Source organism: Bombus fervidus, chromosome 9 (assembly GCF_041682495.2).
Source record: "Bombus fervidus isolate BK054 chromosome 9, iyBomFerv1, whole genome shotgun sequence".
Lineage (NCBI taxonomy): Eukaryota > Metazoa > Arthropoda > Insecta > Hymenoptera > Apidae > Bombus > Bombus fervidus.
Window position 1 is genome coordinate 5970172 of NC_091525.1, and position 465801 is coordinate 6435972.

Genomic DNA, 465801 nt, shown 5'->3' on the forward strand with positions numbered 1-465801 from the left:
ACATAACGTTATACGTTATAACGTTGTGCTACATAATGTTATACGTTATATCGTAATAGTATATAACGTATAACGTTATAAGGTAACAATATATAACGATATACGTTATAACATAATGTTACGTAACATTATACGTTATAAGGTAATACTATATAACGTATAACGTTATAAGGTACAATATATAGCGATATACGTTATAACGTAGTGCTACATAACGTTATACGTTATAAGGTAATAGTTTATAACGGTATACGATATAACGTAATGCTACATAACGTTATACGTTATAAGGTAATAGTATATAACGTTATACGTTATAACGTAGTGCTACTTAACGTTATACGTTATAACGTAACAGAATACAACGATATTCGTTATAGCGAAATGCTACATAGCTATATACGTTATAAGGTGATAGTATACAACGTTATACGTTATAATGTAATGCTACATAACGTTATACGTTATAACGTAGTGGTACATAACGTTATACGTTATAACGTAACAGAATACAACGATATTCGTTATAGCGAAATGCTACATAGCGATATACGTTATAAGGTAATAGTATACAACGTCGTACGTTATAATGTAATGCTACATAACGTTATACGTTATAAGGTAATAGTATATAACGTTATACCTTATAACGTAAAGCTACATAACGTTATACGTTATACGGTAGTAGTATATAACGTTATACGTTATAACGTAGTGCTACATAACGTTATACGTTATAACGTAATAGTATATAACGTATAACGTTATAAGGTAACAATATATAATGATATACGTTATAACGTAATGCTACGTAACGTTATACGTTATAACGTAGTGCTACATAACGTTATACGTTATAACGTAGTGCTACATAACGTTATACGTTGTAAGGTAATAGTATATAACGTTATACCTTATAACGTAAAGCTACATAACGTTATACGTTATACGGTAGTAGTATATAACGTTATACGTTATAACGTAGTGCTACATAACGTTATACGTTATAACGTAATAGTATATAACGTATATCGTTATGAGGTAACAATATATAATGATATACGATAGAACGTAATGCTACGCAACGTTATACGTTATAAGGTAATAGTATATAACGTTATACGTTATAACGTAGTGCTACATAATGTTATACGTTATAAGGTAATAGTATATAACGTATAACGTTATAAGGTAACAATATATAACGATATACGTTATAACGTAATGCTACATAACGTTATACGTTATGAGGTAATAGTATATAACGTTATACGTTATAACGTAGTGCTACATAACGTTATACGTTACAACGTAATAGTATACAACGATATACGTTATAACGTAATGCTACATAGCGTTATACGTTATAAGGTAATAGTATCTAACGGTATACGTTATAAAGTAATGCTACATAACGTTGTACGTTATAAGGTAACATTATACAACGTTACACGTTATAACGTAGTGCTACATAACGTTATACATTGTAACGTAGAGCTACATAACGTTATACGTTATAAGGAGTTAGTATATAACGTTATACCTTATAACGTAGTGCTACATAACGTTATACGTTACAACGTAATAGTATACAACGATATACGTTATAACGTAATGCTAAATAATGTTATACGTTATAAGGTAATTGTATATAACGTTATACGTTATAACGTAGTGCTACATAACGTTATACATTATAACGTAGTGCTACATAACGTTATACATTATAACGTAGCGCTACATAACGTTATACGTTATAAGGTAATAGCATATAACGTTATATGTTTTAACGTAGTGGTACATAACGTTATACGTTATAACGTAACAGAATACAACGATATTCGTTATAGCGAAATGCTACATAGCGATATACGTTATAAGGTAATAATATACAACGTTATACGTTATAACGTAATGCTACATAACGTTATACGTTATAAGGTAATAGTATATAACGTATGACGTTATAAGGTAACAATATATAACGATATACGTTATAACGTACTGCTACATAACGTTATACGTTATAAGGTAATAGTATATATCGTATAACGTTATAAGGTAACAATATATAACGATATACGTTATAATGTACTGCTACATAACGTTATACATTATAAGGTAATAGTATATAACGTTATACGTTATAACGTAGTGCTACATAACGTTATACGTTATAACGTAGTGCTACATAACGTTATACGTTTTAAGGTAATAGTATATAACGTTATACGTTATACCGTATTGCTACATAACGTTATACGTTATAATGTAGTGCTACATAACGTTATACGTTATAACGTAATAGTATATAACGTTATACGTTATAACGTAAAGCTACATAACGTTATACGTTATAAGGTAGTAGTATATAACGTTATACGTTATAACGTAGTGCTACGTAACGTTATACGTTATAACGTAGTGCTACATAACGTTATACGTTATAACGTAATAGTATATAACGTATAACGTTATAAGGTAACAATATATAATGATATACGTTATAACGTAATGCTACGTAACGTTATACGTTATAAGGTAATAATATATAACGTTATACGTTATAACGTAGTGCTACATAACGTTATACGTTACAACGTAATAGTAAACAACGAAATACGTTATAACGTAATGCTACATAGCGTTATACGTTATAAGGTAATAGTATATAACGGTATACGTTATAAAGTAAAGCTACATAACGTTGTACGTTATAAGGTAACATTATACAACGTTATACGTTATAACGTAGTGCAACATAACGTTATACGTTGTAACGTAGTTCTACATAACGTTATACGTTATAACGTAGTGCTACATAACGTTATACGTTATAACGTAATAGTATATAACGTTATACGTTATAACGTAATGGTACACAACATTATACGTTATAAGGTAATAGTATATATCGTTATACCTTACAACATAATGCTACGTAACGTTATACGTTATAAGGTAATAGTTTATAACGTTATACGTCATAACGTAATGCTACATAACGTTATACGTTATAAGGTAATACTATATAACGTATAACGTTATAAGGTACAATATATAGCGATATACGTTATAACGTAATGCTACATAACGTTATACGTTATAAGGTAATAGTTTATAACGGTATACGATATAACGTAATGCTACATAACGTTATACGTTATAAGGTAATAGTATATAACGTTATACGTTATAACGTAGTGCTACATAACGTTATACGTTATAAGGTAATAGCATATAACGTTATATGTTATAACGTAGTGCTACATCACGTTATACGTTATAAGGTAATAGTATATAACGTTATACGATATAACGTAATGCGACATAACGTTATACGTTATAACGTAGTGCTACATAACGTTATACTTTATAACGTAGTGCTACATAACGTTATACGTTATAACGTAATGCTACATAACGTTATACGTTATAAGTTAATATTATATAACGTTATACGTTATAACGTAGTGGTACATAACGTTATACGTTATAACGTAACAGAATACAACGATATTCGTTATAGCGAAATGCTACATAGCGATATACGTTATAAGGTAATAATATACAACGTTATACGTTATAACGTAATGCTACATAACGTTATACGTTATAAGGTAATAGTATATAACGTATAACGTTATAAGGTAACAATATATAACGATATACGTTATAACGTACTGCTACATAACGTTATACGTTATAAGGTAATAGTATATATCGTATAACGTTATAAGGTAACAATATATAACGATATACGTTATAATGTACTGCTACATAACGTTATACATTATAAGGTAATAGTATATAACGTTATACGTCATAACGTAGTGATACTTAACGTTATACGTTATAACGTAGTGCTACATAACGTTATACGTTGTAAGGTAATAGTATATAACGTTATACGTTATACCGTATTGCTACATAACGTTATACGTTATAACGTAGTGCTACATAACGTTATACGTTATAACGTAATAGTATATAACGTTATACGTTATAACGTAATGCTACATAACGTCATACGTTATAAGGTAATAGTATATAACGTTATACCTTATAACGTAAAGCTACATAACGTTATACGTTATACGGTAGTAGTATATAACGTTATACGTTATAACGTAGTGCTACATAACGTTATACGTTATAACGTAGTGCTACATAACGTTATACGTTATAGCGTAATAGTATATAACGTATAACGTTATAAGGTAACAATATATAATGATATACGTTATAACGTAATGCTACGTAACGTTATACGTTATAAGGTAATAGTTTATAACGTTATACGTTATAACGTAATGCTACATAACGTTATACGTTATAAGGTAACACTATATAACGTATAACGTTATAAGGTACAATATATAGCGATATACGTTATAACGTAATGCTACATAACGTTATACGTTATAAGGTAATACTATATAACGTATAACGTTATAAGGTACAATATATAGCGATATACGTTATAACGTAATGCTACATAACGTTATACGTTATAAGGTAATAGTTTATAACGGTATACGATATAACGTAATGCTACATAACGTTATACGTTATAAGGTAATAGTATATAACGTTATACGTTATAACGTAGTGCTACTTAACGTTATACGTTATAAAGTAATAGCATATAACGTTATATGTTATAACGTAGTGCTACATAACGTTGTACGCTATAACGTAACAGTATACAATGTTACACGTTATAACGTAGTTCTGCACAACGTTATAAGCTATAACGTAATGGTATACAACGTTGTACGTTATAGCGTAGTGCTACATTACGTTATACGTTATAAGGTAATAGTATATAACGTTATACGATATAACGTAATGCGACATAACGTTATACGTTATAACGTAGTGCTACATAACGTTATACTTTATAACGTAGTGCTACATAACGTTATACGTTATAACGTAACGCTACATAACGTTATACTTTATAAGGTAATATTATATAACGTTATACGTTATAACGTAGTGGTACATAACGTTATACGTTGTAAGGTAATAGTATATAACGTTATACGTTATACCGTATTGCTACATAACGTTATACGTTATAATGTAGTGCTACATAACGTTATACGTTATAACGTAATAGTATATAACGTTATACGTTATAAAGTAAAGCTACATAACGTTGTACGTTATAAGGTAACATTATACAACGTTATACGTTATAACGTAGTGCTACATAACGTTATACGTTGTAACGTAGTTCTACATAACGTTATACGTTATAACGTAGTGCTACATAACGTTATACGTTATAACGTAATAGTATATAACGTTATACGTTATAACGTAATGGTACACAACATTATACGTTATAAGGTAATAGTATATATCGTTATACCTTACAACGTAAAGCTACATAACGTTATACGTTATAAGGTAGTAGTATATAACGTTATACGTTATAACGTAGTGCTACATAACGTTATACGATATAAGGTAGCAGTATATAACGTTATACGTTATAACGTAGTGCTACATAACGTTATATGTTATCACGTAGTGCTACATAACGTTATACGTTATAACGTTATAGTATATAACGTATAACGTTATAAGGTAACAATATATAACGATATACGTTATAACGTAATGCTACGTAACGTTATACGTTATAAGGTAATAGTTTATAACGTTATACGTTATAACGTAATGCTACATAACGTTATACGTTATAAGGTAATACTATATAACGTATAACGTTATAAGGTACAATATATAGCGATATACGTTATAACGTAATGCTACATAACGTTATACGTTATAAAGTAATAGTTTATAACGGTATACGTTATAACGTAGTGCTACATAACGTTATACGTTATAAGGTAATAGCATATAACGTTATATGTTATAACGTAGTGCTACATAACGTTGTACGCTATAACGTAACAGTATACAATGTTACACGTTATAACGTAGTTCTGCACAACGTTATAAGCTATAACGTAATAGTATGCAACGTTGTACGTTATAGCGTAGTGCTACATCACGTTATACGTTATACGGTAATAGTATATAACGTTATACGATATAACGTAATGCGACATAACGTTATACGTTATAACGTAGTGCTACATAACGTTATTCTTTATAACGTAGTGCTACATAACGTTATACGTTATAACGTAATGCTACATAACGTTATACGTTATAAGGTAATATTATATAACGTTATACGTTATAACGTAGTGGTACATAACGTTATACGTTATAACGTAACAGAATACAACGATATTCGTTATAGCGAAATGCTACATAGCGATATACGTTATAAGGTAATAATATACAACGTTATACGTTATAACGTAATGCTACATAACGTTATACGTTATAAGGTAATAGTATATAACGTATAACGTTATAAGGTAACAATATATAACGATATACGTTATAACGTACTGCTACATAACGTTATACGTTATAAGGTAATAGTATATATCGTATAACGTTATAAGGTAACAATATATAACGATATACGTTATAATGTACTGCTACATAACGTTATACATTATAAGGTAATAGTATATAACGTTATACGTTATAACGTAGTGCTACATAACGTTATACGTTATAACGTAGTGCTACATAACGTTATACGTTGTAAGGTAATAGTATATAACGTTATACGTTATACCGTATTGCTACATAACGTTATACGTTATAACGTAGTGCTACATAACGTTATACGTTATAACGTAATAGTATATAACGTTATACGTTATAACGTAATGCTACATAACGTTATACGTTATAAGGTAATAGTATATAACGTTATACCTTATAACGTAAAGCTACATAACGTTATACGTTATACGGTAGTAGTATATAACGTTATACGTTATAACGTAGTGCTACATAACGTTATACGTTATAACGTTGTGCTACATAACGTTATACGTTATAACGTAATAGTATATAACGTATAACGTTATAAGGTAAAAATATATAATGATATACGTTATAACGTAATGCTACGTAACGTTATACGTTATAAGGTAATAGTTTATAACGTTATACGTTATAACGTAATGCTACATAACGTTATACGTTATAAGGTAATACTATATAACGTATAACGTTATAAGGTACAATATATAGCGATATACGTTATAACGTAATGCTACATAACGTTATACGTTATAAGGTAATACTATATAACGTATAACGTTATAAGGTACAATATATAGCGATATACGTTATAACGTAATGCTACATAACGTTATACGTTATAAGGTAATAGTTTATAACCGTATACGATATAACGTAATGCTACATAACGTTATACGTTATAAGGTAATAGTATATAACGTTATACGTTATAACGTAGTGCTACTTAACGTTATACGTTATAAGGTAATAGCATATAACGTTATATGTTATAACGTAGTGCTACATAACGTTGTACGCTATAACGTAACAGTATACAATGTTACACGTTATAACGTAGTTCTGCACAACGTTATAAGCTATAACGTAATAGTATACAACGTTGTACGTTATAGCGTAGTGCTACATCACGTTATACGTTATAAGGTAATAGTATATAACGTTATACGATATAACGTAATGCGACATAACGTTATACGTTATAACGTAGTGCTACATAACGTTATACTTTATAACGTAGTGCTACATAACGTTATACGTTATAACGTAATGCTACATAACGTTATACGTTATAAGGTAATATTATATAACGTTATACGTTATAACGTAGTGGTACATAACGTTATCCGTTATAACGTAACAGAATACAACGATATTCGTTATAGCGAAATGCTACATAGCGATATACGTTATAAGGTAATAATATACAACGTTATACGTTATAACGTAATGCTACATAACGTTATACGTTATAAGGTAATAGTATATAACGTATAACGTTATAAGGTAACAATATATAACGATATACGTTATAACTTACTGCTACATAACGTTATACGTTATAAGGTAATAGTATATATCGTATAACGTTATAAGGTAACAATATATAACGATATACGTTATAATGTACTGCTACATAACGTTATACATTATATGGTAATAGTATATAACGTTATACGTTATAACGTAGTGCTACATAACGTTATACGTTATAACGTAGTGCTACATAACGTTATACGTTGTAAGGTAATAGTATATAACGTTATACGTAATACCGTATTGCTACATAACGTTATACGTTATAACGTAGTGCTACATAACGTTATACGTTATAACGTAATAGTATATAACGTTATACGTTATAACGTAATGCTACATAACGTTATACGTTATAAGGTAATAGTATATAACGTTATACCTTATAACGTAAAGCTACATAACGTTATACGTTATACGGTAGTAGTATATAACGTTATACGTTATAACGTAGTGCTACATAACGTTATACGTTATAACGTAGTGCTACATAACGTTATACGTTATAACGTAATAGTATATAACGTATTACGTTATAAGGTAACAATATATAATGATATACGTTATAACGTAATGCTACGTAACGTTATACGTTATAAGGTAATAGTTTATAACGTTATACGTTATAACGTAATGCTACATAACGTTATACGTTATAAGGTAATACTATATAACGTATAACGTTATAAGGTACAATATATAGCGATATACGTTATAACGTAATGCTACATAACGTTATACGTTATAAGGTAATAGTTGATAACGGTATACGATATAACGTAATGCGACATAACGTTATACGTTATAAGGTAATAGTATATAACGTTATACGTTATAACGTAGTGTTACATAACGTTATACGTTATAAGGTAATAGCATATAACGTTATATGTTATAACGTAGTGCTACATAACGTTGTACGCTATAACGTAACAGTATACAATGTTACACGTTATAACGTAGTTCTGCACAACGTTATAAGCTATAACGTAATAGTATACAACGTTGTACGTTATAGCGTAGCGCTACCTCACGTTATACGTTATAAGGTAATAGTATATAACGTTATACGATATAACGTATTGCGACATAACCTTATACGTTATAACGTAGTGCTACACAACGTTATACTTTATAACGTAGTGCTACACAACGTTATACGTTATAACGTAATGCTACATAACGTTATACGTTATAAGGTAATATTATATAACGTTATACGTTATAACGTAGTGGTACATAACGTTATACGTTATAACGTAACAGAATACAACGATATTCGTTATAGCGAAATGCTACATAGCGATATACGTTATAAGGTAATAATATACAACGTTATACGTTATAACGTAATGCTACATAACGCTATACGTTATAAGGTAATAGTATATAACGTATAATGTTATAAGGTAACAATATATAACGATATACGTTATAACGTACTGCTACATAACGTTATACGTTATAAGGTAATAGTATATATCGTATAACGTTATAAGGTAACAATATATAACGATATACGTTATAATGTACTGCTACATAACGTTATATATTATAAGGTAATAGTATATAACGTTATACGTTATAACGTAGTGCTACATAACGTTTTACGTTATAACGTAGTGCTACATAACGTTATTCGTTGTAAGGTAATAGTATATAACGTTATACGTTATACCGTATTGCTACATAACGTTATACGTTATAACGTAGTGCTACATAACGTTATACGTTATAACGTAATAGTATATAACGTTATACGTTATAACGTAATGCTACATAACGTTATACGTTATAAGGTAATAGTATATAACGTTATACCTTATAACGTAGTGCTACATAACGTTATACGTTATAACGTAATAGTATATGACGTATAACGTTATAAGGTAACAATATATAATGATATACGTTATAACGTAATGCTACGTAACGTTATACGTTATAAGGTAATAGTATATAACGTTATACGTTATAACGTAGTGCTACATAACGTTATAAGTTACAACGTAATAGTATACAACGAACTACGTTATAACGTAATGCTACATAGCATTATACGTTATAAGGTAATAGTATATAACGGTATACGTTATATATGTAATGCTACATAACGTTGTACGTTATAAGGTAACATTATACAACGTTATACGTTATAACGTAATGCTACATAACGTTATACGTTATAACGTAGTGCTACATAACGTTATACGTTATAACGTAGTGCCACATAACGTTATACGTTATAACGTAGTGCTACATAACGTTATACGTTGTAAGGTAATAGTATATAACGTTATACGTTATAACGTATTGCTACATAACGTTATACGTTATAACGTAGTGCTACATAACGTTATACGATATAACGTAATAGTATATAACGTTATACGTTATAACGTAGTGCTACATAACGTTATACGATATAAGGTAGTAGTATATAACGTTATACGTTATAACGTAGTGCTACATGACGTTATATGTTGTCACGTAGTGCTACATAACGTTATACGTTATAACGTAATAGTATATAACGTATAACGTTATAAGGTAACAATATATAACGATATACGTTATAACGTAATGCTACGTAACGTTATACGTTATCAGGTAATAGTTTATAACGTTATACGTTATAACGTAATGCTACATAACGTTATACGTTATAAGGTAATACTATATAACGTATAACGTTATAAGGTACAATATATAGCGATATACGTTATAACGTAATGCTACATAACGTAATACGTTATAAGGTAATAGTTTATAACGGTATACGATATAACGAAATGCGACATAACGTTATACGTTATAAGGTAATAGTATATAACGTTATACGTTATAACGTAGTGCTACATAACGTTATACGTTATAAGGTAATAGCATATAACGTTATATGTTATAACGTAGTGCTACATAACGTTGTACGCTATAACGTAACAGTATACAATGTTACACGTTATAACGTAGTTCTGCACAACGTTATAAGTTATAACGTAATAGTATACAACGTTGTACGTTATAGCGTAGTGCTACATCACGTTATACGTTATAAGGTAATAGTATATAACGGTATACGTTATATATGTAATGCTACATAACGTTGTACGTTATAAGGTAACATTATACAACGTTATACGTTATAACGTAATGCGACATAACGTTATACGTTATAACGTAGTGCTACATAACGTTATACGTTATATCGTAATAGTATATAACGTATAACGTTATAAGGTAACAGTATATAACGATATACGTTATAACGTAATGCTACATAACGTTATACGTTATAAGGTAATACTATATAACGTATAACGTTATAAGGTAACAATGTATAACGATATATGTTATAGCGTAATGCCACGTAACGTTATACGTTATAAGGTAATAGTATATAACGTTATACGTTATAACGTAATGCTACATAACGTTATACGTTATAGGGTAATAGTATATAACGTTATACATTATAACGTAGTGCTACATAACGTTATACGTTATAAGGTAATACTATATAACGTATAACGTTATAAGGTAACAATGTATAACGATATATGTTATAGCGTAATGCCACGTAACGTTATACGTTATAAGGTAATAGTATATAACGTTATACGTTATAACGTAATGCTACATAACGTTATACGTTATAGGGTAATAGTATATAACGTTATACATTATAACGTAGTGCTACATAACGTTATACGTTATAACGTAACAGAATACAACGATATTCGTTATAGCGAAATGCTACATAGCGATATACGTTATAAGGTAATAGTATACAACGTTATACGTTATAACGTAATGCTACATAACGTTATACGTTATAAGGTAATAGTATATAACGTATAACGTTATAAGGTAACAATATATAACGATATACGTTATAACGTAGTGCTACATAACGTTATACGTTATAACGTAATAGTATATAACGTTATACGTTATAACGTAATGCTACATAACGTTATACGTTATAAGGTAATAGTATATAACGTTATACCTTATAACGTAAAGCTACATAACGTTATACGTTATAAGGTAGTAGTATATAACGTTATGCGTTATAACGTAGTGCTACATAACGTTATACGTTATAACGTAGTGCTACATAACGTTATACGTTATGAGGTAATAGTATATAACGTTATACGTTATAACGAAGTGCTACATAAAGTTATACGTTATAACGTAGTGCTACATAACGTTATACGTTACAGCGTAATAGTATACAACGATATACGTTATAACGTAATGCTACATAGCGTTATACGTTATAAGGTAATACTATATAACGGTATACGTTATAAAGTAATGCTACATAACGTTGTACGTTATAAGGTAACATTATACTACGTTATACGTTTTAACGTAGTGCTACATAACGTTATACGTTGTAACGTAGAGCTACATAACGTCGTACGTTATATGGAGTTAGTATATAACGTTATACCTTATAACGTAATGCTACATAACGTTATACGTTATAACGGAATGCTATATAACGTATAACGTTATAAGGTAACAATATATAACGCTATACGTTACAGCGTAATGCCACATAACGTTATACGTTATAAGGTAATAGTATATAACGTTATACGTTATAACGTAATGCTACATAACGTTATACGTTATAAGGTAATAGCATATAACGTTATATGTTATAACGTAGTGCTACATAACGTTATACGTTATAAGGTAATAGTATATAACGTTATACGTTATAACGTAGTGCTACGTAACGTTATACGTTATAACGTAATAGAATACAACGATATTCGTTATAACGTAATGCTACATAGCGATATACGTTATAAGGTAATAGTATACAACGTTATACGTTATAACGTAATGCTACATAACGTTATACGTTATAAGGTAATAGTATATAACGTATAACATTATAAGGTAACAATATATAACGATATACGTTATAACGAACTGCTACATGACGTTATACGTTATAAGGTAATAGTATATATCGTATAACGTTATAAGGTAACAATATATAACGATATACGTTATAACGTACTGCTACATAACTTTATACGTTATAAGGTAATAGTATATAACGTTATACGTTATAACGTAGTGCTACATAACGTTATACGTTATAACGTAGTGCTACATAACGTTATACGTTATAACGTAGTGCTATATAACGTTATACGTTATAACGTAGTGCTACATAACGTCATACGTTATAACGTTATAAGGTAACAATATATAACGATATACGTTATAACGTAATGCTACGTAACGTTATACGTTAGAAGGTAATAGTATATAACGTTATACGTTATAACGTAATGCTACATAACGTTATACGTTATAAGGTAATACTATATAACGTATAACGCTATAAGGTAACAATATATAACGTTATACGTTATAAGGTAATACTATATAACGTATAACGCTATAAGGTAACAATATATAGCGATATACGTTATAACGTAATGCTACATAATGTTATACGTTATAAGGAAATAGTATATAACGGTATACGATATAACGTAATGCGACATAACGTTATACGTAATAAGGTAATTGTATATAACGTTATACGTTATAACGTAGTGCTACATAACGTTATACGTTATAAGGTAATAGCATATAACGTTATATGTTATAACGCAGTGCTACATAACGTTGTACGTTATAACGTAATAGTATACAACGTTGTACGTTATAGCGTAGTGCTACATCACGTTATACGTTATAAGGTAATAGTATATAACGTTATACGATATAACGTAATGCGACATAACGTTATACGATATAACGTAGTGCTACATATCGTTATACGTTATAAGGTAATAGTATATATCGTATAAGGTTATAAGGTAACAGTATATAACGATATACGTTATAATGTACTGCTACATAACGTTATACATTATAAGGTAATAGTATATAACGTTATACGTTATAACGTAGTGCTACATAACGTTATACGTTATAAGGTAATAGCATATAACGTTATATGTCATAACGTAGTGCTACATAACGATATACGTTATAAGGTAGTAGTATATAACGTTATACGTTATAACGTACTGCTACATAACGTTATACGTTATAACGTAGTGCTACATAACGTTGTACGTTATAACGTAATAGTATATAACGTATATCGTTATAAGGTAACAATACATAACGATATACGTTATAACGTAGTGCTACATAACGTTATACGTTATAAGGTAATAGTATTTAGCGTATAACGTTGTAAGGTAACAATATATAACGATATACGTTATAACGTACTGCTACATAACGTTATACGTTATAAGGTAATAGTATATAACGTTATACGTTATAACGTAGTGCTACATAACGTTATACGTTATAACGTAGTGCTACATAACGTTATACGTTATAACGTAGTGCTACATAACGTTATACGTTGTAAGGTAATAGTATATAACGTTATACGTTATTACGTGGTGCTACATAACGTTATACGTTATAACGTAGTGCTACATAACGTTATACGTTATTACGTAGTGCTACATAACGTTATACGTTATAAGGTAATACTATATAACGTATAACGTTTTAAGGTAACAATATAGAACGATATACGTTATAGCGTAATGCCACATAACGTTATACGTTATAAGGTAATAGTATATAACGTTATACCTTATAACGTAAAGCTACATAACGTTATACGTTATAAGGTAGTAGTATATAACGCTATACGTTATAACGTAGTACTACATAAAGTAATACGTTATAACGTAATAGTATATAACGTATAACGTTATAAGGTAACAATATATAACGATATACGTTATAACGTAATGCTACGTAACGTTATACGTTATAAGGTAATAATATATAACGTTATACGTTATAACGTAATGCTATATAACGTTATACGTTGTAACGTAGTGCTACATAACGTTATACGTTATAACGTAATGCTACATAACGTTATACGTTATAACGTAGTGCCACATAACGTTATACGTTATAACGTAGTGCTACATAACGTTATACGTTGTAAGGTAATAGTATATAACGTTATACGTTATAACGTATTGCTACATAACGTTATACGTTATAACGTAGTGCTACATAACGTTATACGTTATATCGTAATAGTATATAACGTATAACGTTATAAGGTAACAGTATATAACGATATACGTTATAACGTAATGCTACGTAAGGTTATACGTTATAAGGTAATAGTATATAACGTTATACGTTATAACGTAATGCTACATAACGTTATACGTTATAAGGTAATAGTATATAACGTTATACGTTATAACGTAGTGCTACATAACGTTATACGTTATAACGTAGTGCTACATAACGTTATACGTTATAACGTAGTGCTACATAACGTTATACGTTGTAAGGTAATAGTATATAACGTTATACGTTATTACGTGGTGCTACATAACGTTATACGTTATAACGTAGTGCTACATAACGTTATACGTTATTACGTAGTGCTACATAACGTTATACGTTATAAGGTAATACTATATAACGTATAACGTTTTAAGGTAACAATATAGAACGATATACGTTATAGCGTAATGCCACATAACGTTATACGTTATAAGGTAATAGTATATAACGTTATACCTTATAACGTAAAGCTACATAACGTTATACGTTATAAGGTAGTAGTATATAACGCTATACGTTATAACGTAGTACTACATAAAGTAATACGTTATAACGTAATAGTATATAACGTATAACGTTATAAGGTAACAATATATAACGATATACGTTATAACGTAATGCTACGTAACGTTATACGTTATAAGGTAATAATATATAACGTTATACGTTATAACGTAATGCTATATAACGTTATACGTTGTAACGTAGTGCTACATAACGTTATACGTTATAACGTAATGCTACATAACGTTATACGTTATAACGTAGTGCCACATAACGTTATACGTTATAACGTAGTGCTACATAACGTTATACGTTGTAAGGTAATAGTATATAACGTTATACGTTATAACGTATTGCTACATAACGTTATACGTTATAACGTAGTGCTACATAACGTTATACGTTATATCGTAATAGTATATAACGTATAACGTTATAAGGTAACAGTATATAACGATATACGTTATAACGTAATGCTACGTAAGGTTATACGTTATAAGGTAATAGTATATAACGTTATACGTTATAACGTAATGCTACATAACGTTATACGTTATAAGGTAATACTATATAACGTATAACGTTATAAGGTAACAATGTATAACGATATATGTTATAGCGTAATGCCACGTAACGTTATACGTTATAAGGTAATAGTATATAACGTTATACGTTATAACGTAATGCTACATAACGTTATACGTTATAGGGTAATAGTATATAACGTTATACATTATAACGTAGTGCTACATAACGTTATACGTTATAACGTAACAGAATACAACGATATTCGTTATAGCGAAATGCTACATAGCGATATACGTTATAAGGTAATAGTATACAACGTTATACGTTATAACGTAATGCTACATAACGTTATACGTTATAAGGTAATAGTATATAACGTATAACGTTATAAGGTAACAATATATAACGATATACGTTATAACGTACTGCTACATAACGTTATACGTTATAAGGTAATAGTATATATCGTATAACGTTATAAGGTCACAATATATAACGATATACGTTATAATGTACTGCTACATAACGTTATACATTATAAGGTAATAGTATATAACGTTATACGTTATAACGTAGTGCTACATAACGTTATACGTTATAACGTAGTGCTACATAACGTTATACGTTGTAAGGTAATAGTATATAACGTTATACGTTATAACGTATTGCTACATAACGTTATACGTTATAACGTAGTGCTACATAACGTTATACGTTATAACGTAATAGTATATAACGTTATACGTTATAACGTAATGCTACATAACGTTATACGTTATAAGGTAATAGTATATAACGTTATACCTTATAACGTAATGCTACATAACGTTATACGTTATAAGGTAGTAGTATATAACGTTATGCGTTATAACGTAGTGCTACATAACGTTATACGTTATAACGTAGTGCTACATAACGTTATACGTTATGAGGTAATAGTATATAACGTTATACGTTATAACGTAGTGCTACATAAAGTTATACGTTATAACGTAGTGCTACATAACGTTATACGTTACAACGTAATAGTATACAACGATATACGTTATAACGTAATGCTACATAGCGTTATACGTTATAAGGTAATACTATATAACGGTATACGTTATAAAGTAATGCTACATAACGTTGTACGTTATAAGGTAACATTATACTACGTTATACGTTATAACGTAGTGCTACATAACGTTATACGTTGTAACGTAGAGCTACATAACGTTATACGTTATATGGAGTTAGTATATAACGTTATACCTTATAACGTAATGCTACATAACGTTATACGTTATAACGGAATGCTATATAACGTATAACGTTATAAGGTAACAATATATAACGATATACGTTACAGCGTAATGCCACATAACGTTATACGTTATAAGGTAATAGTATATAACGTTATACGTTATAACGTAATGCTACATAACGTTATACGTTATAAGGTAATAGCATATAACGTTAGACGTTATAACGTAGTGCTACGTAACGTTATACGTTATAACGTAATAGAATACAACGATATTCGTTATAACGTAATGCTACATAGCGATATACGTTATAAGGTAATAGTATACAACGTTATACGTTATAACGTAATGCTACATAACGTTATACGTTATAAGGTAATAGTATATAACGTATAACATTATAAGGTAACAATATATAACGATATACGTTATAACGAACTGCTACATGACGTTATACGTTATAGGGTAATAGTATATATCGTATAACGTTAGAAGGTAACAATATATAACGATATACGTTATAACGTACTGCTACATAACTTTATACGTTATAAGGTAATAGTATATAACGTTATACGTTATAACGTAATGCTACATAACGTTATACGTTATAAGGTAATACTATATAACGTATAACGCTATAAGGTAACAATATATAGCGATATACGTTATAACGTAATGCTACATAATGTTATACGTTATAAGGAAATAGTATATAACGGTATACGACATAACGTAATGCGACATAACGTTATACGTAATAAGGTAATTGTATATAACGTTATACGTTATAACGTAGTGCTACATAACGTTATACGTTATAAGCTAATAGCATATAACGTTATATGTTATAACGTAGTGCTACATAACGTTGTACGTTATAACGTAATAGTATACAACGTTGTACGTTATAGCGTAGTGCTACATCACGTTATACGTTATAAGGTAATGGTATATAACGTTATACGATATAACGTAATGCGACATAACGTTATACGATATAACGTAGTGCTACATAACGTTATACGTTATAAGGTAATAGTATATATCGTATAAGGTTATAAGGTAACAATATATAACGATATACGTTATAATGTACTGCTACATAACGTTATACATTATAAGGTAATAGTATATAACGTTATACGTTATAACGTAGTGCTACATAAAGTTATACGTTATAACGTAGTGCTACATAACGTTATACGTTATAAGGTAATAGTATTTAGCGTATAACGTTGTAAGGTAACAATATATAACGATATACGTTATAACGTAATCCCACATAACGTTATACGTTATAAGGTAATAGTATATAACGTTATACGTTATAACGTAATGCTACATAACGTTTTACGTTATAAGGTAATAGCATATAACGTTATATGTTATAACGTAGTGCTACATAACGTTATACGTTATAAGGTAATAGTATATAACGTTATACGTTATAACGTAGTGCTACGTAACGTTATACGTTATAACGTAATAGAATACAACGATATTCGTTATAACGTAATGCTACATAGCGATATACGTTATAAGGTAATAGTATACAACGTTATACGTTATAACGAACTGCTACATGACGTTATACGTTATAAGGTAATAGTATATATCGTATAACGTTATACGGTAACAATATATAACGATATACGTTATAACGTACTGCTACATAACTTTATACGTTATAAGGTAATAGTATATAACGTTATACGTTATAACGTAGTACTACATAACGTTATACGTTATAACGTAGTGCTACATAACGTTATACGTTATAACGTAGTGCTATATAACGTTATACGTTATAACGTAGTGCTACATAACGTCATACGTTATAACGTAATAGTATATAACGTATAACGTTATAAGGTAACAATATATAACGATATACGTTATAACGTAATGCTACGTAACGTTATACGTTAGAAGGTAATAGTATATAACGTTATACGTTATAACGTAATGCTACATAACGTTATACGTTATAAGGTAATACTATATAACGTATAACGCTATAAGGTAACAATATATAGCGATATACGTTATAACGTAATGCTACATAATGTTATACGTTATAAGGAAATAGTATATAACGTTATATGTTATAACGTAGTGCTACATAACGTTGTACGTTATAACGTAATAGTATACAACGTTGTACGTTATAGCGTAGTGCTACATAACGTTATACGTTATATGGTAATAGTATATAACGTTATACGATATAACGTAATGCGACATAACGATATACGTTATAACGCAGTGCTACATAACGTTATACGTTATAAGGTAATAGTATTTAGCGTATAACGTTGTAAGGTAACAATATATAACGATATACGTTATAACGTACTGCTACATAACGTTATACGTTATAAGGTAATGGTATATAACGTTATACGTTATAACGTAGTGCTACATAACGTTATACGTTATAACGTAGTGCTACATAACGTTATACGTTATAACGTAGTGCTACATAACGTTATACGTTGTAAGGTAATAGTATATAACGTTATACGTTATTACGTAGTGCTACATAACGTTATACGTTATAACGTAGTGCTACATAACGTTATACGTTATAACGTAGTGCTACATAACGTTATACGTTATAAGGTAATACTATATAACGTATAACGTTTTAAGGTAACAATATAGAACGATATACGTTATAACGTAATGCTACATAACGTTATACGTTATAAGGTAATAGTATATAACGTTATACCTTGTAACGTAAAGCTACATAACGTTATACGTTATAAGGTAGTAGTATATAACGTTATGCGTTATAACGTAGTGCTACATAACGTTATACGTTATAACGTAGTGCTACATAACGTTATACGTTACAACGTAATAGTATACAACGATATACGTTATAACGTAATGCTACATAGCGTTATACGTTATAAGGTAATACTATATAACGGTATACGTTATAAAGTAATGCTACATAACGTTGTACGTTATAAGGTAACATTATACTACGTTATACGTTATAACGTAGTGCTACATAACGCTATACGTTGTAACGTAGAGCTACATAACGTTATACGTTATATGGAGTTAGTATATAACGTTATACCTTATAACGTAATGCTACATAACGTTATACGTTATAACGGAATGCTATATAACGTATAACGTTATAAGGTAACAATATATAACGATATACGTTACAGCGTAATGCCACATAACGTTATACGTTATAAGGTAATAGTATATAACGTTATACGTTATAACGTAATGCTACATAACGTTATACGTTATAAGGTAATAGCATATAAACGTTATATGTTATAACGTAGTGCTACATAACGTTATACGTTATAAGGTAATAGTATATAACGTTATACGTTATAACGTAGTGCTACGTAACGTTATACGTTATAACGTAATAGAATACAACGATATTCGTTATTACGTAATGCTACATAGCGATATACGTTATAAGGTAATAGTATACAACGTTATACGTTATAACGTAATGCCACATAACGTTATACGTTATAAGGGAATAGTATATAACGTATAACATTATAAGGTAACAATATATAACGATATACGTTATAACGAACTGCTACATGACGTTATACGTTATAAGGTAATAGTATATATCGTATAACGTTATAAGGTAACAATATATAACGATATACGTTATAACGTACTGCTACATAACTTAATACGTTATAAGGTAATAGTATATAACGTTATACGTTATAACGTAGTGCTACATAACGTTATACGTTATAACGTAGTGCTACATAACGTCATACGTTATAACGTAGTGCTATATAACGTTATACGTTATAACGTAGTGCTACATAACGTCATACGTTACAACGTAATAGTATATAACGTATAACGTTATAAGGTAACAATATATAACGATATACGTTATAACGTAATGCTACGTAACGTTATACGTTAGAAGGTAATAGTATATAACGTTATACGTTATAACGTAATGCTACATAACGTTATACGTTATAAGGTAATACTATATGACGTATAACGCTATAAGGTAACAATATGTAGCGATATACGTTATAACGTAATGCTACATAATGTTATACGTTATAAGGAAATAGTATATAACGGTATACGTTATAACGTAATGCGACATAACGTTATACGTTATAAGGTAATAGTATATAACGTTATACGTTATAACGTAGTGCTACATAACGTTATACGTTATAACGTAGTGCTACATAACGTTATACGTTATAACGTAGTGCTATGTAACGTTATACGTTATAACGTAGTGCTACATAACGTCATACGTTATAACGTAATAGTATATAACGTATAACGTTATAAGGTAACAATATATAACGATATACGTTATAACGTAATGCTACGTAACGTTATACGTTAGAAGGTAATAGTATATAACGTTATACGTTATAACGTAATGCTACATAACGTTATACGTTATAAGGTAATACTATATAACGTATAACGCTATAAGTTAACAATATGTAGCGATATACGTTATAACGTAATGCTACATAATGTTATACGTTATAAGGAAATAGTATATAACGGTATACGATATAACGTAATGCGACATAACGTTATACGTATTAAGGTAATTGTATATAACGTTATACGTTATAACGTAATGCCACATAACGTTATACGTTATAAGGGAATAGTATATAACGTATAACATTATAAGGTAACAATATATAACGATATACGTTATAACGAACTGCTACATGACGTTATACGTTATAAGGTAATAGTATATATCGTATAACGTTATAAGGTAACAATATATAACGATATACGTTATAACGTACTGCTACATAACTTTATACGTTATAAGGTAATAGTATATATCGTATAACGTTATAAGGTAACAATATATAACGATATACGTTATAACGTAGTGCTACATAACGTTATACGTTATAACGTAGTGCTACATAACGTTATACGTTATAACGTAGTGCTATATAACGTTATACGTTATAACGTAGTGCTACATAACGTCATACGTTATAACGTAATAGTATATAACGTATAACGTTATAAGGTAACAATATATAACGATATACGTTATAACGTAATGCTACGTAACGTTATACGTTATAAGGTAATAGTATATAACGTTATACGTTATAACGTAATGCTACATAACGTTATACGTTATAAGGTAATACTATATGACGTATAACGCTATAAGGTAACAATATGTAGCGATATACGTTATAACGTAATGCTACATAATGTTATACGTTATAAGGAAATAGTATATAACGGTATACGTTATAACGTAATGCGACATAACGTTATACGTTATAAGGTAATAGTATATAACGTTATACGTTATAACGTAGTGCTACATAACGTTATACGTTATAACGTAGTGCTACATAACGTTATACGTTATAACGTAGTGCTATGTAACGTTATACGTTATAACGTAGTGCTACATAACGTCATACGTTATAACGTAATAGTATATAACGTATAACGTTATAAGGTAACAATATATAACGATATACGTTATAACGTAATGCTACGTAACGTTATACGTTAGAAGGTAATAGTATATAACGTTATACGTTATAACGTAATGCTACATAACGTTATACGTTATAAGGTAATACTATATAACGTATAACGCTATAAGTTAACAATATGTAGCGATATACGTTATAACGTAATGCTACATAATGTTATACGTTATAAGGAAATAGTATATAACGGTATACGATATAACGTAATGCGACATAACGTTATACGTAATAAGGTAATTGTATATAACGTTATACGTTATAACGTAATGCCACATAACGTTATACGTTATAAGGGAATAGTATATAACGTATAACATTATAAGGTAACAATATATAACGATATACGTTATAACGAACTGCTACATGACGTTATACGTTATAAGGTAATAGTATATATCGTATAACGTTATAAGGTAACAATATATAACGATATACGTTATAACGTACTGCTACATAACTTTATACGTTATAAGGTAATAGTATATATCGTATAACGTTATAAGGTAACAATATATAACGATATACGTTATAACGTAGTGCTACATAACGTTATACGTTATAACGTAGTGCTACATAACGTTATACGTTATAACGTAGTGCTATATAACGTTATACGTTATAACGTAGTGCTACATAACGTCATACGTTATAACGTAATAGTATATAACGTATAACGTTATAAGGTAACAATATATAACGATATACGTTATAACGTAATGCTACGTAACGTTATACGTTATAAGGTAATAGTATATAACGTTATACCTTATAACGTAAAGCTACATAACGTTATACGTTATAAGGTAGTAGTATATAACGCTATACGTTATAACGTAGTACTACATAAAGTAATACGTTATAACGTAATAGTATATAACGTATAACGTTATAAGGTAACAATATATAACGATATACGTTATAACGTAATGCTACGTAACGTTATACGTTATAAGGTAATAATATATAACGTTATACGTTATAACGTAATGCTATATAACGTTATACGTTGTAACGTAGTGCTACATAACGTTATACGTTATAACGTAGTGCTACATAACGTTATACGTTATAACGTAGTGCTACATAACGTTATACGTTATAACGTAGTGCTACATAACGTTATACGTTATATCGTAATAGTATATAACGTATAACGTTATAAGGTAACAGTATATAACGATATACGTTATATCGTAATGCTACGTAAGGTTATACGTTATAAGGTAATAGTATATAACGTTATACGTTATAACGTAATGCTACATAACGTTATACGTTATAAGGTAATACTATATAACGTATAACGTTATAAGGTAACAATGTATAACGATATATGTTATAGCGTAATGCCACGTAACGTTATACGTTATAAGGTAATAGTATATAACGTTATACGTTATAACGTAATGCTACATAACGTTATACGTTATAGGGTAATAGTATATAACGTTATACATTATAACGTAGTGCTACATAACGTTATACGTTATAACGTAACAGAATACAACGATATTCGTTATAGCGAAATGCTACATAGCGATATACGTTATAAGGTAATAGTATACAACGTTATACGTTATAACGTAATGCTACATAACGTTATACGTTATAAGGTAATAGTATATAACGTATAACGTTATAAGGTAACAATATATAACGATATACGTTATAACGTACTGCTACATAACGTTATACGTTATAAGGTAATAGTATATATCGTATAACGTTATAAGGTCACAATATATAACGATATACGTTATAATGTACTGCTACATAACGTTATACATTATAAGGTAATAGTATATAACGTTATACGTTATAACGTAGTGCTACATAACGTTATACGTTATAACGTAGTGCTACATAACGTTATACGTTGTAAGGTAATAGTATATAACGTTATACGTTATAACGTATTGCTACATAACGTTATACGTTATAACGTAGTGCTACATAACGTTATACGTTATAACGTAATAGTATATAACGTTATACGTTATAACGTAATGCTACATAACGTTATACGTTATAAGGTAATAGTATATAACGTTATACCTTATAACGTAATGCTACATAACGTTATACGTTATAAGGTAGTAGTATATGACGTTATGCGTTATAACGTAGTGCTACATAACGTTATACGTTATAACGTAGTGCTACATAACGTTATACGTTATGAGGTAATAGTATATAACGTTATACGTTATAACGTAGTGCTACATAAAGTTATACGTTATAACGTAGTGCTACATAACGTTATACGTTACAACGTAATAGTATACAACGATATACGTTATAACGTAATGCTACATAGCGTTATACGTTATAAGGTAATACTATATAACGGTATACGTTATAAAGTAATGCTACATAACGTTGTACGTTATAAGGTAACATTATACTACGTTATACGTTATAACGTAGTGCTACATAACGTTATACGTTGTAACGTAGAGCTACATAACGTTATACGTTATATGGAGTTAGTATATAACGTTATACCTTATAACGTAATGCTGCATAACGTTATACGTTATAACGGAATGCTATATAACGTATAACGTTATAAGGTAACAATATATAACGATATACGTTACAGCGTAATGCCACATAACGTTATACGTTATAAGGTAATAGTATATAACGTTATACGTTATAACGTAATGCTACATAACGTTATACGTTATAAGGTAATAGCATATAACGTTAGACGTTATAACGTAGTGCTACGTAACGTTATACGTTATAACGTAATAGAATACAACGATATTCGTTATAACGTAATGCTACATAGCGATATACGTTATAAGGTAATAGTATACAACGTTATACGTTATAACGTAATGCTACATAACGTTATACGTTATAAGGTAATAGTATATAACGTATAACATTATAAGGTAACAATATATAACGATATACGTTATAACGAACTGCTACATGACGTTATACGTTATAGGGTAATAGTATATATCGTATAACGTTAGAAGGTAACAATATATAACGATATACGTTATAACGTACTGCTACATAACTTTATACGTTATAAGGTAATAGTATATAACGTTATACGTTATAACGTAATGCTACATAACGTTATACGTTATAAGGTAATACTATATAACGTATAACGCTATAAGGTAACAATATATAGCGATATACGTTATAACGTAATGCTACATAATGTTATACGTTATAAGGAAATAGTATATAACGGTATACGACATAACGTAATGCGACATAACGTTATACGTAATAAGGTAATTGTATATAACGTTATACGTTATAAGGTAATAGTATATATCGTATAAGGTTATAAGGTAACAATATATAACGATATACGTTATAATGTACTGCTACATAACGTTATACGTTATAAGCTAATAGCATATAACGTTATATGTTATAACGTAGTGCTACATAACGTTGTACGTTATAACGTAATAGTATACAACGTTGTACGTTATAGCGTAGTGCTACATCACGTTATACGTTATAAGGTAATAGTATATAACGTTATACGATATAACGTAATGCGACATAACGTTATACGATATAACGTAGTGCTACATAACGTTATACGTTATAAGGTAATAGTATATATCGTATAAGGTTATAAGGTAACAATATATAACGATATACGTTATAATGTACTGCTACATAACGTTATACATTATAAGGTAATAGTATATAACGTTATACGTTATAACGTAGTGCTACATAACGTTATACGTTATAACGTAATAGTATATAACGTTATACGTTATAACGTAATGCTACATAACGTTATACGTTATAAGGTAATAGTATATAACGTTATACCTTATAACGTAAAGCTACATAACGTTATACGTTATAAGGTAGTAGTATATAACGTTATGCGTTATAACGTAGTGCTACATAACGTTATACGTTATAACGTAGTGCTACATAACGTTATACGTTATGAGGTAATAGTATATAACGTTATACGTTATAACGTAGTGCTACATAAAGGTATACGTTATAACGTAGTGCTACATAACGTTATACGTTACAACGTAATAGTATACAACGATATACGTTATAACGTAATGCTACATAGCGTTATACGTTATAAGGTAATACTATATAACGGTATACGTTATAAAGTAATGCTACATAACGTTGTACGTTATAAGGTAACATTATACTACGTTATACGTTATAACGTAGTGCTACATAACGTTATACGTTGTAACGTAGAGGTACATAACGTTATACGTTATATGGAGTTAGTATATAACGTTATACCTTATAACGTAATGCTACATAACGTTATACGTTATAACGGAATGCTATATAACGTATAATGTTATAAGGTAACAATATATAACGATATACGTTACAGCGTAATGCCACATAACGTTATACGTTATAAGGTAATAGTATATAACGTTATACGTTATAACGTAATGCTACATAACGTTATACGTTATAAGGTAATAGCATATAACGTTATATGTTATAACGTAGTGCTACATAACGTTATACGTTATAAGGTAATAGTATACAACGTTATACGTTATAACGTAATGCTACATAACGTTATACGTTATAAGGTAATAGTATATAACGTATAACATTATAAGGTAACAATATATAACGATATACGTTATAACGAACTGCTACATGACGTTATACGTTATAAGGTAATAGTATATATCGTATAACGTTATAAGGTAACAATATATAACGATATACGTTATAACGTACTGCTACATAACTTTATACGTTATAAGGTAATAGTATATAACGTTATACGTTATAACGTAGTGCTATATAACGTTATACGTTATAACGTAGTGCTACATAACGTCATACGTTATAACGTAATAGTATATAACGTATAACGTTATAAGGTAACAATATATAACGATATACGTTATAACGTAATGCTACGTAACGTTATACGTTAGAAGGTAATAGTATATAACGTTATACGTTATAACGTAATGCTACATAACGTTATACGTTATAAGGTAATACTATATAACGTATAACGCTATAAGGTAACAATATATAGCGATATACGTTATAACGTAATGCTACATAATGTTATACGTTATCAGTAAATAGTATATAACGTTATATGTTATAACGTAGTGCTACATAACGTTGTACGTTATAACGTAATAGTATACAACGTTGTACGTTATAGCGTAGTGCTACATCACGTTATACGTTATATGGTAATAGTATATAACGTTATACGATATAACGTAATGCGACATAACGATATACGTTATAACGTAGTGCTACATAACGTTATACGTTATAAGGTAATAGTATTTAGCGTATAACGTTGTAAGGTAACAATATATAACGATATACGTTATAACGTACTGCTACATAACGTTATACGTTATAAGGTAATAGTATATAACGTTATACGTTATAACGTAGTGCTACATAACGTTATACGTTATAACGTAGTGCTACATAACGTTATACGTTATAACGTAGTGCTACATAACGTTATACGTTATAAGGTAATACTATATAACGTATAACGTTTTAAGGTAACAATATAGAACGATATACGTTATAACGTAATGCTACATAACGTTATACGTTATAAGGTAATAGTATATAACGTTATACCTTATAACGTAAAGCTACATAACGTTATACGTTATCAGGTAGTAGTATATAACGTTATGCGTTATAACGTAGTGCTACATAACGTTATACGTTATAACGTAGTGCTACATAACGTTATACGTTACAACGTAATAGTATACAACGATATACGTTATAACGTAATGCTACATAGCGTTATACGTTATAAGGTAATAGTATATAACGTTATACGTTATAACGTAATGCTACATAACGTTATACGTTATAAGGTAATAGCATATAACGTTATATGTTATAACGTAGTGCTACATAACGTTATACGTTATAAGGTAATAGTATATAACGTTATACGTTATAACGTAGTGCTACGTAACGTTATACGTTATAACGTAATAGAATACAACGATATTCGTTATAACGTAATGCTACATAGCGATATACGTTATAAGGTAATAGTATACAACGTTATACGTTATAACGTAATGCCACATAACGTTATACGTTATAAGGGAATAGTATATAACGTATAACATTATAAGGTAACAATATATAACGATATACGTTATAACGAACTGCTACATGACGTTATACGTTATAAGGTAATAGTATATAACGTTATACGTTATAACGTAGTGCTACATAACATTATACGTTATAACGTAGTGCTACATAACGTTATACGTTATAACGTAGTGCTATATAACGTTATACGTTATAACGTAGTGCTACATAACGTCATACGTTATAACGTAATAGTATATAACGTATAACGTTATAAGGTAACAATATATAACGATATACGTTATAACGTAATGCTACGTAACGTTATACGTTAGAAGGTAATAGTATATAACGTTATACGTTATAACGTAATGCTACATAACGTTATACGTTATAAGGTAATACTATATAACGTATAACGCTATAAGGTAACAATATATAGCGATATACGTGATAACGTAATGCTACATAATGTTATACGTTATAAGGAAATAGTATATAACGGTATACGATATAACGTAATGCGACATAACGTTATACGTAATAAGGTAATTGTATATAACGTTATACGTTATAACGTAGTGCTACATAACGTTATACGTTATAAGGTAATAGCATATAACGTTATATGTTATAACGTAGTGCTACATAACGTTGTACGTTATAACGTGATAGTATACAACGTTGTACGTTATAGCGTAGTGCTACATCACGTTATACGTTATAAGGTAATAGTATATAACGTTATACGATATAACGTAATGCGACATAACGTTATACGATATAACGTGGTGCTACATAACGTTATACGTTATAAGGTAATAGTATATATCGTATAAGGTTATAAGGTAACAATATATAACGATATACGTTATAATGTACTGCTACATAACGTTATACATTATAAGGTAATAGTATATAACGTTATACGTTATAACGTAATGCTACATAACGTTATACGTTATAAGGTAATAGCATATAACGTTATATGACATAACGTAGTGCTACATAACGTTATACGTTATAAGGCAGTAGTATATAACGTTATACGTTATAACGTACTGCTACATAACGTTATACGTTATAACGTAGTGCTACATAACGTTGTACGTTATAACGTAATAGTATATAACGTATATCGTTATAAGGTAACAATACATAACGATATACGTTATAACGTAGTGCTACATAACGTTATACGTTATAAGGTAATAGTATTTAGCGTATAACGTTGTAAGGTAACAATATATAACGATATACGTTATAACGTAATGCCACATAACGTTATACGTTATAAGGTAATAGTATATAACGTTATACGTTATAACGTAATGCTACATAACGTTTTACGTTATAAGGTAATAGCATATAACGATATATGTTATAACGTAGTGCTACACGACGTTATACGTTATAAGGTAATAGTATATATCGTGTAACGTTATACGGTAACAATATATAACGATATACGTTATAACGTACTGCTACATAACTTTATACGTTATAAGGTAATAGTATATAACGTTATACGTTATAACGTAGTACTACATAACGTTATACGTTATAACGTAGTGCTACATAACGTTATACGTTATAACGTAGTGCTATATAACGTTATACGTTATAACGTAGTGATACATAACGTCATACGTTATAACGTAATAGTATATAACGTATAACGTTATAAGGTAACAATATATAACGATATACGTTATAACGTAATGCTACGTAACGTTATACGTTAGAAGGTAATAGTATATAACGTTATACGTTATAACGTAATGCTACATAACGTTATACGTTATAAGGTAATACTATATAACGTATAACGCTATAAGGTAACAATATATAGCGATATACGTTATAACGTAATGCTACATAATGTTATACGTTATAAGGAAATAGTATATAACGTTATATGTTATAACGTAGTGCTACATAACGTTGTACGTTATAACGTAATAGTATACAACGTTGTACGTTATAGCGTAGTGCTACATCACGTTATACGTTATATGGTAATAGTATATAACGTTATACGATATAACGTAATGCGACATAACGATATACGTTATAACGCAGTGCTACATAACGTTATACGTTATAAGGTAATAGTATTTAGCGTATAACGTTGTAAGGTAACAATATATAACGATATACGTTATAACGTACTGCTACATAACGTTATACGTTATAAGGTAATAGTATATAACGTTATACGTTATAACGTAGTGCTACATAACGTTATACGTTGTAACGTAGTGCTACATAACGTTATACGTTATAACGTAGTGCTACATAACGTTATACGTTATAAGGTAATACTATATAACGTATAACGTTTTAAGGTAACAATATAGAACGATATACGTTATAACGTAATGCTACATAACGTTATACGTTATAAGGTAATACTATATAACGTATAACGCTATAAGGTAACAATATATAGCGATATACGTTATAACGTAATGCTACATAATGTTATACGTTATAAGGAAATAGTATATAACGGTATACGATATAACGTAATGCGACATAACGTTATACGTAATAAGGTAATTGTATATAACGTTATACGTTATAACGTAGTGCTACATAACGTTATACGTTATAAGGTAATAGCATATAACGTTATATGTTATAACGTAGTGCTACATAACGTTGTACGTTATAACGTAATAGTATATAACGTTATACGTTATAACGTACTGCTACATAACGTTATACGTTATAACGTAGTGCTACATAACGTTGTACGTTATAACGTAATAGTATATAACGTATATCGTTATAAGGTAACAATACATAACGATATACGTTATAACGTAGTGCTACATAACGTTATACGTTATAAGGTAATAGTATTTAGCGTATAACGTTATAAGGTAACAATATATAACGATATACGTTATAACGTAATGCTACGTAACGTTATACGTTAGAAGGTAATAGTATATAACGTTATACGTTATAACGTAATGCTACATAACGTTATACGTTATAAGGTAATACTATATAACGTATAACGCTATAAGGTAACAATATGTAGCGATATACGTTATAACGTAATGCTACATAATGTTATACGTTATAAGGAAATAGTATATAACGGTATACGATATAACGTAATGCGACATAACGTTATACGTAATAAGGTAATTGTATATAACGTTATACGTTATAACGTAATGCCACATAACGTTATACGTTATAAGGGAATAGTATATAACGTATAACATTATAAGGTAACAATATATAACGATATACGTTATAACGAACTGCTACATGACGTTATACGTTATAAGGTAATAGTATATATCGTATAACGTTATAAGGTAACAATATATAACGATATACGTTATAACGTACTGCTACATAACTTTATACGTTATAAGGTAATAGTATATAACGTTATACGTTATAACGTAGTGCTACATAACGTTATACGTTATAACGTAGTGCTACATAACGTTATACGTTATAACGTAGTGCTATATAACGTTATACGTTATAACGTAGTGCTACATAACGTCATACGTTATAACGTAATAGTATATAACGTATAACGTTATAAGGTAACAATATATAACGATATACGTTATAACGTAATGCTACGTAACGTTATACGTTATAAGGTAATAGTATACAACGTTATACGTTATAACGTAATGCCACATAACGTTATACGTTATAAGGGAATAGTATATAACGTATAACATTATAAGGTAACAATATATAACGATATACGTTATAACGAACTGCTACATGACGTTATACGTTATAAGGTAATAGTATATATCGTATAACGTTATAAGGTAACAATATATAACGATATACGTTATAACGTACTGCTACATAACTTAATACTTTATAAGGTAATAGTATATAACGTTATACGTTATAACGTAGTGCTACATAACGTTATACGTTATAACGTAGTGCTACATAACGTCATACGTTATAACGTAGTGCTATATAACGTTATACGTTATAACGTAGTGCTACATAACGTCATACGTTATAACGTAATAGTATATAACGTATAACGTTATAAGGTAACAATATATAACATTATACGTTATAACGTAGTGCTACATAACGTTATACGTTATAACGTAGTGCTATATAACGTTATACGTTATAACGTAATGCTACATAACGTTATACGTTATAAGGTAATACTATATAACGTATAACGTTATAAGGTAACAATATATAACGGTATACGTTATAACGTAATGCTACGTAACGTTATACGTTAGAAGGTAATAGTATATAACGTTATACGTTATAACGTAATGCTACATAACGTTATACGTTATAAGGTAATAGCATATAACGTTATATGTTATAACGTAGTGCTACATAACGTTGTACGTTATAACGTGATAGTATACAACGTTGTACGTTATAGCGTAGTGCTACATCACGTTATACGTTATAAGGTAATAGTATATAACGTTATACGATATAACGTAATGCGACATAACGTTATACGATATAACGTGGTGCTACATAACGTTATACGTTATAAGGTAATAGTATATATCGTATAAGGTTATAAGGTAACAATATATAACGATATACGTTATAATGTACTGCTACATAACGTTATACATTATAAGGTAATAGTATATAACGTTATACGTTATAACGTAATGCTACATAACGTTATACGTTATAAGGTAATAGCATATAACGTTATATGACATAACGTAGTGCTACATAACGTTATACGTTATAAGGCAGTAGTATATAACGTTATACGTTATAACGTACTGCTACATAACGTTATACGTTATAACGTAGTGCTACATAACGTTGTACGTTATAACGTAATAGTATATAACGTATATCGTTATAAGGTAACAATACATAACGATATACGTTATAACGTAGTGCTACATAACGTTATACGTTATAAGGTAATAGTATTTAGCGTATAACGTTGTAAGGTAACAATATATAACGATATACGTTATAACGTAATGCCACATAACGTTATACGTTATAAGGTAATAGTATATAACGTTATACGTTATAACGTAATGCTACATAACGTTTTACGTTATAAGGTAATAGCATATAACGTTATATGTTATAACGTAGTGCTACACGACGTTATACGTTATAAGGTAATAGTATATATCGTATAACGTTATACGGTAACAATATATAACGATATACGTTATAACGTACTGCTACATAACTTTATACGTTATAAGGTAATAGTATATAACGTTATACGTTATAACGTAGTACTACATAACGTTATACGTTATAACGTAGTGCTACATAACGTTATACGTTATAACGTAGTGCTATATAACGTTATACGTTATAACGTAGTGATACATAACGTCATACGTTATAACGTAATAGTATATAACGTATAACGTTATAAGGTAACAATATATAACGATATACGTTATAACGTAATGCTACGTAACGTTATACGTTAGAAGGTAATAGTATATAACGTTATACGTTATAACGTAATGCTACATAACGTTATACGTTATAAGGTAATACTATATAACGTATAACGCTATAAGGTAACAATATATAGCGATATACGTTATAACGTAATGCTACATAATGTTATACGTTATAAGGAAATAGTATATAACGTTATATGTTATAACGTAGTGCTACATAACGTTGTACGTTATAACGTAATAGTATACAACGTTGTACGTTATAGCGTAGTGCTACATCACGTTATACGTTATATGGTAATAGTATATAACGTTATACGATATAACGTAATGCGACATAACGATATACGTTATAACGCAGTGCTACATAACGTTATACGTTATAAGGTAATAGTATTTAGCGTATAACGTTGTAAGGTAACAATATATAACGATATACGTTATAACGTACTGCTACATAACGTTATACGTTATAAGGTAATAGTATATAACGTTATACGTTATAACGTAGTGCTACATAACGTTATACGTTGTAACGTAGTGCTACATAACGTTATACGTTATAACGTAGTGGTACATAACGTTATACGTTATAAGGTAATACTATATAACGTATAACGTTTTAAGGTAACAATATAGAACGATATACGTTATAACGTAATGCTACATAACGTTATACGTTATAAGGTAATACTATATAACGTATAACGCTATAAGGTAACAATATATAGCGATATACGTTATAACGTAATGCTACATAATGTTATACGTTATAAGGAAATAGTATATAACGGTATACGATATAACGTAATGCGACATAACGTTATACGTAATAAGGTAATTGTATATAACGTTATACGTTATAACGTAGTGCTACATAACGTTATACGTTATAAGGTAATAGCATATAACGTTATATGTTATAACGTAGTGCTACATAACGTTGTACGTTATAACGTAATAGTATACAACGCTGTACGTTATAGCGTAGTGCTACATCACGTTATACGTTATAAGGTAATAGTATATAACGTTATACGATATAACGTAATGCGACATAACGTTATACGATATAACGTAGTGCTACATAACGTTATACGTTATAAGGTAATAGTATATATCGTATAAGGTTATAAGGTAACAATATATAACGATATACGTTATAATGTACTCCTACATAACGTTATACATTATAAGGTAATAGTATATAACGTTATACGTTATGACGTAGTGCTACATAACGTTATACGTTATAAGGTAATAGCATATAACGTTATATGTCATAACGTAGTGCTACATAACGTTATACGTTATAAGGTAGTAGTATATAACGTTATACGTTATAACGTACTGCTACATAACGTTATACGTTATAACGTAGTGCTACATAACGTTGTACGTTATAACGTAATAGTATATAACGTATATCGTTATAAGGTAACAATACATAACGATATACGTTATAACGTAGTGCTACATAACGTTATACGTTATAAGGTAATAGTATTTAGCGTATAACGTTATAAGGTAACAATATATAACGATATACGTTATAACGTAATGCTACGTAACGTTATACGTTAGAAGGTAATAGTATATAACGTTATACGTTATAACGTAATGCTACATAACGTTATACGTTATAAGGTAATACTATATAACGTATAACGCTATAAGGTAACAATATGTAGCGATATACGTTATAACGTAATGCTACATAATGTTATACGTTATAAGGAAATAGTATATAACGGTATACGATATAACGTAATGCGACATAACGTTATACGTAATAAGGTAATTGTATATAACGTTATACGTTATAACGTAATGCCACATAACGTTATACGTTATAAGGGAATAGTATATAACGTATAACATTATAAGGTAACAATATATAACGATATACGTTATAACGAACTGCTACATGACGTTATACGTTATAAGGTAATAGTATATATCGTATAACGTTATAAGGTAACAATATATAACGATATACGTTATAACGTACTGCTACATAACTTTATACGTTATAAGGTAATAGTATATAACGTTATACGTTATAACGTAGTGCTACATAACGTTATACGTTATAACGTAGTGCTACATAACGTTATACGTTATAACGTAGTGCTATATAACGTTATACGTTATAACGTAGTGCTACATAACGTCATACGTTATAACGTAATAGTATATAACGTATAACGTTATAAGGTAACAATATATAACGATATACGTTATAACGTAATGCTACGTAACGTTATACGTTAGAAGGTAATAGTATATAACGTTATACGTTATAACGTAATGCTACATAACGTTATACGTTATAAGGTAATACTATATAACGTATAACGCTATAAGGTAACAATATATAGCGATATACGTTATAACGTAATGCTACATAATGTTATACGTTATAAGGAAATAGTATATAACGGTATACGATATAACGTAATGCGACATAACGTTATACGTAATAAGGTAATTGTATATAACGTTATACGTTATAACGTAGTGCTACATAACGTTATACGTTATAAGGTAATAGCATATAACGTTATATGTTATAACGTAGTGCTACATAACGTTGTACGTTATAACGTAATAGTATACAACGCTGTACGTTATAGCGTAGTGCTACATCACGTTATACGTTATAAGGTAATAGTATATAACGTTATACGATATAACGTAATGCGACATAACGTTATACGATATAACGTAGTGCTACATAACGTTATACGTTATAAGGTAATAGTATATATCGTATAAGGTTATAAGGTAACAATATATAACGATATACGTTATAATGTACTCCTACATAACGTTATACATTATAAGGTAATAGTATATAACGTTATACGTTATGACGTAGTGCTACATAACGTTATACGTTATAAGGTAATAGCATATAACGTTATATGTCATAACGTAGTGCTACATAACGTTATACGTTATAAGGTAGTAGTATATAACGTTATACGTTATAACGTACTGCTACATAACGTTATACGTTATAACGTAGTGCTACATAACGTTGTACGTTATAACGTAATAGTATATAACGTATATCGTTATAAGGTAACAATACATAACGATATACGTTATAACGTAGTGCTACATAACGTTATACGTTATAAGGTAATAGTATTTAGCGTATAACGTTATAAGGTAACAATATATAACGATATACGTTATAACGTAATGCTACGTAACGTTATACGTTAGAAGGTAATAGTATATAACGTTATACGTTATAACGTAATGCTACATAACGTTATACGTTATAAGGTAATACTATATAACGTATAACGCTATAAGGTAACAATATGTAGCGATATACGTTATAACGTAATGCTACATAATGTTATACGTTATAAGGAAATAGTATATAACGGTATACGATATAACGTAATGCGACATAACGTTATACGTAATAAGGTAATTGTATATAACGTTATACGTTATAACGTAATGCCACATAACGTTATACGTTATAAGGGAATAGTATATAACGTATAACATTATAAGGTAACAATATATAACGATATACGTTATAACGAACTGCTACATGACGTTATACGTTATAAGGTAATAGTATATATCGTATAACGTTATAAGGTAACAATATATAAGGATATACGTTATAACGTACTGCTACATAACTTTATACGTTATAAGGTAATAGTATATAACGTTATACGTTATAACGTAGTGCTACATAACGTTATACGTTATAACGTAGTGCTACATAACGTTATACGTTATAACGTAGTGCTATATAACGTTATACGTTATAACGTAGTGCTACATAACGTCATACGTTATAACGTAATAGTATATAACGTATAACGTTATAAGGTAACAATATATAACGATATACGTTATAACGTAATGCTACGTAACGTTATACGTTATAAGGTAATAGTATACAACGTTATACGTTATAACGTAATGCCACATAACGTTATACGTTATAAGGGAATAGTATATAACGTATAACATTATAAGGTAACAATATATAACGATATACGTTATAACGAACTGCTACATGACGTTATACGTTATAAGGTAATAGTATATATCGTATAACGTTATAAGGTAACAATATATAACGATATACGTTATAACGTACTGCTACATAACTTAATACTTTATAAGGTAATAGTATATAACGTTATACGTTATAACGTAGTGCTACATAACGTTATACGTTATAACGTAGTGCTACATAACGTCATACGTTATAACGTAGTGCTATATAACGTTATACGTTATAACGTAGTGCTACATAACGTCATACGTTACAACGTAATAGTATATAACGTATAACGTTATAAGGTAACAATATATAACGATATACGTTATAACGTAATGCTACGTAACGTTATACGTTAGAAGGTAATAGTATATAACGTTATACGTTATAACGTAATGCTACATAACGTTATACGTTATAAGGTAATACTATATGACGTATAACGCTATAAGGTAACAATATGTAGCGATATACGTTATAACGTAATGCTACATAATGTTATACGTTATAAGGAAATAGTATATAACGGTATACGTTATAACGTAATGCGACATAACGTTATACGTTATAAGGTAATAGTATATAACGTTATACGTTATAACGTAGTGCTACATAACGTTATACGTTATAACGTAGTGCTACATAACGTTATACGTTATAACGTAGTGCTATATAACGTTATACGTTATAACGTAGTGCTACATAACGTCATACGTTATAACGTAATAGTATATAACGTATAACGTTATAAGGTAACAATATATAACGATATACGTTATAACGTAATGCTACGTAACGTTATACGTTAGAAGGTAATAGTATATAACGTTATACGTTATAACGTAATGCTACATAACGTCATACGTTATAAGGTAATACTATATAACGTATAACGCTATAAGGTAACAATATGTAGCGATATACGTTATAACGTAATGCTACATAATGTTATACGTTATAAGGAAATAGTATATAACGGTATACGATATAACGTAATGCGACATAACGTTATACGTAATAAGGTAATTGTATATAACGTTATACGTTATAACGTAATGCCACATAACGTTATACGTTATAAGGGAATGGTATATAACGTATAACATTATAAGGTAACAATATATAACGATATACGTTATAACGAACTGCTACATGACGTTATACGTTATAAGGTAATAGTATATATCGTATAACGTTATAAGGTAACAATATATAACGATATACGTTATAACGTACTGCTACATAACTTTATACGTTATAAGGTAATAGTATATAACGTTATACGTTATAACGTAGTGCTACATAACGTTATACGTTATAACGTAGTGCTACATAACGTTATACGTTATAACGTAGTGCTATATAACGTTATACGTTATAACGTAGTGCTACATAACGTCATACGTTATAACGTAATAGTATATAACGTATAACGTTATAAGGTAACAATATATAACGATATACGTTATAACGTAATGCTACGTAACGTTATACGTTAGAAGGTAATAGTATATAACGTTATACGTTATAACGTAATGCTACATAACGTTATACGTTATAAGGTAATACTATATAACGTATAACGCTATAAGGTAACAATATATAGCGATATACGTTATAACGTAATGCTACATAATGTTATACGTTATAAGGAAATAGTATATAACGGTATACGATATAACGTAATGCGACATAACGTTATACGTAATAAGGTAATTGTATATAACGTTATACGTTATAACGTAGTGCTACATAACGTTATACGTTATAAGGTAATAGCATATAACGTTATATGTTATAACGTAGTGCTACATAACGTTGTACGTTATAACGTAATAGTATACAACGCTGTACGTTATAGCGTAGTGCTACATCACGTTATACGTTATAAGGTAATAGTATATAACGTTATACGATATAACGTAATGCGACATAACGTTATACGATATAACGTAGTGCTACATAACGTTATACGTTATAAGGTAATAGTATATATCGTATAAGGTTATAAGGTAACAATATATAACGATATACGTTATAATGTACTCCTACATAACGTTATACATTATAAGGTAATAGTATATAACGTTATACGTTATGACGTAGTGCTACATAACGTTATACGTTATAAGGTAATAGCATATAACGTTATATGTCATAACGTAGTGCTACATAACGTTATACGTTATAAGGTAGTAGTATATAACGTTATACGTTATAACGTACTGCTACATAACGTTATACGTTATAACGTAGTGCTACATAACGTTGTACGTTATAACGTAATAGTATATAACGTATATCGTTATAAGGTAACAATACATAACGATATACGTTATAACGTAGTGCTACATAACGTTATACGTTATAAGGTAATAGTATTTAGCGTATAACGTTGTAAGGTAACAATATATAACGATATACGTTATAACGTAATGCCACATAACGTTATACGTTATAAGGTAATAGTATTTAGCGTATAACGTTGTAAGGTAACAATATATAACGATATACGTTATAACGTAATGCCACATAACGTTATACGTTATAAGGTAATAGTATATAACGTTATACGTTATAACGTAATGCTACATAACGTTATACGTTATAAGGTAATAGCATATAACGTTATATGTTATAACGTAGTGCTACATACCGTTATACGTTATAAGGTAATAGTATATAACGTTATACGTTATAACGTAGTGCTACGTAACGTTATACGTTATAACGTAATAGAATACAACGATATTCGTTATAACGTAATGCTACATAGCGATATACGTTATAAGGTAATAGTATACAACGTTATACGTTATAACGCAATGCTACATAACGTTATACGTTATAAGGTAATAGTATATAACGTATAACATTATAAGGTAACAATATATAACGATATACGTTATAACGAACTGCTACATGACGTTATACGTTATAAGGTAATAGTATATATCGTATAACGTTATAAGGTAACAATATATAACGATATACGTTATAACGTACTGCTACATAACGTCATACGTTATAACGTAATAGTATATAACGTATAACGTTATAAGGTAACAATATATAACGATATACGTTATAACGTAATGCTACGTAACGTTATACGTTAGAAGGTAATAGTATATAACGTTATACGTTATAACGTAATGCTACATAACGTTATACGTTATAAGGTAATACTATATAACGTATAACGCTATAAGGTAACAATATGTAGCGATATACGTTATAACGTAATGCTACATAATGTTATACGTTATAAGGAAATAGTATATAACGGTATACGATATAACGTAATGCGACATAACGTTATACGTAATAAGGTAATTGTATATAACGTTATACGTTATAACGTAGTGCTACATAACGTTGTACGTTATAACGTAATAGTATACAACGTTGTACGTTATAGCGTAGTGCTACATCACGTTATACGTTATAAGGTAATAGTATATAACGTTATACGATATAACGTAATGCGACATAACGTTATACGATATAACGTAGTGCTACATAACGTTATACGTTATAAGGTAATAGTATATATCGTATAAGGTTATAAGGTAACAATATATAACGATATACGTTATAATGTACTGCTACATAACGTTATACATTATAAGGTAATAGTATATAACGTTATACGTTATAACGTAGTGCTACATAACGTTATACGTTATAAGGTAATAGCATATAACGTTATATGTCATAACGTAGTGCTACATAACGTTATACGTTATAAGGTAGTAGTATATAACGTTATACGTTATAACGTACTGCTACATAACGTTATAAGTTATAACGTAGTGCTACATAACGTTGTACGTTATAACGTAATAGTATATAACGTATATCGTTATAAGGTAACAATACATAACGATATACGTTATAGCGTAATGCCACATAACGTTATACGTTATAAGGTAATAGTATATAACGTTATACCTTATAACGTAAAGCTACATAACGTTATACGTTATAAGGTAGTAGTATATAACGCTATACGTTATAACGTAGTACTACATAAAGTAATACGTTATAACGTAATAGTATATAACGTATAACGTTATAAGGTAACAATATATAACGATATACGTTATAACGTAATGCTACGTAACGTTATACGTTATAAGGTAATAATATATAACGGTATACGATATAACGTAATGCGACATAACGTTATACGTAATAAGGTAATTGTATATAACGTTATACGTTATAACGTAGTGCTACATAACGTTATACGTTATAAGGTAATAGCATATAACGTTATATGTTATAACGTAGTGCTACATAACGTTGTACGTTATAACGTAATAGTATACAACGTTGTACGTTATAGCGTAGTGCTACATCACGTTATACGTTATAAGGTAATAGTATATAACGTTATACGATATAACGTAATGCGACATAACGTTATACGATATAACGTAGTGCTACATAACGTTATACGTTATAAGGTAATAGTATATATCGTATAAGGTTATAAGGTAACAATATATAACGATATACGTTATAATGTACTGCTACATAACGTTATACATTATAAGGTAATAGTATATAACGTTATACGTTATAACGTAGTGCTACATAACGTTATACGTTATAAGGTAATAGCATATAACGTTATATGTCATAACGTAGTGCTACATAACGTTATACGTTATAAGGTAGTAGTATATAACGCTATACGTTATAACGTAGTACTACATAAAGTAATACGTTATAACGTAATAGTATATAACGTATAACGTTATAAGGTAACAATATATAACGATATACGTTATAACGTAATGCTACGTAACGTTATACGTTATAAGGTAATAATATATAACGTTATACGTTATAACGTAATGCTACATAACGTTATACGTTATAAGGTAATAGTATATAACGTTATACCTTATAACGTAATGCTACATAACGTTATACGTTATAAGGTAGTAGTATAAAACGTTATCCGTTATAACGTAGTGCTACATAACGTTATACGTTATAAGGTAATAGTATATAACGTATAACGTTATAAGGTAACAATATATAACGATATACGTTATAACGTAATGCTACATAACGTTATACGCTATAAGGTAATAGTATATAACGTTATACTTTATAACGTAGTGCTACATAACGTTATACGTTATAACGTAGTGCTACATAACATTGTACGTTATAACGTAATAGTATATAAGGTATATCGTTATAAGGTAACAATACATAACGATATACGTTATAACGTAGTGCTACATAACGTTATACGTTATAAGGTAATAGTATATAGCGTATAACGTTATAAGGTAACAATATATAACGATATACGTTATAACGTACTGCTACATAACGTTATACATTATAAGGTAATAGTATATAACGTTATACGTTATAACGTAGTGCTACATAACGTTATACGTTATAACGTAGTGCTACATATCGTTATACGTTGTAAGGTAATAGTATATAACGTTATACGTTATTACGTAGTGCTACATAACGTTATACGTTATAACGTAGTGCTACATAACGTTATACGTTACAAGGTAATACTATATAACGTATAACGTTTTCAGGTAACAATATAGAACGATATACGTTATAGCGTAATGCCACATAACGTTATACGTTATAAGGTAATAGTATATAACGTTATACGTTATAACGTAATGCTACGTAACATTATACGTTATAAGGTAATAGTATATAACGTTATACGTTACAACGTAATGCTACATAACGTTATACGTCATAAGGTAATACTATATAACGCATAACGTTATAAGGTAACAATGTATAACGATATACGTTATAGCGTAATGCCACGTAACGTTATACGTTATAAGGTAATAGTATATAACGGTATACGTTATAACGTAATGCTACATAACGTTATACGTTATAGGGTAATAGTATATAACGTTATACATTATAACGTAGTGCTACATAACGTTATACGTTATAACGTAGTTCTACATAACGTTATACGTTGTAAGGTAATAGTATATAACGTATAACGTTATAAGGTAACAATATATAACGATATACGTTATAACGTACTGCTACATAACGTTATACATTATAAGGTAATAGTATATAACGTTATACGTTATAACGTAGTGCTACATAACGTTATACCTTATAACGTAGTGCTACATAACGTTATACGTTATAACGTAGTGTTACATAACGTTATACGTTATAAGGTAATAGTATATAACGTTATACGTTATAACGTAGTGCTACATAACGTTATACGTTATAACGTAGTGCTACATATCGTTATACGTTATAAGGTAATAGTATATAACGTATAACGTTATAAGGTAACAATATATAACGATATACGTTATAACGTACTGCTACATAACGTTATACGTTATAAGGTAATAGTATATAACGTATAACGTTATAAGGTAACAATATATAACGATATACGTTATAACGAACTGCTACATAACGTTATACATTATAAGGTAATAGTATATAACGTTATACGTTATAACGTAGTGCTACATAACGTTATACCTTATCACGTAGTGCTACATAACGTTATACGTTGTAAGGTAATAGTATATACCGTTATACGTTATAACGTATTGCTACATAACGTTATACGTTATAACGTAGTGCTACATAACGTTATACGTTATAACGTAATAGTATATAACGTTATACGTTATAACGTAATGCTACATAACGTTATACTTTATAAGGTAATAGTATATAACGTTATACCTTATAACGTAAAGCTACATAACGTTATACGTTATAAGGTAGTAGTGTATAACGTTATACGTTATAACGTAGTGCTACATAACGTTATACGTTATAACGTAGAGCTACATAACGTTATACGTTATGAGATAATAGTATATAACGTTATACGTTATAACGTAGTGCTACATAAAGTTATACGTTATAACGTAGTGCTACATAACGTTATACGTTACAACGTAATAGTATACAACGATATACGTTATAACGTAATGCTACATAGCGTTATACGTTATAAGGTAATACTATATAACGGTATACGTTATAAAGTAATGCTACATAACGTTGTACGTTATAAGGTAACATTATACTACGTTATACGTTATAACGTAGTGCTACATAACGTTATACGTTGTAACGTAGAGCTATATAACGTTATACGTTATAAGGAGTTAGTATATAACGTTATACCTTATAACGTAATGCTACATAACGTTATACGTTATAACGTAATAGTATATAACGTATAACGTTATAAGGTAACAATATAGAACGATATACGTTATAGCGTAATGCCACATAACGTTATACGTTATAAGGTAATGCTACATAACGTTATACGTTATAACGTAGTGCTACATAACGTTATACGTTATAACGTAGTGCTACATAACGTTATACGTTGTAAGGTAATAGTATATAACGTTATACGTTATTACGTAGTGCTACATAACGTTATACGTTATAACGTAGTGCTACATAACGTTATACGTTATAAGGTAATACTATATAACGTATAACGTTTTAAGGTAACAATATAGAACGATATACGTTATAGCGTAATGCCACATAACGTTATACGTTATAAGGTAATAGTATATAACGTTATACCTTATAACGTAAAGCTACATAACGTTATACGTTATAAGGTAGTAGTATATAACGTTATACGTTATAACGTAGTACTACATAAAGTAATACGTTATAACGTAATAGTATATAACGTATAACGTTATAAGGTAACAATATATAACGATATACGTTATAACGTAATGCTACATAACGTTATACGCTATAAGGTAATAGTATATAACGTTATACGTTATAACGTAGTGCTACATAACGTTATACGTTATAACGTAGTGCTACATAACGTTGTACGTTATAACGTAATAGTATATAACGTTATACATTATAACGTAGTGCTACATAACGTTATACGTTATAACGTAGTTCTACATAACGTTATACGTTGTAAGGTAATAGTATATAACGTATAACGTTATAAGGTAACAATATATAACGATATACGTTATAACGTACTGCTACATAACGTTATACATTATAAGGTAATAGTATATAACGTTATACGTTATAACGTAGTGCTACATAACGTTATACCTTATAACGTAGTGCTACATAACGTTATACGTTATAACGTAGTGTTACATAACGTTATACGTTATAAGGTAATAGTATATAACGTTATACGTTATAACGTAGTGCTACATAACGTTATACGTTATAACGTAGTGCTACATATCGTTATACGTTATAAGGTAATAGTATATAACGTATAACGTTATAAGGTAACAATATATAACGATATACGTTATAACGTACTGCTACATAACGTTATACGTTATAAGGTAATAGTATATAACGTATAACGTTATAAGGTAACAATATATAACGATATACGTTATAACGAACTGCTACATAACGTTATACATTATAAGGTAATAGTATATAACGTTATACGTTATAACGTAGTGCTACATAACGTTATACCTTATCACGTAGTGCTACATAACGTTATACGTTGTAAGGTAATAGTATATACCGTTATACGTTATAACGTATTGCTACATAACGTTATACGTTATAACGTAGTGCTACATAACGTTATACGTTATAACGTAATAGTATATAACGTTATACGTTATAACGTAATGCTACATAACGTTATACTTTATAAGGTAATAGTATATAACGTTATACCTTATAACGTAAAGCTACATAACGTTATACGTTATAAGGTAGTAGTGTATAACGTTATACGTTATAACGTAGTGCTACATAACGTTATACGTTATAACGTAGAGCTACATAACGTTATACGTTATGAGATAATAGTATATAACGTTATACGTTATAACGTAGTGCTACATAAAGTTATACGTTATAACGTAGTGCTACATAACGTTATACGTTACAACGTAATAGTATACAACGATATACGTTATAACGTAATGCTACATAGCGTTATACGTTATAAGGTAATACTATATAACGGTATACGTTATAAAGTAATGCTACATAACGTTGTACGTTATAAGGTAACATTATACTACGTTATACGTTATAACGTAGTGCTACATAACGTTATACGTTGTAACGTAGAGCTATATAACGTTATACGTTATAAGGAGTTAGTATATAACGTTATACCTTATAACGTAATGCTACATAACGTTATACGTTATAACGTAATAGTATATAACGTATAACGTTATAAGGTAACAATATAGAACGATATACGTTATAGCGTAATGCCACATAACGTTATACGTTATAAGGTAATGCTACATAACGTTATACGTTATAACGTAGTGCTACATAACGTTATACGTTATAACGTAGTGCTACATAACGTTATACGTTGTAAGGTAATAGTATATAACGTTATACGTTATTACGTAGTGCTACATAACGTTATACGTTATAACGTAGTGCTACATAACGTTATACGTTATAAGGTAATACTATATAACGTATAACGTTTTAAGGTAACAATATAGAACGATATACGTTATAGCGTAATGCCACATAACGTTATACGTTATAAGGTAATAGTATATAACGTTATACCTTATAACGTAAAGCTACATAACGTTATACGTTATAAGGTAGTAGTATATAACGTTATACGTTATAACGTAGTACTACATAAAGTAATACGTTATAACGTAATAGTATATAACGTATAACGTTATAAGGTAACAATATATAACGATATACGTTATAACGTAATGCTACATAACGTTATACGCTATAAGGTAATAGTATATAACGTTATACGTTATAACGTAGTGCTACATAACGTTATACGTTATAACGTAGTGCTACATAACGTTGTACGTTATAACGTAATAGTATATAACGTATAGCGTTATAAGGTAACAATACATAACGATATACGTTATAACGTAGTGCTACATAACGTTATACGTTATAAGGTAATAGTATATAGCGTATAACGTTATAAGGTAACAATATATAACGATATACGTTATAACGTACTGCTACATAACGTTATACGTTATAAGGTAATAGTATATAACGTTATACGTTATAACGTAGTGCGACATAACGTTATACGTTATAACGTAGTGCTACATAACGTTATACGTTACAAGGTAATACTATATAACGTATAACGTTTTAAGGTAACAATGTATAACGATATACGTTATAGCGTAATGCCACGTAACGTTATACGTTATAAGGTAATAGTATATAACGGTATACGTTATAACGTAATGCTACATAACGTTATACGTTATAAGGTAATACTATATAACGTATAACGTTATAAGGTAACAATGTATAACGATATACGTTATAGCGTAATGCCACGTAACGTTATACGTTATAAGGTAATAGTATATAACGGTATACGTTATAACGTAATGCTACATAACGTTATACGTTATAGGGTAATAGTATATAACGTTATACATTATAACGTAGTGCTACATAACGTTATACGTTATAACGTAACAGAATACAACGATATTCGTTATAGCGAAATGCTACATAGCGATATACGTTATAAGGTATTAGTATACAACGTTATACGTTATAACGTAATGCTACATAACGTTATACGTTATAAGGTAATAGTATATAACGTATAACGTTATAAGGTAGCAATATATAACGATATACGTTATAACGTACTGCTACATAACGTTATACGTAATAAGGTAATAGTATATAACGTATAACGTTATAAGGTAACAATATATAACGATATACGTTATAAAGTAATGCTACATAACGTTGTACGTTATAAGGTAACATTATACTATGTTATACGTTATAACGTAGTACTACATAACGTTATACGTTGTAACGTAGAGGTACATAACGTTATACGTTATAACGGAATGCTATATAACGTATAACGTTATAAGGTAACAATATAGAACGATGTACGTTATAGCGTAATGCCACATAACGTTATACGTTATAAGGTAATAGTATATATCGTTATACCTTATAACGTAAAGCTACATAACGTTATACGCTATAAGGTAGTAGTATATAACGTTATACGTTATAACGTAGTACTACATAACGTAATACGTTATAACGTAATAGTATATAACGTATAACGTTATAAGGTAACAATATATAACGATATACGTTATAACGTAATGCTACGTAACGTTATACGTTATAAGGTAATAATATATAACGTTATACGTTATAACGTAATGCTACATAACGTTATACGTTATAAGGTAATATTATATAACGTTATACGTTATAACGTAATGCTACATAACGTTATACGCTATAAGGTAATAGTATATAACGTTATACGTTATAACGTAGTGCTACATAACGTTATACGTTATAACGTAGTGCTACATAACGTTGTACGTTATAACGTAATAGTATATAACGTATATCGTTATAAGGTAACAATACATAACGATGTACGTTATAACGTAGTGCTACATAACGTTATACGTTATAAGGTAATACTATATAACGTATAACGTTTTAAGGTAACAATATAGAACGATATACGTTATAGCGTAATGCCACATAACGTTATACGTTATAAGGTAATAGTATATAACGTTATACCTTATAACGTAAAGCTACATAACGTTATACGTTATAAGGTAGTAGTATATAACGTTATACGTTATAACGTAGTACTACATAAAGTAATACGTTATAACGTAATAGTATATAACGTATAACGTTATAAGGTAACAATATATAACGATATACGTTATAACCTAATGCTACGTAACGTTATACGTTATAAGGTAATAATATATAACGTTATACGTTATAACGTAATGCTACATAACGTTATACGTTATAAGGTAATAGTATATAACGTTATACCTTATAACGTAATGCTACATAACGTTATACGTTATAAGGTAGTAGTATATAACGTTATCCGTTATAACGTAGTGCTACATAACGTTATACGTTATAAGGTAATAGTATATAACGTATAACGTTATAAGGTAACAATATATAACGATATACGTTATAACGTAATGCTACATAACGTTATACGCTATAAGGTAATAGTATATAACGTTATACGTTATAACGTAGTGCTACATAACGTTATACGTTATGACGTAGTGCTACATAACGTTGTACGTTATAACGTTATAGTATATAACGTATATCGTTATAAGGTAACAATACATAACGATATACGTTATAACGTAGTGCTACATAACGTTATACGTTATAAGGTAATAGTATATAGCGTATAACGTTATAAGGTAACAATATATAACGATATACGTTATAACGTACTGCTACATAACGTTATACGTTATAAGGTAATAGTATATAACGTTATACGTTATAACGTAGTGCTACATAACGTTATACGTTATAACGTAGTGCTACATATCGTTATACGTTGTAAGGTAATAGTATATAACGTTATACGTTATTACGTAGTGCTACATAACGTTATACGTTATAACGTAGTGCTACATAACGTTATACGTTACAAGGTAATACTATATAACGTATAACGTTATAAGGTAACAATGTATAACGATATACGTTATAGCGTAATGCCACGTAACGTTATACGTTATAAGGTAATAGTATATAACGGTATACGTTATAACGTAATGCTATATAACGTTATACGTTATAGGGTAATAGTATATAACGTTATACATTATAACGTAGTGCTACATAACGTTATACGTTATAACGTAACAGAATACAACGATATTCGTTATAGCGAAATGCTACATAGCGATATACGTTATAAGGTAATAGTATATAACGTTATACCTTATAACGTAATGCTACATATCGTTATACGTTATAAGGTAGTAGTATATAACGTTATCCGTTATAACGTAGTGCTACATAACGTTATACGTTAGAAGGTAATAGTATATAACGTATAACGTTTTAAGGTAACAATATATAACGATATACGTTATAACGTAATGCTACATAACGTTATACGCTATAAGGTAATAGTATATAACGTTATACGTTATAACGTAGTGCTACATAACGTTATACGTTATAACGTAGTGCTACATAACGTTGTACGTTATAACGTAATAGTATATAACGTATATCGTTATAAGGTAACAATACATAACGATATACGTTATAACGTAGTGCTACATAACGTTATACGTTATAAGGTAATAGTATATAGCGTATAACGTTATAAGGTAACAATATATAACGATATACGTTATAACGTACTGCTACATAACGTTATACGTTATAAGGTAATAGTATATAACGTTATACGTTATAACGTAGTGCTACATAACGTTATACGTTATAACGTAGTGCTACATAACGTTATACGTTATAACGTAGTGCTACATAACGTTATACGTTGTAAGGTAATAGTATATAACGTTATACGTTATTACGTAGTGCTACATAACGTTATACGTTATAACGTAGTGCTACATAACGTTATACGTTATAAGGTAATACTATATAACGTATAACGTTTTAAGGTAACAATATAGAACGATATACGTTATAGCGTAATGCCACATAACGTTATACGTTATAAGGTAATAGTATATAACGTTATACCTTATAACGTAAAGCTACATAACGTTATACGTTATAAGGTAGTAGTATATTACGTTATACGTTATAACGTAGTACTACATAACGTAATACGTTATAACGTAATAGTATATAACGTATAACGTTATAAGGTAACAATATATAACGATATACGTTATAACGTAATGCTACGTAACGTTATACGTTATAAGGTAATAATATATAACGTTATACGTTATAACGTAATGCTACATAACGTTATACGTTATAAGGTAGTAGTATATAACGTTATCCGTTATAACGTAGTGCTACATAACGTTGTACGTTTTAAGGTAATAGTATATAACGTATAACGTTATAAGGTAACAATATATAACGATATACGTTATAACGTAATGCTACATAACGTTATACGCTGTAAGGTAATAGTATATAACGTTATACGTTATAACGTAGTGCTACATAACGTTATACGTTATAACGTAGTGCTACATAACGTTATACGTTACAGCGTAATAGTATACAACGATATACGTTATAACGTATTGCTACATAGCGTTATACGTTATAAGGTAATAGTATATAACGGTATACGTTATAAAGTAATGCTACATAACGTTGTACGTTATAAGGTAACATTATACAACGTTATACGTTATAACGTAATGCTACATAACGTTATATGTTATAAGGTAATGGTATATAACGTATAACGTTATAAGGTAACAATATATAACGATATACGTTATAACGTAATGCTACATAACGTTATACGTTATAAGGTAATAGTATATAACGTTATACGTTATAACGTAATGCTACGTAACGTTATACGTTATAAGGTAATAGTATATAACGATATACGTTATAACGTAATGCTACGTAACGTTATACGTTATAAGGTAATAGTATATAACGTTATACGTTATAACGTAATGCTACATAACGTTATACGTTATAGGGTAATAGTATATAACGTATAACGTTATAAGGTAACAATATATAACGATATACGTTATAACGTAATGCTACATAACGTTATACGCTATAAGGCAATAGTATATAACGTTATACGTTATAACGTAGTGCTACATAACGTTATACGTTATAACGTAGTGCTACATAACGTTGTACGTTATAACGTAATAGTATATAACGTATATCGTTATAAGGTAACAATATATAACGATATACGTTATAACGAACTGCTACATAACGTTATACGTTATAAGGTAATAGTATATATCGTATAACGTTATAAGGTAACAATATATAACGATATACGTTATAACGTACTGCTACATAACGTTATACGTTATAAGGTAATAGTATATAACGTTATACGTTATAACGTAGTGCTACATAACGTTATACGTTATAACGTAGTGCTACATAACGTTATACGTTATAACGTAGTGCTATATAACGTTATACGTTATAACGTAGTGCTACATAACGTCATACGATATAACGTAATAGTATATAACGTATAACGTTATAAGGTAACAATATATAACGATATACGTTATAACGTAATGCTACGTAACGTTATACATTATAAGGTAATAGTATATAACGTTATACGTTCTAACGTAATGCTACATAACGTTATACGTTATAAGGTAATACTATATAACGTATAACGTTATAAGGTAACAATATATAGCGATATACATTATAACGTAATGCTACATAACGTTATACGTTATAAGGAAATAGTATATAACGGTATACGATATAACGTAATGCGACATAACGTTATACGTTATAAGGTATTTGTATATAACGTTATACGTTATAACGTAGTGCTACATAACGTTATACGTTATAACGTAGTGCTACATAACGTTATACGTTACAGCGTAATAGTATACAACGATATACGTTATAACGTATTGCTACATAGCGTTATACGTTATAAGGTAGTAGTATATAACGTTATACGTTATAACGTAGTGCTACATAACGTTGTACGTTATAACGTAATAGTATATAACGTATATCGTTATAAGGTAACAATACATAACGATATACGTTATAACGTAGTGCTACATAACGTTATACGTTATAAGGTAATAGTATATAGCGTATAACGTTATAAGGTAACAATATATAACGATATACGTTATAACGTAATGCTACATAACGTTATACGTTATAACGTAGTGCTACATAACGTTATACGTTATAACGTAGTGCTACATAACGTTATACGTTATAACGTAGTGCTGCATAACGTTATACGTTATAAGGTAATACTATATAACGTATAACGTTATAAGGTAACAATATATAGCGATATACGTTATAACGTACTGCTACATAACGTTATACGTTATAAGGTAATAGTATATAACGTTATACGTTATAACGTAGTGCTACATAACGTTATACGTTATAACGTAGTGCTACATAACGTTATACGTTGTAAGGTAATAGTATATAACGTTATACGCTATTACGTAGTGCTACATAACGTTATACGTTATAACGTAGTGCTACATAACGTTATACGTTATAAGGTAATACTATATAACGTATAACGTTTTAAGGTAACAATATAGAACGATATACGTTATAGCGTAATGCCACATAACGTTATACGTTATAAGGTAATAGTATATAACGTTATACCTTATAACGTAAAGCTACATAACATTATACGTTATAAGGTAGTAGTATATAACGTTATACGTTATAACGTAGTACTACATAACGTAATACGTTATAACGTAATAGTATATAACGTATAACGTTATAAGGTAACAATATATAACGATATACGTTATAACGTAATGCTACGTAACGTTATACGTTATAAGGTAATACTATATAACGTCTAACGTTATAAGGTACAATATATAGCGATATACGTTATAACGTAGTGCTACATAACGTTATACGTTATAAGGTAATAGCATATAACGTTATATGTCATAACGTAGTGCTACATAACGTTATACGTTACAACGTAATAGAATACAACGATATTCGTTATAACGTAATGCTACATAGCGATATACGTTATAAGGTAGTAGTATATAACGTTATCCGTTATAACGTAGTGCTACATAACGTTGTACGTTTTAAGGTAATAGTATATAACGTATAACGTTATAAGGTAACAATATATAACGATATACGTTATAACGTAATGCTACATAACGTTATACGCTGTAAGGTAATAGTATATAACGTTATACGTTATAACGTAGTGCTACATAACGTTATACGTTATAACGTAGTGCTACATAACGTTATACGTTACAGCGTAATAGTATACAACGATATACGTTATAACGTATTGCTACATAGCGTTATACGTTATAAGGTAATAGTATATAACGGTATACGTTATAAAGTAATGCTACATAACGTTGTACGTTATAAGGTAACATTATACAACGTTATACGTTATAACGTAATGCTACATAACGTTATATGTTATAAGGTAATGGTATATAACGTATAACGTTATAAGGTAACAATATATAACGATATACGTTATAACGTAATGCTACATAACGTTATACGTTATAAGGTAATAGTATATAACGTTATACGTTATAACGTAATGCTACGTAACGTTATACGTTATAAGGTAATAGTATATAACGATATACGTTATAACGTAATGCTACGTAACGTTATACGTTATAAGGTAATAGTATATAACGTTATACGTTATAACGTAATGCTACATAACGTTATACGTTATAGGGTAATAGTATATAACGTATAACGTTATACGTTATAGGGTAATAGTATATAACGTATAACGTTATAAGGTAACAATATATAACGATATACGTTATAACGTAATGCTACATAACGTTATACGCTATAAGGCAATAGTATATAACGTTATACGTTATAACGTAGTGCTACATAACGTTATACGTTATAACGTAGTGCTACATAACGTTGTACGTTATAACGTAATAGTATATAACGTATATCGTTATAAGGTAACAATATATAACGATATACGTTATAACGAACTGCTACATAACGTTATACGTTATAAGGTAATAGTATATATCGTATAACGTTATAAGGTAACAATATATAACGATATACGTTATAACGTACTGCTACATAACGTTATACGTTATAAGGTAATAGTATATAACGTTATACGTTATAACGTAGTGCTACATAACGTTATACGTTATAACGTAGTGCTACATAACGTTATACGTTATAACGTAGTGCTATATAACGTTATACGTTATAACGTAGTGCTACATAACGTCATACGATATAACGTAATAGTATATAACGTATAACGTTATAAGGTAACAATATATAACGATATACGTTATAACGTAATGCTACGTAACGTTATACATTATAAGGTAATAGTATATAACGTTATACGTTCTAACGTAATGCTACATAACGTTATACGTTATAAGGTAATACTATATAACGTATAACGTTATAAGGTAACAATATATAGCGATATACATTATAACGTAATGCTACATAACGTTATACGTTATAAGGAAATAGTATATAACGGTATACGATATAACGTAATGCGACATAACGTTATACGTTATAAGGTATTTGTATATAACGTTATACGTTATAACGTAGTGCTACATAACGTTATACGTTATAACGTAGTGCTACATAACGTTATACGTTACAGCGTAATAGTATACAACGATATACGTTATAACGTATTGCTACATAGCGTTATACGTTATAAGGTAGTAGTATATAACGTTATACGTTATAACGTAGTGCTACATAACGTTGTACGTTATAACGTAATAGTATATAACGTATATCGTTATAAGGTAACAATACATAACGATATACGTTATAACGTAGTGCTACATAACGTTATACGTTATAAGGTAATAGTATATAGCGTATAACGTTATAAGGTAACAATATATAACGATATACGTTATAACGTAATGCTACATAACGTTATACGTTATAACGTAGTGCTACATAACGTTATACGTTATAACGTAGTGCTACATAACGTTATACGTTATAACGTAGTGCTGCATAACGTTATACGTTATAAGGTAATACTATATAACGTATAACGTTATAAGGTAACAATATATAGCGATATACGTTATAACGTACTGCTACATAACGTTATACGTTATAAGGTAATAGTATATAACGTTATACGTTATAACGTAGTGCTACATAACGTTATACGTTATAACGTAGTGCTACATAACGTTATACGTTGTAAGGTAATAGTATATAACGTTATACGCTATTACGTAGTGCTACATAATGTTATACGTTATAACGTAGTGCTACATAACGTTATACGTTATAAGGTAATACTATATAACGTATAACGTTTTAAGGTAACAATATAGAACGATATACGTTATAGCGTAATGCCACATAACGTTATACGTTATAAGGTAATAGTATATAACGTTATACCTTATAACGTAAAGCTACATAACGTTATACGTTATAAGGTAGTAGTATATAACGTTATACGTTATAACGTAGTACTACATAACGTAATACGTTATAACGTAATAGTATATAACGTATAACGTTATAAGGTAACAATATATAACGATATACGTTATAACGTAATGCTACGTAACGTTATACGTTATAAGGTAATACTATATAACGTCTAACGTTATAAGGTACAATATATAGCGATATACGTTATAACGTAGTGCTACATAACGTTATACGTTATAAGGTAATAGCATATAACGTTATATGTCATAACGTAGTGCTACATAACGTTATACGTTACAACGTAATAGAATACAACGATATTCGTTATAACGTAATGCTACATAGCGATATACGTTATAAGGTAATAGTATACAACGTTATACGTTATATAGTAATGCTACATAACGTTGTACGTTATAAGGTAACATTATACAACGTTATACGTTATAACGTAGTGCTACATGACGTTATACGTTGTAACGTAGAGCTATATAACGTTATACGTTATAAGGAGTTAGTATATAACGTTATACCTTATAACGTAATGCTACATAACGTTATACGTTATAACGTAAAGCTACATAACGTTATACGTTATAAGGTAATAGTATATATTGTATAACGTTATAAGGTAACAATATATAACGATATACGTTGTAACGTACTGCTACATAACGTTATACGTTATAAGGTAATAGTATATAACGTTATACGTTATAACGTAGTGCTACATAACGTTATACGTTTTAACGTAGTGCCACATAACGTTATACGTTGTAAGGTAATAGTATATAACGTTATACGTTATGACGTATTGCTACATAACGTTATACGTTATGACGTAGTGCTACATAACGTTATACGTTATAAGGTAATAGTATATAACGTTATACGTTATAACGTAGTACTACATAACGTAATACGTTATAACGTAATAGTATATAACGTATAACGTTATAAGGTAACAATATATAACGATATACGTTATAACGTAATGCTGCGTAACGTAATACGTTATAAGGTAATAATATATAACGTTATACGTTATAACGTAGTGCTACATAACGTAATACGTTATAACGTAATAGTATATAACGTATAACGTTATAAGGTAACAATATATAACGATATACGTTATAACGTAATGCTACGTAACGTTATACGTTATAAGGTAATAATATATAACCTTATACGTTATAACGTAATGCTACTTAACGTTATACGTTATAAGGTAATAGTATATAACGTTATACCTTATAACGTAGTGCTACATAACGTTATACGTTATAACGTAATAGAACACAACGATATTCGTTATAACGTAATGCTACATAGCGATATACGTTATAAGGTAATAGTATACAACGTTATACGTTATAACGTAATGCTACATAACGTTATACGTTATAAGGTAATAGTATATAACGTTATACGTTATAACGTAGTGCTACATAACGTTATACGTTATAACGTAGTGCTACATAACGTTATACGTTATAACGTAGTGCTACATAACGTTATACGTTACAGCGTAATAGTATACAGCGATATACGTTATAACGTATTGCTACATAGCGTTATACGTTATAAGGTTATAATATATAACGGTATACGTTATAAAGTAATGCTACATGACGTTGTACGTTATAAGGTAACATTATACAACGTTATACGTTATAACGTAATGCTACATAACGTTATACGTTATAAGGTAATACTATATAACGTCTAACGTTATGAGGTACAATATATAGCGATATACGTTATAACGTAGTGCTACATAACGTTATACGTTATAAGGTAATAGCATATAACGTTATATGTCATGACGTAGTGCCACATAACGTTATACGTTACAACTTAATAGAATACAACGATATTCGTTATAACGTAATGCTACATAGCGATATACGTTATAAGGTAATAGTATACAACGTTATACGTTATATAGTAATGCTACATAACGTTGTACGTTATAAGGTAACATTATACAACGTTATACGTTATAACGTAGTGCTACATGACGTTATACGTTGTAACGTAGAGCTACATAACGTTATACGTTATAAGGAGTTAGTATATAACGTTATACCTTATAACGTAATGCTACATAACGTTATACGTTATAACGTAATTCTACATAACGTTATACGTTATAAGGTAATAGTATATATTGTATAACGTTATAAGGTAACAATATATAACGATATACGTTGTAACGTACTGCTACATAACGTTATACGTTATCAGGTAATAGTATATAACGTTATACGTTATAACGTAGTGCTACATAACGTTATACGTTATAACGTAGTGCTACATAACGTTATACGTTTTAACGTAGTGCCAGATAACGTTATACGTTGTAAGGTAATAGTATATAACGTTATACGTTATGACGTATTGCTACATAACGTTATACGTTATGACGTAGTGCTACATAACGTTATACGTTATAAGGTAATAGTATATAACGTTATACGTTATAACGTAGTACTACATAACGTAATACGTTATAACGTAATAGTATATAACGTATAACGTTATAAGGTAACAATATATAACGATATACGTTATAACGTAATGCTACGTAACGTTATACGTTATAAGGTAATAATATATAACGTTATACGTTATAACGTAGTGCTACGTAACGTTATACGTTATAAGGTAATAGTATATAACGTATAACGTTATAAGGTAACAATATATAACGATATACGTTATAACGTAATGCTACATAACGTTATACGTTATAAGGTAATAGTATATAACGTTAGACCTTATAACGTAATGCTACATAACGTTATACGTTATAAGGTAGTAGTATATAACGTTATCCGTTATAACGTAGTGCTACATAACGTTATACGTTATAACGTAGTGCTACATAACGTTATACGTTATAAGGTAATAGTATATAACGGTATACGTTATAAAGTAATGCTACATAACGTTGTACGTTATAAGGTAACATTATACAACGTTATACGTTATAACGTAATGCTACATAACGTTATATGTTATAAGGAAATAGTATATAACGTATATCGTTATAAGGTAACAATATATAACGATATACGTTATAACGTAATGCTACATAACGTTATACGCTATAAGGTAATAGTATATAACGTTATACGTTATAACGTAGTGCTACATAACGTTATACGTTATAAGGTAATAGTATATAACGGTATACGTTATAAAGTAATGCTACATAACGTTGTACGTTATAAGGTAACATTATACAACGTTATACGTTATAACGTAAAGCTACATAACGTTATACGTTATAAGGTCATAGTATACAACGTTATACCTTATAACGTAAAGCTACATAACGTTATACGCTATAAGGTAATAGTATATAACATTATACGTTATAACGTAGTGCTACATAACGTTATACGTTATAACGTATTGCTACATAACGTTATACGTTATGACGTAATAGTATACAACGTTATACGTTATGACGTAATGCTACATAACGTTATACTTTATAAGGTAATAGTATATAACGTTATACCTTATAACGTAGTGCTACATAACGTTATACGTTATAAGGTAATAGTATATAACGTATAACGTTATAAGGTAACAATATATAACGATATACGTTATAACGTAATGCTACATAACGTTATACGCTATAAGGTAATAGTATATAACGTTATACCTTGTAACGTAAAGCTACATAACGTTATACGTTATAAGGTCATAGTATACAACGTTATACCTTATAACGTAAAGCTACATAACGTTATACGCTATAAGGTAATAGTATATAACATTATACGTTATAACGTAGTGCTACATAACGTTATACGTTATAACGTATTGCTACATAACGTTATACGTTATGACGTAATAGTATACAACGTTATACGTTATGACGTAATGCTACATAACGTTATACTTTATAAGGTAATAGTATATAACGTTATACCTTATAACGTAAAGCTACATAATGTTATAAGTTATAAGGTAGTAGTATATAACGTTATACGTTATAACGTAGTGCTACATAACGTTATACGTTATAAGGTAGTAGTATATAACGTTATACGTTATAACGTAGTGCTACATAACGTTATATGTTATAACGTAGTGCTACATAACGTTATACGTTATAACGTAGTAGTATATAACGTATAACGTTATAAGGTAACAATATATAACGATATACGTTATAACGTAATGCTACGTAACGTTATACGTTATAAGGTAATAGTTTATAACGTTATACGTTATAACGTAATGCTACATAACGTTATACGTTATAAGGTAATACTATATAACGTATAACGTTATAAGGTACAATATATGGCGTATATAAGGTAATACCATATAACGTTATACGTTATAACGTAATAGTATATAACGTTATACGTTATGACGTAATTGTATATAACGTTATTTGTTATATGTTAATAGTATATAACGTTATACGTTATAACGTAATAGTATGCAACGTTATACGTTATAAGGTAATTGTATATAACGTTATACGTTATGACGTGATAGCATATAACGTTATACGTTATAAATTTATATCACATTACGTTATACGTTATGATGTAATAGTATATAACGTTATACGTTATGACGTAATTGTATATAACGTTATTTGTTATATGTTAATAGTATATAACGTTATACGTTATAACGTAATAGTATGCAACGTTATACGTTATAAGGTAATTGTATATAACGTTATACGTTATAACGTAATACTATATAACGTTATACGTTATAATGTAATAGTATATAACGTTATACGTTATAAGGTGATACAATATAACGTTATACGTTATAAGGTAATAGTATATAACGTTGTACGTTATAAGGTAATACTATATAACTTTATACGTTATAACGTAATAGTATATAACCTTATACGTTATGACGTAATAGTATATCACGTTATACGTTATAAGGATATACCATTTCACGTTATACGTTATACGGTAATAGTATATAACGTTATACGTTATAACGTATTAGTATATAACGTTATGCGTTATAACGTAATAGTATATAACGTTATACCTTATAATGTAATAGTATATAACGTTATACGTTATAAGGTTATACAATATAACGTTATTCGTTAAAATGTTATACAATATAACGTTATACGTTATAAGGTTATGCAATATAACGTTATACGTTGTAATGTTATAAAATATAACGTTATACGTTATAAGGTAATAGTATATAACGTTATACGTTATAAGGTTATACTATATAACGTTATACGTTATAACGTAATAGTATATAACCTTATACGTTATGACGTAATAGTATATCACGTTATACGATATAAGGATATACCATATAACGTTATACGTTATATGGTTATACAATATAACGTTATACGTTATGACGTGATGGCATATAACGTTATACGCTATAAGGTAATAGAATATAACGTTAAACGTTATGACGTAATAGTATATAAAGTTATACGTTATGATGTAATAGCATATAACGTTATACGTTATAAGGTAATAGAATATAACGTTATACGTTATGACGTAATTGTATGTAACGTTATACGTTATGATGTAATAGTATATAACGTTAGACGTTATGACGTAATAGTATATAACGTTATACGTTATAAGGTAATACCATATAACGTTATACGTTATAACGTTATAGTATATAACGTTACACGTTATGACGTAATTGTATATAACGTTATTTGTTATAAGTTAATAGTATATAACGTTATACGTTATAACGTAATAGTATGCAACGTTATACGTTATAAGGTAATTGTATATAACGTTGTACGTTATGACGTGATAGCATATAACGTTATACGTTATAAATTTATACCATATCACGTTATACGTTATGACGAAATAGTATATAACGTTATACGTTATAAGGATTTACCATATCACGTTATACGTTATAAGGTAATAGTGTATAACGTTATACGTTATAACGTATTAGTATATAACGTTGTACGTTTTGATGTAATAGTATATAACGTTATACGTTCTAAGGTAATAGTATATAACGTTAAACGTTATGACGTCATAGTATATATCGCAATACGTTCTAAGGTTATACCACATCACGTTATACATTATAAGGTAGTAGTTTATTACGTTATACGTTAGGACGTAATAGTATATAACGTTATACGTTATGACGTAGTAGTAGATAACGTTATACGTTATGACGTAATAGTATATAACTTTACACATTATAAGGATATACCATATCACGTTATGCGTTATAAGGTAATAGTATATAACGTTATACGTTATGACGTAACAGTATACAACGTTATACGTTATAATGTAATTGTATATAACGTAATACGTTATGACGTGATAGCATATAACGTTATACGTTATAAATTTATATCACATTACATTATACGTTATGACGTAATAGTATATAACGTTATACGTTATAAGGTTATACAATATAACGTTATACGATAAAAGCTTATACAGTATAACGTTATACGTTATAAGGTTATACAATATAACGTTATACGCTATAAGGTAATAGTGTATAACGTTATACGTTATAACGTAATACTATATAACGTTATACGTTATAAAGTTATAGTATATAACCTCATACGTTATGACGTAATAGTATATCACGTTATACGTTATAAGGATATACCATATAATGTTATACCTTATATGGTTATACAATATAACGTTATACGTTATGACGTGATAGCATATAACGTTATTCGTCATAAGGTAATAGTATATAACGTTAAACGTTATGACGTCATAGTATATATCGCAATACGTTCTAAGGTTATACCATATCACGTTATACGTTATAAGGTAGTAGTTTATAACGTTATACGTTATAACTTAATAGTATATAACGTTATACGTTATGATGTAATAGCATATAACGTTATACGTTATAAGGTAATAGAATATAACGTTATACGTTAGGACGTAATAGTATATAACGTTATACGTTATGACGTAGTAGTAGATAACGTTATACGTTATGACGTAATAGTATATAACTTTATACATTATAAGGATATACCATATCACGTTATGCGTTATATGGTAATAGTATATAACGTTATACGTAATGACGTAACAGTATATATCGTTATACGTTATAACGTAATAGTATACAACGTTATACGTTATAATGTAATTGTATATAACGTTATACGTTACGACGTGATAGCATATAACGTTAAACGTTATAAATTTATATCACATTACGTTATACGTTATGACGTAATAGTATATAACGTTATACGTTATAAGGATTTACAATATCACGTTATACGTTATAAGGTAATAATATATAACGTTATACGTTATAAGGTAATAGTATATAACGTTATACGTTATAAGGTAATACTATATACCGTTATACGTTATAACGTAATAGTATATAACCTTATACGTTATGACGTAATAGTATATAACGTTATACGTTATAAGGTAATACTATATAACCTTATACGTTATGACGTAATAGTATATAACGTTCCACGTTATGACGTAATAGTATATAATGTTGCACGTTTTGACGTATTAGTATTTAACGTTATACGTTGTAACGTAATAGTATATAACGTTATACGTTATGACGTAATAGTATATAACGTTACACGTTATAAGGATATACCATATCACGTTATAAGTTATAGGGTAATAGTATATAACGTTATACGTTATAAGGTTATACAATAAAGCGTTATTCGTTATAACGTAATGCTACATAACGTTATACGTTATAAGGTAATTGTATATAACGTTACACGTTATGACGTGATAGCATATAACGTTATACGTTATAAATTTATACCATATCACGTTATACGTTATAAATTTATACCAAATCACGTTATACGTTATGACGTAATAGTATATAACGTTATACGTTACAAGGTAATACTATATAACCTTATACGTTATAACGTAATAGTATATAATGTTATACGTTGTGACGTAATAGCATATAACGTTATACGTTATGACGTAATAGTATATAACGTTGTACGTTTTGACGTAATAGTATATAACGTTATACGTTATAACGTAATAGTATAGAACGTTATAAGTTATAATGTTGTACAATATAACGTTATACGCTATAAGGTTATACAATATAACGTTATACGTTATAACGTAATGCTACATAACGTTATACGCTATAAGGTAATTGTATATAACGTTATACGTTGTAACGTAATAGTATATAACGTTATACGTTGTGACGTAATAGCATATAACGTTATACGTTATGACGTAATAGTATATAACGTTGTACGTTTTGATGTAATAGTATATAACGTTATACGTTATAACGTAATAGTATATATCGTTATACGTTATAACGTAGTAGTATATAACGTTATACGTTATAATGTTGTACAATATAACGTTATACGTTATGACGTGATAGCATATAACGTTATACGTTATAAATTTATACCATGTCACGTTATACGTTATAACGTAATAGTATATAACGTTACACGTTATGACGTAGTAGTATAGAACGTTATACGTTGTAAGGTAATAGTATATAACGTTATACGTTATATGGTTATACAATATAACGTTATACGTTATAACGTATTAGTATATAACGCTATACGTTATAACGTAGTACTAAATAACGTTATACGTTATAAGGTTGTACAGTATAACGTTATACGTTATAAGGTTATACAATATAACGTTATACGTTATAACGTAATGCTACATAACGTTATACGCTATAAGGTAATGGTATATAACGTTATACGTTATGATGTAATAGCATATAACGTTATACGTTATAAGGTAATAGAATATAACGTTATACGTTGTGACGTGGTAGTATAGAACGTTATACGTTGTAAGGTAATAGTATATAACGTTATACGTTATATGGTTATACAATATAACGTTATACGTTATAACGTATTGGTATATAACGCTATACGTTATAACGTAGTACTAAATAACGTTATACGTTATAAGGCTGTACAATATAACGTTATGCGTTATAAGGCTATACAATATAACGTTATTCGTTATAACGTAATGCTACATAACGTTATACGTTATAAGGTAATAGAATATAACGTTATACGTTATGACGTAGTAGTATACAACGTTATACGTTATGACATAATAGTATATAACGTTATACGTTATAAGGATATACCATATCACGTTATACGTTCTAAGGTAATAGTATATAACGTTATACGTTATAAGGTTATACAATATAACGTTATACGTTATAATGTTATACAAGATAACGTTATACGTTATAAGGTTATACAATATAACGTTATACGTTATAATGGTATACAATATAACGTTATACGTTATAAGGTAATAGTATATAACGTTATACGTTATAAGGTAATACTACATAACGTCATACGTTATAACGTAATAGTATATAACGTTATACGTTATGACGTAATAGTATATAACGTTATACGTTATAAGGATATACCATATGACGTTAAACGTTATATGGTAGTAGTATATAACGTTATACGTTATAATGTAATAGTATATAACGTTATGCGTTATAGGGTTATACAATATAACGTTATACGTTATAACGTATTAGTATATAACGCTATACGTTATAACGTAGTACTAAATAACGTTATACGTTATAAGGTTGTACAATATAACGTTATGCGTTATAAGGCTATACAATATAACGTTATTCGTTATAACGTAATGCTACATAACGTTATACGTTATAAGGTAATTGTATATAACGTTATACGTTATGACGTGATAGCATATAACGTTATACGTTGTAAATTTATACCATATCACGTTATACGTTATAAATTTATACCATATCACGTTATACGTTATGACGTAATAGTATATAACGTTATACGTTATAAGGTAATACTATATAACCTTATACGTTATAACGTAGTAGTATATAACGTTATACGTTATGACGTATTCGAATATAACGTTATACGTTATGATGTAATAGTATATAATGTTATACGTTATGACGTAATAGTATATAACGTTATACGTTATGACGTAATAGAATATAACGTTATACGTTATGACGTAATAGTATATAACGTTATACGTTATGGCGTAATATTTTATAACGTTATACGTTATGACGTATTAGAATAAAACGTTATACGTTATGATGTAATAGTATATAACGTTATACGTTATGATGTACTAGAATATAACGTTATACGTTATGATATAACAGTATATAACGTTATACGTTATGACGTGATAGTATATAACGTTATACATTATAAGGTTGTACGATATAACGTTGTACGTTATATCGTAGTAGCATATAACGTTATGCGTTATAAGGTTATACAATATAACGTTGTACGTTATAAGGTCATAGTATATAACGTTATACGTTATATGGTTATACAATATATGGCTTATACGTTACAACGTACTAGTATATAACGTTAGACATTATATGGTAATGCTGTATAACGTTATACGTTATAACGTAATAGTTTATGACGTTATACGTTATGACGTAATAGTATATAACGTTATACGTTATGACGTAATAGAATATAACGTTATACGTTATGGCGTAATAGTATATAACGTTATACGTTATGACGTAATAGAGTATAACGTTACACGATATGACGTAATAGTATATAACGTTATACGTTATGACGTAATAGTATATAACGTTATACGTTATGACGTAATAGAATATAACGTTATACGTTATGACGTAATAGTATATAACGTTATACGTTATGACGTACTAGAATATAACGTTATACGTTATGATGTAACAGTATATAACGTTATACGTTATGACGTAATAGTATATAACGTTATACGTTATAAGGTTATACAATATAACGTTGTACGTTATATCGTAATAGCATATAACGTTATACGTTATAAGCTTATACAATATAACGTTGTACGTTATAAGGCCGTAGTATATAACGTTATACGTTATATGGTTATACAATATATGGTTTATACGTTACAACGTACTAGTATATAACGTTATACATTATATGGTAATGCTGTATAACGTTATACGTTATGACGTAATATTTTATAACGATATACGTTATGACGTAATAGTATATAACGTTATACGTTCTGACGTATTAGAATATAACGTTATACGTTATGATGTAATAGTATATAACGTTATACATTATGGCGTAATAGTATATAACGTTATACTTTATGACGTAATGGTATATAACGTTATACGTTATGACGTAATAGAGTATAACGTTATACGTTATATGGTTATACAATATAGCGTTATACGTTATAACGTAATAGTATATAACGTTATACGTTTTGACGCAATAGAATATAACGTTATACGATATGACTTAATAATATATAACGTTATACGTTATGACGTAATAGAGTATAACGTTATACGTTATAACGTAATGCTACATAACGTTATACGTTATAAGGTAATAGTATATAACGTTATACGTTATGACGTAATAGAATATAACGTTATACGTTATGACGTAATAGTATATAACGTTATACGTTATGACGTAATAGTATATAACGTTATACGTTATAACGTAATATTATATAACGTTATACGTTATGACGTACTAGAATATAACGTTATACGTTATGATGTAACAGTATATAACGTTATACGTTATGACGTAATAGTATACAACGTTATACATTATAAGGTTGTACGATATAACGTTGTACGTTATATCGTAATAGCATATAACGTTATACGTTATAAGGTTATACAATATAACGTTTTACGTTATAAGGTCATAGTATATAACGTTATGCGTTATATGGTTATACAATATATGGCTTATACGTTACAACGTACTAGTATATAACGTTATACATTATATGGTAATGCTGTATAACGTTATACGTTATAACGTAATAGTTTATGACGTTATGCGTTATGACGTAATAGTATATAACGTTATACGTTATGACGTAATAGAATATAACGTTATACGTTATGACGTGATAGTATATAACGTTATACATTATAAGGTTGTACGATATAACGTTGTACGTTATATCGTAGTAGCATATAACGTTATACGTTATAAGGTTATACAATATAACGTTGTACGTTATAAGGTCATAGTATATAACGTTATACGTTATATGGTTATACAATATATGGCTTATACGTTACAACGTACTAGTATATAACGTTATACATTATATGGTAATGCTGTATAACGTTATACGTTATAACGTAATAGTTTATGACGTTATACGTTATGACGTAATAGTATATAACGTTATACGTTATGACGTACTAGAATATAACGTTATACGTTATGATGTAACAGTATATAACGTTATACGTTATGACGTACTAGAATATAACGTTATACGTTATGATGTAACAGTATATAACGTTATACGTTGTGACGTAATATTTTATAACGTTATACGTTATGACGTAATAGTATATAACGTTATACGTTATGACGTACTAGAATATAACGTTATACGTTATGATGTAACAGTATATAACGTTATACGTTATGACGTACTAGAATATAACGTTATACGTTATGATGTAACAGTATATAACGTTATACGTTGTGACGTAATATTTTATAACGTTATACGTTATGACGTAATAGTATATAACGTTATACGTTATGACGTACTAGAATATAACGATATACGTTATGATGTAACAGTATATAACGTTATACGTTATGACGTAATAGTATATAACGTTATACATTATAAGGTTGTACGATATAACGTTGTACGTTATATCGTAATAGCATATAACGTTATACGTTATAAGGTTATACAATATAACGTTTTACGTTATAAGGTCATAGTATATAACGTTATACGTTATATGGTTATACAATATATGGCTTATACGTTACAACGTACTAGTATATAACGTTATACATTATATGGTAATGCTGTATAACGTTATACGTTATAACGTAATAGTTTATGACGTTGTACGTTATGACGTAATAGTATATAACGTTATACGTTATGACGTAATAGGATATAACGATATACGTTATGGCGTAATAGTATACAACGTTATACGTTATGACGTAATAGAGTATAACGTTATACGATATGACGTAATAGTATATAACGTTATACGTTATGACGTAATAGTATATAACGTTATACGTTATGACGTAATAGAATATAACGTTATACGTTATGGCGTAATAGTATATAACGTTATAAGTTATGACGTAATAGAGTATAACATTATACTTTATGACGTAATGGTATATAACGTTATACGTTATGACGTAATAGAGTATAACGTTATACGTTATATGGTTATACAATAAGCGTTATACGTTATAACGTAATAGTATATAACGTTATACGTTATGACGCAATAGAATATAACGTTATACGATATGACTCAATAATATATAACGTTATACGTTATGACGTAATAGAGTATAACGTTATATGTTATAACGTAATGCTACATAACGTTATACGTTATAAGGTACTAGTATATAACGTTATACATTATGACGTAATGGTATATAACGTTATACGTTATGACTTAATAGAGTATAACGTTATACGTTATATGGTTATACAATATAGCGTTATACGTTATAACGTAATAGTATATAACGTTATACGTTATGACGCAATAGAATATAACGTTATACGATATGACCTAATAATATATAACGTTATATGTCATGACGTAATAGTATATAACGTTATACGTTATGACGTACTAGAATATAACGTTATACGTTATGATGTAACAGTATATAACGTTATGCGTTATGACGTAATAGTATATAACGTTATACGTTATAAGGTTATACAATATAACGTTGTACGTTATATCGTAATAGCATATAACGTTATACGTTATAAGGTTATACAATATAACGTTGTACGTTATAAGGTCATAGTATATAACGTTATACGTTATATGGTTATACAATATATGGTTTATACGTTACAACGTACTAGTATATAACGTTATACATTATATGGTAATGCTGTATAACGTTATACGTTATGACGTAATATTTTATAACGTTATACATTATGACGTAATAGTATATAACGTTATACGTCATGACGTATTAGAATATAACGTTATACGTTATGATGTAATAGTATATAACGTTATACGTTATGGCGTAATAGTATATAACGTTATACGTTATAACGTAATGGAATATAACGTTATACGGTATAAGGTACTAGTATATAACGTTATACGTTATGACGTAATAGTATATAACGTTAAACGCTATAACGTAATAGTATATAACGTTACACGTTATGACGTAATAGAATATAACGTTATACGTTATGAAGTGATAGAATATAATGTTATACGTTATAACGTAATAGTATATAACGTTCTACGTTATAAGGATATACCATATCACGTTATACGTTATATGGTAGTAGTATAAACGTTATACGTTATAACGTAATGCTACATAACGTTATACGTTATAACGTAATAGAATATAATGTTATACGGTATAAGGTACTAGGATATAACGTCATACGTTATGACGTAATAGTATATAACGTTATACGTTATAACGTAATATTATATAACGTTATACGTTACAACATAATAGTATATCACGTTATAAGTTATAAGGTAATAGTATATAACGTTATACGTTATAACGTAATAGAATATAACGTTATACGTTATGATGTAATAGTATATAACGTTATACATTATGACGTAATGGTATATAACGTTATACGTTATGACGTAATAGAGTATAACGTTATACGTTATATGGTTATACAATATAGCGTTATACGTTATAACGTAATAGTATATAACGTTATACGTTATGACGCAATAGAATATAACGTTATACGATATGACCTAATAATATATAACGTTATATGTCATGACGTAATAGTATATAACGTTATACGTTATGACGTACTAGAATATAACGTTATACGTTATGATGTAACAGTATATAACGTTATACGTTATGACGTAATATTTTATAACGTTATACATTGTGACGTAATAGTATATAACGTTATACGTCATGACGTATTAGAATATAACGTTATACGTTATGATGTAATAGTATATAACGTTATACGTTATGGCGTAATAGTATATAACGTTATACGTTATAACGTAATAGAATATAACGTTATACGGTATAAGGTACTAGTATATAACGTTATACGTTATGACGTAATAGTATATAACGTTAAACGCTATAACGTAATAGTATATAACGTTATACGTTATGACGTAATAGAATATAACGTTATACGATATGATGTAATAGTATATAACGTTATACTTTATGACGTAATAGTATATAACGTTATACGTTATGACGTAATAGTATATAACGTTATACGATATAACGTAATATTATATAACGTTATACGATATGACGTAATAGTATATAACGTTATACGTTATGACGTAGTAGAATATAACGTTATACGTTATGAAGTGATAGAATATAATGTTATACGTTATAACGTAATAGTATATAACGTTCTACGTTATAAGGATATACCATATCACGTTATACGTAATATGGTAGTAGTATAAACGTTATACGTTATAACGTAATGCTACATAACGTTATACGTTATAACGTAATAGAATATAACGTTATACGGTATAAGGTACTAGCATATAACGTTATACGTGATAAGGTAATAGTATATAACGTTATACGTTTTAAAGTAATAGAATATAACGTTATAAGTTATAAGGTTATACAATATAACGTTATACGGTATAAGGTACTAGTATATAACATTATACGTTATGACGTGATAGAATACAACGTTATACGTTAAGACGTATTAGAATATAACGTTATACGTTATGATGTAATAGTATATTTCGTTACACGTTATGACGTAATAGAATATAACGTTATACGTTATGAAGTGATAGAATATAATGTTATACGTTATAACGTAATAGTATATAACGTTCTACGTTATAAGGATATACCATATCACGTTATACGTTATATGGTAGTAGTATAAACGTTATACGTTATAACGTAATGCTACATAACGTTATACGTTATAACGTAATAGAATATAATGTTATACGGTATAAGGTACTAGGATATAACGTCATACGTTATGACGTAATAGTATATAACGTTATACGTTATAACGTAATATTATATAACGTTATACGTTACAACATAATAGTATATCACGTTATAAGTTATAAGGTAATAGTATATAACGTTATACGTTATAACGTAATAGAATATAACGTTATACGGTATAAGGTACTAGTATATAACGTTATACGTTATGACGTGATAGAATATAACGTTATACGTTATGACGTATTAGAATATAACGTTATACGTTATGATGTAATAGTATATAACGTTATACATTATGACGTAATGGTATATAACGTTATACGTTATGACGTAATAGAGTATAACGTTATACGTTATATGGTTATACAATATAGCGTTATACGTTATAACGTAATAGTATATAACGTTATACGTTATGACGCAATAGAATATAACGTTATACGATATGACCTAATAATATATAACGTTATATGTCATGACGTAATAGTATATAACGTTATACGTTATGACGTACTAGAATATAACGTTATACGTTATGATGTAACAGTATATAACGTTATACGTTATGACGTAATATTTTATAACGTTATACATTATGACGTAATAGTATATAACGTTATACGTCATGACGTATTAGAATATAACGTTATACGTTATGATGTAATAGTATATAACGTTATACGTTATGGCGTAATAGTGTATAACGTTATACGTTATAACGTAATAGAATATAACGTTATACGGTATAAGGTACTAGTATATAACGTTATACGTTATGACGTGATAGTATATAACGTTAAACGCTATAACGTAATAGTATATAACGTTATACGTTATGACGTAATAGAATATAACGTTATACGATATGATGTAATAGTATATAATGTTATACTTTATGACGTAATAGTATATAACGTTATACGTTATGACGTAATAGTATATAACGTTATACGATATAACGTAATATTATATAACGTTATACGATATGACGTAATAGTATATAACGTTATACGTTATGACGTAATAGGATATAACGTTATACGTTATGAAGTGATAGAATATAATGTTATACGTTATAACGTAATAGTATATAACGTTCTACGTTATAAGGATATACCATATCACGTTATACGTTATATGGTAGTAGTATAAACGTTATACGTTATAACGTAATGCTACATAACGTTATACGTTATAACGTAATAGAATATAACGTTATACGGTATAAGGTACTAGCATATAACGTTATACGTGATAAGGTAATAGTATATAACGTTATAGGTTTTAAAGTAATAGAATATAACGTTATAAGTTATAAGGTTATACAATATAACGTTATACGGTATAAGGTACTAGTATATAACATTATACGTTATGACGTGATAGAATACAACGTTATACGTTAAGACGTATTAGAATATGACGTTATACGTTATGATGTAATAGTATATTTCGTTACACGTTATGACGTAATAGAATATAACGTTATACGTTATGACGTACTAGAATATAACGTTATACGTTATGATGTAACAGTATATAACGTTATACGTTATGACGTACTAGAATATAACGTTATACGTTATGATGTAACAGTATATAACGTTATACGTTGTGACGTAATATTTTATAACGTTATACGTTATGACGTAATAGTATATAACGTTATACGTTATGACGTACTAGAATATAACGATATACGTTATGATGTAACAGTATATAACGTTATACGTTATGACGTAATAGTATATAACGTGATACGTTATAAGGTTATACAATATAACGTTGTACGTTATATCGTAATAGCATATAACGTTATACGTTATAAGGTTATACAATATAACGTTTTACGTTATAAGGTCGTAGTATATAACGTTATACGTTATATGGTTATACAATATATGGTTTATACGTTACAACGTACTAGTATATAACGTTATACATTATATGGTAATGCTGTATAACGTTATACGTTATGACGTAATATTTTATAACGTTATACGTTATGACGTAATAGTATATAACGTTATACGTTCTGACGTATTAGAATATAACGTTATACGTTATGATGTAATAGTATATAACGTTATACATTATGGCGTAATAGTATATAACGTTATACTTTATGACGTAATGGTATATAACGTTATACGTTATGACGTAATAGAGTATAACGTTATACGTTATGATGTAACAGTATATAACGTTATACGTTATGACGTAATAGAGTATAACGTTATATGTTATAACGTAATGCTACATAACGTTATACGTTATAAGGTAATAGTATATAACGTTATACGTTATGACGTAATAGAATATAACGTTATACGTTATGACGTAATAGTATATAACGTTATACGTTATGACGTAATAGTATATAACGTGATACGTTATAACGTAATATTATATAACGTTATACGTTATGACGTACTAGAATATGACGTTATACGTTATGATGTAACAGTATATAACGTTATACGTTATGACGTAATAGTATATAACGTTATACGTTATGACGTACTAGAATATAACGATATACGTTATGATGTAACAGTATATAACGTTATACGTTATGACGTAATAGTATATAACGTTATACATTATAAGGTTGTACGATATAACGTTGTACGTTATATCGTAATAGCATATAACGTTATACGTTATAAGGTTATACAATATAACGTTTTACGTTATAAGGTCATAGTATATAACGTTATACGTTATATGGTTATACAATATATGGCTTATACGTTACAACGTACTAGTATATAACGTTATACATTATATGGTAATGCTGTATAACGTTATACGTTATAACGTAATAGTTTATGACGTTGTACGTTATGACGTAATAGTATATAACGTTATACGTTATGACGTAATAGGATATAACGATATACGTTATGGCGTAATAGTATACAACGTTATACGTTATGACGTAATAGAGTATAACGTTATACGATATGACGTAATAGTATATAACGTTATACGTTATGACGTAATAGTATATAACGTTATACGTTATGACGTAATAGAATATAACGTTATACGTTATGGCGTAATAGTATATAACGTTATAAGTTATGACGTAATAGAGTATAACATTATACTTTATGACGTAATGGTATATAACGTTATACGTTATGACGTAATAGAGTATAACGTTATACGTTATATGGTTATACAATATAGCGTTATACGTTATAACGTAATAGTATATAACGTTATACGTTATGACGCAATAGAATATAACGTTATACGATATGACTCAATAATATATAACGTTATAAGTTATGACGTAATAGAGTATAACGTTATATGTTATAACGTAATGCTACATAACGTTATACGTTATAAGGTACTAGTATATAACGTTATACATTATGACGTAATGGTATATAACGTTATACGTTATGACTTAATAGAGTATAACGTTATACGTTATATGGTTATACAATATAGCGTTATACGTTATAACGTAATAGTATATAACGTTATACGTTATGACGCAATAGAATATAACGTTATACGATATGACCTAATAATATATAACGTTATATGTCATGACGTAATAGTATATAACGTTATACGTTATGACGTACTAGAATATAACGTTATACGTTATGATGTAACAGTATATAACGTTATGCTTTATGACGTAATAGTATATAACGTTATACGTTATAAGGTTATACAATATAACGTTGTACGTTATATCGTAATAGCATATAACGTTATACGTTATAAGGTTATACAATATAACGTTGTACGTTATAAGGTCATAGTATATAACGTTATACGTTATATGGTTATACAATATATGGTTTATACGTTACAACGTACTAGTATATAACGTTATACATTATATGGTAATGCTGTATAACGTTATACGTTATGACGTAATATTTTATAACGTTATACATTATGACGTAATAGTATATAACGTTATACGTCATGACGTATTAGAATATAACGTTATACGTTATGATGTAATAGTATATAACGTTATACGTTATGGCGTAATAGTATATAACGTTATACGTTATAACGTAATGGAATATAACGTTATACGGTATAAGGTACTAGTATATAACGTTATACGTTATGACGTAATAGTATATAACGTTAAACGCTATAACGTAATAGTATATAACGTTACACGTTATGACGTAATAGAATATAACGTTATACGTTATGAAGTGATAGAATATAATGTTATACGTTATAACGTAATAGTATATAACGTTCTACGTTATAAGGATATACCATATCACGTTATACGTTATATGGTAGTAGTATAAACGTTATACGTTATAACGTAATGCTACATAACGTTATACGTTATAACGTAATAGAATATAATGTTATACGGTATAAGGTACTAGGATATAACGTCATACGTTATGACGTAATAGTATATAACGTTATACGTTATAACGTAATATTATATAACGTTATACGTTACAACATAATAGTATATCACGTTATAAGTTATAAGGTAATAGTATATAGCGTTATACGTTATAACGTAATAGAATATAACGTTATACGGTATAAGGTACTAGTATATAACGTTATACGTTATGACGTGATAGAATATAACGTTATACGTTATGACGTATTAGAATATAACGTTATACGTTATGATGTAATAGTATATAACGTTATACATTATGACGTAATGGTATATAACGTTATACGTTATGACGTAATAGAGTATAACGTTATACGTTATATGGTTATACAATATAGCGTTATACGTTATAACGTAATAGTATATAACGTTATACGTTATGACGCAATAGAATATAACGTTATACGATATGACCTAATAATATATAACGTTATATGTCATGACGTAATAGTATATAACGTTATACGTTATGACGTACTAGAATATAACGTTATACGTTATGATGTAACAGTATATAACGTTATACGTTATGACGTAATATTTTATAACGTTATACATTGTGACGTAATAGTATATAACGTTATACGTCATGACGTATTAGAATATAACGTTATACGTTATGATGTAATAGTATATAACGTTATACGTTATAACGTAATAGAATATAACGTTATACGGTATAAGGTACTAGTATATAACGTTATACGTTATGACGTAATAGTATATAACGTTAAACGCTATAACGTAATAGTATATAACGTTATACGTTATGACGTAATAGAATATAACGTTATACGATATGATGTAATAGTATATAACGTTATACTTTATGACGTAATAGTATATAACGTTATACGTTATGACGTAATAGTATATAACGTTATACGATATAACGTAATATTATATAACGTTATACGATATGACGTAATAGTATATAACGTTATACGTTATGACGTAATAGAATATAACGTTATACGTTATGAAGTGATAGAATATAATGTTATACGTTATAACGTAATAGTATATAACGTTCTACGTTATAAGGATATACCATATCACGTTATACGTAATATGGTAGTAGTATAAACGTTATACGTTATAACGTAATGCTACATAACGTTATACGTTATAACGTAATAGAATATAACGTTATACGGTATAAGGTACTAGCATATAACGTTATACGTGATAAGGTAATAGTATATAACGTTATACGTTTTAAAGTAATAGAATATAACGTTATAAGTTATAAGGTTATACAATATAACGTTATACGGTATAAGGTACTAGTATATAACATTATACGTTATGACGTGATAGAATACAACGTTATACGTTAAGACGTATTAGAATATAACGTTATACGTTATGATGTAATAGTATATTTCGTTACACGTTATGACGTAATAGAATATAACGTTATACGTTATGAAGTGATAGAATATAATGTTATACGTTATAACGTAATAGTATATAACGTTCTACGTTATAAGGATATACCATATCACGTTATACGTTATATGGTAGTAGTATAAACGTTATACGTTATAACGTAATGCTACATAACGTTATACGTTATAACGTAATAGAATATAATGTTATACGGTATAAGGTACTAGGATATAACGTCATACGTTATGACGTAATAGTATATAACGTTATACGTTATAACGTAATATTATATAACGTTATACGTTACAACATAATAGTATATCACGTTATAAGTTATAAGGTAATAGTATATAACGTTATACGTTATAACGTAATAGAATATAACGTTATACGGTATAAGGTACTAGTATATAACGTTATACGTTATGACGTGATAGAATATAACGTTATACGTTATGACGTATTAGAATATAACGTTATACGTTATGATGTAATAGTATATAACGTTATACATTATGACGTAATGGTATATAACGCTATACGTTATGACGTAATAGAGTATAACGTTATACGTTATATGGTTATACAATATAGCGTTATACGTTATAACGTAATAGTATATAACGTTATACGTTATGACGCAATAGAATATAACGTTATACGATATGACCTAATAATATATAACGTTATATGTCATGACGTAATAGTATATAACGTTATACGTTATGACGTACTAGAATATAACGTTATACGTTATGATGTAACAGTATATAACGTTATACGTTATGACGTAATATTTTATAACGTTATACATTATGACGTAATAGTATATAACGTTATACGTCATGACGTATTAGAATATAACGTTATACGTTATGATGTAATAGTATATAACGTTATACGTTATGGCGTAATGGTATATAACGTTATACGTTATAACGTAATAGAATATAACGTTATACGGTATAAGGTACTAGTATATAACGTTATACGTTATGACGTGATAGTATATAACGTTAAACGCTATAACGTAATAGTATATAACGTTATACGTTATGACGTAATAGAATATAACGTTATACGATATGATGTAATAGTATATAATGTTATACTTTATGACGTAATAGTATATAACGTTATACGTTATGACGTAATAGTATATAACGTTATACGATATAACGTAATATTATATAACGTTATACGATATGACGTAATAGTATATAACGTTATACGTTATGACGTAATAGGATATAACGTTATACGTTATGAAGTGATAGAATATAATGTTATACGTTATAACGTAATAGTATATAACGTTCTACGTTATAAGGATATACCATATCACGTTATACGTAATATGGTAGTAGTATAAACGTTATACGTTATAACGTAATGCTACATAACGTTATACGTTATAACGTAATAGAATATAACGTTATACGGTATAAGGTACTAGCATATAACGTTATACGTGATAAGGTAATAGTATATAACGTTATACGTTTTAAAGTAATAGAATATAACGTTATAAGTTATAAGGTTATACAATATAACGTTATACGGTATAAGGTACTAGTATATAACATTATACGTTATGACGTAATAGAATATAACGTTATACGATATGATGTAATAGTATATAATGTTATACTTTATGACGTAATAGTATATAACGTTATACGTTAAGACGTATTAGAATATAACGTTATACGTTATGATGTAATAGTATATTTCGTTACACGTTATGACGTAATAGAATATAACGTTATACGTTATGAAGTGATAGAATATAATGTTATACGTTATAACGTAATAGTATATAACGTTCTACGTTATAAGGATATACCATATCACGTTATACGTTATATGGTAGTAGTATAAACGTTATACGTTATAACGTAATGCTACATAACGTTATACGTTATAACGTAATAGAATATAATGTTATACGGTATAAGGTACTAGGATATAACGTCATACGTTATGACGTAATAGTATATAACGTTATACGTTATAACGTAATATTATATAACGTTATACGTTACAACATAATAGTATATCACGTTATAAGTTATAAGGTAATAGTATATAACGTTATACGTTATAACGTAATAGAATATAACGTTATACGGTATAAGGTACTAGTATATAACGTTATACGTTATGACGTGATAGAATATAACGTTATACGTTATGACGTATTAGAATATAACGTTATACGTTATGATGTAATAGTATATAACGTTATACATTATGACGTAATGGTATATAACGCTATACGTTATGACGTAATAGAGTATAACGTTATACGTTATATGGTTATACAATATAGCGTTATACGTTATAACGTAATAGTATATAACGTTATACGTTATGACGCAATAGAATATAACGTTATACGATATGACCTAATAATATATAACGTTATATGTCATGACGTAATAGTATATAACGTTATACGTTATGACGTACTAGAATATAACGTTATACGTTATGATGTAACAGTATATAACGTTATACGTTATGACGTAATATTTTATAACGTTATACATTATGACGTAATAGTATATAACGTTATACGTCATGACGTATTAGAATATAACGTTATACGTTATGATGTAATAGTATATAACGTTATACGTTATGACGTAATAGTATATAACGTTATACGTTATGACGTAATAGGATATAACGTTATACGTTATGAAGTGATAGAATATAATGTTATACGTTATAACGTAATAGTATATAACGTTCTACGTTATAAGGATATACCATATCACGTTATACGTTATATGGTAGTAGTATAAACGTTATACGTTATAACGTAATGCTACATAACGTTATACGTTATAACGTAATAGAATATAACGTTATACGGTATAAGGTACTAGTATATAACGTTATACGTTATGACGTAATAGTATATAACGTTATACGATATAACGTAATATTATATAACGTTATATGATATGATGTAATAGTATATAACGTTATACTTTATGACGTAATAGTATATAACGTTATACGTTATGACGTAATAGTATATAACGTTATACGATATAACGTAATATTATATAACGTTATACGATATGACGTAATAGTATATAACGTTATACGTTATGACGTAATAGAATATAACGTTATACGTTATGAAGTGATAGAATATAATGTTATACGTTATAACGTAATAGTATATAACGTTCTACGTTATAAGGATATACCATATCACGTTATACGTAATATGGTAGTAGTATAAACGTTATACGTTATAACGTAATGCTACATAACGTTATACGTTATAACGTAATAGAATATAACGTTATACGGTATAAGGTACTAGCATATAACGTTATACGTGATAAGGTAATAGTATATAACGTTATACGTTTTAAAGTAATAGAATATAACGTTATAAGTTATAAGGTTATACAATATAACGTTATACGGTATAAGGTACTAGTATATAACATTATACGTTATGACGTGATAGAATACAACGTTATACGTTAAGACGTATTAGAATATAACGTTATACGTTATGATGTAATAGTATATTTCGTTACACGTTATGACGTAATAGAATATAACGTTATACGTTATGAAGTGATAGAATATAATGTTATACGTTATAACGTAATAGTATATAACGTTCTACGTTATAAGGATATACCATATCACGTTATACGTTATATGGTAGTAGTATAAACGTTATACGTTATAACGTAATGCTACATAACGTTATACGTTATAACGTAATAGAATATAATGTTATACGGTATAAGGTACTAGGATATAACGTCATACGTTATGACGTAATAGTATATAACGTTATACGTTATAACGTAATATTATATAACGTTATACGTTACAACATAATAGTATATCACGTTATAAGTTATAAGGTAATAGTATATAACGTTATACGTTATAACGTAATAGAATATAACGTTATACGGTATAAGGTACTAGTATATAACGTTATACGTTATGACGTGATAGAATATAACGTTATACGTTATGACGTATTAGAATATAACGTTATACGTTATGATGTAATAGTATATAACGTTATACATTATGACGTAATGGTATATAACGCTATACGTTATGACGTAATAGAGTATAACGTTATACGTTATATGGTTATACAATATAGCGTTATACGTTATAACGTAATAGTATATAACGTTATACGTTATGACGCAATAGAATATAACGTTATACGATATGACCTAATAATATATAACGTTATATGTCATGACGTAATAGTATATAACGTTATACGTTATGACGTACTAGAATATAACGTTATACGTTATGATGTAACAGTATATAACGTTATACGTTATGACGTAATATTTTATAACGTTATACATTATGACGTAATAGTATATAACGTTATACGTCATGACGTATTAGAATATAACGTTATACGTTATGATGTAATAGTATATAACGTTATACGTTATGACGTAATAGTATATAACGTTATACGTTATGACGTAATAGGATATAACGTTATACGTTATGAAGTGATAGAATATAATGTTATACGTTATAACGTAATAGTATATAACGTTCTACGTTATAAGGATATACCATATCACGTTATACGTTATATGGTAGTAGTATAAACGTTATACGTTATAACGTAATGCTACATAACGTTATACGTTATAACGTAATAGAATATAACGTTATACGGTATAAGGTACTAGTATATAACGTTATACGTTATGACGTGATAGTATATAACGTTAAACGCTATAACGTAATAGTATATAACGTTATACGTTATGACGTAATAGAATATAACGTTATACGATATGATGTAATAGTATATAATGTTATACTTTATGACGTAATAGTATATAACGTTATACGTTATGACGTAATAGTATATAACGTTATACGATATAACGTAATATTATATAACGTTATACGATATGACGTAATAGTATATAACGTTATACGTTATGACGTAATAGGATATAACGTTATACGTTATGAAGTGATAGAATATAATGTTATACGTTATAACGTAATAGTATATAACGTTCTACGTTATAAGGATATACCATATCACGTTATACGTTATATGGTAGTAGTATAAACGTTATACGTTATAACGTAATGCTACATAACGTTATACGTTATAACGTAATAGAATATAACGTTATACGGTATAAGGTACTAGCATATAACGTTATACGTGATAAGGTAATAGTATATAACGTTATAGGTTTTAAAGTAATAGAATATAACGTTATAAGTTATAAGGTTATACAATATAACGTTATACGGTATAAGGTACTAGTATATAACATTATACGTTATGACGTGATAGAATACAACGTTATACGTTAAGACGTATTAGAATATAACGTTATACGTTATGATGTAATAGTATATTTCGTTACACGTTATGACGTAATAGAATATAACGTTATACGTTATGAAGTGATAGAATATAATGTTATACGTTATAACGTAATAGTATATAACGTTCTACGTTATAAGGATATACCATATCACGTTATACGTTATATGGTAGTAGTATAAACGTTATACGTTATAACGTAATGCTACATAACGTTATACGTTATAACGTAATAGAATATAATGTTATACGGTATAAGGTACTAGGATATAACGTCATACGTTATGACGTAATAGTATATAACGTTATACGTTATAACGTAATATTATATAACGTTATACGTTACAACATAATAGTATATCACGTTATAAGTTATAAGGTAATAGTATATAACGTTATACGTTATAACGTAATAGAATATAACGTTATACGGTATAAGGTACTAGTATATAACGTTATACGTTATGACGTGATAGAATATAACGTTATACGTTATGACGTATTAGAATATAACGTTATACGTTATGATGTAATAGTATATAACGTTATACATTATGACGTAATGGTATATAACGCTATACGTTATGACGTAATAGAGTATAACGTTATACGTTATATGGTTATACAATATAGCGTTATACGTTATAACGTAATAGTATATAACGTTATACGTTATGACGCAATAGAATATAACGTTATACGATATGACCTAATAATATATAACGTTATATGTCATGACGTAATAGTATATAACGTTATACGTTATGACGTACTAGAATATAACGTTATACGTTATGATGTAACAGTATATAACGTTATACGTTATGACGTAATATTTTATAACGTTATACATTATGACGTAATAGTATATAACGTTATACGTCATGACGTATTAGAATATAACGTTATACGTTATGATGTAATAGTATATAACGTTATACGTTATGACGTAATAGTATATAACGTTATACGTTATGACGTAATAGGATATAACGTTATACGTTATGAAGTGATAGAATATAATGTTATACGTTATAACGTAATAGTATATAACGTTCTACGTTATAAGGATATACCATATCACGTTATACGTTATATGGTAGTAGTATAAACGTTATACGTTATAACGTAATGCTACATAACGTTATACGTTATAACGTAATAGAATATAACGTTATACGGTATAAGGTACTAGTATATAACGTTATACGTTATGACGTGATAGTATATAACGTTAAACGCTATAACGTAATAGTATATAACGTTATACGTTATGACGTAATAGAATATAACGTTATACGATATGATGTAATAGTATATAATGTTATACTTTATGACGTAATAGTATATAACGTTATACGTTATGACGTAATAGTATATAACGTTATACGATATAACGTAATATTATATAACGTTATACGATATGACGTAATAGTATATAACGTTATACGTTATGACGTAATAGGATATAACGTTATACGTTATGAAGTGATAGAATATAATGTTATACGTTATAACGTAATAGTATATAACGTTCTACGTTATAAGGATATACCATATCACGTTATACGTTATATGGTAGTAGTATAAACGTTATACGTTATAACGTAATGCTACATAACGTTATACGTTATAACGTAATAGAATATAACGTTATACGGTATAAGGTACTAGCATATAACGTTATACGTGATAAGGTAATAGTATATAACGTTATAGGTTTTAAAGTAATAGAATATAACGTTATAAGTTATAAGGTTATACAATATAACGTTATACGGTATAAGGTACTAGTATATAACATTATACGTTATGACGTGATAGAATACAACGTTATACGTTAAGACGTATTAGAATATAACGTTATACGTTATGATGTAATAGTATATTTCGTTACACGTTATGACGTAATAGAATATAACGTTATACGTTATGAAGTGATAGAATATAATGTTATACGTTATAACGTAATAGTATATAACGTTCTACGTTATAAGGATATACCATATCACGTTATACGTTATATGGTAGTAGTATAAACGTTATACGTTATAACGTAATGCTACATAACGTTATACGTTATAACGTAATAGAATATAATGTTATACGGTATAAGGTACTAGGATATAACGTTATACGTGATAAGGTAATAGTATATAACGTTATACGTTTTAAAGTAATAGAATATAACGTTATAAGTTATAAGGTTATACAATATAACGTTGCACGTTATAACGAAATAGCATATAACGTTATACGTTATAAGGTTATACAATATAACGTTGTACGTTATAAGGTCATAGTATATAACGTCATACGTTATGACGTAATAGTATATAACGTTATACGTTATAACGTAATCTTATATAACGTTATACGTTACAACATAATAGTATATCACGTTATAAGTTATAAGGTAATAGTATATAACGTTATACGTTATAACGTAATAGAATATAACGTTATACGGTATAAGGTACTAGTATATAACGTTATACGTTATGACGTGATAGAATATAACGTTATACGTTATGACGTATTAGAATATAACGTTATACGTTATGATGTAATAGTATATAACGTTATACATTATGACGTAATAGTATATAACGTTATACGTTATGACGTAATAGAGTATAACGTTATACGTTATATGGTTATACAATATAGCGTTATACGTTATAACGTAATAGTATATAACGTTATACGTTATGACGCAATAGAATATAACGTTATACGATATGACCTAATAATATATAACGTTATATGTCATGACGTAATAGTATATAACGTTATACGTTATGACGTACTAGAATATAACGTTATACGTTATGATGTAACAGTATATAACGTTATACGTTATGACGTAATATTTTATAACGTTATACATTATGACGTAATAGTATATAACGTTATACGTCATGACGTATTAGAATATAACGTTATACGTTATGATGTAATAGTATATAACGTTATACGTTATGGCGTAATAGTATATAACGTTATACGTTATAACGTAATAGAATATAACGTTATACGGTATAAGGTACTAGTATATAACGTTATACGTTATGACATAATAGTATATAACGTTAAACGCTATAACGTAATAGTATATAACGTTATACGTTATGACGTAATAGAATATAACGTTATTCGATATGATGTATTAGTATATAACGTTATACTTTATGACGTAATAGTATATAACGTTATACGTTATGACGTAATAGTATATAACGTTATACGATATAACGTAATATTATATAACGTTATACGATATGACGTAATAGTATATAACGTTATACGTTATGACGTAATAGAATATAACGTTATACGTTATTAAGTGATAGAATATAATGTTATACGTTATAACGTAATAGTATATAACGTTCTACGTTATAAGGATATACCATATCACGTTATACGTTATATGGTAGTAGTATAAACGTTATACGTTATAACGTAATGCTACATAACGTTATACGTTATAACGTAATAGAATATAACGTTATACGGTATAAGGTACTAGCATATAACGTTATACGTGATAAGGTAATAGCATATAACGTTATACGTTTTAAAGTAATAGAATATAACGTTATAAGTTATAAGGTTATACAATATAACGTTATACGGTATAAGGTACTAGTATATAACATTATACGTTATGACGTGATAGAATACAGCGTTATACGTTAAGACGTATTAGAATATAACGTTATACGTTATGATGTAATAGTATAGTTCGTTATACGTTGTGACGTAATCGAATATAACGTTTTACGTTTTGACGTAATAGTATATAATGTTATACGTTATAAGGTAATAGTATATAACGTTATACGTTATAAGGTAATAGTATATAACGTTGTACGTTAAAAGGTAATAGTATATAACGTTATACGTTATAACGTAATAGTATATAACGTTATACGGTATGACATTAATAGTATATAACGTCATACGTTATGACGTAATAGAATATAACGTTATACGATATGACGTAATAGTATATAACGTTATACGTTATGGCGTAATGGTATATAACGTTATACGTTATGAAGTAATAGAATATAACGTTATACGTTATAACGTAATAGTATATAACGTAATACGTTATAAGGATATACCATATCACGTTATACGTTATATGGTAGTAGTATATAACGTTATACGTTATAACGTAATGCTACATAACGTTATACGTTATAACGTAATAGAATATAACGTTATACGGTATAAGGTACTAGCATATAACGTTATACGTGATAAGGTAATAGTATATAACGTTATACGTTATGACGTAATAGAATATAATTTATACGTTATGACGTAATATTATATAACGTTATACGTTATGACGTAATAGCGTATAACGTTATACGTTATGACGTAATATTATATAACGTTATACGTTATGACGTAATAGCGTATAACGTTATACGATATGACGTAATAGTATATAACGTTATACGTTATGACGTAATAGTATATAACGTTATACGTTATGACGTAATAGAATATAATTTATACGTTATGACATAATATTATATAACGTTATACGTTATGACGTAATAGTATATAACGTTATACGTTATGGCGTAATGGTATATAACGTTATACGTTATGAAGTAATAGAATATAACGTTATACGTTATAACGTAATAGTATATAACGTAATACGTTATAAGGATATACCATATCACGTTATACGTTATATGGTAGTAGTATATAACGTTATACGTTATAACGTAATGCTACATAACGTTATACGTTATAACGTAATAGAATATAACGTTATACGGTATAAGGTACTAGCATATAACGTTATACGTGATAAGGTAATAGTATATAACGTTATACGTTATGACGTAATAGAATATAATTTATACGTTATGACATAATATTATATAACGTTATACGTTATGACGTAATAGCGTATAACGTTATACGTTATGACGTAATATTTTATAACGTTATACATTATGACGTAATAGTATATAACGTTATACGTTATGACATATTAGAATATAACGTTATACGTTATGATGTAATAGTATATAACGTTATACGTTATGACGTAATAGTATATAACGTTATACGTTATGACGTAATAGAATATAATTTATACGTTATGACATAATATTATATAACGTTATACGTTATGACGTAATAGCGTATAACGTTATACGTTATGACGTAATATTTTATAACGTTATACATTATGACGTAATAGTATATAACGTTATACGTTATGACATATTAGAATATAACGTTATACGTTATGATGTAATAGTATATAACGTTATACGTTATGGCGTAATAGTATATAACGTTATACGTTATAACGTAATAGAATATAACGTTATACGGTATAAGGTACTAGTATATAACGTTATACGTTATGACGTGATAGAATATAACGTTATACGTTATGACGTATTAGAATATAACGTTATACGTTATGATGTAATAGTATATAACGTTATACGTTGTGACGTAATAGAATATAACGTTTTACGTTTTGACGTAATAGTATATAATGTTATACGTTATAAGGTAATAGTATATAACGTTATACGTTATAAGGTAATAGTATATAACGTTGTACGTTAAAAGGTAATAGTATATAACGTTATACGTTATAACGTAATAGTATATAACGTCATACGTTATGACATTAATAGTATATAACGTCATACGTTATGACGTAATAGAATATAACGTTATACGATATGACGTAATAGTATATAACGTTATACGTTATGGCGTAATAGTATATAACGTTATACGTTATAGTGTAATAGAATATAACGTTATACGGCATGAAGTACTAGTATATAACGTTATACATTATGACGTAATGGTATATAACGTTATACGTTATGACGTAATAGAGTATAACGTTATACGTTATATGGTTATACAATATAGCGTTATACGTTATAACGTAATAGTATATAACGTTATACGTTATGACGCAATAGAATATAACGTTATACGATATGACCTAATAATATATAACGTTATATGTCATGACGTAATAGTATATAACGTTATACGTTATGACGTACTAGAATATAACGTTATACGTTATGATCTAACAGTATATAACGTTATACGTTATAACGTAATAGAATATAACGTTGTACGTTAAAAGGTACTAGTATATAACGTTATACATTATGACGTAATGGTATATAACGTTATACGTTATGACGTAATAGAATATAACGTTATACGATATGATGTAATAGTATATAACGTTATACTTTATGACGTAATAGTATATAACGTTATACGTTATGACGTAATAGTATATAACGTTATACGTTATAACGTAATATTATATAACGTTATACGTTACAACATAATAGTATATCACGTTATAAGTTATAAGGTAATAGTATATAACGTTATACGTTATAAGGTAATAGTATATAACGTTATACGTTATGGCGTAATAGTATATAACGTTATACGTTATAACGTAATAGAATATAACGTTATACGGTATAAGGTACTAGTATATAACGTTATACTTTATGACGTAATGGTATATAACGTTATACGTTATGACGTAATAGAGTACAACGTTATACGTTATATGGTTATACAATATAGCGTTATACGTTATAACGTAATAGTATATAACGTTATACGTTATGGCGCAATAGAATATAACGTTATACGATATGACCTAATAATATATAACGTTATACGTCATGACGTAATAGTATATAACGTTATACGTTTTGACGTACTAGAATATAACGTTATACGTTATGATGTAACAGTATATAACGTTATACGTTATAACGTAAGAGTATATAACGTTATACGTTATAAGGTTATACAATATAACGTTGTACGTTATATCGTAATAGCATATAACGTTATACGTTATAAGGTTATACAATATAACGTTGTACGTTATAAGGTCATAGTATATAACGTTATACGTTATAAGGATATACCATATCACGTTATACGTTATATGGTAGTAGTATATAACGTTATACGTTATAACGTAATGCTACATAACGTTATACGTTATAACGTAATGCTACATAACGTTATACGTTATAACGTAATAGAATATAACGTTATACGGTATAAGGTACTAGCATATAACGTTATACGTGATAAGGTAATAGTATATAACGTTATACGTTTTAAAGTAATAGAATATAACGTTATACGTTATAAGGTTATACAATATAACGTTGCACGTTATAACGAAATCGCATATAACGTTATACGTTATAAGGTTATACAATATAACGTTGTACGTTATAAGGTCATAGTATATAACGTCATATGTTATGACGTAATAGTATATAACGTTATACGTTATAACGTAATATTATATAACGTTATACGTTCTGACGTACTAGAATATAACGTTATACGTTATGATGTAACAGTATATAACGTTATACGTTATGACGTAATAGTATATGACATTATACGTTATAAGGTTATACAATATAACGTTGTACGTTATATCGTAATAGCATATAACGTTATACGTTATAAGGTTATACAATATAACGTTGTACGTTATAAGGTCATAGTATATAACGTTATACGTTATGACGTAATAGAGTATAACGTTATACGTTATATGGTTATACAATATAGCGTTATACGTTATAACGTAATAGTATATAACGTTATACGTTATGACGCAATAGAATATAACGTTATACGATATGACCTAATAATATATAACGTTATACGTCATGACGTAATAGTATATAACGTTATACGATATGATGTAATAGTATATAACGTTATACTTTATGACGTAATAGTATATAAGGTTATACGTTATGACGTAATAGTATATAACGTTATACGTTATAAGGATATACCATATCACGTTATACGTTATATGGTAGTAGTATATAACGTTATACGTTATGACATTAATAGTATATAACGTTATACGTTATGACGTAATAGAATATAACGTTATACGATATGACGTAATAGTATATAACGTTATACGTTATGGTGTAATAGTATATAACGTTATACGTTATGACGCAATAGAATATAACGTTATACGATATGACCTAATAATATATAACGTTATACGTCATGACGTAATAGTATATAACGTTATACGATATGATGTAATAGTATATAACGTTATACTTTATGACGTAACAGTATATAACGTTATACGTTATCACGTAATAGTATATGACATTATACGTTATAAGGTTATACAATATAACGTTGTACGTTATATCGTAATAGCATATAACGTTATACGTTATAAGGTTATACAATATAACGTTGTACGTTATAAGGTCATAGTATATAACGTTATACGTTATATGGTTATACAATATATGGTTTATACGTTACAACGTACTAGTATATAACGTTATACATTATATGGTAATGCTGTATAACGTTATACGTTATGACGTAATATTTTATAACGTTATACATTATGACGTAATAGTATATAACGTTATACGTTATGACGTATTAGAATACAACGTTATACGTTATGACGCAATAGTATATAACGTTATACGTTATGACGTATTAGAATATAACGTTATACGTTATGATGTAATAGTATATAACGTTATACGTTATGGCGTAATAGTATATAACGTTATACTTTATGACGTAATGGTATATAACGTTATACGTTATGACGTAATAGAGTATAGCGTTATACGTTATATGGTTATACAATATAGCGTTATACGTTATAACGTAATAGTATATAACGTTATACGTTATGACGCAATAGAATATAACGTTATGCGATATGACCTAATAATATATAACGTTATACGTTATGACGTAATAGAGTATAACGTTATACGTTATAACGTAATGCTACATAACGTTATACGTTATAAGGTAATAGTATATAACGTTGTACGTAAAAAGGTAATAGTATATAACGTTATACGTTATAACGTAATAGTATATAACGTTATACGTTATGACATTAATAGTATATAACGTCATACGTTATGACGTAATAGAATATAACGTTATACGATATGACGTAATAGTATATAACGTTATACGTTATGGTGTAATAGTATATAACGTTATACGTTATAACGTAATAGAATATAACGTTATACGGTATAAGGTACTAGTATATAACGTTATACTTTATGACGTAATGGTATATAACGTTATACGTTATGACGTAATAGAGTATAACGTTATACGTTATATGGTTATACAATATAGCGTTATACGTTATAACGTAATAGTATATAACGTTATACGTTATGACGCAATAGAATATAACGTTATACGATATGACCTAATAATATATAACGTTATACGTCATGACGTAATAGTATATAACGTTATACGTTATGACGTACTAGAATATAACGTTATACGTTATGATGTAGCAGTATATAACGTTATACGTTATGACGTAATAGTATATAACGTTATACGTTATAAGGTTATACAATATAACGTTGTACGTTATATCGTAATAGCATATAACGTTATACGTTATAAGGTTATACAATATAACGTTGTACGTTATAAGGTCATAGTACATAACGTTATACGTTATATGGTTATACAATATATGGTTTATACGTTACAACGTACTAGTATATAACGTTATACATTATATGGTAATGCTGTATAACGTTATACGTTATGACGTAATATTTTATAACGTTATACATTATGCCGTAATAGTATATAACGTTATACGTTATAACGTAATAGAATATAACGTTATACGTTATGATGTAATAGTATATAACGTTATACGTTTTGACGTAATAGTATATAACGTTATACGTTATAACGTAATAGTATATAACGTTATACGGTATAAGGTACTGGTATATAACGTTATACGTTATAACGTAATAGTATATAACGTTATACGTTATAGTGTAATAGTATATAACGTTATACGTTATAACGTAATATTATATAACGTTATACGATATGACGTAATAGTATATAACGTTCTACGTTATAAGGATATACCACATCACGTTATACGTTATATGGTAGTAGTATATAACGTTATACGTTATAACGTAATGCTACATAACGTTATACGATATAACGTAATAGAATATATCGTTATACGGTATAAGGTACTAGCATATAACGTTATACGTGATAAGGTAATAGTATATAACGTCATACGTTTTAAAGTAATAGAATATAACGTTATACGTTATAAGGTTATACAATATAACGTTGCACGTTATAACGAAATAGCATATAACGTTATACGTTATAAGGTTATACAATATAACGTTGTACGTTATAAGGTCATAGTATATAACGTCATACGTTATGACGTAATAGTATATAACGTTATACGTTATAACGTAGTATTATATAACGTTATACGTTACAACATAATAGTATATCACGTTATAAGTTATAAGGTAATAGTATATAACGTTATACGTTATGACGTAATAGTATATAACGTCATACGTTATGACGTAATATTATATAAAGTTATACGTTATGACGTAATAGTATATAACGTTATAGGTGATAACGTAATATTATATAACGTTTTACGTTATGACATTAATAGTATATAACGTTATACGTTATGACGTAATAGAATATAACGTTATACGATATGACGTAATAGTATATAACGTTATACGTTATGGTGTAATAGTATATAACGTTATACGTTATGACGCAATAGAATATAACGTTATACGATATGACCTAATAATATATAATGTTATACGTCATGACGTAATAGTATATAACGTTATACGATATGATGTAATAGTATATAACGTTATACTTTATGACGTAACAGTATATAACGTTATACGTTATCACGTAATAGTATATGACATTATACGTTATAAGGTTATACAATATAACGTTGTACGTTATATCGTAATAGCATATAACGTTATACGTTATAAGGTTATACAATATAACGTTGTACGTTATAAGGTCATAGTATATAACGTTATACGTTATATGGTTATACAATATATGGTTTATACGTTACAACGTACTAGTATATAACGTTATACATTATATGGTAATGCTGTATAACGTTATACGTTATGACGTAATATTTTATAACGTTATACATTATGACGTAATAGTATATAACGTTATACGTTATGACGTATTAGAATACAACGTTATACGTTATGACGTAATAGTATATAACGTTATACGTTATGACGTATTAGAATATAACGTTATACGTTATGATGTAATAGTATATAACGTTATACGTTATGGCGTAATAGTATATAACGTTATACTTTATGACGTAATGGTATATAACGTTATACGTTATGACGTAATAGAGTATAGCGTTATACGTTATATGGTTATACAATATAGCGTTATACGTTATAACGTAATAGTATATAACGTTATACGTTATGACGCAATAGAATATAACGTTATGTGATATGACCTAATAATATATAACGTTATACGTTATGACGTAATAGAGTATAACGTTATACGTTATAACGTAATGCTACATAACGTTATACGTTATAAGGTAATAGTATATAACGTTGTACGTTAAAAGGTAATAGTATATAACGTTATACGTTATAACGTAATAGTATATAACGTTATACGTTATGACATTAATAGTATATAACGTCATACGTTATGACGTAATAGAATATAACGTTATACGATATGACGTAATAGTATATAACGTTATACGTTATGGTGTAATAGTATATAACGTTATACGTTATAACGTAATAGAATATAACGTTATACGGTATAAGGTACTAGTATATAACGTTATACTTTATGACGTAATGGTATATAACGTTATACGTTATGACGTAATAGAGTATAACGTTATACGTTATATGGTTATACAATATAGCGTTATACGTTATAACGTAATAGTATATAACGTTATACGTTATGACGCAATAGAATATAACGTTATACGATATGACCTAATAATATATAACGTTATACGTCATGACGTAATAGTATATAACGTTATACGTTATGACGTACTAGAATATAACGTTATACGTTATGATGTAACAGTATATAACGTTATACGTTATGACGTAATAGTATATAACGTTATACGTTATAACGTAATAGAATATAACGTTATGCGGTATAAGGTACTAGCATATAACGTTATACGTGATAAGGAAATAGTATATAACGTTTTACGTTATAACGTAATAGTATATAACGTTATACGGTATAAGGTACTGGTATATAACGTTATACGTTATAACATATTAGTATATAACGTTATACGTTATAAGCTTATACAATATAACGTTGTACGTTATAAGGTTATAGTATATAACGTCATACGTTATGACGTAATAGAATATAACGTTATACGTTATAAGGTTATACAATATAACGTTGCACGTTATAACGAAATAGCATATAACGTTATACGTTTTAAGGTTATACAATATAACGTTGTACGTTATAAGGTCATAGTATATAACGTCATACGTTATGACGTAATAGAATATAACGTTATACGTTATAAGGTTATACAATATAACGTTGCACGTTATAACGAAATAGCATATAACGTTATACGTTTTAAGGTTATACAATATAACGTTGTACGTTATAAGGTCATAGTATATAACGTCATACGTTATGACGTAATAGAATATAACGTTATACGTTATAACGTAATAGAATATAACGTTATACGTTATGATGTAATAGTATATAACGTTATACGTTTTGACGTAATAGTATATAACGTTATACGTTATAACGTAATAGTATATAACGTTATACGGTATAAGGTACTGGTATATAACGTTATACGTTATAACGTAATAGTATATAACGTTATACGTTATAGTGTAATAGTATATAACGTTATACGTTATAACGTAATAGTGTATAACGTTATACTTTATAACGTAATGCTACATAACGTTATAGGTTATAAGGTAATAGAATATAACGTTATACGTTATGACGTAATAGTATATAACGTTATACGTTATGACGTAATAGAATATAACGTTGTGCGTTATGATGTAATAGTATATAACGTTATACGTTATGACGTAATAGTATATAACGTTATACGTTATAACGTAATAGTATATAACGTTATGCGTTATAACGTAATGCAACATAACGTTATATGTTATAAGGTAATAGTATATAGCGTTATATGTTATAAAGTAATAATATATAACGTTATACGTTATATAAGGCCTAGTAACTCGCCGTTCGCGAGCCATATGCTACTGGTAAAGAAGAAGGACGGTTCGGATAGGTTGTGCTTGGATTTCCAGTAACTAAATAAAAGTACGGTCGCGGATCGGTTTCCTCTACCCCTTATTGCAGACGAAATGTCGAGATTGCTAAAGGCGAGTTACTTCGTTAGCCTGGACATAGCCAGCGGGTTTCTTGAAATCCCCATTCACCCCAGTTCGTCGGAGTACACAGCGTTTGTCACCCCTGATGGTCAGTACGAGTACCTAACGATGCTGTTCGGATTGAAGAATGCACCGTCCGTTTTCCAGAGAGCCATTCCGAACGCCTTGGGCGACCTCGCAAACTCTTTCGCCACCGTTTACGTAGATGACGTCCTAGTTATTGCCGAATCGGTAGACCAAGCCCTAGATAGATTGCACATCGTACTAAATTCCCTCGTAAACGCCGGGTTCTCCTTCAATTTCTCCAAATGTGCTTTCCTGAAGACGTCGGTACTTTATCTCTGGTACGTGATCGACAACTGAGTGGTTCGCCCCAACCCTGGTAAAGTACAAGCTTTGACTTCTCTATCCGCACCAACAACTGTCACCCAACTTAGGCAGTTCGTAGGTTTAGCCTCCTACTTTAGAAAATTCGTTCCTAAATTTTCGCAAGTAATGAAACCGCCGTACGCGGTTACTTCCGGTAGTAAAAACTTAATTTGGACAGATAGGCACGAAAGTATAAGACAAAAAATAATTTTCGTCCTGTCGAATGAGCCGGTGTTAGTAATTTTCAACCCGAATTACCCGATCGAACTACATACGGACACTAGTTCGGGAAGATATTGGGCAATTTTATTGCACTAAATTGACAGCAAAAACCGGGTAATAGAATACTATAGTAAAAGAACGAATCCCGCGGAATCCAGGTATCATTCTTATGAATTAGAGACCCTGGCAGTTGTAAACGCCATTAAATACTTTCGCCACTATCTGTACGGACGGGAATTTCTTATTGTCACTGACTGCAATTCGTTGAGGGCAGTCCGCAATAAAGTGAAATTGACCGACCGAGTTTATTGGTGGTAGGTCTATCTACAGACTTTTACGTTTGACATCATGTACCTAGAAGGTAAACGCATGACTCATGTAGATTTCTTTTCGCGTAACTCTGTCCACAGCAACCCTACCCCTATTATCGAGATCAAGGAAAAGAGGATTAATCTCACCGAAATTTCAAAGGATTGGCTTCTAGCGGAACAGCGTTGCGATCCCCAAATCTCTGAAATCGTCAATAAATTGAAAAACAACGAGCTCTCAGAAGGCATCGCGAATACGTACGAGCTACGATCCGGTACCCTTTACCGTTAGATACAAAGGAGAGGCAGGACCCTCTGCCTGCCCATCGTACCAAGAGGCTTTAGGTAGTCCGTCATTAATCACGTACACCAGGCGATTATGCACTTAGGTTGGGATAAAACGCTCGAGAAACTGTACAAGTATTACTGGTTCGAAGGAATGGCAAAATACGTTCGCAAATTCGTAGAGAACTGTCATACTTGTCAGATTTCTAAGGCAAATTCAGGCAAAATACAAGCCGAATTACATCCCATACCTAAGACCAGCATACCCTGGCATACGGTTCACATAGATCTAACGGGAAAGCTGAGCGGAAAGAATGATTCGAAAGAATACGTCATTGTCTTAATCGATGCCTTTACTAAATTTGTATACTTACACCATACCCGTAAGATAGATTCACTCAGCACCGTTAAGGCACTCAAATCTGCCATATTCCTATTCGGCAGCCCCTCTCGGGTAATAGCGGATCAAGGGCGATGTTTTACCGGTAAGGAATTTCAAAAGTTTTGTCAGGATAAACAAATCAAACTTCACCTAATAGCCACCGGTGCTAGTAGAGCGAATGGACAGGTAGAGCGTACTATGGGGACATTTAAAAATATGTTTACGACAGTAGAGACGACCGGACGATCCTGGCAAGACGCGATCGGAGAAATTCAATTAGCCTTAAATTGCACCACCAATCGTGTGACTAAATCGAGTCCGTTAGAACTATTAATTGGTAAAACGGCAAGATCCTATGGGTTATTACTACCTGAAAATATCGAGGAAAAGGAAGTAGACATCTCCAACGTAAGACAACAGGCCGTACAAAGTATAGAGAACAGCGCTAAGTACGATAAAGAAAGATTCGATAAAACAAAAGCCGAAGTAGTTAAATTCAATGTCGGTGATTTTGTATTAAAGAAAAATGAGGAAAGGTATCAAACGAAATTAGATCCGAAATTTAGGGGTCCATTTGTGATATCAGAAATTTTGGAAGGAGATAGATACATTTTAAAAACGTTAGACGGCAAACGGTCGTATAAATACAGCCATGATAGACTGAAGAAAATGCCTGATAGTTGCGTTCCTACTGAATTGGACGTCTGCGGTGAGGGTAAGAGCAGTGGCCATGGCGATGCGAGTGCCCTGGCCTCAGAGGAGGATCATTTTGACCACAGCACTTGATAGAGTGAGTTTGCGAGTGCCCAATGGGGCGATACGATGAGTTTTCACAAAATGCTCACTGTGGTAGCATGATCCAGAGAAGTGAGAGCCGTCGAGGTACGAGATCGAGAATGGTCCATCATGCCTTTACGCTCGGACTGATAATTCACAGAACGCAACTAGTACTTCGAATATCAATCATAACTTTTCGAATTTCCGCTCCCTTTTAACTTTTTCTTTATCAAACATCTGATCAGAATTTTTGTTGTCAAACTGGACCCTTGACCTATTTTAATACTTAGTTAAATTGTAAATACCATCAATGATATCGAGTCTAACATGGGGAAAACCCAATATCCTAGATACACCCGAGGACGTGTGACAGTCAGGATGGCCGTGTCGGAGATGAAAGGACAACGGAGCCACCCGTTGGAATTACTTGGAAAAACCTCAATAGCATTCACGAAATAACCCAAACACAGCCATTCGAAACTTGAGACAATGAGCTTGGGCTCGAGGCGACGACCGGTCGCCGAGTGTAGCCACGGTCACGGGATGAACGTTCCACCTGACAGAGATATGAAGTTACATAGCTTTCCTTTAAAGAATTGGCCGTACCGACACTTGACAATGAAACATTCCAGCGTCCACACAAAGACCCCATTCTTTGGGTAAGATGATCGCCAGATGCCGACGCATCATTCGCAGTTTATGTTCAGATAGCCTGAGGAACCGTTACAAATCTTAGGATCTGGTTAACTAAAGTCCTTCAGATTGGCAACCAGTCTTTATTATATCAGCCCGTATATCTGTCACCTATTGCGGCAAGATACGGGAGATCTGTCTTCCTTACGTACGACGCTTCCCGCTAGGAGCTCTCTCTCGAGAGCGTCTAGCATCCTTTTCTAACCACCAACATGGAGATTAACCAACTAACAGCAACGTCTATTTCCCTCACCCTCCGAGCGGAGGCTTTCTTTGACGAATCCGATGACCTCGTGCCTAACCATAGTTTTTCTCTGCAGCGTCGTTGCGACGGAAAGTCATTCTTTTTCTTACAGTCGTATTAGTTAGATACCTAGTGTGTTTGTACGATCAGTGAATAATCTACGTCTTAGTAGAAAGTTAATCAAGCGATCCGTGTATCACGAGGAGTATGTCGAGTCCGACTTAGACTTTGAAGTAAAGTAGATCAGTTATCCCGTGGGCCGTGAATTCGCTACATCGACTCCACGATCATTGTCATTATCGTTCGAGTATTGAGGCCGGTAGTTTATCTTGTATTTGTGACAATGAAAGATATCATCGATTGTACACCGACGATGAGCGACCCAGGCGAAGATTCTTTACACGCCCCAAACCCAAGTGCTAACCCCAACCCGACATATATATATATATGGAGGAGCCCAGACCCTCCTCAGTCTGACGGCTTCTTCGTCGCGCTCTTCTATGACGGCGGTAGTGGTGGTGCCGCAGTCGCGCGGCGTCGTATCGGTTCTCTTCGGCGAACCACTTTGACGGGGTTGCCTCTCTTCTCCCTGTTCTTCTCCGCCCGTTCCTTCGCTAGCATTACTTGCTCGCAGTAGTTGCGGACGGCGGCTAACTCCTGTTGGCCCTTCGTCATGGCCTCTATGATTGCTTCAGGGGCTAGCCTATCGCCGATGGTGAGGCGTAGTATGCGGCGCTATTCTTCCCACGCTGGGCAGCGCTCTAGTGTGTGTTGTGCCGTACCTTCTTCCTCTTGGCAGTGGTGACAGATTGACGTCACCTCTCTTTGAATTTTTAGCAGGTACTCCCCGAACACGCCGTGGCCGCTGAGTACTTGCGTCATCCTGAATGTGAGTGGGACTCCTCCGCGGTCCCTCCAGGCCTCCCAGTTGGGAAGGATGGCGCAAACGGTTCGGTGCGGCCACGTGGTGTCTTCCTCCAGTAATTGGGAGCGCCACCTTTCCCATAACTTTCGCTTTGCCTCCCTCCGGACGTCTTGGATCTGCCGGTCACTGTTGGTTGGCTGTGTTTCCCCGTCGCCCGAGCCCGGATCCCTCAGGTGATCGTACACCTGTTGGAGTGCAAGGGCTTGTAGTTCAAACGGAGGTGACGCGGCTAGGACGGATGCCGACGCATAGTATATCGTTCTGTATCCCCTTGCTATGCGTATAGCGGTCGTCCTGTGTAGCCTCCACAGCAAGGTCAGGCTGCGGCTGTTGGCCATTAGATCTCCGGCCCATATGGAAGCCCCGCAGAGGACCCGCGAGCGAATCACTCCCTCATATAGGCGGCGCACTCCGGTTCCCGCTCCTCCGATGTTCGGCAGTAAACCGCACAGGGCGATGGCTGCTGCCGTCACTTTCGGGACCAGTAGATCGAAATGTGGACCGAACGTCCATCCGTTGTCAATGGTGAGACCCAGGTACCTCATCTGGGATCTCACCGGGACTTCCTCTCCGTCAATGTCCACGCAGAGTTCAGGGGGAGGGGCTCCTCTAGTGCGATAGTTGAAGAACCCCAGTGCCTCTGACTTGGTCGGCGACACGTTCAGGCCCAATCTCCGAATGGCGCGCACTGCACATGCCACGGCGGTCTCCGCGAGCCTCTGTGTCTCGTACCACCCGCGGCCCCCGGCCAGAACCAAGGTGTCGTCTGCATAGCACACCATGTCCGTGCCCGGTGGCATGGGGCATTGGAGGACTGAGTCATATGCCGTGATCCACAGAATGGGTCCCAATAACGACACCTGTGGGACCCCACACTTGACCGGTCTCTTTTCTTCTCTGTTCTTACAGGTGTACACGATCCATCGATCATTGAGGTACGACCGGATGAGACGTACTAGGTACGGCGGTACCCTGAATCGTTCTAGCGCCTCTATTATCCCGTCCCAGGGTATGGTGTTGAAGGCGTTTGTGACGTCCAAGGAGACAGCTAGCGCCACACCTTTCCGGGAGACCATGGCTTCCGTCGTTGCTCTCACCCGCTTCACCGCGTCCACCTTCGATCGACCTCGCCGAAATCCGAATTGGCTGTCGTGCCATCCAGGTGCGCGTTCCGTCATATGGGCCTCCAGACGGGCGGCAATTATTCTTTCGAATAGTTTGCCCACCTCGTCCAGAAGGCATATTGGCCTATACGCGGACGGCGAGTCCAAAGGGCGTCCTTCCTTGCTCAGTAGGGTCAACCTCGCCGTTCTCCATGCCCGGGGGTATACTCCTTCCCTCAGGAATCTGGTGAACAGGCTTTGCAGACGGGGAGCCAGGGTCTTCATTGACTCTGCCCAGACCCGGCCTGGGATTCCGTCTGGTCCCGGTGTTACGTCGCCGCGGGATGCCATCCTTTTTGTTGCCGCGAAGAGCTCCTCTTGGATGACTCAAAGCTCTTCACTCCACTTCATGGTCTCGTTGATCTGGGAGGATGGTGTCCGCCTCGTGTTGCCGTTGTCCTTGTTGTCCCGCCACCGTGGGAACAAAGTTCCGATGACATTGGCGAGCAACCCTGGTTCCATGTTTGCGGTCAATGGGGGGGGGGGGGGCTGGTGGTCTCAGTTTCTTCGTGACCAGTCGGTAGGGCCGCCCCCACGGGTCGGATTCGACCGACTCGACCAGTTCCATCCAGGACCGGGCTTCGGCGTTCTGTATTTCCTGCTGGAGAGCACGTCTCTCCTCCCTGTAGCCCTCATAGCAGTGGGAGATCTCCTCTTCGTCGCGTCTCCGCTTGCGCCTAGCCCTTTGGAGTCTTCTTCGGACCAGCGCGCATTCTCTTCGGAGTTCCGCGATCTCCTCTGTCCACCAGTAGGCGCAGCGGTTGCGTGTTCCGCCGCCGGGTATGGAGCGCGGCATCGAGGCGTCGCAAGCTGCGCTCATGTCCCTTTGCAGGCTTTCCGCTTCCTCGTCAATGCCTTCTTGCGTTGCCCGCGCATCCCAGCTCCACGCGGATACGGTGACCGCCGCCTGGAGCAGGTCTCTGTCCCTTTCCTTCAGTCGCCATCTTGGAGTTGGCGGCGGACGGGAATGGCTTGGGTATCGGGTGTTGCTGCGGTCCTGTCCTGTGGACGCAGTCTCCGAGGTAAGCTCCATCATTATATATAGGTGGTCGGACAGTATCTCGACGTCCTCAGCCACTCTCCAGTTGTGTATCCGTCGATGCAGGCTGGCAGTGGTCCACGTGATGTCTACCACAGAGGAACCCCTCCATGCTACGTATGTGCTCGTTGAGCCCCTGTTGATTAGCAGGAGCCGGAGGCCCGCGGCCCAGTCGGGCAGCATCCTTCCCCATGTGTTTGTACGGGTGTCTCCCCACTGCGAGGAACGGGCGTTGAAGTCCCCCAGTATGAGCACCTGGCGGGAGCGGCATCTTCTTCTCATGCAGTTGCTCACTCCGTCCAGGAAGTCTCCGTACGCGTCCAGGCCGCTGTTGGGGGAGCCGTAGACGCCCACCACCGCTATCCCAGTCCACTCGACCGCGACGTATCCGTTGCCACGATCTAGCAGAGCGCCAGGGGCGCTCGACGTCGTTGTCGTCGTCCATCCGATGGCCGTTGACCCTTTCAAGTCACCGACCCAATTGGGGGAGTCCGGGACGCTATATGGCTCTGCTACCACAGCGAGGGCGACCTCGCTCTCCCGGATGGTCTGGAAGAGCAGGTCTTGCGCTCGCCTCGATCTTCCTAGGTTGCCCTGGAGTATGCGCTTGATTTTATTGCGCCAACTCCATTGCCTCCCCCCCGGCCATCTACCGCTGCTGCTGCTGCTGGTGTTGTTTCTTTGACGGCAACGGCGGTGGCGGGGCATCCCTATGTTTTTTCCGTGGCGGCTGGTTCGCGGAAGGGTGTTTTTTTTCCGGTCACCCTTCTTGTCTTTGGCGGCGTGCATGCCGTCCCTCCCATCCTATGGTTGGCGGGTGCCCCGAGCGATTCACACAGGGGGCATCTGGGTGCGGAGGCGGGACATTCTCTTGCACGGTATCCGCTTCCGCCGCACCTGTAGCACAGGTGCCCTCGTTCCGCAGTGGACACGCATGTGGCTCGTACGTGTCCTAGCTCTAGGCATTTGTAGCATTGGGGCGGCCTCTTTGGGATCGCGATGACCCTCGCAGTGGACCATCCCAAGGCTACTTTCCCTTCCTGGGCCAATTAGCGGGCTCCGGCAACCGGGCACTTTACATAGGCCGCCCCGAGGCCGCTTCTGGTAGTTCCGATCTCTCCCACTTGTATTTCCGCGACTTCACACTCTGCCGCCAGGGCCAGCGCTTGTCGCAGTTCCTCCTTCTTTATCGAGATGTCGATCCCAACTATCTTGAGTTCCGCCGTCCTTGTAGGCGCTGCCACTTTGACCGCTGTCGGGTCTAGCACCTTCGTTAAGTGTGTCGCAAGTTGCAACGCTTTTTCTCCTCCTTTGTCACCGGGCACCTTGATTATTATTGCGCCCGTCGCGGCCTTCCTCATTCCTATCGACTTAACGCCGATCTCCGTGAGGGGGATGCTCCGTCTGGCCGTGGCTTTTATTTCAGCGTATGATGTCTTTGTTTTTGCTCCCTCGCTAAGTGTGAGGGTCACCGTAGACGTTCGCTGTATGCGGGGGAGCGTGGCCATCCTCGATGCCAGCGACGGTCCTGTTTTCATTGCAGCTGCGCCGCTGCTCGGTTTGGGTAGTCCCGTCGTCCTTTTCTGGGGTTGCTGCGTTGGCTGCCGCCTCGCCGGTGGTGTTGGGGCCACAGTCCTTCCCCCTGTTTTCGCCGTTTCCCGGACGTCAGTTGCCATCCTCTCCTTGGCCTCCTTCCTTCTCACCCTTTTGGAAGTCACCACTTTCCACTCTTCCTCCTCCTGTTTCCTCGGGGAAGGTGTTGGTGGTTTCTCGGCAGCGCTAGTGGAGCATCTTGTAGCGGGGTGCTCCGTCGTTCTCTGCCGCGTTTCGGGATTATTTAATAAGTGACCCCCGAAGCGCTTTTCTATCGCCCTTAACATGGAGGGTCTGATCTCCTCGACCCTCCTCTCCAGATCAGCCAGGCGCGCGTTCTCGCTCTTGCCCTCGCGCGGAGGGCGGTCAGACTCGGAGGCCGAGCCTCTACACCGTGGGCATTCGTGCGCGCAGGCAGTCCTTCGCGATAGCTCTTGGCGAAGGGCTGCGTTCTCCTTTTCCAGTGCAGTCATCCAGGCGTCCGCAAGCTTCGCCGCTGCGGTGCCGCTGTTTTGTCCTGGCCCCACGCTCTGCAACATTTGGTTCTGCCACGCGGTGGTTATGTAGCCCGCCGCGTCCTTTAGCGCCTTCACATAGGTACCTTTTAGGTTGGAAGATGTCTTCGCAACCCGTATTATCTCGGCGATCTGCCGTGTGACTTCAGCGCTGACGTCCGCTGCCGAGCTCATCCTGACTTCTATCTCCAGTTCTTCGGAGACGTCCGGGGTCAGTGATATCAGCCTCCTCTTCTTCCCCTTGATCACCGTCGAGACCAGCGATGTGTGCGACATGGGTGGGGTAGCCGACTCCTCATCGTCGGACCTCATTCGCGTTAGGGATCCTCCTGCCGTCAGCGACGTGGCATCGCCTACCATGGCCGGTGCGAGGAAAACGCCCTCTTGTCTGTCCGAAGTTCCCTGCGGGCTCCTCGTGACCACCTCCATTCCGTCGTTTCCCGCCTCGCCGGGCGTAGGAGTGCACCCGTTGGCCTGTCGGTCCACGCTCGAGCGGCCCTGGTCGCGGGATGTCGCCACCACGTTGTTCGCTTGACCACCCGCTGCTGCGATTGTGCTGCGGGCTCCTTCCTCTGCACCGCTGACTTGCTTCATTTCAGTCCTCATTTTCTTTTTCCTCTTACGCGCGCTGATGTGTACCTAACCTACGCGCGCTGATGTGTACCTAACCTACGCGCGCTGATGTGTACCTAACCTGCGCGCGCACCTTGCGCACGCGCACTCACTCGCACGCGCCCTTGTTTACACGCACCTAACCTAAGACCTAACCTATAAGTTCTAACCCCATCTAGTTTAACATTAGTTCACACAGGCCTATCAATAATTACTATTGTTTCACCGACCGAAATTCTGAAACATTCACCTAAATCATACTTAACTCGATCGTATAAACGCGAAATTTGTCCCAATTCGCACTCGTCAACTCACGACTTGACTCCTCCCAAGGCGCTCGTCACACTCCCCACCATGATTGTCGGTATATTGCTCTCTGGACGATGTGTAACTCTCCAAAGAGAGCACAAGAATAATTGACTGATGGAAACTTTCCTCTCCTTACGATCGCATTCGCTTTGGTGAACGTTGGCCCGGGATACCAACAAAACTGCAGCCACCGTTGCTAGGCAGACCCGCGTAGCTGCGACATTGCTCCTGCCCGGGGTTCGATTGTTAACACAACGTATGTCTCATAATATTGGCACTTTTGTGTTAGGTAGAACGTTCATCCCGTGACCGTCGCTACGCACGACGACCGGTTGTCGCCTCGAGCCTAAGCTCATTGTCTCAAGTTTGGAATGACTGTGTCTGTGTTATTTCGTGAATGCTATTGAGGTTTTTCCAAGTAATTCCAACGGGTGACCCCGTTGTCCTTTCATCTCCCACATATATATATGTCGGGTTAGGGTTAACACTCGGGTTTGGGGCGTGTAAAGAATCTGCGCCAGGGTCGCTCATCGTCGTTGTACAATCGATGATATCTTTTATTGTCACAAATACAAGATAAACTACCGGCCTCAATACTCGAACGATAATGACAATGATCGTGGAGTCGATATAGCGAATCCACGGCCCACGGGATAACTGATCTACTTTACTTCAAAGTCTAAGTCGAACTCGACTTACTCCTCGTGATACAAGGATCGCTTGATTAACTCTCTACTAAGACGTAGATTATTCACTGATCGTACAAACGCACTAGGTATCTAACTAATGCGACTGTAAGAAAAAGAATGACTTTCCGTCGCAACGACGCTGCAGAGAAAAACTATGGTGGGATGCGCCTAAAGGCACGAGGTCATCGGATTCGTCAAAGAAAGCCTCTGCTCGGAGGGTGAGGGAAATAGACGTTGCTGTTAATTGGTTAATCTCCATGTTGGCGGTTAGAAAAGGATGCTAGCCGCTCTCGAGAGAGAGCTCCTAGCGGGAAGCGTCGTACGTAAGGAAGACAGATCTCCCGTATCTTGCCGCAATAGGTGACAGATATACGGGCTGATATAATAAAGACTGTTTGCCAATCTGAAGGACTTTAGTTAACCAGATCCTAAGATTTGTAACGGTTCCTCAGGCTATCTGAACATAAACTGCGAATGATGCGTCGGCATCTGGCGATCATCTTACCCAAAGAATGGGGTCTGTGTGTGGACGCTGGAATGTTTCATTGTCAAGTGTCGGTACGGCCAATTCTTTAAAGGAAAGCTATGTAACTTCATATCTCTGTCAGGTGGTACGTTCATCCCGTGACCGTGGCTACACTCGGCGACCGGTCGTCGCCTCGAGCCCAAGCTCATTGTCTCAAGTTTCGAATGGCTGTGTTTGGGTTATTTCGTGAATGCTATTGAGGTTTTTCCAAGTAATTCCAACGGGTGGCTCCGTTGTCCTTTCATCTCCGACATATCTCTGTCGGAGACAGACATATATATGTCGGAGTAGAATTGTTTGAGTTTTGATTATGGGCGTGTAAAGAATCTTCGCCTGGATTGTTCATTGTAGTTTCACAATCAAGATAACGTTTATTAACACAAATACAGAAGAAATAAGTTTGAACAATAACAATGGTAACTAAACGCTGATGGCAATGATCTTAGATTCGATATAGCGAATCCACGGTCCACGGGCTCACTTTTATTAAACTCAGAATAGAATTTCTATACTCAAAAGTATCGCTCACAATGACGCTCTTTATATTGCTCTCTAAACGATGTGTCACTCACCAAGGAGATCTCAAGAATAACTGAGTAAAGGAAACTTTCTTTTCCTTACGGTTGCGTTCACTTTGTTTAACGTTGGCCTGAGATACCAACAAACTGTTACCGTTGCTAGGCAGACTCGCATAACTGCGACATTGCTCTTGCCCAGGGTTTGATTGTTAATACAACGTGTGTCTCACAATATTGGTACTTTTCTGTTAGGTGAAACATTCATCCCGTGACCGCGGCTACGCTCGGCGACCGGTTGTCGCCTCGAGCCTAAGCTCATTGTCTCAAGTTTCGAATGGCTGTGTCTGGGTTATTTCGTGAATAATATTGAGGCTTTTCCAAGCAATTCCAACGGGTGACCCCGTTGTCCTTTCATCTCCGACATATATATATATATATATATATATCCCAATACTTTAATCTTTATAAGTTAGGCCGATTATAAGTGTCCGAAATTTGCAATAATAAGCTTGGGCTCGAGGCGACAACTAGTCGCCGAACGTAGCCGCGGTCACGGGGTGAACGTTTTTGCCTAATAAAGGCATAGAATAATTGTATAGCTCTCCTTTTAAAGAAAATAGTTGTAGCGGCACTCGACAGTAAACATTCCAATGGTTTCTGCCCCGTGGTTCGCCACACACAGAGCCTATTCTTCGGGCAAGATGATTACCAGACGTCGATGCATCTCCACAGTGCATATTCAGCTAGCCTGAGGACCCGCTTTAAATCTTAGGATTTAGTTAACTAAGATCTTTCAAACGGACAAACAGTCTTTATCCTAACATTCCTTAAACCTATCACCTACTACGGGAGGATACGGGAAATCTGCTTCTCCTCACGAACGACGCTTCCCGTTAGCAACTTCCTCTCAAGGGCGGCTGGCATCTTTCTCTAACCACAAATATAGAAATTAACCAATTAACAGCAACGTCCATTTCCCTCACTTTTCGAATGAGGATTGTCCTCGACGAATCCGATGATCTCGTGTCTTTAGACACACCCCATCATAGTTTTCCTCTGCAGCATCACCGCGACGGAAAATACATTCTCGTGCGATCTCGTCAGCGAGTAAAACGTCTTTACGATCAGTGGATACCTCACATTTTTAACTGCAAGTCCGACTTAGACGTTGGGAGACAGTGTATTTATTATCCCGTTGACCACGTATTAGTTATCAAACCTAAAACTATTGTCATTGGTGTCTACAATAATCACGGCGGTTACTTGTCGATTCTGTAATAATCACACTTGTGCTAATCAACATTACCTCGATTGCATAATAACGATAGCTAATTCCAGAGAATATTTATTACACGCCCTTACCTTAATCCCTTAACCTTTTTTTTTTTCTTTTTTTTATCGTGGGGAAATCCTCATGGACACTCGGCGCTGCGTAGCAACGACCGTGTAGTGTCGGACTCTTACCGACTAAAACCCCACGGTGGTCATCCCGACGTTCAGAGGTGCACCCGGGGTCTCTTGCGAATCACTACCGAGTGCAACTTCGTCGTCTATCTCCCTGCCGTTGTAGTTGTCTAGGGAGGCGTCCCGGCTTGAGTTGGAAAGCTAGGGGGAACCACTCCCCCTAGCGCCACGTCCCCTAGTCGTCGTATGGAGCCTCTGCGATGTTGATGCGACGATCTACTGGGATCAGCTCTTCTCTCCCGGTCTCTTTCTGCCCGCTCCTTTCTCTGCATAACCTCCTCGCAGTAGGTGCGGACAGCGTTAAACTCCTGGGGCCCTCGGAGCATGGCCTCAACGACCGCTTCCGGAGCTAACCTCTCGCCGGCTCGGTGTGGCCGCCTGGCATCCTCTTCCATCAGCTGGGAGCGCCACCGCTCCCAGATCTCCAGCTTTGCCTCTTCCCGGACGTTCGAGGCCGAGAGGCCGTCCGGCGACAGCGTCGTCATCGAAGGCGGTGCCCTCAGGTGTTCATACACCCGACAGAGCTCAAGGGCCCGCAGCTCAAACGGGGGCGACGCAGCCAGCACTGTCGCCGACTCGTAGGATATTGTTCGATATCCTCTGGCTATTCGGATAGCGGTCGTCCTCTGCAGTCTCCTCACCAGGGTACGACTGCGACGCTTGCCCATCAGATCTTGGGCCCACACCGGTGCCCCATAGAGGACCCGGGACCGGATCACTCCCTCGTAGAGTCGGCGGACTCCCGACCCTGCTCCGCCTGTATTCGGAAGAAGGCCGCACAAGGCGTTGGCTGCGGCCGTCACCCTCGAGACCAGGAGCTCGAAACGTGGTCCGAACGTCCACCGACTGTCGATGGTGAGGCCCAGGTACCTCATACGACACTTCACCGGCACCGCTTCGCCATTTATGGCCACGGACAAACCATCGGGAGGGGATCCCCTGCGGCGGTGGTCGAAGAGCCACAGGGCCTCCGACTTGGCCGGCGACACGCTCAATCCCAGTCGCTGAATAGCGTGCATCGTGCACGCCACAGCGTCTTCTGTGAGAATCACGGTCTCGTTCCACCACCGTTCCCCGGCTAGCACCAAGGTATCGTCGGCGTAACAAACCAAGCCCACCTTAATCCCTTAACCTACGATTTACATTCGAGAATTTTGGGCTGAAAACGTAAACAAGCTCGCGCAGCCTTCGAGCCATTCGCACGACTTGTGTAGTACATAGCCGAATCACTATTGGAGAATATGCGAAAACCGAATTATAGAGAACGAGGACAATTATCTTCCGGAGATATGCCAGAAAGACTGCACACGAAGCATTGGGCTCATTTTCCAAAACACATTGACCCAACAGCATCAAAATTAAGACCGTCAAAACCTTATAGACTTTGCCAAAAAAATAAAAAACGTAGAGAAACAACGTGGGAGTGTAAGAAGTGCAAAGTTCCCTTACATCTACCAGAATGTTTCGAGTTGTATCACACCATTGCAGATTATTGATTTTGTATTATTAATTTTTGCATAACTAAATTTTTTGTAGTACTTGCATCTACCACGATTATTACATCAGGTTGTAATTACTTATCAAATATTCCACAAATATTTATAACTTTAGGAGGGCGTCACCGCTAATATTTATATTTGGCCCGATCATCTACTACGGGCTATGCCCGTAGTTGTAGGTTAAGGGGTTAATCATAACGTTAACCCGACATCAGAAGTGGGATAAGTGCCGGTTATAACAGTACGAAAGCTTACGACCATCGTGCGCGAGTTAATTCAATCGCTAGTGCAAAAATCGAGTCCGGAACCTAAAAATTTCTCGCTACCGCATTTTAACCCTGGGACCGCGGATTCCGACCCCGCTGCATGGTGCGCAGCTGTCAATCTGGTTATGGAGGAAAATCCTTTATAAAGCAGCGCCCTGGAAGGAAACTATAATTTCAATAACGAGCGTCGTGTCGACTTCTACATGGTGGAAGCGTCAACCGGTGGATCAAGTCATCTGGGTGAGTCGTTTCCATTTTACTCCGTTTCTGGAGCCGAGTGAGATTTTCTGGCGAAAGAACTACTGATATAGTAGTAATGCGAGGAATCTGAAATATTTGTATTAAACGTACATCTCAAATCTTGTCCATTGTATGTATTAATGGTTTTACATTGAAGATAATTTTCCATGTCCTTGCTGATGGTTATTTAAAATATGATATCGTGACTGGTTGTGAAATTTTGAGTCAAGGTTTTGACGTAATGTTGCACAAAATATCCTCACTATGTGTAAAACAAAAATAATTAATGCTTGCAATAAAACCGCTGAAAACGAGATCGATATTAATGAAGTTGACACTGATGTACATGGTAATGATAAAAGTCGATTAATTCCTCTTCTCGAAAAATTCAAAGATTCATTCGTTACGGGTTTCCTACGTACTCGCGTAAATACAGGCCAGTTAGAAATACGATTAATTGACCCAAACATCACCGTACAAAGAAGTCCTTATAGATTTAGCGAAGAAGAGCGCAGAATGGTACGTGAGAGAATAAGCGAATTAATTAGAACAAAAAAAAATCATAAGGCCTAGCAATTTACCATTTGCGAACCCTATGTTACTCGTCAAGAAGAAAAATGGCTCAGATAGATTATGTGTAGATTTTCGAGAACTAAATAAAAATACGGTCACGGATCGGTATCCTCTACTTCTTATTGCGGATCAAATCGCGAAACTGCAAAAGCGAGATACTTTATTAGTCTGGACATGGCCAGCGGCTTTCTCCAAATCCATATTCATCCTAATTCACCGGAGTATACAGCACTTGTTACCTTCGATGGACAATACGAGTGTATAACGATGCCGTTTGGATTGAAAAAATGTGCCGTCCGTTTTGCAGAGGGCCATTCTCAAAGCCTTAGGCGACCTCGCTTATTCGTACGTTGTTGTTTACTTGGACGATGTTCTAATTATTGCTGACTTGATAGACCAAGCTCTAGAAAGATTTTGTATTGTATTAAATACCCTTGTAAACGCCGGATTTTCTTTCAATTTTTCTAAATGTTCTTTTTAAAGACATCGATACTTTATCTTGGATATTTAATTCACAACGGAGAAATTCGTCCCAACCCTGGTAAAATACGAGTCTTGAGTTCTTTACCTGCACCAACGACCGTTACAGAGCTTAAACAGTTCATAGGTTTAGCTTTTTATTTCCGAAAATTCGTTCCTACCATAAATTTTCACAAGTAATGGAACCTCTGTACATACTTACTTCCGGTAACAAATACATAATTTGAACAGATAAACACGAAAAGATAAGGCAAAAGGTAATTTCCGTTCTGACTGATGCGCCGGTGTTAATGATATTTGACCCTGATTATCCGATAGAATTATATACTGATGCTAGTTCGAATATGAATATGGAGCTATTTTAATGCATAAGGTTGAGGGTAAAAACAGAGTAGTAGAATACTATAGTAGGAAAACTAGCACCGCGGAATCCAGGTATCATTCGTAACCGGCCTGCTAATCACCGTTTTGTTAATTGATAGACAGGATAAGTTTCTATACAATGTTCTGTATTAAGTATTGAAATGTTTTTGTCACTGTACATCAATAGATCTCCATATAAATATTTATGAACATAAATACTCTTAATTTTTATTAAAAACCGAAAAACGTTAAAAATTTGGGTTTAATTCTAATTCGATGATTAGGAATCGTAATTTCTGTGAAAGTAATTCGCGACAGTCTTCAACGATGCTTAACGATGGACATAATGACGATAAAATTTCAAAAAAATGTTTCACGTGAGACACATAATATGTTCCTAAAAAATTTCTGCGTGTTGGGTTGCTTTGTAAGGAAAGATGTTGATAAAGGTAGATTAATAAATAAATAGACGATCGGGTTGGTAACACGATTGACTTTTATTACATTTTTTTCATTTTTTTTAGAACTAAATAACATAAACGCATATTCTGATTAATTCACTTTTGTTTATTATTCGTAATATTACTATCGTATTAAGAGCTATAACGACGAGGCGCGCCCCTAAAAATCGTCTTCATGCTTTATCTTTTTCTTTTTTACTTTTTTTCTTTTTGTTAATCCTCGTTTGTTTTTCTCGCAATTTGTGTTTCATCTCTTCCGCCGTGAAAGCCAAAAGAAACGCCGTGAATCTCTCGTACAACGTAGGAAGAGGAAAGCTCGATTATCCATCTCTTTTCTCCTTTTTGATTCTATCCCCGCTTCGTTTCTCGTTTCGTATAAGCTTTCGACTCTGATTCGTGGCTGTCGCCTCCTATTTGATACTTGAAATTTTCTTTCCTTTCTATCGAAAAGAAAGATCGACGAGTGACGCGACCTAAAGAAGCCTCGACTCGTTTTCTTTTCTTCTGTCGTCGTTTCAAGGGTCAAGAGGAGGGACGAATAGAGAGTATAGGACTCTATGCATTTTTCACGCGTAACCAAGAGCCGAGACCATGCCCAGGGATTGGTTTGACGGGGGATGCTCACGAGTACAGCTACGAAATCGTGTGTCCTGTCGTGTCGTATCGTGCCGTGTTCCTGCGTGTGTGTGAACGGTGCCTGTGATCTGTATTCACACCTCTATTAACCTTTTATTTGGCACGGGCAAACGTTTTACCTATTTGAAAATTTCACACGCCTACGCATCAATCTCCGAGATCGATTTTCCGTGTATGTACGCTATCCGTCATAATTATTCGAATTATTAGTTAGCGGAATAATTCTAATTTTTCTTTAATTTAAGAATCCGAATAAAAATCTTTTAATTTACTTTTGAAGTTTCCAATTTCAAATCGAAATTTAACAATTAAAATCTTTTTGGAGTTCAAAGTTTCTTGAACAACTTAAATTTAACACACAATTTTTAGTCAATAATATAATAGAATAGCGTTCAAGGTTACAATAAATAATCGTAGCAAGAAATGCTCATTATATTTAGCGCTCGTAATTGAAATTAAACGAAACACGAAGGATGTATCGTTCGAATAATCATTCGGCACTGTACGTTAGCCTTTGAAGAAATCTCTATAGTGAAAAAAAGATTTCGATTATCACACAGAGAATAAAATGTCGAGACAGTTTTTCGAAACGGCAAAAGAAACGATTTAAAAAGAATCTTCTTGCGTTTTTTTGCGTAGTCGTTTAATTCGCTAAATAAACGGTTAACTTTCATGTGCACAGGGTACGTGTACGTATGTGTTTATGTAACGTGTGAATAAGTGGTCGCTTAATATCTAGGTTACTTTATTTTTATATCAATGTTTATGTGTATATATATTATACATGATCTAACAACAATATATAATATTATCATCATCATCCACCATCCGGCGTTACTTATTCTCTTCGCATGTTACATTAATATTTCATTCTTAACAATCAACCCATTCGTGTTCCAGTGATTCAGCCACTAAGCGTTCTATAACTCATACAAGAGATCTTTTACTATTCCCCTCTTCGATGCTATTCTTCATCGTACGTTCTCCGCAAATCCGCTTTTCTTATCTGCCGAGCAAGCTTCGTGCGATTTTTGGGCATTCGAACGACTCCATATGCCCTTCTCCTTCCTCTCAATTTTCTCTTTATTTTATTCTCTTCTTTCCTCCGCGTTTAACCGTTCCTTTTACATCGTCCCTCTATTTTCGGTGCAACTCTACACGATTAACGATTACGATAATTATTGGTCGTTGCATGCAGCTAAAAGTGCTTCGCATCTTCGAACGTCGAAATATAAAATTACACAGAGATCGATGTGTGAACATACGCGTCGCAATTACAGAATTTCGAGTTCGAGGTTGAGAATAACATATTTTCATACTTTTTTTTGTATTTTTTCATTTTTTTCTATTTTTGCGCGCCGATCGTAAGAAGAAACATCGACGAGATGGACATCGATGTTTCCTTCCCTTTCGTTTCGTTATCGCGCGGTGTGCTTGTGTAACTCTGATTCTTAAATACATATACAGTGTCTGATATGCGTGTGTACGCGAGTTTTTCTCTAATCCTTTTTCAACTTCCTCTTTTTTTTTTTTTTTTATTTTGTTGTTGTATAAGAAACGTATAACATTAGTAATTATAGGCATCTATAGTATTGCTTCTCGATTCAACGAATTTACGAAGATACCGGGCACGGTACAGGTGTGATCTACGTACACGTCGCGATGTCGCAACACGGCCAAACAAGCTGTTACTCGAATCGCCGGGAATAACGATCGAAAAATAGAATACGCGCTTATTGCAGCCTCCTTTTTTGCGTCGTGCGCTAGTTCCTGGTGCGAGTTAGCCGATTCGCATTTTTATTTTTATTTCTAAAGGAAATTTCAAACGACCTTAGGGCTCGAGCGACACCAACATTCAATTTGAGTCGGGAGTCGCTTTGTCTAAATTATTCACAAGCTCGTCGCCGGTAACATGGAAACGGTTTGAAATTTTTTGTCAACAAGAATTTATAGTATCTGTGTAAAGTAAATTGGATTTAGCGTCGGAAAGAATGTAGCTTTCTGTGCGACGAAACCATCTTTTTACGATTAGCGTGAAACATAATTGAGTTTTCCAGGATCGAGCGACAGCCAGTACCGTGTTCACGGAATCCCTATCCAAAAAATCGCACAAGTCCGCTCGAAGATGGTGGTACACGAACCTCTCGTCGAATGGCAGCTGCTGAAAAGTACCGTTTTTTGTGTATATCTTTTCGCCTCGGGACTCTCCAATTATCGAAGCTCTCCCTTTCTCTTTCCCTTTAACGTCGTCTTCGTCCTTGTTCTGCACTCCCTTGTATACAAAGCTAACGACTACTTACTTAACATCGTGATTTTCTCCTGTTTTATCTTCTATCTTTATTTATTTACCTCTTTTTTCTTTTCGAACGTTTCTCCGTGTGTAGACGTTACGTGTGTTTGCACGGTATTTTCTCTCGCTTATCGTCTAACATTTACCGTTTTACAGCGTTAGTTCGTACTTTGTTTTTTGTGAACGCATTGAAAAAACACACGTGCGAACGTGTTTTACATTATGCAATCGTCTCGTCGTCGAGACCATCATCATAATGTAAGAGATCATAACAATAGTACGTTGATTTAACGATAAGTTATCATTATTACTTTATAATGCGTTGTGTCGTTGTCTCTGAATAAGTCAAGTCGGTTCTTTCTCGCGAGTTACGCCGGTATTAATCTCCTCCGTCCTCGAACTTCGGGACACCTTCCGTCCTCATCTTTTGGTTCCTTACGGATTTCCCTGCCCCTATCAAAACTCGGACGCTCGAATTGGAAAATTGGGACATGAACGGTGTCCCGAGCTTCCAGGAGACACGGTGAACATCTCGTCTTCCGTTCATTCTTTTCGCTTGACGCGGTTACGTAGAACGAAACCATCACGAAAACTTTCTCGGTTATACTAAACGCAGGTCTAGGTTATACGCGAGACTATGTACATGAAGAAAAGAACGTTACATTTGTAATTTTCTAATCTTAAACGTTTCGGCGCATATCGTACCTAACGCGTTACATTCTTTCTGATTTCTTCGGTTTATCCTCCTTGAAACACTCGCCCGATAATTAAGTACCTAAGAAAGGTTCGTCAACTATCTTTTACATAATAATTGCACGCGTGTCTCGTTTCGACGGATCAATTGTACTTTGCTAGCGAGTACTACGATATTATACTTTCTAATTACAGTCAGATTTACCGAGATCGTCAATTACCAGCAACTTTCGTTGGCTCATCCCTCTCTTTGATAGAACGTTCGAGGGTGTCACGTCGAAAACAGACACGAGTCGCTAGATTCTCTTTTTTTTTTCTTTTTTTATTCAATCCTTTGTTTATTTTTTGTTATCTTCACGATTACGATCGTCTATGAAACACGAATTAAGTAGATTTAAGTATTCGTTTATATCACTTGCCACGTGCCGTTCACAGGCTTAGGGTGGCTTCAGGTAAAGGATGTGAAGGATAGAGCGATAAATCGCCAAGAATCGTGCAATGTTAAGTGCGTGTGCAAAGTGGAAGTGGAAAAACACTCGTTAAAGGGAATTAAGGAGATCGAAGATAAACAGTTCCGTACCAATGGAAAAGATCAAAAGAATCAAACAACAAGAGAAAGTCTGGAGAGTATTCACGCGACTGATACATTTTCTATTTCTCTGAAAATCCATTCTCTGTTCTTACTTCCTTTTATTTCTCGGACCGCGTTATTTTTCCTTCGATATAGCGAGAATCACAGAAGATTGTCACGCGTAGATAATGTCTTAGTATATCTCCGGATTACTCTTGTCTCGTTGGTTTTGAACACCGTTGAATTTTGCCTTTCGAGGGGAACTGTACTTTTTCGTCTATCACGTTTCAACAACTTGTGTTCGTGTTTTGCACGCATACACGCGACAACTGGTGAATGAACGTTTACGCTGGTGAAAAATCGTCGGTAAATGGCCTGAACCAAATTTCACGGATTATCGAATACAAGAATACGCGAAGATCTCTCGCAAACAAAAGTTTGAAATATAAATTGAAAGTTTTATAGGAACTTACACTAGGTCGTTTCAAGTAAAATGGCCGATTTCTTAGCTTTGAAAATAATATTAATCATATTACGATTAAATGTATTCAATGTAAAAGGAAGCTATGATTATGGCAATTAAAATCATTAACCGATCATCGTTGAGAATATTTCGGTTCATTTTTTATATTTTTATTTAACGATCTAAGTTTTTCGCAAAAATTAAGAAGTTTACAAAGAATGCACTCGAATTTGATGTTACTTCGTGATTCGATTTGACACATGATCTGTCTTTGACAAAGTATCATGTTGCGTTTAATTAGCTTGAAATTTAAAATTGAATAACAAATGTCACGTATGATATATCATATAAATATAACATATCATATGAATCATATATAAACGTCAAAATTACTTAACGACACTTTTAGTCGCTACCAGTAAAATCAGCCATTTCACGCACGGCAACCGAACAAAAAATTATCTTTGACACGCCGTGCTAAGCATTGCTTACGCTTAAATTAAACTACATCGAATTAAATGGCATAGAAAGCTTTTAATCGGTCGTTCAATTTTACACAGAAAGCTTGAACAACATGTAACATAATATGTATGTATAAGGGAGTGATAAGGGAGAAGAAAGGATAAAAGACGAACTACTGAGACTAGAGCGTCAACATTGACTAGACAGTACATAGAACAACGTTTTATGTTGATCACATCGAGAAACAACAACGACACACGACATTAATCAACAGTAACGGTTACGACAGTAAGATATTATGTTTTCTTTTTTTTTGTATTCGTTTTATTCGTTCGTTTTTACGTGACACATGCATTAAGTAGTCGTGACTTCAAAGAGAACAATCGAGCGTAGCGTAGGAGATACATCGAGCAAAGGGGCTATGAGACGACAGGCGGAGAGAAAACTTGTTACGATCAAAAGATGAGGGCAAAGTAGTAAGAGCAAGAGAGAAAGAGAGAGGGAGGGAGATACAGAAATAGTTAAAGATAGCATGGGGAATAGGAAAACAGTCTATGAGCTATACACTGCTGTCGTTCGAAGTTGTCTGGCTAACTTGATGTCCAATTAATTATTTTTTCTCCTGTTAATCGTAATCATAAGAACGGTCTGTCTCTAAAAGCATTTCGCTTCGAGCTACGCTGAAACTCGTCTTCTTCTACACCGAAATCGTGCTTTCCATCAACTGGTTATTTAACTTAGTGTCTTCACGTTCGTATTGAAAATTCGCCAAAAGAAAAAGAAAAGAAAAAAAAGAACGTATGAGCATATATTCTCTAGAATTAATATAGATAATATAATGTATACATCTTTGGGTTAATAATTGAGTAATTGACTTCAAGTGTATATCAAGTAGATCGCGCAGGAGGATTAGAATATGCGAGACAGGTTATTATTTCTGTTGAATTCGGTCGGTTCAGGATGCCTGGACGCGCAGGATGGGCGCAGTTTGAAGGAACAAGGAGAATTAGGGTAAAATCGTTATAGGTACTTTTAAAGCGTTTCCATCTAGTGGATCGATCGGTTACAGAGAGAAAGAATGCAAGTCTGCGGATCTTCGAAAATCATCACGATATGTCGCACTATAATCTTCTGTAGTTTCTTCGTCAGCGTTCGGCTCAGGTAGCAAAATACACGTTCTAGTTTGAACTCTATCTTTGGTCGAGTGATCCTCGAAGATCTCACGCGTGATAAGAGAAGATCCAACCAACGACATCGACATTGACATCGACAGACAAGAGAGAGGCAGGTAGCATGCACGTTGAAACACGAGAGAGACTATAAGTCAAGTAGATTCGGATTCGAAGCACGTCGCGTCCGCTTCGCGTTCTTTTCTCAGTTGTCTCGTTCCGCCGCGTTCGACGATTAAAATTCGCCATGGCTTCGCAAAAAGGCGCGATCGATATAACGTCTCCTCGGTCATTCTTTTTATTGGAAACGATTAAGCTAAAGGGAAAGAGAGAAGAAAAAAATAAAAACAAAGGAAGGCATAAAATCGAATCTGTGTGCTCGATCGCGCCAGCCTTAAGTCTCTGCTGAAACTTCTCTCGCAATTCTGGTCAAAGGAATATACAGCCGAACACTGGAAACATTGGAAAAGTTGTCGGTTTGTTTTTCATGGACGAACAGCTGCCAAGAGGTATTTTACGACATTGAGACAGGAGAAAGTAGCGGAGCGCGTAGTGGTTTTCCAAAAGTTCGGACAGCGAGCAAGGAAGCTGTTCGCTGAATTTCTTCTTTAGTTCTTTCGTGCTTGTTTGGAGAATTTAGCGATCGAGAAATCGCTTGGTTCGAGGAAAATCGATAACGACACTACCGATTTGCGTCGTTATTCGTAAATAATTATATAGTTGCCGAGGCAGTATGCCGCCGGATAAAATAGCAAGTCGTTAGAAGTTTGGGAATTTTTAATATAGTAAATTATTTTTTGCTCCTATTCATCCAAGATTTGAAGTTCGAAAGAGTATCGACGATTTTATCGAATTTCGAGGAAAGTTTCTGTCAAAGTTAAGGCTGGCGTCCTGGCCTTTTCGATGGTCGAATTTGCGTTGCGGAGTTTGGCAAACAGGAAAGATCCGTGAACGTGCTTGCGAAACAACTGATAATCGTCGACATTCTCGACTAGAAGAGCCGCGTTACGTTTTTACATCGAGAAACAGCAGAGTGCACATAGAAAGCTGACATGCGTTCGTCTCTATAGCAAAACGTTTGGACAGGAGGCCTTCCGACTTCTCATTTTCGACTGACGTTTAAGTTGCCTTTTCTTTTTCAACCGGGACGCGGTCCTAAATGTAACACACTTATCTCGATGAGACGAGAAAAGCTTTTTCCAATCTTTTCTCTTCTCCCGTCGGATCCTGCTTCATCTGTTTCTTTCTAATTTCTCTTCGTTCCAGCAATTGGAATTCTTTTTTTTTTCCGACACTCGATGGATCTTTCCTCGCGTATATTGCGGCATATCGTCGAGAAATGTTTTCCTAATCCGAGTGATCAAGTATGATAGAGCGCGTGTTAGGAGAATATATCGCGAATTCGCAAAGATATCAGAGGATAGCTGTTGCTTCAGAGTCAGAATCAATTGAGAGATTTTGAGAAGATAGATAAGAAGAAGATATATAAGAATATATAGATCGGTACCAGAACGAGGAACGATATCGAACATAAAAAAAGTACACTTTCGTATCATCTCGTCACTCATACAAAAAACGACGTCACGCGTTAAATGGCACGTTCTTCCTCTTCGTGCTTTCATTCTCCGTTGCAGGTTCATCTGGCATTATCCGCCCTATACATATACCAACTCAGAACGTTTTACGACATATACGCAAGAATCTATGTTACAAGATACATTTTAATTTAAACAGAGTTATCCTCTCAGTCTCTTCATTAAACGTAGATCTTCCGATCGAAGGAACAAGAAACGTTTGCTTGCTCAACGAAATGCTTCCTTTATACTTTTCCTCCCCCTGTTTCCAATTAGTCTCTAAGTATATCGCAATGGTATCGTGCGTGAGCATTTTTAGTTTCTTGTTAATTCTGTATATGTATAAGGCTCGCGTTACTTGCCGGCAGTCGATGCTCTATCCATCCCGTCCATCATCGTTTACGCGTCGTCCATCATGCACAACGTGTTTGTCGCGGACGAACAAGCACGATGAAAGACCGGTGAACCGCTTCGAGAAAGGATGAAACAATGGCTACTTTGCTCGAACGTTTCCGGCGGTAACACCTGAAAACTCCTTGCTAAGAACAGTCTCGATCGTCGAATCGCGACACTTCTCTATACTGTTCTAAGATCGTTCACGAGCGAACATATAAATCAGTTTTCTCTTCCATTCTCTAACAATTAACTTACTATATAATTACATTCGATAGAAACGCACCGTATAAACGTGAAAGAAAGGCATTTCTTTAGTACTTTTTTTTCTTTTTTTCTTATTTGTTTGCATTTAAACGCGAGAGTCAGTGCTGCTCGATTCGTCGAGCTATTCTTAACGAAGCGCACATTTGAAATATTTTCTCGTTTTGTCGATTTTTTCCGTTTTTCTTTTTTTTTTTTTTTCTTTTTTTTGGTCTAATAACCACTTTATATTTTTTCGTCACTTTTGTTGGCAATGTGTCTCCTAACTAAGTGTCCCTAAGAATCGCTCAGGTGTTACGCGTTTCACTACGGATCGATCGCGATCGAGCTATATCGCCGAGAGGTAATCGGAAAAAATTCGAATTTGGACGGAAGGGAGAGCAAGGGCCGCCGGTTACTCTTGTTTTTTCTCATTACTCGTTTCCTGTGTTAATTTTTTTTTTCTTTCTTTTCGTTTCTCTTTCTCAGCAATCCATCTCCGTCTTGCGTTTAGCTCTTGGTCTCTTGACTCTAGTTTCTCGTGGCCCTCGATCCTTGTCTTAACCTGTTTCTTAATATAAACATTTAATTGCAACAATAATAAGAACAATGACCGCGGTAATAAACTATGAGAATAATTAATAACTCGAATAATAATAATGACTCCCTCCTTTCTGATCTCCTTGTTATTGAACAGCCGTTGAACGAACTAGTGACTACGTAACTCTGCTACCGGTAGTTTCCTCTTTTTTTTTTTACCACTATTCGAAAAATTCACTAGAAACTTAGGTACTAAGTTTTTACGTCTTTTTTTTACTTCTTTCATTTTTCTTATTTATATATATATAATATATTTCTTTATTTATATTTATATATATATATAGATATATTTATATGTACGCGCCCTTCGACTGCTCACGTCTCATTTACGCCATGATATTCGTACGATATCCGAAGAGACTTTGATCCATCCAATCATTTTCCTTTCTCTCCCCCCCCCCTCTCTCTCTCTTTCTCTTTGTTTTTTACGTCCTATCTTATTTCTTGCCAAGATTTCTTTCCGATATTTCATTTGCTTTCTTCCAGTCGTAACGCATATGCGAATTCTCACGGATCTTATACTTTGCATTTTCTCCTTTTCTTAACTTCGATCGTCTCTGTCCTTCTTCCTTCTTCGAATCGTAAGGCGTAAACGAACTCTCGCCGATCTCGTACTTCCTACGTTCTCACGTCTGCCGCAGTTTTCTTTATCCCGTCATCGTCCTCGTTTAACATCGTCCCCGTCTTCCTCGTTTCTTTTCCCTATGAATTTTCACGTGTAATGTCTATAGTAGATCTTCTCCGGTTGTATCGATTCTGAAATTGCTCTGAATTCGTCGCTTCACCATCGACATCCTAGATCCTCGCCGAGCTTCGAATTTCTAGATCTTCTCGATTTCCTTCTTTCCCTGCCTTCAATTTCCAAGATCACTTGAGTCAATTAACAACGCTATCGACGATGATCTCTCGAATTTAATCCGTCGAATTCGTCTCGTTCCATTCACTCGTTCTCAACGATGACACGACCTTCTCACACGATGGCAATGTTGATCGAAGCTCGTAACTCTTCTCTTGTTTGGTCGATGCGCTCGTTCTGAAGATCGTTCCGCGCGTACCCTCGTAGAAAATCTAATTCGATGGTCGTTGGAGGACCAAGGACGGGCGATGGGCGTTGGTTGCGGTGTCTCGAGCGATTGTCGCTTCTCTCGACGCTCTCTAAGGGACGACTAGCCAATTCGAATCCCGAATTGATCTACGCTCGAACAACACGACGACGACGATTACGACGGCAACGACGACGACGCTGGTAGTAAGTTCCCGTATCGCTCTTTCCTTTTGCTTCTCCAATAACACGTCAGATCTCGCTCGTTCTCTTCCTCGTGATGTCGTAGGGGCTGAGAGGCGGATGCGGCTTTGGTAGCACATGATGCACCACCCTCCTTACCGACCGCTTTAAGGGTGTAGGTAGGCTTATTGGAGGTCGCATTTACCTTCCAGTACTTGCGCTTTGATCTCTTGTATATGCGTATCTAACGCGTTCTTGATTTCTGGAACAAACGAACGTTCATGTATTATATTGTATATATAGCGTGTAGCAAAATACGCGGCGGATATTTGTAGGATTCATTCTAGATATCAATGAAAGCGATGAAAAGAGTTCATGCACAAAGATGTCGTTCAGGGCTTGTCTTTCAAGTTGTAAACGATTTCACTTTAAGCTAGAAGTATACTCATATCGTTGAATCAGATGACGAATCTCTCTATTTTATTCATACTTCGTGCGTAGAATTTCAAAATCTACCGCTTTACGTTTCCATTTATAAATCTTGGATATACTTTTATGTTTAATAAAATTTGAGTATTGCATATGAATTATAGACTTTATATTAGCTTGCAGTTTTGCGTTTCATACAGCGGAGAATAGAAGAAAGTTTATAAAATAAGAAATATAGAACGACACCATAAAGGAACAACGAATAAGTACAATATATATATGTACTTATTACAAGTTACTTATTAAGTTAATTATTAATACTTATTATTACACTTATTACAATATATATGTGTATATATATATATATATTACAGAATAAATGACTATTACCAATACGATAAAAAATCTTTAATACAAAAGTTTCTATAATTCACGGTGTATCGTTTTTAAACTTTCTTTCATCCGCAACTGTACTTCAGTTACTTCTTACTTTCGTTATACGAATACCAAGTTAAACGATACTCCATTGCATCGTTTTATTGTCATTTACATTTGTCCAATCTCGAAACAGATATAATAGAGGTATCCTCGTGGCATTGTACTACGATTCCCGATATTTCCTGTATTTTATTCAGCCTCGTGTATAAATGAGTATGCGTGCGCTATAGTGTCCCAGTTTAGTTACAAAAGAATGGAAAAACGCAAATGAATGACTACACGGCTGAAAGTTGGCTGGCAGTTTTTCAAGCTCTCTCAATTACGAAACATCGATTTCGCCGTGAAACTGAACGAGAATCGTGGCATGCGACCGGTTTCTGTTGAATTTACTCAGAAACCGAGTGGAGGATTGCAGTTGTTTGATTTCTAGCCAAGGCTCGTTAACCCTTCATCGATCATCCCTTGCCGTGTCTGAGCGCCACTGCATTAATTCGTCAGGCAGCTCCACTCGGTGAACGTGTTCCGTGAATTTGTAGCTTCTCGTTCTTAACCCCGTTCCATGGCCATGGTTTCCCTGGCCAACCTCTTCGCGAAGGGTCGTGTGTACCGAGTGTGATGAGCGAATGCAATTGACTCGTGTACATACTTGTAATCTCGTCCTCGTCTTCCGCCTCGGCTTCCGCAGCCAATTCCTCTGGCGTCTTCTTCTTGCGCATCAAAGGATTCGGCTCTTCTTGGGTCATTTCTTGTACTTCTTCTCGCTTCTTTATGTTATACTGAAACGGAAAAACGAGAAGCAAGTGAACAAAAGGAGGATTACCGGTTACAAAAGAACGCGTTTGTACTTAGCGAAAAACTCGCGACATACGTAAGCTTTCCTTTTATCTTTTCGTCTGACAAAGACTTTTCAATTAAGGAGGCACCGAAAAATCGAAATCTTTTAAACAGTCTCTTTAATATTCCAGAGGTATGGAATATCGTACGAAAGTCTTTTTCATTTATCTTATTATTTCACGAAGACTTTCTCATTAATAAGATACATAAGTCTTGTACGTTTATGTATCGTTTTAAGTTTCTCGAAGCTTTCAAAAGGGATTCTACTCGCGAACCAAAAAATTGGAAAAATCGAGTAAAATAGAATGTCAAGTCCAGTTCGACGTAGAGTTCTTGCAACTACTTATAAGAAAAATTCCCACATTTTATTTATGCTTAAACGTCTGAAGGTGTAGCCTCCTAATTAATTAAAAAATAGACTATAGAGGTACCAATATACGTCTTACCAAGTCCGAGCACGAATTCGACAAGTTTTACGAGTCACGTAACAAATGCTCTTCGCTTGATATCTGTTGGATCGTCGTTTAAATCCTATTCTACGTTAATCCTGTTCCACGTCCGTCTACGTAGTTAAACGAAACTTACTTACACGAGCGTTTACGATGGATGATCCTCAAACGAAACGAACGTTCGGACTGTGTTTTGTTTCGCGATTGACTTTCTGTGAAGCAAACGAAGAGGAAACGCGCGGGATCCGTTAACGAGTATTCCGGTCAGATTTTCTTTGAAGCGATAGACAGATACCTTTGACCAAAGTGCGAGAAGCTCAATCGTGAAGTTTTCTCGATCGAAGTTGGTGTACCGCTACGTGGCCACATTGAAGACACTCGACGACAGTATATTTTCAAACTTCGCTAACAAGAAAGTTGTAACGCGACGAAGTAGCCGAGAGCGACAACCTTTCTTTCAGACTTTAACATCGAAAGCGTTTTAAAGGAGGTGTCATCCCTTCGTGCCTCGAATTTAATGAACAACGACAGCCACAAAAACGTCCGCGACGTAAAAAGTTATCTCACGACCAAATATCGATCTACGTGCGATCCTATCGAGAAGCCTTTGGCTGTTCCCATTAATTTACAAGGAAACACCGCGAATGGTCCTGGATAGCTTCTATTTAGACGGAACTTTTCCTGTAACTTTAAACTTGCCATAAGAGCATAAATATCCGTCTAGTCGTGACTTCTGTCGTCGCGAATATCACATGTCGTATTATCAGCGATATTTCGAGTCGCGACGCTAGTATCATAAATCCAAAATATTCTCTGCTGACATTTTCTACTGTCATTTATTGCTGTTCACAATCTCTGCTTTTACCATTTCCACAGTTACGGTAGCATGAAATCGGAATGGTCAGATTACGGAAGAATCGTTTTCGGACAATCGGCTTAAAACTCAAACAGTCAATCGCGTCCATCACACGGAGCATCGACGCGCAGCTATTAGCCAGCCCTCACGCAGTGTTCCGTAATCGTATTAGCTGGACAATTTCAATCTCGGCTTCGTATCATCGAATCTGCCTCATGATTTCGAGGATCTGCAACAGGAGATCGGCACGTAACAACATACCCGCACCGCCGTACCCCTATTTACACTAGATTGTCTAGTTGCATCGAACCGCAATGACGGCTGCATGCGCTCGCTACCTAGCTACATGTAGCGAGTAACTCAGCTCTGACGCTTTGTATCCACGCCACTCTTGTCGGCAGACAATGAGCCCGATTGCGGTACAAGCCAGACACGTGATCGGCTGTACGGGTGCCGGTTGCCTCTATCGTGGCATTGTAACCGACCGTGGAATACGCGTATTGCGGGTATATCTACAAACACTATAAATTCTCCGTCTGTTTCGTTGTTGTTCTCCGCTGTTCGGCTCTCTCATCTCCCTTTTTGCAAAGGCTTTTCGCGTTTTGTCCCAAGTCTCGCATCGCTCTTTTGTTACCGCGCCATGCGACTACACGCGTCTTTCACTGGACGCGCTGTCCGAATCGATATCATTGTCACGAGAGATTTTCTGCGAAAAACTTTGCCCGATCAAAATTCAGACGCATATTTCTCTGGCTGTTCTGCTACGAAATAATAACAAATTGGAATTTAGTTTGGTGCAACATTTATCATTGGAATCTTACGGGAAGAGATGAAATTCGAGGGCTGTAAAGGTTTCGCCTTACTTAGATATTCTGTTTCACTCGGGTTTCTTCGATTTCAACATACAAAACCTTTTCTTTCGTATCATAGCGTGACTCGATAGAAGTACGTGAATACGCGATTGGTTAGGGAAATGTGAAAATGTGATAAGAAACGAAGTGTTTGAAATCATATCAACCAACAACTTCTCCAGGTAACATTGAATTATATTCGCTGGGAAAAGCTAGTTTATTTCTTGCCTTATATCCGCAGATCCAATATAACGGAATAGTTTATTCTATTTTATCGAAAGTACAATAAAATGAAATTGTAACCACGAACAATGCACGGCTTTCTCCCTTATTTTCAATCGGTTCCACAATTCCACTCTCCATACATCTAATCATATCTTGTCGCTTTGTATCTCGCCTCTCGTACGTGTGGAAATCTCGTAAGGTGGTTTCACAGTGGTGAACACAGTGTACATATAAATATGTATCGACTTACGCAGTTTTCTTCGAACTCGAGTCACAGAACTAAAATAACGCACCTAAACACGAGCAACGAAAGTTTATAGGTCGACTTATAGAAAGATTTTCGCGATATTTTCGAACAAAAGTTGTAGTAGTGTGACAGTGGTTTGACTGTACCACGAGGGCAGAGGGACGAGTATATTTAGAAATAGGAAAAGTTGATTGGGTTTATTTAATTAGCGTAGTAGAAATTCGGTTTGCTCTGGGCTAACGGGTATTGCTGATAAATCTGTCTCTCTTTGTTTTTCCGCTGTTCCGTTCCATTAGCAGCGTTTGTAATGGGTGTACAGTGGCGCGTCCCAGGCACCGTGAAGCCGCGCGAAGGAGACAGATAGCGCGTGTATAAACGGCGGTCCAGTCTCCCAACGATGTCAAATGTGATGCACCGATCCTGACGTTAATTAATGCTTCTCGACACGCACCGCGCGCCTCTGCGATACAACGTTTACGAGCACGTCTCACGTGGAATTTCAAATTCGTAACGTTGCGTTTGCGTCAAGGAACGCCTTTTAATTATCGGCCCCTCCCTCTCGACCCTCTGGTTTTTTTTAATCCTAAAAGTTGAGCAATCCCAGGGACTCGTAACACTTTGCATAATTGCGACGCACTCGCGCGTATCACGGCCGGAAGTCTTCAAACGTTCTTTCGCCACGGGTGCTACGTTCTGTGATTTGTATGCTCGTGTTGGATGGCTGCATCTGTATGTGTGCCCTAGACGCATCTGCAAGCCACGTCGCATTGCGACATTTTTACCCGGCACATTTTTAGTAACCAGTTTCCTTGTTAAAAACTAGTTCAAGAAGCGTTACGCCGTATGTCTAATGGTATGTTTTGGTTATAATATGACGTACTCGTTCAACGATACGGAGTTAGAAGTTTGAAGTGCGCACAAATGCTAAGTTCAGCATATTGCTAGATCCGTTGTTATGTGTATGTATGTATACGTATAAAGGTGCATACAGAAGATGTGATAATTATCCGAGATTATTAGGAAAACGATTGAATATCCATCAATATAACGACATACACACTCGTTTATAAGTATTACGACATCTGCTAATGCAGAACGTGGTAATTAATCTGGTAATTAATTAAACGAATTAAATAGGAAATTCATAGCAATTTGCTGAAAATTTACGGATAATAAATATAACGAAGCATCTAATGGTATAAATGTCGATATTTACCAGTGACGAATCGGTATTTTTTAATAAGACGATGATTATGAAAAACGCGAGAAAGCTTGGTTTTACGTAAAGTATATAATCGATATTCACGAAACCAGTTATATTTATGGTATCTCAACATCGTTCGATGGTAACACGTGTTCGTAACAGCGGAAACTTTGCGAACGTTATCAAATCCCTAGTTCGCAATGTTGTCTAGCTATCTTGTTACAGCATTAGTATTCGCGCAGTTTCTGTCTCTCACAATCAGCCTAATTGTCACGTGACGGTGCGAGCGCGGTACAAGCACCGCTGGTTACGAAGCAAACGCAACTATTTGTAAATTGTTCGTTGTTGAATCCCGGGGGGAGGGTCACAGTCGACCCACGTTTCCATGTGTATTTCGAGCACGACAGAGGCGAAAGATCGATTTTTCGTTGAACGAAAACTGTTTCCATTAATTACATCGCTGGAAATTACGATTTCTTTATACAAGCGTGTCACTCGCGCCGTGATTTCATTTGTAAAGGAATTTGGCGCGCAATGACATCGCGATATTCTCATCAACTTTTGTAACTGGCGAATCGCCGGTGCGTGTTCAATTTTCAATTTCTGCCGAATCATGACTATTTTTCACGATCAGCGAATATTTCTGTCGCGTTGTTCCTGTCGCCGTTCCCGTGAAAATTGAAAAAATAAAAAGAAGGGGAAAATATGGTGACCAATAAGTAGACCACGAATGTTTATGCAAACTGATATCCTTACGAACACGTCTAAAGCAATGGAATCTAAGCAGAGATTTGTTTCACTCGTCGAATATCATAACGAGTATTGTGCTCTTATCGCATAAAATTTTCTATCTAGCATTTTGTTTGGTTTTCAAAAAGAAAAAGAATTTTGTTTTCTGCGGTTTAGAAAGAGATTTTATATTCTATACAATTGTTACATGTTTGTCGTATTCTGTGCATTTTTTTTTTTTTTTTTTTTTTTTTTTGCCTTGAGGTTTTCCATAAATGCATAAGCATTCGCAGTTTACCGATATATCATGCCATTATTGTTGTGTCACCATTCGTTTCATTTCGAGAGAAAGAGAATTTTACTGTTTAATTTTTATCTGTTGCGGCCGATAAACAATTTCGAAAGTGCCACCGATACGCATCGTTTATGATATTTTATTAATCAGTACGTTGTAATTACAGGAGTTTAATTAAATTTGATGTACCAATTACGTAAATTAATTTTCTAATTGGGCGTACGTGACTGCAACTGTGGCTACATTAAAATCTGTAATTTCACGGTGCTCTTTCTACAAAGCGAGAATTTATTGCCTGATACGTTCATTGCATGCAAAATCGGGAAAAGATGTTATGAATGCTCGTTTCACTTTGTTCGCGAAATTATCAGTACGTAACGTCGTAGTATGATATATCGTTGTTAAATAGCTAACAGTACGATAAATATACAAATGTACAAATAACTCTCGTATATTTAAAAGTTGCGTATCGTTTACTTTTATAAATATTAGCACACTTTATAGGACGTTAGAGTATGAGAAAACCATATTCAATATTACAATAGTAATCTTATCAATGCCATACAATAAGATTAGAGTATCTGTCTTGTATTTATTGATATTTCATATAATATATGCTACAAAAGATTTAGATTTTCTGCAGAATTCTTCAAGTTTTCATCTGGTGTATCTGCCATTTTTTTCGACAGAATTTAGGCTGAAAGACTATAGAGACCAATATAGTATTATTACAGTAATTTACTATATTTCTGTAATTTCTGCAAATATACAGTTTGCACAAATTTCGTTACATCGAATCACGATCTTCGTCGATTAATCGTCTCCTCGATAATTTAGATTAATTGTCACACTTCGCATGAAACCAACGAGTGTCCTAATACTTACATTTTCCATTCGCGTAACGTTGGCACACTCTCTAGGAATAACGCACCGATACCGATTCTGTCATCAATGCTTTTATCGCATTATAACCGACACTTTGTAGTACAAGTAGCCTTAACTTGTTTCGACGTGCGCATCCTTAAGTACTTTCACGATGGTCCGTTGAACGTCTTAAAAGGAGTCAGCCTGACTCTATTAGGAAGTCGCCATATTGAATGCAGGGACTCCCTACTAGAGTCAATTTGACCCCAGTTAAGTTCAATCTTCTCTCTTCGCTTCTCCTGTCGTCGTTGTCTGCCGTTCTTCTTCCTTTCTTCCACGTCGACCTCGTCCGGGTTGCAGCTCGTTGTTCTTACGTTGTCAGCCGTCTTGTTCTTCAGTTCTCTACTTTCGCGGCTCTTTTTCTCCCCTCTTCTTCTTTTTTCTACCCGTTCCTCTCGTTCTTCTTCGTCAGCGTCACCTTTGACGCCCGCCAGGGTATTCGTGCTATAAACACGATATCGATCAGACGCCGGATTTTAATTATCGCGTCGAAAGCTAATTAGCTTGACACGTAGTTCGTGTCTCGCCTGATCGAGCTCCTGTTCAGAACGATATTTAAGCGTAACTCAGCTTAGAATCTAACGACAGTGGTGATCGATGCGTCGTGTCACATCTATTACAAAGAACACGTAGTGGGATACGTATGCTAGGCGAACAGATCTCATTTGGAACATCTCGAGAGCAAGATGTTGCATACACGTTGCATACAGATAGATAGATATATAGGTGAATGCAGTCAGTGACAAAAATAAGCGCATAAGTAGTAGAAGTAGGTATCGATGAAGTTTAATTAAACTGGTGATAGTGTTATACATTTATACTCACGTTCAAAGATTTTAGAATCTTTCTATCTTTAATAAAACTTCGATATTTGACGTACATTATAAACTTTATATTACCTTGCATTACTCGCCTTAACATTTTATAAGTCAGCTACTTTTTTTGGTTATATAAAATACCAAGTTAAATGAAACTCCATCATATCGTTTTACTGCCACTTACACCTGTCCAATTTTGAAACGAATATAACTTAAGATTTTTGAGCGATGCTGTTTACACACACTTGTAATGGATTATTTAGTGAATGATTGAAATTGATATTTATATTTCTGTATAGGCAATGTCGTATGTAACGAAACTTCGTTAATATCTGTTTCCATTCTTGTCCATTTATTTTCTTGGCCGATTGAACATTCTTTATGTCAGCCAAGAAATTTGCCTTTGGTTTTACATCTATCCTAAGTTTTCGATACTAGCTTACATATTCGATACAAACTTGTTTTCCAAACTACGATGTTGTAAACCATCCAAGTTTACGATACTAACTCACACATCGAATATAAGCTTGTTTTTCTAACGTAAATGTTATAAACAATCGTACGATCAATTTAAATCTGTCGAACGGTTTTACTCCTTAAATTTTGTAATCAATGAAAATTGAAATGTTGAGGAGCGCGTGTAACTATCAGAGGAGAGTAAGTGGGAAAGAGCGAATAACGAGAATGTAGGAAAGGGCGCGTCTGGTGGCTGATTTAAAACTTTGACTTTCCGTCAATTTGATACGTAGCCACCTCCTTTCACCCCTTCCTGCCCCTTCTGCACCCGTTTCTCAGTATTTCCATGTGATTTTATTGACACCAGTCAGTCTGGCGAAGAGACACCGGCGAAGTTTCCGTGGGTCATGAATTTGCGAAATTGGAAAGCTGTCTGTTTCTCTTCTCCCCATTTTACACTTTCCTCGTCCGTTCTTTCTATCCTCGTTTTAGACCTGTACTCATATTCCCTGATTCGTGGATCACCGCTGAGAAAGACAACCGGCTTTTGGATATCGAGAACGTTGACGGGCTACGTGACGATATTCCAGCGTATTATTTCTTTCGCGTCCGGGCAGCCTGTTTGAATTTCATAGAGACCATTGTCGAGACACCGGTAAAAAATTTCGAATAATGCCCGTCGTCTTGCAATTTCGATTTATTGCATGCGAATATGAACAATTTCAGAGCTACGTATAATTTTTGTTATACGGTACGTTTGATTGTTAACGCACGCACTCTGTCGTTTCTCATCGCTGGAAATAGTCGAGAAATGTTTCGTGTAATTTTTTAATGAAATTGGATATTTTTCTACATTAAATTCACAGAGATTAAAACTATACGCATTGGAATGTATGTATGTTTTATTTTGCGTTTAGGTATTAATCTGTGTATTTTTGCTATTGTCATTTTCTTGTATGTGTGTTCCAAAACAAATTCGATAAAGTTTGGTAATAACTTTACTAAGAAATTTTACTAAAATATATACTATAAACTTTAATAAGAAGAAAAATTCTCCTCTGCAGATAGAAGACGATAGGTTCGAGGTATTGAAAATGCAATTACAATTATTTAGTTAAATAACGGACGCAATAGTTTTTGGAGATTAAATCAGCGAATTATCAAAGAAACAGCGAAATATACTTGAACGTAAGGGAAAATATTTCAATAAAGAAATAAATTGCATTCTCGTAGAAGAAAAAAGAGACGAATGGAATGTTTTGCATAAATCCAATATTACCAGAGGAACAACATAGAAAGAACAGTAAATAGGACAGGAAACGCGTTAACCAAGATCCTCATTGGTATTCATTAAGTTCGTTAGCATCTTCCTCTAGCGATTATCTTTGTTTTTGATCTGTTAATGTGTCTACATTTCTTTAACACAACAGAATTAGCCAACTATTCTCTGCCCAAGGTCTTTGCGACTACATTTCACCCCGATCGTATTGCGCTTGCTATAAACCGGCAGTTACGATATCGTAAATTCGTTGGCAATACATCGCGATCATGATATGCTGTATATATATATAGCAATACTTTCGCTGTTATGAAATTCAGCGAAATTTAGAAGGCAAAAGGCGCGAGCTACCTGTCGCGAATCGACATAGATAACATTGTTCCTCTGCACCTGTTGGATATATTTATGCATCCATAATTCAGCTCGTTTATTTCATCGCAGCTTCGGCTTTAGCTGCCTGAGCTTGTAACCCATTTTTTATACTTGCGTGGCACGCGACCCGCATTATCGGACGTGTTTGTTTTTCGTTGCAAGTCTTACGATTAATCATCGATTTATATTCTCAAAGTCGCTTCGCTATCGCTAGTTGAATTTTTGAATATTCATGGAAAGCACGAATCGAAATACAGTAGAAGCACGATTATCGGAACGCGAATGTCACGAACATATCTGATCTGCACGATTAGGCAGGAATTTTTGTATTCAGAAATATTTTCGCGTTATCAATTTATGTAAATATTGAAATGGAACATCAAATATGAAAATGATACGACGACAAAGATTCAGATAATTGGAGATTATTCGTTCGACTTTGTCGATAACACACTGGTTACATTTTTGAAAAATATTTATCAATTGATTAATTGGTGTCTACCAATCGGTATCACGTGGAAACTAAAAGTGTTACGTGCTTATCAACATTGGATACTTTATAAATTTAATAAATTTTAAAGGATAGGGACAAGATTTCTGAGTATGTCGGTATTCGTCGTTATTATTATTTATGACTTTGAATGGTAATACATGGTGGTGAAATTTGTTCAATATTTAAAATTTACAACGAAGTAAAATGGAATAAAACGTAAAAGCGAGTTTTGCGATTTCTGCAATTGCGACGAACAATTTCAAATACAATGGTGCGCTTTGCTCGTGACTGCACGGGAATCGCGTGCTCGCGTGTTATGAACATTAAAGTAGTTTCACCGATTACGGTCCTATCGAAACGTAAAAAAGGCTCGTATCTCCTTGGCTCGCGATTCAGAATCGTTCTATTCTTGGTCAGACTTTAACCAACGTAACAACATCGTTCGTGACACGAATTACGAAATCTGTTACTATATTCGGTTGGTCTTGTTCGTAGCCTAATTTCTCTAATCTAAATCCTAATAAACTTGTACGACGTTAACGCAAGGCTCGCAAAGTAGAAAGATAAATTTCATTTTTTAATAGCGAAGTCATTTACATCGGTGAATTACTTCTGAATATGGCATAGTTTCGATTGTATATTTCTCTTTTAAGAAATCGAGCAAACATAAACAGCGGTTTCTTTAGAAACAAGAAAAGAAATAGTTACGATTTTTGCAATTTCATATTGAAATTTATTAAAAAGAGGAAATGATGAACGCACGCCGAATTTATTATAAATCTTAAGCGAGCAACAGCTGAGATTAGTTTACAAAATTTCAACGTATATAAAAGATTTAGATCAACTTTTTAAAATTTCGTATACAAAACAAATAAATTGCAACTCACCAGACCAAAGATCCCTTTCGTTTACGAGTTATTAAATTTGAATAAAGATCAATCGATCTCCTGCTTCTAGTTATTCTATTATACGATGTTAATGAGCCATCAGCCAAGATCGATAGACGTACAAATATAAAAGAAAATAATACAGTTAGCTAAAGACGATCGATTAAATTACATTTACTCTTTTCCTTCGCTAATTGTTACTGACGCAAGCTACGAAGGGAAACGGTAATAGAATAAGAAGAACATACGTTAAACAGGCAATTGAACGTGTCGTGTGGACGAAGTGAGCCGTTGGGTGGAACATCGGTCCCTCGAAGATACATCTGCTACGAGAGATTCGATAAAGTACATAATAAAATACAGCGGCGGTGGAACGACGACGTCGATGGGGATTGGTCACGACAACGTGCAATAATGTCGTTCCTTCGACAATTTCTCGGAAAGAGCAGGAAACCCGCCGCCGATGGAACAAAGTGCCGGAGATGGCGCGGCAACATTTTCTCTTCGAGTCGAAAAGCGAACGACGTTAGAGCGTTATTGAGAAAAAAAAAAAAAAATAAAAAATAAAAAAATAAAAAAATAAAAAAAAGAAAGGGAAGAATGCGAACTTTTGTTTCGATTGGTTCGTTCTAATAGAAGTTTAGAAAATCGCAAGGTGCGTTAACGAGAATCAAAGATGGATGGTTGGTCGAAACCTCGATTTCCATTCGCCGACCATATTCCGCTATCAAAACCTATCGATCGCTTAACAGAGGAACGACAGTAGCATTTTTCCACGATAATACTGCCAAAAATGGTGATATAGTGGCAGGTCACCACGATGATAAATCCTAACGTATCATATTAGAATACTCGTTCCATATGGATATTCCTATTTCACGCTGTCCGTTTTTTTGCTGAATTTATGTTCGTCCGGTCAGACCCTCGACAAAGTTGAGATGCTTCATTTCCGAAACATCCCTTGCGCGCCACCTCCGCCTATATACCCACGACGTTTAAAAATGATTTCGACCAAAAGGTTGTCTATTTTTTATCGATTTGTATCGCATAAAACGACGCGTACATATTCGTTCATAGATATTAGGACATCTGCCGATCTTGTGAAAAACGTGATAATTGGACTTGGATTACGAAGAGTCAAAATTATATATTCATGTAAGACGATGATTCGGAATAGGTAGACAAATTTGTAATAATTGTTTGCAAGAATTTCGAGAAAATAATTGAGAATTATATATCGATTCTTATCATCTTTTGATTTAAACCTCGGTGAAATGAAAATGAATGTGGTTTAAATGAATGATTCAGAAAATTTAATAGAGTGTATCCTGTTGATGAAATTCGAATCTAACTGTCGAAATTATTTATGGAATGCACGAAATCAAGAGACAAATTTCATAGCACAGATTTATCAGTGACAAAGAGAGAAAAGTATAGGTAAGAAACAACTTAATTGTATTATTTGTAACTGGCGAAATTTTTATTACTGCATGGAATATATAGATTGTTTATATTTCAAAGTTTCAAAAGATATAATAATTCCATTTTTTAATAAGCTGATCTGTTTCGATTTATCTTGTTTTCCTAATGCTTGAAATTAGTAATGGAGATGTAAAAATAAATTAGTTATACGGAATAGTGAGAATAAACATTAGCTATGAAATGTTGAATGTCAATGAGAATTTATACAGGTACACACACGTATGTTGCATAGTATTATTTCATCATTGACATGCAAATGCAGCAAATTGGACTGAATATCTACATTGTTTGTATAATAGCGATGCAATTTATGGGCATCAGCAACTACCTTTGAATACTGAAATTATTTTATAATTTTGCTTGCGTCATTGTTATAAAATGCAGCAAATTACCTTTCCTAGAAATTAAACAGCACTCTTTTCTGAATTTTCCATACTAATATGCAAATATAATGATACTCGGTTCTGAATGATCATTGATGGCTTAATATAATTTTTCCAAAGCTAGAAATAAAACTTCCAATATTATTTATCAGTCCTCTTCCCTAAAAGTTTCTCAAATTTATATAATGATTTTATTGAATTTATATGATGATTGAGAAGTTTCTCAAATATATTTAAACGTACGATAATAATTGATTATTGCAACGTTAATCAATACGAGTGAGAAAAAACGATTGGAACGAAGGAAATATAAATTATACAAGAATGGTTAATTCAATATCTGTTATATATTACTCGTTCAATAATAAACATCAGCAAAGACATGAGAGAAATTTTTAATTAGAAAAAGTCCATCAGAGTTCACCATATCGAATGTCATTACTTCAGTTGCGTAAGTCACTTCCATTGTTTCATCGAGCCATCGAGACGAACGGATGTTGGTCTGTCGCCACTGTCTCGAGGATTTTTAATTAATTGTTCGAGTTAATTGAGAGACACAGAAGAGAGACGTAAAACGAGGCGACCTTCTTCGAATCGCGGAAAAACAGTTCGTTTTGCAAACTTGCATAAATGAGATTTACATTCTATGTATTAGCAAAGAACGTTTCGAGGTATAGGAAAAAAGGTTGTTCAATATTTATTTCCATGTTTTAAAAAGCCCGTTCTTAATTGAGAAGAAAGTTTTAAAAAGGAAGAAAAGGAAATGTTCTTTTCATAACTTGGAATTTCCGCAACGACAGACTTAAATAAAGTTTTAAATTCCACTTTTAAATTCCATGCTCCACTGCGTCTTCAGATTTCAAATCTCTTTTTTCTCCCTGTTATATGATCGTGAGATATTTTCTTGTTTTTCTTTTTTTTTTCTTTTTACTCTCATTACGCGTTTTCGTATGCTTCCTAAATTCGAGATATTACAGCAAAGACCTTATAGGTTCAGCAATTTCCTGACGTTAAATTTTTTTATCGATCAAATTCGAACGCGTATATAAAATAAAATACGAAATACAATGTTATAGAAATTTGCATATACCTTTTGTATTTATATGATATTATAAAACAAACTAGACTTAATGTTATATCGATATCTCGTATATTCTCTATCGATATAGCTAATGCAATTTCCTTGGTAGCGATAAAATCAAAAACATCGTAACCACACGTGTAACTTTGTTCCTTCTTCTTTCTTTTCCAACTAAACGTTTATCATTTGTTGATACTTGTAAGAAAAATGTTCCGAGTATATTTAAAGTTACTTTGTCGATCTAGAAATTTAAACGATTCTAAAAGAAAGCGCATATTTACTAATTTCTTTTAATATATCGAATACACAAGATTCAATAAATGTATATAGATATTTGCGATAGAAACTAGACCGTGTCTCCATTTTTGCATTTTTAAATCATTATCGTAGATTCTAATATTCGATTTCCTGGCCGTTGCGCTCGCGACCTACTCGTATCTCGTACATTTCCTTAGATTTATGGCTTTTCTTTACGACTTTATTTCTTCCAGTGCACGCGAGTAAATAGAAAATACATTATCCTCTTTAACGTAAGTTTGACTTGTTATTTCACTGTTTCTTTCTGCTCACTATCTTCTTTCACTCGCTATTAAACCTGAATCGCATTCGAGTCATTAAGTGTCCAACAGTTGAAACGGAAAGACGTTGTGGTATTTTTAATTATACTGTGTAGGATATTCCAGAAGCTGGAGGAGCCGATTCCTAAGCGGAATTTCTTAAGGGCCATATAACGAAATCTCTTCTTGATGATCATTAGCCGAGGCCCGTAATCGGATTTTCTTTGACCCCGTCGTGCCAGCGCGATTACCGAAGGAAATCTTCTTGCGGAATAGCGTCCGCTTAAGAATACATCTTTATTCTCAAGGGGATCACCAGTGTTATTATATCTCGAGTTTTCCGTTCATTGTTGCTAGAAAAGGTGGATAAAGGATCCTCCGGGAAAATATCGCGAAAAGACTTTCACGGAGGATTTCGATGTCTCGGCTAATGAAGTATCAATCTTTATTAATTCTGACTGAACGATCCTCGACGCCGATACAGAACCGCTCGCAGCCAAGCTAAGACCAGGGATAACGTTCCCAACTTTTTATTTCTCGTCACAGAGGCTTTGATAAAACGCGATCTGGATTATTTATCGTGGAGATTGCAAAGTCCTGGCGAAATTTAAATTTATACCGGCTAAACAGCTAGCCTGAAGAGCGTATGAAAGTGCGTTGGAAAGCAGTGGGAGAGCTGAACTCTGGTAACGAGATAGCCGGATGAGGTTCGGTTCCGTTTAACGAGGGACTGATATTTCAGGAATGACACGATGCTTCCTACATGCCGATGCAAAACGGTCTCAATTTTCCTAACTCGTATTTTTCCGCTGAATTTCCACGAACATCGAAATCAATGATTTCGTGCATTTGGTCCTGGTTCGAACGCGTGCATTCGTAATATATTCTGTGAACGCACGCGTTCGAACGAGGACAAGGCACCTTAAGAGCGATTATGTCATATTATATCTAGACTAGGCTACTTTAGGTATTTATGCAAAATTTAAATGTGCAAAAATGTACGAAATCAGACAGAAATATGTGGAATATTCGAAGCAAAGTACCTGCACGTTGTAAATAGCATCAAGAAAATGGAACAAGCCTTTATCAAGGTTGTAGCTTTTTTACTTAGACTTATAAAAATATGAATTTCTGTAAGAATTCGGTATCAATTTATGCACATTATTAGAAAGAGAATTTGTTACGTTTTTTAAGGTTTCAAGGTTACTCGATCTGTCGCCAGCAAATTGTTTTGTTCGAGAAAAATGAAGATGTCTCCGTACCAGATATCTCGTTATAAACGCTTGTTTAAATGTCTGATCATTTTTTCACGTAATAATGCAAATATATCGCTCTTCTACCGTGTGTCCCTTTAAGTGTCTTTTTAATCTTCTATTGTTCTGATATTCGATAATAAGTAGCCCTCGTTAATTTTCCAAATCGTCGAGAGGGTATTGAAATCTTTGTTTTCATAGAAATTGCAGCATTTCGTCAGAGTGGCCAATATTTCGAACTCGTTGCCTTTCATACAGATTGGTTGGAAATTTTTTACGTCAAAAGCAATGCCCTATTAACTTTCAATTGTTTAGGGACAATCGGGTATCGGATCGAACGGTCATTTTCAAAGTGGTCCTATCTTCGTACACGCATTTATCGACAATAATTTTACAAGCACTCGACAAACAAACGCGACAAGATTTAATTGCGCGACGTCACGCCGATGATTCGAGAGTTATTCATTTAATGCGTACAATGCATACCGGGACGTATTTTTCTCGATTATTCTGCGAGAGCCCTCGATTCCATCTGGGTCATGTCAGCGCCGCTGACTACATCCTGACAGGACAATACATCAGGATTGACAATAGTACGATTTCGCGTGACATCTGTTTGTCCTTTCTATCTCTTCGTTCTTTGTTCAACTCTTCTTTTTTTTTTTCATTTCGTCGTTTGTTTCGCGGTAAATCGGCCGTGTTGGAAAACTTTCCGAATACTGGGTGCATTGTGCTGATGGTTTCCGGCGAATGTCAAAAACGCTGAGAAATTATCTTTCTCTTCGATAGTTCTCTCGTTTTCCTCTCTCTCTCTCTCTCTCTCTCTTTGCGCACTCTTTCACAATCTTTCAGTAACGTCAGAAATTTTGTTCCTCTTATTCTGCACGCTCCGTATAGAAACAACTCTCAATGAAGTTTTATGAGAATCTCGAAATTTATTCCTTCTTTGCATAAAGCTTTGCTCACTTTTCATCCCGCAAAAAACAAGAAAGGATTGAGTTTGCTTTGATGGAACGGAACTCGCAAACAATGACCGGCCAGCTTTGCTACACGTTCCACGATAAACAATTCCGTTTCAGCGGCGCACGCTTGTGAATGTTTCACAAAGTCTGGCCAACCGGAGCCCCGACCACGAAAAGTTGCCGGAACATTTGTCGCTGAATACGCCAAGAGTTTATGGACACTTCAAAGAGAGTTTTTTCCGCGGTAACTAAAATATCCACTAAAAATACCGATGTCTTTCTTTAAGGCTGTTCCTCCTTCACAGTTAAAGGAATTTCTAACGAACGTTTTAGGCAAATCATTTCTAGGAACGGCACTCGCCAAACCTCGAAACCACGAAACTTGTCGAAATTAAAATCCTCCTACGACTTGAAGCGTTCGCAATAAGGATATTCAAATCTCACTATCTACTGACCATCCTGGATAACCAGAATATTCGTTTAATTTTCTTACACGAAGAAAAGTATGAGGAAAGCTATGGAAAATATAAATTCATCGTTCTTTGGGAAGGTTAAAGCGTCCTCTGTTCCACCTGAACAATTTTTTGACGTACAAACTACATCAGTCCTAAGGTCTAATTGAAATCTATTTGTAAAAAGTACAGCATACAGAGGCAAACATAATTTCGTGTATATCTCGGGAAGTAAAGTTGCTCGGCGGTTATATGCGACTAGAAAAAGCAGTTTTTATCAAGTTGCATGTTTCATTCTGATGATATTAAACTCTTATAGTTATAAGAGAAGACTACTAAATAATGCGAGATCTGGTTAATTGTTATTACATATAAATGATACGATAAATACAATAATACGCCAATTTATAGCCATTCTACGTTAAATGAAATTACTTGGAACGTTGGATCAGAATGTTAAGGATGAATTGTGCCCTTTTCCACGTAATTATTATTAAAAATTAGCATATCTCTGATTAATGTTATTTCTCTTTCTGCCGGAGAATTCGCGTTTCGGTTTCCGCAATTCTCTGAAATTCCGTGCAACACGAGCGGAAATTATCTTGCACTTGGCTCGATTTATACGAGTTCGTGATAAACAACCGGCGTGACTTTCGCGTTGGAGAAACCCGGCGTGTTCGAGATGTACGCGTACGTGCACTTACGCGTGGCCATATTTAGGTGTGGAAGAACAGGCTGCGAACGTGACGGACCGTTCGCCGTATTCGCAGTGCCGCTTCGTAATCAAATTTGCATTTTAAGTCGGGGACCGTTCTTGTTAGACGGCTTGCATACGTGCAAACGAGTAAGCGTCCGCCATGAAACTCAGCCATCTCGGACGATTTATCTTTTCGGTGACGTTTGCTGGATTAACGTCTTCTTGTCGGACGAATAATTATACCTCTCTTTTCAGTCCCGCCTATTTTACCTTATTTACATAGTAATCGCGAAATGCTTGCTCGAATTTTCTCCCCCTAGAAATTAATAAATTATCCACCACTTTCTGCCGTGTTATTTGCTCGCCTTACCACGAACTTGAGATACGAAATGTTAAGAAAATCAGTGATATTTAAATACTGGGTAGAAACTTTTACGTAATGCTATGATCATCGTGATTATATTGGTCAAGTTGGTAAACGATTTGAATATGTATGCAAAAGTTACAAGATGTTTGTTGGGGGATTATACTTGGCAAAAATTACTGGAGTATTTGAACAGTCGGTTATTCGTTATGTTAATAAGCCACGATAATTAAGACTACTATTCACGCTGTATAACGATTTCTTTTCCTGCGTGCGTCTGCCATAAATATTGTGTAATTTCTACATATATTTTCAGATTGGTTTCAAATTTGGCTATCATAATCAGGATAGTCGTGTACCATCACAGTGCTAACGAAATTTGAAGAAGTTTTGTATAATGGACGTAGTATATTAATAAAGAAATTTTGTGATAAACGTCGGAACATCTTCGTGAGCCATAGTACGTAGTAATATAAATGGTAATATATATATTATTACTATGTTTCTAAATAGGGAGTGTATTCTTATGTCCCTTAATTTTACGAAAAAGCAGTAAATGTTATTTCTAATTACCAGTTGGTCGTTAATCTCTAATTTGTAATTACTCTGGTGAAATGCACGTATTGTTGCTACAAATCGAGCAAATTGTCCGAATATTTACGAGCGGTGCCGGGGTAAATTTTTAATTTACTCGCTAAATATGTCGCTGTACGAACACTATGAAACCCTCGACAACGTTCATCCGGACTTTCATAGTATATTCAGTCGATTGCAAATATCTGTATTTTTTACGGGAGCGAAAAACGCTTCGCGTGGCATTTAGTAAAATAAACGCATTAATCGCGAAACGGCTTTGGAGATAACGGTTAAATGAACGCTGTTTTTCGCGCTGGCGACACTGGTGCGCGGAATGGGTCGCCATTATCGCGCATTGTTCGCCGATCGAAATTGTCCCGGGCACTTGGAAAAGTTTGCAGAACCGTAGCGTGAAAATAATCGTGTGTCGAGGATTATTCGTTAGTGTCATTATCGGCGGACGATTACGAAACCACGGACAGCCAGGAACAATGGTTCTCGTTGATCAAACGGTTACGTATCATCGAACAGTCACGACTAATTAGCGTGATTGCAGCCGACAAAATACGAGCGCGACCGTTCTGATCTGCTCGAATTATGAAATCAGCTTCGTTAGATAATTGCTCTATTTCGTATTGACACGGGAAATTAGCAAGGTATGCCAAGTAGCCGAGCTTTGTCCAGCGTTCAATTCAGAAGCGTTAGCTCGCGCATTATGACTAATCGAGCGCGCAGCGGTATAAATTGGCCGCGATTCTTGGAAGCCTTTCCCTTATCAAACTGTGGTTTCAATTTCGTTGCTGGCTGCGTCCGCTTATTAGCATTAGCGTTCCTGAACGGTCATTAAATTCGTCGATCAACGCGACAGTGTGGTTTCGTGTATAGTTCGCGTATAACGCGATAACAACACGCAACTACAGTGTCAACTTTTATGCATTTAATGAGAAAATAGTTGCGTGTGGCCGGCGTTGCTCGGATTTTTGCGATGCTGGATTTTCTTAACTAATAACTCCACGATAAATTTTTAAACCATCCAGAAAACGCTGGCAATATCGCGTGAAAAAATTTGATTCCTCGCATGTTCCTTAAAAAATGACGGAAAATTATCGAGCTCGAAACTTCAGCAACGATAGCACGTTGAAGATCACAAGCGAAATTAATTTCAACATTTAATTTGATATTGTACATACGTTGTTGTTTCTTTCGTTCATCTAACTTCATGTAAATCCTTACATTATCTGATCAATCAATTTCTCAGTCTTTGTTGATATAAGAATTTGCATAAAGTTAGATGAGCAAAGGAAATAACAACGAATGTACAATATTAAATGAAATTTTGTAACCAGTCGTTTGACCGGGCAAATGTTAGTGTTAAAATGCAGGGCCGCTGCATGGAACGAGGTGCGCGCCGTTAACGAATGGTCTTCAAACGTATCCTTACGAGGTTGCTTAAAACTCGAGGGGAAAAAATCGATCCTTGTCGGCAATAATAAACTCGGCGCGAGCAACGCTAGACGGAGAGCTCATTTTTCACCCTGTTGGAGAGGAACGTGTTAAAACGGTGATGGGGGAAAGCAAGGGTGGTGAGATTTGCCGCAGCTGACGGAGGACATTACGGTTACGCGATAATCTTTCGAGGTTCGATTGGTAGCGTCGATGTAACGCGAGAACTTTCGAGAAAGGAGATCGGAGGTGATAATAAAATATTAGATTTCCTGGTGAACGAGCATAAAGAACCGCAGGTGGAATTAATTCTGTCGATGTCTGCTCGACTATGATATTATCCAAGTCCGTGATATAACCGAGAAATCTATAGGCATTCGTCGACCGATGAACGATACTCGTAATGATAATCGAAGTACGCAAGGGACTAATACTCGTGGAAGGAGAAAGAGGGATTCATCCCGATAAATGAAAGTTGCGGTAGGTTTGAACAGCGACGTCGGAATCATGCAGACAACTGGCGCGAATCCATCGGCAAACGAAACCAGGTGTTCCTATTCCGGCAAGTATGAAAAGACGCCCTAAAGATATTCCATGCAACTCGTGGCGAAAAGCGAGAATCCTTTGTCCTCGAAGAATGCACGCGGTTCCTTGGTAGGCGGGATTCGTGAGCAACGAGCAGAGCACCGCAAAAATCGAAGGAAAATGAAACTCGTAATTGAAAATTTGCAGTTTGCGAGGCGAGAGGTAATATATGATGGGAAACGCAGTGTCATTTTCTCAAACTTTCTCTGAAATGGTTTCTCTCCTTGAAATAACTGGCTCGAGGTTAATGGAAGGCTCGTAAACCGAAATCTTTTGCCGAGGTATTTCCACGATGCGTAACGTAGGGATAATCTAGAAAAATATTCGCTCTTTAACGTGATCTTTTTAGACAGCGCGGCGCCGAGAGAACCTTTGAAATTTTCGACCGTTTCACCGGCCCCTACAAGGCACTCGATACACACTAGGAGTGTGTATACTGTATGTATATAGTATACAGTATACACACGTGTATTTTACGTTCCTCGAGGCTTTCCACGCTCCAATGCGGGACACACCCGTGTACATTTGTAAATAAGCACGAGACTTTCGATCCGGAGTATTTTATCTTTCATGCAGCTTTTCAGTTACGTACTCCCCCATTCAGTACGCGTATTACGAACGAGCTCTCTCTCTCTCTCTCTCTCTCTCTCTCTCTCTCTCTCTCTCTCTCTCTCTCTCTCTCTCTCTCTGAGGCTGTTAAGGACAGAGAAACATGAATTGCCTTTGATACGAATAGCAGCTTTTGTTGCTCTTCGACTGCAATTCGCAAGCAGACAAACGCGTCGTGTAAGCGCATCTTCGCTCAAAGATCTCAGTTCGTTATGTCTTCTCCAAGATCGACAAAAATTATGGGTGAATTACGTTGTAACAGTCCATTTATAGCTTGCTACCTTGTACGATAAAGGATACGTACGCTGCTAATGTATTTTTACAATTTTGTTAAGAAATGCGTGCATTTTTAGCAATTTCTTCAAATCGTCGCGAATATATAAAATATAGACGTGCGGCATATGAGTCAATGGAAGATTTGAATCGGGAGAAACTCACATTATTGTGTCTTGGAATACTAACGTTGTTTTCGTTTGCTACGTTCAAAGGTAAACGAAGTCCGAACAAAATATTATCGCCGTTATTTGTAATCGTCAACCGGAGTTACATTTGAGCTTTTTATAATAATACCTGTCGATACAAATAGACGAACAGTCTAGGACAGTCATAGTCGAATAGTTGAACAGTTAGAGAGTTGAATAGCAGCATTGTGCGACGATTACGACCGGCATACACTATCTCCGTTCTTGTACTTAAAGTGATTTTAATATAATTGACTACTACAATTTTATCACTCGTCCCTTTAATAAATAAACCAACACGTTTAATATCCATCTCATAAATAACATGGAAAGAAAACCGTTAGGAAGCAAAGCTGTGTTAACTGCCACTTCATTCGCAATTTACTTCTAATCAATTTACATGATACTGGTATTCTAAGTTGAACTTTGAAAGAGAAATTTCATTTCCTCTAACAAATAAGATTAGGTCTATAATCGAAATGAAGCGAAAGTTCGAACGAGCACATTTTCAAAAGTCGTTAGAACGAAGTTGCCCGAACAGTCGGCAGTTTCGCAGAAGAACGAACTAACATTTACGAAACTCTTGTTTGTTATATCACGCGGCAAAACCAAGAGCCGTAGTTCTCCTCTAAGACTGGTCCATTTAACGAGAGACTTTGAATTCGTAAAGCGAAATAGAGTTAACGCTGACTCGATGTATAATTCTTCGAAAGCTGATTTTCCGTTTACGCGCTTTATATTGCGGCAACCTTCCCCTCTTGGCGAGGAGAAAAAGCAAAAGACAGAAAGAGGAAACGCTGTTATTCCTTACCTTGTCCCTGATTTCCTGTCGCATCTTCTCTCGTTCTTCTTCCATTTTGCGATGCTTCTCCTTCCTTCGTTCCTCAGCCTCCCTGATGGCTTCTTGCCTTTCTCTTTCGGCCTCTTCTTCCTTCTCCTTGTCATCTTCGTCTCCGCCTTCGCCACCAACGGCTCCTGCAAATCGAAAGAAACAATACGTTCAACAACAGTCCTTGGTTTTTTCTTCGTCGTTCAAAGGCTCACGAAAGTATTTGAATACTTGTCATAGAAATATTTTACGTGCGTGTTAAATGTATTATAGAAAACGTTTAAGAAATTTCATTAGTCTCGTATTGAAACACGACTGTCACAATCGTATTGACTTTTTGAAACCAATCTGAAAATGTATATTTGCATATAAAAGTTACTAGATATTCATAGCAAATATATATTTGCTAAAAGATTAGTATGCAGCATGAATAGCCATCTTAAATACGCGAGTCCTATTAATTAATCATGAGTCGAATATCGAGTCCTATTAATTAATATATTAGCAATATGATCAAGATAGCGGGATTTCATTGTAATGTTCATAAAATTTCAGTGTTTTGTACAACATATACTACGTATATTCGTAAAAGATTTCTACCAGTGTCCAAATTTTCGTGCGCAACTGTGGATATATAATGATATTAAAACGTATATATTAGGTTGTCTGAAAAGTTTCTTTCGTTTTATAAGATGATAATAGATGAACGACAATTTCTGTTTTATATTATTTTATTGCATTAGGTATGATCCATTTCGTTCTATTTCTATTATTACGTTCGTGCATAATTCAATAAACTAATATAAAACAAGAAACATTGTACGTCTATTATTTCCTTATAAAACGAAAGAAACTTTTCGGACAACCTAATATAATATAACATTATCGTTAGTTACGTAATGTAATATTACATATTTAGCGTCCTTTCTTCTCTGTTTAATTTGCTTAAACGATAATTGATAGTTCCGGGATGGTTAAACCCATCTTCGCGTTAAAAAGCTGTCAGTGTTTTGTTCGCGTTTAGTTTTCTTCCTTCCATTTAGATTATGTTCGGTGTACAAACCACCAGGATAATAGAGGACGAGAAACTAACAGTTTACCCTTGGGAGCAAACATTGTAAATTAGCCTGATAGCTGTGACGCTATTCCCTTCGAGTTTATAAACCATTGCGGCGGTACCTCAGGCTCCCAGCGAAAATTATTTCGCTATAGAAACGCGTCCAATCGATCGCCATAACTGATAGGAAAGTTTCTTCGAAATTGACTGAAAATCATAATGGCGTAAGAGCAAGTTACTCTAAATATCAGTAAGTATTTTTACTTTTCACAAAATAGTGTTGTGCGTTTATTGTTGTACAAATTCATTTTATTTTTTCAGAAATGGTAAAACTTTCCGTTAATCCAAATTCCGATAATCGATCGTTTCATTAATCGTTATTCCGCCAATCGAGGTTCTTTATGCGACTCGATTATTAATATCAAACAGAAACAAAAAACTTTGGAACAAAAATGTAAAGATTTCTTCGAATTTCTATTCTTGTTTTTCAATGTTCCTCGTAATAAAAAGGCTTCATCTCCAAAATTTCCATTAATCGATGTTCCAATAATCAATCGTTCCATTAATCGTTATTTCGAATGTTCTTTGACGTGGCTTGCGGGCGATTCAAATATTAATATTAAACAGGGACAAGAACTTCGAAATAAAAATGTACAAATTTCTTCCAAATTCTATTCTTATCTTTCAATTTTTCTCGTAATCTAAAGCGTTCATCTTTAAAATTTCCATTAATCGATAGTTCCATTAATCGTTATTCCGAATGTTTTTTAACATGGCCCCTGGGCGACTCAAATATTAATATCGAACGGGAATGAAAACTCTCGAATAAAAATGTAAAAGTTTCTTTCAATTTCCACTTATCTAAATATTCCATCAATGAGAGTTCCGATGATAATCGATTATTTCATCAATCGTTGTTCTATAATAATTGAGATTTGTTCCATCGTAAAAATATGATTTCGTCAACGTCAACCTAATACAAAGATTCTTCGTTGTATCGAAGCAATATCGAGTTAAAGATGCCTCTTTAGGGAGCGTTCTTAAATTTCGGAATTCTCGTCCATTAATCCGATTTCTCTCTGCTCCCTCGTGGAACGAAAACGAACTTCATTCCAGAGAGTACTTATGATCGAATTCACCTTCGACTTCATAGCCGAAGTGGAGGAAGAGGAACGAACAAATCGGTCGCGTTCATTCGAAGCCCGTGATGGAAATACCAGTGAAGCTTCGACGGCCTTAACGAAGTTTTATTAGTTTACCGAAAGATTAAGCGAATTCGCAGAGAGTTCCTTGCCTATTACTCCGTCCGACGAGTACCAACGAAAGGGGAATCCCTCTACGAGAGGCATTCTCGGGGAAAAATCGTGTTTACAGCGGAAACACATCCGGCCATTCGTTTTTCCAACGGAACGCGATACTCTTGGCCTGTCCGGCAGCAACGGCGTACGTAAAAATATGAAAGCTGTTTGCGAATCTGTTAGCCGGCTACTCTTAACTTTTCCCTCGTTCATCCTCGTCCCGATCCCCGGAGAAATTAATGGCAAACAAAGGGAAATTTGTCTTCCGTAATGCTCTTTTCTTACACAAATAACGGCGGAGTGTTTACGAGCGTAAAAAATGCCCGGTTGTCACGATGCAATCGTTAACGCGAATCGTTTATTAGCGCCCTACCGGCAAGACGAACGAGTTTCTCGCGATTCATCGGAAGGCACGTGAGTTCTTAATAAATTCGCGTCTTTATTCGACCGTGCGCTATAGAAGTTCGTAAATATTTGGATATCCTTCTAGCTGGAAATTGAACGAGTATTATTAATGAAAGTTTATAGATCACAAGCAACGACAACAAGTAATATAAATTGCCAGTAATAGCAAATCTTCGTATTACACATTTGGTATATCCGTAAAAAGTTTGCGTAAGTATTCGAACACTTTCGTGAGACACTGTGCACTTTGCATATTTGCAGTACGACAGAACTGCATTCACAGTGGTTGCAAAAGGTATTTGAACGTGTTATTTTTCAACGAAAGATCTTTTCATAGGGTTCTATATTTCGTTTTCGTAGTTCCACGTTTCGAATTTTTACAGTCGTTTAGAAATACTACTAGATAGTACGAAATTTAATATGCTTGGGCTTAATTAGTTAGTAAATAAATGTTATAATAAATACAACGGTGTACAAATACTTTGTGTGCCACTGTATCCGAACTCCGTTTATTGGAACGAAATTTTAGGTAATATCCGATTAGACCGAATCTTTGCCGATTGAATCTGCTAATTTGAAGTGGGCTTCTATTGTGTGAACGAGAAATGGTATATAGTGGAAAAAATTGAACGAACTCCAATTATATAAACTGTTGGTCGAACGAGATCAAATAAATGGAATTCTACTGTAATGTCCAAGTACCCAAATACTTATGGCTGGTAGCGTATCTCGAAAAATCCAGTCGGATTTCAAGAGAAATTCCTCCCGCACCTCGCCGCCCCGATGTTATTATTCGTTCACACGTCTGTCATGCTTAGCATCGAACCGTTATAGACGAGGCTTGACAGGTCTCCATCGAGGGTGAGATTCGCGTGACAGGATTTTCACGAACGACAGTCGAATCGATTTGTTTTCTTTCTTTTGGGAGCCGATGATGGCGAAAAAATAGCTGGAATTGCTCAATCGGGGGGACATTTTCACGAAATATCACGCAACGAATCGTTGGTACGTAGAAACGATACGCTTTTGGATTGAACGAAACGAGAACTGCAGCGTGTATAATGTTGGTAATATCGGGAAGACAGACGGACTCGGTTGAAGGGAAGCGAAAGGGATTCGTCTTTCCTGCTGTCTGCCGGAGAATGATGTGCCAGGACCTCCGGGCTCGAGGAAATTAATACTACTTCTGTCCCGGCGCCGTCTACCATTTTCCCTTTTCTTTGCGTGCTACCTCGTCCCTTCTATTTGCACTGTTTCCCGCAGCACTGGTTTCCGCGAGGTGGAAAGGTACTTTGAAGTCCGAGCCAGAGACGACGTTCATTCTCCACGTTCCTTTTTCCTTCTCTCCTTCTGTTTTTATTCTTCTATCTCTTCTTTCGCCTGACACCTCCGTGCTTTCCTGATTCTCCCCTCTCTGCGGATAGGCCGGAGAGCCAAATAGTCAAATTCGAATATTATCATTATTATCGTAATGTCATTTACCTCGTTAATTACTCCACCGATGAAAAATCAGCTTATTTCACGGATTATTCATCGGAGAAAATTCCACCGCGTCGAGAGGGAAATTTCGTTAGCGAAGAGTAGCTGCATAATTGGCCGGAGCACGGCTGGTAATAACTCGCATATCATCCAGTCGTTGGAAAAGCTCGGTCGTTTCGCTTTTGCCTTTTTTATGTAAGTCCTGTGCTCGGTACTTTGCTCGATTAATTAATTATGCTGGCTGGTTTTTAACGCTACGCCACTTAATCGTTCCTCTCCGCTTAGTCGCTGCATGTTAAGATTCTTTATCTTATCGTTTATACAGCGTGCAAGGTGCATTTACATTATTACACGGCCTCGTATGCCTCCGTCTTATCGTTTGTTTGACTCGTCCCTTGCTGGTGTTGGCCGATGGGACCGACACGGTCTTTCAAAAATTCGTTTTCACGGGGTGAAAATAAAATCCACTTATCTCTTTGTCCACTCGGCCGTACCGTTCGCCCAGCCATCCATCATACCGGGCTTTAATTAAATTTACTTATTTCACCTGACACTGATCTCTGTCTATCCTATCCTATCCTCTCTGTGATCCTTCCATCTCGAATTCGACCTGGCCTAGTTCGTCCTGTCAAACACACGGTTCGACGGGTCGGGGATCAAACGAAGATGAGAAAAATTCGGCGAGCCTCGTAATTGAGCTTCTATTCTAGCGCGTAACTTTGATCGAGGTTATCGATCAATTTTCTTTCTCCCTGTGCCTAGCAAATAATGTCTTTTCTGTCGTCGATCGTTTTTATCTATTATTCTCGAACGACCTAATATTTATTCCTTCGCGAGATATCCTTTCGCATAAATTATTCCAACAAATGTCCCGTCCATAGAATGAAAATGAAAGCTCTTTGGCGCCGTCATTTTGTTGGCTCGATTTACGAACGATGCCGCTCATCTACGCGTCGGAACGTCATCTCCTGGGTGCAATCGTACAACAAGAACGGCCATAATAGCGAACGAGGACAATTGTCCCCGGTGCAAATGGAGCGACGAAGGAGGAACATTGTCATTTGCACCGACATTTTCACGAATCCGTGTCGTTTCTCGTCTCGCGCTACAGCACAGAGATCACCGCCGGTTCAACGTGCAGAACGATCCACTATTTCTCTCGTCTCATCGATCGCGAAACTCGCTCCTTCGCGGAAGAATCATTCGAATCTTGCCAATTTTCCAAAAGTTATTAAAGGCTTGATCGCGCTTGAAAATCTCAAAATTCAACCAAAATTCAAAGGACAATACTACATTATAAAATATACACTGCCGGCCATGAGTGTTACGATTTCAGACACATAAGATGAATTTGACATACAGTTGCGGATTAAGAGATGATTAAGATTGGCGCACTTTTGTAATAAAAATTTCTCTACAATATCTTCTTATTAAACATTCGTGTGTTCTTATTAAATATAAACCCACTTCTTCAAATGCTGGATTATTTTTATGCTTGTTATTTTATGAACCACTGTAAGATGAATTTTCGAATACCACACAAGATGAATAAGACGAGGCTGATCAACCCCGAAATTAATTTAAAAGAAAACCGACAAATTTCGACTTTTATGCTGTTAGTATCATACAAATTTGACCAAAGCCCATTAAGATCCTGCTACTAATTTCTACAATTTTTCACTGTGTGCATTCGCTGAAAAAATTCATCAATTTCCGCCACGCGAATTAGCAGGTGGAACGGACAACGAAATATTTTGTTTTTCTCTTTAACGTTTCCGTCGGCGCTTCAATACCGGGGCGATGATTCAAAAGCGGCACGATGGAGTCATCCACGATTTCTGGTCGATATTTTAACGAGAAAGAAACGAGTCAACCCCTAGCGACCGTACTTTTCCTATATCTTCGCATGTAGGCCAAGAGTTCGTTGCAGCTAGCAGCTAGCAGCTAGCAGCTAGCTTTTTGTTTTCGCGAATTCACCGCGCGGATCATTACGCGAAATGATGCAGTCGCTAAATCCGGCTTTCGAGAAATTTCTTTCCTTCCCCCAAGCTCTCCTTAATGATTACGCGCCTTTTTTAAAGTCGTCGGCAACGTTGCTCTGCACGCGCACCACGCGATAATTAAAGTATTCCTGCGCTTCGCGTGTCTTCCAATTAACACTTATTTATTTATTACGGAATTACCTGGCCGCGTTTTTGAGGTCGAGGTAATAGGAGTCGAGATATAAAATTTGTCATTTTAAATTAGTTTAAAAACGATACGTTCTCATGCCAGAGAAAACATTTTCCCTAATGGAGGCAAGAGTTTAACCCATTAACACGTTGATAGTCATGGTAATCGTCTGTGATATACGCGTTACTACATTTTTTTTTTTTTTTAGAATTATTAGAATAACATAAATTTTGTGGACTAACAAATTTACAACAATGAGAATGATTTAGGTAATGTTGAGAAAAAGTACTGAAATATAATATTTTGCAAGAATTAAATTTTATGGTGTAATACATATATCTCGATGTATTGCGATTCCCAAGGCACAATATACAGGGTGTTAAGAAAATTCACTCAATATTTATATAGTACATAGGATACACTATACCGTGTAAAACAATTTTAGTCAACATATGTTGAAAGCTCAAGCGTTTTTCAGATATAAATATTTTTGTATGTTAGCACCATGATTGACCATACCACTCTATACTTATAGAAAGTGCCCCATATGTGCATCTGTTTGCATACACGTTTAGCATCTTCTTCTTACAAAGCTGCAAACTCCCTCGAAAATTCCAGATTTCTATCGTATTATTTGCTGGTTTCAGTTATGTAATTCTTCTGTCACTCGTTATGATGCTGAAATAAAAAGATGTTTATATTTCGGAAACGGTATTGTTTTCGACCTATGTTTACCAAAGTCCTTTGTCCAGTATGGTATGTTCTGTGTACCATATAAATATTGAATTGTTTTATTTGTGTATATAAAATACGCGTAGCAGTCATCGTGTTAAGGATTAAACTGAGCAACATTATATGAAATATATCGCGTGAAAGCAATATTATTGAAAAATGTAGCAAAGTAATTTACATATCGTTTTATCGGGGTACGAAAATCGTATTGGAACAGTAGATACTTCAGAAAAGTCCACTATACAAATTAGAAACAGGTGAAAAAGATCTTTTTGTTCCAAAAAAAAGTAATTTATTGTAATGCTAATAGATACGTCGATCTCATCAAAACTTTGTAAAATTACGCAGGATTAATCATCTTAATCATTCGTGGCTGTGTTCGTTATTAAACGACCTAATAAAAACGTAACTTCCTATCGTTCATAGTTCGTTCGAAAACGGTGTGGAAACAACCATTTCAATGAAAAGTCGAGAAACGTAAATTCGACAAGTTGGAGCTGGCTCGTAAAACGAATCACTGATTAATAACCCCAGCGACTCGCGTGGATCGATGATAAACGGAATTTCTATCGAGTATAAAACGTCGGATAAAAAAAAAGGAACAGGAGAAAAAATCGGCGTACGCTGGAGATTGCTTTTCGTTGGTTTCCATTCCACCGCGGCACGCGGGTGATTACCGATGACTATCGAGGCCGTCGTTGTTTCCTTTGCGTTGCACCCTTTATACTCCACCCTTTGTCCATGTTTCACCCGTTACCGGAGGAAACACCGGTGAATTTGTCCCGACTTTCCATATTGTCGTTTGGATGGCAGACAAAAAACAATGACGGCTCCGAAGGGAGAAAATCGGTAGCCGGTATTTTCTATTTTCCACGTTGAAGTTCCTCCTTCTCGAAATCCTCTTCTTGTCTTTTGTTTAGGTACCAAGGGTTGGAACACCGACGTCTCCTTAGATAAAACTGGGTCGGTTTTTTTGAAAGACGTTGCTGCATTATTCGGAACACTGGCCGTACACTCGTTTGAATATTCGTACCGTGGACATTTCTAATTTACAACAGGCCACGTTGTCGTTTCGGCGGATTCGTTGAAACTTAACAGCAACGTTTCGATTTCTACGCGTATAATATTTCTTTCTAATATCGTAGAATTGTTCTGTTGAAAACGACTATTCCCTTATCTGCGTATTTGTCAGTGGAACAAACGCTGCAGGCGATCAAATCGTTTCGTTTTCAAACTTCACTTTTTTTTGGCAACTCGGACGTGAAGCTGGCCGAGTGTGAAAAATTCAGTTGCACTGCGAAACTCTGGCCGGGTTAAAAAAGTTATTCCGAACCAGGCGTCGTTTGCGGCGCCGGCTATTGGCGACCAAAAACTCGTTTTGCGAAAATTAATGCGAGCTTCTCTTGCCTCTTCTTTTTTTTTATTTTTAACTATTGAGTTTTCTTTTCGTCGACGCGAGAACGTTAATCTGTTAGTTGTCTTTTAAAAATTTCTGTAATCATGAAATTCGAATTTAATAGGAACGCATCGGTTTCAAATAGGTCGATCTTAATTCCTCCGAACTTAAATATTAAGTTAATAATTAGGTAAACAAATTCATTTAGGTTATCTTAATAGAGCAAGTGTTATTACCTTCATATAAGATGTGTTTATACACGCGCGATCAGAGGATAATTTATTTACTCCATTTATTCCACAAATGTATATCTCTCGTTAAAAAATTAAATTCACGTGTCTTCTCCACTTATTTTTAAATAGTTTTTATACTATTGCTCGAAACATTACAACCTATTAGTCAGGCCAATACGTATCACACCATTACACAGTGACTACAAAACTTTGTAATGGTTATTTTCACCTGTCTTTCCTTTCTGGTCTTCGTATCGAATGATACGAGAACAACTTCGATAAAACATACGATAGTTTGAAGAAACTATGTGAAATTAAAGTTAACCTAACTCAAACCAACGTAAGAGCTACAAGGGTTGCATAGACAGGGAAACGATCACGTCTAAAAGATCGTGAATCCAAAGGACGAGTTAACTCCAACATTAACGCGTTAAGGCCGCTTCTAGACGATTCTATCCTCATTTTTCCGGACAAAGAAGCTAACGAGCATTGTTCGTCGAAGACCGATGGCATCCTAAGAGTGAGATGCGAGGACGCGATTAAATATTTTCACGGGAATTCTGACGTAAGAAAAAGTGGGCGTGAGTTTTTGAATTTCTCTTTTTCTCACGGGAAAGGCGAATTCTTTCTATCCAACGAGACGGCAGAAATGGTAGAGACGGGTCAGGTATGCGGGTTTGAACACTTTTGTCTGATAAAATGAAATTCTCCGGCAATCGTCTGAGAATTTCATCGTTCTCCACGGAAAAGGAAGGGCATCGTAGGATCGGCGAAAATGTCGGGCGTAAGATATTTGGTGCATGTGCGCCGTTTCACTAAGATCATGCAGCATGCACGAGCAAGAAAAAGGTATCCCGGTGTTCGAATGGGAAACGAATACTGTTGCGAACGCGCGGAATGCCCCAGAAAGAAAATAACGCTAGAATACACGGCCAATTATTTGGCAAGAGTAATTTTAATTCCACGTGAATCGCGATATCGGCCATCAACCGGGAAAGAAGGAGCTCGTGTGTATTTTGTTAATAAGGATATAAAATTGCACTGGAATTCCGTTCGTCCAATTAATGTACTCTCGTATAATTAATAAATCCCGTTCATTCGATTCCACGTGTTTGTCTTTTAAATATCATATTCGCTATAATTTTGCAGATTGCAGTGCAGTCAATTTCGGGGCCCGACTAATCAACGCTGAATAATATTATCGCTAGATACGCAGAACGAAATTGGATTTTGTTTGTTCGATGGGACCGATAACGTACGCACTTGTACATTGAAATTGATGGGATAGTTGAACGAAAAATTTCCTAATCCCGGCTCTTGCTCTTATCTTTATTGGTAATTGTTGTACGTATTTAATAGGTGGAAAAAATCGCTACGTATTAAGGTTTCATTCGTTTGATTGCATCCATAAATGTATCAAATTGCAATTGAAATCAAATTTCCAGCGTTCTTTCTTTTAATAATTCTTCATTAGCGACTGTACCATGATCGTGGAATGGGCAGGAACGTATCGATATGGGTCAAGATACACACACGGGCGGAAAGTTATCGATCTAGACGCAGAACGAAAGAAGAGAACTCGCAGGCGGAAAGCAGTAAGAGCAAATTACTGGCTTACGGAACAATTCATCGTCGCCAGTCACGAAACTTGCGATAGTGAGAAAGGTATAGTGGAAACATAGGATGAGGTTGGAGGTTTGGGTTTCGACTAGCAGCCAATTTCGTTGGCTACCAATCATTTTAGTAAATACATAAGAGCTAGATGCTAATGAGGCTAGGAATATTGGGTAGCTTCGGAGCAGCACGTGCTAAATTACATTACGTAAGTTACGAACAGGTATCACTGCTTTAATGGATATATGCGAGTATTCTCTCCAGCATTAACCCATATCTCGCCTTTGTTTCCACGCTGGAATAATCCACGCGCCGCGTTGCCCCATTTCTAGCCGTGTCTCGAAATAAGAACCGGGAAAAGATGTTCACTATGGTTGAAATTTAGCCGATGTAATAAATATAATAAACGTAAAAAACATTCTACATCTGAATTAATAGAAAGACAAAGATATCCGGACAATGGAACAGTCACTTTTCCGATACGAAGATTTACTTGTTCGAATAGAGATGAATTTGTAATATAATTACAGTTCTATGTGCGATATCCTACAATTAATAAACTTTTGTAATATTTTATAATATGGAGTAAGTAACGCTTATACGATATTGTATTAGGTTAATTTGATATTAGAAGAACGTGAAGCTTCGTAACTTGTCAAGGAAACAATATTTACTATTATTACCATTATGAAGAACGTGTCTTGTACATAATAACAGGTTCGTAACAAATGCCTTTCTCTGTTACAAGCGGCCATTATGTCATTTATAATAGAAGTTGGGATATCAGCATATTCGGGTAACGTTGACTGAAACGTAACAGAGAATTCTGCTGTATCAGTAAGAGAATAAAGATCGATCTTTGATGAAAAGTTGAGCGCGGTTCCTCTCGACATTTATAAGAGAACTTATTCTTTTAAATGATATTAAACGTCCCTTCGTCGTCTGTGAATTTCGATTGATCTCAACTAAGTCTAGCGGAATATATCACTCCATCGGGATGGATTAATATGATGAAATCCACGAATCAAATTCATCTCTCTTTCTCTTCTCTTTAGTTATATTGACAGCGACGCGCCCTTATTGGAAATTGAGCGAATGCAAGACCTTTTTCCCCACGAATAAATGAGAATCGCATTTGTGTTGCAGAGTCGCCAGCCGACGGCGTATTCTAGTTCAATTAACGCAACAAAATTGATTGAATCTTCTTGCGCGCGGAATACGCTCGAAAGCGTAGTCTGCTCGACGGAATAGAAACTTGTTTCCGTCTTCGATGACAATTTATCGAGCTCGCTTGGAATTGCAAAGAAGACAGATCTATGCAGGCGAGAATCAAATTTGCGATCGTAGTTTCGCATCGATTCCGGGCTCTAAGTCGTCCTCTATCCGTTCGTTCTCCGCCTCTCGTCTCTTCTCTTCACTGGCTGCCCGAACTCGCTGGAAAATTCACTTGCCAGCGAATAATCCTCTCGTTTTCTCGGTCCGACCGGTTTTCCAGACTAACCCTTAATCCAGACGAAACAGGAACGCGGGAAAAGGGGGTGAGAGAGAGGGGGGAGAAGGACCGATTGCTATCTTGCACCGGTGCCTGCGACTCCTTTGAAATCAGCGTAAACTTGTTTCGCCATCAGGTGCAATATCTCCAGGCCGATGATTGGATAGCATATTGTCCGCCGTTGAAAACGAAGACTCGTGTCCGCTCGTTCCTTCTCGCTCTGCTCGCGTGTTCGCGTCTCTTTTTATACTCGTTAGCCAATCCTGTATTGGAATGACGCGGTTAAGTCTTGTAAAATCCAGTTAAAATGCAGATCCGATCAATGAATTCGGTAACGATGTGCACTCGGTCGAAATCGAAACGAGCTTTTCCACCCCAACCAGATTTATGCGCGTCTCGTTTTCGCGTGTTCCGATCGAGAACCGGCCCGGTTCCGCACGAAACTAACACGCGTTCAAACGATGAACTGGCCTAGGTTTACCGCTCATTCGGGTCACTCAGTTCTCATAGAGGATATACGGGTTTTATCTCGGGAAGAAAGCGGAAAAATCGGCCAGGCGATTAATTCAAAGCGAGTACAGTCGAATAGAATACAATATCCTATAGAGTATCGAACAACTCTACTACATTTTCCACTTGTTGTTTCCCTTGTCCATTGTGGATTAGCGTTTTAATTCAACGCCGATCGCGCTACCAGCTTGCTGTAAACTTTCGTTAAGCGTAGATTCAATTAGCCTGCGACGACGACGACGACGACGACGAAACCGCTCGTTCCAGTAAAAGCCAATGTTCGTCGTGAAGCTGTGCAGATGTTCCTAACGAGGCTTTCTCGTGTTCCGGATATCCACAACCACCGATTCCTTCCATTAAATGACCCTTTTATTCGCAGATAAATTTCTAACACTCTGTTACAGCAGTTGCCTTCAATTTTAAAGCTGCGTCGGAATACCCCGAGAACCTTTTTATCGGTTTCATCGCATTCGGTTTTTACCAACGCAGAACCGTTAGTTCTTGTTTTCAGCCACGATGACGCGATCAAAATGCAGATATTATGTTTTTCCCGGTGGCGATCGATTTTCGATCATCGGAAGGTGCAGCCAGGTTTTTATCCTTTGTGGCGAGCTCTTGCATAATCCTGAGAAGGATCGTCGAAAACTGCGCCTGCAAGTGGCAGATTTGCATCGAAATCGGATTTCGCGGCGAACCAAATCGGACTTCCACCCCGTGAATTTTCGTTTGCCGCCGAATTACTTTCGTTCTCCGTCTTGACGCGTCGCGTGACATCGATGCCCTTCTATTTTCATTTTCTTCGACGATTGTAGGTAAGAAGTGGTCTTAAAAGTGAAACGACAGAGGGATAAAATAAGCCTCGAGAGGACCAAGCTCTTCCCTTTATTGCTGCGATGCAGCAACATATTGTCCAGACATTTTTACGCTTATGAATAAAACATGGTGGAACGTTGTCTGTCACTAATGCAAGCAGATGTCTGATAAAGAATTTCCTTCCTGAAAATGCAATTTTCGACTTCATTTAAATATACGTGCATCTAACATGAACATATTAAATATGTACGTGCATACGTCTATCGGTGAAAAGTTTAAGTGAAATGGATACGTATATTGAATTTTGATACATTTTCGTCCAGTTTCTACATAAACAATCGAGCTTCGTTATTCGATGAATATTGTATTTAGCTACCAGCTTCTCGTTAATTTATAAATTTCACTAACATCCGCGTATCGTTAACACGAATTGACTATCGCGTCTTAGCAAGAGAGAAAGGTAAACCGTCAAATATCGCATTGGATAATTTCATGGTTTAATTCGAAAATCGAATCCCTTCCACGTAAAAATACGTCCCGACTTTCCGATCGCCTACGAGAGAACTTCGGTATTAGCTATGGAGTTGGCAAGTTTGAAGATTAGACAACTTTCGTTCGACATCAGTGAAATTTACACATCGCGGGACCGGAACAATCAACGTGCCCCGCCAGTACCAGTTCCCGATAGCCTTCCTAACACTTCCGCGAGTAGAAGATCCGACAGGATCCTCCCGATCTTTCTGCAGGAAATGAATAACCGGGTACCGCCTCGAGGGATTCGGCTAGATCGTTATTTTAACTTTGCTCGTTCGATGGATAGGCGATAAAAAGTCGAAGCATAAATAAGGAAAACAATTTCGTTCGTTCTTTTCACTTTTGTCGCCAACATCTAACGCGATGCTCGAGTCAACCCTGATTATATTGTAGGATCTTTACTACAATTAGTTTATTTATAATAAATGGATTAAACAGATGTTGGTTAAACAAAAAACGATGAACTAATTACAAGAACGTATTATAATTAAGACAAATAGATAGTAATTTGCAACTCTCGTCACCACAGATTCAACGCTCTTTCGACAACGCTAGTGTAACGCCAACTACATCAGAGACCAGGTCGCACTTCGGAACCAATGGGCTGATGACGGAAATAAAGATGTGGCGGCACTCGGCGATAATGTATGTCGCCGAAGCGAGGTGCCTAATGAACCTTCAATATCCCAACGGTCCTTTCGCCAAATCTTCGAGAAGAAGGCGTGCGTGGCAAAGGTCGCGGACGCCTAACAAACGCGTGGATAGTGGGAATATTGAAAGGTGACAAAGAAAAGGGAATCGCATCCCATCGAGAGTCAAGTTGTAAGAGCTTCAGTTTTGAAAAGTCGCGACGAGAGTTCAGAAGTAAATTAGAAGTAGTTAGTATAAAACAAGTGTTAAGAAATAAATTCTCTTTTTTATTTTTTTATTTTTATCTTTTATTTTCATCTTCGATTTCTTTTTTATTTTACGTGACACTAGCGACACTATCTCGACAATGCAATTCGCACTTTCTGCCTTATCAACTTACACACTGACTGTTAATTCGTCTTTCTCCCTTAGCATCCCTTTGTCTTTTGTCTTAGTCTCACCACGTACGTGTTCCGCAACCGCTGGTGGCCACGTAGGCCTTTTCCGCGAAACTATTCGATTGAATAACCGACAATACATTGTTCGGCCTGTCGGCACTTCGGCTTTCTCGCGACATTGTTTACAGTTCGCCCGATATTTCTTATCCCTTTCGTCCACGATACTACAATATAATTAATTTTACGATCTTAGAATTTTTATATTTCTATGTATTTAGCTCCAAACTAAGGATACGCAATGGCTTGAAAATATATTTGACACTGTTGAGGTTATTAGATGTATGTGAATACAAAGGAACGCGTGGATAAATTGTAAGTTAGAAAATATATATTTTAAATACTTAAATACAAATCGGAATATAATTGAGCTAATCCAGATCCGCATGCTAGCAGTGTTACCTGTTACCTGTACAGGCAATGTTGCCTGTGTACTGTTTATGGTTTCTGTTATGCCTTCGACCCAGTCTTTTGTCTATACGCTGTCGATGGCTTCAATGCTTGAGAAAACTAAAAGACCAGATGTAGAGTTTTCTTAGAAGTAGTGACCACTTCAACAGACACAAATTTGAAATATGTTTTAATGTTAAAGAAAGTACAATCGTGTCGACCTATCTTCTCGCGTGTCGTTTTCTTTGTGTAACAAATGAGTCGTATCGTATCGTAATATTTGCATTCGCAAACATCAAAACCGGACGAACTAAAATCGATTTGTTCCTGATAATTCCGAACTCCTCAGCTAAGCAAGTTCCTTTTTAAATTTAAGAAACGGTTTTCAAGCAAGTCTGACATGGAGATAGATGGCACCTTGTGGAAATGTCCATTGTATTTATATGTTTGCGAGGACGTCAATGATCAAGGCGAATATACTGATCACGTAACGTGCAAACATAAACGTGAATTCCATTAAGCGAACATTAACGAACCATCTGTTCTCCATCCGTAGAGAACCGACAGTAGGATCGGACGCGGTCGACATCGATCGGCTCGAGAGCAAATTCTAGAGATGCGGTTAATTATGTCAAAGTGGCTTAATCAAGACTACTTGACTCGAGCTTATGGCTGCCATACGCTTGCTGCAAGGACGTAACGGTGCAAACGTGTCACGTGAATGTCAAATTATTCGCTTCGGCCAGTTATCGATTACTGATTACGATCCAGTCATTTAAGACAATAGGATAATGATAATCCTTGACTGATTATCGTATCACCGATCATTTCCTTCCGTTAAAGCAGAACCGCACGATCGACGTCGCACCAGTTAAGAATCTTCCAATATCAGATTCCATCAAGATTAAACAAAAATTTGCTCTGTGGTTATCGTTACTCTTAATCGCGTGATATTCTCGCCATTAATGTATCCGCAAACACAGCTTTGCAAATACTTGGCTTTGAATAATACAACCATTCGAGCCTGTTTCCGCTGATAAACGTATCCGTAGATTCGATTAGGAATCACGAATTCCATAGGTAAACATCGATTCGTATATTTTAGATTTTCAATTTTCACGATGAACGACGTATTCGTATTGAGAGAAATTTTCTATGGCAATCGTTGGTGTACGTTCGGCGAGTCACTATGATTCCCGAAGAAACGATCTAAAATATTCACGAAACATGGAAACAAGATGCACAAAATGTACTAATAACATGATCGAAACCTGAAATATATCTCGTTCGTACATCGTTTATGCAAATTGATCAAGCATATCTACGAGCAACGAAGCGTATATTTTTTTTAACAAATGGGAAAGCGGAATATGATCAGTCGGAATCCACAAAAATGATCGATTCACGAGGCCGAAGAGGAAGAGCACGAACGACGTGAGAAATTTCAAAGAAACCGAGCAAAGTTTCTACAGAGTTGCCTTTATTGTCGATTCAGAGACGAATTTCCTACAAATATCAAGGAAGCACGAATCGTGCAACACGAGCATCGCATGGTAACCTCTGCTTCTTCTTTTTCTTCTTCATCTTCTTCCTCCTCCTTCGCCGTATAGATACTCCGACGCAAAACGATCGTTCTCGTTCGTTGCGATTCGAGATTTTGCGAGTTCACGGATTGAAGTATTCCCACAGAGAGCGTCGTTATTTATGGTCAAGGTTCTGCGCGATCGCGCGAGTTTTCCCAACCGGCGAAGACATAATTTTCATTCACAGCTATGTCACTGGTTACATAGAACGTCGCAAGTTCCGGTTGTATGGAAACCTGATATGCAGTTGGAATAAATCCAATGATTCGAGTAGGAATTCAATCGTAAGATGGAACGAATCCAAAATAATAATTTGATTTTGAAACGTGATTTGTCAAAAACTGCCGCATCCACGACTAAACTATTCATATCGTAAATTCGTATTATTGAAACCATATTGTGATAAAATATATCACGATTTTCTTATACGATCATCATATCACACAGAGCTAGGTAAGTTGAAGAAAACATGACCGAGTTTAATTAATTGTACAATCAGATACAATTCTCCTACGACAAAATTAAATTCTATGACACGATAAATAACATTCGCAACAATTGTACAATGTGACGAATATTTTGTTAAAAACGATTGGAATATGTTCGACAATTAAGGATCTTAAACTATTTCGTTCTTCTGGAGAAAGAAAGTAAGATGGACAAGGGTAGCTTTTGCCACGAACCCTCGACTGTAATTGTTCATCGCATAACCGATACTTGCGTCAATAGTTATAACACATTTGAAACTTATCGCTCGTTACTGTCGCCCCTCGCTACTTCGCCCCCATCAACCCCATATTTTCACTATAACATTTCCTTTCTCCACTAAAAGCATTCGTTAGCTAGAAATGTCCCGTTGAGAAGCTAGAAATCAATCCTCGCTCAAAGCTACTCTGTCCCAGAACACAGCCTTCTCCTTCCATCCTTGAATTTACTATGGCTTTCGCCGCTTGTCAAAGCGGTTGCACAAGGATGTAAATGGAGCGGGGCGCGTCGATGAAACACGTGACGCTGCGAATATACGTAGAAGCGCAGTAGCTGTTTCTCGGTGTCGCGAACTTTCATGTAAAATTCCCTTCCACGTGCCATTTCCATTCTCATTAAGAACAAGACGCCCGACTCGTCGTATTTCGATCGCGGCAACTCTATCGTGGCGATGAGTATCTGGAAAGTTTACTGCGCGACACATCTTCGTCCAATTACAAGTCTACCAGGTCCCGATGTGGCGAAAATCCCGTGGGCGCCTCGTAATTAGCCGTAGAAACGGAGTAGAAAATAGAAGTGTAGCGAAGTTGGTCCCGGCCGTATTCAGAACACGTCGTAGAATTAGTCCTATTGATTGCTGCTCTCCTCTCTCATTCTGTCTCTTTCTCTTCAACTGTCTCTCTGACCGACAGCGAGGCGATAACTTCGTTCAGACGGAAATACGAGATGATCTTCGTCTGGAGACTGGGCCGGTTGTGTAGCCTTGCTTTGCCTGCCACAATAGAGGGGTAATTTCTCTTCCTCCGTTTCTGATTCCCTCTTCGCGTCGCTTCTCTGTTGCGAGGCCGCGTCGTCGTCGTCGACTAACTTGTTTCGAGTTGGTTGTACTTTCGCGAAATTGCCAAGTCGCAGTCGGTGTGGCCTCCGCTTTTCAGCCGATCTTGTTCAACACAGAGGACCGTTTTGAGCTAATTAACAGCAGCGTATCCCAATCAACGCCACTTTCATCGATTGGACGATCCGTCTCGAGAGTTCTGTAAATATCGGCCAACCAACGCTGTGTTTCCGATTCTTCTGTCGCTATTGCGTGGAGAGTTGCTGCTGGAGAAGTACGCGTTTCCAGAAATGTTATCTTGGCAATTTAATTATTAAGTTGCAGTTACGTCACTGATGCTTTAATATCGTAAAATTCAATTTCGACCAGAATAATCAAATTTCTCATATATTATAAAATACAATTCGTCTTTGATACAATAACGAAGGGACGAGAAGATATAGCGTACTTTAGGTTCAGCAAACAGAAGATAGGAAGAATGAGGAAACAATTCGAATGACTCTGTGTTAATCGAACACGATGAAAATTACAAGGCTTTCGTAACAGTTCCAATGAAAATTCAAAACATTTCGTATAATATATACAATATGTATATTCATGATATTTCTTCTCTTTTCGAATATTCTCACGATCCTGTATATTACGAAATTATAAGAAAAAACCTGGTATAACAAACAGATAGGATGCCTGTGCTTCGTACGAATTATTGGAAAAGAATTTACTCGGTCGTAGCGACAGGATTTATTACACAACTCTCTAAGTACTCTCACTCAACCGAACATTGCCTAAAGACGTAACAATCGTCGATCGAGTGCCGTGCTTCCTCGAAATAGAACTCTCTCTTCTCTCTTTGTAAGAAAGATTACTTTTGTCAAATGCTAACGAAACTAGGTTGAGCAATAACCCAGATACATAAGAAAAAGGAACTTTTTCCTCTTATGCATCCAGCGTTTTAAATATCGCTCTGGGAACCGTTAGTTACCGTTTTCGTGTGGCTTTCGCGTCATTTTCATAGGACCTGCGAGATAAGGCTACAAGAAAGAGCTGCACGCGATACGCGGTAAGGCCACGGCGAGTGGCCAAAGGAAAGTTAAAACACGAGAACCGTGGAATGCTTCAAGCGAACTACCTATCGTGAAAGAGACGTCGACAGTTGACACGACCTTGTCAGCAATAAAACTCGAGTGTGTCACGAGTAGGTCAAGCATCTCGCTGACCAACGTGGAGGATGTGCTGTGCAAAGAAACCTACACTCGACGGTCACCAGCCGAAGGTATTCTTCGATCGTTCGTCCTTGTCTTCTCAATCAGACTTTGATTAAACGATTTCGAAATGTTCAGTTCGATTCACTAGATCAGTTTAGATTAAAGAATTACAATAAGAGTAGTATCATTAAAGAAGAAGAAGTTTAGGAAAAAGTTTGTAATACTTTTAGTCTTATCAACGAGTACGTTGCATCGCTTTATCTGTATTTGAATAATTTTCCTCGCGGTTTTGTATGGTTTGAAAAAACATCGTTACCTAAAATAAAGACCTTTCTGATGAAAAAGAGGCGTAAGTTTGGGAAACGAGATAGCTATATCTCAATAGCGTGACAGCGAATATTAAAGAAGAATTCGCGAAACATTTCCCGTGTCATCGAAGCGAAACGAAATTTTCCAAGCGATTTTCAGAAGAAACCTTTGCAAATTTACCCACGTTCTACATTTAAATTACAAATATTACGAGAGATATAACTTTAGAGGTTGCCCTCGCCAAAGATACATCTTGTTCTCGTTGCCTTGACTGTAGTTGGAAAAGCTTCAACAGCGTTCGACTTAATAGCGACGTTTGTCTTAGGTCGAGGTTGCAGCTGTTACTTCAATTTATTTATTGCACTTCCGATTAACGAGCAACCGATGAACCGTTCAAACTGTAATTACGATATAACTTGTGCTCTTTTATTCAGTAAGATACACGAACACAAACCAACAGTTGAATGTTTTACCAGCAATTAATTAATAAAGTTAAGCAGCTTGCTACCAAGTTAACTTGAAGCGAACTCAAACTTCAAATGGGGAATCTTCGATGAAAAATTTCGTTCGTTACCACCTATTACCAGTCTATTAAGTCCATGTTGAATCTTTCAGATTGATTTAACCTAGCCTTGCTTCAAGATATAAATAGCAAGTATAGGAGAAAAACGTTCGACCAGAGAAAAAGACGTAACGCAGTGTATTTATGGGAGATTGGCCGAAGTCGCTTTCAGCTTCTCGCGATATACGTGTCGCGTGGTGGCGGAAGGGGATTGATTCATTTTCACTGAGCTTTTCTACCCAGGATCAAGCTGTATTCAAGCAGCTGCCGCTTATCGCGATACCAAGGGCTTGTTCACAAGCGTCGTTAAAAAAATACGGGTCACACGGCAGGCCAGTGGTTACCAGCTCGTTTTTTCGGGAACTTTAATCTTCGCTGAGCTTTCTTGCGTAGTTGCACTGCTGTTAATTAATTAATAAAAACTTTACAAGTTATTAATGTTGATAAATTCCGAAGAATAAAACTGTGTTAGTAATAAAATAAGTAATAAACCAACATTTGGCAAGAAACAAATTGTAAAAGAGAAGAAGTATAATATCAAATTTGTCAGTTTCTGATGTCACCGGTTGATTAATTACTTAGGTTGTAATTTGTGAAACTACAATTTTTAACATACAAACTGCGAAAACATAATCTATGAGAAGTAAGGAAAAAATGTTAGATATAGTTGCGCTGTAAACACTTTATTACGAAATGATAAGTATACCGTGCATGTTTATGCATTTTTTGGGAAATTTGAAAGTCTAAAACTGCACAGAATGCACGTAATATGCAAAACTATATAAAATATTCAAAGCATAGTACTCGTTACACCTAACACCTTAGTAGGTAAAACAATTTTTTACCTACGTTCCACTTTTTTAATTATCCTCATCGAGGAAATATGAATTTGCATAAATATCCGCAGTCTAGTTATAGGCAAATATTGAACGCAGCTTGATATACGAATTTAATAACGGATTTTGCATTTTTAAATGTGAGTTTAAGCGTTTCAACAATCGCTAATAACGATAGTTACTGTCAGTCACATTAGATCATTTCAACAAACACTGTGTAAGTATAAAGAAAGCAAATATGATCCATATTGTGAAGTGCAAAGACCATTATAGCACTCGTATTTTCTTCTAATTAGAACGTTTATGAATGTTTATACAATTTACATTTTTATGGACATAACTAAACAAATAGGACTTAGACAAAAATTCGCTTCATACAGTAAATATCATAAGAGATACTTCTATATGTATTTTTTCATCTTACAATTTTCCATAAATATCTAAAAAAGCATACTGACATTTGCATAACGTACGAGTTCATTTGTAGAAGCATTGTTTTAAACAATCTTTCTACGCTCCTTGCAATCTTGCTTGCTGCATGTTTCATGCTTTCCATGCATTACCTTTCGCATTCTTAAGTTTCCCAAAAACGCATAACCTTCTGCTAATAACTTCGTAAGGAAGCATCTACAACGAAACTTGACACTACAATTCTTCTCTTATTCTCGATTCTTCTGAATTATGCTTGTCGAAGCGGCCTATATAGAAGAAACTTTCCTCCAACTCAGCCTATCGCAACTCCCATTATTCATCGTTATCGCAGAAAAAAATATTTCGTTAAATCAACAAGAGAAGTGGGAAACTCGCAGTATCCTTCCATCTAATCGTCTCCTCAGATTCCAAGGCGAGCACCTGAATTCTGAGAAGGAAACTTTTTTCTTTCTGCGCGACACGCTCAGCTCGACTCCCAACGTGGAAAAGCAATTCGCCTGTTTTTTTGCCAGTGGCCCGAACCGCGACTTGGGAACCGCTGACGTGAAGGGTCTCTTTTGCGAGCAACGGAGAATGCTCGAAGCACCGACCGTTTCGAGGGAGAAGTAGGCCAGCTTGTGCACGTAAAGACTCTATTTTTTGTGACGCATAACCGTCGAGGTCGGTCAAAGGGAAACCTCAGCAATTCAGCGAGATGTGACACGTGACGCTGGGATCGCATGCCAACCGATCGGTCGTCGATCCTTGAATACGAATTAACCAGCTCCCTTCTGGGCTTTTCTCAGTCACGAACCAACCAGGAATCGCGTTCGAAATCGACAAAATTATCCGTGGAGAGATTCAAAGACCACGAGGGAGTGTTTTTGTTTGAAGAATAAATGAAGGATAAAGAGAGAGAAAAAACACACGAGGAATATCCGTTTCTCACGATTTTCAGTTTTACAATATATTTTGATCGCGAGAACCGTGAACGTGGAATTATCCAATCGCGATGATTGCAATGTTCGAAATATCTGTGTAGAATAGCGTAAAAGATTTAGTATATCGGTCAGAAACAAATTTGAATAAAACACGGAGTTGGACAAGAATCGCTACGATTACCGTAAAACAATGGCCAATCTAATATCCTTTTCATGATGTCTAAGTAAAGTTATAAATTTCATTTTATGAACAACACAGTTTAAATTAATCGGACGAAGGTTGTGGCGTTTCCAGTGGACTGCAACACTGAAACTGAATTTTCTCGATAAAGTTGTTCCGCGACATTTCTTGTTTCTCCGCCTTACCACCGAACGAAATTTCAGGCAAGAAGCTAACAGTTGCCGAGCTGATAATGTTTTTAAATTATTCTCGACTAGTTGAACGCTCGAAGCGCGATAAGCTCGACTAGCTTCAAGCAAAATACAGCAGGAATTATTGCTACGCCGGGATAAGGATAATCCTCACGTTCGAGGATTAATTGTATAGTTCCGAGTTCTCTCGCGTGAACGCTATCGGGTCGCTTCGATCTAACGATTAACCGATTCTAATTGCACGTTCTAGCACGCACGTGACCGAACGGAATTCCTCTGCGAATCGGGCAAACCCGACGAACCGTAGCGATATTCGAAATGCCAAATCCGCTTTGCGAAATTTCCTCGTCCCGTTTTGCGAATTAAGGTTTGTTTCTTCCGATTCTGATGCAAATCGCCAATTAAATAACTCGATCGTTACGACTACTTGATACGCGTGAGAAATACAATAGCTTGGAATTAGGTAAGTGTTTTCGGTTCTGCGATTTGTTGTTAGCATGAATCTTTAGTTTCGTGTCTTGGAACTATGCGGTTACAACGATCCATCGCGGTCTGTTACGGTGAACGTCGACTTCTTCCCGTGTAATTAGCTCTTATTGTCGGCGAAATCAAATTAATTGCGATTCAGAGTCGGCGAAGCACCCACTGGTCGTCGATAACGGTCGTCTTTTTGCGCGTCATACCGGCCGGTTATTAATTATCTCGAAATTCAACGATCGCCTGTGTCATGACAACGTTCCCCTGAAACCTGCTAATTAGCAATCCACCTATTGCGCCTGGATTATTTTTTCGAGAACACAGACATCGTGTCCTATGCGTCGAACGATAGAATTCTCCGATTGGAAAATGTTTAGCGATCGAGAACTAGAGAATCAGAGTGTTTACAACCGTAAACGTAACCATAGTATTATATGGTGAAATAAAATAATATTTCATGAGAAAAATTAATTATAAAATGTATAATTAAACGATAGAATAATATTTAATTATATATATATGGCTAAAACGAGATAGTAACAAAATAGTATCGATTTTTTTGTTAGAACAGAATTGTATAATTTGCTCTACTTTTAACGTTAGAACCAGCAAATTCGTTAGATCGACGCGGCTACATTTTCCCTTTTCTTGCAATTACCAGAACCGTGTAGGTACTTTAGGCAAAATTAATATTGCTTTTTATTAAAATCCAAGTGCAAATATATCTTCCAATTTTATTTTCAATATATGGCGTTAATTACAATCGTTTATCTACAGTTTAGAATTAAAGACCCACTATATTTGGCGTTAAAGAAAGCCGAATAAAAAATCTATCGTTTAACAATTGTTTCTGTCTCATAAAAAAACACGACTGAAAACAATAGAAAATGATAATTGTCTCTAATTCTAGGTGAAACGTTTTGTGAGATACCTCAACCATCTAACAGAATATCACTGCACGTGTAAGTAACTATTTTCTTTTATTCCTAATGATATGTATTATAATCTTTTGCAAAACACTACATATTTGTTAGACTTATAAAATTCAAATTCGAAGCTTTTCGTCGTTTATGGTTACAGTTTACAAAACGCTAGTTGTTCACGGTTGTATTTTTCTTTACTTGCGCGCGTGAAACAGTAGCAAGACGTTCAGATAAGCGAAAATCTTAACTAGCAGCTTCGAAACGAGACTGAACACCGTTGATCGTGAAATTTTAAAGAATCGTAGGAACGATGGGCTAGAACAGCCGCGAGACACCAAGGAATTTGAAACAGTAATTCGCGGAGCTGTTCGTAATTGAATCGGGAAACGAATAAACTGAATTGTATATTTCGTGTCCCATTGCATTGGTATTCGTTAAATCAATTAAATTATTGACGCTCGAAACGATCGAATCGGTCGGACGAACATTTTTGCATCTGTCGTTTACCGATACGCCGGCTGCAAAATCCCAGCTGCAAATTCTCGATAGATTCGACAATAAAATATCGAACGCGTTTCAGTACTCTTTATTACAGCGTACGTGTGAATATTTTCGTTTATTAACGTAGAGACACGGTAAACGATAACGATCGTCCTTCTAACACCTTTTTATTTCCTTTTCTGTTTCGTCAAAATGATGGACGAGGTTAATTATTCTCATATCGCTAACGTGGATGGTCGACTTGCACGGCGATGGATTAGCGAGCTAATACGAGAAAAGTGCGTGTAAATTCGCTGGTTATTGTGTTCGAGGGAAGTTTCATTACAGTCGTAAAAAGAAACGCTATTGTTGGTAGGATGGAGCGATCTCGAAAGCAAATGTGTCCGTGGTTATTCCGGTGAAATACACCGGCTAGTGTAGAGCGGTTTAAAGTAGTAACAACTAGAATGTAGCTATATTTGTTCGTCTTCAGTGCTATCCCAATTAAATCCACAATGGATAACATTGTTCGGCGAATGGGATAGAAACGGGTAAGAGTATCCAACTCAGTGCTAACTACGAGTAGCGGCCATCGGGCAATCTGTCCCGAGAACCGAATTTGAATTTCGATCTCCAAACGTGGTTATAGTTGGAACGAGAATTGGCGTTCACCGGCAATTAAACGTGTCCGATATTGATTTATTTCTATTCGCGCAAACTTTTGAATTTCCAAATTCCATTTTTTCAATTGCTGCAGTCTTTAACAACATATTTTAAGCGATTTGCTTATCAGTCCTGACGAAATCTACATGATTGTTAGATTGCGAATGTTCATGCAATTTTAGATTTTTATGAACAAATCACTAAACGAGTAGAACGTCAACAGTTTCTTTCATTTTCTAAATAGTATAATTTTAGCATTTTATTGTGGTTATCTGTAATGTATATTTTTGCACATTACAAGTAAAAGTTCGTTTATGTATATCTGAACTGAGCGCAACATAACGCCGTTTGAATAATCGCGTCATCGTGCAGGATCGTTGGTTTGATCATCTTCGAATTATTCTATAAAAATAGATATTAAGTTGGAAAATTTTCAGATGAAAATGTAACAACCTTTTTCAATTTTTACCCTTGTTTCTCATATACCATCCTCAAAATTGTCCATTAATCGATTGTTCTCTTAATTGGTGGTGTAATAATTAAAATTCTACTGTATACGTATCATGTACATTTTTACTCGTCCATATTTTCCACGAGCACGTACACATTCGCAGCCGTCGCGTTCACATTCTACACCAACACCCAGCTACCGAAAACAGGTCGCCATTTTTTCGAAGCACAGTCGACAGCGTGACGAAAAAACTTTCCCCTAATTAACCCGCACGCTATCCCTCGCGTTTGCTCGCTACCAGCGAACCACACGTGCCTGGTGAAAATCGTTACCTAAACCTAAACTACTGCACTGTGGCTAATGAGAAGCTGATTTTCGAAGGGCGTTCCGACCCTCCAACTCGCGCCACGTTGCCTCTAAAATTAATTTCCCTCCGGCAAACGGACTTTGTTTACGGCGGTCACGTTTTTCGCAGACTCTTTCACGCAGACAATCGATTTCGCGCGTTCCGCTCTGCATATATTCGCACTCGTTACGTGACCAGCTTCGTCGAATAAGCGAAAATTTTGTCACCCTCAAACTCTCTCGTTCCAACACGCTTCTTGCAATGTTCAATTTTTCGTCGTACGGACGATCGATGATTTTCCTCTCGCTTCAACTGTAAATACCCTCTTTTCTCTTTCTTCCCCCCTCTCTCTTCCTTTCTCTTTCTCTGTCTCTTTGCACACTCTCGCGACATACCCCTGCTTCTACCCCTTGTTTCCCGTGTTGGCATATTTATCGCGCGAGCGCGCCCGAAAGCGCGATTCCGCTGGAAAAGCGAGCGCGAACCCGTAATAATTTACAAGGAGTTAGAGCGCCAACGGGCTGCCGTGTTAGCAGATTCAACGCGGCCAGGAACAAACGGATAGATATTGGGCCGGCTTGTCAACGCATTATTTACGACTCGTTGTAATGTATTGATTTTGCGCGGGTCAGGATACCGACGAAACCAGCCGTGTTTCGGGCTTGCCAAGTGAAATACGCGCGGTTGAACGACGTAGACAGATGACGGATTTCCTGCGATCCTTCTGTCCTCCTTACTTTAAAATCTACGACGAAACGTGCCAGAAGTTTTATTACTTTCTCGTATCTTTGTTTTCCTTGCTACGATTGAAAATATTTGCTCATTGTTCGAGTTTCTCAGAAGGAGGCAAATTGATCGCCCTTCTTAGATCAAATCTGCCATTAAACATTCCAGAAATCTGAACTTTTAGTACTTTCTCGTGTCTTCGTTTTTCTCTGTATCGAAGATGTTTAGTCATTATTTGTGTCTCTGGGAAGCCAAATAAATGGTGGATTTCCTGGCATCGTTCTACCCTTCTCTGACAAAACCTACACCATTAGTTATCCCAAAATTCGGTTCTTTTTATTTCAAATATTCGGTCATTGTTCGAGACCCACAGAAGCCCAATTAACTCCACTTTTTACGAATTTCTTAATTTCGTTATCTCTGTCTTTGAAACTGTATAATTAGAATGAATCATACAGAAACGATCTCTTTAAATATTTCAACGTATTCTGAAAAATAAAGAAATGCTGGATGAAACGTTTTAACGGGCAACTGCAGTTCTGAACGTAGGCAGGTTTTTGCGATTGAAAAACTGTACAGTGTACGACCGTTTAAGTTACCATTGTTATTTTTTACAAAACAAATTATTTATTACAAAACTATACTAGTACAGAACGTCGCGTAAATGATTTCGACTATGACAGAATTATCGAATCGTACAAAACTACCAGCCTGTAATACGTAATATATAATATACTATAATCTGTGCCGTTTATCTTTCCGCAAAGAATTTTCACGCACACCATAGCCTAACTACAAGAGAGCTACCTTGTCGAGGTTGGAACCGTTCAAACGGAAGTTTCGATCCGCGAAAGAAAAACACGAGAAAGCGCACCGGAATAGAATCGGAACGTCGTATGCAGGCAGACACGTTGGAGAGCACTTGTATTTACGAAATACAAGGGGAGCACGGAAATGGGAGTGGCCCGAGACAGTTTTCAAGCAAACGAAACGCCGAGCATGAAAACACAGCTCCGATGTCGAATTGTTACGGACAATTGGCCGCGAGAACATAGATTATTTTATTGACTTTGGATATATTGGTATTGACACACAATTCATCGCGTAATCGAAACTTGCTGGAACTTGTAAAATGTTCTGAAAAGAATTTCTAGAAAGAATTTTTGGGTCATGAGTCTTGTCCGTGTACAAGAACATCGGCTCTTACGAATCCGTTTCTTTGGTTTTCGTTGGAAAAGCTGACCTTAAAAGCTCCTTTTTTCTCTAGAAACCGCGCTCGAGAGTATACATCGAGGTGTACCGATCTTTTTTAATTCTGTGGAGATAAAGAACGCCTGGCGTAGCTGGAATTTATAGCAGGCAAACTCTCCCGAACCGTCCTGAACCGTTTCGTTAACTTTTTTCACTGTGCGCAAGCCTCGAATATAGTCGATAGAATTTGAATGCATTTCGAGATGATTCTAAAAGCGGTAACGAGCAAAGTTTCGTAACTGGGGTGTTGCACCAGGCAGTTGTTTTCCATCGAAACGTACTCCGTTCTTTTGTTTTTCCTCGTCTTGAACGAGCACTGGAATCGTTTCAAATTTGGTTTCACGAAGGAGGAGTGAAAGGTCTAGCGAGTGAGGCGGGTCTCAATATTACATCGATTTAAAATCTTGTGAGCGAAAGATAAAAGATAAATTTTTATTCCGCGGGCAACTAAGTTTCGTCTAATCAGAATTTCGCAGTCTATTCGTTACGGTCCGAGAATACGACACGTTAAAAATTTAAATATACAGAGTATGATATAAGTAGATCATGGCGTTTAAGGAGGATCGTCACGCACGAAGCTGCATTGCGTAGGTCGGGTCAAGTTTTCTCGTTTAAGTAAAGCAGCACACGTATATCTACACACGTTTAGCGTACCTGTGGGTAGTAACAAATATACATACAGATTAAACGAGAACGATAATCGTAGACAAATTACGAGATGCTGGAACGAAGCTCGGAACATAGCGAACACTGAAGCGATGCAAGCACATCCGGAAAATACACGGATCTCCCGAAAAATTGTCAATTCAATCCCGAAGTAATAAAAACTTAGAAAGAAAAATCTGTATATAGATGGAAACGATCTGGAAGTTTCGCGCAGTTGACTCGAGGTGGATTTTTTTTTAAACGTGCCAGAAGATAGGAGAGACAGAAAGACAGAGATTATTTTTGGTGTGAACAATACCTGAGTCCGTTCGCTGCTACAGGCAGGTAAAACGTGGTGTTTGGTGGCGCGCCACTCTGGAGCCAGTCCCCTTGGTTGCGGCCGCGATGACACGTAATGACTGGAGAAGCGAAAAAAGGAGTAAAACTAAACCATGGAACTTATAGCGTGGTAGAAAACGAACGCGAAGGGACAGGCTCCAGCTCTGTTTTGTTCACGTTACTATGATCGATGGATCGATATCGGCAACGGGAGGAATGACGAACTCGTATAACTCGCGCGTTTCGTCTCGTTCGCAACTGTTGCAACGATACGTGGCGTTGATAGCGTACGTAGCGGCCGCGAGGAATCAACAAGAGCAAGTGAAGAGGCTAAGTAGTGCATGCTTGGCTTTCTAGCGGACATACCCAGTATGTCCATGACTCGGCCTCGTGGCTGCGCTCGTGATGCTGGCGACAGTAGTACTGGCGTCGTTTCGGTCAGACTTCAGTTGCCAGTACCGACGACGACCACCACCACTTCCACCACCACCACCGCCGCCGCTACCATCGTCGGCGTCCCCTATCAAGAACCGAGTTCCCCACCAGCATTCTCCAGTGGGCGTGCTTCCACGATAGTCGGAAGGGGTACACGGTGGACAGAGAGGGGTAGAAAAATGTTGGTCTCCCCCTCTGGAACGCTCTTCTAACCCCTTTTCCGCGTCCTAGCCTTGCCTCTGTGTGGAGAGCCAGCCTGTAACCCTGCGCCTAATATTTCTACGGGACTCTGTGGAGCCGACGCCGATCGGTTCTCCTTCCGAGAAAACCAGAGTCCACGCATCCGTACGATCCAGGGTGGATGGCGAGGATTCTGTGCGCGCGCGAGCTCCAATCGACGAGGTCGCGGGAGATGTCAGGGGAAGTGCGTCGCAGCTCACCCTCGAGATAAATCGACGACACTGGGTCAGGAAAGAACGGCTTTGTAATTTGGGCTAACATCGCCTTCCACCGTTCTCCTTTTTCCTTTGTTTTCAATGATTTAATTCCATTAGGGCGTCGAATACCGATCAGGTTTCACCGATTTTTCTTCACGTTACGAACGCTAATGATAAGCAGCGTTGGCAAGTTCCTCTATCGCCGATCGCTTTTATGGAAAATCCATCCAATTTAGCCGGGTCGAATGTTTGAAAAAGCCAGGCGGCGGAAGAACCAACCGGTCAATGATAACAATTCGAGTAGAGTTTTATCCAGTTCAATTCCGGCTATTGTTTCCCTCATGCAAGTGAAATAGAAACGTAAGTCTCAGTGAAATTTCGCCGGCGTAAAATCACGCGTAAAAGCTTCGGTGGAAGAAGCGGGAAGCCTGCAAGTGGCAGGGACACAGACGGCAACGTACAACAGAGGACGCGATTCTTGCACTCAAGTGAAATTGCAATTACTAAACGCGAAAGGTTCTCGGAACACACGCATTCCGCGCGCCACCGGAAACCCATTAAGGAATATTCCCGCGTACAAGCCTCGCTTAATGAGCGATATAATTTATTGCCACTACTTAGAACCTGGTCTAGTTGCGGTTTGTAGTTAATAGGACCTACGATCTTCGTGTCATTAACGGCGCGAGTACGTAGGAAGGTAAGACGCCACCTTCGGCCAAGAGGACGATCGAGGACCAGGTTCTCTGGTTCTCCTCCTATTTCGACTAGCTTTATCGAAGCTAGCGATCGCTACCATCGAACTTGCCCTTTGCTACTACCCTTTACCAACCCATTTGAGTCCCTCCGTCCCGATTCACTCGCTCATTGTCTGGCTTCTCGTTCATTGTCCGCCTCTATCGCTGCTTGTACCACTCGTATATCTCTTCTCTCTGCCTATTTGAATTCTCCTTCGTTTCCTACGTCTCCATCCTCTTCGTCCATCTACCATGCTGCGCAGAATAGGAACTTGATAGACACCGAGAGGAACACGCACCCTTCATCTTCCAGACACTCGGTTCTCGAAGATTTATCGGGCTTTTCACGCACATATCAGAAACTTCACCCTTCCTTTTATCCCTTAAAATTACTCGATGCTACTATTTTCTGATAAGATCAGAGGTTTTGTTTATTTTCTAACAAGGAATCGCGAGATCAGTCGTATTAGCGAAGCGTCGAAAACGAGGATGAGCTTTTACGAAGAAAACAATAAAACTTGAGCTTTCTTTAGCTTCGAAACGCTGGATGGGACATGTTACTAACAATCAGCATGAAGGGCAGAATTGTTGTAAATGTATCTGTAATTATGTCACGGAAGAAATATTAATTAGAACAGGAAGTTGGTAAACCCTTGATAAATCAACTGCGGATATTCATAGATTTCTGAAAACTCAAAATATTACAAAATGTAAAGAATATTCGTAATACTTAAACATATGCAAACATGAATTGAAGGCGAAACGAATTGGTATTCAAATTCTACTTCTTCAATCGCTGCATCCATTATATTACAAAATACTTTTGAAATGCATGTGCAACTAGGACAAAAGAATCCGTAATTAAATCCGTAATTAAATCCGTAATAAAATCACAGTTCTTCTGTTATTAAAGCACTTAAATTAATTAAAAATTTATTAATTAAAATCAAAGTCACGAAACACAAAAACACATACGTAAGTACACATACGTAAACTTAAGATATCCAAAAACCTACAGAATATGCATAATAAATAAAACTCTGCAAAATGTCCAAGGTAAACCATCTGTTATAATATGGAATGTGAAACAAATTACGATATAGAAGCCGAAATAAATCGCTACGCAGATTCTACCTCTCCATCCAATGTTGTATCCAATATGTTGCTAAATAAATCGCCAGCGACATACCCCATGAAGCAACCCCTAAAATCTCCACGGGTCTCCTCTTCACGCGCTCAACGCAACGCAATGCAACGACTAGCAACAAGATACGACTCGATGGAAGTCGACTATTGCCGCTTCAACAAGCCTGACCACTTAACGAAAAGAAAATCTCGGTCCCGGTTATTCGCGATAAAGCAGCGAAGCGTTGCTAACTTATGGCGCGTAAGCCGAGCGACTAAAAAGACTAGGGTAAACCGTGAAGGCGGCCGAATCCATAAACATCGGCAATCCACTTGTACGAGGCTACGAGAATCTCAAGAGGAAGAGAAACAGAGACAGGGAGAGAGAGAGAGAGAGAGAGAGAGAGAGAGAATTCAAGGCGATCTCTCACCTGTTTACGCGACCGCCTGGTACTGACGTGCTCGCGCGTGTTCCGCCTCGTGTGTGCACGGGGTCTCGAGTTGGCTATCGGCTTGATAAATACAAGCAGTCGTTGAATAATGCATCGGCCGTTCCGGCACTCGGGAGTAAACAAGTAACCTAACACCGGGGTCCGGCACCGTCAGGATACTGATTCGCCTAAATCCTCTGCCACTGTCCGTTCGACTTGACTTGTCGCTGCTCAACTTTCGCAACCCCTGTGCACATTTCATTGGCACGATACCCAAGGTTGGACACCGTTTTGCCTCGTAAATTCAGCACGATATAAGCGAGGCGAATCTCTTTAGATTCGTTGCCCATTGGTTTGGAAAAAGAACCGGTAGTTGTTTCGCCAGCGGCGTGGTACTGATTTAATGAATAAAATGACGTTAAATTCTTGGCTGGCTAAAGGCGGACGCGAAATCGATACGCCCTCTCTAGAGATCCTTTCGCCCAGGTGCGTTTAACGCGACGAATTTTTCGATTGACCGACCGCGTAATTGCACTATGGCCCCTAGTCGATCCTTGCCGCTTCCAGTGGATCGAACATTTGAAAAAAAATCTACTGCTTCTCCCCCCACTTTCTCTCTTTATCTATCTATCTATCTATCTATCTATCTATCTATCTATCTGTCTGTCTATGTGTGCCGAATCTCGGCAAAATGGACTGGTTTGAGGGGGAGAAAAAAAGAAGGGGCGAGGGTAGAGCAAAAATAAATTTATCGATTGAAAGGAAGGAGAAAAGGTAATTTCGTTGAAAAACGCGATAGCTGCGGGCGCGCAATGAATATCGAAAGTGATTAAAAAAAATATACGCTCGTCATGAATATTAATGCCATCGGACCCGTCGTTGAATCGAATATGAAGCGCAGCTTTTCGGAATGATAGCAATCGCAAGATCCAATTTCCTTGGTTCGATAAAAAAAGAAAAAAGAAAAAATGAGCGTACATACAGTCTTTCAAATATTTGTTAGAAACTCTATAAATCCATTTGTTCCACGTGATACCGAATAGTATTTGGATATCGAAACCGTGGAGAGAAAAGGTTGCGGATACTGTGATCAACGGTATCGATATCGTCTTTGGCCCTCATCCTGCTCTTCCGAGGCAACGCTGACAACGAGATTGATATCCCGCAAAAATACCTGGTATTTCCGATAGCATAAAATATGCAAGTATAAGCGACTAAATGAAGCAGGTAAAACGACCTCACTGGCTAGCGTCTTGGAATTTCGTTGGCTCAAAGAATTCCCTACGCACATATCTGCACGCAAATCCACGACAGGGATCACGCAAGCCGCTCGTTGCGAGGCAGCTCGTTAGCCGAGTTCACAGCTATGACTGCAAGTTTGAAACATATCGGTTTCCATTGCGCTTCGTGAATTGAAACTACACAGGTAGCGCATCCCCGCGCTCAAGCGATCAATTTTCCTCGACTGATTGGGCCACGCTGTCAAAGGATCCTCGAAATCGAACAATTTGACTTCGAATCTGTCTGTCGAATTATCGGTCGTGTTCTGTGTCATTTACTACGTTCCTTTCATTCGAAAAAAAATTGCTTTGTAAAATACCAGGACGAGGCTCATTAACGGAAGGAAGAAAGTTTAAACTTTGCTAATTTACCTGTTCTTTTTTTTAAGTCCTCGAAAAGCTTCTTCTGAAAAGATATATCAACTCGTACGTAAATTTTCGAGATTATAAATTTACTAGTTTCTGATGTACGTCGGATTTTGAACGCGATTCGCAGAAAGGTGGAATTTGGAAATTGCACCTGTTACGGAAACCGAGTACGCGAGAACACGCTGCAATATATGGTTTGTAAAGATGCCACGTCGTGGCTACGATTTGTGTTTTCTTAAGTTCCTTGCGTCTGTTAAATTTATAATAATTCTTCATACGATAATTCTCTAAAGGGAAAATAGAAAAACGAGGAATAATATTTCCAACGTGAGAGTTAATCGTCGTATCAATGTTCGACTATTCGCCATTAACAGCATTTGCGTTAGTTTCTTGCACGTGGCTGGCATAGACCCGTTCCGAATCTGCTTCATAATACAACTCGCGCAATGTTCTCGGGGCATTTAGTATTTATTCTGAGCGATAGCGTACTGCGTTCCCTTAAAGTGTCGAATAATAGCAAACCTACCAATCAAGATATTTTCCTTAAAATTTTGCGAATAAAATTATACAGCTTCGAAGATGTTTCGACGAGCGTTATACGCGCAAAGTTTGATCGTGGACAAGGAGACGAGTCGATAATGAGCTTGTGTTTGTACGGTCACGGGGGTCTTACCGGTTAAACCAACGCTAATTAGCGATAATTAGTCCGGTAATAGAGACTCTTGGATGATAGCATGTAGGCTGATTGAAATCTCGAAACAAGCGCCCTTCGGGACTTTTGTCGGTTGTGACAAATATTTACCACGAAATTCGTCTGTAATTCCCATCCAGCCATCTTGCGTTGATTAGGTCCGAGTATTTACAGTGGTGGACGAGTTCATCACGTCTGCGCCGCTTAGTATGCCGAAACACGGATTGCCCGTGTGTTCCATCAACACGTCTATCGTTATTAACGTCCGCAATTACCGAAACGGTTTAATATCTCCGGCCACGCGAAATTATCTCATTAACGTGACGACATTGCGCTCGAGACCGCGACGCGAATCGCAAAATCGTACGAAGGAAGAGACGCGCGAGGTAAAGGTGGAACACAAGTGCTAAGAAAAATACCATACTTGTACAAAACCAAAGATTGTATTTGACAAGACCAGTGAATTGGTATAATACAGATACCGGAACAGATAACTGTCAGCAATACCGCGAGAAGTATCTAACACAAAATTAAAGTAATCGCTTCTTCATCGTTAAGATTCTTCGCCTTTCTGCTACCAGACACAAAGGCTACGTATTTCCAGTTTTCCTACAGCAGATAAATACCAACAATTACGTTATGTACAATGAAATTTCAGCCTGTTGTACTCTTCCCATAGTGTCCAAGCTAATCGTACGTTTTCGTCGTCAGAAAGTTTCACCATATTCAAGAACGTCCTTACGATGTTAAGGGTACTTTTATATGTAGCTAATCGATAACAAGATCGACACAAACCTTTCAAATCAGCATTAAGACACGAAATTTACAGAATTTTAGACGCTTGGCGCTATAACCTATGATGTTACTCGCCTGATCTAAACGATGCTACACTCGATCACGTTTCGGATCGCATTTTTGCTTCGCTTCTCGCAGTACCAGCCTGATCACGGAGAATCACGGGGATCCGAAGGCTCCTCAGTAATTCGGTTTAATATCGTCTGGGGGCTAGAGGGTTGGCTAGGCCGGCACGAATTGTCGAGGATTGTCGTCGTCCTGGTCGGACTCCAGGCAGTCCTGCTGCCAATCATTATCTCGATGGTATGCAGACATACCACCACGTGCGAAACCGGGTATGCGATGGCTTCCTGGGAGACGGTATACGACGAGAGCGGGTCGATGAGGGAATACGTTGGCGAAGGGACTGCGTGGCTCCGGGAATGAGAAGGGGCGACAAAGCCCAGGCACCGGTATATTGGCATACCAACGGCCGGTGATATGGGAATACTTCAAGAACAACTTTATAGCCGCCGACACGACTGAATTGAGACGATCGGGATGCCCCTTTCTTTTCTCATGCTTCCGGCTCTATCGTTTCTTCTCCTCTCACTCACTTTGCCTTCCGATCGGGAAAACCTTCCAACCTTTCGCCTACGAGCTGATTTTACGAATTCTTGATTCTCCACACCAATATACAGAGCATTCGGTGACAGATGAGGCCGGTGGGTTTAACAGAGATAGATTTACGAAACATGAAATTGATTCGTTAAGTAAAATCAATGTGAAAGCTGTCGTATTAAGTTCGAAAGGTAGAGAGCATCACTTTCGTGCAATTGAAGGGAATTTACAGAGGAAAACGCGATGTAAATGAGTGGTTTCGTGATTTCGTGGTTAATTGCTGCCAGGTGCCTTAATACGAAACTGAAGATCGTAGAGGAGTTTAGTAAAAGTATCAGTGATGCGACTGATCTTGTAGTAATCAGTATTTTTGATAATGCTTATTATGGTAAGCAGAATAGAATCGGATGGAAAGTTGTATTAAGCTTGAAATGGAGACTAATTTGTTCGTGTCTCTTTGACGTGACTAGAAACAAGAGAAAGATACGACGCATCCGTTTTTCTTGATTTTCTGATTCTTGTGTCAATCGGTAGTTAACGAGATATATCTTAAAATGAAATTAAGAGCAACTTGCTATACAAGTTAAGAAGATTCTTCCGAACGAATAGAAAGATCCCAAATGTTAATACAAGTAGTGATATTTGAATAGTAAAAATATGTAGTATACGTAAGTACATATTAAAATATACTATCGCTACGATTTTCAGTATGTAAGTATCTTCGAGTGATAGTTTGGTGATTGCGTAAGATGGTAGTAAATGTAGTTTCTTACTACCAATTTATTATTAATTTGTCTACCTGGTAAGATTCACATACTGTAGCTACGGATCGAAGAAAGTGTCCGGATATCTGCGACTAGTAGCGTATGTATATAACAACTCATACAGTCGACTAAAAGTAGCGAAGGATCACGTTGCTCGCGCGACGTAACACGCGTAGAATCACTTTGAATGCCATTGAATCTCGAATAAGGGATTGTCTCGTCTCTTTGATGCAATTAAATTGAAACAGAAACGGACGTCAAGTTAATAGACCTAACCCCATTCGTGTTAAACCTTCTAAGTACAGGTGAAACCTTGCGGTTGTATTTACTGCTCGAATTCTCTGGCAACGGAGCATACAAAAAATATCATGGTAATAAAGCTTAGGCGACAAAGACGAAATCAAGTAGTCTGCGCGCGTACAAATAATCTTTCTCTCGTTCTAAGTATTCCGATTCTTCTTGTCTCCTTTTAAGTATTCCGATAGTCTTTGTACTTTTTTATGAAACGTAAGGTTGCGCGTTCAGCGGCATTAATATCGGCGAATTAACTGAAAACGACGATCTACGCGACACTAGAACGAGAAGAGTTTAACTGGAACGCATGGTAGTAGATAAGGCGTCTAGCGCTTACTATTGTGCAGCGAAGCTCTGCAACTACTATGAGAACGTATACGCGGCAATTCAGTTACTCGGATACGAAACGCTCCTATAAAGACACACGCGTCTTGCCGAAAGAATCCCATTAGTTTGCATTTCCGTTAAATCGAGTCCTGATGCGGCTCACTGTTTCCCTGTGATCGCCTCACGTCCCTTGCGACTTCCGTCAAAAGAATTCGATCTAACTTCTACTGTCGTTGGACTTTTACTACGATTATTTTCAGAATCGAAACCGTACAAACTAGTTTCTCGAGGTTGTGTTATAAAAGGCGGTTGCTAAAGTCTCTTATTGCTTCAATGTTCAAAACTGGATCGCAGATATTTACGTAGTTACGAGAAAAACAGGGTGAAATACGTATCTATAAAATGGAAATCACGCGGAAAAAATATGCTAGGTTTGTATTCGTTGAATTTCAGAGTTTCACATCACTTGTCCCTTTAGATCAGGATATTTGAATATAGCTTATCGTTAGTTGAAACAAAAAAACGGTGTATTATATGGGAAAAGTGAGTAACAAGTTTTGTATAAACTTTTAAAACCAATATAAAATTTTGTGAAATGCTCAAGAATACACAAATACCAACACCACATATTTCGTTCCTAAATCGTGTAAAAATATAGTTTTAATAACACGAAACTAGTTATTAGTGTATTGAACGTAGAAATGGCAAATATTTGTAGGAACACGAAAACCTTAATAAATAAAAAGGAAAAATACGAGTTACATTGTAAAAGACCCTAGACAATGCTGTGTAAGTCGCTTACAGGATACGCAAGTGCGAAACAAACACCATGTAATAATCCAATCACCGATATACGATTGACTGTCAACTGTATATCCGTGGGTGTCCGTAGAAGCAATTTGTTTTATCCGGGTCTAAATAGCAGCGGTCATTTAATTTCACGCCGAGGCACCGATCGACCGGTTCTCCGACTACATTGTGTCGGGATGATCCTCTTAAGGAGGGCTGAATCGTCCGCCTAATTGCCATGGTCTTTCTTTTTCTCGTCGGAGTCGCGCTACCGATGCTCCCTTTCTACTCTCATCCCGCTTTCCTTCTTGTACGTGCTTTCCTCCTTTTAACTTCTTCGCTCTCGCGTTTTTCCATCTTGCGGCTTGTCATTTCTCTCGCTGCCGCCGGATCGATTTAGTGGTGGTGTGCGGTTGAATCGAGGACGCGAAGAAAAACGAGAAAGCAGCAAGCTAGCAGAGCGCGAGGAGCTGCGGGGAGAAAAAAGAACGGGTGAAAGCGGCGGAGAAAGAAGCTGGTTTCCTGGCGCTTACATACACCCGATGGGAACTCTTTTATCGGGGAATCGAAGGAGGAGCCACGGACGGCAAGGAACAACGGACAAAGGGAGTGTTTAAAAGGCGTGGGCAAAAGGAGAAAAGCAACAGACGGAGGAATCAAGGTGGAACGGTAAATAAGGGGAAGTCGGCGGCTGGCGGAGAAATTGTACGTACGGTCGGCGAATGGAAGGAGGGAAATTTTGAGGCAGACGAGCACAAGGAGCGAAGCGAACAAGTAAGCAAAGCAACGGCCTCTGAATGGGCGAAAGAGAAGAATCGCCGGACTGCAGCGAGCAACGAGAGTGGAAGAGATAAAGCTCACGGATATTTAGAGAAGCTGGAAAGACGCCGTGTCCGCCTTCCTATACCGAAAGCAGATGGATAAACCAAGAGCAAAACTGTAGGAGCTGGAACGAGGAACGAGGGAAGCCCGTCGTGGAACTAACAGCAGCTTAACACTCGGCAACGGAATCCTCGAAGTCCACTCACGTGCGCGCGAACCACGCCACCACCATTTTACTGTAAATCAGTCTTAAACCACAGTGGGCAGCTTACAATCAAACGTACTTTAGCCGGCCTTCTACGAGACGGATAAAGTGGCCAGAAGACGAAAATGGAATATATCCGTGATCATAAACCAGGCGCGTCCACCTCCGGCGTTTTTCTACCCGTTCCTTTCGCAATCACTTTACTACTTCCTGCTGAACCTCTTTTCTTTGCAATATGTCGCCGAAAAGGTGTTCGCTGGCAAGTCAATGAAAGTGGCCTTAAATCGACGTTATACGTTACAACTCGCTAAAACGCCCTTCGTGCTCGATTTTAAGTTGCTGGTCTGCTGGATCATGGCGGACTATTTCAATGAAACGAGTAAGGAGCGCGTTCCTGCTCCACGACCGAGAAGAATCACGATGATTTTCTACGAATGTTGGCTGACCGAACCGTCGAAGTAGAAACATCGTTTCCCAATTGCTTGTAAATTAACTGGAGGGAGAAGTTAGTTCTTGAAATACACCTTTTTGCTAAAATCGACTAGAAAGAACATGAAACGAAATTTTTGTTTGGTACAAGTAACGATAAATAAAATGGACCAAATACCTCCTCTAAAATATTCATTTTATTATAAGATATCGTAGTTAGAACGCGTGAAGATCACTCTGGCTAAAATAGACAAATTATCGAGTATTTGCATATTATCACGGACATATCAAACGATTAAATTCGCTGCGTTCTTTGGATCATTAAAAACCCAATGGTATTTTTTTTTATTGCTAACAAGTTTCTCAAGTTCAAGAAAAATATGGAAGAATCGTCGTTGGTATGTGGTAAGCGATTAACAAGCTCCTTCCCCTAAACTGCTTTTTATGGAATAGATTAGGTTGCAACGTAAATTCGACTTACTTTTATACTTGTCCCGACATATATAGTATATATTAGGTTGTCCGAAAAGTGTCTTTCTTTTACAGACAACGCATCTTTATACGAAGATGAAACCTAATCTGTCGAACGTTGTGATCCTTATTTTGATAGAACAAAATTGATCATACGTAATTCGATAAAATAATATAAAACGAAAAATGTTGTGCATCCATTATTTTCTTATAAAACGAAAGAAACTTTTTGGACGACCTAATATATAAAATTCGACTTGTTTTCAAATTTCTTGCAATACAAGCGACGTATGTATATATAAAATCAGGACAAATTTATGTCTCACGTCTGACTCTTTCGCTCATCCCTTTACAGATCCCCGATTTTATTCGCGTTTACGTTTTTCTCGCATTACGCGCGAGATAAAGTTTATAGCGTGAAGGTAGACCTAGCGGCTCGGTTTTATCGTTTCCAACCACTCGCCGCAAGTCCGTCTGATGCTCGAGATACGATCATAATTCGCGCTGTATAATCGAGCTGCAGGTACCTGAACAGGTAGAGGGAAAGAGGCGAATGGTCAATAAATGCCCGTTAGGATACGTAAATTAGCGGCGAAAGTTTATGGCTGGAAGCCGGCGAATAATCGACCGTTAGCAGCTTTTATTCGGCCGAAACGCGTGCCTGATTTACGCCCAGCGTAAACTGCCTCGTGTAACTCGTCGGAATCGTTGCAACGAAGAGACTGTAAAATCGCCGATGATGATTTACGATGAATAGCGACGTCGTTAAGAAGCCAAGAAAGCTGCTGGTCGTTGTAGAGAAATGAAGGATAGTCGAAAAGTCTGACAGGCTAGCACACGGTGTAATATTTGACTTACGATAACATCTCTTCTTCGACTTTCAACGCCAAGTTATCGTGTTTTAGATCATCGCGGACCTCGACACGATGATTCAAGTGTAGAGGGAAAATTTCGACGTTTTTCACCGTTTTATCGATATACCGCGTTGTTCGAAAACTCTGTAGCGTTTTTTATTATAAATCTCTGTTAAGCAATGAAACGTTGGAACAAGTGCTTCTCTTAGTTGGATACTAAAGACAATTCAGGGGGAGCATCCAAAATTCGTTAGTAAAATAAATTTCTCACAGCGAGAGTGAGAGAGTGTCGAACCTCATATTTCTAGGAAACTTGGAGTTTTAGCTGCAACTTTCTATTTGTCTCGCTTATTGAACTAGAATTGTAATAAGGCTATAAAATATAGTGTCATCTCCTAGTTGAATATTAACAAGTGTTTAAGCGAAACATTAAAAATTCGTTAGTAAAAGAGATCATTTTTAAGTGGGACAGTGTTGAATCTCGTACATCCAAGAAATGGATTCTATCTGCCTTATTTATTAAACGTAGATCGTGTCTTAGTTGGATATTGAGAAGAGTTCAAGAGAAACATTCAGAATTCATTGATAGAATAGATTCTTGTTGAGCGAGACCGTAGAATTTCATATAGAAATTTTGATTCTTAGCTTTTTCATTTTCATCTGTCTCATTCGCCAACTATAGAGCGTAGCCTTGTTATTTATTCAATTAAAGAGCCTTTGAAGTGTATTTCATATATTTGCAATAATTTGCAAGCTGTCCAACTACACAGTAGTATGAATAGTAGTATACGTGTTTGGATCTAGATATTCTAGCTACAATTTGTTGCATACTGCCTTGCCAACGACGTTAAAACGTTAGATTTTCCGATAAGCCGTAAGTGGCTGATGAAGGAATAAAAAATGTTACTGTGGAACGTCGGCCGTGATATTCAGGAAACGGTGGCTACGGTAGCGACGTTGGAGACCCGGGTGATCGATGTCAGAGGAAAAGTGTACCGTCGTTGTGTGGCAGAAATTACGACACGTCACGTCAGGCAGCGAGTAATTATCCCGGAATGAATTAGCCACGGCACAAATTTCTAATTACGTTTGCGGGGCCGAAATCTGGTGTTCACGACTTTTACGGTTGCGTTTTTGAAACGCGCGGAAATCGAGTCACAGGATGTCTCGTATATGTTTCGAAAGAACGCAAGGCAAAGCAACTTACTTTTCTTTCGTTGCTAACTTTTGAATTATCTTTAAAATCATCCAATAATTATCAATTCTGGTCGAACTGATCGACTCTATCTTTTTTAAAATTTTTCATTTTATTTGTTACATGCATCGTTAGTAGGTTGCGGATTTTTGTGCAAATTCACATTTCAAGGAGTGTAATTTGAAAAGTAGAAGTTCGGTGGAAGATCGTTTTACTTACAAAGTGTTATAGACAGTGCTTTGGATATTTTATTTATTTTCTCGTATTGTGTGCATTCCGTGCAATTTTCAATTTCCTAAATGCATAAAATTCTCTTAAACAAATTAGCTTGGTTCTATGACATATTGTATAATCGTAAATTATAAAAAGTATTTGTCTCTTTATCTTTCAATTGACAAAGTTCATTTGACCAACATGGCTTCTTTTGAATGGTTTTATAGCTATGAAAAAGCGAAGATGGAACATCGTAAAGGTTCGTAAGACGACACGTGGGTCATCGAATCCGACTACAATTGCCAAATAAATTTGGAGGATGATCGTTATGCAAGTTTAACAAGATTAATTTCCCGAGGTTATCGTGAATTTCCATATGACTTCCTCGCAGAAGGATTCACCGTTCTAACACGATAACTGGGATCAGAAGGGACCGTTCCGAGGACTGTACAAGCTTAGACAGAATACGGCAAAGGGTGCGATGATCTAGATTAGGAAGGTCTAATTGGCTCTCGTCGAAAATTGCAGCTATTTCGAGAACTCGATGAAACGGACTTTCGAAGTCAACGTCCAAGTTTCCTTCCACTGTAAACTACATTAAGGAAACAAAAGTTCCATCAATGACTTGTGATTGAAAGAATGACTTTGCAGTAGTAACACTGACACAGCTAGCATCAGTCAGTTCAGCTTTACTGATTAATAAATGATAAGGTAGACTGCGGAAGTTTATGCAAACGCATATTTTTATGAGACTTAGGTCACGTAGAAATATGTACGTAATAGACACGAGGGATGGATATCGCAACAATTGAACAGATTGTGATTATCCATGCGAGGATAGACGAGAAAAGACAAGGCGAATGCCAGAGATGCCACCAGAAGATATGGAAATAGCGTAGGGGAGGAAGACGAGCGAGGCAAGAAAATTCGCAAGAAAAAGTCGTTAGGCAGACGTGATAACAGTGCCATGCCCTGCAGCCTTGTTGGTCCTCTACAACAAGAAGTAACAACAGGAAGTGTGAGAAACGATGCGTGTTCTCGTTCGTAGTATTCGAATTTCAGCGAAAAATATCACGCTCCTTTCTTACGTATATACCGTAGAAATATATTTTTCAAAAAGAGATTATTATTACTATCGTGACTCGCGAAAATAATATATTACGTGATCGATACATTATGCGATTATTATGTTATACAACCGTTTTAGGATTTTATTAATATTGTAATGAGACACGAGTATCATAATGGTATTGGTGAAATTTGAATTATTCGCAGGATAACACGCGTAATATATTCATAAATGGTTTTTACATTAAATATTCAAATTTCACGAACCAGTGCATTATTTGTGTCAGCAGGTTGCGATAGATTTTGAATTCGCTGGCAAATAGAAACTAAGAGTGAACGAGAAAACACAGTACGCTAATTACGTTAGGAAAACGTTGGTAGTCGAGGTCGTTTCGCCAAAGCTGCAAGAAATATTCAATTTACTCTGTGCTCTTTTTCCTCTTTTTCGTATAATCGTTGTCGTTGCTCGAATGCTTCGCGTTCACCTAGCGGCGTGCACGTGGCACGAATTACTGGAGTAATTATAGAGCCAGGAAACGGGAATGTCGGCGAACGTGTTTTCCTTTTGAGCACTTTCCTTGTCCAGTTTCGCGATCTGCCTCCTCGTTCGATCGACCTGTTCTCTGAAACTTATGTAACGACGCATTTCGAGATGCCATAATTTAGGCCCTTCGAAGATATTAGGTTGTCCGAAAAGTGTCTTTCTTTTACAGACACGTCTTTTACAACGACGCATCTTTATACAAACATGAAACCTAATCTGTCGAACGTTGTAATCTGTTGAGGTTATTAGATGTATGAACAGAGGAATGCGTGAATAAATTGTAAAGTAGAAAATATATTTTAGTACAGAAATGTAAGTACAAGTAAGAATATAATTTGAGCTGGTCCAGATCCGCACGCTAGCAGTGTTATCCTATGACTGAAAACCCCGAAGCCATTATCGCCTGTCTACTGTCTATGGTCTACCTTCGTTCCAGTCTATTGTCTATACGCTATCGGTGGCTTCAGTGCTTGAGAAAATTAAAAAGACCAGATGTAGAGTTTTCTTAGAAGTGGTGACCACTTCAACATAATCTTTATCTTGATAGAACAAAATTGATCATACGTAATTCGATAAAATAATATAAAACGGAATATTGTGCATACATTATTTTTTTATAAAACGGAAGAAACTTTTCGGACGACCTAATACATTACAACCTACTACATTACCTATTACAAACGCACCGAATGGGTATTCTTTATACAGTTAACAACGAAAATGTGAATCTTGTAAATATCTATGTATTTTTACAAACCTAAAAATGACAAAAATTCCACAGAATGCAATAACACGTGCGAAGTTGTATAAAATATAGTTATATAAATTGGAATATATCGATCCTAAATTTTTGTAGACGAAACAAATTACACGCCATGTGGATCCCATTTCTTCAGTTCTCTTCTGAAAAATCTGAACTTGCATAAAAATTCTAAAAAATTCACGTCGACCTTGCAAAAATTTTTATAAACCAAAGTTCGAAAGTGGTTAAAATTCATCGAATTTATAAACTCAGATCGTGTCGAGTTTACTTTAAACGAGTATCACGATCTTACGCGTTTTTCGGGCCAGGCAACCACATTGGTTTGTTAAATATTCGCAAACTTGATTCACGTGGTTCTATCCATGAAATGAAATTGGAAAGCGTTTGAAAGGAGAGGCGCCGGTTAAACGACGTGAAACTTTGATGCGCAAAATGGAAGACATGGAATTCACCGGAAACTGGGTGCGACGTTAGTTTCCTATTTACACACGTGTTCTCTAGTAGTTACTGTTACACGGAATCTAGTTAAAATCGATAAGGGACGAGTGATAAATCGACAACGCGTGGATGCGTGTCCATTTTTCCGTACGGTAAACAATGTAATCTTTCTTCGTCATTGACACGGCAGAAGGATGAGAAAAAAGTGTCGAAGATAAAGATAAAAATTGACAGGAGACGGCCGGCATCTGGACATAAACGCCGCTCTTCGGGACGTTATCGTGGTTGGCCATTACAAGATAAATAGTTTTCATCAGACTGCATCGTAAATCTTGGGGGAAATCCTTTCGCCTGAAGAAGGAGAGTTTGTGGTGCAACCATCGGATCCCTAATTCTATCGAATCCCTTGGAATTAGGCACAAAAACTCGGTAGAAGAAACTTTAGCGAGCGCACGAAATAGATTCACAAGCTATGTAAGACTGATCTCGTTTGAGATGAAAATGATAACGTTTTCAAAATCTAATTTCAGCGATCGAGACATCCACGCGTGCTCTGGCTTCTGTATCGATCGCAATTTGATAGCTTCGACACATGTGATTTTATGTGGGATTTAACTTAATTGTAAGCACGCTTGTTACACACACGTACACCGAGTAATTATTCTCTAAATTGTTCATTACAAACTCTTTATTTTATTGCACTGTTAAACAGTTGAAATAATGACTGAAAAACGTTAATGGATATAATCTGGACGTTTAATGTTGTTGGCAAAAATTAGATTTCTATTGTAATATCGAATGTACGAATTCTTTATTCGCTTTAAGATTCTACGATCCCTACTCAGTTTTATATAAAATTTCAAACGAGACGAGCATCGTTGAAGGTTTCAATAATTTCCTAATCATTTCTAAAATTAATTTCGCTTTCTAATAGTTATGAGCGAATATGTACATGCACGCTTACATGTACAGTTAAATCTTAATTCTATATGTAATGCCCTATAAAGTTTCAGTTAAGTTTCGAATTTTACTAATATAACTACGATATTCGTGTCTCATCACAGTACTAACGAAACTTTGAAACGTTTCATATAGTATAATACATTCGATACTTTCCATATACTATTACGTTATATATATTTAGTAAGTCTTGAAACACTTTCACGAGCGACTGTATAATCTTGATCATTCTCTTTCATCTGCCGCTTCTTTTCATGACCATTGATTCTATGTAACGACTCCTGAATCTCCGTTCGACGTCGTTTATTTCAATTACGGCAATAACCTACCGAGGAATCGTAGATCTTTAAGCCATAAATTGTCAGATGATTGCGCGAAACAACCGTAAAGGCGTGAGAAACAGGTCGGTATTTCGCCTGGAAAAATATCTTGCTCGCTCCTCTCCGTGTCTTTACGAGCCGCCGTTGGGAAAATTTCCTGGATATCACTGCCGGTTTAAGAGAAATCCCCGTCTAATAATCATCGAGCTTCGTGCTTCCCAATGGACGAGCGGTCGAAAATCCCCGCGATAAAGACGCGCGGCTAGAATCCCGGGTAACCCCGATTTAGTAAGCAGCAGACCAGGCCGCGGAGGGGTTGCATGTGCAGGATTTTGGCCGGACGCCAGCTACGGCACTGCGGATGTCGATGGTGACACGGGCTGGCTTTGGTGGGGCTTCGTTCTCTCGAACGAGCCAGCAGCTCGCGCGAAACTCATCGAGACGATGCTTTAACACGCGTTTTCCACTCGCATCCCTCCGCCCTAGCCAAAGATTATATTTTATTTGAGATGCGGCAAATCGAGCAGCAACCATCGAGCAGCCGCCAAATCGATCGCCAATTGCGGGAAGATCGTCGCGTCGCCCGGAAACTGGACTCTGATGTTCGCTGCGAAATCTCGCGAATTGTTGCGCTCTACATGCAGAACCACCCATTTCTGGGCGTGGCTGTCGCACGTTTCAACAATTGTTTAAATCATTTTTGATAACCGCGTTAACGTTTGTTCGATCATCTATTACTTGCCACTGTGGCGTGGCAACATATACTCGTTAAACGTGCAACGAACCAGATCACGATATTTAGCTTTCATCGTATTCGATGAATTACGAAACGTCCCTAAAGTTTATCCAGGCTGATAACGTTATCGGTAATTTTGATCTTTCTGTGAAAGCAATGTTTCCTTTTTTATAGACGCGAGATAATTACCCAGCGACCTAAATTCTCGCCGCGTATATAGAGCGCAGCGGTTTGCCTACCTTTACACCACTTTTTTCAATTTCGTGTCCACAAAATTACCGCTAGAATCGACTGTGTAACCGAACTTTCCTGCATATCCGACGTCATTGTTCGCGCTGTGACTGCGTGTCTCAGCCTAAAAACTACCTGCCGCGGGAAATATACGGCGTCCAGGGACCGTCGTACTTTTTTATCGCATTTTCATGGCTCTCTCTCTGGAATCGGTGCTCTCTGAGCGAGACTTGGAGCTATGCTTTGCTCTTAATTCGATCGACGGCCAGCAAGAAACGCATCCAACCGAGTCTACACGATCGTTAATTGCCGTTACGTTGCCTCGCACGGTTTTCGTGCGCCAAAATCCTCGTGTTTATCACGCATTCTGCAAACCGAGGGGGCTCGTGGATTCTAGCTTCGTTACACGGCTCGTTGAGGGGCCACCGTGTTTCCCCATTCTCTGACCCACTGAACTTTTCACCCTCCTTGCAGAGACATTTCACGGCACCCCCGGAATTGGGGGACCTGGACACGCTTCGTAGCTTCCTAAAGGATTCTCTGTTTGCTGCATCTATTCAATTCCCGTTGCGCGAGGCTAATGCGAATTGGCTAATGTGAGTTTGCTTCTTGGTAATCCTTACACCGCGGATATCTGTGAAAACTGGTATCTTTTCAGAGGCGAATCAAGCAATGGAATAGAATAGAATCTAAGTAGAAACTCATTTTATTTATTAAATGTTACAGTAGGTGGTAATCTTTGGATTACTTTATACACATTTCCGCGCTATGCTGATTTGCTATGTTTTTCCATTTTTCAATTTCTCGTAATCGCGTAAAAGTCCACGGTCTAACAATCTTATAGAAACGTACAGTATTCGTGTATAGTTAAGCGAAGAAAGAAAGAAAGAAGGCTTGGATGAAAAAATCCAAAAGACACAGATCCCGGATTTCGATCGAACGATATGCTTTGTACACTTGATTTCGCTTCTACTATAAAAACATCGCAGAAATGCGCTTCTAGAAAAGAAGTTATTATAGTCACTCGTGAATACCTTTCGACATTTATCCACCACGGAAAATATTGCTCGTTAAAACAGTTTTAACGCTTCTTATTAACGTTTTAACGCAACACGTACATTTAGCTACAGCTATCTTTCATATTTTACTCCACTTTTCCAATGAAATGTAACATGAAAACTATCCAAAAAAATATAAAAATAAAAAAAGAAATAAAGATATATAAAAAAGTGAGAGATTCGTTCAAAAGTTCAACCAGTGGAATTAACGAATACAATGAAACAGTCGGCTACCGGTTACGAGAGACGATTTTCGGAGCGAATACTGGATAAAACACTGGAGCTTTTATCTGTGGAAGGATTAAGTAGCCGAGTGGTTCGCGATTCGTCTTGAAACACGATCTTCCGGCTAGCAGAATTATGTTAATTGCGATTATGCAAAATATTTGCTCGAGTTGGCGAGAGTAATCGATGCGCTCTTCCTGGAGGCGTTTATGGTCATACAATTATAGTTACGTCAGCAGTATCGTTTCATTGGCCTAGAAACAATGCAAACACTAGATTTGAACAGAATTTCATATTCCAAATCAAATCGCGTTTGCGGTGGATATACTTTATTAAATTGTACGCGATGCTAATATTTACTTTTGGCTTGGCGCAGGCGTTTCCTGTATTAAATCGAATTGCCATGTGGGTATTCTGACTAAGGATATGTCTGTGTGTCTATGTGTGTGTGTGTGTGTGATTGCGAGCAAGGTTCCAGGAGCGTGCTAACATGCCGCGTGAAGTCTCGTACACGCGTTATCTTGCTGTAATTGCACTCTCCCTCTCTCGATTACCTTCTCCATTTAGAGTATGTTGGTCCTATTTCTCTATTTATCAGATACGTCACGGCTGGTTAGATCGAGCCAGGAATATTGCGAAAATCACAGTCGAAGAAATAATATGATACGCAAGAAATATAGATGAAAGAAGTGGCACACATTGTAACATTGCAGACCGAAGCCTTCTAATCGGTTAAAGAGGTATACATAAATCCCATAGAAAGAAGATGAAAGTTTAAAAATCGTGAAAGGGGTGGAGGTAATTCGCGGTGTATCCTAGTTATGTAAAAGAATTAACGAAGTTATAAACAAGCGGAGTTTGATGTTTTGTAATTATTCAGTATCAGATGAATAACAGAGAAATTATTGTCTGCAGGGATTAAAAATAATGGTGATAGAGCGATGGTATCGTTCTAATAAAACATCGCACCGGATGAAATTTCAGCTGCGATAGCTTTCAAGGGTTAAACATCCTGAATCCATTACAAGAGTTAATATATTAGAAAACAGGGAAATTGCGAGTTTCAGACCCACGCCACGTTCTGAACCTTCATATTTTCTAATATAACGATCCCATAGATTTTCTGGAGTTCTCAGGGATTTACATCGGTCATTAAATTCGCAAAATTTCGTCGCGTGATGCCTGGATGCAAGCTTGATATTACACAGGATTTTTACGGATGCGGCTCATGAATATGCACGGGCGGCGCATTGAAAGAGGGGAAAAAAAGGAAACAGCCGGTTCTTTTGCATATGCATTGGAAACACTGGGCCACCAGTTGGCTCCAGCGATATCACAATTTTTATCCTATAGTTTGCCAGCTTGACACCGCTTTTCTCGCTCATTTTCGATTTCGAAAATTTTCCTACCCAGCAGATTTGTCGAGAAAGGTTTCTATATGATAGGATTAGAATCAACTTTGAAAATGGACATCGATGACCTGACGTGTAACGCATAAATCTGCATATTTTGTCTGCATAAATTGTAACATACTTGGGAAACTTACGAAGAAGAAATCGTACTGTTCTATCGTCGTAATTTTCTCAAGTTTAATAGATTTTCTTGAAACATCAAAAGTCTCTCTACTCGTCGAAACAAAAGTGAGATTCGATCGAAGAAATTCGAGAAGCAGCGTGGCAACGAATTGTTTTTAGCCTTTAGACAATTTTAGATTGATACGTATAAAAGTAAAATTCTAATTTGAACCAATTATCACGTTCTGTATAGAGTGGGTAAATGTGCTGTAATGCTTACGCACGAGAATATATGTAGCGTCTAGCAGTGCACAAACATAGCCGCAGTTCCCCTTAACAAACGATACGCCGTGATTGCATCGTCCAAAGGTACGCAGACCAAGAATACTTACGTGTAGCGCAGTTGCGCCGCAATCTCGCTAATTACTCAAATGTAAGCGCACGACAAGATACGCTTAATTCCACGAGGTAGTTAGATACGGGCCAATGCGCGTTCTCCGTGTAATTAGAATTTCAAAACGACGCGCGACAACCAGATTCGAAAACGAATAGTTCCATTGTCCGATGAATTACGAACGAAACGTAAAACTTCATTCGGAAATGTTCGTTCCACCGTGTACACTTCCGTTAATTAAAGTATCCAGACATGTTGGACGATATTTAGCAACAGTGTTTGAATTTGAAAAGGAGCGTGGAAATTAGTGATGAATTAACAATGGGAAATGGCTCTTTTGCTACCTTTTTATGCAATTGAAAATTTTTAAAAGACGTAACAATTATTTACTCTACCATTTACTACATATACTACTATGTATATTTACTATTTCATTATTTGCGTTAACGTCGCGAACTTTCCTATAGATCTTAGTGAATTTTCTTAATGAAACTTGTAATTTATAAATGAAAGATTTGCAGACAAAGAGCTTGTCGATTGACAAAACAATCCTTATAAAAGGATTATAAAAGATTATTATCGCACATTTTCTTATAAAAATCATCGTGAATATCTTACAATGTGAAGATCACAGAAAGAAGTACATGGTAATTATCTTTTTCATAGCAAATAATTAAAACTGTAGTCTTGCAAAAACTGAAAAATATGATTTATCGTGTTCTTCCACTGTGTAGTCTTCATGCTCTATTCTACGCAGCTATAACGACTATGGCGAATAAAGTCATTGCAGTTCGATTTCTATACACACGTATCCAACTTCGGGAATTAATATCTAATAATTGATTAATTAATAATTCGAATAAATTTCGTAGAAAGATAAGTAAGCGTGTAGGTTTTCTTTCTGAAGCGTAACGTACATGTGTGTTCCCCCTTTCCATAGTTTTCTTCGGGGAAGATTCACCGTGGCAGGTCCCCTCTTCTCGTTCAGCCGACCTACTCCTGGTTGCTGGTTCTGTCAGCATAGCTGTCCCGCATCAGCTCTATTCGGAATCCGGTGAAAAATGGTCGAGTGGATCCCATCGAGTAAAAAGCGGAGGAAACATGGTAACGATGTACCAGGAGAATGATCCACGAGCCATCAGCGGGGAAAGCGTCCCACTCACGAATTAATATGCCTTTCGAACGCTATTCCATCTTGGCAGCGAGACGGTTTCACGAGTTTGATCGATCGTCGCGATTCTCGTGAAAAACTGTCTAGTCCAAGGCTGGAATAATGATTTCGTGGGAGTAGAAGAGGGGAGAGCCTTGTGAAACGCGAGAATTTCCATAACAAGGGCTGATTTGCATGTTTCGTCGCGCTACAAAGTGAACCGCCGTAATCGAGCCGCTTCGCGATTGGCTTTCGACCTTTTTCGAAACGCAGACAAACTGGCTGACCTGTTACCTCGTTCTATCACTTTTACTCGTAGAATCTGTGCAAAATCTGTGCGATGGAAATTTGACGAAGGCAAAGGTGCGTTCGAGTCGGCCAATGGAAATTCCATAGAAACATGTTCCTTATCTATTCGACCTATTTTTTCGAAGAACGTGTACCACCATTTCTCTATCACCAGGATGCGTCTAGAATTACAAGCCACTTGCGTCTATATAACACTGTGCCTGTTACTCGAGCACGACAGCGTTGATTAAGCGCGAGGGATGATTGCGATGTTTGGTCTAGCTGCCAGCATAGACGACAGTAACTGGATACAAGCTTTCGATCCGATTAGATCGTGAACCAACGGCCTGTTCGTCTAAGTCTAGTTATAACAAAAGTCTTATTTTCACGCATGATAACGTTACGTATAAAAATAGGATTTAATTGTATGGTTAAGATACAGTGGCTACAAAAGTATTTATACACCATTGTAGTTGTTGCAGCATCTATATATTAATTAATTAGCTTCAATTAATTAAGTTAGATTAAATTTTATGTCATTCGATAGTGCTTTCATATGACTACAAAATATTGATACTGTGAAAATGAAATATAGGGTTGGCTAAAAAGCGCTTCACTGGAAAATAAGGCCAAGTGCAAATACTTTTTACAGCCACTGTATACTCGTACATATACTCCCCTTCATAAGTATTAAGCATTAAACACTTCCTTGTTTCATATAAATGAAGTATGTTAGTTGAACTCCATCAACAAAATTAAAAAATTGCACGTAGATTGGAATAATACAAATACTTCTATCTTCTACTGTTTTATCTATTAGCTTGTTCGAAAAGTTTCTTTCGTTTCATAAGGTGATAATAGATGAACAACAATTTCTGTTTTATATTATTTTATTAAATTCGGTGTGATCCATTTCGTTCTATTTCTATTATTATGTTCGTGCATAATTCGATAAACTAATATAAAACAAAAAACATTGTGCTTCTATTATTTCTTTATAAAACGAAATTTCGGACAACCTAATACTACAGGAAACGAGCCACATGATGAGTAGACGGTAGATTTTTAGTAGATACGTACGTATGGCATATTTAAAGACGCAAAAAAGCAGAAAGTGCGCGTGACACGCAAAACATTCCAAACGAAGTGCTTGCAGTAATATTTACTGGCTGAAACAAATCTCTATGTAAATTCCATTATCTTCGGTTGTGTTACGAAAAATAGGAAATTGTATAAAATTGCGCAGTCTAATGACGACATGAAGCCGAGATTAACTCGCGTACAAACGACCACGTTTCCATTTGTCCATCTCCAAGCTTCCTCCCGTATGTTCGTCTATCGTTCGACGAGACTCGAAGATGCTGCACGCTTTCGACGCCAATCTTTCGCGTCACTTGCGACGGAAGAGGAGAAGAGAAAAAGCGCGCGTCTTTCGAGCAACTATCCGAAGAGTGCGTCCGTTGCGGGGCGCGTCGCTTATCTTCTCGATGCCAGACTCGCAAGCACAATAACGAATCCTTCACACTCGAACCGATACAATCCGCTGGTGGAGCGTTTAACGTGGACGGATCGTCGCGACGCTCTCGACGTCGCTACATTTACTAGCGTGGAAGGCCGCTTAACGTATTACCCCGTAGCTAGGGTAAATATGTCTCCGGCATGGCGTATCTGGCGGCGTGTTCGCGCGTGCGACATTTCGTTACGGTCGCGTTAAGGCGGTTTCGTTCATTCCTGCGGAAACGCGATAGGCCATAGACCTAACCGCACGGAGAGCATTCGCACGCATCACTGGCTGCTCAACGAAAATTCCATATCTTCCCTCTCGTCCGTCAGAATCAGACTGGCCGTGAAATATTATCTGCTTGGAACTCGCTAGACTCCTTTTTTGTCATCCACTTTGCTTCTTACGAGTTGCGGCTTGTTAAAGCCTGGGCCTGTAGCTCGGAAAGCAAACGGAACGAGCATAATACGATGAAGTACCAGAAGGAACCGAAGTTTGTCCGGCGAAAGGTTCGATTTACCATCTTCTGCATCTTAAGCTTTAGTCTTCAAAATAGCCGGTTGTTGACTCAGCTGCGTTCTTTCCGTCATTTTCGAACGTATTTCTCTAATGTTAAGAAGTTGCCAAGTTGATGGAAAATGTGGGGAAATTGTTCATATATGCAATTTTGATTTTATTATGATAGACGTTTTCTTAAGTACACGATGAATTTATCTTATGTTAAAGATTCGCTTAAAATCCGAGGAACGCGGTGGGGTTAATTCGTCCATGTGCCTGACTCCGCGTCTTTGACGCTGCTGGAAGCAATGAGGAATTCTTCAGAATTCGTCGGACTGGATTTTGTTTAAAGTCTGTTTAAAGTTGTTTTTGTCTCATCTTGTCTATGCCAGTAAAACTTCCCTCGCAGAATGTATTCGTACTATGGAACGAGAAAAGGTTAGGTAGACGAGGATGAGGGAGCGCCGTGACGTTGTGTTTGATGAAAAATTGTTGCTTCGGTGCTGTGTGAGTTAGAGTTATTGTACTCCATCGAGAAATCGTCAAAGGTACTCGTAAGTGGAACAAGAAGAGAAACCAATCAACTAGAATAATAACACATACATAGTAAACTGATTTAGAATAGCGTCAAGATCCAATTATTTTCTCCCTTTCCTATCGTCGAGGATGATTAAACTCGAAGAGGTCGATAAAACGAGAAAAGTAAATAGCAAAGTCGATTAAGAAGCACTCGGTAGAAATTGGCAGGATTAGCTGCAGTTGCGTACGTGTTTCGTGGGTTGCGGTTGGTCGACTCGGGGAATCGAAAGTCGCCAAGTGCTCTTAAGCTCGATCGAACCGGGACAACGTGGCGAGAACAACGTGGATCGCGAGTCTCTCTGCTCTAAGTAGAGTGAATCGTTGCCACATCAGCCCTGACGTTTCCGCCCGTTACTTCAACCATCTCGTTTTCCTTGAAATCACGGCTCGTTTCTACCTCCGGCTGGATAATCGTGGCGTCCAGGCGTCCCTGCTCTGTGTGAAGTTGTCTCTTTAGACTATAATTCTGTGAATGCGAGGCGTCGATCGATGAGAAGAAATTGGAGTCGAACAGGGGGGAACTTCTTTTTCCAAGATCTCTCGAACAGAGGAGAGAAATTGAATCGCGGAACGAATTCTACGATAGACTGAGGAACGTGTAACGACGGAGAGGCCAGGTGCTCCCTTTTTTCCATTCGTGTCTTAGTCGATCGATGGAAACGAACCAACACTCGAGGAATTCTTCGATGGAGATTGTTTTTGTCCATGAGACCAGATGGACTGACGAACGCATTGTATCTGGGGTTCGAAGCATCGGCTTTGATGTCGTTGGCTTTAGGCTCTGATGGAAATTGCAAGACCTGATCTTGAGACGTCGGGGACGGATTATTTGGTGACTGGATCTGAGAACTGAAAATACGTGGTCGTACCGGGTCTAGAGACCCGCGTAGAGAAATTGCGCGATCGCTAATTGTTTGAGAACATTAAGGACATTAGAAAGATGAATTATACAAAGCGCAGTGATCTATTTGTTTCGCTGCGATGGCTAACAAACTGGCATATTAACGTAATGAGTGTGACATTTTGTACCGCCAACGGAAACAAATTAGAGTAGATATACAGAGTGATCGTTAAACAAGATTAACAAGAGTTATATACATTGAAACAAGCGAAGAGTAGATTAATCGCTGTCGAAATATACCGCGTTGTGTCGAAACAAAGGCGAATAGAAATAAAAAATCGGGGATTGCGGCTATTCCCTTCCGCTCGTCCCGTTTTCAATGCAAACTGCTACGAGCTCGCGGGCCAGCTCGCCGCAAAGCGGATAAACTCTCGTAATCCTTTAACTTACACGTGGCCGTATGCGCGAGAACGGTGGTGATTTCTCGTTTAAGAGTCGAAAACGAACGCGCTGGCCGTTTTCTTAGTAGAGAAATCCGTGTTGAATAGTTGAGCGAGGAATGGAAGCTGACCGTCAGGTCCAAGTAAATGGATCTCCCACTGGGGCGGATAAGCAACTCCGTGTCCGCATTCCCATTGTTAGCTGCGGCCCACGAGCTTGGAAATTCAGTGGCAGCTATTCAACGGCTAGGAAATTCAATGGTAACCGGAAACGTAGTTAGATCCACGCAACCAACCGGCCCGTTCGTTCGAATTCCGCCGTGGAAGAGCGCGATCTTTCTCAGGAAATTCCCAGCTAGCGTGATATCAACGATCGACCTGCTTCTACCCGCGCCTCTCAATTGGATTTCGACGGCAGCTCCCTGATACGAGATCACACGTGACATCATTTGCCAAATCCACTGGCTTTCGCAACCATGGAGAATCTTCTCAGATACCTTCCTAGAGAACGGATTTTAATTTAATAACGCGAAGAAGCGCGAGAAAGGAAACTCGAGCCGCCGCTTCTGCAGTCGAACTAACTCTTTACTCTGCCTATACGAGATTTGGCCGCGCCGCGTCGCAGATCCTTTGAGCGGATCAACTGGAAATGAAACGAGAAACAATTATCAACAGAGACACATAAAGCAACAATCGCGCCACTTTACCCGAACGATAGAAACGGAGAACAGGCTGTATTCTCGATTGTCACCTCGACTACAAAGCAATCGGCGGCTCTAGTTGTCGGCCGCGAGACAATGGCAGCTGATGGGCGACAATACGCGAGAAATTATGCACAATGAACGAGCACGAAGGCGCGACTCGCTCAATCACGGACAAAACGTCTCCGGTTTTCGTTCGATGCCGCGACATCAGCTACCAATTACAACCAACCTCCTCTGTCTTCTCATGAAACGTTGTTGCTCGATCCACGCTGAATCGGCGAAAGTTGCAGCCGACGCAGCCGAGGCTGACTATTCGCGTCTCGTTCTACTTGCCTTCCTATTCCGTTCTCCCTATCTACTGTCTTATCACCAGATCTGTTCTTCGTTGTGTATTAATTATTGCCTTTACAGTGGATCCTATTTACCGGAATTATTTAGAGTGCTCTGTGTTAGAGAATAATTTTCATGTAGTACTTTAAGGTGTATTTTTACCAATTTTCTGATTTTAAGTCATTTTTTTGACCGAGGGATCGTATTTTAACACGTTGTCGTCACGTCGCACATATCTATGCGACGGGTATACTTCCGTGGGGGTCCCGTCACCAAAGGATGGTGACGCTCTTCTTGATCGAGTTAATTAAATATACGATATTATATATAGGATATACAACATAAAAATATTAAAAACACATTATACCATACTTTTTATTAATTTATATTCTGGATAATATATTACATTATCCTATATCGTATGGTATTCGTTAAAACATTTCAAACACATTTGGGGTGATTTTGGGCACTTCGAAAAATAGTTATAGACTCCGTCATCACTACTCTCCTCACTTTCAAATATATTTTCACGCTATTTACTGAACATTTTGAGGAGGAAAAAATCACTGATGTACGTCTCACAAGTATGCTTCTCGACTAAATGAAAGATCTGAGATATCTGTCATGAGATCCCTCGGAATACTCTAGCTAGAAAGCTTATTGCTTTCTCCGTTTCAGAAATAAATAATCTTTTCTTTACAATGAATCGAAGGCGATAAACAATGAATCGAAGGCGATAAACGATGAATTCCTGCTTGTCGCTCTATTTACGTTCTACGTACCGGCGGTCGGATTTGGGCCCCGCAGGAAACTCAGCCGAATCACGCTGAGCGACGAACGTGTTAATGCAACATTATCGAAGATGGAGATAATTTGTATACGAAAATGTAAGTCTCAAAAATAATTTTGAAGTTGACGAGATTTTATAAAAATCAAAGCTACAACTGTAAACACGGGTAACTGTGAAAAATACCTTAATAGTCTTAATAATTTGGTATCCTAACAGGCATACTTTTAAAATACAATCTGGAAAATTCACTAGGGAAAAATGTTGTCTTGAAACGAAATATCTCATGAAATTTTACATCCGATTTTCTTCAAATTTCAAAGAATAGATTTTTTAATAATAATTTTCTATTTCAGATTTCTCAATTACAATTGACCGAAGTTCAGAAACCGAGGATAACACACCTAGCTACACTGTTTCACCATCGAAGTAAGTTTCTAATTGAATTTCAAGTTGTCGCAGTACACGCTCAATACGAGCTTTAAATGTCTCGCCCGGAATTCAGCGAATTATTATTTGCGTTGGCTGTTTCTCGCCAGGTGTCAAACACTATCCCGAGTCCGTTTAGTACGATTTAATAACGAAATAATAATTTCTACCGTTTCACTCGTAATAGCGCATACAAAATTTTATTGCTTTCACCAATTTTCATATCGCCTTGCTAGTTTACGTACGTAATCTCGGCCAATAACAATTTCCCTGGATCTTCCCTCACACGATATACGCTAACTCGCGAAAATACATATTTGAACATTTATCATAGAAAACTCTTACATTCGTATTGCACGTATTACATCAAACGTTTTAAAATCGCATTGGCGACGTAACGAGACGAGTTATTGTCACGATTAAATCGATCAAATTGGAAACAAATCCGAAAATGTATACTTAGAGCAATTAAAGAAAAAGAAGATAAACCTGAGAATCCAGGAAATTAATCGTCGTTTGGGATCTTGGTCCACAAACAGTTTATAGTTTCAACATCATAATAATAATCTCACCAATTATATTAATAAGTTTGAACGCTATCTTTGTTTGTGTCTATCGTATTTTTAATTACACCTTTAGTTATTTATATATTCGTATCGTTAGATTATTCTACCCATTAGATATCCGTACACATATTTGCAGATTTATTTCAAACGTTAGCAATATAATTAGAGTAGTCGGGCATCAAACGAAATTTCAAAACGTTTCAGACAAGACATAATAATACCTACGTAAGAGTTGTTTACAAGTGTTGGAGTACTTCGGCGAGCTTGTGTATACGCGTCATTTAACTTATTGCCCATGGTAAATTCAATTCGCGAGACATACTGCTCGCCAGAGCTAAATGCTGCAGCGAAATCTCCGGTCTGTTCATCAGCGATCCAAGGAGTTGGAATAAACTTGGGACAGGGCTGGCTCGTGAGAGTCGCTCTCTCCTCCTCTCTCGGAGAAAAGAGCTAGTAGGAGCGAGTAAATCGGGGCTGACAGGCCCGTGAAAACATAGAGGCACTGCCGCGTAGTATCGTACATCAGGAAACCAGGCTGGTCGAGTTAATTGTATAAATTTACAATGAATTAGCGGCTCGCAGTTTGGAGCACCGGGAACACGGATTTACCAACTTTCCTAACGATATCTTATGGGCCGACGTTTTCCGTCAAATCCGTGACATGCCTCGTTGAACAGTAACCGAACCCTGGCCTCATAATTAATAAAATTTGAACGAGTTTAGACTCGCAGAAACAATACAGTTCGCTTAATGCGCGAGCTGGAAAATTTCCCGAATCGTCTGGATGCGAAAACGCGGTCAACTTTGCCCAGATGCTGCTGCGATCAACAGAAGAGGTTCGGAAAAGTTGGAAGGTTGAAATTTTCTAGAGAGGAATCAGACGGAACGATGCAAATTCGATGGCAGAATGCTCGCAATTCTTTCACGCGAGAAACGGTTATCGCTTTTCCCGTTATTTTTCATGGCTGGAAACGGGGCTATTCCGTTTCAAATGAGACAAGAGCAACGTCGGCGTCGTGCAGTGTTTTAGAACGGTCGCCTAACGCGGGTAAATCATAGCTCTGATCAATTATTTATATTACGTAAGTTTTCCTTTCTGAATAATTACGGGTTCTTCGTCAACCTGTTATTTATTTATGTACATTTTTTTTAACTGGAATAATATGTACACAGGAATCTTGAGCGATAGAGGCGAATGTTTCTCCTCATAAAAAATAATATAGCGAGTTGTCTCATGCTCTATGGATTTTGTAATTTTCATTATGTTCTTGTAGTGTTTCAATCGCAAAATATAGGTATCTCCTTCTATAGAGTCTATGACTAAAAATCATCTTTTATGAATACAAGACGTGTTTTTCAAAGAAGAAACCCACCTCATTCAAATACTTTTCATAGGTAAACGATATTTCTCTGATTCTTAAGATTTAAAAGAATATCCTACTATCTAGAAACTCGAAGAAATTCAAAGAAAAAAATGAATAAAAAAAAAAGATACCAACTGATTAAGACTATGATCTTTTCCCCGATCAGGCAAGTGTTTCAAAATACACTGCGTCGTGCCGTCGAGATATCGTCTTTTTATACTAGCTGATTCCCCAGGCAATCTTCGTTTCCCGTTACACGTACTATCACCGATAGAATACATAAATTCATTATCCGGATCCGCGATCCCGCAACCGTTTCGAGCTATTCGCAATTTATACGCGTCGCGAAACCATCGATAGCGCATGATGCATGCACTTGGAGCGTAGCTTCGCACCACGGCTGTAAGATATAGCTGCGTTTATTCGAGAGCGGATCTCATAAATCTCTTTTGCTTATACACAATTCCCTCGCACAATACTCGCTTATCATTCAATTTAACTGGTTTCCAAACGCGAAACGGGAGACAGCCATTTGCGATACGTTTATTCGGAAACCTGTATATTTATAGAGACGTTTCAGGCGAATCTTTTATAATTGTCTGAACGTGTTTCGAAACAAGAAGGAGTAAAAGGACGATAGAACAGATGTACGCATACTCTTGGGTCACTTCTTCTATCATAATCATATCGTAAATTGATTTTAAGAGACTGATCGATGTGCAGTGAAATATCGGCATCTACAAGAATGAGGTAAGTTATGGCCACGAGTTTTCCGTGAAATTTATGAAAGAAACGTTCTAGAAAAGTTCGTTATCCTCGGTTATCTGTCTAGTCTTTAAGATACGGATCGGACGAGAAAGATTCTTTTCAATTTACAAAGTTTCCTGATATAAGATTAGAAGCATTAATTAGGTGGAAGAGTATCGTTAAAAATAGACAGTGGCTCGAGATGTATATAGAAGAGAAAATACGTATAAAAGTAACAAGATATTTATGGGAAGCACACGCTTCGCGAAGATCGCCACAGTGCTTGAACAGTCAATTGTTCGCTACATCGACAAAACACGATATGTAGTGAGACCATCTTCAACGCGAATTGCGTGTTTAATACCACTATTCCTGCCGTATAATAATTTTCCAACTAAGTGTATGCTTGCGATAAACATCTCGTAATTTTTACGTATATTTCCAATTCTACTATCGTAACTCTGAGAATCCTGTTTCGTTAAATTTGCCAAAATCTCTAGAATTTCATATAACGTACGTAACATATTCGTGAGAAAATTCTGTGCTAACGATAAACGTGGGAATAGTTTCGTGAGCCAGCGAAACATAAAAATGGACATCTGACCTGATGGATTTCGTTAATATACGCTTTTCGATGGAAACGCGATACTTTTTTCAAAGACTAGCGGAAAGTGGAAAGCATCTGTTAGGTATGTTGATGGGATAGCGCACGAGGAGCTTATCGATCGTTCGCCAAAAGTCGACGAATAAAGAAGCCGAGAACGGAAGACGAATGAGGTGCTATAACGCGAGTTAGGCGAAGCGATAAAGCCAAACTGCAGTTTGTCTCGCGCTCAGGATATCGGCAACCCACTAACCTTTTGGTCAACTTCGGTTCGTTTCGGCGTCGGAAAGTTTAGCCGACGAACCGGACCGCACCGATTACGGGTTCGCTGGTCAAGGAATTAAATCTTGGTTCATCGAACGACGCTGATTCGCCAAGTAATCTCCGCTCGTTCGTTCACGAGAAAAAAAAAAAAATACCAGCTGTCTGTTCCATACCGACCTTCACTTTGTCCTCTGCCTCTCGAACGTCTTCTGCAGACTATTGCCCAGCTGACAGCTGAGAAATTGCGAAGAATGGGAGAATAACGTCATTCAATCTACACATTTTCTTTCTGCGGGCGTTTAAAATATTATTTAATACAACTCTGTGTATCTTGATCTTTTCAATGTGTGGAATATGTTTCCTAGAAAATGTAGAATAAAATTTCTCGGTTTATGGTTTCGTTTCGAAGAGAATAAAAGTTTGAACGCGTGTACTCGTGAAATTTTCAAATTCCATTGTCTCAAAAGCTTTAAAGAAGAATCTTTTATTCAACATTTTCTGTCGATCGTCTTGTCTATCTGGGATTTCATACATTGGTATATACCTGATAGGTTTCCAATCTGAATTTTACCTTCGATATAAGGTCCGTTTACAAAAACCTTCAAAATATCCTCAAGACTAAAATGAAGACACGTAAATATCTTTTGTATTTCGATGACAACTAGGAATAATTTCAACAATTGAAAGGTCCAAAATTTGTATTATTTCCGATTAAAGATAGATAGTCCGAGAAAAGTACACAGCGAAATCGTCTTTAACCTGTGAATCGGTCAAGTCGGTGGTCGCGCGTGGCAAGTTGCAGGCGAACCTTCTCAAATTGCATCCGCGTGGATTAGCGAAGTTGCGGTAGGTTTAGGCAGAGAAGCGTGCAGTTAGGCGTCGCCGGTATTGGTTCCCTCGGAGGAGACGGGCATCGTGAAACTTCTCTCCCTTTAGACACCGGAACTTCTCTTCGACGTTCCGCGGAGCTACGACGTAGACGGGCCAAGTTCATCCGATTATTATTCGGGAAATTAATTCTCGCTTCTCGCCGGGAGGGTGTGTGCTTTATTCAAACGTGGCCGTCCTATGGATTAAGCCGAACTCATTACGTTTTGCCGCTTTGCCCGGAAGATTCGCCGCTCGAGTAACCCGAAATGACCCTGTTCTTGCGCTCTGAATGTCTCACGATTTTGCGATTTCCATCCCCGTGAACACGTGTTTCGACGCTTCAAGTTCAAAGTTTACTATATTTCTTCCACAGTTAAGAAACTCGACTGCGTGTTTTACGTCACGATCTCGACAGTGTAGTTCGACATATTTAAGCTGAAAAAATTGTTCTACCGTGAACTAGTTGCGAAGAAGAACGTGCTGTGAGGGAAAATACAAGTTGAAGGAGTTTTGTATAAAATCAATGGAATGATTAATCTTCCCTAATCGATGAATTAATACAAAATTAACGAATATTAATAAAACATCAACGAAAGGAATATTCGTACACTAGCAAAACTTCAATGAAACGAATATTGCATTTTAGAAAGCTTCCCTACAAATAACAGGAAGTGTGTGTAATTTATCATGTTCTTGGTAAGTAGTTTACATTTATTATCCATGTATTAGGTTGTCCGGAAAGTGTCTTGCTTTTATAGACAAGTCTTGTACAACAACGCGTCTTTATACAAACATGAAACCTAATCTGTCGAACGTTGTGATCTTTAGTTTGATAGAACAAAATGGATTATACGTAATTCGATAAAATAATATAAAACGGAAAATGTTTTTTTTATTTGGATGAATTTTACAATCAATTCTCATTGAGAATTATAAGTAAATTTTTTTGGCGTGGTACAATGTCGTGTTTAATAAATGTTTATCGTGTGCTTGATTCTAGTTGAATCTAGTGCTTAAATCTAAAGGATAATGTCTTTTTAGACGGAAAATGTTGTGCATCTATTATTTCCTTATAATACGAAAGAAACATTTCGAACGACCTAATATATGTACAGGCTTTAAGTCGCTCGTGTTCCATGCCTTTTCGAGAATAGCACGAAGAATAGACACGCGCAGAATTTGACACGTTAGACCAATTCTTCATGATTGAACGACGACTCGTAACAACGAGAAAGAAGCGTAATAAAATCGATATCGAGCTAGAAGTTTGAACACGATGTCGAGCAAGGATAGGGGGACAGAAACGTTGTCGATCGCGGTACGGGACGCGCTCTTTAAACCAGATTAAGGTCTAGGTCGTGAGATCGTGCGCACACGATCCAATAACGGTACAAGCTCGCTAATGCGTAATCCGAATTAATAACAGGCTGGCATGTTTAAGCACGATCGGGGAACATCTCTTGAGTCGTCGGCTTGATAAACGCGTTTATCGTTCTCGTGGCTCGTGTATGTAGATTATTGTACACGGATCGTCGAATTGCTATAAATTTCATCGCACGGTAAACACGTCATACGCTTAATTGCTATCGTTGCGACGCGTTATTTCATCATCGTTCGCGCCGTCCAGTGCTACTTTATAGCTACGAATTTTCGGAAGCTCGTTTCATCCAGTAAACACGATACTATCGCGACTAATAATTCTCTATATCGTGGGAAGAACGAACGGCTGAAACGGGCGTGAAGAGTATGGTGCCTGGTAATGGAAGATGAGACTGGGCGAATATTCGAAAATAATGTCGCCAACGGAACGGTCAAAGAATTGTATTCTATCCACTCACGCGTCAATGCCGATGGATTATCCGCTATTGACCTAGATAGCGTTTTACGATGTTGTAAATAATCGTACGCTCGCGTTTATCGTAAAAGTTTTACTGTGTCGTTGTAGCGACGCGACATTCCCTTTAACACGTACATCGGTTCGAAGGTGTTTCAACGTTTATAAAAACTTGCCATGAATATTCATTTTATGATTGCATTAGCATTCTAATAAGTCACGAGTGTCATAATTATATTGGTTAAAAGAAACATTGGGCTATGAAAATGTATATATGTAGAAGTTTGCAAGATATTTATGGCAAGCGTACAATTCGTTATATTTAATAAATCGCTTTAATTAATACGATCGTATTTAATAGTTATTATATTATACACTGCCCAACGAAACGACAGCATATCGTATTGTGTGACGATTTCAGAGATTAAAAGTTCCTCAAATTTGACGCGATTTTCTATGGTGATGATGTTTAATAGCGATACGATAGATGCTTTATTGTTGATTTCCATATCTATCGGTGGTGTTGAAATATTATTTCAGATTGGTCACAAATTTTCCCGATATAATCACGATGATCGTGTATCGTTACGTCGCTAATGAAATTATACTAATTTATACCGCAGATAATATATTCCTAAATAATTTTCCGTGATAAACGTTCAAATATTTTCGCGCTAATATATTTCAGGAGTCGTTATATATATGAAAAAATGAAAAAAATCTATCGCCTAGACATTTCTCAATGTTTTCAAACGACGAAAGACCGTGTACTATATCGTCGTTTTTTCTCTTTTATCTTTCGGGTCGGCACGCGAGCACGACACTTCTCCCGAATTAATAATCGTCCGAGGCTTTTAACGCACGGCGATTTTTCTTGCGAGAAATGAATTTCAACGTAATCCCGGGTAATTTTCCTATTGCGAACGGCTGCTGGACGCGGGCCAAACGCTTCCCACTTTTTGCCACAGCTTCACGCTGCTGCACACTCTGTCATTTCGTTTTCGCGAAATTCCTGGCCTCGATTTCGCTTCTCCTCACGACTTGTACGTATATTTTTTCTCACTCTGGTTGCACGTACGCTGCTATTAAAATCATCGGTGCGCTTTCCTTCACATTGGATCGAGTAATAAGTTCGTTCGCTTTCCACCATTCTATACTACAGTATGTTGTTTTATTAGTACAGTTTTATTAATTAGAATGTTAATAGAAATCGTCGAATGAATACAAAAATACACGTATTTGAATTCTTCGCTGAAGAATGTATATTTTTAAAGAAATGCGATTATTAAGTTAATCAGATAAATTTTATGTGAAAGCGATAACCTTCAAGAGCGCTATAAGTATGAATTTATTTCTCAGTTTAATATTTCCAGAGCATCTTTTGACATTTACTTTACGATACAACCATTTTTCCATTCGTTCTGTTCCTTCGATCGAATGTAAAATATTTGAGAAAAACAACGATGCGGTATCGTATACATATAGTTTCCAAGGAGTGAAGGATCTTTGGATCGGAGCCAAATAGCGGCACAACCCTCTCGTTTCTAGTTATAGATCTCCTCTTTAAATACGCCGACCCAAGTTGCTTTCTTCGTTTTCACGTCGGAAAACTACCGCGGAAAGGAAAGGAAGACGAAAAGTTCCGATTTGGCCCAGTTTACTTCAGCATGGAGGAGCGTGGCCTCGATGAAACTTTTGAAAAAGATGAGTGTTCTATGTGAAGATCACGAGAGAAAAACACGACAAATATATTTTCATTGATTTTTTTTATTTTTACGTCACTCTGTGATTAAATAAGAGGATTTCAATATGGCATAATTAAAAGTGAAAATAATCTGTTAGGTGGACGTAAATCCTTTAAAAATGGAAGCTAAAGTGCTGTGAAAAATACCTCTGAAAATAACAATCTCTGCTTAATATTATAAATACAACGTGGCAGTTATTGCACGCACTATAATTTCGCGACGGATTTCTTTTTAAATTCGATTAAACAACAATACGATGTAATTTTAACGAGTTAATCCTGGCTACAGCCCATTATACGAAATTAACTCCGAATTTGCACCATAATCGCATGCAAATCACAATTTACGACCAACGTATAGATAGAAACAATATCTCATCTTGCGAATAGTTGAAGTAATATTATTCGTCATATGTATTTTACAAGTTATCTCGAGTTACTGTTAATACACACCGTGGCGTTATATTAACAAATTTGATACTCCGCAGCGAAGTTTTCCATTACGAATTTTCAACAGATAAACGTAGAAAACGTGAAAAAGGAATTTTAGAAATATTCATACTCGCACAAGATAATAGTAGAAATATAAATAATACAAATATACATAATTACAAAACAGAAAGTTATACAACTCTTGAATAGAAAAATTACTTATATGGTCATTATAATATATTTCTTTAACCATCTTCGTAAGAATATAAAGTTGCACAAACTGTCCGCGGTTTAATTATTAATCGGCAGCTTTTAGCGCAAGAAGACTCGGATGATAAAAATACATTTGATTACGTACCAGGTCGCATCGCGGAAACCGCGAATCGAACGGATGGAAGTTAAAAGAAACAAGGACTTGGGGACGCCTCCGTGTGAGCGTTTCTTGCTGGCTTCGGCTGCGTTTGAATAATTCAACGGGTAATCGAAGGGAGCCCGTCGGAGTGAGGAATGGAGGGTTGTTTTTCATTATTCATTTTACGTCTCCCGTTTCCGTGTTTGATGCTTTATCGAGAGCCATTACCGTAATACCGGCCATACTGCCGCTAATAATTAATTTGGTGTCGAGTTAAGGGAGACGATGGGATTGCCGCGTTGATGGACTCGCTAGAGAGACAAAAAAGAAAGAGAGAGAGAAAGAGAAAAAAAGGAAACGTGGAAACAACCGGAATAACAGAAATGAACCGATAATTGAAACCAAATAAATTTCCCTTCCTTTCCCTTCATTTCTTCTTTTTATGCAGATACATCGAAGGAAGAATTGTATACAAAGCTAAACGAGAAAGAAAACAAACTCGGGCGAATGATATATGCAACTTCTTCGCGCATACGATATTCTCTGTCTGCCAGGCAAATGAAAATTCTCCCTTATGCCTGGTATACTCGCATTAATATTCGGACGCAGCAACTACTTGTGAATATGTTGCCTTGTGTAGGAGGGGTCGATTTAAATACTCGTATTTCTTATTGTACAGAAATATGAAGCATTTACTGTGGCTCGAAAATACGTAAATAAATTATTTCTGAGAATAAAGTTTAATTGCACGGTAGATGTTTAACGAAAAAAGCGTTGTCCTCTTTGTTTCTTAAGTTCGATGCGGTTTTCTTTTTTTATCTCTTGTAGGCGATATCTGCTGCAATTAATGCCAACAATTGCGCAATTTCATGATAATTTTCGCCCTTATCTCCATGATAAATTACAAGCCTTTCATGAAAACTGGTAATGTTTCCGTTGCGTGACACGTCAAGTTTCTTGACGTATTATAAAGATATTGGTGTAATTTCTTCTGGCGTCAATTACACAAAATAAATCTATCTCGCAGTTCGTATTCGTTTCCGAGAATTGCTAGATTACGACACGTAAACAAATGATCGATTATTAAGGAGATGTGAAAGTAAGACAGTTTATGGTTGCAGTCGAAAGTATCGATGTAATTCACGTTGCATTCGCGTGAGACGAAGCTTTTAATATTTAAATTAAATCAGAGACGGCTGCCCCTTCAATTTGTTCCATATGTCTAATCGCGACGATACACATCGCACGAAGTCTTCCGGTTTCCTCTAAGCGAAACCGGAAAACTTTGTCAGTCGTGGAGAACAACGCAAAACGACGCGGCGTTGACTTAAATGGCTCTCTCTCTCCTCTCTCTAGACCAAAGCGCTGCACGTAGGGAATGAAAAGTACGGTGTACCTAGCGATAATTGCCCGCGTATTATATATATGGCCGACGTGAGAGCCAGTCCATAAGTCATCGTTAATTATGACGTTACTCTGCGAGTGATTTATCGCGTGTTTCGTGACGCTCTTGCAGTCGGTGTGCACAGCTTGCTATCGTCTACCGAGTCCCATTTCTTTCCCAGCACGATGTAGATGTCAATGTAAATTGATCCTCCAGATGACAAAGCACATGCTTTATTTACTCGTCCACTTTTGAAATCAAAACTTATATGAATACTGCGGAGAAAGAGATGTTAGATTTGCTATTTTCTACAGGAAAACATTTTTAAGATTCGCTACGTTGTTAATCGATCTTGTATTAGAAAAATTGTCTTTATATTTGATTGTATGTTGTAATATATTGGAACGAAATGTGTGTTTTTTCATTCACTTCAAAAGTTACGAAAACAATCGTTCTTGGTATTTCAATATTGAAAAATATCGAAATATTGCTTCTCTCAACATAGTCGTACCTTTGTTCTATAAATTATAAATTTATAGAATATTTTTAAAAGTTCTATGTCGTTGGACTCAACATGTTATTTCCATTTTCAGTTACGTAATAGTGAAATTCTTCTATTTAAAGTGACATTAAAATCAGAAAATTAACATGACTCTCTTTTGTAGTATTCGTATCATTTTGTCCTTTATTGCACGCTTTATGATATAGCGCGTAATAATGGCAACGTATAGTTCCTATATGGTGAACATTTGGAACGATAAAATAGTTTGAAAATACACGATCCGTTGACTAGTAACGCCCTGTTAAATAAATCAGCTGTACGATCTGATTTGTGTTGGTAACATGCGAGCAGTAGAATAGCCTGTCGTTGGTCAGGCATTCCAGGAATTAAATTCGTGCGATACCCTCTGTGTCCTTCATTCTCTCGTGAAACTGTGCATACACAGTGTGTTTCTTATTTTTCCGGCTGAACTGTATAATCATAATGCATAAGCAAAAACAAAACAAAAAAATAATGTTGTTTAACATTTTGCCTCGATCGATTTGTCACAAACTTGCAATCAAGTACCCAGCGTAGAGTGAAATAATATACATGGGAAGAAATTTGTCATAATGAAGTACGAAAGATCGTAATATAGTGCAGAATTAATTACTTAAGGTGAATTAACGCAGTGGATTAATAACGTAGTCCCTGATGTTTAGTAAAATTTTCATGTTTGCAACGTTTAATAACTTCCATGGTACATCGATGTTGAGATTTTACGATGACGACATTTCATAATGGATAGACTGTAGATCTTAATCATTCTCAAGGGAATGTGTATAATATGCAAAAGTGTACGAACTATGCTAAGTTTAGCACTCATTATAATATTTAGTAGATAAAACTGTTTAGGTCCTCTATTCGTCCCTGTTGTAAAAACACGAATTTGCATAAGCATCCGCAGCCTGGTAATGAGGATTTGAGCATTTAAGCAATCGTGGTTGTTTGCAGTGGAGATAAAGTAAACACGATTCATCCTTTGCACTACCCGATCCAGAATCTGCTATTGTGCGCATATTCAGGCCGCGTTCGATATTTGTCTGTTATTTTAGAACGTCTAGAGCCGAACTTTATATAAAGCTATTTTTTTATTTTCATCGTAAACTACGCTCTTACAATTTGACCAGGACAATAGGAAACACCCTGTATATTCAAGACCAACGAATCGGTGTTGCGTGGAAAACGTAGCGATCGATCGGCAATGGAAATAGCGCTGGTTACTTTGCCGATAATTAAGTCTGTATTACGTATGCCTGTAACAAATACCAGTCGAATGATTACATTGGCACACGGTCACCGAGAATTACTTCGCGTAACACGTAGCTACATAGAGGGTAGAGGGCAGAGGCTCGCGAGATATACGCCATAAGTCACCATTAATTACAGCGGTATTGGCGTGATTTATCACGTGCTTGGTTAGTTTGGGATTGCGATTATTCCCGTTACTCTACCAGATCCGACTGTTTAGGCGCCGCGGAAATACGCTGTCAGTCGTAAGTATTGGCTTGGCAACTAAGTGATTGCGGATTTTGTCATTAGGATGTATTGACAAAATCCGCAATCAGTTAGTTGTCAACCCAATATTAGGATATTCGTCAGTTACATTCGATAAAAAGTTTTGACAAATATTGCTTCACTCAATATTTTACATTAGAATAATAGTATTATCTAGTGATATTAATAACAGCGTTATCTACATTAGCAGCGTTAAATTTGTAACAGTCTCGACTGACTTGTAACTGTACACTTGCGTTACTGTTTATCTCGCCAAAGAATGGTAGTTCGATTTTTCACAGTGAAACGCGTATCTCGCGAAGTTTACACTACCAGAAGATGGCTAACATTCCCCTTGTTTGTTACGGTGGACGATCGAGAAGAGCCACTTTATTTGGCGAGACGGTAAGCAAAGCTTAACCCGATTTCTCTTCGTTCCCCTCTTAAGAACGAAAGCGGAATATTTACGAAACGTTCCGTCTTATCTTCTTTATCTTATATATATACCGTCCTTCTAAATTGTTCCGATATCTGCCTATTCTAAATTCTCGAAGCGACATTTACGGGTTTCGTCTAACCTAAGCGATCTCTAACCCCTGTAGCGTCGTGTCGCTCCCGGGAACGCGGATCTTCTTCATTTTTTATATCAACCAAGAAAACTCAGCTACCGCCCACGCATCCTATTTCGATTTTCCCCGAATCCCTTGTGAAACTTGCGAAACGAAGCGATATCACGCGACATTTCTGATATTATCGTAAATGGAAGAACCTCGCAACGTTTTTCATTAACCCGTTGAACGTCCCGACGATCATTCGTGAAAATAAATTTGCTGTTCCAGTGACCAGGCTTGGACTTCTTTCTAATAACATTTGCGCAAATGTAAATTCATTCGTCGAACTCTTTCTTCGAATAATTCACATGGAGATCTTACAGCTTCAATCTCCTCATGCTCTTTCTTAACCACCGGGGACAAAGTCGTCCATCCATAAAAGGATACGCTTAGTTACTCGCAAACTATCGCTCCAAGTTTACAACAGACTGCTTATACTCGTTGTATTTATGAACAACTATCACTCTATCATACTACGTGGTGTAAAGAAAAGAATCATGAAAATCGACGTTAACTCTCTTTTCTAATTGCCATGGACCAAACCGTCGACAAACAAAAACAAGTAGTGAATTACACGATCTATCATTAGAAATTTCCAACAGACTGTTTACAGTCAGTGTATTCGTGGACAACCTTCGCTTTATCTCACGCTGTTACGTAAAGAGAAAATTATCAGAATCGACGCTCGAGACGTTAAGCTTCTTCCTCAATTGACGTAAACAAAACTGTCGATCGACAAAAAGAGGCAGTTAGTCACTCGTGGAACATGGGTTGTCGAAAATCTGTTTAACTTCGCGAGAGGTGTCCGATAGGAGCCATTAATCGCGTATGATTAAAGAATCTGGAGGGCGGCAAGCGAGCGGCGTATAAACATAGGGGTGACTGGGGCGCGCGTGGCACCCGAGATTTCATTAGTAGATTGCTTAATCTGCATTCGGAGGCTCCATCGATCCCCGAACGCGCAGTGTCGGGAGGCTAACGCCGGCATTATTCCACGGCTGGCCGCAAAGTGCTCTTTCTAAGCGTCGATTTGAAATTCCAGGGCTTAGCCTACTTTCCTCCCTACCGCTAAACCGTGGATTTATTTCCTTTCTCTGGCCCCCGTGGAACAGTCTGTTTTCTACTTACGCTACTTCGCCTGCCATCAGGCCATGATAATGCACCTGTCGAAATCTCTCACCTGAAACAGACCAAAGATAACGGGTTCGTGAGATTTCGTAGAATATTCTGCAGCCTCGTGTGTAGAAACGAGGTAAGAGGTCGGTGACGAATGGCGAAGGGTTGCAAATGTTTGCTGTGATATTTGGATAAACGAGTTTCGCTTCATTGGCGGGTTAGCCGTACTACTGACGTATTATTGTTATTTTACAGCGGCTACGAAAGATACTTGCGATACATTGTACTCGCGATAGCATTTACGTGTTAATTGATTAGAAGAATATCAAATTCTGTATCATTTGGTAGTAGTTTCGTATGAAAAGAAGAGAAATTTGATACTATGAATAAAACGAAAATGAAATGTAGAAATTGTTAAAAAATCGCTTTATTGGGAAATAGGAATATACGTAAATACTTTTAGTAATGGCTGTATTATATAACGTTTAGTCGACTGACTGAAACTGAACTTGACTTACATTCACAGTATGAAAGCGTATGTCTATTCAGGTTACTTATATGTATTATAGTTAACATTTCCCACCGTTTCTTAATCTAATTAATTATAATGTAATTAATCTAATTGATTAGTTATCTGTCACTCGAGTCACTTAATATTTTTCTTCCTAATATGCATTCGTTGGTTGTTTCTCTGTAATTGTCTCCTCTATGTGACGAGGTTAATTTGTTCTTCCAAACCTAACGTGTATTACACTAATTATGCAATCCACTGTGGAAATGTAAAGGACGATCGATAACGGTAATTTTGACGCCCGTTAGGAGATTTATAGAAGGAGTTCAGGTCAGAAGTTCGATGTAAAATCATTGGTTTCCTTTAACAGAATGTTACGCTGTCCGTTAGAAAGCTTGCGGAATTCTGAAGGGCTCGTTGGTGGCCAGGAACACGAGGTTAATTTGATCTTTATCTCGCGCAATATCCGCTTCTGCACCCTCTTTCTCGTCCTCAGTTTTAGCCCCGTTCCGCGGTTCCCCTCGATTTCTCTTCCGGCTTTTCCGAGATTATTAATTTCTTTTTCATTTCACGATCGCGTTCTGCTTTGTGCTTCGATCATCTTTATGTTAAAATAACGGTTTGCAATTCCCCTTTCGCGCGATTCCACGCAAAATTCGTGGCTCGTTCCTTTTTTATCGCAGCCAACTCACGAACAAACTTACGTTCAGAAGTTTGCAGCACTTCCGTTTTTAGATGTAACAAATTTTTTCTCAGAAATAAGAACATTATAACCAGAAGCGTAATTTCCAAATATAATTAACTACGGTTGCAAAGTAAAATCAGAACATATAAATATAAAATGCTATATTATAAAATGTTAATATCACTTACAAAAGATTTATTTATAATAAAGGGAGATATTTCTTTCGGAATCCTAATAGGTTCTAAACTTTTTCACCGCGCTGTACACATAACGCAATCATCAAAGTTTAAAAGGGGATCGAGCCGCATAATAGCGTTCAGTGTCACCGATACGGCCGTGCACGTGTACCAGCTTCTACGATATAGCGGTTTGACGTCAAGAGACAAAAGTTTGCACATTTTGCCTGTTTGAATAAGTAAATTGCTAGAACACGAGAAGACAAGAATCTTGACATTCGAAGACTGTAAACTTACAGACTGCGTAACTACACCTCAGCTATTCAATCTCGATTCACGTTTTTATTATTCCTACAGTTGCTATTTCTTTCGAGTATTCTTGTTCTTTTATTGAAGCACATTCTTTTTTTAGTAGGGTCCGCTTTTATCATACTTTTTCCTACTGGAATTCTATTTTTATAGTTTAAGAAGCTACTTTTCTTTATCGCTCTACTAACTTCTTCTCTTTTCTTTATTTCCTCCTACGATGGCTTTTTTATCGGTGAAATTTCTCATTCATCGAGAAAAGTGAATTCTGTCGTTTCGTTAGAATTCCCCAGCCAAAAACCGTCGCAAGTTCCAATTTCATTACGTTGGCGAATGGCGTGTCTATGTGTACAGGAAGGTGTAGCAAGTGGAAGCCCGTCGGATGATAGATTATTTCCCCCGTCACCGATCCGAGATGGATGCTGTTCACGGAAGTAGTTGGATTCGGGAGGGGAACATCGGAAACATCCATCGTAGTCAACCAGTGGCAGAAACTATTTTAGACACAGCGATCGCCGGTGACTAACGAATCTCTGGATGTACGATGTCCACATTCGGATAGTAGGTAAGAACAAATAGCGCAGAACAAATTTCTAGGCTTTGGTCTTAGATCTGACGCAAAATCGGCGTTTCTACGAATGGACAGATGTTTGTGAGGATACGCCTTGCGACACGATATTTTGAATATAACTAAATGTTGGTGCACAACGTGTGTCACGTGCAATTTCATTAAGAGACATAAGAATATACGGAGGTAGATAGCGCGATTACAAATTCGCCGGAGGCGGCGAGGTCGTTGCTTCGTATTTCAGGTAGGCGGAATAAATTGTGCATCGTCTCGTATATTGCGGATTTCGGCGTGGATGACGTTTTTTCGGCCGACCTACTTCTCGAAATCATTATTCGTTTTACTTTCCCCAGCCGGTGAAAAATCCTGCGAAAATATTCGGTCGTTGCCAGTTGTTATACCGTGTCGATGCTATTTACTCGTTTTATCTTTTATTCTGTGATTATGAAACGAGACCGCGGTTTGTATCGAGAACCGTGGTGTTTTTGATCAATCACTTTTTGCTGTTCGAAATTGGCTCTTAACTGAACGCATAGTGATACATTTTCATGTTTAAATATTGTACAAAGATAATTATACTCGATAATTACCGAATCATTACTCGAATTTAACGAGTGAAGAGCTAACTGAGAAACGGAATTACCAAAATTGAATGCCTTAAATATATTAGAGTGAAAATATTGGAGTCGACAAGTTTTAAAAATATATAAAGAAATGTTTATTCGGAAAAATGCAACGATTGCATATACAACTAGAAAGATCGCATTCTTTGTTTCAAAAAATAATTTGCATATGTAATACTTTGCTTACACCAGGTTCGTTATACGCACTTCTCGATTATCAGCCAACGCAGCTGATTAAAAATCTCTCGAACAGGACGATTGTTCGAAAGCCAATGTATCGTATCATTCCATTGCGTGATTTCATCGCATAAAACGAGAGCGAAACGCCTTTGAAAAGTTGACTGGCACGGTAACATTTTCCTTCCTCACGATCGTGTACATACGTTCCATGCACCGAGGTGAATTGCTTTTACACCGGAGATGAAGCGGTTCCCGCCCGTTTCATCCGCTTTGCCATGTCCTCACGACCGTAAGCTTCATCTCTTTGCAAGGCGGATTAATTTCGAGCAGTCTACTCGTGCGCGGCTGTCATACGTTTTCCAAAACTTTCTCCTTTTTTCCCCCCAACCCTCTTATCTCAAACGAAATGCGTCCCGTTGCGGTGGCCACCACAAAAAGAAAGCTTTTCGCTGAATGTAATCGGTGCCGCGTAATGTTTTCTTTATTCACGAGCAGAAAGTTTGTTAGGCAAAGATAAGGCGGAAAACTTGATTTAAAGCGCGATAGAAAATAAAAGTACCTATTTTTCGTCTGGAAGAGATTCTCAGGGAAAGAAACGTTGGTGCGTATCGCGAAACCTCTTTATGTTCGAAGCGTGTCATAGCCGACGAGTAGAATAGGGACGTGGCAGTAAAAGGGTCGTAAAATTTCGCGCGGAGTAACTCTATTTGGATTTCAGAGACACAGAAACTGCCGAATATAAAATCAGTACGTGCAGCTGGCGTGGTGAACAAAAGCAGTTGCAGGTAATCGGCTGAACCAGCATTTCAGTTGCGAGTATAAAACTCAGAGTACTAACTCTTAAAAGCTATCATCATAAAACGCATTTATACTATTATTAATTAATATCCGCGAACATTTGCATTCTCTCGCACACCCTTGTGAACTTAGGTTCCGTTACAAGTTATCAATATTAATAAATTCTTACGCGAAACAGTCTTGCGACGAACTTGCCAATAAGATAAATGTGCGTTTGTAAAACATTTATTATTTATAATAAATAAGAGGTGCAATAATTTATTATTGGAGAAATTGTAAAAGGGAAGCCTGTGACCTTAATCTTGCCAGTCCACTAATATTATTTGTTTAATATCCATAAAAATCCACTAATATTATTATCACGTTAAACTAAGAAACATGTAGCAAGGTGAAATTCCACCGAAGTGGAACATGTTCGAAAATTTCAAAAATACCTCATTTACATAAAATCACCTAATATTAGTAATCTTTGATCTCACATAATCGTCTACTTCAGCCATAACAAACAAATTTCATGTACAGATTTCCAACTGCAAGCAACTAAACGTTTTGTTCGCGTGTACGAAATCGTTTGATACCCTTTCGCGTGTTAGTAAAAAGTGTCTTGAGATTAGAGAAATGAAACGCGTAGTTGGCAAGGGTCGACAAGGGCTGACTAATAATGTACACGGTAAACCATATCGGGACAGAGATAGAGGCGGAAAAAGGAGCAAACATCGGTACGCGAATGGATAGAGCTGTTGGTAACGCGAGAGAATGGGAAATTAGAAATATAGCGGTGGGAAAATGAGGGGGAACAAGGAGCGGGCAGAGACGAGGAAAAAGAGCGATAAGCGTCACTTATGCAAAGAGAATACTAAACGTATTCGGACGCGCAACGAGATCCCTTTGATGGCCGTGAACTCGCATTCTATCTGCTCGCGCAATTTCGAATGAAATTTATTCTCTGGAATATGGAAGGGAAATGCAACGGCGGAAGAACTGGCGCGCGTGTAAGCACTTTTCCAGTAGCACGTGTGTACTCTGTGCCATTTTTGCCGATGCGACTCGCGCGCACGCACCAACGCAACTGCTTATGTATATAAAGCTTCACGAGTCATATTAAGAGCTTTCCTCTTGGATTTATGGACTCGCCGTTTCTTTAGCCGAGGGTTCGCTCGTGGCTCTCTGAATTCGATTCGAATTCCACGAAGTGAACGTTAAGTCAACGTCTTTCTGAATATTAAGCAAACAGAATATGAAATTGTCGCTCGTGGAGGATGTTCTCGAGGTAGGTTTTCATAGAAAAAAATTTGCATGGTACGTTCTATGGGTATAAATAGGGAAGAATCACTACCAAGTTGTAATCAGGCTGTGGATATTTATGCAAATTCATATCTTTACCAATCTAATTAAAAAGATGGAATCGTAATTTAAGAAACGTTTGATCTATTTATTTAAGCGATTAAGCATAGAAAGTATGAACCTTTTGATATTTTTTTTGTATTTTTGTCTATTATATTTTGTTGATTATATTCAAATTTCTGGATTATAACAAGAACTCAGAAGGACTGTTCAAAATAATATTTGTATACGTATGTTGTAAATAAAATATGTCGTTGTTACGTCTTTTAACAAGTAATTTGAATGTATAGTCGGCTATTTGCATAAAAAGGTAGTAAGAGCGTTATTTCTAATTACTAATTCATTGTAAATTTGTTCACTATCGTTATCACAAATTGATTAAAGTGTTCGGATAGTTATGAGCGATAGTATACGTAGATAAACGAAAAAGCTAGAAAAATATGAGGCAGGTGGAGTCAGCAGGTCGTTAAAAGAGTTGGCGAGCTTTCGACGTAAAGTTTCGAGGACATCAACCACTCAGGCAACTCGACATTACGTATTCCTCTACAAAGTCGGATCGATGTTTGCGCGAGACTAAGATTAATCGCCGTCGAGTTTGACGTGCGACGTTTTTGATACCGTCCCGTAGCCGAACTTTTCTAACCGAAGTCAACTTATCCTCCTTCCTTCTCCCCTCTTTCTACAAATTTACAGTGCTGATTCGTCCCCAGGATTTTTATTATTGATACGACTGTATTTTTTGCGACCGTATTCGCACAATTACTATAATCGAGAAATCAATCGAAATTAAATTACTTTTTTTTTGATTTCCAGCACTCGGATCATGCATTTACGTAGTATGTATTTCTCCAATTTAAAAGTTATATTTTTCGTACTTTTTCCAGGCTCCATTCCAAAACGCAAATATAATATTCGTCACAGTCTCAAATTGTTTCTGGCCAGAATGCAAACATAGCTTCGTTATGCATTTCACGACATATACAACCGCAAATCTGTCCACAAATAGCTTCGTATAGCTTCATAGTTCAGAGTATCAAATACAGTGATAATACTAATACCGAATCGGCGATAATTCAATGACAATTTTTCTGTCAAATCGTAAAATAGTTTTATTACAAAATAGGAAATGTGATTCTAGGTGTTTCTCTTCTGCAGTTTTCGTTCGTTATTCATACAGTTTCGACGTCTATCGTCTTCACTCGTTTTTCCGGAATAGCTTTAGTCGATACATACGTGCAAACTTTTATATGTTAGACCGATTCTTTTGGATTAACCAAGAAGCCACATGCTACACGTAAGAACCAGTTTCGTTCCAACATTTTCCTTAACGAGCGTTCGTTCGACGATTCAACGTTTTACGACTCTGATCGTATCTTCTATCGAAAAGGAGCGAGGAAGACTTCTATATCGTAGCTGATAATGATTATGTCGATAAAAGACAAACCATACAGCGTAAACTACATGGTTACGTTTTCTACAACGTGTATTTTGTTCGATGAATATCCAGGCAGAAAGGACGGTGTTGACATATTTTAATTTTGCGGCGCATTGGCGGCCGACCACGACCGAACAGACGTTATCGTTCTTCGGTAAATATATTTTAACGAAGACACTTTCGTTAACAAGCCGCCTAATTAAACGGCAGACCGATCGATTAATTGGGGAAGACGCGGGGAGGCGCGTAAAGGCCACGGTTGCTTCGCTCCTGGTTCGCAATTTTCTCTCTGACACCCGGACAAACAGCGAGAATTAATTGGACGTGAAACAAAGGATGAGATCACGAGAATTAATAAACCAACACCTCGGATCTACTAATGTCGTGCAACTGGCCGACAGGCTAGAAATATATACGTATGCACTAATACACGCAGTGGTACACGATGGCCCACGGGAGGATTTTTATGTTCTTGTGATTTCAAGGGTGCGAAAATACACAGAATGTAAGTTGCTGTCCAAAAGTCTTAGGATATGTCCTAATTTGAATAAAGCTTCGATGTTTAATGTATATTATGAATTTTAAATTATATACATTTTTTAGTATAAATTTTAGTGCCAGCCACTTGCACATTGATATCTACCGCGTTAGATACTTTCATTGTGACGTAAAACATCGAGTTAAATCGTATTCTTTCGCGTTTTTTAATAACCACTTAACTTCTTCTAGTTTTGAAACAAATATAACGAGTGTCTGAAGGCTTCTGAATGTTGGTGTATATAATACACATAAATAGATGAAATATCCAAAGTGGAATACTTCTTACAATTACATACGCAGCAAATTTCTACGTAGCTTCCATTTCTTTAGTTCTGTTTATAAAAATATCAAACCGCGTAAAAATTCGCAATGGTCGTGTTTCGTTTCAGTATTGATGAAATTTCACATTAATATCGCAAAACACACGCAATATATCTATAGAAGGCTCTGTAACTATTGAAACGTGTTCATAAGCCACCGTATTTCGTCTACGCGATTTTGTCTACCACGAGCCTTGGAAATTTTCGGCAATATCGAAGTCACGGAAGTACCGATCGTTGGCAACGAGGCTATTGGACAGGCATTACAAGTGTACCGGCTATTGGATTTCGAACGACCTCGGTGGCTTTTCCGACCCATTCGTCCAGCTTTTTGTCGCTGTAAGCCCAACGTGGTTTTGCAACCTGCAAATTTGACGAAGAAAGCCAACCTCGAACGATGGCTCGTGGCCATTCGAATCGATAGAATTTGATTAGCTCGTCGCTTGTCCCGCTTTGAAACCGTTCAAAATCCCAAGCTATGATTCCCGATAATTCGACATTTCACGGCTGGTGTTTTTCCAAGCGCGTGCAGTAAAAACGTAAGCAAAAGTGTGCGAAGCCCCGCGTAATTATCTTACGATGTAACCTGGCTATAATCTCTGACAGGAAGATCTACCCAGTCTATCTGTCTTTATCTTGGAAGTTGGTGGTGGTTTTCGGGGTGAAAGAATGCACGAGAACTCGAGAAACTTTGGCAGGCTCATAAGTCCACGGGTAACATGTTGTTCGTCGAGCTCAATTGATTTTTATTACGCCAGGAACGACGCAACCGAGGAACCTATATTCTTATTCTCTTCCCAGTGGCGTGGCCACTGGGTCTGAATTACACGTAGACTTTATAAGCTTCGTAGGTCGTTCGTTGTTTTAGCCTGTGTCTGGCAAACTTGGTGTTTCTGTTCTTAAGACCATCGAAGTTTCAATAATTTAACACTAAAGCTACTTGTAACCTGTACTTAAATATATTTCACTTAGAAGATCATAATTTATAATCATCTTTTTATTTGTAATATATAAATAATCAAATATATCAAAATCGCGTCTCTGTGTTAATAACATTGAACGTTAAAATTGTCAAATTTCACGCGAATGAGTTGGAAACAATCTGAGAATTTGTGTACAAGTTCAAGCGTAGTTTCTCCAGTCATTGCATTTCGTTCGTGTACAGTCGTGTCTTTTGATACTTTTAATCCCTCGCTCGAACAGAATGTATGTTTGAGGCTGTGAAAACTTTGTATTATGAGCGTGGAACGCAAGAATTCCAAATCCTCGAGAGATTCTCGTTGAAACCTCGCAGAATTCTACAGCAATTCTCTCGATTGCGCGTTTACCACAGTTAAAAGAAACTAAACCTACGACTACGAACACGAGCTAAAGTCCTCGAGATAACTCTGTCTCTACCGAAAGAAAACACGAAAGAAGCACACAGTAGCAACTTCCATTGAGAATCATAAAAGCAACATAACTCATGTAACTCTCAAACTCACTGAACAACGTGTTTTATTATGATTCGTTTCAAAAGAAGAAGAAGAAGAAGAAAAAGAAGAAGAGTGATGAAATCCAAAGATCTGAAGTAGAAACGTACATATGAGCATTCCAGCATCTTATAATATCAACGAAAACGCCCACGTATTGATCAAGTATATACATTTTTCAGTCATCCATTCGATCGGTTAAAATCGACTAAAATAAATGCACGTAATGGTACGTACATAGACCTGGAAATATATTCGCAATGTATCGGACCAGGAAGCCGCAGCCAACGAGTATCGATCTCACCAGCGCGGAACCCGTGTCGCGAGCAATTTGTATCTTTGAATTATTTCCAGCTCGTGTCTGTGGCAACGAAAGTGTACAGCCATTTCTCCAACTAAAGCTCGATCGTACGTTGTTTAAACGTTCGATCATCCGGACTTGGTTGCACGTTATTCAGCAGAATTTCGTGAAATGAAAATGTAAAGGAAATTGCTTCGTTCGTTCGCCGTTTGGCAATTGCTCATCGAGTCGGACAACGAACATCTCAATACTCTAAAAATGTTCCATATCTTTGCCACGAAAGCACGTGCGTGTCTTCTTTAACCTTTTACGGTCAGAGATCGCCACTGTGGCGGCATTCAAAATTTGTCAGCTTTTCGTTTAGTTGGTAGCGTCATCGGAGAGATATGGTTAGGATTTCATTTCCTTAATGCGTTGACTGTCGCGCGAATTTTATATATCGGTGCTTTCCTTTGATCGTGGCACGACTCAGAAAACGTAAACTTTAGAGGAGAGGCGATTTAACATTGACAAAGAAATGTTGTAGACATCCTGAGCCATTTCAACGACATTGTAACGACTAAGTTGACACAAGATACGCCGCTATTCGCGTAAGCAGTGCAACATTCCATTTGCACTCATCAGCGTCACGAAACAACTGAGGATGAGCGGTAAAAGTAATATTTTTCTCTCTGACGCAAAACTCATGGAACTATAAATATATCATTTTATACGATGAAAGTAGAAACATGATGTAATAATTGCATTGTGCTACTATCAAGGCAAAGCAGCGATACCATAAGCGTTTAATTTTTGGAAAATCTTATATTTACCTACTTTTCCCTCGACAGTGTTATCTGTTATTGGTGTTCGTTGAAAACTTCGTAGCTCGCGAAATTTATATTAAATACTTCGTGGTCATACAAATAATTTGAAATAATTTAACTATTCTAAAAGAACAAGTAAAGTTAGTACGTGATAATTTATTAAATTTCTTAAAGCGATGAAAATCATGGCAGCGAACGCGTTTATTCCGCTCATAGTCGACTAACGAAGTCGCATCTCGATACCGCTTCGTTCTCTTCAGCCTTGAAACGAGATGGAGAATAAATGGAGAGGAGAAAGGCTCATCTTTTCCGTGGAATCGAATCCGTCGATTTCTCGCAATTCGTCGCTGGTGAGAAGATAGGAGAAAAAGTGACGTGGAAGGAAAGACGGTAGATCGTCGAAAGGAGAACCGGGTGGCTCGAGTGACCTGTCCGAGACACAGCTGGTATAATCTCGCTGCGGTACACTCGAGTCACGTGGATCCCCGCGATAATGGAAAGTACCGGGAAAACTGGTCAATTTACGTTACGTCTCGTACAGAGAGGAAGAGAGATCAGTATCAGGCAGATTGGTTCTGTTCGTTTGGTCATTGGCCCTTTCAAGGAAGATTCAATCAGACAGATGAACGGCCAGATAGACAGACGGTTGCTCGAACGAACAGTACACGCCAGTCAGCTGCTGTGCTCGAGTATCCTGTTACGCGTTTGATGAAACGCTGCGGAATCTACTTGCAAATCGGAATTTAATAGAATCCGGTATCAGGGAGAAACGCGATCGCGATTTAACCGTATAACTACGATACGAGAACAGCGTAGAAACGGGCATGGGACTCTCTGTTTGGCAGTAAAACGCCATTGAAAATTCGTGAAACGCGGTGAAAATTAACGAAAACCTCGGAAAGGCGCGGGAATTACGATGGAAAATTCCGGGAAAAGCGGCAGCTGTTTCAGCCGGCCGAATTCAAAGGAACGCAATCTCACTCGGCCAACGAGCGTAATTTCGATGGAAAATTGCAAACTAGCATTCTAGCTACGTCAGCAGATTTTTTACTTAAAAAAAGATACATCAAATATGTTTGCAATGATTTCAGCTTTGTTGATTGGTTCTGGTAACGAAGGAGAATCGAATAACCAGAGGTCTATCGTAGTGAGTAAACGTTTAGGTAAATGTTTATTTCAAATTGATGTAAAATATTAGGTAAAATTGATTGAAAAAATGCGTAAAGTATACAAAGTGTGGTACTTGTTATAATATTCGTTGGATGATATGAACTTTTACTTGGATTTCCTTAATTCGATTTAGAAAAATGGCAAATCCTATAAAAATTCGTAGTCTAGCAATAGGTAAAAGAAACGTGAAATTGTGCTAGTAATTTCCCCTAAATCACATCGATGATTACATAAATTCTCGAGGAACCTTGTTCAACGACGTCAAAGAGGATGATTTCCTATTAAAAAGGGGAATCTGCTAGGTTGGCTGCCTCGATCCCGAGAGATCAAAATGTTACTAGGGCTTTATCGATGATAAGATGAACGACCGACGGTCCACGAATTCTACGTCACGTTAATTTCCGGGAAATTGCTCGGTGAGCCGGTAAGTCATGTACGGTGAAGTATCTGGCGAAAAGCGGGCGCCGATAGCGTATATTGTATAGGTCATTCGTGTGGCGTGACGGCACTTTTAATGACACATCGCGAGCTATGGTCGCCATTATGATATTATTAAGTCCGTGACCTGGCGAACAGAGTCGACCGGAATACGATCGTTACGACGGATGGAAAATTAATTTTCGTCCCGACAACTTTTCCTGTTGCGACACTGACCATGTCCTCTGATTAAATTCCCCTTTTGGCCAATCCTCTCTCGGAATAGTTCGCAATTGAGCGCAATTACTGACCAAATGTTCGCGAGTTTCGATTTTACTCCTTCATTGTACAGTTTGGTAGTTTTGTATTGGAAACTGGTAGAAGAAACGATATTGATGATACGATTACACGAACGAGAACCGTAAAAGACTTTAGAAGAGATATAGATCCTAGTTTGTAAGTATTAAGTTGTTTGTAAGAAGCGAGATTAAATTTAGAAATGATTAGGAGATTGGCGAAATCTTTAACAACACATATGATAACTATTATAATGGTAAAAGTAATAACTATTATAATGATATATAATTGTTAACACATTATTGATTACATAATTGTAATTACATACAATTGTTAGTGTTATTATATATAGTGTTATATATTAGTTATCACTGACTAATATTACTGATTAATGTGTTTATACTATTAATAAGTAATTTAAAAAAGTAGTTTTTTTTAATACTAAAAGAATTCTGTCTTTGAAGAGATAATTCTCCATCAAGAGAATACCGTATTATAGCTGCTGATATAACTGCGCCTGTTTAGATCATCTTAAATACAATTACGTACAACAAATAGCAGATCGAAAGGACTTTGAGTGAAACTGTCTGTGATAAAATATAAAGATCAAGTCTCAAGCGTTTCTTTCCTTTCCGACAGACGGATATCGTTATTTCATAAAATCTAACTAGTAAATCTGTCTCTGTTAATTCCTTTTTCCAATATTTCGTCAAGAAATTGTAACATTAAGAAGGAAGGAAATGCAGATAATAGAAAAATGCCGATTCTAGAGTTTTATAAAAAAACGCACGGTTAGAGTTTTCTTATATTTTCTCTTTCACGTATTTCGTTGGAAAGAAGGTAACTTTTTCCTACAAAATAAATAAAATACAAATAGAAAGAAAATAGGAATTTCGTAGGGGACGAAAGTCGACTCACGATCGACCAGTAAACGAACGTGCTTCGCGAAGTACACGCGGTTAATTCTCCGTATTCTTTTTTCGAGTATTTCTTCCGTTCGAGCAGCCAAGCCTTCGAGTCTCGTATCGCAGTGTAAAATCACGCGAACGTGAAATTCACCGGACGTATCGCAGCGTCACAGGCAATTCGTATATGGCGCATCGCGCCACGGACACCGATGGCAAGGTGTACGAAGGGTTATACTTAATCTATCTTGCGGCTAGTCGACCATGAAAATCAGGCCACTGCCCAATCGCTGGGAACGCGGAACAGGTCTGCGGGATCGGGACTTTTTCTGCCTCATTTCTCCATCAAGTTGCCGCTATCAACTGGTCAGGAAGACTTCGTTCTCCCTCTGGCCGTTCTTTCCGAGTCGGGAATTCGCTGCAACGATCGCTATTGATCACGTAGCTTCGAAGGCAGATTTATAGGAAGTGGCAAATATTTTAGCAAGAACACGTATGGACAGGTATTATGTGGTCTATAACTTGGGTGATTTGCTGAGAGGACAACGAAAAAGTCGATTTTCTGGAAAAGTAATTTGCAGGATTTTAGGGTTGCTTCGTTTCTCGAATATCTTGATTTAGCTGGTTTTTGCTGGAGGTTGCTTTTCTCGCTCTTCTGTTTGAAACTGACGAAAGTTCAATCATTCGCATCGTCGTTGCATAGATTAATTATTGATGGTAACACTACAATTTTATATATAAACTGATATATTTTAGAATTTTGTGTTTTGATGTTTCAAACGAACTCTGACGATCAGCCATAATTTTTATAAATTTTGTGTCTTAAAATTATATAATGGTGGATACAAAGGAAAAAAAGATCTAGCTTTATTATATGCAAAACTATCACATGTGAAATTTTCGTTATAACATCGAATACACTGTACTGATATTTATCAACGATCAAGGTTGTAGAATACGCCGAGAAATTAGAACTTTTGTTTCTTGAATTTACCTCCTACCCTTATTTCACGGTGGAGAGTTGCAATTGTCGGGCAGTACGTGGACGAAATTACATATCCAGGGAAAATTGGCCGATTCTCTGTGGGCTGTCGCGTTTCAAAATGAAACGGTTTACAGGCGTGTCTTTGCTAAATTTGCCTGATAAAAAGCCGACGTATGAAAAACCGTGGAAAATCATTGGCTTTCCGGACCCGATGAAATTGCTCGCAGCAAGAATTTTGTTTAACAACGCTACCGCACGTAATATTAAAGTCTCGATGAAAATACGCGAGTATGTGGTCGCGCGTCTGTTCCATGCTTGCGCCGAGCGGAGCTTTAACTATCGACATTCGGTAGTTAAATAGCTCAATTGCATTGAAATGGCAAAAGGTAGAACGAAACTTGATAATATATTTTCAAGTCGTTCTGCGCAACGATACCTTGCAGCTTTAACACTGCACGTTACGTAATTAAGAAAATCGATAGAGAATAAAGTACCGTGGTTTTACAATTTGCCAAATCAAATCGTGCATTACGATACATTTCCATTACGGTATCAAGTTCTCTTCCATGTGAATTTAAAGACTCTGTTAAAATGATTATTGGTAGTTATCGTATCACGTCTTTTATCAGTTATTTAATAAAGATTAAATTCACCTTGTTTTTCAAAACTTCATTTAAATATACACGCGTGGAATTCTTTATAACAAATTTAAATGTACGTTGATTCGCAACGATTCGAAGCTTCGTTTCGAGTTGCACATCTCACGATTGTCACAGATCTTAGGTGAATGATGGAAGTGTTTCCGAGATTTCAAAGTGATTTGTTTCTCTAAATTCACCTACTTGGTTTCATTTAATTAACAGTAATTAATTGACTTATAACATGTCAATTTTTGAAGATCATTTATATATTGTATATTGCACAAAATAGCCATGTGCCTAATTATCTGTCTCGTACCATTGCTTAAGAAAAGCTGCGTCATGTTGTTATTACAAATTTATCATAAATATGTCAATTGTCATATGTCCCAAACTAAATATCTTCCTGTGCTCTGAAAAAATAAATGGAAATTTTCACGAAACGTTTAGAAGAAAGTGCAGTGTAGAATTGTAAAACATGGTTTGGTCATGTTGTTTCTCCTTATCGATAGGAATCTCCACGTTGATCAAATTCAAAGACGAGCCCGTAGCGTGTTGAAACGTTATAAATCATCGACAGCGCGGATAAGATAATCGATTGTTTGTAGTCATAGTAGAATTAACCAGCGAATAATCGTCAACGATCAAGCCTACGTGGCTGTTTCGTGTAATTAAAATGTAGCACGCATGCACACCGCCAGTGATTTCTAATTAACGGCAATAGACACGTAGTTTATCAGCCGTGAGATGCAACGAGCGAACTATGAAGCTCGCGATCTCGTAATGTAGCGTCGGCTCGGCCGCCGAAACATCGACGCGGAACGCTCGATGGCCATTTCCGACCGCACGTACCGGAAGTTTCGCACGTTTCACCTGCGTCGCCGTGTTCCATAATCGTGAACACGATCCACATCGGCCGTGCGCGGCCGTGTTCCTGTCGCCTAGCGAATATACGGATTAGCTGTCAAGATCGACAGCGCGATCGCGGTTTCCTTTTGAATCGATGACCGGTGCCGTGCTCGATGCTGATTTCTATGGAAAATTGCCCCATGACGCTCGTCGATCACCATGGCAATTTAATCGAACGATATCGAGATCCCGTAAACGCTCTATTAATTTCAAGAGCTCTAGACAGCGAAAATTCATCTATGAAAATGAATTCGCCAGGAATTTATGTCTTCTCGTCCGCAGCTATTCCAACTGATCGCTGAACGGGCTTTGAAAAACAGAGCGTTGAAAAATTGCCGCTCGATCGAGAGGGATACATCGACAAGAAAATGAAGAAGCACAGTGGTTCAAAAAAGTATTGGAACGCTGCTGGAGACTTTTTGTATACGGTCGAACTCCATTTATCTGAACTTGTCAGAGGGCAAACAGATCCTGCGATTGGAGTCTGTTTACCTTCCTCACTACTTATAATTTTTCTTTCGCATAATAGCAGCCAAAGATCAGATAAACAGATTAAATCGACTAGACGAAAATTTCGTTCCAATAAATAGAATTGAGATAAGTAGAGATCTACTGTATATGCAGTGGCTGGAAAGAATATTGACACATCATCGTATATGTTATTATACGTTGCAATTAATCGAGTCCAGGTATGTTAAATTACGCACCTCGTTTCGTAGTATTTTTATATGGCTACAAAAATTTGGTATCATAAAGATGAAACGTAGAAGCCGACAAAAAATGCTTCAAATTTCATTATTATAATTATGACAATCGTGTCTCGTAATGTTAACAAAATTCCAGGATGTTTCGTATAATGTATATGAATAATATATTGCGTGGAATGCGTTGGAATATTTTCGTGAGCTACTGTCGGTTAGACCGATGGAAATTGAAGCGATTAGGGAGGAGGGTGGCTTTCCTGCCGGGGAAAAAAGTTACGAGGCAGAAATTCTCTTCGTTACCGTGAGCTCGTAATTTCACCGGACCTGGGCTCGTAATTTGTCATCGAGCCACGACGTATAAATGCGCGATCGCGTTCGTCGAAAAGCTAGCGAAACGCCGCCACCCGCTTCCTGCATATGAGAGAGCCTTGAAAAAAAAGAAGGTCGAGCCTGAAGAGCTAAAGGGGTGATTAATTCGCTTTTTCGGAGATCCCGTTGAAATCTTGCTCGCTCGACTGCCAGCATTGTTACGGCCCAGTGATAAAGGAAAGAGCGATGGATCGCGAGGGAAGCTTGACGAAGGAAGCAACGCCTTTTCTGCATCGATTCGCCGTCGTGCCAAGTATTCGGGTCAGTGAGTATCATTTTTTAGCTCACACTCGGTACCAAGTTGCTGTTCTTCGCGAAAGTTTTCGAAATTTTCGCATTCGTCTCTAAAAGACGAAGTTTTCGCGGTGAAAAATTCGCTTCGTCGCGAAGGTAACGAAGAATCGATGGCAATGGATAAAATTGCTTTAGTATAGGATCATCGAGGATGCGCCGAGTCTTCGTGGATTTCATGAATTGTTTTTAAATTTCTGAGCGGAAAAATAAAGATTAAGTAAAAGGGAACGATGGTAACAAGTTGATATATATTTTTAAATTATTTTAGAACATTTGCTTTTTAGTTGCGTTATGATCTATGAATAATACACGTTGATGGGGCTAGCCATATTAACGAGCGTTAAATATTATTCATAATGGCACGTATGGCTCGACCCGCCTCAAATTCTCCCGTCGATATCGTTGCATTTATTATTCTGTCATCGTACTCTGTTCCGGATGTTCATAAAGAGAAATACTGGATTAGGCAAAATAATAGCCTTTGTGAGTCGAACGAACAAGGCGCGTTATTTCGTGAAATTTTCCATTTATTCGAATATACAGACTACAACAATTTATTGCAAAAAGTGCGTAAAAAATTACTATACGAGAATAATAGTTTTAATGATAGAATTAATGTCGAAGAAGGAATCACTAAGTAGTTATTGTAGCTAACTGTTCGAACATATGCTTGCAATGTATATTTTTTAACTCCTATATACATTTCTAGATTGATTTCAAATTTTAATTCAAATGTAATCATGATAGTTGTGTCTTATTACAGTACTAATTGAATTTCAAAATGGTTTTGTATTATACACCTATGTCAAAACTGTATTACACGAAATTAGATGAAAGAGTTTTATTCGCAATACACTTTATACGATATTTACATTGATTTAGGAGTATCGAAATATTACTGATCCATAGTGCGTAATGATAAGCTGACTGAAAAGGTAAAATGGGAAAACACGAGTGAATTTTGAAAAAGTATATCGCTAGTTACACGCGACGATTTCATTGCGTTACGATGTGTACGTATAGTGCTGTTTAGTTGGCCATCGAATCGAAATATAAATTTACGACTAATTCGAGAGGGCCGATTAAATGAGCAGAATTTTCCAGGGCAGGTGTAAATTATAGTAATTCGATATGTAACCACGTGCATGCATCCTCTCTGCGGAAGCCACTGGGAAAATTACTCATGATTTGCACGGCGAAACTTTTCCTGATTACGCCGCAGCGTTTATTTGATCGGTTGATTCATCGTTCACTCATAATTATTCTACGATTGAGCGTTGAACGCAAATCGAGCGTAAAACACTCGATAGATTTAACGTTCACTGCGGCTGATAAGTGTGCAAATACTATGGTCGATTTCTGTCGAATCAATCTTGCGTTCTATATAAGAATATTACTAAGTAAAGTATTTCATGAATCGAGGACGAAAAGCAACGCTCGCTATCTTCTTGTGGAAACAGATATACGTATTTTATATAAAACATAAAATGCATATTTGAAATCTTATCAATGATTTATATCTTAAAAGTTATATTCCTTATAAAGCAGAATTCGATACTTCGTTCTAATTGGTTCATACTCAATAAGCTGTTGGCAATTTCCAAGAATTTTCGTATTTTTGTAATCTATAAAATTAAAATTGAGAAGAATCGAATGAAGCAGTATGTCGAGTGCTAGTTAAAATATTATTGCTATTTTATATATGTATATTATTAATTAATCAAAGCTCCCTTTATTAACTTGCAAGAACCTTCTTTGTTCTATTTATAACATGGAAAGAAAACGAGCTGAAGATACCTAATTAACCTCTTGTACGATGAAAGTGTGCCACATCGCCCAACTTATAGCCAATTTCTTGCTGTATTGTCATTTTCCAAGAAATTTTAAGCTCACAAAATTTGTCCATAATAATATACTTCCAGTAATGTAAGATATTTCGGTAATATCCTTATATCGGTGTGAAATATATGAAAAATAACGAAGCATCGTTACTTGGTATTCCTAAATCGTGTAAAATAGGTAAAAGTCGACAGTTTTTACGTAAAACCGGAAGCACGCAACCACTTAGGGGATCGCGTTTGAATTCTTTTACAGCCGTAAAGATGAGTTAAACCGATTGGATTGCGCGCGTCCTGGCTGGCTACAAAGCGGCGTACAGCAGCTGTTCCCGAAGGATAAGCACGTTTCTGGGTTATCTGAATGCCAGTTATCGTAAATTCGGGAAAAACCCTACAACTGTATTATGTCTGTGCAAGTTTGTTTCCGCGGTCGAGAATACGTGCTTGCTCAGCGACGGGCTAAACCCACTTAACTCGAGGAAATAGATTATTTCACGTTGAATTGGTCGCGCTAACGCCCATGCAAGCCCTTTTTTTATTCCGCGAATAATGATAACCTTCCTTCTCGCGAGATATCGAGCAAAGGGATTTACCTGGATTACCCGGCGAATCGATTATATAGATGTACATCTCACTGTCGAGCTCTCAAATGGACACCTTCTGTCATTCGTATAGAATGTTCCGCTCATTCGAATTTAATCGCGCGACATTCCATTCAATCTAGCGGATGGATCAATGGATCAATCATCTTATTTGAAATAATAATTGGATTGCTCGTGAACGAGATATCGAAGCGTGGAAGGACTACGGCGGATTTTTTGGAGAAATGTGAATTTCAGGTAAAACGATTCCGTAAAATATATTAAATATATACGACAATCGTATAATTTTCTGAAAAAGAAGCACCTATAATGTGTCTATAAGGTAATGTTATATGAATATCTCGAGATAAATTATACGTTTCTCGAGGAAGTCAATCTTTTAATAAATACGTAGCAGTAAAATCAAAAAATTTCAATACCAGCTTAGTCGGAATAAAATCGGAATGTTCGAAGTCGTTAAAATATCGTAGGATTGGACTATCATTTGGGTGGCAGAATTTTTATATTACTTACTTTTCGATGATAGATTGTAGTTGATTTTATGTAGTTGAATGATAATAGTAGTAGTTGAATTATCGTATAAATTCTAATTTGTCGGATTTACGTTCGTACATTTCGTACGCAAACGTTTCCAATTTCGCATTCACAGCGGAGAATCCCACTATGGCAAAGTATCGGATTATTCGTAAAACAGCGTCGAACGCTTTAAAATTAACGAGTCTCTTTTCATTTCCGGATTTTTCGGGATCAGGCGACTTTAATCTAGAATTTCCAGTCCCTTCTGTCGTGGCTATTACTCTGAACGCTTTTTACGAGCTGGCTCCACGAAATTCTCCACGGATCGAGATAATCGAGGTCGCGATCGAGCCATCTCCGTGAATGAATATTCAAATTAGCCGAAATACTCTGGCAACGATCACAAGCCAGTCGTGTACCAGTCACAGACGAGAATTGCGTTGAAAAACCTGGTTTCTGTCGATTTTGTTTCATCGTGGACTTGCGTAGTTTACGCGCACGAGCGAACCACACTTTGCTGTAATGTCGTTCCTGTGTTTCGATATGCTAACGACACCTAAATCGCGCATACGAATGGCCAGAAATCAGCTTGAAGAATATTTTGCTCGATCGGCGACTTACAACAGAGAACGTGTATTCTTGAGACATATAGTAAGCATATATTGGCATACATGGGGAAGAATCATGTTACATCGAGTAGAAAGGCTTTCGAATAACGAACAACTGTATGATAAAAGTATACGCGACGATATCAAAGTCGCGTCGATATTGGGAAACATAAAATATTCGGTGGAAGAAATAGGGGATCTACATGGATGACTATAAAAAGTATTTGTGTACCCTTAGTTCCCAACGAGAAATGTCTTTTCATCCAGTTCCACGCATTTTTCATTTTCATAGCATTGAAGTTCCATAGTCGTATAAAATGATACGAAACTTAACATAGTTGAACTTAATTAATTAGTACATAAATGTCATAACGAATACAATGATGTTTTTGCGGACACCTTTTCATTGTCGAAGAGAAAGGAAAAGGAAGAAGACAAATGGTTCGTTGTTTACTCTGAATCACCAGAATTCTGGAAACCAAACTCGTGGCGGCGATAAGCTTTCGTTTCTTGCTGTAAAATCAAGGAACCGCGTCGCGTGCTTTGCAACTGGGATGAGCAAGCGAAGAAGTTGTAAGGGAAAGGAGGGGAAAAAGGAACGTAAGTGGCTGGCAGAAGAAAGATTGCTTCACTTACATGGAACTAATAGTACAAACGCAAAAGCGATTCGGTTCTTGTCAAAACTATTTGAAATTGAGCACTCGAATTATTCAACGTTCCTACTCGTTAAATATATCATGTAATATCTGTTAAATATATCTGTAATGTATTGTTCGGTCATAACAAATATGTTTGACCGTAAATATGATTGATTATTCAAACATAATAATAATTGCCAGATTTTGCACTTCATTAACATTCCAGTTCAATTCCATGCAAGTTGAAATATTCAGCCAATCAGTAAATTTTTTGTGCAACTGCGAGCGTTCTCACGCTCGCCTCGTTTCATTAGAAAAGAGTCCAGCAAGCTTTGTTTCTCTTTTACGTCGCACGTGATCTTCTTTCGGCTGTTAACTCTTCCCACGAAAGAGAATAGCCGGCAGGCTCGTTCCTGGCCCGCTTCGACAAAGGAAGAGCCAACAGGGACGTTTAAATCTCCGTTCGAACAAAACGTCCAGATAACCCGGCACAGTGAGCCACACCTAATTGTGAGATACCATGGCGACATGGTGGCAAATACGAAGATTATGTGGAGCACGTTTGAATCGTAAAGAGGACAAAGGGACCGTATCCTCCGCATTGCGGTAATTTAGTTTTCGGGCCGCGAACATATCTCGGGGACGAGATTTCGTGAGAAGAAGCGAACATGGCAAACGATTCGTAAGGATTCTTCGGCATTCTTTAGTCGCAAACCTTCCACCGATAGACTTTGTACACACCAAGTGTTTTCAGAACGAAGCGTCAACATTCGAAACCGTGTTCCACCTGTTTTCAAGCTACAACGGCTGTGGTTAGTGTTTGAACACTTGCAGCGGCAAACTTTCACGTTTATGTGACGTGCGCTGTTATATCAAATAAATTTTGAAGTTCCATTGGCACCTTAATGAGACACAATCATCCTGATTTCATTAACAAGATTTGACAGCAATCTAAACATGTACGTGGTATCTGAAACATGTATCTAGATAATATTGTAGAAATTACAAGATATTTGTTGCAAGTATAAGATCATCGTAAGCCTCGGATCAGAAACGTGTATATGTGTTTTTAAATGATTAAATAGCATTCATGGAGCACGTAAGAAATTATAATTCTAAAGAGCATCGTGTTTATCGCTCCTTTTTGTCATCAGTATCCCGAGATTCTAATTCAGAAATTTCCTTTCTTTGCTACAAAATCGTGTTACAAAATTAATCGACGATGAGTCGATGCGTTTTCTCGCGTAACGTAATTTAATTGGACGCAATGTAATTCAATTCTATCACTAGCTGTATTATCAAAACAACATGATTTTTTATCTCGTCTCTCTTAACAAAATACGTGACTACATTCGACAGGACAAAGATACGAGTCTATTTGCTGCTATTTCCTCAAATTTTTAATTTTGCACCACACTCACGACAGAAAGCTGTAGAATACATATTTTTGAAAAATTAAAATCCTGCTTTCCGGTTCGTCGACATTTTTCTCGACCAGAGAGATCGATCACTTAGCCGCGCTCTCGTTTCGCAGTGGGACAATGAGACGAATAGAGACCACGTTTGTACCGTGACGATGAGTCAGGCCTGGCACCGGAACTTAAAAAGAACTGCCCTTTAAGTCGGATTAAAGGAATGAATATTAATAGCCCGGCGAAGTCGCGCGGAGGAAAAGTCGGCCTGATAAAGTTGCTCGTTAAAAAGGAATAATCGACTAACGATGAATCTAGGTTGCACGGATATTCTTTTTCCATCTTTCATTCGTCCATTCATTAGTGAATATATTAAAACAATGACGAAACTTTAACATAATAACGATGCTAGATTGTTTGGAAAATTCTTGGCGAAAGTTAAGGAAGATTTAAGTGAAATTAGACTTTCTGTTACCTATAACGAGTTTGTTCTCGAGAAACTTGTCATCTGTTTCTGCAATGAATTCCTTCCAATATTTTTTACGGGCCTCTAAAGTATTTAATTTCTTGTCTGCGTCTTTCGAATGAGTTTTGTAAAAAAGAAAAAAGACCACGAAATGTGTATTATATTTCAATAAATATTATTCAAACATACGTAGCTCGTTGATACTTGGTTTTCCTATTCAGTGTAATTTTTTGTATGTTTCGTAATTCTTCATGAATAAAATAGTTCAGAAAAGGAAGATATAAGAAGAGATATAATAAAAGCGCGGAGGTCAGTAGGTTTAGGATTTCAAAATACCGGATGAGAAAATTTCCTTAAGGTTGCAAATGATCTCGTCACAGTGCATGGCGTTGCGTCGCGTGCTACCGATCGATTAATCTCTCCGGCTTAATCCAGAAGGCGGCCGCCGATCAGCAGCCACGATCACGATGGATTAGAAGGGTGATTAAGCAACGACCACGCGACAAGCCGGCCATCCCTATTCCACGTAAATAACATCGACCACGGTTCTCGGAGAGTCGAGCCAGGCATTTAGAAGGCTCCCGTGGATCCTTGCCTGTCTAACTCAACGTCTACGGTCGTTTTTCACGCGACGCAATATTCCGACGCCATTAAAATCCGAGACCTCTCCACTCGAACTCTGACTTGGCTTGGAATATTCCCGCAAGGCGATTGCCTTCGTCGATGCTCTCGCGTCTTCCAGACACGAAATCACGGGAGAAGAGGCAACGAAAGGCTAACGAATCTAATTCTCTCGTTCAGCTTGGATTACCATCGAAAGTTAAAAGATTCTTGATGATCGATAGAACGACTGTGAAAATTGAGAAATAGAGGGAGAAATTAGGAGGGGGGTAGAAGGAGGCACGGAGGATACAGAGTGAATCTTTGTGGAATCGAGTTCCGAAATCGAGAAACTTATATTAGGTCGTCCGAAAAGTTTCTTTCGTTTTGTAAGGAAATAATGGATGCACAGAATTTTCTGTTTTATATTATTTTATCGAATTACGTATGATCCATTTTGTTCTATCAAAATAAAGATCACTACGTTTGACAGATTAGGTTTCATGTTTGTATTAAGATGCGTTGTTGTAAAAGACGTGTCTGTAAAGAAAGACACTTTCCGGACAACCTAATAGTTTTTTCTTTTTCATTGAGACGATGTTGAAATTCATGTAGAAATTCACTGAATTTCATTTCATTCAATTCAGTTTTAGTTTATTTACGAATTTGATTTCTTTAACGTAAAGTAATGCACAATGCGAAATAACATTAGTGTTGAGACGAGTACTGTTGTATGAGCTCAGACAAGTGTACGTATAAAAGTATAATTTAGAAGCACACATATGAGCTTAAGCTGTGTTGAATGAATCTTAGCTGGAGTTGTCATCTCTATCTGTCTCGTTCATCGTACTTTACGAGTATATTAATAGTACTGTACCATAGATATTTTATGAATTTTCTCTTTTTGTATCTTTAAATTTTCCACGTTTAATATAAAAGAGAAATCAGCAATCTAATTCTATTGTATATTACTGGAGTATATACAAAGGTTGGAAATGTTACGTTCTCTGGCTCAGTGTGAAACGTATTAGATCTAGCACGCAGGGAAGTTATTCGCGTTAAGCAACTCTGAAAAGGAGGATCGCGTGGCTGGCTGTTACTCGAGACGGATGCGGGAAGAAAACCGCGGCAAGCGAAACGCGTAACCGGAGAAAATTCACTGAGAAACGTGGGAAGCCAGATACGAAAGGAAAAATCTTGTATCCCGGGGGATGCATAAAAAGACACGGGGAGAAGGACAAGGGCAAAGGAACGAGGGGGAGAAAAAGAGAGAGACAAAGGAGCGAGTATTACAATTTCAAATGCAATTCGTTGGGCTGGGCGTCTGGCCTCGACGGGCCACTCGACCTATCGAACTCGAAACGGCGACACCGTAAAACGACAACGCGAATACGAGTAACAGTTCGGTGCTTTCTCTTTCCTGCGACCTTACTGTTTCGCATTACCGGGATTAAACGGCTTGGAAAATGGCACCGATATAAACGATTCGATGGAGAAGCGAATGTTCGATAAGTCGCAGGGAGAAGAACGACGTCGCTCTTAAAATAATGAAACGTTCGCGGCCGCCGGCGTTCCTTAATTGGATGAAAACAATTAACGCGAGTCCACTGCACCTTCGAATTCCATTTCGTTATTAGACCCCTTTCTTTCATCGTTTTCTTCTCACAATTCTCGGTCCTCCTCCTCCTCTATCTCTGTCTATCAGTTTCTCTGTCTCTATCTCTTGTTACGGTTTATCTGATAAAGCTGGAGCCAGAGCTCGAAACGGAAATTTTGCGTAATTGGGACAAAACGGCCAAGAAATCGAGAGAACGAAGGGAAACGAGTAAAAACAATAAACCATTGCAATCTCCGTCGCGTCTCTGGAACAATGGCGTCGCTTCCACTCGTTACAAGAAACGAACGTGTATTTTTCGGCGCGATTTTACTCGTTTCATGGATCGCAAGTTTTTATCGTTGTTTTGTCCGGAACGCGAAAGAAAGCGTGCGTCTATCGGCCAAGTATCGTAAATTAGAGCGATTGCAAAGAAAGGCTGTCTTTCAGTTAAACTTTTAACGTGTTAGACAGGTGATAAACAGAGAGTAGTGACATTTTGCTGATTGTTGCGGCTTCAATCGTCTTATTGGCGTGTCCAGCTTTGCTCCAACGTTCCGCGAACATTCCAGTTCACTTCTTCAGGACAGGTTTAAAGAGGTTCAAGAAAAAAGATTGAAACTAGAAGAATCACAAATACATTATTTGTGATTATATCCAGTCTTTATGCAAAATAAATTCTCTTATCCTTCGGTTAGTTAACAACTTGTTAAAAAGTGTAATATTGTATATTATATCCAAACGTGACGAGCAAGACGTGTAAATTTTTTGTATAATTTTTTCGCGTTCGTTCTAAAAACTGAACCACGAATCGTGACAGGAAATATATTTGCCCGAGATTCGTCATTTCCCAAGGAAAGGGAAGCATTAAGATTCGTTCCGCACGAGTAACGAGAACGCGTGGTCGCAGGGGGAAGCGCGACTTTGCCTGTGAGGCGGATTAATAATTTGTCGCTGTTTACCGAGTTCCTCTCGCTCCGCTCGTTCCTCCGCTCGTTTATAAAGGGACGTAAAAACGTCGCCTTAACTCTACCGTTGTCGTTCTCCTTTGTCTCATTCTAAATCGTGTTCGCGGATTTGTACTCGCGCGAAAAAGAAAACGCTGGCCGAGATCGCGCGTCGACACACCCGTAATACGTTTCTTAAAAATACGAGGCAACTCGCGACGATTGTGTCCGTCACCTCGTTATCGCAACGTCTCGTCAGCCTTTCTGCTCGGCCGTGTTCGACGCGTCGTATTGTTAATCTAAAAAGAAAAACAAAATTGTGAATCTATGGAAAGAAATTAACAACGCGACGCAAGCAACGACGACTACGATCTTGCCTCCGTTAATTCTTCGACTTTTTCACGGCTCGTTGTGTCTAAATAATCGTGTATTATTCAGTCACGATGTATGTAGGTAGAGTGAGAAAGCTTATGTGCGTTAAATATGCGAAGAACTTATGGCGTTGTCGCAAACAATGCAATATGAGTTTATAACACGTCTTTGGTTAGTGCGAAGAAAACTAAAACTCTAAAGCGTGTACAGGTTTTAGATTTTAAACGTCCCTGACGATTAGGCACTTCTCATATTATGAATATGTGATTCGATAGATTATAGAAATTCACGATTGAGTAAAAAATTATTAGACGATTCTAAAGACAATGGATCAAACTCAGAGTACCATCATTAAGCTATTATACTATGTTTGTCATTTTTTAATATTCTATTGTATATATAGCTAAGAAGAAGAAGACATTGAGCCCATTTCTTTAATAAAAAAATTTACGCATGTATGATTTTGGCGTAAAGCGATATCGTTTCATCTGCTTATAAAGACATTCTGACAAAATAAACTGGTTGAAATAAACTGTTCAAACATCGCGTGTCTCGACTCTACGATACTACGCGAGACGATTAACAGTTTTTCAGTCGAGAGATATTTGTCGGACACAACACGCCACGATCTCGCTGAAATTTTTTACGAAAATTATTTCCGTAACGCTTTCTTCTAAAGGGAGGATCGGGAAAACGTTGCTGTTCCCCGGGGGCTGCGCCATAGTATAGGATAGCAGTGAAATTTATGGCCGTTAGCCAACCGAATGCGCAAAACACAGACGCTGCAAGCTTAGGATTTATCGTTTCGATGTTCCACTGTCTGAAACGTATTTCCACTTTGCTCTAGGTATTTCCATCGACTGTGCACCAATCGAATAACCTCGAATCACACTGACCTTCCACCAAGGTAGCACATAAACCAGCTACTCGATATTAGCCAGTCCTTCGACGCTTTAAACCCATTCGTCTCTCTGGTCGAAGCGCCAGTGCAACACGAATCTCCGAATGCAACCATTTTCCTGTCCCATCCTGTGATTTCCTTAAACCATTCTCTTTCTCTTAAACCATGTCGGGTCGTGATGCGGATAAATCGAGAACGTTTCGCGAGATGGAAACGCTGTCGGCAGCTACGAAACAAGGGGAGCGATGGGGTGTTTTATTACCGGTCGACGAGAACCATCTCCTTGCCTTGCTTGTTAAATTATGCTCTCCTTCGTTCCTCGCCTCTACACTCGTTTTACGTTCTTTTTATACGACTGAATGCTGTATAAATAGACAACGAATGGAGCTCCCTCCTTCAGATATCCGAATAAGAAGGAACGAATCGAATGTGGAATACGTTGAACGATGGAATGCGCAATATATCTTCGTTTACGAGCGTTAGAACACTTACAGAAAGCGAAGTTATTCTTAGAAAGAATGAGAAACGTAAAACGATTAGCTTCGTTAAAAATTTTACCATTTCGTCTTCGTAATAATAGTTCGTCTTATTGAATCATCCGAAAGGAGAAATACGAGTAGATTTCGAAATTGCTAACTGTTTCTAAGCTATTTAACGAGACCTATCCCAATCTTCAGGGATAATTATTGATTCGTAATTCACGATTCAAATTTTGTATTAACGAAAGAAGACACTTATATGCATATTCTGTCCGTGAAGATTATAAAACACGGTTGAAGAACCGTTTACAGAAGCTTCACTACCAGACTATATTGTGAAGTACGCGTAACATTCAATGAAACCTGTAACACGAGTGAAAACGAAATAGACTCCGCTACGAAGTGAATAACTTTAAACGCGTTTACTATGAAATCTCGTTTTCGCACGTTGCCTCCTTCTTTTTTTTCTTTCTTTTTTTTTTACCAGAGGTAACATATCCATTTACCAGAGATACATCCCGTACACGTTTTTAAATATCAAAATTACAAAATTGTATTCCGACGACGAAATATCGCATTCCTGGCAACGGTACGCAGCTTGTAAAACGTCAGAACGAAATTTTCCCGACGTCTTTAAAGCGACAGCACCCTGTGGTGTCACGAAAAGAGGGAGGAAGAAAGAGAGTGAAAGAGAGAAAGAGGTGGGGAAGGAGCGCCCAAGGCGGGACGACATTTTACTACAAACCAACTGATATGTAAATGAGATCCACGTGGAAGAAGGAGAAATATCTGCGTCTGGAAGAACGAGGTGCCTCCCTCTTTGTTCGCATGCTCGTCGACATCCGTTTCCACCCTCAGACATCCCTTACCCGCTCTCAGTTAACTGGGTCTACGCGGTATACACGGGCTCCTGCACGCTTTCCAGTCTGATTTACGCGCGCGGTTCGCGTAACAGCGGGACGCAGAGCCGCGCCAGGATTTCACTCGGCTTTTACCGAGCCATTTTTTCCCCGCCAGAGAACAATGGGACGGAATAGGTCGGTTTTATTGTGTTTCTACCGGGCTGCGTATCGTCGAGATGGGAAACTGCGAGTTATTAGCGTTGTTTGTTCCGAAATTTTTCCTCCGGCCGTGCTGACCTATAATGCGCCGCTATTAGACTTATTTCCGCTTTGTATAGTTCCGTGAATCGTTGCCGATTGCTGCACTCGTCTGTCTGCTCTATACTCGTGTTCGTTCTCATAAATTTGGAATATTTACGGTTGGAATGGCAGCTCGTGGCTTGGGACGGTATTTCGTCGTAGATTCTTTGTTATCCTTCGATGAATTGTATTATTTTTACGGTGGTGTTTAGAGTAATTAAGCTTCTCGCACATCATATCCAATTCTATTGTATAAATTAAAAAGGAAAGAAAAATACGTCGAATGTTACAATCTTCTATTTCCTTGGAACTTTTATCTGTGTAATTTTCTTGCAACAAATCAACTTATGGAAATAAACGATCTGTTTCTTTGAGCAATTTTATTGCATTTAATACTAATCAGTTTCTCGGTTTAATCAATAAGAAAAATGGGACAAAGTTATCCCCTCTAGCGAAAATTAGGTATTCAGACTAATCAAAAATCCTAGCGCAGCGGTATATATAGCGCACGATCGAGGTGGAAAATCGACACGTATGCATCGGATACTAGAAATTGCGCGTTGGAGTGCTGTCGCAGAACAAAAAACAGCGGATAGAATGGAATGTCGACGGCCTATCGATGCTCCAGATCTGGCCACTACGACCTCGCCATTCTGGGTTAATCTCTTGGCAGAGCTCCATCTCGTTGACGCGTCGATATACTCTAGAATATTTAGGCGCTTTCGAATTTAATGAAGCTTCGAATCCTTCCCGCGGGCACAATTGTCGCGTCGACAATGATCGAGAGAAAGCCTACTTTTCTTTCTTTTCTTACTGTCGTGAAAACGGCGAACGCCGTTTCCCTCGAAATTATCGTCTCTCGATGACAATTAAAAGTTTTCCTCGTCGATTAAATCATTTGTCAGTTAAGCTGCTCAAAAGGCATACTAATTAAATGCATAAATTGAAAAGTAAAGAAAAGTGCATCGAGTGTTATCATTTTCAAAGTATTTGCTTGGAATTCATTCACACTAAATAATTTAATTGTCAAACTTCAACTTCTACCATTTCATTTTCTATTTTTTCTGTTCTCTTTATCATTGTCCGATTACTTTGTATTTTTCTATCATCTTTTCCTTTTATATATATATATATATCAGTCGTACAAATATCTACAAAAATGAATATTTTGTTACATTGTGATAAGTTAATCGGTTATATTAAATAAATTGTCGCTTCAAGAAGTTCGATGTTAATCACATATGCAAATAACAGAACTGAGAAACTTACAAAAATCGAGATCGGTTAATTTAGCGTCTGAAGGGCTTAATTAACGTTTTCGTCATTGCCTTTGCGAAACTGCTTCGAACGGGACGAATCATTTTTCTTCTACCATGGAGCACACTGTCGAGGGCAGGCGTTTCGATCCGCGGATGAAAAGCCATCGTCGAATCGTTTTTCACGGCTGGACGAAAGCGTAATTCGTTACGCGTTCCAACTACAGTCCTGAACTATGCGGCCCGCTGCGTTGAAATATCATTTATTGGCTAAACTTTGCCACGTACCAGCGAACCAGCTTATCGTAATCTGTCCATTGTGGTTTACTGTCTGTTCCATCCGCTCGATAACGGACCAAGACTTAATCCACCGACTGGTAACATTGGTCACCTAAATTGTAGATTTTTCCACTGCGAGAAGCACGGATCCTGGAAATACAACCTGGAAACACATCTTGTCGCATACGCTGACATGATTTTCATTTTTCGATCGATGTACCGGATAAAGTGGAGTAGATACATCGTATCATGTAGCCTTTTTTTTTATCTTTGCGATATATTTTTTGTATTTTTACCGATGCAACACGGTGGATTAAAATGATGATATATCGGTGGGATAGTGTTGCGAAATTTAAAAGAGAGTTGTTTTAGGTGGATTTTATGCGTAATAAATTTAGCTACATATTGGTTAATATGTACTCCGATGGTAGATTTTAAAACAGGTAATGCTACTTTAAAACAGGATTACGCTGTCTATGTGTGATGTTCATAACAATTGTAAATTTTAACAGTTTGCATGTATAAGAATTTGGAAGGTGAATTTTAAGATTCAGTATGTTGTTAACTAAATAATTCTATATTAGGTATCTAAGCTAGTTTTATGTATTTTAGGAATTAAATACACGCTTTTGATATCTACTTATTTTCGAATATTTAAGAAAATAAATTCAAAGAGTTGTAACATTGTGATTATCCAAACTTTTTGTATTTATCGTCTATTTTATCTCCACACAGCAGATCGTTTTTAATTAAAAGCACGAGAAAAAGCAATAAATGTAGACTGGTCATGGTTTTCCCTATGTTCTTCTGGATTTCATTCCGTCCTCAATTCAATTAATTCAAATGACCGGCTCAACAGTGAAAATTTCGTTCAGTTACGGTTTCCTCTATATTACCCGATTAAAATCATAGAAAATATTTCAGAGGTATTTGTAAAAGTCTCGAACCAGCATCATCGGGTAATGGTAATCAAGAATTTCATTCGCTTCGTCGCAAACATTCACTAAAATTGTATTTACATTCCAAGTATATCACAGTCTTCAATCTGAAGTTGCTATTTATTGTTAAACGCAATACTGTCTTTAATGTTCCATCGTTTCTCGCGTTTAAAGTAAAATAAAGCTGCGTGTTTCTCTTCATTCTCTATTCGAGAGACTTGCACATTTTTCATTAAAGATTCTCCATTGTACCGCTGGTTTTTCACAATTTTATGAAAATGTTCGACGATTCACTGCGATGGTATCGGCTACGGAGATCTCGAGTGCTCGTTCTATTGCGGAATTTCATCCAGAATCCTTTTATCCGGCAGAAAGAAGATTCAGTACTGCGAATTGAATGCAGCAAATAATCACAAACACTTGCGAGTTTTTAGTTTTATTTAGTGGGCAGAATAATGTACGACCATTTGATCACCACCGAAAATCATATCATAAATAGCAAATTGCCCTTGGCTGCTTAAAATATTATTCGATACATAGACGCTTGTGAATATACAATTAATTTATTACTATTAATAATATTGTAGAATAACATGGAATTCACGTGAGACCTCCTTTCGTCGAAAAACATCGTCGTATGGTCATAGCCGAGGAATTGATGCAAGTTATGACCATCGAAAACGTTATTACTGGTGACAGTAAATATATTCGGAAACGTGTGTCGTTTATTTGAATTTGAAACCTTGTCAAAAATTCAAGATATGTGGTAAAATAATGAAAATATAAAACGTATGACACGGAACATATTACATGTTAGACATGAAACATATGGTGGAAAAAATATGATTTATAATGTGCAGAAAGAGAAGTCATGTATGTAGAATAAAAATTATTACTGTACGTATGAGATTGTTATAAGTGAATGAATATTGCTTATATAAAAAATATTGCAAATTTTCAATGGTTTTAAATCAATAGTCATAGACTACAATTTCATGAAATTCACACAGAAAATGCAATGTTTGCGACTCTACAAAGAAATACTTTCGTAACAACCGATTACACGCGACACGCGAATTTCTCTCCCTTTCCTTACTCGATGTTCCGATGAAATCTTGTCACTATGGCAGATCTAGAACGTTCTCTTACTCGTTATTCTATTTCCCTGACAGTCAACCGCTTCTGTCGTCGCGGATTTGCGTAACGATATCAACGTCGAGGAAATAAGTTGTGCATAATTCACGGATAAGAAAATCGATCTGCCGAGAGGGAGATTCGATACACAGGGAGAAAGGGAATGCTCGAGAAATAACATTTGTCGCAAAAAATTCACCACGGCGAGGCGATCCGAGCGATTTTTGTACGATATTTCAGCCGTTACGAACTCTCCGATACATTTTCAGATCAAGCTGCGGCGATACACCCGCTGTCGGGAAAAATGCTCGCAATGTGCAGCAGACGCGATATTGCATTTGGAAAGTGTGCGTTGTCAAAACTCGGGCGCGACTTCCGTATCAGTGTCTTAGAAATGTTAACGTTATCTGAAACAGGCTTCTTAGGTTTCCTGTTTTCTACAGCAAGGAAACATGAGAAAAATGGCATATTTAAGGTTCTATATCAGAACTTTTTATCTTGTCCTTGGTTTGGAACAAGTAGTGTAATAAACAAGGATTAACTAAAAGCATTCGTAATGAATATAAAATAACAAAAATAAAATTGGAAAGATAATTTTTGTTACGAAAGATTTTATAATATCGTATTTTACAAGATGCTATAACGTCCAATTTCTTTGAATTAAATATAAAAATGCGCATGGTGTGCGGTTTTACTGCATACAATTTTGTATGGATCTCACCTAAGAAGCATCGACCAATATAGTTTCTTACTCGTTCTGATTCGTACTGCCTAAACACGAGAATGCTTTGCTGTCTTTTTCAAGTATCGTTTAAACGTAAAAATGTCTTCATATCGTTGATTCGTACTACTTAGGCATAGGAGTGCAACGAAGAAACGATCGGTGTCGTTGACTAGTACTACTTAAGCGTAAAATTTTCTTGCTGTCGTTGACTCGTACTACTTAGGCACAAAAGTACAACATAGAGATAACTCGGTATCGTCGATTTGTATTGCTTAAACAAACCGTAAAGGTACCTTGATATCATTGACTCGTACTACTTAGACGTAAAAATGCAACGAAGAGACAACTCGGTATCGTTGATTCATACTACTTAAACCTGAAAATATCTTGCTATCGTTGACTCGTATTACTTAAACGTTAAAATAACATAAAATTCGATGTCGTACTACCTGAAGGTAAAAATGTAGCAAGTAGACGATGCTCTGCAATCGAATCGCAGTTGATTGTTTTTAGGAAAACTGGATTCGCGACGCAAGTACCGAACGCGTCATATAAAGATTGCACGAGTTTTCCCACTCGCGAAGAGCTTTTCCTTTCGAATGACGAACAAAATACGACGAAACCGTAAAATTCAGCTAGGATTTCGCAAGTCAGGATAGTTCGTGACGTTACGACCAACCTTATCCCTGATATCGTCGCTTCGATCAGGAAGAACATTAAACCGAGACGCCATGTTGGTCGTTAGTTGGAAATCGGCCAACTGCATATAGTTTGAACCAAGGTTAACGCTTGAAACTCTACGAACTGATTCTAGAGAAAGCGTGAGCTGTGCATCAGGGAACGTGAAGCTTCTATCCTTTACTCTGTACACGCGTGACACGTATTGGCAGATGTTTGCCCCGCGTGACGTCGATTCAAATGCGAGTACACAGTACTGTGTCGAACCTCGAATACAAAGCTACTTGGCAACAAGTAAAACTGTTATACCTTTACACAGAACAATTGATTAATCCTTCAGCCGCGGGCGACTTGCATATTTCTCTCCAGAAAACCGCGGTCGAAATTTATATCTTGTTCAGATTTATTATTATTTAAAGAACGTAATAAATGGGAGAAAGGAAAACATTTTCCTTTATTACAACGGTGTGTAAAGGAAAGTTTAGTAAAATAAGATGTATAAAAAGACACCATAATTTTGCAAGATGGAATTTATATTTAGTAAGAGCAATGAATAAATATAACATATATCACACAGAATAGATGATTGCCAGTATGATAAGCAGTTTTTAGTACAAAAGTTACTTAAACCCATAGTGTATCAATGTTAAACTTTCTTTTACCCGAAACTGTAACAACTTCGCAAACTGCATGGCCCACTGAGATAGTAGCGTATGTTGAGCGCGATTTCGGCATCGCCTACGGCTACAGAGTTAATTTAGCGTTCGAATCTCTTGAAGAACCGTTTTTGTTCATTAGTACAATAGCCAACAACCGGGAAGCATTAATCAAGTTTGAAAAGCAGAAAAGAAGTAACCAAATTTTGACGTAGCAACGTTAATTAGGGGTTGGAGTTTCGGCCGTTTTCACTTGGCTATCTCGTGACTCGGTAATTTCCTATCTGGCTTCGAAATTTTAAGTCGGCCAGGCGCGATAGCGGCCGGAACGCGATAAACTTTGCTTTAGGTTACCTCGTTACACGGCCGAAAAGAGAAAACGATGGAAGGAAAGAGGAAGGGAAACGAAATGTTTAGGACGCCCAGTGAATTTTCTCAGACTTTTCGTTTCGGCCAGCTGCAATCCGACTGCCGCATCTGCCGTTATTATTTCCGAGATTAGATCTCGCTGTTCTCTCGTCCGGTTTGCGCTGAAATCCAGCTGAAAACGCGACTGAAAACGCGGTCGTCCATGTTTGTAAAAGCGCCAGGGAGCCGTAGTTCTGCAAACGCCGTAAATTTTATGTAATTTCACGACGAACTACCCCGTTACACGGCACATCGGATATCTATTGTGGCGAATAGCATCGCTATTATATCCCTGAAATGGAAACTAGCTGCGCTAAACGCATTCGTGCTATTTGGTACTAGTGAAACGTACGCGATTTTCTCTCCCTCGCTCGTTTTACGAATTAACCGTTCGTTCCTCGTACCATGACTAACAGATTTCAGGAAATCAACCAAATGGTCTTTTTCCTGTCTAGTTTTCGCGTATTGATAATTATACCTAGTCCTATCACGAATTTATACATACGTGGTTTTAATAAGCATAATAGTTATAGCATATTTTCATTTACATTCATTTACAGGTCAGTAATTTTAGAATTTAATAAAAGTCGATTTTCCTTGCGTTACCAAAATTGTCCTTTCGTTTCGTTTTAGGATATTTTTCCATCTTCTTTATAATTTTAAAGACATCGGCAATAATATTGAAATATTCTTTATTACGATATTGAAATATTAAAAGTACTGAAACATTGCCTGTTACAATGTCACTTTGGCTGGACCTGACAAGTTCCTTTCACTTGTACCTATCATATTCCTTCTTGTGATCTCAAGTTGCGAACAAAAGAGAAGTTGCATCGTTTTTCGACAAACTTGCTGGTTCTAATATTAATATCATTTTTTCTCGTTTCTTTCTCAAATGTTTTTAAGGAGAGAAATGCGATTAAAGAATGAGACGGATAAAGTTCAAGATAAACGACTACCTGTCGCAAACTATCTTTTCTTCCGCGAGGAAATAACGTTTGATATCAGCTTCTCGAGTAAATAGCCGCCGATGTTAATTACATAGTCATGAAAAATAAAATGAGATAATTAATATTACGAGCGACTGCGCCAACGATAAATAATACCAGGGCTCTTATTGCGGATCTTCTTGTCGCTCCGTCGTCCCTTGTCAACGTCCATTTCTCGTGATCCCAGCCTTCGCTCGAGTGTATCCATTAATTCCGTATTTCGTTCGTAATGAAACGAGATATCAAGACTGACGAGAAAAATAACGCTCGATAAGGGATTTTTCTTTCGTTGAGAATCTGGTGAACGCTGTTTTCCCCGACCGTATAGTTATTGCAGATAGGAGCTATCGCAAGATAAGAGCGAGGGCTACAGAGAGTTGAATAAGGTGAATACCAGAAGTTCCTTAAGGAACGATTTCGCACAGTTCTCCACGTAATGGGTTGACAATTACACGAGAACTCGAACTGCTAGCTCGGCCCGCAATATGCTCGTTAAACTTGCTAAGAGATTTATAGGGTCGACTGGTGGAAAGTAGCGAGATAGAGAATGAAATCTCTTCTCTTCTATCTAACGTAAAGAGCAATGAAACGAAAAGGAACTATGAGTCTTGTAACTTGCCAACATCTTTCATTTTCTGTTCCTCTGGTTGCAAGTACTCTTCTTAAATATTAGGATACTCGTTGGACTTGTATAGAATTCATCATTTAATGAGGATCGTTGAGCAGGCAGTTGATTGGCTAGAGTACTGTATTCGTGGAATATAATCCAAAATATGTGATAGAAAATTGTGAAAAATATTTGCAAGAATTCTAGAGAAGCATAATGATTTAACGATTATTTCGTTTAAACTTGATCAAGGGAATCTTCAAAAATGTAGAATTTATTTCGTAAGAATTGTAAGGAAACATAACGAACGAACAATGATTGTATACTGGCTCGTATACAATTCTTTGATTTAAATCTTATCGACGTATTAAACAGATCAATGAAACGAAACTAATCGTCTTTCGATCTTTCGTTTTAACACAGCCAGTCAACGCTGGGACAATATTCTTCTTTATCGCGTCCAAAAACCGTGAAGGATAAAAGTATCAAACTCGGCGTGGGATTCGATTAGCTGAAGTCAAGATGGAAACGTAAAACCGCGGAGAAGAAATGGAGGAATCGGCGAGCTGCGACGTTTTATGAGTCCAGCGGAATCCTATAGTTGACATTTCGTACGCGCAGCGTTGAATTAAACGGTCGTTCCCCTGAGTGGCCGACAGAGATTCAACGGGGTGCTCTTCTATTTACAAATAATCTGTACGTTTCCAGACAGGAAATCGATCTCCTCGGCGGTTGAACGACGAGCAAGGAGGCGGTGGACGAAATTGTAGAAGAAATGGGGGACAGATTTAACGCGAGCCGCTCCAACGATATCGTTCATCCGGCGGCACACATCCAGCGATTTCGTCGCTGGCAATAAACGTGCTCCCTTTGAGAATTTACGAAGACGCGGCAGATCGCCGTTGTTGGAAACATATCAACCGAGAGAAAGATGGAAGAAAGGAGAGAATTGGAAAAGGGAATGAAAGGAAAGGATGAATGGCCAGAATGGGACAGATTTTCAAACTGACAAGCGTAAGAGAGAGGAAAGTATAGAGAGAGATGGGTTAGCACGCGTGTCAGGGACGCTAGTGGTTTATCTAAACGATTATCTTGGCCCACTTTACGGACAACCAGGAGATGGACACGATCGGTCTACGACGGGTGACAGTACTCGATATGACACTCGATAAATTTACGAGAACGCCGGTTATGCGCTCACCACTGCCCCTCGACGTCTCTCGAGGACGACGGCATGTCGCGCAGATGCGGGACGCTCTTCCCTATAATATCTATGGCTCTCGTAAAACCGAAGATAGCCTACGCATACCTCTCGCGTTCTCCATCTCTCTTTCCTGCTTATATGACGTCCGTTCGTTTCGACCTGCTGTCGTCGACAGGAACGCTTGGGCCGGCGAAAATTTCAATCCAGGGTGCTCCATCACACGCCGTCCGACCGACAGAATTAATCGACGACCAAATCGACCTAACGAGCATCTCCTACACGCGTCCCTCGTGACCCGTTTCGTCCTGGTCGTTTCAGTGATCGAGGTCAACGATTATCGAACACGCGTCACAGCACCGGCTCTGATTTCTGTATTTCTGTTTTTGATGCGCTCTCTTACGCTTGGCTTGCTCTCGCAAATTGCACCCGAGTTGGCTGATAGCGAGTTCTTTCTTTTTTCTTTCAATTTTTCTTTTTTTTTTTTTTTTTTTTTTAATATGATGCCGATGTTCTGAGATTTTTTTGTGAAGTAAATTGGAGAGCGAGGATGGAACACCAGCCACGGTAAAAGAATCTCATCATCGAGTCGAGGTACAAAGATCCTTTCACGATGGAAAGTGCTTTGGTAAATTTAATCACCGACCAACAAAAATCGCAATCTCTTCATGGCGTCGCGTGAACGTGCGCGTGTGTAGTGGCAGTTCGAACAATGTTTTCGAATCGGTTCTCGGTTTAGCGAAGGAGCAGCCGACGTCGAAGAGCGTAACGCAAACACCGGCGCGCTTCCCGATTGCTTGACGCGCGCGAAATGAAAAGAAAGGAGTCGAGTGTTTTCCGATAGCACGGAAGAGGGACACCGAGGCCACAAGGAGGTCCGTGTTCGGAAACGAACGACTAATTGGTTTCTTTTTCCTCGTGCAACCGAAGTTAAACCCGACTAACCGTTCTCCTGTCTTCCAACCTTTCTTTCTCTCTCTCTTATTTCGTCGCTGTTTTTAATTCCTTCTATTAACCTTTACACTCGACAAAAGGAAAGCTCCGATTAGAGTGGCTCACGGAAGTAGCTTGAACGCTTACTACAGCAAACTTTTACCGATATATATCGTATTGTATATATTGTGCGCGTTATATAAAACACTTTGAAACGTTGGAACTGTGTTGAGACACGACTGTGACGATTAAATGTATTGGTAAAATTTGCAAGAAATCTGAAAATGTATATGGAAATTGCAAGATATTTATTTGCATTACTCTTCATATTACAACGCGAATATATATTTGCTGGAAAATTAGTATATACACAGAAGCGTATGAACTTTCTGAAGTTTGAACTAAGCGAGGAAATATCGTCTGTTAGATTTTATCTTATCAATTACGTTAAAGAAGAAGAAATATGTAACTCACATGTATAGAATTTCAAGAGGATTTGTAATAAAAGTATTGAAACTTCATATTGACCGTCGTGAATAAAGAAGATCGGAGAAACTGTCACGAAGGTGATGGAAAATATAAATTTCATATTTGAGAAAGATTAAAGACAGATCCTCTATTCGATCTAGACAATCTTTTAAAGCAGCGGAGATGTAAAATGTTTAGATAATAAGATAACATTTATATGAAAAAATATGTATTAACCTAACATCGTTTCACGATCCTTCTTACTGTTTCTACCAATCGATTGCATCTTATACGATTCGCCTCGGTTGCCAGATAGCACTTGATTTTTTATAACGAAAGAAGACGAAAACAAACTCCGGTGTTACGGAAATCAAGGAAAACGTTGGAGGTCTGTTGAGAGTTGCGATCTCGTGTCTCATTCATTATTCATGAGATTGGTCCGTGTCTCTTTCCCGATCCGGCGTACGTGCGTTTCCAGAATTGGTATCTTCTCTTTCGCGCCAAAACTCTAGCTGCAATGTCCATGAAATTTCCGTAATTTATTCAACGTTGTGGCGGTCACCGATACAATTATTAATTAAGCATTTCCAAGATTATTATTAATTTTTAATAGTATCGAGAAAAAAAACAAAGCACATCGATGAACAATGTAACACTTTTATTTACGAAAATTTATAAAACGATTACTTGGTATATTGCGATGAACCGTATGAAAGCATATCAATAGGAAGAGTTGCTGACATAATCTTCACAGAATTGTATTTTTCCTGTATGATTTTTTTTTTTTTTTTTTTTTTTTTTTGAAAATTCTCGAACAAATCTCTTCACATTTTCTTCATAATATCTTTTCATCGAACGTTGTCTAGTTTAGGGTGCGTTTTCATCTTTGCTTTGTATTTCGTGACGTTGCTAAGCACGTACAGCACATAGAGTGGTGGACAGGAGCATGTATGAAACTGATACTTTCGTATACGACTGTGAGTGAAATTTGTGTTAAATATTTTGTCTGTGTTAAATACTTTCTATAATACTGTGATATAATTGTATCATATATTTATTTCGCTTCTCAATTATTTATTTACGGTCCATAAAACTATATAATTTTAATTTATAATTTGTACGATTATAATTTATAATTAATTCGCTATAATATGTAATATTCATTGCTGTTCATATTTAAAGCTAAAATTTGCAGCATTTTTCACTTCTAAAGCCTTCTTTTCAGCTTTAAAAGGCGTGAGCAGAAAATCTGTGAAAATACACTTGGTGGCGAATATATTAAGCATGCCTGGAACCGGGCCGTATAACGATCGCCTGGAAACCCAGAGACACAACAACAGAGAGTATTAAATTATCGATGTCGAAGGGAAATTGTTTCGTGTACGGAATAAACTGCGAGTGTAACGTTCCCTTCGAGGTAAACGGGTTGCTTCTCGTCTTGCGACGTTCACCTTTCTCGATTCGTACGAGTCGTTCGACGTTAAGAAAAATAATAGCTTCGTATTGGATTTATCGCTGCTCGTAGACAGCACCTGGCACCAAACTTCCTTCTCGCAACAGCTTCATCCCAGAACGGCGATAGAACGGTAAAATTCGCGTCGGTGGCTTCTGTATATCGTGTGCGGTCAGATATATGTTTCTCGTTCACCGCGAGCCTTGTGTTTCGGACGTTGGTGGAGCTATATTGCCGAGGAAACTTTTCGTTTGTGCTGCAACGTTTCATTAGGGAACCGTCGCACGATCGGTTGCTCGGTTATTGTTCTGGAAATTCCTCTTTAGACGGAGGTAAGATGATCGCGAAACTCGCGTGGAACTGTACGCTCCAAGTTGCAGGATTAAGCATAGTCTATTAGAGATAGGATGGAAGCAAACAGTAAATTGTTGAGTAAAGTATGGGACGAAAGTTGCTCGTGTAGTCTTCTTTTTTATGTAATAAAAATATAACAAGTACCTTTTTGTCTGCTCTTTCTTGTCTCTTTCTTCAGTCTTGTCTACTCTTGTCAGTTTCTTAATTTCTAGTAAATAGTTGAGCAAACTGACAGACAAATCGGTTTAAAAAGATTCTATGGGAATTATGAGGCTTAAGTGGATGCAAATGTTTTGTTAGAATAAAATATTTACAATGCAGATTCTGTATACTTATTATAAAGTATATAGTTTCCATTTAAGCGAAAAAGTAAGGTTATTAAAATTGACAGAATTTCTGCATCTATCCAATTATATTCGGTTATTCGGTTCGTTATTTGTGGCTTACAGATGGCTGTAAAAGTTTCTCCGATTTCTACCTTCGATGTCTTCGCGGTAAGTCTTCCATCAGTATGTCATAATGATAGTAAATCGTATACTCGTACTGTATCATAACAAGAGTATTTCTTGCAAAAATGATGTAGGTTGGAACAACAAGACATAAGGAAAAAGGAACAGTCAGGTCGCGTTGCCTCGATAAGTAGCGTGCTCGTTTACAACCACGATCCTTCTCAGATCGATTCTCCTAGAAGATTGCCATATTTTTTTCAAAAATTCCCTTACAAACTACAATCCTTGTTAACAAAGATGTCTGGCGCAATAAATAAAAGCAAAAAATCGTTATTAAATCAATCGAAGTTAAACCGATCCAATACACCAAAAACGTAGCGTACGAAAGCTTGCGATAGAAAGTTCTCATTGTCTTCGATGTACGTCTCTACAGTATCGGTAAACAACGATTTAACGTAACGAACAACCAATAACGATTGGTTTAAACGTTATCCGTTAGAAAAGGAAGGGTCGGCTGGTCCATTGAAAAAGCAATATCAACGGATTTTAATGCTTCGAACGAAAAAGAGAAGAATCCATACTGGATGGTATTTTTCGAAACAATCGAAATGAAAAGCTTGGTTTTGAAATGATTCCGCTCGTGTGGGCTCGTCAGTAAGATGAATTCTCGCAAACCTCTGCAAGAGTAGTTAACCCGAATCGAGCGAGCTTTCGGTAGGTGGACTATTCTGGGGTGTCGTAACAAGTGCGATAGTCAATTCTATTAGGCCACAAGGGAATCGACGTATTCAGAGGTTGCTAGTGTATTCAACGTCGCCGATTACGAAGGAGCAATACTCGATACCGCAGTAATTGGGCCAACGACGTGCATCCTCCTAGGAGAGTCTAACGCAGTACCAGTTTCCATCTCCATTAAATACAACGAAACGCCAAAGAGAATTTTTTACGAGCGTTTTCATCTTTTAATCCCTGTTGCAATTGCGCTAAGTTCAGATACGGATAATTCCTGGTGAGAATTTTCATTGAACGAGGGCTAGTCGTTAAAAAATGTATGATACGGACGAAAATAATATTTACAGGTCACATACGGATAATACGATAAATAAAGCACGGATTTTGATGGGCTTGCGGAAAATTCGAAGGTGAAAATATGCGTTCAAAGAAGAATACTTATTGTGGTATTTAATAAATGAAACAAATCGTTGTTTGCATTTCTGTTTGATTACTTATAAAAATACGCAGTCGAGTGATGATTTTATGGTTCGTTGATTTTGTAATTTTCCTGGTATTTCATGGTCACCAAGAAGCATTTTGATATTACGATTAATACTATTTACGATTAATACTACGATTATTACTAGGATTAAAATTATATGTCTATTAAAGATAGGTACTGAATGTATTTTGTAAAAAATCAAGGGTCTAACTAAAATATCGATTGTTCTAACATATTTTAAAAATATTTAGAAGGTATGAGATGTCCCAAGAGCAAATGAAAAGAGCAAATTTTTGCTTAAATTGTATTAAAACCGGGTGATATTCGAAGACTTTTGAACCGGTGGCGTAACAGTAAAAATGCTTTGATAACTCAGAACATTTATACCACAATCGTGAAGGGTTAACGAAAGTGGCGAAGAAATTTGCTAAAATTGCACATCCTCATAAAAAAGGGGGCATAACGCGAGTAACGCAAAGAAAAATTAACAGCAAAGGTAAGAGATAGTAGATTTTGATGGCGCGTATAATTCATCGAAGAATGTAAGGAGAAAGAGAAATGTTGTTTGTAAATTTCGATTGGACGATGAAATGTATGCAGAGGCAAAAATGCTCGTGTTATAAGAAAAATCGACTTGATTATGAGAGAATTCATCGAGACGAGTATACAGGGTCCACCCTACGACGTGGCGTTGCGTCGATGCTTCGTTTATAACCAGCTGTCATGCAGTCGCAATAGCGTCCAGTCGTTAAAATTTTACGCTCTGCTCTAGTAATTGGAACATCCAGGCTCGCGACAAAACTATCATTTCGCAACAGCTTTGGATTTTTTTCTCGCGTAATTAGTAGCATCGTGTTATAAAACAAACGATATAGCTGAGTCGGGGATTGCCGCGGAATCGAACGTGAGAATTTTAACCAGCGAGTTGATTTTCAGCGTAAGACGGTTCATTGCAGGTTCGTTACGATCTTAATACGACTTGGGAGTAGTAAAAATATTATGGAATGTGATTTGATCTCACAATCGTTTTCATTTATTGGTCATACAGCAGAATTATTCTTCGCGTGTCTATCCTTCATCTTCCCGTTATGACGATTCCACGTTTATGAATATTAGGATATTTGGCGGTCTCATACAAAGGAACGATTAATCGACTACAATCATGTGTTTAAGGAAGATCATGATCTTGATTGGACAATAAAATTCTCAATATCATAGACGTTTAGGTAGATTTCTATATTGCAAGTTAAGAAAATTTCTCGACGAATCAGGTTCGAAGTCGATAAAAATTTCTGTGGAATCACATGAAACCAAAGATCAATGATTCGTAGATAAAAGGGATTCTTTTTATAATAAAAAATATACGAATCATTCGGAGTCCACGTTTTCAAACTAGACAATAAACGTTTTAGTATCCCTAATAATTTTACGAGTTTCCCCCATTTTCTGTAAGAGTCCTAATACTTACTTGGCTTATCTGTATGTTACGTTTACAACTTCGGGCCTATCGCCTGTCTTATCCGGCTGCATGTCACTATGACATTTTTATTAAAACATTTTATCGGAACTACGAATTCAGAGAGTCGTATATTTCGCGTGCAAGTTGCTCTACTTCCATGTCACGCGTAATGGTACGCGGAACTCGTGTAAAGCGCCAGTCTGCAGAGCGAGATTTTTACACCTATTCTTATTTTCTAACCAGAAGACTCCTCTACGAGGTAATAACCCTTTTACGTGCTCGAAACGTCGATAACAGAGTCTCAACGACGTTCACGAGGCCTTTCCCTCTCGTTAACATTTCTTCGAGGAACCTTATGGCAAAAAAAGAAGAAAAAAAAAAAAAAAATGGCCCAATAATATATAATCACGAAACGACATAATTTAGCCTACGTTCTTAGGCCATTTTTGAACCAATCATGCATTTCGAACATTAAGTCATATCTTGAGCTTGTGTGAGATATAAAGAAGGGAACTTTCATCGATATTTTACTTATTGTTACGTGATGTTTTAATACAATTTCATTCGCTATACATTTTTTTCAACCTTTTAAATAATCTCCTTATCTGCAGAAACAAGAACAAGATCACGATATAAAAGTTGGCGAGTACCAGCAGAGTGAAAATAAATAACAGTGAGAAAGTAATATCAAAATTTGAGGGCGCAGCATGGTAGCCTGGTTTCGCGGACAAAATCGAACAACGAGGGCTCTTCGAGACAACATTCTGCAATTGGAACAGACCTACGAGACTACGAGCGATTAAACGAAATAGCTAGTAAATTTAATATCCGCGCTTTACGAGCTCTACACAGGAAGACCGAATTCAATGGATCCGTTTGATCGCGTATACAGACGATTGGCGTCTAGCCAATGCCGTTGGGAACGCTCTCAAAATCCAGGACGAAGCTCACCCTTTCCTCCCCCTCAACCCGAAATATTTCGAGAAAGTCGAACGATTTTCAAGGGTTGGTCTTTTCCTTTCCGGCTATTACGCAATGTAGCTCCGGGGAAGTAACAGAAATTTACCACGTAACGCTTCAAACATCTCTCTTTGCGTTATACACTGGCTCGCGAAAGTATATTTGAACGCTTGGCATACAAACTTTATGCCTGTATGACGTGTGTTATACGAAACATTTCGAAATGTCTGTAGACATTATAACTTTAACTGATGCACGACCATCGTAATTATATTGATGAATCTTGAAAGCAATTTAAAAATGTATATAGAAATTACAGGGTATTTATTGGAAACGTATATCGACTAAAAGATTAATATACAGCATGAATAGCCGTCTTTAACATATAATAAGCTACATATGGTGCCTCTGGAAGAATATTAACGTTCATTACGGAAACACACGCACGCGAAGATAGATCGAAATTGGGCGTAGTTGTACGTAAGAAGCGGTTTGGGTATAGTTTGTATATAACTGTGTTTAGGCGAATAGGTGTAGGTTAGTTCTAAGTTACCATAATCGGAAGACTTGTAACCCCACTGGGGTATCGATAAATGTACTACTATTAATGTTATTACTACTATTAAGGTTTATTGATATCATAGACGATTGACTGCTTAAGTATCTCTGTGATTTCTGCAAGATATGAGGTGGATAAGTCGTGATAGCTGCTGAAGAAACACTCGAGTATAGTTAATGTTGAGGTTATTAGACGTATGTGAATACAAAGGAACGCGTAGATAAATTGTAAGGTAGAAAATATATTTTTTGAATACTGAAGTGTAAATACAAGTCGGAATATAACATATTATATTCATATATAACATATATATATCAGCTCATAAGCTGATTCAGATCTGCACGCTAGCAGTGTTACCCTATGACTGAAAACACTGAAGCCATCGTCGCCTGTCTACAGTTTATGGCTTGCCTTCGACCCAGTCTTTTGTCTATACTTTGTCGATGGCTTCAGTGCTTGAGAAAATTAAAAGATTAGATGTAGAGTTTTCTTAGAAGTGGTGACCACTTGAACAGTTAACAATATATATTTATTAACAGATACTCTATATGTACACTTTGCATAGAACTCACGATTACTATTAGCGGTTCGCGATTTGCGATTACGAGTTCGACTTCTAGTCGATGTGTTACGATGTACGATACAAGTTCGAATGATGATTGCTTAAGATGCCGAGGAACTCGGGTCACTGTATTACTGTATTACTGTAAACTACCAACTATCGGACTCGGACTGACGTCTAACGACTGACTTTCCCTCACGATGATGCTGCAGGAAAACTATGATAGGGTGTATCTAAGGATACGAGATCATCGGATTCATCGAGGAAAGTTTTCGTTCAAAAAGTGAGAGAAATGGACGTTGCTGTTAATTGGTTAATATCTATGTTGGTGATTGAAGAAGGATGCTAACCGCCCTTGAGAGAAAGTTGCTAGCGGGAAGCATCGTACGTGAGAAAAGCAGATTTCCCGTATCTTCCCGTAGTAAGTGATAGATTTAGGGACTATTAAGACAAAGATCATTTGTTCGTTTGAAGAACCTTAGTTAAATAAATCCTAAGATTTATAGCGGATCTTTAGGCTAGCTGAAAATATACTATGAAGATATATCGACATCTGGCAATCATCTTATTCGAAGAATAGGATTTTTGTGTAGCGAGCCACGGGACAGAAACCGTTGGAAAGTTTACTGTCGGGTGCCGCTACAGATATATATTCATATTAAATACCTTGTAGCGTCTATATACATTTTTGAATTTGTTTAAAACATTATCAACATGATCGTGATAATCGATTCTCATTATAATATAAATGAAATTTCAAAACGCTTCGTATAATGCACATAATGTATTCATAAAATCTTTCACCTGACACGTGTTCGAACGGTATCACGAGACCGTGACGATGTACGAGGAAGGTAAGCGAGACTCGAGAGACTCGGAAGACAGAGAGTAGATTAAAAGAGAAACGTATACGATCGACGGTGTAGTACGACGAAAAGTTGCCGAAAGGAGTGGCATGGCGAGTGGCCGCCGGTTATCAAAACTCGCGGCTAAGAAACTTCTCAGACGGAATAGGCTGCCTGGAGCTTCTCTGGCAGCGATTCCACGGGAAATTCGAATTTCCGTGAAACTCCATCCGCGTTAACCAAAAAGTAAGAGATCGTTTTCTACTTACAGGGAAAGTTTCTGCGAAACGTTTCCACTTCGAGATCACGGAATAATATAAGGAATTTAATATACGTGACGTGAGGTGAAAATAATGGAAATGTAGATACAGATTTCTCTATGTTAAATTTCGAAATATCAGACTGAGCTTCCTTGGTTTTTTGATACGACGAATTTTGCGAAGATAACGATCTTTGATACTTCTAATTGCGTTGACAAGTTTTCCTTCAATGTGATAAATACCAGGCCTATGAATGACGTATATTTACAAAATTATTAGACAACAGGTAAATACCAAGAATATTTCCTCGTTTCTCAAAGATATCTTTTCGTGATCGATTCGTGTACATTTTTTAAGCTTTAGGAACAAATCAAATATACTAAATGAAAGGATGGCAGGAAGGATTTTGATAATCAGAAGTCTGCCTTAATAAGAAATTCATGGATCATTTCAATCTCGACAGTAATTAATCAATTTTTTAATTAGAGTCCGTAGTAAGAATCGAAGAATGAATTCCTCCTTATAAGTACCATTTCGGGTAATCATTTGGAAAATTGTTTCAAACGAAATAATACTTTGACACATTATACTTAAGACGTAAATGTATCGTACATTAAATATATTTACATTGTGTTCTCGAAGAATTAAAAAGAAAATTGCAAAGAATACGTTACAAGAACTGTATGATAATTTACTTCAAATAATACACTGTATTAATTAAACAAATTTCTAAATATTCCCAGCGAAGCGATTTCGCTTGAAACGCTTGTTTGGAACAACGAACAGTCTGCATCTATTCTCATGATTGAACGAAATCGCTCGAAGAAGATGAATCTCTTAAATTATGCGAGAGAAATCGTAACACGAGCGAAAGCTCGTTAAAAGTTCCTGCCTGACCCGTTGTCTTCGCATTCCTTATAAAGACGCTTTAACGATGTACCTACGTCTCTACCGAGCAATAAATCGCCGATGCTGCCGACAAAATTGCAAAGAGAAGGTTGTTCAATTCCCCTGTTTCGAATTTACGCACGTCGCGATTTCCTTCGAACGACCAGCATTATCTTAAAGGAAGACTCGTGCCGAACGCCGTGTCCTGCCACTATTCTTCATTTGCCAATGATCCCTGCTTTATCTCCGACTTGTTTGAATCGTAGAATTTTCCGAGAACGCTACATTCCCGTAGACGCTTTCGAGACGTATGTTTCACAGGACGAAGCCAATATTTGCAAGTATTTCGAACGCGAGATCGCAGTTACGCATAAAAATAACGCGATCGAAGGCAAAGCTGTCGCGAAGGAACGTGATTCGCGAGCGTATTCCCGTGTCAGAGACGTTCGCGTTTCGTTGCAATAAGTGCAATTGCGAGTCGTTCTTTCCTCCTTCTTTATTTTTTTTTTTTCTTTTTTTTCGCGCCACGTGACGGCGTGCGCGGCTTTATCGCGGAAGGCGTTAAGCCGATTTCTCGCCGGAAGCCCGCATGGTTCGCCATATACTGGCAAATCCCCTAACGTCGCAGAAAAGACGCGTTTGAAAAAGCATTCGCCGAGACAGGCCGCGTCTAGAACGTTCGTCGTGGGAAATTAACGCCACGGGAATTACGAACATACGTCGTCTGATCTGAAAGCGATGGTACTACTTTCTGTTTAAAGCGCAGTTTATTTACAGTGGCTACGAAAAATATTGGCACGCTATTGTATTTGTCACATTGTATGTGTTACATTTCGTACCGTTTAATAGTAGTTTTATATCGTTATATGAATTTGTTATATTATAAGAATGAAATTTAGTATTGTACATAAAAACGATTCATTGGAAAATAGAAGTATGTGACAATACTTCTTGCAGCCAGCGTTACGTTCTACTTAAGTTTCTTTTGTTACGATGAATCTTTGCATTTCTACGCATTCGATTGTATTCGTAAAAGTACGAATTTGCATAAACATTCTCAGAGACAACCTGTATAATTACATAGCCGTTTATACGCATTCGAACACTTGACGCAATCCAATTGGAACATCGAATTTCTTAATTTCTATCATTATATTTTCAATATCATGATAGAACAATGTTTCTTCGCTGTTAATTCTTCGCTTCTCGCCACAAATGGCACCAAATATTTTGCTAAATTGAAACAAGCAATATACCTGCATCCATCGAGTTCCATATTTATCTCCAATAAACAGCTGATACTTCGTAGAATCTATAGAAACTTCTATAATGTGGTTGGAAACTTAACTTAGGTGTTTCCGTAGAAGTAACTTTCACTTTTCATTATTCTCTCTTATTTGTACCAATTAATATCAACTGTTTGTATCAGTTATCACTAACTGTATATAATTGCCCGAGATAAGATCGGGGAGCGAAAATTAATTTAAAGAGCTGTAACTATAGCATATTTTACATATCTGCAATAATTAGAAAGTTTCATATAACACTGGTACACGGTACTGTAGTTATGCTATTATTATCGTTCGTGAAATTGGGACGAACTCGTTTCGAAAAGTTCGAATATCTCTAGTTCGTTTCGTTAATTGAAATCGAGATGGGAAACAATAGCGAAAAAACGACGATAAAAAGAATCAATTAGTATTACTGTTTCTATACAATGGTTCAAATAAAATGTCAGAAGTATAGTTTAGTGCCGGTACAATATCGAGATTCAGTCCGATTGGCCGACTCGATGAGAATCTGCCTTCCCTAACGATAAGTGATCGAGCGGACAGAGGTTAATGCGGCGTGCAGAGCCGGCGGCCGGGGCCAGCCTGTTCCATATAAATTTGCGTTTACCCTGTTTATTACACGAGTATTTTATCGAGTTCCTGTCACATGCAGCCACGGCTAGATACAAGGGCCAACGATAAATCTCGGCTTCCGACCGGGACAGCCATAAAGATTTTTCTCTTTGCGCCACCACCGGATGTCTGTGCACAGCCTGCGTCCCGGTACACGTTAATAGACGTTTGATTAACATGTTCGGCTCCTTGCGACACGACTTTCGTTTACACTCTTTAACACGTTTCTTGCTACGCGCCGCAAACATATATATAGGATGAGAACATAAGCGAGATACGGCAGGGGATGTTTCAACACGCGAAGATAGACAGAAGGGTTCGTATAAAGATATGCGTAATGCAACCTTGTTTTCGAGTTGTATTAGGTTGACCGGAAAGTGTCTTTCTTTTACAGACACGTCCTTTACAACGATGCATCTTTATACAAACACGAAACCTTTATGATCTTTATTTTGATAGAACAAAATGGATTATACGTAATTCGATACAATAATATAAAGGGAAAATGTTGTGCATCTATTACTTCCTTATAAAACGAAATAAACTTTTCGGACGACCTAATAACTCATTGCTACTAGACTGGAGATAAATATGATGCTAGACATTGCTTGAATCAACAATTTCCTGGCGAATGGATAATTCTGGGTGACCTTATTTGCTGATCATCTTTCCAGGCATGAATCCATTTAATTATTAATTATGGGGCATCTAAAACCTCTTGTCGAAGCGTCGAAAGTATTCGCCAACGTGACGACCAAACGTCACCGACAAATCCGTGTAAAAAGCTGTTCGAATAAATTCGACGATCCATGATCGTTCACGCTTCTATTGAAACTGAATCTAGTTATTTCGAGCAATTTCCCTGAAGGTAGATAAGCGAATATTACAACAGGAAACGATACCATATGCGAAATATGAATTTGAATATGGATTTTTCTTCTTATTTTAGTATGTTGAATTAGCTTCTGCCGTGCTTGCCACATATTCTGATTCAACATGTATATTTTGCCCTAGGAACCGCAACGAATTGATATATACCACACTGTTACATTTCATTTCTGCGAAACGTTATATCGTATTCGCATATCTTTTTTCTGGCAATATTTATCTGTCATTCATTTTGTTGAAAATTGTTTAATTCATGAAATATGTTGTATTTGAATCATTCTCACCTAACAGAATGACTGAGTGTTATTCCATCTCTGTTGCATGAAACACACATTGAAAAACGAACGAGACTGAAGGATTATCTCTTGGAATATTAATCAAGGGACATTAGAAAAAGAAAGGATAAGGAAATTTTCGTTTCATAGCATAAGCGAAAAGACAGAGCTTTTAGACGTATATTGTTTGAAGAACTTTAAGATGATGGCAGGAAATTCTTCGATTATTTTCACACGTCTGATACCTTGTTCGAAGAACTTTTAGCGAAATCGACTAAGTGATTTGATATTGAGGAATTTTACGAATATTCGAGCTACGCAATATACGCAAGCGTTTTACATTCTACATAAGGTAGATTTAACATGAATGGAATAACAAATTCGTAATAAAATACGTTCGGGAAAGCATTCGATTTGTACAGAATATCAGTAACTAACAGTGAACATAATATTGCAATGCACGTATCGTCCGTCTAAAATAACTTAAACGATTTTCGTTGTAGGTGTCGATAAAGGCAGATAAAAGATTACAATTATTTATCTTTCGTCACTTGCCCTGCACTATTTTATCGTTTCAAAATGTCACACTTTTAATTACTTTGATTCTATCTACGGTCAGATTAGAGAGACCACGTAAATGTTAATGCCGGTAGATGGAGGGTAGCGCGTTGGTTAATAGGGTTAATAGGGTGCAGAGAACCAGATTTCGAGGGAAACTCGGTCATTGACCACACACAGATCGCTCTACCTGGCCCCCTTCTATTTATTCACCTCGTTGAAATTGTCCGGGTGCAACCTGTCGATAAGAAAGGTTGATGCAATTTTCGGACCCCGTTGCGCCAAGTGTTCAAAAAATGGTCAGCTCGCGATTGCATCCGGATAATCCTCCCTTCTGGGTCCATTCGTTGCGAGAAGAGCGGCTTTCCGTCAACAGGGTCATCCTACTATACGTAGTATCTACGAGTAGAGAATAGAGCACTGGCAGAAATTGCTTTCCCGTTATTCAAATGCACGCCTTTGCTCGATACGTGTTATAGGAATGTATAACTTCTAATTATCGCAGGAATTTAGCATCGTACTGTAGGAATTTTGTTTCCCATTAATCTCCGAGAGTGGAGAAGTTTCAAAACCGGAATAAAAGCGCGATTGAGAATGTTAAAATTTCGAAAGTACAACTAGAGGCCAGACAAGAAAGTACAGTCGTTAGGTATCAAATTAGAATTCTGTGCAGAAAAACGTGACAATTAGTGATGAGAAAAGCATTTAATTTTATTTATTTACCGAATACTATCGATGAAAGTTTGATTAAGCGATCGAATACATCGTGAGAGTACGCGAAGTTTCAATCGCTTGGGTCCAGCTTTCATATACAATGGAATTTACTGTCTTGCACAGATCGCACATTCTAATAATTTTTCAAGTTTCTCGCAATTTCCTAATAACTCTTTACATGTCCTAATGAGTAATAAATGGGATATATTCTTAATAAAGTATGCAATATGTTCTTTTTAAAAAGATCAGTAATAATGTGATACGTATTCTTTTAAAGAAAATTTTATCATTCATGGTCAGCAATCGAGATTACTATTTGTCCTAATACTTATGAATAATAAATGGAGAAATATTTTCAATAACACGTGATGTATCCTTTTTGAAAATATAATCCACATCGATAATATCAATAATAATATATGACGTATTCCTTTCAAAAGGATTATATAATATGCAAGTAATCTCGTTAGAAGAATTTTCGGATTCAACGCCAACTATCAGAAGTGGAATTGTCGTTTCCCCAGGATATAAGGACAAATGACCCAGAATCCGTATAATTACAAGCGTCTTCTGTGTACGCAAATAGTTGGTGCCGTGTTTGTCGAAACGGGTCGGCATAATGTGCTAATTCCAGTATCAAATGGGACGTCGGTTATAGATGTATAGGGGTTGCGTGAATGGAGGCGACATACATATATACAGGTTCGAGATGTTTGAGCCTATATCGCGTGTATAGCCCAGATAAGACACGGTTAATTTGGTTTCAGAGCGCATGCAGGTCCACCATGAGGTTTCACGACCGCTTATCGACGCTGGGATTTCGTTTGTCCTTTCACGAGTATGAAATGCGATTACAAAAAGCCCGACAACGGATAGAACAAAGGTGGAGAAACACGTGCACGATTAAAACTTGCCAGGAGATAAATTCGTCGGGAATGATAAAGAGAATTCCTCGGTGTGCTATCCTCTGTCAGAGAGTAATCGTCAGCACGCGTTTACTTTGGACGTGGAGAAGCGACGCGACGTTTTCGTTTCGTGTTTTTACACTTACGTGCTTCGTATGGCAAAAGAATTGTGTGTCAGAAAATTTTTGCAGCAGAAAATTTTGGCGTCATTTCAGAAATCTACACGGACAAAAGAGAGTTTAAAATTGCTACGATAACTTTTGTACTAAACATTTTCTAACACGAACAACTTGCGGTATATGGTAACATTTATTCGTTACTCGTGCCAAATATAATTCTATTCTGTAAAATTATAGTATTTCTTCGCTACTGTATAAATTACTGTAGATTACCGAGATATAAGTAAACTCAAAAAGTTACTAAGAAATTATCAATACCTTTAAGAATTATTATTTCACTTGTAATGCTAGATTAAAGGATTTGGTATAAGAATAGTAATTTCATATTACAAAATTTATTCTCTTCTTGTTTATATCCGTGTTCGATCAATGGAAACATTTACGTTGTTACTTTATGTGTTGCTATTTGATTTCATGCACGACACAAATGATTCTTCTTATCCCTTAAATTCTTCCAAAGAGAATTTAGGTTTTATGGAAACTATATAAAAATATATTGCTTCACCACTGCGATTCTTTCAAGTGTTAAAAGATGTTTTCTTTGTACACGTATTACACGAATGCAATCTTCTGATCGATTCATTTTTGTGATACCTTAGATTAATTGTCGCATTTCGTGCGAAACCAACAGCTGTTCTAATATAAACGTCACATCAAGATACTACTAAATGATACGGAAGTTGATAAACTAGTATGTAAACGCTATAATAAATATAATAGCGTGCCGATACTTTTTGCCGCCACTGTATAACACGAACCGAGAGTAGATTGATCAGCAAACGTTTGCAGTCGCTTTCACTTCGGCCAGTGCATTTTTTCCAGTGGAAATTCTTGGTCGTCGGCCGATTTACGATACACGCGTCCCGACAAGATATACGCGGCGACCACGGAAATGAAATTCCACTTCCGCCGCGCTAGTAATTGGATTTTCGGCTTCCGATGGAGAATCTCGGACGATTGGCCAGGAACAAAAAAAAGAAAAAAAAAAAAGGGGGAACAATCTGGAATCCTATCGGCTTCGACATCGGGGCGAATCACGCTCCAATTCCTGTTCCCCGCGGTTGACTTTTCGTTGTCCGCGCGTTACATCGACGACAGCGTCGTTTCCCCATCGTTAATTAATCTTCGAAACAAAGAACGACCCCGAGACGATTCCTCGCTTTAAAAGGTTTAATGGGAAATCGGTAAACTATCGAACGCGGATAGCTGACGAGGCGATGTCTCGGCCTTTCCTGGCAGTCTACCAAATTCTTTCATCCTCGCGGAATCGCTTTCGATATTTTCACATCGTGAGCTCTGTCGATAATGAAGCAATATTGCTTATGGTTGAACGTGCAAACAAGACGAGTTGCCAATATTATTTAATATCTTTCTGGAACGATGTATGCGATTCGTTTCGCCAGTAATAAGGCTTACACGAGAGCTTCTCATAGATCATATTTCTAAAAATCAAAGCGATTTTTTCAGATATCTTTTACCACGTTATCGTTTGCATGAAGCTAGAAGCTTAACGCGAGAGACGATAGAAATCGATAAGGTCAGGATGGATCGATGTAACACGATATGAAATAAATATAATTGATATTGAAAGAATACATAGCATTGTAGATAGGAATAAATCTGAAATGTATAAATAAAAGATGTGAAATGGATTTTCAGAAAAACATGCTACCTACAATGGGAATACTATAAAAAGTTTAACAGATCACAGTAATTTATTTACTTTTTATCCAACTTGCCAATTCGAGATAGAAAGTAAGCAATCTCATTACTTTTGGAACAAACCACGTCGATTAATCACCCGTCTACTCTATTCCTCACTCTTTTCCACTAGGAATCGAAACGAAAGTCGTCGCGACGTCTGATGGATAGAAATCGAATTCGCGCTGTAAAATGCATTGAGCCGATGATTCACTCGCGGCCGCTCTTCTGCTTCTGGTTTATCGGCCACCAACTGTCCGAGATATGAATTGCTTGCTTCTCCTTGAATTATTGAGATTATTTCGTGTTCTTCTATTTCTACATGAACCGCAACAAACTTCTTTAACTCCTTAACAGTCCAATAAAAGCCGATAAAGAAAGCCCAGAAAGTATCTACTGGTTCCATTCTTTTCATTGTAAATTGGATGTTTCATTTTAAGATAGTATGGATCGTTGTCTTACAAGAATACAAAATTTTGACCGATAATTCAAAGACTAAATGGTATTTTCGATAATTCTCTGATTTTATGTTGCCTATATGTGTTAGCTGAAACAAAGTACATTAATATGAAATAATAATATACACCTGATAACTTCGAAGAAAGTAAACGATAACTACACAATTCTGTAAGAAAAGAATAATATCACTGTAGCTGTTATGTTAAATAACTTAATTTAATCGATATTAGTCCGCGTAATCAAATTTTCCAAACATCTTCTATATATTCTTATCTAATTCGAAAATCAAACGACGAGATACCTTCAATGTGGAATCGGTTGTATACTGAATATATTGAATTTTACTAACAACAATGATATTGAATTTAAAAATCTATAAAAGAACAGGAAATTCTACTTATCGCATTTCCCATCGACGATCTTCAATTTATATAATCTAGATCGAATATATCACGTTTCAGATGATATCAATGGCTATCCTAATACGATACTTGTAAACTCGGCTCTATCACCTAACCACATTTTCGATAGTTCAATTACGTCGCGGTAATTCTTGCTACCAGCTGCGGGTGCGTATTTTTCTCTTGGCTCACGCACGTTGAAAGGACTATGGTCGTGTGCAAACGCGTTTGACGAGTGGTCAAACGTTTTCGAGCTGGCGTTAAAAATTCGTTCGTGGCCCCGATCGTGCGGCCGTATTTTCGAGATCCGCGCTCGTTGCTGCGTGTAATATCCTTTGTCTCTTAGCGGAGTGGAGCGCAGCCTCTACAGGGAGAAAGGTGCTCGTTTTTTTTTTTTTTTTTTTCGTTCCTGGTTGGAGATCCGCTAATGGTTAGCCAAATATACTCTGCCCTCTTAAGAGAGTCAGTCATTCCGCTGGTGGCAAAGAGCCGTGGAATAAAATGCCCAACGTGTTCCGTTTCTCTATGACGCAAGGTACGAGCGGAAAAACAGGGCAACGCGGTAACGTGGCATCGTTAAACTGCCTTAAGATCAACCGTAAAAGAGAACGTCGAGTTCTCTGCCACGGGACGCGCGTGATTCCTTCGTTTATGTCGTGTCACGCGTTTCGAAGCGGTGCTGCGATGTTAATGACGCATCAATTTTCATGGGGAAGCCCGAAATTCCTCGACAGGGTTGAAGAGAATGTCGAAGCTCCCAAAGTGATACTTTGGGGAAGCTTTAGGCTTCCGGCGAAAATTACAGCGGAGTTTCAGCGAAATCTTAAGACGAACATACTTAACGTTGTCAGATTTTGCACTGTTATACTTAACACTGCTGCGCCTAAGGCTATGGTTACGTTATTCAGACGAATCGAAGTTCTGTCGAATTCAATACGTGGATCTAATCGGATACAAATTTATTCGAATATTCCTCGAAACTTTTGAAATTCCCTTAGCGCTGTTACGAGACCAGATTATCGTGATTATAATAATAAAATCTGAGAGCAATCTAGAAACGTATATAGAAGTTAGAAAATATTTACTGCCAAGGCATATTTAGCAAAGAAGATTAGTATACAGCATGTAATAGACATTTTAAATTAATAAACGTTAAAGGTGGTCTCGCTTTGAGACTGTCAGAAGAGGCTATAACTACCGAGGCTTATTAATATAGTAAAACATTATCAATACAATCGAGATAGTGGAGTGTCATTACGATGATCATGAAATTTCAAAATGCAAGATACAAGACATTTGTTGCAAACAGATACCTAGTAAACAATTAATATACAGCATGAATAGTAGTATCAAACACTTGATAAATGCATTTTTATTGGTTTGCTGATTTCTGTGTCACTCGATGGCTCGAAAGAAATCCTATTGATACGAAATATTTGAAGAAGGGTATAACCTGAATATATACAACCTTATTTGTATGACATTTTCTTCAACGTTGTAGGCAAACATCGGAAAGCCGCGAAACCTTGAGTCGTTTTATCTTTGGTAAGAGACTTGCGGATCGAAAAAAGGGGGAAAGAAATCCGTAATGACCAGGAAGCTAGACTGCCGAGTGGGACAGAATGCGACCTATGAATGAGGGTTGCGCTTGTACAAGGTTAGGAACGTTACGCTCTCGCGAGCGACACAATGGAGAAAGCAGGAACAATGGGCCGCGTTCTGCACCGTTGTGCTGTATTGAAAACGGATCCTATGGAATAAGTTTAACTGTACGGGCTACGCGGTAATTGGAGATACAAGGGTGAATGGGGAATAAGGAAACGAGGTTAGAGTTTCTGGAATTTCAAGAGAATCGCGTCTGGCCGCAGCGGATCGAAGGGAATTCTCGCCGATCAGGAATAGGAAGCAGAGGTGAAAGGATTGCTAATCATATTTAGGTGAAGTAAGATATATATTCGTATACTTGCAATTGTTTAATTACTTGAATTTATATGTTTTATATTCGTGAACATCATATATTCTAAACTGCTCACGTATCAGTGAGAATATACAGGTATAAAACTATCATCTGAAGTAACCATTGATTTTATAAAAAAATGTTTCAAATGAAATTTATTGTATTTTATGGGGTTGGTTAGAGCAGTATGTTTTGATTTTTTAAATCTCGTATCTCTTGAGCTATTAAGTTGAGTTTTTTAATAGTCGCCGTATACGTTTTACAACATTAGTTTTCAGTTGGTCATTCTCTACTGTTCTCTGAAAAATATTAACCTATTTATATCGAAAAACTATTAGCTCAACAGGTATTTTACTTTAATTTGTCGCGTTTAATGTATGAAAAACAAGGAAATACGTTTCTGCAACGAATGTCCAATTAAATCGATTAATGTTGATAAAAGTTAAACAACTGAGAGTCACCTTAATATCTCACGAAATATAGGATACTAAAAAATGAAATTTCACCTATGCGATGAATCTCTTAACACGCAACGTAATTCATTTAAGACGATAAAACCAATAGATAACGAGTTATTTTAAACAGTGCTTTTTATTGACTCATCGTGTGTAGCGTAATAATTAAACTTTCGATGGATATATCTTTCGTTTGTTGGAGAATAATAATTCATTGGTAATGCAAATAGAAATCTATCAGCATTTATGCCATCCTCCCATGATAAACGAATTTATGAAAGAAAATCATTTATTTTCGAACAATTAAACATTAATCACGTACTCGGGCAAATGAAATCGTTGAACTGATAAAAAGTACATTTGATCATTTCGGTTTCCGTGAGGCTGAAATGTAAATTAAAATCGACCGTGTAATCGCGTTGATTTTATCTCGCGCCGTAGGAAAATCGGCAGGAACAATGGATAGAAGTGGAACGGTCTCGGGGCATAAATTTCGCGGAGCGAAGTCCTTGTACCTTGTAACGGTACCAGGAAATCCATGTAATACCCCGAAAATCTGATCGTTTAGCTACGGAATTACGTAAAAGGTAATTCAAGAAGACGGAACCATCGCCGGAAAATTCTGTGTCAGCTGGCCCCAGTTTCCCATCGAATCACACGTTTCCTCTTGATAATCTAATCTAAAGGACTTTCCATTGATAACATTCCCTCTTCTTTTATCTTGCAATCTCCGTAATGGAACCTTCGAGTAAGGTTTTATTTCGATTGTACAGGAGAAACTTTTTCAATTCGAACGAAATCAATGATTCTTTCAAGACGTGTTTTGTATCGAAATTTTCGTTCTAATTTGGTGCTACGGTTCCATAGACGCGAAATAACGAGCGTGATAAGTTACACGGCTGTCGGTAAAGCTGGAACAATGACAAAAACATAGATCGATCATAAGTGATGTATAGGGACGACAGGTCAGCGTGTTGTTTGAGTCAAACTATACAAAGAAATGGACAGAAATATATAGATAGAAGTATACAGGCAGATAACTGGCGTTATTAACGTGGCAATCAATTAAATACATGGGATGAAACAGTGGCAAAGATATAGTGACAACGACATAGCCGTCACAGCAACGTATGTACTAAAATGAAATATCCTATCAGCGTTTAAACTAACGACAAACTTACTAGATGGTACATAAAATATTATAAACTAGTAAAACCATCTGAGAAATAATAACTGCAATTATATCGTTTCTATATCTCCACAAAGCACGTAGCTGTTTTTAACTTTACTTAAAAGATAGAAAGAAGAAACACGGCGAACTTCAAGTATATTTCAACACTCGCTGGAAGATGGAAACGTATTGGGTACACTGAAAACTACTGGATATATACGTTTCAATTAGCAAAGGTAGTATAGCTGTAGGTCTGTAAGTGGTTGTATTATATTCGAAACGTTTGAAATCGATTGTCATATTTAAACAGTACAATCGATCTGGACATTGCTCGACAAACAAACACGTTGTCCTTATGGCGAACAGCGAATCCTTTCGACACCGGTCAAAATGGAACTTATACTCGGTTAAGTATATATCTATTTACACTGAACGTAGAGTCAGTGAAATAGATAGCGGCAACAGACCACAGGCTATTGATTTCGGATTGCGGCCAGAGCTGGTAGCTTTTGTCGAGAAGATTATAACGCGGACCAACCCCCTGGATCTGGTCATCCTGGCTAGAACAGCATTTCTCGAACTAACCCTCGCCAACCTTCCATCCTCGAACACACGAAGAGTGTTCATCGATGCGTTCAGAGAATCTCGTGAGCTCTACCGAGCTAATGTTATAACACCGGCGTGCAAACTGTAATTCCCATCCTGGTTAATTCAATTGCCTGTGTGTATACTTCAGAACCTGCTCCTCCCAGCATACGTTGATTTCCGCTCATACAGTTCCACCATGTTTGCCAACGTGTATGTAACTTGCTCGTACACACGTGTGCGCTTCCTTTGGCGTTTCTTTCCCTGACTCTGTGTGTTGAGCTTTGCCTCGCGTGCACGTGTCTCGCGCGATAATGCTCGAAAGAGCTTATTTGAAAGTGCACGATAGCGAAACCCAACCGGAGGAAAGTCACGTATCAAGCGTCTGCAGTGTAGCAAAGTTTGAGAAACGCTAGCCAACAGGCCAACCATTCCGCGTTACCGGCAGCTACGGAATCTGCCCTCCAGTTGGTGTTCCTCGCCTTTGACTCTCGGAAGCCCGTATCTACGTTCTGACTTCCTCGGTCCTTGAAACCTGTCTTTGTTTCACTCCTTATTGTCGAGATTCTCGCGCGGAAGCGACCCACTAGCTACCGAACATAGCTAGGGAGCAGACTAGTTGCGTGGTACAGGGGCAGAGGAATATTCTGCTTATTTTACTTATTAAGCGGCACAATTAGTTCCATTTTAGCGAATTATGAGATTAAAATCTCCATTGCTGCTATGTGATTGTAAATAGATTTCTTTTCGCTGCTTTCAGTTTCTAATTATTTTATTTGAAATTTGTTATTCCATGTGCATCTTGAGTATTCGTTAATTACTATTCCGAAGACGCGAATGTGCAAAGAATGAGAATTTCGAACAGTGAGACGCGTTTATTTCTGAGATATAGAGATAAAGATATAGAGAGAAAGATATAGAGCGTCCTTGAATACATTCGTCGCGGGATTATTTCGAATAAGGAGGAAGGATTTACTGTCGAATAAAGAATGAAAATATAGATTTATTCGCGACTAAGGAATAACAGTTCGCCAAATAATATCGGTATTCCTTATTCACGAATAAATCTTCAAGCTTTGTTGCTTTAATAAGCGAACGAAATAAAATTTGCCGAACCCTGGATACCCAGTGACCCAAACACGGGACAAGGCAACGACAAAGTAAAGACCAGTTAAACGAAGAAAACGAAATAAACGCCGGTGATTTTCAGGCATTAAATTGGCAAAGGATTTAACGGGAATCAAGTTGCACGTGGACATATTTGCCGCGTAAATGCATAAATCTGGCTGGCGTGTCAGTTTTCCGCGCGTGATTTCCACCGGTTTCACTGGTGGGGATTAAACGAATTCGACCGTAGGGGAATTCGCGGCGTGCAGCCGCGTGTATCTTCGGCATTAACCGAGCCCATACACGCGAGCCCAATACATTTACCAAAAAATTCCTCGCATGAACTTTTAACGGAGGTCGTGGAGCGCACGCGCGCGTTTCACCTCGACGCTATGTCACCGGTGTGGCAGCCCGATATCGGACATTTAATAACGTCGGCATTCGAAAAATGCACGCGCGGAACGTTACGCCTGGAATTTCATGAAAATCGCTTTCCCGAGAAGTTCGTCCGATAAAGCAGAGGCTGCACCCTCGATTTTTCCGATAACACCACCGGCCGCGAATACAATCGTCTAGCCGCTTCGACGGCCAAGCCTCCGCTTTCATTTATCGAGAAATATTAACCGATCCCGCTAACGAGCGAAATAATTATCCGGGATGGAAGCTACGGACGAACGTCTACTTCGAAAACCGGTACGGATCGAAACACTCGTTTGTTTAAATCGTTTCTCTTCGGTTTAAATTGCGAATTTTAGTTTTCTGATGAACAAGGTTGCTGTGTCTCATAATTGTAAAATCAAGATAACATTTTTAATGCCCGTGTCAGTGATTGTGAAAGCGTTGTGAGTTATATAAATATTTCGTTGTTCGATATTTAGACTTTTACATTCGACCGTGTTAATAAGATATTTCTCCATTGTGGAATAAAATGTTTCGTAAAATATATAATCTTTTTACGTGATATATCATCGTACAGTTTTATGAGTAACCTGATCGAGAAAGTGTCTTTTGATTGTTTAAACGACTTAGACATTTTTTAAATTAATAATACATCTTAGTTAGTGTAACTTATGATTGTAAAAAATAATGAATTTTATTAAGAAAACAAGTTAAAAGCAAACAGATTTATTTACTTATGTTATATATATATATCGTGACTGTGCATAGTTAATTATTAATCATTGTCTGCTTCAATAACAAATTTTTGTTTCGAATAATTTAAGGACTTTAAAGTGTTCATGATGAATCGATGGAAAGTAGAGTAACAGATCGACTATGTCTTTATATTGTTCCTTTATCACTGATCTCTCACTTGTACATAATAGACATAACTATAAATTATAATACAACTTTGTTTGGCCTGCCCCTTTTCGATGAAACGTCTAAAACACGATATTCCGCTTCAGGATTCATTGTGGTGTTTTATAAAACATTTTATGTGGGGCTTTACCATACACCATATCTCAGACTTTATTTAACGGCATAATGCAAAAATATGTAAGTATTTTCTTCCTCATAAGTTTCACAACTTACACCACTGTCGAAATGAACGAGACACCAACACGGATAAATGTCAAAGTAAAATTCTCATGACGCTGCTCATTTCACAGATATTTGGCAAACATTTTACCATACAATAGAATACATTACATTACATTAGAATACATTAGAATACATATTCCATAGAATAGAAATACAAATCGACGCAACATAAAACGACTGAAAGTCTCGACGAAATGAAATCTTTGGTTTCTTGACTTATATCATTTACATGATCACCGATACGCTTATGTGTTGTGCTTATTACGACGAGGAACGAAGATTGACCTGTTTGAAATTATATTGAAGAACAATGTTTCTCAGAATTGATAAATTATAATTCATAATTATAAAACTGCCCTAAAATTTCGATTCTTATGTGTTGTGGTTAATATGATAAGAACGAAGCAGGCTATGTTCAAAATTATATTGAGAAACAATGTTACCCAGAATTGATAAATTAAGTTCGACCCTATAGTATGAAAGTATAAATCGCCAGTTTGTTACAAATGATTTCGCCTTTCATTATCTCATTACTGTTAATGTTATTCATTGCCTACCACGTTATTTCATATTTAAATCGTTTTTACCGCAATGTGTTTTGTATGCATTGTATAGTTAACAGGTAACTTACTTTTGCTGACAAGAAGAAATTATTTTTCCAAGTAAAAGAGTACAAAAAATGAAATGAAATTAATGAATCCTTTAAATCATTTTTCTATTACATTATGCTCGGAATAGTTGCATTTTTTATTTAATTATCTTTCTAGCACTTAATGATACATAAATTGGCAGTCTCAAGATATTTTATTATATTATATTTATTATATCTACAAGAATCACATATTTGAGGATTAAAAAAGTATGATATTTCGATATTCGGTAGTTTCAAGTAGACGTAAATTAAATCACGAGAGTCGGCTAGAAAAGGAAAGCTTGAAAAAGTTGCGGGAGATCGAAAATTCGGGACACGATTTATAATACAAGATAATAGGGATGGTGCGGTAGCCATTGTTCCCTGGTAAAAAAGTTTTACAAAACGCTGAAACATTCAAGGAATGGCTGACAAGTATCTCGCCGGTGTGGAGTCGAATGCATTAATAACGCAACGATGAGCCAAAGGTCGAGTTCGAGGTGGTTGGACAAATTTTTCTTTTCCTATCGCTACTTTGGGAAATTCGTTTGTCAGAATAAAATAATCAGGTTCGTTTCTCGCGACTCGCGATAGGTTCTCTTACCGAAATATTCCAGGCAAGAGGTTTATCACGTTTCCGCATCTCGCGAACTACCACGTCGACAGCCAATCGGAATACGCTTTCGTGCACATTAAAAAGACGAAAGAGAACTTGCTGCTCGCTCGTTTATAACACAGACTTACAAAAACTTTTTTCTTCGCTCGAGAACAGAGCTGAACTACGATCTTACGAATTCGCGGATGAAACTTTGTTAGTTGTAACTACCGAAAAGTAGCGTATCACTCTTCTCTCAAGAAAAATAAAACGAGATAAAAAGAAGGAGAGGATAATGTTAGAAAGTCGGAATTACGTGATAGTTTAGAGACTGAAAAATAAAAATTCGCCAACAGCTACAGAGTTAACAGATGAAAGTTAAACTATTATAAATACAAGGTTTCAACAATTCATCTTAATTTCGAGTTTCATAGATTACCGATAGATTACAGGCAGTTCGAGTAATTATAATATAATGGACAAAGAACAGATTCTACATGAAAAAATAAGTAAAAAATGTAGGATAGAATCTTCTCATTATTAATGCTGGAACACCTTGTGCAGTTGCGGAAAGAAAAATATAGGACGAGTTTTCTATAAACATTTTTTCTCTTCTAAACATTCGTCCATTATAGAACATACAATTTTATTATAAATTCATTTCTCTCACCCATTATAATTGGGTTTTGCAAAGTTATCACGTCTTTTTCATTTCACTGTTTAAACTTTCTTGTAGCCGTCGCTTGAAATTAATTTCTAATTGGAGGGCTCAGAAGTCAATCAGTGTGAATCAGTCAATTCATTTACACTCTTTCGTTATCAAAACCTGCAGCCGACGAAACAATTTAATCGTTATAATACGTTCTCTAATTCAGTTATTATAATATAATTGTTAAACCGTTCCGTTGATTGAAAATTCCAACGACGAAGACGTATTTACACCACGTGAATTATTTTTCATGGGAAGACGATTGGCTTACACCGATTGCCTTCTGAGCCCTCCAATTATCGTTTCTGGAATCTGCAGGAAATTGAAAAATAAAAAATCTCCGTCTACTTTTCCTCTACTGTAAGATGTGACCAGAAAGTTTCCTGCATTCGGAACGCAAATCGAAAAGAATAGTCAGAGTAAAAATGTCAATTAATTTTCATAGCACGGCGGTAGAAAAGTTCTTCGTTAATGCGTTCCTTGGACCGTTCGACGATGCCCAACGCATAATTAATATCGTTAACGCGGCAAACTGAGAGCCGGAAGAATTTTTTCGCGGCACATTCGAGGCTGGAGACCGCGATGATTGCGATTCAGCTAGGCATTAACGACGCGTTGGATGGTCGTTAAAATCTCGTTAAGTGTTCGCGCCATTCTGTCTCGTCTTATGCTAATGTCGGCGCATAATCCGCGGCCAGAAACAATGCTATTCTTTCCTCTCGCGGCCAGGCCGCTTAAAACTTTGCGTTTTCTTCCGATGACGCCGCGAAACAGAAAGCAGTCACCATGTTACGCGTCGTGCTTGCAAATGGAACAGAGAATGGTACTTCACGGCCAAATCATAATTCATAAATTCTTTTTACTTCCAGATTAATTTATGGGACGACGCCTGTAAGCGGAGGATGCAAGAAGAAGGTTATTAAACTGCCAGAGTTTTGAGGTGCATCAGTTCATAAATATTAGGACGCTTACGGAAGCTTAAGGAAAGTTAAGGAAAGCTATTAAGAAATTATCTAATCTCCTGAGAATTGGAGATTAGAGAAGAAGAACGACGAGGTAATATTTTTCATTTACAGTCATTTTTAATATTCCATCCATTTCATTCGATATTCATTTAACCATATTTTATTCCATATTATACAATCTCATGTGAACGAAATAGTCTTCTTTCTTTTATTGTACGGCGAATCGTGTATTTTCCAAGTACTTTTGTAAACTACTAAGGTCCCTTAGAGCCACGATTTTCAACCGGTGTACCTGATTATTTAGTCAATGCTCTCTTTTTTCTTCAAATTGTCAGATAAAAAGAACAATACGCCATTCTAGTTCTTAACTATTCTACCTCCGCTAGTTTGTGAACTGAGTTTGAAGTTCACGAAGTTTAATCTTATTGGATGCAGTTCAGACTTTAAAGAACCGAATGTTCGCTACTCTCTAAGCAGAATTTTCATCGTATTATCACGAATTTCTATCCTTTGTACCAACGAGACATACGTGGAAAAATATGGCTGAAGTTATGCAAGTTGTTGGAGCTGGACATTCGAATTTCCTGACCTGATATTTCTGATGAGATGGAAGTGGAGGAGAGAGAATAAGTAACTGATGAATGCGTGTTTCGAAGAAAGAAGCAGTGGAAAACCGCGCGCCACGTTCGAGTGTCCGACTATTTCTGAATGCAAACGAGCTATTGTACATTCTACCGCATAATCCCGCTGCGATCATACGTATGTCTTTGTTATTGTTAATAAAAAAACAAAGAAAGACACGTATGATCGCAGCGGGATCGCGCGGTAAAATGTCGCTCGCGTGCATTCAGAGTTCGCAGACAATAAAATAATAAAGCGGGTAGAGTTTAAAGAAAAGAAAAAAAGTATGCTACTTGCAAAAAATTCCGCGTCGTTGGATTTTTTATGATCATAGACGGTATTCGATTACTCAGACTACTTTCGAAAACTCGATTACTTTACGATCTTTTTTTAAAGAACGAAGTTGAAACACAAACAGTTAGCAACTACCAGGGAGACGTATGGTTGTCCCGTGTGAATGCTGCGTCTTGAATCAAACGCAATGTATCTTTTGCCGCAGAATTTTAGCAATTATACGCGCCACGAGCTGAGAAAACTTGAAAATCGCAGCTGTAGGGATGATAAACGTCTCTCTTTTGCCGATTATCAAAGCAATTCGGACAGTGAAGATCGCAAGCACGTAGAAGGCTGGAAAGCGCCGCCCTGGAGAAGTGCACAGGGTGGCCCTCGAAAATGGAAATCCATTCGTCAACATGGTAATTCTTTCCGGCGGCCGAGCGTAATAGAGTGTCGTTTGTCCAACGGCCCTTGCGACTCTTCCGCTTTCTCGAGATTCTCGCGTCCGTTTTTAACTCATTACCGCCAACTCTAATTAGAACTACCGGCGACTAATCCGCGAATCCTTTCCTGCCCTGTCCTTCTTTTCCTTTTCGTCACCGTACCCGGAAAATTAAAACGCGCGAAGCTTCCAGGGCGAGAGTTTGCCGTTTATTTTAATGCGGCCCTACGAGGGTGCAAACATCGCGTGAAGAACAAAAAGCGACGGAGGCAGTCGTTGTCGATGAACCTTTTCACTCTGTTGCACCGTTCTTTTATGCAGCTTGCGAAGATCCTTCAATGAGGAATCCTGAGTTTGAGTCCGTGTAAATTTTCATTAAATATGGAAATTCTTATTTGATATTATTGGACCATGATAGTTCAGGGCTGAATTGCCTAATTTAATTTAATTACTAATCTGTAGCATTAAGAACGTAGAATACAAAATAAAATTGAACATCCTAAATTCTAGTAAGCTGACACAAATTATTATAATAATGTAAAATACGAAATAAAATTAATCCAACATAAATTACTATAGCCATCTGTAATTCTAATAGGTTCATATTTAGGTTCCTTTTTTATTTTGTTATGTAGAATTTATCGTCGAGTTGAACTCTTACATTGATTTATAAGTATTGGGATATCTACTAATTTGATATAAAACGTGGCAATTAATCTAAAGTATTAAGGAAACGATTAACTCGTTAAGGACTACACGCAACTTTACTTAAACGCAACTTTAGCGCAAGTATTGTCGGGACAAAATACGTAGAAATGCAAATTCCTCGTAATTCTCGCATATTAAGATTTCTCATGAATACATAAGCATCTATCTACTGGCAACCATTACCAATGAAAACACTATTTTTCGAATAAATTAACTGCTCCGTTGAAGCAGCTATTTTCGGTGTTTTTTGAAATTTCCCTTGAAAACATGAAATATATGGTTAGCGAATTGCTTTTTATACAGCACCTTAAAAGCAATACAGAAGACTGACGAGGCAATAGAACGAATAAGAGATAAAATACGAAAGTACAGCCGCGAACAATTGGAATTATTTTCGATCGAGAAGCGAAGATTGTTCTCGTATTCGCCAGATGGCTACGGGAATCTTCAGGTGCGAGGCAATTTACGGAAACGCGGCAGTAGAATGGGATCGAGTCGGTCCTCGAAACTCGTCTTCCATTTCTTTAAACGTGATGGCCTCCTTGGATTCCTTGGATCGTTTCACGGCCTTTTAATTCCATCGTGAAACCACGACCTTGCCACACAGTCCGCGTACAATTCTATTTCACGTCTGTCCGCTTCAAACTTAATAAAGCGTCATGCACAACCGACTGGCATTTTTCTCTGACTGCCGCCGAAGACGACGATGGAATTGAATACGCTGAATGGTCGTTTAGCATCGCGACGCGCTGTACCTCCGGTTCTCCAGTAAACCGCAGCCATCCGACAACGAGAGAACGATGGTGGTGGTTGGTTGAGATGAGCGGCGGTGAACGAAGGGTGGTTGGAGGGTCGTCCTGGATACGGCATATCCTCCTGGAATCCTTAATATAGTCCGTCGAAAGGGGAAAGCTGGACGGGGACTAGGAAGGGTGAGAATGGCACGCGAAAGGGGATGATATCTCGCCACCGTGAAAATTACGTTCCGAGCGCGATATACCTCGGCCGGGTAAATAGGCATCGGGAATGGAACATCGTCGGAGAGGTGGCTTCCTACTTCTTTACCGAGCAAATGCACACACTTCTGGCCGCAATAAGGGCTAGGGAATGCTATGGAAGGTAGCCGGATGGGCTGCATCGATTATGAATGGGTTCTCGTTTAGCAAATCCCTGGTTAACCCTCACGGTGGCACGTGAAATATTCAAGCATTGCTGATTTGGCTATTTGCTACCTTGAGTACCTCGTCCTTTTTATAAATTATACAGTACCTGATACAAACCGTGGAACGAGACGATTCCTTTGATAAGGAAATGTATGCAGAATAGGAGAAAATCTAGTTTAAAAATTTACCATGCACGTGCACTAAACCAGTTCTTAATTAAGCATATTTACGTGGCGCCTTAATATGTTTAACGTATTCTTGAACGGATAATTCGATTCCAACCTATTACATATTATAACGAGTACTATATATTTAGATATTTTATATGATTCCGCGCGTTAAGTGCACACCGTACATTTTGAAAGGTTCATAAACGTATGAATATCCTCAGTCTGTTTGCAAATCCACAGGTGGTATTTTAAACAGTTCGCGGGGAAAAATTAGTTGAAATTATATTGTAGACCGGTGGTACGGTGAATCATGCTCTTTTGCGAACATTCTCGTTTCTTTTACTTACTTTTTACGGGTCGTTTTCGGTATTATGAATTAATTTTAATTGCTTCGGTTTTAAATTCTACATTATCCTGTTACATCTTATACAATCAGCATTCAGCGTCTGAAGAAAGAAATCTTATTCCCATAAATTTATTTACCATAACGAGATAGTGCAAGTAATTATAAATTCCAAGGAAACTTCTTTAAAGCACTGCCTGTAATTATCATTCTTCTCTGAATTTTAATTTACTGCGTAATGTGAAAACGACTCGATCGATAAAATGTGTTGTCTCGCGTTCTAGAAATAATCAACCACCTTCCCCCTCTAATACCTCGACTCGATCGTGATAATCGCTAGACAGGACAATGCAAAGTTACATCGATCGCGGCAATTGCATTAATGCACGAAATAACGATCCACTTTCTACGCCGACGTGATTTCCGCGGAGAATCATTTAAGGAGGAGAAATCGTGCGCGATTACGCGTCGTTTTGTTCGCCGGAAAATTGCTTTCGCCTTTCCTTAATTCGTTTCGAACACTCGCGTTGAACGCGATGCAACGTTCCCCCGAGTCGGCCGTTTTGCTATGGTTACGGTACGTTCTCGCGTATTCGATGAAATCGCGCGCGCGAATCTCGTTATCGCACCATCAGGAATCGTCGATGCAGCGCGCGACAATATATCGAGGAAAAATCGCCGAAGTATCGACGAACGATAGCGAATACCGCACGTACGGGACACATTTTGCTCGAAACAGCAATATATTTTATTAGGATGGTCCCGCGGCCTCGCGGTCCCGTGGTCTCGTGTCTGCAATTATATCTCCATGCAAATGATCCGGCCGAATTAGCAGCGACCGATTAATTAGCGTTGCCGGTAACGTGCGTCGCATCTGCAGATCCTTGTCGATCGATCGGTAGAGACACCGAGAGAAAGAGAGAGAGAGAGAAGGAGAGAGAAACCGAGTGCTGTCACGCAGAGTGATTGCAGCTGCAGCAATTAGCATAATCGTGACGGAGAGCTCGTGTGCATGCCGAAGGGACAGAGAGAGCGAGAGAGAAATGCAAGTACGACGGATATAACGAGAGAGAAGAGAGAACACACGTTGGATGATCGACATTTTCGTTTGCGTAAAGCCGCATCCTCGTTAACCTCGAAGCCGCAAGAGATCATCGATCAGAGATCGACAATGAAACGCGTCACAGTGTCGAGACAAAGAAGTCAATGCCGGGATAAATTGAAGAGGGAAGAGCCACGATCAGCTGCTACTATCGATCTGTCGCCTATCGTTGATACGTAATCTAATCGATTGGTAACTTCCATGAATTGATTTCGTCAAGATTATGGCGATAGGTTTTACGGTGACAAGTATTCAGGTGTTTGATACCCGTTAATTTTACAAATACCTTGTAATGTAGGTATTACAAACTCTTAGATCGTCACGCCGCATGAAAAGGAAATTCTGATCGACCGATCGTTTCATTTATAATTTGAATTGTTAGACTGCGAGTGTTTATGCAAATTCACATTTTCATGAAGGTAATTGAAAAGGGCGTAAGACTTAGATAAAAATCATTTTACCGTAAGTATCAAATATCGTAACAAATATCGTACGTTGGATGGCTTCAAACTTGTATTTCTAATTATGAGTGTTCTCTAAACAACAAATACTTAATTGTCATTGTACTTTAAAAATTTGCATGATACTATCTATCAGGAATCTCAGCATATTTTTGTAATAACATTTTTTAAAGAAAGTTTGTTTTTAAGAAAAAGATTATAAATTTTTAAAAATTATATTTCCACTACAAAAAAGCAATAGAATTTTCACATTACCAGAATAGCTGGTGATTTGCGTCGGTGGATGCATCTGAAATTGTCGTTTAAACTCAAACTATCTTTGCGTTTCCACTTACGCTTAACCACCACTCCAGTAACACTTAAGGATAAATTTCTTTCGTACAAGGCTCAGTCTTGTTCCTGACATTAGATGCTTCAAATCAGTTACATCCGAGGAAGAAGAAAGTCATTCAGACTCATGTGCTCCGATACAGCGTAAGATATTTCTAGACTCCCTGTAATTCTCTATACCACGTATATTGTGTGCATTTTTGTACCTGTATAAAAATCGACAGTCTAATTATGAACATCCCACACGAAGTTAGGATATATCCTATTATTTTTATGAATTCGGTGTAATTTTCTATGTGATGTTCCACCATGAAGAATTCGGAGAAAAGTGGTCGCCTTTTTCGCCGTAAACATAACCCGGGTCAATTTGGTGGCATGCGACCGCACTATCCATTTTCCCATTAAACCGCCACCAGCATCGTTTCCTTTTCTTCCTATATTTAACACCTGGTACACAGGCGCGTCGCACAAATTTAATTACCCAGGCCACGATTACAGCGGTCCCGATGAGAAAACAACTTTCATACATATCTTAACAGAATTTTAATCCTCTTTTATGATTGAATGAGACACGTTGACGTACGTAGATACGTAGAAAATTTTTATGCGCATATTGTGCCTCTTATATAATATAATTTGATACTTTTATTATTGGCACCATAACGAGACACGATTGCCAAAATTATATTGGAAAAATTTGAAGAAGTTACAAAATATTTACTGCAAACTTATATGTAGTAAAAAATTACTATACATTACAAATAATCGCCATAAGCAAATAAAAAGGATTAAAGATGGTTCCACTGAATACTGAGACTTATTAATATTGCGGATGATTGTTCGTTCAAATACATCTGCGATCCCTGAAAAATTCATATTTGTATCAAATATCTTGTAATCTCTGTATACGTTTCCAGAATCGTTTAAAATTTTACCAATATAACCATGATGGTTGGATAACTTTACATAACTGACGGAATTTTACAATTTTTTATAGAACGTACGTAGTATGTTCATGAAAAGCTGTGGATAAGTGTACTTTCACGAAATACTGTACATGAAGTTTTATAAATTTTATATAAACCAGCCAACGCGCTGGTCGTATAATTCGCGCCAAGTGGAGCTTAACGATTTTTTAATTACGTGTCTCATACGATCAAACGTTTCTGCCTTTATTCATCTGATTGCGACCTCCTTGTTAATTAAATCGCTGGAATACCTCGCGGATTCAATCGCGAAACTTTTCCTCATCGACAATGTAACTTGCCCATCGAGAATCTCGTTCGTTAAATACCATAACGAGCTTGCTCGCGTTTCCTCTATTGACTGGAGGGAAACTTGCCAGAACTATACTGGCAACCGGATCAAACTTCTCGATGCAGCCGAGTATCGACTACGCACAGCCACCGACACCGCGTGTACACACTGAATAACTGCAGTAACAACAGTTACTATAATTACCGAGCAGACAGCGTGCGTTTATGGTTGCAATGTTAACGATCGTCGAGCGAACGCGTATCAATGAATTCGCGAACGCGATACGTTGATCCTGGTGGCAATTGAAAAACGTCGAGGAATAATAATTAACCGAGCATGCGAGCAGGATTCAACGTCGAGTCCGCGGTTGATCGTTAATGGGATTAGCGCGGCGATGCACCACGCTAATCCAGATTCTACGACTTCCGCTCGATCGAAATCGCGCTACATCGATACCTGTTCGACTGTCCGACGTCGATGAGGAATTTTAACGATCCAGCCATTAGTTAACGAGGATTTCCAGCGCAATTTCCACGGAATACATTGTCGCGACGATTTGCAAACTTGTAATTCGATTCGCAGCCGATTCGATATAGCGATAATACGCGCGGAAAGTTTCACTTAACGGCACGTGCAAACAGTTTAATCGGCCGCTTTCCGGAAAATTGAAATCTTCTAGTCTACAAAATCTAGTGTCTAGAAAAATAGAGGAGATCGGTGTGATCTACGGAAGTTTCGATTCTCATAGGAACCGAGCAGACGAAGAAACTCTAGTTGCCTACAAGGTTTCGACTTCGAGTCTCTCATCTTCGACTTGCTCTTCGAGGTTCTGTGGCTTTCGTTCCAACTTTGACTCCGACAGGAAAGTTGTCTAGCTGGGCGTGTCCGTCTCTGCTGCCAGAGTTAACGAGCTAAGAGTGGATTTCCTAGACGACGTTCCCGTTAAATTCATTTGTTACTGTTATTCTCGTTATTGTTACTTTATTTACGGTGTTTCATTGGCACATGTGCTTTTAAAGATCATACGACGTATTTGTATCCGGACAGTTTCATAAATCGCACTTTGGTCTATTTGGAGTAACAGTATATAAAGTTTACTAAAATACACAGATTATTGAGGAATTAGTAATTGGAAGCAACATTTACTTCTCTTTTATCGATTCTCTTGAGAATTGTGGATCTTTGTCGCCGAAATAAATGTACAGGAACATTTAGATTACATTTAGAATTGATATCAAAATAGTTCCAGATTTATTTAATATGTGATTTATAAGATCTTCATCGATACACATTTGCACGCGTCTCAGCGCTCCTTTTGTCGTCTCACCATCTATACCACATTACTCAGGGAACAGTTGTATTCATCTGATTTACGAGACGCTGTGCACGCACATACTTCCACACACTCATACTCATATAGTGTCGAATAATGTAGCACACAAAATTACACATATCTCAATAGATTCAATAAATTATCCTGTTGGATTACCTAATGAAAAACACAGGAATAACGTTCTTATTATTTACTATATGTATCATTACCTACATTCGCTACTTTATTATTGCATACTGACTTTCGAAAATTAGTTTTCGATTTATAATTTACCATTAAACGTATTCGTAAATACGAATTTTAGGTTGTCCGAAAAATGTCTTTCTTTTACAGGCACGTCTTTTACAACGATGCATCATTATACAAACATGAAACCTAATCTATCAAACGTCGTGATCTTTATCTTGATAGAACAAAATGGATCATACGTAATTCGATAAAATAATATAAAACGAAAAATGTTATGCATCCATTATTTCCTTATAAAACGAAAGAAACTTTTCGGACGACCTAATATAAAGATTAAAATCATTTGTTCATTTCTCCGGATACTTTTGATAGGTCGTCAGTCGCATGCGTTTGAATTTGTAAGATCCATGTTTTACATGTCGCGCAGTAAAACGTCGTTCGTGAAATTTCTTTTTCCAAATGAAAGCATCTTCGAATGAGGAGGAAAGGGATGAAAAATGGACCAACGTGTCCAGTTTCACGCACCGTCGTCGACGTACAACTTATTTCGCAAACGAATCACGCGACACGTTCACAGACAACTATTCCTCGATAAAACTCGTCGTTTGTTACTACTAACTCGATTCGCAGTCTGCGTTTCGTTAAACTTTATATAGCTATCGAACCAATGCTCCGCTCTAATTCTTCTTTCGATTTAAAACGATTCGACCCGACGCACATTGCGGCAATGCAGTGCACAAAAATCGAAACAACCATCGTTCGATGATACCATCAGTCTATAACTAAATGGTATAAATATAAACAATAATTTCCGCAAAAATCGATGGATGATTATTAAAGATAGTTTGTACACATCGAAATCTAATTGCTTGAAAATTAGCTCACTCCTTCGTTATACGTTCTTGTTTGCCAATATGGTAAATTTGAACAAACATAAGTACAATTTTAATTTCCAATTAAAACGTTTCGTTCTTTCTTTAAAGAGCGATTAAAAAGATCCATTGTTTCCTTAAAAAACAATTTAAAAAAGAACGATTCAAACAATCCTGTAATTTTGATTCTTCTGTGTCAAGAAGATATATAACATTGTCATATAATCTTTTTCTGTTACAAACTACTACACCGTATGTTCTTCATTCTTTTAGTGAAATTCATTCGTAATCGCGAATTTTCCTGATCGAAATTTTCTGAAAATTTTGAAAGTTGCACACAAAATTTTGTTCTTTACTAAATGTCAGTACAATATCCAACGAAATAATAGGAAGAGAGGATAAATGTTTTTTGTATGACAATTACAAAGAAATGGAGACATAGTTTCGAGCCTCATTTACTTAGACGTGATCGTATTTGGTTAAACAAAGAAATAAATATTTCAACCGAGTCAGGACGTAAGGAAAATATTAACACAGATTCGATAAACAGACTTTTACTCGCGTCGGGTCACCTGATATCAAGTGTTCCGGGAAAATTGCGCGCAATATGCATTTTTTTATCTTTGTCTCGAATCTTCGTTCAAATGTCTCACTATGCGACGCAGTTTCCGTTTCCGTTTTGGAAACAAACGCTGAGTGGAAACTAAACGAATATTTCGCCCAAGGAACGTCGGAAACGTCTAAACTGACGATCCTTCGTTTCGCTTATCCCGACGATTAAAATTCTTTTAAGACCTGTCGCCAAATGCTGATAACGCAGAAGAAAACCCACCGGATTCCGACTGGTAGCAAAACGACTCAGGCGAAACTGCAACGACCACGACGAATACGTTTTTGGGGCGATCCGGGCTTCCCGATTTCGTTGGTTTTGCGGACAATGCCGAGGAAAAGGATTTGTAGAGATGGAGGGAGGAAGAGAAATCGAGGACACGACAGAGTGTCAGCGTGGAACTGACTTGAAATATAACCGGAGATATCCACGCTGGGATAACGGAGTCGACCAACCTGCATTCCTCCGGGCTTTACTCGGTTTTGCGATCGTTTGCAAACGCGAACTGGACACGTCGGCGTGCTTCTGCTTTCGATCTCGAATTTGGGATTATACGCTTCCGAGTGAAGTTTCAGTAGATAAATTCACAATTTATTCGCCTTTTCTACCAACTGAAATTCTTCCAAAAAATCGTCTCACACATCATCTAGTTAACCAATCCTCCTAACTTCTCAAAAAAGTTCAATTCGTTTGGCCTAATTTTAAGAAAGTTATCTCTGTTTCAAAGAGTGTGTCAATACTTTTGTTAGCGACCGTATATATTTTACAATCTCATGTCGAATAGAACCATCAACTAGCTTGTAATTTCTAAAATTCATCTGTTTTATCTTTGTTTTAATTCTAATACCAAAAATAATTATAATACGTGATTATAATTCATTAAAATTAGCAACTTGTAGCGTGTGACTTATAAAATTAAAATTAATGAGAAACTTAAATACACAGAAATAAATAAAATGCGCCTAAATAAAAATATATAAAATATCTCCAGTATAGTATTTGTCATAATATAATATCTAGAAGACGAAGCAAATCTCTATTAATATTCCATTGCTTTATTTGCACCTAAAAAATCTGAATTGGAACGAACATTCGTAGTCTATCGATAACAGGTAGAATTTTGAATAAAAAGCTTTACAAAGTAGGATCAAATTGCAATGGTTGGAAAAATGCCGCGTGCCACTGTTGTGCAACGTGCTAAAGCGTGTTTCCTCTTTTCTTTGAATCACGTTCTCGTGAAGACGTCGCGACTAGAGGTCGCGGTCTCGAGGAAACATCAATTTTCCATCGGCACGAACGCGGCCAGGAAAATCAATCGGTTAATAGTATCGGCCAATGGAATTGGTTCGCGGAACATTGCGGCCTTCCGACACTGGGAAACAGCCACGTGGATTGTCCGTGTCCGCGAAATGTCCGATGGTCGAACAGTAAACGCGGTTGCTAACTGTTTCCAACTATCGACAGAACTTTCTACCCACGATCCGGGGATTTAATTAAATATCGCGAAACACGGCTTCCCTATAACGCAAGGCCCGACCTCGTCTGTTGTACGGAAATATCCAGCCGTTTCTCTCACCATTGTGCCTTTCGATCGACTCATTTAAGAGAAAAGCAACGCAAAGCCTCTCTACCGATCTATTTGTTAAATCGTGTACGATGCTGTTTTCTAAGGCAGAAATAAATTTTAGTTGTTCTACGAAAGCTAAGGTAATTATCGAATTTTAATTGTTTAGAAAGCAACAATTCCGTTCCGCGACGATAAAAGCGCCGGTGAAAATACTCGAAGCGTCGTAACTCGTTATGTTAAAACATAATTTTGCAAAACATTTAAAGTTGTAGCGTCTCGACCTAGTTACCTCGTCATTCTATCATGAAGTTGTATGACTCTACACTTCATTCACTTTATGAATTTAAAACTTGATCGATATTTTAATTTAATATAGAAAAAAAATATTAAAAATTGTACAAGATGTTTGTATCCATTTTCTTCAAATATTATCTATCATTTATTTTAATAACAATTTCTTGTTAATTTATCAATTGAAAAAATTATTTTATGGAATATAATACAACTCTTAAGAATGAAGAAATTCCTACGAAGAAAATTTTAGGTTTATAATTGTTATTATTGTCATAGATTGAAAGACGTGACTACATTCAATTCAGGTTTTCCGAAATTTCCTTAATCTTGTCAATTTACCAACTGAGAAACGATTTATCTTATCGAATATGATACAATCGACAAGAATAAAAAATAAAAAAAATGTTGTTTAATATCATTTGATACTCCTACCATAAATAATAGAAATACATTCGATATGAATATTAAGTTCAAGTTGGAAAAATCTTGATCTATACTACTGCGATTTTCAGTCATTGTTTGTATCGTCGTTTGGTAAAACGAATTCCTGGAAGCTGAAGTTTCTTGAATCAGGAGAAATTCAGTTTGTGCAGGTCCCGGCGAGACCGATCGCTCGAAAACGTCACGCGGATTTTATAAATGGAAACCGTTCCGTTTTATTCTCCCCTTTCGTCTTGGCGGCAGCAATATCCGCGGTGGTTGTGTCGCGTTTCGCCGAAATTAAAGTCGCAAGATAAACGAGCCGCATTTACGAAACGGCGAAAAAATTCCCCGCGAACGTAAAGGGATATGCTTTTCGAGACTCTCTCGTTGGTAGGTAGATTTAAACAGGACAATTTCTAAGCTCCATTCCCGGATGAAATTCCCTTTCGAAGGAATTCCACGAAGGACCGAAAACTCAAGAGGCTCTCCGAAGCTTTCGTCGATGGCGTTTGATCAAGTCGCGAGTGGAACAAATTCTAGACAATTGGAATTTCACCCTCGAAACGTGACGTACACTGTGACGCTTAAAAGTACGTGTTGTTAAAACTTGTTTATCTCTGACAAAATGTAATTTAGTGTGAAAAAAATTTAAATAGGAAGATTCAGGATAATTTTGTCCATTAGCAAAGCTGTCATAAAATATTATGACATGATGAAATTTAGTGCTGCAAGTAGCAGTACAAGTTGGTAGTTGGTACAAGTGGTATCATTTAGTGAGTTTATTATCCTCGGATTGTTTGGTTGTTCAGCATCGGGTTCTTCCAAATTGACAAAGAGATTATCGTGATTGATTCCACTAATAATATATCGAAATAATTTTGGCTCTTTAGCTAATCGCGTATTTACTTTCATATTATACCATTGACAAGATTTCAAATAAATCATTTATACTTCATGTGACGTATATTCGCTGATCGTACAAAAAAATTGTAAAAAGTGCTGTACGTCACTAGTTTACCTACTAGTTCATATATTTTAGTAACATTCGTGTGTTTTTAGTAGAAAGTGTCGAAAATGAAGATATGCTTATCGATTAAACGGACAAATCGAAACGAAAGAAAGGAAATCGAACGCGACGTGTTATTATCGAGTTGACGAGTTGCAATGCGGATATTATTTTCGAGCTTTGAACCGGTAGTCCCGTTAATTATCGGCGTTCAATTAATTTCAGATAGATTACCGGCTACGAAGACAAATCACTGTCGGTATATATATTATTAATTAATAATTTCCGCCAGTGTCGATTTCAAATTACACTAATCCGCCGTCAATTTTAGCGGCGCGTCCAATTCAGCGCCGATTCTAATTTATCGATTTTTGACGGAAACCAACTAAATTTGTTCGTTTAACCAACTCGCCCAATTTACAGTGAAATAATTTCCAATTATTTCCTTCTTTATAATCAGTACAGCTACAACGAATTGAAATACGTAGTAAAAGATTGTGTAAACTGTTTGGAAGAGTGTTAATCGGAAGTAGCGAATGAACAATTATATGCTGGCTCGTGTACAATTTTATCTGATCTAAATCTCCCTTTGGAACAATTTAAGATGCATTAAATGACTCATAACTCTGCGGCTGATAAAATAATGACGTATGAAATGTACTAGATTATGCGACACAAAAGATACAATAGAATACCTGATGTAGATATAATCGAAAACAGAGCTATGAAATAGAAATTGACTAAATCGATGATCGAGAGATACGTGTACATTCAAAGAACATATTCAATTTTACTACATACATACATACATACAATTAGCGAGCTTCCTATTACGATATTGAACATATGAGTTCTTTACAGTTTAAGGTTCCAGATGAAATAACAATTCTTAACAAGTTTAATAAATCTAACGATTCATCAAGAATCCCTTGATTTTCTCTGTGTCCTGATACTTATAGAATTCTGCACACGCCATAGAACTTATGAGAAGATGCATATATATATATGACAAGTTGGATTGGCCATTTTTTCATTATACAATATAAATGATAGTTAATGATACAAATATGATTATTACAGAATAAAGTTCACTAGTAATAAACAATTTCAATACACAATAGTAAGTTCTCACTAAAGACTTATATCGTAATAATAATGATTACTTAGTCCCTAAATGAATATAATAATAAATTCATAAGGTGATTATATGACTAATACAGAATTTGACAATTAATCGTGACGATTAGATAGTCGAAATGCTAATGACAATAACCTTAGGTTCAATAACGAATACACGGTCAACAGGATAGCAAATGCGCTTACTTGTCAAAAGTCTAAGTGCAACTGAACTCATGTACTTTTCTATGTACCTCCCTGTACCTCTTGGATCAACTATATTTTTAAGGAGAGCTATACAACTATGTCATACCTCTGTTAGGTAAAAACGACCAGATGTGTCACTTCGAGTTCAAGCCTACTGTCATAAATCACGGGCAAACATAATCGGATTAAATTATAAACAACTACTACTAAGTTTTATTATTTAAGTAATAGCTATAATAAAAAGTTCAGACCAAAGTATTGGGGATTTTCCCAAAAATTCCAAAGGAAAGGCCCCGATGTTCTTTCATCTCCGACATATATATACCTATGAGCGATAATATATTTTTCGGCGACAAGCATAATTTTCACGATAATCTGTGAGTTATCGTACGAACCGAATGGAATCGTCGCGTTGCATAACTTTTAACGTGGCTGGGGAAGGACGAGAGGATCCTGTACAAAGCTGTAAAAGAAAGGGAAAGAGACGTAACTCTGCCGCGTGAAAAGCAAGAATTCGAGAAACGCGCGGTAAGCGTGTGCCGGAGAATTATAAAAGAGGATTTTTACGAGAAAGCTGCGCTTTTATTCAGCGGCACGTAATTGTTCGTGCGAAATACGCAAAACGGCCGCGGTTTTTCGTTCGCCGCCTTCACGGTAGCAACGGTTGGTTACTTATTTTTAGACCCTGCACCACCTTACAACGACCCTACATTTTATCCGTGCCACGTCTAAAGCACGATCGATATGTTCGTGCGCGTCCAGCCGCGAAAACTCGGCCTCGAAATATCAGGCCGGCCTAAAAGGCCGCCAATTTCGGTGCACAACTTTGTCCTGCAAAGATGGATGATTCGCTGTTTGAAGAAGACGTCCTGTAAATTCGTCGTGTTATCCAAAATCTGACCTCAGCTGTCCAAGGCTTGATTGCATCGACCAACAGGCGAATCAGTCGCTTGATCTTTCGACAAAGCTTTTCATTAGCTAACTAAATGATGGGTGTATTACATTTATTGTCGGTGCAACTTTTCTCAAATTTCAGTGCATCGTGTGTTTTTTATAAAAACATCAGAGAAAACGCGTCTCTATCGATAATTAATAATTATCGAATATCAAATAAAATGGTCCTCCTTCTGTGAAGTTATTTGGAAGTTTATAGCATAAAACTTTACACACGAACTTCCGTGCTTTGCTTCAACTTCATTGAAGTCCTAACATGAAAATACGTTCCAACTTAGATCCCATATCGTACTCTACCGATATATTAGTGTACCTTTAAGTGTGTGCGCTCCTATTTAAGGTAGACAGATAAAAGCGCGTTTTGCTCCTCTTTTGCTACCGAAATTTTGTCGGTTCGTTTCTTTAGAATGCGTGTTGGATGCCGCGACACGCAACATATTAGAAAGAATCTTCGAAATATTCGAGTTGACGTATCTCCATATGTTCCGTTTGATGTATTTGATTTGAGAAGTAAAATTACGTAAATAAATGTAATACGTACTAAGTAAACGTAATTATTGTTCACAAATTACTACGCAATGACGTTCCATCTGATAGATCACAACAAATTCAAAAGGAGAAGCTCGCATTGAACAAACGGAGGAACGAATTAAGAAGTTGCGAGCGATAACAAGCGGCGTCTAATTGCCAAGCAAACGATCGGACGGGCAAAGGCAGCGTTCGTTTTGTCGCGACAGTCGTAATTGAACGCAAACTCGTCTAATTACCCAAAGAGAAACGAGAGTAAGAGAAAGAAACAAGGATCGGGGCGCTGTCCTATCGAAGCATCGTCGGGAATTCTTGGCGACGAAGAACCACGTAAATGGAGTATCCGCGTGATTAATTCAGAACTCTCGGAGAACGGCGTGCTGGCATAAAGCGGCCCAAACACAAAAGCACAGCTTTTGTTCTTATTTAACGCGGCACAATCTCGAGATAAGGGTCACGGGTGCACAATGCGCGACCCCAAGAATTATTTCACTCTGCCTCCAACTTCTCGTCGTCTCTTGCACGCTCTCGTAGTAGCAAGGTTCTCGCGCGAGAAAAATAACTCCTCGCCACGAATAGTCATGTTGGAGTCTAAGCTCGAGGAACAACAAACGTACCTGTTGGCGAAAACGTACACTGTCGTTCATGTACATGTTTAGTCATTTTGTATTAGACATACGCGAATGTTAAAATATACAAATTAATGGCGAACTAGAAATCAGAAGCATCTTTCGGTATTTTCTTATATGACTAACGATGAGTGACAAAAGAATGTTTGTAAAATAAGAAGCGTGAAAAGAGGACACAATTTTACAAAGTGGATTTATATTTGCTCAAAGCAATGAATAAATATCTATGATACAATTATACGTTACAGAATAGATGACTCTTATGAATATGATGACAAAGTTTTAGTGCGAGAGTTAATGATAAAAGTAAAATTCATAGTGTACAGATCTTATCTACCTTTTTATTATCTTTTAAAAGAAATCAATCACAAGAACGTTAATGATTCTGTTGCACTTAACATTGTGAAATTGTAAAAGACAAGTTTATAATTTGTAATCTGCAACTTGTTCATTTACTAATATCCATTAGCTGGCAAATAATTGAGCAAACGAGATTAATAAGAATTAGATTAATAAGAAGAGGTGGAGTACCTGTCTTATACTCCGCCCTATTCGTATAAACAAGTTTCTATCATACCTAGTTTCCACACGAATAAGACTGGTTCCCGTGACTGTGTTTACTTTTTATGGAAACCGCGCCTCGTTTAATTACTCGAATAAAAACCATATCGTCCCGAGCACCGAAGCCAATTCGAAAATTAGTTTCGAGAGGTTGGTCGATGCGTTTCGATGCGGCGCGTGACGCTGAGCGCGAACGATCCGCGGGCAAGTTATTAAATTAACCTGTGACGGGTGCGCAAAACGAGCCGGAATAATTAAACGTCACTCACTGGCATCGGTAAATCATCGAGCAAATATAAAACAAACGGAACCGAAGTGCTGGTTACGCGTACGCGAAGCGACCACTGTTTAACCGCGATGCAACTGTCGATCTACCCTACGTATGTACATACAGCGATATTTATGAACATAATCCCTTTCATGCTTCGTCGGTGATTTCTGTCGTTTAAACTCTTGACAAAGAGATTCGACGAATTTTTTCGCAGAAGGACACGCAGAAGGACACGCTGCTTTGTCAAATGATTTAAACGTTTAGACAGTTCCAATTCTGAAGTGCATAACAATACACAGACTATAACTCGTTCAGATTTGAAAGTAAGATAAGTTGGACATGTTGAGATTTAGAAATACACAAAATGCACATTGTAACTATAAAACGCAAAACTACGAAAAATATTCAAAGTGAGTTACGCGTTTCAATATTTAATGGGTGAAATAAATCCTTGTGTGTGTTTCATTGACTCAGTTATTAACAGAAATATGAATTTACGCGAAGATTCGTAGTTCAATTGCACCGACAAGTTACTTTAGGACCAATTTGCCTCTTCGTAGAGAAACGCGGATAAACGAGATTTTACTGTAAAAAGAAGGCTTGATTCGGCCAGAAAATGTTTACAAAGAAGACAGGGGAAGGTATGTTCCTCTATCGGTGAATCGAGAAATTGGAAATGCGTTGGAGCGTGAGAACGAAGGTCGTATATCGAGAATGGGATATCGACGCGAGACTAAGCGCGTGCCGACGATTCAGCCTGTTCATCGATATCACCGCGCGACAAACAATCGTCCCAATTAATTATGCGCCTCGTGATTTATTCGAGGGCCGGTCTAGTCATTTCAACGAGCCATCACGGCGCAGCTGTCTCCCTGGCGCTGACACGAATGCACTTTCGAAAACGATGTACGATACCCGCAGCCCGCGTGTCCACTCGCGTGTCCCGTTCAGCCGATTCCGTGACCAAAAAGTGGAAGCGGCGAATCATACTGAACGTACAGCACATACTAAACGCGTGCAGCATCCTTCATTTGCTTCAGTTTATCCAATAAACTCATTCACGGTTTCTTAACACGTCAAGTATTATTATTAGGCTGCGGTTCTTTATATAAGATAGGATTTTATGGTTCGTGTAAGGATAGCAGGAAATAATTTCTATGAAGGACAAACGTATTTCTTTTATAGAAGATTTGTATGTAAAACGAAATACCCAAAGATGAATTTGATTTACGATATCTGATGTGCTATTCAGTTTCTACCATTTTGTTCCAATACTTTTTTACATACAGGAGATTTCGAGGTTGGATTCGATCTGTGGAGAAAGAAATGCATTTCCATTTAAGGAAATAATGCACATTGCACGTGTATCATTAGACTTACAAGAAAAACAAGATAGAGATACGACAATTCTCTGTCAAATTTTTTACGCCTAATCTTTTATCTGTTTTTTTTTTTTTCGTATCATTTTTTAACTGCTCTAAAAATATGCTATGACTTGGAACGGTTGCTTTGGTTCACTTTATGTGGAAATTAAAATGTTCGCCATTCGTTGATTTTAAATTTCATCCTGTGCTCTCTAAACTAAACTAAATCATATAAAATGAGTCATTTCGCGAGCTTATCGTTCTGCGTTCGTAAAATATTTTCCAAGAGTATAGAAACACAAATACGATCCTAGTCTACAACCATGTATGGAACTTATTGCATGAATTTGCACTATATATAAAGCTTTCATTAATTAATGTACATCCTACAAGGTTCGCATCGATTCTCAATCTTCGTACAATCGCTCGAGCAATTAAAATTCAATTCACTCCGAGTCATTTCTATCCTCTTGTTCTTCATCGATCGCCGAAGAAGAACCGAGGGGCAAAGAAAAGAAAGACAACGTTGGAAAATAGTTTAGAATGGGGGCGGAATAAGTCGCGGAAAAGTTTGTTGGTCGGCTCGTAGTCTTTTGTTTTCTGGCCTTTGTTCGGTCGTAGGAAAACTCTGGGAAAAGAGGTGGACTGGTCGCATCGTAAATAGAGTTCACGTGAGAGTTGGTTTAAATCGCACGACGATCATTCTACCGCGTTTCCCACGAAACACGCGGAACACATTGGTCGACCAGCATCGCAGCTACGCTCTGGCTAGTTCCAACCGCAGCCTGGAGCCGCCATAGTTCAACCCCTGCCCATCGGGCCAGATGCGATCCGGGATACGGCGAGATAATTGATGCAACGACGTGCAGCCTGGCCAAGTGGAACGCGCGACAATCGGCTCGTTAATTAGTTTTCTTCTTGCTATCGAATCATTGGTGATTTAAGATCGTCGCTCATCTTCCCTTAACATATCGGCTGACACGTAAATTTTATTTACTTTGCCTTTGGGACCGCAATAAATTGAAATATATTACATTATAATTAAATTGCTAATTTTTGTGCAAAATTATATCTTCATGGGGTGAACTGAAGAAATACGCTAATTTGTATATTTTATACATACAGTTTCATATGAAGAATATGGGAAGAGAACAAGGAATGTCACAACATAGCTTTATTAAGAAAATTCAGTGTTGATATTTTATTCCACTAGACAATGAACGATATTCCATGAATTTAACTGTATAATGATTAACAAAATATTAATTATTTTGATCTGTGTTTTGTTGCAGTGTATAGTGGACGTTCCTTGTATTTGTCAAGTACGCCAAATCTTTAACTTTATGTTGAGGAAACATCTTGAACATAAACTAACATCATAAATATTACAACGATAATGTCACTACGATAGATGTTTTTGAAATATTCAAAGGCACGAGGATAAATTATGTTTAAAAAGTAAAGTTACAAGGTAATGAAACATGGAAAAGCGAAAATTAATACAACCAACCAAGAGATACTGTGAACAAACAGCAGAACGATTGGCATAAGAGGTCATAGAGAAGAGGAGTGGCAATATGCGCATGAACGGTATTTATGGTGGCTGGATACGAAGATAATTATCTCTAGTATTATAAATCACGCAAATGGTATGCAAATGCCAGTGAATTGTTTCGATTCAAAACGAATGTGCGCAACGGTCATCATTATCGATGGTTTATTGGTTGCGTTAATATTCTATTCCTGCTTATGGGCTGCCTACGTTTTCTAGGCTTATTTCATTCTCTCTGTTTTCTTTGTGGCTTCGTCAACAACTTCCAAATAACTGAAAAGCAAAATAGCTTATAAACGGACACTCTAGTCGTTCTATGATAACGGTATGTAAATTTTATTAAACTACATATACGAATTAATGATAGATTAGTGTTTAATTCCCGTTACGATTAGATAATTGACGCTACGAACTGATCGATCCCCTTATTTATGTTACGATAATAGGGGTGGTTTAATTGAGTATACTCTGAATTAACACGTATAAATTAATGTTTATTCTAACAACTTTGTAAAGAAGATAGTTACGCTGTTGCGTATGTACAAGTTAAGTAAGTGATTGATCTAAGGGTAGAAACCCGGTAAAGATATGTTGACTATTCTACCGATGAAGAATAAATGAAGTTTAGTGACGATGCTGTGTCGGAGGAGAGTTAATGGTGGGTGTGTCTAGCGCACGGGACCATCGAATTTGTTGATGACAATTTTGGTTAGGAAAGTGAGGGCAGTAGACATTGCTTCTGTTTGGATAATAAGAAGGTTGGTGGACTAGCATCGTACATGAGAAAAACTAACTTTCCCGTGTCTTCTCGTAGTAAACAATAAACTTTGGAAAACGATTTAGTAAAAAGATCTTTGTTCTAGATCTTTAGCTAGAAAATTCCTGAGATTTATGGTAGGTTCTTAAGGCTATTGAGGGTACGCGGTAAGGTCTAGGTAGAGTGTCGCGAGACGTAACAATTAGTAATGCGATTCAACAGTTACTATGTTTTTATGAAATCATCAGTCTATAATGTTAATACATTTGCTATTTAATCATCAACTGATCGTATTAACATCAAAAGTATTTCTATCAATTTAGGAGGCTGTTTTTAATTTGTCTTATAATCAGATTGCGGATTCTTATTCTCATGCGCAAGATTTAAGCAAAAGCTCAAAGCGAAGTAATTCTTACTTTCTTTAATAGGAGAAATAAATCTTTATGTAAGTCCCACTTTCTTATTCATATTAATAAAAATATGTTCTATTTATGACTTAAAGATGAAAGAACCTAAAGGTACAGAATTCCACAATAAGATTTAGTCAATTACAAATGGCAATTTCACCATTGCATACATTCAAAAATCAATTTAATCGAGTTATAATATACCATTATACGTAACTATGACGGTAATCGATAATGTATCATGAAATCGTTACAGTTTGATTCGTCTGTCATTTAGAAATTAAAATTCTGCTTGCCAAAAATAAACAAAGTATCCAGACACGTTTGAGCAGTAGTTTACGTCGATAATATGTGCGCCTTCGTAGGCAGAAGTTGCAAGGTTTCTCAAGCATGGAATATACGGAAAGCATGGTTCAAGAACAGGACGAGCGTAAAGGATTAAATAATATTTGCGTTCGTATATAGGAGAAAACCCGGCGGAAGTTAGGTCCGGCAACGAAGTCGCTAATAGCGCTCAAAGGATTTGCGAGAGGATTACGGTGAGCATCGTGGCGAAGTTTCTTCAATCCCAAACATAACAAACTTCTTTCGATGAGTCTCTCTATTCGCGTTGGAAATTCGAAAATTAGAGCGCTCGGCTATTTCGAAAGTTTTCTCGGAAGAGTGGCCTAAAGGTTGTTACTTATCTAACAGCATAATGTATAAACACCATTAAACTAGATTTAAGATATTCACAACCGTTGTCCACTTAGTATTACAATATCAAACCAACAATTTTCTGCTTTCCATGCATTCGTGCCGCTTGCCGTACAAACAAAAATTAAAATGAATACGTTGCCTGGCACACGGTCGTCATAGGTGAGCCATATATCACAAAATTTTTCAGAACCAGTAAAGAAAGATAAATTTTCAACAATATGAACGATTTATGGTGGCTACAAAAAAGGTATTCGTGTATATCTTTATTATCCAATGAAACTTAATAAAAAAAAGACAAGTTCTATATTTCACTTCCATAGCACCAAATTTTTCTAATCGCAAGAAGATGCTATAAATGCTACGAGATTTATTATAGTTGAATCTAATTAACTAATGTATCAGTGTAATAATAAATACGGCGATGTATAAATATTTTTTACAACCACTGGAGAATTCGTTAGAAAAAAATGCACAAATATGACACTAATAATATTTCGCAAAAATGAAACGTTACGATATAGCGCGAGTATATTTCAATCTATTGCGGCTCTCAGGACAAAATATACGAAATTCGCGTGCAGTGTTAAGAGTAGCTATTAATTGAATCGTGCAAGAGGGAAATCTTGATGCTCTTCGTGCCAATCTATTCTCTTCATAGCAATTCGACATAAATCGAGGTTAAAAGCCGATAGGTGTTCGCAGTTGGGAATATCAACGATTTCAAGTGGAATCGTTCCACGCAGATAAATCCGCCGCGAATGGGATTATTGCGCCCCTTCGAACCGCGAATCCGGTCGAATCTATGAAGACAACGAGTACCGTGAAATAGGGAGATTTCCTGAGGAAACGCCGAATTTTCTGGTGACAGATATCCTGCGCATCCTAGAAAGTAACACGATCCACCTTATTTCCAGTAAACTCGTCGTTTCGCCCCATTTCACCCTGTGACATCTATTTATCATGCGAAGCCATTTTGACCCCAGCCTTGTGTGTTCCAAAACAGAAAATGCATCTCGAGAAATGCATAGAGAATTTGAGGGGAAGCTACATCACCTCTGAACGTCGAAGACCAAAGCCATTCGGTCGACTTCCAACAAGCAACCGCACAGCAGCGTAGGTCGTGGTCGATCGATCCACGGGATTTCAATTAACCGGCTGACCGAGGAAAAACCTGCAGCAGTTTGGATGCTCCGGAGCATAGGGGGAGGGGTGCTGGGAAAGGAGGCCAGCAGAGGAATTTATATATGAGCCGGTTAAAAGCCACATTAATCAATTCCACAAATTGGAAAGTACAGGAAAGTGATGATGTTACGAACACTGGTTTTTAATTTTATCTCGCGGTTTACCATTATTTATCATATGACATTTTACCATAATTTAACCTAGAATTTTACGTTGTGTATCACAATTTACTTTAGCATTCACCACTTTTATGTCTTCTTTATGCGTTGAGTGAAATTTTGGATGTAAGTATTTGTTTCTGGAAAATTGAATATCAATTGTATTTAACGAAATTGAAAAATCAGTTTGAAGACTTTTATGTGCATATCGTACGTGTTCTATAAAACATTTTGAAATTTCATTAGCACTGTAATAGGATACAACTGTCATGATTATATTGATGAAATCTGAAACCTTATAGAAAGTTAATATTCGAACCTAATTGCGACGCACTGATGTTCGTCGTTATTGTTCACACTTTCCCTGATACTCAGTTTAATTCGTACATCCCTGCTCTTTCTGTCACCCTCCTTGCTTAATCTCTCTTCCCCTATCACCCCTTTTTCTTACACATCGTATAACAGGTTTTTATTCAACGCCCTTCTATCAATTTTTTCCCTCCTTATCCACTCGATGATCTTCTTCCTCGAAAAGATCCTTTATTCTAACGTTTCTTCTAACACTTTTTCCCCCATTTGACTCTTCTATCATTTCTCCTCCTCTCCCTTCTTGGCTCACCCTATATATGTTCTCACCCCAGTGTCCTATCTTGCATTCAGGTCATCTCCAAACTAATTGCCATTCGATTCATCCACTCTTTGAAGCTTGGCGAAAGTTTCCCACCGTATTTCCCGTTAAACCTCGTCGCACCCCCGAACAAACCACTGGGGGTTTCCGGCACTTGGAACTTCCGTCTCTGTTCCTCTTCACTCCGCTTTGCTTTACACCGTGACGGACAAACTGTGATAATTGCTAGGGAAACGGTTAAGAACCGTGATTCATTCAGAGTGAACCTGTCAATGGTATCGAGATGAACTATTTATATACTTTTGAAGAATTATTGTTATTTATCGAAATTGAAAAGTATTCTAAATATCGCTTTACCTCGAGAGAGTTTCTAATGTCGAAAGGCATCGACGGTTCTTATTATCGGATTTTATATCTCAAAGTATAAACTAACCAAGTCGAGAGTAAAAGAGGTGAAAATAAAAAATATTCGTTTGGAGAATATATTTGTGTTGAGAAATGAAAAAAGAAAAGGCAGTGAAAACGAAGGAAATTAAATTGCCAGGTTTATTTAAGATAGAAGATAAGAGAATATTAATTTGGACAATTTATTTGAGATGGAAAATAAAAAAGGGAATGATAATAAAAATTAAGAATATTCATTTGGCGGATTCATTCGAGATAAAGGATAAGAGAATGTTAATTTGGAGGATTTATTTCAAACGAAAAATAAGAGAGAAGGAAACGATGAAAATCGAGAATATTAGTTTGAGGAATTTATTGGAGATAAAAGATCGAAAAGAGTACGCGAAAGCCAGCAACATTAATTTCCAGAATTTAGTCGAGAAGAATCGAAAAGAATCCATTGGGATTCCGATCTGTAATCTGGGATTGCAAGAAGAGCAATCTACGCGATTACCAGTCTCAACTCTTGAAATTGGGTTTGTTTTCTATACACTTCTACAAGAGACCACTATTACAAGAAACATTTGCTGATGCGTTTTAACCGACCACGTAGAAGAATCGTACGAAAACGTTGAATCACCCGACTAGGAATTCGATATATCTACTTCTATGTATAATGGTGGACATTGGGAGAGCGGGTGAGTAAAAATAAGTGGAAGAAGTCGCGGTATCGAGATGGTAGGAGGTTGGAAAAGCCACGAGATGGGAAGGAGGATGGATTGATCGCGTCCAAGTGAGTTAAGCTTTACCCGAAGAAAGATTCGAGGTCGGGGCTGGTTCGTTTGACGAAGGTCCCCATTTTCCCATTACGGATTCCCCGTGATACGGTTCGTTCCCGTGGCGTTCGCGGAGGCTAAAACTTTCCCTTAATGACACAAGTTTTATTGCGGGCCATCGTTCAACCTGCCAGCAAGCCGACAAGCCAGCTGGCGACGCGTCGGCTCCCGGCCTACGCTCTGCTCCTCTTCAATTCCCGCCCTAACTAGCCAACTTGTAATTGTAACTGGAATAACAACGATCGAGTGTCCCGTTCGCAGAGCGACGTTTCCCCTGGCCACGCGAAATACGCGTGGTAGAATCCGCGGAAAATTAAACTGGCCCACTGAAATACGGATTCAGCGTTCTTTCGGCGAAAAAGATCGAGATGGGTATTCTCTGTGCCAGGATCATCTTTCTGAGGAAGGAACTTTTATCGTCTGCTGCCAGGATTTAAAACTCGGTCACGTGCGTGCTGATTCGATAAATACATTTAAAAAGAGATTGTTATATAGGCATATGAGTAAGTGCGCAAACGTGCCGAGTCTAAAATTTATTACAATTTATTACATATAATGATGATGGTGATAAGTAACGCACATATTAATTACTCATTAATTACTTATAATACAACATACATAACATACACATTTTAATTAATGCTATGACTGGCAGCGTTTCTAGAAGAAATTGGAACGGCATGCAATCCCACTGGACACCTCGCCAACGTCCAGCAATAGCCATAATCAAAAGCGTCTGAACGTTTATGGTAACTGCCTCGAGCAACTATCATAATTGTAGGAGTCAGAGGTGATTTGCATTCATTCCTTAATGTCTGTATAAATTTAGCATAGTAGAACCTTGGTTATTCGAAACATCGGTTAGCCCGGTAAATATCGTGGGTATTCGTTCGTCTGTGAGACACAAGCTTGGATACTGCAACGTTCCCGGATCGTCGTTATAATCTCTGCTTTTTATTTTCTCCAGAAGCGTAAAGTTTGGTTCAAGTAACGTATTTCTTTCTTTTCAGTTTCAGCTAAAGTTAACGTTTAATTAGTATCTACGTTTAATTCATCCGATTGTAAAGAATATATATATACGCGAACGAAATTACTAACATTAAGAAACATATGTATAATCGAAATTCTACAATTATTATTACAATTTTTATATTTTTATATATTTTACTTCTGTTGAAGCGTGCCTACATCTTCCTAATACTTTCTGCATACACGGACATCTTTCTCCAAATTTCTTCATTCAATATGATCAGCAACTTCTTGAAAAATTTCATCGGAAAATGTGCCGTTCAATTTAATTTGTGAAAGGAGTTCGTATGACCTAGAAGGTAAGAGGGATTGAAGGAGAAGAGATTGGAACTATGCGGGCGATTAATCGCAAACCGATGAAATTATTAGCTTTGAAATTTGATTTGCCGCTACCGATTATCATCAACCTGGATAACAAAATTAGTCGCGAATGATATAATCGATCGACGTTGGAACGCTGCATAGGAATTTTCGAGAACTCGATGGTACTTACAGATGTTTTAATCAAATGTCTGCTCTGGTCATTCGCTTTAATCTCGCGATTGCACGATTAATAGCGTGATATTTAGCCACATCTGCTTCTTTCTTTCGAGATAAAGCACCGATGGAAAAGCATCGTGTTAGAGTCGTCAACTATGACCAACTCGACTTTAATGCAGTACATTATTCCGTATAATCGGAAACGTCGGGAGTCGAGCCACGTTTGTCGAGCTTATTAACGTCGCTGGCTCGCTTTGCTTCGCGGCCAAGCTTTTTATACACGTCGCTGACACAGTTACGTGAACAGCATTAAACCAGCGAAGCAACCGGGTAAAGATTCTATTTCGAGTATTATCAGTCGCTTGAGTACGCGTTAAGAAACGATTCTTTTAACTCGGATCGATAAAGTTAAAAATATTTATATACAAGGTGTCCTGTTAATCGCAGCGTAATCGGTAAGCAGGTGATTCTAAGTGAAAATATGAATCGGAAATATGGAATACAATCTTTTCGTGTGGTCCTTCGTTTTCGAAGAAATCGAATCGAATCGTTTCTTTGTTAACTGCATCGTGATTGATGGTGAGCGCCGTAAAGTATGGTTATTTGTGTCGGAAGAACATTTGAGCCGAGCTAAGTAATCGTCGAATCCGATTGCGAACAATTTCTATGCCACCTACGTTTGATAACAGATTATTACTCGACTCGTTTTTACTGGCCTGATAAATCGTGAAGTATATCGCGTACTTACATTGACGACTCGGTAAACACAGTTTTCTAAGAAGATATCACCTCTACTCGTCAAAAGGAAAGTTTGTTGAGCTAATGTTAATATTCTCGTTTGTAATTATCAGAATACAGTAGCCTGTGTATATTAATTTATCTTCGCAGATTACTTTCTTCTTTAGAATATTTTCCTTAGAGTATATATCATTCAATGTAACGTACGTATATTCTGTAACGTATGTAAAAGCTATATAATAATTATATAGCACCTTTCGGTTGGCGTAAATAGAAACTTACTATATTTTTTGATATTTTCTCTTACTGGGCCTAAAGCAGGCGATATTTCCTCGTTCTGCCGTTATTACACCAAAGATCAATGACGTTTCGTGACATGTAACGAGTTTCGTTATTCTGTGCAAAGTTGAAGATTGAATTTTAAGGTGTGGGAATTTAGGTGAATCAAATAACCTTACCGTACTACATATACATCAGGGAAACGAAGGCATAAGCAAATCATTTTTTTTTCCCATAGTCGCCGATCCACAGGGGGCGAACGGTGCTTCGTCATTTGCTCTAATGCTTTCTTCCTTCCTGCTTCGTGCGAGCGATCAATCTTAATTCGCGTGCTAAATTACCGACCGAAAGACTGATGTTCCCTTACCGAAGAAATATATTAAGACGCGGTGAAACGGTGCTTTTCGCGTGGCCGAGCGATGAAACGGCACTTTCCGATCTCACGTTTGCACCATTAATTCGTCACGATCGCGAAACCAAGCCAACCATCGCTTATTATTGTTGTTTTATATCGTTTGGAAAAGGAACGGTCTGTCGATCGGTAATACGAGTACGATGATCATCAGTAGAAGGAACATACGATAGAACCCTCATACGTGTTCATCTTTATCGCATTTATCATCCAGCCCTCTTTGGAATGTTCTCATAATTGCAAATTTCGTTCCCAATTTTTCCCATAAGTAGGTTATGAAAGTATTTCAACCTTCTATGAATACGTCAGGTTGTTCGGAAAATTCGAAGGGAATTTTAAGAAAGATTTAGGTAGAATTAGACTTTCTGTCATTTATAATTTCACGAGTCTTTTTTTTGAAAAATATTTCGTCTTTTTTCGTTGCTTCAATGAAATCATTCCATTTCTTGTCTTCCATGCCTTTGACATAAGTTTTGCAAGGATCAGGATAAATAATACGAGACTACGGCATATTTGGTGAATGAGACAGATGGAGAAGAACATATGCCAGCTACGATTCAAAATTTCTTTCATGTACATACGATGTTCCTCGCTGAAAAAGAGAGACACGATTTCCCTTTATTTCACTTCGATGTTCAGCCAAAAGCTGTAGGTATTTGTTCAAATATTTCGATATTTAATAGGAATTTGTAATGGAAACCTCACGAACGTTTTCGAATTACGTAGTATTATGTATGTTACGTAAAACAGTTTGTTTCATAAATAATTGATAATAGTTAATAATTCTCAGAATGATACTAGCCAACTTTGATACATTTATTATCCATTCTAGTTTGGAATGTATTCATGAATGCAAATTTTGCTGCCTATTTATCCCATATAGTTTATTCAAGTATTTAAATAAAATATTTTGCGTGGTAAATAATTAATAATAATTACCAATTAGTAAAATGTTATCTATCTTTCACGAGTCGCGTTATATTTTAAAAGACCTCTATCCGAGATATTTTCAGGCTTGATTCAATGAAACAAGATGTCTTCTCGTTTCGCGGTCGATCGCTTCCGAATTAAGCGTTCTTCGTTAATTCGGTTTCTTGGTCGCGTGAAACGGAGATCAACGATTTCCGCGCGTGAATTAGTAAATTGCCTGTCAATCAGGCCATTGTAATTGCATTCAGTCGTCTTACGTAGCAATTGCTCGTCTCAATTCCCCGATCTGCTTCCCCGTTTCTTTTATTCCGTAAAAAGCGTTCCGATGATTGAAGAGTTTCGTGTTATAGAAGCTACGCGATTGGTAGTTAATTACTTGCCCCAGAAAATTATATATCAAGGAAATTCTAGAAGGCCAGAAGAAAACGAGGCAATTGTAGAAGAAAACGAATTTTCCGATGTATAAAAACTCACCTTTAACTGCGTTCAGCTTGTTGCCGACCATCTGCTTCGCCACGAAGGCTGCCATTTTGGTTCTTGTTGTTCAACACTCGGCAAAAACCAGATCTGCAAGAAAAGATTTTTTTAGTATTGGAATTTGGATATATAGGATTGCTCGAAATTTTCATTGTTTTTCGTATTTCTATTTTTTTTTTTTTTTTTTTTTTTTTTTTTTTTTTTTTTAATGAGAGAATCCCCTAGAGAGTTTTAAAACACTTTGCATCGAATTATAAGTTTGTACGCTAATATTTTAAAGAATTTAAAAATACACGCCTTTCAATTTTTTAATGAAAAATACAAATTTATGAAGAAGCGAGATAAATCAGTTAGCAGTTGATTACATGTATGTATACAGACTGTAGATCATTACGCGTTTAAGAGAAATTAAAAGGAGTCAGAACAAGAAATTGCAATTTCGCCAGGCAAGCAACAAAGGTCTAACAATAACGCGCGGAATGTACGAAACACGCAAAAATATAAAAAATATTCAAAGTGAGATACTTGTTATAAGATTTAATAGGCGAAATAAATTTTTATGTATTCAAGTTCCATTTCTTTATTTATATTGCAGAAAGTATGAAATTCGCTTAAAAATCTGCAGTGTAATTACACAGAAAGATATTACGTGAAAGTAAAAAGAATAGCGAAAGTGAGAATAACACTGTGTGTGATCTTTTAAGAAAACACCAACTTATTAGTTTCAAGTTATTACTTACAACTTCAAGCAGACGATTTATATTGCTCAACCTAATATTTTCCATCGAAGAGAAAAATATCGGAGAAACGTGAGGACAAAAATTTGTTGCACTAACGTCTCTTTTAAAATACAGCAGAGATAATAGCCCGGGGTGGCGTTTGTATATATATATATATGGTGAAATCTCTTTGGCCAAAGGGATAACCATTTCGGGTAATAACATTATATGGTTTCAGCTCGTAAATCCTTTTTATGACGTCATGGGAAGTAATACCAGCGTTCGATTCGATTTGAAGTTCTGGCAAGTGGTCGCGTAATATAACGGCGAAAAGACGATTTTTTTGAAGAAATGGTATACCCGTCGCGTGCGTCCGCGAGAATTTGCCACGGTTTGTTAAAGAGAACGAGCCGATAGTCAAGGAATCGGCTTTTCGATAAAACGATTCTACCACACATTCGAATAAAACGTCGAAAAATATCCTGAGTCGAACGAGAGCGAGAGATGCCGTCCACTTGCCCATAGGAAGCTGCTTTTATCGTCTGAAACCAAGAAAGAAACGACACCGCGATCCGCGAATAATTTCCAAGCGGTAGCTTGGAAATAAGAAAGCAATGAGATTTCTCTCGTTCCTTCGGGCGTTCGATACAAGTATGGAAATAAATGTCGCGGAACAAGTACGGATCTCCTCTTCGCGTTGGACAGAACAACGCTATCTTTTTGCCATTTTTTGTTCGCCCGCCATGTAGGAAAAATTTGTAAAAACTCGTGTAAATAACAAGACAAAGCTACAAGTACGTGGTGTTATTTATTTTTACAATTAATTGAGAAACCTTGCAGCCATTTGACAATTACATTCATTAAATCGTCTGTTTAAACACGAACTTACTACAAGACACGTACGCTCTTCAATGACTTGTGGATGTTCGTGTGTTTTCAAGCGTTTCGATTTTATCTTCGATCGTTTTCCGTAATGTACCATAACGTTTTGACGATAAATAGGCAAGTTACACGAGGAAATATATTAACAGTAACTATTTGAAGTACATTTCGAAAGTTCGAATTAATGCCGAGTTATTTTCATCTTCGTATTGAGTCGCAGATTGTAATTTCTGCTCTTCGCCGAAGCGTTATCGTTCAACTGAAATAAGAGTTCGATTGGTAATGCAAGCGTTTTTACGCAAAGCGAGACGATCATTCGACTAATAGTCGTCGAGGGGCAACCTTTGCTTGAAATATCACCCCGTGTTCGGTCGTTTTCTCTCCCTTCGGACTTCCTTTCATTTTCTCTTCTCCATCGTCCTCCGACCTTCTCTAGTCTCTTTCGGTACGAAAATGAAATACGCATCTCGTGGGACGGCCACGTCGATGTCGAATGTCGATGTCGAATGTCGACGTCGACGTCGATGTCGATGTCGATATCAATGTCGAGACGTCGACGTCCTCGGTCCGGTCACGATAAAAAGTATTTTAATCTCACGTCGTCGCAATTTGGCAAGAAAGCGGCACGAATTCGCGAATATCGCCCGAGAAATGTAAAGATGAAGAGCAACATTCGATACAAACGAGCTATCACGACAGATCGTGATTATTCTAAATAAATAATAATTGCCAAGGAAGATTGCTCACCGCCCGTGCAACAATATCGTAAATTAAGGAATATTTTTTTATTATTTAATTTATATTTCACAATTTGTCTGTTTCCTGGATATTTGGTATATTTTTCTAACTTAATTGCTAATTAACATGTGGATGGCTACGCCTAGCGGGATACCATCTTCGAGTTTGACTATTTTATTTCTTTGGCGAGGTCAGTGGGTTTTTTTCTTGGTATTTTCGTGGTATTCTGAATACTTGAAGAATCACTATGATGCGTATGTATTTCGCCGTACAGTGCAACGTATATTATTGAAACGCGCGCGACAAGACTTGCTCGTGTGCATCGTATCTAAGCGCATAACAGTAACGAGATGTTGCTTATCGGCGCGAAAACTGCCATGTCAGCGCGTTGAATAATTTAACGGAAAGCTCTAGGTCACCGGGCCGGTATCTTGTGCACTTTCGGTTGACCTTGCACGCAGCGCCGAGACGAAACCTCTAGCGTGAAACAACAACGATCGTGTGTAGATCTGCGTTAAAAATTCGATTTCTTTATAGACGTAACTAAGCGTGTTCGAACTATATTCTTGGAAACGAGGCTTGAAATGGAAAAATTGTGCTTTAGCTTTTGACTTATTTTCACATGTGGAATAATCTCCTGTTGATTGTTTACTCATCTATAATTAGCCTAGTCTGTAATTAGCTACCTTTAAGTATACCTGACGAATTTTCCAAATTTTCCATCTTTTCAAAAATGAAGTATCATATGACAAAATTCTATTCTATATCTTCGATTCGTTTTCTCACGCAGAACCAAGCTGTCGCCGAATGGACCACAATTCGCCGGGACATTCTGTACGAAGAACTATAACGATCATGTAGTCGGCCGAGATAACAAGAGGAGGATATTAGCGCCAAGTCTATTGAATTAATGTTAACAGAAATCACAGCAAACGATAACGAGCGAGTTGTAATTAAATCAGGCGTTCCATAGGTTGTCCGCGTTACATCGTTGCGCGATTATCGCATACAGACGTCACGAGTGCAACAGGAATTCTATTCCCTTAGCGAGGGAAATGCGTTAATGTCTCCGGTCTGGCGCCAAGGAAATAGAATTGTTAGACGAATCACGGCTGTCGCGTTTCGCTACAAATCGTACGGCAAGCCTTCTATTTACAACATTCACGAAATATTCGCCGACTCGTTCATGCGAATTGCCGCGACACGAACAAACATCTCGTAAGCAAACTCTCTCCGAAAGAAACTCCATTTCTCATACGACATTAAAGAAATTCCTCTACTGTATTTCTACGAGGGAAACTCGGCTCGGTCGTTTGTGTTCCGACGCCGGATCCATCGGCGTCGCTTATCTGGCGTCTAGCACAGAAATGGTTGAAGCAAAGTGGCTGGTCAGCCGAAGACACGGAATAGAAAAGATCGATAGAGAGAAATATGAGAGAGAAGTCTTTAGAAGAGAAATATCGTGGAATGGAAGGGGAATACACAGGGTATTTAAAAAGCAGGCTACCGAAATTTCATACTGTGTTTCAGTGTGTTTTTACAAGGGTGAAAATATATCGAGGACAGGAGTTATGAAATATTCGGTGGTAGTACATATTTTCTAGAGATTATGTGAATGGGCGATAATATTCAGTAGATACATGTTCATGTCGTGTACTAATTTTTTTATTAAATATATATTTCTAATAGATATTTCGTAACTTGCACATATATTTTCAAATTCGACGAATATATTCGTGATATTCACTCAGTGCTAAAAAAATAACACATATATACGACACAAACATAACATTTTTCCGTGGTAGAAGTTCAGCTGCTTTCGTGAGTCAATGTAATTAATTAGTATGCACAACGGCTGCAGAAAGTATTTGTACATCATTATATTTGTTGCAGTATCTACGTACTACATACTAATTAATTAGATAGAAGTATATTAAATTGCGTATTATTTACATAAGAATACTGTCAGTATGAAAATTTGATATTACGAAAGTGGAACGAAAAATCTTATGAAAAATCTTAAAAATACTTTTTACAGCCACTGTCGATGCTGCTGTATATACAATGATAGTACAAATACTTTAACCGTATTTCTGAAACACCCTATGGAAATCGAGAGAAAACGATCACGATGGCAGAAGAGAGAAAGACGAGAATGGTTGGTAACGAGAAGCGGGTCGGTTGCGAGAAGACGACGCCGATAAAGCAGCGGTAAACCGGCGTCGAGACGTCTCGGCGCCTCTCCCTCTTTCCGTGTCCCTTTCCCCGTGATTTTCCAACAACGCGCGACAACTTTATCCCGGCGACAATGGACAAGATGAGGTTCGCTTCGCTGAGATATTACGTGTTTTTCCCACAACCGGTGGAATCCACCGCACCACCGGAAGTTCCTCCACTTTTTCGATCGCCACCCCTAATCCGACACGGCTTAAACGCTCCGCCGCTCATCCATACGGAATCGCGCGGCCATGTTTTTGTTTGCTCAGCCGACGATTAAATGGTTCCCGACTATCTCCGCAGACGATCGACCAACTTTTCGAACGTTTTTTCATTCGCGCATCGAAAATCGGATCGCACTCGTGGAAGATCCATTCGGAGTTTTTCAGGCTTTTAGTTTCGCACAGATCGCACGATATTTTTCAAGAATGTTTAACGCATTGAGAATAACTATCTTCGCGTAGAGTTTATGTAGCGTTTTATATATCGTTTTTATTGCGTCGAGTAATAAAATTGTTCATCTTTTACTAGCGTATGGATTTCGAGATGCGTTATAAAAATTATTTGAGGAGCGTAAAAATACGAATTCTTACGTTCTCAATCTTTTGATAGAAAATACCTTCCTGTTTATAGAGAAACAAACTATCCCTCGATTAGATCAATTTTGTCATATCGGATAGATAGATAGATTGAATTTATTTAACAAAATATGCCTGATCTTGTGATCCAATTTTTTTTTCAAAACATTTTTACACCTGTAGGTATTTTATTTTTGCTGATTGCTAGAAACTGAAGACTGCTGGTTCTAATTTCTAAGGTCCAGCAAAGAATCGGGAAATTAACTTTGTCGAAATGTAAAATTACAAAATTATAAAAGAGATGTTTCTAAACAAACCTCTAACGTAACTTGTGATTGGTCGGTTCGCTGATATTATTAGTTATCGTGCAAGACGAACCCGAGACAAAACAACTAGGAAAGCTATCGAATTGCAGTCAATTCGAGTTGCGGACTCACATTGTGGAAACTCGATCCGTGAGAAGAGGAAGCTCGCGGCACAGTACGGCGAAAAATTGGGGCGAAACAAACTGAGAACGCTTCGCAGTGATGCCGCGATCGCCCTTTATCGTTCGGTAAACAAGCGGTCGCGAGTCACGGGAAATATTTGCCGTTCTTAAAAGTCCACCAAGCCGGCAATTTGGCCGGCGTTGGATAAGAGGAAGTTGCTCGAAGGATTCGCTGTCGAGACCGTTTAAAGCACTGCCTGGAGGGTCAACAGCCTGGCGAGGAGGTTTAACCGCGATTCGCCTTTTAACTCGGAAGACAGATCGCCTGCCGACTAATTGACAATCGAGGGAAGAACGTTTCCGGGCAGTAGACCGCGAGAGCATTTCCTCCTCTAGCATTTCCACCATCGAAAAGAAAACGACTCGAGACAATGGTGGATTCCACTTGGCAACCAGTACTTTCGGGACACTACAATTAACGAATTCCAGAAATTATTCCAGCACCGTGACAGAACGATACGAGGAGAGAGTCAGCGACGACGGAGGAAAAGCCATTCGTTTCCGGTGCACAGTCGGACAAGAACGTCGACGTCGCGCAATTCCAACGCGACGAAGAAAAGCTACCAGTCGAGTATGGGACGAAAGAGAAAGAGCAAGGGAGAAGCTGAAGGACACTTCGGAAGAAAGAACGACCGCCTCGTTAGAGCACCGACCACCTCCGGGCATCCTTGGCTCCTCGATTCCTCTGCACTAATTAAATACTGCCGAGACGCGGATTCGGCGTTCGACTGCAGCGAAAATCTCGCCTACGGATCTTCGAACTGCGCCCAGAAAGGAAGCATTGGAACGACGACTTCTGACACTCCATTTAAGAAGAGTTAATTATCCCTGTTTTCTCTTACCCTTGATTTGCTCTCGCTTTAGTCATCTTGCTGATGCATCGGCTAACGAGCTGTTTCTTTCTTTTTCGCTTAAACTGATTTTCGTTGTTCTTTCAGGGCTCGATCTTCAATCGAGGTTCTTTCCTATTAAAGTTTCTGGGTCCGTCAAAGGTGGCTTCGTTTGCGATTTAAAGCATTTCGAAGGTTTTATTCGATGGTTTTCAAGCTGAAGTATATCGATGGAAATGAAGCAGAATTAGACACGCATAGTAGCTATAATGAATAATTACTTGGCGTTGTTATCGTTTCTTCATTCATATATTTTATATGTTAGGTTATTCAGAAAGCGTCTTTCTTTCGCAAACGTGTTTTTTTACAACAGTGCACTTTCATACAAACGTGAAACCAAGTCTGTGAAATGTCACGGTGTTTGTCTCAACAGAACAAAATGGAATGTACGTAAATCGACAAAATAATATAAAACAGAAAACGTTGTACGTCTATTATTTCCTGATAAAACGACAGAAACTTTTCAGACAATCTAATAATTATTTTTAAATTAATCGATTTGAATTTGAATACATTTAGAACAAGTGTGTATTGAGCGGTATAATGATCTTTTTTATGCTGTATAATAGCCATTTATTTACTGATGAAAACGAAACTTGCAACTTTCTGATATTATTACGGTTATCATGCAAAATAAGAACTTACTTCAAACATTTTATCTCATTGAAGAATCCTTACTCCTCAACTACCTACGTCTCCAAAAACTGTTCCGTAGAAAGCAAGAATTAACTCTCAGCTTTTATTCTAAAATTCCTTTGTAGCAATTTACTTCTTCTCTGGAAGAAATATAAGAAAGGGAATTCATTACTCGAGAGAAATATATAAGAAAGGAGAGTCTGTGAACGGCAAAAACGTTCCTTCCTTGGGAAAAGAATTAGCAGAGAACCGCGGAAAGAATTCCATTAGTGGATGAGGCATCGAAACGCGACTCAATTAACGAAACTACAAATTCACGAAGCACGCAATAATCGCGATTATCGCGAGCATTCTCGGCACGCTTCCGTCGCGTCTCGTCGCCTCGCTTCCTGTCCTCTTGGAGACCCGCGAAATGCAGACCTTCATAGCAACCTCTGCTACGTGATCGCGGTGACTTGTGGAATGAGGTCGAACGTGACGTTCCTCGGATGAGGTGCCTGCGAAATTAAGATGGTCCGTGTCGTTCCTACGTTTCTTCTGGTTGGTTGTTCGAAAAAAAATTGTCGAATGTTATACAGTGCTTTTTTTTTTACAACGGTTGCGTGATCGCGAAAAAATCATCAAACATCTAGCTGAGTGGTATCGTCTGTCGGTTAGCTCTTCCAGAATCGAGTGTTCTTAGAAGTGTAATCGTCAAGTTTTAAAAATTATTGAGTTGTTTGAAAAATTCATAGCGAAATCCAAGAGAAGTTTCATGATATTGTTTCTTTATAAAATTAGTATGTATATCGTTGAAGGATTGATTGTTCGCTTGAAAACTCTTCGTCATTTATCTTAAAACTAAGGTGCCTTCTAAAACCAATAACATTCTAACTGAGGTTCGGCCTTTATTTTTTATAAATGTACTATATCATAATAATATATCGTATTTATATATTGGTACAACCGCAGCTGTTTTAATTTATGATTCTCGATTCTGTCCAATTCTAACATAACAAAATTAGATATTCCATTTTGAAGATCCAAAATTTGTTGTTATTTCTGTATTCAGATGTAGGATCATAATAGTTATTATTTTATTCTTTGGATAAATCTATCACACCGTTCTGAATCGAAAAACCTTTATTGCACTTTCTTACATGGACTAGGGATAAAAACAAAAGAACATCTTAAACCTATCGATTAAATCTATCGATTTATTGTAACTAGCGCATCTGCATATGGATGGCGAGCACGAACTCACGTTGTCATTTTCAACAAAATTGATCTCAATTCAACAAGAGTGTAACACTTTCATCCACGTCAAAAACCGATACCATCGTATTTTTTTCAATCCTACGCATTTTATAAGTAAAATTGTGACTTCGTATTTGAAGCAGCGAAGCGTCTTCGAGCGGATAACATTGTACGAACAGCTCGTATATCGTCCAACGATATACCAATCCCGTAAAGACACAAGCTCTTCAAATCTTCTGTAAATTCCCCTATGAATTCTTCAAACGTACAGAAATAAAGCATCAAATAATAGGAAATGAGAAAAATTATGACTTTCTTGCAATGAAACAATCACCTTAAATTACTGTGCGTCGTGGGTTGTTCTCGTCTGAGTTCCACTTTCTTCGACATAAATTCAACTGGGCGAGTGCTTCCGTGTGTTGCTTGCGATTTCTCGCGGCGAACACAGCGTCTGAGTAACGTTTCCTGATACGATCGCCCTTGCCTGTATTTTCTTTCCCCTTCGCCACTTGAGATTACCAAGGTTCCCTTTACTAGCTTGTAGACGGAAACGCGAGATTTGTTGGGAAACAAAGACACCGCTAATGGAGAAGTTCGACGCCTCGAGAGGAACTACAGCGTAGATTTCCTCCCACTTCGATCATTCTTGCATTTCGCTGAATCCAAGTTAATCGTGTTATATCGAACTCAATTGCCTTTCAAGTTACAGCTTCACTTCTTGCCTTATGATTCTGTAATAGTTATTTAACTCGTTGAATGCTACGGTCAGTGTCAGAGTCTTGTTGTTATTCGCGGCGGGAGGAATATAATGAGATCGTAATATTGGTTCAAAAGCTACCGCTTTTAATTCGAGGAGATCTGACGATATGATAGGTAAGACAACGACTCAGAACAAGAAATCAGAACTCAGAACTCTTGTTCGTGAGTTTTTTTTTATTATTATTTAATTTGTACTTTACAATTTGTCCAGCTGGACATTTGGTAAATTGTTCTAATTTAGTCGCTAAATAACATGTGGATGGCTACCCCTAGCGGGATACCATGTTCGAGTCTGACTATTTTAATTCTTTAGTGAGGTCAGTGGGGTGTTTTCTTTTTAGACTTCTTTCTATAAGAGTTTTGCTCGCTTCAGCCGATTTCTTCTTTGATCATTGGTATTTTTAAGTCTTTGCGTATATCCTCGTTTCTGATATACCATGGGGCATTGACTATTGTTCTCAGTATCTTCGATTGTAGCGACTCTAGTTTATTTATGTGGCTCATTGCTCCTATCCCCCTTATGATATTCCATAATGGGGATTCCATTATTATACCATTCCACCAGATAATTCCATATACCATTATGGTATTCCGTACGTCCAAATTGGTTTTATTATAGTTTTGTAGATTTTTAATTTATTTTCTATGCTGAGTTTAGAACTTCGACTAGTTAACCAGTACATTTGTCTTCTTTTTAACCGTATGTTGTCTATAATTGATTTAGTATGTTGCTTCCATGTAAGTTGTGTGCCTAAGTGTAGTCCTAAGTATTTAACTTGCCTTGTTTGTGTTATGTACGTGCCATTAAATTGGATATTCGGTGGTTTCCGTTTTCTTAGTGTAAATGTAATATGGTTGTATTTACTGGGATTTTATTTTGCATTTTAGGTTGCATTTTACTGATGTGCTCCTGTAATAATGTGGCTGCTGTTTCTGGGTTAGTGTGCCTGACTAGTATAGCCGTGTCGTCCGCGAATGTCAGTATTTTGTGTTCGTGAGTTGTACAGATTCATTTTTAGCAATATATCTAATAACGAGTATGGAGTAAAGTGTGGTATTATAAATTTATACTCATAGTGACAGTTATGAATAATATAGCGTAATTTCAGTGGAATGTTGAGAACAGAATTTTAAATATCAATTCGTAAATGATTTTTCCAATGTGAAGTTCAAGATGTGTCATCACTTCTAAAGTCCATTGAAACTGAATGAACTGTGACTTGGAATAGCTTTCACTTCGTTCCAATTATTGCGTCTATTTAATATTTTAATTTTTCACTTCAGTGTGTGCTTTTCACAAAAATATGTATTTTCTTTTCTATAAAAGCGCATCTATGTAATGATAACAGCAAATAATCGACGTTGCTTCGTACTATTTCAATTGCAACATGCCATTTGTTTTAATTGAATTACCAGGTTATATCGAGGCAATTTCCGCGCTGTGTCCCAAAGACGAGAATTTTTCTCGCTGAAAATTCCAGACGATTGCCTGTTTATTTCGAGCTATCGGAAAACAGCGACGAAACGAACGATTCGCGAAATTCCCTGTTTTCGTTGAAACGTCGTGGAATACAAATGAAGAGAGATTCTTCCTTGGGAAATTATGAGAGAATTCCTCGCGTTTCACGCAGTTAATGCATTCTGAAGAAACCTTCTCCCGAATGAAAATTAAATGATAAAGTTTGAATCCAGGCTTGTAGTTACCTGACATTACTAATTCTTTTATAAAACTTACGTATGTAGATTCACACCCACTCAAAAAGTATTCGAACACCCGTAGAAACTTTTCAGGTATACATAAAACGTTTTGAAATTTCATTAGCATTTAACAAGATATAACTATCGTAATTATTTTGATCAAATATAAAAAGTATGCACGTGGGCGTTACGTAGGCGTTGAAACGTCATCAATTTCCACCAAACGATCATGGTTGTAAACATCAACATGCACTATGCTCGGGCGCTTTCACGTGTGACGTATCTAATACATATTCTCTGATGAATTGATTTTATTAGCGCATTATTTGATTCAACCATCATCGGAAGTCTCCATTCTAGATATGGACTAACTACCGAGCATTCATCATTTGGTACGCTCTGTTCCTGATATCGTTAGCCAGATCATGAATATCCAATGACGTTTCCAATTTCCAACCGTTTTACTTTACCGAAACTCTTCAAAATATAACAATATTCAGATAGAAATAGGAATACATGTCGCGTTCTCAGTCGTGGAAAATTGTCAACGATCATCTGATTGGAGAACTTTTACGATTGAATCGACCGCTTGAAGATTTTCGAGCGAGAGCAAGACGCGTTTCAATGCTTCATAAACGTAAGGTAAAAGTTGTGAAGTTAATTCCTATCGAGTCTTTATATAATTTAGCGGTATACTTCGTATCTCTCACTTTATACCATCGATGTGTACGTCTGATCATTCTCATAGAAGAAAATCTTTTTTCTGATTCGGTTCGATATAACCGCGAGAAAAATATCTAACACGTATCTTTTATGTGTCTCGATCCATGTTAAAGGAATGAGAATATTCCTCGATATTAGGACTGAAAATATATTTCACAGAATATCTCAGAAACTATGGGGTTTAAAAAAATCATTCAAATGTAAAATGTTAACACTTTGACTGCCACGTCGAAATCACATGTTTCACTCAGGACGCCAAAGTGTTTTAACACAGTGCACCGTTAGATGCAAGATTTGTTCTCTTTTTTTTTTTTTTTTATTGATGTTCTAATAAAAATGTTTAATTGCTCAATGGGCACTTTTTATTTCAAAGTATCTTCTATTTATCAATTTTCAATCAATTTTTACAATTGCAAGAAGTTGAAGCGCTTCGGTCACAGTCAAAGTGTTTTAAAGAAGAAATTCAACCGTGTAATTTTTGAAAATGTTTGATCTTTGCTGCAACGCTGATGAAACGTATACGCGGGAAGCTCAATTCTAGAGATTCTAAGGTACCGCGCTGAGAAGGCTTCAAATCTCTCGTTATTGTCGTATTGTTTGCTTGATGAAATTTCTAGGACAAAATTACCAATAGAATAGTAAATTAGATGGAATAAATTCGCGATGCAGGGTACTCAAGGATCGTTGCTACGATCTGTACCGGCAAAGGTAAGTAACAAGTCGTGTAATGCCGCGATCCATCAACACGATCAGTCGATCCATCAAAAACGATCCAGGATTGTCCTGCGCTGTCTAGGAACATCAGGCTTCCCGATACGAGCCACTGATTTCATTAATCATTTCATTCTCGTTGTTTCTAGCAGCTTAGCGCTGACCCAAAATTGCCAGCCTGTAGTTTATAGTTACGAGAATTAAAGAGTTTCGGAAAAATCTCTCAAACGTAAGAGCAGTTTCTTCGAAATTGGTATGTTATGTTTCGCAATATATATATCTTATAAAACTTTATATTGCGTTGGTTAATGGCTCAACTGTCAACCTATCCGCGGTTTCATCGTGTGAGTGATAATATGCACTGACCTTCGTGGAGCATCACGCGTCACAAACTACGTACAACTCTTGTATAACTTGTGTGTCACGTTGTGGAAATTATGGTTAGCTATTTTCAGGTATCTGTGTAAAATAATTTGCTGAAAGTAATTAAGTTACGTCGGGTTTATGATACGAACGTAATTCTTCTGCTATACTTTAAGCCGATAATTCAATATGAGTTCTTCGTTAATTCATCTATTATGATTTATTGGTAGGAGAGTTCGAAACTTCGTAGAACTAGCAGTAAGAGAATACGAAGTTTTATCTGGTTCTCAGTGGTAATTAAGAGGTCGTAATTTTCTAGAATTAACGGCGAGTTCTAACTTTTTCTCTGTTACTCGTAAAATAATTTATTCCTCGACTGAGAAATAAACTGCACTTTTCCAGGGAACTGCGATTCGGTATCGAAGTTAATTAGGAAACGGCCAATTAACCGAGTTCTGTCGTGCCCAGGCCACTAAACGCAAACCGGTTACGGCCGCCTCTCCGCCGCCACGTTTCTAGCACGAATTGTTCTTCCGAATTCACGGCGTTCCTTCGTTGATTTCAAGCGTTTTAATGGAACTCAACGCCTAGAGCTTCCAGATCTCCGGAAATGTTCCGCCAAATTTCAATCGAAAATAGACACGAAGAGACGTCGCTATTTCGGAGTCAAAGGACTCTCGTCGGAGACGGCGAGCGTCGCGAAATATTCTCCATTTCGATATTCCATTAAAAAGTAAAAAGAAAAAAAGATTTAAAAAAGTGAAAAAAAATATATGAAAGGGGAGAAGATAAAGGCTGAGCGATAAACTAAAATGTACACAACGGAGGTGGATTTCGAAATTTAGAAAAAAATTTCGCGCATGAAATTCAAGCACACGCGGAGTTTTCAAAGTCATCGTGGATAGATGAAACACACAAAGGCGTTTCAGAGCGGACTTTTTTCGGTTTTATCGCTCGACCGGCCTTTTTTCCCCACTGTTCTCCCGGAACACACACGTTGATGTCAAAGCGGCTCTATTTTCGAGATTACGTTTTGCCTGGCGCGTTCCCGGCGCACACCACTCTCGAATCCTTTTCAATTCACAGCGTTAAAACATTGATGAACACACAACCACGAGAAGATGAAGACAGATTAACGTAAAACGAAGCTAAATTACGCGAACTGATACGAATCTCTGTGTGCACACACTGTGACCAGTGATCTGAGTAACAGAATTACGAATGATACACGTGAGAGAAGAGCCGGAGAACCTTTATGGTAGAATGTATGCGTGCGGGCGAAAAGCGATTCGGAGAATGCAGAGATGTTGTGCGTGTACAGCCTCTAAAGTTCCCAGGGCACAAGTTATTTCAAACTGTTGAAGAATTTGTTTCCTATCAATTGATAATGAAGAGTACAATTTTTCTGATATATTTGTAGGAAAGAAAAATATAATAATTATACACCACTTTACTTAATTTCCTGCTCCATAAATCGATCATCCAATTAACTTGATTCACTTACTATATTGCCTTAGTTAAAGTATTAAAATGGCTAGTACATCACTCTTTATTATTACATCATTCTTTAAAATATGTTGAAATGTTTAAACTCCCTCGGTGTTTTTAATTTTTTAAGCCAAGGTACGTTCTACTGATTGTAACGAAATAATTACTAAATATTTTTAATCGAAAGAAAGAACTCAAAGATTGTAGGGAAAGACAATAAACCTTCAGTTTTTTCAAATGTCTCAAAATATTGGGTAGGACATTGTAATTAAGGCATAACAGCATACTTGTTCGAAACGACGTTAAGCTACTCGTAATATCTCCGTTGTAAATCAGAGATGGTCCATATTATTCTGAAATCTCGGTGGAAAGCGATTCTCGTTTTTGTTTCTACCAAAAGAGATTTTCAATGTTTCAAGGAAATCCTTGGTATAAAATTAAGACAAAAGACCATTCATAACGATCCTTTTCTATTTTCCTCGAACTTCAGAAATTTTCTGATAATAGAAAAGTAAAATTTGGTTAGAAGTGATCCCGAGAACGTGGTAGAAGTAAGCAGGGCAGAATACTTTTATTCGAAACGATATTAGACTACTTTCTTTTTTAATTATTTAATTTATACTTTACAATTTGTCCAGCTGGACATTCGGTAAATTTTTCTAGCTATTAGACTACTTATACACCTCGACCGTAGATCGCAAGCGATCCAGACCATTCTGAAAGGAGGATATTAAAAAATGGTTATTTTTAGTGGCAGGAAATAACAACGCGAACACCGACTTTACATCCATATGTGTGTGCCAGAATAACTTCCAATCCGATTTTTCTGTTGTCGATCAATACGTACACAAAATATTTTGAAAATATTTATCTATCAATATGTATTCAAAATAACAAGAATGAAATGTTTTCTGTAAAATGCTGTTATTCTATTCTGCATCAATCTGATATCTTTGATAATCAATGCAATAGGGAGAATCTCTTATCATGATTCGATACCAGACGTAACATAACATCATTCTTACCATAAGCATTTCTCCGATTGTAAGAAGATGTAATCTTACGATGACAAACATCATAGCTCACAGCTGTGATGGAAAAGAATTGCAATTGTTTTGACTATCGTGAAACTACAATAACAGTACCTTCTTTCTTCAATTTCTTCCTCTAATTACATATCGATAATTACCTCAAATGGTTTCATAACACTTCGTTTTTTCTTGACTTCAAACTTCAGTCGATCTATGACTGAATATGATTGACTTTCTCATTAATTATTTTGAAAATCTTTCAGAAGAAGATGAAATATAACGTTTAAGTGAATTCGATCGACTGCTATATTCTCAGCCTTCGATTCTTTCTTAACAATCGTTTCTCGGAGAAGCTGCAAGAACATTTTTTGTTCCTTGCAAGACACGCTTCAACGTCCTGAATTCTTCAACTCCAGGCGATGCCAAAAATGGCCATATTTTTACGACCCTCCTTGGAAGAATCTGGAAGAATTCGCGGATTCTCGGTGGAATCATGTTCTTCCGGTATCGATCGAATTTCTATTTAAAGCGTGTTAAATTCGTGTCGCGACACGTGCTACGATTTTCTCGATACACAGCCGGTACACCATATTCCCTGGTATTGCTCTTGCACATCCTTTTGTTCGTTGTAGCCGGGGCTACGGCCTCGCTGCAAAATGTAATAACTCAAAGCCCACGGGAGGCGGCGCAGACGGAGACGGAGGCGAGAGGCAAGACACACTGGCGGATACAGATTCCCGGCGACCGGGGAGAACTTGCTGTTCTCGTTACTCACGAGCGTCGATCCGCCGTTGTTTATCGCTGGTTGCGCGCTCCTCCTAATGTAATATCTTCGTCGGGTTCGCCCGCTACGAAGAATCGTTCGGCCCGCGATAAATTCTCTTGGAAGAATGCGAGAGGCAACGATCGACACACGTTTCCAGCCATTCTTTTCGATTTTAAAAGCGTCCATTTCCTCCCGCTAACCCCGTTACACGATCCTCCACGAATCAAAGCGATCCCTTCTAATATTTGTCACGAGAAACAGAAGTTCGGTGCTTAAGTATTTTTAAAAACGATATTTTATTTTCTTTGTAAACTCGCTAGTTAACTACTTCGATTTAATCGTGCGTTTTTGCCAGTTGTTTTTAACACTTCGACTGCCACGGTGGTCATTGGTGAACGAAGCGCGTGAACTTCTACAATTGTAAAAATTGAATGAAAAATTGACAGTTAGGGCATTTTGAATGTAATCGATAAATAGAAGATACTTCGAGATAAAAAGTGCCTCATTGAACAATTAAACATTATTATTAGAACATCAATAAAAAAAAAAAAAAGAAATGAAAACAAATCTTGCATCTAACGGTGCACTGTGTTTGCACCCATATCTTTGAGGGACAATCTACGAATATTATTATAAACACAGCTTAGAAAATATTCGTAAATGCTGCTTTATACTCATATAATTGAAGTTAGAAGTGTGCACATACCTTACTATTATATATAGAATGAGCAAATACTGTTTACTAATATCTTCTACACGCTTCAACAATAAATTCTGCACGTTTTGCTTACGACAAAATAACGAATGCGATTGATTTGTTGAAATAAACGAAGCCCTGTTACAATATGTCGCTATCAACTGTTACCAAGACGCCACGGTGGTCCAGCTAAATGGTGCATTGGAGAAGAATGTTGTCTTACATCATCAATTTATTATTATTTTGCCATTATATGCTTTGAATAATAAAAATATTCCCGTGACGTCTTGAGCGAAACATGTGATTTCGGTGTGGCAGTCAAACTGTTAATAGGTAGGCATAGATACGCGTGACCATTGTTCTACCGAGACTATTCGTGCCTCTATTATGCCATTTTTTATTTTCGTCCCATTCGCTGCATTTTCAAATGATCTTCATCTAATCGTTGCTACGCAACCGACACAAACGAACATCTTCTGCATTTTGATGGCGTTCGTGTTATATTTTACGTGACAACGCAATGTCGTTCGCGTTATATGTTACATCAAGCAAACTAATACGAAGCTGCAACTACTTTCGCGTTGCATCTAAAATTTAATGACTTAAACTGATAGAAACCTGGTAAGTAGAAAACTACAACTTACTTTACTGCAAGTAAAACTACATTAGAACCAAATCAAAGCTACGTAAGTAAAAATAAATTTTCAATAAACATTTCACCTCCTATTTTCATTTTATTACGATCGCACGGCTCCAGTAAACGCGATTACCACTTTCTATTTACTGTAATTCTATGCCCGAAACAATGCAACCAACGTAAAAAACCGCGCGTTGTCAGAAGCCACGATACCTGCGCGCGGCGTTAAACGAGAAACGAAGCACGTGACCCGTCAGAATCAGGTCGAGAAATCGAAGAAGAGTGTACCATATTATTCGAAGAAAAAATCGGGAAGAAACGAAAGCTGAACGGAAAAACAAAGACGAGGAGGAAGAAAGCAGGCGACAAAGACGTATCTTGGTCATCGTCTCGCAGACGGTTTCTCCAGCAGTGGATATAAAAGGCGTGAGGAAGAGGCGAGAGGATCGAACGACGAAGGGGCAGAAGCAAAGCGGAACAAAGCGAGTCGAGACCCGCGTTTCACGCGAAACGGAGAAATATTAAGGGTTGCACTCCCGATATTAGAGATCCTGCGAGAGATCGGCAACGATTTGTTCCAATGAGACGTACCGACAAACGCTTCTTCCAATAGCTCCAACGGTATCCCTATTTTCCTGTAACGACCAGGTCGTTTCTCTTGTCGCATGGGATTTCCTTCCTTTCCTTCCGATTCTAAGGCTCTTTGCCCGTCGTACGCTCGCTCTTTTCCGGGGCGAGAACCACTTTTCCGAATTCTTGACGCGGAGAAAAAAGAAAGGAAAGAGGGAAAGAAATAGACGAATGAGGAGAAGGAGGAGCAGAGGAAAAGAAGCACCATTAGGATGGATCTCGATTTCGCGGTAGAATCGAGCGGAACGAAATGCATTCTCGTTCGTGCAGGAGAATCTTCGAGGCGTAGCTCGTTACTGCACGCAACCTAATCTGTTGCAGCGATATTGAACTGCCTCGTTGTATAACAGTTACCCAAAACGAAAACCGTAGCGTTTGAAAGCACGTAGCGCCGAGAATTAATCCTTACGTTGGCGCCCGATTACCTGGTTCTCATATTCCTTCAACAATTTTTATGCCGTCTCCGATATCGTCACCGTATCGTCGCTTCGAATCCCTGCTTTCCGAATATTTTTACGTGGATTTTCAAAACAAAATCTTCCAGATATTTTGAAACGAGGAGAAGATTCCAAGTATTTTTCGTTAGGTAAATTTGTAGCACGTTCATTGCGAACTAGCAGTAAGTTCGTTCGCCTTAAGTACCATTTTTAAATGTTTTAAAAATCGTTTGAAGCGTGTAAGAACATACGTATTTGGACTTTTTGATGCCACATATATATTTATAAAGAAATAGGATAAAAAGGTTCTTGATAGATCTTGTATATAATAAGCTGTGGTGCTGTTTCAAGGAAACGGAGATGAACTTATTATTTAAACTAATTGCTAGATGGTAGAGAAAATTGACGAGAAACCTTAGAAATTCCTTAATAAATAAGGTTTCCTTGGAATATCCTTTATATGTGACGGGTAGAAAGAAGACGCCGACGATAGTCAGGTACTTTGGTTATCACAGAAGCATGAAAATTTTGGTTGCCAGCACGAGAGTTAACTTTGCCACTATGTATCTTCGTAACAGGAGTACGTACAAAGGAGTTGCTTTATAAGGGCCAGTTCGGCGTGTATTTTACGAGAAGCCAAGCGGTTGTAGTATCACGGGACAATGTCGTAATAAGTGGCTCGATAACGAAAACTCTCAGCCATCTCGAAGAAACTAAAAGAGAAAGAAGAAGGGAGGGGTGGAATCCGTTGAAAATCCACCACCCTTGTTATGGGAATAAACTTTTGCGTTGCAAGATGTATCGTGCTTTTTTTCTTCTCCCACTCCACGTATCGCGCTATATTGCACCTTTTAATTACCGCCTAGCGGCCGTAATTTCGCTTTTCATGCGTTGTATCCAACATCGAACACGCGGTACGAAAGTATTACGGAACAAAGTTTTTAATTGCAACCGGAGAATCATCGAGAAATTGCTGCGTTACGGTGCAGAGCTTCGGAACGCGTTGCTGTCTTAATTTCTGCGACGCGAATGGAAATACAATATCTGTATTATGATTGTAGGACGAGATCGTTACATCTATTTTCCTTGACAGGCTTTTTCTTCAGCGTCCTGCGTTTGCCAGAATTTTTATGTAACACTCACGACGATAATACGTGTCAAGGCTGTGTACAATAGAGTGGAACGAAATATAGAAGCAGAGTTTTTTGTGCTACGAGTGATTGATTGTCGTTAATGAGCAACGAAATGAGGTCGGCAATCCTGAAAGTCATCAGATGGACATCGATCGTGTTAAGTCGAACCAGTATTGATTGAATCATCGTAACGGAATAGAGATACACGGCCGATGTAGAAACTTTAATGTAAAATGTCTGGTTGTTATTAGTTTGCTTTTTATATACTACGTTCTACTTTTGTTTATTGCTTATTTGATCGAACGATAAAGTTGCAATAAACGTTCCTGTTAGATATTCTAAATGGAGTACGTGTTGTAATATTCAGCACGTAACACAAATTTCTGTCTACGTCATGTTTTTTAAATTACCTGCAGAAAAATATAAATTCGTATAAATATTCGTAGTCTATTTATTACAGGGAACTAGAGTTAACTCCTATGGAGGCATTAGGTTGTCCGAAAAGTTTCTTTCGTTTCATAAGGTGATAATAGATAAACAACAATTTCTGTTTTATACTATTTTATTGAATTAGGTATGATCCATTTCGTTCTATTTCTATTATTACGTTCGTGCATAATTCAATAAACTAATATAAAACAAAAAACATCGTGCGTCTATTATTTCCTTATAAAACGAAAGAAACTTTTCGGACAACCTAATGTCTAAGCTACTAAAATCTGAATTTGATAGATCAATTTTTTAACGTGACATAAAAATGAACATTCTTCGTAGAGTCGTTAGCATCAGCGAACGTTCAAATACTATGGCTCGCTTAATGAAAAATTTCCCTAAGTTGATTTCTACGTCCTGCGAGTATAATTTCGAGCCCACCGCGATTTTCACTCGACACTCGCCTGTTCGACGTGGCGTGTGTCGTGACTCCGTGTGCATAAACAAAAATTCCCGTGGTGGGTAAAACTTGCTCTCAACAGCTGGAGAATGCACTTCCGGTTCCGTGGCTAAGAGCAACCAAGTCCACATAGGCGCGCGCTACGTGATGAAAATCGCGACGAGCAACTCGGCGAATTACGGGTCGCTGCGGAGTACCGTCACTTCCGCGAAAATAAAATAGCGTCGCAGTGTTTGAAAAATACGGACTGGGAGAAAGTCATGAGAATTCTCATATTCGCATAATCCATTTTCTACTCTTGCTTGAATTTACAAATCTTTCAAGATCCTTAATTAGAATGTTATTTAGCAATAAATATTATGTTAATAGGACAATGTGTACAGGGAACCTGTTTCAATCAGCCTAGTTGGAACATTTTATAAGGAATCAAGGACATCAAAAAATACCAGATATGAACATCTAATCACTTTACACACCTAAGTATAATTAATTAAAATTAATTACACTATAACACATACGATATAGAATGAAAATTATTTCTACTTTATAAACAATGCATGTAGAAAATTATCTATTATTTAGCGTATTATACGTTCGTGGACAAATGACTAAATAAATTTTCTAGATAAATAACATTCTAATTAACAATCTTGAGGATACAGAAATATAAAAAAGAAATAGGAATTATGTGATCGAAACTCATGAAAATCACCATATTTCCTTAATCAGACTCGTTCTCAAACACAGTGCATCGTCTCGTTTCCAAGCATCTTGACGTCCTCCCCAAAAATGAAACAATTCTTGGGTTTTTTTCGCGCTGCTCGTTATTTAAAGTTCGAGGTCGTTCGACGCATCCATCGCGGGTCGCATTTCCCGTAATGTCTGTGTCGGCGTCGCGACGTCTCGTCTCTGAAACGTCTCGCGCGACACATCTACGCTGCGGCGCCGGCTGCACCGGATCGCTGAATTCAAAAGCGTCCCTGATTGCGTTCTCGGCCCTGATTTTTTACAAAGCTTCTCCATTAACCGGCGAAGCCAACGAAGCGTCGTGAAATTTGCATCAAAGCGAGCCATCCACCGTCGCGTTCCACCGGCTCGATAGAAAATATTCCGCGAAAATATTTGCCTTCGTTATGAAAAAAATGCCTGGCCTTCGAAATTTCAGCACGCTTCACAGGAATAAACGTTATCGCAAGCTACGAGAAGTTTCCTTGTTGATTCTTTCGTCCATTTCAACGTATTCGAACGGGTGAGAGAGCAATGTATAGCAACGAATATTTGGAACCAGCGATATTATCTTCTGAAGAAGGCGACCACAAGAGTTAGTACATAAAAGCGGTATTATCGATTCGTCGTATACTTTGCTGGTTCCCACGAGGCTGCGATGCACTCGTATCGCCTACGATGCACCAGAATGCACTGATTCAGCGTTCCGACGAGGCTAAGCCGAACACGGAAGCACGTGCGATTCGGTCGATACCGCTTTAGTTTCTTTAACGTTGTTACGAAGACCGGTATTGATCGAATTGTAAGTAGAATGTCAAGTTTCAGACGTAAGAGTTCAAAAATCCATAAGACACGTTTTTCGTTCCCGTATGAGAACGCGGTGACGATAAAAAATTTGTTTCCTTGTTAGTCCGTGGATATTTATGCAAATTCATATTTTTACGGACATTACTTAGTTAGAGAAATGGAAGCTGAGCTGAAATCTGTTTCAGCTACTGAATATTATAACAAATACTATGCTTCAAATGTTTCTGCATTTTATTTATTTTATTTTTGCGCGTTAAATTACTTATATCCTTAAATCTCTCATATAACGCATAGAAATCCTCAGTTTGTTTATTATAACGTTGAAAATTCCATGTTCCATAGATGCAATTCAGATTAGCGTTTAACAACGCGGCGGTGATAAATTTGTCTCGTTTTAAAGTGCAAGAGTCTACATCAGACTGAAACAGAGAATTGAAATTATCGTGAAGAATGGTGCGCACTTGCGTCACGACTACGAATCCAATTATTAGTAGTAGTTCTTAATATTCCGTATACACAACTACCACAGTACACGTCGGATTGCTTCGTGAACTATGAAATTCGCCGGCTACCCTGATAAAGCTCGACATTCATGTAATAGGGTACAAGTACGATGTTGGAATTAATGAGGTCCATCGACGTGATAACGGCAGCAGGAGCACGTTAACCACGAAACGCATCGAAGAATGATTCTTTACAAAGAAGAAAACACGTAGATATGACTCGATCAATACCGCTTCGAACTGCTCTGTATTATAGAGCCGCATTGTTCGCCCACCTCCCCTTTGTTCCTTTCGACAGAACCGCTTGCGGTTTCCAAGAGGGTTATATGAAGCTTCCAGTAGTGCACCAGTCCCTAGCAAGCTTATATTTACAGCTAAATAGCCGGCCTCTGCCTCGCGGAGTTGCGCGTTCTCTTTTCCGCTTGGACGTAACCGCGCCAAATATTTTTCTCCGCGACGCGACGTCGCCGTACCGAATAAAGAATGCGTCGCGGAATCCAATTATTGGCGATATTTGAGGAAACATAGCTCGTTGACGAGAGGGAAGCACGATCAGAGAAATACTCTGCACGTCTGCTTAAAATAAACGAACTAGCTTCGTATCGCTGGAAACCATTTCTATTGTTATTTCAGGAAAGTTTTAGGGGAAAAGTTGTTGGAGGAGCGCTATGGAGGGGGTGCAAAAATTGCACAACTTCTTAAAAATACAATTTACAAAATATACAGAGCGAACCAGGCAACTGGGCCATGCCGTAGCTCCGATTTCGCTGAAGAGATAGAGAAATTGAATGGCATGATAAGATTCCGGGTACTCACTTTTTCTTTTCCTTTTTTTTTTTTTTTTAGTGTGCAACGATACACTGGGAAACTGCTATTGCACTCCTTTTTTAAATTGGACCAGAATTTTTTATTAACCGACCGATGTATTTTTCGACTCTCTACGAAAAGATACTAAAGGTAGTTAGATCGAAAAATGCTTGGTTTAAAAAATACTTCAATCGTAATTTTGCAAAACTTTGTACACGAGAAAGAAGGAAAAACGGAAAGCAGGATATCTTTGTTTTCCTTGTCTTTCATACGCTAAATTTAGTGAAATTAAAATGCGCGGAATTTAATATACTTGGGTGTAATTAATTGGTATGCGAGTGCTATAATAAATACATTTTATAGCCACTCTGTTACAGACCTAATCTAATAAAGATTCTATTAACACAAACGATTGCCGTTTCTCTACGAATTAGCCCAAAAACAGTGATATCTGTAAAGTGGTGGCTACTTTATCAATTTCTACAGAATAGCCTCTAAAAAAGATTGCAAACGAGCTTAGATACATCGAGTTGTCGCGTTTGTTTACGTAATCCAAGAGGCAGTCAGTGGCCCTGAGCACGCGAACCCCTTGTGATCGCATCGTCTTCGTCTTTCTAAGCAGGCGGCGATCGTGAAATCGCGGAAGACAAGAAACCCAGAAGCTATAGGTGACAGGCTATTGCCAACAGTCACGTCAAACGCGTTATCCGCTATGAAACGACCGATAACGAAGTCTGAAAAGAGTTATGAGCGGTGTTTCTGACGATTCTAACGGGGGTCGACGACGAACTAATAATAGAGGAGATCGATACTCAGTGCTAGTCCAAGTCACGGCATCCCCCTTCATCCCTCTACGCTTGGCTGCACGCCTCTGTTTAACTGGCACGACTGTAGTTTTGCTCCGAGTCAGGGATCCCCAACCGATTCGATCGAGTCGTCGATTTACTCTGAATAATCTATGCGGCATCGACTATTATTGGCTACTCTTCGATAAGTTCGTGCTAAATCGTACTACGTTATTCTTATAACGTCTATATTTCTTGAGAATCGGTTCGAAATAAAAATATCAAAGTAGGAAATTAATAATAACAAGCAAGACAAAATTTGCTTGTTTTCACGGTTCAAGTAATAGTCTTTGAATGTTGGATAGTATAGTCTCCAATAACAAATATATTCTATTTAAAGAATACTAACTATCAATGAAAGGATTGAAAGAGTTCTGAGACCAGCAATATTTTATTGAAAATGAACTTGCAGTTGTTACGAAACATCTGAAGATAGGCGTGCAGGTCTTAGTACTTGAAATCTGTTTGAAACAGAAATTTCAAAGTAGAAAATCACTAGTGACAAGCAACGCAAGAGTTGCCTGCTTTTACGGTTCAGGTAACAGTCCTCGAATTTTGAAGATCTCTAGTATAAGAAATATTCCTTATATGTTACATTGCTTACTGTTAACGAAAGGATTAGAGTAGTTTTTAAACTGACAATATTCTATTGGAAAAAGAGACTTACATTCGTCGTAAAATATTGTAAAATAGATATGAACTTACGGAACGTGCTAGTATTTGAGATCGGTTTGGAATAGAAACGATCGAATAAGTAATTGGACGTCAAACTGACAATATTCTGTTAAAAATAACTTTACTTTCCAAAATACGATGTTGTAGGCCACCTGAAAATAGCCACGAACTTATTAGCACGTTCTAATACTTGAAATCGTTTTTTCATCGATTGCACAGACACCGTTTGAATCGTAGAACCACCGAGAACCTGACATATCATCGAGTTCTACTACTTGCGGAATAAATTTTTGATTCATTCGTCGTTTAACTATCGATCGATCGGATGGATCGAAAATGTAGACTTTTATTCGCGTTTTTTAGCACTCGCGTGTCACGGACAACGTCAAATTTGTGCATGAAGCTGTCAGAAAAGTTGACAGTCACTGCTGCGACTAACTTCCGACAAGCAGATGGAAACAGGCCTTTAGCAGGCTCCGCGAATAAGCGAACGAGACGTTAAAATATTCAACGCGAGCCAACCGCAAAGCTTCGTCTTCTCTTCCTCTATCATTCTAGTTAACAGGCCAACCTTTCTATCGGTCAAAGCCGATCGAAAATCTTCGCCACGCTAACGATCGATTATTGGCAATCGAAGGCTCGTCTACGTCTACGCTGTAAAATTTCACTTTGACTACGTTCGTGGAAAGACTAATCCTCGTGACAGAATAAACAAGAGTAATGCAAGTAGAATGTTTAACTTATGTCAACTACTATTACACGAATCACGATTTTTTTTAATTAATATAAGCATCCTTTTTAGTTTGATGATGTACAACAAATTATACGCGCGTCATCGTTAATCTCATAAAGCTGATAAAGTAAGCTAAACGAAACTCGTACCTTAATTTTATAAAAAGGAATGCTTTATTCGTCAAAGTTTGAAGAAGTAAAAAATTGTGAAAATTACGTTTCAATATCCTTTCCACAATTTTATTTCCTACGAGAAATATGTAGAGAGTAATTATATGAAAGAGTGAACTATTCATGACGTGAATGATTTTACCGCAGTATGTGGGTACTTGACTTACGTTACGTATAATAATAATGATATACAGATAAAAATACGGATAAAAAATGTAACGTATACAGTAGTCCTGGAATATAATTGTATTTAATGAAAATAAACTTCATTATATACATCGCAATTCATTACACACACATATTTAATTCCTTAAGGTACAACCAAAAACATACCAACACACCGTGTTTTATAATTTTAAACAACGCGAGTTTCCATCGAGCGATAAAATTTCCTTTTCTTTTAAAACGATCATTTACAACTAAATAAAAGGCCAACTGAAAGGAAACAATTTCAATGATTACAACTAGTTGTTTAACGGTACTCGGCGCTAACCATTGAATAACAGCGTCACGTTGTCGAGCATAGAGCGAAACAGTAAGTGCCTTTACGTCTTATGGGATCATCGCAAACTTCTTAACGTCGTTAGAACTGCGGAATTTTTGTTTCTGGTGGCGCGAACCGGAATTTCCAGTCGACGCGCCGTAAAACATAGGAAACACGATAACCTGGGTGTCGGGAACCGACGTAAATAATATTTTCGAAAGTGGGCGTAAATTCGAAAGTTTCCAACAGCGACCTATTTCAGGCCACCGACGATCGTAATAAATGAGCTGAGTCGTGAGGCTAAATGACGCGACTTCGCGAATACTTTTCACAGGGGTGGAAAGGGGGAACGCAAATAGAGGAATTTGGTTCTTCGGGTGGGAAATTGAAGAACGGTTAGAATTCCGCGAGCGGTTTTCTTGCCTAGTCGCTCGTTCGACTTTATGGCTCGTATCTTCGATTAATCTCGCTGAGGCGACCAATTCTGGTGCGATTGTGACAAAAGCATCCTAGCTGAGCAATAAAAAGTTTTAATCCTCGACAGATGAAAAAATGTCCTAGGAGCGTCTCGCGATTCTGCTGGAAATTTAATAGGTCACGTGTGATCGCGATTGACGATTCACCAGGTGCCTGGCAATTTAAAGCGTCGAATGTAAAGGTAGATATTTCATGCCCCGGCTATAAAAACAAGAAAATAAATAAAAAGTTATTATTTGGCAAAAGTTTTATGATAACCTTGATTTAGGACGTTCGAAGATTTCATATGAACGTTGGCGGACTTTTTTAACAAGTATTACCTACTGAAAAATGCATCGGACAAGAAAGAACCACGTTTACAGTTTGAGGGTATCGTAAAAACGTTTACAACCTAAGGATTAATATTAGATGGGCAAATATGAATGAAATATTGTTTCTTCTGAGGTTGGAATTTGTTGAATTTCACCAATATCGTGCATGAAATTGTGTTACTTTGTTAATTACCAATCACGTTAAAGAAGAAGAAATTTGCTATAAATTAAATTGACAAGAAATACTGACTTCCTTAACTTTAAATAGAAATTTTATAGTATTTTGAGACTGCGAGTAGTTATATTAAAAAATGACATTTATAATTACAATATTATTATCTGTCAGAAAAATGTGTGAAAAATTTGTTTCGTTCAAAAGCAAAGGATACACCAAGCTTCTCAATCGAGAAAGTATATTGAATGTTGAGAACCATCGTAATGAAAATTAAAATCTCATTACTAGCCATCGTGAACAATCAGAATATTCGTATGATATTTGATACTTAATTTTAAATGCTTAGGTTTTATATGTATGCATTTGAGAGAAAAGGTATGAATGATAGTGCTGTTATTTTAATACGGAAATCGTTTTAAGTGAAACAATAAATAAAAAACACAAATAGCACTGCCATTCTATAAATTTCGGACTTCTAAAACCGTTTGTTATAAATCTCGAGTAATGAAACTAATAAATTATTCGAAAAAAGGCCGTCCAAAGGATAAACGCATTTAAGATACGATTTCCCGGGAATTTAATCGCGCGTTATTAACGATCCACCTGGAAAAGTGTTTTCCCCCTTACGCGTAAGAGGCTCGTATTTATCGAACGAGCAATTAGCGATCCAGGCGCAAAGGGGTGGCCGCTATATTAATTTTCCTCGCAGCTTTCGTAACCTACACGTTGCAACGAGAGTGCATAGTGGCGGAAACTTTACAGCCGAAGCAGATGGCGTCCATATAAGATGGCCTTCGGTTATGCTGATAAATTCGATCGGCCTTCCGATCGTAAAATCCTGAAACTGAGGTCGACTTGCTTGCACGACGCTATCGCGGCATTTGGAATAAGCCGAAACTCACGACGAAGGCCTCCACGCGAATGACGAGCGAGTTTAATTGCGTTTCAACCAATTTATTAAAAGTCTTTGTCCAATTAACTCATTAAGAGCCAATATTGCGTCACATTAGAAAACATTGCAATGTTACATCTGCAATCTTTTCCATCCAATTTACGTTATGAATCTCTGTTTCTTAAGATCGTGGTTATAAAAGGGAATTCCGAAGATTTCCTTAATATCTTCTCCGTCATTACTTTAAAGTATCAAAGTATTTATAACGTCGCGATAAACTCTTACTTGCCCCCTAATGGGTTAGCAATATGGCTTGCTTTGGGAACCATCGAGTTTCCAAGAACCATAAATATACGTATATGTCAGCTGATCATCGTGAAAGTTTAAGATCAGAAAAAAAAAAAAACGATGGGGAGTTTTGCGAGCACCCGAAGGATTAAGGACTCGACAGAAGGATAAAATTAACGGAGGTTGAGTCGATTTCTTTAATTACCGAGAGAATTTATTATAATTAGCATTTCATGAAGATCGTTCGGGCAAGAAACTAGCACGTGTTTCAGCACCCACGGTCTATTATCAGAGAGAACGGTGTAATTATGTAATCAGGGCTTATGCTACTGGCAGATAGGAAATTACAATTACGCCACGGAATTACAATTAACCTACGGCGTGCGCGTCCAGTTAAACAAATGGACTATTAATACCCGGTTCGCATTAGCGAATTTCCCACGCATGACACGCTTAGGCGATACAGTTAAACGAGTTATATATTTCCTTCGTTTCGGCTTTCGCTTTAGAACCGTCCTGTTTTCGCGGTTGCCTGATTCTCTCTAATCCTTAGCCTCTCATAACGACGGGATATTTACTTTGCCAGCGAAATTTCCCAGACAGCCGAGTTACCTTCCAGCGATCCGCAAATTGCAGAAGTCATCGAGAACGTCGTTTCGCTAATGTACCGAGGAAATTGAAACTCGGTCGCGGTTTTCCTCCGATGAAACATTAGCATAATAGTTGCACCGCATACCCGTAGATCGTGTCCCATGTATGCAAATCCCTGTATCATAATCGTAAAACGACGAGTACAACAAAGTCGTTTCAATCCCGGGCAGAGAATGTGCTGCTGAGTTTTAAGTACACAGTGGTGATTTTTAAGTACTGCCTTTATATATGTAAATGCGATAGGAAGAAATCTTCGTTCGTTTTATTCGTGCAGATAACACGGTAGATAGGAAGATTCGTTTGTCGTTTATGAAGTTTCTTATGGATGTGATTTTCGTTTCCAGTAGATTTTACTTGTGTACTTAAAGTACTTGTCCAATAGAATTCAACGATACCAGTTCTTACAGAGTTGTATGTTCATACAGTAACGTTGTATCCTCGCGCATTTTATTCGTAGATAAGAAAATTCGTTTGTCCCTCAACACATTCACTATGCATTTTATTTTGGTCTCCTGTAACGTTATATCATGTTCGTAGATAATTTCTATGTACAAAACTCGTTATCGTAGAAGCACGTACTTTAATAAGTACCAGACCGTATTCTTAAGTGACTACAGATAATATGCAAAAGTATAGAAAACATCTAAAGTGAACCATTCGTTAGAATGTCACAGGCGAAATAAATCTCTGCTTCGGGTTCGTATCTTTCAGTTACATCGGCAAAAGAATAAATTTGCATAAATATTCACAATCTAATAACCACCTGGCAATGTTTCATTCCGCAAGTCGCCTAAAAACGACGCCCGAAAATCGAACGCCCCCTTTGACACTGAAAACATTTGGTGTCAGGCGAGGCAATCCGTTTAAAAGGATCGATGGTTATATTCGAGCCCTACGAACCGAGGATTTCCGATGACGAAGGTGAGACAAGCAGCGGAAATACTGCCCCGTAAATGAAAAGGGAAAGAATCGAACCAGCCTTCATAGAGTGTCCCGACTTAATATTCTAAAGCCTTTCGTCGCAGCTTAATATTCCAACCGGTTGGACCCTATACGAATAAAAATTTCATACGTTACATTTCATCCTCGCATTTGTCAGACGAACATTCGCGTCTTCTTCCAATTCCTCTCGTAAATACCACCCTTGCCCATAGTTATCGGCTTCCAAAGGGACAAATATTGGTAGATGGCCGAGTCTGTTGGAAGAATTACTGGAACTCTGCTCGGAGAGTTCACCCCTTAGCGAAGGGATTCGCGTAACGCCCGTGACGAATCGCAACGGCTCATCGGGCTGAGTGCGAGCGAACGCATTACGCGAAATGAATTCGTCAGAGGTGGAGGGAATGGAGGGATGTGCTGATAGGAGAAGGGAAAGTTGTCTAAGGAGCGATTTCGCGATGGAATTCCACTTGCCGCGGTGAAAGGGAACGCAACGGAACGGCTCCGCAGTCGGAAGAGACAAGACGACGCGCGGGGAAACGAAGCGTTTCCGCGCTCCTGCAGTGAGTAAACAGAGTGGGTCGTCGTATCGTAGCCGGGAACGGGCGCGTTCCGGCACGATCTCCTAGAATTTTATCGCGCGTTCAAGCGCCCTATGTCGAGGAAACCACGAAGATACTTCTTCGACTCCGTATCTCGTTGAGTAGGAAACGAGGAGACTGTGTTCAGGCTCTAAATTGTTGGGAAGATACAGGACCCTACGAATCTACCGTGGCTCTTACTAATAAAGTGGAAACTACAATCGTATTACCAATGCTAGGAAGAAGTATCCAGACACAGATTTGTACAGTGCAAGCTACGATCGAACATAATATTTATCGTAATACGTATTATTATAAACACTTACTATTATAATCAGGTATATTGATAAATTGAATCGTTTGCTTTTGTTCGGGAAAAATCTTGCGTATGAAAGAAAGGAGAGTTGAAATCCTAACATCTAAATCCTAAAAACGAACATCTTTTGTCGTTGATTGTTGCCTGTTCGTTTGAAAATCGAGAGGAAACCCAAATATTCCTTTGATCACGATACTTCGGTGCACACAAAATGTATCTGCAAGCTGATATTTGTTGGGTATTGTTTGGAAGGTGCAGCAATAACAGGCAATAAAAAGTTCCTCGTTGTTGCTTCGGCGAAGACGCGGCTTAATATTGAAGCTAATAAGAGCTGAAGAGCAGAGTTCGTTATCTAGTGAATCTCTTTCGCTCGGTTACTCAAACTGCCTTGTCTCCCGATCTATTCGGATAAACCAGGTTCTACTGTAGTGCATGAACGTTAGTAAAATGTATAAAAAATCAATCAGACGGGCACGATGCAAAAGTTATTCAATCAACAGCTTCACGAGAGCTGTCCGAGAATTATTTAACGTGGTCGCGGCAAACAGAGATTTAGCGTAACGAAGGAATTACTGAAATCAGCATCAACTTCTAATGGATAATTGGCCTCGTTACCAGAGCGGCCATTTAGAAAGTTCCGGCGGTCTTTTTACCGCCTCTCTCTGTCTCGCATTCTCTGTTCTCCAAAGCTTTCAAAAGTCGGTGGAGAAAGGCTGCAAGTCGATTGGCGAGGTTCCGAAGCGTAGAAGAAAACCGAAGAGTCTTAGTCTTCATTAAAGGTGGAGCTTGAAATTGGACCGTAAAAGTGGAGGGGGTAGATGGAAGATATAACAGAGGCGTCGTTATTCACTGTGGAACAGGCCAAGAAGCTACGTGCACGTTGCTCTCTCTCTCTCTCTCTCTCTCTCTCTCTCCCTTCCTCCCTTTTTCTCTTGCTGCGCTGTCTGACAACTAAATCTCTGCCGCTTAATAGGGATAACTACCGAGGTAACGATAAATTATTTTCGCGGTTCGACTTACTCGCAAATCGCCTCGGTTCGCTAATTAACCGAAGGTTTAATGAAACGTCGGAGAAAACCCGCGAAGGTTGTCGGACGCGAAGATCATCTCAAAGGGAAGATTCGAACTGTTGATCGAACAGTCATTTATCTATCTATGCATTCTTATTGAGAATATTGTTACTTCGACCTTCAGTTACCTTTTGAATAAAAATATTTGGAACTGTTGAATTTTTCTATAAATATAAAAGAGCCATATTTTGTCTTTAGTGTCATTTTTGTCACAGCGTGGATGAACTGATTTATTAGACTAGATATTTGTGTATGTTGGAAAAAAATAACATGCCAAAAATCTAGAAAAATGCACGTAATATGCAAAAACATACGAACTATTCAGAGCAAAGAGATATTGTAACGAATTACAATGTTTTTAGTAGACGAAACAAATTTCTACTTAGGCTTCGTTTCTTCATTCACGTCTACTAAAATTATCAAGTTGTATAAAGATCCGCAATTCGTTAATAATATTTCAAAAATCGTCAGGAAAGATACAAATCGACCAAGATAACTGAACACTCATGATCGATGGTGTATTTATTCAGCAAGGTTTCTGCACCGAGTTACTCTGAATTCGCGGCACGTGAGCTACCCCCTTCCCCCAGTGCCACGCTGCGGCAAAGAGTTTCGTCGGTTCGCAAAAGAAATCCCGCAGGTAATTCATAAACAGGGGTTAGCTGACTCGTCGCGGCAGATTAAAGCTCCGTTGAGAATGATAATTCTCTGCCTCCAACCAGAGTCCAGTGGACTTGGAAATTCTCTATGGGAAGAGAAGGAAAACGGCTAGTTACGTCCGGCTGGAGCTCACGGTTCATTGTTAGCGCGAAACCTTTCTCTTTCAAGGCACGAATTATGTCTGGATAGAGCTCGACGACGTACAAACGTTTTCACTTCGTACCACTCTTCTCTCTTTTCTAAAATTTATTATTCGATCGCCGTGGACAGGCAGCGTTGCGCTCGCTTCTTACCAGCGAGAATTTCCCTCTCTGCTCCAGTTTTTCACGAGAGACTAACCTGGCCCCAAGTACGCTGGCGCAATTCATTTTACCGGTTCTCTACGTTTTCGACATCTTTGCAGGAGATAGAATCGCGAGCACAGTCTCATCCGCCGGCATTATCCCCCGGCCCTCACCTCCTCTAGTTTTCCTCTCGCCCCTCCTGCGCGCAGCCCCGCGTTTTTAATCGCCACTATTCGAGGGAACACGGGGATTCCCGCTGCGAACGGAACTTTAATTCTCTAAAGTCCTCATCATCCTCGTCGGCAATTTTTTTCGACTCTTCTTCCGCTCGTTACATTCCCACGGGAGAACGATTAATCCTCCGCGGGCGTCTTCTCTCCTCCGTTGCAAGAGAAGAATCTCTGATTCCTTGGATCCTCTTCGTTATCAGCTACGACACGAGTCTTCTCTCGCTACGTTCGACGCAGGCTAATTGAACTTTAACAAGCAGGAGCTCGTCTTTCTCTCTCGTCTTTCATCCTGTCCCAAAGGGATCCTCGTCTCTCGATGACGCAGTCATCTCGGAAAGGCGAGACTGGCTGTTTGATACAAGAGAAACGAGTCGAGGTTGGGGGACGCTTTAACGGCCGTTGAATCGCGAAACAGTCGCCGGACTTACGTAACTTCGGCGGTTTGTCGTCGAATCGCCACAGTGGCCAAAGCAAATCTCGGAAATCGCTGTAAGACTGAGCGTTTACGGTATTTTGTGGTATTTCGTCCAGCTGGATAATGTACCATAGCAATACCATATCAATCTTTTCTGTAGAGTAGATTCAATTGTTCGACAAACTACGGCTACAAATTCAAAATCTCACCAGCATTTTCAGTTATAACTGTATAATACAAATCGTGAAATTTCATTTATCGGAACGAAATTTTAGTTGATGCCCAATTAACTGAACGTTTATTGATTCAACTCGCTTGTCCGAATTTGTATTTCTATTATCTGAGGGAAAAAGAATAGGTAGCGAGGAAAATTGACAAGTTCTCCAACGCTAGATAAATCGAGTTTTATCGTAAAACGATCTTCGAAATTTAGATGTGGTTAATATTGTTTCACAATTTGGCCACTGATTAAGCGAAACGCCATAATACAATTTTGAAGACGATGGAAAATAGGACGAAGGCACACTGGCGAGCGCGTGAGATTCGACAGTTATCTCGAATTTCAGTTTCACAGTAAACACTTCGATAAAGTGGAGAAATTAATTGGCGAATGGCTGGTGGTTCTTTTGAATTAATTATGGAAATGAGCATGGTGTACAGTTTCATCGTGTTATACGTTTTGGCACGAGTCTTGGTCGAATTTTCCGTGGTAACGAGGCTCGTTAAAAGCGGCGTTATCATCACTTACGATTACGGTATAAAGTTTTGCCAAGCCGGTGGTATTAATATCAGCCGAAGAACGACCCCTTTCAATTAAGCGGCCACAGTTTAATATTGCCCTGGGCACGAATTGACCCGAATCGTAAGGCGACATACTGCGATCCCCTCGTTACCAAGTCATTAAGACTAGCCGGAAATTTCTAGCAAGATATCCACAAGTCTGTGCGTATCGGCGATGAAAGCGTACGAACATTTCTCATGCTTATCGCTAAAGGTCCGCCGATGTCGACGCTTTTCCGCAAGCGGTCGTCACGATAATCATAATTAATCAGTCCTGATAAATACGACTTTTGACACGACCTCTTGTATCTTTATGCTCCCCCTATACCGTATTTTTAAAATTACTCATACTGTTATACTTAAAACATTGATACGTTAAACACTGCTTCGTCCAAAAGTGAGAAAAAGAGTATCTTTTCAAAGATACAGCAGTATAAATGCGACTCCTTAATTAAGCTAACTGTAATACTGGCGAAACGTCGGATTTATTTTTATTTCCCTTCTGTATGCGGCTCTCTCCAGGAAACCTCAAATGTTGTTGAACGAATCAGTGTTAAACGTATCAGTGCTAAATGTAACAGTGTGAACAGTGACGATCCAAGTGATGGAATTCTCAGATTTTCCAGAATTCTGCTATCTGATCATCCCCACCCTATATCTACCCTAAACATGCTCGTTTTATTCGTTTCAGAGTCTTTCGCAGCTAGGACGATAGAAAACTACGATCTCAGATCTGTTACAGGCAACTCGCCCACAGAAAACACACATCTATCTTGCCCCTGTCTCTAAAATACGGGCCTACTACATTTAACCTTTAATGATTTTACTGATCAGCACGATCCGAACGAATCACTCGTCCCTTCCCTTTCACTCAATACTTCTCTCGCGTTTACAACCGTACAAAAGCATTTCGTTCAGAGTGGCTGAAATGGTCGAAAATTTCGAACCGAGGAAATTAATGGCCTTTATCGGGCATGCGTTTTAATTACCTCGCGATTCTCGCAACCACTATCTAACCCGAATAAAAGCGCGAGTGTTTGCGAACCGCGTCAATAGTAGCCGGTTGGCGGGCGAATCGAACGCGCTTTATTCGACAAATAAATGCAGCGCGTAGTACTCAAAACGGTGATTATTTCACCGATACGGTTATGTGGGCCATCCGACGACGATCTCTTTACGCTTTTAGCTTGATGGAACTGCGATGGCACCGGATGCAAATTGCTCGACCAGAGTCTACAACTGTACCATGGCGCGTGTGTATACGTAGAAAGTTTGTGAAGGATCTGGCGAAAGGATCAGACCGATGATGTATTATATTTGCAAGGTTGCGCAGTCCAGTAATAGGATCAACGGGTCCGAATTCGTTCGCGAATGTAACAGGCTTGGCTACACGAAACTTTCTAATCCTCCTAGTACGATCGCTCGGAATCGGCTAACGCCAAGACCGACGAGCTTCCTGTTAACCTATTTAGGGTATTCTTACCGTCAGACGTTTTTCCTCCGTCGGAGATTAAGTTCGATCGAGAAAGATTCAGATTGTAATTCCAATGGGTTAATGTGGCTTAAAGAAGCGGAATGGAGGAGGCATTTATTGAACGGGACGTTGCAATTATTCGAAAAAGTAAACGGTTCTTTACGAAGTATATCTGATTTGTAACTTTGTTAATGCATAATGCAAGTTGCATAATTTCGAGCCGCTGTAATTTCGTGCTTAATTTCCATTCAATTCACGTAGAAGTCCTCGAGGTAAACTTTCTTCGTATTTCCCAATTTTCTTATGAAACATGTTGGTTTCTGTTTGAAAGATTCTCTTCTTTTTTTGAAGATTGGTATCTCATTCGAAGATTATGTTTCGCTTTTTATAGGATGGATTTCTGTGGAAATCTCAAGATAAACCTTTTTGATATTTCCTCAAAACGTTACGTTTTTTATTGAAATATTATTTTTCAGTTTGGAGATTATGCTCCGTTTTTTATTGGATGGATTATCTCTTATTTTTTTAAATTTAAGGATTATCCTCTTACTTTTCCACTATCTCCTATGCAGCTTGTGCTTCAAACACTGTTGCAATACCGACATACTTTTTGCGATTTAAGAAGAAATGTATATCATTTTTATTTTTATATCTTTTAATAAGGATGCTCAAAGAAATAATATTAGTACATTATTTCCCATTCAATAATAAAATGTAAAACAAATAAACTACTGTGTCCTGTTACAGCAAAAATAATTAATCTTTTCAACGCTGCTAATTAACCCTAGAACAATACTTAAGTTTCATTGCTATGAAACCATCGCTATGTTTCTAAAAAAACATGTGACCATTCTTCGATCGTTAACGACTTCACTATCACAAAAAGAGAAACTCACGAACAAATACGATCTATCGATCAAGTATTCTGTTTTCCATGCGTATCAAATTATATCCTACGTAATTAACTACAGTATTATACAAACCGTCAATCGATGATGCTTGCTTAGGTTGCTTAGTGTACTCGCGATTATTCTCTACGAATTAGAACGGAACAGTCGTGAAAATATTTGGTCGAGCGTATTATCGAACGATGGCGAATAAAACAGGAGGGGGCAGCTAACGACTGGTTAATTGCCGCCCGACATTCTCGGCACATAAATTACGCGCGTCGAACGACCGATCGGCATTATTTCCCAATTTTATCAGGCGACTCTGCATAAAATTCAAATTGAGTGATGCAATGCCTGGTGACGCTATAGGTTGACGCCCGCTCGCTGATTAAATTATGGAGAATAAAGTATTACGCGAGCAGTCGACAGACACCCAATGAATTTTGCACAGTAAATTATCGTAACTCTCTCTCTCTCTCTCTATATATATATATATATATATATATATATGTCGGAGTAGAATTGTTTGAGTTTTGATTATGGGCGTGTAAAGAATCTTCGCCTGGATTGTTCATTGTAGTCTCACAATCAAGATAACGTTTATTAACACAAATACAGAAGAAATAAGTTTGAACAATAACGATAGTAACTAAACGCTGATGGCAATGATCTTAGATTCGATATAGCGAATCCACGGTCCACGGGCTCACTTTTATTAAACTCAGAATAGAATTTCTACACACAAAAGTATCGCTCACAATGACGCTCTTTATATTGCTCTCTAGACGATGTGTCACTCACCAAGGAGATCTCAAGAATAATTGAGTAAAGGAAACTTTCTTTTCCTTACGGTTGCGTTGGCTTTGTTTAACGTTGGCCTGGGATACCAACAAACTGTTACCGTTGCTAGGCAGACTCGCATAACTGCGACATTGCTCTTGCCCAGGGTTTGATTGTTAATACAACGTGTGTCTCACAATATTGGTACTTTTCTGTTAGGTGAAACATTCATCCCGTGACCGCGGCCACGCTCGGCGACCGGTTGTCGCCTCGAGCCTAAGCTCATTGTCTCAAGTTTCGAATGACTGTGTCTGGGTTGTTTCGTGAATGATATTGAGGCCTTTCCAAGCAATTCCAACGGGTGACCCCGTTGTCCTTTCATCTCCGACATATATATATATATATATATATATATATATATATATATATATATATATAATTCTAAATTTCAGTAATTTTGTGAATAGTATAAATGAGCATATTTTACGTGGAGGAAACGAGATGATTGTCGCAATGTTGTATAGACCCATATCCCGATTTTATAAAAGAAAAATTTGTGATGTATTGTTTAATATTTGTTTAATTAATAAAAGACTTATTACAATTAGTAATCAGCACTTACAACGAATGTTACTACTAAAAATTTTTGTTTCACAGATAATTACGAAGTACAGTAGAATTTCGAATGGAAAATTTTAGGGTGATTCTTAAATGTAAAAAATAAAGATAACAGGATAGAGACTGAAACGAGTTATCCAAATTTTGATAAGAAGATTTTGTTCCCGTTTGATATCAATATTTATAAAGTAGCTTGAAATAAATTATCTTCTCTCGTGTGAAAATGAAATTATTCGATTGCTGGAACAGCACGTGTCGTGATCAGTTCACACACCTAAACAAGGTTTTACAGAAGAATGGAATTTTTGAAAAGGTTAGATGGAACATTCGCTTCAGAATCATTTGTCTGACCTTTAACCGATAGGATTCTTTGATAGGATTAGAGCGTTACACAAATGGGTGAATTTTCTCTTGGAATATAATTATAATTATTTTTCTCAATCGTAAAATTGGAAATAAATTGAAAAGTATATTTTCTCTAAAATATGTACCCAGTTATTAACGGAGAAACATCAAATACAGGGAAATCTAACTAATGAAATGGTACGTCATAAAAATAAAACGGAACTTTGAAATATAGTTTTTAATTTAAATGTCCCTCAGGTAAATTTTTAATCCGCCACTGTAAACAAATGCTATTAAATGAACTTTCGAATTCAGCGCGTTTTACCTTCAATTTAAAACGTATAATGGAAATTTGCGACGAGAATGTGTAATATTATTTGTAAAAGTAATTAGTGGATAGTAAATTAATTATTTTCAAGCACGTATTGAAAAATTATGAGTGAGATACGTGTTCATTTCCTCCTCTGTGTATTTTATAAATAACAAGTTGTATAACAAAGAAACTGTTTTATCATTCTGTACTTGTACAGAACTAGTGTTATAGTTTTACCAATACAGGTACCTTTTAAAAATAACAAACAATTAAACGACACGATCTTCTTCGATATCTTAGTACCAACAGCGATAAGCAATAAACTAATCGGTGAAAATTAGTTAGTGGAACTTTGTCTTTCTTGCGAACCAACGTTAGTTAGTAAATCTTAAAAAAATAAAAAAGGTTCTTCTACGAAAAACACAATTTTGTCTGTATCTATAATTTGATAAAATATTTACCGTGTAGGTAGAGTGGTAGATTAAAGAAAGTTTAGCAACATCTAAACTACTAGAAATTGTTTACCATATTGGTTATCTATTTTATACTATATGTTATATTTATCCATCGCTTTTATTAAATAAATTCATTTTGTAAAATTATGACGTCTGTTTATATTTCTTATTTTATAAACTTTTCACTGCCGTGTGTATGTTTCACATTCTCCGTTTCCTTTAACACACACAAAACGATAGTTTTGTCCAGCGAGCATCTGTATCTAAACCGTATGCGTCGGTGTAATTCAACGTCACGTTTTATCGCGGTGGAAGGACGATAAGAGGAACGTTTCCCATCCTTGGAAAATCTACGAGACCGGAAAGTGACGTCTCGGAAGTGAGGAAGCGACGGGCTCGTTGGTAATGACGACCGTCGAAGTTTCATTGGGCTGAGTGCTTCTCGACAACGACGAAGGAAATTTCGCGATTCTTTCCCTCCAAGAGAAAGTCGTCTTCGTGGAAATCGATCATCGTGTTCCACGATTCGACCCTTGGCCGATATTTCCTCCGCATTCTCCGCGTTGTTTCTCTTTCAGAAATTTATGTGCACGAAAATTTCACAGCCACGCGTTCTAATTCCGGTCGAGTTGGAAAAACAGAAACGTAACGCAATATGCGGACTATGGATATTTACGCGATTACGAGAAAGTGGTATAATGCAGAGAATGCGTGGAATATTTAAAAACACGTAAAAGTTTAAAAATACTAGGTAGCTCAAAAGTTACATTTTCATTTAAAAGTCGTATAACTTTTTTGTTACGAAATATTTTTTAATTTTGTTAAAGTTCGTTTAACGGAACATGTATTACACACGTGTATCGTACACATAATAAAAACTAATAATAAAAAATTTACAACGGAGCAACGATTAAAATTTCCAAAAAATAAACTTCACAAGTCTGAAACAAAAATTTCGAGGGAAAAAAAAGCTGTACAATATTTAAATAGATGAAGTGAGTTATAGATCACTGTATGTATATGATACTAGTTGTAATGGTTAAAGCTACGTTTACATTGACAGGTAACATAGTTATAGACGCGTATCGCAGACAATCACCATCCGTTTTTCGTGGGAAATTCGCAGAAAAGCAGATACCCATTGGAACGCGCGTCTGCGAACAATCTCCCGTCGGTGTAGATTTTAGCAAACAAATTTCTACTTGAGTCAGTAATGATTCTTAATTCTTCTTGGAAATTTTACATACTGGCGTACGGTTTTAAAGATATAAATGACTGTTTGTAAAATATATAGAATGGAATTATTGTTCGATAGTGTATCAGTTTCATTTGAATTTCTTCAATACAAATTTTATATTTCAATCATCGCCAGTGCCAATTGTATTCGTGAAAATATGAATTTGCATAAACACGTAAAAAGTCTAGTAACACGAAATGCCTGTTCGTTCGTAAGTCGGTATGGAAAATCGTAGATTTCGAGCTAACGAAATTTACCTGTCCTGGCATAAGGTACACTGGTATGTGAACCGGAAACTGGAGCACAGGTAGCCAAGAGTAACAGTATCCGACTTGCAGCCAACAGGAGCACAGAGATAAATAAGACGTTCCCGGAGGGCGGCTCTTTCTCTTAGACCTCTTTTTAGCAACGGTAACTTTTGCCAGTGAAAGTACACGAACAGCACACGGCCTATGGGTAAATATTTGACTGGCTGTTCCTCTTAAGGAGGATGCAAGCCTTCACGAATTTATAGCGCAGAAGGACGACTATTGAAACAGCGAATTGTGGGAGCGCGGTGAATTACGATGAGATTCTGAACGCTGATTAAATTCCCCGCCTCTGGTATCGATAAGAAGGGAGATATTCCGCGAAATAGATTTTCGATAAATTCGGCAAAGCCTTGAATCTGCGCTACAATAAAAAATACAAGTGGACGTATAACGGCTGCTATTGTATAAATCATTTTTTATTATAACCGATGCAAAGATATACAAGAGATACACATAACATGAACATTTGCATAGTTGATGCTAATCTAAGTAATTTTTTAAAGTTGCGAGTATTTTTATGGAAATTTTTCATGAATATGCTATGTGTTTTATATACAAGGTTTCGAAATTTCGTTAATACCGTAACGAGATACGATTGTCGTGATTATATTGGGCTTTGGAACCAGTCTGGCAATATATAGAATTTGTAACATATATTTGGTAATAAATTAATTATGATTAATTTGAATAATGAATAGCCATCTTAAACATGTGATAAGCGTTACCAGATAGTTCGAATACTGAAGCATATTAACGCAGGCAATACATAACTGACTGTTTAAATATTCCTATAATCTCTGCGAAATATCTACTCCTATTAAATATATCGTATGTTCTATATACATTTTCCGATTCGTTTCAAAATTTATCAATATCATTATGATAGTGGTATTTGATTATAGAGTCAATGAAATTGCAAAACGTTTCGTACAACGCACATAATATATTCACGAAAGCTTTCTGCAAATATTCGAATATTTTCGTGAATCACATGACTGCACCATATCTGTGCAGATTCAAAACTACCAGGTCCAACCGCGAATGGACGTGGTCGAAAGTTTCTCTCATTGTTAGACCAAACCAAATCTTCTATTTTCGTCTACGTTTCGAGTGGCACTTTTCACGTGCTTGGTAACCGAGAGAGCCAAGATTGGCAATCACAGTTGCCGGGACATTTGCGCGCCTGGATAGCTCTTAATAATTGGAATAGTTCCACCCTGGGGGCCAGCCCTCAACGACGTGGAAACGGAGCGAAAAGCTCCGCAAACCCCTTTGTTTTCCTTTAATATCCTCTGCGCACAGTTTGCTGGATATTCTCGATGACCGATAAAAACCGATGACTTCTGCGCTAAATTCCCACAGAACCCAGAATCTTCCATCTATATTCACCTTTTACAGGTAGTTTCGTCTGTGAGGCAGTGCAAAGCGAAGTTCGTTTTCAAACTCTGAAGAATTCGCTCTTCGTTCTAGCCAAAGTCGAAACCATAAAGAACGAATTCAATCACGGTTCTCGTTTGAATAGAAATTTTCTAGCGTTATTGATAGAGATTGGATCGATCATCGATCGGTTGAGACATAGAGTTTCGAGTTTGGATTATGGTGTCTTATGAAAGTATTCGCACGCTTACTATAGAATCTCTTTACGAACGTATCACGTGCATCGTGTACACAAAACTTTTTGAAATTTCCGTAGCATTGTAACGAGACGACTATCGCGTATATATAATCGAGTAGACTACGGATTTCCATGCGGTTGTGGGGAATTTAAATTATGCAAAGATGCATGGGACATAAATAAGAAATGTAATATGCAAACACAGGCAAAATTTCCAAGGTACAGTACTCGTTATAACATTTAGTAGATGAAACAAGTCTTTCTCCAGGCTTTAGTCTTTCAATGGTATTCATAAAAGTATGAATTCGCATAAAAGCGAGTCTGAAAATAAGTAGAGTAGCCAATCTGAAAATGTATATAGGAGTAACGAGACACTCATTGCGAACATATATTTAGTGAAAAATTAGTATGCAGCATTAATAGTAATCTTAGACGTACAATTAGTGCTAAAGATGGTTTCATTAAATATCCTGATTAATTAATATAGTGAACTCACTGTTCAAATAATACTTTGATCATCTTTGCCAACTGTACGATTCCAATAGATATTTTGTAACTTTTACATACATTTCTACATCCGTTTCAAATTTACAATTTTACAAAATTCATACAAAATTTACAAAAAACAAATCACGATAATAGTGTCTCGTTGCAAGTAGAAGTGAGATTTCAAGTTTTTTGTGTATACGTAAAAAGTTTTTACGAGACTTGGAATACTTTCGTTAACCACTGTGGGTTCTGAAAGTTGGCTAACTTCGGTCCATCCGAAAAACAGATAGTTGCCGGGAATTGACAGTAGAATTGGGCGAAGCATCCAAGTCAAATGCAGACTGGATCGTCGAAAGACGGTCGCGGTGTATTCTTTCTCAGCGATCGATACGAGAGGAGACTCTTTGAGTCGTGGCCCCTTTCAGCGATAGAGCTTTGCTCGCCTAAAGATCGAAGATAAAAGTACGTTTCATAAAAAAAAAACAACCTACGTCAAACGCACCGCGTTTCGATCGGAACTCGAGTATCAACGAGTAAATGGGAATTTCTCTTTAGAGCGATCGAAAAATCTATTGCTCCTGTTACATTTTCTTAAAATCTGTGCACCTGAATCCCGCAAAATGATTAAAGATCGTAGATATTGCTACATAGGAGGTTGAAACCGTACTTGAAAGGTTGAACGCATTTTTCTGGACTGTGTTCTCTCATGATTTCTCGATATTGAATCAACCGATCTCTTCTAAATTTCATATTCATTATTAAGTATCTTATGATAAATACTTATACAAGTAAAATATAGTGATTATAATTACTTTATATAATCATAAACATAATTATACGAAGTAAAATAATTAAAAGGCTTGATCGAGACATCGTATGCGTCAATAGCAGCGAGTGTATTAAAAAGAACCATAAATTTCCTTCTAAAATATTTCTATTTTACGTAGTAAAGATTATCCCAAACATACTGTCCATTCCTTCTTAACTATCGAAATCGTTATAATAAAACGCACGGGAGATAGAAATGTAAGCTTAATGGCGCTTAAATAAATCCATTGACGCGATATATCTTTTAATACCATTAAAAGCGTTGAGCGATTTTACCGTTTTCTCTATCATTGAATTATTTTCTTCCCGTCGTATAAATCGTCGTATCAACTTACAGACGAAAGAGTGGAACGATCGTGAACGAATTATCGTCAATGAAAAAGGATGGATAATATGGATTGGTTAGGACTTGCAATAAACGTTACAAGGCAAATACGAGCGTCGATTCGTGGCCTTTCGCCGGACTGCTACGACCTGCAGCCTCGATTGGTCGTAGGGTCTGATAGGAAAAACGATTTAAAACCGTGCTAGTAACTGTTTACAGCGCATAAAAGGGAGCCTCAGACCCGAGAGTAACGTGGAACGTTGTTTCGTCGACAATTCCGTTGATATTCCCGTCGCGCCGCGAGGAAGAGAAAGGAAACGATAAAGGAGCACCAGTAAAATCCACGGTTTTTACGAGGCGAAGTTTCCAACTCGCAACCGGACTCGACGCGTCCTCGTGCGGCTTATCGATTTCTAATCTACCAGGGTCTGCCTCTGCGGTGGGAATTCACACTCAAAGCTCGTGTGTCCCGGGCTACGCGGCCGAGATTGCGGATTCCCAACCAGCTGATGTATGCCATTATGGAGGTCAAGGAACAGCGACGATAAGCTAGTCGGTCGGACAGGAGGAACAGGATCGACTTGTGCGGTGGCGTTTGTCTCTGCCGAGTTAATTCCTCAAACACGCTACTAACCTGGTGAGGAACCATCTGTCTTCGTATTTTCCATCCTAATTGATCTTCAATGATCTCGAATGATCTGCAACTATAGGTGGCTGTGTTCGTCTTAGGACACCTTATCGGAAGGCAAAGACGAAGGAGGAAGGTATCGTTCTATTTTAAAAATGAAATTGAGCCCGAAATTATCTCTTCCACGTTTCCACCTGTGGAGAAAGCTATTAACGTCAAATGACGTCTGCCTTGAAATTGGGCAAGTTTCATCTCGCGTATATATTTTTTTTTTTCTTTTTTCTGTCATCAAAATCAAGCGAGTTATTCAAGTGGTTTATTTTAGATGACCCACACTGAATATCGCGAGACTCGAGAAGAATTCGTATGGACAAGTAATAGGGAAATGGGCCAACGTTTGTAATAACGAATCGATTTCGTCATGCGGAAATGATGCACGTGGCTTTTTGATCTTCCTAGTTTGAATGTAATGCTATATGGATACGTTTCGAGAGAAATATTTCTGCTAAATAGCGTTTTCTTCCCCAGACCGATACGCGAGAAGATGTAAAATGAAAATAGCCATTTGCGTGTATTCGTTCTATATTTACCCTGACATGTCCGACCACGTATGGCTAATACTACTGAGAGAGCTAAGAGAGATGCGGTAAGATTCAAAATCGAGATAATTCTGTAAGAATCATGGAAGAGTTAAACGCAGAGAGGCAGAATTTGAAAAAAAGAACCAAGCACATTGTTATATTATTTCCATCCTTTATCGAATACAACTTATAGCATTTATTTATATCTAATGAATACATATAACTCGACATCCCTACGATATTCTCTTTCAACCGTGAATTATTACAACCATACGTTCCGTGTCTCGAAAGTACGTAACACGGAAAAGATCGCACGCGTAAGGTGAGGAAAGAAGATTCTGAACGCGTTCTCTATGATAATAAATTCAATTTCCTCACGTTTCTTCCCCGGAATTTTCGTGTAAAGGTAGAACGTTCTCGCAACCCTTGCAAAACGGCGAACCTGCTTCGGATCGCTATTAAAGCCGACGGCATGTGTTTCCTTGGAAATACGCGGCGCGTTTGTATTTGCCTAAAATTATTCTTTTCCGCCCCATTACTCGAGGTACGGGTGTTACGTTGGTGTTTCGAGTAAACGACAGGGGTAAGGGAGTTGAAGTCGAAACGAAAAGGGAAGCACCGCGTTGATTTGCCAAACGACTCGAGGGGCGTCGACGAAAAAAAAAACACGATAAAATCATCCATCAAGTTGGTCGATGGTCCTTGAGGAAATTACATGCCAAACGCGTGTTTAAAATCGTCCAGACGATTCAGTTCTGCTCCAAGAAGCCAGGTATACAGTAGCTGGCAAAAGTATTTGAACACTTGCTATTGAAAATATATTTAGATGTATCTACATTTCCGATCGGTTTCGAATTTTATTAATATAATGCTGATATTCGTATCTCATTACGTTGCTAGTGGAAGTTCAAAATGTTTTATATAACAGATACAACGTATACGTATATTATGTAAAACGTTTTGAAGTTTCATTAACATTCGTTAACATTTCCCACTAACATTTCAATAACATTATATAGCAGATGCAACTTCTACATATGAATATTACATAAAACATTTTGAATTTTCATTAACAGCACAAAGAAAGAAACATGCGTGTAATTATACATATAGATAATATACATACATAATGATATATAATAATTAATAATTGATATGATGTACACATATATCTATTACACAAAACATTTCGAACTTTCATTAACAAATTAAATGGACACGAATATCATAATCGTATTAATAAAAGTTGAAACCAATCTGCAGATGTACAGTGTACACTCACTTTCGTAAATATCACAGCTGAATTATCACATATATAGCGATCCTCCTGCTAGACAGAAGGATTAATCAATCGAATAAAAATCGCTCTTATGATAGACGTTTACTGACGGAATTTTTCACGTTTGCGTGTTTCGAGTTCAAAGGTTAGCTGTTTTTCAATGACGCTAACACACGCATGCCGAAACATCAATCTAGATTGCCCATTAACCTTTTACGCCCACGTGATACGTCCGTTCCTCCTCTTGATAACGCGTTTCTACAGTTTGGTCGTTTTCACCAGCGTTTCATATCGCCGTTAGCGATCAAGGACGAGGATAATTGTTTCAATGATTCCGTGACTTGACGTAAATAACGGGATACACCAGAGTAGTGGGTGTAGCGATTAGTTAAGTACCTAGGTGCGTGAAAAAGCACGTTTCGAAGGGATGTAGATATAAGATAAAAATAGCTATAAAGACCAATGTCTTTTTATCTTCGATATCTTTCGCAATTTATCAGTGACTGTGAATATACGAATAGCTTTAAAAAAGAAAGTCAAACATTACAAAATAACAAGTATTAGGTTGTCCGAAAAGTTTCTTTCGTTTTATGAGGAAATAATAGACGCACGTTTTTTGTTTTATATTATTTTACCGAATTACGTACGATCCATTTTTTTCTGTTGAGATAAACACCGCGACATTTCATAGATTTGCTTTCACGTTTGTATGAAGGTGTACTGTTGTAAAAAACACGTTTGCGAAAGAAAGACACTTTTCGGACAAATTAATATTAGTAATAGTAACAAGTGTGCGTAGCGAATTGATTCAGAAAGTCGATTGTTTCATTGAGACGAAGCAAAATCAAAATAAGTTTCTTACAGTATTCAAATTCAATACTTTATCAACATTTTTATTGAAATTCCATATTAACAGCTAATGTTACTAAAATATTTCGTACGTTCATTCTGACTTTTTAACGAGACTCTAAATGACGTTCTACGTTTGTATGACATTTTTCGTTCGATTACCTAGGAACATTCTGTATAATAAGAATGAAAAATCGGTCCTTCAAGCGATACGGGGGCACTGGGTAAAATTAGGCACGCTTTGAATTCCTTTCGCAATGGGAGGGACGAAAATTCCTTGTCTCTGCAGACTGCACACGGCGATTCGTTTACTCTAATTGGATTTAAGGCCGGTGGTGGCTGCGTCAAAAGATAAGGACCGTCCGCTTCCTCTCTCCCGAGGTCCGACCTATACGGAAATCGTATTGGACCTAGCGCGCGCCAAACTACATCAAACAAACAGGAAACACCGTTGAATCGTAACGGGTCACTCGATCATCCCTCGAAACGATTTTCCTCCTCTCCCACAGGGAAATCTGCAATAACCGCCCACAACATCCAACCATCTGTTTTTTTTTTTTTTTTATGGTCTTTACATTCGAAGGCGTGCAATAACACGAGAGTTTCCAAGAAAAGATTCGTCCCTTCGGGGAGAGTTTCGTATTCCAATCGGAAAGTTTCACGTCGCGCTAAAGGGAAAGCACACGTCCTCTGATAATACTAAACAATTTCGTTGTACCGCAAGTAGACACGATCAAACATTTCGGACACTCGCAAATGAAATCACATTTGGCAGATGGAAAACAGCTTGGAACTCAATCACGCTAAGTGTATCGATTGCCAGCATTCAAATGGGGAGTCTTCGTGAATAGCAAGCGACAAGTGACGTCAGGTACGTTTCATGGTCCAGAGATTCACCAAAGATTCATTCTATGTTTCTGTTAAGACAAAACTGAGGGAGAATGAAATTGTGTTGGAGGCTCGGTCATTGAGAAAATCGAGTTTGAAAATGTGTCAAGTACACGAGAACTTGGTTGATTCTCGACTAGTCTGAAATGGATAATCAGCAGAAGCTTGTTCTATACTAGAAAATAAATCAAGGATGTAGAACAAAACTTGTCTGTTTGAAGTTTGAATAACTTACAGCGAGTTAAAACAATCTTAGAATAATAAACTGAAATTATACAAATGCATCCTGAAACCAATATGTATCTATAAAATCTATGAAGTCCAATTCGACAGATTAGCTGCTCTATTTAAATCCTGTGTTTCTAATCACCTCGATAAAAGTATAAATTCGCATAAATATCTGCAGCGAAGTAATTATTCACGGTCCTAATTCCGTCGTAGAATCGATTGTGCGATATATTCGAAGCAATCGGCTGAAATCATTTGAAACGACCAAGCTTCTGGTCTCGACAATTTGTGAAAGACAAATTTTGAAGTATCAGGCTTCGCGTATGGTTGCCCATCTGCCATCCTTATTGTTGGAAAGTTGTACGGCCAACATCCAGCGCATGTAACGAAGTTTCGGGTACAAGTGTACTACGGTTGCCAGAACAAATATTCGGTACATGGCAGGTGCTGCGTTGTTTCGCAGCCAGAGACCAGGTCCCGTTAAAGAGCTTGTGGACAACATCGGCCACGCTCTGGTTCCCAAGCTGCCCGCTCCATTTCAGATAGTTAGGATTATATCCTGTATTTATTGCGCCGGTTCCAGTTGGACCGTAGTTGTTCCAAGTTAGCCAGGGCATCTTCCCTTTAAATCGTATATTTGGAAAGCGGCTTAATAATCCTGCTGCCGCTTGTACTCGATTCGGTACCCAACTGTTTGCTTAACTGCGCCAGATTCTAAAACTTGCCAACATTCTACCGAAAGATCACAGACAGACAGACAGAGGTAGATTTTATAGCGAACGATCGATGAATTTTAAATTGCGAAATGTAAGATCTTCTTCTTAAATTATCTTTGTTCGTTGCCATATGTTAGAACTAACAATAAGCGTATATTTTATTTCGTCCTTAGGCTTATAACACGTTTCATTCGTTTTAGCGTATTAGAATCCATTAAATAAGCTCGTAGGTAAATGTTGGGCGAGTTCCTCAAGGAATATTTTTCCTGAGGATGATGAGCTAATCTATGGTGTACTGACCAGTGCAACCAATAATTTCTTTTTCTTTTATGGTTGTTGTTTGAAGATTCTTCCTTGTTTCATTGTGCGCCTGACTGTATGACTAGACATCAAATTTTTCATTGAGATCTGTCCAAAGTTTCGATATTTGCCGGCGAATTTAAGAAGTTAGAGCTATGGGCGTTGCGAATGAGAGGCGAAAGCATGTACTCGGATCTAACTGTAACTAACTGTGACTCGCAATGATCAGACTCGAAGACCAGAGTTCCGTTTATTTTCGAATTATTCTCGTGGACAACAGAAGTTTCATTCGCTTCGAATTTGTTCGAGAGATCAAAGTGCTCCAAGTTTCCTCTTGCAAATGGCTATTCTCTAACTGGCTAGCCGTTCTAACGCAAAGAGAGAGAGAGAGAGGGAAAGAGAGAGAGAGAGAGAGAGAGAGAGGGAAAGAGAGAGAGATTGACCATGTTCAAGTTCGAGGTTCGTCGCGGCTCGTCGCGGCACGCAGTTAATTAGCAATTATTCCGGGGCCGTGGCCCGGCGTCGCTAATCGAGTTCCCAACTACGCGACTCGATTCGACGCACTTAAACGTAGCGACGATCTATTCACCGGTTATCGAGCCGATCGGAAACCACTGTGGCTGACAGCCCGTTGTGCTGCCTTAGCTCTTTAGCTGGTATCACTTTGTCGCAAATGGCATGAACGCTGACACGTCGATAGCCGGCCTATCGTTTCGTCTTGTCACGAAACACAGTTACAGAGCACAATTCAGTCAACGTGATATAGCAACAATTTCATGATAAAATACGAGCGCGTATATGTCAAAAATGGTATGCTACAGTAGAATTCACCCTTATTGGAACGAAATTTTAGTTAATGCCTCTGCTGAACGATTCCGCTAATTTAAAAAATATTAAGACAGAGAAACTACAATTACATGAACTACGGTTGCGTAAACTGGGTTTTCCACCAACAAGTTCCAAATTTATTTTGTGGAAAAGACACTGTTCCCACCAGGAACATGTTCGGACATAGTAAAAGTCTTCACAGGCTCGCCATAAAAGTTGGACATGTTGCGAAACAGACCAAGCGGTTACGGAGCAAAGTTCAGTAACATGGAACGACAGGAATTTCACGATTCGAAGACTTAAACGTGAACAGAGAAGAAGAAGAAGCAACGAATGAATAATAGAATAGCGTATTTTTCAAATTTATTTTCTCAAAAGGACAGACCATTCCTGCCAAAAACCGATTTGAACTTGGAAAAGGTCTTTTCGGCCTCATCGTAGAAATTGTGAAATATCCATTTCCTTGCATAGATCAAAAAGAAAATTTTCGAAAAGAAACGCTGTAAGAGGTTTAGATAGAGTCGCACGACTTGGGTACGAACAGGGACGAGGTTTAATTAAACGCGACACGAGGAAGAGGTTTTATTACGAATTACCTGTGCACGCGTCGGTTCATTGATAGGGTAAGTGGACAGTCTCGTTTACGATGGGGTTGGATTTATCCTCGGCGGCAGGAAGATTACGAGCCGTCGTTTTATTCGACTTTTCCAAGGGATGGGTTCATTGTCCCAGTCGCATTCCGATTTCGTCTTCTCGAACGACGACCTCGAATGGTCTGCGAGGATGGAACGTACGAGCAAAACAGAAAACGCGATTACCCTCGGCGAATGAACGCCGCAGCTGCCACATATTTGCCTCTTTCAACGTTTCCAACTTTTATTTCCCCAATTTCATGCGATATCCTGCTGAAACGAAAATTGCGCCACTATTCTCTGTTCGCGAACGAGTCTTTTTATCGAGTGTCCATAGAAAAAGAGGGGTCGAGTTTTAAAAACTGTTAAACTCACATAAAATGATCGAATCTTTCATCTTTTTATCTCGTTTTGGTTTCAACCCTCAAAAAAAAAAAAAAAAAAAAAAAAGAAGAAGATTTCAAATATAAAAGAAGGATCTTACAAATACAATTCAAACGAAAAATGTCGCGTGCCAATAACGACTCTTTCATAGTTGGCTGAAATTTCAGAGATTGTCTAACGATAGAGAAATACGATTCGAAAATGACTCAAAGAACGTAACGGAGTTAATTAGATCGAGAAGAATAATTGCCATGGCAAAGATGATGGGAAGTGCCTGATTGAGAGAAACGATTGAAGATCGAATAGCCGTGTCGTTGAATCCACGTGGAAAAATCGCAGGAATTTTTCTATTTCCGATCAAAGACCAGGAATAGCCATTGAGGTTCCTGCTATATGAAATACGAACGACGCGATCTGGGCCAGGCCAGTGTTTCAGTTGAAAATTCATTAGAAGACACGCGAGAATCTAGAACAACACTCGACATCGCAACAAATCGATTCTTCCAATTACAGCTGGAATCGACCGGACCTATTTCCCAGCCCATTTTCTCCTTCGCCTCCTTCCTACCCTCGGCTTCCTTCGCCTCTTTACACACTGCCTATACATTTATCTGTTCGCTCGACCGTTTGCCACTGTATCTGCCTATTTATCTTTGCCACTCTCTGTTCTACCTGATTCCCCCTTCTTTGTACCAGCCTTTGCAGCGCGCTTTTGTGTCTCCGAAAGCAAACACGCTGATCCGCGGATGATACGGCCCGACTCGTCCAGCAGAGTAATTAATAGCCGTGGACAAATTCTGGTAGAAAGACTATACTCTTTTGAGTAGAAAAAGATATTCCAGATGATTGTATAGAGAAAAGAATATTTTAGTGATTTAATTGTTCCTGGTATGTATTGTCAGGACCAAAGCTCCGAGTAATTTCACTTATACACGTAGAAACTTTTTGCGGATATATTAGCTGTGTTATGTAAAATATTTTGATATTTCAGTGATATTCGTGAACTCAATATTCACCATCATATTCGACTAAGATCATCGTTCGATGTGTATTAATTTGTTTACTAAATATATGCCGACAGTAGATAACTTGTGACTTCTACAGATGTATATGTAGATTCTATACATTCCAATTAAATTTCGAAAAGTTTCGTGCAATATAGAGTGGCCATAAAAAGCATTTTTACGGTACTCCATTTATTTCTATATTACTTAATTAGGACCAAGTGTACTTTTTATACCATTTAGTAGTATTTTCATGCGAGGGTAAACATTTGGTGTTACAAAAATGAAACTCACGTACGATCTCATGAAAACAAAACGCTTTACAAAATAAAGGCATGCGTAAATACTTTTTATAGCCACTGTACAATATAGCGAGAGTCAAAAGTGTGCATACGCCCTGAGGGCACGAAATTTATTCAGAAGCTTTTGCACACATTACTGTAGGAATACAAATTATCACTATCAAACATAGGTAAGCTGTATAGGCTTACCCTTAGCTTACAGGTTAATATTATACAATCCTCGTTCCTTTAAGGTGTACACTCGCTTTTGACTCTCGCTGTATGAGGATAAGAATTTAAATATCGTAATAAAAATGAAATATACATTGGCGAGAATTTTCTATAGTAATCGTTCAAATACTTTCGTGAGTCGTTTCAACGTTACAATCGAAATTATTCAGAACGTCGGCCTTGATAATACACATCAAGAGCAATGAAATCGGTGAGGTGTGGCCTTTCCTTTACAATTACCAACATTTCACCCTTGTCTCCAAGGGTGGCTTTCAGATGGCTGCAAGTCGGTTTAATAGGGCTGAACGAGCGCACAGGGTAAAAGGGAGAATCCCGTTTGCGTCGACATCCTTCTCGCGTCTCCAAGAAACAGGATTTTTGCGCGTCTCGATGCAATGCCATTACGTCTAAGTAAACGCGAGTTGTAGCGAGAGAAAACACATTTTCCAAAGACTAAGATGTCGTTGGTCGCCAATGAGATAGAGAATAGGGCGAGTATACGAGAAAAGGTTTCAAAAGAACAAGCACGTTTGACGCCACGCTACTTTTTCCTCGTCGTACGTGACGCATTTCGTAAGAACTTGACCCACGATTCGAGCCAAGGCCATCAGAGAGTCGAGTAACGCAGCAGGGAATCGACGATCGGTTCGAAGAGAAGAAATAGACGAGGCGGAACGAAAGCACGCGGAGGTGTAAGAACAACTGCTCTGGCTGTCTCTAGCTGTTTTTCATTTTTCATACAATCGAGTCCCACGAACGCGTTTAATGGCTAAATGAGATCAGTTTCGCTGGAAACGAAGCAAATGGTTCGTGTATACGCAGTGTCTCGAAAGCTTGGTATCAAACTTAAAGAGCATGTAGCAGTGACGAAATAAAGAAGAGAGATCTGAAGAAGACGTGGATCCAAATATCGTTGGTTTCCAAGTTGTAGAGTGTTTTCACTTTTGTAAAAATGTGGAATATTTGAATACCTACGATAAAATGAAAAATGGATTGTGGATGGCACGATCAGCTCGTTCATCAAAAACAAATCTAACAGGCTTTTGTCTGTGAGGACACTTAAAGAGTATATAGCATATAGCGAACCTATTACTTCATCGAGTAAATTAAAGCAGCGAATCGAAGACCATTGTCGATAAGAGAGAGATAGGATATCCTTCGACGTATATATACTTTAATGAGAAACATAGTAGACGAGACACTGCAACCTGTGGATAGATCTTTGTCGATACTTTATCGATAGCAAGATCTTATGTAAATTCATATTTATATAAACGCAACTGAAACCAATGAAAGTAATGAAACATAAACAGTCGTTTAATGTTACAGACATTAAACACTATACATTCTGTGAATTTTTGCATATTAAAGTTCCCCCTAAATGCATAAGAGCCCATGGTTTACTAATGTTATTTAGATCGATATTTATTAAGAGCTTCTCGTTTCTTTCGATAACAAATACATGTTCTCAAGATTTGACCGCGATTCTTTGACACACCTTGTATACATTTGTATATCGTTCGTATACATATGTACTGGGGGAATTACAATCAACGCGATAGTATCGAAGAGACGAAACGATGGTCAAAGGCGTACGACGTGTCACAGCGAAAGATTACGCGAGATATGTTCACCCTCGTAGCAAGACAGCCCCTTTAATTAGTGCTCGAAGCTCTTTTCTGCTGAGTGGCCTGGGTCGAAACGCCTCGGAACACCGGCTTTAGAAAACCTACGCCGCGGATATTCGACCCAGTTTTTTGAGTATCCGTGCCACAGAAAAATACATAGACGTTATCCAGGTCTATGACGACCCGCTTCCTTCTTCCTGCTCCTCCGTCGTTCTCGACGCTCCACCAAAGTCTCTCCCCTTTATTTTTTACCTTTCTGTCCTTTATGAGTACGAAACAAACCCGGTGAAATAACAGAACGAATATGGAACGTGGAGAACGACCGTGATATTCAGACCACGAAACTGCTCGCAATTATTTAGGGAAGACGTATCCAGTCCACGATATCCGGCAAATGTGAAAGTTCAGCTCTCTCAACTGGAGTGCGCGGGCGTTGCATCGCTGTCTAGATCCTCTGATGGATTAATTTCAATATATCCGACCGCGTTTCTTGTCAATTTCGTATTTTATTTACGAATTACGTTAATATGGAACGGTCGTCTGACTTATCCTCCAGTCGTACTACTTGAATTTGTATTATCTCTAACTTGCCGTAACGATATTCCATGGTGTTTGTTCTTTTTCACGAACGTGCTGCTTCGAGAATAAAAGAAACAGCAGGACGAAATATTACACTCTACTATCTGAGAAAGACACGCAATTTATTAGCGTATTCGTGTTTCGATCGTAGTTATATAAATTTCCGCGAATGGAGCGATCGGGCTAGCGAAAGCTCTCTCCGTTGACGGTCGCAGGAAATGACAAGCAGTTTTATAAAAGCTTCTGGGAGTACGACGAAAGCATTGCACTATCATGGGAATCTAAAAAGTTAGTTAAACTTTTGCACGATCTTCCGCGTTTGTTTCACGTCCAATATATTTCGAAGCGTGTTTCCTGTTTTCCATTTCCTCTTCCTGTATGGACACTAGAAACGATATCGATGACTTTCTTATATCATAAATTGGTTTCTGATACGCGAAAAATCGGCGATATGGTAATTTATATCGAACGATAGAACGAGATAAATCTTCGAACGCGATATCCATTTCTTACGCTCGCTTTGTAACGAGAAACTCGGTTACCTGCTTTCTATTGTTATAAATCGTTGTTTCGACAATTTATTGCTCGGATTGTCGAGGTTGCGGCTCCGGCCTCGCTATAAATTTTAACTATTTTGCCTGCGGTTCCGTCACCGCCACGCGTACCGGTCCTACTTCCGCGAATCTTCCCGTCGTTACCTCAAACATCCGCGTTCCACTTCAACAACTTGTACATCCTCGCATTTCTTACGACTTTCTATGACCAGACCTTGTTCGCCTATAAGGACCATGAATATTCACCTTTGCTACAGTATGCATCTTTCAACTTAGTTCTTCTTTCCACTTTTCATTCCAAACTGGGTAAAATCAAATTAATACATAGCCCGTGTACGATAAGTTGCAGGAGATGGAGCAATATTTTAAAAAGTTGTGGTACGTGTACAGTTGGTTAAAAAGTTGAGGCAATGTATATTTTCTGTAGAATATATCTTCCAAATATTTTATGTCATAAGCCATAAGTTCATAATGACGCGAATCATCCGTAGCAAAATTTCCAATCTATCGTAAAAATATTATCTACCGCTTGTTGTTGAAAAAGGCAAATGGAATATTGTGATATAATACGATCGTATTATCATAAAATAATTATGTAACGCATTTACATCGATACACAAAATTGAAATGAAATGTTAGGTCGTCCGAAAAGTTTCTTTCGCTTTATAAGGAAATAATGGATGCACAACCTTTTTTCTCTTATATTATTTTATCGAATTACGTATGATCCATTTTGTTCTATCAAGATAAAGATCACAACGTTTAACAGATTAGGTTTCATGTTTGTATAAAGATGCATCGTTATAAAAGACGTGTCTGTAAAGAAAGATACTTTTCGGGCGACCTGATATCATGCACACCAATAGGCCTTTCTTTATATTTCGTCCAAACTGAAGGTATCTTTTAACGTTGGATGGATACAGTGGGGTCTATAATGGCCCGATGAACGTGAACGAAGCAGAAGTAGAAAAAAGCTCTTACTTACACGTGCAACGTGTAGAATGAAAATTAACTAGCAAATAACCACAACGTCTGACGCGTATTTCAAAAGTTATACAGGTAATCTCTGCAACTAATTTGCATCGAGTTAATCTCACGCAATGAAAAGAATTTCTACAGGACCACGAGAAATGTCGGACACACACGTTGTGACGTAGCACGTGAGACGAATGCTACTGCGTACACGCTTTCAAGAATGTCGCTGACAGTGAGTTATGAAAATTGCTTAGCGAGGTTACGAAAGAACCGCGAGAGAAATGTTCCTTGTTGTCTTTTTATACGCTTCCGAACATATCGTTGTTCTTAGGAAGGGGAAAGGGTGCGGCTCTGTGGGTCGAGAGAAACGCGACGGCCGGGAAACGAAAACGGACGGTGAGAATTTCGTTTATGCAGATGCAGTCAATTATATCCTGTCTGCTTATTTGACACCGTCGGTCTCGTGTGCCCAAGCCTCATCCTCTCATTTTTGCTCGGCTGGCGTTGCACAACTTGTCCCGAAATACGTGGCACAGCCGAGGCTGCGCGCCCTAGCAAGATTAGTTATTAGATTACAAGGTCGGCTCAGAACTGCTCGGTAATGGAATAGCTATGGAAATGGGAAGAAAGGTGGGTCCAACTGCTATCTGATGTGGTAACCTTGTGGCAGCCATTACAACCTTCCCATCTCTGTCCTTTAAGAGCCATCTTCATTCTCTGTCCTGATAAACTAGCGTCTCCGAATCTTTTTTATATCGCAGACCCTTTTCATAACAACCAAATGGCTTTTCACTGTCGTCACCTTTATACACAGGGAAAATATTTTTAAACCGTTTGTATGGCGAATTTGTAAAAATATGCACAACGTGTTATGTCGAGCGACACTCTGCCTCGACCGGACCACATATCGCGGGCAGGCTGGCAACCAGATGTCCGCACATCATCACGGCGCGCCTTCAATAGCCTCAAGGACCCATCCTTATTGTTTACTACGGGAAGATTCGGGAAGATTCGTTCTGTCACGTATTATGCTGTTGCGCCGCGAGGCTTAGTATGGATCGTGTTTCTAATCGTCGCTCACGGTCCTCCAGCGTCGTATACAAATCGTCTCATCTTAAAGACGAAACATACAATGTATCGACAAGCACATGGTTGCCGCCAAGCCGCGAGTTCCAGAAACGTCGATTTCGGTCCGTTCTTTATTTTCACAAAGAAGTCGGCCTACGTGATCATCGGCGCGAGCGGTGGCGTGATCTGAGCTCGGCGGGGGTCGTCTCGCCGAGAGGACAAGAAATTTATCTAAGGGCAAGCAGTCTCATTTGAAAATTCATACAGCATACATCGAGAGCTCTAAGTCTAACGAATATCGAGAAATATCAAAGTCGAGTTGAATTTCTGTAACGCATTACCTGTATTCATCGCTAAATAATTTGTGACGCTTTTATTATTATTTAATTTATTGTTAAAAATACAAGCTATATTAACCTGTTAACACAGTCTTAAATTCATTGAATCACCCTCGTTATCTTAAGGGGAACGACTATTTCGCGGCGTCGATTATACGAATCGTAGCGAGAATTTACGCCTCTCGCTGACGCGTTTTCCTCGCGACCGCGTTTCTCCGCGAACGGATGTAACACAACGCATAATATTAGGTTGTCCGAAAAGCTTCTTTGGTTTTATGAGGAAGTAATAGACGTTCAACGTTTTTTGTTTTATATTATTTACGATCTATTTACGTACGATCCATTTTGTTCTCTTGAGATAAACACCGCGACATTTCACATTTGCATGAAGATGCACTGTTGTAAAAAACACGTTTGCGAAAGAAAGACACTTTTCGGACAACCTGAACATATCGCACCCTTGCGGTTAACGTGAAGGGTGTCACAACTCGAGAAACGAAGTTTTCCAATTATCACTATGAAGAAGACATCCCCCGATTAATTATGAAAATCTGACTCGTCCACCTTCGTAATTTGGCTAGTACAGGGCAGTTACGTCGCTTTTACTGGCTTCTCTACCACTGCGTAGTGTATTAGAACTGCGTCTTGTTATTAGTCGCGCTTTGACGAGAAGGGTGATTTTCCAGGCTTTAAGAAAAATGAAAGAAAAAGATCGCTCGAACCTGTTTTGTCAACTTTTTCTTCATAAATTAGATTTTAATGTTTCATAGGTAAACTTGGTTGGTAATTCTTCGACTTGTGTCACTTTTCACGCAAGGCTCCGATATCGTATTTTACGGAATGCAATAGTAGAAAATCAATTATATATTTTCTTGTTCATTTTAATCTAAAATATTAGTTTATCCGGAAAGTGTCTTTCTTTTACAGACACGTCTTTTACAACAACGCATCTTTATAAAAACATGAAACCTAATCTGTCGAACGTTGTAATCTTTATCTTGATAGAACAAAATGGATCATACGTATATTCGATAAAATAATATAAACGGGAAAATGTTGTGCATCCATTATTTCCTTATAAAAGGAAAGAAACTTTTCTGACGACCTGATAATACGATCCACGTGAATAGAAAGTTAGCCGAAATTGTCTCTGCAACGAACGTGTTAATAAATGAAAGAAGACACGTTAGAAATTAATATTTCAGAATATATTCGAACTTAATAGTCGAATATTCTATTATATTTAATATAACTGTGACGATCAACCAGAACGCACTACGTCATGTACATCGAGGACCCAAGTGTCAGACTATACTGAACTAATCGATGAGTCTTAATCAAGCAATATAGATGAAGACATTGCTGCAAGCGTGGCAATAATTTTGCGTTTGCGTGATTCAGATTGATTTTGTTGAATGATTGATAGTGAACGGCTACTTGATTAATAGCGTCGACGAATCCATATTTCGACCGATTGGATACCAGCACCTTGAACAACCGCTCGATTGCTAGCCATTAAGATCGTATATCCTATCATTACGAATCGTAAAGTACTCGTGGACGAGAAATAACAAAACAGATGAAGCGTGATAGTCGACAAGATCTTTTTGGATCATGTATATTTCCTTGCACTGTTATCGAATCATCAAATTACCTACATACTATACTTATCTTTCGTCGAATTGCAAATATACCTGTGACAGAAGTGAGTGGACGTGAAAAAGATTAGAGGATTCGTAAGTAACAAACGTATTATTTCCACGAGAAAAATTAACAATTCCAGTGACGAGTTAACGAATCTATCTTAATAAATTGTTTAACCATATTCCATCAAAGTTTCATCTTCGATAAATACATTTGTACGAACTACGTATATTTCTGCGTAATTTTAGATAACGAAAGTTCCACATCAAAGGATCAAATATCTTTGAATAGGTTTTCGTTCTGATCATTGTCATAAGGGATAATGTAACTGTTATACATAATGCTGAAACATGCGCGAACTTCATCATTAGACGTTCAACGTAAGTGCTGCAGGAATCAAGTTAAGGAGTCAAACGATTCACCGACAGAGTATCGCGCTTATGACATTGAGGAGCATCGAGAAAACGGGATTAGGGATTACGCGTAGGCACCAGGGAGTTCTGCCACTGTTTGAAGTTCGCCAAAGTTCTTGACAAGCAGCTTCTTGTCACGACAATATCGCGAAGACGCCTTTCTTGGAGTGATGCAAGAAAATTCATCGCGAGCGAACAAGCAGCGTTCGTGATTCACGAAACTGACTCCGACAACCTACAGACTAAGAGAATTTGTCTTGAAGCGACTGTATTATAGCAAGTCTGTGTTACGTTGCACTCTGACCGCGAATTTTAGCTTGTGTTAACACTAGACTACCAGTGTCTATACATTTATGGAAAATTTAAAGGCGTAAGAAAGCACGCACTGCATATAACATGGCAAAATATATAAAATGTTCAAACTATAGTAATTATTATAATATTTAATGGACGAAACGAACCACTGCCTAGATTCTATTTCTCTGAATACATTCATAAGAATTTGAATTTCCATGAACATCTGCCTCTCTACTAATGGTTCTTCAAGTTTATCTAATTTTCTCTAAGTCTTCTAATGAAGAAGTAAATTTTACGTATCTCTACCTCGCGCTATCTACACTGACAATCGAAAGCGTTTTATTCGCATCTCACCTAAACGAAATTTATTCAGAAACTCTTACGCGTGTGTTGCATAAATCGAAGATTGATTAAGATACAAAGTACGTATGAATACAAATTAATAATAAATGTATAGGTAAGTCCGTATATAAACCAATACTATGAAAACCTCATTTCACGTACAGTATACATATACTCGTGATTCTCGTCTGTATGTACGTACAGTGTATATGTCTATTAATTTCACGCCAAAACGGAATTCCTAATACAAATCCACCGTTGCATCCTAACCAGATTCGATTCGAAAATGCTAGTTCCCTTGAAAATGCAAGGGAACGCTACATTGCACTTGCTTTAATCGAATCGAATAATCGTTCGCATTATTTTTCATCGTTGCGCAATTTCCACGATTGCCGAATCGTCTGCGGGGAACAGAACGGACGAAAGAAGAGGTGCGAGGCGGCAAGCACTCGGTTTTGCAATTCATGAATCACTAATTACTCCGCAGGCTCTCGTTAACAACGAAACTAAAGGACCGCCGGGACTTATCGATTCAGACGGAAATTCGGAGGTCGAGGGCGGAGAAGGGCGGAATGTACAATTTAAAGCGAAACGACGGACTTGCGACGTAGCAAGACGTTTAAGTGAGTCATTAATTGCATTAAGTAAAGTGCGGTTGCCACGTCGAGGGACGCGTACCTCGGCTAACCGACACGGATAGAAGGTTCGCGGAAATTTGACCGAGAATTTAACGGGACGTGCCACGAGTTTTGCCGCTACTGAAGATCGACATATTTGCGGTAGCATGGCCATGTTACGCGTCGCTCCGAAGAAATGTAATTGTCGTAAATGAATCCAGGCCGTCTAAATATTTTATCTCAGCAAAGGCGATCGTCTTCGCTTCGCGATTGCGCGCTCACCTTTGACTCTTCACTAAATCAATTATAGATAAAATACGGATAAGAAGAAGACTGATGTACTGGATAACTAGTCGAAACTCTAAACTTAGCATAGAAAATAAACTAAAAATCTACAAAAGGATAATAGAACCAATTTGGATGTAAGGAATACCACTATGGGGAACAATAGTAATGAGACACATAAATAAACTAGAGTCGCTACAATCGAAGATACTGAGAAGAACAGTCAACGCCTCATGGTATGTCAAAAATGAGGATATACGCAAAGACTTAAAAGTACCAACGGTTAAAGAAGAAATCGGCAGGAACGCGGGAAAATACAAGCGAAGAACGGTAACATATCCAAACAAGCTTGCTGCTAAAATGAGCAAAACTCTCATAGAAAGAAGACTAAAAAGAAAACACCCCACTGACCTCACTAAAGAAATAAAATAGTCAAACTGGAAGATGGTATCCCGCTGAGGGTAGCATGTTATTTAGCAATTAAGCTAGAAAAATTTACCAAATCTCCAGCTGGATAAATTGTAAAGTATAAATTAAATAATAAAAAAAACCTTTGACTCTTCGTGATAGAGCGTAAGAGAAGATTGGAAGATTGGAACTTGAGAGAAAGCCTCTTCCTCTATCATTAACTCTTTCACGAAGCTCGTACGTCACACGACTATGTCGAAAACCACATATTGTTAAGATTTGTAACTGTCACGACGATAGATGAATCGTTATACATTTCCTATTTTGCGATCCATCATGTACGTATTAACCAATAGATGAATAATTACATCCAAAATCCATACGAAATTCTTTTATATATATATTTTCAAACATAGTCCCTCACTGCAGTATATCGTTTTAATTCACAGTGAAAGAGTTAGTATCCTAACATTGAACTTTCAAATCAATTTCATTTTCTAATTTGTTTGGAAAAATAGCAGTGTCCTTATTATGAAATGTTTCAACTAATACTGTTTTTAAATGCATATAATAAAACACATTAAGGAGAAGCATGGAAAATTTGTTAATAAGAGAAGTTTCTTTTTTATGGTTAGACAATGTTAAGCCTTATACATCCAAGAAATGCTGCGCGTTATCTGAGCTGTTCATCTCTATCTAATTTAGCTTCGTTCTTATACATTATGGACTTTACGGAACTCACTTGAAAGACATAGCCAAGAAATGAAACACTCTAGAAGACTGAAAAAGCTACCTGAAAGTTCACCACCGAAAAGGGTGAAAGTTTTTCCAAAAGACGACTTGTGCAGTTGTAAATGACAAGCGGTTTACTTCTAGTTAAGTCTTTCTTAACTTTCGCTACGAATTTTCCAAACAGCGTAACATTTGTTAAAACTACCATATACATATTTACATATTAAAAGATGTTTATATATTTATAAAAGAAGCTCTTTTCACAATCCTGTAACTGTGTTGAAATCGTGTTGCGAAAGTATCGTATTATACGCGGGATGTTCGTATTTTAAACTCGTGAAAGATGTCGACAATCTTCCTCCACTGCATTAAGAAAACTCCATTGCGGTCTCATTTGAATATCGAAAACGTAGAAAGCCTCGGCTTCGACACGCTTGGAAAATGAGAATCGATCTCGGTGGCTTGACGTTCAAGTGTAAAATACGCGGCATCCGCTAATCAAATATCCAGAGCGTCCTCGGCCGGAAATCAAACCGGAAACGGAAATCTTAGATCAAGGATCCGTTCATCTCGATCATCGATGGAGATCGCGGTCGGATTCGAAACGAACACCGAGAGCCATCTCTGCGATAAGGGTCGGAAACGTTCGAGGACCTGCACAGCCACCTTCTGTCGCGTGCGCTAGCGCGTCAAGGACGAAAATTCAATTTCCCGCTATCTGAACAGTGGCAAACGGATGCTGGCGAACTTACTTTTCCAGCGGACACGTTCTGTCGCTTGCCGGAACTCCATTGCCCCGTATTACAAGAAGAAATCAACGAAGAAGTCGAGGAGACAGGGAAAATGCAAAGAAAAAATCACGAGTGCCCGGTTGCTAGTTGTTATCTCTTGTAGAAAGTTTGAAAAGTTAATTATAAAGAAGAAAGAGATACATTAACGATCTTTATTAATGACGATAATCTCATGGTGTATAAGAAATTGAAAATTTAATGTATGTCTACTTGCACGTAGACCTTATAGGGAAACTTCAGAGACTGATACACTTTGTAAATCAAATAAATAATTAACAAAATTTTCTCGGTTAGCTCCTTAGAAAATGTACAACTTTTATTCGCTCTACTTTTTCGTATCTTTTGACATCTACTACTATCGGAACTGTTATAGATACATCATAACGCTAGCCTTGTCTGATTCTTAGTTCCAGGAATTAAAATGAAGATATGCCTACCGTGTTTGCATATCAATGATCAAGTGTTTGACGTTTTCTCCATCGTAAAATAATAAACGTCTAACAAGTAACATATGTATCCCTCACGAAGACATTGCAATTTTATTAGTTAAAAAGAGGGACAGACATTTCGAGGTAGCAAATTGAAAATTCTATGAAAGCTACGAGACAAGAGCGCTTATTTATTGGACATGTAGTAGCGTTGCGTTAAAATCAACTTTTTTGTTTAAAAAAAAAGAGAGAAAGAGAAAGGAACAGGCACTTCATGGTAGCGAATTTTAAAAAATTTTAACAAAGCTGCGAAACAAGAACGAACTCGTTAGATATAGCATTGAGCTAACACTTCGTATTAATTACAATATTCTGTTAAAATACCGAAAGGGAAATATAAACAAACCTCGCGAAACTTTGAAACTTTCGGAGGCAACGAGAACACAATTTCCCGAGGAAAAAGCGACAAACGAAGAGATAAACGAAAGAGATAGAACAGCGCGAACGTTAATACGAATACCCGAATTTCTCTGCAGCGTATCTCTCGAGCTCGAAAGGTATGAAGTTACGGCAACACGGAAATATTTTGAACAATGGCAAGTGCGCGCATCGCGCGAAGGGAAAAGCTCGAGCATTAGTCAGACAAGAGGCATTCGTTTCTGAATGAACTGACGCGCGATATTAAGTCGTCCCATATATCAAGCCATTTCAAAGAAATAACAAGGTCTTCGAATGCAAAGAAGGAGGCCAAGAAGTAGATAAATAGACAGGCATGTACGAAAAGATGAACAGACTACTGTGAGTTCAATCGAGCGCGCGAATCCTTTGCACGACCCTCCCAGCCGCGATCCTTTAAATCCTCTTCCCCTATCGACCCTCCCCGTTCGCCAGAGCTTTTCGAGTTTTCCAACGTAAACAGTGCTGGCCTGACTCACTGAAAAACTAGCCATTTCCGGCCATTCCTTCTCCAAACTCCCTGTTAACCTACATAAAATAACGAAACTGCAACAACTCGATATACATCTCCGTTCGTAAATATTAGGACACCGCCTGGTTTCATATGAAGCGCGGAAAGTAATCCGAGGTATCGAAAAAACGATCGATCAATCAGCAATTCGATACGTGTAAAAAGAAATATTGTTAGATTTATTTAAAAGAATGACAGTGATATAGTAAATTATAATAATCGTATATTAACGCTTGGATAAATTTTTGAAGTAAATCCTGTTGAAAAAATTGAATTAGACTGAGTACTGCAAGAAATCTACTTCAAATCTGTATCTGATTTATAAAATCGTCTATAACATGCGTGGAACGAAATAGAAAGAAAGATGATTTTATATGAAGTCATATGATTTTCGTAATTGACCATTAAATTTGACGAATTTTAAGGATTGCGTCAGTGCAGAACAGCAATTTAAAATATTCAGTTCGTCGGAAGGATAGCCACAGTCAAATTCTAGCAACGAGTATTGCCAAATTTCCAGCAAACAGTTGGCACAAGCACATTAAATGAACCACCGATTCCTATTTGCGTTTCGAATAATTTTCAACACAACATACCTTTTGATCTACGCCGTCCCTTTTATAGGTGCAACTCGAAATATACTCGTTTCATAACAATTTTCCAAGGTAATAAGTCTCTCGGAAGGTCTGTGGTCATATAGTCTGTAATTCCGTAATTAGAAACTTCATCTCCATGGTCGAGTCCGTCGTGAACGCGGTGCAGGCGCCTGCACGTTTCGCTCATTCTGCCTTTCATTTCTAATTCCAGGGCCCACATGCTGCGGCACAGCTATTTGTCTGTCGGCCGTCAAACGCAGCCTGCAACGTATTGTTTATAATTCGGCAAATGGCGGTTCCGTTCGGGGAGGCAACACGAGATACGCCACTTGTTCCTGCTGCAAGCGAGAGACGAGACGCTTGCTCAAGACTGTAATCTAAAACCGAGAAGAGCCGGGAGAGACAAGAGACTGCAACCCGAGGACCTTCTTCGAGGATAACCCGCTCCACCGCTCGTGTTCCAAGCGTATAAACACATAGAAACCGCCAGCTCATGCTCTCCTCTGCCATATTCTGACCGAAAACAAACAACTCTGGGTTTCACGCGTCTACATCAATCGAGGTGGAGGAAGTTTCAGGGAAATTGCGTTTCCACGCAGTCGCGGCGTATCGTAAAAGCGGATACGTACTTGCAAGGCCTGCAATTCGCCTGGCATAAAGGACACCGATGCATCTATGAAATTGAAACGCACGAATGGCAGTACGTGTGTTGGATGCTTCGGCCGCCCTGATCATTGAATTAGGATTTCAAGCTGGTTACGAATGTCAGCAATATGATAACGACGGTGATCCCTTACAGTTACAGTAGTAATGGAATTTTAAATAGTTTCGTGTTACACATGCAACACACGCCACTGACTTCACTAAAGAAATAAAATAGTCAAACTCGAAGATGGTATTCCTCTGAGGTAGCCATCCACATGTTATTTAGCAATTAAGATAGGAAAATTTACCAAATGTCCAGCTGGAAAAATTGTAAAGTACAAGTTAAATAATAATAAAACACATGCAACATATTCATAAAAATTTCACAGGATAAGCGTTTAAATACTTTGCCTCCTTTTTTCTTTTATTACAGCTCGCATTCTTTCCAAGTTGCTTCATATTCACTACCGTGTCATGTATTCTGTGTTCTCATCATTTTACTAAACATTCCGGGTTTTTGTATCCGAATCGAATAGTATAGTCGATGATGAGTTAACATGCGAATTAACTTAGATTCTCTTTGATACGATGTATTAGTAACAAATTGAATAAATAATTAAAGACACATAATCGTCAAGGTACTTAGTAATAACGCGAACAACCAAGAGCAGTTTGCTATTCGTCTAACGTAATCGATGCGCATACTCGTTCTTATTCTTACATTAGACAAGACATTTCTACGTGTAGTTCTAATTCGGTGGTCAGAGAGTGTAGCATAGGTGCCTCCGATAAATAACTGTCGCCCTCGATGAAAAGCCGCTCGAGCGAATTTACATGGAGCTAATTTATATGTACACAAGACTATTGTTCCAGACCCCGTCACTCTGATAAACGTCCAGCTACTGTTGCGAGTATCTCGACACGCTAGAGTTTATCGGGTATACGATACGGATCGTAATGCATCCTTTATTTTCAGTCGAACACTCGAATAACACTCGTGCAGAATTAACGCGTAGCATCGCAATTATTTGCGCGGTTGATAGAGACAAATCAACCGAGGCAAGCGCCGCGGCGATGAGGAAGCGTTGCGGCGACGAGCAAGCGTCATAAAGATCAAAAGTTATTTCAACGGAAGATAAAAATTGACAATGACGAGGAAACTTGCGAGTATGGTTGCTTCCATGACATAGTGACCTCCTAAAAAGCATCCAGTTAGTCGCGCACAGTTCGTATGTATCGCGTTTCACATTGTCAACTTTGTAGTTCAACTCCATCTCGTCTAAAGTTACGTTTTCACAGATTTCGTATACTTTTTATGATACTGTCTCTTGTTTCCATTGCTGGTAGCTCTTCCGGCGTTATAATAAAATTTTGCTTTTTGTTCATCATTAGAGTTCTCTTTTTGACTTGTTCCATATTTTTGTTAAGCTCGCATTAATTTACTTAGATGCTGAGATCGCTTGTCGAGATTCCTGACGCTACGCTTCTTTATTACTGGGTCACAAATAATTAATGTATAAACTGGAAAAAATAAGTATACTTGGCGCTGGAATTTCTTGAATATAACAATTCTTTTATTTAAAGCTTAACGATCGTTTTACGTTTCATTTTATTTCTGTTAAAAATTAATTATATGATATCTATGTTTGCAATGATTAAAATCAGCATAGTTGGAATTGTGGAGCATTTATTAAATTTTAATTTTTCAGTTAAATGATAACCCAGATACGCTAACATTTTCCTGTGATGTTTTCCGAAATAATTTAATTTTTCCCTCATCTGGGCAGTTTGAATTAAAAGGTGAATTCAATTTTTCTATTAACTGGTTTTCAAAAACTGACCATCCATTTAAACAAATATTGGACAATGTTTAAAAACTCACAAAACAGAATAAAATTTTCCTTTCCTTAGAAATATAACAGACACATTAAAATTATATATTAATAAGACGACGCACCTAACAGTTTAATAAAATGGTTGAATATCAAAATTTATGTGTTCCTATGCCCAAGGGAAGTTATTAATCTAATAAAATAAGGATTTAAAACCGTAGTTAGTTGTTAATCGCTACCATTACTCTGTGCATCAGCTTACTGCGTAATGAGAATTCTGACTCATTTCAAACTATCACGAAGCTCATCGAAATTAGTTCAACGAAAATAATATCGAAAGTTATTTGGCTCGGAAAAGAGGTAAAGAGAGAGAGAGAGAGAGAGAGAGAAAATAGGTGGGAAAACTTGATGAAACGCAGTATTATTAGAAAAGTTGAGGCATAGGGTCAACATTTACTGCGGCCACAGCGCGCTCTCCGTTTCGACCATCGATTTCCTCTTTCGAATTTATTTCGGGCTACGGGTCGTCACGAGAGAAGTCAGGTCGAAAAATGTTTCATTCCAATCGAACGCAGGAACTCTTTCCCCTGCAACAAAGTGCACCGTAGTTGTATAAAATTTATTACATTGACACTATCCCTTTGGCTCGGAGCAACTGATAAATTATTCGAAAAGCAAACAGACCGAGTTCTAAAATTTCGAGACCGGAAAACGATTGGTTAGGGCAGTTATCCTTTTAAGCATTACGAACGTAAAGGAATTGAAATAAACCTGAAAAATTACAAAATTACTAAAAAGTTTAGTCTCTTTAAGATCACATTTCTTTTTATTTTATAAAAAGAACCGTCCTTTTATTAATTTGTTAAGAATAGCAGTTAACAGTAGATATTTGTTCGGCTGATTTTGTAAAGAGGACACTATACATTAAAATTTGACGCCAAAAATAAAGACATTTATCGTTTATCCTTTAATCAATCTTGGCATTCGTATTGCTAGTTTTTTCCACCCAGTTTCCTACTTAATATACCCTATTATACCTACTATTTTACCCTAATATACCTTGATATGTATACAAATTTTATCAATGAATTTGTCAAGATATCATCACAGCCAACGAATAATTGTTTATTCATCCTTCCTGGAAATTTTTACTATCCTGAATCAGTAATTTTCACTGTCCAATCCTTTCATTTCTTTCTAATCTAAATTTCTCTTTCCTTGCCAATCTAAACCAATTATCGCGTTCCCCATACACATCACCAGGTACCTCTTACTCATAAACAGAACAACTAGTATCAGGTTGTCCGGAAAGTGTCTTTCTTTCGCAAACGTTTTTTACATCACTGCACCTTCGTACAAACGTGAAACCAAGTCTGTGAAATGTCACGGTGTCTGTCTCAACGGAACAAAATGGATCATGCGTAATTCGACAAAATAATATAAAACAGAAACGTTATGCGTCTATTATTTCCTCATAAAACGAAAGAAACTTTTAGTTTTGTTGAGAATTCTGGATCTTACTCGCCCAAATAAATGTATGGAAACACTCATATTACATACAGAAATGATATTAAAATAGTTTCATATTTATCTAACATGTGATTAACAAGATATTTGTAGATACGTGGATTGCACGCGTCTCAGCTCTCTTTTTGTCTCGCCTTCTTCTTTTCTACTATGCGTACGGAACAGTTGCATTCTTCTGTTTTACGAGACGTGTCACTACTACGCGGTTAATCCAGTGTAGCACACAAAATTACACATATCTCAATAAGTTTCACGAACCTCCACGTCGTTCGTCGCGACAGGTTTGTCCTGGGCCTTGAGTTTCCACCAGCACGTTAACGCGAGTTTTAACCATGTGCAGAAACGACACTGTCCGTGAGCACGACGTTCTCGAACAAAGCTGAATACGACAATGTGAAAGGTCCGCCAGAGCGCAATACACTCACGTGCTCGTTTACGACCCAGAACAATGCAGTCTAAATGCTGCAGCGTCCAGCTGCTTTTAATTTCTTTAGCCGACCGTTGGTCGTCTTAACACCTCGCCATAATCGCGTCTACAACAGGAACCGGAAGCGACGACGGATAGAACGGATATATACATAAATATCACTTTATGCTGGAGCAAACATCGCGCCAGATACTCGCAATTTACGGCAACAAAAATACCAGAGAAAGGGAATGGGTGACCAGGGTACGGCAGAGAAGATAGAAAAGCAACGGGAAACGGATGCGACGCGGAAACGAGGAAAAACGTCGATGGATGTTTACGTCGGTTTTAGCAGGCTGGCGACGCGGGAAGCGATCCTCCTCGTTTCTTTTGTTGCATGGGATGTAAGCAGAATGCAACGTTTCGAACAGGATGAGTAACGAAGCGATATTCCTGCGCGCGTGTACACGGTTACAATAAATGAATGATTTCAACGAGAAGGACGGTTGTGCATAAATAACAGGCTGATAAGCCGCTTTATGGTGGGAACACCTGACGTTCTCGACGACTCGTTCCAAAGTATCCCTCTGGTTCTTTAATGGAGACCGAAATGAACATAGAGGCAAAGAAAACGTATAGGATTATTCTTTTTGGTTATTATTGGTAGTATAGAGATAGGAATAAATATTTATTTAAAACAACGCAAAGAGGGTTCATCGAGCTCCCTGGAATCATTAACCTTTTATAGTTTTTTAATTTTTATATTCTTAAGAAGAGATATTACTATTTCGAGCGACTAGCGAAAAGACTTTTGATGTTTCACGAATATATAGACAAGTAGTACCACGCTGCACTTTCTGAATATTTATATTCATGAAAGGAGATATTGCTGCTATTTTGCTCAACTCATAAAAGGGCTTTTAACGTTTCAAGTAATATGCTAATATAGTAATAGTATTATAATATATAAAATTGAAACGGAGAGTCACACATATTGATAGTGATTCCTTCGTATTTTCCTCAAACTTGAGATATTTTTGAATATTAAAAAATACGATTCAGTGAAAATGATATGGAGAAGACAGCGAAGTTAAATCTTTGAGTGCTCGCTGAAAAAACATGATATGTAGTCTGCCTCTATTTTTCATTCTAGCTGTTTAGCTTTGCATATTTCCATCTCTAGTACAAATTGTTAAACGATATATATTTGCGTTTTATATTTATAAGTAAGTAATCTACTATTATGAAATTCAGAAACATGTAACAACGTTCTTTGGTCTCGCACAATTTGGAAATCTGCTCTTTGAAATCGCACAGAAGTTCGCGCCTGCTCCGAGCGTTTGTTTTCTACCCACCGATACGAAAACAGGTTACAAAGCAAAACAGTTTGGAAAAAAGGAAGAGAAAACGATGACGAAGAATTTATGCAGAATATAAAGTTGCGACTGTGATCGGGATCCAGCTACACGTATGTAAAGAAATCAGAATAAAACCGAGTTTTCCCAGACCGAGTAAAGTGCGATGTTTGAACAGTTTTCAGAAGTGGCTTTGTGTTTTCTCGAAACGCACACGTTTGCATACAATGTAACTACGATTCGTGGCTTCGTACACGAAAACGATTCCTGAAAAACGGCAACATCCATCTTGAAGGCAGACAAACAATGGAAAAAGATGTTTCTAAAATAATATTTGCGATTCGTTCGAAGAGAGAGAGAGAGAGAGAGAGAGAGAGAGAAAGGGGAGGGAGAGAGAGAGAGAGAAAGATCACCAGAATAGTGATCACAGGTAGCATCTCTTGGCTACTAATTAGTCAGACTATACCCCAATTACAGAAGCTCGAGTAGAAGGCAAATTAGAGATGCTGGATAGAAGCGAGATGGACTGTTTGCCAAATATTTGCCGGCCAATAATGATTAGCTTAATTCCACTCGGTCTTCCATGAGATTGTGCTGTTACGGAGGTTATAACGGGATTTAGTTTCTTCGCCTGAATTTTCTGCACCATGCTGTTTGTGCTAACTACGAACTTAGATGCAGTTGACTCAGCTAATTACGATCGGAAATGTCTCGGTTCTTTCGTTACTGCTCGTTAAAATAACGCTGTTTTTGAATAATTGTACAGCAAAAATATGTGAAAAATTGTGTAGCATGTACTTGGTGTCTATTAATCAACGTTACATGTAATCGAAACGAAATAACGATTCTTAAAACTTGTAATAATTTCCTAATAATATTTCACACTTTGTTTTCAGTCTTTTAATACTTATGGTCGTGTGTGTGTCTGTTAAACGAAACGCGATCTCCACACCCCGTTAAACGCCCCGAATGAAAAACGGTACAAATCGTTCAGTTTCAGTCGCTTGACACGTGTCTGACACAACGACGAGAACAATCAGCTTAGTTCTGCAGTGCATTCGGCACGAAAGAGCAGCACTTCGCAAGGGAGATCATTGATCTATTAGAGTGGCTGTCGAAAATCTTGTAAAACAATTACTTGGAAGCAACATTGGCAGAGAAACTTTTCCGATCTTTAACATTCGAAACAGTGAAGATAATTCACAGGGATTATTTGGTTTCGATCGAGAAACGGGGAAAAATCAATAATACTTCCCAGTAGAAAACGAAAACGATAAAGAAGAATGACTTCGAGCGACAGAGAGGAAAAAGGAAAATTGTAAGAAGAGGACAGAAGAGGGCTAACGGAAAGGATTCTTTCAATTAGTTTGTCGACTCTTGAGATTCCAGTTAATCGACTCTCTTCTCGGACGTCTGCTACTCTAATGATCATTCACATTGAGAGAGACGTTGAATGGTTTCTCCATTATGCGAGAAGTTGAACGCATCCATATTGATAAGCCAAGTTCTCGGATTCTCCGTAATATGTACTTCAAAAACGCTTCGATAAATCTTTACGGTACGTTCAGACCAAGTTTTGCTCCGCCTTAGCAAAAATTCGGCGATAGAATGCACGTCTGCAGTTTCGATTTGCTAAATTTTACCAACGTCGCGGAAAAACGAGTATTCGCTTGGTCATACCATTGGATTAAATCTGTAGATTTCATCATGAACCAGGAGGATTTTGCAATCTCTCTCTTCTCTTTTACTGTGTTAATACTAGTTTATTATATTATTACTATTATGCTAGTTAATTATATTATTATATTAATATTAGTTTATTACTACAAACAACTGTTAATTACGCTAGTATTCCGTGACAAATTGTTAAGCGGCTAAGGCTAGTAGCCACAGCTATCACTCAACTGATACGTAAAAAAGATGTGTAGATTTCGTGGTGAAAAGAAGTTTGGTCGAACATGCTGAATCCGATGTATCCGGCAAAAACTTAATAAGCCAGCCAATGTACGCGAAATGCTCCACGACGATGTTGAGGAGAACGCGATTGCTGGGCAAACACGCCAGGAATTTTCCGGAAAATAATTGCCAGGCTCGATGGTTGCGAAACTTGGTTGATCTTTAACCGAGGTTGCAAGTTGGCGGAGACGATGGAATTCACGAAGAAGAATCGTCGATGGGCAGATCGGAAAATTAGTAGTCGATAGGCGTGGCGTACGTTTGAAAAGTGATCAAAATTTCGGATCGTTGGGAACGATGGAGCACGAGGAGCGTGCTCGAAACTCGGTGTAATTAAAGGACCGCCGATGGTCAGCTCTTGAAAAGTTTCCGCGGTCCCTTTACCCACTTCAGCCGCTGACAATGAGTAACGAGTTTCGGGCCATTAGAGAAAATGGAAGACGAAATAACTAGCCGGACATGGTTCCACCTTAAAAACTCGACGAAGAACGAAAAGCCAGTTGGCCTCTGCCTTTCGAATTTCGTTGAACGTTTTCGACGAATGCACTTTGCCGATGAGGATACGATTGCACGCATCGGTTACTCGAAAAATTCCTTTCAGCTCCATTTTGCTCCGTAGAGGAGGAGAGACCACTCGCACCATGGAAAAAATTAATCGGCCAAAGTGTCGCGGGATTTGAAGAATATCTGGGTCACCTTTTCAGACAGATGAGAGAGAACGAAATGGATCAAAGAGCCAACTATAGGGGAAAGAATTTACATAAATGCTTAAGTGGCTGCCGTTCACAAAGAGGAAGAGAGGAGAGCAGTATCTTAAGAAGTTCGGCCCCAGAAAACGAAGAAACTTGAAGTTTCTGTAATGAGCTCAAAATTTTTCCCTCCTCCCCTTCCCTATCTAGTTGAGTTTGCGAGCCTCTTATCGACCGAATCGCGGCGCTCCTTTGCTTTGACAAACGTCGTCCGAGAAAGTTCGACGATAAGAAAAACTAAGATGAACTCGTAGAATACGGGATTACTTTTTAATCGTTTCGGGCTCGAGCCCCGAATTAATAAAAAAAGGGGAGGAGGAGAGGAAAGATGAAGAGAAAAGAAAAAAGAGAATGGGAGATGACTTTAACCGGGAAGAAAGTTTCTGGTTGTGTCGGTGACGTCTCGCGCACGTCCACGTTTCTTCGGAGAAGTTAAAAAGTTAAACCGTGACTCGATGGGTGCAAGGAGCCATCGATATCGATTGGACCTGAGCACCGATTAATGAATATCGACATCCCAGCTTCCCCAGTTTTCTCCAAGTCTCTTCGAATTAATTATAAACAGTACAGGTCAAGAATTCAGTAACTGAGATTGCCCCAAATTGCTATTTATAAGTGTTGTTTCTCGTCTGGCGTTGGTCGATTTAATTTTGATAGAACAATCACGATAGACCCAATTATTTATACGATTTTACCTTTCTAAACGATGCAGCATATCGGAGTTATCTGACAGAAAGGATATCCTATTAAATATTAATTTTACTAAAATGGAAACTCTTGTAGAACGTAACAATAATTTGATAGTATAGAAGTGTACAAATAATTATCATAATTCGTAGCTTTTTCAGGTTTCTTTTAGGATTTTATTATTACAGAATTTTAAGTATGTATTTTTAATAAATAGAAAACCGTCGAAGACTCTTCTTTAACACTCACTGTAGGTTAATCTGAGTGACAACGATCCTCAAATTTAATCAAACACATTCGTCAACCTATGGTAGTACGAGAATATACATTTTCCGCAGAAGGGAATTTCGTGATTTTCATTCGCGCGTAATTTTGACGTCTCGTGGCTGTCAACGTGCTCCCTAAATATAAGCTAATGGTCACAAAATATGTGGAAGAAAAGCGACAATTATAGTACGATCGCGTGCGAAAGAAATTAGCTTCTCCTTGAAAACAATTAACCCTGTCGTGATCGTCGAATTTTTCTTTTCCAATCTGGCTCTTTTATTTTATCAACAAAAAAGTGTTTAGAATATATTTGAATAATATTGAATATAGAATACAATCGCGTCAATAAAATTTTGTTCAAACTTATGAAAGAACACAGCTGATTAAACGCGATTAAATCTCTTTTGCATACTAGTTTACCAAGTAATGATATTAATGAATTTTCAAGTTACGTATTATAGATTATAGACTTTTATAAGCTTCTTATATACTCTAAAGTCAAACAGAATAATAAAATGACAAGTATTTTCTGAAACTTGTTTATAAAACTTTGCCCGTTTAATGATTGATTTATAAAATTGTTACGCCATTAATCCAATAATACAAGGACCAAACCATCGATTTTCTCATCAAACTTCTATAAACATCAATTAACATCAAATTAAAGAGAATCATACCGCGGAAAACAAGCAAAACGAAGTAAATCTTAATTTGACCCACTTTATACGATACCCGTCAACCGGGCAATGATTAACGAGTTTGTTATGTCGAATTAACATTTTTTAAATCTCGATAGGTTCAACCGGCTGATTATTGACGACACAAATTCGATCAATTAATTGCCACTGGACGTCGCATCGTAGAGTTCGTAACGTTATAAATTACGTGAGGATGTTTGATCACGATTTTCGCAATTCATCGTCCGCGTACACGCGTGGATTCTCCACGTACGAACCTAATTCATTTAAGGCAGCAGGCAAGAGGCATCATTTTTCATAGATTCGTGACTTCGCCCCGTAGAAAGGAGACAGTTCATTTATCTTAGCTAGGCAAAAAGACATTCTTCGGTAATCTACACATCGTTTCTTCCCTCCCACAACACCATATTGCCTCGCGAGCGCGTTACATAATTTTTTCATTCATTATCAGTCGCGTATCGCGGTCGTATAAAATCGCGCGCGTGTTAACACATTCATCGGCGAGCATATTTTCATAGAGCTTGCACCCGCGCCTCTTATGTCACCACTTTTTACAAGTGTCACGAAATACAAAGCAAAAAATAGGAACGTACGATAAACCAGACGACTATGCAAAAGATGTTGCGAAAAGTGTGTGCAAGAATTTGGTCGAGAATTTGCAAAACTCCTGCAAAAGAGATAACCACGTTCCGTGGATATTGCGTAATTTACCATTACTTGCTGTAATTTAATACGGCTTATCGCGATACGTCTATGTTGATAATATTTTCTTAATTTTCTCAAATGAAAATGTTACATTGTCTATCGATGCAACTTGTTTATTACGCTTTCTCAGTATCGTTAAAAAATAATAACGATCTCGGCAATGTGTAAGTAATTACGTGGTATACTTTCGAACATTTATCGCGTGTTGGTGACCGGTGAAAGGCGTGGCGTAAACAGAAAGCTCAGTGACGATGAATGCATTAACCCTTTCACTGTTAAATCTGTACATTGTACGATCGACAAACATAAACTATTGAAACTTATAATTGCTATGTCGAACAATTATGTATTAGCTGTTTTAAGATCGATTATACGATCTACTATGAAATCGACACTATAAACATAGATAAATGAGAACACGTAAAACAATAGTTTTAAGAAAATTTGTTCAAAGTCTTGCTACATAGTGAAAATTGTTTTTAGAAAGAGTTAACGAAGGAGAACTAACGTGTGCCGTCGCGTCTATGCGATGTGGCCAACTGATATTCCATTCCAACGTGTATCATACGAGCTCGTTAGGGAACGAACTCATTACTTTTTCGAGTAGCAGCTGAGTTTTTGGCCACACAGCTTGCCTCGCGCCAAATTGACCGTGTTTTAGTGAGAATTTTCCGGATTTTCCAAGCCGTAGAAGGTTTCGATTTTGTTTGGTGCAGGCCACGAAAATTTCAAAACTCGTTTCGCACAACATCTACGAGTATCGTAAATATTCTATAGGATCGGGCATGTAACAACATCGAAAACCATGCGAACGACAGAATTCGATTCCAGAGCTCGTAAATTAACGATAACGCCCGGACAATGGTCGTGCATTGTTCCAACAAAACTCTTCGAACGAAAATAAAAAAAATAGTACCGTCCTTTCTACTGAAATAATAAAATTTCTCTAAAAAGCTCCAGAACTGGTGAAACAAATTTTACTGTTGCAAGAGATCGAGTAATACTTCGTAAACGTTGCTCTCTTTTTTCATTTGATTTCGTAAAAATACGTCCAACATATAGCGGTTAAATCATCGGATTGACTTTTATATTTAGTGATTTTTCTTGCAAGCCTTTGAAATTAGAAATTAGTTGCTTGGAAAGTTATACAACATACTTTGTACTGTTTGGTGACTCACCGTTGTAAAATATCGTGATAACTGTACTGTACCTGTAACAAACAGAAATTTATATTTTACTACAATATAATGAAAAAAGTTATGTACAAAGAGTCATGTTTAATAAATCCATACTAATCATGAATAATAGCGGCAACTTTTGAATTCTATTGAGTCACTACATGAAAGTTACTTGAACCCATTAAATAATTACGAAATTATTTCTGCTATCTTGATTTTAATTTTTATTCGTATTTACACGAACAACATGAAAATTGTTTCTTTTCCTTTTCGCTTTTCCCACGAGCTTCGAATAGTTTCACTTGATAAGGTATCGCTCTTCCAAACGTATGAGCACAAAGTATATTTCACGAACGCGTTAAGTACATATGTATATACGGTCCTATACAGATTTTATATTCTTATCTAAAGAAAAACTACATATATGCAAAGGGGATGTACGTTCAGCAAGACCAAACGAATCGCGAATAACAACTAGATTTCGAAGGCAAACAGATCGATGGCCAGTATCGATTAGATCGTGTTAGAAGAGACAACACACCGGTAGACATTAACATCTTCGGGGCTTCGGTAGTCTGCAAGTACTTTCCCATAGCAATTTTACGAAGCAGTTAACACCGCTAACAAGTTATCAGAGTGAGATTGAAGGAAGATAGCCCGAGTAACCCGAACACTTCGCCGTCGATATAAACTCACTCCAGTTTGATCGGCTTACGGAACTCAGCCCGCGGCTACTTCAGCTTATCAACGTAGATGCTACCACGTATAGAGAGGTCTTCAATTTTACCGCCTCTATATTGTCTCTATATAAGCGGGGCTATCTTCGCGGAAACTTGGGAAGCGGTAAAATTTGCGAAGCAACTTTATCGGGAAACATCGTCTGAAGACCGATCCCGAAAGTGCCGCACTTTCACACGTTCAACGAGACTTCTCTGAAAATGTGTGACCAAACGTAAAGAAGGTTCAGGCGAATAGATATCGTAAAGGACTATATAAACGGGCAAATGTAAAACGAGAAATTTGTTGCTATTGGAAATGTAACGACGAGTTTCCTATTCTTCTGAGTAAGGCTAAACCTGGTTTCGTGGATTTTCTCTCGTAATAATATATGAGGCAAGCTTAAATACGAGAATGAATACGAAGATGTTTCCCCAGGGTATTCCAGAATCCTGACGAATGGCGAGAATGTATAGAGAATCATTGGTGATTGTACGCGTGATCACGTGGATGTAAAACACGTATAAAGTGGGTTTCCCAAAGAAATCAATTTTTATTCATTTCGTCGATGTATAAGAGAAGAAGGATTCTTTAAGGATCGTTATCAATTATGTGTGATTACACGGATGTAAAATACGTATCGTGCAGCGAGATTTCCAGCGAACCAAATGTTCACTTACTTCGTTAATAAATAATAAGAGAAAAGATTGTTTAAAAATCGTTATTACTAATATTAAGAAATCGAAACCAAGACCTTCCTCGTTTTTCCATTTCAGACAGATCCAAATGCGTGTGTTGAAGCATTCGCAAATACGAACATTGATAAAAAAAGGAAGAATAAAATCGATATTCAACACAATTGCGTACAACAATTTACACAATCGGTCTGCGAAACTGGAATCACGGTTGAAACAGTTAAATTATGCATAGAGATGTGGCAACGAAATACGATGTAAATTTAAGAGATGGGAACGACTGGTGTTTCCATGCGCGTATTCATAACAATTCACCGTCGAGATAAATCGCTACGGGCGAAAGTCACGTTCTTCCCACAGACCGAGTGCTTCCACTAAAAATTCCATCGCGAATCTTGGGCTATCACCTCTAAAACTTCATTAAACGTTTATCAACCTAATGGCCCTGCCAGCCGTGAAATAGTTCCGCTGATTTTTAAACTATCCCATCCAGCTGACCCAGAAAGACATCACGCTCCTTCTATCTTTCAACTGAGAGTATTGAAACATTCAGACACTCAACAGCTGACGTAGGAACGATATCTTCATGGAATATATCCAGTTTAATGGCAAATTGCGATTCCCATCGAATGGATATCTTGGAACACTCTATCGTTACAAAGTACACAGAATAAAATTCGAGATTCATGAAAGAACTTTTGGCGAACGTTGAATGGACGTCACAAATATCGACGTTCGATTGAAAATCCGCTATGCTGGAAGAAAACGCGTTGAGTTGAGTTTCTGAACGATTCGTCTTGTTTCTTAACACGTTCACCGCGATTCTGATTTTCATTAGTTGAACGCTAACGAATAATTCTCATACGCTAGATGCTTTTATATCGTAAAACTTAAAATGTGTGTTTCATAGGAATTACTGTGAAATATTTTATCGCAATTTCGAGCTTTCTGGTCCATGTCCTAGATTCAAATCGGTACCGCAAGCATAATCCAAAAGTACACCAATGTTCATAAATATTAAAACAGTTACAAGTCTGCTATGAAATATCTGTTTGTTACATACGTAATTATTAATTATGTAATATTTCATTGTTAATGAAACAATTATGAGAAACACGTACAAAAGCGAGTACTTAAGGTTCTGCATCTATAACATTTTCGTTTATGAAACAAATTGTATCATCAAAATTGTATTCATTGGATGCCTTCATAGTGAACATAGAATAACAAAAATAACTACCATCTAAATTTTCATATTAAGCGCATTAATCAATTAATTGTCTCCTGAATAATTTGTATTTTATAATTTTTATTGCAACATTCTACTTTACAATCCGAAATACCAAACCAGTCCTAATAAAATCCTTAAAAACTTAATTTTATAATTTCGTAACGCTTTATCAAGTTTATCTTATTTCGTTAGAAACATCCCTGTTACTTATGAACAAGGCTGTGGATCTGAATCCTACGCAACGGATGTGTTAAGGGGAATAAGACATTTTTCGACCGGACAGATACTTTTAGCTTCCTCCGCACATTAAAAATAATTTCAGTGTTTCGTTTGAAGCGTTAACTGTCATAGCTGGTCCCCAAGCAATCTAGTTGTTATTCTTGGTCTTTGGAAAGCTTCTGTCCCTTAATTCTTGATATCCTTCTTCCGAGTCTCTGGAGGCGATTCATCGTTCGTAGTCACCGCCGACTTTATCACCCACGTGCTCATTATCTTGCGTCACGTTTTAATAGCTATCGAAATATAAAATTGTCCCTGGAGCAAAGCACGTTGCTTTGGAGGAATTATCAAGGACGCGCGGTGGCTATTGCTATCATTTTATATTTGCTCGGAATGTACGAAGGAGCAATGCTTTGTAAGGATTTTATCTTCGTTACGCTTCCGTCTGTAACGCGCAACTATTACTCTTCATCTATTTTGTATTTTTTCATCATCTACCGCCTGAAATACTCTGAATGTTTCACATTCCACGTTAAATTAACGCGTTTCTCGCCAAGATCATTCGATGGAACTTCAGTTTTTACAGCTCGCGTGTTTCGGAGTTGTACAAAATTAATTTATAAAAGTATCATATGGAAGGTTAAATTTTCAAATATTCATACTTTATTGAATATAAAAAAATTCATTTGTTTATTTTCGTACTGTAAAGAGAATATTATAACACTACCTTCTGCAAGAATTGAAAGCCTAGCTACAGCGAAAAAAATGTACGATCATTTACTCGTTAGAATTAAGAAACATTTTCCTTTATTAACCATACATGGAATCATCAAAGTATATTTAACAATTTACTAATTTTATAACCTTTTAAATTGTGCTATCTTCTGAAACAATTGCTTGAAACGGTTATTATTTCCTCGTAGTATAATCTATGAATTTCCTGGTTCCTCTATAAATGTAATATCCAGCAAATTTACACGAGTCACAATTATTCGAGGATATCCATGGCAGCAAAGAAGATATTTTTTTGAGCATAAAATTCGAGCTTAATAATTTTGCATAATAGATACGTTTAAAGGACGATTTATACCCGAAAAATTGCACCAGTATCAAACTAGAATTTCGACTGAAGAAAATTAAAAGAACTGAAACTATACGTAAAAGAGTAAATTCTCAGATCTAACGCGATTCGCAACAACGTATTTGCAGACGCAAAAATATTTATCGAAGTAACGAAATTTCCTAAATTATAATATAATCTAACAAATCTATGAAAAACGAACAAATATGTATATTCCTGTTTCACGAGTAAATCTACTACGAATTATATCATCCAGTTCATAAGCTTTGGTCTCCCTCGTTAACCGTTACAATGTTCCTGAGGAGTTACTATGATAACGCTTTCAGACAAGTTAAATGGATCTTACATCGACCATAAAGTGATCCTCGTGTCCTATTCGTGCTGCTACGTATTTAGCAGCTACATCGATCGTTTAAATCGTACGTTTTTCATCTTTCGAGTTGATAATTAACTTGACGACGTCGCTTAAAGAGGCACGTAGGAGAATTGGATGGTTAACTGAGAGTCCGGCAAACATCTTCGCGAATTGTTAAGCCAAATACGAGGCTGCGTATGCAAATGACCAACACGTTCTCGGTGCATTGGATTAAGCCATAGCTTATGCGTCTAATCCCAGATTAAACTGGATTATACACAACACATTGGGGGAACAAGTATGGCAGTAACATTTATCAGATGAAGCGGGAATAATCACCGTCCTAGAGCTTGCAATTCGAGTCGTAGACTGGAACGTTTTCATTTGCGAAACGAGCTGCCTTGTGCTGGTTATCTTAAGACGAACGATAACGCGCCTGATTATCCTCATTGCAAATACATGTGCAACATTTCTGTTCACATTCTTCCTTTGCTTGTTTACATTTTTCTTTGTTCCAGCGATTTTATGATTCAAGTTCTCAGAATCTCTCGCTTCATACAAGTTAATTTTCGAGTGGCATTTTGCTCAAGAAACTATAAAAATCTTCTTTATAAATATATTTATTATATTTTTACAGGAATACAAAATTCTGCTCGACCAATCATCCAAATTAATTATCACTATATTTCGTATGAACTTAACGTACGTGCTATTATTTATCTACGATACTGTACAAGTTCGCCGTCATTGTTTGCATTCCTCATTTGTTTGTTATTCGCTTGTTTACACCGTTCGCCTATTTGTTTACACTTTTGCTCCGTATATTTACATTCTCGGTACAAAGGGCTCTGTGCACGCGACACAAAACTTGTCACAGTAATGGAATCGAAGTTGACTCCAACTCCGAGTCCCATTCTTTGCCCGAGAGCCGAAAAGTCGTGCAGTCGTCTCGAGGGTGTCGACGAAACTTTTGTTCAACGCCGAGAAGCCAGCCGTATCTCGGGGACGAAAAATGTAAGCAAATGCGAGAGAGCGGCCGTGAATAAAGAAAAAGAAAAGAAAAGAAAGTTCCGAACGAGGAATAGCCTGGAGGCTGACTGATCGTTCCTTTTAGGAGACAATAACGTCGTGCTGGGAAGATATGCTTACAAGTTTCGCCTTGGCGCATTAACGAGCGACATCTCGCTTCACGAAGGAAATGAAAGCCATCTTTGACCTTCCTCATTAACCCTGGACGAAGAGGAATTTCGGTAACGAGGGCTGCGTGCCCGCGACCCCTTCAAATTTATCAAGTCCGTCCAAGTTTTCGGTTGTTCGACGCCGGAAATTTCTCTTCGGCTAAAGCTTCTTATACCTTTCATCGAATGAACACCGTCTGCCGCCTGCAAGGAGTTTCGGGCAACTTCCTTATCCTCGAACCGAGCAGCCCGAGATCGATTTAATAACCTAAAACTTTCTTTAAAGGAAATGTTTAAACATACGAGGGGAGAAAACATTGACGTGATCGTCTATCAACTGGCAGTTTCATCGATGACTAGCCAGAAGCGAAAGTTCTCGATTTGCCGGAAATGATCCACAAATCACGCCAAACTAAAACCATTAGCCTGAAACGTTGCGACCTTAGAAGCAACCCTACTTTAATATCTACTTTCCACCCGCGATATTTACGGCTCGTATACCGGGTAGACTACAAATTGGTCATCGTGATATTTCAAATATTTTGGAGATGTTTACGTGTTTGAAATTCCTACGTATAAACATTCGTAGTCCACTTATTCGAGATCAACGAACTCCTGTTTGAAATGTTACTTTTTAACTTGGCCGGGTCATTTCCTAACAATTTCTAATTTTCTAATAATCGTAGAACTAAAGATAAATGAATTCCGATCCAAAAGGTAGAAGACCTATAACTAAAGAGATTGTCGTAGCCATAAAGTTAGGAATGCAAATAACGTCTTAACTCGACTTGCATGGTTAACAAGTTGATCTATGAAAACGAACTTAAAGTCTTATGACGAGCAGTTTGTGGACCACCCCGTATATTCTCCAGTAATATTCAGCTAGTATTCCATGTTAGACAGTATATCAAGTCGTTATATTTACACGACTAGCCAAGGATATCAGGCTTTCGTCAAGATCAGCTCAAGTAACGAGATTCACAGATCCTAGAGTTTTGGAAAATTTCATCTTCATCCGCGTCGACCCTTCTCCAGCGTATTTACGACCCAAGATTGATCCTTCTCCGCCACTTCTTTCCGTCAATGCATTTCTCTGGTAAAGCGAGTTTCCCAAAGAAAAGCAGATAACGGATCCATCCTGTTGTCTTTCTGACCCGTGGGTCCAGCCACCGAGGTCTTAACCTTTGTTGTTCATTCCTTACCTTGAGCCGCTTGGTTCCACCCTCTCTCGACGAATCGAATCTCGAAAATTGGTCGCTCCGAGCGATCGTACCATCGAAGATGAAGAAATAGAAAATCGAAGGCAATTCGGGCCAATCTCATAACCGACACAAACACAAAAGCGTGTTGCACGAAGCCAAACACGAGGGTGGTGTTTAGTCCATGAGATTTCCAATTTACAATATTGCACACGAAAACTGTTGAAAAGACGAAGGAAGAGAGCACAGACAGTGTTGATAGGGAAGAGCTGGCGTAATTGGAAAATCGATAGGCAAATCGGATCAAGCTGTCTGCAACGAGAGAAACCAAGTACGTGTTACTAAAGTCGATAAGAAGCCTGAACGATCGGTGCTCCGAGAGCGCTGTAACTGACAAATGTCACCAATGGAGGGTGTTCGAAAATGTTCGTGTCATATCCCCACTAGGGTTGGTCTAATGGCACGCGACAGCTCATAATCTACCCTGGTGCGGTGGTTCCGTTAACCACAGGGAGTATGGACCACAGAAATTGATCGACAGGGATGGAACTCCCGACGTATCTTTTAATACGTTAGCACAGTGGGCGTTCATTTATAAATCACGACGAGAGGAGTAGTAAGCGTGCCATCTTCATGACGATTCCATGCCAATTGTGCGTCAACGATGATTAACTCTTTAGTTTCTAACGTTGCGTTAGTCCAATATTTATTTAAAAATCAAATTCTAGCCGCGACTAACCTTATTACCTTTTCAAACTCGAAGAAACTCAATTACTCCCTTCGAAATCGTCGCTTTGATACTCGTCGTCATCTAGTCGTGTTTTCTTCCTTCTGTTCCCTTGTAATGTTCGATTATTATGTTTCACGGGTTTATGCTCGTACGATCACTGTCAGAAAATTTTGGTAGCGTAGAAATTACAGTAAAAATCGAAAAATAGCAATTAGGACTAAGTAATCGTCGTTGTTCTTTATCCACGACACTTCATCAAGGCCTGTTCCGTGCTCGTTACGCTACGATTCTACTAGTAGTTCCAACGTTCTGACACTCACGATACAATTACTTTAACTTCTAACCAATTTCACAATCTCGCTGTATCTCGGTACACGGCATACAAAAATTGACAACATGAAAATTGCATTAAAAGTTGGGAGCAATAGCTCGATCTATGTACTTTATGTCGTTGTTTTCTATCCACGACTTCTCGGCAGCGCCTGTTTCCTGTTCGTTACGCTACGATTCTACAAGCAATCTCGAGACTCCAGGACCATCAGCAACTGCTACCCTCTACAATTTCACTGAGACGGCTGGCAAACAGCAAGAAATCTCTTTACGTCTTGCCAAGAAGGAAAGATCAGTAGTTCGACCGGGCCGACTGCACAGGTGCAGTCTCTAGTTTCTGGTCCGTGGTGGCGCGCAACTTGTCCCGTAGTTCTGATCGAATTACCGAGCTCTGGGTGTATCATGGTAATTGTGAGAAGTTACACTCTCCAGTTCTTCGCCCCAGGAGACTAGAGAGAGAGAGAGAGAGAGAGAGAGAGAGAAAGGCGAAAGGCAGAGAGATAAGAGGCGAGCAGGAAGAAAGGACGAGGAGAAGGAGTCCGAAACGGTGCAATCCAGTCACGGTGTCGTGAGCTAGCCGTAGAAGGGCCCTCTGGGTCGGTCTCACGGAAATTAGACTTAATTGCCGGTTACAGGAGAAGATATCCAGTGTCGACAAACGCGCCTTCACCACGCCTTGATGTCGTTGGAAATGTGCTTTAGCATGTAGGTCGTGCCTCTTTATGGCATCCTGGATACTCCAAGAATACCTCTGCCCACGGTATCCGATGTCTACGTACTAAGCATCCCCCAAACTACAACTGAATTGTCGAAGTGTACAATGTACTAGACTTATCTATTTTTTTCTTTTTTTTTTTTTTTTTATACATTAATGGAAAATTTAAACGCGCAGAAGTGTACAAAATATATAGAATGCGTGAAAAGAGGAAAAATATTGAAAGTGAAGTACAGTGACTACAAAAAGTGTAACACTGTTGTATTTATCATAGCATTTGCATACGAATTAATTAGACCCAAGTACGTTTCTCCTATTATTTAGTAGTGCTTCCACGTGACTACGAAAATCTGATACTGTAAAAATGAAATGTAGACCTGATAAGAAATAAGTTTCGTGAGAAAATAAGAGTGCATGCCCTGGTTATAGCTGTTATTTTCTCTAATGGGTGAAACAAATCTTTACGTAGGTTGCATTTTTTTTAGTTATGCCAATGAAGATACGAAACTGCATAAAAGCCCACAGTTTTATAGCGATATAAACGAGAGAGAAAGATCTTTTCAGCAAATTTGTTGGAATACAGAACTGTGAGCAAAAAGGATCTTGGGAAAATATCCGACAACTTTACATGCACCCCCTTATCTAAGCAATAAAACAAGCCTTAAAGTACGTTCTATAGTGGTCTTATCTTATCTTAGATAACAATTTAATATTTACTTAATATATTATTCAGCAGTTTTATCACGTGTTTCGATATAATTTATCGAGCGAACGAAATTAGACTTCAAGAACACGTCGCAGTAGAATTCTACTTATTTTTACTCGACGACTTACGATCTATTGATACGCATGGCAGATGTGAAAATCGCCAGCGACGGAGGATTCAACAATAATCGAAGCCACGTAACGAACACAGAGATTAGGCTCGAGCCCTTTGGGTCATCTACGATGCAACTCGCAAACACGTTTCGAACTTCGTACTCTTTGATGACACGGCAATTTGCATAATGTCTCGAGATGGAGAAAACCGAAGGTCTTGTATTGATAATCGCGTAAATTAGCATACTTCGTCGCACGAATGACCCTGAATTTGCGTAAAGATTCGTGTGAGGTGATACAGCGAACTGAGTAATTTATCGACACGGAGAATGTACGTGGAAACTTGGCTGCGCGTGACAAGAATATATTGTGCACGCCAAGTTTACTGCAGTTCTCCAATTTTTATGTTCCAATCTTGCTCTCATTTCAGCAAAGAAAAGGGACTTGGTAGTATTGTTTTAGGAAAATGTCAAACGTGAAATTGCAACGAGAAATCATGTAAATATACCAAAGTTCGCACTTGAGATATTTTTTATCGTTAAAGAAATACGATCAGAGAAACGCAGCAGATTTTGATTGAATCGTCGAATAGCGAAAATCAAATTCTAACGCAGCGATCGAAAAATTGTATAATCGCTATATTTGCTGCTATTCGTCAGTTATATGTAATATCCAATAAACCAAATTTACATACCACACATAACCACTTTTTCTGCATGACTATGTATCTCAAGAATTTGGATGTAGCGAATGCTATACTTTCACACATCTGGCAACTTCTTTCGACGTAGATGGAACTTGGCAAAATATCAGGACATATAAATCAAAAGCTGATCTCCACAAAAGACGGACAGGATAGACGTAAGTCCTGTCAGTCTTATTGAGAATGTACGCAAGGACTTAGCGGTGCCTGAACTGCTACTTCGATTTCTATAGAAACTGATAGAATGTCAGGCTCAGTGAACCCGAGGCTGAAGGGAATAGGGGCGATCTGTGTAGCGAAGTTTGCGAGGCTTTAAACTCGAACACTGTCAAAGGTATGGCCATTAGTTGATCGTGTGTCAGAATCTTCCCTGAATTAATAAACGTAGCGATGGAAATTCGATTAATTGTAGGCATCTTTTTCATCATCGTGAAGCATATTAGTGAGGTTTTCGCTGATGCTCGAAAAGTATCCGGATGTTCGTTTATTTCTGATAAAATCTATCTTAATTATAAAGTTACAGGTGAATGATTTTATGCAATGATTTTATTCTGTATAATCATCTGGCGAGCGTTGCTTCTAATTACTAATAGTTCATCGTTAATTTCTATACTTTGGCAAAAGCAACATGCTGTTGCTACAAATTCACAATGGTAATTATTCGGACACTTACCACGCAATTTTTTTATGATTATATTATGTACATTATACGAAGCTTGAAATTGAAATTTTGTCAATGTTAACGAGCTACGAGTATCGTGTGAGCACAATGGTAAAATTTGGAACCAATCCGGAAATGTATATAGAAATTACATAACATTTATCACAGACATGCAATTAATAAAAAACAGATGTACAACGTAGTAGTCATAGACATGCTCATTAGTGCTAACAATGGTCTCATTAAATATCCTGGCTAATTAATATAGTAAGGAGTAGACTGTTCAAATACTTTGGTGATCTCTGCGAAGTTTCCGTTTCACAATAAATACCTTGTAACTTTTACGTACATCTTCAGATACATTCCAAATTCTATCAACATAATTACGATAGTCGAGTCTCGTTAATGTTAATGAAATTTCAAAATGTCTTCTACGATATATAAATAGAAGATTTCTAGAAATATCCAAATACTTTCGTTAGCCATTGCATACATATGCATATAGCTGTATATATATATACACTTATAAACGTATTACGTATATATAATGATAATATATAGACAGTAGGTTATCGTCCCGCTTCGATGCTTAACAACGAGACGCGTATGCTTAACAAATATGAAGAGAGATGGAACTGGCTTTTAATTAGGTGCGTGGAAACTTATTGTACATATGAGAACTGCTGGGTATGACTATCTCGCGCAGATAATTTAATATGTAAATCTCATTACCGTCATAAATCCGAACAAAGTTCGCACGGAACTCGCCAGAATACCAAACTATGTAAATTAAGTACCGTGACCTATATGTCGGCTACCGGATAAGAATCATGGCCGTTCCCTTTAACGACGTTTTTGGTCAACGAGATTCGCCTCTCTAAGGATCTCTAAAATATTTTACGTTGCCGTTGTTACGGTTTTACTATGCTGCACGCATCAAGTATATACCCCGGGTGATAAGTACTAAAACACCTGCTCGTTTCATATCAAACGTGACATTCAATCTAAAATGTTAAGAAAACTGTTAGACTAATTGAAAAATATTAAGACTAACTGATCTAAATTTCGTATTCGTGTAAGACTATCGCTTAATATGCGTAAGCTGACAAAAGTATTCGATACATTTCGTATAACATACATAATATTTGCAGAGGTTGCAACGATAATTACGCGTTGGCTTGCACAGTTTTCTAAGCTAAAGTCTGGTAAGAAAGTGTCAGGTGAATCAGATAGGAAACTTCAAGAAGTCTGTTCAAAATCGTATAGCATACGCTGAACCGAATAGCAACAAATGCGGCAAATAATACAAATGTCAAAATTGAATTGTCAAATTGATTGAAATAGTAATCGAGAAACTTGATAGATATAGACAAAAAAAAAAAAAAAGAATTGCATTATATCAAATTGATGAGATTACTGTAATATATATATAACATTAAACGTTTTAATAAGTTTCCAATGATTTGTCAACTTTGCTATAAGTTCACGATAGCTTTCCATGTCCTTCGCAATATACATTTCCAAAGCGATAATAATTCTTCGACGTTTCAATAACTTCATAATGATTTGTCAGGTTTACCTACATTTCTCCAAGTATCCTCGTACTTATGAACGGGCATGTACATTCCGACCTAGAAAGAATTATAGGTTTTCCTATACAGGTCTACAGTGCAATTTGCAGTAAAGCTACCTTACGATATTCCTCTCTAGAACAAGAAGTCTCGCGGCGGAGTTTCTTCTCTTTCAATTTGCCGGAGAAAAATGGGCTCTAGACGTGAAGAACTCAATGAAACGATAAACCGAGTCGAACGCGCAGAATATCTAGAAGAAACAGCGTGAAAACTCACCGACGGAATTCCTAATTTTAATTAAAGTGCTTCGAGCACCGGAGATCAAGATACGTTCTATCGGCAGGAGGGGATGCACCCACTCGAAAACTACTTTTTCATTTAAATGCAAAGTCGCCTCGTAATGAGAATTCTCTGTGCACGGGGGACATGAACATCTTCGTTCGGCCTACCAGCAAACAGAGGATAAGATTCCAGAGGAAAGTTCCAACGTTTCACCCAAGGAATCCCAAGTGGAGCTCAGACGAATAAAGAACGCGCCGCCTTCGTGGTGAACATGTGCAGATAGAAGTGATAGCCAGTATATTTTACGAACGGGATGCAGATCCAACCTGTTCATCCCGGTCGCTTTAATTAAACATTTTAGGGTCCGCCTTGAAATTATATTAACTACGAATAGAACCAGTTGCTCCGCTGGGAATACGTGTCAATGAAAATATATGATAATTTTAGTATTATTGTTTCGAGGGTACGTGAGTTCGTCAAATATCGCGTAGAGTACCAATAAATCAGGCCAGTAGCGATATTCACTTCATCTTAGTAAGTAGAAGTTATTATAGTATCACCGAGATATCGTATTATAGAAATAGGTGTCGAACCTAACCGATATTTAGGATGAAGGGAATCGATTTAACGCTTAGACGCGTCAGTTTTGTCGACGCACTTATGATTTACAAACTTATTCTTCTAGCTTCCCCTCTTTAATAAATCTGAAACATTTTTTCCAAGTGAATTGGAAATTGATTTGGAAACGATTTTTCTACCCCTTCTTCTACGGATAAAATAGTGTATACATTGTGAATTATAAATTTTTCCAATCGCAGCGAAGAGCATAACTGACCAATATTCGCAACGTTAGAAGTAGATAATACGTAACAATAGACACATTCTGTAGAGTTAAAGTAAATCTGCACAATTTTTCAAACTACTGAATGTTTCTTTACTGGAGATTTTATTGCCGATTTTAATTCCATCGAGTTTCCAATTTGTTTCGAAGTACAAAACGGAACGGAGCGTTTTAAAACGGAATGTACAAAATTCGTATAAAGCCCAGCCAATATTGACTTTTGTATTGATTTAATTATTACCAAAATCGGGCACAAAGTATGCCAAAGTGAATTAAAGCATTTCGTAAAAGCCAAAGGATTGTGAACTAAATACAGCGCAACTCCATTTATCTGAACCTATTGGGAAATAAACAGGATTTCACATTCAGATAGATTGGATTTACAGAATTTCATTTAATAGAGCGCTAACTACAATTTCGTTCCAATAAATGGTGCTTTGCTATTAACTGTAACTATATCTGCAAACTTTTTGCTAAATCAACGTATCATAATCAACGTATCGATCGTTGACCCATTCTCGCCACCCTAGAAACTCGAGAAACACCCTACATTCTGCACCCTACATCCGAGTTATTGCGCAACAACGCGGGAATCGCATAATAACGGGATAATACCGTGGGGACGCAAGTGTCGTGGACATTCTAATGGCGCCATTTCTCAAGCAGGAGAAAAACACGAAAGGGACAGCCTGTGTCTTCATGGTCGTCGATAAAACGTTGGGCAAGTATAAGCGGGTCTAAGCGAGTCTAAGCGTTTGTCGACGCGCGAACCCGGAACACGGACTGCCGGCTGAAAAACTTTCTGAAATATTGACGGCCCTTTCTGAAAGACTTCCAGTGTCAGACGCGCAGATTTAGGCTCTATCTTTCTCTGTTCGCCCCTGGTAACGGCTAGCCATATCCTCTTATTTCGTCCCTTGTCACGCGAGAAACAGTAACACGAAGGCTTAAGTCCATCCACTCTTTTCTTTTCTTCTGACCCTATTTTTTTTTTTCTCCTTTATCGCTTCTCGTTCTCCCTACCTCGTGTCTCGCGCCTCCATATTGTCCGCAGACTACTGGGAACTACGAGGAAATGCGCGCGTATTACACAAGGAGACAATTCCGTTTAAAAAATGACGAACTGACCTACGAATTGGTTCACCTTCGCTGGTTAACGGGTTTACCCCACTGCGGTGTTTTTTTAATTCTTTATGTTTCAATCTTGTTTTAGTCTCAGCCGGGAAAAAGGTTTTCCACCCCGCTGCGACCCTTCAACTTTTATATTGCGATCTTGCTCTTATTTATGCAGACGAGAAGAATTTTAACGTATCAGCGAAACGTCCAATGTAAAATGAATTACGCGTATCAATAGCGATTCTTTCATATTTTACGCAATTTGAGATACTTTCTCTTACTCTTTCAACTTGAGGTATTTTTCAATATTAAAGAAAGTACAGTATAAGCTAAAACGTAAGGAACGAACGTAGCAGGATTAATGTTTCAAGGAAATCTTTAGCGTACAATTTAAACGAGAAGAGAAGGATATATACAAGAATTCTCCGTATTTTCCTACAATTTCTGGGAAATTTCTAGGGATTGTCGAACGATAGAGGAATTCGATTCTGTGGAGAATATCCCAAAGAACAGATCAAGCATTAAATATAAATATATTATCACATGCTCAGGCATCGTGTCCATTAAACATTCAAAACGTCGATTCGGTCACTGGTTACGATCGCAAAGATTCATATAATCGATTTTCCCGGCGATTCTGCATTATTAAATCCCTTCGATCAGATCGGATGTTTAATGCATGATGGCCTTCGTTTGTTCGCTGTATCAAAGTCGATTCGTCGGACAGAGCAGCAGCCAAAGCGTTCTCCTTTTCCCTTGAAATTCGCTATGGAACTGGGCCGATCGTTCTCTAATTAGCGAAGGCAGATTTCGTGCTTCTAACCTGTCTAGGCTGCATATCTGATATCTGCATACACGATACTTCGTCCACTTTCTTTGTTGCTATGTATTGCGCCATTCAGTGACCCAAATGCGAGTTAATTTAAAAGTGCCGTCCTCGAGAACCCGTTACCAACTTCTGCGTTATACATTTTGGCGAAGTAGGAGCAAGTTTCGTGTTCGAGAAAGGAGAAAGATTACTACGGGTAGAAACTCACAAGAAACCCGGAGTTTACAGGACTTGAGCATTAATCCCTTAATAGCTCAGCAAATTTGACAAAAGTCGTTCAAAAAATTCCTACCTGTTTCTGTTGATAAATTAGTTGGATATCTTGTTCTGCTATAAAAGTAAGACTAGAAGCTAAGTGTAATATCCTTAAATCTAACAAATTGTTTCATTTATTTGCTATTTATCATATGCCATCAAGTGACATCAACATAAAAGAACAAACAAAAATTAATTTCTCATGTATTTCTCGTGCGTTCCTCGATAACCATCTAAGAAACATTGTCAGGAATTTAATATGAGAAGCACTTAGGTTTATTGAAAGGAATATTTTAATTCATTTTACTAAGTGCATACGATCCAGGATAAAGATATATCAGCGGTTGTATGCTTTAATTTATGTCCCAGTTTCTACTCGGTAGTATAATAGTGGAAACCTTTTGTACAGCATAGAAAATTACAGAAATAAAGCAAAACAGAACAAAGATCGTGCCGAGAGGGGAGGATTCGATTCGAACAGACTATCTCGAAAGCAGATCACGTTTAGAGAAGTCAATAAGCGTCATGGATTGTTGTAACCTACTTTGTTCGATTGTCATCGATAATAGAGTACGGGTTCGGTATTCTACCCTAAACACATTGATAGTGTTTGCTGTGTACTGTCGCTCGACGAAATACTACCAGGTGTAATTTCCATCAGCGTCTACCTCCGGAACAAATTTACAGAGCTCCACGGTAATATTGTAATCGTAGAAAACAAACATACGCGAATGCCGTATTATGATAAAATAGTTAGTAGAAAATCCTCTCTTATTCTCAAAAATCAGGCAAATGGATAACGACTTTCACGTATGTGGCACACGTTGTTCACGATAACGTCGAGTTTACCGTATTTATTTTCCTCTGTTAAACAAATTCTCCGTTTAAATCGGTAACATGCAGTTTATTAACGCGCTGCATTTTACGCCGCGGTAAAGTATCAACGGGAAAGTCACGGGTGTAACGTCGGAACAGATAAACTCGTTCATATGCATGCCAATTATTAGCGAAACAAATTAAACAACTTGAACATCCGTAGCAGCCGTTGTGAACCGCCGATCTAACTAACGTCGGCAGCCAGTTTGTTTTTTGCCGATAAAAAGTTGATAAAATTGATAAATTGAAGCGCCGATGAAAGAATCGAAAGCTCGTTTCAAATAAAAAAAAAAAAAAAAAAAAAAAAAGAAAGAAATGTATAATGGAACACGTGAAGTATCCAAAGTGGCAAAAAACAGTCGATATTTTAGTATTAGCGGGCTAGTCGAGTTGACTCTGTTCGTCAAAGAATGAATAAATGAATAAATAAATAAATAAATAGCCTGACGGAGGGCCAGCCTTAGTTATTGAAGTTGGACAGCCGCGAAGAGCAACGGAATTTCTCTCAGCCATTATGAAATATGTTTCGACCGTCACAGGTGGTGGTGCTCCAGGGATACAAACAAGCTTTTCATCAAACGTTACGAGGCAAAGCCTCTAGAATTTTCCACTAACACGAGCTTGTTAGTTCAACTCCTCACAAAAGGTGTCCCGCCAAGACTTCAGCTTCTATTTCATCGTTCGCAGTGAACGTGTCTATGATCCTTTATTCTCGCTTTCAACAGAATCGGAGAGAGGATGGCGACCACATGTCGTTATCTACACTTCCGTTCATGGCAGGACATCTGCTGATTTCATACGAGACACGACCAATTAATTTTAAGTATCAAGAAAACGATTAATTAATTAATCAGAGTTCTATGTTCACGCAAGATTACGATCCAACGTACGTAAATTATAATGGTTGCGTGTTGAGCCTCGACAGGTTTTTAATTTAAATCCTATTGAAAAGATCGAAGGTAAATCTACTCAAAATCTGAGTGTGTATTATTAAATCACCTATGGCATGCATGGAACCAGATAACAAGATACACGGTAATAATATGAATGTCGAAATTGATGAAAATGATGATCGAAAGACACGACACATATATATTGTAGTACGAAGAGAAGAAGACAATTAATTGCGTTATATCAGATTGATGAGATTATTGTGAATTGATTAATTGACTGTGATATCGAATACATGGCTCCTTTCTAGTTTAACGTCTGCATAATTTTAACTAATTTTTGCGCTAACTTTATTTGTGTTAACATGAGTGTCGTGATATTTACGAAAAGAAGCGTATAACAGGTCCGGGAACCTTGAGGTGAAGAGCCTTCTCTTTCAAACTCTTTCAAACTTCTTTCAACTCACTATTTCTCCTCTTCGATTCTTTGAATGCGTATTCTGTTCTATAAATTCTAGGCTGTCAACGAAATAATTTCGACAGAACGAATTGTCGAATCGTGAGTTCACAAAATCGAATAAGCCTGTGACTGTGTTCGTTAAACGAGGGAAGAAACGACTGGAAGAAACACGGGTCGAAATGAGCTCGACGCTGGTTGGCGCGAAGAAGGTTCAGCTTTTATTTCACCCGACATCCTGGTTACCAATCCGTTCGCTTTCAAACATAATTTCCAGTCAGGACGTGACCGGTTTACAACTTCGTGTCGCGCCTCTCTACCTCGCGGAAGATAGGGAAGAAAAGAAGATAAGGTAGAAAAGGGGGCAGCTGCATTCGATCGTTCTTCGCTAACGCGCGGGATCAACTAAGACTGTTTGTCGATGTTTTGCTGCAACGGTAGCCACGATACGTGCTGCGATATCGTCGAAGAAACTGCGAAAAATAAAAGCACCTGTAAAACACTGCAACGATATCCGATGCATAAACACGACAGGAAAAAAGAAATAATACAGTAGATAGATGGTGTCGGTATTATGAATCTTGCAGTAATGATATTCAAAGCGTCGAACAAAAATTTCTACGCAGAATAGCTCACTGAAGTACAAGTAATAATTGCAGAAATGTTATATATTATGCGAGATATCTTGAAATTCCATTGGCATTGGAATGAAACTCGATGATCGTGATTATATCGTTAAAATTTTGAACGAATTCGAAGATCTACGTAGAAGCTACGCGACATTCGTTGCAGGTATATATTTCACAGGCTGTTTGCGCAATGAATTTTTAGTAAGCTGGGTATAACATTGACTCTTTATCATTTATTTTCATTTTTATGAAACTCTTTCAGCGGTAGAAAATTGAATATCCTGAAGAGATGTAAGATCAAGAAATAGATTACTGGAAAAAACGAAAAGTCTCGCAAAAGAGATCTTGTGAAAGTATTTTATGCCGTTATGTTATTATGTGCCATAAAAGTAATCAAGTGAAATGGTGAATATTCAACATTGTTTTTAAAACATTTCTTAAAATCCGCTTTGAACTTACCACGCAACCAAACATAACAATGTGTTTCTTTCACCTGAATACTACCTTGCGGGTAATCTGAGAAACTTTATCCCATAAACAGATGCATAAAGAAATAATTAAAAATGAAGAGGGGAAAAAAGCTGATTCTGTAATAAATGGCCGGTTAAAGGAAGGGTCAGTGGACGCGAGGAGAGATATCCTTTCTACAAAGTTTTTTTCGCGGCGTGTAGTTTACGAGACGGAGAAAAAGGAAATTGCTCTGGGAAACCGTGGAAATTATTTATCATTGCCCTACGGCGTTTTCCTCATCTACTTGAGCACGGAGAAAGGGAAAGATAAATAAAAAGAAGGGGGTGGGAGGATGAGTCGATTTAAAATGCGAGAATAAATACGCGACTCAAAGAAAATCAGAAAGAAGCGCAATGAAAACGTGCCGGCGGCGAGCACAGATTCCAAACCAAGCGTATTTATTCCCACGAGAAAGTACAAACATGGGTGACCGTCGGGAGTATAATAAAAATATAAAATATCGCCAAGAGTCGAATGATTTTTCATGTAAAGCTTTTGCGGCCAAGCCTGAAAGATTAATTCGGTGAAATCGGATTTCTTTAAAAATTGGTTCCACTGTGCGCAAATTTCAATGAAAATTCGCGATAAAATAGGGCTGCAGGGAAGGGTCGATTGTTCAGTTTCCGCTTCGTATTCAATCCAATGCGTAAATCCACGTCCTGCTAGCCCCGTGTTAATTTGAATTCTAAACAGACATTGATGTTCCTTACCCGAAAATTAGGAGCCCGAATAATCATTAGAAAATCGTGAAAACCTTTAGGACTTGTTATATTATTTCATCTGAAATTTTAATTCAACCTTGGAGTTTATTTAAACCCTGGAGTTATTACGTTATTATGTTTTTATCGTATTAACTAAGCTTCTTTAAATTTCATGTCTGATTCATAAAGGACTTTGCAAAATGAATTTTAAATTACCGTGGCAGCCGACACGTACGATTTCTCTTGTAACTTTCACAGATAACTTTCACGAACGTTGTGCTATATAAATACAAAATCACCGATTATCACATCCTACACGAAACTAGCATCCATCCTAACGCTCATAATCATGAGTATATCCGATATATATCCAAGCTGAACATCCGCTGGAACGTAAGAACGAAAACGGCAACGAGCGAGAAGCAAATTTACGTCGTAAAAAATTCATTTCCCCGGCAAGATAACGTAAAGTGTTTACCCGTGTAAGTAATAGAATATGCCTTGAAGAGGAGGAAACAGAATTTAAGCGGCGCAGTTGGAAAGCCGCGTAACGAGACATCAACGAACGAAATGGATGGGCTGGCGAAAGAAATGCAAGACACCGCCCCGATCTTTCAAACGTTCCGGAGGTCCGTGAAAACGGCACAGCACGATACACCAATGAAGGAACAAATTAAACTTTGCATAGCAACTTTAGTTGGCTGAAAATCCAGGCTTCAGTGCCGCGCCTACATTCTTCGACGGCAACAAACGAATTCCAGCGCCTTGTTTTCGACGGAATTCCGTGCTCGCAATGACGCGATGTTGGATGCTTGGCCTCTCACAAAGCGGCGATTCCCCGTTAGTTACAAACCGCCACGTTTCACCCTACGCGGCCTATCGCATTGTGCGAGGTATACACAGGAGATATAGCAAGGCTCAATGCGCTACAACGCTGGCCCACCCGATAATGGCTGTGCTTTGCATGCTGGCCGTTTTGCCAATGACACACGATACGATTCACAAATCGACGTAATTAAAGCTGCGCCAGGAAACCAGCGAGAGAAATTCGTGGGCTGGCAGGGATGAGACCGGTTTTCGTTGTGTGCAGTCGAGTAAAGTGCGCGCATACTGTTTTCGATTTCGTCTCCGTTCGCGCGAAATCTGAACAAAGGCGCCGGCGATAAAAGCGCAAATTCGTTTCCAGTGGACGCGCGCCGCTCGATCCACGTTATGATTATGTATCGAATTTCAGTAAATTCCTCGCGTGTATGATCATCGTAAATCGATTTTTCTTGATTATTGGTACGGAAATGTACCTCGTTCGTAAGAATTCAGTTCATATAAACGCGTCCCACTCCTTGATTCGTATAAAGCAACCGACAATAATCGGTTTCAATTGCCCAACAAAGGATTATTTCAGCATAATCTTGCATTCGTGCAAGATAACGATGCAAGAATTTTGTAGAATTGTTTGTACGAATTACAGAAGGAACATAATCTGTTGAGAATCGTGCTCGTAAATTTTGTAAAATTATCATCTATCAATCGATCATGAAGAAGTTGGCGTTCCAGATAGACCAATACCAAACAATTGCACGAAAAATTATAAAAAAAAAGAAGATTAAAACTTTTGCATACACCTATATACACATAGATATTATTATGTATTATTATTATCTACGGTATGTTCTAAATACTTACGAGCGATCGTGTACAGTATTAAAGCGCTGCAGATCTAGTGAACCAAGTTGCGTATTTCACGAATGGAAGCATGGAAAATATCACTGTGCTTAGCGAACTGTTTAAATTTCCATCGATTCAGGAAAAGTTAGGGATTTATTTTCCTCTGGCGGGAGAAACGTAAGAGTATTAACAAATTCGTAGGGAAAACTGAACGATGACAAAGCACCAAGTTGGGCTAAAGTGCTATCGATAAAAACTCGCTTGGAAACTTGCTTTTGGCATTATAAGCGAATCAGAAGCAGCAGAGAGGATACTGTAAGTTACGAAAGTTGCTGAAACCAGCGAAGCTACGGAAGCTGGTCGACTCACGGGCAACTCGCTATCAAATCGTAGTTAAACCAAGGACAAGAGAGCGAACAGACGGAGAATTAAAGAAGACTAATCGATGATCTGTCGAATCTGCAAGAATTTACACGTACAGTAACTCGAAGAAGTATTTGATCACTTGTTGCAGAAGATTTTTATAGATACGTTACATGGATTATGCGAAATTTCTTAGAATTTCGTTAGTATTGATAAAATCGAATATAATGAGAGACAACTATCGTGATTATACTTATAGAATTTAAAACTACACTGGAAACCTATAGAAAAATAAGGAGACATTTACCACCAATATATACTTATTAAAAAAATAGCATATAATATAGATATTGATAAAATGGATGATTAACTATTTAAATAATTTTGTAACTTTTATGAAACGTATATCTGTAAATGTATTCGTTTCAGACTTTAGCATTACGACCGTGACAGCCGTATCACGTCGTACGTCACACAGAATTTTCTGCGTGACACGCATGATGTATTCAAAAATTGAGATCATAAACGAATACGATAAATGCGAAAGACGTTGAGTAATACGTTCGTGTTCTAACTGTAAATTACTGTTCACGTTTTACATGAAAAATTACATCGAACTATATTAAATATTATTCAGAGGCTACGATGAAACTATACCAAAGTCATGCATCGATTGTTGGAAAAACGAACAAGAGAATCACGCTGCGGCATAAAAATACTCTGTGATATTAAACGATATGTCCGTGAGAAGGATGAAAATATGCTGGCAGGTGACACCGCGGCAAAGGGATTCTTTGAGCGCCGTAAAAATTAATTAAAACCCGTTGGCTTGTAAACCGAAAAGCTTGTCATCCAAGAGAAACCGAAGAGGCGAGGAGACGAAGCGAGAGGACGCGCGTTGAGACGACTCGTAACAAGGCTCCTCGACTCGGAACAGTACCGACAATGCCGACAAGCGTCTGAAGAGGATGAGCAAGCATCTCGTGAGTGGCCCTGTAAGAATGTCCTTTAGAAACAAATAGAAAAATGTCCGAGGATTCGTTGAATTATTGGCATATTGATCCTTGCATCGCAAGCTTCGGTTGCGAATGGAGAAAAAGAAAAGAAAAAAAGAAAACAAACAATCCAGGTCTGTTCTAAAGACTCGCTGTGTGAGATAAAATACGTAACGTCAGCTGACGTGAACGAAATAGTTCAGACACCTCTGCAAACACGTCTTCCCGATGACATGGTACAATTTCTAGATGTTGTGGTTTATCGATGTTCACAGACACGCAATACGTAGTTTTCACGATAATTTGAAAATGCATCTTCCAGCATCGGGCTAAAAGTAACTGAAAAACCATTCGCCGTGTGTCAATCCACGAATCGTTAATTAAATTGAAATCGGAGATAGTGTAGCGACAGTCCTTTGACGGAGTATTTTCCGCAAAAATGTATCAACAGCATGCTGGATTCAAAGAAGAAAAATTTCAATCTCTGGCTATATCCTGAAAAAGGAGAAGCTGTTCGTTAAAAGGGAAATTATATTTGATATTAAACGACTGCGTATCGAGTGGAAATGGATTTAAAGCACGTTGCCTGTATCGATCGAACGCGATGATGATAACTTTGTAAATTTCAGGATTTTTTATTCCTACAGTTCCATCTATCCCTGCATACTGCATATACTGCATGAACATAGGCGAACAGACCGTTGATTCTTCCGAGGATAGCAACCAGAGAAGACCAACTGGATATATTGGGAAAATCCACAAAAACAGTTTCCACCGGTGGACCATCCGGAAAACGGAGTTGCGGTTAGCCATCTCACAGATTACATCCCAGATCTCGCTCGGGCGGAAATTTTTAAAAAATCATACCATCTCCAAGGTTTGCCATGCAAACGAGCGAATTCGCCCATAGGAGATTGGACGGACTGTTTCAACATCCGTAAAAACTATTCTGTTCACCGATTCGTCGAAAGAAATTTCAATGAGGAGGGTATTCCGCATTTCTACAAGATAGGCACAACGGTATGAACATTTTTTAACGAGCAGAATTCGCGTATAAATTGGATCACAATGTTGCTTCATCGAACGCCAATTGCGTAATAACGTAGATTTCGCTACAAAATGTAATCGGACTACCGTTAATTGAAATTCTTTCTGGCTCCCGATTACGTTCCACAAGAGGATCTTACGGATTTTGCGAATTGTGAATCGCTCTCGTGGATGGAAAGGACTATATTCGCGATCGTACACGATAATGAGGCAAATGATTTGGGAAATTTGCGTTACCAGCTATCAGGTATGATAGTAATTGATTAATGCAAATGGAATAGTATTTTCGAACGTCGAATATTGTAACTTGATCTTGATCCCAATTCTATATTTCGTATACAATATAATGTATTATGTTAATTTTCTTATATTATATAACATAATGTAATATAATGCAAAAATATGTTATATATATCGTACACATGACATGGCCTGTTGCTATATTTGTTAGAATATATGTATGTAAATATCTATGAACCTACGTTACAATTTAATATATTTAACCATTATTCACTTGCAAAGCGTTCACTTTATTTAGCACAGCGATAATTATAATACATTTGGCATTGAACTACGTGTTACAGCTCGTGGTTGGTCTTCAGTGATCGTGTAAAGGTCTTAGACCACACTCCAAACGAACATGTTTTGCTTCTATGGACGAACAGGAAGTTACTTGATTACGTTAAAATTTTCGTCGATCTTGTCGAACTATCTCATCTATTCATTTAACGATGAACGTATTTGGCTTCCAACTTTAATGCGGTCAGTCTCTTACAAGAATATCAAGAAAGACGCGTCTCAATTATTAAGAGAATGTTAAAAACAGATTTCTCGTCCACGTCTAAATAAAGCTCAGACGTGTAAATAAAATTCGCTTGTGACAGAAGATTAAGGGTAAACACTAGGAACGAAACGCGCGTGATGCGATTGAGAAAGAAGAAGTGAAGCCACATTCCGACACAACGGACGAAACAAGCCCGCGGGGGTGAAAAACGGTACGAGAATTTCATCAAGTTGCTCGCAGCTGCTTCGCCATTCAGGCTAATCCGATTCATTTCACCTTTCAGAAGTTTCAGTTGATACCACGCGTAATTCTGTTAAGAAGTTGGCCATGTTGGCGTTAGCACAAAAGCTCGACGGGCCGCGCGTATTTACGGTCAGGTTCTCCCGGTAATTAATCCCAATTTCCTGGCCACGAGATGCCGTTCCGACTGTTAGCCTGCCCCGCCACATATTTACAAGCGTTGACGCCGCGTCCGCGTCTGCCTCGATGTTGTTACACGACATTAACGATGATAGTGAATGCGCTTGTGAAAAAGATGCCCGCCATGTAGAGGCATACATTAACGTGGTGCGCGCGTGCGGCCATCGTAAAAGCATCTACGCAAAACCGTAACCGTGTTTCCCTCCCGAGCCAGCCCTTTTTGCCGGTGAAAATGCAAATTACGGAGTGGATGCGGTCTCGAAGCTACATACTCCCGCTTAAGCGCAAAAAAGCGACCACGAACGTGCCACGCTATTATACGATAAAATCGTTAAATCGATGGTGTAGTATCGTTAAAAATTCACTCATCATCGATTGCGATTCGTCTGGACTTTGCAGCTTGGATACCCAATTTATGAATTCTGATCCTTGAACATTAACTGCCACTATACAATACGATAATATGCGATACTTTACTGTAAATATACTGCATTGTAGCGTTTAATTTGTACGAAACATTATGCTACCAGAATATTTTGCAAATTATTATTATTGTATTTTATTAAGTATTGTACTGGATTGTGTTTGCACACTTTTCTCTAACGATGTTACATACCTAAATCATTCACGTTGTTCAAGGTTTTCTGTTCCATGAATCTATCTTATCTCAGTTGTCCTACAAAATTTAGTATCGTGAGTCTCCGATGATCACGATGCTAGTTAACATGCTGAAGAGATTGCGAAGTGTTTTACAGGCAGTCACTTTTAGTCCAAGATTTTTTCATCTGAAACTAGGTATGTCCACTATCTTTCCAAGAGAATGATTAATGAAACTGATTTTTAATCGCAACAACAAGAATATTAAATAAAATATATTATGGAACAATATATCATACATGTGACGTGAAAAGTCGTTCATCGGTTATTTGGCTGTCATAAGAGAGAGTTGCGACTGAAGAATATTGAGAAACACTGTTCTACATCGCTACACCTGTTCCATCAGATAGCATCAGATAAATTGAGTTACGTCTCTACCAATCGTTCCTCGAATTCTGAAATAGATTTCCCAAAACGGCATCCGGAACAGTCCCAAAATTTGTAATACATGCGCGTACAAGCATCCAACGAAATAAGGGTCTCGTTTATTCAAGGCGAGGAGGGCTAGGGTTTCGCGAAATGTCTTCAGCCATCTGCTATCCGTTACATAAGTTCAGAGATCGCTAGATACGTATTCCAGATGGAGGATCAAACCTCCTGATTTCGTGTTTCGTATTATTCTCACGTTTTGAAGAATAGGATATTCGTGGTTCTCGAACATGTAACGGGCCATGCTACCGAAATATTTATTTCTCGACGCGTATAGGGAATCCTTTAATTCTTTCTTATCAAATCGACGTCAGAAAATAGTCTGCAGTTACGCCAACAAATCGAAGTGGATTCGTGCGAAAAAGACGTATCAGCTTCGTCATTCGAAAATATTCTACGCGTATTTCAAGAGTCCATAGAACGTGGCAAAGTGCAATTTCGTTCCGTTGAATGTACATGAATTTATAGAATCGTCCAAAGTCTTATTTAGTCCCACAAGTACATTTAGTACTCTTACAATTACTTTCAACCAATTTCACCGAGAAAAGAGCTACGACTATTACCTACACGGCTATCGTTGGACTATACGTTTTTCATGTAATTTCATATTTCTACGAAGAGAACAAAACGGGTAAAACCTACATAGTAATTTGTTTATCCTATTAAAAACGATTACGAGCACATTCCACCTTGAATATTATTATTTTTATATATTATTTTCGCGTGTTTAAATTTACCAGAAACAGGTAAAAATCCGCAGTCTAATCATTATCGCGTATCCGACAAACCGGAGGATTATTTTGCCGCTACATGCGCACCGTTCCCTATTCAGCAACGTGCTGGAAACTTTTTAATATTTCAAATTTTGTAGCGCAACGCGCAACGATCGACTACGCGGAGCGCTGAGAAAAATTCGAAGCATTTCGCAGTTCGATTACCGCACTTTTCAGGTGTGCTCAGCTCGACTCGCGATGGCTGCGACGAGCGAAGGACTGACGTGGATACCAGCGGAGTAAACAATAACGATATTGTCCGCTTTGAATCCCTGCGGACCTGCCGCGTGCAATCTCCACCAACCTCGGCATTGTCTCGTTAATTAAACGGATAAGCCGTCGAGACTACGAGGACGACATCGTCGACGTCGACGTCGACGTCGACTCGCCACGCCGGCGTCGCCGATCACGCCGAACTTGACGCGGGCGAAACTCGCGGCACAAAGCGTCGGAAACGTTTGACGGGGTTGACGGACGTAGCCGGAGATAACGAAGTTGCTACGTTCGAATGACATCGGGGTGAGAGGACGACGACGGGGTGATGTCAACGGAGGGGGCAGCAGAACACGAAAGAAGGATAATGGGTGCACCAGACAAAAGAGCGTTGCGATAAAAAGCGAGGAACAGGGTGCATGATTTTTCGATCTCTTCGAAGGAATAACGATCCAGGAACATAGTTGGAATATGTGAACATATATCGTTGAGAACAGGTGTTGGAATGTGGCTTACGAAGAACATTCTGAAGACCTTTTTAATCTTGAAGACGTCATGAATATCCTGATGACATCGTTGACATCAAGAAGACCTTTTTAATCCTTGCGTTGATAAGTAAAATCTTCGCGGTTGATGGAGAGCCGACTACCGCTGTTGTGAGCTATCAGAATGCCACTTTTCTTCAATTTCGCAATTTCCCTAAACGCGATTAATGTACAATTTTCAAACAACGAATGGTCTATATACAGAAACTGATTAATACAGAACAATTAGTCAATCGATCTAATCACATCGTATTTAATCGCGCTTTGCGTTACGGTTAATTATTTGTACCACGTTGTTCAAAACTATTCGGAGATCGCAATTATCAACGGTTATAGTGTATCGATCAAACGCGGAAAAGTGAAATCCTACAGTTTGAATGGAAATTGACATGGTATTTGTACGCTACTGTAATAAAGATTATGTTAATAAGGAAAAATACGGAACGAATGTATACGCATAAGGAACGGATATAAAAATTAAAATGATACGAAGAACGATTCATTAGTTTTTGCGAATAGCGCATATCCATTTCCGAATGAATTCAAGTGCATGTCTTAATTTCCAGTCTTTCGCAATCCGCGTTTTACTATTATGTACCTTTTGTTCTTACTAACATGCTTTTGTTCTTTCGAAACATTATTGTTCGCTACTAAACAATTAAATCCGACGATACACGAGGAAATTCAACGGTTTTAATTATTTTCAGCATAATTTTATACGTGGACACTCGTGAATTGCGCTATATTACCGTAAGTATACGTGTGCTTACAAACCTTTAGAGTGGTCAAAATAGGTTACGAATTTATGACCACTTGAGTACCGCCAAATGCATAAAAGACTCTAATATCAAGGTTTTGAATATATCATACCGTAATATCAAATATTCTCAGCGATTTGGAGAAACGTAAGGCAGCTCGTTACACTAATGAATAATAGTAACTTTTAAACCAAGATTTTCTCACCATCGCATTTCTTTTCGTTTTCGAGATCCTCTCTCGATATTATCAATCGTAGTCCAGAAAGTTCACTGTTATAGAAATATAAAAGTTATAGAAATAAATATAAGTTACAGAAATCTAAACATGAAATATCACGAAAGAAATCGAATAGTACCTTTCGAATACATTACATCATACTACTATACTCATCTATACACTTATTACATATCAAAAGATACGAATCTAGGTATTATTAAGTAATAATTGTATTTATTACTGTCGTTTGCGAATTGCGAATCACTCGACTTCTGACACGACATTTCTCAAATCAAAACACGCGGCCCGCGTCATCACCGCGCGCATGCGTAGCAGCATCTACGCTTCCGCGTAATTCAAACGAAGTTTATTCTAAAACTACCAATAACCAAAGTATAAAAATTATACCGAATAAAAGCAAAATGAAAGTCATATGAAAATACATATATTACGAGTGGTACATATATACTAAGTGAACTTTTATCAACGTATTTCACAGAAAATTATTGAGATGTTTAAAAATGCACCGTTACAAATTTATAATATTTCTAGGAAAAATTATAAATCGGGAAATCTCTTGACAAAGAGTCCTATTATAATAATAAATTATATAATATTATTATACAAATATATGTTAGATACATAGGCGTCAAGTGTATTTTCTCTCCAGAAAATGTTTATTTATTTTGCAAATATATAAAAAGAACATAGTTCATTATCAATTCAATTTAATCAATTCAAACGTGGTTAACGTGAAACAAAGCAAGAACTAAAATATTTAATGCAATTTTCTCTTTATTCGATTGTCAAACGTCAACAATATCGCGAATAAAGACAGAACAGAAGCTGCATTCCTGACATATCAATTTCCACAGGAAAGGTGTGGCTGGATGTTCAGATCATTTTATTTCCATCGAAAATATGTCGTTGCCGTTTAACCATCAGGCTCCGATGTACAAAAAGAACGCGATAAAATGCATATGTACGGCAAAGTCGTAGAAATTCGATGAAACGTAGAGACCAAGCTTCGAATCACTCATACCGACGTCGGTGTCGCGAATCAGAAACGCGAAACTCGAATAGGCAGTCGCACTCTTCGCCGTAAAAACCACACGACCAGAATTCGGTAGCAACGAGTTCCAATGACGTCCAATTTCATCCATTTCACAAGTTTCCGTGTGTTCTTCCGCCACATAAAATATTTAGCAAATATCAGCGAGCCAGTGACGTTAAGCGGTCCCATTTTTGTTAATTAAAAGTTTCTCCGGGGGCGAGCAGCGTGCGTATAAACCCGAAATATAAGGCAGATAGCGTGGAACATGAAGAAGCAGCCGTAAAATTACCAGAAAACGAGATAAAAGCTCGCGAAACAACGAGAAAATCGTTAACACGTCGAGTGTTACGGCGATCGTCAGTGACCCATGTCACCAAATTTTTCAGAGCAATTAAAATACGATAAATTTCATTCCCCATAACAGATTTCCAAATTGTGATTTAATTTGTGATTAAATTGTGATTTCCAAGTGATTACGGTGCAGCATATTTCGACATATTGTGGCACTCAGAACGAAACATATAAAACTCGCGTGGCTGTGAACGTGTTAAGGAGTAAGAAGGATGAAATCGCTAAATCCATCGTACATTTAATAAATTGGCATAAGCGTAATGCGATACAAATCGCTGAACACGATTATTCGCTGAACGCGTAGAAATTTTTACCAGAGTAAAGCTTGCTGGATAAAAACTAAATTATCGCGAGCCATGATATCGTATGATGAGAGAAGATGTTAAATTTCATACGTACAAAGGGCTATCGCGCAGGGTCAAGCAAAACAATTTAATTAAACGTACCTTTTAGCTCGTGCAATTTTACTATATTCTTGTCTTGCATATTCATTTACCAGGTTATCCAAAAGACGAACAAACAGAAATATAAATCCTCCATGGACCTAACATATGTACTATAATACAGAAAAAGAAATAATAGCTTTGCGATTTTTATGATAATCTCCAATGGACTAAGGAAAAATATAATGTTGCTAGAAAATATCCGAACACTTGTTTTTCTTTGACACGATCATTCAAGCAAATTAAAGAACAAGCTCAGAAGAAAAAGTTTTGCGATTCTTCATTATCGTTACAATTATATAAAATAGAATATTACGAGTCAAAATTGGCATTCGTAATTACCACAAGTTGCAAAATTATTTTGTTATTTTAAAAGCTGTACAATTTTTTAATATTTTAGACTATGAGTCAGATAAAGAAGATTCTTCCATGTTATTTGAAACAGGTACAAACGTACAGGTCCGTTGATACATTTTTATTTAATTGTAAATTAATAACATATTGTAACTTAATTAATTAATATTAATTTGCCATCAATTTGGAAATTCGATTAAATTTCATGATACTGTTACCGCAAATATTTATATACTTGTCACGTAGCATAACTAGCTCGGCAGACAAGTAGTACGACTCGGAGACTGGTCAGACGGAGAGAGAACAGATGATTCTTCTAATCCTTTTTTACGTTTTTCGCCTCTTTCAGCTTCTCGAAAGCTCGAGGGCGTACGCTAACAAGAAAGAACGAAGTGGAATAGCAAACATAAAAAAGCGAAGAAAGGGTGGATGGTCTCGCGGGAAGAGTACCGAGACTGCCGAATCTCCGGCCAATTTTTCACTTACTAGAATTCTGCCTTACACAATTTTCCGACCTTCTATTTGTCGTATCGAAGTTGTCACGTGGGAAGATCTATTCTTAAACTGTTCTCATCTCTTCTGCTTATGTACGATCTGACCACAACTTTCTTCATGGAAAAAGTCGAAACGCCGTTGCAGAATAGAGCAAAAGGTTTTATAGAAATTAATATCTTGGAATGTGCAGAAGAAAGTACAGTGAATCCTTAAATAATGTGCCAGTTCGATACAGTCGCATAGCTGAAAATCCGCGTACAATATTTTATTTTACTGTAGCAACTAACGAAAACATGTTATTCCTCTCTTCCCGCTACGCTTTAAAAGCACAATTTATTATAAGATTAATAGCCAGCTTATGTGAACGAAGAGGCAGACAGAATTTACGCAGCAACTCAGTCCGCTTGCTATTTATTCTGCCGATTCTTACAACGATATTCTAGCGTGTTATATTCAAACTTAAAAAACTGTTAAACGCGGGAGAAGCACGATTGAGTGGAAAGTGGTCGGAATAATGCAAGAAAATGTAGCAAAGTGGCGTTTTCCGAATATTCAGTTATCTTCGGATCGCGGTGCAATTTCAATTTCACGATAAAAACGCCGGCTCACTGGCAGTCCATTTAAGAGCATCTGGTAGCGAAGTATCTCCTTACAAGAGCCGTTCTTAAATAATTCAATCCAGTCCAACTGGCCGGACCAAATGGAAGTCGAAAGGTGTCTATTCATCTGCGAAGAGGAAGTCGCGAGAGGCTGGCGCGCTTCGTGAGAAATTAATTTATAAGCGAAATGGTCGTGGTAATTGGACATCAAAATGTCCATTAAAACCCTCTGTGCATTCATAACGCAATTTTCCATGCTTTTACGAGATGCTTCACGCCTTTTGACGCAGGCTATCGCCCCTTTTTGCGTGAACACCGTCAAAGATTGTTAGTCATCCATAGCACGACGCGGAAACGCGCCACTAATAGACACTAAATGCATTTAACTAATAGTTACGTGATCCTTCGCCCAGGCAGATTCTAGCCGGAAGAGAGTCTTCATCAATGCTGCGAGATTCCATTAAAATAGGAGAGCATCATCTAAAGGGTACTCATTTATCGTTGCGAGGCTAATAACTTGCGAGATGGTACATGCGGACGCTATTTGGCCGCGCGTTTCGCGTTTTAATCAAAAATTTATTGTCTCATCCGAGAGGGAAGCGATCAATCGTTAACCTGCCGGATAGATATTCATCCCATCTTTAACGTTACTCGACGAACCTATTATTCATCGTCTCGAATTTTCAACGTGATTGAGGACTCGTCAATATTCGTGAAAATGCCCTCTGAACTACACACCATAAGTGTTCAGACATTTTCGATTATTGCAGGTATACAACGTGCGATTCAAGTAAAGCTTTTTTTTTTACTTTATATCAGGCAACCTCACATGGAGATCGTAAACCCTCGCAAGTCTCATTTTTCGTGTTTCATGAAGGAACAGTTTTACAAAATTTAAGTTCAATGTGCTGTCAATCAATTTTGTATTGCCAATCTTTTCTATTTGAACTTAGTAGCGTATATGTATAGATATTTTCAACACTTTCGTGAACATTTCAGAAATATTTATCGTCATAAATGTTATACGAACTCATACTTTTACGAATACAATTAAAGAAATAGAAAGAAAGCAAACAGAAGATTGGTTCATCAATTAAAAGTTACAACGAGTACCATACTTTACATATTTTATATTTCTTTGCATTTGTGGTGTGTTCGTTATGTTTCTGTGTCTTTAAATTACCGATAAATACATAAACGTCCACGATCTGATTATTATTAATCGCTTTAGAGATTCGAAAATGTTCGTGAAAATAATTCCTATCATTTGAATTGTCCCGACCACGACAGATATTTTGGTTTAGGGCAAGATTTCGAGAGATTTAACAGTTTCACAATTTTAACGTAATAAAAGAGAGTTAGGAATCGTTGTCGGGCCAATTTCGTCGGTAAATCGGTGCGTATAAGAGGGAAACGTGATGAAATCCCGTGGAGAATACAATTCTGGAAATGGCGAGCCGGTGTGCCTTGAACGTTGGCGTGCCGCTCGTTTCAATTTGGATATATTTAGGAAACACGTAACCCCCGGCAATCCAATAAAAAACCGTGCTTAGCATAAAAACAATGGTAGAACAGCACAGGTCGAGAATAATAAACATACGAGTATGTCGGATTTTCCCTAGCTTTTCGCCAGATTACTGTACTAAATACGTATTTTTTAAGACAATCTTTTCGTATGATCGACGCTCTCTACCCTTCAAAGGATACGACAAATACGACGCAGAGGAAATACTTTGAACGTGTAAAGCTTCCTCTGTAGATTGTAACCGTTCCAAAGAGTAGAAAATTGGTAGGTAAATATCGAGCAACGGATCCGACACGCGTGATCGAAGAAATTTCCATTTTCTTTGATTCGATCCTGTCGCTGTGAAAGATTTCCCATTTGTTCCATAAATCGTGCTTCGAAATTCAGGAATTCGTTTCGTATCGACCGATCATAACGACACGTGATCCGCTTTGAACTCTCTCTCTCTCTCTCTCTCTCTCTCTCTCTCTCTCTCTTTCTCTCTTTTTCTCTCTGCCTCTTTGGAATGCTAGGCGAATGGTACACGGATAATTGCAAGTATTGGGTCGGACAAAATCAAAAGTCGAAGGTCCCATGATACCTTTGGAATATCTCTTCAATTAAATCTCAATGAGAAACTTTTTTCCTTCTCTTGCAAAAATTGGGTTGAAAAATCGAGTTTTCTTTTTTCATTTTCTTAAACCGTTAGATGCGTAGAATGATGTTAACGCGGCTTATCAAAATTCAAACTGCTGACGAAGTTACAGTGATGAAGCTTGTAGAGAGAAAATGTTATCTTAAAAATTCCTTTGCGTATTTCTTGGAACTGTTTTCTGACTTGGCTGTCATGAAATTTTGGGGACTACACATTTAATCTTCTTCATATTTTTAACGACTACCCTTTGTATTGTAATTTTATCACTTTTTAGAAGCTTGTTAGAGGTTTCTAAAGACATTTCTTTTAAAAAATCTTTCTCTTTTTCACATTGCTGACATCTGTACGATCATTAAAGTTTTCCAGAAATCCTGCGCTACGTTTCAGATAATAGACTGAAGCTTCAAAAGAATATTTTATTTCAAACATGCCAGCCCCTGCCGAGACTGACAGCCACCAACTGATGTTCCAAGAATAGAAGTTCCATATACAATGAATAGCTCCTCTACTTTGCAATATCTTTTCTTAAAAGAAAAAAGAAAAAATTGGAAAATAAAGCTAACTGTCGCATAAATACCATTCGAAAAAATCTGTACTTTTTATCTGTATCTGTAATTATTTACGAAGCAATTGTCCAAAGTTGTAAATTTGTGTAAGTTGTCTGTGCTTTTAAATCAAATGTTGTAAATTTCTAAAAAAAAAAAAAAAATACCGTTCATATGAAAAGTACAGAAATGAAAGATGAAAAATTTGTTTCTCGAAACTTGTAGAAAGAAAAATCTGAAAGGAAAAACGAGAGTTTTCCGCTAAAGAGGAGATGCTGCGATCGATAAAGACTCTAATACAGGAAGAGCAATTCCGCGGCAATCTACAACGATCGAAGCGACTATCGCGCAAGATATTGGCAAAAAATAGGCTCCGTGTAGTAACAATATTCGACGGTTGATGAGCTCATCAGAAGCAAAGTTTATTAGTTGGGAATAAGAACAATATAGATAGAGTCCATGGCCGTTTTCGTTCAAACTCCCTGAGGAAGACTCTTAATCGAAGTCTAAGAGAAAGAAACCGGCTCGCTCGCTACCGGCTACTTGACGCGAAATAATTGGCCCACTTTCTCATACTTTTTTATTCTTCTGTAATAATAGGCAATGATAGCGGCTTTCAATCGAAAATGTGAAAATTCCCAATGGAAAGCGAATAATATTTTCACCAAGAATAATTTGCCTTTTAAGAGAAAAGATCGGGTTTCATCCTCCCAACCCGAGGGAGATCCGCAACGAATTCTTACTCTACTCGATTCTGTAGGTTCCGCGTGTAATTAAAAATATCTCACCGCAGTTGTATAGCCCCGGAGCTATTTTGTCTAAAAGAACCGCTGTAAAAACCACTGCTTTATTTATATTCCAAATTTAATTAACCAAATTTTTCAACACGTAAAAGAGAAGAAAGAATAAAACGTTCGTACTTCTTCGAGGATTGCCGAGCAAAGTCTGGTTAGTAATTTCAGAAATGTCCAATGCTATATAATATATCAAATCGGGCTGAAAGGGAAATATTGCGGTGGTAACAAACACGAGGAAGCAACAAAGAAGTTGAACAGTCGTGAATAATCGTCGCACGAAGGGAGGCCAACGTGTAATCAGACCGTAAAATGCAATCTCTGCGTTTAATTTTCTAAACTGTACGTTCTATCCTGCACACAGCACAGTTCGTGCAATTGGTCAAATATTTCCAATATTCAAATTAATAACTTTTTCGTCTCGTTACATCATATATTCTCGTATTTGGTAGCTCGTGTTCGAAGCATATTGAAATAAATTTGGAACGTTCCGAGGGAAAAGTAAAGACGTGCAATTATTTGTAATTACGAGATCAACGCGTCAAAAGGTAAGCACGTAGAAGTAGAAAGAGATTACTGAAATCTTCTTCGCGACATTGCGATAAAGGTACAATGTTCTGTGAATATAGCACCGCAATTTAAGGGAACTCTATCAAAAAATAAAACACAACCGAAATACGATTATTTTCGACTATGATTTACCGTTCGATTTATACGCAACGACAATATTGAGAAGACGTTCGATCAATTTCATGGATCGCTATATTTGCATACCATCCTACACGACAGAATAATTCCGGGGAGCGTAGTAAATCGCTATGCGGTATATGGTCGCGCGACGCTAGTGATTCATCGAGGAAGATACCGCATCGTTCGATGCCATATTTTGATACGAGGAGGCGGCACGTTACCACCACTCAAACTATCAAGACAAAGCTGGAGCGGGTGTGAGACGAAGATACGGACAGTCAGAAAACGCGAGCGTGCGCTGCCGTCGAAAAGGACGAGAGAGCAGAGGAAATATTTTGGATGGTTGAATAGAGATGGTGTTACGAGAGACTAGAAACGAAGCGCGCAGAGATGACAGAGATAGAGGAGGATCGAGGAAACTAAACTAAAAGAGAAGATAAGGAAAATTGAAAGGAAGGATGAATGTGAGAAAGGATAAAGAAAAATGTAATGGTAAAGGATGTGAGAATGAGCGCTTCGGAAGTAGCCAGCTTCACGTCCAAGAGGTTCTCAAAGAGTGACCGCGAGTTCGAGCATATTATGCAACGACAACCTAGTCCAAGTCGGTTGAAAGATGTATTTTGTTCTGGGTCAGGCACAGCGGGACAAGATGTAACACAGTCAGCTGCTTTCTGCTTTGCTACCAACGACTCGTGACGTCCAGATTTAGTTTCCTATGCTCGTGAGATACTGTAATGACTCTGTATCCCACTAAGGCTACAATTTAATCCTTGCACGGACGTGGCCATATTTCTTGCAACCACTTTTCCGTGTCTTTTAACCGCACACGTGATTTTTCAACGTGAATTTCCTGCAAAGTGTAAAAAATACAACTACGATCCTACAGTCCGGTCGTACGTGAGATATACTTGATTTCGATGTTGGTTCGTAGTTGGCTTCGACACATAATCTATCCTTTTGTGACGAATCAATTGGCAAAACATCGAACCTGTTTAGCTAGCTGTATGTTTAATAAACGCTATTCAACAGCACCTCTAGCCGTTAATAAATCCTGAATAATTTTACATATACGTAGAATTATTCGTTTCATTATTCAACAAGCTAACGTATAAAGGATTTTATTTTCCGCAAAATGCAAATTTATCGCATTCAGATAAATCAACCTTATTCGACTCTTCGCTTTATCGTTACACAATATAAAATATTCAACTTTCGTAACAACAATAATTCAGTTTCCGCTCGATGATTAATATCGAAATATACACTGCAAAAATTTAACACGCGCGAAATGACTGTAGTACGAGAATAGAACCAACAATGAGAGTACAGTAGAAACAAACAAACTACTAAATATGTATCGTCTATTTTTCTAATTGGAAGGAAACGGAGACGTTTGTGCGTCGTAGGAAGGAAAACAGATAAGGATTTCATCAGACAGCGCGCAGATTCATTGTGCAACGAAGACAATTCATCCTCCTACATATGCAGCTATCTATATGCACCGGTAGTATGCATCTTAAGTATGTGCAACTAGGCATCCGGCGGATTAATCCAACTGGTAATTTGTCGTTCTGCGAATGAGCTTCGACTCCGAAACTCACGCGGATGCATACGCTACATCTGCACAGACACCTGCGTATATTTCCTACTTCGAGACACAAGTTCGTCTCCGTATTTACGATTCAACAGAGAACAGGAGTTGCAAGACGAGCACTTCGCCGCACAACATGCACCGTTCATTCTAAATTCTGGTACATGTGAAGTCAGACAGATTCCATGACTCGAAATAAGTCGAAAATCGAGAATAACGGGAACGCGTTAGAGGCTTCATTTTCGAGGAAAATCCAGCTTGCAAATTCATCGAATATACGTGTATTTAATTAATTCTCGACTAGACAACAATGGACGATAGGTAGCGGGTTATTCTACGTGCGAAAATAAGTTTCTTCGGATAGAATTTTTTCGTTTGTATAGTGACTATAGTTGGATAGTACAGAATAACAACATTAAACTGGAGAGCTTGCGACATTAACCGTATCAGTTGCCTGGTACGCGCAGGATTTACAACGACGCGGTATAATAATTTATCGTAAAATAAACGTCTGAACTTAAACATACTGGTGGGCTCGGGTTCCAAGAAAAATAGCCGCCAACTAGAATATGTATGGTCAGATCTAGCTACAACGCCTGCAACGACAAAAAAAAAAAAAAAAGGAAAAGCAGAAGGTCTGGTGAAAAATAACGCCATTTGCAACCTCAAAGATGTCTCGGACGGATCTTGTAGCCGTACATCACGCACCGTTACCCATACGAGGTACGGCATCATGATTTATTCGAGTCGCGGTAAGGAAAGTTTTAAAGTGGCTCAACATTCGCGTAATATATCGGTCAGGAACTACGCGGGGGGATAAAACTTAAGAAGGAACGATTCTCGTGGTTAACACCGCGGATCTTCCATTCTAAGAACATTTGCATTTTGAAGAGGACAAGGGCTGTTGAATATTCGGAAACAATAACCACGGTAATTTAATGATACGTAACGTATCAATACGGTTAATGCATGTAAATTCCCGGTGCAATATATTATATTAAAGTTGGTAATGTAATATAATTTTGTTACTCTCATTACGCCGCCATAATGGATATAGAAAGTACGGCTAATTTAATTACTTTAGCATGACGGCCACGCACCATTGTAAAATTTTAGTTCACGGTTTCACGGGAAATTCAACGCACGCCGGACTATTGCAAAAAGGATAAAACCTCCCCTCGTCGACTTATTACCAAAATGTTCCATCTAGCAGGGCTGTAGCTTCCGGCCGCAGAAATTACGAAGTCAAATGGCCCACCGCCATGCGGCACAAAAGTTTTTCTTTTTCTCATTCCCGCACGCCCTCTGAATGAGACATAAATTACTCGTGTAATAGGATTTTGAATCGCGGTCGATGTTAATCCTTGATTTATAATGTAGGTCGGCAGCCGAAGATTTAGCATGACATTGATGATAACTAGCTGACAGTATCCCCCAATGTGTATCGTGCGATAAATTATTATTATTATGCTTGTTGATCCCTCCTATTTTTTTCGAGTGGGGGAGGTGTATTTATTAAACCGTCCGATTCGTTGCTTCTCGTAATTGGAACATTCTGAATTTCATCTCTTTCCCCAACATTTATGCGCCAACGTTAAACGAGACACGGCGTATTTTTTAGCTTAGCAAGAGGTTTTCGCGAAAAATAAATTAACACGATTTCGAACGTTATCAATTATAACAGACGCACGTTAATAACGTTCATCGCATATAACGGACATCACGACTCGATCTAGGTCAACCGAAATATTTTGCTAGCTGTTTCCGTTATTGAAACAGCGAATGTTAAATCATAATTCATACGGTTACATTGTTTCGCCAATGTAGAGACGCGAAACCACTTCCCAACGACTGAATATCGCTATTCAGCGATATTTCCAGAGGAGCTATTGCCTTAACGTTTTCGTCTCCTCTGCGGGTATCTTGTTGCCGTTTTCGATCGACCTAGATTACATTTACCGAATTAGCGATATAGGTCGAGTGAATTATATCCGTTCGTTTAAGCAGTTATTTCTGTCGAAAGTCTATCTTTCCAGTCGTGCTGGCAGCATCCCTTTTACAGCCGTTAAAAACAGACACCGGACTAAATTTAACCGGGTCAAGGAATGGAACTAAACTAATCTTCGAAACTGTTACCATTACGAATTTTTATTTTATTTTACCGTACCATACGCAAACCTTTCGGCGATTATATCGCTCATAAGCGTCTGGATACTTTGAAATTCTAGTAACATTACGCGAATTCTACGAAAGGCTACAAATTAGCTATTAATTACTAATTTATGTTTATGGGATCAGCAGACTTCAAATTTAAATTAATTATTAACAGACAAATTAGTAACAGTGAAACGTTTTATTATTTACTGCTGGTGCTACTACCTACATTCCTGTCCATGAGCATTACGGCATCTTCTGGTGTAATATAAAATACGAGGAATGATTTAATTAATGAAAGGAACAAGTATACGACAATGATTTTGCATTCGTGTAAAATAACGATACAAGAATTTCTAGAAACTATTTTTACGAATTACAAGAGAGACATAACTTCCATTTGCGATTCTAAGCTCATACAAATACATCACATAAGAATATTCCGATTATTTATGATGACACTATAATGTTTTAATATTTTGTATCATAAATCTTCCTAATTTTGAATATACGTAATTTATAACAAATTTCTTTTTCTTTGATGCGACTGATAATTAACATAGGACAGAATTTAATGAATGATATTATAGACGTTTAATACGCACCAGTCTACCACCACCATACCACATAATTAATTGTCATAAATGTATTATAAATAGCTGTATTAATTACGAAGAATAAAATCGTCCCAGTGCGATTCGATAGTATTTTTCTACTTAAATTACATCGCGTCAGAAGTGAGCAGGTGTCTGAATACTTTCGGGCGACGATTAAACGAGGCGGCATTGTTAAAAATGGATGACAAAGGGAGACACGGTTCGTAGAACTGGGGAAAGAAGAAAAGGGCGAAAGAACACGGTCAATCGGCGAGCGATATCGCGAAAGGTCACGGCTTTCCTTGACAAATGGCGTCCTTGCACCGTCACCGATGGGCTCGAAGTGGTATCTCGGTGGTCTGTAGGACAACCGAAGTACATTATGAAGGCATTTGTAGCTTTCCACTGGCGTTGCTCCCGAGAATTGTATCGACCACGGGGTTTGCCGCGTAGACACGTGAATATACTCGAGTTTCGACCAGTCGAAATGCATCTTGGAATCCTGCCCGAACTTCTCCGTTGTTTCCTCTCGAGATTTCGCACGCCTTATCGGATACGCTCGTTCGAATTTTAGAATTGTATTTTCTCCTGGATATCTGACCGACAAACCATACCGGCAAAAGAGGATAAATAATTGAGCGACTTTCCAGAGAAGAAAACCTTTCCTCGCTACACGAGATAGTATGTTGGTGAAAATATTCCGTACACTATCTGTCAATGTGATATTATCTTTTTCTTTGATAAATCACACGTATATTTCAAAGGTAGTACAGTTTAAAGGAGGTCAGCGAGGAAAACGAAAAACTATTTTGCAAATTTAGTTTTGACTTCGTACACTCTACGCAGCCAATAATCTTTTATAAGAGATATTAATCAGTTGAGAAATAGACAGGGAAAAGTCGTAGAATTAAATGGACGATACGTAGACACAGAGAAAAAGAGAGGAAAATATTTTTCAGAAGTTCTTCAACCAGTTTAATACTTACAACGGGAACGAAACGTTTTCACTTTCCTGAAGATTTTCGCCATGCTTGTGTCTACAAGAAATTACACGACTGACGATTAGCGTGACGCTTGTCACGTGTTTATCATTAAACAACGTCCTACACCTTCACACGTGTGTCCCAGAGGGAATTGTTTAAAGGCAAATACAATACGTGCTTAAGAACCCATATGGAATATCGTCTTTTTTTTCCACGATAAAACTTACCTACTGGTAACTAAAATATGAGAATATGACATAAAATCGATATACCTTCCATTGGAATAACATCAAGATATTCCATCTACGAAGCAAAAAGATTGGCCGGTTAATATCGGACAACAACGATGACCTAATTTCTAAAGATTAATAGGCTTACGGACGGAGTTCGACCTTTGCTCCTTTACGAGATTAAAAGCAAATAGACAAATATGGACAGATCGATCGCCGGCTGCCTCTTCCAGCCATCCCGAATCTGCCTTTTATTTTTAAGCTCGAAGCCCTTCATAAAATATACTCTGGCCGTATCAACTAGATTGATATAAAAAGAAAAAGAGATCGAGAAAGTAAATCAAAGGATAAACTAGATATTTTACGACAGGTACGATATCAAACGTGTACCATGTCGTTCTTAAAAAGGCTTGTCAATAATCTGAATATTCCATTAATTCACTTCTACATTCACGAAACTATTATTTTCACACCAACTTTAAATACTTAAATATCAGTGCTTGCATTAACGTTACAAATTCTATTAATTTCGAGAAACTTTCTATTAATCTTCTATCCGCAATTTAGCAGTGAAAATATTTACAGATAAAGAGCTTGTCTCTTTAAACAATAATTCTATTATTATTCTATTATTCTATTTGAAATTTTGCGATTCCATAACGTCATATGAAAAAAAGATTTAGCTATATTTTTAACACAGATTTCAACTCTGACTTACGTAATTCATTTCAAATTCCGCCAGTGACATTTACACCACAGTACTGTTGCGACATATAGTTTGTCAATTTTCTCCAAAATTCTTGCAAATAATTTTCACAATTCCCCGTTCTACGTCTCAAGTCGTAATCTTGCGCCAGTACAAAATTACAATAATTTCTCTAATAATCTGCATCGATTATCGCGTTCAATACGAGGTCAGCAAGTGTTCTCATATTTATTGGAGCGTACCTTATCATTTTGGGGAAGAGAAATTTTATCGTTCCGATCGGGGACGATTACGAGGTGGTGATACATAGCTGAATTCGGTGAAATTGTACGCGAAACTTTCCGTGAATTGCACAGCGACAAGGGGTTTAATCTTTCGCGTGGGACCAATCGCGTTATCGAGATATAAGCATAATCGAGCTGACGGCGGTGTACACGAGGCGATAGCCGATATACGAGGCAACGGATAGCACAGGCTATATTCGAAACTGATAATCGTTGACGATATGCCGTGGCCAATCGATAATCAAGGGGCTTGGCTCGAAAACGATTCATCGTGTCTGTGCAATCGCGACGACACAACGAAATTATCTAGAATGACGGGACACGCGTTATGCATCGTCTGCGAAATTATCTATAGAATGACGGAACGCGCGTAACGTATCGTCTCCGTGATGCAAAAGCACACAATTTCGCGAAAGAAAAAAGAAAAAAAGAAGAAAAAGCAGGAATTAGAACGACGGATGGCCTCTCTCGGTGCGTTGCCATTTCAAAAGGGAGGCGAGATATAGAACGAACGCGAGGAAAGGCCGAAAGAGACATACGCGAGGAACAAAAGGAGCACGATGCCAAGGATAACAGCCGGCAACGAATGCTGAAACTGCATGAGAAAAACAGTGTGTAGAGTTTGTACCTTAAAATCGACGACCGGATGCACTGGTTCCTCTGTTTGCGTTCCGCCGGAACTATTGTGCTCCAGGCAATCCCAAGTGTACGAACGCCGAGTAAAAATTTAATTCTATTCCTTGCCAAAATACATTTCGTGCAGAAGGGGTACGCTGGTTACGGGTTTCTGCGACACCGCCGTTTTCTTCCTACTTTTCGTGAAAATTAGTAGATTACGATTCACATAAAATGTGCATGTGATAGGTTTTTCGCTTTATATTATAATATTGAAAACAATTTGAAGTGATGTTATATAATTAGGTAACAACTGTTTATTTTGTAATATTATTTAGTTAAAATCCTTTCGGATATATTTTATTAGTTTTGGAATAGAAAGCGAGGAATCTATTTGGCTGGAATCTTTCGATCAATCTATCAGCTCGACGATGAAATTCTGTATTCTTCCAAAATGAACAACTTGAAACTACAACAGCTAATATTTATTCAACAATTCGATAGCAATAAAATTCTTGTCTTTTTTCTTTATACCTGCCTATTTCCCCAGACTTATTTCGAATCGTCTAAAAGATTGCCCTGATTGTAGGACCTCACGCCCATATCTCAACATCTGACAGCAGCTCTAGAGTTTCCCACAATGGACGAGCTAACGAGAATTCAGTTAAACGTTCTCGGTCTTCTTTCTTATCCTGTTCATTCGATTAAATAGATGTATCTATCGAGATCCTAATTCTAACTACAAAGTTCTGTGTATAAGGTAAAAGCTAATAGTTTCCTAACAAGATCCTACACTTTAAAGGTCTTCGAAACGCTACAGAGTAAACAATACAATCAAGCGTTTAACAGCAAAGTGACGTAATTGATACTGAACCGTTGAAAAACAAGGTGATTATAACACCATGTACACAGAGTAACGAACAAAAGGTGGCTTAAAATAGGAATTGAAGCTCGGAGGATAAAAATCGACTTAAAATACGCAAACACGTTACAACATAATCGAAGTGGTTTGATTAAATAGATTAAGCTATTTGTTCATTGTATTTCGCGATCAAAAGGCCAAAAGAATGGTATGAGCAGAGATTTACGGAATAGTATTTGATGAACAAATAAAGCGATATAGCGCATGAGCACGTCAGAAAATAGAAATTGTTAAAACAATGGATTTTTCTGCGAATTCAAATTTTTATGAACACGTCTAAAGATATGTGTAAATACAGATATTTGTTACACGCTCCAAATATCATAACGAGAAGTTTGTTTTAGCAATTTTATATACCACTATACTTCGTATTTTTTTTCGAAAATCTATTCTAAAATCTACTACACCAAGATTTTTATACATTGACCAACAAATATGAAATAACTATAAATAAAATCCACTAGATTTTAAGGATTAAATAATTAATCAAACGATTTTCTTCCAATTTTTGTTAGACAGTTACTGCAATAATCGTCGTAATTCTAATAAATAGTGAGTTAATAATAAAAATATATTAACACAGAGAAAAGCACAATGTGCTTGTATCATTATGCATGTTGTGTTAGATGAGCTTACCTATACGTCTCATTCTTTTCGTCTGATCATTAAAGGATTTCGATTCGTTCAAGTTCAAAACATTCGCCACTGCAATCGGATTCGATCGATGTCGAGGTAAGTTACGAATCTTGTAATATACGTTTGGAGACTCCGTTTGTTTCCAGCTCGGTTCCGCCCTTTTTCTTTCATCTAACACTCCAGACCGGCGCACCATGACCTACCCTTAGTTCGCCTAAGTTCGACGCCGGTCGAATTATCATCGCGACCTCTCAAAGCCTTTCCAAAATTACTTACGAACTCATGGGCTCGTAAGTCCAGACTGCTCGAAATTAGTTTCCACGAAAGCTCTCTGCCATTAGGTATGTACGCTTTCCAATTCGTTAAGAGGGAACTGTCACCCCTCTTTAGCCTTACTCGACAACTCGTCCTTCAGACCGCCACTTTCTCTCATTCATCGGTCTGTCTCCATCCCTCTACACCCTCTAAATCGCCCTCACTTAGAAAAAAATATCACTGCTAAATTTGCTTAATGGTAACGAGGTTAGTACTTCTTTCAGCAGAAAGACACCGTTTCGAGGGTTCACTTTTAGCGAGTGGATAAACAGTATAATTCGAGCCAATGGCCTGTAATTTATCTTTGTATGCGCTATCGCCTCTCCAACCCTTGCTACGTTATTATAATCGTTTTTATGCCTCGAATAGAAACGAATTGTTCCGCTTAACGAGCTTCCCGTACTTCATTGTTCGAACGTTCGTTGATTTATTTTACGTTATTCCCTTCGTATATTTTCCACGTTTCAGCATTTCGTCGAACATGATTCAGTACAATCCGATATTCGATTATCGGTCGATCAGGTTGAATTTTTCGGCGCAGGGATTAGTAGTATCGGCCGGTGTTTGGTCAGCCAAGAAAGTGGGTGGGTCGTCCATTACGCTACCCGGTGACCGGGTTAAGAGGACATCGCGTCGTTTAAAGAATCATCCCATCGACAAAGCAATTTGACTATCGAATAATCATTCGTTGTAGAAAATATGACAGTGCCTTCCTATTTCGAACGATCTTCCGAATACTAAAGCGATCGACTGTCCGTGTCTATTATTGGGTCACCGTATTTCTCGAGTTTCTGGAATTCAATCTTGCTCCTATTTTAACAAACGAAACAGATTTGAAATATTTGAAGAAAATGTTCAGCATACCAATAACCATTTTTTCATATTTCCCTTAAACTTGAAATATTCGTTAACGTTAGAAAGATACAATTGGATCGATAAAGACGACAAGAACACGAGCTTCTATACGTACGTGCGTATAAAACTGGATGCAAGTATTTCAAAAGTAAATGGGAAAATTTTCCAACGTTCTTTAACTCTTTCGCTGAAACTATTCGCAAATTTATGAATTATTAAAATTGATAATTTTACCGAGGATACATAAATAAATCACTATTTCCTAAATAAATCAATATTTACCACATGAAGACTACGTATTAACCAATAGATAAATAATTATATGCAAAATCCACATGAATCGACTTCCTTTTTTACTTTTCAAATATACTTATTGCGGCACCCCGAGATTTTAATCCACGCTGGAAGAGTAAAATCCTCGGATATTGAAAGAACTCGAGCAATATTCTCGACGATACAGATAAGATACACATAAATCGTAAACGTTCGAGTCACTATCGAGAGAACTAATCGCGACATTATTTCTGATCAACGCCAAGATTCTAGTCGGATATTCGTTGAAATCCCAAAGCACTCCGGAGAACGTAATAAGTCTCAGACTGGACTATCTGAAATCAGCATCTCCTTGACGCAAAATGTAAATTACGACCGGTAAGATAGCATTCGAACGAAACGGTGAAATAGAAAGAAAGTCAGTTTACACGCGATTTATAGGGTCGAATCGGGGTCGATTTAACGACGCCTCGACGGCGGAGCAACGGCGCCAGAGTAGCGAGCTATCGATTCGGTTCGATTGCCGAAAAATGGTAATGCGGTCGGGCAGAACGCCGAGGAGACGTTACTCCCCAGGAAGGACGTCTCAATTTCGATGCTACGTGCCGTAGGAATGCGGAAAGAGGCCACTCTATGCGAACAGACAGAATTTTCTTAGGACCGTGAGAAAGAGCTCCGACGCGTGTGAACTTAAATTTCACAGTCAAAAGAACGGAAAAATCCCTGCCTGATAGAGGGAAAATCTAACTCCTCGTTCTCGGGTATTTTCTTCCTCGACAAACTATATTTACGCGATCTAAACAAGCTATCCTGTCGTAATAAATGAAATAAATAAAATAATTATGCGCTTTAAACATCTGGTAATAATCGGAGAATAATTTGCAATTTATCTGAAGGACGAGTGGTTCAGAAGCCACACTGATCGATGCTCACTGCAGCCACTGATCTTTTTTCATCAATTGCCTCATTTATTTCAACACATACAAGCTCCTACCTGGTTTTAGATTTTTATCCGACCTATCTCACTGTCCTATTTATAGGTTACTCTGTATGTCCTCTTTCTTTTTATTCGTTTAGAGTTTCTCGCGTCTATAAATAAATAAGAATAAAAAAAGAAAAAGACATAAGAACGTGATGACATTACAAAAACTGTTCCTTTTTATCTCACAAGTTATCATTATTTGTTTCATCCTCTTGGAAAGAATGAATTTTCATAGAAGTACGTCGTTTGTTCTTTGAGAATTGAATATTAATCGTGTACTTGTGTAATGAAACTGAGAAATTGACGAGAGGCGAACGTTTCATTATACGTTCGACCTTTTTCCAATATCGAATTATTCTTACTCTTTAAATTGTAAGAAATCATTTTTTCGCGTGAGTCGGGATAAATAACGTCCGGAGATAAGAAATCATTTTCTCGCGTGAATCTGTATAAATCCGGAATCTTTGAGCAACTGGCGAGAGATTTTTTAGAGAATTTTCTACCACGGGGATAGTATATACCACTTCGTCCGGGAGCTGACGTCTCGTGATTCATGAATCCACGGTCAGCCGGCTAAGAACAAGTCAACCATTGACGCTTTGGAATATGTTCGACGATCGTCAGGGGTAACAGACACACCACCGACAGACGTCTGTGATTCATTGCACCGGAGTTAAGCCTATTCGCATAATCAGACAGCAGCGTATCACCTCTGTCATTAATTACGAGGCCGTGCAACGTACATTTATCAAGTTAAATGGTTGGAGAACCTGCAGAGATTGGGTAGGCAGACACAGAGTTGGCAAATGGTTGTGACAACGACGAATCGAACCTTCCGACCGACTAACAAGTATAAAGTAAAGTTGGTAATAACACCGCTTGACAAAAGGAAATTAATTTTCGAGGTAAGCTAACTTCTTGAAGTTGAGAAATGTCTGCTAAAGAAATTTCGAATTCACGTTACGTTACGAAGGAGAGGGTTCGACGATCGCCAACCAACAAATGGATTTGCGAATAATTCGCACGGCAAGTTTCGAGCCTTAAATATCACTTGAACTTGGTAAATTCGAATCTACATATTGAAAACTTTGGTGGAGACGCTGGAAACCTCCCTCGATTGCTGTACCTTCGGAAGATTATATTTTCTTAGGAATTTCACGCGGTACGAGATAATCGCAATGCCGCTTAATATCCTACGGCGAAACGAATAAACGTAGGAACTCGAATAATTAGTTTTGAAGACTTTTTGCTTGTACTATTCCACTTATGCGTCCATTTATGCTCTCATTTGTATAAGTGTAGAAAAAGGAACAAAAGATCTCCGATCTTCCTTCGTCGTTTCCTTGCGGTGGCGTGCAGCATGAAAGTTTAAAATTCATACTTGTGCACGAGTACAAATACATTACATTAATAGTAACCTCATACTGAACGTTTTTTACTACGAAGAATTTAATCGTTCTTGTCAAATAAATTTGTTTTCAAAGGTTGAAGTACTTTTCTGTACCGCTTATCCTTGCAACTTTCTTTCCTTCACCGTTGTATCTCTCTAACGTTCCAAAACGAACTCTTGGCATCTTTTCGCCCATTCATTTGCGTTTCTATTTCTCAAAGCTAACAAGAATAGCGAAAGTTCATTCGCGCTACTGAAAGGGACGTAAATATCGAAGGCAGATGGTTGCTGAATTAGACATCGATCCAAATGGATTATCCTCGAGAACACGCTCGTTTCGGAGCAACGAACGATGCGCTCTCGATACACCTTCAACGTACCATCAAGCCGCATACATCACAGAAATGGTTCCCTTTTAACTGCCACTCAATTTAAGACCCTCCGAAGCTACATTTCCCTAATGGAACCCCGGTTTACCCAATACGGAGAATGATAACGCTACGTTAACATAACATTCCGGTTGCCCAGAATGCAATTTCCACCGTTTCGCTTGCGAAAACATCACGGTAAAATTCGTACGCAAATATTCCAACGGAGCGTATCTTTCCGCATATCGGCCGGAGAGAGCAGAGGAGAAAAAAATGTTACTGCTCGAATTGTTTACGTTCAATTTCATTTAGGAGTTTGTTTACGGATCGGAGATGCGCGTGCGGAATTTCCCATGGTTCGTTAGCAACGCGAAATTCATCGAAGCGAAATACACGGCAGCAGGTTAAAGGCCGTACGGTGCGGGGTACGTGCGACGAAGAGAGCGATAACGACGTGGCGAAGGTTTCCGCGGGGAAATCGCGCGGAGACTTTGACGACGGGTGCACCGTGCACACGGCCACCAGAGAAGGTGGAAAGCCACGAACGTCGGCGACTTAGCGTTCAAGATCGATGGAGGAGACCTGCAGCGGCCTAACCCTTGCGTTTTATCGAGCTGTGGCACCGAAACTGGTGCCTCTCGCGGCCACGAAAAAGAGAGGCGAAAACAGAGAGAAAAATACGCCGATGAGAGACGACAACGTACTTGGGTACGCGCGATGCATCGTGAACTTAGCTGCAACTCGACTCGACGCGGCTTCGTGTTCAAAATATTTCGATACCTCCCGCGGATTTCTTTCCACCAGGTTTCGTTCGTCGAAATTCTTACAGATATCGCAGCTCGATCGTCTAACACGATAAAGAACAAACATGGCCATATTTCCGATAACGCCAAACAACGTCGCGTGTACTGTTGTATCAACAAGGACAAGGAGACCGTATAAATAACACGTCTTTCTACGGAACGCGTAGAAAAACGACGACTACGAGGGAGGAGCGAGAGAATACGTAGCATATAGAGACCGCGTATTAAATAACGGAAAAGTGAGAGTTACGGCGATCACCGGTGTATACAACGATGCGTGAATTACATCGGATAAAATGGGATATTAATGTGACTGACCTTTTTGTTGTTGATCGGAGACGATGGTTGACGATGGACGAAGTCGATGTACAACCGGAGGGCTGGCTCGAAAAACAGAGTGTACGAAGAGGCAACCGGCGAGGACGACGACAACGTCCGTACGAGTCTCACGTTTAGACTACGTGCGTCTCTCCGGTCGTCGGTGGCGGTGACAGTGGCGGTGGTGGTGGCGATAGTGGCGGCGGCGGCGTCGGCGTCGACGGCGTCGAGTGGCGGTGGTGGTGGTAGTTGCTTTCTGTCCTCCAAGCGGGAAAAAGAAGGGAGGAGAGGAAGAGAGAGACGAGGAAAGACCGATGTGATCGAAGTCTCGTGGCAAACGGTCGTAGACTGAGTGAACCCGAGTTCCGACTGAGCGGCTGAGTTGCTGTGGCGGCGACGGTGGCGCCACGCCGCGGAGGGTTACCCGAATTACCATCGATCCATCGAAAATGGTATGAGGTAAGCTAGCGAACGAGCGCGAAGAGGAGAGAAAAGACGAGAGACAGAGAAAGCTACACCGACAGAGGGTCGAAGAGGGTGCACGACCAACGGAACCCTATCGCCAGGGGTTCGAGAGGAAAAGGGAGAAGGAGGGCGACGAGTCGAGTCGAGAAGAGGGCGGGGCGTACGCGTTCCACACGTTTCTATCTCTATGTTCTATACCTATTGCCTTTCCCTTCTTTCCTCCTCCTTGTTTTCCTTCTTTCTCCTTTCACCCCTTGCGCGCCTCACTCTTTCCTTATCCCTTATTTACCACCCCTTCTTTTGCTTTATACGCGAGTGTCACCCGGTATTCCTGCACTTCTACATTCTCCTTCACCTTAATATCTGCTTCCTGTACTCCTTGGATCTCTCGCGTGCCTGTTCGATTAATTTCCTACTCTTTCTTACGGTGAGATGCCTTTTTTTTGCTTCTCATCGAATTCTCTAACCCATTGGCATACTGATTTCGTTATATACACTGTGTATATACAGTGGCGGATGAAAGAAAGTTTATGAAGTAGAAAAACATGGCAATTTTACAAAATGGATTCATATTTAATGAGGGCAATGAATAAATGTAATATACGTACAATTTCACAGAATAGACGACTATTACCAGTGTGGTAAAATATTGCTAATACAAAAGTTAATTCAATTCATATGTAGTGTATCAGTTTTGAACTTTCTTCTATCTTGCACTGTGTGTCTGATAGTAGAATTTCATTGAAACTTTGATTCAGATGATTCAAAATTGAGATAAGTTCTTTAAGTCTGCAGTTCTCGTTTAAGATTGTACTATTTATGAAAAGGAAACATTCAGAAAATAATGGCAATTATAAAAAGTCCTAGCAGAGCTATGCATGGGAATGGGATGATTAATTTTCTATATTTTGAATCTTTTTCTTATCGATTCTAATCGATCTTGATCGATTAATCTCTTACTCTTTTCTACGCTTTTGCGATATGTCAAAATGGTAAGATTTCCCTTTCTAGTCGTCGAATTCTTTAATTATACTTAAGTTATCGCGTCTTACCCTCTGTCAACTTAGTTTCTGCTCCATTTTCCGTTAGATTCGTTTTTCTCTCTTTTCGATCGTCGTATCTTGATACGATCGCTTCATCGTTATTTGGAGCTTCTTCGATTTCTTCGCAAACAAGTGCACCACAGCGTCGAAACTATCGTTAGAGAGAACTTTACTCGTACGAAACTGCAAAAATGGAGAAATATAGGTCGAGCGAATGATGAGAATTTAGACAGCTCTTTGCATCTTGCCTTGCCACGGTCAACATGAGGAATTGTTCTGTCACTGTTATCGTATACGTGTCATTCTTAAAGCGGCACATAAATCGTTCGACGAAAATATAGCGACGGCCATTTCCGCTATAAGTTCATCCGAATATCGCAGTTACATACGCATGTATCTTATGAATCGATAAAAAAAGCACGCCGGCTCTGGTTATTTCGTTCATCTGGCTCGATACCTAATGCGGAGACATGCTTCGTTTGCAGTTCGCACGATCGAAGTTTCTGGTACGCAGCGACAATAAAAGATATTCACATATATCGCCTTGGGATCCATTAAGTAAACGCAACTTCTCTATGAGCTGTCGTATACATGCAAACATTTTTAGCTGAGTGCGCTCTGTGGAAAAATGTAAATCCAGGTCAACGTTATTCTGAATAGGAGACTGACAGAGAAACGAAAACATATATAGAAGTTAGCGCAATATCTTTTTAAGGTAAGCTTTCGAGTTTACTCGTTGTTTGCATCGTACAGAAACACGCGAATCATATCGACGTGCAAAATGAAATACGCATACATCCGCACCTTTCACCGTCTTCTTTTAAAAGGTATGCGAATAATTATCGTTGCACAATTTTTAATGCGAATACCCTGGCCCGTCAATTTTATAGAACGCGGTATCTTTCCGAGACTAACTTTCGCATCTGGTTGTTGTTTCTATCGTACAGAAACGCATATACAATATCGATGTACGAAATGGAATACGTAAAACATCAAACGCCTTTCACCTCCCTTTAAAAACCATGCGAATAATTATCATCGCATAATTTTTAACACGAATAACGTTAGTCGCCGACTTAATAAAAACGAATAGATGCGTATTGTGTACGTATATATCGACGAGTGGAAACCGTCGCGACATTATCGTTAAAATTTTACGACATTGCAGAATAGCTGCTTAGTATGGAAAGCATTGGATATATCGAGGTAATGGCGTGACATACATAGTGCAGCTTTATCTCGCTTCGTTGTCGGACGAATCCGACGGGTGATCCGACGATAAATCGATGGCTTTCAAAGGTGAGCCAAACACGGTACTTGGAAACGGAAATTCATCAGCGAGTACAAGCACGGAAAAGATATTCGCGCGAGATGGCGAGTGCAACAAGTCAAAAGTATCAGACAGGTTGAGATTATTACGGGCTGGTTACTTCGCGTGATACGTTCCACCGTATTAATTATAATCGCGGCAGGGCAAATTGGTCTGCGAGCTAGTCCACCGAGGCAAATAGTCGCTCGAAGCTGAAGTGACCGCAGTAAAATTGAACGTGTCAGTAACAGCGTAAACAACTGGATAGGCAAACGTCTGATGCATCTTGGAAGCGACAGAAATCCTTACGCGAGACCATGAAACGAGGACCGCTTCGTGACAGGGAAGCCGGAAATTACGTAATTTCCTTACATTCTGCCAGGAGTTGAACGCTTTATACGAGACGCGCCGTCGACGCTTTGGAATATCGAATTTCTAATCGAATCAATAATTACGAAATATCGCGTAGAGGAAAGCACTGAAAACGCTTCTTCCCTGAACGCCATCGTCGTACAACGTTTTCCTCTCTTTTCCATTTCGAAGCTTTGTCCTTTGTAAGGAAAAAGGAAACCGTTAGCTATGAGAAATGGAATGATATCGCGACAAGCTGACTATATACGATATTTTTATATAACGGACGTTCTTAGTCTTATCTTTTGAAGCAACAACGTTTCCTTTGAATTTTTCCCTTTAATCACTTGCAACCGTGTTACACATTCTTCCTTTGTATTTTCTTGTAACATCAAAGTGAATTAAAAAATGTGATCTACGAATCGTCCATCGTCTAGCTAGGAGAATGAAAAAGGAGCAAAGTGAGTATCACGTTGGTATGTGCGTATGGATTCTCGGTGTTCCTCGGATGCCCGCCAGACTTTGGTTCCAGGAGATGCTACTGTGGAATCACGTCCTGAGACTGGCGAAGTGCAAATCCATGTTAGTGGTATAATGCTCCACTATAAGTCTCGGAATTATGTGAACCGTGATAAGCATGCCGAAAAGCGGGAAAACACGATTATCTTTCAGGCATTCAACGTTGGATTATGTCATTGTGTTTATACTTTTCATGTCGACTATTGCTAATAAACCCGAATTGAACTGTCACTAGAGATAAGAGAACGGGAGATAAGAGTCGGTATTGTCAACTGGCACTTGGTATAAAGCGTGACAAACACAAGCTAGGTAAAAAATTTAGAATCCCTGCGCAGTAAATACTCTTCTAATTTGTTATTAACATTGTAACTACGTGTCTCATATATTGCCCATAGATGATTAGAATTGAATAGATGTGGTAACGATAAATTAATGATAACCATATTTAATCGTAGATTATAACATATAACCGTATTTCAATTTGAATAAAAATCAACGCTGATTTTGTCAAAAACCTCTGCCTGTTTCTAATAAATTGTGAAAACAAAATACTTAGAACCCGACGTTCTGTTTCGTAGTTTTAGTTTTTATTTGAAATTGATGTTACGGATATCAACAATGATTTAAACAATCCATATGTCGCGGGTCACAAGATAAAATGAAATTTTTCTTTCATCTATATTTTCCCTCCATTTCCTATGTATTTTAATATTCGTATCATTAGATCATACATCGTATTTGTTCTATTTGTGTATTCGTTTCGTTAATGATTCCATAAAGCAAATTTCGAAATTTCCTGTCTAAAGTTTCCGTGATAATGTTTAAATAGCAGGATTATAGGCGTCAATATATAATTGTTTAATCTATTACTTTCCGCAACTCCTGCAAATAGCTTTCAAGTTTGAATCGTTACCTTGCATGGATACGTATTTCTAATCGATTAATCACTTCCCGGGAAATCTGGGTTAATTATCGCGTTTCCTAATATTTATGACGCAAATCGACGAAATAGATTCAATAAATAATATTTTTATTTTATTACTCCATCGAATTATATACATCTAGCGTTTAAACTGTCTCGCTAGAATTTCATACGGAAATAAAACTGAAGAGCAGGTCTAAACGTAGCAAATTGATTAGTACTCGAAGATTGACGGCAATAAAACCGCGATCAAGCGAAATTATACATTTACAGAACGCAATTCGATGTACATGTGTGTGCTAAAGATATCCCCTTTAAACATAGTTCAAAGTGAGCGGTAATTTATTGATCCACGCGTCGTGTTCAATCCGCTTTCAGAGATTAAGCAAAGGTTCATGTAACAAAGAGGTTAACGGCGTTCTCTTTATGTTGAATTTCCTATTTTCCAGTTATCCCGTAGCCGACGTTTCCCGTACTCAGGAACATTGTTATTCTTTAGCTGGAAGGTTGCGAAAGGTTGAGAAATCGACAGCCAAGAGGGACACACAATCGGCGCGCTAGGAATTTCGCACCTGGTGACAGGGTGAGCGCTTGCAAGCACACACGTCAAGCAGTTTCGACGTTCTTACGAGCATCGACGACGGTGTGCAAACGGACGTAAGTAAATTGTAAACACCCTTTGACTATCAAGTGTAAGGAACGAAATTGAACTCCTCGTCGAATCTAACTGTGCAAGAGCTTGTAAGGCGAGCGCAACGCGTCGGGCAAGCATGCCCGTAAACCTGGAAAATTACATGGCTTTCGCTCGCATTTAATTCATTAACGATTTGCCCGCTACGTTGTTTCACATTCAACTAACGAGCACACCGAATTTTCTTCCACTCTGCAAGTGCTACAAGTGCCGCGTCCAAGTGTGTTTGTCCTTTAAATATTGCCGAGCAAACAAAGATCAAGTTAGAAAAAAGAAAGAAGCAGTTCTTTGAATGAAGGACAGCTTTTAACTTAACACTGCAACTACCGACACGTAAATAATGTGTACCTAAGCATACGTACGAGCATTATACTGGTATAATAATATCCTGTTTCTCTTGCGATTTAATTAGCAATAGAATATTTAGCACGACGAGACATTGTCTCTATGAATTCCTTTTCTTGCGTGATTTAATAGTATAATCTCTTTTGTGTCTTGTTATTAAACGTTAAAAGAATCAATACAAAAATATACTCCTTTCCTATTGAGGGGAATAAGAGCTGAATGGATTAAAATAAAAAGTTACTTGTCACCGAGTATCGAAATCAGAAGACCAACAAAAATATCCTCTTATTTTCTTCGTGTTATACATATATGATCGCAAATAAATTTATATATCTAATGGAAAAATTGAATATCTAAATAAAGATGTGAGATGATATCATCGTTAACTTTATCATAAGCGTCGGCTCGCTTTCGGTAGTTACCAAAACAACAAAATTCGACGTATGGTTGCAACGTTCATCGCGTTAATATCCGACAGTATATTACTTAAATAGCACTGGTGGGAATTAAAAGATAGACGAGCAATGAGGACGGAAGGATGAAATTTCAAAGTTTCGTCAAAAATGCGGACGGGTACGTGGTCCGATCTAATACACTTCCTCGATGAAAAATTGCTTCGAATGAAAGCAATAACCACATTCCTTGCCGCGTGGTGGTTTAATAAAAGGCACGTTAGACTATACCGAAAGGCATCGACCGCGAATATTAGATTTCAGTGTTCGCGTTTACGCAGGTACGGTGAGGACATTAATGGCAGTCGTGGCGGTCGAGTGTGTGCGCGAGTGGCTTAATTAAACTTTAATTGCTTCAATGCATCTGCGATCGCATTTCTCAACTGCGAACTGTGACGTATCGCTATGAAATAAACTTGTTGATCACAACGACTTTTCAAACAATTCGGACCGCCGTCGTTCGTCATAAAGTGCTCCGGTTAGAGCGACGGACGGCAGTTTAATTGCGACGAGGGTAAGCCTCGTTGCAAAGTATCAGAAATTCCCCCGGGCCAATCCTATTTAGCTTATGAAAATATTCATTTTAGACAGAGCACAAAACGTGTTTGGAATACGTTTCAGTCTCGCGCTCGTCCCCCGCTTCTTTTTATCGTTCAACTTCGCGCCTTTTTAATTAGTATCTTCATAAACGCATCGTCGACGAAAAAGCTTTGCAAAAGTAATTTGAAAAATTCCCAATGCTCAAAGTTTCAATTCAAACCATTTGCGAGGTCTAATTGCTATAATATAATAATTCGAGAGCACGGCGAGTGTGGTCACGGCGACCTCCGTCAGATGAATGGATAACTGAAGAGAATGGAGTTGATAAGTGAGAAATCTGTAAGTCTGCCGTGGGTTTTCATTTTTCCACCACAATTCGATCATTAAAACTTGCGCATCGTTTCAAATAAATTAATATTTTTAATTAATCTTATGGCAAATATCATATTCTCTTTGCCTTCATTTCACAAATATCTTAGTCTCGCATTTTAGGATTTTTATTACACGCGCTACTCGCCTTTGCAAGCTTCTATGCCATTAAAAATACCGTTTATTTATGCGAATGATAATTCCGTGGTAAATATCACACATTCTCTTTGCGTTTGAATTCAAGAATATCTTGTTCTCATGCTTCACGATCTTCATTTCACTTGTTACATGCGCTTTACTCCAGTCTCGAGGCACAAGGTTATTATTACCATAAATGGAAGATAAAAAGCGAAAGAGCAGAATGTTGCTCATTTACAGCACTCATTTGCGCTTTTACAAAATACCCGCCGTTTCAATTTCCATTAACAAACGCGACAGAAACGATATTGCTGTCTCGATGCTCGCATCAAGGATGCGAAGCGGAGAATAGATGAGAGATAAAGTATGGTGGTAATTGCTTTTCGTATTGCAATAAAAGTGCAGGCGAACCTATCTATTATACGAGCAAGCATCTGATATCATTTGTTCCTAAGGATACGATGTTCGCTTGCGAGACGATGCTCGTTCGTCAGTATGTCATTTTCTCCTGATTTACACTTCTCCGTAGAATGATCTCGCTTCTACCGAAAAGCGAATAAATTGGCTACGAAGCGAACGAAAAGAGACGTGTTATAAAGTGGACATTTACTTTACAAGGTTGTCAGGTAGAATGTAAACGCAAAATAAAACTAGGAGCGCAAAATCGTGGATAGATACGATATCTCGCGTATGTACAAGGTGACGTAAGATCGTGACGAAACGAAACGGTGACTGGCAAGAAAGGTTAATGCTCCCAAGCGAAAATCGACGATTTGAATCGACATCAAAATAAGTTAGAGAAAGTAGCCGAAAAAGTTCACGTTTCAACGTGCGACGTAGCCTGTGCGTTGATCGGTATCGCTTCGAGCGATCTGTTATGCGTACAGCTATTAACATACAGGTCGAATTAAAAAGTGGAAAAATTACAAAGTTGTGATGCCTATCGGAATCACGTTAGAACGACCGATCCGCAACGTTGACAGGAAGGTCAGTGTTATTTTTTTCAATTCCGACCATTTCCGCCAACTTGGAGAAATATATATATTGTTGCTGTTGCTGTACACGTTGTATACACGCAAATGTAAAGCTGCTACCTCATCGAAGCAACAACGAGCAACATTCTGTTGGTGTTCCACATTTTTCTTGAAAATGTTGCCGGTTGTGTTTTCCAATGTTCCTTCATGTTCCTTCGGGTTCCTGTTGCTGGTAACTTGCTGCTTATTGTTAGTTTTCATTGGATCAAAAAACAAATATGGGCAAATGGCAGCAACACATACTGAGAGAAACAAACGTGTCTTCGATGTATGCTTGCTGCTAAGAACAAATGTCGTTTTGAAATCGGAACAAAACTAAAATATTTCTTTGCTTTGGTCACTTCGAGGTGAACAAAATGTTTCTGCGAGTTGATATTTGTTGGATACTATTTGGAACATGCCGCAACGACAGGCAAGGAAAAGTGCTTCGTTGTTGATTCAGCGAAGACGCAGCTTTAAGGAGACACAAGTATAATCGCTGACTGGTTACTTCCTCGACTCGTCGATTTGCGTCGAGTGAGAGGAAACTCTCGAATCCACCAAGGTCGATCATCTTCGCATCTTCGTAGTAAATCACCTCATTCCTTGTGCCCGATTTTTACGACGACGAGGACGGAAAAGCCACGGCAAACGGCCGCGCAATTGACGAATCGATTGTGAAATGGCGCGAATGAATGAGAAATTCGTGTTCACTGTTCAATGGTCCGCAAACAGCGGGGTTCGTTTCTTCGACTTAATTCTAATTATGAAGCGAAGTTTCGACAACTGGAAATAGCGGTTTCAACGAGCAATTTCCAAACTAAGATAAGATTTTCGTTACGTACGAACTGCCAAAGTACATATATATACCAGACATAAGTATTAAGATATCTACTTGTCACATTTACTAACAAAACCTTATTCTCTTTAATATTCTATGTTTTAAGATATACACATATAAAAATCGATAACAATATAACTAGGAAACAAAGACCATAAAAAACATTCAATTTGCATTAACTATCAACGTACTTGATAAAATCTAAAGTTTCGTTCATTTTTAGTTTTGATGATTATAAGGAATAAAATCATTGCAGTTATCTACCATTTTTGGGTTAAAATACCTTTGACAAGTCTAATTATACTAAATATGTTTTATATTTTTTTTTAAATAAATTTTTAATTAATTAAATTTTTTAAATATTTTTTATACTTTCAGATGAGAAGGTATCGCCTTTTAAAAATTAACCAAGTCACAATATTCCATTATATGAAAGATTACAGAAAATAAAATCGTTCCAGTCGTTTCTCATGTCATTTTATCTGTGTAACATTTTCTGCGTGATTAAAAATACTAATTACTAAGTAAAAATACTAATAATAAAGTTAAAAGTACTATTTCAATACAAATAGGATAATATTGTCACAAAGCGCGTTTTTGGCTTCTTTGGTAAATCAGATATATAAAATTCGACAAGTATATTCGATAAGCAGATTTATGTAAATGATTCTAGTCAAAAGCAATGAGCCATGATCAGGATCGGTAGTGTAGAGTATATCGTGCTGCACGAGTGGCGAGTGTTATCGAATATACCAAATATGTTAAATAATCATCATCATGCATTGTGTTACATAGGTAACACCGTAACCACGGCATTATCGCGATTCGCCAGGGAGACTAGCGCGAACGCTTCGAGCATTACGACATGCTATTTCATCGCGGTACTCTCTTCTCTCGGGACGATGCCAGAACGTCTGAGAATGGAATCTCCACGGCGACGACGAGGTAAATTGCTGATCTCACGATGCGAATGTCATTATTGTCAATCGCGACATCTCGCCATGTCATCGCGCGTATTAATTAATTCGAATCGGCAGATGTCATTACCAATCGAAAATCGAGAGTCTGTGAGTGAGAAACCGACCAGCATGCTTCGAGAGAGAGTCGACCCCTGTCGCTTTCCCTACCACTGATTTTGATTTTGATCTGGTGACCGAACACGAAACTTTCGCCGCCGCACGAAATTTCTTTAGCCTCCGCTTTTTTTTTCGCCTCGAAGAGAACCGGAACCGTAAGCACTGGTCGGCAAAATTTCGTTTAGTATTTTTTCAACATATCATTTGGTACATTTTATACTTGTACTGAATATTTTGTAATTCGTATAGAGGTATATTTTTAGATTTGTTTCAGAACTTCACTAATAGATATGTGCTAGTTAAATCTCATCGTAGTGCTAATGAAAGTTCAAACTTTCAAATATATTCATAGAAGGTGTTTACAAGCGTTTGTATACCTTCGTGTACCACCATACACGTTAATAATTTGTTTCTTCTCTTTGCCTTCTTCGCTGCTAACATCCTTTCCAATTTGCTCCTTGTGCACTACCGTGTCATATATTATGTGGTCTCATTATTTTATTAAACACTCTGTACAAAGTATTGACGTAATGTACGCGGATTACAAATTAAACTAGTACCTATTGTTACTTTACAACTGAAATATTTGAACAGTATTCATAATTATTCTCCTTTCATATTTACCAAATACATATAACTAAAGTATCTTAAACATTGTGCTTTACCGTACTGTTACGTATCTCTACAATATTTAATTTGCTTACATATTCTGTATATAAATTGACGATTTCAAATCGTTTGATTAAATATCGCAAATTTAATGGTTACGTAATGAAAGATGCAATCGCATGAAAACCACGTACAGCCACTGTGACAAAAACTTTATTAATCAGTGTACTCGTCTCTGTCGAGTTTCATTTAACCCACTTGCTTTCTGAAAAGTATCTAGAAAACGGTTCTTCCGAAGGATGTTGCAGATTACGCAGAACATTGCGCACCGCCCTGCCTCCCTACGCTAAATTACAATTCTGCCAGAGACACTCATTAGAATCGTTATTGAACGCACGTCGCCGTGCATCTGTCTATGCTATGTATGCCAACCGAGTGAACAGAAAAAAAAATTCCATCATTCCCTTTGGAAGAATACGGAAGACCTTCGGTTCTCCAAAGATCACGACTTCCAATCTTGATTCATGTGTTACACGTCCCACGAGACGTCACACGGAACGGTTTCCTTTAACACGCGTAATTTATGATAATTATACAAAAAAGGGGGGCCTCAACTCCAATTTTACTGAATTGCGAATGGACTGTAGAGGGAAGAGTGCTGAGTAACATGCATTTTGTCCGAGGCGTAGGACGATCGTGCTACGAATGTTACGACAGAAAGAAAATGATACTTGGCACGTTACATTTACTCCGATATAAATGGTTGAAAATGAAATAGCATATGCATTTGCACAGAATAGCGACCTCATAATAGCAGTAAGGTATGGTTAGGTTAGGTTAGGTTAGATTCGAATTCCCCAAAATCTAACCTAACCTAACTTTTGAACCACCATTGTCCCACACTTCGAACGAAGCACATGCTACTCAGGACCCAGCTCTCTACGATATATACGAAATTCGACGATATTGAAGTCGAGGTTGCCTTTCCTGCATAATTATCCAATTTATGAATTATTTTAGATCTTAAAACACAATAATTCACACACCGCTTGGCCAGAAAATAGAAGGTCAACCGTGACTTTCTCCTTTGTTCGAATCTCGATTCACGATTCATGGTTTTTGCGTGGTCGAAAAATTTCCAGTTGTGGGTTGATCGAATAACTCCATCGCTATAACCTTTCATAAATTGGTGCGTTCGACGTCACAGGCTTATCAGCGCATCGTTCAGTAGATTGCATCGTGCAATATTGCGCCGTAATATCGCTACGGCGGTGCTTAATCAATGTATAAGCGAGCTCGACATCATGATCGTCGTCGCGATGTCTCTTTCCCGATCAAACGCGATCCGCGATACGCGTTCCCCATTTTTCGATACTTTTATAGGGCGACTCGCGTATCACGTGACGCTCATATTTTTTCGTTTCTGCTAATCACGTTTAAAACTTGAATATATGTATATAAGGCTAAGTAACGAGCACTTCGTTAAACTGATTTTTATGTATTTATGGAAAATTTTAAAGTGCAAAATAAAAAGAGCGCCAGTAATATGCAGAAGCGTATAAAATGTGCAAAATTTAGCATCTATTATAATATGTAGCGGGTGAAACGAATTTCCGCCGAGATTCTATTCTTTCGTATGGTTTTATAGAGAAACACGAATTTACAAATATATCCACGAACTACTCGTACATTCAGATCGCAAACTTACAAGATCTTGTAAAACCTATAAGAACGTGTTTCTTCCTTTTTCTTCTTTTTCCCCTCTTCTATCATCTCACTTCCTGGGAGCTTTATATTTATTTTTCTCATTTTTCGTTTCCTTTATCATATTACTTCGCTCGTGTCCTTTACTTATCCTACGCTATTTGTACTCTAATGGGAATCTTTCCCCGTATACGAAATAAATAAATGAAATTAGATAAGAAAAACGACGAACTTGATCGAGTTTTTCGAATTATACAAAGGTCACTTTCATCCTTACAATTTATCACGCTAATGTAGCTATTCTCTCATGCCACGAACCCTTGAGAGATTGGGTTGGTCGGAGAATATGCGCCCACGGTTCGCCACTTTTGTAATCCGCGTTTTACAGGAACTGGGTTAGGAGAATTCGCTGTTAACTGGGTCGACGTAATTACTCAAATTGCCGTCAAACCCTATTCTCCCGTCTGCGAAACACAATCGCGGATGATACTCTCCTCTAAATGCGACTGTCACAGGCTTTTTAGCTCGAGCATTCCTTCAGCTACGAAACAACTGCGTACCTCGACATCGAGTATCGTCGTTCTACCAATGCCTTTTACGTCGATCAACGAAAATCCTAGAATCATGAGCTTTGCGGCGTCTAAGGGCTGATAATTCTACTCGAGACAGTTTCATCGTGGCGCGCGTAGTTTCTTCGGTTAATCGGAAACCTTAACGAGGGTGCTTTCGTGTCAACTTTCTTTGTGTTACCGTGACCGTGTGGTCCCTCGTAGCGTGCGATTCCGCTGGTTGTAGCGAGGATTCCGTGTACTTAGTAGAGCACGGACAAAACGAACAGTGCAGATTCATCTTGGTCGGCCTTTTTCAATTCCCACAACGTATACGAACGAGCTCGCGATGAAGTCAAACCGAAGGCGAGCTGGTCTCTCGATCGCCTCAGGATAGAACCACTGCTGGGACGATTCAAGGATACGTTTCTCGATTCGAGCTAACCACACACGACCATACTCAGCTTCTTCTCTATATACGGTGTGTTTCAAAATGTTTAGGAAGAACTTCGGAAACATGCAGCACTCGAGACAAGTAAAAACTCTGTTAGTAAAGATACAGCGATATTTGAATAATAAATTTTATAATAAGTAGATTGTGGATTTTTATGCACGTAATTTGCGTAAGAATTTGTTATTTCCAAGTTCCAGTTGTTCAATCATACTCACGAAAATATGAATTTCCATAGTACAGGATTATTATACTTTCAAGAAACAATCGACTCGCTTCCATAAGATTATTCATCCATCAGTTTCGCAAGAAGATGACGTAAGTAGTAATAAATTCTAAAGAGAATTAACTTAAGCGAAAAAACACAATGTTTCTAACGTCCTCATTTTTTGTTATACCTTTTAATATGTTAAATTGAACGACGTAGCTTCTGAACTGTTCGTACAACAAACAGTACGATGTAATACTTTGGATGTATGGATTTGTGACTCCATAAGAAATGCAGTAAATGCTGCTCGTAATTATTAATTTGCCATTAATTTGTACGTTTTGATAAAATTCACACTGCTACCATCACCTTGCGACTCCGAAACGAATGATATTTGGACTCGTGTTTATTAACCCTCCACCCACATACTGCGTCATCTCCCACCAGTAACTTCAAACAATTTTTCTGTTTCTCCGTACTTTTGTCTAAATTTTGCTTTGCTTAAAACGATTAGAGTAACGCGTAGCAATAAAAATGATATTCCAGAAACTTGGAAGAGTATTCAAGAATTTCTTGAGATACTTTAAGATGCAAAAACCTGAAACGAGAACTGCGTGGACTTAAGCGACCCAGTATACAGTAAACAATATCAGTAAAAAAAACAAGGTTGCAGACGGAGGGTTAAGACCTTGTTGCTCGTTTCGATGCGTAAATACGAGAGGTTTCAGCCCACACATCGAAGCAACGTGTTTATTTATTATGAATTAAACGTGACGCGTTGACCAGTTGTTTTGAATAGACGAGGCGATCCGACGGTCCTGTAAACTAACCAACGCTCCACTTTCAACGGACAATAATGCTCCGTTCGGCGAAAAGTCGGTAACCTCGTATTGAAAAGTTGGGAACGCTTGGTCGCGACCAGGCAATCAAAAGGAAAGGACTTTAGCTATTCACGGAAGCGGCGCGCGTACAGTATTACTAATATTTTCCACGGAATTGCCGCTCGTTTCCTGCCTGGTAAAGCATTCGTAAACAAAACTGTAACGTGGCCCCCATTTACCGTGATTTCCTGTTATTTCAATCTCTTTGAGCCACCGGTAATTTGATATAACCGGTGAAATTTCCGTGTCTCGTTGATCCGAATAGCAGTTAATTAAAGGAACGCTCGGCCATGTCCGTGTCGCGTTGTCGGAAGAAAGGCAAAAAAGTACTTTCTTCTTTTACATTCGAACGCTAGAGGAATCGAAACTTTGAGATTCTTATCGCGGAGAAAGACCAAGATGCGAAGATGCGAAACAACGATGTCGTATAATGAAAAAAAAAAAAAAAAGAAACAAGCAAAAGGATGAGAAAGAAATCTGGTAAGTATCACGTTAGCGATTTTATGATTCTAACATCGTTTTACGAATGGGTAGAAGAATTTTAATATATCTTTGAATTAGAATCCAATTATGTTTTGGAACGATACGTACAATTTGTATTAATCCCTTTATCCTACTTCTAATAAAAAGGAGTATTTTAACATAGTTGAAAATTGAAAGAATCTGTATGGTTCGATAATTTAAATTTAGAAATTACTTGACGAAGTTTTATAAAAAGAAAAATAACAAAGGTATATATAATTATGAAGATGCAATTGCTAGTATCTTCGATGTTGAATATTGTAAAATTATAAAGAGAGCGAGAAAAGACACGCGTATTTCGTCTCGAAAGCGGATAAGAAGAGAATTTTGGTATTTAAAAATTGTCTTCCTATAAAAGATAGGAAACTTATTGTGTTTTTCCCACGTAGTGGTCGTTTCTTTTCTTCCACGAAACGAATGAAGCAAGAGGGACGGACGATTGGTAAAAAAGAGAAGGAGGAACGGCAAATTCTATCAGACAGTCGTAATTTTACTATTATAGCCGCGAAATTGCACGGTACGGTGGCTCGGCCGTAAGAATAACCTTGATTCAAAGTATCTGGACTATGGTTGCCTTCGGTTACGAGCGTTCCGTTCGCGAAGAATCGCGTTTGCGCGTAATTAAGAAGGCCGGCAGAAGCGCGGCAAATCGTAAAATGAATTACTCCGGAGCGCAATAAAACGTTTTAATAACGTAATGCTCGGAACAGTCCAACCGTGCATTAGCTGTGCATTATATTGCAAGCAACGTTTTTGGGGCACGGTCGCCCAGTATCGTACAATAGATCGGACAATAAAACGCGAAACAGAAAACATTCCGTGCACCACTTCAAATATTTTACGATGCATCGAATACTTTTACACTGCTGCTCGTAGATATTAGAACATCTTGCTTCGCATAAAATATGACAATTGATTTAAATTACGAGGAACATGATTGGTCCTGTTGACACGATAAAGATTTCTAAGAACTGTTTCTACCAGTTACAAGCATCATATCGATTCCCACAATCCACTAACCTAAATTTCATTCAACAAGCCTTAAACAAAACAGATGCAAACCTCAGAGAAGTTTACGTAAAATCTGAATCGATTCGAAGTTGATTAAGAACAAACACGGTAGAAAAATTGGTTAAATCAACGAAACATAAAGATGAGATTTTCATTACGTCGAATGTACGAATACTTTTTATTTATCTTAAGATTCTGTAGCCTCTATAATATTTAAACAGTTCCCTAACCATATTTCTCGAACCAATTAAATTAATATTTCCATAAACGGTATTAAAGAAACGATAGCCAAGCAGAAATTTGTTTCGTCCATTAAATATTACACGGAGTATACCCTACTTTGAATATTTTATATATCCTTGCATTTTACGTGTATCTTTACAGCGTTAAATTTCCATTTCACAAATACGTGAAAATCTACCATCTACGAACGGTAGTGTGTAGATGCTATTCTTCGCTTATTCGTTGCTGGAATATATTGATCGATGGTGGCTACGATATCGGCGATGATCATCGCGTTTCTCCAGATCCGTTTCTTCATTTCACAGTTCGTTGCGTAAACTAATGTGAGCGAACGCTGTATCAATCATCTCCGAGTGCATCAACTTGCGACATGCACGCGTGTGCCCGTGCATTCTTCCCTGGCTTGCGCTCGAGAGTAATCGTTCCTCGTTTGCCGAGCAAACAAGTGTTTAATTATCCTAATGACAAGCGTGATCGTTCTACTTCCAGGAATGATTTATTCGACGCGTGATCAAATCCATTCCACGTAAATCGAGTGAAATTTCGCCGGAGACGAGAAAGCCCCGTATAAGAAGAAGCTAACATCGATCTGGATCAGCCTTAAAGCGCCGGCACACCTGAAAGTGGCTGATATTAATTGGTAGTCGCGTTTCCTGTACGCAACTCGTGCATGCAGTCGTGACGGTGCGTACGGCGGTTGCTTCGTTGCACGCGAGTCCACGTGCAATTGTGCACAGGTCAAGGAGTTCGAGTGAAAGTATTAAATATCAGCGGCGGCCACCGAGTAGATGTTCCACACGGCGGGCGTTTCTTTCTCGCGCGTACTGCGTCGCGTTGCGTTGTTCCACGGTAACGCGTGTCGAATCTCGTTAGCATATTATTAGTGTTTTGATTTCTCCGTTTTTCGATAACATGTTGCCTGGTCAATCTGTTTCCTTTAATTATTTCTCTTTTTCTATCTGCTCGTTTATTTTCATAACCGAAGACCACACAGGGAAAGCATAGCGCAGGTACATTTTATCGATCTTTTTATTCGCTTGACGAATGTAAGAAACGATATTTCAATGTGAAATCAGCGAGAAGTGAAAATAAATTGTCAGGCGGGAAGATACAGCTGGCGAAGTTTTGTAGAAACCAAGATAGAATAAATATTATCCTTAATATTTTAATATCATGACAAGCGATATTTTTCGTATGATAAAATTACATCCTGTCGAAGACGAGCAAATGTTCCAATACCTCGAAACCGTATTATACGTCTTGATTTATCGTCCAATGAAAATCAACCGGTTCTGTAAGAGCTTTTATTTCGATCAACTTGATGATTTAACTAGATATAATCCCTCTGAGATACAATTGCAACATTCCTTCATAGAAATTACATAACGTGATGAATATTTTGTCGGAAAGTGTAGAAATGCATCGAACAAGACATAAAGATGCTTGATTATTCTTTTAGCTTCTCGGAGAATAACGAACATGCACGAGAAACGTTTGCGTTATGAACCATTCAGTTAGTCGATGGTTCGGTCATTTCCTCTGGAAATTTTACAAATTTCGGCTATCCTGTTTCCTGCAGTACCTTGTTCTCACGTCCGTCCATTCTCATCTCGGCAAGGGAAGAGGATCTGTTACGTAAGAACGAGCTGTTTTTGCAACGATTACACAAAGACGGCTACACAACCTGCTCAACATTTTCCACTCTGTTTCGTCTAAATGAAACTCAGCGCGACGTGGAGCATCTTTAAAACTATACTCACATCCTTTGTTTGTCTCCGTAGGTGGTCTTAAATCTCCTTCCTCTTTAAATAACAATCCCACGATCGATACTCGATTACCATTCATTACGATTACAATCAACATTCGTCGTGCAGCTTTGCCACGAACCTTCTCATTTCCAAGTTTCTGTATATACAAGGTGTAGGTCTATATTAGGTGTATCTACAAGGTCTAATAGTCATCGTACAATCAATGTAATAAGTAAAGTCATGAAAAACGAGTAAAAAATTTAGAATCAAGTTTGTCCATGTCGAGAGTTCATTCTCGAGTTTGAAAATTTGTTAGAAATACATGAACTTGGCTAATTCCTAACTGGATACTAACGAATCAATCTATGGCCGGTTTTATTTCACGTGTCGAAATAATATCGAGAATGTAAACGAAAGTTCGTTCGTATTAAAGAAGAAAATGAGAAATTGGAAATCGATCGTTTCTAGTCAAGAGTCACATGCATTCTCGATGAACTTTCTTTTTCACATACAACTATATCACTTGCTTTGCCAATCGTCGTATTATGATTAACGGGACGCTCAGCATAACAATAAAAGGGAGACAAGGCAGATTTGCGTTTAAATTCTATTCAAAATCGCTGGCAGCTTTTTAATTGCGGTTCTTTATGAGCAGGTTAATCTATCGTAGCTATTTGTCATGCAGATAAAACGGTACCGCGACGGCACGCCTAGCACGAAAAAACGCGTAGCGCCACACTACGAGCAGATTGCAGCTAAGAAGATTCCGCCGGGTGAAATACTGGAAAGCGATCGTCACCGTTTTAGGGGACTCGGCGTTTTTCGCAATTTATGAACAATTAAAATTCATGAATTTTCCAGGCGAAATCTGTGTCAGGAAGGCACGTCCACGGGAACTTTCCAAGATCGTCGTAATTCCGCTGGAGATATAGAGATATCGTAATCCATAAATAATCTTTCCCATTACTTCACGGCTTCGTCGTCTTATCGTTCCGTATGGCTGATTCTATGCATACTTAAGAGTGTTTTATGCAACAGGACAGGCACGCCTGGCTCGCGTAAAGCGAGATAATCCATTGGTTGAACGGCCATTTATGGCACGCGTATACGTTTAACTTTTGTCAATCTCGCGAAGCAAAAGAAACTTGGCTGCGTTCGATCGATACACTCGAATCCCTACGGAGCTGTTTGAAAGTCTTCGCTAATAGACTACGCATCGAAGTGAATGGCAGCCGTTCTCTTATCCACTGATAGTATTACAAAAGGAATACGAGACAATGTCCCTGAACAACGACGTTATTAAAGCATTGATTTCAGCAACTTTAACGCGCTATCGATCGGCTGCACGATACCAGCTGATGCATCGGTGAATCCATATAGCTGCGTCCTCGCTCAAACAACAACGACGAACTTTCTGTTAATTGTTCCGTGTCTCGTGCAAATGTCGCTGGTTGCCGTCCAATATTTTTGCCGTAAAGACCAAAGAAAAATAGAATACACGCAGCGGCAAAAACAAATGTTGCTGTATAATTGTCAGGAACATACGTTGTTTTGAAATCGAAACAAGACCCAAACACTCCTCTCATTACGTTACTTCGATGTTGGATGCAACGTCTCTACGAATTGGTATTTGTTGGATATTGTTTGGAGCACGCAGTAACGACACACAACAAGAAAGTTGCTCGTTGTTGCTTCAACGACGACGCACTTCTACAGACATTCAGCTAATCAAAATTTACTTTGCATCGATCCCTCGACCTGGATAACGTTCTACGATACTTGGTGAAAAACTAAAGATGTTCTGGAGCGTCAAAGCTCTTATGCAGATAGTATATTCAAAGTAGACTTTGACCCTGCCGCGGCCGCGGTGCTTCCGTCAGAGAAAGTCTTCCATTTACGGGCTCGTCCCATTATCTCCGACCACTTTCCCATTATGTGTCTCGGAGCTTGTGAACGCGGAATGCGTAATAACGTTAGCGGGCCGCGATTAACCACAGGACTGAAGCGCGACGGACGTTATGCAATCAGAAGAGGCCCGGCAAGTCCCTTTTTAGAGGAGAATGAATGGAACGGCGAGTGGTTTCTTCTTCGTTTCGTAACACCGTTACAGCCCCGAATTCTCTCGATCTCGTCTTCTCTCTTCGAACAGAGATTCCGCTTATCCAAAAATGATTACGCAAGCCGACGTTGCGAAAACTTTCGTCATTTTACGATTAATCGAGGATTTGGTTGAAAGAAAGCGAACCACAACCGTGTGATATTCGATCGGTGTTTCGGTCGTCGTTGAACACCGCGCTCCGATTCAACGAAGAAGTGTGCCGCGCAACCAGTTCTTGTTTTCTTTCCGTTTTCTCGATCGCGATGCAGTGACTAAATTAGAAAATCAATTTCATCTGGGAAAAAGAGAGGCGAGGAGGCTGTGGGAAGCGCGGAGCACTCGTCAAAACAATTTTCTCTCGTTAACTCATCGGCCAGACTCGTTAACTCTCGCTAATAAGCATGGCCAAGTGCAAGTGAAACACAGACACGCGTGGTAATCGCTGTTGCGTCGATTCGACGGAAAGCGCACAGAAACGAAACACAGAAAACATCGACCAATCTGGTAAGGTACGTGGTTCGTATCATTGCGAGAAAATGGTATTAGAACGTTCGAGAGACCTGTTTTACCGTGTCTGCCGTGCAACCGTGAAAAGAGTAGCATATCCTCACTTGGCGTCTTCAATTACGCGTTATGCGCAACATTCCGCAATGCTGATTTCACTTTCGACGTACACGCCGCTGATTCTCCTGTTTCGTTGCTCGTTCAACGGGAATACAATCGACTCGCGGACAACAGTTCTGTTTCTACCGTGTAAAGAATATTTCAGGAAAGCCGTAAAATCGTGTGTGTGCGTGTGTATGTGTGTGCGTGTGTATGTGTGTGCGTGTGTGAAAAAAGTTTTGAAAAAAAAAAGAAGAAAAAGAAAATGAATTTTAGACAGGTTAAACACGTAAGACATTCAGAAAATATTTAGTTGCTAGAATCAAGCCATTATACGGTCATATCGATAAATCTTGATCGTTGAAGATAAATGCAAACAAACTAGAAAGAAGACGATGATGAAGATCTTCGCGTGAGTAATAATCATTTTTAATTACTAGCCAGTCTTTTCTCTGCTCGTCCAGGGGTCGCAAAAGGCGGTTTCTAGGTTGAGCAGAAACCTCTTAGTTTCTGTAGGAATACAACCGGCCCGCATGCCAGTCCAGCCATGAAAGAATGGAGAGCAGTCGATGCCACGAAATCCTGCGATTCAACAAACGTTCTGTTATGGACGAGCTTCCTCGGTTATACGGAACAAGGGATCAAGTCTGCGCTACGTTTCGAACATTCGATATTGTGGACCGATGCGTGTGTCGACGATGCTCGACGGTTTTTCGTTGGAGTCCCGATGCAAAAAGGAAAGCGTTTAAAATAAGTGTGCAATTGGAGTTGCATAGAAAATTGGGCCAGAATCTAAATTTAGTAATTTGTGCATTTATATAATATTTTAATAACAGCTACAATAATTGACGACTTTCTATTAATGAACTTTGATACGTGAAAGATAATTTTAATCGAAATTTCCTAGAATAAATTTTAATACCTGATGAAAAAAGCAATAATTTTCTAGAAATATTAGGCGCTAAAAATAGAACAACTAAACTTTGGAACATCCAATTTTAAATGGTAAATTTTATAAATTATCAAAATTCCTTGGAGAATATCTGTAAGAAACTTGCGAAATAACGAACCGAAATTCTAAATTTTGATTTACAACTATCGATCTTACTATACTAAGTTCCATTAATTGGTCAGCATAAGCCGGTGAAGGCGAAATGAACTTGACTCGTAGTTTCGAGTCACTCGTACCGTGTCTTTGTTCGCCGAATTGACGTTACCTTGCGAATACAAATACGCTGATATAACATTAAACGCGTTGCCATCGTAATTGGCGTTGGTTCCGTAATAACGTTCTTTTCTAAACTGGAAAGATGCCGACACCGCGGTTCCGTGGATCCTTCTCGTAA

The 465801-nt window shown here is 37.1% G+C and overlaps 1 protein-coding gene and 2 long non-coding RNA genes across 5 annotated transcripts; 2 read left to right on the plus strand and 1 right to left on the minus strand.

Annotated features, from left to right (window-relative positions):
• Nucleotides 1-114785: 114785 nt before the first annotated feature.
• Nucleotides 114786-444108, minus strand: Cpx (synaptic transmission protein complexin). Of its 3 annotated transcripts, none has more exons than XM_072010352.1 (5): nt 443756-444108; nt 316449-316541; nt 148590-148753; nt 126601-126730; nt 114786-125349 (listed from the first exon to the last, which is right to left on the minus strand). In XM_072010352.1, exons 2-5 carry the CDS (start codon nt 316501-316503, stop codon nt 125273-125275), a joined length of 426 nt encoding a protein of 141 aa, XP_071866453.1. In that variant the 5' UTR covers nt 316504-316541; nt 443756-444108; the 3' UTR covers nt 114786-125272. The 3 variants fall into 3 exon arrangements, with proteins under 3 accessions (XP_071866453.1, XP_071866454.1, XP_071866455.1); XM_072010353.1 differs by lacking the exon at nt 443756-444108 and adding an exon at nt 393773-393804; XM_072010354.1 differs by lacking the exons at nt 316449-316541; nt 443756-444108 and adding an exon at nt 178244-178330.
• Nucleotides 172959-382888, plus strand: LOC139990822 (uncharacterized). Its single transcript, XR_011800665.1, has 4 exons — nt 172959-173015; nt 206863-206935; nt 286611-286797; nt 382001-382888. It is a non-coding gene; the product is annotated as an uncharacterized lncRNA (long non-coding RNA).
• Nucleotides 257829-259380, plus strand: LOC139990953 (uncharacterized). Its single transcript, XR_011800709.1, has 2 exons — nt 257829-258046; nt 258111-259380. It is a non-coding gene; the product is annotated as an uncharacterized lncRNA (long non-coding RNA).
• Nucleotides 444109-465801: the final 21693 nt, after the last annotated feature.

Bases quoted from the DNA above. Each gene is read 5' to 3' on its own strand.
- Cpx (XM_072010352.1), bottom strand. From the start codon at position 316,503: ATGGCAGCCTTCGTGGCGAAGCAGATGGTCGGCAACAAGCTGAACGCA. The intron at 126,731-148,589 runs GTAAGGAATAAC...TTTCCGTTTCAG, and splicing joins GACAGGAAATCAGGGACAAG to TATAACATAAAGAAGCGAGA. The intron at 125,350-126,600 runs GTATGTACACGA...CGTTTGTTCCAG, and splicing joins AGACGAGGACGAGATTACAA to AAATCAAGAACGCGTTAGAT.